This window comes from Cyanistes caeruleus, chromosome 2 (assembly GCF_971803275.1).
Source record: "Cyanistes caeruleus chromosome 2, bCyaCae1.hap1.1, whole genome shotgun sequence".
In the NCBI taxonomy this organism is placed as follows: domain Eukaryota; kingdom Metazoa; phylum Chordata; class Aves; order Passeriformes; family Paridae; genus Cyanistes; species Cyanistes caeruleus.
Window position 1 is genome coordinate 25,461,074 of NC_141702.1, and position 505,450 is coordinate 25,966,523.

At 37.4% G+C, this 505,450-nt stretch overlaps 4 protein-coding genes and 2 long non-coding RNA genes across 37 annotated transcripts; 3 read left to right on the plus strand and 3 right to left on the minus strand.

The window, feature by feature from the left end:
- Positions 1-74,327: 74,327 nt before the first annotated feature.
- KHDRBS2 (KH RNA binding domain containing, signal transduction associated 2) lies at positions 74,328-477,536 on the minus strand. Of its 32 annotated transcripts, XR_015282870.1 has the most exons (17): positions 477,342-477,536; positions 414,878-415,005; positions 369,171-369,287; positions 319,996-320,142; positions 267,395-267,522; positions 264,705-264,900; positions 188,470-188,552; positions 175,405-175,463; positions 161,735-161,786; positions 160,235-160,363; positions 159,612-159,663; positions 158,813-158,996; positions 157,736-157,790; positions 151,440-151,620; positions 149,202-149,405; positions 143,095-143,199; positions 141,256-142,991 (listed from the first exon to the last, which is right to left on the minus strand). XR_015282870.1 is itself a non-coding variant. In XM_086876178.1 (11 exons), exons 1-10 carry the CDS (start codon positions 477,430-477,432, stop codon positions 159,639-159,641), a joined length of 1,026 nt encoding a protein of 341 aa, XP_086732304.1. In that variant the 5' UTR covers positions 477,433-477,536; the 3' UTR covers positions 74,328-74,414; positions 159,612-159,638. The 32 variants fall into 32 exon arrangements, 3 of the variants coding, with proteins under 3 accessions (XP_086732304.1, XP_086732303.1, XP_086732301.1); XR_015282860.1 differs by lacking the exon at positions 158,813-158,996 and having other exon boundaries at positions 161,613-161,786; XR_015282859.1 differs by lacking the exons at positions 141,256-142,991; positions 151,440-151,620; positions 158,813-158,996 and adding an exon at positions 128,551-128,804 and having other exon boundaries at positions 161,613-161,786.
- LOC147654675 (uncharacterized) lies at positions 133,703-144,013 on the plus strand. The gene is made up of 4 exons (XM_086876179.1): positions 133,703-133,878; positions 134,899-134,950; positions 138,446-138,528; positions 142,238-144,013. Exons 1-4 carry the CDS (start codon positions 133,803-133,805, stop codon positions 142,336-142,338), a joined length of 312 nt encoding a protein of 103 aa, XP_086732305.1. The 5' UTR covers positions 133,703-133,802; the 3' UTR covers positions 142,339-144,013.
- Positions 179,853-185,525, minus strand: LOC147654676 (uncharacterized). Its single transcript, XR_015282886.1, has 2 exons — positions 185,425-185,525; positions 179,853-184,615 (listed from the first exon to the last, which is right to left on the minus strand). It is a non-coding gene; the product is annotated as an uncharacterized LOC147654676 (long non-coding RNA).
- Positions 283,097-290,822, minus strand: LOC147654677 (uncharacterized). Its single transcript, XR_015282885.1, has 2 exons — positions 290,785-290,822; positions 283,097-283,158 (listed from the first exon to the last, which is right to left on the minus strand). It is a non-coding gene; the product is annotated as an uncharacterized LOC147654677 (long non-coding RNA).
- On the plus strand, positions 418,333-420,307 carry LOC111925843 (uncharacterized). Its single transcript, XM_023922431.2, has 2 exons — positions 418,333-418,667; positions 418,901-420,307. The coding sequence occupies exon 2, from the start codon at positions 418,907-418,909 to the stop codon at positions 420,140-420,142; it is 1,236 nt and encodes a 411-aa protein (XP_023778199.2). The 5' UTR covers positions 418,333-418,667; positions 418,901-418,906; the 3' UTR covers positions 420,143-420,307.
- A 569-nt stretch (positions 477,537-478,105) lies between the features above and the next one.
- Positions 478,106-484,015, plus strand: LOC111925842 (uncharacterized). Its single transcript, XM_086871418.1, has 6 exons — positions 478,106-478,156; positions 478,325-478,746; positions 481,056-481,114; positions 481,707-481,791; positions 481,903-482,060; positions 483,051-484,015. The coding sequence occupies exons 1-5, from the start codon at positions 478,106-478,108 to the stop codon at positions 481,988-481,990; spliced, it is 705 nt and encodes a 234-aa protein (XP_086727544.1). The 3' UTR covers positions 481,991-482,060; positions 483,051-484,015.
- The last annotated feature ends 21,435 nt before the right edge of the window (positions 484,016-505,450 follow it).

Below are 505,450 nucleotides of genomic sequence, written 5' to 3' on the forward strand. Positions count from 1 at the left end.
TGCCTTTGATGATTTTAAAAAACAATTGAACATTCAATTCAGCAGTGGCATTTTATACTCTTTCCAGTTCCCCAGGCATGATGCCATTTCTATTGCACTGAGATGGCAAGAAGCTTAGGACACACGGTTTCAGGAAGCTGCAGATGTTGATGACCAACATATCAATTTTGATGATGCATTCCTGGTTAATGTAAGGTCTTCCAAGAATTTCAGTGAAGCTTTGGAACATGTTATAAATATCTTAATCACATGTTGGAAAATGCTAGAAGACAACAACCAGGCTGCCTTTAGGATGTCAAAAAACTTCCTCAAGAGTTCAAATATATGACTTGAAACCTGCTATTTAGTAGCAAGTGTTCCTGGCATCTGCTCATCTGTGCATGCCCCAAGAAGCAAATTTGATGTGTATGGCTACACTCAATCTAGTTTTTGCAGGAACAGTATTATGTCTGGATAAACATTGTACATGAAAGGATCCTGTCCTTTTCACAGCAGTTCCAGGTCTGTGCAGAACTGTGTATTTCAAAAGGTGCTCAATAGCTTGGGCCACTCTCACACCAGCACATGGACACCAGAATAGTAAACCATTAGGGACGCACTTGTTTCATCAGGCACCAATTTCCTGGACTGCCCTGGGGTTACTCAAAGTACCTGGGTCTCACCCATCTAGTCACACTGCCACTAAGTGGCACTGAATATGGAATATACAGAAACTTTTCAGTATGAGCTCACGACTGAAAATGCCTAGAGACATCAGGCTGGGGGTGTGATGAGATGTACATATTGCCAAACTGGGGAGCAAAATGGATTGAGAAAGTCCAGCACTGTCCATCTCCAAAGAGAAGATCAAATTGCTCCAAACTGTGTTTCTGTCAAATGTTTATGGCTTGGCTAGCCAGTGCCTGCACAAAATTCTGCTATTTCTGTGCAGGGCTGGCAGTATCTTCTTCCTCAGAATCCTGTTAGCACTACAACCTGCATGAAGTGTTAAATGCGTGTCTGGATCTGCTCAGCTGAGGCAATATTCTGTATCCCAGTAAATACCTCTGTTGATTGACATCTGTGTTCTTGCATACAGGTGGTAAGCAATCCAAAATTATAGCTACTCTCTGTCCTTTCCTCTGATCACTAAAGAACTCTACTTTTAAGGGCATCAGGATGATAGAACAGAAATGGGCATTATGTTTGTGTCTCTGGTTGCTCTTACTTTTTCACAGTGGGCCTGTTTAGTTTCTGCACACTGGGCACACAGAGGCCCATGGATAATTGGTCACTCAGCTTTGGAAAAGTTAACTTTAGCTTGTTTGATCTGGTCTTTCCATCTGCATAGGGGACAGCCTTTCCAATGATGTAGTCCAACAATAACAGGTATTTTTATACTGAGCTATTTTTGAAAGACATGTGATAAGCTAAAACCCCATCACCTTTTTTTCAGAGTTTAGTAATACTCAGAACTGAAAGGGATTATGTACTGTGCTAAAACCCTCAACTTCATGTGCTTATGAAATGTGCAAATACGCTTCGAAGAGAGAGAAACAGCTGAAGGCCAACTGTTCTTTTCTCAGGAAAAATAATTACATAACTCCATGTATATGTAGAAAAAGAGAGGATGCACAAATAAAAGTGACAGGGTCTTTCAACTTGAGATCATAACTGACTTAACAGAATGAAATATTTATAGACTGCTTTACTTAGTAGAGAAGAAGAATATTTGTGTTATTGAAAAGTTTGGGAAAAAAACACCTGAAACTGTACCTAAGTTAGTACCTGATTTTGGGAGGGGAGGAGTACCTGGAAACACTGAATCCCAAAACCCTCACACAAGTTATGAATGTGATTTTATTTCATGTAAAGCTCACAAAAAATTGCTGCATTTAAGACTGAAAGTTTAGAAATCTACAACAACCCCCTTCCAACAACTGTGTATAAATTATCACTGACATTTTTGAGTACTATCAAACATCTTAGTGTAGCTGGCAGTTGCAAATATAAAATCTTTGCTTGTCCATCATATTTTGAAGCTGGGAAACTCTTGATCAGCTCTTTCATTCAAACAGTGAATGATTTAATTTTGGAAGTTTGAAAAGAAATGAATGCTGTCTTTAGATAAGACTGAATAAATGTTATCCTTGCACTTAGTAGAACTACCTCTTGCTTCTCAACATGTTGCTGGTCTTGGCTATGCGATAGCCTTTCATTCTGTTCTCTTTTCATTAATAGTCTATTCGATTTTTTTGCTTTTAATGCAAATCACGTGGCAGTTGATTTTGGGGGTGAAGAAGAAGAATCCAGTCAAGTTCAGTCAATATATTGATAAAGGAATAAATATCAGTCTATTTTGTTTGCTTGTTTGTTTATTTCATTAGAAAAGACTGACAAAAATCCTGGTTAAATCTATGTGTGAATTATGAACTTCTTTCAGCAGATAGAAGTTCTCCTTTCAAGTCCAGTTGCTAATGCACAGGTGGGGACAGAGATGATTCTCTTTGATAAGATACACAGTTGGCATTGAATGCAAGAGAGAAGTTTTGGAGGTTTAAATTAATTAATTATGAACATTTTGGTTAATTATTTGGGACTCTGGTGATAAATTTATATTATGAATTAGAACCCTTTGAGTTTATTTGAAACTTGGGGAAGTTGGGTTCCCATGCGGACCTTTATGTTGGGATTTAATTCAAAACAGAACCTCCTGATTTTAGTTGTCCACAAGTCTTCCAGTTGTCCAAACTCCTGCTTGAAGATTCTGGTGTGGGATTCAGCTGCCTTGTAACAGCAACTGTGCTACGTAATTTTGTGAGATTTGCTGCCTGGGCTTGAGCAGCCTCTCTAGGAAGAAAAGATGCCTTGTGAGTCCTACCTCATGTCCTGTGGAAGTGTCTTGGATGTCCTGTGACATCTTGGACACACTGTGGTGTTGGTAGCTGGATCCTGCTCCCAGCCAAGGGGGGCTGGTCATTCACCTCATCCAAAAGTGCTACCACCTATATTCATGGCTGTCTTATAGATCTACATTATATAGGTTATCATTTAAATGCATCTCTCTCCTATAGATCTTGTATAATATTGCCAGTCTGTGCAGGTTTGGGACATGGAAGAAACGATCTGCTGGCATGGGCATCTCTATTGGTGCTTTTGTGGCTGGTAAGCTCCGTATCTCTGCAGGCATTTTAGATTGTATTGGCTTTATCCATGGACCAAAGAAAGCTTGACCTCATATTCAGACTCATGCCTTGGATCCCTTGTGAAGAAAGAGATAACATTCTTTAAAGTAGATTTTTATCTTATCAAAATGTATTTCTGCATTCTGGAGTTCATTTATGCTTGTTTCTAACATTTCTTTTCAGAAAGAACATGTCAATTCGCAGTTTCCAGTTTATTTTCCAGCACAACTCAGGCTGCATGGGTAGAATAATTACGAAAGGTGAGTTATACAGTTTGAAAAAAACCAACAGCTTGGGACAAAATATTCCTATTGCCTTTGTTTTCCTTCCTGACTAAAAGGTTTTGCAGGTGTTTAACATATGAAAGCTGAAGCATTATTCTGGAAGTCCATTGAGCTTCAAATTCTCTTTCTGGCAGAAATTAGTTAGCAAATTTTGATACTGCAAAGAAAGAAGAGAGAGGAAAAAATTCACCATATCACAGTCAAACATAGTTAGTAGACTTCTGTTTTGTTTCCCACTAATCAACAACAAATTGGAATTAAGGGGATTGTGAAAGACAGTGTAAAAGAGTAAAGCTTTATCATGGAAACAAAAGGCTTGATTCATCACAGTCATTGGTGATTTCCTTCTGTATTCTGTCATACATCATGATCAGGTTTTATTTATGATGCAGTTCTGTTTCCTTGCAATTTGAGCCATCACTGAGAAGAAACCATTGACTGGTCATTTAAATCTTTAGAAGAAATATATTACTTGCTTTTGGAGAAATTATCAGTGATTTTATTCTTATAAGTGTTCTGTAGTATGTGTTGAAATTTTGAATTCACTGCACCATTGGCAATCTGTTTTGTAGAGGGTCCTTTGCAATTATACTAGAGTTGTTCTTTCCAAAATCCCTCAAACACTGTTAGACTGAGATATTTTGTTTCTGTGAAGAACCATGCCCTGTATATTCTTACAGTCCTATATATACTTATAGCTGTTAGCTATTACATTAGCTGATCATAGTTTAACTACAGTTTTCATAATCTATTATTAATGAATATTATATGTGCTGTATTGCTTTGCCAAATGAAACTGCTGTGAAGTTAATTACTGTGCAGGTTTTCTTAAGCTGAAAATGAGAGAAATTGCTTTTGCAGCAAAATTTGTCTATAGAATTTGTTGTGTCATTACAGGATAATGCCAACAACATAATCCCTCAAGAAAGCAAAGCAGTTCTCAGCTTTGTCCTATTGTTAGGGTGACTGATTAAGCACTTGTAGAACTGAATCCTGGCAGGGCAAAAATCTGCAGCTTTGTAATTTAGGCTGCATTCAATTGTAAAATGTATGGTACACTTCCATAGTCTTTGAAATATCAAGCCTTTTTTCATGTTTGTATTTCGACCTACTCAGATACTAATGCTCATTTAAAAATATATTCTTTCCACATATCCAGCTACACCAGGCTGCAGTGGCTTTCTGCAGGCAAAATTCAATGGAGGAGGCTTTTTTGTTCTCTACTGCACTCCAGGGATTTTTGATGTTGGCAGCTGTTATGTTTTTGGAAACTTCAATCTGCTCATGGTGCTTTCAAATGTCTTTTTGCTGAAAGCAATTTGAGTCCAATTTAAAACATATATTTCTGCCATTACAATTGACATAGGTTTTAATTTCAGGCTGAAAAAACATCGATTAATCATTTGGCTTTTCATGGTGCTTTTATAAAGGCTGTGTTGTGCCTGCCCTTCTAGGAGAAGGAGCACTTTGCAAGGCTTCAGGTGACTTTGGTACTGAACATCCTAAAAACCCCTCTGTCAGGACACCTTAGCCCAGCATAGCCAGAAGATGGGTTCAGCTGCATCTGGACAGGGTAAAAGGGAAGGAAAGAATTTCTGGTCAAGGGATGGCTTCCTGAGAGCCTTTTCCAGACTCTCTGCAGACTATTCTCTGTTTCAATTCACAATACTCAACTCATCACAGCTGAAAAATTGTGTGGTAGGAGGCCTTTAGCTGTCTGGGAAGAAGTGAAAGCTTTCTGTCACCATAGGTAACCTTCCTTCTTTCCTGTTTTAAAAATGCAGAAATTGAACCATCTTTCAGATAATAATCCTTGATGATTGATCCACCCATTTTGCCATTAAATGATGAACAATATTGGGTAATCTCCATTCCTGTATATCCATTGCTTTTGGTATTCAGGGAAAATTGCTGGATTTTTCTTGGTTAAAACATATACTCAGTCGATGGCATTCCAAATATTATCTCCATCTTTCTCTTACATGAAAGTTTCTTTATTAATGACAAGAGATCACTTTTTAATCTTAAAAGGTGATTGTTTATGAAGGAACTGTGCTCAGATTGATGCTTTCAATTGACAGAAGAATTGTAATAGTATTGTACTTTTTCATCAGGTAACAGATCTTTATAACAAAAAAAGAAAATATGAAGTGGATTAGATGATCAAGGAATTGTATTTTCAGGTGGCAAAAGGCAATGTAATTATTTCAGGTTCCTGATGACACTTTTGGAAAATATATGGGAGAATGTGGCAAAAGTCTCTGCTGACAAAGCCCAACTACAAAAGCTTTTATAGGCCACATGGATCTGGGTCCAAATTTCTTGCTTTATTTTTCTTCTTCATGTTAAATTATGAAAAAGAACAAGTAGAATGGCCCCAGGCCCTCCACTTGTGTTGCTGTCGTCTGTTCAGCATGGGAAATCAAGCTTGAAGTGTTCAAAATCTGGACTCCGTGAGGATATAATGGCAGAATTTGGATGTACTTAGCCAAAGTTCCTCTCAATCATGCAGAATGTACTCCCATTGGTTTGAAGTCAGAAAGCTTAAGTTGTTAAAAAATTATATGCAAGCTCAATCAGCTCTTCAATCTAGATTTTGAATAGCCAACAGACCAGCTTCCAGTGATTTCAGACAATTGCTTGGTTCATGCTGGAACAGAATCACTGATAAATGTTTCCAATTGTACCCTTCATTATTACTTTTCAATGCACCTTTAACTTCTTGGAACTGGAATTCACTGTGTGCATTTGATTGCAGCCCACTGTCCTGCGCTGAAAACCCCCGTTTCTTGGTATTAAGAGTCTCAGTACAATTAGAGACTATTCATGGTAGCTAGCAACACAAATCCTTTTCCAGATGTTGGAACTTTCACAGTATTGTTTGTGATTTTTTTGTTGCATCTCTCAAAAAACTGAGAGTCAGTCTATTACTACTGCAGCCTTAATCTTATTATAGATATCTTTTAAAATCTTTTGGCTGAATTCTTAAATGGAAAATAATTATGAAAGGTGGAGAAAATTCAGGTAAAAATATTTGATTGTGGCTTTGTGCATCTCACTGTTTTGTTCTAACTAGGAAACATGAAGACAGATAGTCTGATGCATTAAGAAAGGAAAAATAGTATTTTTCAAATATTAATAGAAATTCTGCAAAGCTTTCTCCAGTTTAAAATATCTTTCAGCAATTAGTCCCCATATCCTGCTAGGTCTGCCACGATCTATTTTATTGTTTATAGAAGAAAGGTTCTGCAATAGATCGAGGGATGGGTAACTTTTGATACTTCATCTAAGACCTCTCCATTTATGTGATGGAAAATTGGGATGATAACAACAGGATCACCACTCTGAAGACCGACACAGGGCTGTTCTAGCACTGGCAGGCCCAGGAAATAAAGTGTCTTAAATTGGTTTCAGGCATTTCTGTTCTGCTGCAAAGAGCAGCCTCTGTCTGTGTGCCAAGTGTGTCACTGGGAATGGTCTTCTTGCACAGGGAAATCATTACAGCAGGGCACAATTTCCAAGTGCCACAGCTGACCTGTAGGAACTGTTGTTTAGATACATGTCCTGCTCGGGGGGTGGAAAAGGACTTGCAGGGAGAGGAGATACAGGGCTCTTTCTGGATGTCACCTTGGTTTCATAAAGCACCAAATGGACACCAAATTTCCAATGGTTTGGCACACAGATGGAGAGATTCCCAGCATTTGAAGAGATGTAAGATTTACTCTCATTTACAGTCTTATATTTTTTCTATTTTTTTAAAGCATATATTTTAATATCATACAATCACAGAATAGCACATTGCAAAGAACCTCTAGGATCATATGATCCAGCCATTTCTGGCATAAACACAGTCTAGACATGACCCAGCACTTGTCCAGCCAAATCTTAAAAGTGTCCAATACTGGGGAGTCTGACACTTCCCTGGGAAGAAAATTCCAATAGATACTGTTTTTATTATGGAAAATATTCCTTCTGTGTCCAACTGGAAGCATCCCACGAGTAAATTTTACCTATTCCCCTATCTCTTTTTCACATGACTCCTTTTAAAAAGGCTTTTTAGTCATTCTTTAAATACTGGAACATGGTGATAAGGTCTGCTTTTCTCTTCTCAGTGTTGACCAAACCCAGCTCTCTCAGACTTTCTTCATATGGCAGCCTTCCCAGTCATTGGATCATCTTTCTCTGGAATCTTTCCAGGCTGGAGACTTTATCTGACAAATGAAAAAAAAAAGTGCTAGCAGGATGAAAATCTCTTGCATTTGTGCAGACAAATGAGCAACTCTTGAGATTTCTACATCAAAACTGATCACAAATTCTGAATGATTTCATAACTGTCTCCTCAATGACAGAGCTTGACTCTCTTTTGTGCTCACAAGGAAGCAGGTCCAATATGATACAAAATTCTTTAACTGGCTGTCTCAGAGAAGACACTTGTATGGGAGGAATGCTATCACAAAATCAGCCATCTGGGACAGGTGACTCAGGGTTTATGGAAAATAAACTGTTCTTGTATCTTTCCAGATGCCAGGACCTGTCTGAAGTTTGATCAGCACAACAAGCTGCTCAAACATACTTCCTGCTCATGAGGCTCTGCCAGGAGTCCTGCAAGTACTAAGTCAGCTCAGTTTTCTGCATGTTTGCATTTCCATCAACAATTTTCTCTGCGAGGTGGTCTGCTGTTGAAGGCATGTCATTTAATCATTTCTGTGAGCATGCAGGGTGAAATTACCTATGGGTTTTATGGCAGATGTAAGGTTACTACTTCAGTGTTGCGCTTGGGCTTGCCAGGTACTCATCTGGTGGCAGTGATGTGGGCTGATCACATCCCTGAGAGTCTAACTTTTGGGCTGTAATGAAGATGGTATTGAAGAGCAAATAAAACATTTCTCCTAGAAACATGGAGTGAGCCAGGAGTGCCATAATTTTGGCTCAGTAGAATGATCCCATGCTGGCGAACCATGGGGGAGAGTTGGTCTCCAAGATCTGAGAGTCAGCATATGGGCTGCTACGAGAAGACACAACTTAGCAGTCCATGCAGAGAAGTTAATAGGATTTGGCAGGTTACCAACATTTACAATACCTTTTTACTTCTTTCTTGCCACAAACAGAACCACTGGAAACTTATTGGTAGAATTTCCTTGCAGCCTGATTTTGTTTTTGATGGTGTCTGCTAGTTGACTTTGGAAATAAGGGAGAAGTTACAAAGCATTAACCCATAGGTTTCTGATTTTCTTTGGCAAGTACTGGAGTTCTCAGTGGGCTCTGAAGACAGTTCAGGCTAGCTAAACACACTGTGAATGCACAGATTCCACAGCTTTGTGACTGACTTGTATTTAAGCCAGGAAAATAGAACTCTTGGCAGCATTGCTCTTAACACTGCACTTATAACCCCCACCCTTGTCCTGTGCTGACCTGCTCAGCTCTCAGATGGTGACTGTGGAGGGACTGGACACCTTATTTTTACCACATATGTTTCTCATTTTAACTTTTTTTTACAGCATCAGATAATCCTTAGGGATATCTCTAGTAGAGGCTGCAGCTTCTTCCTGGAAGTGTTTGCATCTTTCTTGGTGTGGTTCCTTGGCATGTGCCAAGAAAATTATAATTTATACAAAGTTCTCAAACTTTTCTGAAGGGTTTAATTTCCTCCTCTTACTCCATATGGCCCAATATAGTGGCATAAAGCACTGTGCTTTTGCTACAAGAAGAAATCAATAATCAGCTTGGCCAGGGGTGGGCTGACACAGTTTATATGTGAATATCAAGTGGGGTTGGACTAGAAGATTTCCAAAGGTCCTTTCCAAGCCTAACAATTCTGTGATTCTGTGGTATCAATCTTACAAAGATATCAGAAGATGCTGTGGCTCTGTTGTCTACTTTGCTCTTTTGACTGTAGGATGTCACTAAAAGACTGACATGATTGTTTCCTTAGCTCAGAATAGCATGGGGAGTGGGGTGTGATACTGTGCTGCCACACCCACTCCGGTGGGGATTGGCATACATGGCATAGGATTGCTTCTTCAGAGAATGCCCATCAGACAGTGTGAATTTCTGCCTATTTGTAAGAAAACATGATTGGAAATTATCTAAAGCTTAGTGTTTTAACTGTTTATGTACCTCAACAGACAGAAGGATGTAAACAGACTGTCACTCTAAAATTGCAACATTAAATCACTTCCTAAAGCAATCGTTGTTTTTGCTTTTTTTAAAACTCATACAGCATATTGAAACAAGAGGAAAAAGCCAAATGCAGACTAAAACTGAAGCTATAAATCTTCTGAAGTTACCAGAGTTATTCTGAAGCTAATTATAACTGTATGCAAAGCAAATGAAGTGAGAACTGAATTAATGGAGACTACTACCTCCCACAAGCTAATGAGGCATACTTTATACCAATAGCTCTTCAAATTGAAAAATTAAGCATGAGAAAGAAAGAAAGAGAAGAAAGAGAGAAAGAGAGAAAGAGAAGAAGAGAGAGAAGAGAGAGAAAGAGAGAAAGAGAGAGAAAGAAAGAGAGAAAGAGAGAAAGAGAGAAAGAGAGAAAGAAAGAGAGAAAGAGAGAGAGAGAGAAAGAGAGAGAGAAAGAGAGAAAGAAAGAAGAGAGAAGAGAGAAAGAGAGAGAAAGAGAGAGAGAAAGAGAGAGAAAGAAAGAAAGAGAGAGAGAGAGAAAGAAAGAAAGAAAGAAAGAAAGAAAGAAAGAAAGAAAGAAAGAAAGAAAGAAAGAAAGAAAGAAAGAAAGAAAGAAAGAAAGAAAGAAAGAAAGAAAGAAAGAAAGAAAGAAAGAAAGAAAGAAAGAAAGAAAGAAAGAAAGAAAGAAAGAAAGAAAGAAAGAAAGAAAGAAAGAAAGAAAGAAAGAAAGAAAGAAAGAAAGAAAGAAAGAAAGAAAGAAAGAAAGAAAGAAAGAAAGAAAGAAAGAGAAAAAAATAAAGGAAGAATTGAGAAACTGTCTTAAGAATAGGATAGAATAGGAATAGAAGACCAGAAAAGCAGTAAGATCCCTGTTGTTCAATGTTCTCACCTGACATTCTTTTCTAAGTATCTAGTTGGCTCTCTTTTTTTTTTGTCAGTCTTGATAGGCATTTTTAGTGCCACTGGGCTAAAGGAAATAAGAAAGCCTGGTTGATTTGGGGCAATATTTTCCCATTCCTCCTTGGACATTTTTCATGGTATTTGGTTTTAAAGCTATGTGCCCAGTACTCTGTAATAAGAGAGTCAGCTGAATTGGCTGGGGCTGATTCTTTTATTTCAAGTATGTGACAGAACTTTTCAGCCCTGATACAGAAAAGACTTTTCATTTTTCCCTTCATGGCTCACTTAAGCTGGAATATCTTGCCTTGTGGTGAATTACCTCTGCTGAAAAACATCCTTAGCCACCAATAAACATCCTTCCCTGAATGCCTGGGAAAGGATAAGCAAAAATTCATGACTGACAGACACAGGACTTCTACAAAATATAAAAGCCCACAATAAGTTTCATAAAATCAGAAATCTCTTATATGCTCTCTGAGTGTGTGGGGATGTGTCCTCAAAGTCAAGATGTTGGCTTCAAGTTACTCTTCTGGAAGTTGAGTGAAAGGAGACTTCTGTACACCACTGTCATTCCTTGATAAGTTACATCATCTCCTAATCTACATTTCTTTGTTAGCTGTAATGTAGGTACCTTTCTTGCTGCGCACTGTCTTATGAATCTACTAGTAGTGCTGCTGTTGTTTATCCTGTGTAGCAAGAAGTCTGTTAAAGTCTTATATCTGTTTTCCTTGTGTCTATTCAATAAACAATTCATTGTTGTAACAGACCTGATTGGTCATTACTAACAACTTGTGATTGAAAGCCATTTGGGGTGCTGGCTGCCTCAAACAGAGCTACTGCCAGAAATCCGACGCAACAGCAGGACTTGTCTGAGCTTTTGTCTCCATTCATAACAAAGTATAACATTAAATGACTGTTTTCAGCTTGTGTTCTGTGGTCCACTCCACCTGCTCCCCTTAGGCTTTTTTTCTTCCTTTTTTGTAATCTTCTATTTAATTTTAATTACGTTTAATTTAATTTGTTTAATTTAATTTAATCTATTTGATTTGTCTGTTGTACCCTTTTTCTTTCATAAATCAAAATATCCATCTTCTCTGTGTTGCTGTGCATCTGCAGCCATAGTTTTGTCTGGTGAAATGGGATATCTTTGCCACACAGTAGAAAAAATACTAATAACAAAGTGTTTGGATCAATATCTTATCTGTTCAAAAGATCTGTAAATCTGTGCTTTAAAGGGGCTATGTGTCCATCTTTCACTGAGTAGCATACATATCTACTAGATTTCATTTACACAGGGAAATTTAATTTCAAAAGCAATCAGAGCTTTTGTACAAGATGATTATACAATCTTATTTAATAACACAAGCATCTAAATTCAGGACTTTTCCTTGAAGTATATACTATTTTTAAAAGGCTCTTGAATATACTGAAGCCAATAATTTTTTTTTGCCAAATCAAACTGGAAATTAAATGCAAATGATGAAATAGAAAGGTAAATATAATTGAAAATAAATATATAATAGCAGCAAGGTGAAAAATGCGTTCTTGACTACAAGCTACCACAACTCTCCATTTTCTTACTTTGAATATATATATATCTGCTAGAGTCTAATTAGGTTACTAAAACCATCTTTGCAACAGAAATCCATTTCACATCTTGTCACCAATGAAACAAATTTTAACAATTTTAAGTTGCTGAAGAATCACTTTTTCTATTCCCGTCTTTATATAACTGCTCAAAACGAAGCAAAACTTTTTCTGGAATTAATTTTATGTAAAAAAGAGGGTTGAAAGGAAAACGGCAAATTCTTTTCATGGGCTACAGCTGAACCAAGTGTTTTTAAGCAATTCCTGACAGACTTATGTTTTATCTCTTTTTGAAAATGATGAACTGAACAACCCTCTATCCCCTAAAATTTCTGTTATGAAATGTCCCTACTGAAATTATAAATTATATCAGTGCTTGATTAGTCTTTTAGAAAGTTTTCCGAAGATTTAACGTTTTAATACTGGTTTAGGTAAAATGAGAATGGATCGTTTAGTGCCGGATCTTTTTATAAAATACTAGTAACACCTGAATAGTTATTAAACATACCAGTTAGCTTCCCCTACCCTCTGCTATACTGTGCTTATTTGCTCATTTGTGCCCACTACAAACTTCTTTTTTGTTTCATCCAAAGGTGTGAATCTCTGGAAATTCTGGAGAGAAAGCTGAACATCATCCCCTTGTTATGGCTTTCCAAGAAATCTGTCTTCTTCAGACAAGTCACAGCTAATGTGAAGTTAGATTTCCTTCAGAACCATCTTGTTTACAAACAATAACAGTTCTTGGCTGGGAATATTTACTTTGTAGCTGATAAGATGGAGAATTGTTTAGTCAGTCCTTTTAAATGGAAGTAAAGTTAAGAGGAGGATCTTATTTGATTTATTGTTCTTACTTCCTAATTGCCACATCTTCCAGCAAAAGGTGAGCAAAAGGGAGTTGCAAAGTCTTCATGGCTACCTTGTAGAATTGATGTCACTTCTCTAGTCCTAGCATATTCTATTTTTAGACTTTAAAATATGATTTATGGCATTAAGGAGTTATGGTCCTCTTGAGACTGATGTGTGAAAGTAGAACTGATTGTTTAAAAGGTGTGAAAATGTCAGTACTGTTTACACATGTTTGTGGGAGTGGTATTCTTGTAATTGAATCATGTTTTTGCAAGGTTCTTTATCACATCTGAATGCCTGCACAGTGACATTAATTTCAGTGTAATACATGACTTACATGAGTTTATTTATTCTTTTTCATCCCTTCTGTCACACTTCTTACTAGCCTTTTGTGACATATTAAAAGAAAAGTTAAGTCATGTTTCTGATGGGGCTTACAACAAATTTACCCGTGTTTGCTCTGACAACAGGAGAGATGAACGAGAGTCCATGAACTCTTTTTCCAGCTGGTTCAGATTAGAAATGTAGAAAGATTTCCATATTGCTAACTTTAGCCTGGGGGAAAGCCTTGGCCCTATTGATAGAAATGAGAAAATCAGTTTTATTTGAAGACAGTCTTACTGCAAGAAAAAGGCATCCCTGGAAAAGATCCCTAATCATAAACACTGGAACAGGATTTTAGTAAATGTGTTTATGCCTTTTTATATGCTGTACCCAAACCATTTTTGCTTATTTTTTTTCCCTTGCAACACAATTTCAAGTTTTTGTAGTGTGCCTTCTTATATTTAAATAGCCTTTTTTGCTGTGATTTTTAGCCATGCTGGATTTCTTCTTTTTGATGTTTCTACAAGCATTTTGGCAAATGATGCATATTTGTTTTGAATTTCTAATGTGTTATCTGCCAGTGTTTTGCAGTTTTGGCTTTGTTGCTTTGTTTTTTTGTTTTTTTGGGGTTTTTTTCTCTCCAGGAGGTTTTTCTCATTTTTAATGTAATTCTTTTTGACATTAATCAGAGCTACAGCTTCTTCATTGCTTTTTATATTTCTTCAATAGATAATTGATAGTTATTCGTTAGGATTTTTCGGAATAAATTTTAAATCAGGTCTACAAAGCTGTCATTTTGGCTTAAAAGCAGTCTTGATTTCACACTTGAAAAGTTATTTCTATCCAGTCTATATCATAGTAGATGGAGTCTCATAACTGGGTTTTTCTCCTTAGCTTCTAATCACCTTCACCCTCTCTCAGTCACTGTCACTGTACTAGCTGAGCAATCTTGATACTATATTTTTCCTATTTTGTCCTTTAATTTCGATGCCTATAAGGATTTTATATTTCTTGTTATTCACCCGTTTACATGATTTGATGGCTATTTACAGATGAAACTATACCAAACCAAGATAAAACATTTTTAAAATAAAACCGGCAGTGGAAAAGAAGTTAGTCAACCATCTCAAAGTCCTATCATTTTTAGATGAAAGGCACTTTTGGTAAATGCTAGAAGACTCACAGAAGAGTGATACTAGAGTCTAATTGCTAGTAGAAATTGTAACTATAAATATCAGCACCATATGCAAATGGTGGTAGTGTAAGATGTAATTCTGTATATTGATATTTACTGTTATTTTATTTCTGGGTTTCTTCAAAGCTTCTCCAGTAGAAAATTATCTAAATATTCTTAAAGATACCTCTGCTATGGGGAGATTCCAGGCTAAGCAGATGACAAAAATATCAGTGGGTAGATCACAGCAATAATCTAGAAATCAAATAAAGCATGTAGGAGACCTAACAAAGATATGAGAATGGTAAGCAATAGATTTCCTGTGCCTCAATTCTCTTTAGTCCAGAAGGGAAATAGGAACAAGACTTTGAATCAATCCTGTTGCTCTATGAACTGAAGAAACTGTTTCCCAGTTTCTAAAAAAATCCCCAGAAGCAAAGAAATGAAATACACCAAATTAGAGTAAAAAGGAGAAACTTGACCTAACTTAGAAGAAGAGCAAGGCAGGAAAAAGTTAGCCCACCTCTGGGATAGCTGGAGAGTTTTACAAGAAAGAGTATGCTTAAAGTTGGGGGAAGTAAGAGAAAAACTGAAATGTTGAGAATACCTTGAGCTCTTTTCAACAGATAACAGTAATATTGCCTGCTGCTTCCTGCAAGTGAAATTGAAGTGCTTTCTTGCTTTTAAATTTAGCAGTATTAGTGTATCACTCTCAAGAAATTGAAGCTTGAATGGAAAATCCCAATGTAAAATGCTGCTTTCCATTTCCCATTTATTGGAAAGGAAAAAGTGTTTGTCTCACACATCTCCACTGGAGTTTTCTGATTTGTCATACATCCCTTGATGGAGGATGTTTAACTCACCTTTAACATCTGCTGTTATCTTCCTGGAGCAAAACAGATAGACACAAAGAGGAATTGAGGAAGAGAAGCAATCTAGGAAATACAGATTTGTTGACATTTGCAAGACTTGAAAGACTAATATTTTTGTCAGCAGTCCAGACCATGGATGGACAGTCAGCCAAAACATTTACTGTGGATGCAGACTGAATTTACCCATCTGGTATCATCTCATTAGTCTTACCTCCAATCATTTTTTTGGGTGAGTGCCACTCAGCAGTGTCTCATTTGGCGTGTCAGTTCTCTGGGATCCTCAGTAGTTCAGTGGTGATGGCAGCATGTTTGCTGGGGTCCTGGTAGTGCACTGTGTGTCCTCTTCAGCTCTTCCTCTTGTGGTGCTGTGGCCATTGGCATTTTCATTAATGGCTCCAGGTTACCAGAACCTGTTATGATCTTAGAATTGCTTGCCTGTATTTGTCCTCACAGTCAACATATACTGCTTAAACCTAAATCCCTATAGAGTCTGTGTGTTGGGCAAGTCTTCCAGTCCTTATGGGAAGCAAAAGCCAGCATGGACTTCATGGAGTAAGGCATTAGCCTGTTTTAGAGGTGGGCTGAAAAGCACATTGCAGTGGATCTTCTGTGCTGAGCTTGTTAAAGGATATTACAAAAAATACACTAATTCATAAGAAAGTTTAATTGTTTTCTACCCCAAATTTTGGCTCTAGAACAAACATGTATATTTAAGTATCCAAGCAATAGTTTCATATTTCTTTTACAAATGGGCTAAGGGCTGTATGTTTATAATGAAACCCAGTTTCTAGTGAAAGAATCATGAATAAGTTTAACTTTTCCCATTCCAGTCCAGAAACACCAGCTTTACTGGTCCTCTTAATTATAGGGATGAACAATGATGCCCTGAAGCAAAAAGGAGTTACTGTATGACATTTGATGATATACCATATAATGTCTCAGAGGAGACTGTATGTCATTGTAATTCAGTGCTGCACATTTTCTGGTGCCTATACTTTATGAAGTGAGGAAAATGCATTCTTCACTTTATCAGCAGAGGTAAAAATACTTTTGTTAAGTTGGAAGAGAGGAAACATAAATAATTTAAGATCTATCTTTTTAATACTTGCCCAATTTTAATGAAATTTAAAGATAAGCACTTTTTTATTAAAATTATAAACTCATGAAGCAACAATCTTCCAGCCTGATTCTTAGTCAAAATTGGCTATGTTCAATTACTATAAAAATGTATTATATATCTTTTTATGTATACATTCAGCATGGTTATCAGTAAAAGTAAAGTAAAATTCTGCAATTATCTCAGGGAGATAAAATATAAATAATTAAGTATCTGTTTTTCTAGAACAGGATTAGCTATTACAAAATTTAGAGATAGAGCAACTTACTGAAACAATAGATGTTTTTCATAGTATGAAATGTTTCTATTCTGTTTTGTCAATCAAAATTCAACTTATTTGATAATCTTCAGAAGCAAATGCATCATTATTTAGTTTCTGATTGTATTAGTTGAAAAATGTTATCTTGGTACTCAAATAATTAATTTAAACACAAATATTTGCATCTAAATAATATTTTTTTATATTGTCAGAGCTCCTTTTGTTCATCTCTGGCTTTTCCAAAGCAAGATTATATAACACATCCCTTACAGAGACATCTTAATCAGGCAAGATCTGTGGCAAGTGAACAAAAGAGCCAGAGTTTTGTGAGTCTTAGAGAAAGCAATGTTACAGAGTGACTTCTTCAGTCACTGAAATAAAGCACAGGAAAACAACAGACTGACTCTGCTTTGCAATCAGTCAGGCCTTACACAACAGGAATTGCAGCTGCTAGGACTGCTACAGTGGCTCAAAGCAAATACAGGCTACTTCTACACAAGCTGGATTTACTTTGGTTTTTCAACAAAATCTAAACTGTGCATTACACAGGAAAAACATTTTTAAACTTTCTTAACTTTGAGGGCTTCTGCATCCACTGTAGCCCAGAAGGCAAAGTGAGAAAAGTATCCACAACACGTATTTAAACATGGTTCAGATGAAGAGTATCTGCAATCTTCTATCAACCTTCAGACTACTTCATAACAGAGCAGACAATCCATGAAGACTCTTGCAGTCTCCCAGAGGCTGCCTTGCAATAATTCTACAGATTTCATTTTGGGATATCCACAATACAGTAACAAAGCAGTTAAAGTTTCTGTCAAATAGATTCTAACAACAAAAACTGCAACTGCTTTCCTCTACTTAATATTTATTTTCTTCACATGCTAAGATGTAAAGATATTGGAAATAAACTCTAAGATAATAATCAAAGATAATAATCAAAGAAATCAAAATTTTGAGCTTATTTCATTATCAAAGCCCCTCAACTGCCTAGTAGGAAAATTGTTTTATAAACTTAAAAGTATGGTTTCTAAATGCAATTAATATTTTCATAAATCCTGTCAAAATTATATGAGTTATGAAGTTTTTTGTAAGAGTTATGAAGTTTTTTGTAATTAATAGGAATTCATTTATACAGCCCTATCAATGCAGCACAGTGTCCAGCTCTATTGGTCCCAGTGGCTGCATCTATAATACTAAGCTGTGAAGAGTTAGGGTGTACAGAGCACATGTACCCAGCTTCACAGTATGCAGCCCTGGCAGGATGTTGGCCTTGGGTCAGCTCACTCTTCCAGACAAAACCCCAAACTGTGTCTCAGATTCGGCATGGGCAAGGGAGAATTCTCGGCAGGCAGTTTGGAAGAGCTCCCATGTTCTGGTGGGTAAGTCTAGTTGTGTGGATGCAGTCCATAAAATATCATTCCACTGGAGACAGGGGATGAGTCCCTGCTGGGGATGTACAACTTCTGGTGCCTAGCACAAAATTGTGGCTTGGCCACTCTATGGTTTTACTTCTGATTTCTGGAGTCCCACTGTGCTTGTAGACCCAGGCTGACATTTCTAAGTTCTTGTACTTGTCAGGCAGTAGATCTCCCTCCCTGCCTCAATTTCTTGCTCACACATTGTGCACTACAGCCATTGAATTCCCCCACCCTAACTTATAATGTCCAATGTAGGTTGGTTTTAGACTGAAGTTACCTACTGAAGAAAAATAAGGCTCATGTAATTTGGTGTTGTTTTAGAAGCTGGAAACACACAGAGAACACATAGTAGTAGTATGGGTCCTCCATTCCCTACAATCTCAAAGCAATCATAGACAAGTATTTGTGCATTTCCTTTCATAAGTTTATCAAGCTGACAACTAATATTAAATTGGTTTGTGTTCTCTCTGCTCCAAAAGGAAGACTGCCTCAGAACTTTCCTGTCTGGTCCATTAAAATGTTCAGATGCAAAGAGAGAATTTCATGTTGTTATTTGCTCACAGGCCTGCAGTATTAGCTCATATAGTTCCTTGTACCTCTCCTGGTATTTACTGCCTGCTGTAATTTTAAAGCTCATTTCCACAGAGCCTTATATTTTGTTGCCTAAGCAGATTGAACAGTACATTCATCTGTCACCTGTGTGAACAAAGGAGAAGAATTTCCTCAGTTACTGGTTTAATTTTTATTTTTAGATTTATTCACCACCAGCTTGTCCCTCTTTGGGCTTGCACAGAATCTGCCTTTCAGCTTACTTTTGCTCCTTCTTGACCTATGTCCTTGGTGTATGTAGGTATACTGTGGAAGCACCTGAGAGATCAAAAATGTCTTGAAGGAAATTCCAAAATTGTTTTGGTAAAAAAGATGATACTGTTAACAAAGAATTATTTCTTGTCATTTGGTGTCCAGAACAATAAAATTTAGATCACCTCTAAGTGGAAATTCTAGAAAGGAATGGATATAGTAAAGCAGATATTATACCTGGATTGCAATATATAATATGACATCGATAGTTTAAACAAATTTATTGGTAGTTGTATAAAATTATTTTATCATTTTTAGACCATAGGCAGTTGAATTGTCTTATCTGATTTTACCTTCTAATTGTAGCCTAATTTCCCACAAACAAATTTCATTTCCTCTACTCAGTAATGCCCAGAAGAACTTACTTTGCTTTTGTTCCCCAACCAATTTTTGACAGTGTCAAGACATCTGAAGATCTCTTGGGCCAAAAGGCCAGAGGATCTTACATTTAGGGTTCATTAAAGGTTATGTTATTTTTATAAGAAAATGATAAGTGATGTCATAGCCCTCCTTTTGGAAATGCAGTATACTATACACAAAATAAAGGCAGCAGATTTTCTTATTTAGCAATGGTACTTCCATGTCAGTCAGTGAAGGCTTAGGACAACATCCTCTATTTGATAACAGAGATTGAACCCAGCAGAAATATAGTTGCAAATACAGCAGAGGACACAGTTTGTGACAGTAAGTGACCTTTCGTTTTTTAGTGTCAGGCAAAATTCTGCAGTTTGCTCCCATGTTTGGTGTGCCTACCTATACTCCCCAGAGGACTAGGAGTTTACAGGTTATTTCTTTATTTTGGGGTAAAAGAACTAAGAATGGCCTACTAAAAGTTCATGTGGCAAATGATGTTCTGGGTAGCCAGCTACTAAAAAATTAGGTGCTAGCTGGTGCTCCTAATAGCTAAAGGATAAAGGATGACAATAATTTTCCCTGTCTCATTTATTCTGTCTTTCAAATAAGGAAGTTAGTTCCTTGCTCTTTTATGGTCATAAAAAAAATAAAAAATCATATTTAGGGTACATCTACAAGGATTATTGAACACAATCATCACAAATTTGTTTTCTCATTTGCCAAAATAGCAGGATATTACCATGGTTCAGTCAGAAGAGGTGTAGCTTTCATTAGGAATTGGTCCATACTGAGTCAAAGACAATACACTCACAACTGGCATTGTATATTGGTGTCTATCTGAAATTTGTTGTTTGATGTGTAGGCAGAACATGCTTATGGTACTTTATGGAGTCTACTTTCTCTATCAAATCCTTGGTCTTTGGACAGACTGTGCTATTATATTATCATTATATAAATATATGTATACAAAGAAATTATAGACAAACAATATAAAACATAATCATGTTCTTTTCACCACATGATTCTGGAAATTGTCCATAATATTTCCCCAAGACAAAGAGTGACTTTCAAAGATGCAGATCAAAACCATTTTTGAACATTTAGAAAACCTGGAATTTAAATATTGTTTGATGTGACAAATAGGTGAAAATAAATGACAGTTGTCCCTAAGCGTATAAAAAAAGAGATGATAATATCTATCTAGCATCATGACTACTTTTCATCTACAGCTCTCAAAGTTTTCAAAAGGAGGTCATGAAAACTTCAAAGGTGTTTAGAATTTATTCAAATGTGACCGAATAGAAGATTTGTCATATTTATATTCTACAAAGTAGTTTCTGAAGTGCTGTATAGAATAACACACCTAAGACTTGCCAGTGAAAAAAATATTACAGCAGATAACACTCACAAAATATAGTGGAGAAAAAGCATCTATTGTAATGTTGTTTTTCACAGCACTTTTTGTGGACATGTTTTTTTTTAAAAAAAATTTAACATCATATAGCTGTTCATGTATTTATTCATCTGGCAAGAGAGATTAAACTAGTTTTAACATATGAAGTAAAATAGATATTATTTATAAATCAGGGTTAGATGCCAAATAATATTGACTATATGCTTAATTGATTCTTGTATTCTGAAAATACATATATACACATATATACATATATACATGCATACATACATACATACATACATATGTGTGTGTGTGTGTGTGTGTGTGTATACTAGAGAGTTGTGATTACAGGTTTTTTTCCCTCAGTTGTTGTGGATTGTGTTAGAAGCAGGGTCCCTTATAAGAAGTGACTGGAATGGGGGGTTTCCTTCCTGTCAAAAATCTTCCTTTTCAAAAGCTTTGTTCTGCTCCAAATAATTCTAAAACAGTGCCATTGATCCCACTGATTCTAACTGAGGTAAATTATCAGTACTGATAGATGTGAGCTTCCCTGCCAAGTATTTCCACAGGCAACTTCTGAGGCGGGGCATCTTCAGGATTCCAGCTGCTTGGCATTACTGTTTTGTAAATTCTGATCAAGGTTTCTAGGCTAACTAGAAGTACAGAGATTACATGAGATGTTTGTCACAAGACAGATATTGCAGTCTGACTACATGTCCATGTCTTCCTGTAGACAAAAGAAAGAACAGACATTTGTTCTATGACAGGTAAGTAAGGTGCAGAAGATCAAATTCCATGGCTGTTCTTATTTCTGTTTGCTGGATAGACTAGTTCAGCCTCACATGCTCTTTTTAATAAATGAATACAAGCAACATTACCCCTTTATTCTTTTATTTTTTTTTTTTCCTTTAGTCTGTGCAATTGTCTTGGCCAAGGGGACTTGGCACATTCTTTGGTCTTGAGCCATTGGTACTGCTGCACTTGCCCCAGTCACAGACTGCATTATGTTAGGACTGGAGACTGTATCCTACACCAAGCATATCACCATGCCACAAGGGTGGGCTTGATAAACTGCACTAGGGCAGTGAGTTCTGAGGCCATTTGGATGGGTACCAGACCAGATCCTCTTGGACATTTGTTGGGGATTTGTTAAACTCAGAGTGTTTCAGTCAGAGCTTTAGTGAATTACATACATACATACAGAAAAAGACTAAAAGAGTTTCATGACTTCTGACTTTTAAAGTATCTTCCAGATTTCCAGCTGCCTCATCAATTTTCCCCCAATTTTGGTGAAAGTGCCAAAAAATCTCTACTCTTTTCAGCAGAAGTCAGCGCAGAAACAAAGTGCAGAATTTTAATGCCACAGATTGTAATGAAAGTTGTTGACAGTAATGAGTATGCAATAGTAAATGGAATTATTAGCAATGGAATAATTGGTGCATACCTCAGCTTCTTACACATCAACTTCTCCCTGATACTTGCAAACGTGCTTGACAACAGCCTAACTTAGTTTTGTGCAGTGAAAACCCATGCTACAAATACCAAACTAGTTCAAAGACCCAGATATGTACTTCTGAATTACAGCTGTGAGTCATTCTCTATCCTCTTACTCTGGTGATGGATGAACTAAGATATGTAAACATTCTGCTTCAGAACAGCATGAAAAACTCTGTGCATTTTTATAAGGGACTAAAGGTTATTTCAAACCTATCATCTGAGGGATGCTGTCAGTTTGTATTTACCACAGGGGTTTCTGGATTCTTAGCTCATTTTTTATGGTTGTCAGATAATTTGCTCTACATGCAAAGCCTTCCTACAGACACATCCACTAAGGACAAAGCCAGTTTGAATCCTTGTGTGGTTATTTCCCCCTGTAGTTCTCTATTTTTTAATTTTTTTTCAATACAAGCTTTCTGATTCTATTTTCTGATTGCCAAATTCCTATTCTTTCCTGCTTATGGAGCTTGTAGGAATAAAACATACAGCCAAAGTCATCTCAGCCAGAGTTGTACTTCATTCCTCTTGGTCAGCTCAAATAAGTCCCATTATTGCATGAGGCAAGCTCTCCTCTGCTTCAAACTGGTCTCCTTGTACTGATTCTCTGAAATCTCAGTATGTTTTTGCTTATTCATTTAGCTGGCATTAGTCATCATGTTGGGTGCATTCAAAAAATGAAAAAATATTCTGCATTCCCTTCCTTCCCATTCTTTACTATCATTCAGACTAGGACTGAAATAACAGTGCAAGGATTAGCAATGGGTTGCAGGGCTGTTAAATATATTACTTAATTTTAAATGGAGACCAGCAGTCAGATCTTGCTCTTATGACCAGAAGAGCTATCCTCCTCTTCATTGAAAGCATAGAGTACTTAGGAATTTACAATATAGAGACTGTCTCACAAAACACCTACAAATTAGGGAAAACAAAAAATTTTCCCTGTAGTGCTGAAACATTTTTAAGATCTTGGCTTTAGTGTCTCCATCTTATGCTAACATAGCAGTCCATCTTCTGTTTCGTGCACAGCAGAAGTTCTAGATTTTAAAAAAAGAAAAAAAAAAAAGCTCTTTTTTTTTCTTACATCTTACCCTGGAAAATGATTAAAATATATTTTATAACTTAAACCAGAAAGTCCAAGATTTGTGAGGCCAAAAAACATCTGGACAACAATTCATGTCTTCACTCCCCAGAAGTTCTTTGTTTGAAGATCCATAGGTTGTCATGTCTTTGATCATACTTAAACTGACATCTTTAGCACTTTCCATTTAATTAAAAAATTACATTCACTAATATAAGATACATAGTAACACTGAAGTAGTGTTTGGGATACACATAAAAAAGGTTTTTGTATTAAACTGTTTGATACACAATTCAGTAGCATAGGACACTGTACCCATGCAGCACATGTCATGGGAAAAATGTGAATATTGAAAAATATGAATATAGAATATTAATATAAAAACTGCATTGTACATTAGTCAGTCTGCTTTAAAATAGTGCTATTCATAAGAATGGACTTATGGATTTTTTTTAGATCAAATACTTGATGTAAAAAATTGAGCAAAAGCGAAAAAGACCAGAAAAGAGAATTTGTCTTTGAGTATCTCTGATAGTACATAGATATCTACACAGTTTCTCAGCTGACTAATTCAAACCCATTGAATTAAGGGGAGCCAGGACAAAGATCTCATTATTTTCTGGCAACAGTCATCAATTTAGAGTGTGCCCAGAATATGAACACATAGAGGCAAAAACGCAGAATCGTTTGCAACAAAATGTTTGTGTATATTTTAGCACATGCTTAGCTCCTTTCCAAAGCAGAGGAGGACTTAGAGTGGAGTCTTATGAGCCTTTGATATTGATGTTGGTCTTTTAGTTTAGTTTTAGTGTTTAGGAGTTGATCAAAAGTTTCAATTTCAGTGTTTCTTATTAACTGACAAATTTTACAGTCAAGATGGGATGAACCTACTAGTCTCTTCTCACTGCCTTGAGGAAGTTAAGTGTAAATGCTTTGTTTAACAAACAGTTTCTAACTCAGGTGAAATTTCCAGGGGTCAAACAAGGCAAATGTCCACAATAAATAAATCTTTCTGTAACAACACCATCTTTGTGAGTTCCTTACTAATGTGGGGAAATGAAAAGTCATGCTTTGATATAGAATTTTGCAGACAAGAATTTGCATTCTTAGACATTATGCATTATCAGGTACAATACATATCTAACATTGACTGGCCTGGCTTGCAAACAACTGCAGTCTGGTTAAGATTGTTTCCCCTTAGAAACCTTCAGGGGTTTCTGGCTTGGTTTAATTTTTTTTTTAGTTTTTTTGCAACTTCTGGTGTATTACAATGTATGCCCAACCCTATTGCACTTGCAAAACATTTGTTTTTCCTGGGTGTGAAAGCAACAGTGAGATGGGCCCTGTGCTGCTCCTCCATGGGGAGCCCCCACAGTTCCTGGCACCTGACCCAAGGGATTCTAGGGCTCATGCTGTCCCCTTGGACAAAGATCCTTTTCCTGAAAAGCAACCTGGTTCTTCTCTGAGCCTGTAACCATATCCTAAATGCTGCCTCAGGATCTTATGGAAGAGAAGTTTATACCCTTTTTTAAATCTGAATTTTAAATCTAATCATTAGCTCTTAATATCTTCAAAGAGAAAAATAGATGACACCAGTGTTTGGTAAATGGATTTCACACTTATCCACATTTATAATAGCATTTTAAATATTCTGAATTTTTTTTTTTAAATTAACCATATTGATAGTTTAGTTTTATAAGCCTCTTTTTGCATAAAGGTCTAGAAATACTTTTCCATCTGCAAATTGATATTTCTGGAGTAAATCCCCTAACTGGGTATTCTGTCAGGTAGATAGCACTCAAGAAATTGTTCACCAATTTTTACTTCAATATAGCATATAATTTTGCTGATTTTATTTAGGGATAAATTTTAACTTTGAGAAAGATAGCATTTTTATGTCACCTCTGTTCTTTAGTTATCTGTCTGGAATGAGTACTAAATATCTCATTTCACATTTCTTACTTTATTTAAAAAACCAAAATGCCATCCATCCAGTGATGAATGTTCATTGTTAGGGGGCATAAAGCATCACTCCATGTTAGCTTCTAAGATGAACAGAAAGAACTGACTCAAAACATAGTGCTGCAGAGGTTAGAAGCTGTGAGACATCCACACTGACAGAAAGACTGAAAATAGTAAGGAAGATTAGAAAGGGAGAAAAACATCCTAGAAGTCTTTGACAAAAAAATATATACCTTGTTCTCTGTAGCATTCCTGTAAGAAACAGGACTAGATAGGGCAGAAGCCTCCTCAGAAGGGATGGCTGCTCTTTCTTACAGCAGCTGGTCAAGGAGAGAAGGTCACAGGAATGGCTTGACATGAGAGAGAGATGTAATCAGGGAGGCACAGCAGTGAGATGGGTGCTTGCAGTTAGTACAGACACTGACAGGCTACTGGAAAGAGAAGGAGGGGGCAGAAAGGCTTCAGGAGTCATGGAGGGTGGAAAAAGTATCCCAGGGATCAGAGAACACTGGGCAGATTTTGTTGCATCTCAGATACTCTGTGAGTTAGGCAGCTGAAGCAAAGTCACCAAACAGAGATTCATGGGGCAAGCCTAAAGTATCCAAGAGCAGCATGGTACAAAATAAAAAGCTATTTATATTTTACCTGATACAATTCCTTAGAGTATTTTTCACTTAAAGAGTGAACTATGCTAGTTTATATTCTAAAATATAACACAGTCTTTTTTGAATTCAAAAAACCATTCTGGTCTTCTAGGATATCTCTGTAAGAAAAAAGTCCACAGTGCTGTGTCCCACACCTATGGGTTTCTAGCCCCCATCAGAGAGGGGTAGTTCAAGCCTTTCACAAAGGGATGTCCTGGACCTCTGAGATGAATATTGCCCTCAGCTTGGCAAAATTCCTTTAGGAGGACCCATAGATATCTGGTCTGCATTTCAGTGTCTATTTGGTTTATGTGGCAAGTTTCTGATAGTAGAGGGGTGAGGGCTGCAAGTGTGACTTCTGTCAGAAGATTACAGAAGCTGGCTGTGTTGGGCAGAGCCAGTGCCAGTCAATGGACCAAGGTGGACCAGCTGTTGGCCAAAGCTGAGCCAAATGGTGCTGTTGGGACCAACTCTGTGATAACACATTTAAGAAAGTGGAAAAAAAAAAAGGTTGACAGCAGCAGTTGTTAGAAAGAGGTGAGAATATGTAAGAGGAACAAGTCTGGAAACACCGAGGTCAGAGAGAATGAGGGGAGAAGGTGCTCCAGGTGCTGGAGCAGAGATTCTGTTTCAGCCCCTGGTGGCCCTAAGGAGACAGGAGCCCTGCTGCAGCAGTGTGTTCCTGAAGGACTGTCGCTGATGGAGTCTGTGCTGAAGCATTCATGAAGAGCTGCATCCTGTGAGAAGATCTCACATTGGAGAAGTTCGTGAAAGACTGTCTTCCTCAGGGGACACCCCATGCTGGAGCATGAAAAGCACAGGAGGAGGAAAGAGCATGAGGAAGAATGAGCAGCAGAGATGATGTGTAATGAACTGAATGAAACACCTGGTCACCATGCTGCTAGGCCATTCAGCATGAGGAGGCAGAGAAATTGAGTGCAAAGTTGAACAGGGAAAGAAGGGAAGGGTGGGGGAAAGTTTGAGTTTTTTAGAATTTTTTAACTTGTTCTTGTGTCTTGTTTCCCTACTCCACTATTGAAAATTAATTAATTTGCCCAAGTTGAGTTTGTTTTGCCTGTAATATTATTTCCCTGTTCTTTTCTTGACCCATGAGCTTTCTGTATTTTTATCCCCCTTGCATTGTTAATAGAGGGGGAGTCACAGAGTGGCTTGGTGGGCACCTGGAACCTAGCCGAGGTCAGAGCTCTACACAGCATGAGAATGTCAATACTTATCATCCTCTTAAGAGAAGGGAAGAGAGTCATGAAGGCAGTGAAGCAGGCAGCAGCAAGGGGAGTAATGTGAAGAGCTTTATTAACTTAAAAGACTACATGTTTCTATGTCATGTTGCTATTCTAAGATAGAGGAAATTATGCTTAATGTAGATGATTTTATACAACTTCCAGTTGGTATAGATGAGTAAGGAATCTCTCTCAGATTACTCGAAACAGAAAGTTCTTAAGTATTCTTTATCCTGAGGAAATCTGGGTTGTCAGAAAGCTGGCAAGTCAATTAAACTTTGGAATAACGTTTATGACCTCCTGTTGAAACCATATTTGAAATTGAGTGTTCAGGAAAGAAAAGAGAAACAAAAAGTGGTTGATGTGATAGAGGGGGGAAAGCTTCCACACCTGAGTCCCATCAGTTCCACTAAAGAGACCTGTCTGCTAGCAAATGTAACTTCAAATAGGGTGTCAGACCAGGGCACTTAACAGAGTACAAGAAGGGGCTCAGTAGAGCAGTGTAGAATGAGTTGGATTCTATTCAAGGTTATGATGCTTAAAATTAAGCTCCTACTCATGTATAAAAATATTTTATTCAGTGGAGTCTAGTCCGTACTGCAATTCCTTAAACTGATCCTTTTGTCCACTGGAACCTAAGAAATGTCCATTTTTGCTACCTCGGTCTAAAATATCTTGTGCAATTGCTACTGAAAGTAGCTGCTCCCACTCTCATGACCAGAAATGTGATTTGCATAGTAAAATCCCAGCCTATGAAGTGAAAATATCTAGGATATCGTTCTAGCTGAAATAAGCAACAGACATTGATTTCCTATATATCAAATTTGCCAATAGAGTAGATTACATGAATCTTTCTGATTCTTCATAATCATGCAGCTCCTGCAAAATATTTTCATGTATGTCACTTTGTGCTTTGAATAAGGTATAAAGGACTTTTGTATTTTGCAGGTTTTGAATTTTAATTCATTACAGTTATATTTGCCCCATATATTTCCCAAAATTTTAGTATTTATTTCACATAGAACCAGTGCAATTCATTCCAATTATAAAAGCCATTTAAAAAAGACTATGTGCATTAAAAATGCAAAGCAGATGGTAAAATACTAATTTTTTTAATGATATTTTCTTTTAAGATTATCTAATAAGACATTCCCTATTATTTTATAATGTGCTCTTGAATCCCATTTGAGTGGCTATTGTAAGAGTATATTTTAGATGGAAATAGAAGCTAGGCACAAATGTCCATAACTGAGCCTGCCAAGCTGAGAAAGTAACTACTCTTGCACAGTAGAAATAGGACTAACATTAGTCTTGCACTTATGTAGTCCCCATATGTAATGCATCCCTCTAAACATTTAAATAAATTGGTCTGGAATAACCTGGGCCTCTAAAGCAAAAATAGGTTTCTTAATATTTTACTATTTATTGTTTATTTTTTCATGGGTTATATTTATTAGAAAAATTTTGAGCTGAGAAGAATAATTAGAATTAAGTGTCTGTCTTCAGAATGAGCAACTTATTTTAATGGAAAAAAGTGATTTCATTCCGTGCTGGTTTCACATGAAATGTGAAATGCTAGACTATTTCAGTTTGCCATATGAAATATTGGTGAACTCAGTACACCTCTGTGGACTATTACAACTTTAAATTAGGTCTAAAAGACTTCATAGTACTTATTAATTTAAATAAGCCTAGCAAGATCAGGCTATTCCAGTATAACTTTATTTTAAGTGTATTAGTTGGTTATCCACAGCTGACAAGGACAAATGAGTTCTGCTCAAGGCACTCTTTCATCTTCATTGATCCACACTAAAAAGACTACTATAAGTTAAATATGTTGTGGACATTAAAACAAGAAGCAAGTATATGATAAGGAGATTAGATAAGAACTGTAACCATTGCTTTGTTAAGACTTTTTTTTAAGATGTGAACACTAGAAACAAAAAAAATACTAAAATTGCTCATGGCATATGTAATAAAATGTTTATGGTTTCCTCCACTTAAAGAGATTTTGCATCACATGGTTCAGCATCTTGAAGTGCCAGTAGCCAGTTTAGATGGAGAGATAGCAAGCAGAAACCATAAATCAAATTTGCATCCTTAAGTCTTACAGGAACATGGAGAAACTTAAGGAATAATTGATAGTGGCAGGATGAGAGAGATAAAAAGAGATGGACTGGGAAGTATTTAATGACTCTTTGTGGTATTACATCTGTCACACTTTTTGTGCTACATTAAAGTTTCATTATTTTCATATTTCTTGTGTTCATATTTTCCCATCCTCTTCTTTCTGCTAAATTTACCAAGTAATACAATGTGGATAATAGAGAGCTATTGCTGCAAATGTCATTGAATCTGTTACTGGACTGGATAAAGTACCTCAGCCATGCATTCCTTTTCATAATGCATTTTCAATTAGTGGTTTTGGAATTCTATACAAAGCAGATTCATGCTTTTTTTAAAAATAATTGTGCATTTCTAAAAAGACATAGTGAGACTTACAGTATGGAACTACTAATAATAGTTCCATAATAATGAAAAAATTTCATTTCACCAAAGAAAATTATTGCACTAGTCTGTTTACTCAAGAAGTTTAGTCATCTAAGGACTTGCCTTCTGCAGGCTCTTGAAACAAAGGTTTACCTTTCCTTATTTGAAAGATAACATACATAATCTGGGAGATTCAGGTTTCCCTTCTTTCAATCTTGTTCCTTCCATGTTATTTCACCTTTGCAGCCCACACACATAGCTCAGTGGTTTAGTTGTTTGGAATAACATAATATCTTTTGCCTGGAGTTGTTTTCCTAAGACTTTAAAAATTTTTAAGAAGCTGTCTATAATTTCTAGCAGTGTTTCTCTTAGATTCCTGAGATTCTAATAGAATTCTGTTCATTAGTGAATATCTTGTTTATGTTTTAAACTTGGAAAGCAAAATGTCATGTATTACTAGCTAATACTGTGTGTAGATTATGGATCCATTGTGATTAGTTGTGAAACTGGAATGCATATTAAGCACATGGAGATAATAAATTGAATACTCTGCTTCAATGCCAACAGGACCTAAAGTAACCCAGAATTCTTCACTCAAGTAAGATAAGGTTGACTGAGATAATAGCACCGGAGGCAGAAATCCAGACTGATGGTCTGCTGGTAATGCTTTTTTACTTTTTACATAACCAGACTAAAAAAGGTCTCTTTTCTGGTTGATAATTACGCAGTATGATTCTTTCAATGAGAGGTTGCAGTTTGCGATGATCTCAAATATTTAATCTGGAGAAGCTCTGAAATGTTAAAATACACCCCATATTTAAGTGCCTTTTAGAACAGAGAATCAAAAGCAGCACCCAGAATTCATGAGAGCTGCATGAGTCACATTCAGCCACAGGAGCTACATAGTTACCAATACACACTTTATGACTTTTAGATTATAGCTTTCTCTTCCCTCCGTTGTCCACAGAACACACGATTTCACTTTTACTCATTTTTTTAATCATTATATCTCAAGTCATTCCTCTGTCAATACAAGAGAGTAATTCACTAAGAAAATAATTTAAAGTGCTTTATGATTTTAAATCATCTCAACTTGCACTTGCACAAGCATGAATAGCAGATAAAGCTGTTTTGAGGAGTGCAAGATTACATCCCCTGAAAGAGCTGCAAGCTTTCTAAATTATGACCTCAGGATCAGGAAGAAACAGGAGGGAAAAAACCCTTCTGTACGATGGGTAGCATTTTAGATTGCAGTTTATGTGAAGTACATTAATTCAGTTAAAAGGTGCTGAAATACAGACTGCTTTTTCAGTTGTTTTTATAGGTATAGTACAGAAGTGTTTCTGCATTATTATTTACAGACATAACTGTTGAAATGTTGAACTAGTATTATAATCTTTGAAAACTATGTTTTAAAATTATGTTTTACTGTTAAAAAAAGAAACATGAGGCCTTTGTAATTTATAGGGGCCTGGTTACAGAAACCCTTTTGTTCAGCAGAGAAATATGTAACAAATTTGTCCTTAGAAAGGTATCTTTTCTCTTGACATTTGATTTCTCTCCTATTTTACTGTTCTTTCCAACTGCCTTGTGTGACAAACATTGAGGATACTGGCTCAAGAGAAACAGTCCTGTTGCAAATGTGATTCTGTGCACTGCTTATGGAACTGTTTTGTATGCAGGGTAGGTAGAAGCACTGGTTCTTTACAGTCACACAGAGACATTATGTATAAAAGATTTTCACAGTGATTATTTATTTTTGTCCCCTCAAAATTAACCGTCTGCATTTTTCTTACACCTATTTCCATGGTTCATCCCAGATCAGACTGAAGATTAAAATTTCCTTCTCACCATGAGCCTAACAGTGCCTCTGATTTTCAGTGATTATAATTTCATTTCTCTCAGTAATCATTTTAGTTATTCAGCCTATTTTTAACAACTACAGATGGAAATAAAATGGATCTGTAGAAGAGACATTCATTAGCAAGTAAGTATTCAGGGACTGGAAAAGTCTGTCTGATTCACGAAGCAGAAATGGCATTTAGTATCCAAGTCCCCTCCTAGACAAAATTAGCAAAGACTGCAGTGAAGTTAGAGCCTGCTGGTTGCAAAATTGGAAATTGGTTTCCTGGGGCTCTCTGTAAACTCTTCATTACTTTACTCAATCATGGTTCATTAGTAAGTTAACAGACAGAAGACCAGCACACGTTGGGATATGTTTAGAGCCAGGACTTCCATCTCCTTGAATATCACTTAAAACTTGAATGTCACAGCAAATTAGATACTGTGTCAAACTGCATCTTCTTCTCAGCTGCAGTACATACAGTGCACAGATCATGGCCACTTAACCTTTTGACTTTGTCAGGTGCTTTTTATCATGCATTTCATGGACTACGTGTGTTTTAATTCAAAGCAGCTCTGATGGAACAAACAAAAGACCTCAAAAGGTGCCCAAAATAGAAACAAATTAAAAAAAATCATGTTAACAGTTTAATGTAAAATGGTTTTAATGTCTCTTATTAAGCAAAACCTAATTTGGTAGAAAAAAAAATCCATAGGTGATATTATTCCAGTTAAACAGAAAGCTAAAAATAATTTTTAGGTTTCCAGGAAATGTTCAAATTTTAGTTACAATATAAATTTTGTGAAAAACAAAGCTCACTCTTTAAAATTTTTAAAAGTTTAATAAGGGATAAAAGGGATAAAATCCAGTGCTGGAGTGCTTGGCTATCTGCTAAAAGCAGACCCTTAGCTTAAAACAGTGTTCTTTACATACTCTTGTGTTGCAGGGGGTACATGCATATTTGTAAGAGTTTATATATATCCACACATTGCTTTGAGTTCAGATGTTCTTTTGCTTGGTTTTAACTTCTGACTTGTCTTCATGCCATCTTGTAGATTAAACCAGTATATTTTATTTATTCTTGTGGTTCCATCCTGTTGTTCTTACACTCCCTGATAACGAGGAGTCAGTAAATTGGGTTCTGGTTTTTGTTGTTGTTATCTTATCACTCAGTCTTCAAATGTGAGGAACTACCCAATTATCTTACACCGTTCCCTGAGTTAGTTACATAAAAGCATTTTAGAAGCACATAGTCTCTATTTTAATATTATGCTATGGCCTAAGATATATTTATCAAATTACTATTTACTATTTATATAAATTATACGGTGCATACATAAACTCACAGATTATACTATCCCAAAAAGCAGTTAAAATGAAATATAAATTGTACAACATATATCAACATATCAGCATCTTTGTGATTAATAATATTATGCAAAAGCTAATACACAAATGTAAAAGCCAATACTATACTGTCATTTATAACAATTTTGAATTATAGTTGAATGCCAGTTATCTAGAACCCCAATAAGTGCCTCTCTTTTTTCAATTAACCACCATCACATTTTTTTTTATGACATTGCCTGATTTTTCAGAAAAATATTTATTCTGAAGAGTTCAAGTCAGTGAAATGAACTGTATAGAAATTTTTAGAGAATTTAAATGCTTCTGTGCAGCTGCTCTTCATATAATCTTTTAATGCTATAATTTTCATGAGATATCATTAATTTTGAAAATAAAATGTAGGCCAAGCATTATTTCAAGCAAACTGCTTAAAGTTACCCATGGTGTTTAGAGTCTCTTTAATACAATCTGTCCATGGTTTTCAGGGTTAATGGGTATAACAAGTGAAACTCCTGGTTGTATACCATTACATAAGGTGCAGATAACTGCAATGGCCAGCATGACAGCCACCTTATGATGAGGTTTATGATTTGGACTACTTAGCACAGAGGTGCTAGACCCTGATTCCCTATGCAGTTAAGGAATAAATTAATTATGATGCCCAAAACAGGAAGCATAGTGACCAGAATTCCCAGTTGGATGGACTCCATAGGGAGCCAGTGTGTGGCAGAACACACAGTGTGTTTTCTCATTGCTCTCTTGAACGTTAGCGCTGCTGCAGTCTTCTTACCTAAGTTAGGCACCTATTTTAGGTCATGATATAGCTACAAAACTATGTCAGGTGAATTTTTAATTATGTCCTAGATGAGAGTGATGCAAAGTATATGACAGTGTCCAGAGAGGGACTGAATGCTTCCTAAGTCCCTTTGTGAGGAGCTTCAGGGTTTTTGGACTTTTCTGGGCCTACTCAATGGGATGAGTCTTTTTGCTGTTTACAAGTGTGTTCAGTGGGTCCCGTAGCTTCCAGCTGGAAGTTCAGTTGATTCTTTCTGTCTACTACTAAACAAGGTACTTTTGGGAGTCTGAGGATCAGAGTAGAACTACACAAAGCAGTATGAGTGCCATGGTACACCCCAGAAACGTGATTTTTTCAGCCACTTGTGTCCCAGCCAGGACGTACCACAGCTCCTTTCCAGCCTGGGACTTGGATCCCCTTTGTGTGGGGACCAGAGAGAAAATTCATGGGTGCTTGGATATCTCTCTGGGAGTGCACAAAAGGATGAAGGTACCATAAAACCCAAAGTTTGAAAGCCAACTGCTTTAGCTGGTCCTTGGCTAGCCTTTGCCTTGTGTTGGCAAATGCTGTCATTATCACAAGAAGTGAACATGCTGTGCTTACATTGCCACTGGTAAGCCACTTACAGATAATGTTATTTATCATCAAAAATTCAGTAATATGGCATATCAAAATATGGCAAACTGCAATTCAGAAAATATGTTTCATGCATGGTGTTTAAGGGAAGAATAAACTATCCTCATGCCATCATCTGTATGATTTTCACATAATTAATTTGTCAGTGTACACATATGCTCCTATCTTTATGGGGTTCTGACATCTGTTTGATGGATTATAACCTAATTTACTTTAGAGAGAGCTGACCTGCTGAGGACTGGCCTTTTGTTATAAATGTTAACAAAAGAATTAATCTCTCTCTAATTTATAGCCAGGATTTCAGTTGTTCTGTCATAAAGAAATATATAACGTGTATAAACTAGAAAAATGGCACAAAATAAACCTTATTAAAAAGACAGATTACCACAGCACAAGTAGGAATGAAGTGGCTGGTGACTCAGCTGAAAACTTGAAAATCCAAGGTCTGATAAATATTAACCTTGTTTCAGTGAAGTTACACACTTGAGATAACATGCACAATCAGATAACCCGTACAAAGTCAGCATAAAGAACAAATGAGTGAGAGTTGGAGCAGATATTGTGTCAGACAATCACGCTGTGGGAAGTCAAGTTGCTGAGAAGTCCCTGGCAGAAAAGCAACCACCAGTGAAGTCAGATATCAGAAAAGGGACGAGATACATTTCCTTTTGTAGCTTAGGTATTTGGGCTGAATTTAAGTCTTTCTTTTACAATTAATCTATGCATAATGTACCTGTAAACTTATTCTTACACAAGTTTTCTAATGAATTTTCTGTACAGGCCTTACTTAATAATATTGGTTGATACTATTTTACCTAATGCAATTATCAAGCAGCATTTTAGAAAGTATTTGATGTCGAGATCATGAACATACAGACATCAATAAGATTTTAAATAAGTAGTTCTGAAAATTACAGACCCCATGACCCCCTTCAAAGCCTAAGGCTCTGTCTCCATTTGCAAGTCATTTGGCTGAGTAGGAGTAGACCACAGGTTGAAGTCCTTGGTGCCAGGGCCACCACATTAGCTCTATCCTGAGGCTTTAATTTTTGACTGAATCCAGTCTAGTCTCCTCAATTGGATGTCCTTATCATGGATGTGGTTTAAAATTGTCAAAAGGACAAACACTGTTTTGGACCATTATGTTTTCCAGGAGGTGATGAAGAGCATTTGTTATGTACCTAAAGGACAGGCTTCCCAAACAAACCTTGTCTGTGAGCACCACACCTGCTCTGGGAAGTGGACTGTTCAATGTGTTGAGTGTCGATGGTGAATGATAACTGCATGTTTCAATTCAAATCCTAAAATTGCTCTAAATCAAATGCTAAAGGATCTTCAGCTTGAGGGGTGCAATAAGCTCTGATAGGCACGGATGGATAACTCTCTGTTTTCTGTATCTGTTTCAGTGTTTTGCAAACTGCAAATCATGAATATCAGAACTTTACCAGATAATCCATAGTTTTCTAGCTGAGCATTTCCCAGAATTAAAAGTATTGGGAGTTCCCATGGTTCCTGCTTTTATACTTTTACACTTTTTAACAGCATAATACTTCAAAGTTTTGCTGCTAGCATGTCAATAATTAGTATATCCTGATGCTCTGGCCTGAGGTGCTGCAGGCCAAGGTTCTCTACTAATGCTAGCACAGATGAATGTGTGTACTAAAAGCACTGGAAGCAGAGGAGACATTCTGCTGATCAGTGATTACAATCACTGCACTATGGGGATGGAGTGTAATTTATCCCTATGGCAAGTACTTCTGCAATAAAGCATAAAAATATTAAAGTTTGCTTGAGTAGGTGTTACCATTGCATGGAGAGCAATGATTCTGTAGGCTTGTCACATTTCACACATCAGAGCAGCAGCCTGGTCTTGGTAGTAGTTGAATTGTTTGCTGAACCTGAAAGAACTTATTTACATAATGAAGTGTTACACTTCAAGTCCAGGTTGTAGAACTCAGTATCAGCCTTATGGTCAATTGTTTCTGAGGTTTTTATTTCACAATTCTCTAGCTTATGTTTTGAAGAAATGAACAATTAAAGTTCTAATGGGAAATTCCATTTCCATCCCTGTATTATATAAGGTAATCAGTTTCTTTGCAGCTTGTTGCTTTTCCAAATCAATATACTGAATATGAAAACAGGTGGCAAAATAAATCTTTTGTTATTAGGGAAATTTGTATTGGTGAAAATAGAGTAAATTTGTAGCTGAACTTGATGTGTGGAGTTTGAAAGGCAGAGAAGTCCAATACAGGATGGAGACTTCTATAATGCTAATCATAAAATTATATTCTGAGCCATTTAATTTTCTTTTCTGTTGGAGACTGACTTACAAGGACACTGAAAGTACAGTATTTCAAAAAAAGAAAAAAGATAAAAATTTTCCTTAATCATATTATACTTAACAGAAACTTGTTACAATTATAGCTTTTCTTCTGACAGCTGCCCATTATTTACATCTACAGAAGTATTTGAAGCCACAATTATCACAGGAGCATCATATTGAAAAGATATACATTCATCAGATAACTCATTTGGAACAAGTTCACTTTACAGCAGGACCCTGATAGGTACTATAGCAGTAGTCTTTGTCAAAAACTTCACAGAACAGCATGGTAGAGATATCTGTAACCCCTTTTCCAATGGAGCTCCTAAGCCACTATGTGGGAGCTCATGACAACTTTTTTTTGGTCAGCTTTGCTGTCTCTTATGTAGCAAGGGCTGCTCTTTTTTATAGAAAAATTTTGTACAAATTGACCCAAAGATGCAAACTCAGATAAGAAATGGTGTCTTGCTGGGTGATGAGGACAGCGACATCACTATGCCTAGCTACCTGATACTATACAGAGCAAGAATATATTTTCAAAATATTATTTGCCGGTGTTCACATAGCTGTTCTCTCTCCATTAGAGCAAAGAAAAAAATAAAAATCATAAATTCCCTGCTATTTCACAGTTGCTTCTCTTGTGTACTGTGTTGCTTCACTTTGGATAGACACAGAGCTCTGGCAGCATGATGGACATGTTTGTCACTGCTGAAAAGGGACAACTCTGATCTTCCACTTGGTCAGAAGCTCCCATTTCTTTCCTGGTAGCATTGCTACAAATCATATCTCAAGAGGGAATAGTTTCATAAAACCCTTCACCTTTTTTCTTGTATTAATAAAACGAAGACTCAGATTATTTTTGTCACTGGACCAAGAGATCAAGGAGAACATGGCTACAGGTAGAGACAGGGAAGGGCAAGAAAGACTACTTCCACAGTGAGAGTCCTTAAAGAATCACCTTTCCTTCAGCCTGAGGTTGTATTTTTCAGCCTGGCTGTGAAAGGGGAGCAACCTGTGCTCAAAATTGAAAATCTACTTGGTTTAAATCTCTGTGATTTGAAATCTCAGTGTCTTGGGAAATAGAAACTGGAGTAGTATATTAATCAGAAATATGACCCTGGCCTGGGGATAGCTCACAGCACAGACAATTGTCTTTACATGTGATTTTAGTTGTCATGCTTATCAGCATTTTATTAAAAATTGGTTACTTGTCATATGAGAGACATTTGCCTATAGTGTATCTTACAACAATGATGAAAGTAAATATACTAATAGTAGTATAGTATATTTAGTAATATATTAGTATTACTAATAGTAGCAATACTAGCTGTAATATCAGTTGCTTTTCATAGTTGAAGTAGTCTTTCAAGGCCATTTGCTTTGGTTGAAACATCAAAAGATTGAAGGGTAATACTAGATATGAGGGTTACCACTTCTAAGACCTCCAAAAATCACTTCCATGTCTTAAGTAATATAATATAATTTCAAGCACATAGTAAACAATTTGGCTTTTGACAGTAAGATAAAAATTAATTTGCTGAAAAGATTCCATCTAAGAAAGGAGATATTTTTTATTCAGTATTTTCAGAGATGACATTTCATCTGCTGTTTCTTTATGAGTGTGAATGAATACTAAAATTTGAGAGACAAATTTTGAAGGGAGGCTTTTTTTGCTCGAGTTGAAGGAACTTTGCTGTTAGATAAAAGGAAACATGGCATAAATATAAAGAAAAAGAAAAGAAGGAAAAACCCTTTTGCTTAAAAAAGAACTTTTGTATGTGAAGTACACAGCCAAGTTTTGAAACCTATGATGCAATTGGAAGCAAGGTTATGCAATGGTAACTCAAGAAGTTTAAATATATAGCTACTACAGTAAAACTTGCTTGTGTATTACTGCTCTGTGATGTTCTGATTCCTGAGAGTATCTGAAAGTCAAATTCACTCTAAACAGATCTTAAACCATCATCTCTGCTTATATAATTTCCTACTGAAGCTTTCTGCAATGCAGACTGCTTCTCAGAGTCTTGCTTCCAAATGAACACAGGGGTTAGCTGACAGAACACCGTATTCACTAATATTTGAGGGGCAGAAATAAAACATGGTCCCTCTTGACAAGTCCTATATAACTGCACACTGAATTTTTATCTGATGCATACTAGCATTATGTGAAATACTCATAAAAAAATCTGAAATTACTTGGAAATGAACTGGTTTTAATTATTAAGGTAAATCTGCTCCTGAAAGATCTAGCAGAATTAATTTATGCATTATTTTTCCCATGTTACATGCATTATTTTTTTCCATGTAATTGGGAAAACATGACATATGATAAAAGGGCTCAAATGGGTTTGATCACAAACCTCAAAGAAAAACATAACAAAAGCTATTCCATGTAAAATGAAATAAAAATTCCTCATTTTTACTTTACCCTTGTATATTTTGGTTTTCTGAATATGTGTGTAGAGTTTTTATATGATAAAAATGTGGATATACAGTTAGATGATTCAAGAATTTAATTTTTAAATTCCAAACAAGGGCAAAAAATATCATCCCTTATATGGAAACACATAAATGGATTTTGGATGAAGAAATTATTAAAAATTTCAGGTAGGATCTGGACTTAAATATCTTCTTTGTTAATAACTATAGTTTATTAAAATACAAATAAATATTTATTAAAATAACACATGTAAATGTGCATGCTCACAACCAGAAATTAACATAATAGGAAAATTTGCTGGCTTTATTGGGTTTGTGGCTGCTCTGCTCTATGTTATAAATGGAAAAGTCTGAGACGAGTTGTGCTAAGTGATAATCAATGCTGCATAATAAAAATGTCAGACATAGGAACCAAACTTTTCATGAACTAAATATCTGTGATAGAAATCTGGGAGGGACTTAAGAGGTACAGTAAATATACCTGTCTGGCAGCTGCCAGCTTGGTTTTTCAGCATGCTTTGCATGAGAACAGCAAACTGATAATGTGCAACCTGTACCAGTCCTGAGAACTTCCATACTGCGGCTGGTGCCCATCTAGTGCTCTTTGGAGTTACATCCCAGACTGACAGGAGCTATTGAGCATAAACTCTGAAAGGCTGAGCTGTAGACATGTAATGATTGGAATCAACAGATTGTTAATTTTAATCAAGAGCCCTGGGAAGATGGTCTTGTAGAAGGATTTGAATGTGTCTGGGGAAGACGGAAGACATAGAAATTTGGTGTCTGCTTACCCATACAGTTTTTAATGGAGTACTATATTTATGAAATCTTTGCCATTTCTTCTATTATATTCAATCTGCAAGTTAAAGAGTATAGAGTTAATAAATTTCACCAGATACATTTTTATTCCAAGGCTGTGAGCAGTAAAAAATGGCATATCCTTTGCTGTGGCCTTTCTCTGTTTACAAAACGGACAAATGTCATGGCATTGTGCTTTTGGAACTATGCAGGTCAGTCTCTGAGATGCACAAAGTACCAGAAATAACATGCATTGTTGGTTTGTAGTTTCTATAGCAATACAATTCCTTAAAGTGTCTTCTGAAATCTTCAAAGGTTTTGTAGAACAGGATATGGAAGATCTTACTATTCTTTCACACAGGAATTGTCAGGTATGTATTTTGTACACTCTACAGGTTATTTATTTGTTGGTGTTAAAAAGTTAGAATTTGTTCAGAATATTTTTGAAGCAACACTTAAAACATATTAGAGATTAAATAGTGTAGTGGTACAAATTTATGTTGGAGTCACATAAACCATTTACTAAAATTTGTTTTGAACATGAAACTGCATTTTATATCTTGGAACACAAAAGTTGATTGGAAGAATTATCATGAGTGCCCGTTTTTTCTATATATATTGCTCTCAAAATGCAAAATAATTCACTCCTTGTTAATATCATTTTTTGTCCATACTTTGCAAAATAAAAGGTGTCCTTTAATATACCAGGAAATACAGATCACCTTTTTCACATCATAGAGAAGACTGGTTGTGGAGATGATCTTTACCTTGCTTTATCTCCTGTTGACTAGCATGCCTAGATGTAAACATGAGTGTTACAGTAGATGGAGGACTATTAAATAACATTCATATCCTGTTCAGTCTTGAGGTAATTGGAAAAAAACCAGGTCTTTAGTTGAAGTGACAACTGTATTCATAAAAGTTTAATCATGGAATAAATCCAGAACAATTTCACAACTATGTCTAGAAACATTCTCTCTCAGTGCTGAGAAGTCAGAGATGCTTACTAAAAATCTTTACACTGGATACCTTTGTGTGAGCTCTTTTTCCTTCATACTGGACATGTAGAAACTTAATTTTTTACAGCAGCTGTGTCAAAATGCATTGAAGTCAGCCAAGAGCTCAGCCATTAAGTTCAATGGAGGTTGGACTTGGTCTGCAATTTTAAGTAGTTCAGTGCTAATCTCTACTTTTGGTCTGTTGATGTTCTTATTAATTCTAGCAGAGAAGTCTACATTTTGTATTGAATGAAGTCATGTTTTTTCTTTTCTCTGTGACAGTGGTAATTGGAAGTCTTGTCCATCTCAGCCTGGGGATACTGCGCCATAATATTCCCTTTTTTATGACCTTCAGAAGTGTTAATAAGATGTACTTGGGGACTGAGGTACAGTGTAAGTGAAAATTCAAAGTGGGTAGACCTATATAATAAAAGTACTAATGATGGGAGAATAAGGCAAGAGCTAGCTAGCACTGATGCCCAAGACATTTTTAAGTACATAATGAGGCAGACAAACTATTGACTCTGAAAAGAAAAGTTGGAGGTGAAAAACCAAGTAAAAAACTTACCTGTGAACACTGGTCATTGTGGTGTGGTGGTAGTGGAGTCTTTAAATAGAGAGATTGAAGGCAGCCCTTTCTTTTAAAGGAAAGTGATTTCTAGCACTAACAAGTTTCACAGCCCTCCCTGAAGTAGATCTTACATGCTGACTTCAAAGTAAAAATAAATTGTCACTGGTGTCAGTGATAAACTCAATTAGAGTAGTAGCTTTGCTTTCTTGTGAGAATGCTCTTTACAAAATAGTGCTTTTAACTGTAGCAGAGTTACAAGCAGCAGCCTTCTGTCAATTACTGTGTTGTAGAAGCTGGGTTAAAATGAACTAGTTTTGAAATTTGGATCACTGTTCTGCTATATGTCAGTAGTGAAGAAATAAAAAAGAGAAAGGGTTTCAAACATGATCTCTAAAATGTACCATGTATACAATGAAACTCTTTTTCTCTGTCTCACACATCAAGTAACAAGAGACACTATAAACAAGAAGTGGGAAGCAAGGAGTGCTGACTCAGTTACTATTCTGTTAGAAAAGCCTCCTCCAGAGTATGAAATACCTCACATAATGGTCATCCCAGTCAGTTGTTCTTTATGCCAATCATAATCCAAGTTATGCCTGTCCTGATTCTTTGCTATTTTTAGTCAGATAATTTTTACTGAGATCTAAAATTAAAATTCAACCAAAAGAACAAAAGCTAGAGCTCTTTTTTATTTTTTTAAAAATATACAGTTCTGTGTCCTAAAGCCGAAAAAGTAGCAAAGTACCAGTTAATTACTACCTTTGCTACTGTTAGCTACAGAGAAGAGTAGATGTATAGAACTTCCTGATGCTCAGGATTCAGCAGCTAGTGGAAATAGTTGCTTTTGCTATTCTCATTAGCACCTGAAAGAGAATGGCTTGACAACCAGAGAAAAATAAATTGGAGTTAAAGCCATTTAAAATGACATTTTCCCCACAGTTGTACAAGATAGTGAATGCTCTCTAACTAGACAGATGGTAAGAATAAATTCTTCAGTTCATTTCTGAATGGAGTTAGGAAGATGGTGAAATCCTGAACAATGCACAAAAAAAGAAGTTACACTGGATGGTATTCACAGGTGGATGGAGCATTGCTGCCAGTGGAATAAGGAATGACACTTTTTCAGGAAAAGGCAAAAATATAACTGTTCCTCCATCCCACCTTATTGCTCTCAGAAAAAAAGGCTTCCTTATAGGGAAAGCTATAAAGCATTTAAATTCTCAAATTCTTTCTTCAGTGATGGCAAACAAATGAACAACAGTGTGTATGATCAAGATATTTGAAGCCAGAGCTGGTGGGCTGACACCCCCAGGAAACAACAGAATGGATGAATGAAGAGAAATTACATGAACATAACTTTTCCATATTTTGTCCTATTGATCACTGGGATATTCATATATTTGTCATATTTTCTCATTATTTAAACTATAAAATATAATTCAAAGTCTTTTCTCTGCTATTTTGTGGGAAAGTTCATCCTCAGTGAGAGTGCTTCAAGACATTTCATTAGTGAGTCAGGATCTTTGTTTTACAGGTCAGTGTCATTCAGCAGGGATTTTGATTAAAGCTCTTGCCTTGAAAGGTAAAAGTAGTTGCTTCTGTCTTACTGGTACAAAAATTACAGGACAGCTCTGGCCCAATGGAAGCTATCATAAGAGCTTTCTCATGTCCAGAAAGGAGGAAGAAGACAGAGGTTGAAGAAGGAAGAGAAAGATTCTTCTTTATTTCAGTCTGAGAATCTATGAAACTTGAGGTATAAAACTGCCCTAAGGTAAACAGTTCCCTTACTCTGGGAATAAACAAGCTTAAACTTCAGCTAACCAAATTCCAGGTTGTCAACCACCCTCACAGAGAGGCTCTGGTTTTGAGACAATAATGTATGTTCATTCACATAAACTGAGATTTGGACTGGTTTATATTTCTCATCAAAATCTTAGATGGGAAACTCCCAGTAACATTTGCTGGGGAGATAGCTGTTCCTATTAATATAACATAATCAGTAAATGAAGAGAAGTATGTGCCTATGAAAATCATCAAGGAAAAACTCATTCTCAACATCAGTTCTTCTATGACATGTAAAATAGACTCTGGGATTGATTTCCATTTAAGATACTCTCCATAGGGAATAACTGGAATTGGTAGCACAGATGTGGTGAAAGGGTACCTTTGGCAGGCAAAGAAAAACAGAACAAAGAGACAGGACCTGACAACAGGGAAGATGAAAGGGTAAAAGAAGCAAACAGGGCAGATTGGGAGAATGGGTGGAGAGGAGAAAGATGGGAAATGTTAAGTGCTCACTATAGGTACAACTGTCTGAGAGATCTGTCAAGGGCAAGAACAGAGCTCAGGGCTCAGGAAGAGGAAGGAAATTAATTTCAAAAAAGAATTACCTAATGTCTTGGATAGAAATGGGAAACTAAAGCAAATGTATGAATACTGTTGTGGTTTCACAATAGATAGCTATATCTTATAAAATAGATGGCATTTATACATAAAAAAATAAAAGGAGCTGGGGTGTATTTGCATAGAATGAGATGTGCCTTAATGCATGGCCTTAGCCATGCAATAGGAGTGTGAGCTAATAGACCACTCAAAATGCCATGTGTTTTTATAGCCCAGAGCGCTTTTTAAGTTCAGAGTCTCTTTTCAGTGAAGTTCCATGAATAACTGTCAAGGTCATTTGTCAAATAAAGGTGAGCTGAGTATTCACAGTACATCTACAAGGCTTTTTCTTTTAAAAAGAACCCAAACAAGCACATGAGAAAAATCCACAAAAGATGCTGTTAAAAGTTCTGCTTTGTTCTTTTAGAACTAGACTGTAATTTCTCCAATAAAAAAAAAAATGATATGCTAATAAGAATTTTTTTCCTGCTTTTTGGCTAAGAACAAGCTATTATTTTAATATCTGATCTTTCCCCTTGTCAGTAGAAAACATGCTGCTTTTGAAGGCAGATGAACTTAACAATCTAATAAGATTTTCTGGTTATTAGCTAAAATAATTGTCACAAATAAATATTTCTATAAATCTACAACAATTTCAGATAATGAAACATAATGACCTTAGATTTAATATTAGATTAGATTAGATTTAATAAAATATTAAATCATTGACTGAGGTGAAATTTCTGTTGCGTTCCTTGTGGGTTTTCTCTTGATCTACCTCGGATTCACCCTTTGCTGCTGCTTTCAGGGAAGTAAATAAAGTGCGGATCTCATGTCTATAATTGCCTTATTTTGAGAGATTGCTTATATAATTCTTACCTCTATAATTTAAATCTAAAAACTATTTGTGGATTTTTAAAATGTTAATATATTTTTTAAAATTCTGATATAAATATGAATGCATGGTCTTTATTTATTTCTTAGAACACCCCTTTATACTAGCTGTTTTATCTCAGAGGAGACTTTCCAGTAAAACAGTTGAAATAAATTAAAAAATTAAGAATTAGTTTCGTTTGCATTAAAGCAAAGATGATGTACATAAAACACCATATTCCAGGGAACTAGATGTCCCAGATGATCTAGAACTTCTTAATTCAGACCTGGTTGTTAGCGTTCATAAGATGTCACCCCTCAGTAATCTGCCTGAGGAGATGTGGCAGTGTTCTTCAAGATGTGACCCCGCTGCAGTCGGCAGGGCTCATGCAATCCTCACTAGGATGAGCTGGGCTGGAAACCTTGTGGTAAGATGGCAAGAAATTCCCAAGGGATGCTCTGGACTTCTGCAGACAGCAGCTCCAGCGGCACAGTATTCACTCACCCCACAGCTGTGGGACTTCTGAGGTTCCCTGTGCCCAGGGTCAGCCAGCAGCAAGGCTCAGCTCTTTGTTATGGACAGTCATGCACGTCTGAGAGCGCACAGACAATGGGCCAGTGCAGATGGAAAGGAGGGACCTACGTGGATGTGTAGGTCTTGTGTGAACCTGAGCAGTGTGGGCTGCCCAGCGCTGCTCCTCTCCTCCTGCTGGTCAGGATTGCAGTCTGCTAGACGTGTGTATATATATATATATATATATATACATACACACGTATTTATACACACATACACGCTCCAACTGCTCACCTTGGTCACTCAATCAACCCAGCAGCTGGCCTCTGATCCCTGGTCTTTCACTTGTCTGCCTCTGCCCATTTGAATGCTCTGAGCTTTTCAGCCTCACTCCTGTGGCTGGTACTCAGACCTCTACACACACATGCAGTCAGGTGTTTTCAGTAAATTGTCCCAGTTCTGTGGGAGTAGAAGCAAGGGAGTTTCTTTTCTATTAGGATAGGGCCAAGTGAAAATTTTTTTTTGTATAGCTAGGCAAACATAAGAAGTTGACAAGCCCCAGGATTTACTGTGAATAATTCCCTTGCACTGTGAAATATAGCAGAATATGTACTTTTTCACTTTCCCAGAAATGAAATCCTGACAGTGTACTGAGAAAGGTTTCTTCTAACATGGAACCATATCTTGCTAAAGGGCTGTGAAGCTGTGTATTCTGAAAAGCTGAAAAAAGATTTTAGACATTACCCTATTATTTAAGTATCAGTATCTGACATTCAAGAGAATGTCTTACAGGTCCTTGTCTAAAATGGGCACACCAACTAAATTTCAGCAATTAGAAATTCTTAGTCTTCTGGTGAATTTGATCACATTTTAAAATGTGCTTGAGTTTCTCTTGTTTGCTAGTCTGGGTCTTTCACAAACCCTGTGAAATAAACTCATCTTGAATTTGCATAGTGTCTCACAGAAAAATGTGAAATTAATGCTAGTGAGAAAGCGATAAATTCAAAGTGCCAACTTGATTTCAGTAGTATGTTGTGTATTGGGATGTTTTCTATGCCATCAGTGTACATGCCTACATATTTTTTGTCTCCTCATAAAATGGATTTTACCCCAGCAAATAGGATTATGGCAGAATATAATTGCTAAGAAGGACATACCTTGTTTAGCTATAAACCGCCTTCTTACATATTTTCAGGAATAAAATGCAAAAATAGTGTACACGCAGCAGGCCCATTTTATGTTTTCCTTCAGCAAATAATTTACAAGCTGATAACATTTCACAGCTCTTTTTTTTCCTCCTACATGAAGCAATTTTAGAGAATCTGATATAGGTTAAGACTAAGGAACAGCAAATGACAAAAACAAGGCTTCTTGAATGAAATAGATATTGCCACATTTCATTCAAATTCAAGCATTAGGATTTCTTCAGTTCAAATTTCAGTCATTAATGCTCCCATGTTGACACAAATTTTACTTCATCTACAGAGCTGATTTAATAGAAATAGTGTAAAAAATAGAAACTTAAATTAGAGTATTATGTCTCCTCTTGACTCATTTTGCTACAATAATAATATTTTCGTTTCATATTTCAGCTGGATAGAAAAGCTTGATACATTTTACTGACAAAGTTGTGCAAAATTTGACTAGTTTTACATATGTAATGAATCAAACAGATGCCTTTGTTTTCATGTTTTCCCATGGAGATGCTGAATTTATCTAGCTTTCACAAAAATGGGATACTAATGTCATCAACCTGTAGGCTATTAGTTTATTTAGTTTAATACATCTTAAACAATTGTATTGGTCTTTGCCTTTAAACATTTGCAAAAACAAGGTTGAATTATGAGTGTGATTACCATACACAAGGGATTTCATATAATTCTTTATAGCTTTTAAATCAATTGGATTAATTATAATAAATGGGTTAGTTATGTCTTATCCTTCTCCATCTCCCTTCTGTGTTTCCCTTTTCTATCTCCTTCCTTATTTTCTCCCCATTCATTTGACTGATTCCCTCTACTCTTTCTCTAGCCCTCATTCTCCTTTATTCCCTTCTTTTATTTTTATTCCTGAGTTTTTATTTTTTCTCATCATTCCCTGTTTTATTTTTTTCTTTTCCCCCAGTCTGTATTTGTAGCCTTGCTTTGATTATGATTATTAAAGTTTTAGTGATTTTCTTTCAAAGAAATCTATTTGGATTTAAGTTAGCTGTATAGCACTACTTCTTCCCTTCATTTTCCAATTGTTTTTTAATGCAACAAGAACATGTGGCCAAGCGGTGGAATTTACCCAAGGTTTTGGACCCCATTTTTGTGTGAGTTAGCTGTGCATGTAATAATATAATGTCTACTGCTCACATGGCTGCTTATATAGTAAAAATTGTGTTGTGTTATAGGAAATAATAAAATAAATGCAGAGATTGATTATTTTATGATTCTGTATGTATATACATCTTTGTGTGACAGAAATGGATGACTCTGGAAATTTCCATTATAAGATCTGATGCTCAGTTTCTTCTGTTTTTCCTGAATTTTATCTATTTAGACTGAATTTTTCCATGTTGAACATCACAAGTAAGACTTCTGCCTTGCCAGAATGACTGACTACACCATAAACTGCTATTTAAATTAACAAAATCTATTTTAAATTGCAGAAGATTAGTTTCACAAGTTTTATGTGTTGCCGGGAAGAAATTCATAGACTCATAGAATGGTTTGGATTGGGAGAGACCTTAAAGATCATCTAGTTCCAACAACCCTGATGTAGGCAGGGAACCTTTCACTACATCTGATTGCTCAGAGCCCCATCCTACCTGCTCCTGAAGATCTCCAAGGGATGGGGAGTCCACAACCTCTCTGGACAACCTGTTGCAGTGCCTCACTACCCTTGCAGTAAGGAATTTCTTCCTAATATCTAATCCAAACCTACCTTCCTTCAGCTTAAGACCATTCTGCCTTGCTCTACAGCTACATGTCCTTGTGGAAAATGTCTCTTCAACCTTCTCTTAAGTCCCTTCAGGTACTGGAAGGCTGCTTTAAGGTCCCCCAGAGCTTTCTATTCTCCAGGCTGACCAGCCCCAGTTCTCTCAGAGTGTTGGCAGTGAGAACTGAAATCAGGCCAAACACCATTTTCTCCCAGGAAATGTTTTTCATAGAATGAAACCGAGCCTCTCGTTTGCCTGTGTGATTTTCAGCCTTTAACAGACACAGTCATTTTGGGTCTCTGATATTGCCCTCACACAGTTTTTCTGACTATTTTCTTATTTTTGCAATCTTAGTAGAATTTCTTCATTAACCTTTTTCTTAACAGATAGGAAACTGGCAGTATAGTCTCAATAACATTTGTTTCAGTCTTACATTGATGTGACATCTGGGTACATGTGCCTTCTAAAGACTGCAGAGATATTGGAAATAGCTTTCAGTGAATTAGATTGCTTTGATAAGCAAATAGCAAGCAAACTCATTAGAGGAAAACCACCCATAGAAGCAAAGAGCTCTGCTTGCCCTTGCAGAATAAATACTGCAACCTAGCATAGCATTCACATAGCTTACTGTACCTGAGCTAGCTCATTTAAAATGAAGTCAAGTTGTTCCAATATTACACTGCAATCTAGAGTGAGAACATATGTCTTTATCTATATCAACATATAACACAGATTTTGCTGGATGGACATTGTTTTTCAGGGTGAATATCTCACTGGACTTTCTAATCTTTTTAGCTGCTGAATTGCTTTTCTTCCACCCCTGCAGTCTAAACTGTTTCACAGAGAATGTTGTTGACCCTCAGCAAACTTTCTAGGCAGGTTGCAGCTACCTGTTGCATTATTTAATCAAGTTTTGGTGATAGCTCTTCTGTCAATAGGGTTTTACATACTCCACATTACAACATTCTATGTCCAGGCTTTAGTTTAATTTCTATACATAGTTTTTGGTCTAATTTATTATACAAATAATTTCTATTAACTAATAGCTTTATTCCTTCCAGGGACAATTTAGTTTAGCCTGTTTGGAAGGCTACGGTCTACCATCCTGTATGAGAAAATTTATTAACTGCAAAGCTTTCATGTCTGATATCTGACCACTTTAATTGTCACTGTAATTGATTTTACCTTTGTCTTGGCATTGTGATTGCTTTGCAATTTGTTGATGATGTCCCCTGGTTACCCTGCTTGTCTAGGCCTAAGACATTAACCAGGCTTGCTTTGACTCTGATTTGTCCTAAACAACGCCAAAAACTATGTAGTTCAAATTTATCATAGAGTGGAAAAGGAGACTCAGCAGTCATGTCATCTTCAGCCTCTCAGCTCAGCAGATGGAGAGCTACAATACATTTTTCAGAATGTCTGTTTACTTTTTTAAACAGGGATGCATGGAGATCTTGCTTCTCAGGTGGCCTACATCGTTTACCTTGCATTTACCTTTGGCATGGTGGAAAAAAACCACCTTTTCATGCACAAGCCACAGGCAAAAATTTGTGCCCTTATATATTTTCCTAACATTCCTTTTTTTGCCTAAAGCTGAGATGACCTGAATCTAATTTTGAATCTAAACTGAAATTTATCTGAGATTAAGATTTTGGTTTTGTTTGGTTTGGTTTTCTGTTTGTTTGTTTTGATTTTTGTTTGGTTTTGTTTTTTTGGTTGTTTTTGTTTTTTGCTTATTTTTGTTTGTTTGTTTTTGTTCTAACTGCAAGTGAAAAGATGAGCTTGTGTTTACAAAACAATGAGGCTGCAGATGAATGTACTCCATTATCAGACTCTGGGTTTCAGGTTGAAATCTCTGGACCCTAAATGTAAGGTTTATGGAGCTCCAAAGGGGGTACTGTCTTTTTTTTTTTTCTTTCCAAGTCACTGAAATAGAAATTTCCTTTGTGGTATGAAAAATTTCATGTTTCTTCCCAGCTGTCCCAGCTTTAAATTCTTCTTTCTTCCACTTCTTATTTCCATGTAGAAATTAAAAAAAAATGTAAAATCAGTATTCCTTGATATGTGCCCTATTTTCCATCATAAATTCTATGAATTTATGCTTAGAACCAATTAATAATCTTCAGTGGTAACTTATCAGCTGTAGCCACCAAAGAAGTGGCTGACCCCCACAGTGGACCATAATTCTGAAATAATTACTGAAATATCTGTTCAACCCAATCAAGACACTTGTCAGCTTGTTAAGATAGAAAGGGAAGAGATGCCAGCCTTCTTTTGAAGGGGTTCTTAAGTTTTCCCCACATTGACATGCAGTTGGATTCATCACTTTGCAACTTGGTTTGCCAAGTTCCTTCTCATCTCCATTGTTTCTCTCTGAACACGCTGCTAATGAAGGCAGGTGTGGTGCAAGTGAACATGTTTAACCATTTGTTTTGTTCCTTTGGCATCAAAACACACAGTGAAGCCTTGAAAATAAAACCCCATGAGAGAGCCAAGGATTGCAAAACCAAGAGATTACAGAAAAAAACCACCAAATTCTTCTTATCTTGTTAAATCTATTGGTTTTATTTATACCAATAGAGACCCAAATGTAATGTCTAAAGCACCAACTAAATGTAAATCAGAACACAGATGGAATTTTATTTCTAAATTATTTTGAAAAAATTAAGCAATTCTACGGCACAAATATTTGCATTCAGTGTAAACAAGTGTTGAGAGTTCAGCTATGGAAAATCTAGGAATAAGCCAAACCACCAAAGCTGCTGAAATTTTGCTGTTGATTGTCAAATGAACAGTTTCTTCCAAGTGTAAAGTCTCCCCCTAACAGGCTGTACCAAAACTGGAGAGGCAGCTGGTAAACACAGACCTGTGCTCAGGCTGATGAGAAGTTTTGTTCATATCCAGAAGTCTGTCTACAGCAGAGAAAAGGTTCCATGGGCTACCTTTTGGGCTAAGGAGCACCCAGTAGGTGCTGAACTCAAGCAAGGACTCCCCAGACAAGGCTGCAAGGGCCCTACAGTGTCTGAGCAAAGCTGTGGGGTGTAAAATCTGAAGGCAGCATCTGTTGACTTCAATTTCCTCCTTCCACAAGACAATGATTTTCCTGGGGACACTCACAAGTAAGACCTGCATTGTGCAGGCTCCCACCTTTCTCCCATGAGTGACCCAGAGCTCTCTCCCCATGTCTGTTTGTAGGAGACTTGGAAACTGTGTCCCACACCTCTGTGTTTTTCTGCCCACTCTCTGGACACTTTCACAGCTCTGTATCTTCCTCCAGCACAGAAAATTACTTAGGCTTTCCATTGCCATTTGAGCATCGTGCTTCTGTAATTGGTGGGGCAGGGAGCAGAGGAATTGTGTTGTTCATCAAATATGGCCAGGCAAATGTTGAAAAGCATAGATAGGTAATTGGACCTAATTCTGTGTTGATCATTTCAAAACACACAGGAGTAACTCCAACAAAATAATTGAGAAAAGTTAGTATGAAACATCTGAAAATGGTGAATGATGGTATTCAGTGATTTTTGGAAATGGTTATAAAGGGGAAAATAAATTTTCCCCTCATGAAATAAGAAAATCAATGCAATTTATAAAACCTGGAATTTTCTTTTAAACCTGCATTTTAATGATGCTGAAATTTTTAATGCCAAATGTCATATCTGTAAAAGTGGTAAATTTCAAGACTGTATTAAAAACTTAGGGGACATTTACTTTGGAAACGATGTATGACATGACCTTCAACTCTTCATAATTTAATAAGAATGCAAGTCTAAGTAATTAGACTTCAAAATGACAGATAAGTGCTAATTATAATACCTTTTGAATAGAAAATGGAAGGTTTTAAAAATAAATGATTTAAACAGGTGGTAGGATTTTGCTACTACTAGCAGAAATACAGACAATGTCTGCTAAAAAAAAGTGTTTTTCTCTTAGTTCCACCCAGAAATCATTCTCAAGATTTCTTTCTTTCAAAAAAAGTAGATGCAGCTCAGTCTGAGTCCAAAACTCAGTTCTAAAAGATACTACAATGAGAAAAAAACCCCAACTTCATAATTTCTCATTTCCCAGTTAAAATCTTACTGAAAATTTTGGGTTTATATTGTTATTAAACTTAATAGAGTTGGATTCCAAATATGAGGTATTTGATTTTTCAAAGTAATTTATTTTTCAGAACAAAACTTCCTTAAGAACAATTAGATTACTCTGCAGTTTGTGTATCCATAGATAAACTTAAAAAGTGATCATTCAGCTATTGACTGTTCTGTGTTTCTTGGTTTTTATCACATAACATAACCTTATGTTCAGAAATGTATTTGTTAAATTTGGATAAGTGCACTTTTGGATTAAACTAAGCAAATATATAGACACAAAAAGAGACACTATCAAAAAATCCCCACCAAAAACCAAAGCAAACAATGCCATTGCAGCCTCTCACATTTATGGAGGCATATCTAGCACGGAGAAAATGAATGAAAAATATGACATAATATTCTGAAATACTACCCTTTTAAAAAATATTCTAGTATTGTTTTTTCCTGGCAGGTTTTGGTATTGGGGGGACGCAGGGGTGGCTTCTATGAGAAGCTGTCAGACATTTCCTCCTTGTCTGGCAGCTCCAAGAGGGACCCACTACTGGCCAAGGCTGAGCCCATCAGTGGTGGTGGTGGGATAACACAGAAATGGGGAAAATCTACGGTGCATGAGTGAGTGCAGCCAAAGGAGAGCGGGGTGAGAGCATGCGAGAGGAACAGCTCTGCAGACACCAAGGTCAGAGAAGAAGATGGGAAGGATGTGCTCTGGATGCTGGAGCTGGGATTCCTCTGAAGCTCATGGAGATCCAGAAATTCACCTGCAACCTAGAGAAACCCACACCAGAGCAGGTGGATGACCAAAGAGAGCTGCCATACCATGGGGTCAGTGAGAAGGATTCAGTGTTGGAGAAGTTTCTGGAGGACTGTCTCCTATGGGAGGGATCCCACACTGGGATAAGCAACAAGTGTGAGGAGCTCCTCCGAGAAGGAAGAAGTGCCAATGTATGATGAATTGACTGCAGTGTCCATTCTCTGTCCCACTGGGACACTTGGGTGAGGTAGAAAATTTGAGAGTGAATTTCAGACCAAGAAGGGAGGACTGGGGGAAAGGTGTTTTTAAGATTTGGGGTTTTTTTATTTTCTCATTACCCTACTCTGATTTGATTGTTAATAAATTAAATTAATTTTTCCCTTAATCAAGCCTGTTTTGTCTGTGACAGTAGCTAGTGAGGGATGTCAGCTTGCCCTTATCTTGACCGATAAATGTTTTGTTATATTTTCTCTCCCCTTGTCCAGCTGAGGAGGGCAGTGGCAGAACACTTTTGGTGGGCATCTGGCATCCAGTCAGTGTCAACCCACCACAGGGGTAAACAGCTGTTCTGAAATTTTTAGACTGCTTTGTCAAGTAAATAAAACATTGCTCTCCTGTCTTGGTTTACCACTCTGAAATCCTTTGATGATCAATAATGCTTGTCTAAGCTCCTTATGAACAGAAAAAAGGTATGTCAAAGAGCAGAAACCAGCAATTTTAGGGGTTTTTGCTCTTGCTTTTTAGAGGTTTTATTTGTTGTTGGTTTTGAGTCCTTGAGTTGTTTGAAAGAGCTTGTATTTGTATTTACCTTTTATTTTGTCATTCATTCTTCTAACAGGTAATTTTTGAATTTTTTTCCTGTGCCTTACTCCACACAGGAATTTGTCAGGCTGGACTGTTTGGATATATATTTGCGAGTCCACTGCATTTTTAGTTTTAGCATAACCTCCAATGCATATAGGAGGAGTGAAAAGGAAATGAATCAGAATGGAACTCGGGAATTGGCAAGTGGTAGGTTTTCTACCACTTACTAGACTGACAGCCTGAGATGAATTTTCTATCTTGCTTTTTTCTGAAATTTATTTTTTTGCTATAGTGCTGAAACTAGACAAAAATATATATATATATATACAGGAAAAGCAGAGTAAGATAATGTGGTAATACTCAACAGTATACACAGGTTCCTCTATACATTTGTATATATTCTATAGTAATATAAACCCACAAACCCATAACCCATTAGTGTCATATCTGATTTGGTTTTCTCTTGTGAACAAACTCAATTTGAATAGATCACCAAGGTTTCTGTACATGTTTTCAGAGTTCTTGTACCTATTGTATTCGTCTCCAACTGTGACCATGTGAACTTCTTTTCGTTTACCTTCAAATTTGCTACTATCCCTTTCCTCTTGTCCAAATCTATGCCACAAAGTATACTGCCCACTTCTTGCATCTTCTAATTTATTCCCATAATACCAAGATTTTGCATGAAAAGGCCCTCTCTGGAAACCCCCAAGTCTATTTGAGAACTCACTGAGTATACATACATGGTAAAAGACACATAGAATGACAGTATTCTGAGTTTAAAGGGATCCACAAGGATCATTGAGTCCAGCTCTTAAGTGAATGGCCTATATGGGGATTGAGCCCTCAACCTTGGTGTTGTTAGCACTGTGATCTCACCAGTCAAGAGTGTTTCACAAAGCAGTTCCCACAACCCTGTCCTGTAGAGATATTTTCTGACACAGAGACCCTAGATGCCCCACAGTCCTCCATCTGTAGCCTAATACTAGAAGAACTCTGGTTTAGAGTCCTGAAATGCAAACCTCAGGTGATTTCAAATTATTTCATTTTCAAAACTTCACAGAAAATAATCAAAAATTTTGGGTGACTACCTAAGGAAAACAGACTCAAGCCAAGCATTAGGGCTGTGTGGAAGTGGTCAGTATTGTGATGGTGCATTCCTCTTCCTTTCTTCCCCCATCCTCAGGCCTGATCTCAGCAGCTCCTGATAAGCCTTGACAGCACCGTCTAAACAGTGAAGTGTCCCTAGGCCCTACCACAAGCCATAAACTTTGCCATCAAACTGTGTATAAACACATTTTTGCAAATTCCTATTAATCCCTGCTTTTGCCAATACCTTTGACAGTGTTTCTTTAAGCAGCCAAAACACTCATTTGGTGACAAATCTCTCCAAAAAGATCTGAGACCCAGTCTGTAAATTATTGACTCTGTACAAGTTAGTGAAAAATGCAGATAACATAGAGCAAGTGTCTTTATCTGTGTAAATAAAGGCATTGTGTCCAGCACAAATTAATAACGAATATTTAGTGTGAACAAATAACTCATGCAAAATTAATTACTCCCCATGTCACCACTGTCATAAAATATACACATCCTGTTCTTATCACTCACTATTTACTTTTCTCTCCATATTTTGCCATAAACTTTTGTCAACAGCATACCTAGTTACAATTAACTAAATTCTTCTTCATGTATAAAATTTTGCAAAAAGGATGTGCTAATTTGTAAGCTTTACTTACACATATCTTAAATATCTTCTCCGAAGAAGATATTGAAACAATTTTTTGCAGTTAAATATATATAACTTTATTACTATCTGAAAAAATTAGAAGTAAAGGGAAAAAAACTATAAAAACAATCTCTAAAGCCATCCAAAGATGTTATAAATATTTATTTTTAATTGAACTGTAAAAAAAGACAGCACTCAGCATCTTTAAGGGACATTTCTACAATAAATTCAAGAATACAATATGTGTAGAGTCCCACTGGAAACATAAAAGTAGTTAATCTTCATTTGTACCTGCAGGAAAAAAAAAATATCTTGGTGTTTACACATAGGTTATTGCAAGAGTTTTGTGCTTATGGACTTAAAGTCACTTATGGATTGAAGAACAAAAGAAGAAAGATTTAAGATGAGTTAGTAAAATTAGATTACCATGGCAGAACAAATAACAAAGCAGTACCTCTGAAATTTGTGGGAAATGGACAGAGAGGAACGAAATACAGGGAGCGTGATGAGCTAGATATGGAGGGAATGAACAATCCATAAGCCATCTTGAATACCAGCAGAGAAATCTAGAATTTGAACTGCAGGTAGATGAGGTAAAATATAGTAAATTGTGCAGAAATTAAAAAATCCCCAGCCATTTATATCTGGTCTACTTAGTTCATGAGTTATTAGGTAAAATTATGTTACGGTTTGTAACCTAAATTTTTAAATATAGAAACTACATCAAGCTTAGAGAACCCCTCCAGTAGGGTTAGGGAGATGGGACAGCACTCAGGGGAATATTGTATGTTCTTGTTCCAGTCTTACACTTCATCCAGATCTGCTAACAGCTGGTGCAGGTGTGGCACTAGGATGGATGGGTCTTTAAAAAACACAGTATGATCATTCTCATGCATTCAAGGGATGCAATTATATAAAGGTGTTCATTATACTGCTCTGAAGGTAGCTTGCACTGGAAAGGGTAATTGCCACCTGAGAGCGAGAGAGGGATATAAGTGTAAAGGTGTGTGTTTACACCAGTGGAACTGCATCAAGTGGAGAAAGCATGGCTTCATAGTGTATTTAAACTACCAGCAATAGATTCTTTCCTATGTTTGAAATCCAGGTTTAGATAAACAGCAATTTTTTCTGCAAACAATAATTCAGCCAGGAAATGTAACATGCGATGTATCACGAACAACAGCTTTCACAGGTCACTAAGCCCACCCGCCTCAGTTCCTGCCCTTGCATGTCAATTAAATCACCTGTGCTCTTTTGGGAGGCAGTATTTATCACCTCTGATGGGCATCTACAATCACTAGAGAAGCAGTAGCAAACACTTACAGCAAGAATGATAATAAGAGGCTTTTGGAGGCTAGCAAAAGCCAGTAACATGCAATTTACTCTGATCATACTGCTCTTGGCTTTTGATGTCTTTAAGTCACAGCAGATCCTGCCTTTAATCTCTACACATGTAGCTTTAGCAGCACTTCTCAGGTGAAAATAAATTGAAAGGGTACAAATGCAATACAGGCAGGGGAAACAGTATGTGATTTACAGCTCCCAGAATCCTGGGAGTATTAAATAGTTGTTTTACATGAAGAAACAGTGCCCAGGAGCAGCTAGACCACTAAAGGGAGACCCAGATAAGAATTACAACATGGGTGATGTGTGAGCTGGCATGGGCAGGACGCTGGGACAGCCACAAAACCGCAGAAGAAATACAAAGAGTAAACTAATTTTTGTTCCCTTGCCAGCTGTGGGATGTCCGAAGCAGGATGTGGACAGAGACACACGAGCACGGATGCAGGCACCATGGTCCATGCTAGAGATCACCCCACCTGCTGGCACCTCCTGTATGTCAGGGATGCACACAGGGGTAACGTACCACTGCTCTGTGATCCTTCCCACAGCAGGGCAGCAACCTCAAGCATGTTTGATTGAGTACCTCTACGTCCATCACAGGCCTATGTTATCTAAACACAGAAGTTGTACTTTTAAAATATGTGAGATTAAACAACAGTTAGTGCGATGTATGTGTTTTTCTACACCCCAGCTGCAAGTCACTTGAGTGTGTTTGCCATCTTCCTTGTCAACCTGCTGTTATTTTCCCACAGGTGGAACCTGTTTTCCCCCCATGGTGAAGTGGCATTGTCAAGGCACTACAAAACAAGCAGGGGTTGAACTCTTATTGCCTGTGCCAGCATAGGACCCAAAGCTTCTCCAAAGGGACGAGGCAGGCCCAAACACCCTGGATATTCAGCCATTCCCAAGCTTCACCATGAATGCTGTCATCATCAGCAGTGGGATAGTTTAGGGTTAAACCCATATTTGATAGATGGTTTCCTAATAACACCAATGCAATCTGTTGCAGCAGAGACTGAAAAAGATGAGAGTCAAATGGAATTGCTGTTCTGCAAAAACAGCAGTGTTAGGTACCAGTTTGTTAAGATACTTTACTAATGTAAGATTTTTCCTTCTGCCTACAGAGCATTATGGGACTCTTTTTTGAATGAAAAAAATGATATTTTGGGTGAAGTCAGGAATCAAAACACCAAAATTTCAGAATAACATAATATTCCATATTGAGTGAAATAAGAATAAAATCATTGTTTGAGCATTATTTTAATTGGCATAATGTGCCAGATTAAGGAATCGCCTTCATGGTTTTGCTTCAAAATCACTGTGAAAAATATCCTTTTTACAAAAAACCCAACAAACAAACAAACAAACAAAAACAAAAAGGAAAATAAGTGATACAGTTTTGCCAATTACACAGTTTTGTCCATTCTGTTACTGGAGACTGCACCATATTGTGCTGGTACAGGAGGTCCTACAGAATCCTTAGTAGGAACACCATGTACTCTGGCTAGTGTGTGTTTCTTGGGCTCATAAATATCCTCTATCCGAGTGACCCAACCTTTACCAATACAAGCATTCTTTCTCAGAAATAAGAGAACTGGCTTTAGTAAGAGAGGTTTCTGATTTTCACTGCAAAGGTCTCCAACAGAGCTGTGATGATAAAATTTAGTCACTGAGGGCCTAATTTCTAGTTTGGATGGTTTGAGTCTGTGATCTCTCTTCATAAATATTATACATATTTCTAAGAACATTGTATACATATATTTTTGTTTCTGTTAGAAATATTTTACATATTTCAGTGTTTGCTTCTTTGGTCTGTGATGTGGTGACAAAAATTTTCTGCATTCTCCAGCCAATGTTTATTGAAGAAACAGTTATGTTCAGCAGCTATTGCAAAGTTAATTTTATATTAAAAAGTATTTCATTTAAAAAAAAATAGGTTTTGTTTAACTGCATTTTATAATTTATTCAGATGACAATGATGAATTTTTTTACATTAGGAAATTCTTGTAGGGTACTTTCCAATCATATTTATGAGTAGTTTGTCCTTCATAAACTACCTTAAAGGGTGGATGACAGTTTTCAATGATGCTTTGACTGCATTATTATACTGTCAACAGTACAAGCTTGAATGCTAAATTTGTTCTTTTTACATTTCTTAGTGTGTGCAAGAATTAATGTATATATCTTACTGCAGCTGAAGTGTCAGTCACCAGTCTCATGTTTAAAAACTTGCCTTTATGGATTGTTCAAATGCTCCTAGTTTGGGAAATAAGCAGTGCTTGCTTCTGAAGCTTTTCTCTGCCTTGCTGAAAGAGTCAGTGATATTAATGCTTTCTGTTAGGAAAGGACAAATAGGAAACAGCACCCAAAGTATGCAAAGTATATTCATCGTAACATGAAATCTATAGTGCTGTCTCAAAGAGCTATAAGGAACTCTATTTCTTCAAAGAGTACCTATTTGATTGCTTATAACCAAATTACAAAACATACCAATAGTAGAGCTATTAGTGAGAATGGCAAGTGGTCAACAGTTCTTAGCATGAGGTTTTAAACTTTCAGATTAGGTTAAAAAAAAACTCTCTTAAAGCCATCTTAAAATACTTAAACAAAATTCCCTGGGGTGCTGAGCATCCTGACAGGTGTAGCCTGTAGAATTCAGCTGAGTCTTGTAGCTTTTCAGACATTTGTCTTTTATCAATTTACAGGGGAATATCATTCAAATTTAACGAATGTTTTAACCCATTATATTGTCCTGAAAATAAATAAATGATAAATAATGTCACCTTGCTGTGTGATCTACCTCTGTTCCTTTTCTAAATAATGAATATTCACAAAAGTAGTCTCATTCCTATTGACTAAGACAGATAGGTTGAACAGATGAAAATAGACTGATGGTAACATTCTAGTTTAATTTTTGATGCTACAGCTAGCTGGACTTCCATTTTCCTTTTAGAGACAAATGATTTCTGGAATAAATGTACACACATAAGGTACCGCAGTACTGATGAGTGATAGCGACAGCTCCTCTGGCATTACTGGACTGTGTGATTGTGTACAAAATCTGTACAGGTTTGCAGTGCTGCTGAGAGAAATATCTGCGAGCATCCTGCTCCTCACCATAAGCCTCCACCTCTGTCTCCCAAGATACTGGTAGCAGGGAGGAGTAACTGCAGGGTATTTTTTCCTCTGCATCACCATGGAAACTCATGAAGATACAATGAAATTGAATTATAATTTTTTTCCTCTGTCCTGACTGCTGTGACAGCACAGAAATGTCCTACACAAACCTTCAAGTTTTGAGCAGGCTCTGGTGCTCATGTTGACCTCCACCTTCTGGCACATGGAGCATAGATCCTTGTTTGCAGTGAAAGAGGACACTGTCTCCAGACCAAGCTGCTGTCTGGCCTACTCAGTGATCTAGATGACATTTACATTCAGAGGGAGCACGTAAGGAATGCAGTTGTTCTGAGAATAACTCCAGGGAATCTTCTGCAGCTGATTTGCATTCAGATGCTGGCAGGTAGAAGTTAAGGGGAAAACCATGAAGGTTTACACTTATTTAGTATCCCCAGAAAGTGTGACCATAGCACAGCCATGCCACGGAATATTGAAATGCTGTTGACATTCAAGTGGCACTGCAGTAATTACCCTCTGTCCTAACTGTTCATAAAACTGTTCAGTAGCCAAGCCACTGTGCATTACTTTGCATTGATGCCAATTCACATTCACTGAAATTTTATGCTGTAAATTAGTGAAAAGTCTAATTTTGCTATATTTTTAGCCTCAGAACTTGAATACCAACTAGAATCAGTGATTCAAGGAAATCAAGCATGAATGCCTCATGTGTCCAGAGTTCATTCACTGCTGAGTAAGGTAACTGAGGTTGTCTTTTCTAACACTGCATTAAACACATGTGGGAGACGGTGAAAAAATGATGAAAATGGGTTCCCTTGAAGTGTCTGTTTTTTTAATAGTTTATATGAACTGTTAAACTGGAACAGTATTTTTGCATTTTAAACTGTTCTTAGTGGATGTATTGTTTCTTCTAAAACCTTTTGAAAAACATAAGTCAAGCACTATAGAAGTGAAGATTTACCCTCATCAGTTAGAGATCAAATAGGATTTTTAAGGTTCTCAATAAGGTATTCCAAACAATTTTTAAAAAACATTGGGAAAATTATGTTTATTTTCCTTCTCATACTTCTGAAGTGTCCCTATTTCTTATTTTGTCCTTCATCCAGCTCAGGATGAGCACTTCCAAAGAGTATCTTATCTGAAATGATACTTTTACTCTGAAACTCTCTTTATAACTTGTCTAAATCTGTTAAAAGTCTTACTCTTCATGGCTTTTTTCCCCCTAGAACCTGACAATGAGTTTCATATCTGGTCTTGCCTGAATTAGTTAGGTAGCCTTGTAGATTGACACAGCTGCTGTGCCAAAAGCTGCTGTGCTTTTGAATATCACCTCTGCTCAAAAGCTTAAAGGATTGTACTTCTGATGCTTGGTTCACACTTGTCCTTCTAGCTATTTACAGCTCAGCAGTTCTGCTGTCTGCACCATCAACTCTCCTCTTCTGATCTACATCAACTTTCCTTCTGCCTCCTTTTTCTGCTGGCATCGTAGTGCTCTCTTCCCTTCTGCCTTGAAAGCTGTCCTGTCCTTCCAGCATGCCATTTGGATCTGTATGGTCAGAAGGGATTAGCACTTTGTCAAAATGTTTCTTTCTATCCTGCTGGCTTTTCCTTGGCACTTGTTGTCAGTTAGTCTTTTTATACTGATTGTACCATTGGTTTGTCTATACTGCTGAATAGTTAAATCTTATGCATGTCATTTATATAGGGGCTTTTCCCTTATTTTTAGCTGAGCCTTTTATTTTACAAAAACATTCCGCCTTTTTTTTTTTATGATTTCTTTTATGCTTTTTATTCTCCCATTTATCCCCAGTGAAATGCTTCTTTCATCATTTGCCCTGCTTGTGTCTTCTAAGAACTGTTTGCAATTTGATTGTTTCTTCCTCAAATATTGCTATTTATCTCTAGAGAGGTTCCTGTAAAGAGATTGGTCCTGCAAGGGACTGTTGTAACTGTTGGAACAGTTATCACACTGCTTGTCACAATGAGATGAAATTCTTGTTACATCCATTATTTTTTGAAGCTTAGTACAAAATTAATATTTTTCCATATGCAGCACATGATCTTAGCTATATTAAGCAATTCTATATACAGTGCCATCTAACACCTGTGTCACGTCTGTCACATCCGTGACTCTGCCTTGCCTGCGTTTGGCTAGGTTGTCTGATGAGCTTTTCATAATGACCAGTAATCTCACCATGGTTTCTTGGCTTTCCCAGTTATTATTTCTATGGCTGTGTCACATGCTCATATTTTCACTCATCTTCACATTTAGGCAGGCAACTTCCAGGTTTTGGAGGCAATCTTGGATCTCAAGGCATCTTGATGGCAATTTGAACATCTAAATAGGTAAGAGAGTGATCTGATTGAAATTCCAGTGAGTGACATTTTGTGGGGGAGAGGAAGACACTTGAGAGACCTAAAATGAATGCAGTTTGTAAACAGAGATTATTTCTGGCTGTAGCAGTCTTTTAGAAAACAAGAAGTGATGTGCTATGAGACAGGATGAAAAGTTGTTTTGTTGAAGAAAGGCTGCACAAGCTATATTTATAATTAGCAGTAAATGGAACAAAAAATGACCCCTTAGACATAGACTTCTGCTTCTTCTCACCAGAGAAAACGGAGAGGGACAGGTTTAACATGATCATGCCAATATTTTAAAGCAAGAGAAGAATGCTGTAGTTGACAGCACGTCAACTACATGACACGTCTTTTGGGCATTTGTATGTGCAGGCTGCATTCAATGAGACGTGGGAGCATATTCCAGAAAATGGAATAACAGGGGACCAAAACTGAATTTGCCTCCTTTAATCAGGCTTGGAACCAGAGTCTTTCTCATTGTCAAGCCATTCTTTGCATCCACAAGACACATGCTGTGAACAGAGATGCCTCTTAGAAATACCCCTCTCACTTTAGTTGTCTTCACTTCTTGCCAGTCATCACTGTCTCCCTGTCCTGTTTCATAAAGGATTTCTTGCAGTTTCCTGACATCTCACTCTCCTTAAAGCTTACTGTAATCTATAAAAGACAAATTTGTTTTAAGAAGGAAATGTTGAAAGCCAGCTGTGTTTGCAATATTTCCTTTTTTCCCCCCTTAATTCAATAAATGATCTTAATGTTTACCTTCTGTTTACAGAGCTTCACTTCCCTATGTGCTATTGTTTCCACTGACCTAAGAGCATTTAGAAGTGCAGTCAGTAGTTACTTTCCAGTGTTATTGAGTATATTCAATTAAATACCAAGAGAGAATTTCAGCATTGACTCTTCCGTGTTGCTGAAATATTACCACTGTTGTACTTTAGAAAGTTCTATGGCCAGCTGCTACAGGAGTGGAAAGATTTCTTAGGAAGAATTCTGTTTTCACAGAACAAGGAAAATAATATACCATGGTCTTGCAGTCATGAATGCTCATCATCAATATAAGCAAACTACAGTTATTATTTTTTGTGGATAAAACTATGCATAAGAACAGTTAGGGTACACAAAGTATATAACATTCACCAGTGATTATGTTCAAAAATAAAAATGTACACAAGGTTCTTTAAATTAGGAAACATTTCCATGCAGAGTACTTCGTTCTCACCTAAAAACAGAATGACAGCTTTAAGAAACAACAAAGCTGTCTGGAAAATCAGCCTACAGTCTTTTAGCTTCGGGCTGCTGGTTTGTTTTTTTCTTTTAATCTGGCCAACTGTTTACTTCACAGCTGTTTCCAGGAACATACACAAAGCTTCAAATACTTAATATTAAACTGATAAGAAACACCTCTGTAGAGAGAGCTATATCTTGGAAGAAGTTGTTTGGTTTATCTGCATCAGCCTCCTTGAAGCAGTCCAAAAAGTCATGCACATATGTAAGTAGAAGCAAGGACAGACAGACTAATTTCACTATTTTGGTGTGCTCTACTTCAAAAAAGATTGTCTATTTTTAAAATTTCTTCGATTTTTAGGGTACTGTGTTGATGGAGATTTACCTAGAAACCATTCTCAGAGTCATCCTGTGATGCTGCTTCTTACATGCCTGTATTAACCTTTTGGGAAATATATTTCCTTCTGTCTCCCTCCCTTCCTTTCCTCCTGCCTTTCATCTTTTCTGATTTTAATGTTTTTCTAAAAATCCACCTATAATCATTTAAATCATTGTTTTTGACTGAAGTAATACTATTTTAGGGAATAGATTGAAACCTCTCCTGAGGGCAATATTTCCATAGATTGCATTTATGCAAAGTCTTACTTTGCATCTAAAATGATATAATATTGTAAATATTCTGCTTTAAAATACTAATTTTAGCATAGATTCTTCTAATAGTAAATCATCAGAGTTGAATACACCATCAGCATTTGTCTCCCAGTTAGAGAAGGACTCCTGTGGATTGGGAAAGGGCAGATATCATAGTACCTATCTGTAGAGAAGTAGATTCCAGAGAATTATACAGTAGGGACCCTAAATTCAATGCTAGAAAGTTATTGGAACAATTTATTAAGCAATCAATTTGAAGGTACCTGGAGAACAATAAGGTGTTAAGAGGCAGCCAATATGGATTTACTAAGAGCAAATAACAACAAACCAGACTAATTTCCTTCTTGACAGGATAACTGGTTTAGAGGACAAAAGGAGAGGCAAAAGATGCGATAATTCTTGACTTGAGTAAGGCTTTTGATGGTATCCCTTATGACACTTTCAGGGAAATATGATGAAATTACGCATGATGAAATTACGGTAAAGTTGCCACACAAGTGGTTGAAAAACTGTAGCAGAATAGTTGTTATCAATTGCTGCCTGTCAAACTGGAAAGGTTTATCACACGCAATATGACAAAATCCTAATCCTAGTTCAGTGTGAGTCAATATCTTCACCAATATTTTAGAGTGCTGGAATAAAGAGAAACCATTTATTTTCAGCATCGTGGAGGGTCTTACAAATGCCTTTAGAGGCATGATTAGAAGTTAGCTGAGCTGAGTAAATTGAATTATGACACCTCCTCCTCCAGCTTTTTTCCACATCCTCTGCTATTCAACACCTGTGATGACAATGTAGATTGAAAATGAAGTTCTTCACTTAGTAATATTTGCCTTCTTTCACACTCTCTTTCTCAATAGTCTTCACTAGTACTGTACATTTAAATACATTCACACCTCTATTTAAAAAGAAACCTGGAACAAGCTCTTTTTCTCCTTTTCCAGTGCTTTTCTTTACCTTTGGATTTGAGGGGTGAATTGACATCAGCAAGATGAAATCCAACTGCAAAATAAAAAGAATTAAATTCAAGATATTCATTATCAAGAAATTGAATGAATTCTATGCAGGAGCTCCAGTCCTGTATCTTCTGATGCACACCAGTCAACAAACATGATGGGCACTTTTCCCAGGATGATCCTATTCTAAAGTATTAATAAAAGTATCATATGCAGGGAGGTAATTATTTTGCAGCAGCAGTGAAAGACCACTTACATGCTAGATAAATAACTTCTGATAACTATAAAACAGCTTTCTATTTTATGTATCATGTCAGAAATAAATCTATCACCGCTATTGTTTCATGTACATTGACAGCCAGTCACACTATAGTCTCAGATAAAGCTCTGTACAAATTTTATGCACCATATTTTGAGATGGATGTATACAGGCTGGAAAGAGTTGAGAGAATTGCTAAATTTGAAAAATATTACTACCAAGGAAAGATGGAAAACCTTCCGTTTGGTGAGTGTACAAAAGAAGACTACAGAGAAGATAGATGGGATCATGTGTAAAACATTTCTTATGAAAAGACAGTATTTCCACATCTGCTGAGTACAGAAATAAGAAGTAATTTGATTTAATTAACAGTAATGAGAATTCACACCAGAATCTTTCCTTGAATAAAAGCCATCACTCTTTTATATATAGGAACATATATAGGAAATTTGGGAAATCCACAGAGCTGTATATCTTTGAGCATGCACAGTGGGAACCTGCAACAGCGAGAGTGATCATGACAGACTCTTGACTTCAGTGAGTGAATAAAAGTTCCTGTTTGGATTACAGACTGCCAAGGTATTCTTTACTAAACATGAGCTGGAACTAGGAACTCTAAGTGAGGAATGCTTAGATCTGCTAGGTGAAATGAAAGAATTTTCGATTTTCTCTCTATTTCCCTCTGCCCACACTGGGGGGGGAGCTTTACTCTTGTTCCTAGGCTAAGATCTTTCAGAAGATAACTGCTTAGCAATATGTTTTCTGTAGTCCCTTCTGGCTCTCCTAGAAAGTATCTCATTTGCTTCCCTTTCTAAGACTCAGCTGTGGACTTTTTAACCAGATATTTTCTGTGCCCTGCCCATGTCAAGCTCATGCTGCAGCCTCCCTAATGGCTGAGCCTTTCTATCCCCATCTGCTTCATGATACACTCAGACAGTTCCCCTGTCCCTATACACTCAGATAGTTCTCCTATGTCTCATCATACACAATTTTTCCAGGGAAAGAACTTCCCTCCAGATACTGTCTCTGACCTATTTTAATGTAATATAACATATAGTGAACTCCAAAGAACCAAATTGTCATCAAATGATAACAACTGAATTGATAAGTAGCTATAGGAAGGCTTTAGGTATGGTTGATTATGCCAGAAGTGAAGTGGTGAATTCAGTGGTCTGTCCCAGAGCTCCATTGCTGAATATTTCTGGCTGGAAGAGTTCAGCAAGCTGGAGCCCTCTGTCTGAAAGCAGAGCATGTTTGTGTGCTGCTGTGATTCTCTTTTTGGGCTCACAGGCATGGTGCCACGTTACCAGAACTCTCTGACTGCAAAGTGGATGCTGCTCAGATAATGCTCAGGGCTATGCATATTGATCTGATGTGATTGTTCACCTGCTATCTGTAACCACAGCCTGCAATTTCTATGTTGGCTTGGTATGAAATCTCTGAGACTGTCATTTGCTCCTTGTTGGTGTCAACAGTTGCTTTTAACAAATAGGCCAGCTATTAGTTTTCTGATATATTTTCTCTCATTCCCCCATTAAAAAAATCATTAGGAAGCCTTTTGGTAATCTGTGGTTTGCTGGCAAAGTCATCCTAGCTTCCAGGATTATATTGTATATGTAATTAATGGTCTTGACAATATTTGAAAAGTGAGGCTTCCTATGAAAGGTGGTTAACTTAATGACAGCATTTAGTGTATAGCTTGTGTGAAAAACATCAAACTCTGAGTTTAGATGGTTTGGCCAATGCTATTTAACACATTTTAATGTTGTTGTCCTTTTTTACACTAGGGTCTCATGCTGCTTGAATGAGTAAGGCAAAATTAAACTAGTATAATTTCCTAAAGTAGATGAGGAATTTATACTTTTGCTTTTATTATGTGTTCTGCCTTTTTGTGCACATGCTAGGCAAGTCTATATTAACCTATTAACACAATAAGAGAGAGCAAAAGAGACATATTACAAGCACTTTGAGAGCATTACATGAATGGGGCTTTTAAAGAACAGACGTGATTTAAAGGTTTAGAATATGAACACAGTGCTAAATGCCAATTGCTCTGTAGAAATTTCTCATGTGCACATGCTCAGCCTTCAGTTACTGGGAGGCAACCCAAGCCTTGGTAGCTTGCTTTAGTCTTTTTAAATTTGGCATGTGTATGGGAGCAGATACCACTGACTGCTCAATGTGAAATTCTTTGCATAGCAAGTTGTGCAGGAAATTCACACAGATCTTGTGGGTCTGTGTAGAAACTCGATAGCCTGGTCCAAATCAGTTGAGAAACAAAACAAATAAACAAGAAGAATTTTTGTAAAACTACTCAGCAAAACTGTCCTTGGAATACGGAGCCTTATAATGAAACAAAAATGTCCTTTCTGACACCCCTTCAGAAGCAGTACTGGTTCTCAGAAAGATCACTTAAAGCCAGAACTCCTCTTTTGCTCTTATTTTTTTAAGTGCAAAGGCTGCTTACTTACATGACTCTTTGTGCCCTCTAAGATTGTTTTAGATGTGATAATGTATGAATACCAAAGACTATATATGTGGTAATGTTATCTAGAGGAAGACTGAGTTACAAAGCCCTTGAGCAACCATGTCCAGGTTACTGCCTAAATTCTCTTGCAAACTTTTTACTGCCACTGTTGAACACATTTTACTTGTTGTCTATTGCATTATTTGCTTCCAATTGTCTTTGTTCACTGCATCTTTTCTTGAACAGGGAAGAATATTCACATCATGGGCTTCAGCTTTTATCTGGAGGTCCTGGAGCTAAGGGGAATATCTGATTGTGCATCTGAGTATACTTCATTCACTTTGGAAACCAAGAAGCAACTCAATTATAGCAGGAGTGCATATTCTTCAAATACCCTCCCAAAACTCATCTGCAGAATGGGTTGGTCAATCCCCTGCTGTGATGTGCAGAGAGCCCATGCCCACAAAGTCTTATGGAACAATGATCTTCAGGGTCTTTTTCCTTTGTGCAGTAATTGCTAAACATGACCTGTTAAAGTTATGTCTAAATGATCAACTATGTTCTTATAAAGTATTTATGATGTTTAGCAATTATGAATAAACTATGATGAACACACTTTTAACTGGTCAGGTCCCTTTAAAGAAAAAATTTAAATTACTTCCCATAACAGTTGAATCTTTTTTCACAAAAGAAAAACTGATTAACAAATCTTGAATATTTTCTAGGTGAAATTTTCATTTTTCATTTGTATTAGACAACTGCATTTTTAACCTGACAGCAGGAAATTGGTTTGAAATCAATGTATTCGTACTTTAGTTTACAGATAGGTGTACAGTAAGCAGAATATTCATGTGTTGATATATCTGTCATTCATCAAAATCTTACAGAAGTATAATGTTAGCATAGCTTTGTAAAGCAACAATCTTTTTACGAGGTATCTATTTATTGTAAGTTATTTATATAAAGTGTATGAATTTATATTTTTCTCTCTACAGCAACCTCCTTATAAGCATGAAAGACCAAATTCTATTTCATGGTCCCTACCTTATATTGTTGGTCTGCTCATCTGTGTGACTGCCTGTCTGCCTACTCATCTTAACATTTATGTTGGGAGAAACATTTTTTGTGGAAGATATGTATTTTACAGATGTTTTCCCAGGTTATCCTTTCTGTGTTAACAGTACTCTGGGGATTTGTGGTGGCGGTGGGTGTTTCCTTATATCTGTCCTTTCCTGGACTGTGAACTTTTGTACAACAGTGCTTTTGCCTAAGACAAAATGGACCTAGATGGGAGATTTCTGAAGTCCTGCAATCATTTTATGTCTTTGTAATATCAAAAATGTATTCTGTGCCTCTTTAGTTACCAAATTCAGCAAACCTCATTTCATACCAGATATGGAGTGCTGACTTGCAGGTGTCAAGTGAAAGCCCCAGTGTCTGTGGTGGTTCCTGGAACAGAAACCATAGGAGAGACAGAATAAACACAACAAAAGGCATACAACTCTGCAACTGACAGTCTGCATCTTAGAAAATTTCTACTCTTTTAAAAACCACCCAAATAATGGATTTCTTCCTCTTACGTTTCACCTGAAAATCTCCTTTAAAAGAATTTTTGTGTGTGTCTATATGAAAAATGTGAGTATACATTTTATATTATATAAAAGCAGTGGTACTTAAAATAGACACTTGAGAGTCACCATTTCTTTTATAGTGCACATTTGCCATAGTGGCAGCTTGGGGTGGCTACTGTGCATCTCCAATTGTGTCCTTGAAGAGTAAAATTGTTGAAGGTCTGGACGTCTGATAGCTTCATAATCATCCTTGCTGCTGAAATCTGTGCTTTTATATGACCTTGGTTGTTGCATACAACCAGGTAAGCTTTATGTAGAAAATTATAATTGTGAGCAAATTATAAGGTTGTATTCCATCTCTTCTTGGAAAAGTATAACACTCATTAAAGATTTCCCCTGATTTTACAGTAACTGATGTTGATTGCCTAGAATATGAAGGTACTTTCTTTATCATTCCAGTTTCAGTGCATTTTTAGAAGGGAATCACACAAGGTTTCCTTGATGGTGGCAGTACCTGTGGGTGGTATTAACTGCTGGTGTAGACAGTACCTGCTTCTTCGCCACTTTCTACTGTAAGAAATCCTTTCTTTAGAGTATTTTCAAGTCATTACTAAATAAATGAAGTCACAAAATATTTTGGACACTTTAGTATTACTTAACTGCTTATCTGAAGAAAATTTAGAGTATTTCAGTACTGAGATATTCAGAGTTCTGTCCAAAGAGAGGTGGATAGAGAACACTGATTAGTTACTATTCATCTATAAACAAACAGTACTTCTAGTTGTAGGCCATTTTGAAAGTATGATATTTATAATGAGTAACTAAGGAATGCAATGAATTGTGTAGCCATTCTTTGAACCTTGCCTGTTATCCACTGAACTGCATCAGCCAGTTCAATATTATACCTCCCTCAATACATATTTATCAACCTTCTGAGTGATTTAATGTTTTATGCCTTTGGGTAAACTCCCAATTCTCTGTGCAACTTTTTGCCCTATAAGTTTAACTGATATCAATGTCCTGAACATTATTATAATCCTCCCACTCAAGATAAAATTATTTGCTGGAAATATTTCAAATATCAAGCTATAACTCAAGATAGGTTAGAAGTGGGGGAGGATGAGCTGCAGAAAGGATTAAATACACGTCAAATATGCAAGAACAGGCTGAAAAACAAGCACAAATCATAGCAGACAAAATCACAGCACACTACACACATAAATAAAACACCAGACACAATCTGAAGAAATACAACAGGGAGTTTAGTTGAGCTCAGAGTTAACATTTTTCCAATTAGATGCCAGATTTGTTAGCAAAACACTATTCTGACCTTTACCTTTTTAATTTGATCATTTATACAGCACGGATTTCCAAAACCACCACATCTTACTGGTGGTTTTGATTTTTTTTTTTTTTTACAGTTTAGATATACTAAGAGCCAAAAACAACTTAAAGAAAAGATAGGAGGAACAACTTTAAAGCATCCTGGGAAAGAGGGAGCTGAGCTGAGAATTTGGGTTTTTATTATTATTATTGAGGCTTCTCCTATTTGATAGCTTTAATTGGAATATAAAGTAAGGTCACCAGATGATGGATGTATCACTTCTTAGTTAAATTTCCATATCTATCCCATGTAATTACTTTATAGGTGTATGTTTGGACTCTCAGAAATATCTCAGACCTTTGTGCGTATTTGAATACACTGTCTGACCTAGGAGACTCCCTCCACTCCAAGGAGACTTCTCTAATATGCCCCTGTCTGCATCATTTCTCCTTGTACTGCTGCCAAGCCTGGTGTGACATGAATAATTCAACCTTCCACACCTTAGTTCTAAGGAAAAGAGAAATTCAGGATATTTCTGAAAGTTCTGCTCCTTCTACCACTGTCACCTCTCAGGTTTCAAGCCTCTTCTAGCTGCTCACACAACAATTCTGCTGCCAATCCAAGGATGTTTGTGAAACGCTCTCTCAATTTTGGTCCGCAGAGTTCCTCAGCAGCTGAGGATGTCATGAAAAGCAGGAAGGAACTGTTTTCAGCCCACTGATGAGATGAATGAGGTAGCAGTGATGGCAGCTCTCAGCTCTTTGCCCTGAGCAGTGGTTACCATCAGGCACTGTCTGTTTAACACCACCATGTTGCTACATACTGCTCTCACACCAGCCCATTTTAATCCTTTCTTTTGCAGCACGCAGACGACACACAGAATACACAACTGGTGTTTCTACAACCCTCAAGTATTGTGAACACTGGACATCAAATTTTTAGTTCTCTTTCATTTAAAATAAGATTTCTTTTGTTTTCCGTAAAAATTTAAGTGGTGATGTGTTTCATAGGGACCTGTTTGCTGACCAGAGATTTCAAGTTCTTCTGTCACTGAAACAATTTTAAGAACCATAGTTAGGGAATGAAGATGCCTGGACACAGAATAAGCTTTGCTGCAACAAAGCAGAAATTGATAGGTTCTATCACTGAAAAAAATAAGTACATCAAAAAATGCATGACTACTGCTTTAAAATTGTTCAGAACTGCACAATTTATTTACATGCTATGTTTTCTCACAATTAGAATGCGAGCATGTATTGATTTGTATGTGTGTGAAGATTTTTCCTCTCAAAAACAGCTTCTTTAAACAGGTTCTTTAAGTAGGTTTCAACCATGTGAATACGTGGCTGTCCTCTGTGCAAGACTGCAACTTCCCCAGAAGTTTTTCCATTCAATTATTTAACCTTGGTAAAGAGAAAAGGTTGATACAGTTAAGGTTAATGAGCCAATTATTTAAAAATACCAGCCATCAAAATGCTTAATTCTAGTTAACTATGTACATTCATTATAGTCATCCCAGCCTTCTGTTTTATTGCTGTTCTTATCAATGAGCCATTATCAATAAGGGTACTAATTGCACAAGAATCAAAATATCCCAGACCACCTAAAATATCTGGGATATGAAGTAGTTCAAACTATGTGTCCTTTTGCCATCCAGCTACCTAGTCAGCTAACTAATTGTGATCTCCTCAAGCAGAGAAGAAATAAAGATGCTATAATAGGAGAGTGCTCAGTTTCTCAGGTCTTGGGAGCAGATTTTTGTCTCATGTGCCCTTGGCTGCTATTGCCATGTCATAGTCTTCCCTCTTTCTCCCTCTTCAGTGCTCCTTCCTGACTCTTACATCTACATACAAATCCCTCCTGCCTCCTCTGCCTAGGCAAGCAGCCTGATATGCCATGGCTAGTTTTCAGGGTGAGAAAGGTAAAGAGAGGTGTTCCAGCCTTTTCCAGCCCCCAGTTTTCACTCAGTTACTAATTTTCATAACTTTCAGGAATCTCACATACTTTAAAATTTTTTTTGGCTCTGTCATCTTAACATGAAAGTGGCTGCATGTTGAAAGTTACCGACAGACACGGAAACCAACAAAAGATGTGTCTGTACACATGTACATACACTCACACAAACTAGGTCATATCCAAATGTGATTCCATGAGCCTCAAAAGAAAAGAAAAGCCACTGGTGAAGTCTTTTGGTTACTGGGAAGCAAACATAACCTTAAAGATTATATGGTCTTTCCAAGTCTCAGATGTGAAAAGTCAATCAGTCTCTGCCCTTACACAATTCCAGCATCTCTGCACGAAGCAAAAGCCTAAATTGAGATATAAATAATGGTTAATAGACAGACATAATCGAGTAGAAAGTAGAAATAACTAGAATGAGCAAGAATTGTCATACAGATGCTGTCTAGATGCTGGCTTTTGTCACTGAAATACAAAACATTTCAGAGGAGGCAGGAAGAAGAAATATGATGGTGGAGCTTGCATCAGTACTGATGTATAAAGTGGATGTAATCTTGAATAGTAAGAAAATCCATTTTTCAGCAGCAGTGTTACTTAGACATATTGTAAGCTAAAGAGTACTGGTGTAGAGATAGGTGCCAATTTTTCAAACTCATGTTTACTCCAGTTTTAAAAATTAATCACAAAATGTGAAGTACAAAAAGTCCAGAGACACTTGCTGACAGCAAAAAGAAAATTGGACATAATGTATTAAATTTATTAAATATCAGTACTTATATTAGTACTTTTTTACAACTCCAAAACTTATAGTTTGTTCAGTAAAGGTTACCAGGTTTTGCTGTCCAAGATTTTTTTAAAAATGAAAGTGACCCCATACATATGTTTTGAAATTTTTTCTAAATTGTAAAAGTATTAGTCTCAGGTGACTTAAGGGATAAATAGAATAGCTAAAATAGAAATTCCTATTTATCCCGTGTTTGTTTACTTCACAGAAATGAAAATACCAGACTAGACAAATTCAAAGGGACTTTTGTACAAATAGCTTTATTGATTGCCAAAAAGCAAATAAACTGGAGAGTAGAATTCCCCTCACCAAATGACAAATGCATTATAAATCTCAAAGACATTTTTCATCTTGAAAGACTGCAATGTAGCTCCTAGAAAATATCAGAGAATATTGATTAAAGTGTTTTATCCAGTAGCATGTTATTTAGCAACAAGTAAATTCTAATCTGCAATATTTTTAAAGCAAAATAAACAAAATCTTTATTGTTGTTGCACTTATATTGCTTGTTTTCCCTATTTTTCTTGTGATTATAATTACTATTGTTTCACAAGGATTACTGCATTACTGTTTTGCAGTTTGGTTACTTCAGATTTTAACCATTCTTTATGTTAATTTTTCAGCTATAAAGTCCTATAGTATTACTGTGTAAATTGGTAAATTGTTTAATGTATTTATAATAGGAGTATTACTGAAGAAACCATTGGATTTTAATTAAAAAATGAACCCCCCCACCCCAAAAAGAAACACCCCAAGCAAACAAAAAAAGAATTTTTGGTTTTGTTTTGTGGGATTTTTCTTAACAATATTTACTCCAGCTCCTTCTCAAGGACAGCTTCCATATCCTTTAGGTCTCTTTCAAAGAGGAGTTCAATTATGCATCCATGTCACCACTTGTGATGGTTGAGTTTCTGGACAGTCCAGTAATTTTCAAGCTTTCTTGATCTGTAATATCTTCTCTCTAGAGGCAAAGAATAGCTAAGAGTAGTCTTGACATAAAATACAAATAAGGAAGGAATTTAACAATGAAATTTGAATTTCTAAATATGAATATCATATTTCAAAATGCAGGCAAAATTTGTATTTCACTCAAAAAGCCTCAACTTGCAATAGCAGATTCATATGACCCTTGATCATTGCACTGCCTATGGACAGCAGGTATCTTACTCTGTCCCTCCACTGGAGCCATTTAGTTTTCAATTGATTTTCAATTGATTCAATTGATTGAAAAATCGATTTTCAATTGATTTAAAATGAAATATTTGAATGATTTAAAATGAAATATTATTCAGGGTTTCTTAAACCTGATTTTGAGAAATCAAAAGCAGACAGAAGAGGTAAAGAATCTCACAATAGTGATGTTTTCCTTCCTGTGGTTACTGTTGTAGTGCTTTTCACAGAAGAAATCAGGCCAGCCAGTCATGCTTTTTTTGGTCTCTAATACTCCTCAAAAACCATACACACAGACATGAGAATGCATTTACTGGCTTCATGTTTTTACTCCCTCTGTCTCATTGCATGAATCTCAGCTGCTTGTGGAACCATGCTTACCATACATTGAAATGAAAATTCTTTGCATTTGGCTCATATATTTATTTCTGCAGATGACAAATAGAACCAGTTCATTAGTTCCAGTCTGGTGTATTTTTTAAGGAGTTTGAAGTACAGGTTTTTGATCCAATACAGTGTACAAGAGCATCGTCAGGGAAGCAGTTTTTTCAAAGAAAGTCCTAATCTTTCAGCTGATAGAAAGAAATGTATCAATAGAATGATTCACCTTTCTATGCACACCTTCAATTTCTCTTGTAGTAAGCAAGAAAAGGTGCAGAGTTTCACTTGAACACTGAGATTCCAAATGCAGCAATACATTTTACATGCAACTAATAAGATTCTACTTATAATTGATTTGGGAATAATTAGGAAACACAATTGAATTTAAAACTGCTGACTGACAGGGAAAATAGAAATGTGCCCTACAATGCTATAACAAAATAGCCAGACTTGGCATCCATGCTAATTGCAGTCTATCCACTGAGTTATCTTCTTGAATATGCCATGATATCATTGAGATATAGTAGGGGAAAAGGTGCTATGCCAGGCAAATACACACATTTAGAATCATATTTTACCAATCTTCCCTAATTGCTAGCTAGAAGGTGTGTGTGTTTATTGTCTTATTATGAAAGCTGCACATCATAATCACTGACACACCTGCTGTCTGGGGCTCAGAGAGAACAAACTGTCTTTAGACTTGGTTAATGTGAATGCAATGTGTCCCTGTGTCCACCCAACAAGCAGATGGTGTTTTCTCATTCTACAAGGCTGATCAAAGCTGTTACTACCCACATGGGTTGTCAGTCCCAGTTTGGCAGCTCACTTTTTTGATACAAAGTGTTATGGTTTCTACTACTTTAACCAACAGTTTGCCTTCCTATCTACTTAAGACATGGCCAAATCTAGGTATAAATCTACTTAAATTAATTTTCAGTATGGATGCATTTCTTTAAACAAGAAGTAGTCCTTGCTCTTCCAGCTTAGGTTTATGCCATCTTAAAATTCCTGTCACATGACACAGTGGAGAGACAGACATGTTATATGTAGCCCTTACGTGCAGAGATGATGTCATAAACACCTTCCCTGCAATATTTGATGCATCTACCAGTTTTGCCCTTAGAGAAAGAACAGCGGTTTTGCAAGGTGGCTTAATTAGGGGCTATTTCTTGGCTGTAGATTTATGAGGAATTTTTGAATTTGAGCTAGGTGTTCAGTTTTCTGAAGCAGCAGAGAAGGTAAAAGTCGCAGCAATTTCCTACCAGCAGCTTCCCAGTCACATCACATACAGACAGGTTATAAGGTGGCAAGGTGGTGTTCTCTGCCTGTTAATGGCTGCTAGGAACATAGCTGTGAAATAACCTTATACAGCTCTATTCACACAAATGCTAAACTTTTACAGCAGATATGATGTCAAAAAATTCAGGCTCTATCCCCTTAAAAAGTAGGTCATGGGCTGCCTTACTAGTGCTATTTTAGATGAGACAAGATTATGATATGCCTGTGCTCCAGGTGCTACTTTTAAATATGAAAAAATTTCTTGTAGACCCTATGTCATGTCCCCAACCCCATGTCAGTGTTCTGAATGCTCTACAGCCTCCTGCATCTAATCTGTGTACACATTACCTTGGGCTCACTTGTGGTGAATGGGCACATGGAAAATCACTGGAACGGAAAGGAGAAGGAGAAGGGGAAGGGGAAGGGGAAGGGGAAGGGGAAGGGGAAGGGGAAGGGGAAGGGGAAGGGGAAGGGGAAGGGGAAGGGGAAGGGGAAGGGGAAGGGGAAGGGGAAGGGAAAGGGGAAAGGGGAAGGGGAAGGGGAAGGGGAAGGGGAAGGGGAAGGGGAAGGGGAAGGGGAAGGGGAAAGGGAAAGGGAAGGGGAAGGGGAAGGGGAAGGGGAAGGGGAAGGGGAAAGGGAAGGGGAAGGGGAAAGGAAAGGAAGGGGAAAGGAAAGGAAAGGAAAGGAAAGGAAAGGAAAGGAAAGGAAAGGAAAGGAAAGGAAAGGAAAGGAAAGGAAAGGAAAGGAAAGGAAAGGAAAGGAAAGGAAAGGAAAGGAAAGGAAAGGAAAGGAAAGGAAAGGAAAGGAAAGGAAAGGAAAGGAAAGGAAAGGAAAGGAAAGGAAAGGAAAGGAAAGGAAAGGAAAGGAAAGGAAAGGAAAGGAAAGGAAAGGAAAGGAAAGGAAAGGAAAGGAAAGGAAAGGAAAGGAAGAGTGAGAGAGAGAGGAAGAGTGAGAGAAGAGAGGAAGAGTGAGAGAAGAGAGGAAGAGAGAAAGAAGAGAGGAAGAGAGAAAGAAGAGAGGAAGAGAGAAAGAAGAGAGGAAGAGAGAAAGAGAGGAAGAGAGAAAGAAAGAGAGAAAGAAAGAGAGAAAGAAAGAGAGAAAGAGAGAGAGAAAGAGAGAAAGAAAGAAAGAGAGAGAAAGAGAGAGAAAGAGAGAGAGAAAGAGAGAAAGAGAGAAAGAGAGAAAGAGAGAAAGAGAGAAAGAGAGAAAGAGAAAGAGAGAAAGAAAGAAAGAAAGAAAGAAAGAAAGAAAGAAAGAAAGAAAGAAAGAAAGAAAGAAAGAAAGAAAGAAAGAAAGAAAGAAAGAAAGAAAGAAAGAAAGAAAGAAAGAAAGAAAGAAAGAAAGAAAGAAAGAAAGAAAGAAAGAAAGAAAGAAAGAAAGAAAGAAAGAAAGAAAGGAGAAAAAGAAAAGAACGAAAAGAAAAAGAATTAAAAGTCCTTTTGAAGTTCAAATTATGCTCTTTCAGATACTCAAAAGTATACGCTGTGAGCGGTGTTCCTTTTCCCATACCCCCTCATAGAGTCATAGCATCATAGAATGGTTTGCATTGGAAGGGACCTTATAGATCATGTAGTTCCAGTTTCTCAGTGGGCAGGGACACTAGACCAGGTTTCTCAGAGCTCTGTCCAGCCTGGTCTTGAATACTTCCAGGTATGGAGCATCCACAGCTTCTCTGGCCAACTTGTTTCAGTTCCACACTATCGTCACAGTAAAGAATTTCTTCCCAATGTCTAATCTAAACTTGTTCTCTTTCAGCTTGAAGCCATTCTTCCTTGTGCCATGACTGCATGCTCTAGTAAAAAGTCTCTCTCTGTCTTTCTTGTAGGCCTCCTCTAGGCACTGGTAGGCCACCATTAGGTGAACCCTAAGACTTCTCTTTTCCAGGTTGAACAAATTTATTTATTTTAGCCTTTTTTCATAGAAAGATACTCCATTCCTCCAATTACCTTGGTGACCCTCTTCTGGATTCTCTCCAAAAAGTCAATGTACCGCCTGTGCTGGGAACCTCAGAGCTGGATGCAGCATTGCAGGTGGGGTCCCATGAGAGTGGAGCAGAGGGAAAGAATCACCTTCCTTGACCACTGTTCTCATTTCCAATAATCGTGGGCTTTTATGACATTGGTGCAAAGACTCATTTTTCCCCATCTTTTCCTAAAAGACTGCAATTTTTGTAGACTTGCTCATGTGTCGTATTTACATAAGTCTCTTTGCCTAAAGAAAGGAATGTCCATTCTACCCTGAGTTCTCCCTTCAGTCGTTCCTTCTTCTCTTTTAGCAATGAATAGCTTTATTTATATTTACATAATATTAACTGTTTTTTCTCTATACTAGTCTGTTACCTTTACTCTCTTTTGTCATATGTCTTCCTATTTTTCTCACCTTTACATCTGTCCCTTTCATTGAATCTCTTTGGTTTAGCATACAACATCAACCAAACTTTATTTCTCCTTTTTGCAGCCTATGTTTTTCCCTTAGCACACTGTCCTATTTTTCTTGTTTCTCCTTTTCTCCCCCCTGAGCATTTTTACAGTGTCCTTTGTCTGCCTTTTTCTGTCACATTGTCTTTCTTCTGCTTTCTATTTTCTCTAGAGTGTCATTTTAGTATAAAATCTATTGCATGTTATTTATTCTCTACAACTTGAGGTGAACGAACCTGCCTGTATATAGAGACACATTTACACACAGAATCCTTCAATTAGTTCCAAATTGTCACTATAATTTCAAGAGTACACTATATTTATAGTGGTTGAATTCTCCAATGTTTAATGTACTATAAATCTTTCATTCTTGTTTATTTATACTGTGTCATAAAGAGGAAGTATTTGAATTTTCTAATCCTCATGTCTATTCTTTCAATGCCACAGGGCCAGACTGCAGCCAGGTGGATGTGCAGGTGTGTAAATTGGGGGCAATCGAGTTCTTAATCATAGAGCTCCCAGGACAGGATTAGGTCTTGGCTAGTGCAGCCAGCAGCACCAACACATGTGAGGTGCAACTGGGGTCATCACTCTTCTCCATGAGCTAGCAAGCTGCATCTGGGACCAGAAAAGAATATGCAGTGCAAGCTTGTCTATCCCAACCCTGCTTCTGTTGCCATTGGTTCCACAGGGCAGGTTAGAAAGATCTTAAGCATCCCTCAAAACCTTTGGTTGGTGCTGTGCTCTGCAGGGAGGAAGCCCCTGGGGTCTGAGAGTGGCATTTCTCAGCCATGACAGTGACTAAGAAAGGCACAAAAATTGCATGTCTGGTGTAAAAATAAAGACAGTTATCTTGTTACTTGGTTGAGTAGCTTTGAAATACAGAGAAAACTACTATACTCTGATGCTGTAAGTTAAATTTTGTTGCCCTGCTTCATTGCTGAAGAAGATGCATAAGATGAAACTGGTTGGTGCAAAGCCAAAATTTCCTTGAAAATATATGAGAGGAAAATATGTAGGAGTGAGGTGGTAGAATGGGCACAAGGTTTAGTGTATACACAAAAGGGCATAATTTAAAATTTTGCATTACCTTAAAAAGCTCACTGGAGAGAGACCTTAGGAAGTCACCTAATCAACTGCCTTACCCTAAGGTAACCTTTTATTTATTTGTGTGTTTGTTTGTTTATTTATTTATTCCATTTCTTGTTTTCTAAGATCTGCTCAATTTTTGCTGAGACCTCAGACAGTGAAGGTGTCACAGGCTCATATTCATCTATTAGTGTTTCACTTCTGGTCATAAAATGTTTTACCTCTATTATTGTTCCTTGTAACTTCAGGTATTTTCATTTCAACTATGTATGTCAAGTAGAGATTAATTTCTTCCTTATTGCTGCAGCCTTTAGGGAACTGGAGACTATTTTTGTAACTCTTTTCTCAAACAATCCTACTTTATGCTAAACAACATCAGGTTTCAGTTTTATTTCATTTTTGTTTGCTTGTTTGTTTGTTTTTTAACAGATTTATGCATCTGATGCTCTGAAGTTTTTCTAATTGTTCGATTTCCTAAAACTGAACTCATGATCTTGCTGAACAGACCAGGAATGATACAGCAAAGAAAGTGTTTCCAAAGAACCAGTAAGTTGTTCAGCAGGCTGTGATTAGCTATTTCCATTTTCACATGCCAGATTATTTTCTGGGCTATTTATCTACTCTGTCAAGACCATTCTGAACTGAACCCTAGCCTCTAAAATACACACATTCCCACCAGCCTCCTGTTTAAAAAAAACTCCAGTCTACTCTGTCATTTTTGTCACAAATGGAATTGTTGAATAAAGCTGGATGCAAAGCTTTTTAAAGTTCGGATTACTTTCAGTATCTATCACAGTATTATGATAATTGAAGTATCACAGTAGTTCATAAACTCTCAGTTTTATGTTCTAGGATCATTAGTATAGTCTTTGGTCAACAGTGTGATGAGGGCTTTTTTCACTGGACTTAGTTGTGAATTCCTGCAGGTTATAAGAATCAGAAACTACTGGGGATGTTTTGCTGGCTACAGTTCTCTAGTGTGCTGTTGGAAAGAGAACTGTACTTTATACTATACTGTATTCATACTTAATACTGTACTGTACTTGCACTGACTGCCTTCACCTGATGATCTGAGGTGGATTGAAACAGACTTTAGGTAAAGTTGAGGACATCAGGGCTCCTGTTTCCCAGGAGAAGTGTGAACTACTGGCTGTTTTTCTATGACATGGAAAACTTGATTTCCTTTTGCTACTGCCCTTAATTTAACTGCAACACTAATGTCAGGAATTGCCACAGCAATAGCTAAACCATGAGACAAAAGTACATTACCTTGTTTAAAAGTGTTCGTGGGTAACTTTATTATCTAAAACCTAAACATCTTGCAGGCATCATCCTTTGCCGTGCAACGTGTCCATAAAGTGTGACAAGATCAATTAAAAGATTATTTCAAGATCATGTGCAAGGTGAAGTTTGAGTCAGAATCCACTAAATTCCAAAGAAATAAACCCCAAAGCAAATACACTGTCTCAAGCATTTTGAGAAGGCTATTGTATTATCTCACTTTCTTAAGGGTATAAACTTCAGAGTTATTAGCGTCTCTTTGTTTATTTATCTATCTGTAACTTTACATAACCCATTAGGATTACAAGTATTTTATGTTTAAAAATGGAAATATGTTGAAAGTAAGCATATAATTTCTATCACCTTTCTATCACTAATTCCTATATATAAGAAATAGTTACAAAAGCTAGAAGATAGATGTCATGGTTTATATCCTGCCAGCAATTAAGTACCACACAACCACTTGCTTACTCTTCCTTCCCCTCCATGGCATAGGGAGGAGAATTGAAAAATTAACAGGTAGAGATAAGAACAGTTTAATAACTGAAACAAAGTAAATAAAAATTATAAATGATAAAATGATAAATAAAATGAAAAGTAAAAAGAGAAAGAGGAACAAAACCCAGGAAAGACAGGCCATGCACAATACAGTTGCTCACTGCCACTGACTGATGCTGCTCCCCAGCAGTGACCAGCAGCTCCCAGCCATCTCCTCTGGTTTATTTTCTGGGCATGGCATTGCCTGGTATGGAATATCCCTTTGGCCAGTCCAGACCAGCCCTCCCACCTGTGCTCCCTCACAGCTTCTTGTGCACCTCTTCACTGGAGAGCATGAAAAACTGAAAAGCTCTTGAATTAGAGTAAGCTCTGCTCAACAACAACAACTAAAACATCAATTCATTTTTACCCCTATTCTCCTAAATCCAAAATCCTAAATCCAAAGCACAGTACTGTACCAGCTACTAGGAAGAAAGTCAGCTGTACCCCAGCTGTAAACGGGACAATGGAGAAATATGTCTTATGACCTTATTGTCAGCAGAATTAAATTTTAGTAATATTGATATTGCAGTAATAATACCTGATATTGAATGCCTTTGTTTTTATAAGCAGCTGCAATCTACAAAATAGAACTGCAGTGATAGGAACAAATTAGATGAAGGAGCAATTATTTTTATTTGAATATGTTCATCTCTTCTTTGAAGCCTAAACATTTGAAAAATAGCTTTTAATTCATTTAGTGAAAAGTGTTTCACTTGAGAAAAATATTCAGGGAAGATATCAGAGTTTACTACATATAAATATTTGCATTCAGGATACTTTTTTTCTACTGGAACTGCTATGAAACAGTCCTTTGTGCCAAGCCGCGACTGTGTTTACTGTGCAAAGTAACATGGGAGAATTTTTAATGGAGAGAAGAAGGAAGTTAAAACAGGAAATAATTCAATCCACCTTTATTTCATTTTCTTGTCTCTGTTGCTTTAGGGAAGTGGAAAGGAGACTTGCACATACTTAGAAGTCTGAATCAGATATGAACTAAAGGGGTACAGTTCAAAGCCTTGTATAAGAAGAGCAAGTGTACCACATACGCCTCTTAATAGATTTCAGCTCCTTTGTGTGTTGCTACTCTTCTCACACACTTGTTTCTGCGTGTTTCTTTAATGTACTTCTATGTACCATTAAACTGATAAAAACTTCTACCTTCTCACTTCTATCTGAGACCAATATTTATTTGGGCTACAAAAATAAGATATTACAGAGAGATTTCATTTGTAATAAGGCCACAAGCTGAGAAAAATGTGACCATTTACAGCATCCAGAGACCAAAAGAATCAGTCTTTGAGCATATGTGACAGGTAAAGGTTTGTTTACCTCATTTACTGCAGAATTAACTATTGTGTCCACATTTATAGTGACGAGCCACGTAATCCTCACAAGATGTTTGCTCTAGGGTTCGAGGCCTCCATAAGACAGCTTTTATGGGTTTATGATTCTAATATTGTCACCTTAACGGTTACAAAGACATAGTTCCATAAGAAACAGTTTAATAATATTAATAATGGGTAATTTGTTACATCATAAAAAAGAATCCACACAGTCCACAACGTGTTAACAGAAATGAGCAAGCTGAACACTATCTAAATAAAATGGAAGCTTTACTAAGTAACTATGAATTTACTGCATCAGTTGTTTATTTAAGGTCATCCAGAAATAATGGTAACATTTCAGATAATTTTGTTTCCATCAAAAAAGTGAGCAATGAGTTGAATTTAAGCCCTCTAAATCAAGACTTCGATGAGGTTGAATTGCTTGTACATGTACAGCAGCACCAAGAACTGAGAGATCATAATCTTAAATCTGTCTGGAGAAAGAATGATTTGCAAGATGTTTTTGTTTGCTTGTTTTGGCAATTCCCAATTTAATCATCAGACTGTATACATTCTGAGCTTTTTCTGTCATAGCATGAAGATATTTCTATGCAAATGTATTAAATCCATGATGTTTTCTGCCTTTACTACATGACTCTGCCTTTTTGTCACAGTAAGGAGAATGACAATATTCATTAGGAATATAGAAGACATTAAATGGTGGTGATAACCTATTGTGATAAACATCTCATAAAGATCAGTAAATGACAGTCAATCCAGGCCTGAGGAAATCTTAAGGCTGCAGAATGAGCGAATCTCTTGTCTTCCCTCCCTCAAACCATTCATCTCTTCTCTTCTCTTATCAGTGAAGGCAGTGGCAGTAAGAACAGTACAAAAAGAATCAATTCTTCTGGCATATTTAAAAGTGTGATTTCAAGGACCTTTTCAGAAAACCTTATTTCCCTATTCCCTGAGTATTACATTCATGTTCATGCTTTCAAATTTTTATTTTTTTTCTTTAAGGACTGTGGGACTTTACATATCCAAATGCAAGCTCTATTTCAGTACATATACAAAAAGCTGGATCTAAAAATATGGACACCTCACTGCAATTGCTTAATAATTCACCATCTTTGCTTCTCTAAGTGAAGACACCCTACTTGTTTAAAAGTGGTTGTTGTAGGAAGACTATAGATTTGTTGTCTGCAAGTCAAGTCCTCATGTTTTCTTTGCAAAGTGCATTGGAAAGAGTTTTTGCTTGTTCACGGCTTCTTGCTTTGGTAAGTGCTCTAAAATCAATCATATGTATTGCCTCATACTATTCCCATAATGTGACTATCATGATGGCATCTCCTTTAGCTCCAAATGCAGTTTTAATGCTGTTATCTAGTTTGCTTGTTAGATACAAGGCTTCAATGGGTATTTTTCAGGAAGGAAAACCATGTCCAGGCTTCTATCAGCAGGAGGAAGATATACAGAACCTGACTGGCCTTGTGCCTCCTGTTGCAATTATAAGGTTAGTGCATTCAGCTCTCTATTACCACAGAGCTTGTTTTGTACAGAAAACAACAAGCTGTCAGGTGAATATTGTGAGTGCTAACAAATGCAAATAATAATTGCATAATTTTTTTCAAAACAGGAACCCTTCCGTGATAATGTGACTCTGTGTTAAATGAGCACAGATTGATGGGGCTGTAACCTATTCATTATTATTATTATTGCCAAAGAACAATGCATGCTGCCTAAGACATCACAGAACAAAAACTGTGCTATGTGAATAGCCTCCCCATCCCAAATACCTACTCTTTCCCAGTCCCAGTATTACAGCAGAATCAGCCCTTGTGTTAGGTGCTACAGGAATGCCTGAAAAAAGTCAGAATTGATTTTTCCAGAGTTTCCAGCACAAAACAGATGGTTCAGCTGATGCACAGAGTATGTTGTTCTATTATGCTCTTTGACAGTATTTTTGGTGTTGAAATCTACAGACTTTAAAGATGCAACTAAGGGATACTCTTCAATGCTTCAGGACACTGTCTAATTTAAATTTGTTTTGGTTGATGAAATTTCCTGTTCAGTACATGTGTACCCTCAATAGGAGTTAAAAAAGATACACCCTCTCCACCCTGGCATGTGAGAAAAACAGCTCATGTCATTTGCTGCAGTCAAGTATTCTGTTCCAGAGTAAGTTATATTCAAGCTAATGAAAAGTAGTTAAAGATTTTTATATATCTCACTAGAAAATAATATAAAGTAATTTTGGAATATACATCAGAGGGATGTATATTCAATAGATTTTGCTTGCAGTTGGTACAAAGGTTGATGCAATAGTACAATTCACCTGCAAATCATGTGATTGCTGCCAAAAAAAAAAACAACTAATTTTTTTGAAAAACCAATCCTAAATCAAAGTTTCTTTGTCCCAAATCTCTGTAATTGCAAATGGTTCCCTTACTGACAATTGAGAGGTATTTTCTCTTTAATAGGAAAAGAGGTTATGTTTTTCAAATAATATTTAATTTCCTTATCTAATTTCTTTGGCATAAACAAGATACAAAAGCTTTTGCTGCCTAAAAACTCCTAACAATTTCTCTTTTACATTGAATTATAGTAGCTTTGAAAGGAAATAATGCATCTGCAGATGGTGCTGAATTGCATGAAATTAATTACTACATGTGCAAGTTCTCAGTAATTAATTCCATTGAGGCCTGTAAAATCCATTGTGAGCTGAATTACATGCTTTTTAGCCTTTCCTTTTCTACCTGAAAGTTGCTGTATCATCTTTTAAGCCGAGTTAAAAAGTGATAAGGAAAATATATTAAGTTCATCCAAGAAAATGCATTCAATTTTCTTTGTCAAGCTCACAATGCAAAGAATTTAAACTGTTATGGATTGTGTGTTAGTACAGTGACCAAACATTTCTAAATGTCTTCCTGGGGCATAACTATCTGCTACTGATGCACATTCTGATGTGGTGGACACTCAGAATTCCTGGGATCAGTGTTTAGTACCCAGTCCCTGCACAGGTTTTAATACAGTAAAAACAAAGAACATAGATCTCAGCACTTATGACCACTTGCACCAATATTTTAATGTTTTTTTTTGGAAGTTGGGAAGAGAGAACGTGTTTTCAGAACATATCAATCCAGATCTGATGCTACAGGTAAGGCAGACACAACAGTCCTTAGACTATGAACGCTGGCAGTGCCCAGGTGTAAGCCAAGCACTTGACTAATCAGATCAGCAACAGACCTTACACACATAGAGGAGACATTAGGCAGCTATATAGAAATACCAAGGTGGTTTTGAAAAGGATTGAAAAGGATTTTAAAGGGTGAAAATTTTAGGATGATAAGACTAACCTCACTATTAGACCTCAACCTGGTTTAGGAAGGCAGGCACAGACTGCATGCAGAAATTGTGATAGTGATGGACTTTGCATAGGAAGAGGGCTGCAAAATTGCAAAAAAAGGGTTGAGGACTCCGCCAGTTAATTATGATCTGACTCCCAGTCTGATGAATTCTGACTAGTCTAGACTCAGTAAGGACAAAACTCACAATGAATCCCATGCTATATAAAACCCCTGAAGCCTAAGCCACCCTACTATTTCTAACCAGCCATTTTGTCTGGATTCAGTCCTGTGAAAAACTTCAGTGTCATGTCAGACTTGTTGCTCTTGTGGGGTCTGTACAGGTAGGGATTCTGCTGGTCTAATCTGACTTCACTGTTTAAGACAGCTGAGCTAATTTCCTGGGATAAGCTGGGTGCAACTGCAAGAGGCTGTCCTCGAGCAGACATACACAGATGCATATTGCTTTTTGCACTAGTCTCAGCCAAAGAATTAGTTTGACCATTCAGACTTACGGAATTTTGAGTCTTACTAAAATAGAAGATGCTGGGACTGTGATGTAATTTTTTTCCCCAAGGACAATGTAAGAGGGCCCTGTTACAAACTGAGCAATGACATTTTCAGCACATTTGTTTTCTGATTGTTTGTTGTGTTATTTAATCAGGGAGGTTCCTGTAAATCAGAAAATATATGATATATGACTAGAGAATATGGTCTCATTGAAAAACATTAATCCAAAAAATTAACTTTATCAGTTTGAATTGAATTTTATCTCTTGTCTCAGGGTTTAATATTTTTTGCATTTTGTGAAAATCAAATGGAAAGGTGGGGCTAGGTTTCCAGGTGGAAATTCTGGTACGCATAGTAGGTGAGAAGTAATCTCATATGCTGTCTGCTACATTGCACTTAAGAGTCTGACAAAGAAAATGAATAAAACTGTCAATCTCCAAAGTTGTTAATGCACGTTGATAACTTATGTCTGACACTCCCTCAGAAGACTGAAGGTAGAAAGAAGCTGAGAAGAGAATAGTATTTTCTCTGCCTCAGGCACTGAGGATATGTGACTTGCTGGCCTTTCTAATTTTTGCAGAGCCATGGTATGTGTGCTTCTATAACCTTTCAGTCCAGACAGCAACTGGGTAAATGCCAAGGAAAGCATACTCTGCTTTCTAATCAGCAAACTGGCTACTGCATGAACAAGGACAGTGAAAAACAGAAGGCGTTTTTCCTCTATAACTCCAGTATGGTGGTTATAGAAACAGAGAGCATAATGATTCAAGTTTGGTATTTTTCTGTTTATCTGATACAAGGCTCACAAAAGTAATTCCTTTTTTGTTACCTGAATTAAAGGGTCATGATGTGATTGACAGAGATTTAGAAGAACACCACCAAACTGTTTTAATAACTATCATGAAATACAGTTTGGATATTAAGATTTTGCAGAGACTTCCAGCAGTGAATTTAATTCTTTTTTACCATGTACTTGATAAAGAAAGTATTCTTGCTAAATGGGAAGCATCTGGTTTAACAGCTATTTACATTAGTGTTTGTACTGTTAAAGGCACCTCTATGTCACTGTTGAGTTATGTGAAAAGGATAAACAGGGATGTGAGGGTTGGGATTGCCTAAATACAAGTATGTAGTCCTATCTGAGACAGTCTTGTATATCTAGAATAATTATACAAGGCTGGCATACATGGCAATGGACCAAAGGGACAATTCCTCTCTGTTGGAGTTGTAGCTGGAGGCCAAGCATTCTGTCTCCCTCTCCTTCCCACACAAACCCTTCCTTTTTTTAATTCTTTTTTTTGGTGTTTCTTTTATGAGTGTTCTGTGAGTTTCCCTTGAGACCTCAGGTCCTGCCATGTAGCAAACACCAAATACCTAATTTAAAAACCTCCCACTCCTCTTTGAAGTATAGCTCCTAGTTTTGTGTACTAATATTGATGTTAGAGTTGCTTCATCTCTGTCTACCAGTAGGTACATAAATATTTGCAGCACACAGATTGCATACGCTAGTGATGATGATGCTGGGACATAAATCTTGCTGTTAGCTTCTTGGTCTCCTTATAGGATGTGTCCTAAGGAAACATGTTTGAATAATGCTTTTAAAAAGGTAATTTTGTACCTTGCTATACTTTCATTTTTTCCCCCCAAAATATTTAATGGGCTAAATATAAATTGATTAGTGATTTGCTTATTTTAATTAAAATGTCAAAATATTTGTGACAATACAGATAATTTTTCTAGCCTATCTATTTTATAGCTTGGAATTGAAAATTATCTAAGAGTTCTAACAACCTAACTTTTATTCACATCTTCATCTTCTTTATCTCCAATATGACCTTGAGCAAGTCATCTAAGCTTCCTGTACTTTGATTTCCCTACCCAAAAAATATTGATAATCATATTTGTCTAGATGATTGATTTGTTTTAATTATCAATTATATTTGTTAATATTGGAAAATGGCTTTGAGATCCATGGATGGAAACTAGGATATAAATACAAAGTATTTTCTGCTGTTAAGAAATCTATTTTACCAGAATGACAAAGATGCGAAAACAGAGATGAATGCAGATAAATGTCTGTATAACAGCTATTCTGGCCTCCTGGGAGCAAGTTAACATTTTTTCCTGAGAGGACTGATCTACACATAGATTAGATAATCAAACACAGACGCATTATACTGGCAAGGTGTTTTAAAGGAGAACCTTGACTAAAAATAAAGATGCTCTTTGGCTATTCTGTAAATATCAGCATGAGATGTGAAAGGCCTTGATAAAGCTGAGGATTAAAAAAAAAACCACTAAAAAAACATGGGGATGGCTGTAATGAATCACATTTCGCTCTCAGTTACACTCATATAAAGCCAGAAGAGCTACAAATTAAATAAATAGGCATCACTGAGAAGAACCCTCACCTTAATTAAAAATGCATTTCTTAGATGAAATGCCTTTGGGTTTATACCCCATGAACTTGAAAACAGAATCAAGGCCACATATATAATCTCTTAAATGGTCTAAATGTTTTCCTTAGGTATCATAGAATCATAGAACAGCTTAAGGTGGCAAAGACCTTTTAAGATCATTGGGTCCAATGTGAACTTAGCACTGCCAAGTCTACTACTAAACCATGCTCCTAATCTACACACATTTTAAATACCTCTGGTGTACTCACTTCCCTGAGTGACTTCTTCCAGTGCTTGACAACCTTCCAAAGAAAAAATGGTTCCTAATATCCAAACTAAACCTCCCCTAGCACAACTTGTCCTGTTGTCCTGTTGTCTTATTGTTAGATGAGAGAAAAGTCCATGAAGATTGAAAGGCCACAGTTTTTTTTCAAACAGATTATATTTTTCTGAAAGTGAAATCTAGCCACTTATTGAATCTTAATGAAAGCATTTTAAGAAATTTCCATTAAAAAAATTCACATTTCTTAATTTCCCCTTTTTTTCATTGTTAACTGACTTCCCTGCTGCTCATCCATGTGGTCACCAGCAATCTGGCCACGGGAGATCCTGAAGATATCAGGAGGGGCTGCAGGGTCCTGAGGTGAGCCCATGGGCAATGAGAGCCCTGGAGGTGCTTCCTTGATCTAAGAGATGGGTTTGGGGTATGGGGGGATTACAACAATCCCATAGGTCAACACATGGTACAAAACTTGTGTCTTAGATGGGGTATTGGTTTTTACAAACACAAAATGCCCTAAAGCCTGAGAATGAGAGCAGGGGGATCCACCTGACAAAATGTAGTGAGTGCCTGCTCCCAACAGAAGTGCAAAGGGGGACTGAGACATGCTGGGACAGCTTGCTGCTGGATGGATACCTGCAATGAACAGGTACAAACCCTTCAGAGAATATTGTCAGGGAAGATAGAGGTAGGGGGGCTGAAGGAGGTTCTCTCTGCATGAAATAGCAGCTCTTGTATGGGGAGGTCTTGTATAAGACAGACAACAGGCTGAGGGAGAGCTCATGGGTCAAGACCAGAGGAGAGGTGAGTGATGGTGGCATTGTGGTAGGAGTCTGTGGTCAGAAACCCAATATTCTTGGTGAGACAGAAGACAAATCCTTCTTTAAATAACAGGTAAGCTTCTGGATTGCCACCAATGACAGAGCTGTCATTCAAGGGGTACCAGACAGAGTGGAATAGTGGGCCACAAGAACCACATACGATTAAAGGAAAGATGGAAAACACCGACCTGAGAAGGAAGAACATTCTGCAATGGTACAGGCTGGGTCTGCCTGGGGAGCAGCTCTGCTTAAAACTGTTGAGCTCTTGAACAGTGACACATGAGCCAGCAGTATGCCCTGGCAGCAAAGATGGCCAACAGTGTCACAGTATGCATTAAGAAAATCATGGCAAATTGACAGAGGGAAGAGACTATCTTCCTCTTCTTAGCATTTGTTAAACCTTGTTCTACTCTGCACTGATATTCAAGGCCACACCTTGAATACCATGTGCAGTTTTGGTCATCACAATATAAGAAAGATATTAAGCTATTAGAGAGTGTCCAAAGGAGGCCACAAGGATGGTAAAGGTTCTGGAGGTGAAGCATATGAGGAGCAGCTGGGATCACTTGGTCTGTTCAGCCTGGAGGAGATTGAGGGGAGACCTCATCGAGGTCTTTAACATCTTCATATGGAGGAGGTGTGGGTACTGATGTCTTCATTCTGATGACTAATGGCAGGATTCATGGAAATGGCAGGAAGCTGTCAGGTGAGGTTTGGGCTGGATATCAGGAAAAGGTTTTGCACACAGAGGGTGGTTGGGCACTGGAACAGGCTCCCCAGGGAAGCAATCACAGCACCAAGCCTGACAGACTTCAAGAAGCATTTGGGCAATACTTTCAAGCACATGGTGTGACTCTTGGGCTGTCCTGTGCAGGGCCAGGAGCTGGACTTGATGATCCTGATGAGTCCCTTCCAACTTAGCATGTTTTATGATTCTAGAACACAGCATCCAATTTTAGGCCCCCAGTACAAGAAAGACCTCAACAAATTAGGATGAGTTAGCTGAGGCTGCCAAAATGAGGGCTGAGCACTCACCCCGTGAGGAAAGGTTGCGAAAACCAGAGATTGCTCAGCCTGGAGACTAGATGGGTTCACAGTAACAAAAGAGCAGACCCTAATCCTTACATGGTGGCTGTTGAGCCCATAGGCTCTCCACAGTGCTTCCTGGTGGGAGGATAAGAGGTAAAACTGTGAGTTGAAATATAGGTTTAAATTGTTTATAAGGAGAAGCTTTTTCTTCATGAGGATAGCCCAGCAGTGTAGCAAGTTGCCCACCATCTTTCCTTGGTGATCACCTTGGTGATTTTCAAGACCAGACTAGGTAAATCCCTAAACAACCTGGTCTGATCCCATGTCTGGGCCTGTTTTGAGTGGAAGGTTAAACCGGAGTCCTACTCAGGTCCTTTCATACCTGAATTACACTACAAGTCTATGATTCCAATAGAGAAATAGTGAGAATGCCACTTTTTGGAGCTTAAATACTCATTCTGAAAAGGCTTAAAATTACTTGAATTAGTGCCAGGCAGGCATCAACTCCAGTGATTCAATTACCTAGTTTCCACTGATTTCCAAGTGAGGCACTTCAATAGGTTTGAGGAATTTGGATTAAGGGTACTTCCTTTCAAAAAACAAAAACAACCAACTTAATTGTACCTATGGAAGTTCTCCTTTACTCATCTTTTCGAAGAAAATAAGTAGCTGGTGAGAGGGAAATTAGCTTCCTGATTCTGTAGAACTCCTGAAGTAGAAAAAAAGAGATAAATCTTAATGCCTCTCCCCAGCACTGTATATTCACTATATACCTACTCTCAGCCAAGCATCCAGAAAAAATGGTTACCTGTAAGGAACTGATAGTTTTTCTACTGATTTTATATCACAGCATCACATGCGAAAAAGAAGACCCATTCAGAAGACAAACCTGTGTATCTGAAGAAATGCACTCCATCCATTTGCTGGTGTTTCTCCTACAGGCAAAGCAAACCAGCCATTTACTAGGGAAAACAGTTTTCTTTTTGTCATGAATATTAACAGGAACACTTTAAAGTAAATCTGCCACTTTGTGGGAGATCAATGTAAGGAAAATAAGACCAGCAGGAAAATTGGAAGATAGCAGTAGTAAAGCAGAATTTGTTTCCTAATTACTGCCATGCAATTTACCTTAGATACATTTTATTCAGAGTCTAGGAAATAACTCTGTTAGGCTCAGAGGTCATCATAGGTGTAAGGAATATGTTGTAGGTGCAAGAGTGTAAGGAATATTTTTTTACCTCTGAGCAGACAGGAAACCGGCACTTTAAAAAATATTGCCATTTTTTCTAAACCTTTCAGCTTCTTTCTGAAAAAAACCCATGGCTTAAATACACCTAAAAGTGGGGACACAGCATGAAAGGGTGTATGTATGGGTTTGAGAATGTCTAAGTTGTAGAAGACTGATTTTCTAGAAGACAGTATAAGGTTCCACATCAAAATGTAGGTAGGTATATGTCATGGCTGAACATGGAAGTGAATAAAGACAGTTGTAGAGGGAAGATTCTGCTTTTTCTGCCTTGGGCAGGCAAAATAGGGGTAGTTTAACCATCCTCCCCCTGCCACAAAGAAGAAAAAAAATATTTTAGAGAGAGGTTGAAGGACACATTCTGTTTTAAGACTACAATATGGCCCTACAAAAAAGGACAAAAAGGAAGGTGACTGCACTTAGTGAGAAGCTTGGAATGTCAGGTTTATTTTTCTCTGGAAGCAAAGTCCTTGTCGTGGTTTCAAAGCATTTGCTAAAAAATCACTAGAAAACTTACTCATTTCTTGCTGTGAGATATGGATTAGAAGAAGAGCAAAACAGGCTTAAAACTCAAAAGGAATAAAGAAAATTTATTAACTAAACTACAAGAATAAGAAACCAGAATAAAACTTCCAGAAACCCCTTTTTCCCCACTACCTAACCATTCTCCTTATTCACATGACAACACAGAGACGAAAAAAAACCCTGGTGTTTAAAGTCCCAACTTTGTTATAGTCTTTTCATCAGTCTTTGTAGAGAAAAAGTTCTCTTCTGCCAATCTATGGAGTTTTTCACAAGAAAACCATTTTCTCATGGCTTTCTATTTTTCTGATGCCAGCCGCCCAGAAAACTCTGTCATCAGTTCTCTCCTCCCATTTCACACCACTCTGAAGTGTGTTATGGGCCATAAGTCAAGGGGTGTAATTTTAAGGATGAGTAATTCAAAGGCAGGCGTTCTCTTCATTTGACTTTGTGAGCATCTCTGAAAACAGAAGTTTTCTCTTTGCCTCTTAAGGGCCACAAATCTTCAGCAACTATCACTTCTCTTTTGCTGTTTCAGCATCTCATAGGATCACAACTACTTCACTATTTGCTTAGATCTACACTTTGAAATACTCCATCCCCCCGCAAAATACTCCTTCATGAATTAAAGGAGTTTTTTCAGAACATTACTGTCCATCTCCATAGTTTATGCTAAAGAATATTTCAACTTATTAAAGCATCTACTTATTTCTCTCCCCCATCTGAAGCTTAATTCCTTTCTTCACTGTCTTTGATAGTTTATGTTGTCTCTTTACCTGTTGAGCACTCTCTCTCTCCCCCTCTCTCTGGAAAAAAAGGACTCTGCAAGTCTCATCTGGGTAATAAAAGGGTTAAAATCTTGCCCAGGCTTTGTAGCTGGTTCTGTGATCTCTGCTGGAGCAGCAGCTGGAGCTGTCTGCGATGGAAGATTCTTCATGGCTGCTCTGGAGAGTGTGGTCACTGACTCAGCACGCCGCAGGTCAAGAGCTTTCTCTCTCCTTACTCAGCAGTCTCTGGTGAAACCCAGCAGCAGCAGAAACTGCAGCTGAGCCAGGGACCAGCCTGGCCCGGCAGCCCCGCTGTACAAGGCCCAGCGAGCCCTTCGGGAAGGGGCTCCAGTCACTTCAGTCTCCATCCTCCCCTGGGACCCACAGAGCTCCGGCCAGCCCCGCTCCCCCGGCGGCCTTGTCCGGCCTGAGGGCGTGGGGAGGAGGCTGATCCAGAGCCTGCTACCTCTTCGAAAGCTGGAAACCAAAGAGAGCAAGAAATTTCTAGGCTTAGGTCTTAAGGTGTTCACAGGTTGATCTCACTTTTTAATGGTCAAAACTTCTGTCAATTCTCAGAAATGCCAAGTTATTGTCCAGGAGAAAAGCTTCCAGCAGCCTCCAGTAGCGTTAACTTCCTTAGGTGTTTCTCTTTGTTTCTTAAATGCCAATCTATCACAGTCCTGCATCTAGGGACTTTACAAAAATCTCTGTAAAAGCAGCAGAACATATCAACCACTAACTTGTGCTTCTAATTGCCTTGTTGTGAGCAAGCTGGTCAAAAAGGTAAATTAACATTATAAACTGGTCCATGGTTCTGGTAAAATGATTTAGATGTGGGAAGTCAATGTTCCCTGTATTCAGGTGTGTGCAGGGACAGTTAAGCTGTATCCAATCAGTGAATGAACTTGCTCCTGACACACCTGACAACAAAACTCTGACCTTTTAAAATTGTCTTAAAGGTTAAAGCACTGGAGAAGATATGGCAAAAAACATTAGTGTCTTGAAAGACTCTTAGCAACCTATCAAACCGTAACACAGGGAAGAATCTGGAGCAATTCACTTAGGCCACAAACATCTGTATCTGCAACCATCTATAGAATTTCAAAGTTTGTAGTCATATTTTGGCCTATTAGTTTGTCTAAGATGTAACAAGGTTCTAAGTAATTTCTTTGCTGCACTTTAGAGCCTCAAACACTTAGTAAGAATGAAATCACTACTGAAATCACATAAGCATGCTGAAGACTATAGTATTAATAGGCAAGTCTGGCTCTGTGTATTTTATGTGAAGAAAATTACTACCTATAACTGACAGGGACTAAGTCTGTAGTTACTAAGTTGTCTTTAATTAGATAATTATTTCATTATAGCTTTTGTTACCTGCAATTTAAAATACTAGGACAAGTGATGTAACAAACTCTAAAACAGCTGACCATGAAAGTACCCAGGACCAGATATATTGTAGTAATGTAAAAACCTGAAGGAACTGATGTTTCTTCTATTGGTGTATATATAAAACCTACTCCTAAAGTGTAAAAATAAGTTACTCATGTGCTTCGTGATCCTACCAAGTTAATTTAATTATGTGATCTCATATAGGTTCATTAGGAGTATGCCATGACATATTTGTGTTTGTGACCAAACCCCAACACAAGAGAACTGCAGCACTCCTCTCCAAGATTTCTGACTTGAAGATCCCTAAGCCTGTTTTCTGCTAATATGGATCGCCATGATAATGCTGATAAGAAGTGATGCAGTTCAAGGAATCCTGGAAGCAAACCAATAAAGATGATTTCTTTCAAGCATGGTACTTCCTGCTTCCTTTTTGAGTCACTTTTTGCATGTGCTGAATTTTCACAAATATGCAAAAGACAATCAGAATCTGATATGAATGAGTCAAAAAGAGTGTAGCTGCTTTGGACAAGAAAGGCTGAACAAATACTTTTTTCACTGAGTGGTCTGCATTATTCTGCAACAGCAGAAGTCAGGAAAGAGCACACTCTTCTAAGGAAACATTTGTAGTGAAATTTCCCCCTTTCTGTAAGGAATGGTTTTCTTTTTTCTCTTCTATTCCTTCTTCAACTTACCAAGATTACCACCAGATCTGTGTGGGTCTTAAAACCCTATTCTTTCATCTAACCCAGCATCATCTGTGTTAAATAAAATATGTCAGTAGGTTGAATTTCCTCTATTTGTTTTTGGTATTGAAGTTTAGAGAGTCCAGCTATCCCACTGCTATTTAGCCATTTCTCCTCAATATTCTCTTCAATTAAGGCTATTGCAGAACACTTGAGGCAAATGGTAAAATACTGAAAACCTTTAACGACTTTTTCTTCTTCCACACCTCCCTTCTAGATTCATCCAGTTCAGTAGGGCTGTTATTTTTAATAGCTGTACTTAGATGAAAAGCAGAATGACCTTTGTCCTTCTCTGGGAGAAGATTAAGACAGGTCAGATTGACTACTGCCTTGGCCAGTCTGGTTTACAGAGAATAATGAGGGACATACCACAGAGCTGGAGCCTCCTCTGATGGTTTCCTGAGCTAACAGATGATTGCTTGAAGGAAGGATGAGAGGTATAATGATTTACATCAGCAAACACCCCTTAATAGCTCATATTAGCCAGGGGAGACATTTGTCCACCTTCTAGGCCATGTGTTCAGTCAATGCATGCTATTACACAGAAATTAAAGAAAATATGAAAGACAGTTATGTGACAGATGGCTGCTCATGGCAGAGAATGGCTTGAATGTTCTGCCACAGCTTAAAGAAAACAAATATATGAAGTGACTTCACTAAAGAAACACTATAAAATACTGCCATGTTATGTCATACCCTCAGTAATCCCCTTAACCTTGTTTGTTTCTTTATTTAAGGTTTTCTGAAGTTATCACATAGAACTATTTTGAACTTAACAATTTTAGAACTGAGTGGTAAAACAGCCACTGTCAACAGAATATTCCTTGCAGGATTTATGTTTAGAAATAGCTTTTTCTTTCAGAAACACTGGTCTGAAATAGCCCTAGCTTTTACTTCACAAAGTGACTATTTTAGAATCTTGGTTACGTGGAAGAAAATTATTTCCATACCTAAATTAATTCTGTGTCATGGGAATTTCTGGAATATCTGAAAGAGGAATGAGCTTTTGTGCAGCATTTTATAGTTGGATTTGCAAGATGCAAATGTGTCCAAAAGACCAGCAGTCTCTGCAGTGATTTGGCTTGTGTGTACTTGCTGTTGTACCTGTTTCAAACTGATTGGCTTTATTTACACTCATAATTGTTCTTCCTCAACTGAAATAGCACATGTGAGCACATGTGAATAAAGACCGGCTCTTGGGGTTCAGGAGAAATAGAAAAGATCATAATATCAATCTTAAATGAGAAGGGGTAAAAATTGTGCAGAGGTTAAATTTACAATTACTGTGCATTTGTGTTATACCTCCTTATATTCGTTGGTGTGCTTGCTCTCCTGTCTCCAAATAGAATGTATTTTTGTTTTTCTCATCTTTCCATGTAGGTGCTATTCAACAGACCATTTTCCAAAGAGATGGAAATTTTAAAAAATACTGCTACTTGAAAAATGACCTGGTGGATCTCTGTTTATGCACTGCGGTGGAATCACACATTTACTGTTGAGACTCTACTTGCATGTGTTTTCCTTCCATGTTTTTCAAATAGAAGACCAGAACCCACCCTAACTGCACTGTAAGTGGATTTATTTAGGATTCAGCCTTTCTGGCAATAACTAATATTCAGTTACTAAACAACCATGCCCTGTTGGATTAATTATATCAGAGTGCTCATGAAATTTGCTTGATTAACCCACAGAAAATGTAAGCATTGTTGTAAGCGCATGAAGCAGCACTATGGATTATTTTGAATTCAGGCAAGTTCATAGTCTTTTTCCTAAATTAAAACATGATCAACTTTCAATGAATCACTGACAGTGACTAAGAGCTTAAAATGGAAAAATAATTATACTATTGTATGGAACAACTGTACAGCTCTGAGACCATATGCAAACTGTGACATTGACAGATGTGTTCCCCCAGTATATGATAAGGATAACTTAACTGATAAAATAAAGATACAATGGTTATTTCCCTCACGACTTGCCAGATTTCAATAATATAACAAATTTTTTAAAATAAAATAACAATACTAATAATTGCAAAAATAATATCAAAAAGTAACTTGTTCTGTATTTGTCTTTCTTAGACCCTGTTCTTAAGACTTGGAATGAAGTTTCTGGAGATATCATTTGTGTTTTTCTGAGCAGTTTGCTAATTTATGCTGTATACCCTCTGATGGTTTTTTTCACCAGACTGACTGCAGGCACATCTGCCAGAAGTGTAGTCTGCGTGTTATTTTCTTCTAAGCATAACTAATGAAGACCTCACCTTACAAAGCAGATTCAGATCCAAAGACAGATTTTGTATGTCATCCACTTATCTGAACTTAAAACCATTTAAATATGACCATTGGTCATTAAATAAAACCAATGCAAAATTAAAAAAAATAAAAATTGCCTGTGTTTACAGGGCTGTGACTGTGAGGGTTCTAGGGCTTCTACAAAATGTTTTGCTTTCATTTGGTTCTTTTCCTCATGAATCAATATTGGCACAGTGATTTCAACTTTCAAAGGTGTTATTGAAGGTTCATGGTAAGGAACGTCAGTGGTGCCAACCTTTCTAAAGGTGGGATACAATAGACAAAAAGGATAGATAAATTTGACTGTGTAATTCTAGCATTCAGTTATGTTTGAAATTTCTCTTAATTACTCATTCATGTTTGGAAACAGTAATCCCAATATGCTTTCATATTTCTTTGTGGGCCTATCACAACTGAGATTTGTTTTAAGGATTAAATTTGGAGGTATCTCCTCTTAGATATGAGACAAGCTTTGCACACAGATTTTTGAAAAAAATGCAGGAGCTGATCAGATAAAGGATGAAACCTATCACAACTGGAAGATGCTTTATGGAAGTGCATACACTCCCAGAACCCTACCAAATTGTCCCCTATCCTTCAGCCTGTTTTAGGAGATCCCATAATAAAGTTAACCTTACATGTTATTAAATTACTCACTAAAATTAACTGAAATTTGATTTTTTGTTTGTTTGTTTGTTTATGTTATGCTGCTGATGGAGCTGTGATTTAGACTTTAAGCATGTGAGTAAAGCAAGATTTGTCAGAAAGATCTTGTACTAGAGAAACAGGTTAAGCTGCAATAAAACAGACTTCCCTGTGGTCTTTGAAATATGAGTCATGGAACAAAACTTAATAGTTTTATTTTCCATAATAATTATTTTTAATTTCTAAAGAATATTACATGTAATGAACTCAATAGAAATTGAAATTTCTTAGCAAATGGCTAATTTAACAGTGTCTCATAAGCAATAGTTTCTGTGTCATGCTAGGGTTAATAGAATGCTCCTCTTCCTCCTCTTCTCCCCAAGTTCTAATCAGCTCTTTCTCTTAAGCTATCTTAATTATTTAAGAAAACCAAGCTAAGCTTAGACTAACTCCACTGTAAGGCTTCTGCCTTTTTTCTAAATGTGTGCTTCAAAGCTCTCCTTTTTCCCCAACTATGCAAGCTTTTTTTGTCAGTAAAGCCAATACTTTTCCAGCAAGCCTTGTCTGTGGTGAAAATTCAAAAAAGAAATAATTTCTGGTTTATTTCCGTACTTTACTAGATACTTCTTGACCAAAAATTGCTTCTCTTTCAAAATCAGTCTGTATCCTTTCAAATTGAAATTTTGCATCAATTTCACTCTGACTCCACTTCCAATTTGTAATTTTTCTTTGCGTTAGTAAGTTTGATTTTTCTTTGAGAACAGGGTATTTTGGAAGAAAAACTCAAAATGGTATCTCAGTCTAGAGATAAATTAATCTTTAGCAAGGCCACAGACATACCTTAACACTAACTTTCTCTAGCACATCACAGAGTGTATAATAATCTTTGAAAATTTCAACATTCTGATTAGAGTTTCTTCTGTGAGGAAGTGGGGGAAATTGGAAAAACAGATTGTTTTGCTATGGTTTTGGTTAAACTTTTTGCTGTAATAACAGAAAACAACACTAAAAAGCAAAAAGATTTTTAAATAATTTATGATTAATTGCTAATAAATCTTCTTTCAATTATCTTTACTACTCTGCTTAGTGTACACCACTGTTATTTTGGCAATTAATAGCAGATATATTTCTTTCTTACTGACAAGATTGTTTTTAGAATTGTAAACACCTTTATTCTTTCACAAAATGCAACATTTGCCTTTTAAAAGAAAATGTCACTTGGCCCATATGAATTCTGACTATAGGGCATGGTGAAAACCTTTAATTCCTTGTCATTCACCTTGGAAATGTGAAAAACGAGGTTCACTCTCCTGGTAAAATTTAATAGTTTAATAAAGGACAATAGGAGACAAAGATAATAAAGCAAACTTTAGCGGCCGGGTGCTTGGCATTCAGCCGAGAGCACACCTGCTATTTCAGAGACACCATTTACATACCTTTTCTATTGCATCAGCCAATTGCATATCCATAAACAATTATGCATATTTAAACTTTTCCCCAAACTAGTTTACATGTTCCAAGAACTGTTTAGCATGGCTCCTCTTCGAGTCTGCCTTTTTAGAGCATGCGCATTTCTTGGCTGTGGTTGAAGTCCGTTCTTATCACCGCCTCTAGCTTGGGTTTTGGTCCATATTTTCTACAGATGGTAAGTGCTGATAGTTGGCAAATCAGGAGCAGGGGTCTTCATCATACGTTCATTGGATGGTATCCCAACCAAGCAGGCAGTTCAATTACCACAAGCATAACTGTATCAGCTATTTCACTACTATGTCTAAGTTTAGTAGAAATAAAATTACATCTTTATAGCAGTTAATTTAACATTATACATATAGCATCCATTTTAATATTCCTGAAAAGCTAATAATTGTAATATGTGTTTATAACAAAAAGAGATTATATCACCAAGCCATTCATACAAAAAAAAATTATGATTTTAGATGTTAATTCCACTGTAGAATTTAGAATATTTTGGATAGAGGAGCGAGAATCTTGGCTTGGATCTTGTGCCACTGAAGCCAACAGTGATTTCATTACTGTCTCAGTTTAGAGACAAATTTAAGAGAAAACCACTCTAGAACAAGTGTTTATTCTAAAGAAAAGGGTTTCAGCAATCCCACCCTGCCAAGAAATGAATGATAGTGGATGAAAGTGAAAAAAACCAACCATTTATTGACAGATTACATGCACAGCCCAGGAAAAAAATTAATAAATGCTAGGTATTGAATTGTTGAAGTCTTATCTCACACAGTGACAATGCTGCCCCCGGAGGGGAAAAAAACCAAAAAAATGCCAGGGAAAGAAAAAAACAATGACCAGTCGTGTAGCAGGGAGAAACAAAATGGTGCCTGCTTTTGTCTCAGGGGAAAAAAACCCCAAAAAGTCCTGCAGCATTTTGACAGAAATAGAGACAGGCACTTGGTGAATCACTGATGTTGGTCTCCTCTATAGAGCAGATGAAGCTGGTGGATTTGGTGTCCTTTCTTTCACTGTGTCAGCTTTTCCGAGGTCTGGGGCTGAGATGGAGCAGCCCCTTGGCTTCCCACCGGTCCCCCAACCACTTTGTCTCCATCTATTCTCTAATCTCGGATAACAACCAAACCAAACATTTCACAAAATAAAAAGGCAAACGAAGGATTGCTGTCGCAGTCTTCAATGACAGGGAAAGCAAAAAAAACACCCCAAACGACTTGCCTAATCTAACAAAAAAACAAGCTAGATAAGCAACAAAGTACCACTGTAGTCAGGGCACCACAGACTCCAGAGCTTGAAGTATTAAAAAAGCCCAAAAAAGAGCCCCAAGGCTCCCCCCTCAAACAGACAAAGATTAAAGCTACAGCAACAATTTCTAGGCAGAGAGCAGATGATCAGGGAATGGAAAACCACACCAAGAAAACATTGCATGGCTGCTGCAAAGGAGAAAGGTAATGAGGAAGAAATATTGTGCAAGTGCCATGCTCCACTTAGCATGCCTCATGGTGTTCAGAGACCCTGTAACCCTAGGCTTTGTGGGTTTCTAAAACCCTAACCCTTAACCTAAATGGAGCAGGAAAAGCAGTCTTTTCCTGAAGCTGACATGGCCAACACATGGCTCATGCCCCAAGGAAAGATGGGGAGGGAGCCATACTGGGGAAATGCCCTGCTCACCTTAGCATGCATTTTACAGCTGCAGAGTTCCTGGAGCTCTGGGTTTTGTGGTTTTCTGAACTCTAACCAAAGGCATAGGCCTAACCCTAGGTGCAGCAGTAAAAGCTTCATGGGGGTGATGCCAGTGCCAAGCAGAAACGTGTGCAGGGAACAGTGCTGTAGCTGTCCTGTATTCACCTTGGCATGCCCTCTGTAGCTGGAGTGTGCTTGGAGCTCTGGCCTTTGTGGTTTACTGAACCCTAAACCTAGGACTAACCCTAAGCCTAGGCAAAGCACTTCACAGGACTGAGGGTGGTGCCCAGTAAAGTGTGAAGGGAGGCACAATGTATCAGTCCTGTGTTCCCCTTGGTGTGCCTTTTGTAGCAGCAGTGTGCTTGAAGCTCTGGGCTTTGGTTTTCTGGACCCTAACCCTAGGTGTAACCCTAACCCTGGGCGTAAAACTAACCCTAGGCACAGCAGTGAAACCTCATGGGGGTGAGGGTGGAGCAAATTGAAATCTGTGGAGGGAGACATGTTGTAGCAGCACTGAATTCCCCTTGTCATGCCTTATCCACCTGCTTAAAACTGGGCTGTGTGGTTTTCTGAACCCTAACCCTAGGCGCAGCCCTAACCCTAGGGACAGCAGGAAATCAGCCTTGGGTTTAGGTTGGTGCCAAGCAGAAAAGTGTGGATGGGTCTCCACTGTGGTAGTTTTGTGTTGCCCTTGGCATGCCTTTTGTAGCTGTAGAGTCTCATGAGTTCAGGGCTTTTTTGGGTTCTGAGCCCTAATCCTAGGAGTAACCCTAACCCTAGGAGAGGCAGCAAAAGGGGTATTTTGCTACATCTTATGTGCCAGCACCTTTTTGGTGCCAATGAGAAAATTTTTGAGGAGATAATGTTAGGGCTATGCCATTTTCCCCAAGGTATTGTTTTTGTAGCTGTAATGTGCGTGGTGCTCTAGGACTTTTGTTATTTTGAGCCCTAACCCTTTGCTAAACCCTATCCCTGAACGGAGAAGTAAAAGCCACCTTTTTCTGAGGCTGGGGTGGCCAGCACATGGCTGGTTCCATGAGGAAGGTGTTCAAAGGGCCATGATGGTGCAGGCAGTGCCATGCACCCCATGGCATGGTTTTGTAGCTTCAGTGTCCCTGGACCTCTGGGCTTTTTTCTTTTTTCCTAACCCTAAGCATACCCATAACCCTAAGAGGAGGAGTAAAAGCAGCCATTTTCCCATTTTCTGAGGCTGATGCAGCCAGCATGCTTCCAAGAAGGAAGTGAGGCCATTTTTCATGGTTTATAAACAAATTGGTTAGGTGTGGAATACTGTGGAATAAGTGTTTCCTTTAACAAAAACCACTTCCAACAATCCCTTTCTACCAATGAGATATTAAGACCAGTGGATGAAAGTGAAAAACAACCCAACCATTTATTGACTAAGGTGCCAACACTGCATGAGAAAAACTGGTGAACAAATGCTAGATATTGAAGCGTCAAACCCCCCTCCCTCTGCTTACACACAGCCACATCAGAATAAAAAAACCCTAAATGCCAGGGAAAGAGAAAAATAAAAGCACAATGTCAGCAATATGGTGTGGAGGAGGGAAAAAATAGTGCAGTCTTTTGTCTCAGGGAAGAAAAAAACAAAGGGTTCTCGCAGCAGCTGGGGCAAAATCATATGGGAACCTGGTGAATCTTTGATATTTGTCTCCTCTTCACAGCAGGTGAAACTGGTGAATTTAGCATCCTTTCTTTCACAGGGTTGGCTTTTTTGAGGTCTGGAGCCTGGATGGAGCAGCTCCTCAGCTTCCCCGCTGGTCCCTCACTTCTTGTGTTGGTAGTTCTTTTATGCCACAGACCACACCAAGCCAAACAGCTCAGGGAAAAGCAAAATCTGCTGAAGGACTGCTGCCACATTCTCCAAGGCCAGGGAAAGGGAAAAAACCCCTTCTTTCCTAAGCGAACAAAAACCTCAAGCTAGCTAAGCAGCAGAGTTACACTGTCACAGGGCACCACTGACACCTGAGAGGGAGGCTTGGAAAAAGCTTGGGCAGCAGTGCCAAGGTTCCTCTCTCCCCAGACCCACTGAAAGCATTCCTGGGCTTAAGGCAGGGGAATAGAAACCCTGCCCAAGACAGTTAGTGATTTTCAAAACCAGAGCATAGTTTTCTATGAGTAGATTACTTGCACATCTTTCCTAATTAGGAATGAATACTTGGAATGGTTTTCCTTATCTCTCTTCAGGCCTGCTACCTAAATGAATATGTCCTATGTATTGTCATTTTATTCTTATTTTAAAGCCTGGTTCTTGAATGATGATCTAGCTGTGCATCATTGGGTGAGCCTTTGATATTAATCTTCCCTGAATTTTTGTAATATAGTTGTCTCAGTGATGCTACTGGGTATTTTTTGGGTACCATCTGTCAGGAAGAATTATAAAGCAATGAGGTTTCTATTTTTTTTTTCCCCTAATGTATCCTCTGAAATAACTAGGTGAAACTGAAGTTTTCAAAAGGAAGACAATTAAACACTTACAGTAAAAATTTTGTCAAGAAATGTACTGTGATGAAGCATAGGAAACAGTAAAGCTCTGTATCTGGAGATTTGCTAAAAGTTGTCAAAAAAGGCATTCACTCTCATAAAGTTATTTAAATAGTTAACAGGGTTCCATTTTTTAAATTAAACACTGTTGCCTCTCGCCTAATTACCTGAAACAGACAATTACTCCTTCCTTTTACATCTTCATTTTAATTTTTAATTATCTGGTTCTGTTAACTATCTGTGTTTTGAAGTCAGAGGATGAAAATATCCAGTGGTACAATCACCTGGCTGATGTTGCACAATAAGGGTGACATTATGAGATTTGTCTTCATCTGTTTTGTTAACTCTATTACATACATGGACTTGTTTTAAATCACAGCCATTGAAGTTTCTTGAAAAATAAAACCTATTAAACTGGGCCAATGAGAGAGGCTGGAAACATCTCTGTGATGACATATTTAAGAACAAAATCAAAACAAAAGTCACCGGTTTTTCTTCTAGTCAGAGAAGAGGAGGAGATGGGAACATATGAGGGAAAAAACATGGAGACACCAAGGTCAATGGAGAAGGAGGGGCAGGAGGTGCTCCAGACACCAGAGCCAGGATTCCTCTGTAGGCTGTGGTGAGACCATGGTGAAGCAGCTGTGCCCTGCAGTCCCTGGGGATCCACGGGGGATGCAGAGATCCACCCACAGACCCTGGGGATCCACAGGAGATCCAGAGATCCACCCACAGACCCTGGGGATCCACAGGAGATCCAGAGATCCACCCACAACCCTGGGGGAGGTGCCCATGCCAGAGCAGGTGGGTGGCTGGAGGAGGCTGTGATCAAGTGGGAGACCCAGTTGGTGTGGAGAGAGGGGGCCTGTTTCCAGGCTGGAGCAGCCTGTCCTTGGAGGACTGCACCCCATGGAAGAGAGACCCATGCCACAGCAGTTTCTGGAGGATTACTGACCGTGGGAGGGACTCACATTGCAGCAGTTTTGGTAGGGCTGCTGCTCATGAAAGTGGCCCATGCTGGAGAAGTTCATGGAGAACTGTCTCCTGTGGGAGTGACCCCACAGCCTCACAGGGGAAGGACTCCTCTGGGAGAGCAGTGGAAGAAAATCTCGGCAATGAACTGACCAAAACCCCCATGCCCTGTCTTCCTGTGCTGTGGGTGGGAAGCAGAGAGGGACTGGGGGGGAAACGGTGTTTTAAGAGCTTATTTTACCACTCATTATTCTCCTCTGATTTTGTTAGTAATAATCTCACTTTGTAGCTAAAGTTTAGTCTGTTTTGCTTTTGAAATATTTCTCCCAATCCTTATCTCACTTACGATGCCTTTGCTTTTCCCTCTGCCCAGCTGAGGCAGGGGAAGGTGAGACCATGAGTGAGTTGTGGGTGCCTGGCATTGGGCCAGTGTCAAACCATGACACCTAGTTTTCAGTGTTAGTTTACAACAGCTTGGAAAAATAAATTTTCAGTGACTTGAAGGAATTATTTTTTAATGGTGAGATTGTAATTGCTATGATTGTTCAACCCTATAGCATTATATGTTATGTTATGTTATGTTATGTTATGTTATGTTATGTTATGTTATATATATTATATTATATTATATTATATTATATTATATTATATTATATTATATTATATTATATTATATTATATTATATTATATTATATTATATTATATTATATTTATTATATTATATTATATTTATCATTGGCTTAATGAAATTTACTTTTTTATTACTTATTTCATAGAAATACTGTACTTAAGAACTCTATATCCACTGAAGTAACTCATCCTTGCACTTACATATGATGCATAAATAAAAGCACAAACACTAGAATTTATATTAATGAGGATTTATGCTTTTACCAATGAAAATAGAATCTCTTTGCATAGACTGAAAACTGATGACTACTAAGTAAACTTAAATTGACAACACCAGTATTTTCATTTTATTTCCTAAATATAGAATTTGGCTTTGTCAAACAATAGAAAGTCATATGTCACATGCTGAAATGGGGAAAAAATTTAGTTAAACTAATTATAAAAATACTTAAATATTTACCATCTCTTTCATCAAAAAACTCTCCAAACCTGAAAAACATACAAACAAAAAACTCTGAACTACCAAAAAAAAAAATAAAATTCAAACCAAAACAACAAAACCAACCCCACACAACACTTTCATTCAAAATAAATGAGAAATTCTTAGGAACTCAGGTGCTGTTCTGTACAGTTTTTTTCTATGGAGTTACAAAAATGCATGCAGAAATAGAATCTGACAATTCTTCTGTTTAGAAAGTTACTAATGTCTGCTTTCTACCTTTGATAATCCAGTGATCTAGATGTGAATTAACCCTGTTTTATTTTGTTGTGCCACAAACATGTATCTTCCCATGTTCCCATTGTTCCCATGTTCATACGCATTTCTGCTTGTTCTTCTACAAACTCTCTTTAGTCATCTAATAATCTTATTCAGTTTTTTCAATTCTTATTGAAGTCTTATTACTTGATTTTAGAAGTTTTTATGTAAATATCCTTAGAATCCTGGTCACCAGGAATCCAGACTTTTAAAAAGCATAGCCAGCCATCTGAAACATAATCCTGTAACTATACTATAGACTTCTGATTCTTTTCAGATTTCCATGGGGACTACTAGCTTGTAAAGAGCTCATAATCTCATTATAAAGCAGGGTTAGCAGGAGACCAGGAAGATCTGACAGTGAAATCAGAATTCCCATTCACATGTTGATGCACATGCATTGCTTTGCAGAGGAGGTTTCTTTGGTGCTGCAAAGCAAGTTCCCTGGATGCCTTCGAGGACACTTTCCCTTGAGTACACAGGCAACATTTTCCTGTTCATCAGAAGAATGAAGTGAACCCGATTAGATTTGTTCTCAGTCTGGGAGCAGGGAATTAACTTTGAAAATTATTTAAATGTCTTGCTTGGGGAGGGCCTTTTGCCACTTTGAGTTCAACAGTTTGATTTGACAGAGCTCTGCCAGATTTCTAATGTATAATAGGTAGGTTTAAGGGATGAAAATGGTGGTTTTTGATTTATATTAGCTGAATTTTTATATTTAGTTTGCTGTGTGTTTTTGTTCTGCTATTATCAGAAAAACCTGTTTTGAAGGGCAATTCTGGTAAAGAGGCTTATGGCTACATTAGTGTGCAGTCAAGCATAGTTGAAGAAGGACACCTGACTGAAAACATGATGCCCCACTGGTGCTTTGAGGCTTTTCACTTTTGACAAGCTTTAGTCTGATTGTATGGACTGAATGCTTTCCCCCATATTTCTGTATGTATTTCTGTATATATATAGGCAGAGGCAGACAGCATTCAGAACTGCTTTGTTCATGTTCACTCACAGAAGTTTTTTGTTTAACTCCATTCACTGTATTCCCATGCAACATGCCAGTTGTGATTAATAATCAGTACCCAAAGAAAAAGAAAGTATAATCATAGAATAACTTGGGTTGGAAGGGACCTTTAGAGGTCATCTAGTCCAACACTTACATACATTCAGGTTCTTCAGCTAGTCCTGAACCTGATCTAGTCTTACAGAGGGAAGCACTTTGCTCCCTCAGTTCCCATTCTGCTGTCCATCCTCTTGAGAGGTGTGGAAAGAGGTTGCTATTGAAGATTGAGGCAAGAAAACTTACCTCACCCTTCTTGCTGCAGTCGGTCTTGCTGATCTGATGGGTTCTACTTACTTTGACTTTCCTTTTCGCTGTGACATACCTATAGAATCCCTTTTGTAACTCTTTACATCCCTTGCCAAGTTCAGCTCCGTCCACATCTTGGCCTTCCTGACATCATCCCTACATAATCAGGCAGCATTCCTATACTATTCCCAGAATAATTGTCCTTGATTTCACTGTCCATGTATTTCCTTCTTGCCCTTTGATTTGACCATCAAGTCTCAAACAGCCATGTCAGTCTCTTGCCTTTCTTGTCTAATTTCTTATAACTGAGGATCCAGAGCTTTTGCACTCTGTTGAAGATCTGGCAGCTCTGTTCTGCTCCCTTATCCTGTAGACAATTTCTCATTGGTGCCTATTCACTAGCTCCTTGAAGATCTGGAAGTTTGCTTTCCTAAAATTCGGGATCATGACTTTGCTTTTCACATGGCCCATGGTCTGTGAACTCCACCGCTGCCTGATCACTGTGGCCTGGGCTGCCTGCAGTCTTGTGAGTGAGCCCTGCTGAGCTCCCATTTGTGACCATCAGTCCTGTATTGCATCCCCTCTGGTAAGGCTATTACCTGACTTAAGAAGTTATCCTCCATGCTTTCCAGGAGTCTCCTGGATTGCCTACAGCTGATTGTGTAACTTTCCCAGCAGATGTTGGGGTGGTTAAAGCCCCACAGGAGGACAAGAGCCTGTGAGCATGATGCTCCTCTTGCTGCACCAAGAGGGCTTTGTCAGTCGGGTCCCCTTGACAGAGATCAACCACAAGGTTCCCTTTACCTTGTGAGGTGCCTCAGGGAGGCAAAGATTTAGTTTCAGATAAGCATTGTTAAAGTGGAGGCGTGGCTGTAAGGCCCAGCTAATGTGAATTCTGAACTTCTGCTTTGGGGACTGGGCCCTGTGAGCCCTGGAAGAGTTGCCCCACCCCAGACCCCTCATGGGGGGCAGCCCAGGAGTTCTGATTGTGTTTGAGCCCTTGGGGTTTCTCCCTTGCTGTGTTCCTGGTGGTCCCTGACCCTGAACTCCACCCTGGTTCTGTCCCTCAAAACCCCTCACCCTGCCTCTGTTCGGGGCTCTCTGTCTCTGGATTTGAGTTTGTTCCCATGCTGAAGAAATGGTTTTGTGAGCAGAAACCCATCTTGTTGGTGTCCCATGCTGGTTCCTGGTAACTGTAGCTTCTCTGGAAATGATCCTGAGGCTGTGGAACACAACAACTCCTGTCTCAAATTCTTACCCACAAGCTTTCAACCTGCTCAGAGCTATTTCTCAGGGACAGCTCTTCACAGTGTATCCATTTCTTGATGCAGAGGGCAGCTTCTTCACCCTTCTTTCCTGCCCTGTGTCTTTCTGAACAGTCTGTAGCTGTCGATAGCCATATTCCTGTCATGGAATTAATCTCACCAAGTTTCTGATGCCTCTCCTTGGTCTTAAAAATTAAGAGCCAGACAGTTAAGGGATAAAGGGTTTTTACCTCAGTATTTAATAAGATCCCTACAGTGCACCATTTAGCCAAAGTGGCATGCGCTGAAATGCACACACACAATAGATGGCATATACAGTTTTATAGACCATACAAATCAGCATATCTAGCAAAGATGCCCCAATGAGTGGCTTGAATTAATAGGGTGATATCATCTGATCCTGAGGAATTTCCCCCTGGATGGGCCAAATGTTTACTTTATAGGATGTATTCTAGAGAGGACCTTGGTTTCCCAAGATAGCCTAGGGTTTCCCTGCCTCCAACTGTGAGGCCGCTAGGATGTTTGCTCTCCTGGCCAATACAATACTAGGACTATGCTAAGTTGTCAGACTTAGAGAATTACAAGTATGCATGCTAAGAATGCTGAGGATACATAAAAGGTATATAAAAGAAAAGGCAAAAACTCATCTTGGCATCATTTCAGTAGTGGAAACTAGGTTGTAGGTAGTATAAGAGCAGGTAAGGTGTTGTGGGAACTATGAAATTAGATAAGACTAGGTTTTTTATGGCAAATGTCCTAATAGCTTTGGTCAAGTTAAGCTTACATCCTCTTTCACTTCTGATGTAGTGCTGTGGTCTCTAAAAGAAGACCTGGGAGTGATAATATTTAGCATCACTATGTTTGGAATAATTAAGGCTGTACAAGACTTTCAAGATCTTTGTGTCCAGCCATGTGCCTCATTTCATATCCTGAAACTCCTTGCAGTTTCAAAGAAAGAATAATTTTACTTGTGGGTTTTATGTCAGTTTTGTTGGGGTTTGGTTTGGGTTTTTTTGTTTGTTTGTTTTTTTAATACAAGTTTATGTATTCTCTTCTATAATATGAAGATATGAGAATTCAAGGAATTGACTAAGAATGCATCCTGAAATGAAGAAATGAATCCTCCATTTGTAGTGCAGCTTGCATGAAAACTCCAGTGAGGAATGAGAGGTAAGAAGCACAGCTCCTTAGCATTCCTACTTTTAATGAAGATAGCTTCATACTTTTTTAGAGCTGCCACTTTTTGATGTCTAATTCTCTAGGTATGGTGTGGAGGATTGTATCTAAAAGTAAGTAGAATTTCACCAGACTCCTAATTATCTGAGGCTGAAGTCTTCCATTTCAATAATCATGTTCCATCATGAATGTAGCTGTGAATTCCAGAATGCATCAGATAATTCCTTGGTTCTCTGACAACCTGAATCATCACTGCCTTCAGTATTTATCTATCATTTGCTTAATTCCACAGTTCTTTAGAGAAATGCAGTCTCTGAGATATGTTCTCAGATCAAAGTTAAATGGAAAGTATATAGACCAAACTTACAGTCAGACTGCAGCAGTCATTTGTCTCAATGGCTTGAAATGACTTATGAAATAAATTAATCTGAGATTGTAAAGGTTTAAGTAAAAGAAATACCAGATGCAGCTACAATATGAAAGGTGAGATGGAAAGTTTAACAGCAACAATAACAAGCCAAATACTGTTATGGTAAAGCACTGTGAAGTTCAAAGAGGACAGACAAACACAGCACTTTCCACTAAGAGCAGAAATGAGAGATGTTGAACGGAATGGTGGTTGAATCTACATGGTGACATGCTGCTATGGCAGTAGCATGAGAGCTGTGAGGGAGAAAGCAGTCATTAGACATGATGTGGAGAGGTGTCTTGTAAGACTGGAGAGCAGGATGATGACAGTGAAGGCTCTTTATCCACTGTTGCAACAAAAATCAGAGTAAGGCTTATCAAAATATCTGTGCACACAAAAGTGTCACAGGGATGGGAAGAAATATTAACTGAGCATTTGCTTGTCATTGATTACACAATCTAGTCAGTAATATTTACTGTCATTTTACTTTAATTTAATTTTTTTTTTTCTTTGATTAAAGCAATTTACCTCGTGGTCCCACCCTAAGGGGTCAGCAATAGCAGAGCTGCTTCTCAAGGGAGGATGAGCCAGGAGTCGAGGGAGGGCGACCATGGCACAAGCAGAGAATGTGTAGTTACTGATCAGAACAAAATCTAGCACGATTGGTGTAATGGGAAAAGGTCCATCCATAGTCCTAGGCAAGGTGAGATAATGAATTATGTTAAGGGCCCAGCCAGGAAAACCTGGGGACAAGTCTGGAAATCTGGCTGTAGTGGAGGACTGAGGGCTGTCCAGCAGGCAGGGCCAGGGCTGGCCCTGCTGCAGCATCTCTGGTGCAGGGACCAGCAGCCCCAGGCTGGGCTGAAATGTGGTCCTGGGCTGCAGACAGGGGAGTGAAGGTGCTGGGGATCTGCCAGTGATCCCCATCTGAAAGTGATGGTGGCACTTTCGTGGTCCTGACAGCTCTACTAAATATCTCATTCCATTGACAATTGTTTTGATTGTATCTAAGCTATTCTCAGTGCTTATTCTCTTAATGTTTCTAGCTGCAAAAGTGATTACACTTTTTTACTATGAGTGGAGAAGAATCAATACCAAACCTTTAATCAGAACTTTCTTGAGCTTTGAAGAAAGTTACACATGGCTCCAAGTCCTATATTTAAGAGCGCTCTTCGTTGTGATTAGACTATAAAATATTTCTAATGATATCTCTATAGTTGTATGGTTAGTTACGTAACTCCATTCTGAAATGGATTTTAAAAGTGGAATAATCACTTATAAAATCCAGCTGTTCCTGCTAATGAATTGTTGTAATACTAGTACTATTACTACTCCACAAAAGGAGCTTAGTCTGTATTCATTTCCAGGGGCAGGACTCTATGTCATGATAATTTCAGTGTGTGATTTTGAAAACCCTTATTCTACATTAGAAAAGGCTCTAAAACAGGAAGACAACATAGATAGCAGTGAATATCTAATATAACCGTATATGTTCATCACCTTCCACTTAGCTTGCCATGTCCCCACTTGCCAGGTTCTGAGCTAGCGTTCTGACAAGGAAGAGGAGTTACTGTGCATGAGCTTGCTGAGATGCAGTACCAGTATTTAGAAAGGGGCAGGGAATGCTTTATCTGAACTTAATCACTTTAAGCCCAGAAACAGTCCAGCTTCCCTTTCTGCAAGTGCTAAACACTAGAAATAACTATTCAAAGCGGTGATTTCTTGTTTTATTTGTGTTATCTCTTGTCCCTTTAACTAAGTAGATTTTCTGTGGATTGTTTTGGCTTTGTACAACAGATTACTTTTAATGTGTTTATGCTTCACTTTGCAAATATGAAATAAAATAGTTTGTGTGATGGACAAACCCAAACACTTCATATTTTCCAATTTGTTCAATGCTTCTGATTTTAACAACAGCACTTCACAGAATTTCTGGGTCACATAGAAGCAAAGCCACTTTTACCATTAATAGGGATGAGACCATAAGTTACACTTTCAAATTTAAAAATTTAAAAACCAAGCAAAATTTAGGAGACAAGGTTTGGAGGAAAAAAGCATATAAATTATGATGTTTCCTTTTGGAAGAAACATGGATAATAATAAAATTCTTGTGTTCCCATCAAAAAGGAGGACAGATTTTTATCCCCTTCTGCATGTATGGGATATACTTACAGTCCTATTGTATAGTCAGAAGATTTTCATTGTGCTTGGAGGATAAAATTGCCCAAGCAAGCTTTTGTTCTAAAGGTGGAACTTTTACAAAATACACAGACTGAGAGGAGGGGAACATAAGTCAACATAAGGGAATAAACTAATTATGGCTGACTGGATCTTGAATATTTATAATGCAGCCAGTAGCAGCTCCCTTTGGGCCCCTTGTTTACCAAGTCTGTTGAATTTATATGCCCTGACAGGACACATAGTTCTGAAAAGAGCTATGTGCATAACATCAGATATGGCTGGAATACTTACAGACTGTAAGGCTTCATTCACTAAGGCTGTGTCTTTCTTAAAAAAAACAAATTTGGAGTACCTTTATTGCTGAAAGCGTTTACAATGGATTTCTGAAAAGGAAAATGTAGGAAGCTGAAATGGGACCTAATATTTTGACAGAAAGGTTGACCTTTGCTCCCCTGATTATGCCAGGTTTTTGCCTTGAAACCATTTCACTAAGCAAGGCACTATTCCCAACAGCCTGTCAAACCCCACATCACAGTCCTGTCACTTTTCCTCGTCACTGGAACATAATGCAGAAAGCAGCATTTTGTCTTTGGGGGCCAGTACAAAAGCAGGGCTTGCATCAATGGCAGAATTGATGGCAGAAACAGACTGAAATGAAACTCTGTCTTGGTGTGGGATCAAGCATTACACACCTTCAAACAGGATTTATGAACTATTGTCCATCCAGGTGGCAAGTGAAATCTGTTTTTCCCACTTCCCTTCTATCTATACAGCAAATTGCCGACAAATCTTCCTGTGTGGCCTTTTAAAATCAGGAGGGCCAAGCAGGGGAAAAGGTGTTTAATAATAACATTTGAGAAAGAATTCCTTTGAAAAATGTAGTTGCGCAACAGGTTCAATTGATACGAGATTGTGCTGTAAAAAAGCTTTTTTACCCCAGGCTTCTTCAAATACAGCTGGATGCTGAGCCAAGTGGAAGTCACAGACATCTGAAATGGGAGCAGAATCATTTGTTAAAAAAATCATGGATGACCAGTGCTGATCCAAAATTCTGGGGTGAGGGTTGTATTTTGGAGGCTTTGGCTCATCACACATCCCACACCTCAGCTTCATGGTGGCTCATGAGGATGTCCTCATTGCAGGCCATTGACAGCTATGAGGAGCTGCATGGCATTCCAGCCTGTGTTGCACATGTAATGAGTTAAAGAGAAAGGAAGCAGAGTTTCCTCTTTCTTCTCTTTCATCTTCTCCTCAATCTGGTCCCATCCCCTAGCAATCCAGCACCAATTTTTTCTCTCTCAAATTATATTTTCCTACAAAGAAATAGAGAACAGTGTGCTGTAATCCAGTTCAAGGATAAGGTATTGTAGGTGGTAATGATCCTCCTGTGGGTTCCCATTCAGAGACCTGTGTGGTTACCTGTTACCTCCTGAAGCCTCAGCTCTGGTTGATGGTTGGTAGTAGAGACACAGCACACTGACTTGCAGTATTAGCAGAAAGCTCAATTATTTTATGGAAATAGAATATAGTCCATGGTTTCACTTGAGAAGTGTTGGACATTTCCAGGTTTAGAAGAGAAAGCTTGTATTGTTTGTTTATACTGGTTGGTTTGTCAGCCGTGGTCTCCAGAATTTTCACTCCATCACCAGTGCATAAAAATCACAAAATTATTTATTTACTCACACAATTAATTTCAAATACTGCCACTTTTTGTCTACTGGTGTTATAATAATAAATCTGTTATTCTACTCAAGATTTATCCCTTGCCCAAAAGATCAGTGGCATTATATTTCACCGGCTATTCCAGCAGGAAACATCAGGCAGAGCATGTGGAATTGTTATGCTTGCTGAAATATGCGAATTATAGCTGCATTCTGAATTTCATTCCACACACTACACAGACAAGCTCTAGTATGATTTTCAGAGAAAATAAAGCAGACAATTTCTTGCTTCTGAACTACAACATATGAGTGCAGTGCTTATTTTTGCTCTCATTTTGCATCCCAGGAGTAAAAGGAAACTCTTCAATTCATTGCTGAAGTGTGCTAGATGTTTGTTTACTTTGATCAGATGAAAGGATGATATTTCAAAAGTGTGTACCCATATATTTCAATTTTGTAGAATTTCTGATGCTGAAAGACTGTGCTGGCTTTGGGGATAAAGTAAATCATACGCTTTTGGCTTGGCTGTTTATCATTCATGCAGGATCCCATTGTTAGAATTCCCTGAACTAACTAAGTGCTTATAACTGCTTATTTAAGACTGCTTTTCAGAGTCCTCAGTATAGATAAGAATATGTTATGGTTGTGACTACTCTAATACATTAGTTCCTGAATCTTATTATGGGGTGAATGTTTTAAATGTTTTTTTTTCTTTCATCTTCTTCAGCTGTGTCAGTAGTAATTTCCAGTTTATTTTCTAGGGGGTATGAGATAACCTACTGAGACAAGACACAGTGAAGTTAATTCTCATTCTAAATGCAATATATTTTAAAATCAATTTCAGTACTTTCATATGGAAAAAAAGTAGAAGAATAGCAGTACCAGACACTTTTAAAATGTAAAAATTCATGTAAAAAATTTAAAGCATATCCTTACATTTAGACACAAAATATCTGTCCAAGAAATGAAATTCCCCAAATACATAAGAAGGGCAAAACCAGCTGTGTAGTGAGTATAAGAAACTGTGGCAATATTTCAAGGTCAAGGGTGTTGCTTTTTGTCGATCTATCATTCCTCTTAAAAGCTGCAGTTTTGCTTTGTCTATTTTCCTCTCAGTCTGTGTTTATTGTGTCAAATAGCTCTTGAATACTCAAGAAAACTGAGTTTGACAATCATGAAGAAAGCTATAGCAAGAAGGTACCTTTTACCTGCTGTGGCATAGTTGTACACTTACCAAATCACAGAAGATAGAATGGGATGGTTTGGGTTGGAAGAGACCTTAGAAATAATCAAATTCCAACCCCCATACTATGGGCAGGGACATGTTCTGCTAGATCAGGTTGCTCAGAGTCCCATCCAACCTGGCCTTGAATACTTCCAGGGATGGGGAATCCACAACTTCCCTGAACATCTTGTTCCAGTACCTCACCACACTTTATTCTGGTAAAGAATTTCTTCTCTGTATTTTTAGGGATAAAGCTGGGGCTTCAGACAAGCCTTGCCTAAACCTAAGATTTTTTTGGCTGCAGCTTGAATCTAGGTGGCCCACACTTCAAATCATTCCAGCTTGCAAGTTCTGTGTATGGTAGATCAGATCTAGTGTAAAATGTGTTATTTATTGAACAGACAGAAATGTGTTATTTATTTAAACAGAGCTACTTCACAGTATAAAACACAAGAACTACTACAGTTCACATAAAACAGTGCATTATCAAGGTACCTATATTATAGCTAGGAAAGAAATAGTATAGATTGTGAGTCAACGTAACCTCTCACTAAAATGACAATAATTTACACAGAGTCCCTTAACTCAGCTGTCAAGGGAGCAACCACAAAATTTGTATCCCAGGAGACCCCCCCACATTTCCAGGGAATGTGAAGATTTCTTCTTTGTGAAAGTTTGGTTTAGCTTTTATAGTTTGCAGAGTGAAGTGTCTGTCAGTCAGAAATTCCAGCCTGTTTCCACATCTGCTTCCACAGCAAGATGTTTACTGTCAGCTGAAAACATCAATTCCATTGTGCCAAAATAGCTCACTACAAGGCAAACTGTCTTGATTGAGTTATTTCACCAAGGCTTATGTGAGGCTCATGTGAGAGTGAGATCCCCTGAGTTATCAGCTAACAAGCAACAGAGAAGCTTTCCTGGGGGGATGGGCTGTGGGGTGAGATGCCCTGCTACATATATCTAATATAAACCTACCTTCTTTCAATTTAAAGCCATCCCCCCCTTGTTCTGTCACTAATGCCTTTGTAAAAAAGTCCCTTTCCAGCTTTCTTGTAGGCCTCACTAAAATACTGGAACCCTGCTATTTATCTCCTGGATCCTTCTCTTCAAGTTGAACAGCCCCAACTCAGCCTGTCTTCACTGGAGAGATACTCCAGCCCTCTGGTCATCCTTGTGGCCTCCCCTGGACCTGTTCCAACAGGTCCATGTCTTTCTTGTGCTGAGCACACCAGAGCTGGACACAGCACTACTGATGGTGTCTCACAAAGGCAGAATAGAGGAGCAGAATCACCTCCCATGACCTGCTAGCTGCTCCTCCTTTGATGCAGCCCAGGATGCTTTTGGCTTTCTGGGCTGTGAGTGAGTGCACGCTGCTGGCTCATGTTTTGCTTCTTGTCCACCAACATCCCCAGGTTCTTCTCCTCAAGGATGTTCTCAGCCCATTCTCCAGCCAGCCTGTACCTGTGCTTTGCATTGCCCCACCACAAGACTTTGCTGAACTTCATGAGATTCTCACAGCTCCACCTCTCAAGCCTGTCCAGGGATCTCTGGATGTTTTCCCTCCAGGCTGTCAACCACATCACACAGCTTGAGGCTGTCAGCAAACTGCTGAGGGTGCACTTGATCCCGTGACTATGTCACTGACAGAGGTGTCAAACAGTTATCAGTACCAACCTCTGAGGGATGCCAGCCATCACTGCTCTCCACCTGGACATTGAGTCATTGACTACAACAGCTTGAGTGTTGAATCCAGCCAATTCTTTGTTCATCTGTTAAATCCATGTCTCTTCAGTTAGAGACAAAGATATTTGACACTGAGGAACAGTGTCAAATGTTTTGCATAAATTTAGATGAGCTTTAATGAAAATTAAAATATGCCCCATCCCCACTTTTTATAGTTTAAAACCCAAGCTCCTCACTTTTTTTCTTTAACCCACTTGTTTTTACTTTGTATTTACTTCTTATTTGGTTGCATGATATTGCATACTTGGAAAAGTCTTATGCAAAATCATTGAGAAATCAGAGAATGTCACAAAAAATTCTCTTTCTGTTTCAACAAGAATCTGTGCTGTACTGTTTTAGTGAAAATTCCTGAAGCATGAACATGTTATTCAGACTGAATTTTCTCAAAATCTATGCTTTGGCAGAAGAGGCTGTAAATGTGGTTTTTCTGTCTGAAGTATTTTAAAGATTTTTTTAAAGTGTCTGACACCTGTACACCTCCTGTCATGACTGAAGTACACACAACTAGTAACTAATAATGCTGGGTAACCATTTGGCAGGAATATTTCCAGGTTTTGTGTCTATGTAAAATAGATCAAGAGTATCTTCAAAAACCAGTGTGGAAGGAAGAAGAGCAGAAGATTCACTGGTTCAGATAAGCTGTGTAGAGGGTGTGACTGAGCCATAAGACAGACCATACTGAGTTCAGTCCAAAGGCGAAGCTCTGTTTGTTAGTGGCTGGCAGCAGAAGCACAAGGACAGTGTCTAAATGATAGCAGACACAGAAAGATCTTTCCCTTAGTCCACTTGCTTCTGGCAAAACCAAGTGTCACCACCTCACTACAGGAATTCTTTATGGTTGTTGGGTAAAGTGGCTTTCTGATAGTCACAGGGAAATTCTGTTTGATTCCTTCTCAGCACCAGAGCTATGGGTGATGCTTTGGCGAGTTCAACATTCACCCAGACCTGCAGCCTTCATTCCTATTCCTATCTGTGAGTAGTGGCCAGAATCAAATAGAATTATTTGACTGATACCAAAGATGAGACAGGCTTTTTAGGCTAGTACTGTAATAGCCAAAGAAATTCTATGTGCAGCTCTCTTCCTCATTCTTCAGAACCTAACTGAATTACGGATCTTTGAGGAGATATTTTAGGGGCTTTGTACAGTGTGTACTGCTGGCATTGAAGTGGCTTTAATGCAGAGAAAAGCTTTAAAGATTTTTCTGATTTTTTAAGTAAAACAGAATCCAGCAGCTCTTTGTGAAGATAATTACATGGAGAGGGTTTGTCTGAAGTGTGTTTCAGAGAAATAAAATACTCCTCAGATAACACTTTATGGGCTGCAGTTTTTTGGAATTTTTAGCTTCCCTGGGTGAGATGCTTTAATCAGAAATAGGATTATGTAAACCCAGTGCTTGAAAGATCCCATTTTTAATACACAGAAAGATATTATTCTGTTTAATGTGTAAGATCACAAAAAATATGAGCATTACTCAAAAAAGTAGTCTTACAGACCTTCCTTTTCTTAAGATAATAAAAGTAAATTTGGCCATATTTTACTGAGCACTGTTACAGATTTCGATGGTCCAGGGAACTTTAAAGGATTAGTGAAACAACTGAAGCCACTGGTAACACCATTAGATGTTTATTTGACTTGGGATAAGAAACAAGATGAAGTGAAATTAAGTCTTTTAATAATACCCAAGTGACAATACTCAGGATGTAACTAAGCTACCCTAGGAAAGAGGATGCCTGTTAGAGCACATGAATGCAAGAGTCCAAAAAGTGCTCAAAAGAAAAAAAAAAAATATTTTTACTATTAAAGGCAAAAGTATTTATGTAACATTATCAAGAAAATTTGAACTTAGAGTGAAAATCTGAACAAATGTTACAAATAAAAATTGTTGTCATGGTCTTTCATAAATTAAAGAAAAAAATTAATTATTTTTATTTCCTGTAAGAAAACATCAGCCCTAAACATGTGCTGTTAGCAACCCATTTCAGCTCTGTTCTGCTACAGTTAGAGCTTCTGCAGGTCCTGTTGTGCATTCTAATGGCTGAGAAATTGAGATTTAATGAAAAATTGGTGTATATGAATGAAAACATTCAGGCAGTTTTGGGGGAGGAAGATGCAATCTAATTTCATTTTTCTTCTTGTGACGTACTAAAAGCCATCTAAACCACCATAAGATTGTCTGCTTGTTATTCTGGACATTTAAATGATAAAGAGATTCAGTGGCAAGAAGTTTTGTGCTTAAAAGCAAATTATTCTGTAAGATCAAAATGATATAGTATCTGTCTCCACCCTTCTGCTGATCATAAATCTGGCTTGCTAGAACTCCTTGATTAATAACTACTATAGCTTTAGATAAAATTTCAAAATACTGCTTCAGTCATTCTAAATAATGAAAATAATTGGAATATTGCTGAAGTGCTGACTGATAATTCAGCCTAGGTTGGCCTTTTGTTTTGGTATTGCTGATCAAGATAGAATTTTCACTGGGAGTTGTTAGGACAACTCTCCTATTTAATACAGTACTTTTACTTTAAAAAATAAAATGTGTGTTGAAGCTAATAACTTCAGTCTCCTTACTGAGGGGCAGATTTGGCAGCAGTTGAGCTATGAAGGCAAGGGGAAGATAAGCAGAGAGTATCTGGGCAGTATCTGCATTCATACAATGTTGACTGTACTCATCTCCTTCCTCCTCACACCACCACTGGTGTGACCACTGATGGGTAACGTAGGGCAGTTGTTTCCAGGCTGGGACATGAAGACCTGCCCCTGGTAAACATCAGAGGGATCCAGCTGTGTGATGGGTTTTCCAGAGCTGGAGTTAACTGAACTGACATTAGTCCATTAGATTATACCAGTGTGTTAAACTCCCAAGAGAAACAGTAAGTGGTTAATTTCAAGTATGATATTTTAGAAGATGGCATTTATAAACAAATATGATTCCATTTCATTATACAGCCATTACAGCTCCTAAAATGGCAGGCTTTGTCACTAAATCAGACTGAATTTAGTATCTTGTGCTAAAGCATCAGGAATAATGTCCTTATTTCAGATCTTGTGATATTTGGAGTTCAGGAAAGAACTGAATATACTGAGTCACGTGTATACTAGTTTTGCTAGCACCCTATACAGACTACAGTGTTGGAATTTCAGAATTTAGTGGGACAGAACTTTTAATTAAAAAATAGAGAGAAACTGAGAATTATAAATGTGAGTCTGGTGTTTTTTTTTTACTGGGCAGATTAGTACTTTTTAAAACACAAAGCATAAAAGAGCATAAAATAACCTAATGTGAAAAACCCTCTTAAAGACCCAAACCTCCAAACTTTGAAAGGAAATCTTATGACATTATTAATGTTGACTAGAATATTTATAATATATAAATGCTCAGTAAGAAATATGAAATAATATGAACATATTGTAAGGGGAATGAACCCTAATTTCAGCCTTCACTTATCTCCTGCTTGTTTGCCATTGTACAGACATAGCTTTGTTGGGCTCACTTATATGAGTCTGGGCTAGTCTTAGCAGAGCAGCACAGGCTGCTTTTCCAACATCTGTTTGGCTGACAGGAGAGTTCCATTCCTTTCCTTTGTTCCTTACTGGAGGGCTTGGGAAATCATCCCTGTGACTCCTTTTGGACAACCAGAAACCAGACCAGATATTCCCCTTCTATTTTCTGTGCTCAAATGAGTGGTGAATAAAAAAGCTAGGTCTCATTGCAGTGAAAAAACAAATCTAATCCAGTCATGCCTGGATGATGGAACAAGCCAGAAGGTCTCCCAGGATGGGGAGTCAGGAGTCAAGGATTAAAAAATAATTACAGCAAGCGACTCATGATGCAAGGTGTTCTCAGGAACTTTCTCAACTTTCTTTTAGGCATTGGCAGGAACTGCACTCAGTAAGACTAGCAGAGCATAGTAAGTCTTTGCAAAATCATTTTCCTTAGCTAAAGCTGTTGGCACTTGAAGTGGTAAAAGGGCAGCTACAGTTTAGCTCACAAAGCTGCTACATTTTAGTCAGAATGCAAGAAAATGTGGTGAGATTTAAAATAAGTAACAAGAATTCAACATTTCTGGACTGGATTATACTAGGTACATCAATCCTGCTTTTTATCATTCAGCTCGTGTCTGAGCACTAAATATAAATAGGGATGCAAGGTAGTTTCTTCTGTCCACTGAATGGCTCAGACTATTGTGCAGGTAATGAGAACAGTGTGGGATATAATTCTGTAATTGCATCAGGGACTAGTGGCTGATGTGATAACAAAGAAACTCCCACCTTCCTCGTTACCTTTGGTCATAGGGCTCTTTAACCCATGGGAAAACTTTGCATCTTCATGTAGTCATGCAGTCCAGCAAAATTTCAGAGTCTGGGCACAAAGAATATTCCACTGACTCTCACCCCTCACCTGCCTCCTCATGTGTTTGTGCTGTTGCAGACCCCAAGGACCTGCCCAAGGACCCTGGGTCACATGCAGCAGTGAGCAGTGTTTGGAGCCCATGGGCTGGATATATTTTTAACATGTGGTCACAGCATGGCAGAAAGATGCCATTAACTGCATGTGGAGTCAACAGCAGATCTGTGGGTGCAAAGAACTGTTTTTGGAAAGTCCATTTTATACCTCTGCTGCAGTTTAAAGCAGCAGGTATTCTTCCATCTTATGAGAATGTGTGTACAGTGTCATGCCATAGGACTGGAGGCAACATTCTTTTCTGTGTTTGGAAAAAGAACATTCTCCTTGGCTTCAGTGGTACCTATGCAAATCTTCACACCATGGTTTTTAGCTAGGAGCCTCAGCTCTCAGCTCCCTTGGAAAAAATTTTGAAATTCCAAACCAGCACAATCATCCCCAAAGACTTCTGAGCCATGAAAAAAAACAGTATTGGCCAGACATGAGGCCCTGAGCTCTGGCTTGTAAATGTCTGTAATGGAAAATGGCAAAAGTCTGGGCCAAGTGAGCTACCACCTGGCAGTGCCAAGGCCCAGCCCATGGGACAGGACAAGTTAGGGACCCAGCAGTTCCTAGGGATGTAGACACCCTTCCCACAAGGCCTGATGTTTCTGGCACAAAACATCATGGGATCAATTCAGTTTGCTTTGTGAAGAGTGAGTTGGCAGTTGTCAGTGAGCTCAGCAACCTCTAAACTGGAGATGTCCTTCATACACAAGCAGTTCTCTCCCTCTACAGCAGTCCTGAAAAAGGACTGTGGATGGCCAAGGAAGCTTTCAGCAGGCAGACAATTTTTTTTTCTTCCTATTTGTATGGATAATTTGTCTTAAGACCAGTAATGACAATAGTGTACTTGTTGTCATATTCTTTCCTTCCCAAGGAAGCTATTTTTGGAAGGTAATGTGCAGCTCAGACTGATGGACCATGCTGCCACAGTCTGATTTCAGTCAAAGCATTTATTCTTTGTATTCCCACATCCTCTTGTCTTTTTCAATTCTACCTAACGAGAATGTTCTTGTAGCTAAAGGCAGGAAGAAATCTGTCACGTACACAGCTCTCCCTCCAGCATGCCTTCCCCCTCTCTATGTCTTGCTCTCTCTCCTTTAATTGGGCTAGGGAGAAAACATTTAGCAATTTCTCCCCCTCTTTCCCCTCATTAGGCTAACGATGACATATTCTGTTTCCAGAGTGTCTGTGGGAGCACAGTATAGCAGCCACTGCTCATTGTTAACACCAGAGGAAGAAAGAGCTGGTGGCTTGATCCAGAATTTATGGAGATGCATGTAAATGAGAAGATATTTCCTTGGGATCAGATGTAATACAGAAGTGAAAAATCAATGGGGAGAATTTCAGAATCTTGTTTGGTGGTGTTTTGAGCTTCCTATTATCTTATAACCTTGATGTTTTGAGTGCTGATATTATCTTACAACCTTATTGTTCCTAAGCAAAGTACATTCTTCCTCAGGTACATTGATACAGACAAACCTTTGTCTTTTTACATAATTTTTTCAGTGCTTTAAGATTTATTTTTCCTGATTTCATTTATCATTTTTCTAGGTTTTTTCCTCACTTTCATCTATATACTGACAAACCCATGTGCAGTAAATTCAACATTTTTTCCATACACATGAAATTAGGATTGTTCTTTTTATCTAGCATTCCTACTTTTTATTTACTTCCTTTGTTTATTGTCCTTCCTTTCCTCCTGCCTGCCTTTCTTTCTTCATTTTGCAAAAAGGTAGTAATGAGCTCTAAAAACATCTCTATACTTCAGCTACTGCTGCTAATTGCAATCAAACTTATCACCTTCTTTTAACTTCTTTTAATTACCATTTAAACATTCTCAGATCCTAGTCACATTACTGACTGATTTGTCTATAGAGATTTTTTAAAAAATATAAACTGATAATTAACCTACAAACAGTACAGATTTCTATACACCAAAGGAAAATGAGTTTTAATTGCAGATGTGGAAAGATAGGCAGAGGTGACAGAAGAAACTGTATTTAATGCAACTGTATTTACAGCAGAGTGAATGATGTATAAATGCAAAATAGATATATTCAATAGTCTCTGTCTGCAACTCATTTAATGGAATTATTAAGAAACAGAAGTTCCTATAAATTTGAATCCTGATATTTAATGTGTCTGTTGACTTCCATCAGAAATGTTTAAATACTTTAGGGCAGTGATTAGTTAGCAAAGCCTCACATTATCTCTGAGAGTGAGACAAATGATAGGACTTTCATACAAAAGAATAAAATGAAGTACAGAGTAAAAGTGACTACTAGAACATTACAAAATCATAGTTGTATCTAAAATAAACTAAAATTGAGAAAATCTTGGGTGAAACTGGAGCTCTATGTGGGTCATGTGTAGCTTCTCCTTTAGAACAGCATTTGGTTTGATCCTCTTTTGTGTTCTTCCACCCCAAGCCAAAGCTCACAGGCTCTTCTGCTGGCCAGCATCAGTTGGCAGGCTTTGGTGTCCCCTGAGGTGTGTCTAACCCTCTGTGCAGAGGTATCATTTCCAGAGAGACGCCATGGTAATGTGCATGCTCCCAGAAATCTCAGGCAAATAGAGTGTCAGGACCTGACACTGCATTCCTGGGAAATATGTGCAAAACTAAGGATGGTTTAAGTGAAGGATGAGCTGAGCCCAGCGTCCCAAGCCAGCAGTTTGCAAGGAAGTCTCTGTGCAGATTCAATCACTGGCCTCTCTGCCAAGACTGTCAGCAAAGGTGCCAATTAGTGCCAGTTGTGATGATGATTTTTGTGATGCCAGCACCTGTCCACTATGAACTGGACTGTGACCACCCTCACATTTCCCATTAGATGCTGAGCAGCTGTCAGGTGGTAGCAGAGCTGAATGATGTATTAGCTTCTGTGCACATCAGTAAGTCAGCCTCTATTGTCTCCAAAATGCCTTTCGTGTCAAGTTATTTTAATCTCTCTTTAATAATGCAACTGACTTTGTTCCTTTGATTTTAGTCTGATTTCTAACTCATGGATTATTATTCATATAATACCAAGTAACATTGTGTGACAAAACAAAACAAATTCAAATGCAAGTATAACAAGAATTTGAGCTGCAGGCACAAAAATCACACTTGCAAAAATGTACTTACACAGCCTTTTAGTAGCAATAAATTCTGTAATTATAAACCTATCTTACTTCTGGCATGATGTCAGCTTGATAAACAGAGACTTGTACAGAGGAGTGTTTGAGGTGGACATGTACAGTTTTAATGTATGCAGACTTGAATACTGTGCCCCAGTTCAGTTTGGAGAACAAAAGCAGCTTTTCATACACAAAAGGTATGCATGCACACATGTGCTGAGGTCCTGACCAGGAGACCATTGCTCCTAGGGGAGTCAGTGTCTCACACAGCTGTTGTCCCAAACAGGCACAGGCCTGCACTGTGCTGTGCACACAAAATGTGCTCTGCACATGGTGTGACCTCCAGGTCTGTGCTGTGCTCTGCACATTCTCTGCCTGCAGGACAAGCTTGGTTGGCTGGTTGTAATGAAGTAGCCCGTGGGCAGCTGGGTCACACCAACTCCTTGCCTTTATCTAAAGCAGAAACAACAAATTCCCATGTGCCAATCCTTTTTTTTTTTTTTTTTTTTTTCAGTGAAAATGATTGATGGAGTTATTTTGTTTTAGGAAAACTTACAGGAACTTAAAACACTGAAATATTGGGTAACCTTTACGTGGATAGGATCTGCACAGGATACAGAGCCTGCATGGAGGCTCGTTCACTGGCGCGTAACTTGGGCTTCCCAGCATCTGAATGGGTGTAAGATCATCTGTGCTAACCTTTTTTTCTTTGAAGTGTTGGCTGCAATAAGTGGTATTTTAAACCATATTTCACAAAGTCTGAGCATCCTTGTTACTGGGATTACAATGAACCAGCAACTCCTGGCACAAAATCCTATTTGTGGGAATGTGTGCACTGCACATGGTCTGCTATGCTTTGATGTGTCTCTTTTGTGATCTTGCTTCAATATGTTTTTTCCAACAGCCTCATCTTTTTTTGTTTGTTAATTTTGTTCTGCTGTTAATTTTTTGAACATACCTCACTGAAGATTATATAATACTTTTACTTTGAGATGTATGGGTTCACGGGCATATTTTATGCAAAACTCATATTCACCATCCTCACTGAAGAAAGACTTCATGGAAATGCCCCAGAACCGTATTATATATTTGAGATAACTGATAAAAGGAGATGTCTCTTAAAGTTTAACTTCAAGCTTTTGTACTGGTTCATAAGATGCACTTGATTATTTTCATAATTTTTCAAAAAAGAATAACTGTGATCACACAGTGAAAAAAATCCATTTTATAAAATAACGAAATAAGGCTGCACAATGCATTCCAGGTGTTCCCCATGTTAGATACTGTGTGACACAGCAACAATGTTTTGCATAATCATGAGAACTAAAAATCATGTAACAAAACCCAGTTCCTTCATCTGATACATTGGACTGACTCTCTGAGAAATCCTGGAGATATTTGTGTGACTACACATTGAGTTTCCCCTCAAAACCCTGGATTCTCTATTTAGTCATGCCCTAAACATGATCATTTAAAAAAGGATACAACAGCATGTATTTTATTTTTTTCATAGCAAAATTATATATGGTCAGAGTTCTTAGTAATTCAAATTATAAAAATTCACATATTTATATTGTGAATAATAATTACAAACTGAAAAAATAGTTTTATTTATTATTTTCTTTATGCTGCATATTGGATGGCTGGTATGTTTGGTTAGGAAGCAGAAAAGAGCTATTTGTAGTCATTTCAGTTTTGAAGATTGTTAGCTTAATAACAAGGAACTTGATAGAAACTTGTATCTAGTGGATTTTCTCTAGGCACACAGGAAACATTAATTTCCATAGGCACTTACGAAATGAACACCCATTAGGGAATTTTTGTCTGTAGTTTTGCAAATCCTTTGAAGTTTTGAAATAGACTGCACGTTGCCAAGGCATTGAAAAGCTATCCTACTTTATAGCTGCAAAACAAAGGATGAAAAATGCATTTACAATCTCCAGTGGAAAATAAAATCACCTAAAAAAAGGTGATAAAAAAATCCCCAACAAGTATAAATATACGTACTTATACATTCACTTGAGGTACTGAAAACATATTTTGGATATGGTAATTTTGTCTCTCTTGACCAAAGCAGAATGGCTTTTCTCAGCAAGATGCTGCATGTAATGTACCACAGAGTTCTTTTTAAATGTATTCTCCAGCTGGTGTGGGAAAAAGAGGTTCGACATGATTTCTAATTGTGAACTTGTGCAAACCCATGTAGCTCTACTTCAGCCAGTAACACTTCAAGACATTTTTATCTTCAGAACAACATAAAATGTTTTCTTTAATAATCATTAATATATTTAAAATCTAAATTGTTACATTCTTAGGTAATACTACATTTATCATATCTCATCAGATATGAGACTGTGTCTATTTATATAGCTATGAGACTGTATCTATTTATATTTATATCTATATATGAGACCATATCTATTTATCATACCAGAAACTATATGGTATTAATTACTCATATAAGTAACTTATACAGGGGCATGCTATATACTGAATTTTTTCATCAAGCACAACACTTGTTCAGTTGCCATAATAACATTAAACATAAGGACCCTGATTTTAGCATTAAAATACAATATTCAATTCCAGAAGATTTTTTTCTCCCCTTAGACCTATAAAGCAAAAGGAAGAGTCATCATCCAGATAATGATTTAAGCTAGAAAATTCTGACAGCTCTTATATTAAAACAGCCTATTGGATACACTGCAAATTCCTTTGCCTTCAAAGAGTTCCATACCTTCAGAGACTCTCCAAAGCAGGACACACACAATGTGTTGTGTGTTGGAATTCATTATCTTTGTTCTTAGGTTATTCAAAGAAAAGCTGGAAAATCTGTATTTTCAGCATTGCTGATGCAGTGCATTATTTGTTGCACATTATGCAGCAAAACTTGGTGTACTGTGCACCTTGTGTTAACATACCTTCCCATGTTTAAGACTAGAAAATATTAATGGAAAATGCGTTGTATAAGCAGGAAAGTGTGTTGTAAAGGAACTGAAACAAATAGTGTGCATGCTGGCTCTCTGCTTGGCTTAGGTTTTTGAAACCTAGACAGAATCCACAGTCAGACCATTAAAGCAGAAAGGGATTTATTCTGTGTAGTTCCATCATCTTGTTACAATCTTAGTCATAGAAAAGGAAGCGAGAACTTTGTGCCATTTTCAGTCCTTGTTTAATATCTTCTTCACAGGAAAATGATCCCAGGATATTAAACTAATCTGTTCTTTCGGATAATAAGGATGTAATGTACCATTCTGACCTTTCCAAATGCTGTGTTTCAAATTACTGTTCATTAGATTTTTTTCCTTGATTAAAGTCTCACTAACCTGTAGAAACAGAATGAAATAAGATCTAGTCAAGACATAGCATATCAAGCATGATCAAAACAAAACCACACATTTGTATAGCTCAAGGGCTGTAACAGATATTAACAGTTTGTTGTGCTAAATTACTGCTGTGTTCATTCATAACAAAGATGCTAAAACGATGTTTGTTTAAATTTTTCACATGCTAATTTAGAGTTGCAAGCTGAAGAACTTTTATTTGGTTCAAAGTTTAATTATGAGAATAAGAAAGACTCTATTTCTGGTATCCTGTAGAAAAGTTTCAGAGATGAAGTCATAAGAGAACTGAATAATAAGCCTCAAATGAAAATGTAATTAAATGATAAAATATATATGACTGAGGGCCAGATTCTGCTAACCCTAATAATTTTTATTTAGATTCAGAAGTAGATATTAAGGGCAGAAGAAATGATGTATTGTCTAGTCTAACCTCTTGTGTGGTCCCAAAATGTTATCTATTGGCCTCTGTTGCTTCTGAATGAGATGTAGCATGTCTTTCTAAGAGACCCAGATGGCTCTAATGGTTGAAAGCTCTCACTGTTAATTTGGTGATGGGGGAACAGACTGGAATTCTTGGCTCCACCTAATTACACATTCCTTCCTCCTAAATTAGAGGGCTCTTTACTGTCAGGAATACTTTTTGCCTGTAGGTACCTGAAGGCTGTAGTCAAGTTACTTCTCAGTCTTTTCTTGACTGAATTAATAGCTAACAATTTATTCAGTATTTCATTCCTGTATTTTTTTTTTTATTTTCAGAATTATTTTCTGTACCTCTTTTTTATATTCCATACCTTTTTCAACAAACCATAAAGGTGCATGGCTTTCCAGTAAGTTTGACAAATGTGATAAAAGTGCAAATTTCTGAATACTATTTACCTATTTACTCTTACAAAGATTACATTTGTCATCAAATAGCATCCCATTCACAGCTCATATTCAACTTACATCTATAATGACACTGTGTCCTTCTCAAAACCATTATTTTTCTGAATAACTCAGGATCAAAACATACTTAAACCTAAATGAATTATTAATCTAAACAAAAAATTAGATGCAAGCTCTCCCTTCATATACAATTAAAAATAAGTTAATATACTACTCCCTTGTGTTCACAGTTTAATTCTTTTATCTGTAAGTGCCCATATTAATGGGACTTTAAACTGGAAGTTTAACACCCTAGGCTGGTTTTACTTTCTCTCTTTTTAACAGTGCAGTGGTTTTGCTTACAGTTTAACCTCTGCTGAGGAGAACTGGCCAGCCTTGGGACTGATGTCACAGAATTACCTACACACTTGGTGGTGATGAAACAACTGCTAATGGTGCTCCTGAGAGAAAATAACTCAGCGTTGGTGTGGATGTTATGAATGCCTCCTGAGGGACTGCACTATCTGTCAGACCAATTGCTTAGCTGTTGTTTACCTTTTTTGTCTGCATGGATCAGTAAGCATTTTAAAAGCACTGGGTAGGAATCAGTTAGCACTTATAAAACCAAAAGACACAACAAGAAAAAAAATATATTGTTGCAACAAGAAAATTGCCCAGTCTGGGCAGCAAATTTCTTTTAAGTGGTGTGTCTCATACTGACAAGTATTAAGAGATGAATATGAGAATGCAATGAGAGGTAACAATTCACATGATTTCCTGTAGGAAAAACAGATAAGTATCAAGAAGAGCAACAGACTGAAGTTCCATGTTTAACACTCTTCCTCAGATTTATTTTTTTCCTGAGCCTGAATATCAATATTAAGGAAAAAATGCATTTTCTTAGAAAAGAAGCTGAAGGACGTAGTTGTAGCTGTGGGTTATACCAGTTGGTTTCTGCCACAATGCTGGATCCCAGGAGAAGGCAAGTCATTCGTCAGGAAGGGTTTACAATGAATAGATACTGTATTAACTAATGGCTCACTTTCAATTCATATAGAGAGCTCAAAAGGAAGTAGCAAAGCCAAAGCAAGTAATTTAAGATCCTTTCAAAGATCTAGTATCCCTATGGATGCACAGGGGGTTAGCAAGGCAATGCACATACACACAAAAAGTGACCAGAATGGGAATTTACAACCTTTTCTAGTTTGAACATGTATGAATGATCTGGCACATCAGCATCAGCTATCCCGTTCTGCCTGTGGTTCCCTTCAAGGACATTGTTAGTGGAGGCACTAAAGATTACATGTAAGAACTAATTACCACAATCTAGCCTTAAGTGACTACAGGAACCATGAGAACTTCCGGCTGAATCCAAAGATTCCTTGGAGGAAACATTTATCCTCTTTCTTGGTAAACTGCAATCTTTGGCATGCTTTCCTAGCAGGGCAGTACGTGGCAAAAAGACTGGAACTCCACAGCACTGCGCATGGCCACTTTGCCTGTCTACATGTGGTAATCTGAATTTGTTTAAGGATCATGAATGTTTTGTTTTGGGCTATTATAAAACCAGCCACCCATACAATGGAACCGTAAGGCTCTTCCTCTTCTCAGACTGAGATTGCTGCCACTCACCATATTCAAAATGCTATGTGGAGATCTACACAAATACATATTACTGACAGCAGGACCAGGCACCTTCATTGTTCATCCCAATATTAAGCCTACATAAACTTTGGAATCTTTGATTTTATGTTTTGTGTCCATGGGACTCTGAAAAAAGGACCCAGTGAATAACAAATGAACAAACATCATTTAAAATGAGGAGGAAGTCTAATTGAACAAGCATGTAAAATTGACACATTATTTCGACAGCATTAACTAGTGACAGCTTGACTTTCAGAACATTCTGTCTTTTACTTTGAAAAATAAAACATATGTAGTACACCTAGTTTTCTTGACAGGCCCTTGAAGAAAGGATAAGGATTTTATGTGACAGAAGATCTCAATGCATTTATGACACATTTTTTGTGTCCCCAAATATTTTACCAGTAAGCCAAACCCATGAAAACTTAGTTAATTTTATCAATGGATTGTAACATTAGGGTTTTTTCTTATTTTTCCTTTCCTTTTTTTTTTTTTTTTCCCCCTTTTGGTTTCTCTTCTGCTTTTCAAAATCTTGGATTTTTTGAGAAGTCATACAATTTTCTCAAAAATTAAATAGAGTCTCTTGTCTTAAGATGTGAACTATATATGTATCCTACAGGAATCAGCTTTTCTGGTAGCTGGAATGATTTTCCTACTAGCAGGAAGATATTTACATATTCAATTTTTTTTGGAAGTTAGATGTCAATCAAGTTTCTTAAGACTCAATTCTCCAAATCCCACTTCATGCTTGGTTGGAAAGCCATTAGATCCTTATATTTGCTTTTATTTCATTATAATTTCCTTTAGTTTTTGTAAGCAGTGAAGCAGTCCTTAATCACTGATCCCTTTTGATAAAAGATAATCCATTTAATTCCTGCAGGGTATTTGGTAACCTTGCAGTGCTCAGCAAAGTGGCTTGCAGGTAACACCTTATGAATAGAGGTGGTCAAATTGCAAAATAATGATGAAGTAAACTTGACTACTTAAAATGCAAATGATTAAAAATTCCAAGGTACATTTGAAATTCTACAAATATTTGCAATTTTTTTTTAAAAAAATCTGGCTTTTTATATATTCATGAAAAAAAATACAAACAACAATGACAAGGTAAGAACCCTGAACAGATCCTACTAAAGGTGACTTTGATTGACCATATTTTGCATTTTGTGAAATTAGGAAGAATTCTTTTTTCTGGGCACAGAATATTACATTCTACAACAGAGATGAAGTCAAGGTTTGAGATTTTTCTATGTCAGTATTGTGGCTGTCACAGAAAATCTCTCACATCAGAATCAAAGATGTTTTTTTCACCAACATTTGTGTCCTGCTTGTCTGTAACAGTGCAGGATGCCATATGGGTATGTGCAGATACAGACACAGCCAGAGCAGCATTCTCAACTCTTACATTCATTTCATTTCTACAATTAAAGAGGTTCAGACCTCATTTTCATGGCCTTGCTCAAGTGAATAAGTAACTCAGGGTGACAAAATCTGGAAAGGTATGAATCACATGATAGTAGAATAATAAAGGGGTGAAATGTGCTACTGTACACACTATAAATACAAATGCATTGCACTATATCAATTCTAGTGTCAAGGTGACTGCCATAACATAGTATGACTTTATATTGTTTTCTAAGGCCTTTTTTAGCAATAGTAAGGATGCAGAAAAACTACATTCTTCCTGAATTACATCAGTATACCAGTTATTTTGAATTATTAACATTTAAAGTCATAACCACTGAAAACAGCTTTTCCTCCTGTTGGAGGTACAGAATAGATCTCCAACAGCTGAAATTTACACAGCTCATTATTAGCAAGATCTACTTTCCTTTACCCCAGGGTTAAAGGGATGTCTGGTAAAATCACATTCTCTTCTGAAAAAGGGAACAGGTGAATATTGACAATAGGTTTCAGGGTACATTTTATACTGCCACATATTAAACAAATCTGGATTTGTAGGAGTAGGAATGAAGGAAAACCCTTCATGTTTGCATAGACGAAAAGTAAATATTTTGATAATTTTGAAGTCATATGAAAATTCCAGTGCAGACCTAAAACTCAGTATGCAACCTTATTTGAAAACCCTCCCTTCTTATAGAGTATAATGAAGTCTACTATGTCCAGAAATTAATAACATTAAAATATAACATGAAAGCACTTATTAAAACAATTAAAATTGCACTTAGGGGTATTTTACTGATTTTATTTTTTATCATTTTGTAGCAGTTTCAGGGCATCAAACTTTTTTTATGTGGACAATTCCAGTCTTCCCTGAAACTTACTTAGAATTTACTTCCCAGCCAAACAGATTTGTGAAATCCAAAAAGAAAAAAATGGGTGTGTACTGAGTACCTGTGACAAGTGTGTGTAAAGCTCAGGAGAATTCAGAGGAAATGTGACCACTTCCCTGTCATCTTGCCACAGGCAACAGCTGGTGAGCACATGCTCTGAAGAGGTGCTGGTTCAGAGATGTCACTGCCAGATCCAGTGTGCAGTTACCAATCCATTACACTTGGGAGCAGAGGCTGCAGGAAACCCTCACCAGGTAGGCTGACCAGGAGCACTTAGTTCTTTCACCTCCTGCTATGGACCTGGAAAAGCTCCAACTCAACTTCAGGAGACTGTGGTACGAGGCTGGAAGCAGAGGCTGGAGTGTGGTTTGTGAAGAGTAAGACTGAAATTCATGAAACTCCAGCTTGAGCATGGCTTGCCCTACTGGCATCCATCCGTAAAGCCTAAAACCACAGCACAAACCAGAAAAGGCAGACATCACTACTTGTGCTCTTGTTCTCAGCACCAACACCTGCAACTTCATTCTCATTCTTCTCCAACTTTTCAGTGCTTTTCAATAGCTGTGCATTTAATCTCTTCAAGGAAAAAAAAAAAAAACACTATCCAAAAATAAATTACTTTGGAAAAAAATTTCAAATTTAATTCCCTCAGCATTCCAGTTAAAGACGTTTGCTCATTATTATAGCTTTCATTTGTACAATGGAATATTCTGTACATATTCATTTGTATTACATATATATATACACACTGTACATATGACAGACAGCAATTCCAGGTCTGTTAAGTGTTTTCACTTAACAGTTATTGAAGACAGTCCCTGGTGCAGTGGGATGCTAAAACTCTCTTTGTATAAAACCAAATAGTTTTTAATGATGGTACTCAGAAGCTTATATTTGATATTTCCTCAAGTTCATCCTGTATCAGATCAATATACTCTTTTAAAGGGGTAAAATAAATATCCTTTTATTTATCTGATTCTTAAGAGTATCAAATCTCAGTTGCTTCATACTGTATCATATGTGTAGCATTAAACTGAAGGCTTTCAAATTTTCTGAAGTCAGTGAGCATCACTGAGGGTTTGTGCTGGATTGAATTTAATCATCACCATCCTCTGTGGTCACTATGCTAAAAAATCACTGCATTTCCATCCCTGAATAAAGAATGCTGGCCATGCACACAACACTGAAAGTGAAAAAATATGTATTGGGAGGTCAACAACAAAGATGAGGCTTTCCATTTTTTGTTAATCCAAATATTTGTGTTTCTGATTTAGGATTATGGTTCAGCAGATGCCAACCATTTACCTTTCAGGAAAGGTCCCTCTGGTATGTATGAAGGACTTGTCCTGAAGTGAGTCTGCTTGATCTCTATAAATATTTGGAGGTAGCTTTCTACTTTAATTGAATTAATAAAAATGGTGGGGATTTTTATTGGTACAGAGACTGTACTCCACAGAACACCTTTGAACTGACTTGATGTAGCCCATTTATTAAACTGTCTGCTGTACTCTTGAATTTAGCACAGCATAATTTCAGAGACAGATCTTACCACATATACACCCATGATGAGACCCACTGAGGTGAACTGAATTTCTCACTGTACTAAGATATGACTTTCTATTTTACTTTCTTTGTCTACCTGGCATTAGAAGTTCCTTACATATATAAATTCCTGGAGCTGTACACAATTAATCAGACTACTGAGAGAGAAAGGACTATCTCAGAAACCACAATAAGCAATTTGTAAAGGCTGATGATTTAGTGATCTTTTATAACTTATGGTAAGTCAACCCTTTGTGGTTTTAGTAAAAAGCTTAAACGAGTTCTCAGGTTTATTTTTCACAGTTATTACATTTATCACTTTTAACTGTGATATCCTTTGCTTGGATAAGGATCATTCAAATATTTTTAATTATACGCCTTAATATATTATTGTTTTTTGTTGCATTGCCCTTCACTCTCCTTTTGCCTTTGACAAAATCAGTCATGCTGTCCCTTTTGTCTCACAGAGAACTAGCTGTGCCAACTAGTTCAACTCTAGTTCACTAGAGTGATGGAAATACCTGCCCATTTGTTGATAGGACATGTGTCTACGTGGAGGATTCTGCTGAGGTACCTGTACCTCTGAAGCATATGCAGTGCATTCTTTAAGTGAATTATTTGACACTGGAATGTTATGCTTACCTCATTCTTCCAGCTGAATCCACAGATACAGGGATAAGCTGAATGATTTTCAACAGTTCACAAATATTTACAGAATAAGTGTTTTTTACTCAAAAGTATATTTATGATAATGCTAAATATGTAAATACAATATTACAGAAAATATTTCTGGGACATAGGGCAAGTAGAAATTCTAAGAAAGAGATCTGGAACAAAAGAACATCAGATACATAGAAAACAGAAAACCCAGATTCCATTTTTGTATTTAATTCAGGATAATTTTTTCAGTGTTGTCACTATATGATGCACTAGAAGAGCTTGCAAAAGTCTCACAGTCCTTGCACCCTCTTCTGAGGTTCTCTGCAGAGATAATTCTTCTGATTTCACAGACAAACTCAGAGTGAGTGCTCAAATATTCAAAGTATTTTCCATTCAACTACAAATTAAAGAACAGTCATTACAAAAAATCTTGCTCTCTGACTGTGTCAGTATTTTCATATCTTAAATATCTCTCTGGACCAGGGTCGATTTGGAAAAGTTAAAAAGCTGGATGAGATTATGATAAAAAGCAATAGGAATAATTGGAAAGCCGTAATAAAAGGCTTGCACCACTTGGTATTCGTATAAAGATTGATACTGAATATACTTTAATTAGAGTATAAGAATATGACTTAAAGTGGTATGTCAAAAGAGGAATTGCATAAAAAGGATAGAACTGAAAAGACAGGACATCTCAGAGATTATATTAAAATAGGCCACTGAGAAATACACCAATATGCAACATGCATTTTGACAAAATGCAGAAAGATGTACTTCAGAACTCTGGATACTAATTTATATTCCTGGATTTTAAATTCATTGGATTGAAAGAAAATATCTTGAAGATATCTATATAGATATATATAGATATATGGATATATATGTAGATATAATATATAGAAGACGTGTCCATCCCTAAAATGCATCTGCTTGATGCATAACTGATGTCCAAGAAACAGTAAACAGTTGAATGGGAAGGGCAATTACAATATTAGACTGATTTATAGCCAAATAGTCTGCTTTAATCTGCACCTAAAATACTTGAAAAATTCTAGTGGCTAAACTGTCAGTGCTCCCTGTAAATGAAAAATTTATTATTAATTTAATTTAGAAATAAACAAAAGCAGAACAGCTCAGAGAAAACCAACTGTTTTTTAAGGATTCCAAATAAGCTTGAAAAAATTATGCCTAATTCCTAGTAAGCACTGAATTGAAATGCTTCTAATACATGTCATAAATATGTTTATGTACAATGGGAACAACCTTAATTCTGGTGAAATCATTACTCCCTAATCAATCACTAAGAATGAACATGGCAAACCCCACTTAGTCTTCTAGAGGAATCCTAATGTTGAATTCTGTTCTGTACATTTAACACAGAGAAAAATTCTAGAGCAATGTGGCATATTATTAAAATATAAAAAGTGAGTTCTTCCCCTTAGAGACATCAGATTCCTGAGACTGGGGATGAACTTTCTCTGGGTAACCTACCACTACATTTGTAAACTTAGCTTAGATTTAGCACTGGATATCCAACAGGCCATCCCTTTCTGGGTCCATCCTGCAATCTGAAAGAGGTCCTGTGTTTATCAGTAACTGCTTATTTCACCAACCCCCCATGCTAAAGTGGAAGATGATTATATAGTGCAGTGCCAACACATGCAGCCCTTATCTGTGCTCCACTTACTGAGATGAGAGATGCTCATCATTTTAGTTTTTAACCCCTATTGGAATCATAAGAGTATGATTCCAACCTGCGTTATTTCTTATTTATATAAGCACTAATATTTTGTTTCCTGTTTCAATACCATGGAAAATTATATATGCATTGCCAGCCTTTTCTTGACTATTGCTTGAAAGGAAACATGCCAAAAGCTGTTTTAAGGCTTTAACTTTTAAAGCCTTAAAAGGGTTTAACATCATGTAAGTTTGCTGTTGCAGCTATAGAGAGTGCAAAATCTGTTGCCCTGGCAAGGGACCTTCCTGTGCTAACATCCAGCTTTCTGCTCATGTCTGGGCAAAAGGGTTTTCAGGAGCTGCTCCAAGCCATCCCTTTAAATCTGCATTGTCACCTGATTTTGAAGCACTTGTACTCCTTGGGTCTTTATGGGTAATTTCTATGCAAACACCATTATACAAACACAATATCCATGTTCCTTGTCTAAATTTCGGTTTTCCTTGCTTGGCAGCATCCAAGACACACAACTTTTTAGTTTTCAGAGAAAAAAAGTATTCCATCTTGCTTTGTGTTTCCAACTTCCATCTTGAGATTCCAGCCTTTCTAACTTTCTTAGTGCATTTGTCTAGTGACCAAGAGGATCCAGTTTCTTGTACTGAGGAATTGCTGCCTTAACTGAAGTCTTTGAACTTGTAATTATCTTTCAGAAGTCTATACTGTACCATCTATGTTCAAAAAGGTTTTATATCTTAAAATGACAAGTTTAGAAGTACATTAGAGGAGCCATTCAGAGCATACAAATATAACTATGGAGATGAGCATTAAATATTACTTTACAGGAAGATGAAAGTGCATGGGTTGAATTTCCATCTTGGATTAGGATTGTAACCAAAATTTATTTATACTGTATGCTGGTTCTGTGTTGTTAATTTTCTTCACAGCCCCATGAAGACTGGCATTTTTAGGTTGCAAAAACCTCTGAACAAATCTCATATCAACTCCGCAGGAGCTATGATTAGCAAAGGTAGGTAACAGAAAGGACAGGAAACTGCAGCTGTGTGGGAGAGAGGCATTTCCAAAGTGTCTCTGAAAGACAAAACTGATTTTACTGTTTCAGCAGTGGGAAAGCTGCTCCTTAAAGGGGCCATGAAGAAGAAGTCCATTCTTTAATGGAAAATTAAATGTCCACTGTGCAGTATGGAAGACTTTGGAACTGCAGGTGTTAAGTTATTGCCCAATTTTAGACATTTTTGCATAGGGAAGTTCAAACCAGACATTTTTATTCTGGTCAGGAGATACCCTGTGCATTATCTCTGCATTATTGCAGAAGGGAAACAAGAAAGCTGACAACACTAATTGGATTGATAAATGTTAGGGACCCAAGGAAAACCATGATGGGAGAGGAAAGTCTCTTTAAGTAGACTGGAAAGTAAAAGGGAAAAGCTGGTAGAAATATCCAGCTTTGTCTGTGATCAGAAAAAGGCTGCACTTCTCATATGAGACATTCAAAAAATAGGTTGTACTTTCTCAAATAGCAGAAGTAGAATCATGGTATTACTTGCTGGGATTGAATGAAGTGGTATCATTTTATCCAAAAGCTTGGATCATTCTGTGTAACTGGCATCCTACCCAAATTATTAAATTCAAAGAAGGTTTACAGAGAATATATGGAAACACCTGACCTTTCTGTTCTCAGAGTGGGCTACAAAGAAATCAAATGCATTCTGTGGATAATTCTGAGTTGAATTTTTGTCCCTGCCAACTCAGCACAACTATCACAGCTCTCAGAGGATAATCTGGAAATGCAGTGACTTCAACCCTGTATATCTGTTTTGCTTGAACGCAGTAGACAAGGACTCTCTATAGATACTGCCCATGCTTAGTCTGTCATCCCAAGAGCTCCTGAGGAAAGAACTGCTATTTTGCAATAATTTGCTGTTGCAGTTCGTACTCTGCTTCAGTTGTGTTGGCCATTCCTACAGCTTGTGCTCTCTCAGAGTACTTATGGAACATGCAGCATATACCAGTTTCTCCACAACCGTGTTCAAGTTCAGAAAAATATATTTAAAAAAAAAAGGTTTTGTTCTTTTTCTACCCCTTATTTCACATACTGAGTTGAAGGAACAATTTATTCTTCTGGGTAATTTGTAGAAAAGTACAAACAGGTACATGAAGTACTAACAGCCTTGCCAAGTTATTCCAAAAAAAAGGATGTACCTAAACAATAGTTGGGCAAATATTCAAAGAGATATAACAACAACAACAACAACAACAACAACAGAAAGGGACAACTGAGGAAGACTATGAAGGCTAGAAGAGGAGTGTACAAGGGGAAAAAATTTTATGGCCTGCAGAAACATCAGCAGTACTGATGAGGCATAAATCAAAACACAGCTACTTGATCTTCAGGCTGAGGTTACAGGATGACAATTAGAAAACTCTGTTTTCCATTTAAGTGGATTTGTCTGATTGGAAGTCGCCAAGAGACAAACATTTGGTGCTCAAGATGCCTTTTAAAATGCAATCAAATTTCAAAGAGAGTTGTGATTTGAAACACAACATTTATTTATTTCTACCTTATAAGGCAGTGTTAGAAGTACCCTCCATATCTTCCTCAATAACTTTTATATTAGCAAATGCTCATATACTCAAGTTCAAAATTACTGTGAAAGAAAAAGAAAAGGGGTTCTTTTAATTTGCTTTGCAGTTTTGAACATCCAGTGACCTGCAAAACATGGATAAAACCCATTGGTTTATTCACTCACCAGAAGGCTTTAGAAATACTCCTCACTTTTCCAGGAGTGATAACTGCCAGAGTTGTGAAATTTGGTGATTACTTCAGATGTTAAGAATAAACTTAATAAGAATAAATTGGTACTACTGATGTACCTTATATATGCTAATAAGAGGTACAAAAGTTACTGGATTACATAATATTCACTTCTAACCTGGAGAAGACTTAGGATCTTATTCCATGGAAATAACAGAATGAATGGCAATCAGTTAATAGGATTAAACCCACTGTAGAGAGATGTGAAGCATAAAGGCATAGTTAATGACTCATGATCTCTCTCCCCTCCCATTAATACAATTTCTTTATTCCTCTTTGGTCTATGTAACTCATGTATATTCCACTCATCTAGCAGTTCATGACCTTGTTTAAGTACTTAGTCTTTTCCTTAAAAACTCAGATGATGGTAAGATTACTTTTTTAAGACAGCAGTGAAGTGTATTATACATCTGTGAATCAAATGAAAAATATTAATTCTGAAATGGTACCTCTATTGACTAAAAATGTTTATGTAAATTAAATTTTCACATCTTTGTTCCAAGCACTCCAAAAGAAGATGTGATGATGAAACCAGGGTACTATTTTGGCATGCTTACTCCTTCACCTGATTGTCTCTGATCTCTTAATATCTGCATTGTGGTTCAAAATCACAAAGCAAAATATGTAGTTATTTCCTCAGCTGAGCCTCTTGCAGGATGTTTCAGAGTATCTAGATTGAGACAATACTTCATTATACAAATATAAATCTCTGGGACTTATCTCTTATTTCAAGAGACAACAGACACTGTTTAAATGTTTCTTATACTAAAAATATCTCAAGTTCTATATTTCCATTATGATGAGATTCATACCAAACTCTTACTAAATAAATAAGATAGGCACTGTTATTGAATAAAAAGAATTGCATATCTAAATAGAAGGAATTGAAGTATTGTTTTAAAGACAATTGAATCTTGAGTATTGCTTTAAAGACAGGATTACTTTATTAAATCATATTGTATCTTAGACAAAATATTCCAATATATTTAAAATCTAAGATTAGAATTAGCTTTTCTTTAGTGGATGAAACTCCAGAAAATACACTGATAGATATTTTGAAGGTAAGTTTTGCTTACAGATCCTGAGGTTTACAAAATAACCTGAAGGAAAGCAAAGCACAAAAGTCAATTCAACCTGTGCTCAATCTTGACTTTCTTCACACTGGAACAAAATTTTAGACCATTCAAATTACTATCACTCTCTTGGCACTAGTGCAATAAAGTTCTGTTTTTAAACTCAGAAGAATTTGCTCCAATAGTATTGCTGTGGATGAAATATCACACTATATTGTCAATATTCCCTGAGCATAATATTATTTAGTATGATTACAAAGTAGCTATTAAAAATTACATCAGAGACTTGGTGGTATCTTTAAAAAGCCGAGTTATTTTTCTGGCAATCCTCTTGCTTTCTTTGCTATTGTCCAAAAGACACATATTGAGCTGGCAGTGTGCCCTTGTGGCCCAGAAGGCCAGTGGTGTCCTGGGGTGCATTAGGCAGAGCATGGCCAGCAGGCTGAGGGAGGTGATCCTGCCCCTCTGTTCAGCCCTGGTGAGGCACATCTGGGGCGCTGTGCCCAGCTCTGGGCTCCTCAGGATGAGAAAGACACAGAGCTCCTGGAGTGGGTCCAGTGGAGGGGAACAAAGATGATTATGGGATTGGAGAATCTCTCTTGCAAAGGCAGGCTGAGGGAGCTGGGCCTGTTCAGCCTTCAGAAGAAAGGAGAACACATCAATGTCTGTCAGTATCTGAAGGGAGGCTGTCAAGAGGGTGTTTCCAGGCTGTGCTCAGTGGTGCTGAGCAGTAGGACAAGACACAATGGGCAGAAACTAATGCACAGGAAATTCCACCTGAATATGAGGAAGAACTGCTTTAATCTTTTAAATCTTTAAACTTTTTGCAGTGACTGGGCACTGGAACAGATTGCACAGAGAGGTTGTGGAGTCTCCCTCACTGGTGATATTGAAGAATTGTCTGGACACGAGCCTGTGCAATGTGCTCTAGGATGGGCCTTCTTGAGAAGGGAAGTGGGATCAGGTGACTCACTGTGGTCCCTTTGTGATTCTGTGAAATGCCTTCCATCTCAAACCTGGACATGTGGATAAGTCAGAGGACATCATGTTTGCTGGAAAGGAAGATGGCAGTACAGTCTGCTAATCCTTCTGTGAGACAAGCTGGGATTTGCCCTTCAGGCAACTTTCAACCCTATAGATATGGAGGTCAATGACATGGGTCTGGCATACAGTGAATTTAACTCTTCCAGTCACTCATATCCCACTCATTGTCTGGAGGTGATTTCCAAAGAAACTGCATTCAGTTTGCCTCGAAGTTTAAGAGCAGAGAGAAGGAGGAATGAGCAAGGCCATGCTCTGCCTGTATTAATGGTTGCCAGTCTGCCCGTGGACCTGTCAAATGTAACTATGCAAAGTCTTCTAAGAGCAGGAAGTGGATTTGATATCAAAGGCTAGAAACAGGCAGCAGCTCTTAGGGCTTATGTAAGTGCATATATATAAGAACAGAAGCCTCTACTTAAACCAGCCAGTCAACAACTCTCTTTCTGAACTGTGGTGTGTCTCCAGAGATCCTTATTCAATTATTAATGCATCTGCTGCTAATTTCATCATGCAGAGTGTGAATTTGTCTTTCCATGATGAGCTCTAAGGGAAGTTTGTAAGAAATATAGAACTTGTCAGCACATAAGAGTCAACACATTACTGCTGTGCTGCAGCCATTTATAACAAAACTAAAATGAGCACTCACTTGTTTGGCATTAATTTAATGTCCCACTTAGCTCCTATCAGACGTAAATAGCTGCTTCATCCATTTAAGCATTTCTGTTCGTGCACATAATGAAGTACTCTGTACCTGTCAAGTAAGCAGAATTCATAACCGAAATAAGAAATGGATGAGAAAATTCAATGTTCTTAATATTAAGCCTCTACAGGGGTAGCATCAGACTTTTTTTTATGGCTTCTGTGAGATTCACCTTTTATTCCACTGTTGAGAGACCATAAGAAGACATGACACATGCTAGCATGCCAAAAATGTTTCTGAGAGGGGTATCTGTTCAACTTATGGTGCAATTAACAAAAGCTGCAGCTGCAAAACACATGCTATTACAAAATAAAATAGTTAGCCAACCTCTTGGTATTTAAATATTTTTATGTCATCTATTTTAGAGAAACAAAATTTAATTTTTAACAGCATTTTAGCTGTGATCACACTCTCTAGAGGAAATCTTTATGAGAACGAACAGAGGTAATGACTACTATTAGTCACTGTCATTAGCATAAAACATTAGAAATGACAATATTTATAACAGGCTATGACATGACAGTTAAAATATGACTTTGTATCATTTGTGTATGCTTTGACTACAGCTGGTTGCTATTTCCTAAAGTTAAACTGATAGAAGTCTGGTAATGGGATATTTAATAGCATGTTCATCATCAGATCTAATTGTTTTCCACCACAGGGTATGAAGTTTTATGTCCTCTATCAACCCAAAACAAACAGTCCTACTGCTTAATGGCCCTTCAATTAATGTTTATGGTGTTACTTTTATAACCTAAGTTACAAGAAAAAAAATCCAACAAAATCCCTCCAAGAAGCCATTTAAGAATTTAAGAAGCTTAATGGGACTCAACCCATACCAAAAATTACTAAAACATGTATGAGATCCCACAGCTGAAGATGTGAAATAGAAAACACTAGAATGACATTAGAAAGACACTGAAAAATAGAAATAAAAGATACTGAAAAAATCTTCGAGCACAGTGTTACAATGGCCACTGGAGGGGAGAACACACCTGCATGTGGGGGAAGTTGGCTGAGAGACTTCAGGTTGGCCACCTTGCAACTGATGCTCATGCTGGGTTAAAACAAAGATCTGTTCATCCCAAATCATGCACAGCTCAGACTCTGTTGCTCAGGTTGCAAACTTATTCCCCTGAGAGTAATTTGCCCTCAGTAACCTAGATGCTAGCCTCCTACTCATAATTCTTTTCCCTATTTAGCAGAGCTCATGCTGATTAAAATGAAAGAACAGTTCAAAGACAGGTTTCTCTTTAACTGCCTCAGTGCATATTAATTTTTGTCTCTCCCTTTCATATGAAGCCTCTAGAAAGCAATGTAAATGACTGTAAATACATTTTCACTGGAGAGCTGCCATTGTTCTAAATTATGAAAGCAAATGATTTCTGACTTGGGCTGTTAATTGTACATAGCAGTAATATATTAATTTTAAGCTACCCATGGTAGTTCAGACACCCTGATTTCTAGCTTTTAATGATGCATTACAAGTTTTTATTTCTCTGACACCCAGGCAATTAATCATTGACACTCCTCAGTCCCCCAGAGTAGCTGGACACCATTAGACAAGAAACAATCAGACCTGAGGGGGTCAACATTTTTTTTCAGGAAATACTTGTCTCTTCGCACCATAAATTCTGCTTGACATTCATTGCAGCAAATATATTTTAATAGAACTGCTGTTATTCTGCCTTTCCTCCCAGTCTCCCAGGAGTTTTTTGTAGCTCAACATGATGTTCAGAAACAGGCAAAAAATGCTCTTTTGTCAAGCCTTCTTGGCAAATTCCCTCCAAGAGCACAGCTGAAAAATGACAAACCTATCACCTGACTGGCTGGTGTTTAAAGCTGACTGCTTTTGATTAGGAAGCAATGAACCTTCCCTTCTGGAGTTCATTCTGTGTTTTATAAGCACCTATTCACTGAAAATTATGCAGTTGAACTGATTTGAATTTGATTAGCGTAACGCTCCAGTTTTATTATTTGTAGTAAATATAGGCATCTCTTATGGTTTTACTGCACACTTAGGAGAATGTCAGGATAGTTAAAGTCTTACTTTTACTACTCATGTATTATTGCTTGACATTTAAAACAAATCCAAGAATAATATATGCCTGTATTGCAGTTACTCACTTGTTGTGTGTTGCTCCATATGTACTCACACTCTACTTCCCCTCTGCTCCAGTTGGAAGAACAAGATGAAGGCAGTCCTGCCTACTCAAGGACAAAGTACCGTGTCCCCAGCAGGTGAATTGAGCTAGAAGTAACTGTGAAATGCAGCAGCTAATGTCTTTAATGGAAAACTCCTGTATTAAATTCTGTGCTGTTTCAACAGGCATCACTGAAGAGGAGCAGCGCTGCTACCAGAGGGGCTAGCATTGAACACTGAATCGCTCTTTCAATGTCAGCCAGCTTCAGGAGTTGCAATGTGAATGCTCTGGGAAGCTTGATACCCTTTTATCTCCTGACAGCCTTTCAATTATGTGTCCTTTCATATTATTACATAACTTCCAATGATCTGCACTGTGGACCTCAGTAATAAAAACCCATTTCATGCCTGAAGAACACAACTTCTTTGGTAAGTCGGCCTAGACCTAGACAGGGAGCAGTGCATTTAACCAGAAACAAATGCTGAGTGGAGTCAGATGGTCAGGTCAATAAAAGCTAAAAATAATATCTGACTTTGAGAGAAAAGAGAGTTCAGGACACAGCCTAAAGGCTAGACTCAGCCCTAGCTAAACATTTATCTCTGTATCAGAGTTATAAGGAGAGATTAGATACCCAAACTTCCTTGCTGCAGAGGGGTTAGTTACAGACACACCTACAGAACTCACCAGTAAGGTCTGGGAGTAGCTGACAGCTTTCATTATTACTAGTGTGGTCCATAATGTCTTACGTCTATTAGCTGCAGGCTGAGTATTCTCCAACATTTAATTCTACCTATCTTGAGAAAAATGCATATACTTACACAACTTACCTCTTCATTTAGTTACCTGTTTTGTAGACCATCATTATAGTGCATGACTACAGCAACCTATCCCAGTTGTTAGGGGGACAGTCGTTTGCTTTTAGAAAAATAAAGGAGGCCCACTTCAGCTGTAGTTTCGGCTAACAGTGAAACATTTGTATGATATATGAATGTTCAGCGCTTCTCCAGCTTTCATTAGTACTAGCTGGCTGTCTCAAAAATCTGTAACATTAATTTCAACAGTATCTGTATAAAGAGGCAACAGAAGAAGTACAAAAAAGCTGTTTTGGGCCAGGATATTTAAATCATACTAGTGATGACTCCTGGTTTTTGAGAACCTGAAGCTGAGACTAGTGAAAGCTGCAGGCTGTCAGTACTTCTGAAAATGAAGGTATGTCTCCAGTGCTCAAATACAGAGAGAAGTATCTAAACTATCTTTCAAAAATGTTGGGAGTTATCAACAGAAGTGCCTTCTCCTAAGAAAATCCTATTTCTTTACTAAACAACCAGTTTAAAAACAAAGCTATCAGAGGAAAGAATTAGCAAAAGCTACAGAAGTACAGAAAATTCACTTCTGGGGAATTCTATAGGCCAGTTTCCACAAGATGAGTAAGATTCATGAGAAGCTCAAAGTGAAGCCTTGAATGGTCTCTCCACAGCAAAGCTCCTGTGCATTGGGCTGTGCTTCTCTACGCCCATTTTTCAACTTCTTGTTTGACAACAGAGCATTGGGCACAGAATAGGCCTACCTCAAACTCCAAGGACTAGCATATGCCTCATGCCTTGCTCTTCTCAGCTCTACACAATTTAATTAATGATATGACATGATATACACAATCTGTAGCTTTCAATGAAAGCAGCTCCCACAACTGAAATGTAAAGCTTTGTTCCTTAAAGGTTTTTAATTTTGCCCAGTCTCAGTTACCTGAAAGACAACTAAATAGTCAACACTAGGCATTTAGGCACATTTTCTAAACAGTAGAGAGCATTTAATCTCATTTGGGCTTTTTGACACATCCATGAAAAGTGGTTATAGTCCTTTGGACCTGAATTGAGTGTGTGTATCTATCTATCTATCTATCTATCTATCTATCTATCTATGCAGCTGGAAAAAACAAATCAGAAAATGCAAGAAAACAATGGAATTAGAGGAACATTGGTATTTTGCTACAAAGTTCTGGCTTGCTCAGGATGGAGAAAAAATCAGACTTCCCTCTCTTCTTCTATAGACTTTTGTTCATTGTATAGAAATATAGTAGGGTCTTCCAGGCTTCTGAAATATTTTATCTCTTATTAAAACCTGCAGTTAGTGAGTGAAAAGGAATTCTCAAGTTTCCAAGAATACTAGGTCATTTTCTTTAGGCAATCACAATCACCTACTTCCAAATCCCTCTTTAAGTCATTTTAGGAAATGTGGTATAATGGTTAGGAGTTTGGGCTCTAAGTAAAGGTAGTTTGGCTCTGATGAATAGTATTCAGGTGTGATGCAGTGCAGTTTCCCCTTTCTTCCATTTGCTATATGCAAAACAAAAATAATAATAAAGAAACAGTATTTCTAAGAGCCTTAGATTACTACTTACAGTGTTAACACACTTAAATATAATCTATGTAGACCCATAAGAAAGTTGCACATTTTCACCCATTTCTTTATCTCACTCACAGCCTACATAAAACTGGAGTGTGAATACTGTCACCTAGGGTTTATTTCCAGCTCTAGACAGGAGAAAGAATCTTGAAAAATTCACTGAGTTTTTTCTCAAGTCTAGAGTTGTGTTAGGCTTGAATAGATTCTGGCCACATCCTTTTAGCTCTTTCTCTGCAGAGAAAAATCTCTGTCTATACCATGACATAGTTTAAATTTTTATCACCATTTGCAACAGCAGAATGAAAAGTGGTGTGAGCAGAAAAGTGCCACCTCTTTTTTAACACATGGTGACAGGGAACGGGGTTCCATATGAGGACTTCATCCTGCTCCTCGGGGCAGACTTCAGGTCTGTTTTCTGCTGTGTGCAGTCAGGAGAAAGAATGGAAGGGCTGTGGTTGCACCAGGGTGTAGGAAATGAACGTGTGTCCAGCTACAGCAGAACTCCACTTTAGCTATTGATGCTGCTTTTGTGAGCTGAAACCTTCTGGATGCTCTACCTACCAACAACCAGAGACAATGGTCTTCTGTTTCACATGCTCTTTTCTGAAGAAAAAAGTTCATTTCTTATAACTAAATGCAATAATTGTACTTTTCTATGACATATGGGTGTATGTATATAAGCTTATCACAGAAAAAAATACAACTCAGTATTTAGCTTGAAGGATTTAGGAAATGTTAGATTTAAAATTTCCAATATAGTTACATAATGTTCTTTAGCATATACAAAAGAACTTAGCCTTTAACTACAGGACTTCCTACTACCCTTTTCTCCAAAAGACCTAAGTCATTCAGGATATAAGATTGAATTAAATATTTGTATCTATCTTAAACTCTAATGGTATGACCATTTTTTGTCTTCTCTTTTTGATCCAAATGGTTGCTGCTGTAGTTTTAATTACTTTCTAACAGATTTTCATTGTGCATAGTTCATAGCAACAATGCTACAGGAACTGAACCATATAAATCTTAATAAATGAATGTTCACAGCAGCTCAATAGAGACAGCAGTATTTTCAGTGATGAACAAGTGGAGAACAGAGCAAAATAAACCCCAGAATCTGCAAAATTTGGTTTTCACATCCAGTCTTAACAGATTAAGTCATCTCAAGGGCAGATGATTTCTTCAAATATTTGGAATTTAAAAAATTATTTCTATGTTTAACACACTGCAAACATATAGTTTATTTATTATAGTGCTACCTCTGTAAAGAAGATGATTAAGTATTGCATTTCTTTATGACAGCAAAAGTGTAAGAATTTAGAAACATAATCAAACTGTCCTGTCTCAAAGTAACAAGCACCACAGGTATCTCTGTATAATCTCTTTTATAATGACAAATAAAATATGAACTAGTTTAAAATAATTCTATTTTTTGCAGGCTGATGTGACCTAATTATCTCTCATTTGACATAAACTAAAACCATAAAGAAAAATACTACAGCTCACCTGATAGACTGGAAGATCACTGTCTGAGTGGTGGCATATCCTACAGAGGATGATAATGGTAGGTCCAGAACTCAGGGCTGTGGACAGTCCACACCTGAGGCTCAGTCCTTCAGAAGCCAGTGATTTATTGCAAATGATGTTGAGCACTCTCAATTCCCTGAACACCATTCAAAAGGTACAGTACTTCCCTAAGGCTCCAAAAATCTGAAAATCAAGATAAAGTTGGGCAGACATATTCAATAAAGAACATAAAATTTGTTGTCACATTAATATTTTTGCTTAAATGACCTATGTAGCTTCACATAGCATTTCTGTGACACAGGGTTATAGTTCAGATGACAGAAAACTCTTGGTAGGTATTACCTTCCAAATTTTGCATGTTAGGAGATAAAGCAATTACAAAACATAACAGAATTTGCTATACAGTTCTAACACATTCATGTTCCCTGCAAAGCACAGGTAGAATGGGAGTGCATGTGACCACCTGCTTAGGGTCTCTAAAATGATGAGTGTGAACAACAGAGCAAAAAAGAGGCAAAGGAGCAGTCTAAATACTGGTATTTTCAGGTTTTTGGTTTTTTCTTTTCTTTCTGAACTTTTTTAGTGAAGTTACTATATAAAACTTTAGCTATCATTTTAGCCTAGATTTCTCATCTAAATTCTTAATTTTTATACTGTTACAAATTTATCAGGTGCTGCCTCAATATCTTTTTGGTACCTAAAATCACCTAATTGAGATGAAGGCTCATAGCCCATGCACAGTAATATGAGCCTGCTTTTGGCAATGTAATAAAAAAGAAGGTTTGTGGAGGTGAATTTTATGAACACCAACACTCTTTATGCAGATATTACAGCAGAGTAATTATATTATATTATTTGAGAGTAAATGAATTCTGAGTGCTGGTACAGATGAGAATGGGAACTTGTAAGAACAAGTTGGGTTGGAGTTGTGTTTCATTTCTTGATAATAGTAACAAAATCAGGCCTATGAGAGACTAATTAAAATAAGTTCTTATTAAAATAAATGAATTGTGAGAGAATTTAAAGGTTTAGGCTGGAGAGGGAAGCATTTTTTTAAACACATTAGTTAGTCTCTCCAGCAAGCCAACAGAGACAAGGTACATCCAGAGAGTGTTTTAGAGCATCTAAAAGCTTAGGTACTCTGAATTATTTTCTGTAAGCGAAGGTCACTCCACTGAATGTGTAGGTACCCTAGGTACCTGTAGCAGCAACAGTAGGTATTTGAACCTTGGTGATGAAGATGCTCTGTATTTCCCCAAGTGTTACACCAAGGTAACTTCACATAGAAGAAAAAATGCAGCTCAGTGGAGCAGGGGAATATAGACATCTTTTTACAGCATCTACCAAATTTACTGAGCTGGCAAACAACAACTTTGTGGGTATCTCGTGATATTCCCCAAAACAAACAGATTTTCATGAAAGAATCAGAAAATAATTTTTGTGTCACTCAGGGGAATTCCTTATGTCCAAATCAAGTTTATGATACAGGAAACTCAATTTGAAAATTGTGTAAACCTTACCATAAACTTGGAGACATTTTTCTCTGATGAAGCTACTAGGAGAGGATAAACATCAGGCTTCAAAATAAATGGTTAAAGTAAGCCAAACACTGTGAAGTTAGTTAAATATCAGTTACAGGTCAGTGAAACCCAAATTCAGGTCTTGTCATGTATACATTTGATGTAGTCAGTGTTTGAGTTAAACTTTGTTAGGTTGTTGTGGTTTTTTTTGTTTGTTTCAACCACTGAGTTTAAAATGGGTGAATTCAATTTTTTTTCTGCTTGATTTCATGCATAAGAAAAGGAACTGAAAGAACAGCTATTCAATATTTCTTTTATCCTCATTATTCAATGTGTTTTTCCTTTATTAATTGTCTGAACTTTATTCAAAGCTTTAATTTTTCTTGAAAAAATTACGAATTTCACAGTTGGCTTTCTGTGTCATTTGTGATTATGCTACATGAATACCTCATAAGTGTAACTAATTGTTTATTATAATTATAACTGTTTATTCCTGAGTTAAAATAAAACATTCAACACTTTTACATTGTCTGGGAAAGCCAAGGCTTGCACCTAACCTTAAACAGCATTTTACACAGTCAGGCACAGCTGATGACACTTGTAGCTGTTGAAAATAAGATCCAAAGAGTCTTTGTAAGATCTCAAGACAACAGGAAACACAACATTAGGAGGCTTCTACTTTGAGCAGCTTGCCTACCTTGACACAAAACTCTGTGGATAGGGATGCTGAAGGACAGTATAATCCATTCCTCTGTTCTAGCCAAACTCAGCTGTTGGCCATTAAACACCCTCCAAATCACTGGGAATGTCTGCCAGTGGTTCTGTGGCTAAGAGCCTATTTGGGCACACAACCCTTATACATCTCCACAGACATCAACCTGTACATTAGGCAAGACTGCAATTAAAAATACAAGCACTGGGGAAATAAATCTGAGATAGGATCATTCTGGTGTTGTCCAATTTGCTTATACAGACAGAGCATTTTCTTGTTCTATGTATTTCTCCTGACACCTTCGCCAGGCACCCCAAACATCTTTTTCTGGATCTGACAGAAAAAGGATTTTTTTATTTTTCTAAACTGTTCAGCATTTTGACCAAAATCCTTGGGTTGAGCAGATACCCATCTTGTAAAATTTAATTTGCAGTGGACACAGTTGCATTTACAGAACATCTTAGTGGTTGACAATATGGCTAGCCCTGCCAAAAGTATATTTACAAGAAAATATGAGAGAAATGGAGGCATGGAAAATTCTACTTTATAGCTTGTTCTGTATTTTATCTGTGAGAGCTATGAATGAGAATGATTCATTAAAATAAGTGCAGATGAAGAACCTGGTAGAAAGTATTTTTATCCTAAAACCCATCTGCTTTCTAGATACTTAAAGAAATTCTTAGGGTTATTTTTAGTTGACTATGTATTACAAAATCAGGTGCCTTATTTCCATTAATTTAGCTAAGCAGACTCCAAAGTAGAAAAACCCAAACAAATGACTCTGAATCTAAAATAATCCCTAAATTGGTCTAAAATAAATCTTCTGTTATTTCTAGAACTGTCAGCACTATAGAGCTTAAGAATATGTAGGTTTTCAGGTGTGCTCAGTGCTATGGGGAGGACAGTGGGTATTACCAGGTATCTCAAGCCCTTATCAGCGTTTTGAAATGTCTTTTTTGCTCATCAAAGACATACAGCATGAGAAACTTACCATGGAAACAGGTGATGCAGCTATAGAAAAATAGGGTTATAAAGGACACGGATGAAGATAAGTGTAAATCGGGCACTCTGAATCTAAAATAATCCCTAAATTGGTCTAAAATAGATCTTCTGTTATTTCCAGAACTGTCAGCACTATAAAGCTTAAGAATATGTAGGGTTTTAGGTGTGCTCAGCGCTATGGGGAGGACAGTGGGTATTAGCTAGGGTCCCTATATACACACATTCTGCTGTGGCTTCATCCAATTGCCTGGTAAAGTCCAGCAGGCACCAAGTGATGACAGTACAACTGCACTGTGGACAAGGGAGTTCAGTTCTCAAAACAAATCCCAGCTCAGAATGCACCCCATGTTTCATTTCCTGATGCAGCTTCTTACCCTCACCTGCTGCTTTGCTAATTGCACTTTATTACATCACTTTGACCTGCTGAGTGACCCTAGCAGAATCATGCAGCTTCGCTGGTTTTCTAACTCTTCATTATAAGCAGAGATTAAAATAGATGCTGCCTTTAGTAAGCATTTTGAGTTCAGTGCAGCTCTTTTAAGCTCTGTAGGTGCTATTTCAGCTTTGAAGGACTATGCAGCACTATTGGAGCTCCCAATAATAACTTTTTCAAATGAGCACTTTAGGTTCCCTAAAGTTCCCATATCCCACATGCCTTTACAATCAAATGGGCAACCCATTTTTCCCTTAGATCTGCAAACAAGTTCAGTGATACAAAAAGTATTGTGCCTCCTTCAGAAATTTGATAGTTCTCAAGAAAATAAAGTGGTGACTACCATGAATGGATGAATTTGATTGCCAAGTTGAGATTTGAGGAAGCAACAGTGCCAGGCAAGTACGTTCAACTGAATATTCTTTTTGCATGTGGGAAAATTGGTTATGATGACATGAAAAGTAAAATCCTGATATGGTACTGTCTCTGAAATGCTCTTCCTGGATCAAGGTTATTTCACACTGCTGCTAGGCAGGACATGGGCTGGAGTGATGCAATCCAGTCCTTCACAGCTAAGTGTTCTGTTTGAATTTAATTAAATTATAAAACTGAATAAAGGTCACATTCTGATTTTTATATTCCCTTTTCAGTTCTTGATGTCAGCATGGATTTTTAGTATATGAAACCCGGGACTAAATTCTCCATCAGAAAGCTACTTTGCTTTACAGGAATTCAATGTAATACAACATTACTGTCAGTTGTTTGTATCTTTGCATCATGAATTCTAAAACAGATATTAAGAAGGTATTGAATACTCAAAATACCATACAGAATAATAAAAAGAGCCCTATCAGCTTTAAATACTCAGAGAACGTCACACTAAATTCCTGTATTATGAGCAAATAACAGCATTTCATTTGAATGACAGTGTCCTTGATTATCTTTTCAGTTAAAATAGGTATATGAAACATTCTCTTCTTCTGGGAAGAAGAGAAAAAAAGTGGAAAAAAGAAAGGAAAAATCAAAAAGCTGCATTAGCAAGACCTTTTCACTGAGGTTTGCTACTGGTTGTACAGGATTGCTATAAAGTTCAAGAAGAAATAGAATTAATTATTAGCTGAGCAATGAATATGGAGTTCAAAGTGAATACAGTAAATCATGACACAAAGTATCTGCACACTTTGTACACAGAGTGTGCTGTGCAGAAGTAAAAAAGCAAGCCTTCTGCCCAGAATGCTGAGTCACAGATGAGCAGCTCAGCAGTTTGTACCTCTGACTTGTGGGTGGGAATGCAGTGTGAAGGTCTTGTAATGCAAGGGCAGGTAACAAAAGTATTCACTGCTTTCCTGTGAGTAAGCCATCCATCACCAGCTAACGCATCCAGCATGGCAACAACAGTGCCAGACAAGAGAGAAACAGCTGTTGTCACACTGTATAATAATAACTGCATAACAAGAAACTATACCTCCATTAAATCAGTAAGGTATAGCAGCAACAGAAATAAACAAGATACATTGTTTTCATAATTAATTCTACTCTTATCAGGGCACTGAAGCATTTATATTTTCCACCGTGTACACCCAAATGAGGTGAAAAGATATTAGAAAGTTCTGATTGTTTCCCTATATGATCTTGAAAAATTCTTAGTGCACATGCAGGATACAGATGATCAACTGCCCATCTTTCTCTTTCCTATTTTTCTTTTTAATATGTGAATGATGACCTATACCATTACAGCATGGGTATGATCTTCCAATAAACCTTCCTTCTGATTTGCATATGTGAAATATGTCTGCAATTGCATTTTCAACAAATCTTGCTATTCTCTGGAAAAGCATACTAGGTTTCAAAATTAATTCAATTATTTTAGGAAAGGAGGCATTTATATCTTTCAATAACTACTGAACATAGCCTTTTAAAAGGATTTTAAAACAAACCTTTAAAACAGTGACATATTTTTAGTAGAAGTTTAGAAATCTGCATTTCTTATGTTTAAGTTGACAAAAATTGCTTCTCTTTGAGAACGAAGACTTTGTTCCAGATATGCATGATTTAGAGATATATTTCAACATTTTCTGCCAAGATGTAATACAAATAACTCAGCCAACCAGAGACTGTGAAAGGACAGAAAATCTTTCCTGTACTCATACTGGCAAGCACAGTTCAGATTCCACAGCTTCAGGACGTAAATACTGTATACAATATGTCTCCACTAAAAGTCACCTGCATTCTCATGAGCAATGCTCCTAAGTTGTCTAATAGCTATGGAGATCAGCAAATCTTTCAGTAGAAATCATTTTCCTTAATGTTTCAAATGTATGTTATCATCTGACTGACAGGACCAGAAGCAAAACCAATTGAATGATTTCAAAGTTTTCTATCAGGTTCCAATGATAAACAGTAAGGACTAGAAAAGTTTAATTAGCTAACAACAGAGTGGATGATGGTGAACATCTCTAAAGCCATCTCTGGTTTGAGAAAGTTACCTGTGTGCCTGTTCTATCTCAGCAGACCAGTACAGTAAAACTGATGACATGTGACACTTTTTCTGGTAACTCGTGGGTTTTAATAACTGACAGAAGTCATGGAGTGCATCTAAGTTTTTAAGGGAGGACAAAAAACTTCAGAAAGCAATAGCATTATTTTGCTGTTCAGTATTCAAATATTTTTCAGTTTTTCCTGTGATTTTACTTGTTAATTTGGAATCTTTTTGTACTTTGATTGATCTCTTGACAACACAGAATGACATGAAATAATAAAAAAATATTATCTTTATTTTTTGGACATTAACTACAGCCAACCTTTCCAGTTATAGCCTTTCTTTTTGTAAAGAGTTTTCTTTTTGTAAAGACTTTGTAATCTCTTAGTGAAATGATTTTTTTTTTTTTTTTAATCCTACTTTGAAAAAAACACATCTACAAATGAACTCTTTCCTCCCGATTCCTAAAAATCCATAGATTCGGATATAGGGATAAATTGGTTCTTTGTCATGTAGGAATAATTTATAACCTATTCTATGATTCTGGCTGTATGAATATTTTCCCCAAACTGCTTTATCCTGCAGTCTTGAGCCATTTATTGAAGTTCTACAAAATTATAAAAGAATTCAGGAAACACTTATTAAAAAAACCCAAAACTATTTTCTTTAACATCTTTGCTAAGAATTTTTTAGCAAACATATTGTTTAAGGACATTAAAATCTTGTTTCGATCTGGTATTTCTTTCACAAAATAAATACAGAAAAAGAAATACAGAAAGTAACAGAACAATTTTCTGTCAAAATATGTAGCTGTTTAAGAAATTTAGGTAGAGTTTCTCAGTTGTCTTTTCATTTTACAAAGTATTTTTTCCATAAAAGAAAGGAAATTTACCAGCAAGCTTTATGGAACATGAGGTATCTCTAAGAAGGTTGCATGAAGAACACTGATATCCTGCCCTGTCCCTAATTAACCTTTATACAGTCTTGACTTGTTTTTGCATGTTAAATGCAATACAATATAGAAAATGTTCTAGGACTTCCTTTCCTGAATGAATCACAGGCTTCTCTCACTCACTATCAAAGACTTTTTCTCTCCAATGTTCAGCTAATGCGATGATTCTCCTTTACCTCCATTCATAATTTTGCAGCTGCAATAGTTGATTCCTGCAAAACTTTGGTTTTCTTAGAAAGACAGTTCACAAAACAACACTCCTACCTCAAACATGAAGGAAATGCATCAATAATATAGACCAAATTGGTTTTTATTTGAACGCAATACATTGGATACTTGCTCTTGATTTTAACCTTCAGATAATAAACCTGGATGATATTTCATGAGGACTACCATAAATCCATACTATCATTCAACTGATGCACTTCTATGTGTTAATTGTCCTGATCCTAATGGCAACTTGGTTGCTTTACTAAGGTCCTGTTATGCAGCTTGGTACCTCAGTCATGGCTGTGGTTTGGCAGCTCCCTGGCAAGAGAGACACAGGCCCTTCCACCCTGCCAAGCTCACTCACAAGGTCTGCACATCCCTTTCCTCAGAGCTCCCACAGACACAGAAATGTCCCACAGACACAGAAATGTGCTTCTCATGCCCTCATTCCCCATCACTGACATCAGTGGTAGGCAGTTTGGAAGTCAGCACATGTCTAAATAAAATGGAGTAATTGTGGCTGGGCTATGGAAGGGGCTTGGAGTAAGGGGATGGAGATACTTGGCTTTATGGCTGTAGCTCTGCCACTCTGCATGGAGGTTGAGGACCTCATGGAGCTACAAAAACATTGCCCATATCCTCTGTGGTGAGGTCAGATACACTGTGTTTCCTGAGCTTCTTCATTTATTCACATGAAGATTTAAGACCTTTGTTTAAATGCTGTAAGATAAACCAAATAGGAAAGAGTTACATGGTGCTACTTCATTTTCTAATGAAAGTAGCTGTGCTAGAAATACCGAATGTTTTTTAGTTAGAATACCTCTTGAATACATGGAATTAGGCTGCTAAACAAAATATAATTTGCTGTTTTAACTACTAAAAAAGTTCTAAAATCTATATAGCACTATTTTCTTCTAAAGATCAAACTGTTCTTCATATGAGATCAACCCAGACAAACAAAAAAAATATCTGAGAAATATTTGAACAGAAATTTTGCATTTTTGACTTCTCTTTCCCAGTGACTTCACTTGTTTATTGTGGTATTTTATGTTGCTTTTTTCTTCATATTACAAACAAAACTAACTGGTAAGTGAATTAAGCCAAATAAAATGTTTGGTTGGTGACAAGTGTCTTGGAGCACGGGTGAAATTACATATCTTCTGGCGGTGCATACAAGTTTTCAGGATCTCAGAATTGTGGCTGACCTGATGGTGGATGTGTGGAATATGTCACAGCTTTTCATGGAAGACCTGGAGACAGCTGTTAATTAGAATAACCAGACTCTTGTTACTCTCTCAAAAATCAATAAAGTGGATTATGTTTTTCCTAAGACATAACTGATTAACTGCAAGGCTTCTTCAGAAACAGTAATGAAATATACTAGTTTTATATTTATTTTAGTTAGCACTGAACAGAACATGCAGTCTTGGGTAATTTTTCATACTATTTTCCTGAAAATCAATAGAAAAAATGTTTGCATAAACAGTTGCTTGCTTGCACTGACTTAACCTACTTTTTCAAAATAATTCTTATGTAAGAATATTTCACAATGCATCATTTTACTGACATTTTCTGCCATTTTTAAAAATTGGTGGCAAATGGTGGCAAAGTAGACTTGGAGACAAGAATATTAAAGGACATTGCTCTGCTATAAAGCTGTATTTATTGAAGTCCATCTTCAAGGAGTTCACAGTAGTTACCCTCACATAAAAATGTGATGCACAGGTGAGAAATTAATTTTATCTACATTGCCCTGGATCTCACATCAGGTATGACCTGCTCTCAGCTTTGTGTTATTAATCATTTTGGTAAGGCATATGAGCATTTCCTGGACTACTTATATAGTATAATGTATAATACATGATAACCTATAATCACAGTTATACCAGCATGGAACTATTTATAGCAATTCCTTTTCTGTGGCGAACTTTACTGACCAAAGAAAATGAGTGTAACTACATGCAAGGTGGGTAGATGGAAGATTTTCCTACGGTGGTACACTCACACTGAGGTGACTGTAAAACCTTAATGCCATACTATATCACTTTGGTCTGTAGGGTGGTTGTACACATCAATAAAACCAATTTATAAAGATCCTGAGGCAACCCTTTGGAGAGGAAAATTAAACACTTTATATCTAGTTATACAACACAACTTGTGGTTTCTAAGTAATTGTTGAATACCACCATACCTGGAAAATGTTACATCATCCAGACCACAGTCATGGGTAAAGATGCCAGAATAATAAATGTGTCTAGGACTGTGTGTTTGTGTAATCTTACCTAGTTAAGAATGATGACAAGAATTGGTACTTGTTCTTTTGTGATTGGGTTCACACTTCTGAGTACATGGACAAAGTTGTAACTGAGATGAATTTTTTTTTTGTTTCCAGAAATGACATTTGTCTTCAGCAAAAAATCTCACATATAACCTGAAGTCTATTTAAGAAGGTCATCCAAGATGCACCTTTATGTTTAAATGAATTTAACAGAGAAATATAAGTAATGCCTCCATCCATGCCATTGCACAGTAATACCTACATGTCCCTGCCTTTCTAAAGCATAAAAAGAAAAACCTACCAAGCATAAGAATAAATAACAAACTTCCTTTCTCTATACAGATATTTTTTATATATATATTTTATATATATATATATATATATAAATATATTTTATATATATATATTTTTTCATAGCAAGAAATGTTAAACATTTCCAGAAGCAAAGACAAGCTAGCATTGCATTTTTCTTTGCTATGTGACTAGCCAAAATGTAGGCACGCTTTTAATAAACAAAAGCTCATGTTTTTAGCAAGAACAGTTATAAAGTACGCCATCTTAATATTTACCATTAAAAGGCCAGATGACAAGACTTCTTTTATTGAGATGAAGAGTATCATAACACATACATAAATGTGTTAATTTCCATTGTGCCATAATCACTATGCTGATACGCAGAGAAACATTGCTGGAAAGACATTTATTTTTATACTGTAGCTGAACACGTTTTTGTGTGTTAGTAAAAACAAATGCAGAGAAAAAACAGGAAATAGGAAAACCCCTTGGGATGCAGCAGAGCTTACCTGACCACTTCCCAGCAGATCTGCTGCTTAGCTGTCCAGTGCCTGTGAGTCCCTGAAATAGTGAGACAGAATAAACTCAATGTAACCATCATGTAGCCTACTAAATTCACTTTAACACTTCAAAGGACAAAACATACTCATCAAAAGCTATTCAAAAAGAGCTAGCATGCAACTCCAGCTGCAAGAGATTTTGTTCACAAACTGAACAGCAATCGGCCTGTACTTTAGTCGCATCAAAAAAGTAAACCAATCACATTGACAAAAAGCCACTGTAAACAAAAAGACTGTATTGAAAGGATTAACAGTTTTGGCATCCCTACCATCAAGTCTTCTGTTTTTTTGTTTTTTTTTTTCTTCATCAAAATTTAGGTTATATATTTGATGTTAGCAAGAGTTGCATTACTATTATTGTTAATTTTAGTTCTGTTTATTACCTTGAGGGTTATATATTGTAGAATAATTTTGTTGTCACTAGTTAATGTTAATTAGTTGTTTTAATAGCCTATATACCTATTTGTTATCTTTTGGTAGGTTTACTTTTTTAACTATCAGTAACTTAATAACTGAGAATATTTTACATTACTGTTGCATACTCAAAATTACAGAGTTACTATTAGTGTTACCTGTTTAACGTTTAGTCATCCTTTGAGTCCTGCGACATATTTCCTTAATAATCATCAGCCATCAAGTCTGATAGTCTCAAAAGAAATATCAGCCCTCTAAACTGCCTTCAAGGGCGGTGATATTTAGCACTGAAAATTACAAATAGAGTTTTTGAAGTTGAGTACCAACAGCTGGGCAGTGACACTGATGATTTGTTTATCAAGACAAATTGTTATATACTACGAAAAATGCAGTCAACGCACTCTTCTGAGTGAAAACAAATAGGTGAATCTATGCAATGCTTACATGTTGAATGGGATATTTAATGTGCGGGGAAACTCAAAGGTTGAAGAACTAGCATTTAGACAGTCTAACAGTGGTAAGTGGTAATCTTACCTCTTTAAACTCCATTACATTCTCACGAGAGACATGCTAATACAAACAAGTCAATCAGAGTTTGTGTTTAGCAAGATCAAGCTTAAAGGATAGTTTAAAATCCATTTATTGTTCTAAAGCATTTTTTTCCATTAACATGTTATACATTAGTGGATACTAACCATGATTCATGTAACAGTTTAGTTTGTTAACTTTTATATTATTTAACAACCAGAAGTTATTAATACAACTTTTAAAGTCTTACACAAAAAATCTTAAAACAGGCTTGGGTTCATTTTTGTAATTTTTATATAAAAAACATTTTAGGCATCTCTTGAAAAAGAAATAAAGCAGGCATTTAAAGCTAGAAAACAAGTAATTCCAAATTTAGTTTGTTACAAAAGGTTTCAGCTTTATTGACAAATTATGGCAAACATATTTGACAAAATTATGGTTTCCTATTTAGAGAAGCTTACACATGGAACTTTAAGTGACTTTTTTTAACAAATACAGGTTAAAACACTGAACAACTTCAGTTAGCTACATACATACAGTAGCTGCTAGTTTTCAACCCCATTAAAACAGCATTTAAAATTAAATTTACAAACTTAATATCGAGCATCTTAATCTAAACTAACATATATTAAAAAAGACAGGTTAAAACATCTTATCTACAGCTTGATTATTGTCTGGCTTGAAAAAAAAAATCAAAAAAAAATCATATTACAGTCTTTCAGCAACCCTAAACAGAAACTCAGCCTTAACTAGTATGTAGAGAGACTCAAAAGCTGTAACAGTGTCATGCTTTTTAGTTACACACAGGAATGAATACAACCAACAGAACATCATCTTTGAATAGTTTATAGACAATGTTTGCCAAAGGTTTTTTGTCTCTGTTTTTCTAAGTCCGTGTTATAAAATAATACTAATGCCAATGTCACGCCAGTGTTATAGGAAATACAAGTAGTACATAGGATAATAATGAGCAGTAATCCCTAGGATAGAAAAGAAATGGACTATTACTTGTCTTGTTGCTGTTTATGTGGAGACCACAGGCTATTAATTGTCTTTGAGATGAGGTCACAGATGAGGAGGACCTTCAATATCTACCATAGGGGTGTTCCCTGTAACCCCCTCTGGCTGACCTTGGAGGTGGTGCCTTTAGGCTGGAACGGGTTGTGGCCCATTCTTCTTGTGCTAAAAACAGAAAAGAAAAACAAGTTTTGTAAATATCTAAAATTGAAAGAACAAAGGGATGCCACTGCTAATTGCTGTCAAAATTCTTGAGGGTTCTGGCTGAAAGCTTTAGAAAAAGAAAATGAGGATGGTATTATCATCCATTTCTTTATCCTCCCACAAAAAAAACTTACAGAAAACTAACCTACTTCTCTACACAGGCAACCTATCTAAGGAAGAAAAAAAAAACCTTACTCCTTCACTTTCAGCAGAGAATGAATAACTACTGTGTTGGCGGTACAGTCAGCTCTGGAAAAATCACTGCATTAGTCTGCCAGTTCAGAATTTATTTGATGTTTTGAGTTTCTATAATTTAAGTTAAAGCAGAAATTTGAATAGCATTTAATGCAGTTGGTATGGTAACAAGATGAGGAGTTGAATCATGAAAAGATAAGAAATATATGTTTTTTTACTTACATTTAAGACCAAAAGAAAGAAAAAAAATGGAAGAAAAACGTGTAAAAGCAAAGCTACCACATTAATCAAGAGAAGATTTTACTTTGCAGTATCTTTAGAACACTTTTTAAAATTTGGTGAATCAAATATGCTCAGGAAGAATAAGCTAAAAAATTTTAAGTCTAGTTCAGTTTTCACAATGCTTCTACAAATCTTTCTTCTTCCCTGATGTGGTATTTCTGGAATTTAACCCTCCCAAAGGCGCAATCAGTAAACTCCCTACAGTCCCGGTCAAGCAGTTGAACCCAAAACCCGAATTATCTCCTAAATCATCCAGTAGGCCATCAGATTTCTGGTTTTGCCTTCCACTGACTTCAACTGACCATACTTAGAGTGATTAAAATGGAAATGCACAAACCACAGTGCATCATATCACACCAGAGTGCAGCATTGCCAGTACCTTGTTTTTGCTAATGACTGCTGACTTTTGTGGCCACTAAGAACATAAATAGCTGTCATGAGGCAAAAAAATACTAAATGGTTAAATCAGGTATCAAATATTCCTTTTGCAAAAATTTGTGACTATGAGAAACGAAAATGTAAAACATAAAAACCCTGTTAAAATTCTGAAAGCTATTTCGTCTCTGCAAGATGTCTTTGCAACTACACTTCATTATCTCATTGCCCTGAGGTATGAGGGGAATAGCAGCTGTGGAGCTGAAGTGAGTTCAGGCTAACATGTATGGAGTGGGCATCTCTGGAAAAGATTTGGTAGCAGCTGATCTTTCTATGGAACAAGAAACACTCCTACTGTGATTTTTTTGTGCACTCCACTTATTTTCTTTCTCTTTGAATTCTTCAGAATGTTCTTTTTTTGAATATGAGGGGTTTTATGGTCACACAAAACCAAAGTTTACTGTGGAAAGCTACTGCCTAGAGGGTTGAAGAAGTGGCAGCCAATATGATATAGTTCTAAATCCTCAGGTCTCTCATTCCTACAGGGAATAAGTTTCTGTATAGTGAATTTAAAAATCCTGCTTCTGCAGCATGTATCATTACACCCTTTAAAAATGGCATTTTGCTGTAAATTTTTTCCAGCTTCAATTACCCTTTGCTGAAGTGTTACTTCATTTGCAGACACACCTTGGGGAGAAGAGAGATTTATATGGAAAAAAGAAGCTTCATTTATATAAATGAAAATGACTGAAGTAGTAAAAATATTCAGTAAATGTACAACACAAAGACAAGTCAATTTCTTATTCCTTTTTAGTCCCTTCACCATTGTCCAGATTGCAGCACCTTCATGTAAAGGTGAAATGTACAGTCTTTTTGGTAGTACTCACACAGTAAAAGATAACTTTATAATGCCAACCGGAGGAAACTACTTTTCCTTGACTATTCTTAAAGCAAATTGCTCCTGTGGCTGGACCAGCTTCTGATATGGAACAAAAACTGAATCATAATTTGTGGTACAAGCCTCTTACGCTGGTTATTTCAGTAACATGATGGACCTATTTGCTTGATTTCAAGCTTTAATACCATCATTGAAATATGATGTGATAGTTGGCAGCTAACAGCTCCTGTGGATATTGCATGATAGACCCTACTGTATTAACAGGTGAATCCATAGCCAATCCATCCATAGCATAACTGGAGTACAAAAGTTTTAGGATATAAAGAAGTTTTGGGACTACTGCCTTCAGTGGGAAAACCCTGTTGTCTACCACTCATACAGCAGTAAAGGATCATATATTTATCGTGGAGGAAGCAAGGGGATAGAGAGCAGCAAGAGGATAGGGAGAGAAGAGACTCTGAACCACAATGTGCCAGTATATTACTAGATGCAGCCACACCAAAAAATAAATCAGATTGCTAGTGTTTTTTTTCCTAGAGGGGTTTTTGATGAACAATAATATGCCTGCATGCTAGTAATTAAAGGTTCCTTGACATGGAAGCTGCTCTTTCATGTCTTCCTCCCAGAACTCCAAGGTAACCTTTTTCTTTCAGCACCAAGGCAAGAAAGGGAGCTCCTGAGAATGGAAATCTCTGTCTTTGGGAACAATCTTAAAAAGCTGGAGTCCTATAGACTACCTCAGCAGTCACACAGAGATTTAGGTAGCACGTTGGGTAGCAGAGGGGTCAAAAGTTTGATTACCAGGCTAAGTTTCACTGTGAGAACAGGAGAACAGTGAGTGAGCCTTGTCTTTCAGAGAAAAACTGTGCCAAAAGGGGAAGGAGAGCCTGGACATATTTCATCTTAAGAAAATGACATGTTAATGAAATGGAAACTGAGAGGCATTTCAGGTGAAGAGCAGGCAACAGATGTAGGTTTGGAGAGAGAAAGGTAATTGGGAGAACTGCAGGAGACTGGCCAAGAGCTGAAGAAAGGTGCAGGGTGGTTGTTGTGGTCTAATGCTGACTTCTTTTCCTTTTTTCTCATTCCTGTGAAAAGAAACCCTGTGGAGTCTGACCTTCCCCTTCCCTCAATGACCTCCAGACTTCCATCCACTCTTTCTGCTCTAGCAGACCACACTCATTCTCTGTCCTTTTCACTTCTGACTGTCTCCAGTGCTATCAGGTGTCAAAGACTATGGTTAGAAAGAAATCCACAGAAGCAGCTTAATAACTGAGGGAAGAGGGTTCTGTTTTTTCAGGAATTTGGTGCTATTGGCAACTTTGCCATTCTTAATTGAAGAGAAATATTTTATGTTTTGCTTTCAGAAACTAAAAGTAGGAGTTATTTCATCATGATGTTAACTTAAGAGAGTTTATAGGTGAGGAATCTGAGTGTGCTTGGATTAAAGGATTGCTTTGGGTATGACAGTGTCACAGCTACTTTGATAAGAAATGTGAAGACATGGGCACAGCCCTTTTAATTACACTGCACATGTCTTTCAATCTGTTATATGCTCCTGTGAATTGGCATTTGAAGCTCACCTTTAGGATATAAAATTAATTCTTATTATCACAGGTGATCAGCACCCTTGGTTTATGACTGATTGAATTTGCATGTTAGTGTTTTTGCACAGCTTTTTATGATTCAGATGGACTCTTATTTACTTTAATGTGTTCATTGAGTTACAGAAATGATTCCAGTATTTATTACACACATAACTGATACAGTACTTGAGGCTGTCTTTAAAGATTATTTTTTGATCAACTGCTAGGAGACTTCATAGCTCTGATCTGTTTAAATACAGAATTTTAAGGGTTTTTTCCCTCTTTTCTTACTGGAGAGTCAGAATGTAAAAAGGTAATATAATTTTTAACCTGAGAAATTTCTTTGAATATGGGATCAAAACAGTAACATTTATAGCAAAGAGATGGGTACCTATGAATGAATGAAATATAAAGGGTACATATTGTTTCTGTCTTACTGTTTTACCTATGCATTATTGGAAGCACAGAAAAATTTAGTGGTCTGTCCATGTGGCTATCATCACATGCTAAATGTCTTTAAGTAATTATTCAAGAAAATCACATAATCAGACACTTTTTTTAACTCTTCATTTAGCATTCTGCAACTTTATAATGGAATTTTTCAGAATTGAATAAAACTCTTTCAAATATGAAAAGAAGGAAAAAATGTAATATTTAAAGGGCAGATCACAATAATGGTTGAATTAAAAAGAAAAATATATATTAATGTCATACGTTTTACATAGGGATATATTATTTCCTAATTATTTTTTATTTACAGTCATTGCTTAGTCCTGAAACTAATCAGGACCTGATCACTTTTTCTTCCCAGTACCTTATTTAGCATCTGAATATTGTTCACCATTACTGAGCACAGTTTTATCAATTTCTGGTCAATTATTTTGGACAGGTGGCCAGGAAAATATTAGAAAGAGCTATTCTGATTAGACAGTTAAGATGTATATAACTACAAGTAGTGTAGTGGATCAATTTTATTTTTCATTTACCTTTTGGTGTTTTAGAAACAGAAGTTGATTTTGATTCACAGTAAAATAGTTTTATTTCCTGTGAGAAAAAAAAAAAAAAATCTCTTCTGTGGCATACATGTGGAGAGACCACACTGCACAGGAATTTGGATTAATAGCTCTACTCCTTGTTTTCTCAGTTGCCTTGGACAATTGTTCAGTATTTTGTGGTATGGCTTCCTCACCAGTAGAATGAAACGGGAACACCTCCCTCCCTGGGGTGTTCTGAGATGTAATTAACTGCCTGAGCAGTAAGAGAAAAGGAAGCAGAAGACCCAGTCGAAACCAGACAAAGCTTTAAAATGAGAACTCTTAAAATTAGAATGCCTTTCTTTGGACAATTCAGTTTGTGCTGTATTTCAAGTAAGCCTCCATAGAAAGATGGATAGAGACAAAATACTACTTTCAAATGGCTGGAAAATTTGTCCTACGCAAACTAATGACTGAAGCTCAACTAACTTTGACACAGCCAGTATTTTAGCCCAAAAATCCACACAGAAAAGGTAGCTGCACTTTTCTTGTGTCATTATTAGACAATTATATTATTATTTTAGACAAAAATGCAAGAACAGATTTTGTTGTTTTGCTCTTTTTTAGGAGAACATGCACTTTCTTCTGATCTCTTTTTGCTCATGTGCAAAGCTTGCTAAATACACAGGATTTTCTGACTTGACATTTTATTATTTTGTGAGAAGAAGAGTTGAAGTAACTCTTTTGAATCACAAATTGTGCCTTTTTTATTTGAAATTTGGAGTTTTAAGAAGATAAGAAATGTTTTCAAAAGCCAGGCTCAAACCAATTAAGCTAGCTTACACCATTCTAAGTACCCTTTATTTTACTAGACCTGCAGCATTTTACTTATTTTCAGTAAAAATCAGTTTTCTATTACTTTATGGTCATGCAACATGAAACATGCAGTGATATACCTCATCTGGAATTAAATAGCTGCACATAAATATTACAGGACTTTTGTCTTAGATTCTCCAACTCTACAGTTTCCATGGTGCAAGGCGGTGAAATTACCATTTGAAATATTACATAGGAAAGTTTTGCATGATTTACTTATTCTTATTCTGTCATAGAAAATGATTTATAATTCAGAAGTAATAGAGGAAGCACAATAAGTTGCTATAAATTAAAACCAATCTTGTGCTACGTGCAGCATTTTTTTTTATTTTCGTAGCATAACTAGAGTACAAAAGCTTTAGGACACACAGACAGTTAAAAGAATGCAATGAGCTTAAATATGGGACTTTCTAAAGAATTGTAGTCTAATTAGAACACTGATTTGACAAATCCCCACATTAGTCATCATAGCTGAATTCAAAATGTGCTCCTTTCCCCGTACACTTTCAAAATCATGCTCTTATGAAAATCATAAATCTCCTCTGAAGGAATGAATGCCATTTGAGATACAGCTAAGGTGATTCCTCCAGTAAAGAATTGATAAAATTTTGCAGAAAATCAAGAAAATGCTTTTGTCAGTTCATTCTGTCCCACAGTAGGTATGATGCTATCAGTAAGTATAGGAATGATTGAAATAGGAGATTAAAGGAGGGCAATTTATTTGGTATATCTTCTGCCTATATGCAGTAGAAATCTTCAATGCCTCCTGTTCCCAGTGGAATAAAAAATTGAGTGCCCTACAGGAAGACTCAGGAGCACTTCTGAGTTCCCAGGGCTGGGTGTAAATCTTCCTCATGCTCAGCAAGAGACCAGGTGCCTCAATCAGCCCAAAGTGAAGATGGTCATGCAGGAGCACGACACACTCCTCAGAACCATGGCACATATGGCAAGGCTGCTAGCAGGGACAGCGTGGAGGGCACCAGGATGTAGGTGCTGTATCAATATTAGCACACAGTGCACACCAACAGGGATGAACTGCAGAGGAAAACAGCTGACACTGAGGACCTGATATTCACAATACAGCTTCTACAGGTATTTTTCATTTCAGACTGGCCCTTGTTTGAGCCTCTGGAAGTGAAATCTCACAAACAGTTGGCATTGCATCTTTTGCTTTAGTTTCAAACTAAAATTTATATATTTCAAACCTATTTAGTGATGTGTAAAGAAGATGATCCATAAATGCAGACAACTGGTAAATCTGCTTCTAAAGAACACTGTGTTAGTGTAGAAGCACCCAGCATGTGCTAAACAGCCAGCCAGATGCTCTGTCAAGACACCACAAAACCTCCACCGCAATGGCACATTCTGTGCCTTATTGCCTCTGAGATGCCTAATTAATAATAAGATGGATTAGGAAGTGGTTGAAAAGTCACATTCAAAGGGTAGTGGTCAATGGCTCAGGGTCCTGATGGACATGAGTGACAAGTGGTGTCTCTTAGGAGTCTGTATGGGGACCAGTGTTATTTAATATCTTCATTAATGACAGAGGTGAAGGGATGGAGTGCACCCTCAGCAAGTCTGCAGATGACACTGAGCTGAGTGGTGCTGTTGACACACCTGAGGGACAGGAGGGCATCCAGAGGGACATGGACAAGCTCAAGAAGTGGCCCAGGGGAATCTCATGCAGTTTAACAAAACAAGGTTCAAGGTTCTGCATGTGGGTCAGGGCAATCCCTGGTATCAATCCCGGCTGGAGGATGAGCAGATCCAGAGTAGCCCTGCTGGGAAGGACTTGGTGGATGAGAGGCTGGACATGAACTGGCCTTGTGCACTCGTAGCCCAGGAATCCAACTGTATCCTGGGCTGCATCCAAAGCAGCGTGTCCAGCAGGGTCAGGGAGGGGATCCTGCCCCTCTGCTCTGCTCTGGTGAGACCCCACCTACAGTGCTGCATCAGCTCTGGGGTCCCCAGCACAGGAAGGACAAGGACTTGGAGTGAGCCCAGAGGAGGCCACTGAGATCATTAGAGGGATGGAACACCTCTCCTGTGAGGAAAATCTACAAGAATTGGGATTGTTCAGCCTGGAAAAGAGAAGGCTTAAGGGTGAACTAATTGCAGCCTTTCAGTATCTGAAGGAAACTTATAGGAAAGATGGAGAGGGACTTTTTACAAGAGCATGTAATGACAGGAGAAGGGGAAATAGCTTCAAACAGAGAGAGAGCAAGTTTATATTAGATGTTAGGAAGAAACTCTTTACTGTGAGGGTGGTGAGGCAATGGGATAGGTTGCCCAGAGAAGTTGTGATTTCCTTATCCATGGCTGTGTTCAGGGCCAGGCTGGATGGAGCTCTGAGCAACCTGGGCCAGTGTAAGGTGTTTTCATTCATGGCAGTGGGTTGAAACTGCATGATCTTTAAAGTCCCTTCAAACCCAAACCATTCTATAGTTTTATTATTTATTCCCTGATGATTTTAAGACCCACACACCAAGGAAAGTTTTGCTTGGTATGTTGCCATAATATTTTCTAGGAGAAGCCAAATGTATACACTCAGATGATATAAATGAAAAACTGGTGCACATTAGTAAAACTTTGTTAATTAGTGTTGATAAAGACATTGTTTGTAATCACAAGCCATGTGAAGTCAAACACTGTAATGATGAGGATCAGACCTATGTCTCTTACATCAGCAAATCAGTCACTATGAATTATTTGAGCACTTGACTTCCTACATTTGAATATTTAAATGAGACTAGGCTAGGAAAAAAAAAGGCAAGAAACCCTTAGCATGCTGAGCATAATGAATATTAGGAGCAATGATCTACAATACTAAAGTTATTAAAAATGAAGAAGGAGCTTGGACTCAACAGCTGAAAAAAACCTGCATATCTCAATCTGCAGAGCAATTGCTATGAAGTGCTTTTTCAAAAGTATTTTCTCTGTATACATTGTGACACGGCTTCATTTTACTTTGTCATTGCCATAGAGGGCTTATTTCACACTAGGGTGGCAGTTCCTTGAGCTTCTCCATGACATGAGCATGTCTTCTAATGAAGTATGAGAATTCATGTCTCCTAAGGTAACATCTCCTCAGTCAAGCTATTTATCAGAATTCCAGAAGATTAAACCCTCCATACATGCTTTCCTCCACTAATTTCATCATGATATACTTACTTTTACTTGTTCAGCAGAAACTATTATTGTCATTATAGAGAAACTTTATTTACTAGATGATACAGTTTTTTAGGACAAACAGAATAAAAAATTAAACAATATAATAAAAGAGTACTGGAATATTGCTGTACATTTTTAGTTGTTAGCTATAAAGGTCTATAAAGAATTTGTTCATGAAGTGCCAGTTCTGTAGAGGATTACTTAGTAAACAATTGTTAAATTGTTAAAACAATTGCAAAGCTCTTATATGGCATGACTGGCAGGGAATTATTTGTGAAATAGTTAAATAATTGTGGCAGCATTTTACAACCTAAATAATGTCTTACATTAAAATGAATTACAGCAAACGGTCACACTCACCAATTTTAATTAAAGATGGAATTATCCTAAAACCAAATGCTCAGTTCTTTACAAGTATACAAGTACCTAATGCTAAACTGGAGTACAATATGCATCAAAAAAAGATCATTTGAGAAAATCTAAACAGCTGAAAAATTTTGATGAAGACACAAAATACTCAATGTCTCCTTAATGCAACGGCAGAACATGCAGTAAAAAGCCTTGCAAACTTCTCCTGAAAAGCAGCAGTAATGTAACTGGAGTTCATTTATGTCTTCCCTCTTTTTGTAGGTGGCAAGCCACAGATTAACCTTCCTAACTCTTTCCTAAGGCTTTTGGCAGATGGTGTTATCCTAATTTAATTGTGGTGGTTTAAGAGGTTATAGACTTCCACCGATCCTTTCACTCTCTATCTAGGGTTTCTGCTTTTTTGGTAGTAGCAACGAGAAGTCTGAGTCAGATACTGCAGTTTATGACCTGACATAAAAACATAATGGCCATAATTTTCAGGTAATACACAAGGCTGGATATGCACCAGGCTGTGAACTGTAGCATCTAACAAGAGGCTCACTCTCACTACCATGGCAGTCTCCCTTTGGAAGGAGGGGCAGAAGCCTCTCGAGCCTTCTGCAGCAGCAACTGGCAGAGCTCACCGCTGGAGTCTCCAGCCTTTGGGAGAACTAAGACAGAAAGAGCTGCTCAAAAACGAAGTCTGGAATGCTCTGATCAAGGACAAAAAAGGATTCAGATGAAAAACCAATGAAGCAGGTCAGATGTCAAGAATACAGTTTCTTGGTTCTGCCTTGCCTGCAAGTCATATACTCTTCTCTGTTATCTATCTAATGTGACCTAACACACCACAGCACTTAAATCAAGAATGCTGTTTCCTCTAAAAATAAACAACAGGGAAAAGGAAAAAGAAATGAGAACATGAATTGATTACAAAGGGCTCTTATTTACAGTAGTTCTGTCCAGGAAAGATGCTTTTTGGAGTTGAGATGTTACAGATGTGCAGGAAAGATTCTTAGTTACCAAACTTTAGGTGTATGTTTTATCCTAATTGATTTGTAAGACAAATGATTAAATTCATGTTTTCACTAGATATCTCTTCAGATGACAACAGTGCCAGAAGGGAAGCCACAAAATTACTAATGTGTAATGAGAGCAAAGAATATAAACTTTTTGTTCAGAGATTAATCCAATGTCATGCTTTCTCTTTTAAAACATAAGCATCGAGTTAACATGACACTGTTACCTTAGTTTAGACTTATCTGCAGGTATCGAAACCTTCAGTGACAGAAGAATCATAAATGTTTGTTGAGTGTGATTAGAAGTGAGGATGCTTTACATTTTTGAAAATTTGTACAGTACTTTAAATGACTGATCTTTTATTTTTAAACTGCCTTCTAAAGATATTTCTTTACAACTCACATGAAGAAACCCTATAAGGGATACATTCTAAGATTTTCAGGCATATGTCCCAAATTTATGTTCCTCAGTGTGGAACAGTGATCCTCAAAATTCTCTAGCAGTAGCTGCATAATCCTGATCTTATAAAAAATTTGTAGGAATCTCATAATTCCTGAGTACTGTATTTCCATGTGCTCAGAGACTGCTGCAGGGAATGCTTTGAAGTGTCTCTACTTTGATCCTTCTGAGAGACTGGGTGACAAGCACATCAAATCACAACAGAGCTTAAGTTTCTGACTTCCTGAGGGGGTTCTGTACTGCAAATTTTCATTCATGGAACACCCCTTAGTCATGGAAAGCAGTGTGACTTTACATACATCCCTGATCTTCCTACTGTCTTGGGAGATTTCTTGGCTGGATTTGGAGGGGATGGAATTCTTACAAACCTTCAAAAAAGAAACTGAGCAAGGAGTTAAGGCAGTTAAGTCATGGATTTTACAACAGTGGATACTGTTTAGGAATCCACCTTGCCCAGCTTATGACAAGTTACTCAGATTCTTCCCTGTTTAGTACTTCCATCTAATCAAAGAGATGTGAACTTCCTGAGAATTAAATGGTGAGAATTAAATGTTTAGGGCTCTGCTCTAAAACACCCCTCTGATTTTTGGAACCATGCTGTGAAAAATCCATAAATACTTAAATCTTATGATCTTCTGAGGAAACAGTTTCCCCAAAATCAGAAAATCAGAATTCTCCCCAAGTTCTTTTAAAAGGAGCAGAGAAGAACCCATGAGACACAAACCACCTGCTACTTCTCACAAGTACAGATAGCAAGAAATGTCATAGCAGGCAGCTCACATTGCAGTACCATTGTGCTCTATACTTCAGAAGCTAGAGAGAACCCTATTCTATACTTTAAAAAGATTGTAAGTATGAAGTAACATTACTTTTTCATTGAATCTACTTCATAAAAAATGAAAGAAAACCTTCTCAGGATTGAAAACTGTCCTCTCTAAAGGTAAGTTGGAAGCAAGAGGATGCATGGAAGAAAGTAAAAAAATGCCAAGCTAGTAAATTTTTGATAATTCAGATACTGGTATTGAAAAGGATAAAGGAGAAAAGCAAAGTTGTAGCACATAACACCTAAGAGTTGACAACAAGACTGTATTCATGTACCATTTGTCTGTGGTCATATTCAGGGTTTGGGAGAATTTGGAATTGCAGATGTGTGCTGGAAAGAATTGTAAAGGAGGAATATAGCCTTGTTATGGAAGGCAAAACAAAGTGTGTAATTGAGCTCAAATGAAAAAAAAAAACCTGTTAATTTTTGCAGGATGATGAAAAATGAAGGGGAAGCTGATTTTATACAGTGGAATGGGTTCAGGAAACTCACAATAAATTGGAAAACATCCTGAAAAAGTAGAGAACTGGAAACGGAGAATTAGGGTAAAGTGAGGAGGAGAAGGGGTGATAGATCAGAGAGAACATCAGTGTATACAGCAAAAACTCAGAAATGGAGGAAGTTCAGCGTATATTCTATAGGTCTGTAGCTCTGTGTACTCACATTACCTCCTCAGATAAATAATGGTGATTTAGGAAGGACAGAAGTTCCTGCACAGATTTCCAAGGCATGAAACTGGCAAATTTACTGATCTTCTAAAGTAAGTGAACCAAGAGTAGCATAAACAGTTACATATAAATGTATCTGCTTTCAGAAAGTAGAAAAATTGCAATTTGAAATATTATTCAACTTTAAGTTTATTCCAGGTTATTGGTAACACTCAGATCTTTGTAGACAAATACCAACTCAGATAATAGTTAAAAGAAAAAAAAAAAAATCAAGTCCACAGTTATCAGCCATATATTTTAAGACTAGCAAAGGAAACACAGACATATTGGGCTTGTTTCAACTGCTTGAATGGAAAACAAAAAATAGAAGCTTCATGCAGAGCATAAATTTAGTCATGATGCCACTCTGTGAACACTTTGTAAGCCTTAGCTAATTAGCCTATTCAAAATCCCTGCTGGGAAAACAAGTAATATTCTTCTAGTTTTACAAATGAGGGATTGGAAGGAAAGTGACACTACTTTAAGTGTCTTGCCCAAACACATGGAGATTCAGCATGGAGGAGTGTAATTAAAAGTTACAGTGAGTAATTCTTACTGCTGAGTTCAGACTATTTTCTGCATTGCTCAAAAGCTTAACAGTGCATTCAGGACAGCAGTGGAGAGGGGATCTGTAGATGGGAGGAAGGATCTTCCACTACAGCTATTAAAACTGTATGAACAAAAATGAAGCAAAACAAAGGGTAACTGAACCACCCACATGTATATGGATAAACTACTATTATTACTTGCCTAGCATTGAAAATGTGCTTGACTGCACATTGTATCATCCAAATATATTGTGAGAACTGATTGTACAAAAAAATAAATTATTTCTGATTATGCAATGCAATCATTTTGACAAGGTCTCAGTAATGTCTATTTCTGCACCAATACAGAGGAAACTGCAAATTTGCGTTAGTGGTATTTGCCTCACAGCTGCATGAATGAAATTATTTATTTCAAGCAGAAACACTTATATAACCCCTTAGTGTAACTTTCATTTGCAGCATCATTTCCAGCAGCTCTCATTTTCACAATGCTGTGGAAGTCACCATGTAGACTTAGGATACTTCAGAAGCAGTAAATCAGGCATGACATCTCTGCTGAATATTAGGGTCACTCTAAGCTGACAGTAGCCAGCTTTGTTATTTCAGTGAAAATCTCTGAGCGAGATTCACTGTGCCACCTGACACAACATACTGATAATTATTAATAGGAAAACATGGTCTAGACTCTAGTTATTGAAAGATATCAGTAATAGCAAACAACTTTGAGTTTATACCATGGGAGCTACACTTCTCTTCCTTTCATGCCCCCCACACCCATGAAGTGGAACTGTTCCAGCTCAGAGACAGACTCAGTGGGGCAGACTACAGCTCTCCCTCTACTCATACTGCCTAGTGTGGCATGAGATACTCCTTTATCTTGGTGCAATAGGGGTTCCCATGGTGATACACCATCCTCTCCTTCCTTCCACTTTGATTAAGTCTATATTCCTAAATCTCACAAATCTTGCTGGTTGAAATTATGCAAATGACAGCAATAGATGCATAGTATTGTTGGCACATCAAGCTGACTGAAATTTAGCACTGTGAAAGATATTCAAGCACTAATAGAAACTTTTGTGTTGCTGTTAAACTGACCTGTGACTGTAAGTAATTTGCTTTGTAATTTTGATTAAAATTCATCAGTCCAATTTTCTGGTTCTACATCAAAACTCACCCTAAAGTTACACAAATCTATTTTGTTTGGTCTTTGTAAAATGAGACAAATAAAGAAAAGTGTATGGAAGTAATTTCTGAATTGCTAGTGACAGATATTTTCCTTTGATTTCACACATTTGCAGAAGATAGAAGAGACCTTACCGTAGCTGTCATAAGCCTCTTCACTTGTTCCGTGACCATAGTCATAATATTCAGGCACACTGCAACAGATTCAGATAGCCATGTCACTATTATCACAGGTATTCAACTCAAAACAAAAACAGCTCATGAAATAAAAGACATTTTAACACTTTGGCATAATAGCATAGTCCAGCTAGTTTCAGGCATAGTGAATATTTAAAGATATGAAAGAAAATATATCCGTGACAATAAATGCTATCATACAGTACATCACATTTCTTATCTACTCAGCATAAAATGATTTTGATCCTAAATATGTAAACTGGGAGATGTGACAAAGACTGAGAGAAATTGCATCTGCAAACATGAGGTCTAAAAAAGGACCACTGTTTCACACTGATTCACTGTTGCTAAACTAACAAAAGGGTTGTCATCCTTATTTACCTGTAATTCTAAACATTTATGCATTACCAAACTCAGCATGGTTTGTTTACACAAAGCTGACTGTACTGTATGGTGTGGAACCTGCAAACTATTTAACTTAACCAAAAACACTGACAGGTTTTCAGCTTTGATCCTGAAGAAGAAAGCATGTTCCCACTGCCTCTAGAGAGAAATTTTATTCTCCACAGTCTCTTTCCTAACATGGTTGTTGGACACCCATGGAAAGTTTTATACAGTGATCAATAAAACACAAATTGAAAGAAACAAGGGTCTAGGAGTGCAAAATCACACTTAACAGTCTCAAACTAGTTTTTTTTAAAAATTATGAATAGTCATATTAACATGTTATCAAAATATTTCATATAATAGTTATATCCTGATCATCAGCAATTCCAAGCTATTACATGGAGTGGGCATCCAGAAAATTCAACCTCTGAGACATAATTAAATGGAAAGGGAATTCACAGTTTTGCTTCACTGCTATTATTATTTATAGTTGGCATAGTAGTTTTGGTACATGGTACCAAATTCAAGATCAGGCTACTTCTATCCTCAGATAACAGGTAAACATACAAGAATCAGTTTCTGCCCCAAAAAATCTCCATGAACTCCACTATACTGTATTTCTTCAATCTGCAGTGAACCAAACAGAAAATGTAACACTTTCTTTGTTGATAGTTCTTAGTTGTTGTTAATTCTGCTTCTTTTTCCCTGGACACTGTGTGAGACAGACATGCAAAATGAACAAAAATAGGCAAGCAGCTCAATATTGCTATAATTATAGCATTACTGCTCAGGCTATTTCCATATTGGATTATTGTTTAAAAGATATTAGTTTACGCTTGAGACAGAAGCTTAATTGACAGTGGAGTACAAGTAGAAATATTTCAGAAGTGCAATAGAGATAAACAAGCAATCTATAACAATTATTTTCTTAAACTAATTTTAACTTTGTTCACAAACAGCCTGTAATCAGATTTTTAATTCTGTGAACTTAATAGCTATCCATAACTATTCTTGGAATAATTTCTGAGAATGTTTCATGTTCTGTCTCACTCGAGAACACTGACTGCATGTATCTGATAACTGACAGTTATCAGTTGACTTGTTTTTTAACTGAAAATGTAACTGTAATTGTTGTGCATTAATTCAGTAGTTTAGTCAGAAGTCATTCATATGAGTGAATGAATTACAGTAACACCAGTATCTCAGAGAGATGAAATTCATTTGCTAAAGCAGTTGCAGAAAATAGACATAAGAATAACGAATTAAGTTAATACTTCAATGAAGACTTTTCCCAGTGTCAACTGAGCTCTATAGGACACAATCACTGTCACTTCCTGGATAGCAGAAACCATCCAGTTGCTTGAAAATTAATTATCTAAATATACAAACCCACCTACTGAAATGGTGCAAGAACAGACAGGAAGAATACATCTTTTATTTGCAGAACACAATATTCATTCTGTACTATTTTGTAATTATTTCAGTAGCCAATTAAATGGAATTACAGGATTATGTAAGGTGAAGTAAAGCACTGCAGCATCAGGGTTAAATAATTTATCTAGTCATGGCTATAAGCTCATGGCTTAGACATAAGAAATGACTTGGACTGTTCAGAACAGACACATGACATACCACCCAGCTCTGGCAGACAGCCCTATGAAAAACTAATTTTAGAAGCTTCATTTTGGCATACTGCCTGCTTTCCTGGGTGGAGAAGGGTGTTGGACTAGTGAGCAGTGTTAAAAGAAAAGAAACACCAGAACCATCTTCTGCCAGCAGATAGGATGCTAATATCTCTTCCTGATACGTTTTGCAAACCAAAGCAGCTGCCTCCAGAGGTTAGCTTTAAAAGGAGGCCAATCCAAAGGCCAATAACTTATCAACATCAGTCCTGCCTTCAGTGATCACTGATGAGGGCCTTGAGCTATTACCCATCAACATAATATCCAGCAGAACAAGACTTGCAAGAGCAGGTAAAAGATTCATTGCTCCATTATCGGTGTTGTAAGCTTTTATTTAAGAAAGAAACACACAATCATAGAGGTAATAAGAATGTGAGATAAAAATCCTGCAGTGAACATTCTGAACTGAAATACACTATCAACAGAATACTAAGTTAATACACAAACAATCATAAAATAAGAAACAAGCTCTATTACAACTATAAAAAGGAAGAAATTTGTTACATACCACATATTTGATGTCTGTCAGCACAAAACACATTCCTGAAAACACGTAATTCATAGCACAATACACGATTGTCATTTAAGTCCTCCAACTTTATTTCCCTGAATATAACATCTCTTTTGTAGATTTGAGCCAAAATGGCATTTTAAATTCCTTGCTAACTCATATTGAAAAGTGTTTTGAAGAATATGTAAGTGAACAAAACTTAATTCTTACTATAAAATACCAGACTTAAACTCGTATTTTGTGGGCCAGACTGTTTATCCATTCATCTGCCTTATTTGAAACCTCTCTGAATACTCACTATAATCTGTTATCTGCATTTAGTTGTAGACATTTTCCTGTTTTATAGCAAAGTAAACAATGGGTGATATTTATCAAAAATATGTGATAGATTACGGCTTTAAAACCATTCTTTTTTTAAAAATTACTGAACTACAGAGAGAAGTAGTTCCATTTTCATTATGGCCAACTGAGAATGAAGCAATCAGCAAGTGCATTCAGCATAAATAATACTTGTTTATATAATTTTATAGTTCTCAGACTGTTCCTGGAAAATATAGTGATCATGAGCTCTAGAAACCACTGACTCTCTTGGCAGTGCTAATTGGAAACAAAACACCATTATCTATCATTAGCATTCATTACTTTCAAGCAACATGAAATGTAATTTACTTAAAGTACATGCACCCACCTGAAAGCAGGATGCAACACATTCTATAAAGCAGATAGGATTAACTCATTACCAACTTCTCAGCTTTTACTTGCACTATACTTTAACACCAGATTTCTGAAACATAGAGGTCTTGATGTACTATGACTTACACCTTAGTAACCTTCTACAGGTAGCAATCATGGAAAAATTGATATACACAGGGGTATGTACTTTACAAGCAGTTTAATTGGGTTTGTATATGAGAAACTCTGATGTTATTTTTCTCTATAAGAAGTATTTACAACACAGATATATGACCCTGTCCTAATTCCTACTCTGTGGACAAGGAGATTAATAATACATCTACTGGAAATCTTCATAATTGTTACCTATTTATGCTTTAAGTTTTTTACTTTTTATTTTGGTTAATATTTCTCAACATGTTCATTTTAAAAGATTTGAGATCAAAGTTTCCATAAACTCTGATAAAGCTGGATCAGTTTCCTAAAAAAACCCCAAACTCAAACCAGCAGAAGATGCTTGTTTTTGAGAGATAAGGGTCCTTTAGTGCCTTGCAAACTGTATTATCTAGGGCTCCCATGATATGACGAAGGCTCAAGTACAGAGACTGTACCTAAATGGCAACCTTTAAAGCCAACAAAGACTTTTAACCACTTGTTAACTGCGACTTTTTAAAATTGATATTAATACCAAAAACTGAATTCCAGTTTGACTGTGTCAACACCCATGGGAAGCCACACAGCTTTTTGCTCAGAAGCCTGTAGAGAATAGCGCTTTAAAGTGGTTTAGGCTGAGAAGCACAAACAAAAGGGCTAAGACTGAAGCCATGAAAGCCTGACTCTTGAGTCAGCAAGCTACCCAAGGGAAGTGTGATGCTCACCACTCAGAGGTCACTGGGGTTAGGTGCAGGAAGACATGCATTAATGAATAGATTGCATTAGCCTTTGACCAATCTCTTCCTGCACCTGCAGGAAGCTGCTGGCAAGAGAGCCTGGGTTATCAACAAAACCATCTGGCTCCCTGGCTGCTCTTACTCTTACAGCTGCAGTAATACAAGGCAGCAGAACATTGCAAGAACAGAAGAACAGAAGCACTTCTTGTTCCCTTGTGCTCTTTGGTTGTGTGGGGGGGTTTTGTTTTGTTCTTCCTTTCTCTCTTTTTGTTCTTTGGGCTTTTTTTTTTTTTGGTGAAGGATGCATCTAGGCCTTTATTCTCAAGTGTGGCTGCAGACATACAATGGGCTCTCTAAAGCCAAAGCAGAAAGGTACAAGAAAGAGTTCATATTTAAACATTGCTAATGAGTGAATCTGTACACAAGTGTGTTCTGTAGTCTGTCCTAAAAGATCCTAAGAAATGGAAAATCTTTGAGTAGACCTGTTAATTTAGATTTAGCAGATTATATTTTCCTTTAAAACATTTTCTTTTTCTTTCCTAATGGTACTTTTAAACTGGTAGAGTATATGTCAGTATATTTTATTGGGAAATGCTGGGAAGGAACTAGCCAATTTAGAGGCTTTTGATAAATCACTGGAATTATAACTCTGCCATTAGATAATAATTAGGCTTCTTTTGTGAAATACATGAATTGGTTCAAACTAGAGATTCAGCTGATGTCAGTCAAGTTCCACAGTTCAGACTCATAATGAAATAGGCTAAAAACTTGTACACTAGCCTTTGAAGAAGTAAAAATAATTTGAGATACTTTCATCTTTGTGTTGTTGAACTCAAGAATGTGAGAGTGAACCAGTACTGTGGTTTGGGATTGGAACTCTCTGAGGAGAGATTCCTAGCCTTTGACAGTTTGCAATCAGCATCTATACATGAATACAGGTGAATGAACATTTATCATTCCTTTAGAGATACATCCCAGTCAGGGCTGCCTTTAGACAAGATTTTGGAGTCAAGCTAATGCCCAGTACAGCTCACAAGAATCCTAAAAGTGGGATTTAATATTTTAGAGGTGGGATTCAATATCTTAGACAAGTCTCTTTTTCACATCCTCAAACGGATCCTTTGAACTCTTGGTCTATATAAAATTATCTCCTTCTTTCCCTATATAATTTCTGCTCAGAAATCTTTGGTGTTTTCAGCTCCCAACATCAATAACTGGTACAATCAAATATTCAGTTCCTGTGCTAACAGGATCCAGTCTAATGTTGCTGTAGTTGTTTTATATAAGACATAAAACATGTCTTGTGTTTGTAAAGCTTCTCCCTCCTATATGAAGGATTTAGCACACAGTTGGCCATGAAAGAAAAGCTGTTTACACAGAGCTTCTGCCTGGAAGATAGGTGAGCAAGATCTGCATTCAAGTGAGTTACATTATATGAAATTTTTACAAAATGGTATCTCATCATGGAAATGTGTGAATAAAGAAACAATCCTTCTAGGAATTTGAAATTTACTGGAACATTTTTACTTAATAGAGCATTGTATCTATAAGGAAAATGACAAATCTTTTGAATATAGGAACTTACAGGACTTAGTCTTAAATCACAAATATAGTCCTTCACTCAATACTTCTTTAGAACTAATGGAATAATATGGTAAACATTTTAGTGGATAAAGTCTCCCTTTTCCTGAAAGCTCAGTTTTGATTGTATCCAATATTTTTAACAGAGGAGAATATCTCTATTACCATACTCCTGGATTTATTTAGTACCTTACAACATGCCTGAAACCAAACTAGATTCAACTGTCTCCAGCATTTTTGTATGTTTGATTTTATGCTACTGAAAAGATGAATTTAAAACTATTATAAACAATGAAGGCAGTAAATTTATACAAGCACAGGATTGGAGAGCCAACATAACTGCAAGATGACTTCATGTTCTGAACTTTTTGAAAAATATGAAATATAAACCAAACTGCCATTTAATTTCACATGGCAATTTCTATTTATCTATTCTACATTCCACTGTCATTCTCTTATAGATATAGAATTATGACTGTTTCAGAATATAATACCAAATGTCTGCAGACACAGTATTTGCAAAGTGGATGATGCAGCATTTTAGGAATTCTAGACAGTTTTAGAGGAAAAAACTTTCCTCTAGTTCAGAGTAGTGAAATTTGATTCCACTTTGTTCATTGGATCAAATAAATGAGAAATGGCATTTGAAAACAGCTTTTGATGATGAATGCCATAAGTAGATTGCTGTAAAGATACATAAAATGTCATATTCTAGGCTTCCTGCCTTGACTGATTTCAACAGATTGGAAATAAAATACAGGGAAATCTTTATTTAAAGACAAGCGGATATAAGCACATAGCCAAAATGAAATATGAAAAAATATACATACAGTGCATAGTGTTTAAAAAGTGAAAGAGGGAGTAGTAGAGAAAATAATAATAATGAATATCTAAGTTTGCAAAGAATCAGTGTAACTGTTTTACCTATTGCAGCCTGGACTATATTTATGTGTCTGTGTATTTTACTACATTATAATATTCTAACAGTGAGAAGTGCAAACCTCTGACTGTATCACCAAAACATTTAACTATGTGATAATCTACTGATTCAATTAATGATTATTCACAGTCTTGTCAAACCATTGCTTTTAAACTAAGGACAAAATTCTTTCATTTAACTATGGATAGCTCACAACTAATCTGCTGGAACTTTGCACAAAGCAAATAGTTGAAAACAGTGGGACTTCTGAATAGAGTTTACCAAGGAACGTGTGCACCCAGCTGAACCTTACACTGCTGTCTTTAAAAGTGTACTAGTCTGTTATTTTACTTATTTACTGTTATTTTACCAATGCTTTGAGAAACTCATCTTCAGAAACAGATATACATACAGTACCTTGATATCTGGAGGTCAAGCAAGGATAACCAGGATGAACTGGAGCTCAGGCAAATATATCCTGCTGATGCAAATAATTCTTGGGAGATACAACTGGATAAAATACTCTTCCTAAATCATTTTGCAGCATGGCTTTGCACTGATGTGATTCTATTGTAAGCCACATAAGTGACATGGACTGAACTGTGGTCCATGTTGTACTCCTGCATATCAGATCAGAAATAAGGAAGTGATCCCTAAAGCTCCTGTACTAGCAGCCCACACTGCAGAACAAAGAAGCTATAAACACAAGTTTTAGAGTAGATAACATGAACTTTGCAACAGAAACAATAACCAGGGAAAACAGTTTATTTTCAAAGTCAGTAACTTGTCATATATTCAACTTCAGTGGCTGAATATGCTCTTGAAATTTTCCGTGGGTGTGAGTAATTAGAAGAACGTAGCACCTATTAGAAGCTGAATGGCTAGGTATTGCTACAAACTAGTCATTGGCATAAAACTACACTGATATGGTCACAGTATCTATTTTCCATAGCAGCATACTGGACACAGGCAGCACTTTTGTCCTTTTACTTCTGTTTGTGACCAGTAATGAAAAACAGATGCCCAATTGGACTTTGCACTTCACAGCGCAGCTTTAGGTATTATTGTACCTTTTGAATTAAACTCAATTCAGCGAGGTGAAAGATATCAGTCAACTTGAACTTCTCTGTTAATGCACCTTTTTTTCTTCTTCAGTCCTCTAAGATAATTCAGTTTTATCAATTATCTAACACAATGTTTGTGAGTCTTCAAATCTTGCAAGAACTTAGAATTTGTTCTAGATCTATTTTATTACATTAAAACTTAAATTCTGAACTAATATCTTAGAGGGGAAATTCAGAGATGACATGGCCTCTAATATGCAATTCTGTATCAGAAACAGAAGTTTGATTATGTGCTCAGCAGATACAGGATGGGTTTGAAGTATGAGTTTGACAGACCAAAAAGAAGTTCTTAGGCCAAAATGACTGGCATACCAGCATGAAATGTCTATCCAGAGGACTGCTGCCTAAAGCATTACGTAAATTGTTTCCAAGATTAACAGTAAATATTTTGCCCAGAATTGCTTCAAAGTCCTAAAATTGGGTTACTGTTATTATTATTATTATTATTAGTGAGGCTGGGTGCAGGCAGGCATGAGAAATGCATTTTACCGATGTCATCTTGCAGTCACAGCTAGGATGACAACATGCTATCACAAGGCCTGTACTGCTGGGATGGAATCTGTAACAGCAACGTTGTGCACTATTTTCATGTCTTTTATCACTGAATTATTTATTCTTCTTGTCAGTAAGTGATGGGTTTCCTGATATTTACAAGTCTATTTACAGCCTAAGGTGGGAGTCATAAGCTCTTCTTTCCTTACACAGCACACGGCAACTCATTTTGCTGCTGAGCTGTTTTCAACAAAAGGCATACAGAAAAAAGGCAGAATAAAAAGCCAGGCAACCAGACCTGAAAGCCACTGCCAATATACCATCTACAACAACCAGAATGGATCAATGAATGAGTATTCATGCCAGGCACTGGAACAGGGAAATAACATCAAATTCAAATTTTAAGCTTCATCAGAAAATCATTGGCTTCCTTTGCTCTTCCCTGTTCGGCACCACTGTTTACGTATGGCTGGATAAGTTTGGCACAAGTGGATTAAAGAGACTATACCCTTCCTGGTTCATCCCATGACTGGCCAGTCAGTCCCAGGTTTCCTTGGTATCTCCTTTGGCTGTGAGACATGGTATCTTTGAAATGAAACTGTTGGTGCTGGAAGAGACACAAAGGCCAGTGGAGATGACTGTAGATATGGTAGCAGAGCTGAAGACTCTTTTGGCCATCACGATTCATCAGCAAATGATCCATTTCCACCAAATTATTCTGTTGGTCTTGGCTGAGGAGTCTGGCCACAGTCTGCATGTGGGACAATCTGATCCCTAACAACCTCTGAGTAACAAAAGAGGCTTATCTTCTACATCTCTCACAAAACCTTGCATCCTCTTCTTCTGGTGATCTAGTGATTTCAGCCCATGAATCCTGGATAGTGGTGATATTTCAACAGATTTAGAAGTTCCTGGTAAGAAAGTCAAAAAGTGTATTACATTTTGAAAGCTAATAGGATTTTCCAACATTTTCTGTGTTACAGCTGAGTTGGAAATTAACACTTCTATGTCTAAATTTTTAAATAAAGTTGTCAGACTAGAGTTTTGGGAGGTAAATCTAGCTGGCAGAGAGGTTTTGAGTGTCCTCTGCCTTACTTTCAAGTACACAGAGAATAGTGTATGAACTTAACAATGACTGAATATCTCGGTGTGTCTGGACAGGCAGATAATTCTTATCAACTAGATCCATTTTCACATTATATGGAAAGGAGGGGAAGATAGAGGGGAAAATGAAGTTTCATCGAGAAATTCAAATTACAGTGCAATACTGCTCATGGGAAATATGTCAGAACTGGTGTCTTCTCCTGCCCACTGACATGGTTGTTTCTTTGTTCTTTTTGGTACTGGACAAAGCATTCATTGCAATTACCTTAAAAATTGTATTTTGACATCTGTATGAAAAAAATTCTAAAATGAGCAGGCTTTCTAGATGTCCTCAGAAAATGTGTAATCTTTCACAGAATCCTGCAAATAATGTTTACAGACTCAGTTGGGAAGGACAGACAGTTCATTTAAATCTGTCCTGAGGTTCCATCTTGTGTTCTGGGTTGTCATTATGGGACTGTCTGTTTTTCCCAGGAGGGAAAAACGGGCTTTACAAATACATCTTCTGCTATTTAAAGCAAGACATACCTCCATGCAATATAGACTGTCATAACCCATAATTCTCTTATATCTAAAATAAGTCTCCCCAAGTTAATAAGGTACAGGTGGTACTTACCATAGTGAGAGTCCTGCTTTTCTCTTTCTTCAAGTTGCTTCTTTGCTCCATTTCAAAGTGTGCTTAAGACGCCTTTTAGATTGTTCAGACACGCAGACTTACTGTGGGTTTCATTTCAGCCCGATTCTGAGACTCTGTCATGACCTCTTCCTCAGTTGACCCATCCCCCTAGTTTCAACCCTAAAAATCAGACTGCTGTCATGAAGGACAGAGCTTTCTGTCTGGAGAAGTTCATTAGAGAAGTCTATTAGAGAAGGACCTATACCAAGTGTATTGTTGGATCTGCAACACCATCCCTGACTTTTAGTATAAACTTTTAGATAATTGTGCGCTGAAGTACAGAATCTGAATTGTCTTGGGGATTGGTATTTGTGGTGCTCCTTCTACTAAACCATAATCCTATGCATCATGCATGTCTGTATCGTGCTCGTTTTCTCTGCTGTTGGCAGAGTTTAGTTTGCAAAATTCCAAATCAGACCTCTTGGACAGCAGAGGCCCCCATAATGAATGGGGCAGAAAGGCTCTGGCAAATGGGCAGTACATACAAGAAGTATCTGCAAGTACCCATAGATACAAGAAGTATCTATGGAAGACAAAGGCAAGGGTAAAGGGTGGTGGTGGCAGGCTGTCCAAACTATCTTCAGTCCGTGCATGGGTAGAGCAGGAGAACAAGGCATGACACTATGAGCTCTGCTCTAAAGCACACCAAAGTCAGCCTGAGCTCAGACCATCTACCCTGGTTGTTCATGACCCTCCACCCCAACATGTTCTTTTTGAAGCAATGAAGAGAACAAGGCTTGGTCAACATACACAGCAAGACGGTCAAACAAAAGTATCTCTAAGAATTCCCACACTGATTCCCTAATAAGCCATAAAAAGCAACAGGAAACTCCGCCCTTAACATGAACAGAAATCTTGGTACTCTGCATCAAGCCCCTCACTACAATTTCTTCTCATCTTATGCTTTAGAATTTCAGTCAACCCCTGCAGAGGGAAGCAATGATAATTTTCTGGCTGAGCACAGACATTGTTGGCAAGGTTTTATTATTTTTTTCCTTTAAATGACATACCAGATGAGATAAGTAAGTAATTTGGAGCTGTACTACTTGTCTTCTTTGTTAGGTGTGCGCATGGTAAGTCTCATAGGACTGGAACATACTATTATGCAAGATATTGGAGAAAACATTTTAAAATACGCATCTGACCAAATATTTTGGGCACGCTATTTCACTGTATTGTATTATTATTTTTATTTTTCGCTCAGTAAGCAGGCATTTTTATGAAGCTAAATGGCTGATAAGGTGCAGAAATACAGATTGTGTATTTAATGGTCCATTTGTTCTTTAAATCTTTGGAATGAGAAGCATGTAGCTCTGAAAGTGCTCTCTTTGAAATCAATAGGCTACTTGAGGCATTAAGTGCCACTCAACATGGGTAAATAGGACCACATGTCCTGTCATATATTTCAAAAGGAAATGTTTTAGTCGCAGATTTTAAACATATTAGGTATCCTAGAGGTAGCTCAAATTAGTAGAAAACATATCTGATGACTAAATTTAATAGCTGTTTAATTTACTAAATTAAGTGACTATAAATTTTCTTTCTTGTATCAAATTATCACTACTAGTTCTAGCTGCATTATAATATACTCCTCATAAAGTTGATATATTTTTCATTTAGTTGCCTGGAACATACACTTGCAAAGAAATTACAGGTTAATTCAGATGATATAAAGCAATGTCATAGGAAGATATTTCCAACTAATTTTTGTTTTTACATCAGAAGCAATATCTCCTGTGACAATTCACTCATGTAGCAAAAATTGAATTTTTTTAAAACAAGTTGATGTACATTTGATAAGAATACCTACCTACACAATGACATGATGGGTGCAGCTAGTAATGTATAATTACTTGAAAGTGTTAAAGTATACTTGACGGAGTTCACATTTAGTTGTGACAAATCCTTTTTAAATATACTTTACTGGATATAAAAATACTTATAAAGTTTTTCTTATCCACTCAAGTATCACTCACTACAGCAGTTCCAGAGCTGAATGTAATTCTGACAGGCATTTACATCAGCAAAGCATTCAGTGAAAAACATGGCTAACCAAAAAAGCAAGTTAAAGGCCCTCTGGCCTTGGGAGTGTAGAACTCTATATGTATATACATCACTTTCTTGCTCAGTGAGAGCCACACTAACTCAGTTAAAATCTGTGTCTTTTCTTGTTAGAATTTTATTTACCTTTCCACAACCTTACAAGTTGTTTTAGCCACGCATAGCAGCACTTTCTGAATAACTGGCTGAAGGACCCTTTTATCCTTTAGCTTAAAAGTGAAAATTATGCCATTCCTTATTTAATAAATATGCACTGACTGGCACATTAATGGATGAGTGTGTGAGTTGCATGTTTATAAAAATGGGATCATTTTTGTTGCCTTATCTTACTGACACAAATCAATAAAAGATGTGAATGTAGCTTTTCCCTATGTTTCCACATCACAAGGACAAAAAAATAAATTTCCAAACTTATAAATTCTGAGAGTTGCTTAGAAAATAACTGGTCAAAACCAGATAGTTTCAGCCTTACTTCTGCCACGTAACTCCCTTCTATAGTTTACCTTGATGGTGGATGCCAACCAGAAACAGGTTACCATTGCAAATATTTTTTTAATTTCCTTCTGGTTTTTCCTAAAACATGGTATGAGATGTCCTTCAAAACTTATCACCAGTAAAAGATAAAAAAAAGGGCACAAACAAGTTCAGAATAACATCAAATAAGAAAAAGATGTAATCGCTTGTTACAAAAAAAAAATTACACTTAATTTGCACCAATTTTAAATGCACAGCTGCTCACATTTTTGCTTCATCTGAATCTCTGTATATAAACTCTGACTGTGATTATTACTTTTTGATAGCTTTCTAAAGTACTCTGAGATTTTGTAAAATTTAATATGGAAAATAAACCAGGAAATTTACATGAAAAACTAAGATTAAAAAAAGTGTACTTTGGAGAAATAATATAAAAGCACAAATGCCTACCTTTGTGTTTGGGTGGCATAACTGTTATCATATGCCTCATAGCTTGGATCATCATATTCACCCCCATATCCATCATCGTATCCCTAAGGGGAAAACAGAACACCAGAGCTTAGAAGAGTGATAACTCAAAGCACATTATTAAGCTGTAAAAATAAATTGCATCAACACGTGCGTGTCATGTTTGCCCACGACAATGTGAAACACTCAGCCGACTGAAGGGAATTGTGAAGAACCTGCACATTGCAAGAGTAAAGAAATCGGGCACTCATTTAAGAACTCAGCTTATTCACTGATAAAACTGTGGTGCGTTGTCCAAACCACAGTGCTTCAGTGGGATCTCTGTAGAATACCAATAAATAATAATAAAACCAACAATTTCCAAGCAGTTTGTTACATAAATGGTTCCATAAATACCTACAGGTGAAATAAACAAATGGCAGGTCAAACATGTTGACTGTTTTATACTATTAAGAATGGTGTTGTGATAAAATCTTTATATTCAGTCTATTAAAAACATGCAAAACAAGAAAACAAAACATAGCAACCTATGAAAAACAATATTTGTCAAGCAAGTAATGGCATATGACTTTTATAAATAATGCAGAGTAAGCCCCTTTACTTTCACTGAGCATCCTACTCTTTTTAAAGACATGCTTTTCTGTGACAAATTAACCAACACTTTAGTACAGGTTCCTCCCATCTAACTTAATGTTCTCACTGAAAAAATCAGACAGATATTCAGTTTGCCAGAGAGACACAAGTGACTTCAGAAGGTGGTTCAGCTCATCTATGATTTTCATATTTCTCTATGATTTTTGGGAGCCAGTATTTGTAATTAAATTGTAATGAAACATTTTGTTGTCAAAAGCAAACCCTGCTGTTAAGGGAAATGCTAAAGGACACAGCGGACTTAAAGAACTTTGACTCGATATTAATTACAGCAAAAGGCAATTGTTCCCCCCACAAGCTAAGGAAAGTTTAGTCAGGTTGGAGAAGAAGGGACAGCATGAGGCAGCTCCAAAATAACAGCAGCCCAATAAAAAAGCACTCTAGTACACGATCATAACCACCCAAAGCACAGTTCGTCTGGTACTTCATTATTTCTGCTAATTAAAGTCCCCAGCAGTATTGAACAAGACTTCACTGGCATTCCTAAATTCAAGAAAACATTCTATGGAGGGAGCATTCAGTTATGTTTCCTTAGGTCAAGTGTATTAAATTAGCCTGTTCCTCTGGGCTACCCAGCAGTGAGGGTAAGTGTGGATTCCAGGCAGGAGGTTTCATCCCTGGATGAACAGGGACAGGATTCTGCTGGGTCTTCACTGTGTCAGCTGTAGTAAGGCAAAACCTTTCTGGGCAGAAGGAGTATCCATTTTAGAACTGGGAACTGCCTCTCCCAGAATCTGAAGTCCACAGAAATCCCATCATCTTCCATTTTGGGTGGTAGTGCACCGTTTTGACTCGTCTGCATTAGTAGGAACTCACAGCAAAAAGTACAGCTAAAAACATATCCCTGCAGATGACAGTGATACATTTAACATTATACAGCTAAATACACAGTCTTGCTTCTGGGGACAGGATGAGAGAAACAATGCACCCCAGGAGAGAGATGTTAGTCACATTGATTAGTATGCTGCTGGGTGGGATCCTGCTACTGCCAAAATGAGCAAGATGGGAGTTCCTATATAAAGTCAAATAGCTACAGGACAGACCTTTCAGCCTGCTTACCCAACCATCTGAGAGAACAGGAAAGGCAACACTTACAAATTAGCTCTCTCAGTTTCTTGATGCCTGAGGTGGATCAACGTTCAGCATCAGCAGGGCAGAGAACACTTGTTAATATTTGACACCTCTGTGAGTTCACGTTACATATTTTAACAGCCTCCCTCAAGGCTCTGAGCAGGTCAATACAGTGCAAATGGTTCAAGTGGAATGGTTGGAAAACAAAGTATAAAAGCACAACGTACCTTTAATAAACAAAAAGTATTTTTTGGATAATGTTTTGTTTGTGCCAATCTGTATGAAAATTATCTTCTAATCCTACAGGTGAAGTCTGTGTAAGTAACATACCTGTATTTATTGAAAGTTTAATACGTTGTACCATACCCAGACATCCATCACAACTTTAGGTATCTAGAACTGAGACCCAAAATAGCTCCTTTCACATCTTTGAAGTGTCTCAAACTCACTGAGCATTTTTGTCCTCTTTAACCTTCAGATCCCCAGAACCTACAACTTTAATGTTTGAAAATACTTTCTTGGGCAGGCACTTTGAGAGATGAAGCACCCAGCTCCCACCTAGACCCTGCTGAGATCAGAAGTTGTGAGTCTGAGGGTGTCCAAATTCACATATTGTGTGCTCTGTGTGTGATGAGGATGGTGCTCCAAAAGCAGTTCTGTATAAGTCTAGAAAAAAAACCCCAGGATGCCCTCCCCAAATGCAGTGTAATATTTTGCTCAGCACTAGAGTCAGCAGTTCATGTACTTTCTAGGTCTATTAGTGCTTCTATAAAAACCAACCAACCAACAAGCAAACTTTTCCTGTGTAGAAGTCTTTCTGTCCCATAGTAACTGCACCACCATTCAGAAGAAAAAGCCTACTACAATGAACTGAGAAATAGGCAATGGGCAGCTATTAGAAATATTCAAAGTCAAACTGATAGCCATTTCTAGGCTAGGTTTTTATGCCAGGCTACCTTTATTTCAGGTATTTTTTAATAAAACAACTTTCTAAAACATAAAAAACCCCAACAAAACCTCTTTACTTTGTGTCAAGGGAAAGGTGCCTTCCGACAAACAAGGGTCTTCCAATGACTAAGATTTGCTCTGACCCTAGAATGATACACCTTGGATGTGACATAAAAGAACAGAAATACACATTTGAAGCTGCAATGGCACTAAGATTGTTTATTAACAATTATGCATGATTTTAAGGAGTTTTGGAAAAATAGTAACAAATAAAGATGGTAAGTTAAAATTTAAAATACAGCTCAATTTAAACCGATTTGAAAATGAGCTTATTTAATTATTTATCAGACTCTCCCCACAAAATGCAAGACTGGGAAAATTCTTAGGAGAATCTCAGAACAGCATCTGAAATTAGCATTTGCAAGACTCATTTCAGGAGGAAATACTCCCTACTCTACTACTGATAATGAAAATTATCGTCAGCGGAAAAAGGGGTGTAGAAGCAAAAAGGGGCTTAATTGAAAAAAGCTTATGGTCTACTACTGACTCGATCTTCTCGAGTGTGACCCAGCTAGCTCAGTGATGAGGTTTCTCTTCACTCGAGTTTAGAGCCAGTATATGTTTGTGAGATTCACTGATTTTCTTCAAGAATTCAAGTCTATAGAGCGAGTAAAGAAATCAGGGGGGGACTCTCTCTCTGGTTTGCATTCCACAGTTTATTTCTGTGAAGGGGAATCCAAGGGACGAGAGACAAAGGATTTGGGGTCTGGGGGGTCTCTTTTAACAGGGTTTCTCAGAGGGAGGGAACATCAGAGAAAGAACCAATTATTTTTCTCAGTTAGTACATCTTACAAACTTTCTACAAATCAAGGTTACACACACCAAGATAAGAAATAACAGACACCAACTTCTTCAAATGCCCACAAAGGTGTAGGAGTATTCTCCACAGAGGGGCAGAGGAGCAGAGAGGGGGGGCTTGGTTTCCTGGCAACCCAGGGGGGAAAGAAAGAGAAGGCAAGGTAAGCCTGGCCTCTCAGCTTCCATAGCTCAGAGGCATTCTGGGACAGGAAAAACAGAGTTACAAACTTCCGTGTTGGAAAGAAGGGTTCTCTTCTCTCAACCCCGTGCTTTCCTGGGCTAAAGAAACTTCAAGCAGCTGGAAATGCCAGCGGGGTCCTCTCTTTACTCTATCCGGCCTCTCGCCGTGGGGCTGAGGAGAGAAACTTCAGTAACCATGGTAACCTGACGCCAGGTAAACAATTAGGAGAAAGAGAAGCTGGGGGTGAGGGGAGAATCACAAATAAAAGATGGGAAAAGATACATTTCAGGCTATCAACTACAACATCTCCCCCTAATTTTTTCCAAAAGAAGGAAGGGAACTTGGTTTTACTTTTTCAAACCAAGGGGAAGGGGTTTGGGGTATGTTGGGATTTGGGAATTCCACAGCATTTATCTGAGGTGCAGGAGAAATTAACTTGGTGGTAGTGGTAACACACCAACGTTGCAAAACAGAAAACATAATCAAAACAACAACAACAATTGCAAAAAACCCTAAAACAGTCCGGAAAACAGAAGACAGCCATCCTGAAAATCCCCATCCTGAGAAAATGTTCACAAAACTGTCATGCTGGGGATGGTTTCTTCTTAAAACAAGGAACAAAAAACATTAGCTGAATTCATCAATAAACAGATTCAACAGTGGAAAGTCAGGGTAGAATGGAGAATCTGGATTTCCTTCTCCACCCAAATACCTGTTTGATCTTTGAACTTCTGCCACTGAAATATCGGGGGGTCTGGTGGGGTGTTTTTCAATGTACGGTTTTACCCACCTCTGTGGGACCCACCGCAAACCCAGGGGTGTTGATACACAAGCGTATCCTCTTCCCCATGTCACTAATTTGTAGGGACCTTCAATTTTTCCACTCTCAGGGTCTCTCATCAGCACTGGTGGATGTTCCTTGAGCTTGTGTTTGCCATGAGGGGAGAAATGCTTAACCACAGGGGGGTTTTGATCTTCCATAGAACAATTTAAAAAATTGAGAGTGAACAGGGCTTTGCATAATCTTTCTTGTGGTGTTAACTTTACTTTGTCTTTCCATTGATTTTTCAAAACTCTTTTGAGTGACTGGTGTGCTCTCTCTACTATTGCTTGACCTGTTGGAGAGTGTGGGATTCCTGTCTTGTGTCTCACTCCCCATTCCTGCAAAAATTCCTTAAACACTTTGGAAATATATGCTGGTCCATTATCTGTTTTAATTTCTTTAGGGATTCCTAGTACAGAAAAAGCTTGCAACAGGTGCTTTGTGGCATGCACACCTTTTTCTCCTGCATGGGCTGAGGCAAATATTGCTCCCGAGAAGGTATCAATAGATACATGTACATATTTTACTTGTCCAAATTCAGGAATGTGTGTTACATCAGTTTGCCATACTTCACAGCTTTCAAGTCCCCTTGGATTGACTCCAGCACCCAGGGATGGCAGAGCTGAGTGCTGACAGTGGGGACATGTGGCCACAATGGCTTTGGCTTGATCTCGTTTCAGATTAAACTGTCGAATCAGGCCTGGTACATTCTGATGAAACATTTCATGGCTTAATTTTGCCTGTTGAAACAGGTCAGGGAGTCTGGCCAGCCCAACAGGGGCAGCAGCCAGGGAATCAGCTCTGTCATTCCCTTCTGCTATGAAACCAGGTAATTCCATGTGCGACCGGGTATGCATAACAAAGTAAGGATGTTCTCGATGGGACACTGCATAAATCAATTTTGAAAGCAATTCAAACAAAGTTCTGTTTGAGATCTCCTTGAGGACTGCATTTTCTGCTCTGGAAACCACTCCTGCTACATAGGCTGAATCAGTGACCAAATTGAATGGTTCTGAAAATCTCTCAAATGCTCTAACCACTGCTGCTAACTCAGCAATTTGAGGGGATCCTTCCACATAATCAACATCTGATTCCCACTGCTGTGTCTGAGGATCTTTCCAGGTCATTACTGACCTTCGGGATGCTCCAGAAGCATCAGTAAAAACAGTCAAAGCTTCAAGGGGCTTCTGACTCCTCTTATCTTTTGGTACCAAATTAAATTTTGAATTAAACAATTTGTGTGCAGGGGCATGAACTGAAATCTGCCCAGTAAAATTCTCCAGAGCAATTTGCAGGGTCTCTTGATTCCTCAAGAGGTGCTCAAACATTTCCCTGGTCATCTTCACTGAGGAGGTTTCTTCCTCAGAGAGGCTTAGGGGCAAATGTATACATGAAAAATCACAGCCAGCAAGTTCTCTCATTCTCAGCCTGGCCTTTCCAACCAGCTGGGCCATCAATTCCTGTGGCCTTGTAATATTTTTGGACCGATGGTGACTGAGAAAGACCCACTCAATTATTATCAAATGGTCTTTCTGGTCCTTGTCCCACTGAAAAATCAACCCCTGAAGGTGTGGCAATTTCCCCATTACAATAAATTTGAAAGGCAGCTCTGGATGGCATCTATGTGCCTGTCTCTTTTCCATCATACTGCTTACCTTCTCTAAAGCATCCCTGGCTTCTGGAGTCAGTGTCCTTGGAGCACTCAGCTCATCTCCCCCTTTCAATAAATTGAAAAGAGGGGCTAGGTCATCAGTGGCAATGCCTAGCCAAGGCCTAACCCAATTCAGTGTTCCACACAGAGAGTGCAAGTCGGCTAAGGTTTTGGGATTGCTGTTAAAAGCCAATTTTTGAGGAACAATTGTTTTTGCTGTGATTTCCAGACCTAGGTATTTCCAAGGAGGCATCTTTTGTACTTTTTCTTCCTGAAGGGTGAGTCCTGCAGTTGTTAAAACTTCGATCACCCGGTCCAGTGTGGACTGGAGCAATTTTTCCTGGGGGGCACACACTAGCACATCATCCATATAATGCAGGATAATGGCTTCCCCCACCTCAGCTCGCACAGGGGATAACAAGGTGGCAACATACCATTGGCAAATCACAGGTGAATTTTTCATCCCTTGGGGAAGGGATTTCCAATGAAACCTTCTCATTGGGGCTTCTCTGTTGAGGGAGGGCACAGAAAAAGCAAACCTGGGGGCATCTATAGGGTCTAGAGGAATTTTGAAAAAGCAATCTTTGATGTCAATCACAGCCAATTCCCAATCTTGAGGAAGCATGGCAGGAGACGGCATTCCTGGCTGAAGAGGTCCCATGTCTACAATGACTTTGTTAATTTCTCTCAGATCATGAACTAATCTCCACTTGTCTTTCCCTGGCTTTTTAATGACAAACACTGGGGAGTTCCAAGGGCTAAAAGTAGGTTCAATATTGCCTTGGGCCAATTGCTCATCCACTAACTCATTTAGCGCCTTTAATTTCTCTTTACTCAGCGGCCACTGGGGTATCCAAATTGGGGAATCTGTGGTCCATTCTAGTTTTTGGGTCTGGCGCTTCTCAGTGGCCGCAATCAAAAATCCTGAGGTGTTCTTGGAATTTCAATGCGGACTCCCCATTGGGACATGACATCTCTTCCCCACAGGGGAACCTGGAAATCAGTGACAATGGGGCGAATAGATGCTATTTGCCCATCAGGTCCTCTAATCTGAATGGGTTCCTTTGATATCTTGGCCAATTGGGCTCCCCCTATACCTTGGATGTGGCTAACCATCGGTTGCAGTTCCCATTGTGGTGGCCATCTCCTTTCAGGGATGACAGTCACATCTGCTCCTGTGTCTATCATGCCTGTCATTCCCATGCCTTCCCTACCTTTCTTCAAATGGCATGAGATGATGGGTTTGTTTTCTCCCACTGCTTGAGCCCAGTAGATCTGAGGTGCTGCATCATCTACTGGGATCCCTGATGGAATGGGAATAGCTTGAGCAATTACCTGCCCTTGTGCCAGGTAGAATGGTGGGTTGATGCACCGTGCCAAAAGGATGAGTGCATCCAAGTCAGCGGAAAGAGTGACAGGAGAAATTTCAATCTCTGGGGGTGTGTTTTTTGTGTCCCCAATAACAAGAAACTTACAATTCAGGTCGGGGGTCAGTTTTTCCCTCAGTGGGTCAACGGAAACAACCGTCCAGTGGCGAGACCTAAAAAAATGATCTTTCACAGTAAACAATTTGAGAGGTAATTTTGGCTTCCAATCTTCATAACCCTTGATGTTATTTCGGTGGCAGAAGTCAGACCTGTGAGAAATGTGACATTTAAGAGTGTTATCACATTTAATTTTCCCTCCCCCTGTGACTTCTATTCCACTTGTGTCTCTGCGCGGAATAGACTCGCGCTGGGTATCTAGTTTTTTTGGTTCTGAGGACCCCCTCCCTTTTCCCAGTTTCCCTGCCCTTGCTTGTTAGGATATGGCACTTGGCAGAACTTTGCAAAATGTCCTGGCTGTCCACACCGATGACAGGTGAACGGTCCCTTCGGCTTGGCTGGTGATGGCAGAGTAGGTACAGTTGTGGCTGCAATCCTTCCTGGGGTTCTCTGGGAATCCTCAGTCCTTGGCATTGAAGTGCTGATTACATCCGTACACATCTCGATTAAAGTTGTCAAGGTCGGTGGTGGATCCTTCGGCAGCACCCGAATCAGTGCTTTGCAGGCTTCGTTCGCATTCACTCGAGCCATTTCCAACAGCAAGTCAGAGTGCAGGGTGGTATTCTGCACTTGTCTTTCAATCTGTACCTTTAATCTATTCACAAAATCTACAAATCTTTCATCAGAACGCTGTTTAACTTGAGCATAGGGAACAACAGATTCAGAAAGAGGAATACTGAAAAATGCTTTCTCTGCAGCATTCTTTATTTTCTCTCTAACTCCTTTTGGCAAATTTTGGGCCTGGTCAATAGGTTCGCTCCAATCACCTTCGCCACATAAGTGATTCATGGTAATTATTTTACCCATTTCATCTAAAGCCTCGAAATCACTGCTCAGTAATTCTCCCAAAAGGGTTTTCAACAATCTTTTCCAAGCCCCTTCCCAGAGCAAATATTCTCCTGGGGATAGAAGGCAGGAAAACAAATCCTTCAAATCATGGGGGATCAATTGGTTGGAGGAGAGGGTTGCCTTTAAAAGACTTTTAAAAAATTGGCTTTCCTTTCCAAACTCCTTTGCTGCTTTGCATAATTCCATTTTCAATCGAAATGACATTTCATTCCATTCTGGTAATGTTCCTCCCCTCCCATAAGTTACAGGTGCTGCAAAGAAGGCAGGTCTCTGTTCCTGGTTTGTCCCTTCACCCCCTCCCTTCCCCACTCTGTGTGAGCTGGAGACCTGGGAGCCAGCAGCAGAGAGAGGGCAGGCGGGGTTGCAGGGGGGGTAGGAGGGGTCAGGGGCAGGGTGCCTTGGGAGGGAGACACCCCTGAGGGGTGGGGCGGAGGCAGAGGAGGGAGGGTCTGGAGGACCAGGAGGGGGGAGGTCTTGGGGGAGGAAAGGATTGAAGGGGGGAGGGGAAACAAAGGGATTGTGGGAAGAAGAAGCAACTTGGGGGTCGACCATGTGCTCACCACCATTTTGAAGTTCCTGGGCCCTTTGTGTAACACTTGGGGGGAGACTCACCATGTGGTCTCCTCCATTTTGTGTACCCAAAAGACCACCAGGAATAAAAGGAGAGGGATATTGAGGGTAAAGAGGGGTAGGAGAGGGAGCTGGGATGGGTTTTAGGGAAAGGTTTCCAACAGCTTGGCCAGAGCTACTGGAACGGGGGTGCTGAGAGGACTCCCCCAGCTTAGGGTAACAGGGTTGAGGTAAAGAAACAGGGTTATCAGGGTTAGGATTGGATAACCTTTTTTCTTCTTTTTCAATAAGGGTTAGTCTAATCAAAACAAACAAATGGATTACTTTCTCTGCTGAACTATCTCCAGCATTCACAGATTCAGTCAATTTTGTCCCCACTCTGTTCCAAAAGGAAACAGAAGTTATATCTGCAGGAGACACTTGAGGAAAATTTAAAAAAACCCAATTCACTAATTTTTTCACTTTTTTCTTAGAAAACGGTTTCTCTCCAATTTGCAAAATGCCAATCACTTGATTAAAAATCCCCCTTTGTGCTACAGACAGTCTTGCACCCATCTTGTGATCTCACCTGTCCGTTGCAGCTATTTCACCAACGGCTCCAAACTGCTCTGCATCCAGAAGTTTCACCTGGGATGGGACTCTTCTCTCACCCACTCCCTCTTCACCACTTCCCCCCTTTGGGGAATTCAGTCTTCTGAATGCTCCTGCCGTTGTCTCGCTCTCAAAAGCAGCCCCTCGGTGCACAGGGGTTCTTGCTTTTCTCCCCAACACGTCTTCCACTTAGAACAGCGAAGAGACACTTCTGGGGTAGATGTCGTCCCAGCGGTGGTCAGAATCTCACCTTCCGTGGTTCTTCTGTCCCCTTTATTGAGGGACAGGCCAGCCCCACGTTCTGGGCGCCACCTGACTCGATCTTCTCGAGTGTGACCCAGCTAGCTCAGTGATGAGGTTTCTCTTCACTCGAGTTTAGAGCCAGTATATGTTTGTGAGATTCACTGATTTTCTTCAAGAATTCAAGTCTATAGAGCGAGTAAAGAAATCAGGGGGGGACTCTCTCTCTGGTTTGCATTCCACAGTTTATTTCTGTGAAGGGGAATCCAAGGGACGAGAGACAAAGGATTTGGGGTCTGGGGGGTCTCTTTTAACAGGGTTTCTCGGAGGGAGGGAACATCAGAGAAAGAACCAATTATTTTTCTCAGTTAGTACATCTTACAAACTTTCTACAAATCAAGGTTACACACACCAAGATAAGAAATAACAGACACCAACTTCTTCAAATGCCCACAAAGGTGTAGGAGTATTCTCCACAGAGGGGCAGAGGAGCAGAGAGGGGGGGCTTGGTTTCCTGGCAACCCAGGGGGGAAAGAAAGAGAAGGCAAGGTAAGCCTGGCCTCTCAGCTTCCATAGCTCAGAGGCATTCTGGGACAGGAAAAACAGAGTTACAAACTTCCGTGTTGGAAAGAAGGGTTCTCTTCTCTCAACCCCGTGCTTTCCTGGGCTAAAGAAACTTCAAGCAGCTGGAAATGCCAGCGGGGTCCTCTCTTTACTCTATCCGGCCTCTCGCCGTGGGGCTGAGGAGAGAAACTTCAGTAACCATGGTAACCTGACGCCAGGTAAACAATTAGGAGAAAGAGAAGCTGGGGGTGAGGGGAGAATCACAAATAAAAGATGGGAAAAGATACATTTCAGGCTATCAACTACAACATACTACCTGAGAAAAAATTAAGTACCAATTTGATTAAACACTCAAGAGACTATTGAGAAGAATTTATTTTGCTTATTTAGATTTACTCAAATCCTCTTCTATTTTCAGATGCTGAAAAAATATCAGAAATACAAACAAGATTTTAAGTACCATTAGTTACAAGGGTATCATAATATAACACAGTCTGATCTCTTTAAACATGAATTTCCTTCTTAGTGTTAAGTCTCTGTTCCAAGCAATAACATCCTGTACTCAAATGCACCAAGTTTCAATCACCTCTTCCCTGAACAGCCTTAGAAAATACAATTTTCACAGCATGCTCTGAAAAATGGTAGGTTTCAACTCTGTGAAACCAAGAAGTTAAATAAATCTAATACTTCTAATGAAAACTGCCCTACTCAAAATATTTTATGTATGTCCTCATAATACATGATAAAATACACCATAAGAGAGTTGAAACAGATTTATTTTATATAGAAAATAGCCCAACTCTTTCTAAGGTAGAAAACTGCAAAATAGCTAGACTTTAAAAAAGAAAAAAAAAATCAAAACACAAACAGTAAGTCAAAATAAAGTGAGTTATGCAACTCAGTATTTTACTTGGCAACCACGTGAACATGAAAAATACCTGCAGTCAGAGAATGGGAATATCCCTTCTCATTAGCTGCATCCAACAGTACACAAAACTTAGTCCTGTACCTCAGAGAAGGTGAAGGTATAAATATCCACCTCAAGTTCTAACTCTTAAATAAAAGCAATTAAGGGGCCCTTGCACAGTTTTCAGTATAAGTATTTTCTTCACCGTGCTTCTATGTTGTTATCTCACTCTTTTCTGCTGTGACTGGGCCACATCCGTGCTTCCTCACACATCCACATCACCCTAGCATGGAAAGTTAAAGCCAGTTGTCTACCACTAAGCTTGCAGTAGATACCTGTAAGATTCACAGGGTAGAGATAAAATATTTTTAAAGGATAATTCCTACTATTGACACATACTTGAAAACAACTTGAATTTCTCTTTAAATAAGAACTTTCTATCCAATTATATAAAGGGAGCCCAGGATGGATGTGTTAAATTTAGATAACGGATCTTAAGGTAAGCAAGATAGTTCACAATTTGAAGGAATTTATTGCTCATATTGTGAGCAGTCCTAAGAGAAAGAATTTGGAGGTGAAGGCTGATGAGAAGCTCAACATGAGCTGGCAATGTGTGCTTGGAGCCAGAAAGCCACACACGTCCTGGGCTGCATCAAAAGCAGTGTGGCCAGCAGGACAACGGAGGGGATTCTGCCCTACCCTTCCATCCTTGGTATGAGGTGTTAACCTCATCTGGAGTCCTGCATCCAGTTCTGGGGTTCCCAGCATGAGAAGGACATGGACCTGTTGCAGTGAGTCCAGAGTGGAGCCACCAAGATGATCAGAGGATTGGAGCCCATCTTCTATAAAGACAGACTGAAAGAGCTGGGGTTTTACACCCTGGAGGAGGGTCTGGGAAGATCTTAGAGAACCTTCCAGTACCTTAAAGGGGCCCCCAAAAAGCTGGAGAGGGAATTTTTACAAGGACATGTGACAGGTCAAGGGAGAATGGCATATTAAGAAGTTGGTAAGACACGAGTTGCCCAGAGAAGTTGCGGATGCCCCATCCCAGGAAATCCCCAGGGTCTGGTTGGATGGGGCTTTGAGCAAACCTGATCTAATGGGAGGAATCCCTGCCCATGGTGGGGAGTTTGGAACTACATGATGTTTAAGGTCCCTTCCAACCCAAAGCATTCTGTGATTCTAAGGTTGGGGTAGCTCTAAGTAAATGTAGAGGAACACATCTCAGTGTATTAGTCTTATGTAATTTAGAAAAATAACTATTTTATTCTACCAACTACAAAGAGAAGTAATAATAAAAATTACTTTATATTTGGATTGTTCAGTGTTGAAAACCTTTAGTTAGAGCAGATGAATCTCACTGAAGTATCTGGGAAGTTTGTCTGTTGCTGAGCAAGGATTCCCAGAACTGTAATTTATATTTAGGAACTGAAATTCTGACTAAATTATTCCATAAGTACATATATCTGTTTTTATAGCTGGCCATGGATTCTTCAGCTATACCTACAGTATCAGAAAAATGCAAATCTACATATTATCAGGTTTTGAAGATGCTATACATATATATCCCCTCTGCACTGGAAGATTTAACAAGCATTTTGAAGATGAACTAAAAGATAAATAGAGTGGAACTATATCCATCAAAATTATAATTAGTAGTAAAAACAACAACAGCAACAAGAAAGCTGAAATTAAAATAGTAATACCAATCAATTGAAAAATCAGAGCTCTGTGTCAGGGACTTCATAAACACAATGTATGAACTAGGGTCTACAGTGCTGAGACAACCCAGAGTAGACAAGCTCGCTAGAGCCAAGGATGATGTCTCAACACACACGACAAGATCACTCTTCTTCACCCCAGCAATGGGAAACACCTTCATAAAGGAACGGCAAAACATAAAAGAGAGGAAAAATTCACATATGCTCATAGAAATATAAGTAAAGTTTCAATATAATCATAGTCATGGAGATTTTACAAATTCACAGCGGAGAACATTCATGTCCTCATATTTCCATGGTTTAAATAAATCTCTTGCAGAACAACTGGGGCAGTAAGAATGAGTGAAACTGAACAAGTTTACTACCCATATAAAGACAGGGCAGAGGACATCAAAGCAAACAGATATGCAGTGACAAAACCGGCACAGTAAAACAGGATCTCAAATATTTCCAAAAAATTACTATGTATTCTCCTAAATGTAGGCTTAATTTCTTTCTTTCTTTTTTTTTTCTTTCTTGGTTTTTTTTCAACTAAATGCAAAATGAATGAATAAAAAAATACATTTTGGTATACTGCAAATCAGAACAGAATGAAAATGTACACAAAAATCTTTTAGAAAAGTGACCTTTTTTACTCCTTTCATATTTGCAAGACCAGACTACAGCACAATTTGCTGCTGCAATTATTATACTTCAGCATTCATCTGATTCACACCCCTCTTCAAATACTTCTGTTTGCTTTCTTTATCCTCATGAAGCCGGATTAAAACTTCTAATCCATGTGTCTGTACAATCAACTGCTGCTTACATCCATTTAACTTCTTGTACTCTTATCCAACTTTGCTGCCATTGACTCTGAAACCCTTTTCTCTCCCATTTACTTGTGAAGCTTTTCATATTGCCTCTCCCTATGGAATAGCATCCTAACCAGTGTGACAATCCTTTACTCAGTTCCCACTCCACAGGAATGTCTTGCAGAAATATCTTCCTTCCAGTATCAATAAAATGACCTATTTTAGTAACAAGCAGCAAGTGGAGATGAAAAACAATCCAATGTTATCTTCTTTCTGCAGTAAGATGCATTTTTGTATTTTTCTATGACTCTGAAATTCCTGAAGAAAGGGTTTTTTAATTGGTATTTTTACTGATGACGTGTACTGCTTTACATAGCACTTGAGTGATAATATATTACAGTAGCAAGTTGCTCTGGTAACATTCTAGCACATAAATGCCATTTAAATGAAAGATTTCTTTTTCCTGTGGACTGAAATGAGTAGAAGTAGAAAGAAGCCTTCAGCTGCCAAAGGAGGATGGGCTGCAATACACCCACTATTGGTTTTAATATCTTTACCATATCTAATATTTCTCTTCACAAAAATTCTAGCAAATCAGTTGGCAAACCTCTTGTGTATCCTGATTCTCCCTGAGCTGGAGAGGGAGAGCAATAGATAGAGCTGGCTCTGTCCATGGAGCAGTAAGATTTAGTGAATCAGAGATACAAAAATTACAAGTACCTACTACAAAGTGACAACTCTTCTGCCCAAGTTTAGTAACTTATTGATGGTTTGAAGACTCTCACTGTGCTTTGAGTTGCTAGACACAATGTCTTATATGCTACATAAACTCTAAAATAATTCAGGAAATTGTATTTCCAGGCCTTGAATGGCTGGAAATTCCAAGAAATTTTACTTTTTATTTTCCAGCCCTTGAAGACTGGATAGTCTATCTCGGAGCTTCTAAATGTTCAAGTAAATGCTGTGGTACTAGCAAGGAGCAGAAATGCTTTTACAGATGCTGAACAGGACCTTAAACAGCATTTAATTTTAAACCAAATTTCACTATGATGTATTATTAATGCTGGAAGTAGGCTATTTAAATATAACTTGGTCAAATACAAGATACTGTGCTCTAGCAAATACATCCTCAGATGTTATAAGCTGTCCATGTCTCCAAATTTACAGAATTCCCTAAAGAAAACACTTGTAGGAGTCATGATGATTAACACCTATACAATTTTACTGCAGCATTGAAGAAAAAAAGCTCCCCCAAAATAGCCTTCTATTTATGTCCAGAAACGATAAGAGAAGATATAGGTTAATTTTTTGTGCAATCCTATTGTTTTTGATCCACTTTTATCCTTTATTTAAATATATTTAACCATTAAGGATTCCATGAATTAGTAATATATAACAGTTAACAAACCTTCAAGTGCTCAAAACCCAAGGGAAATAAAGATTTATTTATTTATTAATCCTGAAGTTGGTCTAGATGAGTGTTCAGTCACTCTTAATGTTGGAATCTTTATATCGTAATATTTGGAAGATGCCTCATGCCAATTTCATAAATTATAGCTCTTTCTTAATCAAATTCCAAATTTGAGTTCATCACATATTTTCTGGAATCTAATTTTATAGAAAAGTATTTCTAAAAATAATTTTGGACAATTAATTTTGAATTGTCTTCTATATGTGATTTATGCATTTTGCATAATTTTTGAGTCCATGCATAAGCATTTTAACTCTTCCATTCATTTTTCTTACCTTATGAAAGACCATACAAGATTATTCTGAAGACATAACAATGGTACCTCTTATTTAGCATTGGTCCAAGCCATCCAGCTAAACAGTATTTCATCAGTACCATGATAACCTTTGATTATATTTTTTAAGCTGTAGACTGAATAATGTGCTCCATATATATATATATATATATATATATACACACATGTTTGAATTGGTTAAACTTTGTACTCCCTTTTTAAGCGCTGATGCAATGAAATTTACTACGAACAGAATAATTAGCGTTTAAAAATTAGGAAAATCAGTCACTAATGAAACCAAATGTTGGTATCAGTTGCAGAAGAGATGAATTTATTGTTTTTTCTGCTTATGACAACGATTAAGCTTATTATAAAATTGTTGCTTGCACTGAATGCAGCAATGTTTGCCCTGCTGCTAATCACATTTGAACAAAAATGTTCCTGAAAATTCTTCTTGATCCTGCATACTGCAAAGGAGTAAAATCCAAATTACCTACTCACAGCATATTCTTAGTGGCAATATTTAATTTTCTAACAGATATTGTCTGATTGGGAAATACACTTTAGCAAGGATTAAAGGCTTTTATTCTTGGATTTAAAAAATATGTAAGAAGAGTGAACTCAATTAGCACAATCTTGTAAGGAATTATTCATAAAGGCCAGGTATAATTAAAAGAAAACATGCAGAATGTAATGGAGCTTCTCATTTTTGAATATAATAATGAGCAAAACAGTATAGAGTAGTTAATACTTACTGAGATATTTAAAGGTAGTGTTTAAATTGTTATTCCCTCAAGTTTGAGCATGCAATTAGATTGGATGCAATTGGGATGGAAAAGAACAGATCATCTATTAGAAACTCTTGTCAAATGTGATTGCTCCTTTCATCACGTTTTTAGTGCTTTCTCTAATCAAATGCTAAATATTGCCAGGAGTAGGGATTCCACCATTTCTCCTGGGAGACTGTCTGACAGCCTAATAGATCTTTGTGTCAGACACCTCTGCTAACTTTATCCCATGTGACTAAATATATCCCACTGTACCAGTGAGATGCATTCTCACAACTCCATATTCTCAGTGTCCTCCAATGTCTGTTTTATAGTCTTACATTTTCCTTTAAAAATTGCTCAAATATAAAGATTCAAAGTCAATGCAACCCTGACATAGATAGAGATACACTGATCAGCTCAGTAACCAGTGAGGACCCCCAAATCTTCACAAAAGTCTCACACATATCCTTCCCTTCACAATTAGGGTCCAGAAAATTGTTGTACTGGTTGTCTTTGACTGTAGTGGATCAAAAATGTTAAATACTACCACTAGCATCCTAAAGTGAAAGCCTTCTAAAGAAGTGTCTATCAGTGGTGATAGATGAGCTGCCTGAATTAAATCTTTAAAGTCTGATGGAAGTTTTCTGCATTGAAATCCACCCAGAATGTCTGTATGGATCTCAGAATATGACTTTCACAACAACTCACACAACTTACTCTGCAAGCTCTTGTCCTGTGCACCAGATCAAATTTGGGTATATTTTATAAGGTCATGGAAGTGCTACAGATATGGATCAGTTACAAAATTCCTATTAAACAGAGAATAAAAATCCTGCTACGGTGTATGGCATATTCCAAGGCTCTGGCGGGGCCTAGCTCTCATGCAAACAAGGATGTCTTGTGATCTCAGACTGCAGCAAGACCAAGAAATTGTAATAGTTTCCCCTATTAAATGCTACATTCTTTGTACCATGCACTTGTAGTGGCTTTGGTCTAGCTTGGTCTTTACCTGCCTATCATTCATGGTTGAAAACTCAGAAAACGGACTGGGTCTTTGATCCATTAAATGAGTTAAATGCATTAAAAGTACAGAAAAAAGTAAAACTGATATACTGAAAACACAATGGTAACTCTATGCTAATTCTTTTAATGCCTGCCAAGGAATATAAAGACAGAAGAAGCAAAAGAAAAGGTAAAAAAGGCCAACAGCTCTGTTCATTCCAAGACTATTTTTCTCAGGAGAGTGATTTGGGCCTCTCCTGGTGCAGGTTGTCAACAAATTATAGGCAAAAAAGGATTCAAAATATTGATGGACTGCAAATCAGAACAGTACTGATTTTCATTTATCATATACAAGCAAAAGTTCACATTGAATAATGCCTCTTCTACTCTAAGCACTGTGATGGAGACACCAAAAGCAGAGTCCTACAACCTTCTCAAGCATGCCTAGGGCTGGATTCCCTAAGTGTACAGACAGATCAGCCTGGGCCACGACTGCTCCAGTTGCTGGGCAGTCTACTCAAGGCGTCCAACAATGTAATTTCTGGTTCCTGCTTCAACAACTACATTAGATAAAGACTGACAGACTACCTGCTAAAAGTTTTTTGAAGAGATTTCTTCTCTGGCCACAGAGATGTGGAGGCATAATATCAACTGCAGTGAACATTTGATTGATAAACCTGAAATCCTGTGTTTTGCTGGTTTTTTTTCAATGAATAAACGTGACTATTATCCCTTAAATTTTCTGACTAAGATCAGAACCCTTTTAGCTCCATATTCAGAACTGAGAATAATTTTGTGTGATTTTAGCTCTCTTGACTATTTGCATTTTAAAGCCTGCATATCAAATCAATTTGTATTATTCTTCTACTATTAATTGGCATGGCTTTTTTATTGTTTATTTTTATTGTTATAATTTTCAGTTTTCTTTTTTCATATTTTTATATGGTGATACTTTTATTGTGTGAAATACAGATTGCAATATATCACAACCAATTCCATTTCAGAAAGAGAAAGTAGGGAAGTGGGATGAAAAGAATTTGTTGGTTGCTATTTCCTTTTAAACATTGTTTCAGCACTTTACACATTCATCTTTATCTTGTTTATGCTATGATAATACCTTGCCCTGGATGACATAAAGATCCAGTTATGTCTCAGATCTTCTTTCTTTTAAAGAGCAACAATGTTAACAGGAATTTTTAAATTGAATTCTTTGAAATTTATAGCAGGTCTTAGCAAGCTGAAAAGGCCACTATGTCAGTTTTAGAAGTACTGAAGGAAAGATTGTTCACAGCTAAATAACAAAGAGGATATGTCAATGCTTGCTGTAGTAGAAAAGGAGAAGCATATGGATACTTTTTACTATCCGTTCAGAGAAGATGCCAGCTAGCTCTTAGACTCTGCTTGAATACTAAAAAAACTGGTAGAAGGTTATTCTCATCGTCACAGAATCACTGAAGTTGGAAAAGACCTCCGAGATCACTGGCTTCAACCTCTGACTGAACCTCAAGACGTCAATTAAACCACAGCACTAAATGACACGTCCAGTCATTTCTTGAATACCACCCGAGATGGTGACTCCACTGCTCCCCTGGGCAGGCCATTCCAGTCCTTGACACCCATTTCAGTGAACAATTTCTTCCTAATGTCTAACCTGAATCTCCCTGGCACAGCTTCAGGCAATTTCCTCTTGTCCTGTCGCTGGCTGCCTGGGAGGAGAAACCAGCGTGCACCTGGCTCCAGCCTTCTTTCAGGCAGCTGTAGAGAACAGTGATGTGTCTCCTGAGCTTCCTTTTCTCCAGGCTGAACACCCCCAGCTCCCTCAGCTGCTCCTCACAGGACTCCAGACCCTTCCCCAGCTCTGTTGCCCTTCCCTGGACTCACTCCAGCCCCTCAGTGTCTCTCACAGTGAGAGAGTGTGTCCAGAACTGGACACAGCACTCCAGGTGTGGCCTCAGCAGTGCCCAGTACAGGGGGACAATCCCTGCCCTGCTCCTGCTGGCCACACTACTGCTGACACAGGCCAGGATGCCACTGCCCTCCTGGCACCTGGGCACACGCTGGCTCAGTTTCAGCTGCTGTTGACCAACACCCCCAGGTTCTCTTCCACCAGGCAACTTTTCAGCCAATCTGCCCCCAACCTGTAGCTCTGAACGGGCTGTGACTGGAGAGTAGGACCACTATTCCACAATGTCAGTATTACCTCCTCATTGGCATTGTCCTTTGATGCACCAGAGAAAATAAAGACATTGATTTAGCTGCAATTGCAATAGTCGATGACTCAGGAATCCATGTTAGAAGAGAATCTTCATGGTTCACAGAGGCAGTGCCAGTGCTTTCTAGAGTGCTTTGTAACAGTATTTAGTTGGGTTTTGAAACAGAAAACCCATGGGACAGAGGACTGTGTTGGTTTTTCCCCCTGGCCAAGACTAGGGTCTAGTCCAGGGTTAAAATGCATACATGATTACAAAAAAAAAATAAACATTATTTAAAATTTAAAAATTAATTTTCTTTAATTAACTCTTTCCATGTTTTCAGTTTAATGTTTTTTGCATAAGTTCATAAAACTGAATTCTAAAAGCTAAATATGCCAAAACATAAAAGGAAATAAATACACAAAAATATACTTCCTGACTGTAGCAAATTGCTCACTGAAGGGAATATGGTTTGAAATTTGACTATTGTCTATTGTCTATTTGACTAGAAAAAATAGTATTTTTGTCACTGGTGATTTTCTGTACTCAAATATTATCATAAGGAACATCCAAATCAGGCTCATGAAAATATCTGACACCTCTAATTCCCATCATTGTGAATCCAAAGAACTATTTGAAGCTGAAATAGATTAGCAAAACCACAGCTGAAAATTCATTGACCTAAAATCTCTACCAGACTCTCAATTTGTTAATGTATCTAAGAAGCGAAAGATACCAATTTATCTATGATGTTGATTTCTAAAACATATCCCTCTAGAAATATAAAAAAATGAAACTCCTGATTTCTGTATTTCTTCACATACCAGCAGCCAGTCAGGAACACAGACCTCAGTGAGGTCTACTGAATACTGACTTGCCCATTTAGCTTTAATATTAAAAAGGAACTAAGTCGTTTGAGCTAGTACTTATTCCCTTGGTAAAGTGTTTGGAGGTGTGTCAGTAAAGTGACTGGTAACCTCCTGAGCATTGCCTTGAACATCTGGGAAGTCCAGAACCTAGGCTCAGATTGAAAAAAAAATGGAGGAAGGACACTTAGAGTACTTAATTACAAGGATCACTGAAAAAATACTAAATTATTAGTATGCAAATAAACATTAAGTGTTGTATCACTGGTGATTAAAAGCTGACCTTCAGCTTTTAAACTATACTCACCTTGCCAACTGAAGAAGGCTGTATCTCAATTTTGACCTTGACCTTGAGGCAGATTGATGAATATATTTGCAGTCAGCACAGGAGTGAAAATCAGATCAGCTAAAAAACCTGGAAATATCCCTGGTTGAAATTAAAAACAACACTCTTCTTGTTGATTTTATCATCTACAGTGTCTACGGATCAACGGGGCTTCTGCATTTCAAGATGTGGCTTGGAGAAGTTGAATGTGATTTAAATTTAGGCCCAATTGGATAAGAAACACAATTTTCTTCTTTGAAAGAGGCCTTTCTCATCAGTGCTTGCTGGAGGTCAAAAGCACAGTTCAGTGGAGTTTTCTGGTTTAAGATGAACTGACTTTGGTGTCAGAGTGAAAGCTAGGTACCTCACATCTGACCACAGGGCAGACATCAAGAGCTCAGCTCAGCAGCTACAGTTATCTCCTGTCCTTTTAGATGTACAAACACATCCCAGCTTTTGCTTCCTAGACAAGAGAGAGGTTTCTCCCGTGTCTTGTATGAAATCAAGGTCTTTCTGTGGATGTCTTGAAGGCATTAAGACCCCTATGGAGTCTTCAGATGACATCAGAACCTGTGTCCAGGCAGCCCAAGTGCACCTGAATTGAGAGACTTGTTTGGAGATGAAGGCTGTAGCTACATTAGCGTTTTGAGCTGCAAGCTACCTTAAGCACTAATCCTACAAAACCGAGGCTAACAACCAATATGTCTGAAATCTTGAAGTATCTTAGCATTGATCACAGAAATGACAAGTGGGAAAGTAAAACATTTTTCTGTATGACTAATCTGTCTTCCGGATTGTTTAATCCCTGTGGCGAAAACACCAGTGATGTTTTGGTCTGTATATCTTTGAAAGTCATGGTACATGAACAACAAGCTATCCACTAAGCTGAGAGCACTTCCTCCTGGAAACATTGGGAAAACTCTCATGGACTTCAGTGGCATCAAAATTAAAAGAACAAATCTGGAACCTTTTTTCACTGTTATATCTTTTTGATAATTTTGGGAATTTAACTGTAGGTATTGGTATGGAAAATAAAACTCTTATACTCTAGTTGTCATTATTTTTAAGAAAAACTATCTTATTAATGAAGTAAATAATTATACTGATGCTGTTTATTGTATTGAGGAATTCAACTTTCAAGCAAACCTATGATATAAAAAATTATCACTATCTCTGTTATACCGATGCAGAAAACAGAATTTAAAAGTGTTAATGTAATTAACATGCTCAAAATCAAAGTGAAAATCTGTGTCAGAGCAATGAAAAAACCTCAGAGTTATCTGGATCACATCACCACCTTCCTAAGTGGTATGAGTCATTCCTTGCTCACAGCAGGACTAGAGCTAAAAGCAGACTAGATATTGATGCTATGGGAAAGGCTGTTTTATAAAACTTTCACGAATATATTATCAAACACCTTCATCAACTCAAACACTTTAAGATCCACGATTAGAAGTCCACAGCCAAATATAAGAGGTTTATGTCACCTTGGAGCATGCAACTTACTGTTGCAAAAGGATGTGTTAAAATTGCACTGAAATACATCTCTGTGTTGGTGAGCTTAAGGCTCTGTTCATTACAACCTACCCTTGTACAACTTTCTCATTATCTCATAACTGATCAAAGTTCCGACTTATTAAGTTTTGAAGGGTTTTAAGCTAATCTGACTGGCATACCGTTCTTTTGCTTTGTCAAAACATTTCCTTATCTGATTTCACTAACACACAAAAGGCATAGTCTGCCCATCACTTCATTATTCACATATATGTGATAATGGCACAACAAAAAATTTTTAAGATTGCAGGATGATAAAAAAGTTTGTATACTTAGTGATGCCCACAAGTGTGTCTGAGATCTGACAGACCATCTCACAATAATTATTTAAGGGAAAAGTTTAACTTCTCTGTTTGTGAGAAAACTATGGTTGAACTAAGTATGTCTGGTATTTAAGAATAGGTGACTTTTTTTTCAATTTTATCTTTTGTTTTTTAAAATTGTTTCATCCAAGGGGAATGTTATTGAAGAGATCTCCACTAACACTGTGATCTCTGTCACTCTTTATCTGCATTTTATCTTTTAAATTAATCTCTCATCACATCATATTCATTCTCTTCTATTACTGGATGTCTACAATCAGGTTGAGACAGGAGCACTGATAAATAGACATCTGAAAATTGCTTGCCCTAAATACTTATGTCTACAATCACCTAAACACTGTATTTCAGAGGAAAGTAATTAAATTTTATCAGGAAATTCAAACATCCCCTCCTCAGAAACAGCCTGTGTAGAACATTCAGCTTTTTCTAACACTAACGCTTGTTCTTGGTTAGTATTTTTAAAGTCAAGATTATTTCCTAATACTTTGTTTTAATTTAATTACAGTATTATTTCTTTTTTTGGGTCTTGTTTCCTTCTTTATATTTTTCTGTGTGCATGTTTTAGACTAAAATCTTGTGTACTCCTGTTTTTCTACCTATAAAACACTATCAAGACAGTTTGGAGGACTTAGAATTCCATTCTTGGTGAATGCTGGCATAAAAGCAAACAAGCAGTGGAAAGAAAATAGAGGGAGCATATGTTGAAAAAGAACTTCTTCAAAATTTATCAAAAAATGAAATAAATAGATTTTATTTAATTACAATACATTTCACAATTTAAAAAAATAGTTTTTCTGTCCAATTTTCCTTTCAAAAAAGTAAAACCTTTCCCTTGAAGCTGAGATCTTTCTCTAAAGGCATATGATTGAAAGCTGCTTTTTCTGAAGAACTGCTATGAGACATGTATGCATTAAAGTTAGAAAAAGCTTTAAAGAAATTTCTTTATTTACAAAATTAATTTACTGCTTGCAATGACTAATACCCATTAACCAACATCTTAAAGCACAAAAAAAGTATCCATGAATGTATATGTTTGAATTATCACAGATGTTCAATTGTGAGATACTTCTGTAGCGCCTTAAAACCATCCTTATCTTCTTTCTTTAACTGTACCTTATACATTTTATGCAAATCTGATGTCATCTTGTTTTCACAGATAGGAAGGGAGATCTAATTAAGTCAAATCATCTTGCATAACAAAATGAGATCATTTTATATTGGCTTCAGTGTATGTTTCTTCCTCGTACTAAAATGGTGCTTCTGTGAGCCACAAGAAATTTCTAACCACAGAATTTTTTTTTCTAGCCAGGGTAGCTTGATTAGTTCCTTACTTGTACTGACAGTGTATTTGTGCCTAACCTATGTGCAGGAGTTGAGGAAATTACCTGTGAAGCAGTTGTAAAAAACTCAGATGCAATAGCAAAACTTATTCCTGGGGGGATAGTAGCCTCGCTATCTCCTCCTGACAGGCATGCTCATTACCCTGGCATGGAAGGAAGCAGGCTGGTTACTGATTCAGTTCCAGTTCTGCATTTTCCCCTAGAGTTGGCTCAATGGAAGTCAGACAGCTGACAATCTCAGTCAAGGAAAAACTGCAGCACAGAAAACTGTAGCATTGCCTCAAGTCATTTGACTGTGCCTGCTGCCTCACAGTCTTTCCAAGGTACACCCCACAAATTTCAGCTTCAGACGGGAGTGAAAAACAGACTGAATTTAAATGCACAAATGAATCTTACGATCATAATTCATGAAACGCAGATACTGCAGTTTGTAAAGATAGCAAGTGGAAAAAAACTATAAATAAGCTTCTGTCAGGAGTGAGAAACATATTCTCTAATATAAAATGCAAAGAATATGGGAATATTTCTGAGTGCATAATATAGCCTCATTCCATTTCAGTGATGCCTCCTCGTCTATCAAGACCCAGAAATGACTGCCACTGCTACCAGATGACAAGCAGACAAGAAAGCATTTAAGATGAAAAGGATTAATCTAGCAGAAAAATTCTAACCACAAAAACTTTCAAACTGGGTATACCTGCACCTTGAATCCTGTGTTTAGTTCCTGGGCCCTCACTTCAAGAAGCACATTGAGGGGCTGGAGCATGTCCAGAGAAGAGCAATGAAGCTGGTGAAGATTTTGGAGCACAAGTGTTACAAGAGAGTGGCTGAGGGAGCTGGAGGTGTTCAGTCTGGGAAAGAGAAGGCTCAGCAGGGATTTTATTGCTCTGCCTGAAAGAAGGCTGTGGCAGGGTGGGGGTTGGTGTCTTCTCCAAGGTAACACATGAATGGACAAGAGGAAATAGCCTCCATTTGTGTCAGGGGGATTTTAGATTGGATATTAGAAGGAGTTTTACCATAGAATGGGTTTTCAGCCACTGGAAGAGGCTGCTGACAGAAGTGGTTGAGTCCCCACATAGATGTGGCACTTAGGGACATGGCTTAGTGCTAGACTTGGCAGTGCTGGGTTAATGGTTGGACTTGAAGGTCTTACAGGTCTTTTCCAGCCTAAATAATTCTGATGTAATCTGTGATCAGCTAGAAGAGAGTCCAAATCATTTAGTTATTTGAGGAAGGGTGCATTTTTTGCATAGGAAAATATAAGAGAATTACAGGCAGAGGTCTGTGCAGAAAGATGAAATTGCAGAGTATCTGGAAAAAAGTCAGGATGGCATCTGCTAGTCTGTCACACATAAAATTTTGTCTATCATTCAAGAAAAAAAAAAATTAGAAAAGGTTTCAACTGCTTGATTAGAAAAGGTAATCCTGAGAGCATAAAGCTATTTTTCCTGGCTTACCTAGTTCTGGTTTTTTTTTTTTTTCTTCCAATGGCCATGCTAGTATGTTTCTAAGCAAAAGGTAAAAGTACATGGGAACAGGTCCTTTTAGCAATCTCTGTTTCTGGCTGAATTAGTGAGGGCTCCTCTTCTTTTGGCTTACCTGAAGCACAGCACTACAGTAAGTGCTGACACTAGAATTACGTCAAAAGCACAGTGACAGGAAAACAGCCCATTAGTATCTTTTCTATTGATTATATGCCAGCTTTTTTATCTATAACAAATGCTTTTTCTTTCCATTTTAAAATACAGACAAAAACAAAAAATCAATGTTTTCTCCAATTCTTTAGATGAGTCAAAACAAAAACACATGAACACTGTAGAGAAATTAGCAATACGAAGGCAGCAGAATCAAGGAAATTGTAACAGCAGCATCTTTTTGACTGAAGGTTCTAAGATCTAAAGATTACAGCAAAGGAGATAAACTAAGTTTACTGAATGCAAAAATAGATTAATCAATAAACACACACAAACAATGGCACTCATGAAGGTAATTCTTCCATTCTTGTCTTCACACCAGTTTCCACTTAGGAAAACTGCATTTTTCAATTCAACGGTGCTGACTGTAACTCAATCTTTCACCTCAATTTTACCTGTATATTCAAACAAATGGTAACTGGGAAGATGAGAAGATATAAAAAATTGTATGAAAACTTTAAGTTACTCCAGTCATTCCTGTATCATTGGGTATACTCTTTTATTAGTTTTATTAGGATTGTGCTTCGGGCAAAATTTCTCAAGCATATTTGATTACTAATTAACTTTGGTAGAGCATAAAATGTGTATTTAAGGGGGCTAAAATTAGGTCCTTATAAGCATGGGGAAAGCTAAAAGCTTCTGCTAAATCAAATTGGATTGGAGTTCTGCTAAAATTGTGGCAAGTATGTTTTTCAGATTAAGTACATTTTTTATGACTGTAACACATCTAGTATGCTGAATGATTGCTAAATTGGTGGCATGCATCACAGTACAGGCAAAAAACCAGCACAATAGGAATCCTATATAAAGGAAACTAACTGCTTTCCTACCACTTTTTGGTAGCTTTTCTTTGGTAGGTTTTTTTTCCCCTTCCAAAAAGGAAACAAGTATGTCTTGCAGAAATATTGCTAAGGGAATAGAAAATGGAAATTTATATTTTGCATAAAAATATAGTAAGGAAATTATTGAGTTTTAATTTTAGGATAAAAGCTTAGCTATGAGACAACAGCTAATCTATAATGTATAAACAAAACAGCTCACAAAATGCAAAACTATATCGTGAGGGAAAATTCTCTTAGATCTACATGACTGAACTTAGTTCAGACATACTGCATTCCCTTGGCATGCAGAACTCACACTGAGATCAACAGGAGCCAGCAGGAGCACCACAGCCGAGTCAAGATTTCATGCAACCCAATTTAGGTTCTCCCAGCATAAATATATTATGCAAATTACATGTAAAGAAGAGTGTCTCTGTGTGGTATTTGTACATGTATATGAATCTAGGGAAAAATCTGTGGAATGAAAACTTCTAACTTCTGGAATGTAGGCCCATATATAGCTTGATTTTTAGTTAATTACAAATTTAATGCATTTAAGAATCATAAATTTTATATAACAGCCTAAATTAAAAAAATGTGTTTGAATATTAATCTCTGCTGTACATTTATGGAATAGAAAGAGATTTAGGGGATGAGGGCTTGGAAAAAAGATAAGTTACTATGAGTAAGATAGAATGTGAATTGAAAGACAGCTGCTCCAGAGCAGTTACATATGGGTATATGCTCACCCTAAATTTAACATTTGTTTCTATCTATCAGAAAATTACAAAAACCTGCACATTGGATCTCAAGATTGTCTAGTCCAACAGATAGTTTCCAGGAACAAGTCTGGTTTTGAATATTGCCAAGTACAGAGACCCACAATCTCTCTAAGCAAGATATTATACTACTTGACCATCTCCATAGCGAGAAGTGTATTTTATTTAAGTGGAATTGTCTCTGTGTCAGGGTGCATTTACAGCCTTTACTGGGCCTGACCTGCTTACTTGTAAGCTTATTCCACATCCCTGCCCACAGGCTCAGGAGCTCTGTTTCAGCTTGGCCTTTCCCTGCCTCGGTGACACCACTGGAGAGCCAGTGTCCAGTTGAGTCACAGCAGTGCTTGTTCAGGGCCATTGACCCTCCTGGCCTGGATCCCAACTGGTCAACTGGCTTCCCAGCCTGATCTTAGGTCTGCACTGTCACCACAAGTGACAGTCACTGGGCTGTGTCTGACACCGCTCAGCCCCACCAGACTGAATCATGTTCTGTGGATTGATGCCATGGTTTGCCCTCAGATCTGTCTCTGCTGCAAACTGACATGATGGAGTCTTGGCTGAACCTAGGCTCCACTCTGAGTCTACCTTGCAGGACGTGGTGGGACTGGGTCCTGGGTGGCAAGGCCCCTGCCCTCCTGGCCATGATAATGGCCTCAGTTACTCAAGACAGCCCTTGCTGTTCTCAACACTGTATTTCCACTGGCAGCTTGCACCATCTGCCTCTGGCAAAAATTTATGCCTCTTAACTTCTTTTTCTCAGGTATTTATAAACATTGATGTCTCTAGGTCTTGTCTCCAGGTTGAACAGCTCCCATCCACTCAGCCTCTCTTCATATATATGTCAATGCTTCAGCACCCTAATCATCTTCACAGCCTTTGCTGGACTAACTCCAGTACATTCATTTCTCTTGCACTGGGGAGTCCAGAACTGGCCTGAGTATTTCAGGAGTGTCTCAGCAGTGCTGAGTAGAGGATCACCTTCCCTGACCTCTTGGCAGTGCTCTGCCTAATGCAGCCCCGGACCCCACTGCCATTCTTTGCTGTGAGGACTCATTGCTGGTTCATGGTCCACTTGGTGTTCACCAAGATCCCCAGGTCCTTTTCCCTGAAAAAGTTCAGACAGTTGGCCCCAGCTTGTCCCAGTCTCACATGAAATGGGAGCCTAACAGCGAAATGTCATCGCTGTTCTCTTTGGCAGCAAATTCTGATTTCAGCTAAGCCACTGCTGAATTCTCCATCAATGATTTGCATTGTTGGGTCACATGAGGGTGGAAAACCTCATGGAGATTTACAGAATTGATGTACAGGCACTGTGAACTGGAGGTAGGAAAATACAGCTGGAAGGCGAGAAAAATCAAGATTAAAAGTGGAACTCGACATTCAATTTGTAGAAATTTTGCCTTTGTGCTTAATTAAGTGAATAGTCATCTGCACAAAAACAAATTAATGAATGCCCAGGCAAATTGGAAAACCATCCAAAGAGACAGCTGTAAGTCGTATATAACACATACATATTGTTTCTTTTGTTATCTATGCCTTCAGATTTAATATATTTACTGTACTTACTATATGGCACATTCAAATACCCAGTCCTGTTTGTGTTAAAGCTATAAATGTCAAACAGAAGACTGATGTACTAAAGCAGTCTTCCTTGCTAACAGCGTTGAATTAGCTTTCTTGGGTACAGATGCAAAGAACAAATTAAATTTCAATTCACTCTCAAAAAAACACTCTCATTTGATATCATGTCTATTGAGGGAGTGCTCAGCTCAGTGGGCAGCCCATTCAAAGAGACTTTGGCCTCAAGCAGCTAATTTTCTCCTTATTTTTTGCTTGAAAATAGAAATAATTATTTAATAGCTGATAGACAACCATCAATTAGTTTTAGCTTATATATATTTGCTTTTCTTAAACATTTAATGATTTTCACATAATATGCACAGAGCTAGCAAGCTTCTCTAAGCACATATAAGCTTAAAAAGGAAAAACAAGAATCCCTCAAAATTCTTATCAAACTGAGCCATCAAACCAGAAGTATACTAAAGAGAAGACAATGCTATAAGCAGGAAGCTTCTGTTAAAATATGCAATTCATAACTTAGAAAATTCCAAGCTGCCTTAAATTTAATCTCAGTAGTATTTTAGGTCTGAGTTATGCCTAGACTCAGTTTAATTACAATAAAATTCCACTTCAGCAGTCGGTTTCAGAAACACTATTGACCAAAGAAAAAGCATAATCTTTCTTTTATGACATGAACCATTTACTAATAAATATAAAGCCATATAACAGGTAGCAAAGGAGTCATTACAAATATGTGACCACAAAGTTATGTGCTCATTAAATGCAAGAGGGAGCAAAATACTGAAATAAAAAATACAGTCTGGTCACTTCCTCAGTCTCTGAATTGTGTCCTTTTCTCAACTAGTGCACTAGATCAATGACTAGGTGCTTTTATTCAATATATGATATATATTTACTGTACAGTGGTTATTTTCAAAGTGCATTTTCTTTTGCTTTTTTAAAGTTCATGGTTGCAACCCTATATATATATTAGAAATTTATTTATCTACTGCATTGTTACCTATGTACAGCTTGTTTTCTTATCAAACTGAGCCATCACTACATATTGCTTATCCTTACGTGGAACATGGTAGCTTAATAATAGCACTAGTTTTGTTTAAAAAGCCCTAAAAGAAAGGTATTGAGTAGTAACTATTGGAAGAAATCAGATGGCTTCTTCGAAGTCATTGCAATTAACAATCCTTGTATTTCAAACATGGTTGGAAGACAATAACCAGCATTGTTCCTGCAGAATTCTTTTAACTTGTAGCTATTATTTGCTCAAGATCCCAGACTAACTTTGAGAAGTAAAATGCAAACAACAATGCAAAGTAACGTATGTTCCACCATTGACCTGACTGAAATATCTTCTCCTTTCTCTTCAGCATAGTAGATACACTTAGTAGAAAAGAGTTGGCAATTTCTGATTCATATACTTGACTCATAATGAGTGAAGGAATTTCATCAATTGCAGTTGATAGTGGTGCCACTGATTTGGAAAAATTGGATGCACAGGCTAATTTCCTTGTTAACTGACTCAGCCAAATCTAAGGCTCATGAGAGAATATTGATCTAAATAACTCTTGGAAGTGCAAATGAATTTTTGGTGAAGCCACTGACATTAAGATTCTGTTATAGTTAGAAATCTGTCAGACTACATGGCTGCTTTGTTGGATCAAGGCAGATAGAAATGCTACAATATTCAAAATATGCTGGAATCTTAATTTGTCAAATATTTGGTTAAAATAATTCATACCCCTGTATGTCTGATTAGCATATGCCAGGAATGTATAGCAGTGATATAATGATTTATCCAGCCAGCTCTCAAGGAAAGATAAAATTTGCTGTATTTTCTTCGTAGTCACAATTGCAAGGACTGTAAGACTATGATAAGTAAAGACAGAGAGAAAAAAAAAATATCAGGACACTGTTCCACTACAGATCACTGGCCTGAAAGATTTTGACAACACAGTAAGGAACAATTAGATTAAAATAAAGGGAAATAAATTAAATGCTATGATCAAGATTGAGGAAGGCTGCTTGAAAACACACAGCCTTATGCTTCAAAATTCCTAAGATGATTTCATGGATGAAATTAGGGCTGTAGTATTTGTAACAGTCATAGCTCTTTGTGCATCTTTACTGCTTACCTCTAGAATTCAGGAATGAAAACCCGTTACCAGTCAATGCCAAACTGAGCAGTACACCTGTATAGATCAGGAACAGGTAAGCCCACACAGACATGGCTATTGCCAGGACCCCAAACACAAGTTTGTGGAACAGATTTCCTCCCAAGATTGTCACTCAGTATCAAATTACGATAGAAACGGATGGAAAAGAAAGGTTTGCTGTGAACAGCAGTGCTGACCTTTTTTTGAGACTTCCCAGAAGAGGTGGCAGCAAAGTCCTTACACTGGACTACTCTATCAAAATCCTTCAAGAGTCATTACAGAACGTGGGCAAAAGCTTATTCATAATAAGTAAACAAAGTATAGAAATGGAGGAGGAAATGTAATGTCATTTTTTCTTGTAGAGTGATTTTTCCATTATTTGTATTGTAGATTCTTCTTCAAATCTTTTCATTCCACCACTGCTTTTTACCTGCTTGATAATTTTGACATTTACACGATGACAGTCATGATATAATGTTCTTTTACACACAACATATACTATAGAATTTCTTTCTTCATTTCTTATAAGCCTATAGGATTTATGAATAGAAAGATTTGGCAACACTTAGACTTCAGCAGTCATTCTATCCATTTTTTTCTAGTATATAAGGCCAATCCATTGGCATGACTGTTTTTCTGAATAATGATCAGGGCAATCTTCTATGCCTGTCATCCATCTCTAGGCCCTCAGCAGGCTATGACCCATCTCTCTAGGCTCTTCTGGGTGGAGTACAACTTACCAGAATAATATCAGGGATTTGGGGAGAAGTCTGTCATATGCCTCCAGATACCTCATTTTACAGATGCCATGAGAATTTTTTCTGATGGATTTGATGCTTTAATATCACTGGGGTTTTTTTCTGACAGAGTTTCCAAAAAAATGTATGCCATATTTTTAAGTTTTGATTTCTTAAAAGAAAAGAGAAGCATGGTTACTTTTCATAGGCAAGGAAGGTATCTGAACTTTCAGAGGAAATTGTAAGCTACTATTCACCCAGATGCCAATTCAGTTCCCTGATCTTAAATTCTCTTTCCAAGTCAGATTTCCTGAGAAAGGAAGAGCAACCGCCTCAGATCTCTCTCTGGTAGTCAGGACATGACTCAGATACTGTACCGTACTTGTGTAGTAGCAAAACAATGGCTTTGAAAGCTGAGTTCTCTTTTTAGGAGTGCTCAGTAGATAGTGCCAGAGATGCAGAACCTAAACCAAATTTGAACTGTAGAAAGTCTTCTAATTAGGCAAAGGTTACTAGTTTACAGAACAGTTACCCCTGTGTTTTTCTAAGAGTTGGAATTTAAAAAAAAAAAAATCTCATCTATGACGCTATTAGCATTAATTTTCTCAGATAATGCACATCCTATGTAATTCTTCTGATTATTTCTGTCAACTTATCAACCTCCAGTGTGTGACACAGACATCTGAATATCCTCTTATGAAATAGGGCTGGGGTTTGTACTTCCCAAAGGTCCTTTGATTCCATTCAACTTTCCTTCTTTTTCCATTTATCTTAGATGTGTAGAAAGATGAGCTGCAGATAAATGAAGCACAAACTATCCTACTTCTCTGAATACTTTTTGCCAAAATGGTAGGTAACAACAAGGAAAGCAGAAGCTTCTAGAGACAAACCTCACAAGAGAATCTTTCTATTGATTTCATCAGCCAATAAACAGTCATGCATTTATAATGCAGGATTTTTGTGCATATTTCTATTAAATTCTGCCCAGTCCTTGTAAAATTTTAATTGTAGTTTCATTTTCCTCTCCAGGGTTTTTATGAGCATTTCCTAGCAGAAATACTTCTGTGATGTTTCATACCACTTGAGTAATTTCTCAAGGAACATTTATTATATGTGAGCTATAGCACCAGGCATTTATGAGACCTGCATATGACTCAGAGCTTGGAAGTACAGTTTTGTCCTTGTTACATCCTAAGAAAAATCTATGAACTTTTAGCATTGCTTTCTCTTAATGTATGTTCTTATATATTTTACATACAGTACAAGTGAAATGGTACAAGTGAAAAATTAGACTTATACCAAAAATAGCATAATAACATAAAATGTTGGCAGAACTCAGTTTTATAACATGGAAGAGTTATCCATTAAGACATTGCTAATATTTTTAAAATTTCAGATAATTTAGAATGGATTCTTCAGCCTGCTTTGCTGAAGACTAGAGCTGGAATTTGTATAAGGGAAAAACAAAAAAATCCAGGTCAGACTCAGCACCAACTCATGTGGCAATGCTTCAGAGGTCTTGTACATTTGTGGAGGTAAGAGGCCAGAACCCACAAATATCTGATGAATGTTTTGCAATCCTTACGGGTAAGCAACAGTAAAAGAGGTGTGATAAATCAATAGAACAAATTGTCAGGCTGGTAATATGGCTTGCACTGTGCTGCTTCTCATTAGATGTAGCAGCAATTGCAGAAAAGCTATTACAGCATTCAGCACTGTTAATGAGATGTACTGCCACAATTAGTCTGCTGACAGAGTATACAGTCTGCAGCTGGGTTATCCTAAAACATTTTCACGTGTAAGAGAATTTAGTGAAGATAAATTTCTGATAGCCACCAAACCTTGAAAATTTTCCTACAATATTTGTTGTAGTCTGATATAAATATCACCTTTGAAATCTGGCTCTGTCAGAAATCTTCAGATAAACCTGATTAGTAGTAAGATCCAAAGCCAGTGTTTTATTGACATTTAAGCCAATGCATTTGATAAGGCCCTTGATTATCTCCCTGAAACTCAATGTCAAGTTCAAGTGTTGGTTGGGTAAAATGCCAGTTTCTAAGTATTTTTTCCTGAAAAAACAGAATGGAGTTTATTTGGCACATCATTGTTTAGACAGGTTTGCATCTTACAGTAGTTCCTAGTTTGAAGACTATAATCTATAACCTGGGTACAAATTATATGGGACAGAAAAAGGTTGGCATTTCAGTTTTCTTTTTATATGGAATATGTTTAAGGAAATTTCAGGAAAATTGATTTAATGAAATTTATAGTGCTTATCTTGCTGTATCTTCACTTTTAAAACATTTTGATTAAAAATATTTTCCTTCTTGTTTCAACTACTGTTTAGGAATGTTTGGTCTCTTATCTCTAGCTCTGACATTAAAACCTGATACAGCTTTTTGTGGTATTTCTCAATGGAGACATTCAGGTGTCTCTGTCCATATCTGAAGATTTTCAGCAGATTTATGTTTTCCTTTTAAACACAGAAATCAATGTTGGTTTTTTTTAAATTTACATTGATTTCTTTTTCCATTTTGTGGTTTTTGTTCTGGTTTTTTTTTGATAGTCATTGCAGTAACATACCATGCTATACAACATTCTTAGTGTATTTTCCTTTTTTTGTTGAAAATATCTGGGCCCTGAGGTCTCCTCCAGTGCTGACTCTCCATGTTCAGCTCCCAGGAGCCACTGACCCCTGTCCCAGCATTGCTGGGGCCCCTGTCCCCAGCAATGCTGCAGTAGAGCTGGACTCCAACTCCCCACAGCCCTGCCCTGTCCTGGGCCCTGCTGAGCTGGGTTCACTGGTGGGACTGTGTCCTGGCCTTGGGAGATGGGCAGTGCCCAAGGGCTGGGCTGCCCTGCTGTGCCCTGCTCCTGGCTGGGGATGGGATGGACCCTGGCTCCCAGGCCACCCCAGGGGAGCAGGTGCTGCTGCTGGCCCCTTCCCTGCTCCCTAGCAGAAAGTGTACTTGACTTATTGTTAATTATTAATATGCCAACCTCGTTCTTTCTCTGCAATATTAGCTTTTAAAAATGGAAGAATAACTCCATCTCCTTCATTCAGCTGTTGAAGATGTTCATGCCCACCACATGGATGTCTTGGTGCCTTCCCAGGTAACCGCACTGGTGCATAAGTGCATCAGCTCTCTGACAACCTTCCAAAACATCTACATCAGTGTTAATTTTTACAGGGGAGAAACTTGCATCCTCTGCCTCCTCTCTTTTCTTCTTCTGAGCTCACCCAGTCTCACCTACAGATCAGTGTCATCCCTCCTTGGCCTAGGGACTCTAGCTCAGCTTCCAACTCTCCTTATGGGGACGGCTCCTGCTCCTTCCTGCTGTCCTCTCTTCCATTACCAGCTACTGCTCCTTGTTCATGGGCTTATCCGGAGACCAGCCCAGATCACACCACTTCTGTGCCTGTGTATCTTCACTACCTACTCCATCCTGCTGATCAGCTCCAGCCCTGGCTGGCTTGGCAGCTGTTTCCTCACCAAATTTTCCTACTCTTGCTCCTGAACAAAACCACACTATCAACACAGCTTTTTCCTTGAGTCACCCCTGTAGTACACCCTGAACACTGCGGAGCATTCTTCATTCCTTTTATTCAATCCAAACTGAAGAGTCTGAAATTCTTCTGAATGCAAGTTTTAATAAGTTTTAGGAAAAAATGTAATACAAGGGAAAACTGCAACCCTTCCCCCCAAAACCCTGCAAAACAAAATCACATGCATGCACCTATGCAGAGCAAAAGTGCCAATAAACTTTAGCTATTCCTGAGAAGAACCTAGCAGAATCTTCTACCCTGTTCTACTGCCTAAACAGCAATTCAAACTTATTAAAATACCTCCCACCTTCCTTTGTTTCCTTAATTATAATTTTGCTATTAGAAGCGGGAGATAGCTGAACATGCATGACCAACATGTAGGTCACAGGAGTAAGAAATTATGATTTATCTATGATACATTGCTGGTTTGCAAGATGTTTTGAAGGAATCTTTCAAACAGAAGGATAGGACTCAGTAAAAAGCTTGATCCCTTTTGTGAACAAAGAAACTACATAGGGTGGCAAAGAAATACCGTGATTCTTTTATTTAAATGGTGAGCATCACATGAAAAAACCAAAATGGATTAGTCTGCTTTTAATATATCTAGCTAGATTTGTTTTTTCCCTCCGGCAGCTTATCTTCCCCTTTCAAAAGGAAACGGGACCTAAGGTCAATTATTAACTAGGGTCAAATAGTACCTATAATTTGTAAGCAAAACAAACTAATTCAAGTTATGGTTTTGTACACAAGGCTATGAAATCTCACTCTAACCTTTACATGGATTTACAAGTCATTGGTGCACAGTAAGTACAGCCTCCTCTTAATGAAGCTGAGTCTTTATATTTTTAACACTCATTTGGAAAACCAATTAACTCTGGCTCTATTGAACAACTGGAACAGGAAATAAATCAAATGTTAAAACATTGGTGAAGAGCCAGACTTTCTGTAATTAGAGTACTGATGTGCCCGAGGCTGACTGTGTGGTGTGCAGCATTACAGACTGACAACTTCAACAGTCCAAAGCAATTAAAATTGTACGTTTCCCTTGCTACACATGCTAGCATCTAGCAGAACCACTGTATGATATTTACCTTTCAAATCTGGGTTCAAGCTCTTCATGATTTATAAGAAGCATATTTCTTCTTCAATCTAGAAAACTAAAACAGTTCTAGGGTTTTAAATTATATCCAGAATGAATATTCTGCAGGAAGTGTACAGTCTGTGAGTGGGAGACAGCATAAATTTTCTAAACAACATTAACAAGTTCACTGACCACATGCAATGTTTTCAAAGAAACTGGAATTTATTGTGGCAAGCCTTAAAATATATTTGTTATGACTTTCCTTGCTCTTCTGCATTACTTGAATGTACAAAGAAAATGTTTATTAAATATTAGGAATAAAAATCAGTTGTTTGGTATTTCTCCAAATGTTCAGTATTATCTCTAAACTTTCATTATTTGGACTTTTCCTGCCTATAAAGAAAAGCAGAAGTGGGAATAAAGTAAAACACATACTCTTCTCATGATTTTCTGTTCCCTTTGACTGTCAGGGATTCTGATTTGGCTTAGCTTGTGGTCTGAGTTACCTGTCCCTGAAGTTTAGACAAAAACAACCTCAAAACACCAAGATAGGTGTCTATAATGATAGGTTCTACAAAAAATGTTTACACAATCCCTAATACCTTAAACATGAAGCGAAGTGTTTACCATATACTTCCTACATTCAGTACACAGTTTCTTGGTGGGCACGTATTTCATCTTGAATACCAGCCACAAACCATAGTTAAAGACAATACATGTGCTAATAAATTCTTTGTAAGAAAACACATGACCTGCAGGTTGCATTCTAGAGAAACATCTCACAGTGACAATACAGTGCTTCCACAAACTATTTCATGCACTGGAGTTAAAAACCGAGAAAAAAAAATTAAATTATTAAGTGGCTGAAGAATTCCCTATAAACAAAATACCTTCTGAAATTCATGCTCAGGCTTGCAGTGACTACTATGATTAAACATAAATGTGAGAAATCTGTGGGTCTGTACAAGGTATGTGAGAACCTGATAGCAAGAAGCTCCATCTCAAGGGCCATTACCATGCTGTTGTACTTGGACCCTGAAGTGGAGAGGCTCCCAGAGAGCCTCGACAGGTTTCTGGGTTACAAGCAGTTGTTGAGTTGCCAAGAGCAAAATTCTCTGTCAGCCTTAGCAACAAACTGTAGAAATGGAGGACTACTCCTTGCCACTGAACTGCAGCTGGATTAAACACTTCTTCAAAAAATGGTTGCAAGCACTTTTGATAAATTTATCAAGCTGGGGATGGTACCCCGTGCCAGGAAGATAATAAATAGAACACTCAACAGTAAAGAAATTAATTTAGAAGCCCATTTGATCCAAACACAGTAGGTTTCAGAGCGCACTGCAAATGAAAACATAATTAAAGTTTTGAAAAAAAGAGTAAACATTACACAAGTTTATGACAGATATACTTAAATGCAGTAGTAAAGACCTAGAGCAGATCAACTAAGATGTCCTTTCCACTGCTTCAGTGAATTGGACAGGCATTAAGTTGCAGGCAGCTGGAAGAACCAATTACACCTCATGTACATTCTCTGTAGTTTCTGTGTCATTACTGGTACTATATGCCTACCAAATCTTTTATTTGTTTCTTTTTTATAGATTTGGTGTAATTCAGAGCAGCTTTGATAGTCTTAGCTTTGGTTACTTGAAAACAAATGAACAAGCTGCTTATAACCTCCCTTAGGGGATGAAGAAGCCAAATGGCCTAGGGACATCTGCTGGGAAAATTTCAGCTGGTAGTTCCTCCAGCACCTGAACAAAACAAGGTGTCAAAATCTTTTTTAGAGCCTGTTACAATGCTTGCATGGGTAAATATAGGCAATCTCATTTCAAATATCTTGAAGGCACTGGTAGGTATTTAAGATATAGCATAAAAAGGGAAAGACTATTTGATACATTATTAGATCTACTCTGTCTTACAGGTAGATGCTCTTCAAATGAATAAATATCATTGAAGTCCTAAAGAGAAAACCCCTCCTTCTGACCACAATTCACACACATGTATTCAAAGCTGAAAATGATATATCAGTCGTCAGTGACTAGAAGACAAAACCAGGCTTCAGAAGCTTTAAATGCTGTGAATATTAACACTAGGAACTATTTATAAAAGGTAAGAAACTTGCCTAACAGAATAAGGTTTTACTTCTGAGAAGCCTGGACAAATATGGATAACAAAGGTAGCAGACAAAACTAGAAGTATATGCCAAGAGCTTTTTTGAAGACATAAGGCATTTCAGTTTTTTCTTCCATGTACTTATACTGAAGTGATCAAGGAACCTGAGAAGCAAGATTTGATTCCTTTTCACAGTCTGTAGCTGAACATTGTATACATACATAAATGATACAGCTGTTCCATATACAGCTGTTTTGCCTATGGGCAGCTGAGTTTTCTCCATGTTTTCTGCATGTTAAATGATTATAGCATATAGATGTAGTATTTGTGGCATTTTATTCTAATGAAATTTTGCTTTGCTAAGAGACCACAGGCATTATTAGATAGTTCAGCTTATTTTAAACTCACTTTGTTCAGAAACCTTCCATGAGTTTTGAATATAATTTCCTTTCTTAACATTCAAAATCATCTTTTTCTGATAGCTCAGCCTCCAAAAAGATCAACTGTCCTCAAGTTAATAAAAAAAAAGTTAATTGTAATAATTTTGCTAACATAACCACTGATGATAATAACAGTGATTATTTTACAGGCATTTTGTATCTGATATTCATACCTGTTTAGTATTTAATTCCTAAGTTCTGTTGCAGACTAAACTCAGGTAGTATTTTCTTAAGCAACAACTACATAATCTGTGAGAATTTGATGTGCTTCATTCTTAAATTTAAGACAAATTTAACATTTACTCTTTCAATTGCATTTTTTTTTCACTTATTAAAATAATAAAAACTCCTAAATATTCAGTGTCCCATTTTCATCCTTCAAAGCAGTATCTGCTCTGAAAGAGCAAAAATAATTATACGGTATTTTTTATTATTTAGTAGTTCATATATATTAACAATTGCATTACTGCCTGTACACTACTAGAGAAAAAGTGAAAACCTAATTTATTTTGGATGCCCTTGCACTCCCAGTTTCAAGAGGAAATCATTAACACTAAGTTTTTTTTTTAGACTCTGACTCATTGTATCTTTAGTTAAGATCTTTGTCCACTGAAAGACATTTTAGTTCCTCTACACTTTTTTTAACTTTTTGTTCTTGGTTATTGAAATCCATTAGTTTTGACAAAAGCACAGAATATTTCCTCTTAGCTTTAGGTATGTGACTGGAATACTTAGTTTGAAAGCACTGTTTTACATACCTTCTACTCTTTACTGAGAAAAACTGCGATTTTTACAGATAATTTGGCCCATGAAAGATCTGATTTGCTTTACTGTGGAGTTGCTACGGAAACACAGCTATTCACCTAAATATGGGTTTCAGAAATGTTAAAAAAATAGGCTCACAAGAATAATTACCAAAAACCACTATCAAAATAGAAAGATGCAAAACCAGTCACTGGACTTTATCCTTTGTCCAGTACTATTCAGTATTTTATTTAATTACTTGGGTGGAGTTATTAAATATACAATTGCATAGATGACTTCAAGATGGAATGGTAATGCAAATACATTGAAAATCCAAATTTATAACTTGAAAGTAGTCTTGATGTATTGGACACAATGTTTAAAATCTGTTGGCTAAAGCATACTTTTGGACTTCAGGTTTCTGTAATAACAAACTGAATTCTGTAATCTGCTTAAGCAAAAGATTATGTACATTATCTGGCATCTTAACTATTTAAGCTTCACTCCTCTCAGAAATCCTTTCTCAGTTACTATTTTTGCCTTTTCTCCTATTTTACTTGTATGCAATATTTTACTGCTGATTTCAAGAAAAGAAGCAGAAAATGGCTATAATGGCAGATGTGGGAATACCATCACAAATAATATGACTCAGAGGAAAAAGAGGAGGAGAAGAAGTAAAAAATAGAAGCACATGAGAAGTGCTCTCATGAAAGATGCAATGTAAAACATAATGCCCTTAAAAGCAAAGATGAGAATTTTCCAATTAATATGAAAGTATACAGAGAAGAGGAAAGGATTCAAGCAGTGGGATGATATTGTTGAAGATGCTAGAATGTTTATTAAAAGGATTAGCACAGCAAATCCAATTTCAAATTTTACCAAATGCTGAATGAATTAAACTTGTGTAGCAAAGTACATTATCCAGAACGTCAGATGCAAAAAATTATTCTTAATTCAATTTGCACTTAATACACCAGCAAGGGAAGCTGATTTAAAATAAAGAATAACTTATGAATCAATGTTTTAAGTTATGTTTTATCTTTTTTTTTTTTTTGGTATTTGGGAAATGACTAGAACTTCTATTAGAGTTTGTACCTCTTTTCACAATGAAAGTACAAAAATACACTAAAAAGAACCCCTTTTGTTCTTCTACAAAAAAAAAAAAAGTAGATAAATTTGAAATTATGACAAATAGGTGGGAAAGAAAGAGAAATCTCAGCTGAAGCAATTCCAACACATATTTATGATGTGGTTAAATTTCACAAAAAAATCTGAAACTAAAGAAGGAATGAAGCACATAAAGATGAGATAGGTAAAAAAAAGCAAAGAAAGAGACGTATAAAGGAGTATCAGTAGAAAAGAGAAAAAAAGAGTAGAGGAAAAAAAGAACAAATAATATTGTTAATATTTACTTCTATTCTTCTAGAACTTTAAATTCATATTTGAGATAACTGGAATAGCTCAAACCTTACAACATAGAGCTCAATGTAACTTAGAGCATGACCTTCATCCTAACAAAGAGAATGACATTAAAAAGGAGTATTTTTTTCTTTAACATGAAACCAGAGGTTGAAGAATAGACAATATTTACTCTCCATGAGGGCCATAAGGCAATAGGTCGATGGATCAAGGGAAGGAAATGAAGCTGCATCACTAAGTGGTATTTGAAAGAGCTAATCAGACACAGTACTTGATCTCCTGAAGTAGATGGTAATTTTATCTGAACAGGAAGATCTAGAGAAAATCTAGAGCAAAAATAGGGTAAAAAAAGAAGGCTTCCTTTAATTTTATTTAATAGTCGTAGTGCACCGGACTTTGATCTATATTTCTAGATTATTCACCCTACCTAGCATGTCCCCCAGTGAAAATATATTAATGCCTGTTACAGTCATTGAAGAAAATCAGTTCTTGAACCATGCTAAGTGGCTTAAGGGTAAGGGATGAATTGGGACAGCTGTACCCCTCTCCACCAGACCTGAGGAGACCAGGGAGACAGAATGACTGTGTGTCTGCAGGTAGAAGGGCCCCAAAGAACTTGTTTAGGACCTCAGATATGACTGCAGGAGGGTGCCAGCAAGTTATTTATCCCTATTCATCCCAGACCAACATTAATGGTGTCAAGAGAGCTTCTATGAACAAAAAAAAAAATATACTGAAGGTAATTTCTAAATATGCTTATCCATACGGAGCACAAAGGGTCTGTTTGTACAATTTTTTCCAACACTTCCACTGAATTCCAGAGTGATTTTATGATTTTATGTGATTTAAAATTATCAAGCATATCAGCTGCTGACTGTGAGATTTATATCAAATGCTAATTTTTTTCCCAGACTTAAGACAATTAATATTTTTCGAAATAAATCAGCTTTTCTTTATCACAGCCAATAAAATACATTTGGAATTTATTATTATCTTTGGTATTTAGATTTAATTACCAAATTAGTGATAGGCCACTTTCTCAAGTTTGTAGCACCACAACCATACTCAGTGCTGTTCTGTAGAAGTGCCTTTCACAATGACCCATTATTGACCTATTTACTGATGAATTATTTCAACGTCTTGTGAATATTCAGTTGTTACAGTTTAAACTGGATTTTTTAAAATCTAAATTCATTGCCTTTTGGAAACCATGAACTGATGTTTTCAGTAATTTCATGGATGTACAAAATTACTTGTATTTTAGAACTTGTCTGCTCTTTGGAAAATGCAATCAGCAATTTTAGGCTATTGTAATACCCGTAACAGACTAGAACAGCTTGTCAAACAACCTGTGGAACTTCTCCACTGTAGTTATTAGTCATCTATTCAAAATGTTTGGACCACCAACCAACCAAACATGTGAAGAAAGAGGAAAATAAATGGCATTAAGCATCAAAATAAAGAATGACTTGGAAAAGCCACCAATTGTATTTGTTATTTGTGATGAATTGGGTTTGCCTTGACAGCTTTTGGCAGCAGGGAAGGGCTGCAGGCAGGGGTGGCTTCTGTGAGAAGCTGCCATAAGCTTCTTCCATGTCTGATAGAGCCAATTGCAGCTGGCTTCGAAACAGCCTTGTCACTGGACAAGGCCAAAGCATCTGTGACAGGGGTGTAACTCTGGGATAACAGAGTCAGGGAAGGGAAAAAGCCCAGCAACTGCAGTTAGAGGAGTGAGACTTTGTGACAGAAAGAACTCTGCAGACACCAAGGCCAGTGCAGAAGGAGGGGCAGGAGGTGCTCCAGATGCCAGGGCTGAGATGTCCCTGCAGCCCCTGCAGGCCCATGGTGGGGCAGAGATCCACCTGTTGCCCATGGAGGACCCTATGTGGAGCAGGAGGATGCCCAAAGCAGGCTGTGACCCTGTGGGAAGCCCATGCTGGAACAGGCTCCTGGCAGGACCTGTGACCCCAAGGAGAGAGGAGCCCACACTGGAGCAGGTTTGCTGGCAGGATTTGTGACCCCATAGGGACTCACACTGGAGCAGGTCGTTCCTGAAGGACTGCACACCATGGAAGGGACCACACTGGAGCAGTTTGTGAAGAACTGCAGCATGAGGGATGGATTCATGTTGGAGAAGTTCATGGAGGACTGTCTCCCATGGGAGGGATCCCACACTGGAGCAGGGGAAGAGTGTGAAGAATCCTCCCCCTGAGGAAGAACCAACATGTGACAAACTGACTACAACCCACATTCCCCATCCCTCTGCACAGGCTGGAGAGAAGAGGTTTGAGACTGAAGTTGAGCTTGGGAAGAAGGGAGGAGTGAAGGGAGTGAAGGGAAGGTGTTTTAAGATTTGTTTTTTATTTCTCACAGTCTTACTCCAATTTGGTTGGTAATAAATTAAATTAATTTTTCCCAAATTCAAGCCTGTTTTGTCTGTGACAGTAACAGTCAGTAACTGGTGAATGACCTCTCCCTGCCCTTATCCTGACCCATGGGGATTTCACTATTGTTTCCCTCCCCTGTCCAGAGGAGGGGAGGAGTGATAGAGTACTGACAGAAAATACTATCTACTGAAATACATTTGAAGAAATGAAAGCAATTCCCAGAGAACTGCACCAGACAGATTCAGCATCCAGAAACTGTCATGGTAAGTCAGTAAGTAAGTAAGGTAAGTCGGAGTTTGGAAGAAAATTACAGTGGATGGTGTAGTTAACAATATATTAGCAACAATTCCTGTACTCTGTGTTGGCTGAGAAACAGAATTAAGGTGAAAACCAGCAAAAACCGTTTCTGTGAACAAATTCTCTGAAAGCCATAGGGGGAAGAGCTACTTAGGGAGGTTTTTTTAAAAATCTCAAATCCTCTGGGCTGTAAGAATTCTGCTTATATTGAGTGACACCTTCCAGGAGGACACATGTACTGGCAGTTTTCTCAATGCAGTACTCAGGTCATCTGAGGCAGGGAAATCACTTATGCATCCCAGGAGCCTCAGCTCTCCTCTGTAGACAGCTTTGATAAACAAGATTAATGTCTTTTCACAACAAGAAAAAGTACTTCAAACCCTGATTTTGCAAAATAGTCTATCACTAATTTAAAAAGTGGGTTAGCAAGATAAAGTAGCACATGGGCAGTAGGGTTAATAACAAAAATGCCCACATGGTGGAAGGAATTCCAGCCACTTAACAGACCTGATAGTTGGTATATAGAATACCATTATACAGATAGTTGGTATGTAGGATACCATTTGTATCATTAAAAATGTAAAGCCTTGAAAATCATTAGAATGGCCATGCAGAGTTCAAGGGAGAATTGGTGCTGTCATATACACTACTAGAATTTCCTACAGGTCTATTTTGAAAAAAATTACTTATAATTTTACATGCAAACATAAGCTTTTCAAATGTTCTGAAAGCCTTAGATATTAATTCTGACCAATGAAAATGACAGCAACAATAGTAAATAAATGTCTAAAATTATCTGAAAGATGGTAACTTCATTTCAAGCAGTTGAATTGAGATGTTGTATTTCTGGGCATTATAATCTTGCTGTCAGCATTCAAATTGTGGTGATTTTATGAGTTAGTGAACTTTCAAATGTTGTTTATCTAAACTGATCAAAGACATTGGATGAAAATAAATTTGCAGTCTAGAGGAGAAACTCTGCCCAGTAATAAATAAAACATTTTCAGCTCTACATATTATAAACCTCATTACTAACCTCTATCTTGAGACAAAAGTATTACTCAAATGCAAACATGACAATTTGTCTTTACTCAGGAATATAAACTTAAAAATGTATTTGTAAGAAAGGTGGTAATTAAGTCTATAATCGACAAAATCAAATCTGTTATCATCACTTACTGTTGAAGCTATTTAATGAGTTAGAATAAAAAACTACTGATTGGAAAACTATTTCCAGATACACATAAATGTATCAAATTATTGAATATACACAAAATCCAGCCCACTTATAAAACAACTAAATTTTTTCACATTAACAGGTGTAGAATCAACTGGAGAGCACATATTTTAAAGTCTTTGCAAATTAATTTGAAAAAGAAAAGGGGGCAGAGGAGGATACACTGTTAAGTTTGTGGAAAACAACAATTCCCATGGATTTTAGTCACAAGTTTTTCTGCATGGCAAATGTAGAACAAAGTGGTAATATGCTTAACTTGGAGCATGCATACAACTGTGTCAAGTATATTCATTACCCTGAATCACAGAGGATTTTGGGGATGTGCAGAATATTTCACAAATGGTCTTTTGTATTATACATGTTAGGGTCAACTGGATATTTGCTTAAAAAAGGAATTAAATAAGATTAAATACTATTACATAAACCTTGCTTGCTTTTTAATGCCTTATTAAGTAGGGGTAAATAGGATTTATACTAATCCCAAATTTATACCATTAATCCTGTTTTACAGTGCATTTATTTCTGAACTTCTTTTCTCTTACCACAGTCCTTTCAACATTTTCTGAGTTTACAAGACATTCATGTAATAAAATAGCAAGGGTGACTGTTTGGAATGAACATCTTGCCCGATCTATACAATTACAATTTGTATGGTCATTACCTGACACAAGAATGAGTGATGAGCATTTGACAAAGACATGGCAATTTGTTAGCACTGCCTGCTGGCTTGAGTGACACTTTTATATTACATTTTTTTCTCCTTCTGGAGTATTTTCAAAGCTTTAGTTCCTGATTAAATGCTGGGACAGACAGATGCTGAAGCCTCTAAAATACACTTTTGAAATAGCTTTGAGGCAGTTGCTGAAGCCTCTAAAAAAAGCCTTTGAAATAGCTTTGATAGTTTTGTGTCATTCACATATTCTGGCACATTCTTTTCTACATACTGATTATTCCACTCTTCACCTTACAACCCTGTGTTCACAAATCACCATCACTAATAATGTTGCACAGCAAGCAAAGGGCTGCTCATGTGCACAGCACATGGTCATTGGGTAAGGTAAAATCCAAATGCAAATTAAACTATACACCAGCATGGACTCGTACAACATCAATCATTCTGGATTTTGGACAAGGCAGCTATTAATGACATATAAAGCTGTAACAAGGCAAAGTACACCACCAGCCACTTTGGTCTGAAATTGCCCTGTATTTCAGAAATCCCCTTGATGTAATAAGCCTGCATTCCAGCTGTAATATATCCCAGAATTCGCTCTTCCTCAAGGAATGGTCTGTGGACCATTGTGTACCATGTGTGTACCATGCACATAAACATGCATAATCATAGACTGCACAATGCAACATGTCCTTAATTTTATTGTAGACAGGGAACTTGCCCGTGGCTGCAGCTATAAAAATGGCTGGATTAAGGACTGTAGGTCAGCTACCTCCAAGCTGCTCATATTGATGCACTCCTGCTCTTTCCCATGCAGTCTCCTTCACACTGGTGCACAAATGATTAAAAGCAAGCAGCTCCTGACATTTCTGTGGCCATTTCTCTGAGCCCTTCCTGATGCTTCTTCGGCACAATGGCCTTTGCCAACATTAGCTTTTGATGTGTTTCCAAGATGTATCTCAATTATAAATATATCACAAAGTACCCAGTGGCATTGTGTCCTTCCTAAGACAGATAGGTTGAGATTTTAACAGAATGGAAAACCTTCAGGGAAATCTAGGATTTGGAGAGAAAAAGCTAATGCCAACAGCAACCTCTTGTAATTCATTTATGACCCTTTTCATTCCTTTTCTCACAGTAATTTTGACTGTTGTTTATTGCTGAAAATTTCCTATTTTGCTAAACCTAATACCTTACTAATGCTTTACTTCATGATTACATCTACAGATTTCAGAAGCAACATGCATGAAGTAACATTATGAGAACACTGGCATCTGGCTCATTGCTTTTCAGCATGGAGTAACCACTTAAAACCAAAGCATTCAGAAAAAAAATGAAGCCTGTATTTTCTTCTCATCTATTTTGTACAAGTATTGCTGTTTAACACATGAAATAACTTTTGTATTTTTTCTGTTAACAAAATCTATCGGTACTTCTTTTCCTATGTCTATTAAAATTATAAATTACTTTGATTTCAGTCTGGACTTACTTTTGTCTTTGGTTTAAAGCAAAGGAGAATCAATTATGAAGTTGATAATATTTTTTCCTAATATTCTAAATATATTCAGCTTTAAATAAATTCAGCAAATCAAGCTCCTATATATGCACACTTAAATAAAATTGTACAGATGAACACATTTTTTGTGTGCATTATATAGTAAGCTATATTGTATTGTTTGTATTGTATACATGTATAACCTTTTATGGTATTGTTGTTATAACTGGAATTTCAACTTGGATTTATGTTAGTTGTTTTAATGTCAAATGAGTAATTAAAAATTAAAGTCCATTCTTTTTTAGTTTGTGTCATTACAAAAAATATCCAACCCCAAAATAACAGTTTAATCTCTTCATTGAGAAGCTAATGATCAACTGCCTGTAGCACTGTAAAGAACACAATTGCGTTCACACAAGGAAAAGAACAAATGCTAAACCACATTGAAAATGAATTGCTCGTTTGTAAGAATTGTTTTAAACAAGAGATGTCCTGTTCAAAACAATTCTTACAAATGAGCAATTCATTGAATACAAAACCCCACAAACACCTTCAGATTTAATAATCCTTTTAAAATACACTGTTCACCATGTAGTATGTGTAGTGCTAACAATGCTCTGCCAAACATGTAAGAGGTATGCAGTAAACACACAAATACTGCAGGTAGATACCATTTATGTCAGTAATGACAATGACAGAAGATATAGAGACCATGACAAAGATCCCTTTAATGAAAGGAAATTTTTTGGAAGATATTTCAATTAAGATAGATTGAACATTCAGTAGAATCTTTATATTACCTCATAGCAATTTTTGGTATTTGTCCTGGAAATACATATATTTTCTATTTTTATATTTGTAAAATCTTAGTAACTTGTGTTTGTACCTGAGCCTTATTTGACCCTTTTCTTCTCCTATCCTGTGATAGCTACCTAATTACCAGTAACCAACACTGTGTTAAAATGATAACACACAGGATAAAAAAGAGCATATTGCCTTCAGCGATGATAAAATTTTACTGCAGCATTGACCCCTTCTGACAGCTTGCAATGAGTGTCTGGACTGCTCTCAGCTACATTCTTTGCTCTACTCCATCAGCACTTGAGGGTCCCCAAGGGCTTCTCAGAACTCAGGAGACTGCAGAAGGTGCCCCTCAGATGTAATCTTTGCAGAACAGAAAAATGGATAGTCTGCTCCAGACTCCTCAGTACAGCAGAGCTCGTTCCTCTTTGGAACTTTGAATCTGGGAATCTCATTTCAAAGACACTGATACTGTGTTACAAAGTGGAGTTCATTGTTACATATGGGGGAGAAAAATAGTGCTAAATATACAAATACAAAAAAATTTGCCATATCAGAGTTAATTTCCAGCTGTCATTATTTGACTGGTACCTTTCTACATGGGTTCTTACTTCTGACATACTTAAGTATTGCAACTCTTGGTCTTGTAAAACGGATTAGTATAAAGCAGTGATTTAGTTTCATTACTGGCAGCATCTCAGTGCATATTTCCCAGGACTCTACTAAGTCACACTATACATTACCTCAGTTGACAACTTTGGGGTTGTATTTTGTTAAAATGTTAAAATACCAGCAATTTCTCTTATAACTGTAAAACACTTATATGTACCATTAAAAGTGGACTCTGTAGAAAGTATGTTCTTTGTGGAGAAAAACATTTAACATTTTCTTTGCATCACTTTTCTGACAAAAGATAGCATTTATTTTAAAAAATACCCAAAACAATAAAAAGCCCAAGCAAAAATATCTAAGGACTAGACTATAACTCAATTTACCTTCATGTGACAGTAGGGTCTGCTTGAGACTAATGGTCTGTTGCAAAAAGCAGCATCTTGTAGTAGCTGCTACTGTCCCCCAGCTCTGGGGGTTGTTGTGCACAAGGCTGTAGCACATAAAAGTGCCCCCCTTCTAGAGAAGTGGCCAGTTTGGACAATTAATAAAAGTACAAGAGGACTTAATTTACTTACATGCCTAATAAGAAATCCAACAGTACCTACAGTACATGTAGTCAATAAAGAGAGACAATGATTCTTAAGAAAGGTTCTAGGTATTTGATCAAAGTAGTATCCAAGGAAGCAAATCTGGATGAGCATTATGGAAAAAAATATGCAGTATAAAAAGTATTAGACTGTTTTCACCTCTGAAAAAAATTTTATGCAACCATCACAAAGTCTCAATTCTCATTTCTGAATTTAGCTGTAATAAACTCATGCTTTCACTGGAACTGCTCCACATGTACAATATCATGGGACTAGGAAACAGACTCCATCTATTTAATTCATTGGCAAAGCATCCCCCATCCCTACTCCATGTTCTATCAGATTATGTCCAGTCAAAGCCAATGCTGCTATCAGCAGTGGTAATTGGTAAGATAAGATCACTATAACCACTTGTTTTCACATATCTATGAATTGTTACAGATGTATTGTCTGCACAGCACACCTACTGCAGCGAAATGTCAAAAGGCAGCAATTTCTCTTTTAATGAGAAAATAAAACAGCACAAAGTAGTCTCCATCAAAAAATGTATTTGGACTAAAAACCATGCTTTGTATGCTTTTATAATCTCTCCCCACAGAAGTTGTTCCATTATTTCATCCCTGCTCATTGATGGCATGAAGGCTTCAAGACTGTAAATGTTCTGGATTTTTTTTTTTGTTATAAATAACTATATTGTTACTGTCATCACAAGGGATTTCTGCATTCCTTCAGTACTAAAACAAAAACATTTATATCTATGTTAATGGAAATTGGTCTTATACAAATATCCATGTACACAAGCCGGATTTTTGCCAGAAAAAGCAGAAGAATAACTGTATGCTGAAAAAAGAGCTGCTTTCATCATTATTATTATTATTATTACTATTATTATTACTATTATTATTATTATTATTAATAATAATAATAATAATAATAATAATAATAATAATAATAATAATAATCTCTAAATACCCTAAATACCATAGAGTGGAAGAAACACAAGGTTTTGATCAAAAGATCTTGCAGAATCTTTGTATAAAATGACAGGTGGATCAGGTTCTTCACTACTTTCCACTGCCCCTCACATGAGATTACAAATTCCTAGCCTGTATATTTCTTTATATTATTTTACTCTTTTACAGCAACAGATCTGTTTCGACAGCTTCCAGCTGTGGTTTGAAGTTTTTGGGAAACATGACTCATAACATTTTAAAATTCCTTCGGTTGAAGACAAGGATTACATTCACTCTGAAGTACAAGTCTGCATAACTGCCTCTTTGGATACTCTTCTAAAATTCATATTCTCAAAATTGCCATTGTCACCTATCGTCTAACCCAGGAATATATAAGTTTTCATAACTAAAATACATCAGTTCTGAGAATCAGTTTCATGTCTTAATGTTGCTTTCCTAATATGATAAACTCCAAAACCAATCTGTAAGGTAAATTCTTTGCCTACAGCACCCAAACCAAACGTGTGATTCCAGAGAATCCCATTTCATTAATTCCCACTAACATTTTATTTAAAAATTCAAATTTTAGACTTACTATCCAAGATGTAGAATACAAAAATGTGATTATTTCCTGCTTGGGGAGATTTTGACACCCCAGAGGTACAGTGTGCCACTGGGATTCTGTGTCCCATCTGCAGCACCTTCTGAGTGCTCTGTACTCCCTGCCTCTGGCTCCAAGGGCTTGATCTGCTGCATCCTGGCTCTCCTGTGTGGGGCTGAGGTGCCTGCAGTTAGGGCTACAGCCACTTAAATGAAGGAAAGTCTTGCTAGAGGGAGTGGCTCCCAGGTGCTCAAGTGGTATATGATTTAAAAGGAGTTACTTGTTTTAGCATGCTCATCTTTGTATGCTGTATGGAAACATCAGTGCCTCCTCTGAATTTCATGGAGCTAACCATACCTTCCCTATGGCATTTCAAAACACTGGTCATTATCTATCAGAATACAAATTATCAATAATTAGCGGTAGAAGCAACAAGCCAAAATACCATTACATGCATGTGGACTCCACTTTATTTGAATGAGCTGATCATCACCACACTTATCCCATATTGACATAAAGAGATGCAAATTTGATCAGACCCTTAATTAGTCTGTTCTGTAAACAAAGAGACACCTCAATGTAAAAAATGTTGGTAGGCATGTTGTGACAAGAAAGATACAAAGCATGTCAGCTGCAGAACTTCTCTAGGAAATGTTAAACAGCAAAGAGAAATGAATTTTACTTACGACATGGACAATTAAACACAGCCAAGTTACTAAAAGTAATGTAATTTGGAAGCAAAACCACAGTAATATGCTGAGCACAAGCAATATAGGAAGTGAAGAATCATTGTGCAAGTTTCAGGAACTGTGCAAGTATAAGCTGGACGGGTGTGGGGTCAAGAGATCAAAATGTTATTGCTTTGTTATGATCATATTTTTACTTTATTTTATTAAAAATGCCAATAAATCAATTTATGGTTTGAAAGCTCTGAGGTCTTGCTTACCATTACTGTCTCTGCACTGAAGACTATTGGCATACTGATATCATCAATCTGTGATGTTATTTGGTTATTTAGTTATATGTATTTCTAGTACTTGAGACTGGCACTGTCTAGAAAGGGCCAGAAATACAGTATTTGGCTTCAGAGCTTTCCACTGCAGATACAACCTCTCAGTTACACCATGAATCATTTAAAAGTGATAGCACTGAATTGCAGACTTACTATAGTAGCATTTATTAAAAAACATACTCATTTGAAGCAGTAATTGTTCTGCTACCAGGGCACAGCCCTTCATAACATCCCTTTAACAGTATTTTTATGAAGATAGAACTTTAATTTTTCCAGTAGCTACAAAGTTCAATGCATGAGTACCTTTCCTCATTTGTTTTTCATTATGTATCGCTACCCAGAGGCAATCATTAGCTAATTTCCTGATTTACAGTTGCAGTTTACTAGCTTTAAACAATGCTAAGTCATTATGATTCCATTCTTAGTGCTATAAGAGGAAAATAACTGTCCTTTTACTCTAAGCTGCATAACAAAGTCCCTCGACCTATGTGCATCTATCTTCCCTCATATCCAAAACTGTTATGTTTTCTTTGCTAGAATTAACCCTAAATGTTGTTTAGTCTTCTTTTCCTATATTTTGCCACCTATCACAATCCAAATGAGTTTATCACACAAAATAGCATCTGTTGCTTACTCATTTTCCTAATGAAATCCATATTGAAAAGTAAGTTGGTTACTGCTGGTTTTTCCTTACTTGACTGAGACTTTTCTCAGCATATTGTAAAATGCAAGCAAATGATCTGTAGTATGTTTAATTGCTCTAATATGTACTGATAGTTGATGAGATCAAATGCTCCTCTGCATGCTGTCAAAGGAGCACAGGAAGATGGTGGCAGGGGGGACAGCTCAGAAACCACCCTGCCCATCTTGTCCCATCACAGGAGGGCACATCCAGGTGGTGTCCCTGGAGGGACTGGGAGCAGTGTGTGTCTGTCTGTGTGTGTGAAAGGGCTCTGAGCATCAGCAGCTGGAGAGGGGCTGGGACCTCTGGTGGCAGGAAGGATGTGTCATCCTCTGGAGAGAGCACTGATGAAAACTAAAGCCAACTGTCCTCAGTATTTTCCATGTACTGTTTCTGGGAAGACTCAAGAATGAGTGAGTGTTTAAGCATTCTCATAAAGTTAAAAATCTTTCTGTTGATGTGATTTAAAGATCTCTTAAATATAACTTAAAATTGGATGCAATACAAATTTTTCTCAAAAGCATCTGAATGAACTGAAGTTCTGGAAACAGAGAAAACAATTTCTAAGAAAAATCTTCACAGCCTTCTGGTACAATCTGAAAACCTATAGCTGGAATCTTTGTTTGTAATCTAAAAAAAAAGGTAATAAGTATGTGTTATGAAGCTGTACCAGACAGCTAAATATTACATTGCCATAAGATCAATCTCAGCCTACCTAACATGTTATAGTTACAGGTTTTTAGCATAAACTGTGAAAAAATAACAGATCAAATCTGCGGAGAAGTATCAGATATTTCAGAACCTCAGTTCTTTAACACCACTAGCCTGTCAATTAAACTGCAACTCATTTTCTAAGTGCTCTGAGCTAATTTAAACCACAGCAAATGAGACCTAAACCACTGTGGAATGCCCCTACAGTCATGCACAATCCTCAAGTAAAGCATACACACACCTTTCTTGCCTTTGATTGCTTATGAACAAATAGTAGGTACTTGATAAAAAACTTGGGCTTATCCAGATACAGTGGGTGAGTTTTGAATAAGGAGGATTTTTAATTTCACTCTCTCCACTTAAAGGCCTTTGGTATATAAATTAGGGAGTTAAACTGAAAAATGAAGAACTGATCTAAAGTAACGGGAATTTCAATTTAAACTATAGTCAGATATATCTTCCACTTGTCTTAAGAGAAAGTAAGAAAAGAATCCTAATGTTCTGGAGGACAAAAAACCTATGTAAGCCTGTGTAAATTTGTTCTGTTGCTGATGAGATACTGCAACAAAGAAAATTATACCAATAAAGCTGTAAGACATTCTTACTTAAATTAGCAATAATGAAATAACGAAGTAACAAATGTGACAGCATGCCTAGTTTCATTTTTGGATAATTATGAAGAACAGTAACTTTCTGTGACAAAAACATGCAATCAAATTAATGTTAACTTGTGGAATGATATTTCATCTAACACAGATATTTATTTAGAGGTTTTTTTTTTACATTTTGGCGTTCCTTGACAAAAAAATCCCCCAAAAACTCATGACACTGAGTTAGCCATAACAATTTGAAAATGAACAACCTTTTTAAAGATGACATGATTTGATAATTTTCAGAAGAAAAAATGATAGTGTAAAGCATTGCTTTGGTCACTGTTGTTATTAGGCAGGATTCTTCTTTGACTACCCTCTGTACCAGATAACTCTCACATTTTCTGAAATGTGCCCCTGTGATCGTATTTGTTTTCTTGCTAGTGCCAGACTTTCTCAGAAGTGACTGATATTACTGGTGTATGATTCAGTCTCTGTGTAAGAGCCTAAGAATGCCACTTTTTCTTTACCTACTGGTTTAAATAATCACTTGTGATGTAGCTAATTTCTTGCACAAGAAATGGACTGTGAACTTCTCTCAACATTTATATGTGTCCCCTCCATTCTGCAAAAATTTGCTTTCATCCTTACACCTACAGAAAACATAGTAAGAACCACCAATTCCCCAGTCTGCCTCCTCCTGAAATTGTTCAAGGGTCAGAACATAATCCTCTTTTCTCTAGTAATATAAATGTACTAAGTTTTTACTCTTTGAGATTACTGTAGTGCTGATGATCTAGGTGACAAACCAGCCTTTGTCCCAGCTCCCTCTAGCAGCTGGTACTTGCCACACACAATCCTGCCCTCAGTTTAACGCATACCACACCACTGTCAGAAATGTGCTGGACTGCTCAATATTATTTCAGTGACTGAATACCTTCATGTGTTTCCATACATATTCTGGAGCATGAGTCACTGCCTTCTTTAAACCCTGCAGGGGAAAAGGCAGAACTTTGTTGAGAAGGATTTTTTTTTTATTTTTAAACCAGGTTACTTATTCCCTCCTATGCATATGATTAGATAATATTTTAAAAATAAATGCAAAGTCAGTAAAAAGTGTGAGGATGCCTGGATCTGACTCAGTAGCATGCATTCAGATGAGGTTTAGTGCAAAGCTATTGCAACACTACCATAGAGCTTCAGACAGGTTAAAAGCACAGGCAGAATATTCTCCTACTGGGTCAAAGGCTCCAGAATTTAAACACATGCAACCATATCCAAATAGAATTTGCAAGTTTAGTAATGAAAGCAAGTGTTAAAACTGAGCCCAGAAGAATGGCAGGTAAGTCCCCACTTATCTTTCTCTAGTGCTATTTTATTATGCCGCTCCTACCGCTGGTTAACTGGAACAAAAAAAGGGAGATGTTAGTAGGAGTAAAGTGCTAGCTATAAATGATGCTTCAAGGGCTAAACTGCACATAAAAGAATAAAACTGTTAATTGTTGAAAGCATTTCAAAGGTTTCTTGCATGCCTAGGGATTTGGGAGGATAACTAATATTAGAACTGTTTGGGAAGGAGGAAGATGTTTATAACCTTTCTTGTCTTATCTTGAATCTTACTAACACAGCTTTGCTTTATCCTTTTGATTCTTTCATTTGCATTTTTGTGTCTGCATTATATGTGCAGAAATTGAACAGTCCAGATAATAGCTGTGCCACTTACATAAATAAAGATGTCATTAAATCCAGCAGGTTTCTGCAAGCTGCCTCCCACCTTACAGTCACAAGTTGATCTTGGATATTGGTTTGAAGAACAAAACAAAATACATTTAACATCAAAGCAGAAGGATGACATGCCTGAAAAATGAGAATCACACAGTGCACAGTAAGTTTTCAAAATTTTATAACAGACCAATAAATTCCACATGAATGGCTTGTGCATAATGACTACACTTAGGACATTAAGTACAAAGGCCAGGAATTATGGCCAATTCATGTGACAAGCACCAATGGATACTTTCCAAATCCCACCAGCCACCTTCACAGAGTTTAAAACAAGTAAGCAAGCATGTTCATCCATCACACTTTCTTGTACCAGAGAAATATATCTGAAGGTCAGCCTACATTATTATGCCATTAAATATGTGATTGATGCTATTTTTAATAAAGGCCAGTCTGGCCCAATGATTTGTAGGATACTGGCTACAGATAGTACTGCAGTTTGAGGCCAAGAGCAATCAAGTTTTTCAAGAAACTGGTACTTTCTGAGAGACAACTAGATCTGGCTACTCAAAACAGTCATACCCAAATAGGTTTAAGTGAATGAATAGTCTAAACTTCTGCCTGGTGACAAGTTAGAAAGTGAGCATCTCATTCCTGTTAACATCATAGGTTATAACCTCACAGAATATTGTATTCTTAAAATTTGATAGGAGATAGGACTAATGGAAAAAAAGAATGACTTAATAAAATATTTCAGAAAAATAATCCAAAGCTTCTGAGGCTTAATGAACAATTATTTTCTAGTAACATAAAATACTGTCCTCATCCCAAAAGATATGTCTCCAGAGAAAGAATTTCATGGCATTTCTAGCAATAGAGATGTATATCACATAAAATGTGAAGGTTTGTTTGTTTAATTCTTAAATTTTGAGAAAAATGCAATTTGGAATTTTGCTGGTATTTACTGATGTGAAATAGATACAGAGAAAAAATTTACAACCTTCTTATACATCATGGCTTCCATTTTTCAGGCATATAAGACCTAATCCAACAAGGTGTTGGCTGTTACAAGACCTCCTGCAAGGCATCAGGTTGATGGAACTATTCAGCTTCATAAATTTCAGAAATGCACATCCAGAGAAGCAGTGACATGTATAATCTGTTATGAACAACTGACCAGTCTTGCTCAGCCATGAACATGTCTCACAGCACAAGTACAGATGGCCAGTTCTACAACTGAAGAAGAGCACAGAGTCAGTCCTGAAATGTCCTAGACTGACAAGGCAACAATGCAAGAAGACACTACCAAAAACCATTCAGAATGGAAGGGAAGAATCAGAATAATAAAATCCCCTTTCTTACAGTTATGATCTTCCAGCATGTTAAGTCCTTTGGTGCCCACTGAATTTTATTTGGAATTTAACATATTCAAGTCTTTCAATGTCTGTCATTTCTTATTTTGCTATACTCCAACATCTTCTCATGCTCGCCTCTCCTGTCTCTCCTCCACTCCATTACTTTTGTTCCCTTTTCTCCTCTTTATAAGTAATCCTTTTCTCTCAGCCCAAACTAAGCAGGGCTCATTGCTTTGTTCTCATTCTCTCAGGCAGGATTTTAATCTCTCTGTTTCACTGAGGCATGTTATTCTACTGCTCCAAGTACTTCTGCTTTTTCTTAGACTGCATTCTTTTATTTCAACACCATCTTTACATTTTTCTTTGAAAAGTCAAGTCTGCTGTCCTTGCTTGCCTTCATCACCTGCTCTATCTTATTTCTTATTGTTTCCTCACTTCTCTTTTCCATTTTTGCAGTAAGTTTCATTGAGGTTCTTCTTTGTTTCGAAATGAGATTTAGTACACTTGTACCAATTAAAATCCAAAATAAAAAGCTGGTCCACTGCCTACTCAAGATGTATTCTAGCAATTTCGTTTTAGATGCTAGAAAATTGTACAGTCTGGAGGTTTATGTTATTCTTGCCAGTTCTCTTTCAAAGCACTTTAATTATCAGTGAATGTATAATTTGCATGAATGCAAAAACAGTCTAAGATAGTCTTGCAACTGTTCCCTTCCTGAAATATCTGTTTGCTACAGTTTTAGGAAACAGAATAATTCTCAGGCTAAAACAGTTCTGACTGGCAAGCTGGAAAGAGTATCACTCTCAGCATACATCACTGCTTGCAAGATATAAATACTGCTCTTGTGAAACTAATCTGATGCACTGCATCTGTAAATTTTTTTCCATTTCATTACACTGCAGAAAAGTTTATGCAATCTAATGTGATTTGAAACAACTGCATGGTAAGTCTGTATGGAATACTAAGTGTTTTGTAAGCAAGTGTTTCTCATATAAATGACCTTTATAATATAAATAAAATACCTTTGCCAGTATTAGAGAAACATGCCAAAATGACTGACAAACAACCCCCTATTTTTTTCCTACAGTTTTCCTTTTAGTAACTTATTTAGTGGGCTGTTGGGGTATTGACTGAAATATCAGGAGGCTTAAATCTGAGGCAAACCCTGAAGATTCTGACATCCCAAATCTGAATTCTGATTCCTATTCTTCGTTGAAGACTTCACTCTCAAAGATCTAACTCTAAATTCTCAATCTGTTTTTTAAATTTTTAATCACTATTTTTATTTTTTAAAATAAAAATGTTTAATTTTTGTTAACTTTAATTTGTTTTCTACTTTATTCTGTAATTTAGGCTACAGACATGCCTTCTAAGTAAATTGAAATGGATCTGTTGTACAGATTAAAGATGACTTTCCCATTATGTTTCTACTGTTAAGTGAGTGTATATTTGTGTGTTTTAATACAGAAAAGGATGCAGTTTTGCATCCTTTAGCTGTGGTGAATCTGGGGAAAGGCCGTTTGTTGAATAACTCTGGTGTTGAGATTAACTTACATCAATCATTTCAGTGCAAGAAGAAAAAATTCTTTAGGAACATTCTGTTAAAATTTGTATCACAAATAATTCACAACACCTAGTTTTCCTTACTAATCACTCTCCTGGTAGTCAGACTTCCCAAAACAAAAATAAACTTCTGTTCAATTTAGATTTAGATCAATTTAGATGTGTGAAAGTTCAGAGGACAGGGAGTGTTATCTTTAATTCAAACAAAATCACCATTTAAAATATGGGAATAAAGCAACTTTTTGCCTGGTGTTTGACAAACAGATTCCTTTAAGAGACTTTTTGTTAATGTTAGTTCCTAAGAGACTTAAAAATCATGTATGTGAGTTGGATTTGCTTGTTGCAAGATTTTTGGCTCTTGATTGTACTAAGTTTTCAACCAAGCATCCTTCCAAAAATAATTCCTTAAGGATTGAACCTTGATACATATCCACAGCAGTGAGCTTTCACCTACTATTTCAGCTTCCAGACCCTGGTCCACACTTTATTAGAATATACATGTCTTAGTCCAGGCTTTGCTTTTTGATGACTCGATAAATAATGCATGGTAACTACAGTGCAAATTCTATGGGTTTGGGTAGATAATTAAGAGAATGTAATATGAGATGTCTCTGTATTTTGTCTATTTTTCTCTTCACTGTAGACTCCTTTGAAACCAACAGCTATTTTTAGAATATCTTACATATGTGCTGAAAAAGGCTCATCTGGCAGGATGAATGTGCTTTTTAATACCACATTCACTGTGACAGTGATGACACACTGCCTACAAACTGCAGCTTGCAGACATAAGTCAGGCATTCAGAAGAGACCTCTGCATCGTATATCTCATATTCCAGTTCTCAAAACTTAGATCAAAGATACCAAAAATGAGATATGCTGAAAGATGCACCATCTATAAATTGGAGTAGAACGCTTCTGGTTGGCAACAGAGGAGATGGAACAAAAATATGAAGAATAGAAAACATGGTGTTGGAGCGTGACTCAATTTTCTGTCTCGCTCTCATCATGCAATGGCTTTTTAGTAAAGTCAGCAATATCAAGAATAAATCCAGGTCCAGAAGATCAAAAGGTTCAGTATCCAGATAGTAGTGTGTTGCATGAATCAGCAGTATCTACGGGGGATGACTGCAAGAAAAGAAACCCTTGTATTTTTTCTGTCAGAAATGTATGGTGAAGGAAAGGTTGCATGGCAGCAGTAAGGCTGCAAAGAAAAATACCAAGTGCATACCAAGTTCTCAGTTTCTGTTTTACTTTTTTTTTTTAAATGTATATTACAGATATAAATGGATCATTATTCATATTGTGGTTACTTGACCTAAAAAAGAAAATGTGTAGTTAATATAAACACATTTTTAAAATAGTCAGACATTATGCTAATAACTTTAATGTGCAGAGTATATGACTCACAGAAAGTGCAGGTGTGCAGGAAGCACCTCAATGATCAGACAATATTAGGACAAGTTGCAAACAGAGACATGAATATATTTTCATTGCATTCCCATCTACTTCATGGGCAACAAATTTCATTAAACACCCATCTTTCTCAAAATGCTAAGTTCAATATAATTTATTCTTCTGTAATAACTTCTTGTGGCTTGGTTAAAGACAATTACAAATGTATCTGATACTTCCACACATCCTGTTCATAGACATCAGTATACTCTGAACAGGTCTAGTTGTTGCCCTGAAAACTCAGCTTCTGAGCTTGCTAGCATGGTTTTCTAAGGACTTTCCCAGGACAGTGACTGTAAACATAGATATGTGTACATTCTTTCTGTTCCACGTCTTGTGATGGGCATTTCTCATGGCCAGTGCAGTGAGAAAGTGTTATCCTGACCATCCAATCCCTGGCCATGGTCACAAGGCTACAAATCCTGGGAGAAAAAATAAACTCTGCTCTTTCTTTTTTCACCACACCTCGACCTGTGTCCGCATGATCTATTCATCTTCAGCGGTAACACTAGTTGAGAACGTCATGGTTTCTGAGCTTCCCCTCCTATGTATTTACTATACATCTAAACAGGGTGAGAGAACAGGCCTGAAAACCAGAATACAATGCCATAATAGGGTATACCTGCACCACTGGTTCTTAGCAAAACCCGACTAGAGCCACACACGGTATCTAAGTCCTCATTCCTCTGCACACATTAGATCTCTCTTTCTCTCTAGAGAGAATGTTGAAGCTGCCGATTTTCTTATTCCAAATGCTGACTGCACTAAAAAATTTTAAAGACCTACTGATCAGAGGCTGGCTGAAAACTTCCATTATCAGAAAGAACAGAACTTTTTATGAGGAATTAAAGCTTTGCAGCTTCTAGCATCACCACACAATTATGTCATGACTTTCATGCCACGTCTGGTAGTGCACTGTAAACCACAAGTTTACAGTTTGTGTTCCTGAGACAGAATGTCCTCAGGGACTAGCCAGAGATGATGGAGTGAGCTTCAGTATGAAGCTTTCACAACACAATTTTCTTTCCCTCTTACTGTAGTCAAAACTTACTAATTTCTTTAAACACATACAGGTTCTAACTCAGATACATCTAGTTTAAATTATGTTCATCCTTAACAGAACGAAGGACTTCTATCTAAAAGAATCAGACTCATTTAGTATGCTTACCTATGGTGCTCAGTCCCCATGCTGATGGCATTATGGACCAACATAACACCAGAGAACTTTCCAATACACAATGGAAACTCTTTCAGAGAATAGTGGGTGTTTGTGTCTCGTATTTTTACACTAGCTAAACAACTTTGGAATCTTAGAAAAACATAAATAAATAAAACCATAGCACTTCACAACTGAAGATAGTTGGAACCCTCTACTTTCCCATATCTTAGTAAAAAATACTGTGAACATTTTAACATCTCATTAAATAACTTAGTTACAACATGTCATTTATTTTCCAAGCTCTTTATGGGCCTTTTTCAGTTCCTATTTACTGTAAAAAGGATCTGATACATTATTTCATTATTAGATACATTAATATCTACAGTATCTTACAGTTTCTAGTTTAATATGATTATTAGTCTTACACCTACAGCACGATGTTCCAAACCTCAACACCTGTTATTATTAAGCAAAGAAATTACAGTCGTGTTCTGAAATGATCATCAATGTGAGAATAGCTCAGTTATCTCCAAGGGATGATTTTATAGCTTTGAGAACTGACAGATTGTTATGCCCTGAAATTCATGTAGGGAATGGTACTACAGCTGTAAATCACAAAGGCAACTCAGACAGTGGCCAGCACCCTTTGGAATAATCTTTACATTCCTGTTTTGCTCAATAAGCCTCTTAGTTGAAAGATTACCCATTATGAGCTTTCTTTCCTCCAGGACTGGTAAAGGATAACTCCTGTGTCTTTGACAGCTGCTTAATAAAATTTAAACAAGGCTTTTTGTTGGGTATTTATCTGTACAAGTTCTCCTCCAAGGACTATAAAGGGCAAGCAACTCAAATCCAAAGTCAATTTGTCTTTCGTGATTTGCTTTAGGCATATTTAAATCTAAACTGCTAATCTAAAATCCTGGAAACAACTGTATCAATTAAAATAAATAAATCAACTCATCACAGCTGGATTGTACTAACATTTTGGTAATTATTACATTTTCTGCTTTGTCTGACAGAGATACCGTTGCAGACTGAATTTACTCAAAAATCCTGTTGAAAGAGGAGGTTGTGCTACAGACCTGTGACAAGTCCTTTCCTGCATTGCACACATTGAAATGTCACTTTGAAGTTTACAGCTTCTGTTGCAGCCTGAGCCTATGTGTAGTGAAAGAGATCCCCCCTTCTCTTGACCTCCAGCTACCAACCAGAGTAACATCAGCAACATCTTGGAACTTCAGCCCACTGGCTTTCTAATTCCAGCCTTGGAAAAAAATGTACCTGTTCCACAATAACTTCTTACTGATTGCATCAGGCTTGAATATTGTTACTGCTACTCCCAGATGTTCTTCAGGTTTTTAAGCCTGTTGCAGAGAAAAATAAGATGACATAGCAACATTCTTGATCATTTTCTCGATGGCCCAATTAGGAATACTTAAGGGTACCAAAGCCTGCTTCAGCACACCCAGCAGTAATTTCCTTGGAAATAGCTAGAAATACAACTGTTCTCACCTCTTATTTTTTCAGAATAGCTACTTTGGATTAACAGTGATTCATTTACAGATTTTTTGCCTTATTACATTGTTTACATTTCTGAACTCCACTCAGGAGATGAAATCAGACTTACATGACCACCTGCCAATATAAAATGTGACTATTATCTCCAAGAACAAAATAGATGCTATATATAAAAACAGTCTTAAGCACTCTGATGATTAAACAACAACCCTGAGAATCCTGCTGGTTTTGTTAATTTACTGTTCATTTTCTTTACCTCTATATTCTCCTCCTCTCAGTGGATTAAATAGGCTACTGCAGCATTTGCTGTCTTTTCAGAATTTTTTACAATGACTTTCAGAATTTTTTTCCTTACTAAGGAAACTATAAAGCAATCACAGACTACATCAGGCAGATGTCAAGAAATAAATATGCATTAGGTTCATAATGCTTTGAACTTAGAAACAAACTAGATGCTTGGATTTTTAATTTTATTTTTCCAAAGTCAGCTAATCTCAGGACAGTTCAAGAATACAACATATAGTAATGAAACATATATGTAAAACTAACCAGCACTTTGAGAAGAGCTTAAGTGTCCTTTACAAAAGAAATGATTACATCAGAAGGCATCATTTTGAGAGGATGGAAAATACATGAAAACTTCTTAAAGGAAATTTCCTCCCCAAAATAATATTCTAGTTTTATATCATAGCTACTCAACACCTAAGTCATACAAATTTGTACACTCATACTTACTGTGGCAATACAGTTATGCAACTCTAAAAGAAACTGTTCAATGAGATTATCTTCCAAATAGAGAGGGAAAAGTCCCATGCTAGTGAAGCTGGGCACTTCAGCTTAAGAGCTTTCAGCTTTCATTAATTATTTCTGCTCTACAGAATGTTAAACAGTTTTTCAGACTTTATTCAGTGACCAGTTTGCTTATCCTCAAATATTCTGATCAAGGGTGGATGAGCTGGCATTTTCCAAACAGAGTGGAAGCTTAGTTCTTTGTACCAATTCCCTTCCTCCAACACAAACAACAAATGACTGTATACTCTGTACACAACTACTGAGGTCCTGAGGAAAGAAAGTAGGGCCTTTATTACCTCTTTGCCCCACTGTAATCTACCTTCCTTGTAGAAAGGCCATAGACTGTCAAAACAGATAGGTAGGATTTTTTTTTTTTTTGGAAAGCTAAAATAATTTCCTCCTCCCTCCCATCTAAGTTTTCTACAAAAATGGATAGCATGTAAAAAATAATCTAAGACATTTAGAATTTAAGTCCTATGTTCAGAAGTAATTTAAGGACTTAGAAGCCTGCTTTGTTTGCAAATTTTGTGTAATTTAGGATCTTAAATTTTTGGATCCTGGATAAACAAAGGAAACAGACAGCAATTGGTGACATCCAAGATGGATACACTGTCTGAAAACTTGAAAACAGGAGAACTTAGACAATTAAGAATGGTACCCACAGTGTTGCACTGTTTAGCATCCTTTAGTTGTCCTCCTGGAAAGGATGATAAAAGAGCATTGAATGACCCTTAAACCTCTTCACTTAGGTACTTATCATTGTTTGGCTTGCAGGAAGGCAAGTCCTGCTCCCAGAACTGAGTCTGCTGTAGTGGAGGGGCAGGCACATTACTTCTGTAGGCATTCTGCAAGAGGCTGAGACTTTTAAAAAGAATCCAGAAGACTAGAATAAAAGTAGACCCATCACTTGGTTTTGGCTTTTTTTAATCCAGGATTTCATTCATTCAAGATGTGAGACACTGACTTGCAGTTTTTCCTTTACTTCATTCCTTATGCTCCCAACTCAAGTGGGTACCAGTGGACAGCAATGTATTTGGCCCACAGAAAACACTCTCACTCCCCTTCACATTGCACTGTGCACGGAGACAGAAACAGTTCCCGTAATGATAGAGCTGTCAAGCATTGCAACGGGCTGCTCAGGGAAGCAGCAGAGTCAGAGACCCTGAAAGTGTTCAAGAAACAGCTGATCATGGCACTTAGTGCTACGATTTCATTGACCAGGTGGTATTTGGTCCAAGATTTGATTTCATGATCTTGGAGGTCTTTTCCAGCCTTAATGGTTCCATGATTCTAAGCACTGATTCAGCCATACACTTTTTTGCTATAGCTACAAATGTAAATATACAGCTCACTTGTAAATATACATCACAACTATACACAGTAAGACTATGCAAATGCAAGACAAATCACTTGCATGGGAGATTTTTTACCCCTTAGAAAATAACAATTGGAACCTGAGTGATATGAATAAAACTCAATGAAAATTACCTTATTTTCCTTGCTTGTGCTATGCTTAGCACATACAAGACACTTCTGCTGCTTTTACAAAATGGCAATGTGCAATAGACACCTCAAGAGTAATAAGTTAGAAAAGCTACAAATGACTTTTTGGATTTATTTGTTTAGGGTGTTTGCATGAAAGGTGGCCTTGCAAGAAAGTAAAATGGCTGTTCAAGGAAAGTGAAAAATGACCAAAGTTTTGTTGCTTCTAATTTATTTGATAGATGCACTCAGGCTCAACAACTGCAGTTCAGTGATCCTCTGTGTTTTCTTATTTTTATTTTTCTCATTCTCTGAGCTGCAGCGTCCACACTTAAATTTGGCAAAATTTAACTAGCAATGAAACACAGATACCTTCAGAATGTCCCTTACAACTTGATTTACATAAACTTGATTTACTTGCATTTTTTTATAATATTTTTTCTTTATTTGCATATCATCTATGTAAGTGGTGAAGTTGTGTCAAAATACTTGCAAATCCCAATTTCCAAAATAAATTATCATTTATAAGTACTTATTCTTTCATTGCTATTTATAGCTAAATAAAACTAAAATAACCTGTTAAGATTTCATATATATGAACAATTTTGGCAAGAAAAGCAAACCAAAGAAAGCCAAGACTAATTCTGATTTTTTTTTTTTTTTCCATACAGGTAATACAAAGGGAATTATCTATTCTTAAAATAAGATTTGTTTCAGAAGAAAGAAGCATACATCTTAATTCTGCATGTCAGTTAAACTGTGCAAAGAGTGTTTGTCCAAGAAGTAAAATGATTGATGGCAACTAGTTGCTAAAATAGAAAGAAATATAGTTTGAATTCCAATGTATTTTCTTTTAAATACATTATTTTTTCAGAAAGCTTCCTGCTGCATCATGTGTGAGGATTGGTATACACATGCAAAGTCCTAATAAAGAAAAGTTCATGGGCTACGTGACATCGTAGAGATTAATCTTGACTAAAATAGTGCAGCATCAGACTTGGCCAATTTATTTTTACAATACCCAAATATGCACTGTTCAAATGTATGTTTGCTTGTTTTATGGTTTAGACCTCATAAAGATTAATAAGTAGTGTTCATAATGTGATTTTTTGAGGTTTTCTGGGGAGGAAAAAAAAGAACTGAGAAAAGGAACTGGGAAAAGTAGTGTGATTCTAATACATAGTAAAAGAAACTAAAATATTAAAATAAATATTATAATATTTCAGTATAGTACATTATTTTATATATTTTCCCCAAATAAAACTCACTTTTTGTATATCTGGTTGTTTGATTTTTTTTTCTTTTCACTTCAGCTGTCTAAATATTTCGGTATTGGAAGCTGCAAGGCTGATCAGTTAGAGACAATATTAAGGGACTGGAAAATCCAAATAAAAGATAACACACTATTAAGTTTCTAACTGTTAGACTTCTATGTCCCCATTTAGACTTAAATAATTTTCACCTAACAGACATTTTGGGTGATCAAAATAATTCACATTAATATATTATCTAATGACTTATTAATATCTTCATTACAGAACCTCATTAACTGGCCCAGAAATAGTTGGAGGATAGTATGAACAACAAGGCTACAACTCAAGCACCTTTTCAGGAACTTATACATAACATTATGTGCTCCACTTGCACAGACACACTGATTTTAAGAAATACTTAAATGTGCTTTGATGTTATTGCCCAAAGTAGTACAGGGTCATGCTTGGGTCCTTGTGTTCTTATGATCCTGCTATATAAGAAGCATTTACTTATATAATTTCACTGAAAAAAGCCCCACTATGATTTCATATGTGGCCCTCCACAGATTTTTACACCATAAAAAGAGCTACAAAACAACAGTAGGTATATATGAGTAACAGCACTTAGAGTGATTGTAAAAGCTATTAAAATGCAGGCAACCATAATTTCACGATGAAAAAAACAGGTCTGTATGGAGAAAGAACAGTTTTCATCTCTAGTCTTTTACTTTATTGTTTTGGAGCTTTTATACTGCATCTCTCTCTTCTAGTGATTGCTGCACTGTCTTAGAGTCCTTGAGGTCAAACTCAAGGTACTGTGTTTCATAACAAAATCAATTTTCATAATGTTTTCGCTCCAGTTTAAAGAGATACACTAAGTCTGCACCTTTGATAAAATATAACTGATCAAATTGTTTTAAAAATGGGCATATTTGAGCACTACATTGGTGTATCTCTATGACAGATATAGAGGTATTCTTATGACTATTCCAGTCACTTTAATACCATAAAATGCTAAATAAAAGGAAGAGTGTCCTTTATCCAGTCCATCTGATTGCACAAATAAAACTATTCTTTTAACTTAATCCTTTAGGATTAAAAGTTAACCCTTACTTGCTACTATTTTTTTTCCTTCCTATATTTACATTTTTTTCCTCAGATTGTATTGTTAGGAAAGAAAAATACTGCTTTGATTTTTATGTTACTGAGACTTTTTTATGATCCTTGAGACTGATTCCTTACACAGTTCCTCATGCATGTTGCTTCCTGTAGAGGAGCTCTGTGCAGCATCAAGTTGTTATAAACAGATGGGCTGGAGAAATGGACCATATTTTTCTGTGATTTAGTTACAGATAACATTATATATATATATATATATACATATTCGTATCAGAGTGTAAGCACATATCTTTATACTGACACAAAGATTTACTGAAAATTCTAAGAGAGTTGTAGAGTCAAAACTCCTTCCAAAATCAGTAGACAACAGGTCACACATGATGCTGTTGGGGAAGAAGCTGCAGGGTTAACAGCAGATATCCTGAGTTCTAGGCATGGCTTTAGTCAGCTTTGTCTATAACAATATCCACTCAGGGTGTATATATATATATATATATATATATATATATATACCCATATTCCTAGATCTATGAAAATAAAAGTTCACATGTATACTTGAACCTTCCTTAAATACCCAGAAAGAACAGGCATATTGCTGGGGAAGTGCTTCTGTGCCAATCCATAAGGTAATTCATCCATCACAAACCTTTATCTTCCAATGTATAACTGAAATTCAGAGCTGAAAATGCAACAAACACAATGAGGAAAAAAAGATACAAGAATATAAGGCTTCTGTTCAGGCCTTTAATTTTGCCAGATACATTTCCTATTCTTCCATTTTCCTGAGTAAGGAATAAGTGTATGGATATAGGCAACTGGCTAAAAGGCCCATCAACCAGTGAATGAAACTAATATGTGTATTTTATTGTAAATGAAATTGCTAAATATGTCTCTCTACAGTTTCATGCAGAAGTATTTTTGCAAGATGGCAATATCACAAATGTATCAAAGAGAAAAACACATGAAGTCTGATGAAAGCTCCAGCAACAGAAAGTGGTTTTTAAATACATGGCCCTGAAATTCCAGTAAAATACTCCACTCAAATACTGTATTGGAACTACTCATATAAGTTTTCAATTCACATGAAATAGTTTCTAAACTGTGCATTTTACTACATTAATCAAGCTCAAATTTTAGCTACTATTCAAATTCATAATAAATAATACACAAACTATAAGTTCTCTGTTACTGGTACATGGAATGTATTGATATAAAGAGCATTCTGTATATCCACTTTAACAGAAAGTCACTAATCTGAGCTCACCAAAGGCTAGCCTGAAAAGCACAAGTACAACAGGTATGCTGGAGGCACTGTGGGTGTGATAACGTTGAGTGCCACAGTGTCTTACTCTCCAGAGCCCTTCCCAAAAACAGAACCCAAAGCTTCTGCAGTTGTCTGGCAGAGCTGAAGTCTCTGCACTTACTGAGTGCAGATGTGTCTGTCTCCCCAGAAACTGATGAACCTCAAAGTCCAAAACTGTTTAGCTTCTTAGTACCTCAGTGGGCTAAATCTGATTAAGTAACTTTGAGAATTGAAAGAAAAAACCCAAGGCTACCTTCTAGCTGAGCTGAATTCACACAGTAACTGAACCCTCAATAATTCTAATTAAATTAGACTTGTCCCAAGTCTTGAAGAGCAAATCTTTAAGTTTGTATAAGTTTGTTAAAAAAACAACCCTAAAAAGAAAAAAACCCTATTTTTTGCTTTGCAGTGTGTTGGAAAAGGATAACATGGGTAGAGATACAGTCAAGTGATAATGTTTAGCCTGCAAATGCCTGTAGAGTGATTTTGTACCGATCTAGACTGTTCTCCATTAGGTAAATAACCGAGTGACAAGTTGTGACTGAGCTAAGTGACAGGAGACATGTATTTTTGGTAACAGGCTCCTGAACAATCACATTGTTCAATGATCAAATGGTGCATTGCATGATGCAAACAAATTTGGCTCAGTGGATAACACTGCGTATATTTTTTATGTAGGATCTTGTGAATACAACTGCATACACTATGAATATTTAAGGCCCATATGCAGGCTGGATCATCAATTGAGAGATGTCCTTCACTTAGATCTCTATATAACTAATATAAATATTTATTACATTGTATTTGTAATAACATCATTTATAATACTAAAATATGTACTGCTGCATCAGCATTTTCTTTTAAACCCCGTCTAGCACAGAAAATAATTTTCATCTGAAAACTTGGTAACTAATGTCAAGGAGAGAATCATTTCTGGCAAGTAAGGACAGCATGAAGAGGATGACAGCAGAACTTATCCTCCACAAAAAATATTTCTGCAACATTAATAAATAGATGTTAGAGTTTTATGTATTTTATTAGCGAAGTCCATTGAATAACTATGATTATGACAATCAAATCAAAACAAATCAATTCAGATCAAGAAAATAATATAATGAAGTCAGATTTAGACTACATTAGCAATATGTGAGAAATTCATAGCAGTGATGAGTCTGAAAGCAGTATTCACTTTAGTACTGCACTGTTCTCAGGACAGTTCTTCTAGTTCCATGAGGCAAACCTTATTTATTCAGACTAAGATCTTTATGAATAAGATACAAACTGCAGTTTGCACAGGTAAGCAAAAAACTCTAGACCTGCAGATTCACAGACACTGACAATTTAGTGCTGACTGCGGATTCTGTTATTGGAAAAACATTAAAAAATCTGCCACTACTTTAACTCTGTATTTCTGTTGCTGGACTTTTTTACAATAAATGTATTTATACTTTTCATGGAAAATACTATCCAAAATCTGAATAAATCCACTATACCTTCATCTCACAGCATCCGTCTAAATCTCAATAGGGTCTTTCAGATAATATAAACATTATCCTGTTTATTGCTATTGTGCTAAAAAGAAAATTTGATTTTTCAAGTCACAGCAGATACAAGCTGAATAGAGCTTAGCTCTTTTTCTAAGTGCCTTGGGCATAAATAGCTAATCAATCATATTTAATCAATATGCTGTTCATCCATGCAGATTCCCATGTCTATAATTCCAGCTTTATTCAAATGATCTTTAGTCTCAGTACAGTCTTCACTGATTTTTTTTTCTCACCCAGAAAAGGCACAGAAATAGATAAGCATCATATCTTAAAACTTGGAAATACTAGTTTAGAAAAAAAAAAAAAATAAAGTAATCCCTGTTACATATTATTATATCCAATATATTTCACTATTTTAAGGTTTGGAACAACCTTACAAGTTTTCTTAGTTGTCCAGGCCTCACTCTCATTGACAATGTCCTACTGAGATTATAGGAATGGGCTTCAAAAGTACAATTGCTCACTTTAATTTATTTATTATAGCAGTAGCACTGGAGAAAACATGCCATGAATAGGAAGCTTAGGTCTCTACATACAGTTTCCATCTACATCCAGGAATGGCAGACAGAATGGATTTAAAAGCACTAAAAATTCCCATTTATATTATTAAGCAAAACCTCCACAACCTCAATTTTGTGGATTGCAGTCACATATAAGTGTTGATTATTCTTTTTAAAATCCTAAAGTGTGACAAAATGCCATTTATTGTTAGTCTTTTAACTGTCGACATTGGCACTGAATAAGCATGAACATCACTGCTTCAGTTTGTTTGAAAACTATTGAAAAATGTAAATAACCACTGATCTTAGAATAAACAGTTGAACATAGCATTTGCTTTCATATTAAATAATTTGAAGTGAGAAGAAGAACAGCATGACATTAAAAGCACCATCTATCTTATTGTGTGGTTCTTTTCCCGTAACTTCAGAAAAGCACTGCTCTCCACTTATTCCAGAAGATAACAAGAATCTGTGTCTGGCTGGTTTGATCAGTGAACTGAGAGGCAAGAGAGCATATTTGCATTTAAAATTGCTCTTTATTCTGGCTGTCCTAGACCTAGGAGCTGTACCAGCTTCATAGTGCCTTGACAGACCAGCCTATTTCTTGCAAACAAATTACATATTTGCTTGTAAAAGCAAGAAGCTCATCTAAGTATTCATATTATGACAAGTGGCTTTCTGTGCATAAGTCCCCTTTTTAATCCAAGCATGAAAATGCAACTAGAGGTAAAATACAAAAGCAATGTGTTTTTTAGTCCCAAATGTATTCTGTTTTGGTAATTCCTTCCATCTGATGTAAGGGAACAAGTGATAAGTCACTTAAAAACTCACATCAGACCTCTTTGCAAGGCTCACCATAGCTTCTAAAAAAACGTGAAGAAAAAATATCACTGGACAATTCATTACTAGCTTCTGATTCAGAAGGACAAAATACAGATCCAGAGTCAAATGTCCTCCAAAACAGGATCAGAATGCAACAGCAATTTTGGTTTAGATTTGGATTAAGCAAAATTTAGCTTTAATCTTGAGTGGAAATGTCTGGATGCTCAGATCAAAATATACTGCACTGAACACTGCCTTTGCCCAGTCAAGTTGCCCCATCCCTACAAGTGTTGAAGGCCAGGTTGGCTGGGGATTTGAGCAGCCTGGTCTAGAAAGGTGTCCTTGTCCATGGCAGGAAGTTTGGAACTAGATGATCTGTAAAGTGCCTTCCAACTCAAGCCATTCTATGATTCTGTTACTTATTGCCTCTATAGCAGCAGACCTACTCAAGTACACTCTGTGTAATAAATCATGAATCTTAATCTGTCATGCCTACTGCCAGTTTCACAAGTTGCCAACAAGACCTTTAGCCTTTAGAGGACCCTCAGGTCCTTCTCCACAGAGCTGCTTTGAAGCAGGTCTGCCCCCAGCCTTCACTGGTGCCTGGCATTATTCTTCCCCAGATGCAGGACCCTGCATTTGCCTCTGTTGAGTTTCAGACAGTTCTCCTCTGCCCATCTCTCCAGCTTGTCAAGGTCCCTCCGAAGGCCTGCACAGCCCTCTGGGGTATCAGCCACTCCTCCTGGCTTTGTGTCACCAGCAAACTTGCTGAGCAGGCCTCTGCTCCTTCATCCAAGTCTCTCATGAATGTCTTAAATAATACTGGGCTCATAACTGAACCCTGGCAAACACCACCAGTGACAGGCCTCCAGCTAGACCCTGTGCCACTGATCACAACCCTCTGGGATCTGCCATTCAGCCAGTTCTCAATCCACCCCCCTGTTTACCCATGGCACTGTTCTACTGGGTTTGCATGGCAAACTTCTGGTAGCTGGGAGAAAAGCGGCCAGAAGACTTTCCCACGTTCATCAGAGCCAATGTCAGCCAGTTCCAGGCCAGAACCACCACGGGCCAATCTGAGTTGATAGTAACCCCTTTGTGATAACAGATTTAAGAAGGAAAAAAAAAGAAGTTATTGCTTAGATGCAATTGTGGCCAGAGAAGAGGGGGGTGAGAACATGTGACAGGAGCAGCTCTGCAGGCACCGAGGTCAGTGCAGAAGGAGGGACAGGAGGTGCTCCAGGTGCCAGAGCAGCTGCAGCCCCTGATGCAGCCCATGGTGAGGCAGCTGTGCCCCTGCAGCCCATGGAGGGACACAGGGGTGCAGAGATCCACCTGCAGCCCATGGAGGGACACAGGGGTGCAGAGATCCACCTGCAGCCCTTGGAGGAGCCCCACACTGGAGCAGGTGATGCCTGAGAGGAAGCTGTGACCCCATGAGAGGCCTGTCCTGGAGCAGGCTCCTGGCAGGGACCTGCAGACCTGGAGAGAAGGGCCCATGCTGGAGCAGAGGTAGAGCTCCTTTCCCTGAGCAGCAGCAGAAACAACCTGTGATGGACTGAGTGTAACCCCCATTCCCTGTCTCCCTGTGCCAGGGGAGGGGGCACAGCTGGGAAGGAGATGGACAGGGTAGGAGGGGAGGTGTTTTTAAGGTCTTATTTTACTTCTCATTATCCTGCTCTGATTTTGTTGGTAATAAATTCAATTAACATCCCAAAATTGAGTCTGTTTTGCTCTTGGTAGTATTTGCTGAGTGATTTCTCTCCCAGTTTTTATCTCAACTCATAAACCTTTCATTTTATTTTCTGTCCCCTGTACAGTTGTGCAGGGGAGAGATGGGGATGCTTTGGTGGGTGCCTGGCATCCAGCCAGTGCCAATCTACTACAACTATCTTGTCTCAATCAAACTCAAAAAGGAATTTTCTCATTTTTACACTTCTGAATCTCTCCCTGACCTCACCAGGGGTGTGAGCACCTGCATGTGGCTTAGCTGTTGGCTATGGTTAAAATGCACCAGGTCACAAACCCTGGACCACCCCTCTTGATCTCAGAAGCTGCATGACAGCTGCCAGTTACACTCTCCATCCACATTCCCACCCAATGAAGTGTTTTTAAAGTGAAGAAGGTTCACATGGTAACTACTTTCCCTTTGCATGTATTTTCTTATGTCAGTACCTCCTCTCCTTGTTGATAAGAAATTCCTCTAAGATACTATCTAGGCTACATTCAATATAAAGCAAGTTTCACAGGCAAGTAAAGAAAAAGGTGTTAGGTGAGTCAGTCCTCCTTCCTGCCTCAGCCCTCTTTCTGAAAGGTTCCAAATATTTTTTCCCTCTGGCTAAGCTTGACATTCAAAATGTTGTACATGAATATATTCACCAGAATGACAGGACTTTTCTTAATAAACCTTGAGACATATGCTTTTATGAATTCTCGGAAATGCCATCAGGAAACCTCAAAATATTTATATATTGGATAATCCAAACTTTTAAAAGCTTATCTAAACCTATTTTAACAGTTAGATGTTTCAAGGTCAAACAGTCAATACAATCTCTGATTAGTAGTGCTCAGCAAACGGCTAAAGATTTTTTTTCAGGAAATGCTGTCTAAACATTTTTAAAAAATCTTCTCCAGGCATTCGATTCCATTTCTTGAATTCACTTTCAGATCAACATTCAAGTGACTACCTTTCATTAGAGCTAAGAAAACTGAAGAATATGGACACTCACAATCAATGACAGTGCATTCATATGTACCACTAATCAAACCAATGGTGCTTGCAAATAGTAGGAAAAAAATGGTGTGAAATACTGTAATCAAAAATGAAAAATATAAACTCATAAGGAAATTCTAATATGCTTGTGGGTTGTTTAGAAGCAGGAAAAAAATAGTAAATTAGATAAATTATTCAATATAAATTAGTTTTTAATCTGTAGGATTAGGGGGGAAAGAATAACAATTACGCATGACATTTGCTGCAGGTCAACAAATAGATCCACTTGCTTTTAGTATCCAGCCAGGTATCTGATTTTTTTATATGGCTTATTTGGGAAGAAAAACTGTTGATTACTTTCTGCAAAAATAAAAATATTTTCCCTAAAACATCATATACAATATTATATGCAGATCTGTGACAGTGAACTTTTCCTTCTACCAGCACAGAATCAGAATTCTAGTTATTAGCTCAGCCCATAAGATACCAAAATTATTTAGATTGAACTTACAAACTTTTATAAAATGACAAAAAATTTTCATTGCAAACGGGTGCATGACAGCAATCTCATACATTCCTAGCTGTGAGAGACAGATGTTGAAAAGACACAGGAGATGGAAGATCTCCAAAACATGTGAATTTTGACTTATAAGGCAGCATGGTTTTTTGCTGCTATCTGTGAAGTGGAAAAAACCTACAAACACATATGTTTGTTTTTACTGGACTAATGTATCACAAGTTAAACTAACTTTCAATCGTGTATATGTTTTGTGCTACTGAGAGTGTGGGCATTTCAAAAATGTGGGGAACTGGCTGAATGCCTTCCTAACCTTGATAATCCAGCTGCCTTAATTTCTCCTCCTGCTTTCCATACCCATCCAGAAAAAGTGCAAGAAATGCTCCCTGAAAGATTTTTAATTCTCAAGTACATTTACTGGTATTTTACATGAAAAAAGAAATTACTTCAATTGTAATCCTAATCTTACATTATTACAAGGGTATCTTCACAGAAATGAAGGTCTCATACATTTTGATACTAACAGACAATACTACAGCGTCTGTCAAGGAAGGCATATACTTTTGAAATTCTATTTCTTAGCAGGGCTTTTAGCTTGTTTATGAGCTCATTCATTAATGTTGAGACAATACAAGAATGACTTTCTTTTACCCTCTTTTTTTGCTAATCTTGCTCAGTTGTGATTCTTAGAATTAAAAGAATGTGCATCCGTGATTTGAAGTGGCCATGACCCAATCACTACATTACAAATACACATGGCTGAGTGAAGCTTTAGCAACAAAGAATAATTTCTGTTTAATTTTCCTTTCTTCTGTTCTAGGAAGACTATTAATTGAATAGAAGTGCATTTTTCCCTGGTGGTAGGATTAGGGAATAGACAAGATGTTCATCTTTCTCTTAGACTCGCCATGGCTGGAAAAATTCAGACATCATATTTCGTAGCACTTTATTCTCTATTTGGATATCTGTTGTTATGGTGATAGTTCCAGAAGGAAACATTAATGAGAACGACTTGAAAGCTTTGATGTGTACAGCACAATTATTTTTAACACCTCATTAGAAAAGGTGACAGTCAGTTAGTACTGCTCCTGGCTAAAGATGCATCATTGTATCAGCTTTCATGAAAACTACCTGAATTTCTATTTGTTATGTATCTGTAACATAGTGTTGAATACAAATATGAAATAAAAAGGATTTGGAACAACAACACGTCTCCCCTCTCCCCTCCGCATTTTCTCACAAAGGATATAAGCTGTAATTCTTATGAACTTGGTTACAGTAAAAACTTTAAGTGCACTTTAAGTATACAATACAAATTTTAGACTATGTGTATTGTTCTTTTGTGACACCCCAAGAGCTATCCAGCATGATCTCTCATATCCAAAACTAAGCTGTGAACAAATCTGCAAACGCACAAGACCCAGCACAGGCCTGCAGACACGTTGCATCACCCAGACTGTCATCCACCTGCAGGGGAAAAGCGTTAGAGACAAAGGAGCTTTCGGCCTGGACTATTCCATCTTCCAAGGACTTGATGTTCATCACATCACACGTTGTGAAAAAAGGCATTTACTTACATAGTCTTCATAGGCCTCGTGTGCGGGCGGCGGGGGTGGTCTGTAGCCCGGGACGGACGGGGCGCCCCTGGCCCGAGGTGTGGGGACGCCCCTGGCCACCGGTGGGACAGGGAGCGCTCCACGCGTCACCGGCGCTCCTCGGGGTGCTTGGGCACCTCGTCCAGGCAGCGGGGGAGGAATGGCACCCCCACGTCCCCTGCAGGGAGCAAAAAGGAACCATCACTCTGGCCTGTACAACGAGGGAAGGCATGCATGTGCTGCCCCATTTTAAAGGCTCTCACGTTTTTACTACTATTCAAAGCGTCATATAACTCTGGGGTTTTGGCAGCTACAATGTCAAGTACTTTTAGGCAATATCTCAGGCAGAACTCATATTATGGAAAGGCATTATTTTTAAACTATCCAGTGCCTTTTGGATCTGATCCTCCTGTTGCTTGTACTAATAAAATTCTTTATCATAGTAATTCAAAGGGTTTCAGAATTACTCCAAAGTAGTTCTAGAAGATGAAGAAAATGAGGAACCTCTTCTGTCGCTTTCAAACTATTTTACAATTTTCATGTTTATTGGTGGGTGGGAGAAATGTATTGGCAGAAGATATTGCAGGACAGCAGAAACTTGCAAGGCAAAGCAGAGGAATAACTTTTCTTCCTGTCTAATTTAGTTCAGCACAAAGGATTGGTAGTGTGGGATTCTACTTTCCCTCACTGCACAGAGACAATAGAGCATATAGACAAGCATGGAAAGAGGTTTTACATCCTCCTGGCTATTTATCTTCCTTGCTGTACAAAGTAGTAAGTCAGAAGAAGCTGTTACTGTTTAAAAAGACTTGTATCTATACCATAAGATGAAATAGAAGGGGGATATATATCAGGGTAGTAGTTTGTGAGTTTTGTTTCAGAGCAGTATGCTCCTGGGTGTGCTATCTTTTTGGAAGACTGTGAATGCCAGGTGTAACAACCATGCATGACCTCCAGATCCACAGTTGTAACTCAGGTCTCCTGTAGCAGTAGGAACTGTGGCTTGCTCCCTGCTGAACCAAATCCAATCAAATCCATTGCATTAGCTTGTGATGTTCATTACTTTACTAAGTTCAGAAGCTGATTTCAGACCTGCAGAATCACTGAATGGTTTGTGTTGGAAGGGACCTTCAAAAATCATCTAGTCAAAACCCCATGCCTTGGGCAGAGACATCTTTGATTAGATCGAATTGTTAAAGATCTGTCCAGCTTGACCTTCAACACCTCCAGTGATGGGGCATCCACAACGTTTTCCAGTGTTTCTTTGCTATGTCCAACCTCTTTTTGTTTAAGACTGGTAAAAAGTCTCTCTCTTTCTTATAAGCCCTCTTTATATGTGGAATGGCTGCGATGAGGTATCCCCAGGGCCTTCTCTTCTCTGGGCTGAACAACCCAGCTCTCTCAGCCTGAATTCATAAGGAGAGGTGCTCCAGACCTCTGGTCATTTTTGTCCTCTGGAACTGCTTCAACAGTTTTTTTTAATATTCTTCTGAGATTTTTGACTGGAAAATAGGGAAGGCATCCAAGATCATAGGATCTGTGCAACTGATTCAATCACTTGGGCATTTTGCCAGAACTAGGGGCCAGAAGTCCACTGGTTAGGCTTTGAAGCCAATTTAAAAGCTGCTAGTTTGTTGCAGTGACATTCTGAATATCATTATTAAGTCAAGCTCTTCAGAGATCTTGGATTTAAGGAAGACTGAGCCCAGAGACTCTTTGAGTAGAAAATGGTCATGAATGCCAACTGCACAAAAATTCTATGTAAGTGTATCATACTACCAGTTAAAAAGCTCATGTAGGAAAAACTGATGGCAAACATGATAGACATCTTCAGGGACAAAAACCCTCAGAGGTCATAGGAAAGATCAGCCATTCAATTACTGAAGAATTCCTTTGTCAGCATAACATAAGGTACCCCTATATCCTATTTCCTCCAAAATAAGAGTCCATTTTTTTAGGACTCATCTTGAAATGACCTCTATGGAGAGAAGACCAGAAGTAGCTAGGTAACTTAGATGCCTGAGGCAATGAAATTCTTAAGAGTTCAGAGTGAAAAACAAGTCAGAGAATTTTCTAAGATTTTACACTGGCTGTAATAACAAAGAGATATATGTTATTTAGATATGAAAAAATACTTGGACACATTCACACCCCAATGTTTTTAGAATATGCCAATCAAATTCACTTAAAACTGATAACCCATCAACAAATAATATAATGCAGTTTATATATATAGGTATATTTGTATGTACACAAAAAACAGCTGTAATATATATAAAAAAGTAATTATTTGGCAAATAAGTTCCACCTAGACAATGTGTCCTTCTCTGACTACACTATTATTTTGACCAAACATTTTATGCTACTGACCATACTGCCTTAGTACTAACTAGCATAAAAGTGTTCTGTCTTAGAAATATCCTTTTCCTGTCTTCCTAATCTGCTGTCATTTGTTGTCACCCACTGTACCCAGTGAACTGTAGATCAGAAAATCTGGAACAATACAGACCACACAGGTTATCAGAAGACAAATATTTTTGTTTACTGACCAAGATACGTATGTAACTGGGTTATTTTGATTTTTTTGGTTTTTTGTGTTTTTAAACTACAGGGTTTTTGACTATTGTTTATGCTTTGTAAAGCTATTAGCATAATAGTTCAGGTTACCACACCTTGAAGGAGCTGCAGGTGGCACACGGATCCCCCTTCCTCGAATGCCCCGTCCACGTGATGAATCCTCAGAACCGTTCAAATACGAAAGTTCTCTCAGCTGCTCCTGGCGAATTTCATCATTGTAATCCTGAAATGAAAAAGGTTAAACTTTCTGAAACTTTGTATTTTAGCTCAGCTGGCAAACCACCCAAACCAGAAATTCTGTGGATGGCGTTTCAATGAATTATTCTGCATTATCACTGGTATGTTGAAAAATTGTACGAGTGGAGTGGACAACTACCTACACTATATGGACAGAAAAATGTATGTGTATGGGTAGTGAAAGTGGTCATAAAGATCATGAACACTCAAAAAACGCCACAAAAGGCACAGAAGGCATAAGAACAGAGAAATGTATCTGTATGCAAAATACAAATTTCAAGCAACTTGTAATTAGACAAAAAAAAAAAGCATGTTATTAATATTTTTTATTTTTGGCAAACTTCCCTGGCTATCTTTATGCACTTGAAACACAAATTCTGCCTTATATTGCACATCAGCACAACTGGATGATTTAATTCAATACCAATTGCCATCACTGGATGTAGCCTTTACTTATTCTGTGTATCCTGAAAGGAGCTCTCTCTTTAGGAGTCAAGAAACAAAGCTATGTTTACTATAAAAAAAATTATTAAATGAAATAAATAGGCTCATTCCAAGTCAACAGGGTATCGACTTCAGCACTACAATTTCTGTTGGCTCAGGAAACAGAACACCAGATGAACTTCCTTTACTTACTGATACAAAACAGAATCACAGGTTTGGGTTGGAACAGACCTTCAAGATCTAATTCCAAGCCCCCTGACGTGGACACTGTGTTGACTTCCTCTTCATTGGAATGTATGATTGGGAGGGGTGATCCTTGAATATTAACTATGTCTATCAGGCCCCTCTTCCTTCCAGGGCTCTATCCCACTGCACTCCACCAAGCAGTTCCCTGAAGAGACCAAAGTCTGATCTCCTCAGGCCAGACTCTCCTCCCTGCCCTAAGGCTCTTGAACTCCATCATTTCATGGCCACTGCAGCCCAGGCTAACCTTGAGCTTCACCTTCCCCACCAGCCCCTCCCTGTTGGTGAGAACAGAGTCCAGCATAGAGCGGCTCTCCAATGCCTTCTCTAGCATTTGGAGAAGGAAGTTATCCTCAATATATTCCAGGAATGCATTTGTCCTGCTGTGCTGTCCCTCCAACAGATCTTGTAAATGTTGAAGTCCCCCATGAGGACCAAGGCTGATGAATGTGAAACTGCTTTTTTCTGTCTACAGAGTGTCTCGTCCACTATAATATATAATAATGGATACGTTTACTTACTTTATGTTTGTCTAAATTCCTTTGTCAGAATTTCTTTCTTTTTAGCTTCCTTCCATTTTATCCAGCTTTTTACAGGCCGATCACTCTACTAGAAGTCTACTGCAGCAGCCAGCTCACTGGCAGCACAGTTGTGTGACAGCTAATTATGGCTTCCAAACAGAAAGGATTATTGCCTTTCAGCTCTTCTGTCCTTCCATCCTTCCACACACAACTGCCATTGACTCTCAGGTTTAAAGACCAAGTGAATGGTGAGCTGGAACTGACGCCTTGCCTGGTCCTTCTCATTCCTAAGGAGGTCCAGGAAATCTGTTTGAAGATATGATCCTGATCCTGCGCTGTTCTAAAAGTGTAGACCTGGTCATGATTTCCCTTCTAAACTTCTAAAGAGTGTAGCTGGAGAGAAATCTATTAATGAAATTCAGAAAAGAACCCTATTTATACAATATAGTATGTAATAATTGCAGCACAACTGTAATAAAAATAAAATTATATATATTATTAACAAATCCCTACTTTGCTGATGAAAGAGACAATGGCTTTCATTTCATATCATCCCCAAGCTTTTTTGCACATTTTTCTGTCCTTCTAACACTAATGATTATAAGCCAAAGACATCTTCTAAATCAATGTGCTCTGTAAAATACAGAGGGAAAAACATAGAATCAATGAGATCACATTTACAGAAACTGTTGGAATAGGTACCATCTACTGTGTCATCTTAATATCATCTGTTATTGATACTGGATTTACAAGGATTAGGACTTCAAACTTGCTGATTGAGTTTACCCTCCAGATTCCACACTGGCGCTGAGACCAAACTTCATTAATAATGTAGGTACATTTTGTAAGAGGAAAATATAGGCTAAAGGAAAAAAAAAAAGAAATAAGAAAGAAAGGACCTGCAAGTGACACAAATTGGTATTTCTGTGCTTTAACCTTGCTCTTTTGGAATATTGCTGCAGAAATGAATTTCACCAGAAATTGCCTCAAAGACACTATTACTCCCTCTGATAAAAATATAATTTAAAATCTTAGTATCGACAAAACAGAAAATCCATATCAAATTTATAATGTACAACAAGATCTGCAGAACTTCACTATTCTGCTATGCAATGCCCTTAGTTTTAGCATGTAGGTTATTTGCTGCACATTCAGTTAAGAAACAGTTTATTTTGATATGACAAGGTAAAGACAGCAGGGTACTCTCAAAGGAAGATGCTGGGACAGGTCTCTTGAAAGAGAATGATTTCACTAAAAAGTACAACTCTATATAGATAATTTATCTTATGGGCTCCTTAAAAAGCATAGTAAGGATCATAATTTCTAAACCTGAAACCTGAAATTTTCAGCAGAAATGCTCATTTTTCCTCTTCCATTAAACAGAAACATAACACTTAATTAAACTTTCATAGCTGTTACAAGTATAGCTAGAGTCAGGGTATCTATCCTGATGAATATTTAATTGCATCTGAGTTCAGAGCCCAGCACATGAGCAAAATTATGCTGCTGATGTTTCATATATATCTAGTCCCAAGAAATAGTACATGATGTTTCAAGACATACTTATACTGAACAAAGTACAAAGAAGTAGCTACATGCTACAGTAGTATATTTTGTTTCAGGACAAAACCCCAAAAAACAACTACCTTTTTATGTTAAAATGGACTCATAAAATTTCCCTGTACTTCACTTTCTTATAAGCTTTTCTTATAGCTTTCTAATAGTCTTACAGCTATTCTTACAGCTGTTAATCTACATTAACCTATATATTTTGCTCTCGTTTATATCCCTGAAGATATCACTACCTATAAACAGCTTTTCAATTTACTGCTGATAAGGAGGATGCAACCAAATTGTATCATGGTGGTCAGTGTTTACTGTGTGCTAGGCACCCATTCCCACAACTATTTACCTACATACACATCTTGACTTTAGAAATGTGAAGGATTTTCAGCATCAGCAAAGTTGTAGCACTCAGGGCCACCATAAATTGCCATGTTTAAGTAAATGCCTAAAAAACCAAATTACATGTTTAAATAAAACATTCAGTAGTCCAGAAAACATCAACATGTTTACCCCAAATTATCACAACTACATTTATTAATGAAGGTTTGGAGTGATTAATTAGATTGGTTGCCTTGACTGTTGTAGGAACAAAGGAAACCCATGTGCAGGTTTTCCAAATGAAATCAGAGTCTGGCTGGTGGCAGCTCACCCACAGGCCCTTCTGTAAGCACTGAGAGGAGGTGCAGCAAACAGGGGAAATCACATAAACTGCTAGACAGTTCAGCAAGCCATTTTGGTAAAAAAATAGCAGAGTATGATGCAAGTTGCAAAATGTGATCTGAATTAACAAGAATGTGTAGTGACAAGCAAAGAGAGTTAATAAAGAAATCAAAGGGTAAGGCATAGAAGGACCAAAAGGATTTGGGGAATATGTATCTATCATTACCATAACAAAGGCTCATAGAAGTCAAGGATAAATCAATCCCTTTAGGACTGTGATCTCCTGTCCTGATGTACTGTACCCATTTAAGTTCTATTATAATTCTATTAATAAATATCATTACTCCTGTCTGTGACAGCTGAATTTCATTCTAACCAGATAGTTAGGGGAAGAGTAATTTAGGTTACATTCAAACTACCTTAAGAATGCAGAGTTATACATGTCAAATCTGAAATGATAATCACAATATTTCACACTGACAATTTGGAAGCATGAATAGGGAACACTTTTTCATTCCCATGCATGTAATAACCTCTGGAGCTCTGTGTTGCCAGCATAGAGCACCACATTCCCAGACATATGTTTGCTTGTCCTGCCACAGTCTCTCCCTGTGCTCAGGCAGCAGAAACGGAACAGGAGATGGATTTGGACTCTTGCAGCACTTCTGCATCCTGCCCAGCTCCTCACATCAGCAAAAGAATTCCAGGGCTCTGTGCATTTGCACAGATTCACTGAATTCAATCTCCCCTAAATTCTGTTGGTGCTGCCTTGGGGCTATTTTCAGGCAGCTTAAATTCCAATTAGGCTAAAATTTCCATTGAGTACATGCTTCAGAAAACTCACAGCCAGAAAACGGGGCACAGAAGACACAGTGAATTTTAGGCAGAGCTAGATGATGGGAATATAGCCCTTTTCTTTTATTTGGTTTTAGATACATTCTAATTTTGAACACTACAAGAGACATGGTCCACATGCCCCCTTCTGTATATGGGGAAGTGCTAAAAACACTGTGAAAATAACTGGTGATGAGGACTTTGTGAAGTCCTTGCTTCTTTGTGTTCTCTGTGGTCTCACAATGACAAATTATGCTATGCTTCAGCTTCAGAGCATAGTGAGAACCACTTATCTGGACTTATGGGGTCAGGATCTGCAGTTCAGCACACTGAAGGGGCCAAGAACCCTGGAATTCCCACTTTTTAGTTGAGTGCTTTAATATCAGGCTGTTACAAAAAAGAATAGTACTGACTGCTCAGTACTCGAAGTACTTGACAAACCAAATCCTGAACTGACAAGAGATATTTGGCATTTCCTGTTACTTTTTTATATTTTAAAATCCTGTTCTAAGACTCCAGTGCACTCACATATAAACATCTTGAACTTCTTCCTACACATATCAATAGCATTTATCAGTGTCTGGTTAGGAAACAGAACAGTTGTGCCAGGTAGATTGGATAGCCCTCTCCATCACCTAAAATTTGGGTGATACAATGCCTGAGGTGGGCATGTAAATTAATTCCTGCACTTGGGTCAGGGCAATCCCTGGTATCAATCCAGGCTGGAGGATGAGCAGATCCAGAGTAGCCCTGATGGGAAGGACCTGGGGGGTGCTGGTGGATGAGAGGCTGGCCTGGTAATGTCAACTTGCAGCCCAGAAAGCCAACCCTGTGCTGGGCTGCACCAAAAGCAGCGTGACCAGCAGGGCCAGGGAGGGGATCCTGCCCCTCTGCTCTGCTCTGGTGAGACCCCACCTGCAGTGCTGCATCAGCTCTGGGGTCCCCAGCACAGGAGGGACAAAGACCTGCTGGAGAGACTCCAGAGGACTCCCAAGATTATTAGAGGGCTAGAGTACCTCTGCTATGAGGAAAGGCTGCAAGCCGTAATTGTTCAGCCTGGTAAAAAGAAGGCTTCGGAGTGATCTAACTGATTCTAGTACCTGAGGTGAGGATATGAGAAAGATGGAGAGACTTCTCAAAAAGACATAAAATCACAGGACTACTTTCAAACTGAAAGAGTAGGTTTAGATTAGATATTAGGAAAAAAATCTTTACTGTGATGGTAGTGAGGCAATAGGACAGGTTGTGGATGAACCACCCCTGGCAATGTTCATGGCCACGTCAGATGGGGCTCTGAACAACCTGGTCTAGTGGGAGGTGGTTGGAACTGGGTGCTCTTCAAGGCCCTTTCCAACCCAAGCCATTCTATGAGTCTATGAAATGCATTCTTAAGCTTCATGCTTTGTTTTCTAATACTAATTTGAAGTCCATTGCAAAACATGAGATTCATCCGCAGCTGAGCCCATGCTAAACCAAGCAATCCCTACAAAGTTCATCAGAACTGTGGGAACTGGCTCTAGCCCACCCTCCCTGGGTGTCTGATGGGTACGGCATATGTTCTCAACAGTATATGGAGGAGCTCAAACCCCACAGCTGTTTAGATGTTCCTAGATAACACCCACGCTCTCTGAACCCATGTTTAATGTATATGCATCGTTTCCTGGTTACCTACAGTCAAAGCCATCTGTCAGGATGAGTCTTTGCCCATTCACAGATTGTCCTGGTTATCACACCACAGCATAGGTGCCAGGTAATGATGGGTTTAGATGGACAGCCTGCAGTGCACCACAAGTAACAAAGTTTCTGCCAAAATGACTCCAGTACTGCACTAGCAACACATGCCTCTTTGCATGTGCCCATATATATTGGCACTCAAGTAAGGGCATTTTGTATGCATGCAGTTCTCTGTCAGACCCAAATAAATACATAAAAATATAAATATAATCCATCTGAGCCCAAGGAAGAAATTACTTCCCCTAAGCAATCAGATCCGTAGCCATAAGCGTTATGCACTTTCACTTGCCCTGTATGCAGAAAGGTGCTATCTTTATCTGCTTACAGTCTGCCTGAAAACTAAACCTTAATTGTCTGGATCACCCTTAGAGATTGAAACACATAAAACAGACCATACATTTCTTTTAGTAGCAGTTTGAATGTGTTGCAGCCAATATGAATTTCAGCTTCTAAATGCCTATGGGCAGAAAGCAAGCAGACATAAGCTAGAGCCACGTACACTTGCCTTTGAGGTTAGTTGACAGCTGGGGGATTTGTCAGCTTGCCACAGAGAGCACTCACCCAAGCGTGGATGTCATTTTTCTCTTTGAGCATGCACAATTAAATCTGCCTGGCATCATCAGCATGGGGCAGTGCTCTCTACAAGCAGTGTGGAAGGGAGGGGGTGTTTGCTCCTCAGCATCTGAAAGAGAAGCTGCCAGTCCCAGGGTGGAAATTGCACATAGGTAAAGTGCTAAGAAACTTTGACCCAGATATTTTAGTCTTTGACAGAACAGAGGAAAATAAGTCTCAGCTAATTGTACAACCAATTTAAATTTTGTTTTTCAAACTAAAGAGACCTTTCAACAGAAGATTATTGCAGTTTACATGGAAATGCTGTTAACCACACAAAATGATCACACTGAAGATGGGTTCAAGGCTTTTGAAAAACTTGCAGAAGCCTGTATTAAATTTCAGCCATTTACCCCAATTTGTTCCACCCCTCTTGCTCACAGCCCCCACACAAATGGATACTGTGATCTGTAATTCATTCAAATGACAGCTATGCTGCCACAGAAGTCGGTTAGCTGACAGCTCCCTATCCCTGAATTTAATTCCAAGTGAGCTCTGGCTGCCAGAGACTTGTGCTTATTTACAGCTGTTGCTTGAAAGAGACTGATAAGGGAATTGGTAATATGAACAGAGGGCATATAGCAGGCTACAGGAAGGGTGGTGTAGCCACCTAATCCTAAAGAAATTGTTATGGATTCCCACTGGATGTTTAAACTGGCTTCTAGGAAGGAAGTGACATGCTACGGCTGGTCTTCCTCCAGGAAAACCCAGTTGCTTCAAAGGAGTCAGGGAGAGGAGCAGCACTGCCACTGTTCTCCAGCTGTTTGCTGAAGCTCTGCTACTAATGGGATCATTACCTGCTCTTAACCTTTTGCTATAAATTACTTTGAAGCCAACACAAGTAACAAGCCATACATAGTACATATGCAACTATTTTTATTCCAGCTATGCCAGGTGAGACCCAGATTGCCTCCTGCTAACCCACTGCTGTAGGTTTGCAGCTCCTCAGTCAAGGATAACACAACAGCAGCCAGCAAAATCCAGATGTGTTTACTTTTGTTTAGTGTGCCTGTCTCATCATGATTCCTCAGTCCCTTGTGGCACAGTAAATAGAACATGCTGCTTGACCTGTGGGGACTAGAAAGGACAACCAAAAATGAGAAGTCTGGCCAAGAAAGTATCTTACTAAAGGTCTGTGGAGCGCCCTTTCTTTTACAGCTTCTGAATCATTTCAGAACTTTAAAAAATCCCATTAGGTGATAATCTGTACAGGTTGATAGCACATAATACATTGGAACTGAACTTGATACATGACACAGGAACTAGTTTTTAAATCAATTTTAGTGTTTTTTTACTCATTGTAATACAGGATTACGATAACATGAGCTGTCCTTGGAGTAAGGATTGTCATGGCAAGCACTAAGTCTATTTTACAGATGCAGAGCAGAAATTTTTTGCTAATTCTGCTAGCATATACTGATATCTATTAATAACCATAAGCCAGGAGATAAAGAATATCCTAAATTTCAGTTACTACAGACCCAGCTGTAACATCCTGGGGGCAAAAGCTGGCAGAAGGGTGATTCATTATAGGCAGTCAACTCTCTTGACAGAGGAGCTGTGGGAATGGTAGCATGGCCCGTGTGTTTGGTGCTCCATTTTTCTAGGAAACTGATTGCTCCAGAACAGAACTAGGTTTTGTTCTACATTCTCCTGCATGCAGGACTCTTCAGGAACCCTGAATATCTCTTTGATTGTCCAATTTAGCCATAGTGTGTGTCTATGAAGTTTTTTTGTAGGCTTAGATAAACAAGACCACCCAGGTCACTGATGACTGGAGCAGAGCTGTCTCCACTCTTGGCGGCACTGCCCCAGAACCATCACTGCCTGGCACAGCTGCTTGGCAGAGAACAAACTGGTGCCAAAGCTGGACTGACAGCAAAAGAAAGGATGAAGACAGAAACTCCTGGGAACCTCAGGCTGCCATGAGGGCTTGGCTTTGGAAGGCAGCAGTGTGCCTTGGCATTTTCCCTAGCCAGAGGTTGAGACAGAAAACACAGTATCTCTGTTTCTCATGATCTCCTCCTACGCAGCAATCTGACTAACCCAAACTAAACAGCAAAGCACATCCCATCCAGTACCAAGACTCTTTTGCATAGTAAGGGAAAGGAAAAAAAAGATACATGCTGGGAAGATGGTCTGTAATAGCATAATAAAAATACAAGAGCAATTTTCACTGCTGGAATCAAAGATATTTTCAATCTGCTTGGTTTGAACTGCTATAATCTAAATTAGTTTCATTGCTGATAGATTTATGGATAGCCAGTGTAATGGTACAGAGGACAATCACAGGAGAACAAGCAGGTATACAAGCAGTTCCTCTCTCCATACTAAATTCAGTAAGCATGAGGAAAACACAGTGAAAGAATGCTGCTATTGAATCCCAGGGTCACAGAGCTGTCACAGAAACTAAGAAATTAAAATAATATACATTTAGCTTTCTAAGGTTTATGCCTCTCCTCATGTGAGAAAGAGTAGAAATATATAAATAAATAAAAAATAATGAAAGGAAAATAAATTAAACAAGAAATGCTGGAATCATGACAGCAGAAAACCAAAGCAAATTGCAAGCTCAAAAAATTAGCAACAAATATGTAGGTTTAAGACAGCTGATAGAAAGGTATGCATCAAGTGTAAGTGATGTTTTTTTTCAGAATGAGATTTGAGATAAAAGGAAAGATTATTAAGGAAATAACAAGGACCAACAAGAGGTAGAAAATAATTTACAAAGGAAAGATAACACCATGTATCAAGTACAGCTATACTCATTCCCAAGTATCTGTCTGCTGTCCTTAAAATACATGGTATATAAAAGATTAGGGATGAAATGTATAAAACTAAATAAGTAATTAATGCAGCCAGATCTAGGTGAAAGTATTGTCAGAGTTTCAAGCTAAACAATTTAATATATATAATGATAAAAATTTAGTCAGTTCTATATTAGTTATTTAAGTTGAATATATTTTATTCTGCTATTGCATAACTCCTTTAAATGAATTTATCCACCAGGATATTTATAATATCTCATTTTTTTCTTTGTAACATGTGTTGAAGAAGGTTTTGAGGTATTTTAACAGAATTTCCACTTTTTTTTTTCCCCTGTTAACAGAATATCATCTAATTCCTGCTTATTGCCAGGCAGCAAAAAGTCTTTTTGCTCCTTACCTTTCTTCATGGCTGCTGTGTCTACCCTATCCCTCCCCCAGATGGCTGCACAAGATGACCAGCTTCAGATCAAATACAAACTCTACAGGGTCGAGGGTAAAAGTGAAATAAGTTCCTTGGCTGAAGGACCTGCTCACTGAAAACATCTGAACGGAAACACCTGAAGATCAAGCCCAACTATTAATCCAAAAAGTGTCAGTAAAGCAGAGGAAGAGACGTAGGCTGTCATGAGGAATGCTGCCGGAAAACATACAGGTAAAAAAAAATAAATCTATTTATAAACAGCACCCAGAAGCAGGAAAACAGCTGTGTTTATAGTAAGATATTCCATTTAGTATATGAAGGTCTGTATTTTATCCCAGCTTCTGCATTCACTCTAGTGTTGTTCTAAATATGACATATTCCTGCATCATGCTATTCACTGGGCTCAGAAGCAAACAGTCTCAAAAAGAAAGCCACAGGCATATTGAGAGATGTAAATGCCATGAAAAGAAGTCGGACTTAACTGCCATATTTTCTACATAATACTGGATTCATTAGCATATAACTTATTAAACTCCATTTCTGACTCTCCACTCCATCGGTGTATTTTCTTAAAAATGGTTTATTTTTCTTGAAACATAACATAATGGAATTTATTCTAAACTTTTAGAGTTTCATGATTATAATCCTAGCACTGAAGATTAAACTCCAGCTTTCTGACATCTGAACATATTTCCTGTAATAAAAAAAATAGTAAAATAGTATTCAATACTTCTGTATAATTTCCAAGAAATGTGATCAGTAATTATACAAGATACTGTATATCATGGAGGAAGGAAAAGAGGGGAAGAAGGTAAAATGGGATTGGAAAACACGTGTTCAGTTTCTTTCCATTATTACACATTATTATACTGTTATAGACATGTTGAAGTATTTTAACAGTGACCCTACGTAGCTCCTTCTCTACTGCACTCCATACAGCTTTGCACTTGCAAACATTTTAATGTTTTTTAATAACACTTATATTTTTTACTATTTCTAATATTAATCTTATATATACATACATTTAAAATATTTAAATAATGGCAAATAAGAACATATATGGTTGTCCTCACTGCTTGTTATGAATATTCATCACTTAAACGTGTCAAAATGTCTAGGTCTCTTTGAAGCTATTAAACTGGACCCCTATCAAAGAAAAGCCTTAATAAATTTAATTACGTGCTATGAGTCAGAAATCCACAAAAGGGGAATTATTAAGTTACTTTTTTATTCACAGAGATGACATTTTTTAAATTTTTCTTATAAATTTCTTTCACATACATGACAACTGAGTGAAAGGAAAGGAATCCTCAGAGAACTTTTTCCAAGCTAGATGTTAATCACTCTTTTATATTAGAACTATATTCTCCAGTCTTTCCTGAACAGCTAAAGCAAGAAGTTTCTGTAATTGTTTATTATATCTGTGTGAAAGCAAGTACAGGTATTTAAAATACGGCATATATTGATGACTGGTTATTAAGTCAATACTATTAATTAGCAATACAGCTAACACAATCCTGGTCACAGATTTCCTTTCCTGAAGTCACAGTCTGAACTGGGATAGTGAAAATACAGCTGAGTAATTAGGAAATGAGACTTAAGGTCTCACCTTTTCTTTTTTAACCTTAAAATACAAGTGCAGATTGAGGAGGTGTTGTGTGAGTAAGCACAACTCCTATGCCCTGAAGAACTTTGCTGAGTTCAGTGCCACCCTAAAGGGACTCACAATTCCATCTGGATGCCAGCAGCTGTTAACCAAGTGCCACACAAGCTGAATTTTCCAAGCAGATTTCCCATTCAGCACAAATGTGGAATGTTTGCTCATAGCCCATGTGTGAGTGCCACTGACTCCACCTGGGTTCAGGACTTCAGGACAGTTACCTCACTCACACAAACCCCACAAACACACCCAAATCAGGCACCCAGAACCTCACTGTTTGATGATCTAGAGTCTCACCCGATTTCACAGCAGAATCACATCTGGGGTTTGAAATCAACCCTATATTCTTTACTATGAAAAAAGACCCCACTGATTTCAGTGCTTTTCTGTGACTAAAAGCTGGGACCGGTGACAAGTTGAGGAAATACAGGGGTTTTAGTCATATAGCTAAAAATATGTCTTCATTTATTTTTTATCTAAAAATAATATATAGTACTAACAAGCCTCAACTGGGGTGTGAATATAAAAAATTCTCCCTGAAGGATGATTCCTTACCAGTCTCCTATACTGCTAGAAAGTCTGTGGTGAGCTATCTTAACATCAATATATATGTAAATATTTGTCACCTTGCTTTGCATGTTTTCCACACAAAAAATTATACAGACTTACAGTGGAATTATGTGGAACTGAATACAAGTTATTGTGAACCCATTAGGTCCAAATTATTATTTAACCATAATTAACCCAGTTCTACATTATTGATTATAGAAGCATATTGGAAATCAGTGCTAGACATTCTTTCTGGTTTTCCATTCAATTCAAGAAAAATGTTCTAAATTTAAATAAATATTTCAAGTTTAGGACAACTAAATACTTCATCTTTCAATATAATAATTCACTTCATCATTGAAAATATGAGTGGACACTAAATAAATAACTGCATCACTTGATTTTTTGAAGGAAAGATTACTATAAATTGAATGAAGTGAGACTAATTTTTTTTTTTTTAATTCAAATGATCAATTATTTTAACTGAAATGTATTTAATTAAACCCAAAATACATTTAATTGAATTTAATTTAAAAGCATTTGCCATGTTTTTCAATGATTAATATGGATAGGCACTGGATATCAATGTCTCATTATGCATTTGTATTCAGCACAGCAAGCCAAGGCAAACACAAGTGACTTCAAGGTGCTGAGTATTTTCAGTTTCCAGTGGTTCCAACTAATCCTACTTAGCAGCAAAGGTAGATTATTTTCTTGAACATAAGCTTTGCAGACCTGGGGTTTATGAGATTAAAGTCTCCGATCCAGCTCTCTGCTGGGCATGTCTCAATAACCCACAGTTATTTACACTCATTACTGCTTCGGCTAAGTGGATTGGGTAAAAACCTCATGATTCTCATGGATTTCTTAACCTTCTATAAATAACCTGTGTTGAAAATTTATGTCTTAACATGAAATTTTGATGTCCAGGCTTTCCCACTATCATGCCAGAGCCTCACTGAGGCATGCTGAGAATTAACATACCTGATATTGCTGTTAAAAATCCATTTTTTTCATCACTCAACTTGGTGATTTCAGGGAAATCACTGGGAAATTTTAAAGGCTCTCAAGTCTGCCCCTGTAGGTCTGTTCACCAGCATATAAACCATTAGCTTTATTTTCCTACACACAACAACAATGAGAAGACAGATATCAGACACCTCTTCTGGCCTGTACTCTTTCCTTTGAGCATCCTTTTCTTTATCTCTGCTAAAGGAAGAATTTGATATTAATTTCCAAAAAAAAATGCTCTCTGGACAATCACCATCACCATGTTCATGCTAACTGCCTGACTGTGAATTTATTTTTATTTTGAAACATTTGGTGAGCTCTGTCCTTTGTCCCAGGATTCTTCAATCTCAAGAACACCAAAAGAAAGACAATTCTAATCCTACACTTCCTTCTGTAGAGAGGAGCAAAAGTAAAGCAAAACTTTATTTAATTTCAAGTGGTTCTACTTTTTCTCTGGATATTCTGGATTCTTCTGTAATAAACTGCTGCCCTTGAATGTCTTCTATGCTCCTGAAGTATAGTAAGAACTATGATACATATCCTTATGAAAAGGATTTTGAAACAAGAGTAAGATGAGACAGCTGTTAAAATAACCTTTTTTAAACATTACAATACATATTACTGATCAGTAAGTTAGTTTTTCTCTCTTACCAAGCATAGTCCATAGTTTTTTCAATATTTTGAAATCTTCAAACAAAACACTTCTTCTTTCTTAATACAAGCCCAGCCTTACAAGTGCCACATTTCTGCAATGGTCTGAGAAGTGCACCAGGTCTTTTAATTTTAAGTGGAAATTTCACCTCCCTGATAGCCTTCAGGTGAGCTGATTTCAGATTGGCAGAGATCAAGTGGCTGTAAGAATGTTTGTAAAGATATAATTTCTTATTGAACATTTAAGTATAAACCTAGATATAAATAAATTAAAGATATGCCATAGAAATCTATCCAGTATCTTTTCAAACACTGTCAGGTGCTCTGCACAAACCAAGAGCACTTCACATTTCTCCAGGTTTTGTTTTATTGGCAAAGCAATCTCACCTTCATCTCTCTAGAGCCATTTCCCAGCACCAACTTAAAATATCCAGAACAAGGCAAAAGGCTGTATGTGCTACAGAATGCAATGCAGTCCACCATCAACTCAGTTTTATACAGTCAACACAGTAATGTGAAAATGTTGCCTTTTCCCTGCATCTTTTTTTAAACCAAAACATCTGATGAGAGCTCAGGAACTGGTGGAAGACTCATGAAGCATGACTAATTAGAGCATGTCTTCTGTATCCCATTGTGTCTCTTGGTATCATGTAATTTCAGAATTTTCTATTTCCCCAAACATCATTTATAGTTAGTAGAATTATAATTTTGTTTTCTGTTTTTGGAAAAAATCACTTGTTTCTTCCTTATTAACTCCGGTTAACACTTTTTTTTTTTTTCTTTGTATCAGGGCCGTAAGTTTGAAGATTTGGAAAAGAGAATTTCCACACATCAACAAGAAAACCCCCATAACCCCATTAAGACAGATTATCAAGCACTGATGAGTATTTTTAAGTAGAATATTATTTTTAGAAAGATGTGAGCAGGTGAACTTGTATTTTCAAGGGTCCAATAGCGGCCCCAGGCATTGTGATCAGTGACCCAAATTTCAGCAGGAGGCAAGTCACTAGTGCTGTACTCCCGGGGTCTGTGCTGGGTCCAGCAGTGTTCAGCTCTGTTCATGGGTGGATGAGAGAACAGAGCACCCCCCAGCAAGTTCACAGGTGACAGGATGGGCAAGAGTGGCTGATACACCAGAGGGCTGTGCCACCATTCAGAAAGATCCTGCTATGATGAGAAATGGGCAAAAAGGAATCCCATGAATTTAGACAAGTGCCAAGGGGAGGGCTACAGCTGGGGAGGAATAATGTAGGCACTAGCACCTGCTGGAGGTTCTCTGTCCTGAAAGCAGTTTTCTGAAGCTTTGCAGAAAAGGACTTTGGGGTTCTGGTGAACAACAAGCTCACCAGGTACCAGTAATGCGCCCTTGGGCCAATGGCATCTTGGACTGCATTAGGAAGAGCATTTCCAGGAGGTCAGGGCAGGGATTATTCCTGTCTGCTCAGCACTGCTGAGGCCACAGCTGCCTGTGCCCAGAGCTAGACTTCCTAGTGTACACAGAGCTACTAAAGTGAGTCCATCACAGAAACACGGAGATGATGAAGGGACTGAGGCATCTTTTACATGAAGTGAGGCTATGAGAGTTGGGGCTGTTCAGCCTGGAGAGCAGAAGGCTTAGGGGGATCTCATCAATGCGTAGAAAATATCTGAATGGATGGAATGAAGAAGATGGAGCCAAACCCTACTCAGTAATGCTCACTGAAAGGACAAGAGGAAACAGCTGCAAAATGAAACATATGAAATACAATCTGATCATGGTAAACTTTTTTTTTTTTTTTTTTCCCCCGTCTGTGAAGATTCTGAACAGTGGCAGAGGTTGCCCAGAGATATTGTGGAGTCTCAATCTTTGGAGGTATTCAAGAGCTGTCTGGACATAGTCTTGGGTACCTGGAGGGGTTGAACCAAATGACCTCTGGAGATCCCTTCCAGCTTCCACTGCATTCTTATTCTGTCAAAGGAAGTCATATGTTATAAATTATTTGATGGCCTAAAAGCAAGTGTCAGGTTCATACTAGGAATCCACAAAAAATTCTACTGCTGAATGACTAATTTCTTATGCTGAATTACACACTCCCAAAATGTGGGCTGAAATAATTTTGAAAAAGAGTCTGTTCAGCTGTCATCACACTCTCCTACAAATGTAAATTAATTTGCATTCACAGAATCACACCTCCTTTGAGATACAATTTAATCTCCATAGTAGTTCTTCTTTTAGGTCTGAGAATTTCTTGCCATGGAAGTTTCAGATCATCACATTACAAAATGTCTAGCTAAGACTTGCTAGGCTTTATTGCCAGGTTGTATTTTGCTAAGGCAGCCTGCCTTTATGGTCACATGGTCATGCAGCCACAAAAGACTGGAAATACAAAAGAGTTTTTGCACAGAGTTGTTAATCTGCTTGTTCCACATGCAGTTGTGCACCTGTACTTGCACACATCTTGTATTCACACAGATATTGCAAGGAGCTAGGGCTCATTGTTGTGAAAATGCATTTGGATTTTTCAACATGGTGTATGCTTCCTTTCCCTGTTTCTAAACACAGTCATAACTCAAAGTATCAAACTTTTTGATTCAGCACAGAATGTGTTTCTAAACTACACCAATGAAAGGAAAACTTTTTTTATTTTCAGTTCAAATGGCCATACTAAATGCAGAAATGTTGATGAGTCAAGATAGGAGCATACACATTTTTTGAAAGTGGTATTTGGCATACACCATTGGCAGCCAAAGAAACATTTTCATAGACAAGAGGTCTGTCTGCAGTTAAAGGCAAGACTTTAAATGGGAACTTATTTTTATGTTTTCCTTTTTACATCTTTGAATGATATGAAGCAGCTTCATGAACAATTTAGTTCCATGAACAATTTAGTTCCATGGCATACAAAATCTAAGAAAGCCTAAGTGAATTAATACACTTAATAAATGCATTTAAATTTAAAAACAAAAAATAAAAAAAAAATCAACACTGGATTATGCAATGTTTTTCCTGGGGAAAAAAATCCTTGGATTTTGTTTTGTCATACTCTACATTAAATGTACTCTAACTGTAAATATTTCTACTATGTGAGTTGATACATAAATATATAAATATGTCTATTGATCCTCTGTACTGCCGAATAATTTGTGGTTTTATTAATGCAAAATAGAGTTGTTTTATAGAAATTAAGAGCTAAAATTGTGCTTTACTGGAAAACGTCGGGGTTTAAAACTAGAAAAGAAGTATGTGCAATGTCTTCTGTATAAAGTTCAACAAATAGCTTTTATCTTAGCATAATGCAAATGATCTGAGCCTACAGGCTACTATAACTAGGACAGGAGGAGTGCTAGAACATGATTTTCACACTAACCTACGAGAAAGATTAGATTCTTTTTTTGTGCACTAATGACAATGGTTTTGTTTCTCATTGTGGAAATCTGATACAACAGCCTAATTATCTACAAAACCAGTATCTTTGGAGTTCATCACTTTTGCTTATTTTGCTCTGTGAATTGAATTGTTTGCTATTCAGCCCTGAGTGGTGATGAGGAAAATACAATATTTGTTCTAGTGAAAACTATGGAATCTAGTTGTCACCAGTGATATTACAAGCTGCCATCTAAAGCAGATGTTGGATAATGAATTTCCTGCATTAAGTCAGTAGAGTACTGCAACACTTAAAATTAATACACCAGATGTATAAGTTATGGAAAAATTCTCATCCATTAAAGACACTGATTTGATTAAATAGAATAAATTATCTAACATTATCAGTACTTCTCATTTTAACACAGGTACCAAGTCTGATACAAAATTACAGTTTATATCTTTCACATTCATCTGACACAGACCAAGAAGGTGAAGTAACAAACCAGTTCACCAGTTACAAATTTGAAAGTAATTACAGGGCTGAGTACTAGCACAGTCCAGCTTCACAGAAATGTCTAAAGAAGTTTTCATGATATAACACATTTTTTTTCCCAGGTATGGTCTTTTATTCTATACACAGTATACAGCAGTATTGAGAATTTATCAAGGTTAAGGGGTGAAAGGAAAATGGATCTCAAACACACTGCCTTTCAAAATGAAAATTTCATTGCAATGCCTTCCATCTCGATCACATACACTGATTTTTCTTTCTCTCATCATCCCGCTAAAAAGAGGGCTTTTAGTTTTGTGAATCATCCTGTTTGTTTTTTTTTTCCATTTCCTGGAATAAAAGACTGAATTCTATATGATGGATAATAAGGTAATTATTTTAGAACATATCAAATTTAATAATATGCATTTCTTTTCAGACAAATTCAGCTTTTTCAGTGTCATTCAAGCCTGAATATAACATGATAATGATGTTTTGTGCTATTACCCTGCATCACTTAATGTCCACTTAAGCTTTTGGATTATAAAATGCATAAGAAAGAGATTTTCCTTCACTGTTTTAGCATTTTCTGCCTATGACTTAAGCACACATGATTAGACTGTTGCACTGATTGATGCCAATTCAGCATGAGGACATTTGGTAGCAATTATGTTTGGGTAAAGTATTCAATATCATGTCATTCCTCTAGGCTGAGAATGCAGTGCTATTTAGAAGCTCGAAAACATCAAACAATAAAAACATATTTTATTGCATATATGATTGTGCATATATAGAGAAAAATAGCCATATACAAAAAGAGTTCCAGATGATTTGTGTGTTATTATAGATATGCACTCTTCTAGAGAATTTCTCATCTGCATAATACAAATACAAAAATTAAAAAATATGAATCAATTTCCTATTATCTGTTTTTAAGAGAGAATTCTAATGACTTAGTGATAAGCTTCTTTTTTAAAAGCCACACCAAATATTATCGTTTAGCTCTCTGCTGGTAAGATTATACTTTAGTAACTTAAATGAGTTTTTGGAGTCATAGTTCCCATATTGAGACATTAGTTATTTGAAGAACAGTGTTAAAAGATCACTGTTCTGTATTACAGTTACTGTATCAAAATTGCCATAATAGAGGAGGAACCTGGAAATAATAAATTTTTATGATATCACTGTAACTAAAAGTTATTTTGATCATCTGTTGTGCACTTACACATAATGCTCGCATTCTTTGTGAGTTTTATTTTAGTCTTTATTTTCTCAATTAGATTTTTTTGAGCATTTCTAGCTACACTAACTGGCACTGCTCTGCCCTGCAACAAGTGAATGGCTCCTTGCATATTCTTATTTGTACTATGTAAAGTTGGTGCTACAGCTGGAGTTTATTTGCACTTATGCAAATCAAAACTGAAAATGAAACACAGTTAGGACTTGTTGACTGTTCCTTTTACAAGTTTATTTTTAAAATTGCTTCCAGTTTTTCAGATATTTAAAATATGACTAAGCATGTAAACAAGGTAAGCATTTAACTGTGTAAATGTGCACGTGTGGATGTGCAATGTCTGTCTCTGCCTGAAAGCATAAATTGTACTTGTCTTCAGAATAAAATATGCCTAAAATGTTAGAATATGGAAATGGTTTTGAAATATGTCCTTTGGTGGCAATATTTACCTAAATGTGCAGGAATTTTCTCTAAGAAAGACAAGGTAATAGTAAATAGAACAAAGCCTTTTAGAGACCATCTAATGCAGTATTTAACTAAACTGGACAAGAGAGTCATCGGTAAATTGGAAACCTCAGGGCAGAAAATGTCCTTATAAAAGGACAGATATGTAGTATCTGATCTATCAACTAATTTTTTTTATTTTGCTTCTGGTTTTGATGTTTGGCTGTTTTTTTTTCCAGTTTGATAGGCTTATTCAAAATAGATCAATTTGCCTTGTATTTAGTGGTACATGTCTGTGGTGTGTTTGGTGTTGTGCGTTTTTTTGGTTTTTGTTGGGGGTTTATTTTTTCATTCCTTTTGTATAGGAAAAATTGGTAGTTTATTCAGTAACTATATAGGAAAAGTGTCAGCTATACAGCACACCAGCTGTATAACACAACAAGATTGCTCATTCATCCAGATCTCTTAAATCTATTAGCCTGACAGGAAAAGTACATGAAAGCTTTCAAAGGCCAAATTACAAAAATTCAAACACAGTACAAACTACTGAACACTTCTATGTGATGTCTGTCGGGCACTGGCCATGAAGTGACCTTGGTAGAACTACTTACACCAATGTTTTACATGCATGAGCTAACCTGGAGCAAATAAAAAGGCATTTATCACATCAGAGTCTGCATAAGAAATCCTTCTTATTCTTGGACTTCTACTTCCACTCAAAGCAAAGTTCAGAAAGTTATCAGGAAGGTTTAATAATTACAGTTTCTGTTACTCAAACAGAACAGGTTTGTTACAATTAAATAAAACCCTATGTTTTATTTAATTCATGGAAATGAATCACCTGACAAAAAACATTTGCTATAATGGTTTCATAATTGTTTTAGGAAGACTACCACAGTATGTGATATACTACAGAACAAGAATAGGTATTAATATGATGGAGATGCAGCCCATTTATGTTCTGCCGTATTGCAATGCTCTTCCTTTGCTTACTCAAACACGTGAACAAGCAAACACACGTTTATAGACAGCTAAAACACAGGTTTCTTGATTTTTACTCCGAGGCTGATGGAATATTCATCATTCTACTAAACATGGCAGTAGAAGTAGCTGCTTCTTAGGTATTCTATAGGAATTTGCACCAAGTGCAAATATTTGTCAGGAAATTTCTGTTCAGTGATAAAGGAAAGGTTGAAGATTGGTTTTCATTCCAAATTAAATTTATTTTTCTACCTAGCAGAAAAATCTGAGGAAAGTAAACCAGGGAAAGCAACATCTGACTTCAGTGAATTCTCCTAACAAAAATTAATCTGAATGCCATTAACACAAGTTTGAATAATAGCATACCAGAAGTTATTAAACATTCTAGTATACACATGAGGTTGTGCCAGTTCCAGTAATCACTGTTTGGCACATCAAAGAAATCCTGGAATCATAACTTCTTACTAGAAAAGGAAATGTAACATTTTTAGTCTTTCCCCTGGAAAGTCAGAGCTCATAGTGCAATCTGATTGCTGCAAAGACATGTCAATGAAGAAGGGTGTGCTGTCTGAGAATTTCCTTCCCATCCCCATCAAAACATTTGTGAGAAATCCAGTTAAGAAAATCCAGAGAAAAAAAGCATTATGTCTTCCTTCAACTCAGTCATGTTCTGTTCTGTTTGTGGCAAACCCTGAAACCACTACCTCTCTGAGTCTTGAATTTCTTCCCACTTCTATCTCTTGGACAGAAAAAAACCTGTTCACTGTACTTAGGCCAGGAAAAATTTGCACTTATATTAACAGAGAAAAGGAATTTAACTTGGAGCTACTGGAGATTATTCAATGGGGAAAGGAAAGACAAAAAATATGGTGGGGATTATCTAGAGGGATAGAGAAGACTTATCAAAATCAGAAAGAGAGGATTCCAGTGTAATCTGCTCCTTGTATTAACAACATGTGCAACCACTTGTACTGGCAGCTTGCTCTGATTTTTCACATTATCCAGGGGCTATGTGTGTGAAGCTGTGAGTATGCATTTACAATGGTTAGTGAATAACCTTGCAATATCTCTGGTGACACTATCCTCCAATCTCTGCTTCCCATTTATTATGTTGTAGATGTCTGTGACAACTAGCATAAAGCCCGTGGAAGCAGTTTATGTGCTAAGGGCTGCTCCTCCTATGTGAATGGAGTATTACAGGATACATGCTGCAGTTTCCAACCTTCACAAAGGACTTCAGCATTCCTAAATACAAACTGTAGTTTACCATATACACATACAAGCAAAAATACCCTGAAATAAAACATTAAATGAAAACATGCACAGTTTTGTTCATTTTGGTTTAAAATGCTTTTGCTAGTTAATTAACTTGACCCATGAAAATAGTAAGTAACAATATTCTCTAATGAGTTTCTTCATTGATTGTGTGCAGCAATAAATTCCTGCTTGTATATTTAATATCTGTTTATTTGAATAATTCTATTTAATACATGTTTATGTGAGAGATTTTTAAAATAAAGTTGCTGGTAAGTTTAATATACTGAAAAAAGACTTTTGGTTAGACATGTCACTGTTTGGAAAAGCATTATGAACATTAGAAAGAATCACTGTACTCATCAGATGAGGAATAATAATAATAATAATAATAATAATAATAATAATAAAATAATGTCACTAAACCTAAAGGCTGTCAATTATAACTGCTATCATCTGGCTCTCACTTCTTATTTACATTAGAAAAAGAGAAAAGAGACAAAAGCACTGATGCTGGGGTGCTGCAGCTGCTGTGGTTAATGAGAAAGCACCACTGGCCTCCAAGAGGCACAAGTTCCCAAACACCGGTTCACTTCCCAGGACTTCTCAAATGCTTCCCTCACCCACTTCCATGACAAAACAAGGTAAATTACAAGTTTCTCTTCTATTGAAAAAATCTGTTACTATGGCTGCTGATCTCTGACATGCAGGAATTTTTTCTGCTTCCCCACATGCTTACTGATGCTGCTGTCCTTCAGCATTTCTGACATCTTAAGAAAAACAGCCTATTCTTTAAACCCTCATCTCAGCACAAATTTGTGGAGACTTGCTGTTCTTTCCCTATTCTGTAGAGCACATCAGTTCTGACAACAACAGGAGCTGGCATGACCCAGGCACGGAGCAACAAAGAAATAACTTGCTGATGTTGCTTGTGAACTTGTGCAAGTCCTGATCCTTCAGCTATTTAGAGGACACAAATGCAGACTCCTGTTCATTTCCTAAAAGCTGCAAGAAAAAGAGGCCAGTGATATCTTGCAGTTCTCAATCAGAAAACCACCACCTAACACATTAAAGGGACTGGTATTGAAAATGAGTATTCAACTTCACCAGGAGATTGAGGCAAGATGGAGCTAGGATCCAGACTACAAGGATGTAAGAAGATTGGGATGGCAGACAAAATATTGGAGCTTCTGTCCATAATTCTGAGCCATCATATGGCAGAATTAAAGCCGAAAGCAAGCATGAATTGTCAAACAACAAAGCTCTGTAGCAAAATGGAGGAGGTAGCTGCCATCCAGTTCTGACAGCTCGCCTCCTGCAGCCCCTGCAATCACCCTGACACGGTGGTGTTTGTGGCCATGGCCAGCCCTGGGGCTGTGAGCCCTATGCAGCATGAAAGAGACACAGGGCTCTTCCTGAACTGCCATGCATCTGTCTGTCCCATGCCCAGATAGAAAGGGTGCAAAGCCTGTAGCTTGGTGAAATTACCTTGCTATTTATAGCAGCATATAGTGTAATTGCATGACACCCAATGGAATTATTTAGGCTCTACAATAAGGGTAAACAAGACTAAAATCTGGCTATTTGTCTGAAGGTCAAAGAAAGGGTAAGCACATAAACTCTATGCTAATCAAACCCTCAAACTATTAAAAAAATTAGATGAAAAACTTACACATATTTACATTCAACATGACTTACGTTAAAAACAGAAGAGAAAGCAGAGAAGGAAGAAACAGATGGTGTACCAAACATCACAAGCAAGTAAACAAGGACACATAAAAAACAAAGTCACCACAAAATCAAGACCTGTCAGACAAGTACTGACCTTAGCAAAGGCACACTCGGGCAGACACAGGCTCCACAGGCACCTCAGTGCCACTGGGCACATTACTGAGAGGAAGGCATTGTCAGGTTGTCACTGTGTCACAGTGACTCCAGCAGCACCTGTTCCACTGTCTGTGTCCTCCCCAGCAGCTGCTCTCTGCCACTGCCATTGCCTCACCTGCCGGGCTGCAACAAGTCTTGTGAGGCCATAGTCGTGTGGGAATAATTTCCTCTTCTTTTTCCAGGCACCTGCTCACCCTGTGGTCATTCCTTTCTCAATCTCATCTTTTTCATCTGGTTTATTTATATCTTCTGGTAATTTTAAATATCATTCAGCTATCACAGTTTGCTAAATCTTTTCTACCTCACAGCATATATACTGTAGATGGAAGAGCACCACTACTTGAGATCAGTGAAGTCCCACATACACCACTATATTGGGTTTGGCGTGGCCAAGCTTTGGAACTGGGGGACTACAGAGGTGGCTTCTGTGAGTGGCTTCACATTCAAGAAGTTCATGGAGGACTGTCTCCTGTGGAAAGGCCTCACACTGGAGTAGAGGAAGGACTCCTCTCCCTGATCATCATCAGACACAACCTGTGATGAACTGGCCATAACCCCCATTCCCAGTCTCCCTGCACTGCTAGGGAGAAGTAGAGCTGGAAAGAAAGGGGTGAGAGGAAGTTTTTAAGGCCTTGGTTTGTTTCTCAGTATCGTGCTCTGATTTTGTCATTAATAAATTCAGTTGATAGCTCTAATTCTAGTCTCTTGCCTGTGCTAGGGTTTGGTGAGAGATCTCTCCCTATCCTTACTTCAACACATGAACCCTCTGTTGTAGTTTCTCTCCCCTGTGGAAGGGAGTGACAGAGAGGCTTTGGTGGGTGCCTGGCATCCAGCCAGGGTCAAACAACTACAACCACTTACAGTGGAGGATGGTGCCAATCCACCACAGGACATGGAGCTAGAAACATGCCATCCAGCTATTTCAGCATGGATTAATCATCATTCTTATAGGAAAAGACAAGTAAAAGGGCATGTAAAATAATAAGGGTTCCCAAGGATAGTTTAATATTAACAATCTTTCTAAAGACTCCTATTCCTGAAGCTTGCTTTATCTTCTATAAAGATTCATCCACTTTTGTCTCCCGGGAAAACAGTGGACAACATAAGGATAATATGTTGGTTTTGCCCAGTATATCCTTTTCATCTTTACTGAAGAGTAGCTTTTTTCCTCAAGATGCTGGATGAATGACCTGCCAATATTCAACTTGTTGCTAGGCCTATACCCTTGCCCTACAAGCATTTCAATATGTCTAGTATTTTCAGCATAGTCATCTGTCTGGTTTTTTTCATAGCCATCATTCTTTTTTCCCTGCCTAAGTAGGTCACTTGTATCATCATCATCATCATTACCGTCATCATCATCATCATCTGCTGTGCCTGTTTCATCTCGTTTGTCCATGGACACAGTTTCTTACAAAAGAATCTTTGCTCTATTTCAGCAACAGAAGGTTATGATAATCTACCTATCTTTACACTTACTGCAGCATATTCATGAATGAGGCAACGTTGCAAGAGGCACTGTTTATTTTAGCGTCACACACAATATACTATAGTCAATAGTAGTCCTTGTTCTGCTTGAAAACTATTAGTCTAAGACAACAGAATTTTAACTCATTACAAAGAAAGGAATTAAGCAAAATGTTTCCTGCTCTTTCCTCTTTTGATGAAACTTTGTGAGTTGTTACCATAGATCCTTTTCTCAGAATTTGAGAGGGCTGTGAAGTAGATATATTAAGCCCCATTATATCAGAAAAATCATTAGTTAACACAGATCTTTCTCATACATTTATTAGTTGAAGCTTTTTCATTATCAGTTGAGGTCAACAGACTGAACAAGTGGGTCACATTACCCACTCAAAAAGCTTTTTATATTTCAAGCTCTCGTACCTAATTTATCCTCAAACTCCCTATGAAATAGGCAAAGTAATTAAGTATGATTATGCTACTTTTCCTAATTAGGTAGCAAGTGGCACCAGTGTTAAGTATATTCCATAAGTTTATACAGTGAATTAAAAGCAGAAATTCCGACCTGATAGCAGTGTTTGACTACAAGTTCCTGGGCATCTGGGAAGCTACCTAAAAGTTCATGAGGAGCTGATTTGGCTTTTATTTATGAAAAAACATGTATGGACTTCTGGACTAAGAGAGGTAAACCAGCATCACCATTAACACCCCCTTAACGCACCAAAATTTGCCAGTCAAGTGATACACAACCCTCTATGGGACCTTCTTACTCTTTCACACATCCAAACCATCCATCCAATCCATTCCAAATGCACTAAAAAGTTTACCCCTGCATAAACAAAATGCAAAAGATGGAAAAGTTTAAACATATGTATCGTAAGTACAAATGCAAAATGCACTCTTTTATTCCTACTAATTATTACAGCAGCGTTTTTTCCCCCTTCTTTTTAAGCATACTCATATTAGTAAATACTAAGAGGCTTGAAACAGAAAGAGGAATCCACTCGCAGAAGCACAGCTTAAGCATCACTTTCTGCATTGAACACTGAGTCAAAGGTATCATTAGCATAATTGCAGAACAGCCAGTGAAGCTTTCAAAGATGTGAGTAACAGCATAAAGGGCAGGAACATTATTTATAAATTAATTTCTCCTGGCCCTGAAGAGAATAATCATAAAGGGCTCATTTTTCTCTTTATTCAATCTTATCAGTTAAAATATCAGTTTACAAAGCACATAAAGTTTCAGCTGGATCCAATAGAAATAGCAATCATTTCTTGCTGTCTTGAACTTTTACTCCCTGGTTTCTGTTATCCCATTAATAGGTCTTAAAGCCAACCAGTGTTTCCAGACTTGAGCCTTACAGGGAAGCTCTTCCAGATTTCACATTGCTGAATTCTGGGAAGTTGTTGTCTGATTCACACATCAGTCACACATATCACAAAGGTGAACAGAAAACTTTTTTCTTCAGAGTAGGAAGAAGAGTGTATCTAACATCTCACTTAAGTGCAGAAATGAAAAAAAACACATTTGTAACAGAAGAAATGGCCATCCTATTTTTTACATTTCTATGTTTTCTTTTTAAACAAAATTATGAGTTAGACATTTGTTAAAAAAATGATCAGGAAAAAGGTTTTGGGACATTTGGATCCAAAATTGTTACATCAGGTATTTCAAATGTTTCAAGAGAGATGAGTGACAATTACAAAGTTAAAAGACAAATTTAAAGTAGGGTTCTTATTTTTTAACAGCATATCCTAGACAAATTATTCCAGTTATGTTACTGTATGATATAATAAAATATGAAAATAAAATAAATTTTGACAGCATTACTAGTTGCACTTCTAGAAAAACATCAACTTCCTCTATCAAACCACAACATTTAGAGGCCGAAGAAGCTGAGAACACATGTTATTAAACACCAAAACACAAGCTAAGCATCTTCAAACTCAGTTCCTGAAAATCTTAATTCCTTGTGTGGTCCATCTAGTGATGAGAGATTTAAATGGCACATTTACACAACACAAACAGATCTGCTGTCTTTGGGGGTAGTGAAAGAGGAGAAGCAGGACGAGGAGGGGAAGAAGGGTTGAGTTTCTAATGGGTATCACCTACTGATGGGATCTATCTGCACACCAACCCTGGCTTTCCCCTCCTCTTCTAGTAGAGGGGGTCAGTCCCACAGGGGAAGAGTCCCAGTATGCAAAGGAGGGTGTTTACCTTTGCTGCTTACTAGCTGTCTTTAATGAAATGTGGAAGAGAAGACAGGAGCTTGGTGTTAGGGCATTCAGAGAAATCATCTCTTCTGGTTTTGATACTATTATATCAGTGGCCTTTGTTTCTAAGGTCTAAAACATGGACATTTCAGTTTCTCTTTTGAGATCCCATTCACTATTTTCATCATCAATGTTTAAGACTGAAATGGTACACATACAATTTTTCTCACATGAAAAACCTTTGTTCACAGTAAGACAGTGTAAGCAAGAAGCTCCTGACTTTTGTTTGGTACTCAATCCTTTTCTGTTCCTACTTAATTTCTTTCAGAGAATATCTAATATCTGTCAGAGGTAACTTTTAGCCTTAAGAAGTATTTATGAAGACAACATATCATTAGCTCCAGAATGTTCTAATTAAACAGGTATGGAATTGCTAAAACATCTCCTGGGGCCAGTATGCTTTCAGAAATCCATCTGCAGCCCCTGGAGGGGAGAAGAGTGTGTGAGGAGTCCTCTCACTAAGGAGGACGGAACAGCAGAGACAATAGGTGAAGAACTGATCATGACTCCCATTCATCCCCCTCCTGCCACTGGAGGGAGGAGGAAGAGAATTCTGGAGTAAAGTTCTATTCCAAGAAGAAGGATAAGTGTGTTTTTAAAATCTGGTTTCTATTTCTCACTATCCTGCTCTGATTTGACTTGTAAGAAATTAAACTGATCTCCCCAAGTCAAGCCTGTTTTGCTCATGATAGTAACTGCTGGGTGATCCCTCCCTGTCCTTATCCCAACCCAGGAGCCTTCAGTTGTATTTTCTCCTCCCTGTCCAGATGAGGGTCAACCCTGCCAACACATTACTGTATACACTAAGGCAATGGATGAGGTGGACAGTGGCTGGGGAAGAGTTTCTGTGGACAATACAACTTTCCTTCTCTTCACATAAATGTACAGTGAGGAAATGTTCCCCCATTAAAAAAATCAAATGTGCTACAAAAATAAGACTAAGTTTTATTTAAATAATTTTAAGAATGAAAACTTGGTGCTTATGAGTATGTCTTCTGAATTTCTCTCTTCTCAAAAAGCTTGTAATTTAGGCACAATCATTTCACTCAGACTCACCACTGGCCAATAGCAGTATCAACAAAATGTACAGATTCTTCTAATTAAGTTGTCCAACAATGCTAATGATTAGCCATTTAGATCACTGCTGTTTGATAACTGACTGTAGTTTTTCTGATAAAATTGTAAAACATAGATGATTTAGAGATAGAGCAACCACAGGCTAAGCAGGTCTGACATTGCTTAATAAAATCTGAAAATAATTAGAAAAAGTATTCTCCATACCCTATTTCTTTTGGCACAAAAATGCAGGAAAATAAGTCTGTGTTAGTGCCAAACTGCATAGATTTGAATGCTACTTCCAAAATGACGTATGGAGTTTATGACAATAATCTGCTGAGCTCTCTACCCAATCCTGCCCAAGTCAAATTAAAATATTGATCAAAACAGTTTCTTTGCAACACTGGAAAATTTAACAGTAGATTTGTTACCTACACTTGAATATTACAGTGTCTGCTTTCTCTTTAAAAATTGGAGATGATAAAACAAGACTTTTGTACACACAAGATCAAATCTACCCTTTTCCTTTCAGTTTTCTAGAACACTGAAAGCCACAAACGCCAAAATTGAGCGGAAGGCAGAGTTAGCTCTAAAATTGTAACTACAATCCTGACCTTTTTCTGGTTTATCTGATCTTGAAAGCAACAGAACTTTGCAAGTTTCCTTTTTTCCTTTTTTCTTAAGTTTTCTTGAGCACAAGTTCTTCTTTCGGCAGTAAGTCACAATCTATGCAGGCTTATATGGTACAAGCTCTTCTGCTTGATTTCTTAACTCCAGGTCTACTGCAGTGCTGTGAGAGGCTCTGCATTATATATCACATGTGCACAGTACACATTTACAGCATCAGGTGTCTCATAAAATGTACCTGTTGGTGGTGCTGTCTTCAAGCTACAAGAAGAGCAAATCACAAAATAACACCACAGCTAAGTCACAGCTTCCCTGCTGGAGCTTCTGCCTTGGGAGTCTGAGATCAGCTTGGTCAATGAAATTCAGAATCAATTTTCTAAATATATTTGTGAATCATCAATCCATATACTAGGAGATGAGTAGAGTATTATGAAGGAGCGAAGGCACATACTGTTCTTTGTTTTGTGCTAATACAACCGTCAGGTAAGAATTTAATAACCCCTAAGCTGAGGACTACTTGCTGAATATGTGTTTTCATCTCAGGATTTAATGTTTAACAACCTTAGCTAGAAGTTAATTCTCATCCTGATTGAGTAGAATTTATTGAAATTCCTTGACAAGAGAATTCCTGTACTTTGGTTAATGCTTTCATGATTTTTTATATATTTATAATTACTAATGAGGCCAAAGTGGAAGGGTCAGCCTACCAAAATTCCTGGGTTCATAATTTCGTTAGAGCTTCTTTTTCATTCTCCTTTGGGGAATATTTTCAGTTTTTCTAAGCTTGAAATAGAGCAAGTAGAATTATGAAATACCTATCTGTATTTCTGAACTATTATACAACTCTCACAGTTCTCTACAAGCAACTGAGAGTGAAGCTCTCGTTGTGTGGCACAATTACAGAATATGAGTTAATATTTGTCATTCTAAAATGATAAAAAAGAAGTTAGATTTCTTTTAATTTTGTCTAAGTAGTTTAATAACTATGAATATGATCAATGAATTTATTTGTATTTAAGAACTGCCAGAGTGAAGTTTCTCACTGACAAGAGAGAACTGCATATCCCTACGGTTCATCCTCACAGTCACTTGACTCAGCACTCCCCAAGGGTGTCCAGCTCAGCTCCCAACAGTGTTGTGACAACATTGCAAATAAAAAGTTTAGGATGACTTCTGTATGTCTTCTGTAGTCTTATATTCTAGATTTAAGCATTTTACATTAACTTAAAATTGCTAAAAGAAATATTAATATATATTAGATAAGTGCACAGTAAATGTTGAAAAAGGTAAGACTGAGGTTTACAAAATAATGAAATAATTTGACCGTGTTTATCCTGAATATGTAATACAACAAACCTCACCCCACCTCTTCCCACACCCCCAACCCAAGTAGCAGATGGAAGTCTATTAAGCTAGCAAGAGTGAGGCTGGACAGGTGAAAGAAAATATTCCACTCAAAAGGCAGGGGATTTCTGGAACTTTTCTTCACAGAAACACACAGAGCCACACAGTATATGTGGATTAAAAAATGGGATAAGGTCATAACCAACTGCTAAAATTTGCAGTTGTCATTAATAGCTCTCTGCAGAAATCTGGACTGGCTTATTTCTTCAAGATGCTGGCAAAAAATCAAAACAGTACTGCTTGCAACTGTGCATAGCAATTATTTTTAACTTGCATTTCTTTTGCTACTTCAATGTAACATTTTCACAAGCTACAGACAAAAACAATACAGTAAATTTAATATCTGTAATTTTGATTTTGCCATATACTATTTTTACAGTTCTTTTACAAGGCACACAGATTGTTTTCAAAAGAACTGGCCTGGGCATAGAGATTACCTGCATTATACTTCCATCGTTAAATCTCACAGAATTATAATTGCCATGTTTGCATGCTGAGTGTTTTCCTACTGAAGGTACTACTCAAAGGGAAAAAAAAAAAATCAGAGCAATTAAAATCAGGAAAAACTCCAGCTTTCTCAGAGGCTTTTCTTCTTGAGTGCTGGAACTCCCTATCATGCTTTCGGTAGTTTCCATTTCAAGCATCATGCTTTATCCTTCAAAGGCTTTTCTACTACCCTTGACTTTTTAGCAATGAGCTCAATTACTAGGAACACTGATGTGTTCTAACAGCCTATGTAGTGGTGAGAAGAAAGAAGGAAAGAAAAAGTTTCAAAATACCATATTTCTACACTTTTCCATATGAGCAAAAGTAAAATTTGCATTGGCCTTGAATACAAAATGCAATTAACAAGTGAAACTTGGCATCAGAGTTTCTTTAGTGACACATTATGTATTCACAGCTAAAAGAAACATTGCTATTTTAAATTGCCTTGCACAGTTTACTTGCAGAAATTATGTCCAAAAGGATATGGGTACCTGGCTAATCCTTGCCAAATTAATTCCTGAAATTCTGGCTTTGCAATTTTGTCTTTTGGTATTTACACTTTCAAGCATTGTCATCAACATAGCTGTACAACACATTCAGTTAAAAGAAAATTAAGTAAAACCTATTTTACTTCATTTATCTTCAAAATATACAAAGGTAAATATGAGCTGAACATCGATCCCTCACTTCTGAGGATGATACATGTCAAATCCATAATCCTTGACCAAAGTGTGGTGATTTCCAATTTGGATTTTGTACATTATCAAGAGTCTGAGGAACTGAAAATCTTAAGCAAATCTTGAGAGCTAGCAAACCTCAAGAACAAACGTGAATGAAAATACTTTATCTCAGCTTGATGAGAGTGACAAGAGTGTGGTTCAGCTGTCTTCAAATTATGTGACAGTGCTGAAGGACTACTCTAGAGAATTATTATTATTTTTAATATTGCCTTATACTCAATACATCCCAAGCACATCTGACAGAAAAGTCACAGCATAAAAGACAGAAAATGAAAACTTCATTGTGACAGAAAAATATTTCACTTGGGAAACATTTTCAAGTTTTTTTATTCCCAGCTGGCTTGAGAATATTGTAAGTTATCAGAAACCTCTTATGATACTATCTATTGTTGATGTTTTTAATATCTCTCACAGTAAAAGCTGTGAAAATAATCAGGCTACTGACATTCTCTTTCCACTTTCACTACAGCTTTTATCTGATTTAAACATAAATAGAGATACCTAAGCCATCCAGAAAAGATTAAAAAGGCTTTTTCTTTTCTTTTTTTATGAGTCTGCATACCTCTTGGTTGTTTTGGTTATCAGTTTTGCACAATAATGTCCCTTTGTTGTATGCAACGTTTTTAATATTTTAGAATTGATTAACTTTTTTTGTGTTAGTGTGGGGATTATTCCTTGTATGTGAGGCTCTTGATACAGACTCCTCTCAGCTTGGTCATGTACAGATTGCCATAAAAGAAGATGCTAAAAAAGGTTAATCCAAAAAGTGGAATGATGAGAGTTGCTGAAAGACGTAGAGCTCGCTCAGGGATTCATGAGAGCTCCTCCTGCCAGGCAAGGCCTCTGTGGTACCCATCACACACATTTGGGAATGAAAGTTGATGGTACTTTGTCCTCAGACTATTTTGGAAACCTGGCTGTTGTGAATGACATATGGATGACATATGTGATTATGAACAGCCACTATGAAAACCTCTGTATCACAGAAAACTCTGTCTATGCATATTTATCCATGTGCTGGCACATTTAGGTCATACCTCTGCCAAATCAGGGAGCAGGATGAATTCCTGCAATATCCTGTTCAGAACTGAAGACCAAGTTTGCTTGATTTTAAGCTTGCGTTGAGTAAGTTAGGGTATGAAGTCATACAAGGCTCCAGAAAGAGTCTCAACATTTTTTGACAAGGAAGTGTAAAGGAGTTCAGGCACATCATTTAAGATGTTACAAGGCACAGAAAACATCTGGGTGGAGAACTGTACTCAGATTCGTTATTCCTGATTTAGAACGCATCTACAGAAGAACTTTGCTCTCTACCTGTAACTGATTCACTTCTATCACCCTTCCTTAATGTTCCTGTGATTTGAGATTCTTGGATAGAAATCATTATAACCTTATTAATTAGCAGACTCGGCTACATAACATTACAAAGGAAACTCTACTCACAGTATAATTAATAAAATGAAATGAATGAGTTATGTTAGGCTTTTAACTTCAAGTGCTCCCCCACCTCCCAACAACTTCTTTCAGCTTGTTTAATTTATGTGATGTGAAATATCAGGGTCACGCATGACTTGGAGACATCTCAGTTTCATGTTTATTAGCAGGTCACAGATCCAGGAGCACAGACAGAGAAGTCGTCTGTCAACAAACTAAACCTTACCTTGAAGCAAACAACAAAGTGACTAAGTGCTGAATATAATCTCCATGTGTTTGGTGTGGCGAAGAACACACTTTTCCAGACACAATCTGTGCATAAGTCTGTGTCTAAATGGATTAAAAAATCTGGCTCCAAATCTCAGCTCACAAAACTCTGCAAAGATCTTTTGAGATCAAGAAGCAATTACAGATTTCACCAATCAAGCTCCTAACTCATGGGTGCATCATACCTCAATGAAATCTTCAGCCCAAAACAGGACATACAAACACCTTTGTTGCCTTTCTTTATAAAATAACACTTTCTTGGCAAATCCTGCAGAAATTACCTATTTCAGTAGTTCAACTGACTTAAGTCTGCACCTACTAGTATAAAAGCACAGATACGGACATTCACTCCCTGAGAATGAACCATATTTTTTTTAAAATTATTTAAGTAATAAAATGAAAATGATCCTTTATTAATGAAGGCTGCACTAGTGCACTTCACTTAATCAGGACACAGATAATTAGGAAATCTGGTTAATTAGGACTTTTCCTAGGAAGCTGAATTAAACCAAATGAGTTTTGACTGGCAAGGGACAATGGTTAATTGGGATGATAATTCCACTTAATTGGTATGCCTGCAGGCAGTTAAGTGGTCTGTGAGGCTCAGAGGCTTCTAACAGTCTTTCTTTCCTCAAAAGACCTGTACCTGTCCAAAATCAGTAAACCAAAATGGTTTTAATGCCCCCATGTACACACTAAGCATCACTCAAAGGTTCACTCTATTCAAGGGGTCATCACTGTAGAACTTTTAAGGAAATTGGAAGTGCCAAATTTTCTCCAAATAGTTTCAACTACCAGAAAGAAAGTAAAAGAACCCAAATTTTTTCCTTGGTGCTGAAATATTTTACTGTTGAAGTTTCTTCACCATAGAAGCGCCAATGGCACAGTCCCACACCCTTGGTCTCAGTTTCCTGTTCAGCACCCTTCCTCAGTGCTGTCTGTCTTTGGGATCCTTCCCAGCCACCACTCCCCCCCTACCCAGCACACTTCTGTACTGCAAGCCTGACTCAAATGCCTTGACTATTTTGACAAGGCAGCAGAATGAATTTATTACCACTACACAATGGTATTTGGGACAGCTAAAATGTACAAAATGAAATGTTCATCTCCAAAAGTTAAAGTTTTGCTTTGCCTTGAGGAAAATAGTATTTTGAGGTTCCCTTGATCAAGAAATGAGTTCTCCTTTAGCTTTAAGATATCTTCAGCATCTCATAAGCATTTAAGACAATCTGTACTCCTTCAACTGAATCTTTTTTAATTTCAAAGTTTCTGAGACATAGATGTTACAGCTGCATTAGCCTCATTTATTTAATAAAATAGGTGAAAAATAAATTTCTTAACATTTTCCCCTGACTATATTAGAGCAGAATGCTTAGTTCAAATTAATGAAAATAAGATGAAGACTTAATGGCAAGTCAGATAAGCATTACTATAAACTCTAGCTTTTCCTGGAGCTTGGGAACTAACAATGGGAAGTCAGAGAGAAAAACTGTAAAGAAAATCAACAAATATCTGATGCACTGCTGTGTGCATATATCACAATGAAGAAAGTAATGAAATTATACAGAGTAAATGTTCAATATTTAATCAGTTAGACTCTAGTTAAACAGATAATCTTTAATTTGATTCACTAATAACCCAGTGCTGATACAAAATCTTACAATACTGACATCTGTACACATCCCTGTACATGAAGGGAGGTATTATTTTTACAGTATTAATTTAATTTGGACAATTCTGTGCTGACCAGATATGATCTACAAGACGTTTTCTGCATTTCCTTAATAAGTGCATTCCTACAATTTGAGTCAGTGTATTAGTATTCCAGTCTGGCTCTGTCAGTTCAAGATCTAAGCATTTTTACGAAGGATTCATATAGACTGTGATGGAGTTTAGGGGGACATGTATGTTAGGAAAGATTTACATTTGCTTTCCTATAAAGTACCTAATTTCTTTGCAGAGAGGGAGGAAATTGGAACCTTTTCTGAACTCCAGGGACACAAACTTCATGAAAATGAAATGTCATTAGCAGCACTCTCAGGTATTTCCTGAGGATATAATCTCAAAATCAAGCTTTCTAACTGAAAAAGAGACTGTTCAGTTGTTCAGTAATTTATATTTATGGCCTTACAGTGTTTAAATCCAACTAGCAATTTTACAAAAGGAGAATGTACCTAAGCAAGCCCCATTAAAGTAACAAGAAAAATGAGTGCTTTTTATTAAAATGCATGCTTCATGGTAATATCAAGCTCCATCTTTTCTAACTTAACCTTGAAGAAAATAAATTACTTCTCTGATTTTAATTCAACATGTAACTAAAATATTCAACAGCTCCACTAAAATATCTCAGCCCTAAGATATCTAAAGCCTGGCAGGGGATCTTGTCTCCATCTCCATCTGTTCTTTATAATGTTGACTGATCCTCTGAGCATGGTTAGAGCTTTTCAAAGCATGATGAAATTAATGTAAAAAAGCCCTCAGTTCTGGGCTGTTTATCAGTGCTATAACATCTGCCCATGGATACACACCTTTATTTCTTATTCATACACATAAAACCCTTTCCTGCTATACACAACTCATGGCTAAGACCCAACACAAACGAAAGCAAGTCTTGCATCAAGACTGCTGTATCTTGCAACATCATTCCAGGGTCTCAGTCTGTTAACTCTGTTACTGGAGGAATTTGTACCCAGTTGAACTATGCACTTTACCAACTGCAACAAAAAAATTTGGTATGATCTTAGGTAAAAATGTCATTTAGTTATTTGCCTTCTTGTCCAGTCTAACTTCCCACACATTGCAAGTATTACCAGGTAAACTGCATTATATTGCTTGGAATTGCCTAATTTTCTTACTATTATCCCCAGACTCAACAAAGAAGTCAGAATTACTGTTGCAAAAATGTAGTAAGACTTCATTGAGAAGTAAAAGACCCCTATGCAATGTCTGGGAAAGAATAAATATATGCAAAAACGCAACAAAGACGACCAGTCAACTTCTGAAAAACCTTGTACTCAAACTGTCATTCCCAGGAGCAGGAGTCCCAGCTGAAGCAGTCCCAGCAGTCTGACAAAGTCAGGCACACTAACTCACAAGAGAGTTCATCTCTTGTTCTCCAAAATCATTTAATATTGATATCTATGGAAAAAAATAAAAAATTCAATTTAGTATCATTTTCTCTGAGTCATCAGGTATTTTCTACTTCGTGTTTGATCTTTTCTGCCAACTGTGCTTATTCCCAACTCTTCACCACCCCTGCAGTTCTAACTCTCTCCCAATAAGCCCTGACTTTACTCACAAAAGTATGACAACTACTGTTTCTTTTAGTTTTTTGTTTTGTATGAAATTTTACAGCTAGGGCCAGTTATTTCTTGCCCAACATGCATGAAAAGATCATATTGTCATGCTGGTCCTTACAATATCTGTGCATTTATTGTGAGATTTTACATAGTTCTTTTTTATTAGCACTGAGTAAAAATTCAAAGTGGGAAATCCAACCATGGTTGATCTGTCAATCTCTGCAAAATCAAAGCTATTAATATTTTATCAAAAGTGTGAGCATGCTGTAATAATTAATCGTAATTTCTCTTTGAAATAAAGAACATGCACATCAATATATTAATGGCAATGTGCAATTTTTGCATTACTGGAATTTACCAGTTATTGCATATGTCCCCCTAGAAAATGCTTCCATCACATTGAAATTGAAAAATACAGAAATAAACAATATAAAAATTATTTGGTTTTTTACACACTTTGGAATTAATTTTTTATAACTAAAATAACAGGAATATTTATGTTAGTCTTCATTTAAAAGCTACTTTTCCTGAAAATGTAAATTTCAGGAAAAAGTCAAGGCATCTAAATTTCTCATAGATGCTGCAACCATAGATAATATCTTTCCACTTCTATTTGTAAGTTTTTGTTAATTCATTTAAACAAATTTAATTTTCATTAGTTATTTCTTTAACTTTCCTATTCTGCTGTTTTTATTTTCCCCATTCTTTTCTCTTCTATATGTGGTCTCATCTGCTGAGGGGACAAACACCAGCTGAGAGGAGCTAAGAGAGAACTCACTGGTAGGATCTAGGAACTGGCACGCTGCGTAAAGGTTTCCAGAAAAAAGGGCAGAAGAGATCCTATTTTAAGCACTATCTCATGGGGGAAGAGGAGACAGGAAGATGATCATTTACTGCAAGGACAATGCCCACAGGAGTAGAATCAGGCTCTTTGATAACAGGAATTAGGGCTTTAGTCACGTGATGGATGGAGTATTGCTGTGCATGTTTCACAGACCATTTCAACTGTGCAAGAAAACAAAATATTCCCTTTTACTACATAGGAAGAAAAATATGTATAATGGGACTTTCTCTTGAGGATACCTACTAGATAACATTACAAGTGACTGGAAAAAAACCTATTTTGTTGCTAAAAGAGGCCAGGTTGTAATTTCTGTTGTAGAGCATCCTACAGGCTACCTTCATAACCCAAATGCCAAAGACATTAAAAAAGTGTCACTGGGCAGTAGGATCTTTAGGTTAAATGCCTCTTTAAGAACTAACACAATGTAAAAATGACAGTAAGAAGGATGTACAAGTATTTTCCCTAAATGTAGGTGACTGATTATGAAAGCAAAATACATCAGTGAAATTCAATCAATCAATACAATTAAGGGCAACTTGGTAATAAAATAGGATTACTCCTTTCAATTCTCCTCTATCCCATTCCAAAAAAATAGGCCAGGGGTATGTTTCTAGATAAAATTGTAGATTGCTACAGGAATCAGTGAGACAGACATTTAACTCATGTTCTTTTTCTGTATTTGCACTGAAAATGGAGTTTTTTGTAGATAGGAAGATTTACCTCTCTAACATAATGGGACATGAGGAAATGTCCACAGTATGTTGTAATTTCCAGACAACGTGCCTCACCTCAGCTTTTTATCAGTTACTGGCTAGATTTAAACCCTTTAATAAATCACCAGGGATTATAATGAATGATTTGCAAAGAGGTATTGTAGTATAGTAATTTTGGGGTTTTTGGGATATTTTTTTTGAGGGATATACAATTGCAGAGCAATGACCTCATAAATCGCTTTCTGGCTCAACAATATTAAATACTCGTACTAACGAATTTGGACAATTATAAAAAAGGGGTTTTTTTGGGTTTTTTTTTGGTACTGCTTTCTAAAACAGTGGGTGGTAAAAAATGTGAGGGCTAGATTACTGCCACAAATCTTATGTGGCTCCTCTGACAACAGGGTCAGGATTCAAGAGTTGACAGGGCAGTCAAATAGGAAAAGGGATAAAAAGGCCCTGTAAAATGAGGCTTAATAACAATTTTCTGTTTACCAAATATGTTTGAGGAAACATCTGATTTCTTTGACACTCTCTCTCTCTCCAGAGACCCAAAGGGAGAACCACTAGCTAGAAAGGTGAGAAGGTTATTTTAATGTGGGAAAGACACAGTACTACTGACTAAATTCTGAATATAGGAGCAAAAGACACCAGCTAGGAAAACAGACAAAGTTTCCTACCAGTGAGGATAGCTAAAGCTAAGCAGGCAGATGATGAACTCCAGATCATCTAGAGCATTTGAAGTGAGATTCAATATCTTTCTGAAACATGTATTTAGTACAGTTTTTAGGAGAAATAGTACTGCCTGTGTGGGCTGTGACTCAAAGGAAATAGTCAAACTTCCATTTTCAGAATACATTAATTTACAGGCTCTCTCTTCATTTTCTCTTTGCAAGTTCCGTGGATAAAGAACTGCCTAGATTATTCCATCATGTTCCATACATGCTTAAAGAAGATGTGTGTAAGTCACTTAGAAGAATCAAGAAGCTTTTCTGACCCTAACAGAACACTGGGTAAATGCATTCTTTCCTATCCTTGTAACTGCTTTCCCTTGAAACACTTGTGAGCCACAAGAAATCTGCTATCCTTAGAGACTGTACCTCAGTCAGTTTATGCCAGTAGAGAAAAACCTTTCAGGTGCATTACATAATGCTTTATATCTGTACACAGCATGAAAACTGCCAGGTTTAGTGACAAAAAAGGATTTTCCTCCCTTCCTGATTCTCAGTCTCTAATCAGACTGGTTGGAAACATTGATTTTTTCCATACATAGAAGTCCTCAGCTGCTCATTCAGGTAGTTTTCCTCATCTGCTGTGGGTGCCAGGCAGTATCAGAGCAACTGTGCAGAGCAGCTGGATAACCTAAGAGCAGGATGCACAACTAAAACTGGTGATCTCAGTAAGGGCAGCTGGAAGAAATCTGACAGGCCAACATTACAGAATAATAGACTACACTGTACTGTAACTATGTACTTACTAGTAAGTAGAGAGATATGTATCATTATACAAAACTCCATACATACATTATAATAATGTAATACACACAAAATCAACATAGATTCTCTGCTCCTGCTGCCCTTAAAACTACACAAAATCATTTCTAGCTCAAAAACTGATTAAAGAGCTATAGTACAAGTTCTGATTTAATTGATACACCATATAAATAGCCTTCAATTATGTCTGGATACAGTAATTTAAATAAAAACAGACTTGGGTTTGGCAGAAAATGAGATACATTCATATTTTGTTTGTTTCTAATTTTAATACTAAGGATATGATTCAGCTGCTAGTCTGAAATGTGACACAGAAGAAATTATTTTTAAGTGATATTGCACTACAAAACAAAACAAAACAGGCTTTTGTAATCCAGCAGAAAGTATGATTTCTGACCAAGCAAAAAGTTGAGCTCTAAGTGAAGACTGATTAACCAAATTAAATATCTCTTTAAACACACTGCAACATATTCATGCTGTTTGAGAGACATATGGAGATGGAAAAACCACATTATTGTGCAGATATGCAATAGTGTATCAGGGACTCATCCCGTTGTATGACATGAATCACCCACTGTAACAAACAATATGTGGCAGTCAAGCAGACTGTCAGGATTCCCATTCCCAGCACAAATATTTTTTTCAGAGCTTTGTATCACCTCTGTCTTTAACTCCTCCTGCCTTCAATCTGGTATGCAAACCCCTACTCTGGATGCAACTCATTTTACAGACTCACATAAATCTATTCAGTGCCTTACAAAGCAAAATACAAGTGTAGACCAGCCAATAGCCAAGGCACAATCTGCTTTTCCGATGTGTTTATTGGCAGAAATCTCAATCCAAAACACAGGAAAATCTTTAATTTAGCATTGGTTTCTTTCACTGATTTTTAACTGTTCAGTTTAAGGATAACGTCTGGGAAGAGATAACAGTTGTTTATCCTGTGATTTACCATGATGTTACACTTGCAATTCCCTGTTTTGACACTGAGGGAATTTTCTTAGGCCTTCCAAGGTAACAGCTCTGGTTTCCCAAACCCTCTCTAACTACAGTTATTTTACAGCTCTTGGTTGCTTTTCTCTGTCTGTTTTAACTCAGTGGCCCACGTGTGTTAGGCACCTAATGAAATCCTACAGGCTAAGGACTCATGACTAGATTGGAACAACTCAGGAATATGTCCTTAGAACAAGGTGTTGTTCATTTCCTCAAAAGCAATAACAATGTAAAGCAAATAATGAAAACAACAAACAGCTACTTTTTATCAAATCTTATTCTAAAAGTGACCTTTTTTTTTTTTTTTTTTTTTTTTTCTCTGCAAAGCTCTCCCTGACCTTTTGAAGTCCATATTGGTTGGAAAAAACATCAGCTTTTGCCTGTGTTTTTCTGACAGCTGTTCCACTGACAGCTCTTGGACAGGATACATGTATTCATTGTGCCTAATCAGCATCTTAGAGCCCAGGTTTAACTACTGCTCAGCGTCTTATTTCTGTATTTTTACAGAGTTTATAGAAGTAAATCAACAATCAAAGGAAAATTCTGAAAAACAAGGACTTTTCCATTGTTTTCAGCTCCCTCTTGTACTGATCTCCTCAGGCTTAATTCCATGGTAAACATCCATTATAAACAGAAACTTTGAGCATGTACCTCAATCAGAAAGAGCCACAGATCCTGCTGAGCTTGTCTGCTTTCAATAATTTCTCACTTCCTCCAATCTGGCTCTAAAAACTCTGATTTTTCAACAGCGTTGTAACTGAGTTGTTACTCAGTGGGTCATTCACAACATGGAAATAATGCAGTTGTTGAGCTGGTATCTAACAGACTCAAACCTTGTTCTAACATGCCAAAAGGACAGAGCTCAAACGTCTTTCTGTGTTTAGTAAGTAAGAAGTGAAAACAGAAACTGCATGCATCAGTTTTCAAACAGCTGAGAGAAAATGCAAGCAAGGAGGTAGGTAGTAACTGTAATCAAGTAATTTAAATATGCAACACGAGTTATTTCTTCTTAAGCATGCTTTTGTTGACTCCTGCATCTATCTCCAGCCTTCCCCGCTGTATGAGCTCCTGTCTCTACTAGCTAGTGATATTCTGAGTCATCATTCCCAACTGCATCCCATTTACAGCCTTGGGACTGCCTCACTCCTCTTTCTGCATAATAACCTTCAGTCAGTTCTGAACAAACTTGATCACTTATCTCTAGAGTCATCATATGACTCTTCAGAAAAATTATGCTTTGTATAGACTTTCAAAAAAAGACTCATGTACCTATGAGAATTTCCTTCTGTTTTAATCCAAGTCACAAACAGTTTCCCTTTGCAGTCAATGACATAAGGGCACCTCTCGAATGCCTCTTCTCCTATTAAAAGCCTTTTCCAGTTTCTCTCAGTTTATTTGAAGGTTTTGTCTCTCACCTTCATGTTTCCAAAGTGAAGTGTGTAAACTTAAAATGCAGGCAGGCTATAAAATGTATCCTAATTATCAGCATTTTTTTATGCTGGTGAGCTGATGGCTGGGAATGTACTTTGAGATACAACTCTCACACAGAAGTCTCTACACCTGCTAAATGGTTACAGATTTTGCTACAGGGTCTAAGGATTGCACCACCTGTGTAGATCTCACCCAAAAGAACCTTCTGTGTTGGAATGAAATAGTCTATCAAGATGCAAATCTCCCTCTTCAAAATTCGATACCCAAAGCAGACAGATACAAAGAAGTTTCAGAAATCAACTCCTTAAGAAAACTGCTACAGACATATATTTAGAGAAATGCTCTTAAGAAAGTTTGAGCCCTGTCACTCATACACACGGATAGATGTTTAATGGAATTTAATGCCACTAACACAATTTTATCAACAAACTCTCATTGAACAGGAACTGGGATTTGTTGACTCATTTTTCATCATGACATAAAAATACCAAAGCATTATTTAGATTACTTTCTCTATTTTTTTAATAGGCTGCAAACTTTCCCAGCTCTTCAGTGAAGGATCCTGCAAGGCTGGCCATGGCACAATCACTGCACAGTCATGCTGCTATTCCAAGTTTTTCTTTCACTGGCCACACTTTTATTCCACTGCTTGTCATTCCAACACAATTAACTTTTGAGTCACTGGTCCACTCCAGCTGGATCTGACAGATGTCCTGTAGTCCTAAAGCAGTCAATCCTTCCCAATTTCATGGAAGCAATCACCCACACTGTGAGGAAGATATTGTCCATGCCCTTACTGAAAAGCAAATGCCCACATAAGGTGAGCCAAAAAAACCCACCAAAGAATGAAGGTGTGGCTGTCTGGTATACATAAAAGCTTCAGACTGAGAAAGCCCCCACCTACCTGAACAACCAAAATCCAAACATGAAACACAGAGCATGTGAAATCAGCCATTAGAAAGCAGCACTCCTGCTCTTAGACCAGTGCACTATGCCTCTTCTCTGCATTCCTGATTATTTCTCCTAAAATGAGCACTACTATACTAGCAATATTCATCATTTTGGTAAAATACAAGTATACCACACTTTATTTTTCCAGCTACATAACCAATATTTATGGAAACATCCTGCCTAGACATTCTGCATCATTAATGATGGAAAATGTTACCATCTCCAGGGATTAAAGTCTGTATATTTTTAGGATTCCTTTTATTTCTGCTATGTTTCTTGAACTCCTTCATATTATCACTGTATTGCTACCAATTATTTCCTTCACAATGATTCAATTAAATATGGAATTTATATTTTATAAACTTGATTGATATTAATCTGTCTTTTGCATCTTTCCTGATTTTTATTTAGTTGTTATTCCTAAGTTTTTGCTATCCTTTCATTGCTCAAGTTGAACCAAAACCATATTAAACTAAAGTTGGGGTTTTTTAATGTCAAAAGTTAATAGTCAATGACCAATATTTCCTTCTCAACTTAATCTTTCAATTTATTTTTTCTTTTAAAAATCTCATGTCAGTGAAGTTTTGTCATATTATTCCTTGCCATTAGGAGACTTAAAACCTTTCAAAACATCAGGAAAATGTACAAATATATACCCTTTACTTACTAGACCCTCATGTTTTCATATGCTGAATGTATACAGGCAACTCTTACTGTCTTGGGGAAGTACATTCTGCAGATGAATGGATTTTTATCCTTCATGCATATTATTTATAAACAAGTTTGTGTCATATGGCTTGGCACATGGCAAATGAGACATCCATTTTCAAACATCTCCATCCAGGAGATTCTCATCAGCCAGACCAGAAGTTGTCTAATGCTAAAACAGACAACCTTGTTCATTAGTAATCCTCTCTTGGTTGCAGGAGTAAGAATATTAAAAATAGTTGGACTTTTATTATAATTTCCTGTTTTCTGAGGGGAAGAATTTATTGAATGATTAAAAAATCTGGTCTGCTCACTGTATTTATAAATGTTATTAAAAATTTTGAATGGTGAAGTGATAGTATTTCAATTAAATTGTTCAAAGCAATAAAATCTAAAGGTTATTGGGGAGAATTGCTGAAAGGTCTCATTATACTCTATTACTAGAAATAAAACCAGAAGAAAAAAATTGAGCGATGATAAATGTAAAGTAATGCTATGAAAATAATTAAACTGAGATATTGATAAGCATCAAAATACTAAAAGTAAATAGCTCTTAATTAATTGTTATTAATCAAGAAAGATGCCCTGGATTTTTTACAAATGCCATTAAAAAACCACTAAATCAGTGCAAGCAGGACAAAGGGTAAACAGCAGTAGAAAAAGCCCTGACACTGAATAACAAAACAACAGAAGGTCCATTCCATCACTGGACTTCTTCTTGACTACCAAGATGAACTTCTCTGTGCCATTCTGGCCATGCCAGCCCAACAGAAAAATGAAAGAGGTAAGTTAAGGAAGAAAGATAGTCAGAAGTATGCCATGGAAAACCACAGCTATCTCTGCTTCTGTGCAAGAAAACTTGGGGGCTAGAAAAGAAACAAATCCAGAACAATATAAGAGTGAAGACAGGTGTGAAATTATCCTCTTCTTTTAACCATGCATGAAGATGAAAGCATTTACTAATTCTTAAGAAACTGCTTTAAAATGAACAAGAGGAAGTGGAATTTAGGGGTTTTATTTTTGTTTTAACACTCAGTGCATAACTGAACTGTCAAACTCATTGCAATCTTAAGTTTTTCTGAGACCAAAAGCATAACTAAGGTTCAAAAAAAATGCCTTTGATGAACTCAGGGGAGAGAAGTAAAAGTTACCACAGGGTGTCAGGCAAGATGGTCTTGGATGCAGCCTTGAAAAGACTGAATTTTTGACTGCTGGCAGCTGAAAGAACACAACTGAGGTAAGATTACTCTGCATTTTTGCTTTTTCTTTCATGCTTTCCTAAGTGATCATAACTCAGCATCCTCAGAACTGACTACACTGTCTTTTGCTACATTTAAAAAATTATGTTTACCAATACCACCAAAACCTTTTCTCTTTGTTTACAAAAACAGACAAGGAAAATCTGAACAATCCTCAACACACTGTAGGATCTGCAGTATGGTTTTCAACATGAATGAAACATTCATGTACAACACAAAATTTTTTATTTATTTAAGTGTACTTTCACAATGAAGTAAGTTTTAAAATTCCCATTGTCACTTTGCTGATACATGAGAAACATAGAGATAAGTAACCTGCAAGTTAAAGTAACCTAGTTAAGCCAATAACCAATTCCTTGAAAGAGTCAAAGTAAGTAACTCTTATCTCCTTGCTTTCAGTCTTATTTTTAAAATGAGATATCATCATTTTCCTTCCTCATATGATGTCTGGGTGGGGGGGAAATGCTAATATATGTGATAGGAACACTTAAAAACATCTTGAATATTTTTTTATCATGATTACAAAGTAATTTCTTTCATGAAAAGCAATTATTTTAAACATAGTTTCTATACCTACTTTTATACAGAACCACATGGAAATTCATTTTCAAACCAGAAAGCTGCAGACTCTTCACTGGGTCAAGTAAACTATCTTTATTGTTGAGTTGATTTACCAAATTTGTACTCACACACAGAGCTTTAAATGAAATGCCACGTGTGCAGGAGGGTCTGCTGGTGTTGCTAAGATGGACGGTCTAATGTGCAATACCAAAGCAAATTTCTTGCTACATATTACAGACCAGCAATTAAGAAACCAGAAGCAATACTGTGAGATTCAAAATCTTCTGCATCAATTTTTTAACCTGCACTGAAATAATTTCTTCTCATCTGCCACTAGTGAAAAACCTGCCCTAGGAAAAGAAAGCAGAAAGACAAGCTTAAAACTGCTGATGAATATAGACTCACCAAGACAGTTGTAAATATTTCTTTCAACTACAGCCACATCTCAATAGCATGCTCAGCTTAATGGTCAGTGTGAAATCCCTGCTCAGGTTCATGTCTCTAGTTGATCTGAAAGGGCTGACAGCTGATCTGACAGTAAGGCTGTACCTCTTATACTGATTCTTTTGTGTGTCAGAAAGAGATCACCAAGGAATTGCTTTCACAGACTGGGTAAGTCTTGGAATATCTAAAGAGGTCTTAATCCACTCATAGTGGGAGTATCAACCCTTAAACCACACAAGAGGTAGCAAAGTACCTATATTGCTTTGAAGCAGCTGGGAACTAAGCCTAGGAAAAAGATATTGTTGGTCTGGCATGCCAACAAACAACCCACTGTTCATAACACAAATATGAAGACATTTGAGGAATCATGTGCTCTTTGTATTGTTATCTATTTTATAGCTTCACAGCAGAAAGAACCAGTAGTCTACACTGTATATTAATAACAATATAAAATATTCAGTTGAAAAATAATGGAGTTTTATTTTCAATTGAAAAATTGAAACATTTTTAGTGTACATCTCCACCCTTAAACATTCACTTTGAAGGGAAGATTTAGAATTATTTTCATCAAGCTTAAAATAAGTGGTTTAAACAACACAAGTGCTGCTCAATCAGCTAGAATTCATTATTAGGAAAAACTTCAGCATCTATGAAAAGTCAAGAACCACAGACCACACGTTGTGATGACTCTCCTAAGTACACTGATGTTCGAATTTATTCATAATAATTTGTTAAGCAACATTTAGGAAAAAAAAGCTGTGAAGAGCTAAAGTGCTATGACATTTTAGGCCTTGACAGAATCTCTGAATTTTATTTCCTTGATTATCAAAATTTGTGTGTTAAATTGCCAGAGATGTTGCACACTGGGAAAAACAGAACCCAGCACAGGTAAAACAGCTGCTAAAAGTTTTCCTTAGAACAGTTTTAAAATAATTACTGTACTAATTATTTATTACTGCAAGTATTTTTGCAGAATGTGCAAGTGTAAATTATTTACTTTGACAGGCATGAAAGATGAATTTTAGAGATGCAGCTGTGCTGCTCCTCAGCATCATATTTAGCAAAATATTTTGCTTGTTGAGGCTCTTTGAAAGAGGAAAAAAACTTGAATCCTCCCACCCACACTATAGCTTATTTAGAAACAAACATAAGATTACAAAACCATAGAGTATGAAATGGTATGTAAATAGAGATTTCATATTGTACTGTAGCACAGAAGAAATTCAGATGGCTAATAAAAAATGTGCAAAACAAATGTCATGTACCTAGAACTGACAGAGTTGTTACTGTGTGCTGTATGAACACAGATTATCTGTAACTTTCGTCAGTGATAGACAGGAGTTCCCACATATACCACAAATGAATGTTTATGAGGCTAAAGAATTCCTTTTGCAATATTAGAATGACCTTCAAGCAACTAAACCCTACTTTAAGATGTTTTAATTGTTCCCACAGAAACAAGCTGGCCTCAAAGTTTGTTTTCAATTTCCCATAGGTCTCAATTTTTTCATAAACAGTTCTGGTAAAAATAACTTCCAGTGTGAAATTCATAAATTTTTATTTTACTGAAAGGCTCTTCCTCCTTAGTGCTTTTTCATCTTTAATTAGCTGGATCAGTGAGAACAGATAATATTCTGAAATGATTGGTAAGAAAATTCTTTTTATCAATGGTATAGAGCAAAGTGAGATAAAAGAATTGAAGTTAAACAGTCAGTAAGATACTTAGGCACTTACAAGGAAGTCTGGAAGACATTGTAGCCTGAATTAAAAACGACATAAAACTCTGCATTTACCTGTTGCCTCACCACAGTGATTTCTAATAACAGAATCTGATCTGATCAACCCAGAAAAAACTCTACAAGCAGATGATCCCCTGTCATTGCACATCAACTGGACTGCGTTACATGAGCATGTGTTTATTCCCAGCCCTTGAATGGTGCCAATATGCCCCAGTTTAAAGCAGACACAAGTGGCTAGGATAATGTATGCAAATATATTGGACAGCAGCTTTTAAAGTGGTAATTGGTTCAATATCTGATCATCTGACCGCACAGCTGTAAACAACGTTTTTAAAGTGGTCATGTCACTGCAGCTGCAATCTGCCCTCTACATAATAGCTCCCTATTACCGAGCACTCATACGTAAAATGAATGATCAGTATCTGCTTCCCTCATTCTCCCAAGGGATGCTAACCATGTCAAATAAAAATGCTTTGCTTAAAGGGATAAAAATGTGAATCAGAAAAAGATTTTGCATGTGTTAGAAAGCACAGAACTGCTAAAGACAGTACAGCTCCTTACTACACGGAAATTAAGAGCTTGTTTGGAAAATATGTTTGTATGTTTGGATAGAAATCTAAATAATATCCTCCTATTTAACTAGAGTGATGTAGAATTTAATTGGTCATTAATAGTGAAAAAATTTGACTATATTTAACAGCTGTGAACCTTTAAAAATCAGCAGATTTTAAAGCTTGAAAAGCTTCTAGGCTCTGCTTCCCTGTCTACCCCTCTAGTTGATGACCCTGCATCCCATTCTGAGGCACTGAGATGTAACATAAGCCTTAGCTTTGTCACACAGACCCAGGTCCCTGGCAGTTTGGGATCACAAGTACTTGGCTGCCAGACACCTATGGATTTTATCAAATCTGTGTTGGCCACAAAGGTGCATCTGCAAAACACATCCTCCTCCTAGGCATCCCTACTGCTTGTATTTCCAATAATGTTAGCTTCAATTCCAAGAGTGATTGCTAATGTAAAACCTTGACTTGGGGAGCACATTCTGGTTTTCATTTTTACTGGGTTGACAGAAAAATAATGGAGCAGGCAGCTGTGTTTCAAGACTGAGATTAATCCTATTTACTTAATCATGGGTCTTTTGATCTGTCATATGTCAATTATATGCAAATTTTCATACTAAGTAAACATCAACCCAAAATGGAGTAGAGTATTTAGCTAGTAATTGGATCTGACACCCCACAAAGCCTTAGTTTTGCATAAAACCCACTGAAGAACTAGCAAAGTCAGTTACAGAACAAATCTTATCAACCAGTTAGCAACATCCTGCTGGCAGCACCCAACACACCTCAAGCCATTTGCAAAATGGGAGCTGCAGACAGCAAAGGAAGCAGCTTGCCTTTGGAAGCGTGTCAGTGGGATTCAGTCACACACTGAAACGCCTGCTGGAAGGAGCCCAGCGCACCAACCTGAGAGTGAGCTGCAGCTTTGAAATGTGGAAATTTGTGGGACAGACTGTGGTTTCTAACTCTGGCTTGGAGGTAAAATCTTCACTAGTAAAAATATGGATACCTATTATTGAGTAAGGCTGAAGGTGAAAATGAAGTAATCATATTTAAATCAAAAGTAGTTGTTCATTAAAACTTGGCTTCAGTTAAAAAATGTTCAGCTTGCCTTTTTTTTTTTTTTCCTCAGTCCTGTTTACATTTATCTGCTTTTCTCTTAGTATGTTTTCTTGGCATTTATCTTAAAATTCAGTCTCATCAGAACTTCTGAACAAGGTATAAAAACATTCCATTTCACTGACATGATCAGTATAATTTCTGAGGGCAATATTTCATGTAATATTCAAATCACAAAATTCATAAGCAATGTGAAAACTCATTTGAATAGTTTATTACATCCTTGATTTGGTATAAATAAAACTGTTATAGTCTACTGCTTTATCCTTGTCATGCAATCCCAATATTCACTGCTGCAATAAATTAAGTCTTATAAACACCAAAACATTGTAAAACAAATTCAAGAGATCCTGCAAATAGGGAAAAAAAAGGAAATTATCTAGTGCAATCTTTCTGAGTGCAAAACCCTTGAAACATGTTGCAACCAGTCAGTTAATAATTGCTTTGTAAATCTGAAATGAAGCAGAGGGGATAAAACTAACAAACAAGTCATAAAGTACAATTGTTACTTGTTTGGAGTGATTATGATTCCCTGGAAGGAAGAGTGGCACAAAAAGGCTGGTTAATGTTCAAGGATCACCTCTGCCAAGCTCAGGAATGAGCATCTCAATGAAGAGAAAGTCAGGCAAAAATGACAGGAGGCTTATATGGATAAACAAGGAGCTCCTGGACAAACCTAAAAAGGAAGCCAACAGAGGGTAGAACAGGTAGGCTGGGAGGAGTACAGAAATTGTCCAAGCAGCCAGGGATCATGTTAGGAAAGCTAAAGCCTGGATAGGATTAAAATTGGCCAGGGCAACAGGAAAAGTACATCAGTGATAAAGGGAAGACTAGGGAAAATGTGGGCCCTCCTCAGAGCAAAACGGAAGAGCTGGCTGCCAAGGACATGGAGAAGGCTGAGGTAATCAACAACTTCTTTGCCTTGGTCTTCACAGACAAATGCTCCAGCCACACTACCCAGGTCACAGAAGGCAAAGGTGGGAACTGGGGGAATGAAGAATTGCCAGCTATAGGAGAAGATCAGACTCAAGAACATCTAAAAAATATGGAAGTGCACAAGGCCATGGGACCTGGGGAGATGCATCTGCTTGTTCTGAGGGAACTGGCTGAGAAAGTGGCTAAGCCATTACCATGACAGTCCACTGAGGCTCCCACTGACGGGAAAAATAACCTCTACTTTCAAAAAGAGAAATAAGACACAGGAAACTACAGCTCTTTCAGCCTTACCTCAGGTCAGAAAGACCATGGAAAGAAATCCTCCTGGAAGCTTTGCAAAGACACATGTAAAATGAAGAGGTGAATAGTGACAGCTAACTTGGCTTCACTAAGGGCATATCACGCCTGACAAATTTGGTGGCCTTCTCTGACAGGGTCTCTGACTGCCAGTGCCAACCATGTTCAAAATGTCATAACAAAGAACCTGTTTAAATATTTCCTCCAGTGTAGCTATTATACTTGTGCTGGAAAAGACATATAATCCTTAGAAATAAATAATATGTCACACAAAATACATGCTTGCACAGATGCTGAATATTACAACAAATTTTAATATTACTCCCCAAACACACTGGTCTCTCTCCCTTATTCACCCAGGCTGAACAGAACACATGATGGATGTTAAAAACCCAGGTGCCATCATCATTGCATCATGCTAGAATGAGGAGCTCTCTTCCAGAATGAAAAAGACATAAGAAAGTAACTTTCAACAGGAACCTCTTACAGCAACAAACTGAAGTTCTGGAAAGTCATGGACAACTGGAAATAATGACAAAGACTGGCTAATTTTGAAATTGGCCCTGTTATCATTTTAAGCTATGACATGCCAGACTTTTCAGGCACATGTAACTTAATGACAAATTTTCTTCCAGTGTAATGGCTTGGCAGATCTTCACCATTAGCTTGCAGCCAAAATGTCATTCCACATCATGCTGCCAGCATTACAATATTCACCTAATTTGTCCCTTGTATTTTATGTTCAACATAAAGTCAGAAATCATGAAAAAGAAAATCCTTTCTTGTCTCACAGTTATTTCAAAGAATTTTAAATGGTATTTTATTACCAGTGTTCCCAAACTGGAAGCATAAGGAAATCAGAAGGAAGAATCAGAAAGACAGATTTAACTTGTTTAAAATGTAGCTCATTTCTGGGCACTTCATGCCAACAAACTTCTTTCCTGAAAAGCAATATCCAGCTATTTATTTTGAACAATCTTAAGTTACTTTGTGTTCTTATAAAAAAGTTTATTTGCTCTTAAAAAATTAACATTTAAATAGTCTGTTTAAACATTTTACTTGTAAAGATTCACCTTTTCCCACATCAAGAAGCCCACACCAAAAAAGGTGTTGAAATTCTGCCATGCAAGTATTCATATGCCTCACCTGAGCATTTCAAATCTTGGCTTCCTATTACTCATAAAAGAGGCACTCTTTGAATCTTTCCATTATTATCAAGAAACCTGGACAGACACTTCATTTTTCCCATCAAAAACAGAAACAAGTTCTTATCATATTCTTTTTAAGGGATGTGAGTTCTGAACATTTTAAGAGCACTAAGAACTCTCAGGACAGACCTCAGAAAAGAACTCACGTAATTCTAGTACTACTTCACTTAATATTTAGTACACATATGCTTCAATTCTAAGACAAATTTAAGTATGAAAATAGAGTAGAATGAATTTATAAATGTGGAAAAAATAATTTTCAGAGAATTTGAAGAAAATCAATAAACATGAAGATAAATATTCCAGAAAATGATATATCTAGTATAAATCAAATTGAAAAAGTTCACAACTTTAAAGTATGTTCCTGCCCTCTCCTAGCTGATGGAAGATTGCTAAACTGTGGTCTGAGTCATAAGCTGAACAGAAATGTCTTAGGAATATTTTGTTCATGCTATTTGCTCCACATGAAATTCATTAACTTCATTAGCATGATATTTAGGTAAATTGTTACATGTATTAAAATGTTTTTACAGACTTAAGTATTCAAAACTCTTGAAAGTGTACTCTCATACTACTGTCTGCAATCAGAAAACAAAAGCCATCTACAGTTCCTCCAGAAAAGAAGAATGGAAAGCAAAAAACAATGACAGACGGAAAAATAAAACACCTAGAAAATATATCAGAGCATCAACACTTAATGGCCTCTTTGACATCTCCCTGGGACAAAAGAATGAAAGATGAAAGTTCAACAGAACAGAGTGAAGGGTTTTTTTTTCTTTAGTCTAAAGGAACAAACTCAATGTAACGAAACCTGTCATAGAAGAATGTTTCAAGTGACTTACTGGAACCAGGAATTTTTTTATTTCTTCCAAGGCGTGACTCATACGAGAATACGCTTCCCCAGGTGGAGCAAACACTTCAATTAATACGTGGAGCTCATCACTCAAGTGCGCATATTTGGCTTCTCCGCTTTTCCTTAGTTCTTCCTCCTATGAAGAAAGGGTGGATTTGGTTTTTAGAACAGGAGATCTACTAATTTTGCAGTGATTTAGCATTCACAGATAACATGACAGAAAGACATATTATGAGCAGACTTTTAAATCCTTTGAGAAATAAAAGTCTGGTTCAAGCTACTTAAAGATTTAAAAATCAGTTTTGAGTGTTTGAATGATAAAACCAGCATAATTATCATCTAAAGCAGATTTTAATCAACACACTGAAAAAATGCTAAATACTCCAGAAGGAAGTACTGACATATTAAATCCATAATGGAAAAGCTGCATTCATCTGTCTGAATCTTAGATCTTTGCAAAAAAACCCACAAAAAACCCCATAAAATAAAGATGCATTTAACCATTTCAGAACACTACTGTTTAGTAAACTCTTTAGGTTCTTCAAGAAATATCTGCAGCCTGTACATTTTAGTATCACCAAAAGAAAAAAATATTCCCTAGGACTTTTAGTTCAGACAGGATAGTTTGGGTGTGAAGGGACCTAAAGAATATCTAGTTCCAGTGCCCCTGCCACGAACAGAGACACCTTCCACCAAATCAGGTTGCTCAGGGCCCCATCCAACCTGGCCTTATGCACTCCCAGGGATGGGGCATCCACAGCTTCTCTGGTCCAATGTTCCAGTGTCTCACCACACTCCTAGTGAGGTAACTTTTCCTAACGTTTAACCTAAAACCTGCTCTCATTCAGTTTAAAGCCACTACCCCTTGTCCCCTCACTATGCACCTTTTCACAAAGTGAAAAGTGCTCTGGCTTTCTGGCCCTCTTTCTGTACTTGAAAGGTGCCATAAATTTACTGTGAGCCTTCTCTTTTTCAGGCTGAGCAATCCAAATTCTCTTCATAGCAGAAGGGCTCCAGCACTGATCATCTTCATGGCGTTCCTCTGGACGTGCTCTGACAGATCCATGTGCTCCTTATGCCAAGGGCCCCTGAGCAGCTCTCTGTACTCAGTGATGTCTGAGCTTCAGCCCCAGCCCCAGTTCAGGGAAATGCAATGCAGTGTTCACCAGCTCAGATGCTGAATCACCTCACCTAGATACAGCACAACCATGTTTGGGTCCCAATTTTCTAGCTATAAAATAAGCCTAACAATCCTACTTCACGTTAGAGTAATGTTCTGAAATGTCAATCCACTTTCTTACAATAAGCTCTGAGGTAGGCAAATGTAAATTGCAAAATACATTTGTAGTAGTTACTGCTCCACAAAAATCAAAGACATAGAATAGTGATCATGTTAATGGCACTGGCTATGACAACATAATGAAAAATCTATGCCATTACTACACAAGATAGCCATAAGTAATGCTAAAGCAATGATGAGTTGAACTCTCAGTCTTCAAAAATATTTTGAGAAATGTAATTTAGAAGAAAATATGTATATACAGAAAACATTATCAGAGAAGAAGAAGTAAACTAATTTGCTTGAAAATGGTGAAAAGCTTCTTAGTATATACTAAAATATAGTTTATTAACATTTAGCTAAGATCTAGAAACAGTAAAGACAAAACTACAATTCTTACTGATTTAGCTTATTTAATTCTGCATTAACTTCACTTATTTTAGCCTTGACCAGTTTACACCAATGCTTGCTATCAAAAACATCTGCAAGATGCTATGCTTCTAAAAATAAGTATTCAGTTCTTTTTATTCATGTTAGAAGATCCATCCTCAAGGATTGTTGATTTTCCAGATAATACAAAGGCTACATCCTGTAGCTGCAGAGCATGAGAACTATTATTTTACTTCTAAAATAAAATACTTGCAGTAACTGAGTTCCCATTAGAAGCCAGAGAGCCTTTCTGGAGTCCAGCCTTGATTTAGTTTCATAGGAGAGGAGCCCAGTTAAAACCCTGTGAGCTCTGCTTGCTTTAAATAATGGGAATTGGGAATGATCAGGAGGCTCTCCTCTAAACTGTGTTTCTGAGTCAAACAAAAACACTAATGAATAACACCCCATGTAGGACTGCTAAGGACTGAAATGAGTTATGAGACTTTTTAGCAGCACCTGGTACATTAAGGTAGGGTAAGTGGGATCATCACAAATCTATTTTTTATGGTGTTCTTTACAAGACTATCTGGGTGCTAATGGCCTTGCAAGGCCCTAGTGGCCTCTAAAACACCAGTGCAATTACTTGTGGACTTTGGCAGTTTCTTATATAACTTTGCCTTAATTGCCTCTAAGGTTCAGGTATTCCTCAGCTGCTGTCTGTAACTTTTGACAGATTCTCATAGCTTTTTATGCTCTACAATTGCCTACATCATGTCCAGCAGTTTTCTAGACCCTGTTCAGCTTTCACAGCCTTAGTCAGTGTCCATCCAGCAGCCAAGTGGTTCTCTCACAGCACAAGCACAGAAATAGTATCTGCTTAAGCTTACCTATATAGATACAGAATGAATCACAGTGGAAGGTGATGCGCATCGAAAGCCTGATGGATTCACTGAATCAAAATACAGTTAAGTCTCAAGCACTGGATCTTAGGGTAGAAAAGTAAAAACCTGGGACCTGATTAGTTCTGCTTTACAAAAGGAAAGGAATAGTTTCCTTGGGCTTCTGGATTAGAGCAATTGCTCTTAGCTCTGACTTTTAGATTCATAGTATGGTTCTTGCTTAGTTCACAGTGACAATGTTTTACTTCAGTGTGGGTTGAGCGTAGCAGAGAAAACACAAGAGACAGCTGCCCCTCATCCTGATCCTCTTCCACTTCATTCTGCATGTCAATTCCCTTCACTTCTCAAGAGTGACCAAACTCAGCTCTCCCCATACAATGTGCTTCAGACTTCCTTTATTCCCTTCATTCTCTCTTCTTCCTCTCATTCTTACAGAATCTGTCACACAGTGCTGAAGTCCATCCACCCTCAACATGATGCATGGCTCTATAACCCACTCTCTCATAGGTTAACAGGTATTTTGAAACATCTACTGTGTTTTAGAATTTTGAGTTGACTAAAAAGGGAAAATTACTTATAAAACTATAGCAGAAATATTAGGAGTACCAACCTCTGCAAAAGTGAAGCATGTGAGCGATAGGAACACAGAGGCCAAGAAAAATGATGAGTTATCTCTGGATGTGAAAGGAGTCTTAACATTTTTAAAGGATGTGCGTTGACAGAGGACTGCTTTTTTTTCAGGAAGCCTGGCTAAAATGCTTGAATAGAAATACTGGAATAAAGTTGAAAGAAAGGGAGTTTGCACAGAAAACAAAGTTACCCAGTCTAAATTGGTGAATCAAAAGTGTCCTCATAACACTGAAATAACAGCATAACAAAGAATAATAGAAAAGAAACTTCCAGTAGGAATTGTGTAGATCTTTGAGATAAATTTCATCAATACAATACAAAGAACTTCTTATAATGAAACAAATACAGCTACGAATAGAAACAATGGGTGTCTTAGGAACAATATGAGAATTGCAATGGATTTTATATCTTGCAAGAATTTACAAAGAAAAGCATAGTGCAGAGACTAGACAAAGATGATAACGACAGGGCTGCTGCTACACAGGCATTATTCATAAGATCAATTCGGCAATGCTACAGAAGAAAATTAATGAGCATGCAGTTTGACAAATGCAAACCTATTAATTTTTAATCTGCACATAAATGAGAAAAAAATCAAAATGTTGTCTGCCACACTGGCTGTAGCAAAAGTAATAGTGAACTAATTTCTTGGGGGCACTGGGTTTAGAGTTAAAAATCTTTCAGGTCCAAGGTCCCATCATTGGAGAAACAAAGAACAAAACAAAACAAACAAAACCAAAAAAAAAAAAGAGAAACAATGTGATAATGGATGAGGCATTGGAAAGAGATTCAGCAGAGTACAGAATGAAGTTAAAAGACCTTAAAGACCTTAGCTATTCTTTGACTCTTGTTTTTAAACTAGATATTCTCACTCCAGGAAGAAGAATAAAGAAGATGGAGGTGATGCGTACATGAAGAGAGCTCACACAGTAGTGCAAAGAGAGTGGGTGTACAACACCTGCAGTCAACCACAGAGACCCCATTATGAAATGCAGGCATTAGAAAGAACATCGCCTACAACAGAGAAAATTACTGCAGATACAGGTGACAACAATTATTTTCCTATAGTTGATAAATCATTAAAATTTTCATTGTTACTTCAGTGAAATGGAGCAGAGAAGTGTGTACATTCAGTAGTGTCTTGGGGAAACAGGTCCTTCAGTGTTTTATTTCCTGATGCTTTTCATAATGAAATGAAATGCAACAAAATCTTAATGGCTAGGAGGCACTAAACCATAGCTACATAATCTTGTTGTTTAGAGGGGTGAAAAGGAAAAAAAGACTAATTAGCAGAAGAATGTGATAAGACAACCACTATTGACAGAACCCTAACATCTGACATGAAGGTTAAATGAAGAAAAAATTGAAATTCTTTGGAGAAAACAAAAAATCCCTGCCAGAAAACTAAGAGCAGTGATAGAGTTCACAGACCTACAAATGTTTCTACATTTGTACAAATCTAGGCAGAAGCTAAAACAGCACAGATAAGAACCACCTGGGCATTAGACAATTGCTCCTTGAATTAACCGAGCCAAAGACGTTCAGTGAATGCAATCAATGAATTGCAAGTTTGCAAAGCTTATGTAGGAAATCAAAGATCCTCAAGAAATGCACGATTAACATACCTAAAGATGCTTCATAGGATTATTTTAATCTTAAAACTTATGATCATAACTAGGGATCACTGCAATCCAGATGCCTTCAGATTCAGGAAGAAGACTTTGCCTTAATTAATGAGAGTAGAAAATGTCATGCTTTTATTTATGAGAGGCTAATTAACAATTTGTTGCAACCAAGTTACAATATAGTTTGTTTGAACTCCAAACAAGATGTTACAGTTTTACTATGGGTGAGAACATATCTTAAAAGGAGTTTTTTGTTGGTTTTTTTTTTTCCCCTTTAATACAAGGCTTATTAGAAGTGTAGTTCCATACTAATGATTGCAGTTCAAATTCCATGCAGGCAAAATGACACATAAACAAACTTTCTAGTGTCTGACTCGTTCCCTGGTTTTATGCTTACCATTCCACTGCCCTGGGGATCCTACAGTTGATGGCTTCACTGTGGAGAGGACAACACTGATGTGAGCTGCAGTACTCTGAGTTCTTTCATGCAGGATATTGCATTGGGTTTGCATGGCCAGATTTTGGTAGTAGCTGGGGGTACAGGGCTGGCTTCTGTGAGAAGCTGCCAAAAGTTTCCTCAGAGTCTGGCAGAGCCAATCCCAGATGGCCCCAAGACGTGGCTGGCCAAGGTACAAACACTCCTGTGGCAACGTGTTTAAGGAGAAGAATGAAAAAGTTGTATTTCAGATGTAACTGTGGACAGAGAAAAGCAGAGTGGTAACATGTGAGAGGAACAGCTCTGCAGGCACCGAGGTCAGTGCAGAAGGAGGGACAGGAGGTGCTCCAGGTGCTGAGATTCCCCTGCAGCCCCTGGTGCAGCCCATGGTGAGGCAGCTGTGCCCCTGCAGCCCATGGAGGGACACAGGGGTGCAGAGATCCACCTGCAGCCCTTGGAGGAGACCCACACTGGAGCAGGTGATGTCTGAGAGGAGGCTGTGACCCCATGAGAGGCCTGTGCTGAAGCAGGCTCCTGGCAGGGACCTGTGGAGAGAGCAGCCCATGCTGGAGCAGGTTTCCTGGCAGGATTTGTTTCTCTGCGGGGTACCCATGGTGGAGCAGGCTGTCCTTGAAGGACTGAATCTCACATGAGCCACATTGCACCATTAAGCACAGAACTGTTGCCTGTGGGATTGACTGGTGCTGGAAAAATCCATGGAGGACTGTCTCCTGTGGGATGGACCCCACACTGGATTGGGGGAAGGACTCCTCCTCTGGACCACTGGCAGACATAACCTGAGGTGAGCTGAGCTGACTGTAACCCCCATTCCCTGTCTCCCTGCACCACTGGGCGAGAGGAGGTAGAGCTGGCAAGGAGGAAGTAGTGGGACAGAAAGGTCGTTTTAAGATCTTATTTTTCTTCTCATTACCCTGCTCTGATTTTGTTAGTAACAATTAATATCTCCAATTCTAGGCTCTTTTGCCCTTCACAGTTATTTGGTGTGATCTCTTTCTGTCCTTACCTCAGCCCATGAATCCTTTGTTGTATTTTCTCTCCCCTCTGCAATTGTGGAGAGGAGAGATAGAGAGGCTTTGGTAGGTACCTGGCATCCAGACAAAGTCAATCCACTACAGGCACATAAGACAGACAGCTGTAATTTTTTCTTCCTCTCTCCTGGAAGGACTGGGGGTTATTTTTAGGATGGTAAACATGCTATATACACTGTTCAGCAACTCCATTTCCCATCCGAATTCACTAGATATGGTTTTACACCTGCTGTATGTGTTCTTTGCTCTCTTTGTAACTCATAAAGTGATTTTACTCAGTTCCCAATGTTGTGTCCCTTTAATGACCTGCAGCTGACCTTGATGCCTTGTCCCCACTCACAGTCCCAGAGCCTTCCTTATTATCCCATGCCTTTGCTTTCAATGCCTCCACTTCCATCCCAACCCTGTACTCCTCTGTGCAGCACTTTTATTCCAGGGCCATTCTAGCACCCTCCACACAGAATAATGATTTATTATTGCTACCATTAATTACAGATATAGGACAAACCTAGGCAAAAAATAAAGCAGTGAAGGTAAAAATCACTCAGCCATTAGACAAGGGCTGCTGGAAGCCAGCAAGCTCAAAGGGAGCTGGGGACAGACCCTGAGCAGTCCAGAGAAAGTCTGGCAGGTCCCAGCTCTTTGCTACCGTTCCAGAACAAAGCCTGCAACCTGCAACAGGTGATGGCAACACCACATTTACTGGGACACTGGGACACAGTGCCAGTGGAAACACAACAAAAGGGACTAATTGCCTCTGATGACCAGTTCTGAAGAGCACTCTTGGGATATAGAGATTTTTTTTTCAGCTACACATGCGTAATTTTAAACCTAAATATATAGCTGGATGAGGCCTTCTGCTTTCAATGCACTTCTTAGTTCCACCAATGCTAGATAATACATCTTCCTGTCCCAGGGTATAAACAATTGTTTGGGCTCTGCAAAAGTGCAAACTGTGATGGCTACAGCTATTGCTGAGGATGAGTCTCTGCACAAAAGGATCAAAACTAATGAGCACAGACTGTAGTCCCAAACTTTACCACCCCTTATAAAAGGACTCCTTACTATGATACAGGGTTTTGCTCAACTACACCCAGGCTGCTGACAGCCAATGCCAAATCACCACATTCAAAAGGATAAATACAGTTATTTAGTGATTTGAAAAAATGAAGAGTAGAGGGATATAATAAAAGCTGATGGCATTGTAAGAGCTTTAAAAGCTTACTGTGTCACAAATAAAGCAACAAGCCTTTGGCAGAAGAGAAACACCATTTGAAGAAAGCAGATATAACTTCATTTACACTGGTTGGAGGAAAACATACCTTCTTTTCCTCTGCTGTCATGTTCACTTTCCAGAAATAATTTTAATACTGTTTTTTTTGAGAGAAAGTTACCTTAAAGTGATACAAATGTTCTAGACACTAATGTTTTGTTACAATAAGCTAGATGATGACAAATTATCAGTTATCTTTAAATGAAGGTTTACTGCATTTATGCTAAGAATTCCATAAACTGACAATAATTTTTCAACTATTCTTATTAATCAGGAAACATTTATTTTTATATCAGTTATGAATATAGTGTTTGCAAAAGCTTTTCTTAATAAAAACCAGTATTTGTTATTTAAAATGTACAAACAGGAAAATTTAAATAAAATATCTGTATCACATTTTTGTTCCTTCTCTGTCATTTGGTTTTATTATGATTATACTAGTCCTACAAGAATACATTTTTTTCTCCAAAGAATAAATATCACTTGTATCACAAGATTTCCAAGGGATATTCTATTTTTAAGAACAGGGTTTTGCAGTTCTCCAGGCTCTGAATGAATTATTTTGCTACACACTATTGAAGAGAAATAAAAGTAAATTCCAGTTGTAGTCAAGGGCTTTAAAGACTGGTTTTGGTCACCTGAAGGAAATAGAATATTACTACCATGGAGAAAATTCTGGAGGGAAATATCTGTATGTGATCTATTTTATGTATAAGAAGAACAAAATACTTGTATTTTGAAACAATCCATCAGGAGAGGTCTAATGCATACACTTAACTTTGACTATAAAGAAGCCTGAAGCTTGTCTTTGGCAATCAACTTATTTATATTTAAACCAAACTTAATTATGAAGGCTCCAAGTTCACACTTGAAAGTAAATACTTGCTTAACCTCTCATTTGATGAAGGGTGTTTCCTCTATACAGGCCTAGAGAACAGATCCACTGATGCATGTAGGTATTGCTTCCAAGCCTAATTGCTGTTTTAGGTGCCTACATGAAGAGACCTCCAAGGCTTTCCCAATCTGTGTAACCTAGTCACTTAACTTACAGCTGCAAAGAAATCTCACACACTCAGGATTAAGGCATGATTTTGATCCTAAACACCAAATTTCAGCCATCTAATTTCCTATTCAATTCCATCCCTGAAATCTACAGATACCAGAATTGTCCATAGTAATACTCCTCAGACAGAAGTGTCTGGGCAGCAGCACCACATGACAGTGAAGGAAATTTGATAATTCTTTCAGGCTTAAGCTTCCCTGGGATTCATAAAGTACCAACGGACTAAGTAAGACAGATGTTCCCAATACACTCCTATTGAATGCAAAAGCGGTGCTGCTGCCCTTTTCCTTAATGAGGTAGCAGTTGGAGAGCTCATCAAGTTACACATTATGGAAGACAGGAAATAGGTGTTCATTTTAGAGAAGTTGCTAGATGAATCCCACAAGAACCATTTGGGAACATGTTCTGTTAAACTATTCATAAGTGATCCAGAAAATGAGTTGAACAGTAATAAAAATCCTCCAGTGATAAAGACCACCTCTTTCGGTGTGCACAGACTCTAGATAATGTTATTTCAGGAGAAAGATCTTGAAGGCATTACATTCAGATCTGAAGAAAGATTTTGCTGTGTTCAGTATCAATTACTACGGTATTTTCTACTAGACAATTTTTAAGAAAAGAAGATAAATGAAACTTCAAAACCTCTACTAGACCATTTTGGTGCCGCAATTTAAAAACATTTAGAAACAAAACTGATAAATAAGTAAAGAATTATTATGAATGTGGAAATATTTTCATATGCAATGCTAAATATCAAAGTCCTGGCAATCGATGTTCCTGCAGTTCAGGATGTCCTTAAACAATGAATTCTTGGAAAGCTTTTCAGTTTTCACTAGTTCTTCTAATGCTCTTACCCAAACTCTTCTACCTGTAACTTTCAGGAGTTTCAGACTGAGCGCTTTCTTAAGTTTTCCTCTCTTATTTGGAACTGTGAACCCATGAGTGTGAGGCATAATGTGTTGCATACATAGAAAAAACCTTAAGATCTAGATCTATTATGTTTTTGTTGTATGACAGTTGCAGTTGCTTGCTGATGTATCTTTTATCACCTATTACACAGATGTGTATTCTTAAGGTGGTGATGTGTCAAGTATGGATCCCACTTCTGATGTTAAAGTTCCTATTACTAATAAGCATTCAAATAAGCTCAAAATAGTATTACAGGCGCTTCATCTAGAAAGCAAGGCAACACTTCAGGCGCTCTGATTGCTCATTATAATCAGAGCTGAAAGAGTGCAGAGAGAGCGATTTACAGCCACTTTCAGCTGCAAATTCAGGAATCATGCCTGCTGCAAGATGTGTGGAGAACTGCTGGCTGCCTTCACCTCCTCACCTCCTGCGGTGGCAGCCGCCTCCACTCCTTCCACACATCGGGACTTTTTGAAGGATAATGTTATTATGATGAACCCTTTCAAATCCAACTGGGAGGCTCCTGTTTAAGGTTTAAAAGCTCAAACTGATGATCCCATTTAACTCCTCATTGCTTTTTCCAACAAGTTTTCACTGTTGTAAGATTCCATGTTAATGTTAATGTTTCCATGTTAATGTAATTGCATCCTGAAATGCAATGGAACCTGTGATACAAGAAATGTACTTCCCTAAACAGTGGATATAAGGCAAGTGACTTCTCCCTGATTACCATATTGGTCCAGGCAGGGTAACAGGGATGGTTTGGCTTCCAGCAGTTTAAAGACCTGTCTGATAAACTGTATTATAAAGTTCATTTTCCTGGCTGATTGTCAATAATGATTTCCTTAAGGCTGCCCCTTGATTAACCACAACATTGCAAACAAAAGCAGTAAATGGATTTGAGTATCCTACCACAAATTTAGAAGAGACCACTATTTTCTTGTATCCCCTTGATTCTCATGCAGTGATGTGGAAACCACATCAGTGGAGGGAAGCCACAATGGCAGAGAAAAACTGAACTCTGGGGAGTGGAAGAGGGAAAGGAAGTTCATAAATAATTGGCAAACACTGTATTTCTAATGGCATTAGACAGATAAAAATGTTTCAGTACCTGAGCTGACTCAAAAAATACATTATCTTCTGAAAAAGTATTTCAAATTAAAAATAAATCAAATAACTGAAAAATCAACCACAGTGTGTCACTCTTCTTCACAAACATATCATTTTCTTGAGCCAGAATTTTAATGTCTTCCAAATGACGCACTCCCTCTCCCATGTGACAGTCACACATGATTTTGCAAGTTTAACTTTCTCTTTTCTTGTAGAATTAGGTTTCACATAATGATAAAGAGCACAAACACACTTTTCAATGGAAAAATTACTTGTTCCTCTACTATCTAGAAAATCTAATTATTCACAGTATAGTCATTCAGACAAACAAATATTAATGAGATTGCAAATTCTTGGATGATTTCTCACAAAGGTGTCAGAAATAGCTGACAGATTAATAAGTTATAGCAACATTATATATATATCATAAAATCATAGAATGAATCATAGAATGGTTTCGGTTGGAATGGAACTTGAAAGATCATCTAGTTCCAGCCACCCTGCCGTGGGCAGGGATACCTTATGTTAGACCAGGTTGCTCAGAGCTCCATCAAGACTGGTCTTGAACACTTTAAGGGATGGGGCATCCACAACTTCTTGGGGCAACCTGTTCCAGTGCCTCACCACCCTCGCAGTAAAGAATTTTCTTCTAATAGCAAACCTAAACCTACTATCAGTTTGAATCCTTTCCCCCTTACCTTGTCACTACATGCTCTTATAAAAAGTCCCTCTCCATCTTTCTTGTAGGCTCCCTGCAGGTACTGGAAGGCCACAATTACATCAACCCTAAACTTCTTTTCCGGGCTGAACAATCCCAATCTCTCAGCTTTTCTTCACAGGAGAGGTGCTTCATCCCTCTAAACAACTCAGTGCCCCTGCCCCTGGGACTTGATCTAACAGGTCCATGTCCTTCCTGTGCTGGGGAACTATCATGATTCCATGTCTGATAGATTTACTGACTGCAAATAAAATAGCTTGCAAACAGATTCTTGGTCATCTCAGCTATGATGGGGATTTGCTCTGCAAAGAGGAAGAACACATTTTCTAATTTTCTCATAATGGAAATCTGTAAGGATATTAGTCCATTATAAGCCATAAATGAATCTGAGTAAAATACATGATTTTTTAATGACTAGTGATTATAGCTATTTTAATGGAAATTTATTGAAGACTCATTTTCATGGAATGTGCAGAGTACTCAGACCATGTACAGTTCCAGCAGCAGTGGCTCCTTGGCAGTGCAGTCTGGACCTGACCTGAACTTTGTATCATGAGAGAGTACTTTAAAAGCTATCACTTGTAAAGGAAAAGTAAAGGAAGTTAAACAAATGAGTTCTGACAAGTTTGTTTATCTTGAGATAACTTGGCTGGGGTGATGATGGTAGCTTTTGGCTAGGGTAGTTTAGTCTGTGACTCTATGGAAACCTCAATGTTCCTCACTGAAAATTTTTAGAATAAATTGTTTACCTAAGAACAGATACATCCTCACTGGAAGGCAGGCTGACTCCTTTGCAATGTACATGTAAATCCTAGAATCACAAAGAAAGTAGCCTGAAGGATGGCAAGGGCTTTCTTCCAGGAAGTCCAATGTTCAGAATTTCACGCTGTTCTTCCTAGTGCCCCAAAGAAAACACCAGATATGCACTCACGTCAGAGGAGCTCACCCCAGGCTGAAGATGTCACTGCCCATGTCAAGATATCAGTGACTAAGTGCAGTCAGGGTATTCCCCTAAAAGCTCACAGCACACTGCTCCAGATCCTCTACCCCAAACTCCCCATCTCCCATGAGGACTTGCACAGAAACCAGAATGGACTATCACCAAAGCCCCAAACATACATAAAATAATTTTAGAATTCAGTTTAAAACAGATAATTGTACTCCAGAAAAGGTTAAGTACCTGCAGTTTTCAGAGTCAGCTAATTTTACTGCACTAAAAATTAATATTCATTTTGCATTTAAGTTTTATCATCCAGATCATCCTTGGCAATTGAAAGCATTCCTCCAACCCCCTTTATGTGCTCAGATTTAAGCAAGAAGAAATAACCTTGTGCATAGGCTTTGAGTGTTGCAAAATTTTTATTACATGGTAGCCATATCTCAGATAATCAAAAAAATATGCAGATTAAATCAATCATTATAGTCAATTCTGCCTAATGTCACCATCAGTTTATCCCAAAATTTCCTTCTATTAGAAGCTTTTTCCCAGGAAATATTGTAACCTGCCTCTGGCTGAAAATGAAGCATTTTATTTGTTTTTCAGTTCTTTACTGCTTTTGCACCTGTGGTCTCCCTTGCTGCTCATTTTCAATACCAGTACAAATGAACATAAAATAAAATTGAACAATAACCCTGTTTATGGCAGACTTTCTCCACAGATTCGAGACAAAAGATGAGGATATTTTTATCATTGTATGAACATCCTCAAATGCTATGACTGATCTTAAATGCTGAAAAAAAAATGCATTTCTTCTTCTTTCTTTCTCCTAAATTGGAAAAAGGGAAAAATGAAAAATATTTCCTAAATAAAGGATACATGTACCACAGAAACTCAGAAAACTTCAGCTCCTAACAGACTTAGCTCATTGTGCTACTTTTCCATCTAAATGTCAGGGGTTTTGAGTCAAAGTGTGCAAAGACCAAATTACTCATGTTCTTAAAAGACATCATAATCTCCCTCCCAAGGCTGTGTTCAACCCTGGGTCATTGCTGACTAGCTGGATCTGAGACAAAGGTCCTAGTTAAAAAATATAGGACAAATGAACAATTATTTGTATCCCATGAGTGGGGTTCATTTCCCCTGACTTAGGCATGCAGAAGTTAGATTTTTAAGCCTAAACTAGTATCATGGAGCTCTCAATGGAAACAAATAGGGTGACTCATCTGAAGCTGAGGCTGGTGTTCATGATGATTTGGGAATTTAGGTGAATGAATCAGTTTATGGATGGAAGCACCTTTTTTGACCTGTCCAAATCATGTTAATAAAGAAGAAATCAAAATACAATTGGTAACTGTGAAAATTGGGGGGGGGAACATGTAGCACTGGTTGGACTCTTTTAAAAAAATTATTAGGATGAAAGAAAAAAAATGGAAAGTAATAGAACCATGTAAGACAAGTCTAAAGACTGCTGTCAGTAATTTGGAAACCGACTGAAGGATTACAGACATCATTTTAACTGCTCAGGAAAAGATAATATATCCAGCATGAATCTGAAACATCTGATTTGCTCTTCCAAACACATACTTAAGCATTACCTGTATTCACTGGGCATGCTGAATGAAAATTACAGTATTTTACAACTGACCTATGTTATACTGCTGGTGATATGAAGAGCCAAGAAAGAGGTGAAAACCCAAGCAATTAGGCAAGTGCAGGCTGAGATGTTACTATTACCAGCTCCATAGCTTTTTTTTTTTTTTTTTTTTTTTTCAGCACAAAGTGTAATACTTATTTCACTCAGAAACAGTGGGTGCAAAAGCAACACTGGCCAACAGATTCTGATATGATTTAAGATTCTGGTATGATTTAAGAGAGATGATATACCTAATTATGAGAAACCCCATTTGTTCTAGTTTCTTTTTATGTAAGTTACTGAGGGGTTTGACAGTGATGGAGTTCCCCAGCAGAAAAGCTACATGGTGCTCAGGCTCCAGGGGCCTGTGGGAACACTGCTGTACCACAGCAGCTGATTAATTAACCCTCTCTCAGCTGTCATTTACCAATTATATCCTTTCACAATCAGTAAATATGTCATGAAAGGACAGGTTCTGCTTCTCTGCAGTCTGAACAATGGCACTGGGGCAATCATGTTTTATTACTGCACTCCCCTAAGATGCATGGAGGAGCCTGGAGTAAGCATTTAAGATGTCTCTCTGGTTAAGCAGAGCATGACAAATTCCCATTAACAGCATTCCTTGACCTCTGGCCATGATGGGGATTACCACCCCTTGGCTCACTTGCCTCCAGCCTTCTGCTGTCCCTCCCATGTTTCTTGTGCCCTGTCCCAGGGTCTGCAATGCCTCCTCCAGCTCCAGACTGCACATGTGTTTCCTTGGCACATCCCTGCCTCATACTCACAGAGACCTCCTCCCACCAGGCACTTATATGTAAAATGGCTAAAAAAGGAAGGAAAGATGCTTGCCTGTTTGGGTTTTTTTGTTGTTTTTTTTTTTTCCCCAGTATTATCTCTCTGAATCCTTTTCTGTCAAAGTGTGTTTTTAGTCTAGAAACATTCAGTGGCAAAGAAATCCTTCTGTCAACCATTCCTTGCTGCTGTTGTTTTGGCAGACTGCATTCACCAGTGCTTGTCTCTGCCAGCACCTGGTGACAGAGGCGTGAGGACAACTGAGCACCTCTCCCTGGGGCACGGGGTCCCCAAGGGCCCACAAACCCTCTAATCCACTCACATGTGGGTTTTCCATCCTTCTGCCACCGTCTCCTCAGACACAAGGGAGGGTGACAAATGAGATAAGCCATCATGTTTGCCACAGAGACAGGAGATCTGATTCTTCTGTGTCTGTGGAAATGCAGATCAGCACTATAGCATCCTGCTGTGCAGGCAGGAGAATGTTGTGGCCACTAAATGCAATCTACATGCAGCAATGACCCTGGACTATCTAAAAACCAGCTTCAGACTCATGGCAGAAGTCCAAAACCAGTTGGTTTTGTGCTCAGTTCTTGGTTCTTTGTGCTTTGTGCTTCGGAATTGCTCTTCTTTCATTCTAACAGTGAGAATATATTTGACCAAGTTGCTAGCATCTTCTATCCCACAGAACGGTAGAATCTCTGGACAATGAGTACACAGGAGAGGTTAACAAACAGAGGTTCACCAACTTTCCTTTGCACAGAACACAGAAAAAGCTGAGGTTTTTTCAAATTATGCAGATACTGTCAGGAATGCAGAAATGCAGTGGTTTTACCTGTGAAGTTCAGAGTCCTTTCCCCTAGATCAGCACTAGAAATATTTGTAACTTTAAGGAGGTCCAGTGTGCTTTCCTCTTATCTAATTGAAGCCATATTGACAGTAACAGTAAGGAAATATTTTAGAGGCTAAGAATCTGTGATGATACCTATTTTCTGAAATTAATGTAAAGCCAGCAAATATTATTGTTTTTGTTGTATAATACTTTGCATGCTATTGCACAACATGTTTCTAGGAAAAAAGAACAAGAGGCTGTGTTATAAACAGTCCCAGCAGGGTGGAAGGGAGGACAGGCTGCCTGCCAGACCGAGCCAGTCCAAAACTAGATCAACAGTTTGGGCTCCCTGAGATAGCCTGAGAGCCAAAGGAAGCCTTTGGAGTATGTGTTGATGTGATGGGCTGCTTTAAGTTTTATTTTACTCTGTGAACACAGGGGGATGCATTGCTATGAAGTGTCATGCATTAATCTTATCTCTCAAGGATTTTCTTTTGCTTTATAACACCCCTCCTTGAAATACACTATTAAAAAACCTAAAAGTGCAGTTTTGAGAACTTTTTGGTTTCAGGCCAGAGCACAAAGGGTCAGTGCACAAACAAAGTCCAAGATGAAATAAATCATCACATTTACCAGCACATGACGTCTTTGACTGCTGACTAGTTTTGTAATCAACCCATACTGTACCTTTTGAGCCACCTGCTGTTTCTATCACTTTCTGAATCTAAGCACAGCATGCAGACATTTTAATTCAAACTTGGTCTTCTGCACTGAAAAAATCAAACCGTTCTGATTTCACATTTGAAAATCTGCATCCTCTAAGTTTGCAATACCTTTGGTCAACATGATTGACAAATGGTTTAAGCAAATCAGTCTCTTTTAGTGTGTTTAGTACAGCTCATTACAGTGCTCATCTAAATAGATGGGGATTTTTTTCTCACCTGTTTGCAGTAGACTGCTTTGTATTTTGTTTCTCTTATTTCCATTCCTTTTCTTCTACCCAGATGGGTAGAACATATCTGCAAAACATATTCTTGCGGGAATCTTTTAATGTGCTTCCCAAGTGTGTTCATAAAGAAACAGGTGACTTGGCAACAGAATCCTTCTGTTCCCTGCTAACAGAATTTCAGCTTTCAATTTCAGGGGAAAGAGAGAGGACTAGAAGGAAAGGGTACATAAAATTCAGTAACGAAGGCAGAAAATAATAGGTTTCTCTTTTTTGGTGCCTTGTTTATTTAGGTTTGTATAGGCAAACTGAAGGTCTTTAAGATCTTCATTGCTGATTTTCTGCTCTTAGTGGATTAGGAAAGGGATGTGACTGTGCTCTGTATAATGGCGATTTTAGAGCACAGCACCAGATTTTCTCACATAATTTTTTGTGTTTTGTGGAGACAGATGCAGCTACCTCACTGTTGCCTGATAAGCTCTGGTTTCTGACAAATTGAAAACCATGAGACATTGATCAGGCACAGCCAGAAGGTGCTGTGCTGTTTTGCTGACCATTGTCTGGTTTTTTGCAGGCTGTTCACAGGAGCAGCCTGGCACAGCCCCTGGAGCAGCCTTGGGAGCGAGCTGGAGACCAAGGGGTTGACATACACGTGCCACCAGCAGTACTGCCCACCAAACATGGTGGGACAGAAGCAAGAGTTGTTCAACAAAACACAGTGCTGGAGCCAGGTTACATCTGCCAGTGCCTCTATCTTTCACCAGTGGCTGTCAGATCTAGTGGTCATGCTAGATATCACCCATTTGGGCTACGTGAAAAAACACATCACTAGCACGTTGCCTAATGAGAGGTTAAAACCAGCAGGCATACAAAACTCCTGAAGGAAAACAGAAACAATCCAGTGTGGTGTTTTTACCTGCAAGCTGGAAGATAATGTAGGACCCAGTACCCATTTGGCTGCACCTAGAGGTCTTTTTGCCTCCCAACAAAAGAAGAACAGAGGCAAGAGACATAGGAGTCCATGTGAAAGTCTTCACAACAAGAAGCCGAGAAAAAGATCCTACCTGGATTTAGGATGTTTAAAGGAAAGCTTCCATTTCTGAACAAGAAAACTGCCTGTTTGTTTTTTCTGCTATGTTCAGGTAAAGGGCACGTGACACAAAACTTCTGTGAACAAAGTGGAGAAATTCTATTTATTTCTTCCTCTAAAAGATGCAGAAAGGGCATTACCCAACCATGAAGAATGAGTAAGAAGTTCTGGAAGTACTAGGAGAGTTCTGTTGGTGTAAGGCTAGACATTAAAAGAAAAATTTTAGAAACAGGAATAGGATACTGAAAAAGAGTTACAGCCTGACATCAAAATCATGACTTTAGAAAGTCTGAAAGACTTTAATAATTATTTTCTATTTGAATAAACTTTCCTCCCCTTTGTAGTCTAGCACACTCCACTGGATATGATGCCACAGATCTTAATAAATCTCTAAGCATGTTTGACAGCTATACCTGTACATTTGCCTTTGTGCTTTTCATCTGAAAAATCATGTTTTAAGCTCATGTGTCATTAGTTTTGCCATTACTTGAAAATGAAAGGCAAGGAAGGACACAATGAGCTATGTTGAATACTAAAGGTCTCCAAGAGCAAACTGGGTTGCACCAGCTGGTTTCTGAAGGCACCTGAAATAACTAGGAATAGATAGAAACTTCTTCTCAGAGTGACCTGAAGACACAACTCATCCTCCCAGCAATCACCTTTTTCACTTGACTGAGGGGAACATGTATAGATGTATAGGTGTGCTCTGCCCTCAGTCTGGGATGAACTCACATACAGCTGAAAGCCAGGTGCTGCACAGCTGCAACAAGCACAGCAGAAACACTAATTCTGTCTGCTGGAAGGTGGGTGCATTATCCCAGGCTCAGAACAGAGCTGATGTCTTCCATTCACAGTTCATTTACACTAACAGAGCAGAGCTGGCATGCTGCTTTTAGGAAAAAAAGAAAAAATAAACCCCACAGCCATAATTAGTCTTGCTGTCTCATATTTTGTCTCTCTCATGGCACAATTAGAGCATCCCTTCTTTCAGAATGACTCACAGTAAGTGGAAAAAGTCCTTTTCCTCCTTATTTTGCAAAGCTCCTCAAGCGTGTCCGTCTTCCAGTTCATGGGTACATGACTTTTCTACAAAGCACAGCTTTGAAGTTGTCTGTCAAAGTCAAATCACATCCATACTTCCCAAAGGCAACTAGTCTTTTCATTCAGGGGCGTACTGATTCCTCCAAAGATAGTGCAACTTCCAAATCTCCACTGGATAAAAGTATCAGCTGCGAAACCCCACCTCTCACATAAATAATAATAATACTCAGACACTTGAATATGCCCACTGTCATCTGCTTGGCTTTAGGTACAGTACCACAATCATTCCTACACTGTGAACAGTAAAATACAGAACACTGGTTATCTTCACTGTCCTTTGGAGGCCTCTCCTGCATTCTCAATTAGTTACATAATTCCTGAATTAAAGGCACTCAATCCCCCTGCTGTGACTGGATGCCTACTTTTCAAAAAATCAGCCATGATATGTTGCTTAAAAGCACATGCTCTGAAAACAGACTTACACTGTCACTACCAATTTAGGAGAGAGTGAGATTAAGGAGCGAAAGGAAAGTGGTTCCATTAGAGCCATCCATGCAATTTTCAATGGCTACTCTCTGGCTGTGAAGTGAATATGAATTAGTAAAAACATTGAAGATTGTGAATAATAGAAGAGCTGCATTTCAGGTTCTACCATAGCTTGAAATACTTTATTTTGAAAATGCCACTTGTGCTAAGGTTCAATTAAATAAAATAAAATTAAAAAAACAAACAAACAAACAAAAAAAAAAACAAACACAAAACCAAGAAAAAGACTTGCAAATGAAAAAGAGCTAAATGCAGAGACACAGAGGCAACAGAGAGAAACCACAAAGGCCAGATGCAAAGTGTGGTGTATGCTCTGTATTATTCACCAACATAGCAGCCTCAGGGCTCAGGATCACAGTACTTAATGTATTAATTTTTCTTGGCCAGTCCCTGAAAGCATCTGCATGCACTATTTCAGGACTAAAAGGACTTACACAATGCTTTACTAGGCTTACATAGATGAGTACACTTTTTTTTCTCAGCCAAATCCCTCTTTTCATAGATATGGCATCTCTGAAAGCATATCTACAAAATTAACACAACATTAAAAGTGCACATGGCATCAGAAAACAGAAATGTAAAAAAAGATACACACTATTTTACTAGATATATTGCATTAATAAATTTATAGCTTAAAAATACTGAAATTCCCACCAACATTATGCATTATTAAATATAATATTTCATATTAAATTCTGAATTTCTAACTCTACTTCTGTGCTCTATGTAAATTATATTGCATTGAAAAATAAACATTTTTATTTAGATTCTCTTTTGTAATTTTTCTGGCAGAAGCACTAAGTCATTTCCTTATATCCTTGGAAAATGTTGTATGTGTAAATGTTGGTATAATGTGGCTTTATGTTTCTAAGCCAAGTAATAAATGAAGTGAGGTTTTCATTGCAGTATTTATAATGCATTTTGCTCGTTGCAGAATGAGGCATATTGATTAAAAATCTTTCCCTGAAAACAGCTATTGCAGCCAATGCAGCATGAATGAGTTTAGGATTGAAGCTGGAATAGCTAAAAAGACAAATTACTAGGATGCTCAGAACTACTGGGAATATCTTTCAGAAGAGGCATTTAAAATAGCTTGTGCTTTTTGCCTAGTAGATTTAGAAGGGACATACGTTCCCTATTAAAAAAATAATTAAAAAAAAAAAAAAAGAAAAGGGGGAAGAAAAATGAAACTAAAGGACTAAATTTCTAACTAGCAGAGATTATTTCTCTCTGGAGAAAGCCTTCAGATGCTAGTAATGGGAGCAGAACTCATTTTAAGAGTTTAATCAGGTCATTAAAATGGCCATGTAATATGATTACAGACAGAGCAGTAGCAAGTCCACCTCTAGAGCAGAGAAGTGTGATCTAACACAGAGTAGTTATGCTCAGTCCTAAAATCATTCTTCTTTGGGTTAGCACTTTAGCAATATATATATGCTGAAGCTTCACTGATTTCTCTGGACATTCACAGTCTCTGCTGCCTACCAGGACAGTCATTCAGACAGTATTTGGAGCTTCAGGTAATGTATGAGACAGCTGCTGCATCCTTTTTTGTAGAAGCAATGCCTTTCTGGAGTGCTGCTAAGTTATTTGATTATTTTCACTGACATGTGAACAGCTTAAATATGAAATGCTTTTATTAGGAGAAAAATAAAAGGCTAAACACACTGACTTGTTTTGCACTTTTCAAAATATTTATATTTTTATTTCTTCCTCTGTTTTGGAAAAATAATTAATATATACATATATTTATGTATGTATATATAATTTCTTTTTACTTTGCAATTTCCTATCAATTTGAAGTAAAGAGCAAAATGGATGGTAGTGCAGCAGTAACATTAAGGCACATACAAGGGGGTAAAGTGGAGAACAAGAAACTCTAGTAAACCTTACAAATGAAGCATATAATTTTAAATTTAATGTTAGTATCAGAATCAAATTATCTCTAAGTACTTCATCAAAGTATACTTAAAATGCACACACAGATACAACCACGTAATTAATTTCCACTGTTCACTACAGGACCACCAAGTGCCCGCCCAGGTTTCCTTGGTCACCTTTTCCTCCTCCTCTAACTGAACCCTTCCTGCCTGTGAGTGTTTCTGGGCCAGCTTCACCATGAACCCAAGTGAGATGCCCACAGTTGCCTGTGCAGAACCTCCTGGATATTCCAAAATAAAGCCAACATCACAGGGACTGAGAGTGCTCAGCTCATGGCCTGTGTGTGCCTGAGCAGCACATCCCACCCTGCACTGGCACGTGGTGCTTCACTCTGTTCGTCCCTGTCACTGACCAGAGGTGGGCTCTGTGTGATTTAAAACAAACCATTTGGCATGAACTGTGCAGACTGTTCTCACATCTGACTCTCAATCAATCTGTAAAGCCAAAGTGCAGAACATAAAGTGGGCATAATAGACATTTCAAGAGATTATGCACACGGTCATTAGTGCTTTACTGAATTGCCATTTTGCACCAATTATTTTGCTACTGAATTTTCCAAATGTCCATTGTGACTTTCTATGTTCCTCATTAGGCATAGCTGACAGCTTTCTGGCATTAAAGAATGATTCTTTCAATTAGAAGATCACAGTAAGTATTGTATCATCAAGATGAACAATAATACTCCTATTTCATACAGCCTGCCATATATACATCTGTAAACATAAACATAAAAACATATAAACAACTGTGAGGCCACTTCTGTAACCTGCAAACCTACTGGAAGTCACTGTCCTTTGCAACTGTTTAGACCAACAAAGCTGGCAGGACTATGGATTTACAGTACACCAGCCAACTAAAAGCAGAGTGTTTGCTTCTTTTGCAGAATGGAGTAGCGCTGTTTATGATTAGACACATTTAATACACTTTTCTATTTTCAACATGAAACAAAATAATGAAAAATAACCAGATTTTAAAGTGCATTTATGTTATATAGGACATGACTCACGTTATGTTTTATATTTGAATTCTATTTTTATTTGCATAAAATACTCAGAAAATAAAAATAATGAAAAGTAGGATATGGTTTGCACAATTTTACTTTTGTTGATTCAGAGGCATTACATATTACATAAATATACATGTTATAGTATGCCTTACATCTTAGCTTAGCTTTGTACAGACTGATTCAAAAAACAAGACTACCTATAGGGTGAAAAGTGAGTTTTAAAATTGAGACTATGTTAGTTTTAAGAAACAAGTAATCCAACAAACTAATTTTGCTACTTCTTTTATTTAACATTTTTTCAATCAACAGGCCAAGAAAACAGGCACTGGCTGCCAGCAATTGAAATTGGCAGGAATAAAAAGACTCAAGTGCCTCTAAGTTAGAAAAAATATGGCAGGAATTTTAAAACACTCTGTTTGAACAGAAAACACTTTCTCCTACTTCGGTTTTGCTTATTTAATCACATTAAGCTGTCAAAGTAACTCTGCTTACACAAACTGCCTTTCCTAAGCTGATAGTGAAATATCTCTCATTAACAATATTATTTTGTACTACATGAAAAAAGTATCCCATTATATTTATACATGGTTGTGGTTTATTTCTCCCATGTTCTTGTCTGTTCTAATGAATTTTACATGAAAAAAGAGTTATTTTCTTGCTTGCTTGACTCCATTTCACTTCATTTATTACAGAAATGAACATGCTAAAAATTGTTGGGTTGTAGGGTTGTTGTCTGGTTGGTTGGTTGTTCTCCCATCATTTTCCAGACCTTGAGAACTGGACAAAGACCTGAGAGCAAGTGTACTCTAAGCTCAGTTGTGACAGGAACTCCTCTCATGGCCCTGCCCCAGTCCTGCAGCGAGAGGTGATGGATTTTGTCAGCCTGAACACAGCACACCCCGTTAGCTGCTTCAGAAACAGAAGAGCCCCGAGGAGCTCTGTCTCAGTACTTCCGACAGCCAGTCTCCTTCCCTAGTTTTTCAGTCCCAAACGGTGTGGCAGGAAAATAAGGGGTATGGAGGGTAATTTTGTGTCTATATATTAAAGAAACAATTTTTTTAGAAGCTTAATTAATATCAAAGCTAAATGTTTTCCCTTCTCTTGCCATTTTAAGGTTTCCTTCTTTACAAATACTTTTCTGGTCTCTCTACATGGTTCTATAAAATGTCAGGAGCTGGTACTAAGTTTGACTAAGTTAACTGAACAAGTTTGAAAGAAGTAATTTGGATCCAAAGTTTTTCAGTTTGCACTACTTTCAGGAAGTATAACTGACCGTTTATATTTCACTCATTTTAGCAAAGGTTTCTTTCAACTTGGAACAGGGAGGCAGTAATTCTGTAACTTGCTATTAAGCCAGTAGACTGCAAAATATCCAAGAAAATAATACATTTTTATAGAGAACGACACTTCTAAGAAATATCTGTGCTGTACCTTGAAATATAGGTATTGAACTCAATTTGAGCCATGGAAAAAAAGTCAGTAGGGCACTATAACTGAAACTTCAGCAAAATCCATCCTAATAAAACCACATTTTTAATAATAATGGTTAGAGGACTGGGAGGAAAAAAAAAAAAACCACAGGAAAACATTATAACTAGAATACCTACCATAGCTATTAATTACATGTAATATTAAACAATTTAGTGGGAAAAACAGCTTTAATACTTTGTCTTAATTTTGAAAATTAACAGTTTTCAGTTAGAGGCAATACTAATATAAATACATGGACAATTTAATTCATTACCCACATAAACATTGTTTAAATGCTGTTAAGTCAGCACCTCACAAAATGGCTTGAACAAAGAACATGATCTCAATACTATGGCACATAGTGCTATAACATACGATAAAATTCATTGCTATGCATCACTGCAAACCTCCAGCATATACCAACAATATAACCTGAGTAACAAAAACAATCAAGGCCCTTTTCAATTGAAAGTAATGTAAAAAAAACAAACAAACAAAAAAAACCAAACCCACAACAAAACTATGAAATAAAAATAGGAACATCCATGATTCAACCTTTTCTATTCTGATGACAGCTCAGAGATCCCATCTGGATTAAATGCATTGGATGCTGCCCTAAGAAAGGCCATGTGATGTGGACTCTTATGAATGTTTACAACTTTATATTGTACAAATATCCCTTTTAAGTTGACAAGATGACTTTATATAAAATCACCTCCAATGAAAAGAAAGAAACAGGGAAACACTCCCTAGAAATTTGCTACTGATTTTTAAAATTCCTTCAGTAACCACAATGAAAGAAAACAAAACAGGTCATAGGGCTTACCATAGTGCACAAATTTAACCCTGTCCACTTCCATCTTTGTGTCCTCAACTGTCCATCAAGGGGATTACTATTTCTCGAATATCACTAGTTTTCTACATTTGGTGTAAAAATTTATCATACTAGAACAAAGCATGCAGGTGACAATAATGTGTGGAAGATTAATAGAGATGACAGGCTGCCATCCTTAGGGGGAAGAAAACTGCTGTTGCACAGTCTGTCTTTTGCTGAAAGCTAATGGGAAAATTTTCTGCTTGTACGTGAAGAAATAAAGCATAGGTACTCCTTAAAAGCACACACTGCCCAAGAAAATGCTGGGTAACACTACTGCTTCCACATTTATCTTTAAACAAAGCAACAGAAATTGGAGCACTGCTCTAGATGAGACTGCCTCCGCCTCCGTCTCAGGAGAGCTTTCAGATTCAGCTGGGGATGGTCTGAGGACTGTCTGTGGGGGAAAGCCAGCAAGAAGAGTGGCCAACAGCAGACCAGGAAAGTGACAGAAGCACAGAGTGACAAGAGTAACATCTCTCATGGCAGAGTTCTTTTCTATGTAGTGATGCACTGAAGGGGGGCTAGAGTACTGAGTGCTTTCCAAAAGCCCTCTTTTAGTCTTTACATTATGTGCATTAAGACGATGCATGCTTTTTTCTTCTAAAAAGCCCTTCCTTATAAGTATTTGAGTGAGTTTCCCCATACCAGTGCAGAACCCTGGTAGTACTGGGTATAGCCTGGCTAAGGGACCCTTTTCTCCAGAGGTGATTAAGAGAAAAGGTTATCATTGACTTATTAGAGTAAAGCCAGTTTGTAGAACTGCTGAATGCAGCCAAAGCTCTACACTGAAAACTAATGAAATAGAGCAATCCTAAATACATCAGTTATTGATCCTGTAACAATTAATCATGCATTCAATTATTACTTCTTCCTGGACTTGTACCTTCTGAGCCCACAGGGACTGGAGCATTGCTCAGGGCTGGGCACAGGAACCAGCACAGCCCACAGAGCCTGCCAGCTCCAGGTTTGGCAACAAAGACACTGTCTGCTCTGAGGAGACAGAAGGAGCACTGTGCAGTGGCAGGGGATGGGCAACTGCCCACTCAAACAACCCTGAATGTTAGCTTTATTTCTGCATTAAACCACAGAGTCCTCTGGGGAGGAATCTGAAAGACGCAGTTAGGAAAAAATGCATCAGTATGACCACAGCATTATCCACAGCAGTGATCATCCATGGACTTAGAAGGCAATCCATGGACCACCTCTATCCTTCATCCTCAATTCTTTCTCTCATCTGAAAGCAACCAAATTATTCTGGGGCCATGGAAGTACTACTTGTGGGTACCTTGCCCACCTGCTGTGTCCCACAGTGCCAGATACCTCAAAATCCTCGCTGTGAAATGGATGTGAAACGAAGTGGCCCCAGTGCAACTCCTCATCTCTCCTCTCTTTTTGCTTTTTACCTTAAATCCCAGAGAATAGGTGAACTGTGGAAGTAAGTTCCTTGGACATAGGAACTCCAAGATGACAGTGACGGGAATTGTTAAGACCTCATGGGATAACTTGGTGAAGTGCAGACTTAGCTGGTGTAGGTCTGGATCTAGTCCAAATTGTATGCAATGCCACAATGTAAAAACGGGACCATGTAGAAACAGAAAAAAATCTCTATGTCACAGCATGCTGGATAGGCTTACAGACTCTGGGCCCTGTCATCTGAGACTGAAATTTGTGATGCTATTTTCCAGAGGATAAAGGCCATTACATTTCTGTTTAGAGGTTTCTCCTCCTTTTGAGAAGTGAATGGATTCATACTTGATAGGTGTTGAAATTATTATCCCTCTTTTTCTTCAAGCTAAAAACCAATTGCCTTCTAAGTACTTAGGAAAGTCCAATATGTTAACTGCTGAGAAGGTCATTGCAATTTAAATACCTAAAGAATAAAGAACTGATGCTTAAATGGCTAACCTTTTTTAAGCGATTTCTTAAATTGCCTAAAAGTTATCTGGTCACTAGAAGTGCAGGGAAATAGGAAAAAACATACCAAGTTGTACAAGAAGGAATTAATGAATGCAGCAATTTACAACATAAGTACTATGTTTCTGGGTTCACCTAGAGCAGGATGGACAAAGGAAAAGCCTCCTTTAGACACCAAAGGACTTTACACCTGTCAGTTTTCTAGGATTATTCTAAGAAACTGAAAAACATTACTAGTCCTTTCTGAAGTAATTTTTTATTTTTTTTAAAGGGCCTTAATGCTTATATTAAGTTGCATAGATGAATTTGTTAACATGGAACCAGTGGCACAGATTCTGGTTTGAAAGATCTCTAATTTATGGGCATGAAGTAGAGCTATGTAAATAATCTGCAATGAGTATTTAATTTTCTGAATATTGACCTTTGCTTTTTTCTCCCAAAGTACCTAGCAGCAGATTCTTTGATGTCAATGCCTTTTACATGTGATCAGCCAGTGCGCTGAATTTAGTAGTGTTTATTGACCAGAACTTTATTGGACTTTCTTGAGCGGATGAGTGTTTTAGGCACAAGGAATTAGGAAAAGTGGACTATCAAGGGTATTTCTGGATGTGATTCTTCTAGCAAAATGTGATTGTTCAAATACTGAGGCAGTTCCCAGAAAAGGGATGAATAAAGATGACTTACTAACTCACCCTGTGCCTGTTCCACTGGTACTGGTGTGGGCTGTGTAAATTTTCTTCACAGTGTAAGGTATTTTGGCAATGTTCTGGATGGCACTGGAAACAGCTGGCAGCACTGAGATGTTTTTGCTATTGCTGAGCAGTGAGCCAAGGCCTTTTCTGCTCCTCACCCAAGCACACCAGCAAGGGGGCTGGGAGTTGGAAGGGATACAACCCTACCGGGACAGCTCATCCCAACTGACCCAAGAGACATTCCACACCGTATGGCATCATGTTCAGCATATAAAGCTGGGGGAAGAAGAAAAAAGGGAGGTATGGATGCTAAATCTGAACCACAGTGCCTGTACAAATTACAGGCCGCATAGCTCCTCAGGCTGCCTGAGAAAGCAGCCTGGGAAAAATATGAGAAGGAATTAAAACAATTCTCAGGGACACTAAACAGCCTTGCAGGTGTTGTTTTGCAGTCTTGTTTCCTCTTGCAGGAGAAAGCCAGGGGGGTGATGAGCCCCCCTGACCAATGATGGTGATGTAGCACTTTGTTAACCAATAAGAGTTTCCTGTCTGTACTTTCCACGTATCTGTCTATAAGACAGGCCTGAAGCAATAAACCAGGGAATTCTCGTGTTGAAACTCCCTTGAGAGTTCATGTCATTCTTTATAGCCGTTCCCAATCGGAACAACAGGGAGGGACATGTGAAATGATGATTTTCATCTTCAAAAAATGGTGTGGTTTGGAAGAGACCTTAAAGACCATCTAATTCCAAGCCCCCTGCTATGGGGGAGACACCTCCCAGTAGACCAGGTTACTCAAAGCCCCATCCAACTTGGCTTTGAATACTTCCAGGGATGAGGAATCCATGACTTCTCTGGGCAACTCATTCCATGGCCTTACCACCCTCACTGTAAAGAATTTCTTCCTAACATGCAAGCTAAAACTACTCTCTTTCAGTTTAAAGCTGTTATTCCATGTCCTATCACTACATGTTCCCAAAGTCCCTCTCTAGCTTTCTTCAAAGATAATCCTTACATGTAGATAGAGCCCTGCTTTCCTAGGGAAGGCTGAGCACCTGGGAAGCGTCCATGGCAAGTGGTAAATGAATTCCTTAGTTTATTTTGCTTGAATGTGTGGCTTTTGCTTTATGTACTGAACCGTCTTCATCTCAACCCATGGGTTTTCTCATTTTTACCCTACCAATTCTGTCCCTCCATCCCAAGAGTCAGGGAGTTGAGTGGCTGGGTGGTGCTGAGCTGCCAGCTGGGGTTAAACCACAAAACTTTGTAAATAAATATCCAGCTGGTTTTTCCCCAACATTCACAAACCCCTATTTCTCATATGCCACACCTTTTTTTTTTTTTTTCTTAATGAATTCAAATTTGACTTGAAGATGTAATATGAAACATTACAGAAAATGCAAGGGAAAAAAAATAATAAGCACAGAATTGCAATGGGCAGGTCAGTGAACCTGTTGGATGACTTGTGGGATGGAAGGGGATGACGCTGACCTGGCAGATTTACATTGGAAGAAAATCAGTGAGCAGATGCAAAACAAAGAACAGGATCTTCTGACCTAAGCACATCAGTTGTTTGAGAGGACAAATTTTTCAGTGTTATCTCTTTATCATAATACATTTCAAACTGCCAGAAAAGAGGGTGAGGAGAACAGGCCTGAATCTTTCCTATGACCTTACACCATGGTTGCACAGATGTGGCACCTAAGACCATTTCCAATATAAATATTGGATTTCATGGCATGCAAGTTTTTCTTGGACATCTGTATATCTATACATCTCAGTATACATGAAAAGGCATTAAAAATCTCTTTCACAACCTCTGTCTTAAAGGGAACGGCAAAAATCAGTAAAGACAATTACTCACATGAATACCCCAACATACTTAAAGAATATTTTTATCCATACAACTCAGACTCAAAAGACAGTAGAATACCTGATGCATGCTTGAGGAGAGGAATTGTTAAAAACTAAGGCAAGCAGAAAAACGTTTAATTCACAAGAATGGTTTATCAGCCACACTCCCAAGCGTCATGAATATTTTCCTGACTACAGGCACCAGGATATTGCTAGTGCTTCATAGTTATTCTATGTAGGCAAAAATAAATTAATTAAGCATTCTGTAATAGCTCAGAAGTTTCTCAAATGAGTGTGTGGCCAGGAACCAGTAAATGCCTCCTGTCTATTGAGAAACAGAAGCTGAAAATATAGAAGAGCTACTCTGTGAGACAGGCCCAAGTGAGAAGACGCTTCTAACAGGGCTTTGATGTTTATTTGTATAAACTGGTTTTGTGGGATGGTGCCTAATATCTACTGAATTCCATAACTTTAAGCCATCTTCTGCCACTTCACATTTCCAGGATTTCCAGAATTCCCCAGTGGGATTTTTATGGCATTCTTGACTGTTCAGGAGCCTGCAGGCATATATCCATCTGACTTTTTCTTCCTCACCAAAGAGGAAGTGCCACTGTACCTCTTTTCCTGAGAAATAATTTCTTGGAGGAAAATCTGTATTCTCATGTGGAATACTAAGCTTTAAAAGGCAATTTCCTCAATGAAAGTGCAAACTCTGTGAACTATGCAGAGCCATGTTTTTTTGCATGTGCTTTGGAAGATGCCCCCTGGTCCCTGGACAGGACAGGTGGCAGAGCAATGACGCAGCAGCTGCCGCCAATCCCCGCTGGGTATTGGTAATGTGAACAGCGTGTGCATGTGAAAAAAACACTGAGCTGTGCTACTTAACACTGGCCATGTTATCCACAGCACCCTTTCACAGCATTTGCCATGGAAATCAAGACGGACAGCTTGTGAGAACTTGGCAGCAGGCCTCCTCTTCTGAGCCCCAGGCTGCCAAAGCCCGGCGATTAGAGAAGAGAAAAGGGCTTTCAAGCACAACAAGAAAGGATGCAGCAAGTAAGATAACTGCTGTGTACACAGTAGCAATGCTGGTGGCCTGAAATGAATACTGCTGAATAGTTGGCAAAATGTCTAGAAGACTGAGAATTTCAGTCTAGCAGCAAAACTGGGGATTGAAAACACTGAAAAACTGCAAAAACAGATATTAAAGCAATTGTGTTTAAACATCCAGACACAATGAAACCGGAATTCAGGGTATGTATCAGAGGTACAAGAAGAATTTAGAAATTTCTAACAATTATATGAAACAGAGGGACATCCATTTAAGGGTAACTGGGAGACAAATAAAACCTAGCCAGAAGTAATTAAAAATAATTTAAGAAATTAGCAGTAGTCACAGAAGTACAACCCCTTCAATTTTGATAAAATACTTGGTCCACAATCCTAGCCATACGCCAAAAACCAATAATAGAGACAAGACAGGCAAGCAAAACAAGACTTAGAACATGGAACATGCCAGAACACACCAGTGGATATGAGAAGTTTAACAAACATGAAAGGTGTGAGAAAAGTGTGTGGGATGTGAAGGTCAAAGTTCACAGTACAGGGCATATGAGATATCCTCAGGCACTTTAAATGGCACTAGACACTCATGTTTAAGCAAATCAGCACTCAACACTGACCAGAGAATAATTCAGCTTGCCTTAAGACAGATGTCTGTATTTTGCCACTTGAAGAGATAATTGCACCCTAATGACAGCGCTCATCAATTCCCAACCCATTCCAACAAGGGTTTATGCACTTTGTTTCCATACAGCCAACTACACTTACACATCTGAATCAGGAGCTGCATTTATGCACAGCAGGAATTTAGATGAGATAGCCAAAACTTTGGTCAATGGCAGTGCAGAAGATGGACTGCAAAAGTGAAAGTAGAGCAGTACCCTGATAAAAAAAAACCCCAATTTCCAAGGCTTGCATGACCTTGGCAGGTAGAAGGTTGATTATCTTTTCCCAAATTACACATTATTCAATCTCTAACAGACAGTATTCTTTTTCTTGGATTACATCCACATACACTTACTAGCTTCATTAGATTTTTCTAGAAGTCTGTGTTTTCTGATGTACCGTGACAGAAATAACACTATGTCCATATTAATTAAATGATTACTTTTTACTGTGGCTAAATATGTTGCTCATGATACTTAATTTAAAGTTTATCATGGAAAAATGGTATTATTAAAAATATGATTATATTCTATATTCAGAAACATTTTTCCTTTCAAAGTTCACAAGAAAATTTAAAAGAAAGTTTTATGTCGTTATGCAGAATGAAGGTACTGCAACCTACATGTTCTCTAAGAAAGTATCACTTTATATTTCAACATTCTTTTTATATTACATTGCAAAAGCACTTGATGATGTCATTATTACAAGAGCTAACTGACAAGTTATTCCTATCTGTGTAAAAACTAAACTGAAATGCGGTATTTAGTTTTTATGGGCTGATCACCTAAACCAATAGTCGGCCAGAAAACATGTATTTATGAAATGTTTAAAAAGAACACTGGAATCACTTTTGAAATTATATTCATATTCAAAGGATTTTGGAACAACAGAACAACCAAGGTCGGTAAGGTAATTAAAAATGGAGTTATAAAAGTAATTTTCATTGTAGAAAACAGTCAAAAGTTTAAAAATATATAATAAGCTAATGATATATAATTATGTAATAAATGTATTTTGAGATTAATTATGTTCTTTTGCACAGGATCATAATTAATGAGAGCCAAGTAGCCTATTTTTTATTTCTTAATAAAAATTTAGAAAACTATAACCAGTAATCTAGTACTTAGGAACTGTTATTTTTAACTAGGGACTACTGTTCTTAATCATCTTGGCAACAATGCTCTTAAATGTCTGACTAAGGTAACAAAAAAGTTACTTTTTTTTTTTTACATAACACTTGTCTTTCTCAGGCTCAATAAAAAAGTTCTCTGCAACGATGACACTATAGCCTGTCAAAAATTAATCCCACTCAAATCTGTTAATGAGATCTTGATATGCATATTAATACATTAAAAACTATGGTAAAGGGAAAAGAATGGGAAGATCCGGAAATACTAATAATAATTAGGTAAGAATCATGTGCAAAACTGAAAACTATATTACTAGTTTTTTTCTGACATAAAATCTGAGACAATAGAGATTTCCTACACTGGTATCTTTTTTTTTCCTACTGAACCTTTTCCAAAGTCACTGCAGAAGGTACCTGACCATATCAGGACTTTATTAATATGGGTTCAAATTCAAAGCCAAGCTTTACGATGTCACTATTTATTAGGACAGACATAAACATTCAGGCTGGGTGTTGCACACAGAGATATCTTTATGCATTCCCAAACTAAATCTGCATTTCTATCACAGAATAACAGAATAGTTTGGGTTGGAAGGGACCTTCAATATCTTCTAGCTCTGTCATTGGGCATGGACATCTTCTGTTAGACCAGGTTCCTCAAAGCCCAAAGCCCTATTCAGTTTGGCTTTGAACACCTCCAGGGATGGGACACCCCAAACTTCTCTGGGCAACCAGAGCCTCACCACCCTCACCATGAAAAATGTCTTAATAAACCCCAGTCAACACCTACCCTTTTTTGGTTTAAATACACTGTCCCTGGTACAGTCACTACAGGCACAGGTAAAAAGGATTTCAGTGTCTGATTTGTAAGCTCCTTTTAGATGAAGAAAAAACACAGCACAATCAGACCTCCTCAGAACGCTCTCTTCCCCAGGCTGAGCCGCTCCTGCTCTCTCAGTCTGTCTCCATAGGAGAGGTGACCCAGCTCTCTGACCTGGTCTGGAGCCACTCTAACAAGTCCACATGTTTTGTATGCTGGGAAGCCCAGAGCTGGACACAGTAACCCAGATGGGGTCTGATGAGAGTGGAGACAGGAGCAAAATTCCCTCCCCTGCCCTGCTGGCCATGCTGCTCTTCATGCAGCCCAGGATGTGGTTGTTTTTCTGGACTGCAAGTGCATATTGCTAGCTCATGTCCAAGTTTCCATCTATTTCACTATGCTCCACAGTGATTCATAACCACTACTAGCTTAAAGAACCAGTTTGAGGTCATTCTTATGAAAATGTGGTGCTGCACACAGTGAAATAGCATTCACAGCACCTGATTTCAGGCATGCAAATGAGAACACTGATCACTCCTGGGCTAGCCAGCCGTTCCAACAGCCTCACCTCAAGGATGGCAGAAGGCAGCAGTAAGTTCTCCTGTGGTGATGTGAATAGCAGTGCATGGAAAAGGTGAAGTTTCCCCTGCTTTTATGTCTGAGTTTACAGAAACTTCAGAGATATGCATGCTGCTTGCAGAATTTAGCATATCCATGACATGCCCACAGCAGGGACTGTGCAGGTACAAAAAGAACAATCCAGCTAAAGGCTTAGAGATTGTCTGGATTAAATAAAACAACACTTCTGAACTGAGAATAAAGTAATAAACAAGACAGAAATAAAATTCTACCTTTAAAAAAAACCCTCAACAATAAAAAAGACCAACAAAAAACAAAACACAAACACATGTAAAAAACTACAAGCAGGTCAACGTTCCAACTAATGACTTCAGCAACTCAGTCACCAAAGACATCCAAAAAAAAGTATAAAAGAATAAGCAATGTAGAATTATCACTTTATATGCAGTCTCAGCATTTTTAGTTTTATCCCCTGAGATGCCAAAAGGCAACAGAATAATTGCTAACATTTCCATTCACTCAGATACACTAGTCCAGAAGCACATCTTAATGAGACTCAATATCCAGAAGCATCTTCTCAATGACACTCAACTGTGGCCAATTCAATATATAAAGAATGACTTCTCCATAAATTAAAATGAGAGCACACATCACAAATCACAAAATTAAAGGAACAAACTATCATAAATAAGTCATGTTATATGGAAGAGATTCCAGTTTTTCATGTCCCATTATATTTGAGTCTTAATGCAATGATGCTTCCTTTTAGTCTATAAACCCTTCTCTTTAACTTACAGAAAATGAAAGACATAAATCAAACTCAAGATAGGAAAAGTCATTAGATTGGTACCACCTCTTATAGCTTTTTTGCAATTCTTATCTAAAAAGACTCTTTGATTTCCTTTCTGGTATCTGGAATATCTTATAATATTTGCCTACAGTACTCCCCCCAAACTTTCACCCCCTAAATAAAATGTATTCCAAAGACACAAAAGAGTTGTGCTTTTTTGTTTTTTTTCTTTCTAATGACATTTCTTCATACAATGAAACAAGAAATCTTTGCACAAATATCTTAGCTAAAATTAATTAGGCATACTGAATGGAGACACATAACATATGCTTCTGTGCTAGCCAATGTATTATGAAGAGTTATTTGATACTGTATTTCATGGTATACAGTGATAACTTATGTGTGAGAGAAACAAAGTCTCTCCTCAATCACACTAGCTTTTTCAATTATCCAAGAATATAATTTGCTTCTCTTTCTCCTCTCAGTTTTATAAACCAATGAATTTCCAGAGCCAGGAAATGACACTAGATGAATTAGTAATTCATTGTAGTACGACATCTCCTAGATTTCACTGCTGAACCACTTTCTACAAATAGTATAAAACAAAATGTGAACATTTGGCCTTATTGCTATATAATAAGAGCAAAATTTATACTTGTGACATGGAGAAGCCCAGTTTGGAAACTAAAGTCCATAGAACAAATAACATGGTCTATGATCTAGCATAAGCCCTTTCTCACCAAAGCCCATGTGAAAAAAGTAATTTAATTTACATAGGAAGCTTCTTTGCTGCATTTTTTGTGCTACACATGTAAAATCCTTTCATGCATTTTTAATTATAGACTATTCCTTTCATTAACATTATTCAACATATTTGAAATGTATTTCTGTACATGTATTAGGTCAAAATTCCATATAGTCCTAATGCTGAATAACATCTTTTTTGCTATACTTGAAGTACTTTTGGAACCTTTTATAAACTATTCTAGAAATCCATAGTACTGATATACTTCAGTCAAATGAATGTACCATCTTCATTTAATAATGAACTTGCATTAAAATTATTTTATCAGATTATGTATCTATGTATCATCATAATGCATATTGTATATTTTGAGACTAAGCAGAAAAGCAAATGGTAAACCCTAAAGAAAAAAAACATAGCAGTTACTGTATGTGAACCTCATTAAAAAACTCCAAATTTTGTAAGTTCAGACACTACTTTTTGTTTTGTTTTGTTTTGTTTAGAAAACAATAATGTTTCTCTGCTGATGTTACAAGAAAGACAAGAGAGCAGGTGGTAGAAAAGAGACAGAACCAAAGACACACATTTCAAATACAGGAATTGTAAAATATGGGGACTCATATCACAGTCATGGACTCACAGAATGGCTTGGAAGGGATTTTAAAGATCATATAGTTCCTACCCCTCTGCCATGGTCAGGGGTGTCAGGTTGCTCAGAGCCTCATCCAAAAGGGCACTGAACTCTTCCAGGGGTGGGACATCCACAACATCCCCAGGGAATCTGTTCATGCCTCACCACCCTCACAGTAAAGAATTTCTTCTTAATATCTAATCTAAACCCATCCTCTTTCAGTCTGGAGTCATTATCCCTTTACTGCCACTATGAGCTCTTGCAAATGAATCATCTCTCTCCATCTTTGTTGCAGGATCCCTTCAGCTACTGGAAAGCTGCAATTAGGTCCTCATCACAATTTATCCAGTGTCTGGATCATGAAGGGGACAGAAGAAAAAATAATTCAAGGTTTAATATCACATCTTTTTTTTTAACACACACTTTTCAGCGTCATGATTGAACCTTCTACTTAAAAGTAGTTGAAGCAAAAGCTTCCTATATCTAACTGGGTACTGATTGCAAAAGATTCATTTCTGTAGAGCATGTTTTAGCAATTGAAGCTAAATCTTCAAAAGAACAAACTAAAATATTAATTCTGTTTGCAACAGTTGACGCCCAGGGTTTGACCTTGAAATAATAAAACAGAATGAATAATTTATTGTCAAACTATTCAAGAGTACACATTTGCTACATCGCTTTTAGGAAATGCGAAACATTAATTTCGGACTTACATATGTACCTTTGGATCAAGTCTCTTAACAGCTAGAAACTCAATATAACCAGTGTTACACTAGAGTTGAAAGTTATATAGAAGGCTAATTATATTTTTAATTAAGGGAGTACGACTTGCTGGACATTCCCTATACCCTCTCATTCTGTAAACTGATCCCTGGAGAAAGATTAACAACATAATACAAAAAAAATATTATTTTGCTTTTTCTCTCGTGACAGATAAAAAGCATTTGGTAACAGACTTTTTTAACATAAGAGATGAAGCAGAACCTGCAGCTGGAGAGAGAAACAGAATTGTTTTTATTTATTTTTCTTCCGCACTTCATAAAAATTACTCTTAAGTGAACTCTTTTGAGTTTATGGACAGACATCCCCTAAATCATTCATCTGTTGCAGCACCAAAGAACAAACATACAGTGCAGCCATTGACTTTCACAGCAGGGTTTGCAAGCACAGGAAAGGAAGATTTGCCTGTAAGGCCAAAATTCAGCAAAGCATTTGCACATTTGTAAACTAAAAACATCCCAGCTGTGTTTCTATGTATTCTAAACACAGTTTATGAGATCAGGGTCCAGTAAGTGCCAGGGTTACTACTAATGATCTGGTTTCAAAGAAATTTCTCAGAGACTGTGAAAGGAAGAAGATGACAGGAGGCAGGGATTAGGGTAAGGCTTTGTCTTAATTTTAATCAGTAAGTGCTACTCTTCTTGTCTCCTCCACAAACTCTGCAAAAATAAAAATGCAGAATTTAAATTAAATATTATTAATTTTATTGTTTAATATTATTTATATTATTTACATTTATTTATTATATTAATATATTTCATTATTTATTATTAAATTAAATATTAAAATTTAAATGAAATAAAATTCTATTTCATATTATAAATAGACTTGATCTGATTTAAACCAATGGAATATCTAAGTTCACATATAGATACAATATTGTATCAGTAAAAAAAATGGCAAAAGAGCCTGAAAGCCTTGAGCACCTCCACAGATGTCCTTAGGTATGGGATATACTCCTTATGGACAATAGCTCATTCATCTAAACTCACAAAACTCTGAATTTAGTGCATTAACATGCTGCATTTATAAGATTTATAATTATCCACAAATTAATTCTCTGTAGATACCTCTAAATTAGATGGAAAAGAGCTGTTATCCTTTACTGTAGGGTAATTAAGAGAAATAAAGGCAAAGTCACACAGTGGTGGGAACTTAAAAGAAAACTTTATAGTCCAGACTCCAAGTGCCAGCTCCAAATTGGATTGAATTCATGTTCACCTCCAATCAAAATAACAGAAACTACAAAAATTATGAAAAAGTAGAGAATATCACTTGCAATGCTAATATTATACTTTTTGATTTCTCTGCATACTCAAAACATAACTGTCAGAGCTGCACATATGCCTTACTTTAGCTACGTTTCATAGAACAGAAACATACCTCACACTCAAGCATACTTGGAAAGAAGCCAGTCAGAGAATACTTCTCTGTCAGACAAGTTTTTTTCACAGAAGATGAAAGGAAGATGGGGTGTTTTTTCTTGTAATAAATGGCTATAAACTCAAATTAAATCTGTACAGATTTCCTTAATGCTGTTATTGAGAAGCCACAAATTATTGTGGATTGCATAACAACTGTACTGCGATGAAGTTATATCTCTGAAGTTATGCTGATGTTGGGTAGATAAATGAAAAAGGAATGCTACATTACAACAGTAATCAATCTGAAAAATGATCCAGAGACTAATCAATGCCTCTGAATAAGAGAACATTAATCCCTGATGGAGATATTACAAAGTAAATAATATCTAACTTAGCTATCTAAATTCCACTCACCATCTTCTTCCATTATGTTTCTCGTGGAATTGAATTTCAGGGGACTCCAAAGAGTTGTTGCTCCAAGTCTGGTTTTTTTTTTTTTCATTATTCTATTTAATTGTGTGCACTGTAATTTAATTTACTGTAGTGCTGCCTCTATTGTGGCAATGCAAAATACCTTGTAAAAGCAGCCCATTAAAGTATATTAAAAGTATTTATCATGATCCTCAAGAGTACGCATAACATTATGCATGGAAAACTGGGATTTCATGTAATTGCTACAAATAATTCAAAGCAGCTCTTTCTGTGTTTATCTATATGTAAAACAGGAAGAACAATAATCATAAAACTAAACTCAGCAAGATCAAACCTGGTCTTTATAAAGCTGCATGTAGATAAATAAAATCTTTGGAATATAAGTCACTGCTCTGAAAAAGTATAGACGGGAAAAAACATCAATATAAAAACCTATTCAGTCCCCTGAACTGCTGTAAGCAATTGAGTTAATTTACTTTAATTTCCTTGCCTTTTTTTTTTTTTTATCTTCCCATCTCTCACATATGATTGCACTGCTTTTTTTTTTTTTCCCATGTTTATTTTTTTTTTTAAGAAAAGTTATTGCCTGTTCCACAGGCAGGGACATTAGTGCCAGGACTCACCCTGACAATGCCATTCAGGACTGCAAATGGCATGTGCAGGAGAAGGGGATCTCCCATTTGGGGGCATGGTCACACAACCAAACCTCTTGGGAGATGAGAGGCACAGGAGTGCCCCAGCAGACAATGGCAGCTACAGGACACTGTCAACAAGCACCAACTGGTTCCCAATGCAATACAAGAGAGCTGAAACCCAGAAGAGTTTGGCACAGGTCTAGATGTGAAACTCAGACTTCTGTGTGTCAAATTGGCACCACTGCAGGCACAAGGGAGATTGCAGCTGAGTCACTTGGCAGCTTGTTTCTAATGCATAATACATGTGTACATAGCTTTGTTTATTTTGCTGAGATATTTAGAAAATCTTCCAATAGTCCACAAACAAAAAATCTAAACTTTAAAGCTTTCAGGTAAAAAAATTACTAAACATTTACAAGTTGACAAAACAGAAAGCATGTTAACTTTTTCTTTGCTAAAGGCTATCTTTACCCTTCCCATATTGCTCTCTTGCCACCTCTCTGCCTTGCCTTCTTCAAAGTTTCATGGTCTTGCACTACCTTCAACTCAGAAAGAATAAAGCTGAAGCGCTACCTCGATGTTTTGCCCTTTGGAAGCAACCTAATTTTGTAGAAAGAAAAGAATGTGTGCCATCTTTTTAAACACAGCAGTGTAAGTCTTACAAATGCCCTGTCAGAACTACAAAATATTTAAGTCTGTTTTAACATTACATTCAAGGGAGGCGATAAAGACTTTTAATATCACCACTGTGCTACATCAGTAATAAAACAGCATCTGCTTGAGGTCTGATGTAATTCTTCTGTGAGGACAATGCAGTTTTCTTAACTATCAGACCCAGAGTATGAAATATTTAACACAGCTAAATTGCCCTCTTGGCTATTCTGTTTTGAAAATGTCATCACTAATTACATGGAAGCATCATATCACTACACGAATTGTGCTAGTAGGAAATACTTGCATTTCTATATCTTGTTAAATCCCTACAACCACTCTAAATCCCTACAACATTGCTCTTCAGACTGGAAGCTCTAGTCTAAAAATTAATAAGTGAACTATAGGAGATTACATTTGAATTTCATTTGCTTACTCAGCTAAATATTGAGTGATTTTTTCCTTGTACTGGTCATTGGCAAAACTGACACTGGGTTCAGCAGTACAAGAAATGCAGTTCTGAGAATCTGAAAGTGTTAGAGAAGATCTTATGGACCTCCTTAAACATCAAAATAGAGTATTCCAACAATTTTTCAAATTTTATTTAAATTACAAACATTTAAAGTTCTCAAATGAGTGTCCCATTTTCCTGGTTGTTTGAACCTGCCTTGGCACAGATCTATGAACTTTAATCTTTCATCAGTAATTAATTCAAGTCTAAGGAAGGAAGATACTATCATCTCAATTTTTATGCCAATTTAAATTTTCAAATTTAAAATAAAACCTTGTGTTTCAATATTCTATGTGTATGAAGAAATGTAAGTCTTTTTTTTATTTAATACCAAACAAATTCATTAAAACAATAATATCAAAAAGATCAGAGACTTCAATTTGGTTTCTTTTAATAAGGACACAGACTTTCACAAATAGTCTGCTATTTCTAGCCTTTTTTCAAGAAATCACAGACAAGTTACAGAATCAATGAGGCAGACTGTTTCCAATATTTACAGCCTTTATAGTCCAAAATAGTTTATAGTCCAAAATTTGTCTCTGAGAGACAAAAAAGACATGAAGGGGTTTTTTTTTTCATTTGTTCAATTTAGGATTTTTCTCTCCTGGGGAATATTTACTGAGCAAAACGCCACCAGAGCAATCTTCACCAAGGTCTTTTCTGTTACCCTTGCCTCAGGGAGACGCTGGATAAGAAGCGGTCAGGAGATAAATGTGATGCTCCTGTGACCCAGCAATTCCTGATGGATAATTCTTGACTGATTATAGTCCAGATCTTGCACCACTGAAAACAAACTCCAATACTGAGGAATAACATCTACTTTGTGCAACAGCCTATGTCCCTCTGCAGAAACTTACACAGTGTGCACGAGTGTCTAATTACACAAAAATAAGCTGCAGTAAATTGGGCTCTAGCTATAATATGAGAATGCTGTAAAAGTCTGCTGACACAAACTCACAAGTACTATTTTTTACAAAAGTGCAACTGAAAAAAATTCCAGCTGCAATGAGGGGAGGAACAAGTTTCTTACTGAGAAACACAAATGACTTCTCTAAAGAGGCAAAAAAAAGTCCCGTTCACATACTCTGGCAGTGCCCAGGCAGGAAATGCAGAGAAGAACTGGAACCTGACTGGAGAAGTCAAGAGAGTGCCCCAGTGCCCAGCCTTCAGACCTAAATTCGGAAGTGCAGGTCAGAGCTTACAGGCAGCACAAACCACAAGCCACATTTCTAGAGAAAAGACTTTTCTACAACTTGAGAGACTCAAACAAAGTGGAAGTCACTGTTGCAGAGACAAGGAGCCACACTGCCTCATGTATGGGCAGAAGCAGTGATTGGGTGGGTTCTGATACAGCTATCTTTTTCCAATATAGATATGCTTTTCCAAACCAAAGAATGGTTTGGTACTGATGCTTTGTCTTTACATGCTGCATGAAACTCAGCAGAAAAAGAAAAAGGTGGTATATCGTCCCCATTTAGGACATGGAATGCTCTGGAGGTTTATTCCAGTATTACTGGAGAAGGCAGTGGGTTTTACATCAAAGTGAAAGGAACACTATTGACTAATTTGGTGATAACAGCAAAGTAATTTTACTTGAGCTATATTCTTCTTAAAATGTAAGTGATGTCAACCCAATTTAAAATGCAAGTCCTACCAATGTGTAGAAACATTGAGAAAATGAGTTACAAATAGATCTTGAGATTTTTGGAAGTGACTGTGCATCTTTTGGGGATAGAAGAATTGAACATTAAATAGCATGGGAATTTAAAATGGTTGAGACAGATATCCCTAGTCACTGTGTAGGAAAAACCAGAAGGAACTGGCTAATACAGAGAGACTTAATGCTCAGCCATGAATTGGAGCAATCTATCTCACACACACATCTTTCTTTCTCTCTCCACTTATACATACAGATAACAAAGCTTTCAAAAAGCTTACCTTAAGCCTAGCCCCTCTAAGCAAGGTCAGAGCGGCTACCCACCCAGTCAAAAAAAGCAGACCTAAGTCCTTAACCCAAAAAGAATTGGGTAAAAGGTTGTTTTCTCAGCAGCAAGGTGGACTGTGTGCTTAAATCCATTCTAAAATTCAGAGAGGGATGTCAGAGAAAACACTGTAAATCTTTGACATAAATATAACAAACCATCTTTGTAAGGAAAAATCTATACTGCAAAGAAACAAGTGAAATGGAAACAAATGGATTTCCAAAATTTTATAGCACAAACTGACAAAGCCAGGGACTTTTGTGCTGCAGATCATTTGAAAGTGAATAAATTGAAGGAAAAGAGGGAATTGCTCTTTCTAGACAGGTTCCAAACCCAAAGTTACTGGGAGATGCCTGTTAACACAGATGAGCTTTATGATATATATGGAATTATCTATCACAAACCATCTCCTGGATTAGGTATGCAGATAGGATCATATGAATATCAGGAAGGGAAGAATTTATCCCAGTGGGGCTAGTTAACCATTTTGGCTCAATGGCCTCATATTTTAGAGCTTGATTCCACTTCAGCCAGCAAGCCAGACAAAAAGGTAACTAATGGAACCTGCAAAAACTATTAAACAGAAGATGCTCCTCTCTGCCAGGGATGTGGTGCTAAAATGATCTTGGGAAAGACAACAGGACTATCGTCTTTCCCAAGATCATGCATAACACCACATCACTGGCAGACAGGCAAGAGGCATAAAAACCAAAATATGCAGAGATATGACAAGAAAATAAGAGGTTTATGACTCCCCATCTAGAAAGACTCTCACTGAATAAACATATTCTTTTTGTGCCAGAGGGAGGATAAATGACTGAAAGCACTCAGTTTACTGTGATGTCAAAAGGTAACATTTAGGTAAAAGGACGCAGCTGAGAAGCAGAAAAGACAGCTTGTTTTTTTCTAGGTGTTGCACTCAGGGCAACATGCAGTTTTATGAAAAAAAGAGATGGAACAACCTTCTGGAAACAAGCTGATTTGCACAGATCTGTGGAGCTGGTGAAACATAAGGGGCAGACAGTGCGCTGATGTAAGACCCCTAAGAGAAGCAATGGAAAAAGCATTTTTCATTAATGTCTCATCCTCTGACTTAGCACAAATTGATTCTATAGGCAACTGTAAGTTTAGATGGAAAAACATTTTCAAGAAAAAGAAAGAAGAAAGTCAAAGACATGAAAAGTATGCACTGAGAAGGTGGTGCATGAAAGCTTCCCAAGGACTGGCATGCCCTGGAGACTACTGGTGCTGGTGAATGAGCGCACATTTGTGTCCATGTGGGTCTGGAACTCGGCCTGTATCCAAGATGACTGCTCCATGCAGATGAAGACTGTGGTATCACATATGCCTCTCATGAAATAAAGGATCATCTGACAGGCTTTATGAACACTTACCATTGACCTGCCACTAATGCCCTCTATTTTTTGAGTATATAGTTAGAGCTGTCTTCCCAAATGTTGCTCTAACCAGGTAATCTTGAGACTGCAGTTCAGATGGGAGACTCAATGAGGGGGATAGCTTATGAGAATAATTATCTGCCTTTAGTGAAAACCTAAACAATTTCAATACTTAAAAGATTCAGTACAAGTTTATAGAATAACAGCTATTCTAAGAAATATTGCTTGTGATCTGTATCTACCCCTGCTGCCCCTTCCTGTCAGGGGAAGAAAAGGATTTACAACTCACTAGGGATGAGACACACAGGTATTTTCCAAGAAACTGGGGTGGTTGAGCAGCTGGAAGTTACTAGAGTACAAGTAACACTGGAGGAAATAGTGATAAAGATGATCTCTTCTTTCAATCTGTGCCTGCCAACAGATTTATGTTGTCTCTGCATAAGGAGAAAGTATTTTATTTAGAATATTTTTTTCAAGTAAAAACCTAGCTCTAGAGTGTGAAAGCCTTTGGCAGCTTTTGACATGCTCACTTAAAGGAAAAACTGAGAGAATGCAGATTACAGTAGGATTTAAAGAGTTAACATCCCTTTACAAATAATCGTAGAAGATTTCAGTTTCAAAATATGTTTTTGTTTGTTTCCTTTTCCTGGCACTTTTCTTCGTTGCTGGTTGTTTGTTATGGTCCTTATAGCCCCACAGCAGTTCATATCAGGAAGCTGGAGCTACAAAAACCTGTTGCAGCAGAAGCAGTATCCTGTTGTAACTTTTGCTCACATCTTGAAGGCAAGCTGAGAGCCCATTCCTGCTCTTGCTCATAAACCTGTTTGTGGGGTGAAATGGCTGTAAGCTGTAAGGAACAGTGTCTGTAGCAATAAAAAGTCCTTACAACTTTTAAACACAAAAAAAGGAAAACCCAACAGAAAAAGACAAAATGGGCGAGCACCAATTAGTGATTTAAAACTGCTATTGATGCTCCTAGCTGTGAGCTAGTTTTCTAAATTAAATGCCACACATTGCTCTATCTTGGCCTTAGAGATTCCCCAGCTGAAGATGATAAAGGAGTACTTCAAGGGAAGAGAAAAACCTTGCCTAAGAAACTAACATTCCAGAGATTTTGCATAAAGTCCAAATCAAAATTCCCAGCAGGTTGGAATTAAACCTAAAGGTTATCTTTTAAAAAACTAAAATGGAGTTTTTATAGGAATTCACAAATTTCTATCTTCAACTATAAGAGCTGAAACTCCTGGCAACACACTGAGGCAAACTACCATTGCCATAAGCCAGCGCAAGAAACCTTACCGGCACAGGTAGGGTGGCACCAGTGTAAAATTTGGTGCAATGGACCTCTAGGTGATTTTTGGTTAGTTTTGTGGGGTTTTTTAAACTTTCTAAAGTCTTTTGTAACTTCTTGTTCTTCTAGAGAATGCTGCCACTCTCACTTGGAAAAAAATATTGCATATTTAGTTATACTGCATGACCTTAAACATTTTGACAGCCAGTGGCACTCAAAAGCTTTTAAAACTCTGGACACTAAAGACAGCACCTTTGATCTCACATTTCAGTGAAGCAATAGCACTGGGAAAGAATATAATGCAACAAAATCCTATAGACAAAACTTGCAACTTTTTGTCTTCCCTTTTGGGATATCTGAGCCATTAATTTATAACTTCTTTTAAAAAACAAATGAAGTCAAGAGAACCCTATCAGTGAGCTAACTCTCCACTATTAGGACACTACAACCATGGTAGTCATGACCTAATGGAAAAAAACAAACATAAAAGCTATTGGGCATTATTTGAATTACATACAGACTTAATCCTGTAAGGTATTGAAACATTTCTTTAAAGGTTGCAGGACTGACCTCACAGCACTTAGAATTTGCAGGGAAGAGACCAGTTCACCCTGCAACTAGCCCATGTTTTCAAAATCTTTTTTAAGGTGTTCACATAACACAGCTGTTAAAAACCACCCTAAAGACAACATGCTAATAATTGCATCTCAGTAGTTTCTCTGTGTGCTGATCTCAGATATTTTTAGTTGCAAACACATTTTTAACACTTGGTATTTCTTATAAAGAAAAGGTAATGAAACAAATTCTGTTTAACATGAAGATCTGCTGTCCAGTGACAGTGGACCTTCTTTAGAAAGCAGTTAATCCACAGATTAATGAAAATCACCTAGCTGGACTGCAATTATCTCCTCTTTCCTTATGAACTAGTTTTAACCAAAAAATGAAACTTGAAGAAGGCAGAAGTTAAAAGTTCTCAGTAGCTGACTAAACACTGAGTCACAGAGAAGTGGTTTATGTGGTTTTATAAAGCAGCACTGCAAGTTTGTTCTCCAATTTTCCATGTTTTGTAGGAAGACAACATGAATCTTTAATAACAAAATCCTTTCAATAGCCAGGAAAAAAGACATAAGTAAGTAGACGTTTAAGTGATGAGAGAAATGGGTAATAAACAGATAGTGTACAAAATAGGAAATGGTGTTGACAGGATTTCTCTTTGTTAGAAAGTTTTGAACTGGAATAGCAATTATACATTAGTATGCAGAAGATTTAATGCACACACTTTGACTTAAGTTTTCCTTCATGTGTGTCTGGCAGCTCATGTGCTACTGTAAAAATTGATGTTTTAGCTTCTTTTAATCTAATATATAACCTTGTTATCAGGACACTAATTTCAAAATCCTGTTGTATGTAAGTAAAATGTTGTTCAAAAATATGTCTAGAGCAAAGACAATGTGACCCCCTTTAGTTTAAATAACTGATCATTCTTCTGGAAGTCTTGCAGGTGATGAACAATGAGTTTTCAGGAAAAGATTTGCAAGTTTAAAGTTTTTAATTTTTTAACAAAATGAAAAGTAACACAAATTCTTTCTTTGTCTAACACTTAATAAATTATTAAAGCAAAATTGAAACATTGTATTGTTCTTAGGTTATTCTGCTCTTCCAAACAGACTCCTTTGGGTCATTTTTAAAATAAAAATGTTCTTAAAAAAAATTAAAAGACTAAAAATTTTACTGATGCCATTATACTTGGGCATCTCTTCAGTAACTTCTAACACAACTTTCTGTGGCATACATCAGCTCTGTGGTATTTTGTGCACAATTGGAGCTGTTCATAATACACGTTTTTTAGGTAGGTTGCATTTCCTTTTCAAATTAATCTGTCCTGTTCCCACACTGTAGGCACAGCAGATACTCAGAAATCTCAAGTCACTGTTAACAAGTGTTCCCTGTTGCTCTGGAAGGAAACAGCCTGAAGTCTTTAGTCTCTAAAATTTACCCACAGGTTTCTTTAAAGAAGATAAAGAAATTCTGAAGAACAGACACACCTCCATTGATAAAATCCACTTCCCAGACATGGAAACTGCCCCTATGTGATGATCAAAATCACTCACTCTAGCCAGGGCAGCTCACTCTTGAGCCAGAACTTCCAGAATGACTACTGTCATTTTGGCACTAAAAAACCTCAAATCAGCAGCTCAGTTCTTTTGGAAGATTTAACTATCTATGGATATAGGGCATAAATGTAATTAGCACTTTTCAGCAGAAATTCTGTTTCTGCTTCTCTGATGCAACTCAGCATCCAGCTTCACCAGACTGGAGAGGGAAGGCACATGTGCCCACAGTCTGTCTGGGGACTGCCATAGCTCATGGCATAATATAGGCAGCTTTAAGGAAATTCTAGTTTCTAGAGAGAAATTACTTCGATTTTTCTTGAATACTTCGGCAAAACAAAGATCTATCAGCAAATATACATAAACTGATTTCTTTTATGGTTCAGAAAACCCACAAAAGGCCTCCAGACTTTGGTAATTTGTATTTAAATCAGTAAAAAAGTACTGCATAAATGATACTACTGCAATTGTCTTTTGACAAGAAAACTGTTCTAACCAGAGCAAGTTGTATTTTCCTTAGCAATGTAGCAATTCACACCATTATTTATGCTACATGTCAAACATATTTTCTTTACATTTTACCAGTATCTCAACCTATAATAGCCTCTCTGAAATGCTAATTGCAACTATTACCCATCCCATGATCATTCTCACACTCTTTTGCTAGGAACTGCTAACAGTAATGTACAAGGATCAGGAAATTCCTACCTCTCACTGTAATTGCACAGGGATTTTGGTTTCTTTAGAGTCAGTAATGTCTAAATTGGATTAAGATAAATTGCTTATGAGCCTTTCTCTACAGAAATTGCTTTCATGACTGCTATATTTAATGCCAGTTTACCTTAAAACTTCATTTTTTTTTACACCAGTCTTATATGAATGAGTTTCCAGTAAGCTCACACTCAATTTCAGATTATTCTTAAGGACTAAAAACCTTTTGAATAGGAACAGAAAATACCCCAAATTTTGCTGACATACTCCTGAGTGAATGTAGCACCTGTCGTGCTGGCACTGTTCATTATGATCAGATGAAAATCAAATTATTTGATCAGAGGAATGACCACTATCAAAATCATAAGTCTTAGCCTGTCTATTAATGTGTTTAAACACCTTTTCACTCCCCTGCCTGGGCAATTGATGCTCTGAGCAATAATAATCTGAGTGGGTGGCGGAGAATGAAGTGAGTGGGCATCAGATGTAGTACTGATGCAAATTACTGCTACTTAGCAGCACACACATTCTCTCATTCAGGGAAATACTTATGGCTACAGATGTCAGATGTAAGTAATTTAAATATTTTACCTGGAAATAAAAGCAGTAGTGTATTCAACATTTATTATCTTATAATTGTAACTGAAGTGTCACTAAATGTCTGACTAAAATGTAATAAAGAAAACTCTGAAAAATTAAAATACAATCTGTGTGCCTAATTTGTCTGGTTTGTGGGTTTATTTTTTTAGTATTGCATTTTCAGACTTCAGACCTCTTAATGTCTATGTGATTGCTGATACACATTACCAAGACCAAATAATGACTACAAAAAAAATCCTGATTGGTCTTTCCTTTATTTTGGCATATTACTGTTTTAATAATTTTAGCTACTGAGACTAATGACAGGGGTGACAGAAAGGAAATGCACAACATTACTAGAGGCTATATACAGTTTAAATATAGTGAAATTAGCAGTCATTATTTCTCAGTTGACCATAATACTGCTGTTCTACAGACTCTAGAAGAAGACATCACAATGCAATCAGTACTTGTCCTTTGGCTCAAATATATGTGAAAGCTTCCTTTCTTGTCTTGGTTTTAGCTGAGATAGGATTAATTTTCTTCCTAGTAAATGTTACCTTGTTGTGATTTGATTTAGTATGAGAATAATATTGATCAGGCACTAATGTCTGGGTTGTTGTTAAGTAGTGCTTACCCCAAGTCATGGACTTTTGAGTGTCTCATGCTCTGCCAGTGAGGAGCTGCACAAGAAGCCAGGAGGGAGCACAGCCAGCACAGCTGACCCAAACTGGCCAAAGGGATATTCCATACCACAGAACATGATGTTCAGTGTATAAACTGTGTTGGTAACTGACTGAGGAGGAGTAATATTTACCAGCAAGTAATTACTTAGTGGCATTGACCAGGCTGTGATTCCAAACAACTTTTCTTTTTCTTTATCTATATTTCATTCTTACACACACTTAAGCAAAATGACCACTTTGTTATCTTTTCCTAGAACTATACCCTGAATAAATATTCAACATAGAAAAAAACCAAAAATCAACTCTAAAGAAACAGAAAACAAAAAAGAAAACTCATTTACATACATCAAAGCAGTGATATATACAAGCTGTACTTTCACAGGAGAAAGAGACCTCTCTCAGAACAAATGAATTTTTATCTGGTTTCTCTTTTAGGTGAACTATTTAAATACCAGTGGTATTTTAGTGACTGTGAAGGTCTAAGCAAGGTTGGCATAGCAAGGAAAATATTGTATTGAAGCAAATGATGAGACTTGAAAAAACAAACTAGCCTTGGAGTTAAGAGTCTATTATTGGCCTTTTAATTGAGTCATTAATAAACAGACAAGCAATCTAAGTGCAACACCTAAAACAACATATGCTTCAATACTAATTGCAACCAGAATCCAGACACAGTACCTTAGCTTTATCCCTCATGGATCCTTTTCCCAGGATGGACATTTTTGCACCTGTTTCTTCTTGTAACCTCTTTAAAGAGTTTCCTCTTGGTCCAAGCAATTTCCCAACAAAATTGAACTAGAATGAAAATAAGAGAACTCTTTTAGACACACAGGTACTTTTCCAAAAACTTAATAAATAAACATGATGATTAAACAAGAAAATTCTACTTTCCTTTAAAAGAAATACTCCTACTTAACTTTGAGCCTAATTGACAGAGATACAAGACTGCAGAACCAAGATGTTCACTCATCTAGTGTGAAGGACAGTAAAAGCATTCATGGTTTATTTGACCCCTGGGAGGATTCTCTCTAGGACTAACAGGCCAGTGGCTGCTAGGTTTAGTAAACTGCTAAACAAGATATTTGCTCATGAGACCGTACTGGTGAAACTCAGAGAATACCTAGGTTCTTTCCCAAGTTAGCCAGCTCTACTGTAAATTAACATATTCTGCAAAGTTAGAGTTTCAGACAGATCTTTAGGATTTGATGTTTTGCACACCAAACTTGAAAATAAGTGCTGTTTTGCATATTGGCTACAAATACCTGTTTTGCCAGCACCAGAACAAATGACAATCAATAGATCATGGTAGATATTCAAGGGCATTTTCTAAAATGAACACAGCTTTGTATGCCATGCTGCTAACATTCCTAAACTGCACAGTTCATGCTACACATAAAACATTTTTTTCTGTGTGAAGAGGAGGGATGTCCACAGGACAATATGAGGACAGAACAATAAATAAACAAGGTGTTAATATCATGTCAACACAAAGCAGCAAAAAAAGGGGGAGTCTATTAAGTAAGTAGTTTATTCTGTAATCAATACTCTCTTCAATTTGTTACTTTTTATTATTTCCAACATGTTTAAAAATGCTACAGAATCTGATCTTCAGAAGCTGGCTGGACATCATCAGCACTTGCTCAAGATACTTTGGAATTATGTTCAAGTCTGAACAAACAGTATTCTGGTCTGCCTTTCAACAAAAAATAAGCTCCACCAAAGCAAAAGGAGTGTCATTGTATCAGCACTTCCTTGGTTTTATTGCAGGGAAAAAGAACATGACAATAAGAAATATGAATCAAGAAAATGTTGCTGTCAAAAATACACACAAAAGTCTATACAGATGGTATAATATACTTTGTTTTGCACTACCTTCTATTTTAAAAATAAAAAAAAATGGGCAAACAATTGTTTTCACTTTGACCAGCAAGGATATAACAAGACAAATGCATCAGCCATGTTAGTAACACCCAAACTCTGAATCATGCCAGATGTTCCAAATCCCAAGCTGGCTTTTAGTCCAGTAACTTTATTAAAAAGAATTTTTAACTTCCTTCAAATATTAGTTAAACTATCTAAGAAAATAGTATGCAATCACAGGAAAAGTAAATATGTACAGTAAAATCTACTGACACATGAAAACAAAGTAATTGATTTCTGCAAGATAATGTGTCCATGAGGGAAGTAGTAAGTGATAACATGTGCAGGAAAATTTAGCATGATTTGAAGCTCCAGAACCAGATTTTTTGAGCTTGTGTGCTTTTACTTTTTTCCAACTCTACCTGTTGATTTAATATAAGTTATCAACTCTTCAAAATAGTGTAGGATTTCAAGTCAATGTCCCAATCAATCTATCAACAATCCTATGTCTTCAAACTGTTGCTCTGCCTCTTCCAGGGAAATCTCGGCTTAGAAGAAGTTGTTGGCTTCAAATTGATTATTCAGTTTTGTATGAAAAGAAATGAAACAAGGAGGAAGAAATGGCAAGAACTGAACTTTCATACTAGATTGCAGACACAATCTCTTGATAGAATTAAGACTTCAAAAATCACCCATTTATATACCCATGTATATAAGGGTTTATTAGGAATGGCTGAGGAAACAGCAGCACTTTTGCTTCTCGGCAGGGGCCCTCTTATGTGCAAAAGGGAGGCTGTCACAAGTTACATCACCAAATCTTTTGTGACAATTATACATCACCAATCAGACAAGAACCACGTTCTGATGCACCCTTCCAGTGTTTCTTAGTATTAAAAAAAGCTACCCTTTGAAAGGTGAATGAACTGTAACATTATGTAACTTCAGAGGAAACTACAAGAAGTCCAACCAAAGCTTGACTACAATGTTCTCTGATTGGAATAAAACTATTAAAATACACTCTGTGAAGATTTATGTTGACCATTTACATTTAAGCACTTCATAAACTGTATAATCATTACCTTGACATATTGCTGCAAAGGAGCAGTATGGCCAGCATAGACCATGTTATGCGCTAAGTGGATTTTAATCACTTCACAGGAAATAAGTGGCTGGGGATTTTAATTCTATTGATTATGTAGCAGACAGACACTCACATTTCATCCACTATCTACAAAATACATAACAGGAAGGAAGAAGTTATTTACAACCAAAAAACTGAATTGCTCTCAGTTTGGTTTTGTCTAAAGTTGCAGCAAAGCCACGGCACTGTATCTGGCATCCTAGTGTTGTGCTCAGTCTTCCCAGCACATCTAGAGCCACTGGATATCCTCAGCACAATCTATAACCCTGAAACTCCTCAAGGTCTGAAAGTACTGGTAAAGTAACTCTGACTCTACCAGTCAATAACTTGTGAAAAATCACATACTTTATGTTCCCATATAGGTAAAAGCAGCACATAAGAAAGAGGATGTTTCACTTAACAGCACAAAATGTAGGAAATCTTAAACACAACTTCATTTGTCTTATTTTTTTTTTTAAATGAAGAAATGCTGGCAGAACCGATTTTATACTAGAAAGTTAAGTCTCCAGTTACAGCAAATGCACACACATACAATCTGAGCACAGGCAGTGCAGGAAAATGTGGACACTCAGGCAGCTGGACTGCATATAATGGTGAGCCTTGCATACAAACACGTTCATGGTTCAGCAGCTGTAACTGCAGATGTTATTCTGCAATCTCAGATCCAATCCAATTCTGCCATGTGTACAAATTTTCTCCAAATAATACTAGCTCTAAGTCTCTGGGATAATATCTGGTCACATTAGGAGAGGATAGCTGAGAAATGCTGACAAATAGAAGAGAGAGTATTAACAGAAAGCTTTCACTGCTGGGGAACAAACAAACTTCCACTTGAAAAATATTGTTGTGTTACTAGATGTCTTTATAGGTGGCTTAACTTTTCAATCATGTTTGTGAACATAAGCTAGGCTTTCTATTTCCTTGCAGAAACCTTTCCTGGTTTATGGCAGAGATTTTCTATATTATTTTCTTATATTTTTTTATCATTTGTCTGGGGGAGATGATGCATGTCTTCAGGGGAAAATGATCAGGTGAAAGCAGGGGATGCTTTACTTATAATCAAATGCACATGATGCTTCGTGTATCAAGAGCTGTGCAATAAACCTTCTCCTCTGTAAAATAAAACCTGACAGAGAATACAGCTCAATAGATCTTTCCCTTATCTACAGCCACTATCTCCAACATCTTCCCCAACCAATATATACACACAGTTTCAGCAGATTTATCTGCATCCTGATTACTTTCACACTTCACCCCACACAAGCAATCAGACAGTAAGGTGCCCAAAAAGCCAAAGCTCTGGCTCCTCTGTTTTCATCAAAATTTTTATTCAAACTACCTCAGGACAGGTATAACAAATCTAAGGTATAGTTTACAGCATCAGCATTCAAGACTCAAGCTAAGTGTAAAGACTGGTAGAAAATGCATGTTTACATTTAGAAGAATCCTTGTTTCCCTGTTTGATGCAGCCCAAATATATTTCTTCTAGAACTGTAACACTTCTTACTTTATAAAGTCTAATTTAATAGGGTTTTACAACAGAATCAAGGAATATGCTTACCATTCAAGAAACAGGTTTGTGTCAGTGGCTGTTTCTGTTTCATACACAGATCAATGTTCACAGAAGTAAGAAAAGCTAGATAAATAACGAATGGGATAAGACAAATGTTTCCAGCTTTAAGATAATGCAGAACAAAGCCCTGAACTGGGAGAACAAATTAATTTCTTCTAGAAGCAGCAAAACAGAAATAGCCCTGGCTTGACAACACAAAATAGATTTATTATTTCCCCATGTTTTGCTTACCATTGCTATCAGTTCCTCTGTGGAGAGACAAAGTGTCACTCTATTTTCGGAGCTACTTATCCTCACAAAATCCTGTCCTTATTCATGGAGAGTAGGATGGGGTAAGGGGTGGGGAAGAATCATTCTAAATTCAGTTCTGTTCCAAAGAAAATGTGAGAAGACAAAGACAATCACACCTGAATAAAACCTTACTGATTGAGACCTGCCTATAATTAAGTTCCTATTCTACGATTTCTGATAGTTCATTTAATTTAGAGCAGCATCTATTTTAAAAGTATCTCACATTTTGATATGCACAGTGGACTTCATGTTAATGCAGTACTGGACTATTATGAAATGAAATTTTATTTCTCTCAAAGTATTATAAGCATTGTATAACAATGCCTGTACCAACATGCTTAAGTTTTGGTCAGCCCTAAACTGGTCAGGCATTTGGACTTGAGCATTGTAGGTCTTATCCAACTGGAATTATTGTATTGTATTGTATTGTATTGTATTGTATTGTGTTGTATTGTATTGTATTGTATTGTATTCTATTCTATTCTATTCTATTCTATTCTGTTCTATTCTGTGCTGTGCTGTGCTGTCCTGTCCTGTCCTGTCCTACTCCTCAGTAGATTCTGCAGAGTCCAGGTTTGTCTCCCCCTATATGTAGTTGCTTGCCCCGTCCAGATAAGTATGCAACATTATTTTTTTATTACAGAAATGTGATGTGATGCTTGCTGTCTCTTGGAGAAGAGGTTCTAACACCTGTTTGGTAGGACTGAACTTTGCAGGGCTCTACTTTAGCAGGGCATGTCAAGTGACAGCAAACACCAGAAGCAGAAAATCAATGTACCCTGGAGATCTACCCCAAAGAACGTGTGCTACTGCTTCCTTACAGCCTTGTATCACAGAAATGTCTCTGCAGCAGTCCCAGAACCAAAGGAGAAGAGGAGAAAGCTGTCCTTTCCTACAGAGCTTACTGGGTCTCATCTCTGTGTTAGGCTTTAAACAACAACCCAATGCCAGGCTGTGCACAGAAAAATTAAATGTTCAAAGGCATCATACAGCTTCTTGAAAACTCTAGGCCAAATTAATTTCAGGTTTAAAATTCAGTAGAATTGCTTCAAGAATAAATTAAATCCGATTAACAAAGTTAGAATTAAAGTAACTGTGACTAGAAGATTTACCTAAGAAATAAATGGTGTTTTATTACATCTTTTTTTTTATCTTGGGAAGTGCTGGAAACTTGTATTTACAGTGTGCTTGAGAAGATGCTGCAATACTTGCCTGGCTATTTACTAGCTCACTACAAGCATCTAAATCTACAGTGAAAATATATTTTTAGCATAACTCCATAAAACAGATGGTCAGCAACTCCAGACAAAAATCTTCTAGATATAAGTCTACACTAAGATAGGCAAAATATCCTCTCACTTTTCACTTTTAACAGTTTTCTGTTAGAATTCTGGTAACAACTTGTGGCATTCAAATAAAGCAATTTAAATGAGCCTTAAAATGAAAATAAATTTTCTGATAAAAAGAAAAAAATGTTTTCTGATATACCCTTATTCAGTTAAACTTTCTTAAGTCAGGAAAATGTGAAGGCTCTTTAACACATGCATCAGCAGTGTCGTTTATTAAAATCTGCTAATCTGTAAAACACCCAAGCATTTTATATTATGTGGTTTTGTTCTTAAATCTAAGGTGAGGTAATTTAGGAAAAGCCAAGGAACAAATTGAAGTTCTGGATCTATATTAAATCCTCAATTAACAAGTTGTTAATTGCAAAGATTTTATTATTTAGTTACGAAGGTATGCAGAGAGACTCACTGTACCAGGCACTGCATAGCCATGCCAGAAGACGTGATCTTGACACTGAAGAGCTGTCAAGTATGTTTAAAACACCCAAAACAGACCTTATTGGATGTATGTACCAAGTATTGCTTATCTGGATTGTGAGGAAGTGACTGCTGAAACTGCTGCTATTAAAATCATCAGGCTCAGATATCAAAGAGGGTTTTACTACTCAAAGTAAGTGCAGCAGCTCCAGCTTCTGCTGACACAAATACAACACCAGAGCCTGCTTTTGTAACTCCAGATGAGAAAGAAGATCCTAATGTTCAAGGCAAGGCTGGATGGGGCTCTCAGCAACCTGGTCTAGTAGAAGATGACCCTGCCCACAGCCAAGGTGATTGTAACCAGGTGATCTTGAAGGTCCCTTCCAAATCAAACAGTTCCACTGTTCTATGTGTCTTTCTTCTGCAACCTGGATTATTACTGCTCTTCTGTCCCTATTTGTCCAGCCCAGCTGGGGCAGTGGTGAAGGCCAAGGGCCAACAGGAATGGTTCTCAGGCTTCTTATATGAACCTGTGCTGGGGAGGGGTTAGGGATGTCAGCAAACTGCTCACCTGTCAGAGGTCGTGACTGATCCCAACCCACTCCAGTAAAAGGTCGAGAAGTTATTTGATGGCTCACTGCTCCTTACTGGGAAACTGTGCAAGAAGAGCAATATGTTTAAAAACTGCAGAGTTTGCTGAGCTAAACATGACTTTCCCTTGTACTGGGCTTGTATTTTATTTAATGAAGGGCAAGAGGATTCTTTAGGACATGAAGCTACCTGGCTTTTAACATTCATTCTAGCCAAACTTGAAGTAGTCAAATTTTACTATTTACAGGAAAATAAAATACAAAGTAAGTAATAAGGAATTATTGGAATTGTGTGTCTAAGACTGGCTCATTTGCAAGACATTATCTAAAATGGTATTTTACAAATGCCTACAATTCAGGCTGCACAAGTGCACCACTGAGATTTTTCCAAAATGCACAAAGAAGTTTATACTGAACATAGTCACAGGTATGGAAATAGGTACCAAGACTACAACACTTAAAAGCATAATCAACATTTGGCTAATTGGGCTTATTACTCCCACAGATACACAATTTACCAGTCAGAGTAATAAACACCATCTGCTCTTTGCTAACTGGCAGCAACCTAACAACTTTTTTTGTAACTTGAAGAGTTTGTAATGTAAAAGGAATATCTAAAGAAATAGTAATATAGTGGGACTTCCATGCACATCATCTTACTCTTACTGAGCTGAATATGATTTCATATTATGTGAAAGATTTCTCTTTGCCAGAAGATATATTTGCCAAGATAAGCTCTAAGTCAACAAGAAACAGGATAAGTTAGGGTTGAATACCCAACCATAAAAATAATGCATCTTTCCCATGTATGTTAGTGGTCTATGCAAATAAAACACATCATAAAACACAAATTTCTGATCAGCCAAGGAAATCATAACAACAAATTAATTTGGATCCAGTGTGTGAATGGACTGATTAACATACATGCATATAGTATCTAATTTTGTAGACACCATTGTATTAAATCACAAATGGCTTAGGTTAATCTAATTAAAAATTCTGTGAGCCAACTCGATTTTGCCTTTTGCTATTAAAGTAATTATACTTACAGCAGCATTTAAGTATCAATTTACATATACTGAGCACTATGCAAACAATTTTATTTCTTAAGTCACATCCATTATCAAAGCAAAGCATTAATTTAAAGTGATTGACATATGCAAACTCACATAGCTCTGTGGAAATTAAACAAGCCTGTGAAATCACTCGAAAATATTTTATCAAACTCTGATTCTTTTACCTTCCCCTACTGCATTTTTTATACTGCTGTTTTTGTTCTTTGTTACTAAGAAAAATTCAAGAAAATAATTTTTTTCTCTCTTCCATCTCATTATCTTCTACTATACTCATAGAAGAAAACCAAGTATCCCTCAAGATATTTTAATGAGGTCTTCGCTGATCTGAGATGGTAATGCAAAGAAATATTTGAAGAGGAGCGAAGCATTCCAAAATAACACTGACAAGGAGGAAACAGTTGATACTCAGTTAATTCAAGGACTCAAACAGCTGCTGAATTCTGTTCCCAAAGAGCTCAGGTAAGACATCTGTCTGATTTGAACTATAATTCAGGTGAAAATGATACAAATTTAAGAGAACAGCTATTGTGTTCTATTTGTCCATTCAGTCAGATGTGACAAGACAGAATAAAACTGGGACACAAGATAAATACCATTAAGTAAATTGCCACTGTTCATGAGCCGATTCTCAAAAGCCACCTCATGTAGCAATCTATTTAAAGAGCAGACTGCACACCAACTGAATAGACTCTTTTTCTTAGCTGTTTTGGTTTTTTTTTTCCCCACAGTGATGAGCTTATGGAAAGAAAACAGGCAGCATTAACTCCATTAACTGGCAGAGAGCTTTCCATTGGTTTGTATAGGCAATATACAAGCTGAGCTGAGCTGGGCTCAGAAAGAGCACATCCATTCTCCAAACTGGAACTGCCCCAACTTGAATTTTAACATGCAGACCAGAGGACCTGCAGAGCCTCCTCCTCCACAGTACACAGGGCTAACTGCAATAGTAGTAACCAATGCAGCTGATACCTGATTTTACATTTCATTTAACCCTGCTGATTGCAAACCAGCAAAATTTAAATACAGAGAGTAATCCCTCTGTAGCTTGATAGCAATGCAACAGATCTGCTAAGAGTAAGGAATCAATCACTGTAATAAATAAATATACAACAAATATGACTTTTCCACCCCTTTATCAGTATTTGGTTATTGGAGTGGGTCCAGAGGAGGACACGAAGCAGATCAGGGGGCCAGAGCACCTCTCCTACGTTGACAAGCTGAGAGAGCTGGAGTTGCTCAGCCTAGAGAAGAGAAGGCACTGGAGAGACCTTAGAGCAGCCTTCCAGTTCCACCAGGGACCCTGCAACAGAGTTGGAGAGGGAGTATTTACATGGGCATAGAGGGAGAGTACAAAGCAGGATGGCTTTAAACTGAAGGAGAGTAGACTAAGATAAAATACAAGGAAAAAATTCTTCGCTGTGAAAGGGGTGATGCACTGGAACAGGTTGCCCTGAGAAGTTGTAGATGCCTCATCCCCGGCAGTATTCAAGGCAAGGTTGGATGGGGCTCTGAGCAACCTGATCTAGTGAAAGGTGTCCCTGCCTGACAGGCAAATTGGAACTTTAAGGTCCATTCCAGCCCAAACTATTCTATGATTCCATGATTCTACAATTTTTAAATGTTCGTAATTATCTGATAGCTCATAGCACTCACCAATTGCAATTCAGAATATCTACTCATTCTCTTTAAAAAAACAGAAATTACAGAGTTTTATAGCATTTGAGCATCAAAAGAACCCAAAAACCTGAGACTCATTTTTAGTACTCTTCTGATGGCGTTTCCTCGTAAGCAACATAACTGTGCTTCAAACTTCATTAATGTAACATAGAGGAAAGTACTTTCAGGACAACACCTTGAAAGACCAAGACATGCAGTATGTGACAAATGAGATGGCAAGCATGAGCTGCAGTGCCTGAGTGGCTTTGAATAATGCAGGCTATAATACCCAACAGTCTTGCCACTGCCATACAAAAACTTCTGGGTAAACAGAACTGTGGTTTGGATGCCCCAACCTGATAAAATATTAAATGATCTGCTACTTTTTTTTTCACTTGAACCTTTTTTCTTATTTTTGCACCCCCGGCTAAGATCTGATTCACACTTAAAAGAATATTATAGAAGTAATATTGAATTCTCCTCTAACACAAGATTTAGAAACGCCTCAGGTATATTTAATAACCATCTGGTTTTAACTTAATATTTATTCCATCACAATTACCTTGCTTTAGCACATCTACAGCCTTCATGAAGGATGAACACGTTTGCAAAATACATTTTAAAGAAAGCCACCAATATGAAGGCAATGAGTATTTTTGATTCATTCACCTTGTCAGGACAATATGTCCCAAGCTCCAGCTGGTCAAGGGAGCTGGGAGTGCTCTCCTGGAAGGGTTAAAGTGACACAGTTAGCCATACCCAAGTAACAGACTTGGTACCTAGGAAGATGATTCAGGCTTTGAAACACACTTTCACAGTGGCACCTGACCAAGTTGTGTGACTGGTGTCCATGTGCTGAATTTCAAGCTCATCCGTCCCATTTCCACACCCTTCTGTGCCTGGAGCTGCTGTTCGTCTCCAGTTTAACTCCCTCATTCATTCAGAAACTGTGTGAACTCTGGGATCTCACACACATTTGCATCTACAAAAGTCATAAATTCCAGGTCTGGAGCTCAATGTCTAGGTCCTGCAATGAACAGAGAAACAACTTCTGGTCCTCGTGGGAACCTGCATCTTCCAGTACTCTTTCATGTTCCTCCAAGAAATCACTGCATTCAAGTGTTACAAATGAGGAAATGTTTTGATTTGCAACCCCCAGCATTTATATTCCCTCTTGCAAATGCAATAGCCACTGAAATGAACTAAACAGCAAATATGTGACAAAACCATGTGAAACAATAAGGAAAATTAACTTCCAACAGGCATTGAGAGGAAAAGTGCAAGTTTATGTGGAATATTATATTCTGTGTAAATCTCAGAAGTGCTTTGAAGTATTTTTCAGTTGATAGAGACCATATATGTCTCAAATATTTAAGTTATAGCAAAGCAGAAGAAGCAAATGAATGCATTCTTAAAGGTAAAAATTAAGCATTTATTTTACATGTAATTTACTGGCAATGCTTTTCCACTGCAAATTTATTTACAAACCAATTCTATTCCCCTTAAAACTGAATACACCTGTAAGTAATATCACACCAAAATAAGAACAAACCAGAGCACTTCAACCTACTACAGCAACAATGAAATCAATGGACAACTACTCACTCATGTAATCTTCTCCACTTAAAACTCTATACAATGATGCTGACAACCAAGCAAATGCATCCTCACATTGACAGCACTATCCTCAAAATCACAAAGTGATATATATACTTATATCACTAGATTAATATGAGAAAATTCTTTATAAGAAGATTATTTATTTTAAAATCAGTGCATAACATTAAATTTCATGTAAAGCATTTAAATTCATAGAGATTTGCCTCAAATGACAACTTTCACACTTGACATGTCCTTTCTTATGGCATGTGGCATTTTGCATTTTTTTGTAATTCCAACAGAAATGGGTATTTCTGAGTATATTGTGTAATATACTCAGTGTACAATAATGTACATATAATAATATAATAATGTGTAATATATTCAGTGTAAAAAAGCGTAATTTCCAGACTAAGGTTTGTCAAATGCTTGTAGATGCAGAGTATGGGCATTACATGTTTGGTTATTCTTAGACCTGTACCTCACCCACATGGAATAATGAAAGCAGCTGTCTCATTAATCTTTAGCAAATACAAAAGAAATGAACTCCATGCTTGCTAATAAACATGCATGTCCCAGTACTAAAGGGGCTTTCAGTTGATGAATTCCAATGTCACACCAATCAAGCCTGGTGAGCCTAGAGCTTCACTGTTCTCTCAGAAATATCACATAAAATTTATAACCATGACATGGACAGAGACCTGTACTGGTGGCTCTGAGGAGAATGTGCCTCCTGTGGACCCCAGAGACACACCAGCAAGGAGCCCTTACATGAAAACAAGAAACAGCTGAAGGATACGTCTGTTATCTGTTAGGTCTGGATATGCCTAAAAACCAAAGAGATAACATATGCAGGGTATGGAATAATATTTAACTCAATTATTAAATTCAAGAAAGAGATATTTGTAAAATCCCACATTGTATTCAAATAAAGAAAACAAAAAAGGCCATAACCTATCAGCCTATACACAAAGCAAGTAAGAAAACTTTGAGGAACAACTTGAAGTATTAAAAAAATAGAAAAAAAAAATACTATTCAGAGATTTGGAAGCCAGACAGAGAGCTGGTAGAGCTAACAGATGTTCAGGTTATAAAAGGAGGGTTCAAGAAAGATGAGGCCAGAACACAAAAATTAAATACTTTTCCTCCATCTGGGCTCCTAATGGAGGAAACTGTGACAGGTGGCTGGGAGGAAGGCAGTGCAATAAAAATTTTCCAAGAATTGCCAATTAATTTACTACAAATCAGAATAAACAATGTATTTAGTGAACAATAAAATAAATACATTCAATAGGTAAAGAGCTGAGAGATGGCTATTTTAAAAGGAAGTAATTTCTCAGGCATGTATGAGTGTTCTCTAAAGAACAAACCAACCTAGACATAAAAGTAAACTGATAACCAGATAGCTGATTTCCAAAAGATCAGGCTGGCATGGTGTTAGAAGGAAGGACCTCTTATGGAAACAGGAAATGTGTTTAAATATTGGTGAAAACTTGTAGTAAATAATCAGTATTCACACTGGAAGGAAGTAATTAGTTGAGTCTTTCACAGATCCAGTAGGAGACTGAAGACAGAGAAAGCAATGAACAGTGAGAAAACAGACTTTACTGATGATGCTAAGCTAAGTCAAGGTTCTGAAGGCTGGACTGACTATAAAAAAACTACATCTTATGACACATGGTGATAATATTACAGCTGAAATTCCATGTAAATAAATGTAAAATACATTAAAACACATTTCACCTTTATAAACAAAATTGTGCTGATTCTAAGTCCTTGGAAATTGTATCAGGAAAAATAAGAGCTCAGAGGGAAACTTGCAAGCAGAAGTCTCAGAACGAGCACAAGAAAGTTTTCTGCACAGGAATCCTCCTAATTTGAGTTTTAAGAAGGACTGACCAGAAGATTCACCAGAAGAAACTACCCTGAGCTCAGGAGAGCCTTGTTGCAAGTTGGGGTAATATTCTGGAGCTGTATCTCTGCATACTCTGACTCTATTCTAGTTTGGTTTTATTTTTGGCCACAGTTGCCAGTGTTGGTCACTGCTGGAAGAGTTAAACCACAGCATCAGTCATGCAGGAAATGGATTAAAATATCATTTTCAGTATTTTGCAAGAGTTTGAAATAGTCAGAGAGAGTGAAGCAAGTATTCCCATATTTTTATACATCATGTGCTATGTTCATCAGGTGGACTGTCACCAAAATGTTACTATGTAAAAAGTATTAGAAAAAACAAAACACACCACAATTTTATTCATACTGTATTATACCAAAAAATATATTTTTATGATAAATTTTATTTTGGGATATAGTATTTATAATATTCAAACTTTAGGCACACATACAGAATTCTTTTATTTTAATTCAAACATAATTGACTGAAAATTATTAAAAATATATTTTTGAAGTACACTTTGATCCAAATATTAAGCTCTAAAGTTGCTGTTTTGACAGTGCTCTGAAATATTATCTAGAGATTTGGTTCAGATGCATGGGCAGCAATTTATAACATTGATGGCAATTAAATAAATTATATTCTTCATTTAAATAAATGATCATCCCTGAAAAATTAACTACAATCCATCTATGGTGGAGTGTTTTATTCTGCTATTCAGGAAGAGATGTCAATGTGTGTTTTTTTATTTCATCCAGACTGAATATGACAAATAAATTAATTCCTTGAGTTTCTTCAGACTGCAACTTATAAAAACAGGCTGAAGGCCTAATCCTACTCCGCTATTTGTCCAGGAATTTTCATATTTTTGGACTAAGAGATGGATGCAATGTAATTAATAAGGATGTCACAGAATTATTGCTCAACACTCTGTTCTTGTACAGCTCACGCTTGTTCTGTTTCAGCTGGAAAAAAACAAGGAGAGTGAAGAATGGGGTTCTCTTTGGTTTTTCTTATTGATTTACTAAAAACACAGTGATTAATGATCTGATGTATACTTTATAAGAATTAATCTAAAAAAGGTTATTATTCATTTCTTGCAACCTTGATTTTAAAAGCTACCACTTTATAGCCTTTCAGTGTAGATTCACACTTGGTAGCTAAATTGAAAGTCATATGATTGTGAAATAGCCTTTTCAAGTAGTAACATTAATTAAAATTCCTTTTATACTCTGTTACTTAAAAGCATCAAAATTATTTACAATATGACAGAATTTACCATGACAGACTACAAAAGTGAAAATGCGTTTCTTATTAGATGTAAAAATTAAGGTTTATCTGTAAATATATGGTTTTAAAATATTTATTCAACCTTGACAGTTTTGAGGCACTTATAGGCCATAGGCATGAGGTAGTTGGCAAACTCCTGAATAATTATTTTTGACTGGTGGTTATAAAGTGATGAAGAACTATCTATTATTAACATTAAAGCAAACAAATTTGTTTATATAAAATTAGAAGACATGGAGAAGAAATGAGTCAAAAAGAAAGTGAGTCAGAGATGTTTACAGCACAGGATTTATGGAAAGTCTTCAGAAAATATGGCAAAATATTCTTTTACTATCACAATTACTGTTAATTTGCACAATCTGAGTCTACTGCATACTTTGGCAAAAAATGTATGTCATTACATAAAATTAATGAAACATTCAGTGTACTCAGTTTCTCCTAATTTTCATATAAATGGTTTCAAAGTGTTCTTGTAAACTGCTAAATGACAACTTTTACAGCTAATCAATATTTTTTGTTTCATACTAAAAGAGATTTTTTAAATACCATTGTCAGTACACCCATATGTATACAAATAAGTCCTTAGATCTTAAATGAACTCCAACAACGATTCTTTATTATAACCTCTCATTTTTTTATAAGCAGATCATAGTCCCCATTGACCTGAAAATTAGAAGTAATCAATGTGCCAATGTCTCCAAGCAAAATTTAGTACAGCATCTCTGAAAACAAATCAAGCTCTAAGCAGAAACAGGAATTTGTCAGGAACTATAAACATCTTCCCATTCTATATAAAATGGTTCCTTGTAACTGAGACTTCTCTGTACTACTGGAAAATACAGAAAAAAATTTATTGATTAAAAAGATACTGGGCATATTTTCCCTTTTAAGTGTTTTCTCTCTTAGCTCTTTGTCATAGCCTGTATCACAAGCAGTTCTAACATGTTTAGCTAATTACTATGAATCCTTTCTTGTTTAAAGTGACTGTACACATGTAATCTGATCAGTTTCCTTTCAGGGGACATGGTCTTTTTCAATCCCATTATCCCATTAAAAAAGAAAAAGCCCATTACCTATTTAAATAATAAGATAGAATACTATTTAGGACAAACTTCAGAAATAAAGACTTTTCTCTAGTCTTGCCAAACAATTGATTTCTGTCTAAATCCATTTATTCTATTTTGGCACAATCAAAATTAGCTCATATAGATATATACAAGGAAGTTATAAATTGCCAGGGCTTTGTGTTATGTATTATACTGGGGAGCACTGTCCCAAAGAAATAGTGTATGAACCAAAAACCAGAGAATGAGCAACTTTAAGCTGACTATAATATATATTATACATACGCACCAGAGGAATGTTCTCCATGTTTCAAATATTCATGTTTATGCATTACAGCTCATTTAATTCAAAATAATTGCAGTGCAATGACCATGCTGTCATTTGGATTACGTGTCTGCACAGATTTGAAGAACCCATTTCCATTTCTCCACTCTGGCACAGCAGGCAGAGGAACTGCCCTCAGTTCCATGGTCAAGCAGGCCTTGCTTCTGCTTGGACTTTGGAAATTATTAAACCACTGAGCAGAGGGGGTTGCACAGGCTGCATATGTGCACGAACACTGTCAGGAGGCAAACCCAGTGCTACAGCTGGACATTAGTAATGCTGGCATTGTTACAACTCTTCAGGCAAGGCCTTGGGCCAGTCAATGAGCCCTCTCCAACAGTCCTTGGGAATTAATTAGGCCAGGCGTGGTTTCCAAGACGCATTTTTAATGAAGTCATCTTGTTACAGAGATAGGAGATGCAATGCTAAGGATGTGGCTAGACTGTACCAGCAGGCACTGGCACTGCTGAAACTTGCCACATCTGCTTTGGTTGCAGCTCAAATGCAAGAGCAAAATATTTATCATCTCTTCTGTCCTAAAGTTTCATCTTGATTAGATTAATGTTGGAAGACTCTTAAAACCCAAGACATATTTGCATTAAAACAGAACTTGTATAAGCAAAGTTATTCAGAGTTTCAGGTATTACACATAAATATTAATCATTTAAATCTCTTTCTCTGTAAGGCTGAGACAAGACTATCAATTACTGTTATAATGCTAAAAGAGAGGGCATGAATTTCTTAGCCTAAAGTACTTTTTGAAAACTATAAGAAAAGATAACTCTCCAAACAAATGCAATTAAAGTGTTTCAACAGTAGAGGAACAAAATATGAGCTTCCCCTTTCTACCTAGCTAAGCCAACCACCATGTTACTGGCAGCAGCAGACAGAAAAAGCAATTTGGAGTGCATCACCAAACCTAAGGAGTTTTGCACACCCCATTTTACAAATACTTGGTAATGAAGTACACTATCTTACTAAAACCAAGGATTATGTGAAATGAAAAACATGCAATTCAGCACAAAGCACGAATAGAGGCAAAGTCCAAGAATTCTATGGGTTAAATGAATGCTTATTTATGTATTTTGGGGGGAAAAATGAAGCTATATTTCACAATGTCTGAATGATGCATATTTAACTTATTATAAATATCAGAATCAAACTGCTAGAAATATTTAGATGATTTGGGAAAACTGTGTAGGAGCATATTTTGTCTTCCTGTATGTGCTGCATATAGTCACTCTAAGGATACTAGTAAAGAAATTTAGAAGCCATGGGATGGAAAATTAAGTTCGTTGTCATAGACTACACCCAGGACAAGTTTTAAGAAAAAATATAATGTTTAGAGACAGACTGCCCCATGCCTATATTTAGTCTCTCACTAGAGATTCCGTGTTCTCCAAATCACTTAGGCCAGGAAAAGAGCTTTACTTTGGTCTGGACTTCCACACGAACACCAAGAAATTTTGGGTGCATCAGATTACCTGTGAGAAGTGCTACAAACCCACACTAGGCAATCATGGAGAGACATAAATGGCACAGGGAAGTGGCACAGACACAGCAGCTGCAGAGCAAACTGCCAACAGGCTGCAGGTGGAAGGCTGAGCCCAGCACCCATAAAGATGCTGTATCCAGGGCAGTCAGGCACTGGTATCAGCCACCACTGCACACAGTGCTACTCAAATATCCACCTGAGACAGCTATTCTGGGGACACCTCACAGCTCAGGATCATGTGTTGCATCACATCTTCTCTGAATTTAAAAGGGAAAAGAAAATCTAGCATAAACAACTGCTAGATGCACCATGGAAGAAGGTGCTACTTAAAAGACTGAGGCTTTGTTTACAGTGGTATTAAAAATGTATTTAAAACAAATTATAAAGTTGAGTAGTTGAATTGCATTTAGTTCTTGTTTGGACACATTTACTCAGAATTGATGTGGTCCTAATTTGAATTAACTTCTGAACCAAATAAATGTAGAACTAATTGGAACAACAAAATTCATTGCACTTAATTGTCCTAAGAATCCCTGAGCAAACATGCTCCTTTAATGCCAAGTGCAGAAATCAAAATCTTATGCCTTGTTTTCGTTGTTTTTTTTTTTAACACAGGGACACTGAACACCTAATAAACCCCTACTGACACTGAAATCGAGGCTGTCTATTGATCAGGGGTGATTATTCTGCAGTAATGAGTGACAAATTAACTGTTATTTTAAAGACAAACTATCACCTTTCCACCAGAGCTAAATGGGGAACTTTCCAGCCAGATGGTATAGATTTTGTGGAGATATGTTGTGAAACAGAAAATAGTTGGGAAAAAAATTAATTACAGCAATCACTGCTGTATCAACTGTAGGGTTAGCCAGATTTCTTAACATTTTTTTCATATTTACCATATTAACCTCTCCCAAATTCAGAAGCATCAAACATTTTGTTTAAATAAATACTTCTTACTTCAGGGAAACAACATAATTATTGAGAAGAACACACTTTAACATAAGGCAAGCAGATTGTGAGGATATCAAGCAACTTGATTAACTGAACTTTTAGGAAGAAAAATTTATTTGCAGCAAATGAGGAAGCAGAGAGATACAACTATGATACCTTAAGCTTTAAAAATGCACCATGTCTTTTTCAAGCAGCTCATATCCTATAAAAACCTTATTACCTGTACTGCACTCCTTAAAGAGCATGATTTTCATGACCAAGAAAATTATTTTAAATGTTTTCTTTCTTTTCTAATTCTCATGACATTTGGAGCAAAAATGTTAAAACTGGAAGTAGGATCTCCCCCCATGAAAACAGAAAAAAAACCTGTCAATATGCCATAATGAAGGGTAACATGAAAATGTTTATAAAAAGCAAATTATCTATAAAGCCTTTTTCTTTTTGCTTATTAACCACATTTTACACTACCTTGGGATTTAGGTTTTGTTTTAATTCTAATACTTTCTTAAAAATTATTCAAAGGAATTTTAAAATGGAACTATGAAAAATAATTAATTTCTGCTTTATAAGAAATTCCTGATTTTTTTCTCTTCTGTGTAAAGCAAAAAAGTGAAACTCAGTTATTAAATTATGAAACAGTTTATAATTTATTACTCAGTATTTAAGAATGTTCATGATTTGAAAAAATATTTGAAAAATTTATTTTGTTTACATTTATAGTTTATACTACTTGACATTATCTGAGATTATGAATTTAAGTTACATATCTGAGATACTTCCTTAACATTCCTTCTTCTTCTCCAAGAAACAGATGTTGCAACCTGTACTTGTTAGAAGCTTTCATAACTTAAACACTACAACAAACATATTTCAACTAATGTTTTGTTTCTTGTACTCAGACAATAGTAATGTATTGATATGAATGATACATTTTAAACACAACTAAAAAATTAATTAGATTTTTCAATATTTTAAAAAAGTAGTCAAATTAGTCTGCAAAACAAGAACTTTTTAGCAATTATGGAGTGCACCATCAGCAATGATGCAAACTGCAGCTGACTCTCCTGAGGGACAAGAGGCTTGCAGAGGGATCTAGACAGATTGGAACACTGGAATATGATTAATGGCATGAAATTTAACAAGTCGAAATGCCAAATTCTGCACTTGGAATGAAGTAACGCTTGTCACAGGTATAAACTGGGAGAGGAGTGGATGGAGAGAAGTTTTGCAGTAGGAGATCTGTTGGTGCTGCTCAGCAGCAGGCTCAGCATCAGTCAGCAGTGTGAGCCTGGGCAGGCAGGAGGGCAAAGCCATCCTGGGGTGCATCAAACACTGCATCACCAGCCAGGCAGGAAAGGTGACCATCCTGCTGTACTCAGCATTGGTGCAGTGTCACCTGGAGAACTGGGTGCACCTCTGGGCCTCAGCTTAAGAAAGATGTGATGGTCCTTGAATGTGTCCAGAGGAGGGCAACAAAACTGGTAGTAGGGATGGAAGATATATCCTAAAAGAGAGACTGAGGACTTTGGGCTTATCAAGTTTGGAGGAAAGGAGGCTGAAGAGTGACCTCATTGCTCTGTACAGCTTCCAAATGAGATGAAGTAGAGAGGGAGATGCTGAGCTCTTCTCCCTGGTATCCAATAACAGGACCCACTGGAATGACTCAAAGCCACAGGAGGTTTAGACTAGACATCAGGCAGCATTTCTTTACCAAGAGGAGGGTCAGACAATGGAACAGCACAGGAGCTTGTCGTCCCAAAGCATCGGATCTTTCCGAAAACTGTCCAGAACAGCTGGACATGCTGTTCAGTAATGCTAACTCATTAAACCTTTCCTTCTTTGGTTGAAGGAATATTTTAAATAACTTTTTGAGCATTCCTGACAAGTATGTTTAACCAGATACCAGACAATATAAAAGCAAGTAATTTGTGAAGGAACTATTTTATTGTAATGTCAATGATTATTACAGAACCAAATGGATTGGAAATGGCCTCCACAATCATAGAATCCAATCTTTGATCAAACACTACCATGACAAATTGACCATAGCTTTAAGTAGCATGTTCAATCATTTCTTGTAGACTTCCAGGGCTCCACCATTTCCCTGAACAGACAACTCCAGTGCTTAAGAACCCTTCCTGTGAAAAAGTTCTTCCTGATGTCAAACCTGAACCTCCCCTGACACAGCTTGAGAACATTTCCTTTTGTCCTATCATTGATTGCTTGGGGAAGAGGCTGACCCTCACCTGTGAGGTTCCCAGAGCCAGTCACAATACTTGAGATGCAGCTTCACCAGTGTCAAGTACAGAGGGCAAATTATTTTAATACAGCACTACAAGATAAAGTGCCATCATATTATGAACATTCATGAACATAAAACAGAAATTCAATTGTTAATGGCCATTAAAATGAACTAATGTTCAAGATCTTCCGTAAGTGATCTTGAAATCAAGAGGGCTTCTCTAATAGGAGAAATCCTTTTAAAAGAACATTAGCTGTTTATGTGCTCTTTTTGCCAGCATTTCATTTTCTCCTTCAGCCCAATGCTACACTAAAACCTGTGCTATCTCCAAACACCAGATAGCTGCTACTAATCAGTTCCTGGGGTGATGCCACTAAATGGTCTTGCCGATTTACACAGCAGAATTTGGTTCCTTCTACACCTGCTCCCCACTGCCTCAGTGGCCTTAGGGAAAGTCACTGGTGAAATTCATCACAAATTACAAATCCACTGTGGGGTAGCAGAAGATTGAGCAGTAACCTCTGCCTATCCTCCAACTAAGCCCTCAGCAACGAGAGTCCGGGCAGAATGAGAGTCTTGATGCACTGATACTCAATCTCAACTAACAAAGAGGGCATGTATTCAACAAAGAGCACAGCTTTATTACTACTATTTCTAATAATTCTACAATTTAAATATGTGCTCTAAAGCATTTAGAGTTGTATTCCCATAGTATTTCCTGGGAAAGGCATGTTGAGGAACAATACACACAAATTCACACACAGAGCTTGAGCTCAGGACTACATGGGGTCTTCCTTGGTGACACTTACAAAGGTACTGCCTGCCAAAAGCACCAGTTTTATGCTTTCTCTATGAATCTACATTTAAGACTATGACCTACTTCTAAAACTTCAGTATAATCTAGATCATGTCACAACTGCATTTCTACAGTCACAAGAAGGATGCTGAGAAGGCCAAGGGCAAGGTTTGACACTTCACCAGCCTGGGCTCTCTGAGGCAAGGCATGCACATAGAGAGCTGTTTTGTAGCCTAGAAGACTTCTGCCCTGTATAGGATCTTCTGTACATTCTCCTACTTCTGCTCTGCTGTTTGCTACTCATGAGCAACTGTACCACCAACAAAGAGAGACAGTGATCATCAGTGTTGAGAATGGAAACTGCTAAACAACTCCATCAACAGGTTCCTAGCCCAGTATAGTATTAGGAATGGACTCACAAGAAAATTACAATTCTCTGCTGTAACAAAGCGCATATGCACACATAACAACACATAGAGATAACAACTATAGAAATTAACCTAATTTTTAAACATGCTGCTTTAAATATGGGACCTAGTGATATGTAAATATTGGGAAAACTATGTATCAGTGCTGAATTTTCACACAGCAAAAGAGTTACAGGAAATAATTTCATAAACTGCTTGAAAGCTTTAATTGCATTTTTTAATCTGAAGAAGCATTTTTCTTTTTCATGTAAGACACTTGATGATAAAGACTTGTCACAGAATGCATTTAATCTGATGCAAACTGATCAGTTTTATGGAATTTGCACAGAACACAAGCCCAAGAAAGCTTTCAATATTTGTTGAATTGAAAACTAAGAGAAGCTAAATTTTAGGGAAATACTGTCCTGTTTCCAATAAAAACAAGTCAGGAAACATTTGATAACTTAACAGTATGGCCAGTTTGGCTCAAGTGCCTGGCAACACCCTCTAAGACTTACTCATACCACAGACTAGTTCTGGCTGAAGAGACAATTCTTACTGTTGGGGATCAAATGAGTCTCTAAATTATTCCAGAGTCCATTGGTGTAATCTCATGCTCAAACATGCTCATATCCCAAGCTCCTTTATCCAAAGGGAATTGGACAGTTGGTAATAAAAATTAGGAGAAAGAAATGAATCTTTTACAAATCAAAGAATACCAGACTTCTCTTTGGTATGGGCTCATCAGTTTTTTTCTCATTATATCAAGAACCACCCAGGCAAAATTCACACATCTGTTTTCAAGCCGCATTTGTTTCACATGTTCACTAAGAGATTAATGTAAGGTCTGAAGTACTGCATAACCTGATATTAACTGCTGTTAGCAAGTATAAAAAATAATAAATATTAAAAATAATAAATATTAAATGCTGGCATATAATGCATTAAAGACATATTTTTCAGATTTTGATTAATGACTGTCAATTATTGTGCCTATTAGGAACTTAAGTGTTTCTTAATATCTAAAAAAACTCACCACCCCTTCTTCTGACCAACCTGTATACTAATCTTAAGAGTTGGCTAATGGATCTCATGTTCCACAACACAAAGCTTGGTTAGAACAGTAAGACATAACTTCCAAAACACCCAACAAGAAGTCATGGAATCTAACAACCCCACAAAGAACACTTTTTCAAAAACTATACATTAGATATTTACTGCTTGATAGACATGCTTTTAATGTGTAACTGATTTAGCCTGAAAAAAAGCTGTTAGTATATCTTCAGATAATACAGATGTCAAGATTTTGAGAGAATAATATACATGTGCACTGTTATTAGTTTAAAGCAATCAATGGAAGGAAAGATGGTAGGCGGGCAGATCTGCATTTCACTGATTTTTTTTAACAGAAATTTGGATTTTCCAAACCAGCTTAGGGTTTTTTCCCCAAACAGAGTGAAAAATAGCTGTCTCTGCCAATTAGGTAACATGACTGATGGATAGTCACTCATACATAGTCCTAGAAAAAATCAGCTGTGCAAAACTCCCCACATGAGCAACTGGAACAATCTCTGTACAAAATAAATATTTTAAGAAAACATTCTCAAATTCATCTGCTGATTGCCATGAAGTAATTCTACTCTGATTCATTAAAAATTGTATGGAATGGCTCAGTATCTATAAAGAGTACTTGTAACACATTCACCTGCATCTGAGACTCTCCTATAACCAAGCCTGGTAGGTGTGTGAAGAGTGCCTCACAGCTCAGCTGAAAAAAACAAACATCTAGATTTCATTAAATAAAACATACCAATACGTGAATGACTGCTAAAAGCATATACTGCAGCTAATTAGGAGTGCAATATATAGTCTTCTTTTTTTCTAGCTGAACAATTGCGTTTTGTTTACTTTCACTTGTTAGTAATTGTGAATTTCACAGAAGTTACCTTTACAAGAAACTTAGAGGCCTGTAAGCAAGTGGTAGACATCAGAATTATGTACTTGTTTTTCTGAAAATGCCCAGAATGTTTTAAAATTCTCATTTTTTTTTTCTTTCCCAGGAATCTGAAACAAGCAAAAAGGGAAAGGCTCGGTAGTAACGAAAACAAAAATAAAAACCAGCCTCAACTGGCCTGATGAATTGAATTTAAAAGGTGTAATTCTGAGAGGAAATATTTTGCTATACTGTCATTATGGTGATGCTCAAACAAAGTGCTGATTTCATGGCTCTGTATCAGTAGTATCACTGTACACTCATTGTGTGTGTAAGCATCATTATGGATAAGAGGAAAACCTATTTCCATCAGCTGGAAAACAAATTACTGATACAGAGGGTTGCTACTAAGTATAGCAGGAATATTTTATGTTGCTGAACTTCTACAGAGAAACTAACAGAATCCAGTAGAAAAGTCTCAGCTATATTGTGAATTAGTAATTCACAAGAAACTATGTTAAATACTTCAAAACATCTGAGAATTTACTCTGAAAATCATTTTTTGAACATACAATGATACAAAAATATATAATGTGCATCCCAAAACTGCTAGTTCAATGTTATTTATTCTATTCTAAAACTACCTTAGTATTAGGTAGAAACACAGATTTCTTTGTGGTAAGGTAGAGACAGAAGAGCAGACACTAAGTTGCATTGTTATTCTATCCAAGTAACAGAAAAAACCTGTTTAATAGAAGGTTTTCAAAGGAAGCCTAATTATGAACATGCAGGGATCACCTCTACTATTTCTTTATGAGCAATCTGCTTTCCATATTTTTCCCTCAATCAGCTGCACAGGGTTACCTACAGAGCTAGCAGCAGGTAGCAAAAAATTGACAAGATGAAGAATGCATTTGCTAACAGGGAATTTACATACCCATAGCTCATACATCATCACAGCTTACCCAGGCTTTAATGACTCCTCTGAACTGACAAGATAAGGATGCTCACACTCTGTGGGACTAATCAAAAGCAGCAAAATGCTTCAGTGACCACAATTCAACTGAAAGTTGCATAAGTGGTTATCTTGCCTTAAAGACAAATGGTGGGTTTAGCTTAGTTTCTCTCAAGTATAACACCCACTGAAACAAACCCTCATAAGAAGGCATTGAAAGTATGAGGAATTGATTTTATTTTAAAAAAAGGAAATACAGTATTTGTGGAAAAGAGTTCTAAAGTTTATACAGAGGAACTAAATATTACACAGGACTAAATAGTATGTAGAAATGTCCTGCTGCTGCATTCATCCTCCTGTAATAATAAAAGATCATTATACAAGATGGAAATTTCTGTGTGGTATGACATAATGTGACAGACTACATGTCAAGAAATCTTTCTAGGCTCAAAATGGAATGAGGACAGTTCATTCTTGCTGTATCAGTTGAACATATCAAATGCTGATAATTGTATCTTTATTTCTCTAAAATGAAGGTATATCTCATTTTCTGTATCTCGAGAAGAGAATAAAAAGCATGTCAATGTATAAGAGGTTCCTAAAAATATATTACGAAGAAAGATATTACTTTCAAGGTTAATAACTACTCAGTAGATCAGCCTGCTTGGGAAAAAATTATTTTAGCATGGCTTAAAAAGCAGGACTCATAAGCTGTGAGACCAAGAGTCATGAAACTACCCAGAGGATAGGAAATTCCTGCTACTGGGTTCTATCCACTAAGTGTAACATTTCTTTAGCAACACTGTCATTTTCTCTTTGATCTGCCCTACTTAGAAAGGCAGGAACTTTTAAGTCACCAAATCTTTATAGGGCACTGAAATGGACAGGCAATTTTTGGCTGACCTCAGTTTCAGAGGGCACATAGACTAAACCCAGTGAGATGCTTCTGGAACAGACATCAGTGCAAACTGCAGGTGCAGTTCAGAAGTGACATATGGCCTCTTATTATTTCCACAAATATGCTGCTACTGCAACAATAAATCTTTAAAAGACATTGCTAACTCTGTATGAGGTCTAAGACATATTGATGTTTATAAATCTGCAAGATTTGATTGAAAAAAATATACCACTGCTCTAATCTCCAACCCACAAATTACTTTCAAGTGAAGCAATATAGTGATTTCTTTTTCCAGAACTATGAAAACTTATGAATAATAAATCACATAATCTTGGACAGAAATATTAACATTTTTTTTGCCTTCTTTCTTATGCATAAAGAGACAGTATGAAATGTTGTCCCTCTTACCTGTAGAGTAATATTTATCTGCCAAATAACACTTGTTTAATCATTATGGACTTAAAAGGGGCAAGAAACTAAGGAGAGAAAGAAGGGAAAAACCCCGGCTCATTAAAGAAATGAAGGAGTGGGTAGAGTGAACAGCTCAACATCACATTCCCCCACTCTGCCCACTTTTATCTGTTAAGTTACCTTTTGTTAATACTAAATAGATTCAGTTTTTATCTGTATTTCCTTAAAAAAAAAAACAACTGGTCCAGTGATGTTGTAAAAACATCTAAAGTTCTTAAGTCATCTACTAGAGTTTGAGGGCTATCCTGCAGTGACAACATGGATGACTGGTACTTTCCACCTGTGAATGTCTAACTCACTTGGACAATAAATGTTGAGATGCCAGAAAAAAAATTGCCTCTGTATCTAGGATGAAGAGATGCTAGCATATCATTCTGATTCCTATTCATATGCAATATGAAAACATTTTTGTAACAACTTAAAGCCTGAAGTACATTACAGAGAATGATATACAGAAAACACAGTCATTGCATGTACTGTACTATGCAAGAAAAATTGAAATATATTAGTCAATAAGGTAAATAGTAAAATAGCTATTGTGATCCACACCAGCATAACACACAGACTATTCAGCATTTTGATTCTTTTGATTAGTTACCTATTCAACAACAAAGCAACAGTCATTCCTACAAAAAAAAAATTAAAAAAATAGAACTTACAGAGAAAATCAGAGAAGTCAGTACCTTCTTGAGTATTTAAGAAACAGACAGATTTGACAACTGTACTCTTATATAAGTAAATTCTGTTTGAATTTGATAATGCTTTTCATAGTTGATTTTTTTAGTAATTTTCTACTAATAATCCTGAAGGAACATATTTAATTATACTAATTATTTGCGTGGTTAAGTACATGTAAGGTCTTTTCCTATAGCATTTATTTAATTTTGTGTGCTTTAAGTGAACAAATGTCAGTTACACATGTATTAATGACACAGATCCTCTTCTAATGAATTCATGAAGTCAGTGGTGTTTTAAGCAGACTGTCAGCACTGACATATTTAGGGGAGACACTCAATTATAGCCTACAAGCAACACACAAATACTGGAGCAAGTCATCCTCAAGATATCTACATGCTTGGGCAGAAGAATTATTATGTCTTCATGTGCTATCAGACACAGCAGCAACAAATCAAGAAAAAACCAGGGTCTCTTAGGGAGAAAAAAACCGTTTTTGAATATGTAAGAATTAAATTACAAGGTGAGCTGTATGGGATACAACCCTAATGGTCACAGTTTTTGTCTGCAGCACCTAAGGCAGCACTACCCAATGCACAGTTTGGGTAGAAACATTCAAAATAACAACTGAACAACCATTATGTTTACCAAGTGATTTTAGTATCTTCTTTAAATTAAATTTTGAGGAAAATTATGTCAAAAAGACATACTAACAAGGAAAACTCCCATTTTTAATTTATGCAGTTTAAATTGCATGTGAGTGGGAAGCAGGTTTTTTAATAATTCAGTGGTGACAAGCCTCAGTGTGAAGAGAAGGATGGGGAATGTCAGGAACTAATAAGAAGGAAAGAACTCATGTACCTCTCAGGGGTCTGAGAATGGGAAACTCGTGACAGACAGAATTTTGGAGGCCACTGAAGTGTTGTATTGACAGTACTGCCAAGAATGATAAATACAAAGAATGCATAAAATACTGTGGTGAACACTGAAGCAGAGTTAGAAGACAAGATGAATGTTGTAAGACTATCAGTATATGCACAAATGACCAGCTCTATCCATGGACTACTGAATTCTTTACACTGTAATTTACCACATGTAGCTAAATACCCAAAACCATCCACAGATGCTGCATGCAATATTAGCCCCTATACATAAGAATCTATGAAATATCTGTTACTTCTTCCTGTTACATTATTGAGGCCTTAAAATAGAATTTAAAAAGATCTATTTTTCTTTTTCAAGGATAAAAGTGTACCCAAAAAGAATGAAGGTGACCATATGTAGATCATGCATAGAAATGCTACAAATATTTAGTCAGGACAGATTACCACATACAGTAGTGTAGAACAGAGCACTACATATAGAATACCACAATACTACAAAAATCTATATCATCTGCTGGTAGGAAAACATAGAAGAAGGGCTAGATATCATAAAGAGACAAACTGGTCTATCTGAAAGAGACAGATGGGAAGACAAGAGGGTGTGAAGGATAACTAACTAAAGGATGGACAAAACAAACACATAATCAGGTGTCTGCTATATAATGAATACAGAAAGTAAAAGGGCAACACCTGTTAGGCAGTCTGGCATCTATAAAGTTTTACAACTAGCAAGAAGCCAAGAGAAAAACTGTGCTCTTGAAATTACTGGGACTGCATCTGGTGATGACTTGGCACTTCACATGCAAGGCACTGCTTAAGACTGTGCATTTCTCACCTGTAATTTGCTGTGGATAAGTATAGGCAAATGTCTTTTAATATTTTTTAATATATCTGAAAAAGCAGGGAATGAACTTCTTTAAACTGGGGGAAACCTGTGTGTAGACCATGCACCTAAAATCCCATTCGATAGTGTCCTAAAAACTTGGAAAACCAATCATCCATGGTAGATACTTTCCAGCAAGAGCATCAGCAAACAGCCTGTAGAACTACACAAAGGGATGCTAAGCAAGAGCGTAGAAAGGTCTGCAAAGGGAGAGAGAGACCTGCAGTAGTAAATTTTCAGCTCCTTTATTGTTGAGGACACAATTGCTGCTTTAGTTTGTGTGTCCTGTAACTCAAGACAGCTGATGAAAATGTAATTCATTACCTATTAGTCATCGTATATTATTTATAATTTCAGCTCCCACTGAATTCTAGTTTATGGCCTCAAAAATTACTCTCATAGTTTATGACTTACTGGGCAAATAACTGGCATTAGCAGTGGCCAGTGGCAGGTAAAGATGTCCTGCTATCCCTACAGAGATGCAGAGCTGTGGCTGCCTGCTCATGAGTGATACAAGACCTGTGCCTCTTCCCCCTGCCAAAATCCATTCAGGTCTGCTGTTTACAGCTGCCTGCACATGGAGGCAATGATGGGTTTGAAGGAGAAAAGGGGTAATTTTCAATTTCCAGTTCTAGATTTCCCTAACCAGTGCTATGAAAATATGTGGGGAGTTTTCACACTCACAGAGGATTGAGAAGGACAGTGTGGATCACCGAGTCTGAGCACACACTTGTACTGTACAGTAGCTCATGAAGTCTCTCTTTCTCCTACACACAAAAAGGCACAAGTCAACAATCACCTGTGACAGTCTCAAGTCCTAGAACAAAAGAGCAAGAGCCAGAAACCATAGTGTGTGCAAGAGGAAGAAGAAAACAGCAGCTCTCAGAAAAATACGACCATTAGAAAAATCACCCAAAATATTTTAAAAGGATTACAGAAATGATGCTGCCAGCCCTGTTACATATAATTTTAGCTCTCCATTTTGTACTAAATGTGCTTCCAGCTCTAACAGCTGAAGTCTGTCATGCTGTCGTACATATTAGTAACTCCTATCTTACAGTGTTTATTGATATCAACCTAGAGCTGGCAAGACTACTTCTACAGCACATAGGGCTTGTATATTGTTGTTTTCAAATAATGAAAAGGAAAAATAGCAAATACCCTTTGTTACTGGCACACCGTGTTATCCATTAAGCCTTTTATATGGAATGTGGTTTCCAAGAATGTCCTGTCACACACCTAAGAAAGAAACACTGACATACTTCAGGACTTTTAAGACAGAAGAAGAGAAATATGGAGTAGAAGTAAAGCATGACTAAGGATACCTCAACAAGAGGCAGGAAACTTTAAAAAGAACCTAAAATCTGTAAGACTTAAGGATGCACTGGTTTGTTAAACACTTAGAGCTTCTTCTTTCAGTGTTCTCTGTTCCTTCGAACTTCATCAAAGGTGTCCAGTCTGTGATCCTCGAACTTTGAGTTGACTGCTCAACCCAGTAAGATGAAAATCCCAATTTTTCAATATTTGTTACAATATTATTTCTAATACTTAAAGAAGAGCTTCATCCCTTAAAATAATACATTGAACATCAAAGGAAAATGATAGAAAGAAAAGGAAATTATGGAAGAGGTGTGAAAAGGGGAGAAGAAAACTGTCTTACACTAGAAAAACTAGTAGGTAATGTATGTAATCAACTAATAATTATGAGTAAGTATTTGAATCTTTCCTTTCCTTGAAGACACTACTAGCATAGGTAAAACATTCAGGAATCCCCAAGAGCTATGCATAATACATAGAAAATGAGGTTGAACAGAGTGTACAAACTGGAGGTACTAAACCATTACTACAAAACAGCTGAAATAATCAAATCACTTCACTTGCATATCAGAATTGATATCCAATAGTCATGAATTCTACTTATTTCAAGGGGAATATGAGCCAGGTGGTATCTGAAAGTCTACCCAGAAGTAAAGATCCTTTGTTTCACACAAAATTACCTGGTATAGACCAAAAATTAGTATTTCATAAAATATCCATAGTCTTGTGCTCCCAGCTAAGTGCCAACAGATCCCTCCCTGTGTACCCTGGTTATACATGCCAACATGCTGTATCAACTCCAGGGAATAAGTATTGTCATAATGAACTGTTGTTCATTTATACTATTAAAGATTATTTGAAAATACAATTTCTATATCCTTGCTGCAGAATCCTTGCATCAGATTGCATGAGCACATCTGATGTTTGATATAATCTATGTACAGTTAGCTTGTTTTCAGGCCATGGAATTAAGTATTATTCACATACACATTCCTATATGCATATTTCTCAATTATAGATGAAGAAATTACATTCCTTACATGCACACACTATCATTTGCAGAGTAATAACATAAAAGTTAGAGACCAACATTTAAGCTTCCGCATAAATTAACTGTATTTTTTACTTTCTTATTTGTTTTGTATAATTACTATGCATTTCCTCAAAATCTTAACAAGAGACAACTCACTCTCCAACAAGAATGATAAATACGAAGTGTGTGACTCTATCACCTCATGATTAATAGGGTCTTTTTTATTCATGAAGTCAGATGTCAGACTCAGTTGAAAAATGTGTATCATCTTATATGTATTTATTCCAAAGTCTACTAAAATTGCTTTCCACTGCTACAGATGGATACAATAACAACCACTTTTCACTGTTTTCTGAATTAACACAAGATGTATGTCAAATGATGACCTTAAACTTCCTGAGCTGAAAATTTCATTTAAAACTTGACAAATACACTGGATGCCAGAATAGCACAGTAATAACAATTCACATGAAAACTACTACTTCTTTTAACCACACTCCTCAAAAAAAAAAAATCCTTAAAGCTTCAAAATAGCCATTGGCCTTCTGTTGACTGGAAAGAAAAACTGTACTATTCTTCTTAGTTCTCTCCTCATCTTTTAATTTTTTTAATGTTCTTTTAATTTAAGAACAGTATACTATTTTCCTTTACAACTTACTGCAAAGTTAGTTGGTAATAATTACTGGAAGTACTAGTTATTGCTGTTCTTCAGTAAATTTCAGAGAAATTCCCCCTGTCATCCAGGAAAAAATCAGGATGTGCTCATCATCAGCTCCTCACCAAAACAGAGTAACTCATTTCCCATCTAAGTTACATAACAGCAATAAATGAGTTTTACAGAGGCATTATAATTAAAAATTGCTTAAAAATTAAGATGAGCAGTTAATTGGTGTATCACAGTGTCTCCTGGGTCCTGTATGTGCTGGTTTTCATTGTAAGCCATTGTACTGGCTGATAAACCACCAACTTCACCTTAGCTCATTTTCTCGAATAATTAACAGACTACAGCAGCCACAAAATCAAGAAACTTGAAGAGAAAGTGAAGAGAAGCTCATGTTCTCATTCACATTAGTGAATCAAAGTCTATATCTTTTCACCATTCAAGTCCAGAAGGAAGTATTTGATATTTCTAATACTCTTACATACGGGTATAGCACCAGACTGAAATAGCCTGTGTTTTCTCCTGATTTTCACTTCAAAAGGTGTGAAGGAGGTAATTATTCAGAAAATGAGAAAGTGTACTTACTGAAGAAAAAACAATTACTTGAAATTTGCTCTTTCATGTTAGAGACTATTTTTTGACAGATTTCAGGTTACTTTAGTTAGCAGAATAAGGCCTTGATGCTACAATTATTTCCTTCAGAAATAAATTAACTGTCAGAGAGAATGTGTTCACAATAAGCTTGAACATTATCTCGTAGCAGACTCCACAGTATTCCCCCCCCCTTTTTTTTTTCACTTTCCTTGCTGTAAGTGAAGTCTTTATTCTAGAAAAAGAGAATCTATTTTTATGAATCTGAATAATTCTCCCAGTGTCTTCAGTAAAACAAAACAGATCACATAAAAATATAAAATATATGCAAATCTTTGCAATTCCATCATCAAATTCCAAATATGCTATTAATCTCTTGCTATTATACTTGAGAACTATTTATTTTTAATGCCACTTCGGACTAGTACCTGTTTCCACAGAGATCTCGTTTGAATAAAAAATGCACATCCCCAAAACCCAACAAACTTTGTTGTGCTTAGTGTCCTTGGTGACTCATTTGTTCACTTTATGACATAAATCATATACAAATAGTACTATATAATAGGTAACATTAGAGTGTTATTATTGCTGTTCCTTAAACATCATATATATATATCATATATCATATTATATCATATATAATATATATCATATATATTAAACACAGGAATGTGATAAATGAGAAATAAGTTCATGTAGGCTACTTATCCAAATATAAGAGATAATATGAACCATTACAGATGTAGTCACTCCCTGTAAAAAACAAAGAGCAGTGAGGACTGCAGGACACCTGCTTACAGTGAGCTGGCAATAGAATCTCTGATTTAAGGGAAAAACTTCCTTAATGTACTTCAGAACTGCCCAGTCTTGTTCTCCTGTCAAAATTGGAGTCTGGTTTTGGGCTGCTACATTCAAGATGTAGGTATCATGAATTTACTGTGTACTGGATGTGTCTATCATAGCTGCAAAAACACAGTTCAAGAGCATCATTTAAAGAAAGGGGAGAGGGAGAGAAGTAGAAAACGACTTAATTTTGCATTGCTACATCTATTTAATCACACTGATAAAAACCCACCGCACAGTTGGTGAAATAGAAGCAATTATATCTCAAAGTAACTTCCAGATTTATTGTTTTTTTTAATTTTATTTAATTTTTTAGTTTACACATACAAACACCACCTTTACAACAGCATACACTGAGAGCAGTCAAACTAGCACACTGGGGAATAAACACAAACTATTTGAAACTGAAGCTTGACCCTTAGCAACACTGAAGCCATTACTGCCAAAGTGCTAAAGAATTCTTCAAGTAACAACTGAAGCTAACAGTGACTGCCAGAACAGACCAAGCATAAGTGCTGCTGGTATAACAACACAGTAACTTGAATTAAAGATAACCTCTACAGCTCTCTGTACTCTGTTCCAAGCTGGTTGTAGCAGTTGTAATATAGCTCAGATGCCTTTCTTAAATGCATTAAGTGGCTTGCTCTACACTCCATCACTAGATCCCCTCATCCTTTACCAGGAAATTAAAGTGTAAGCAAAACTGATGTTTATTTTCTTTCACAGGAAAAAGCCATATAGATGCCGTTTTGAGGGGGGGATAAGACAAGGGAGCTGAGAATAATCCAGCTTTCTAAACATAAGGACACAGTTTACAATAAACACTTAGGAGCATATTTCCATTGTGAAAAAAGTGATCTTTTTATAAAAGCCTAATGTTACACAGTCTAGTGTGATTTTCTTTGTTTGTTTTTGTACAGGACAGTACTACACAAGAATAAACTAGTTTTCTTAAGATGATATGTTTATTGCAGTTTGTGCAATTTTTGCATACTGTCTCTATGCAACACAAATCTTTCCCATGTTGATGATGGTAAAATTAGCCACATTTTGTCAGTTGCTATGTCACGTGAATCGCTCATCTTAAAAGGTCCTCCTACGTGTGTGCACATATGTGCGTTCTTCATGCAACAAACATTTGGTTTTGAGTATCTTTTTCCATAGTGACTTTAATTCTATACAGAAACCTGAAAAGAAAAATGGACCTGTGAGGTTCTGCTTTCAGAAAAAGTGCAAATACCAGGGAATAAAACCCCTGGTTCCAAGGTGTAAGAAGATATGTAGGTAAAGAGAGCTAGCATGTTCAAACAGACATTATCAGAGAAACAGCTGAGCAGCAGAGGCTTTTCCAATGGCTTTCAATGTTTTTGATCAGGTTCTATATTTAGGTGATAGTCCCAAGAGTGCAATAACTACCTTTTCTTGGGTGTTCCCATTTCACTAACTTTACAGTAGAAATTGTCAGCTTACTAATTTAAAAACAAACAAACAAACAAAATGGTGCTCTCAGAGAACCTATTTTACATGCGAACATTTAGAATTAAATTATTTACCCTGGAAAAGCCCTTTTATCTAATTCTTTAAGGAAGCTTCTGGTCTTACAAGGACGAGGGAACATTTTAACACCAATCTACAAGCAACATTAAGTGCTCTTCGCTAAAAAAATGTTCTTTTACTGAGTGCCTCCCTCTAAAACAGTGCACCTTACAGTCTGCTCACAAGTGGGTTTTGGGAGAATGCAGAAGACATAGAGCTAAGTGGGAATCCTTTCTAGGGGAATCGCTTCTCTTCTTTTCCATCCCTCTCTGACTGGAATGAAGGGACTGCCCCACTGTTGTTCCAGTAGTACCTTTAGGAAAAGATAACAAGCATGAAAGGACAATGCATTCACCGAATTTTTTAGTTTCCAGAGTACTTCAATGATTGATCACATTCTTTAGTGACAGATAAAAAGTCAAACTGCTTTCTTATTAGCTATTTTTGAGTCTCCTTCCCCAGAACATAGCAATGTTTCTGCTACCAATTAATTCATCTCTTATGATACCATTTGCAATAGAAAGTTAAAACGAATAGATGCCTCCTGTAATTAGCATTAATTTGTCTGACTAAAAAGGTCTTTTGAGATTACAGCATTCTTACTACTTCAAAAATGCATATAAATGACATATTGTTTAAAAATACTCTTGTTTCTTCATTGCAATGAATATCTACTTTTAATATGAATATTAAAAGTCATTTGTTTGGCGGCTTTCTCTTGCCAGCTCTTACATGAAAGCAACCCAGTCTGTTACATGAATAGCTCTTATAATGGTATCACTTTTATTAATTCCTCTCTCTGTTTTGAATGCCACTTTTTCATAGTGGGAGAAGGAAATAAATGTGTTTTTCCCCCTTTTGTTAATTTCTTAGGTTTAAATGCTGGGTTTCTGTATAATGTAAAATCCTTGTAACAGGGTATCCTGGACAGAACTAACAGTATTTCTACACCTGTGACCACTTCTTGGTATACCTAAATCAATTCCAAATTCACTACTTGCATAGTGCTAACAACAAAGATATATAAAAACAGGGAAATTACTCAACCCACTCAGAAATCTGAGTCCTCAGTTGGCTATCCCTTATTGAACTCAGAGCTATTGCAACTAGATTACTAGAGATTAAAAGAATGAAAGTCTGCTAAAAGAAACCCACAACCCATTTTAAAGATAATACTATGTTTTAATGGGCTGCAGCCAAGTACGATTTGAATGCCATCTATCTGTACAGCATCTCTAGGCATTCTGCTCCTTGGCTCCCCAATGCTCCCATGCTGATAAAGTTTCTCCTTTCATCCAGTCTGAACATTCCTTGTTCCAAGCTACACCTGCTCCCTCTGCTCCCTCCCCCAAGATGCACTTTTAAGTGTTTCCTCAACACCTTCCCTGAAGATAGTAGGGAGGCAGCTCTTAGGTCCTCCAGAGATAAGTCTTCCTCCTGACTTATTCAGTCCAGCTCCCTCAGCTTCTCCACACAGAGCACATGCTCCAGCCACCAGTGATCCTGGCAGTCCTCCTCTGAACTTGTTTGTCTGAGACTTCTTTATATTTGAAAAATTAAAATTAGACACAGAAACATAGGCAATCATTTTCTACTGGCAGCAGATGAACACATTGGTTGCCCCATCATCATTCCTTTCCCAGCTAACATATCCCAAATCTTGAATGTGAAGGAAATCTCTGCAGTTTCACTCTAGAGCTGTCTGAGTCAACTCTCAGACTAAGAGGACAAATTCAGCCCTGGGGAGCACTGATGCACCTAGCTCTGCTCCTGCAGACACAACTGACTCCATGCACTTGGTCTGTGAGCTTCAGCCTGAGCCTAACAAAACACAGCCTTGCAGAGACATGGCATGTTCTGGCAATCTGATCCTGGGGGGAAAAAAATAGAATTTTATCTCTTCATTGAGGGAACAATCATGAGAGGATCTGTAGAGATTCCCTCCTCCCGGTATGTCATCCTTCTGGTATATTCATGAGAGAACGCTTTTTCTATACCCATCATCCTATTCTTCTGAAAAGGAAACCTTTAAAAAAAAAAACAAAAAAAGGAAAATATCTGAAAACTTGAAAGCTTTGTTTTTATTTTCCATTTTTTTCCATCATTTCTCCCCTCTAATGATATTCCAAACAACATGATGTTAAGTGCTCTGAAAGTCATCTTGCCTTTTCATGCACGTATAATTTCTGCAATATCAAAAAATGTGACAAACGCAATTATACCTGAAAGAAATAAACCATCTCTTCTTGCAGAGGCTGAAAGAATAATAAAACATGATTTGTACTAGCACTAAGCTAATTACAGTGACACCACTCCTGTGCTACAGTTCTTTTAGTGTCAGTGCTTACATTATGAACCCCTCATTTCAGGGTTTATAATTCTGCTCTACATTAGTTAGCAAATCTTACAGGAATGCACAACACAGTTGTTAATGACTTCAATACTGACGCTTTCCTAAAAATGGCATAAATTTTAAATTACTTTTAAATTTTGTAACTCCTTTGTCTGCTACGTGGTGTAAATCACAAGCAACTTGAAACTAAAGCAAAACAGTTCAGTAAGGCAGAACCCATCAGAAATATGATTTATATGCTTGAACTTAAAAGTGTTTATTTTTGCGAAGTTTAGGATTTTCTGGAAAGCTGAGGTTTCCATTAAAGAAATATCTAAATACTATCATGAGTAAGAAGAGAGTTTCAGAAACAGCAAATGTCAGGTGGCAATAGAGCCACCAAACATCAGTGTTTTAAGTTTCACATGTGAAGACATTTATCTAGAAAAATATGCTGTGATTTCTGGTATCTGGCAAAGTACTTGGATAACTTGGAAATCTGCAGATAACCTGCCCACTTAAATATGTTGATTATTTTAGGCAACATGACAAATTCACTGGATGTGCTTCACTGAGAATGCAGACTCCCGGGTCTGAAAATTACCAAAACAAAAAAAGCACTGTCTTGCATCATGCTGGGACACAACATAAAACATGATCTTAATTATATCTTCTTTCTTATTTATATATAAAGTTAAGCATTTACAGTATATGGTATCTATGGAACTGAGATAGAATTTTACAGTTACACAGAAAAAATTATATTTCTTCCAAAGTCTACTTTGACTCAATCATAAAAATAAATATTTAAAGCAAGAAGATAAGGAGCAGCCTAAGGCTATACAATCTGAAACAATATTCCCAGTATAAAAGAAAAAAGAGATTAAGAATTCATTGCTGGTAAAAGAAGTATTACATTGTTCTCTTTCAGAAACAAAAGGGCTTTTTCTGGCTTTCTGCTACCCATCAGTTTTTTCCTCAATAAATGACAGAGAAATAACTTATTCCAAACTAACACTAGATTTCTTTTAACTTCTGAGAAACATGTTCATTCTTCTTATTATTGAACAATTATTACTGAACAATTTATAATTTTTCTTTTAATATTGCATTAAACATTGCTTCAGTTAATTTTCCTTGGGTAAAAAGAACCAGGTGAAGAAGACCTAATTCCCTCTTGCTGGGTTGACATAGACAATAAACAGTTTCTCTCATCAGTAGATGGTCTATCAGCTTGGAAACCAGTGATTAGTGAGCAAATGGTGTGCAATTATTCTATGTATGCCAAGGTATACATTTCTGGTAGTAGAACAAGTCGTGGGTGACAGTAATTTACCTTTGTGCTACCCACTCCTTACCTCAGCGGCAGGATTATGATCTCAGAAGGTTTTGCTACAGTTGTCACTTGTTCTAAATTCATCCTGTTGGAACAAAACCATGACTTCATATCTAGGGAAAGTGACAGAAGAACTGTCTCCTTCTTGTATTCTTTAAAGAACATGAGTGACAGAACTGTGAGTTGCTACATTTCTTGAAATGAAAGAGCGATGGCATGGTTTCCTCCCAGTCTGTAGTATTTTTCTTCTGACTCGCAATCCCAAACCACGGATATGTAACAGTTAAAAAAACCCACATAATAATCTGTGGCAACCACAAAAAAATTGGTGGTTCTGCTCTTAATAGGAAATCTAAATCTATCAAGTGAACATATCTGCAATTGATTCTTTGTGCTCCTGAAAATGTTTATATACTGATGCTACTAACAAGCTATTTAAGATGAAAATGGAAGGCATATTTTCAATTAGTTTTAATGAAACACATGTGTTTTATTAAAACTAATAAAACACATACACATATGTATGTATGTATTCTAATAAAAATATGAAACATACATTTATGAAACAGATTTCTTCACTATTAGAGTATATCCTCTGCATTTGCATTATATGAAAGTGTCACCTGTTTATTTTGTTTGCTCAATGTGAGTGAAAAACAAAACAGGAAAGAAGGTGATTGAGGTCAAACATGCTCTAGGCTATATAGCTGCAACTCAGCAAGTAAGAGCTTTTTCAACATAAATTTATTTCATTACCACACTCCTCTATATAGAAACATGTTTTAAAGTTTTCTGATGATATGTGGGAAGCTTGAGAAACAGGGAGAAAGCCACCAAAATCTATGATGCTGCAAAGGAGGTATAAAACCATTCAAAGCACAATCCTGAAGAGGAGGAAAACCTTGTCACTGAGCTAACTGGTCCAGAAAACTCACATTCACTCTGCTTGGAGCACACAGGCTCTGGAGAAGGTCACTTGTATGTCCTTGTTGCTCTAACTGGCCTTCTCCTATGTGAGGAGACATACATGACCCATAGGGCCATGTAATTTCCAAGCACTTCATAGGGAATCAAGGCAAGGTGATTATTTACCTTGTGCAGTCTTATTCCCTAATAACTACTGAACTCAAAGCTTTACTTAAACTCAGTTTGAAAGAGGAGGCTATGTCAAAAACAAGATCCTAGGAGTTTGAAGAATACATAGAGCTGGATAGAAGGACATGTTCAAACTGAGGCAAAGGCTGTGCCTTATGCTCATGCCATAAGAGATCTGAAAATCCATAGAAGACAAAATTTCTGTCATTATACCCATCGGCAAAACCTCATATCAGAGCTCACAGCTAAGCAGAAGACAAAGATGTGCTAAAAGCTTTCTTAGCTCTGAAGTTCAAAGAATTTCTTGTGTACTTAGGTACCACCAAAACCTGAATTGTTCCATGACGAGCTGTATTATCTCCTGTATAGTCATTAGGTCCATTGCAAAAGGATCAAGGCAGAGTATTATGTCTTGTGTTAATATTTTATAAGAAATTTTCAAAAATTAGATGAGTTGTTATAAATTACATTGATGACTACTTTGAAGTGACCTTGTAGCACTACTTGAACAGAGGAAAAATCCTGAAGAGCCACAAAACAGATTTCCTCTTCAGCTTCAAGAGGTAAAAAACATACTTCAGCAGTGTTTGTGTAAGACAAAACAATATATTTGCTTTCAGGAACAGACTAGCCCACACAGATTCTGCCTTTACAAAATGGATGATCAGTTCAGACTAGAATAATGGAGGCATATGAAAAAATTACCAGCAGGTACCTGTTGCAGTAATTTTACAGCGTTTGATGTACTTTTTTTTTTTAAAATATTGGATCTTTTTTCAGTGTTTGAAAGGAAGTAAATATTTATTTGAATAGCAACTTTAACAAGGTTCCAAAACATTCTTTAAACCCTACTCCTTTGCTTAAAGTTATCAATTTACTGTTCTTTCATTCTCTGCTAACACATAAGACTGTAACATAAAAAAAAACAGTAGGACATTTATACTGCACTATATTTCCTTATTAAAAACATTACTATTATTATAAAAAATATGTATATGAAGTAGTACCACAGCTAAAGTAAGTAAAATCTCACATCCTATATGATAGCAGCATTCCAAATGGAAAAGCTATATTTGAAATGTCTGACTGGAGTTAAATTTTCTTCATAACAGACAGTAAGGGGCTGTGTTTGGGATTTGTGCTAGATGAAGTGTTGTGCTAGAAGAAGCACAGCAATGTTCTACCTACTGCTTGCACACATCAGGAGTTTTTACAACTTGAATTTTTAAGACCATAGAAAACCCCAGACATGTAACAGAACCAATTTGCCATAAAGTACTTTCTTCTACCGCCCTGCAACTTTAAGATGTTGATATTATAGATGCTAACTAATGTAACTGGCAACTGATCCTCTTAAAAGCTGGAAGGAAAAAAAGTAGTAACAAGTCATCCAAACCTGATCACAAATAGGTGAGCTTTTGATCAGTGCACATTGTTGGCTTAGTTCTGCTCATGCTGAAGTCGAGGGTACTGTGAAAAATCTCTCTAACCAATAGCTTCCTTTACAGTTCTCATGAAGCATAGGTCCAGTCTGAAAGCTTTAGTAGATATGATCACTGTGTATTTAGACACAAAGTTTAATTTTTACTATTCACTACCTTTTTTAGTCCTTAAGAAGCCACACAGGTGAGTGGAAGTGAGGTACATTCTATTTCTTATCATAAGTCACCAAGCAAACTTATTTGAAAATACTGAACTTGTACTGATGATACTGAAGACAAAATTTAGCCCTCAAATCATCCGTTATTAATACCAGTAACAGAAAAAGAAACAACGCTGCTGAAATTGCAAAGAAAACCCCAAATATCTTTGGGTGTAGGTTGAGCACATGTCCACAATCAATCATACACAACCAGTGTACCATTAACATGAAATTATTCTCCTGATTAGAGTTGTTGGTTCAAGCAGAGTGAATTCCTGCCCATTCTCACACTTACTTTATTAAAGCGGTGTTATAAATTGTATTTTTCTTGCCCCTCTCAAATAGGAATAATAAAGAAAAATAGAGAGCTTTTTTTTTTCTGAACCAGCCAATTGGTTGGTTCAGAAATGAGTCATGACCAATGTTCCCAACAGAAGTGGCTAGGACTTGTCTGTATTTCACACAGTTGCTACCACCTACCAACTTTTTCCTGCTCATACTTTTTTATGTCCCATTTTCTACTTACATTGTGTTTTCTAGATTGTCAGCTCCTTGCAGAAACACCAGTGCACTTATTAAGTGTATTGCGTACAAAGGATGTCTCCATCTTAGTTTTGGCCTTTGAGTGCTCTGCAATATGAAATGGTAAATTCTAACTACTCTAAAAGTCTGCCTTGAAATATGGAAAGCAATACCGTATTCCACTATAACAGCATTGAGAAAATCCCAGTAAATCACTAAGCAGCAATTTAGTGTCCCTGCCTGCAATTTCAAGAATGAGTTTCAGCAAGAAAACAGTGAAGGATGAAGGCTGAACTATGTATTTTCATGTATAAATAAAGGGAAAATCCCCATGAGAAACATTTCACCATCATGCAATCAAAGGCGGAGAAAGAAGTCCTAATGTTTGGAATATTATTTCTGTACTACTTGTTTTTAACTATGTTAGTGCTGTTTTAATTATACTGCTAAAGATTTATGCAGCCATGGATAGTTAAATGAAACAGAAAGGCAAATCTCTGAATTCTATCTGGAATACACTTTATTCTCTGCAGTCAGGAACAATTTTATGAAACAATTTTTAAAGACATCTGTACAGAGCAGCATTTCTAAGCATGGTAACAAAGGTAATTAATGCTGTGGGAGCTGATTTCAACAGCAGTGTTATGAAAACAACTAAAGCTTTAACAAAAATGGGGACAGAAATTATTTTTAAATAATAAAAGGTATTTCCTGTAACTATTCGAGAGCTCTGCAAGATTAGTGTGGGCCCTAGAAGCATTAGAGTCAGGGTTCATTTCCTTAACTTATCTGTAAAAGGTAAGTAGAGAGATGGATGAAAGATCAGGTCCTAAGTAAGTCAGAGAGAAGAAAAAAAAAAGTGTGATATTTTTTCATGCATTTTACTGGAAGTACAGCTAAAGTATTTGTCTGGATTTTCCAAATGCCTGCTATCATTAAATGGAACAGAAGATGCATTGGATCTTGAGTACAATCAGAAAAACTGAAAACATGCACTGAATAGCAGAATTGCACCACTTGCAATAAAATTTTGGAGAAGCAGAATGAGCTTTTGAGGTTTGAGAGGTTTTGCCTTTTCTCTCAGCTTAAGTACAGGAAGAAAACTACTTTTCCAATTTTTCTCTCTTCAACTGTTCCCATATTTGATTTCACTTTTCAGAATTAGTTGGACAGTTCATACAGAAGGGATTTAAAGAAAATATCTTGGTTACAGTTATTTATTTGAAGCAAAAAATTCAACAATATTAAAAAACTCTAATTTGAATTTTGAAATATTTCTGCTAGTCTATTTGAAATACAATTAATGATCAAAATGGAAACTATGTATTAATAGAGAATTTGCTAAAGAAGCAGAAATGAGATATCAGAAAACTGAAAAGATCCTTCTACTAATATCTGAGTGCTTAATAGGCCCTGCTCTCTGGAGACGGCTGAACACTTGTCTGTCCATGGGAAGAAGTGAAAACATTCCTGATTTTGCTTCGCCTCCATGCACAACTTTTGCTTTAAAAAAGCCTCTTGTCTCAACCCACTATCACTATTTTGTCTCTCTCCCATCCCACTGGTGTAGGAGTGTATCTGCATGGGCCCTGGTTGCTGATTGAGGTCAAACCAAGACAGATGCACTGCAATATTTAAGACTTTTATATACATACTGTTTATTTTTGATTTGTCAGCTATTTCATATATCTGCACTCACAGAAAGCAAAATAAGTTAACAAAATGAGCCATTCCTTAATGGCTGAAACCCAGCTAAGCTGAAGCCAGGGATAACAGGGGAAGAATTTCAACAAAGTCAGCAACATTTTAACTTAAAATGTGGACCGGACAAGTATGCAAACAAAAACTTCGTATTTTATGTGCTACATAAAGCTAAGGCTTTAAACAAGCTCTCAAATTCTTAAACTGTGCAATGGAACAAATTTGCAAAGCCAGTTTAGAAGCTCCTTAAAAAAGTTATCACAGAAAAAGGTAGGAACCACAGAAAACGACAAAAGCCAAACTACAGGTAAGTAAATGGCAAAAATCTGTACTGCCATTCAAATGACAGTTTCCCACCAAGCCTCTAAACTGTCACTTATGATTTACAGCAACATGATAATTTCAGATTTTCCTTTCCTTCTTCTTTTTTTAATTAAAATAACTCACTCTTTTCCTATATCTGATGTATCTGAAATTCATTCAAACTGATCTGTGCTGAAGTCTTTTTAAACAAACCCCGAGGCAAGTCTTAGTTGGAATTCACATATCATAAAAGTAAAAAAAAATAAAAATAAAAGGTATTATGGGACAGAAAGAAGGATCAACAAAGACATTGCATCACTGTTTCAAGAGAAATTTTGACTGCATTAAAAATACCTGCTGTGTAGTGGAGTGTGTGTAAATGTGATGCTGTTTCCACCTGGGCTGCTGCTATTTAAGATAATTAATCTCAGAAAAGATCATTGCTGAAGTGTCAACTAACACCCCATCTCTATTTTAGATCTCTATTTTAGAGCAGAGGAAGGAGGCCTGTGTCTTCACTGGAGCTGGTAACGTAGGACAGCTGTTGCTAACCACAGCCTTTCATATTCTTTTCCTGCTGTCTGCAACAGACTGTGGACACATGAGTAGAGAGAATTTCATAATACTTATTCTGCAACTTTAAGAGCTATTTAGTCACTAGAAGCCTTTTGTGTTAACTTTTGTTCAAACCTTAAAATTCTGCTGCTGACTCTACAGCTGTCATTGAAGCTTAGCCTACAGACCATAATAAATTTTTAGGCCAAGGGTTCCCTTGAAGCAATTTGTATTTTTACATGAAATTAAAGTAAGTGCAAATGCCTTCCAACAGCTGCCCTTATTCCTAAACAGAGAGTGGAAAAGTGATGTTTTAGATGGCTTTTAACTGGGCCAGATTTTTTTCTACAATTTTTCACACTTGGGCAATTCTGTAAATTTCTCAAGATTTACAGAACCCTGCTTACCCAGCACTGCCCAAAAAAGCTTATCAGAAAACAATGAACTATTTAGAATACTGTTCTTTCAAATAAAAATTACTCTTAAATGAAATCATATGGTATTTATCTTAACTGTTTATAAATACAAGTCTGATCAACTGCTCTTATTAACATATTCTACCAAATAATCCACCAAACTAATCCTCTTTTAATTATTTTCCACTTTTTTTCATCATTTATAAAGTAAGCTGAAGCAACCACTGTGTACTGATTTGACTAATGTATACAATTGTCAAGAAAAGAAAAGACGCTAGATCACAGCAATCGGCAGTTTGATACGAAGTGCAAATGCAATCCTTGAAAGATGGTTCCTAGAGATGGTAGCAGGAAACCTGCAGCTCTGAGAATAGTTCCATGCCAAGCACAGAATATTGCCAGCAAATCAACTACTGAAACCTTGTAAAAGATTATTCTGCATTACTGAGTATGTACTTAATTTCCATCGTACTGATTTCTTTAACTCCACCACTCAAAAGCTGTAAAAAATGCCTTAAATCTTTTATTATTCATTAATATGACATGTTCATTAACGTCAATGAAGCTAATTTAATCATATTCAGGTGCTATATTGGCTAGATGATAGCATTTTGTCTTTTGAATAGTTTGTCTTTTATTCTACTATCTTCATCAAACAGTATTCTGAATGATTATCACACTGCTGCTACGAAGTTACAGCACTATTACATCCTGACTAAGAACTTCAGGTCACCTACAGCATTTACACAAAATACCACAAATCAAGGCAAAGCACCTCAGGCTATGCAGCAAGAAAGTAATTCCTTATAGCACTGTATGTGTTTCTAAGGTCTTTACCATTTGGATTATTACATTATCTCAGTTTTATATTCACCAATCAGGAGGTAAATGTCAGCTGGAATCATTGAATCTCAATTTTTTTACACCTTTCATTTTGTTTGATGAGCTTTTTACCAATCGTAATTTATTGCTCTGATGAAAGTATAAAGCAAAAAGCTCAGAGTGTAATCAAGGCTAATGGTGAATCAAATACCATGTGATAATAAATCAGCAAGGAAAAAATACTCTGGAGACAAATTGAGATGTTTATCATTTCAGTATGAATACTATTAGAATAACTGTTTATGTAAAATAAAAAACTGTACAAGAAAACCAAACAAACACCCAAGTTCAAAAAAAAAAAAAAATCAATATTCTCTTATAAAAATAAAACCCAAAACTTCCAACAAGCAGCTAAATTTTGCAAGAAATAAAATACTTTTTCTGCATTAGAGTATGTAACAATGAGAACTAATAAGAAAGTCTGAGATGCTAAAACATTTGAATTTCATAAACAGCACTGAACATTGTCAGTCACAGCTGGCAGTAATCCTGACACTTGATCTTTTAAAACTTATTACTCCAGAGAAAATCCCCCAACTCTCCTATAAGGAAGCTTTTTGGAGTTACTGAAACATTTTTTCTTTGGCAACTTTTATTTTACAAAAGGATGACATATGTGGAAAAAAAACCAAAAAACAACTGAGAAAAAACCACAGCAGTTTGCTTAAGGACAAAACCTACCTCAATTTGAAAAAAAACTCATTCACTTTGCTTTCCTGAAAGGCCCTGAGACAGTAGCTAAAACATGTAATAGCTAACAGATACATTTAAATAGGAGCTTATTTTTTTTTTTTTTGCTATCACAAAGCCTGCATATTTTGAGTCAATAAAAATGGTTAAGTGTATAACTTTTTCATCCTTTTATTAATAACAATTAAACGAGTGTTAGACTGCATTTACAGTACCTTTGGATATTGTTTGACAGGGATCAGAACTCTCTCTGACAGCTTTATGTTTTTGTTGCTGATGACATCAAGATACTTCTTTTCTTCATCTTCCTTCTTGCCTTCCGAACCCTGAAATTTTTCCATTTCTGTAAAATATCACAAAACAGAACAATCAGTGATGCGGTATTTGTCGTCCTTGGGAAGTTTAAACTTACACACTCCTATCCAGGCTGCACATGGATCACCTGTGCTGTTTGCACTCACATGACAGGGACTGCTGTCTTTTAGTGAACTGGGACTTTTAGCAGTGCTGAGAGGCAGGTGACAGTCCACAGGTCACACTCCACAACTAATTCTTCCCCACCTGAAAAGGAAGCCAATCTCGGCAAATGATCTCATCAGGAGCAGGAATAGCTGAGGCTTACAATTCCAGCTATCAGTCTTTTAAGTGGAATAATATCATCACAGCTTGATGCTTTTTGTAAATGGGACCTGCAAGAACTAAGCTGGACTCTATCTGCAATGGCTAACCTTCAGTACAAATACCAGAAAACTGAAGAAACTTCTTGTTGTTACTGAGTGTCTATTCAAACACTTCTGAATTACCTAAAGATTATACAAATTAAGATAAGAAATAAAGTTAACTTTTGCTCAAAAAAATTCTTCAATTAAGAAATGCAGTAAAAAATTGTGATGTGATATATATATATATATATAATTACTAATTTGTAGAACACTAAAATTTACAAAAAAATCCCAAAAAAATAAACAGAAAACCCCCCCAAAAATATATTCAGGTAGAATAGTTTTGAATTCTTTATTCCCTAAAGCTGTACAACCAACGGATAACAACAAATAACTGAATTAATCATTCTGCAAAGAACATCTTATATAGTGCCTGAGAGCTCCCTGACAGAAAAGGTACTATTGAAAAAGCTGCTTTTGCAGCAGTGACATTTTTGACAGCACAAAAAATGGCAATGCTTATAATGAGCTAATTATAACTGAATTATTGCTGAAAAGGGCCAGCTGTGGGTCTCAGAAACATGCTGTTTCAAGGACCAGAGAATGGAAAGGAGGAGCACAGCCACAGCACACTCTAACATTCATACACAAGTTTCTTTGACTTCCAACAAGCATGAAGAAAGAATGTGTTGAAAAGAACGGCCCATGTCATGATTTGTTAATAAATGTTTATGTTACTTTTATGAGATCAAAAATATGTATTTAAAGCCTGTACCAGCAGACAGTTTTCAATGTTAGTCATAAGCTCTTTTAAAACCTTTCAGAGCACACACTTAAAAGACCTCAGATGGGATATACATTCAATAATTTAGGATTAAAAAGTTATTTACAATCATTAAAAGCATCAGAAGAACATTTCATTATCGTAAAATACTTGAATACATGTAAAAAAATGCAGAATGTCACATTCAGTGGAAGATTAATCTGGAAAGCAGCAAGCATCAATTAAGTAAAATACTCATTCTGAGCAGGTTTAATAGATAAAAAGTTCTTTGAAAACACATCCAATGCAATTATACAAAGGGTTGTGCCATGGGGGCACAGGGGGGAGAGACAAAGGTGCATAAAGAGGGAAAAGTGTTACAAGCACAGTAAGTACTAAATTAAATTAATGAATTTCCCAAATGTATTGTGAACACAGTACTAAATTAGGTCATTCTAAAAGGCAGGTGGGGAAAGTCAATCTATAGGTACACACATATTTCACTAGAATCACAGAAGTTTAAGCCGGAAAAGACCTTTAAAGTGATCAAGTCCATCGCTAAACCACATCCCTAAGTGCCACACATACATGTCTTTTAAATACTCCCAGGGATAGTCATTTCACCACCTCCCTGGGCAATCTATTCCAATGCCTGATAATCGTTTTTATGAAAACATGGTTCCTGCTGTCCAACCTGAACCTCCCCTGACACAGTCTGAGGCTATGTCTTCTCATCCTGTCACTACTTGCTGGGGGGAAAGAAACCAACCCCCACCTGACTACAACCTCCTTTAAGGTATTTCAAGAGAGCAATGAAGCGCCCCCTGAGCCTCCTTTTCTCCATGCTAAACCACAACTCTCTCAGCTGCTCCTTGTCAAACCGGTGCACCAGACCCTTCCCCAGCTCTGCTGCAGTTCCCTGGACACGCTCCTGTCTCTCCGTGTCCTTGTGAGGGGCCCAGAACTTGACACAGCACTCAAGGTGCAGCCTCACCAGTCCTGAGTACAGGGGGACAATGCCTGCCCTGCTCCTGCTGGCCACACTACTGCTGACACAGGCCAGGATGACACTGGCCTTATAAACAACTAAACTCTTTCTCCTGGAAAGCTGAAGATGCTTAAAAGTCTGTATGGTCAGAAGGGATGGGTACTAAAGGTTAGGACAAAATTCTCCCCTTTGAATCATCTACCAGGCCTTGCAATCAGTCCCAGTCTAGTGCTTTGTTTTTGACTTAGAGTACATGGAAGTTTTGGAATCAAAATGGCTTCTTTGCTGAAGTTAATGAAAGACTACTTCAGCTGAGCTTATCAGACTTACGTAAACAAGTTTGTTGATCTACCAAGACTGAGACAAGCTGTGGCACTTTAATGGGTTTCACTCCATGACAAGGCCTGAGCTCTAAGCCCAGAAAGCCAGTCCCAGCCTATTATGGGAGGCACAAGAAACAGCAGTGTAGAGTTGAGTTTCCTCCAGGGAATGAAAGGCAACAGAGAGCTGATTTCAGGGCAAGTCCCATAGCAGTTAAGGTCAGACACACAGAGAGAAGCAAATGAAAAGAGATCGTGATGAGGGCCAGGCTGTAAGCCCAGAACTACAGCAGAAGGCAGCAGGGACACTGAAGATAACAGGCTTCTGTCATGGAGCAGTGGCAACTAGCCCATGACCACAGCCACATGCACACAGATCTTGAGTATCATCTCCAAGGAGAAAGAGTCCAAAAGCACCCTGACAGTGTCTGGTCACGCTCACAGTGAAAAAGGAAGTCTCCCAATATTCAGAGGGAAGTCCTGGGTTCTGGGCACCCCTGAAAAGACTCTGGCTCTGTCTTCTTTGTACCTTCCCATCAGTTACTGGTATACATTGGAAAAGATACCCCATGGGGTCTTCTCCAGATTGAGCAGCCTGGAGACAGCACTCTTAGTTCTTTCCCTGTAAGAGAGATGCTCTAGACCCTTCATCACCCTTGTGAACCCTTATTTGACACTCTCCAGTATGTCCATCTCTACTTATTTTCTACTTACACACACTGGACAGACTGCTCCAGTGAAGTATCACCTCTTTAGACCTGCAAAGTTGACTGAGGAGGAAGAAATCCCTTGAGATGGTTTATTTTTAAAACAGAACATAGGGCTGGGTATGATCAGTGAAACCAGTGAATTTATATGAAAAATAAGGCATTTGGATTTTGCTTGACAGTGGAGCAGCCATATGAGACAAGCCATCTTGGAAGTTTTCATTCCCTGGGACTAGAGTTTGTATCTCCTGGGTGTGGTCCCATGGTATCACCAAGGAGTCATTGTGACACATATGACAACAAGCCTTTTGGATGCTTGGGGAAGCCCCAAAAGGCCAAAGTGTCTGGCCTCCTCCATTGGGGCCAGACATCTAGAGGTGGGGGAAAAAGGACCCCCATCCCACTGTGTGCTTTCTGAGGGCACAGAGATTTTCTGGACAAGGACACTGACAGGGCCTGGGGTGCTGGTCCCAGTCTGTCATGCACTCAGGCTCTGGCTGCAACTGCTGACAGGCCAGGAATCCCTTTCCCAGCTCCCCAGCTCCTGCCAGCACATACCAGAGAGGTCAGTTACCACCGTCCCGCCTCAAGAGCTAAAACATGCCAGTGACATGTGACAGTGACACCCCAGTGTCACTCATCTGCCCCAGGATGGTCCCTGGCACTGGTGGCAGCTCAAGAGCTGTCCTGAGGCAGAGTGGGCAGTCCTTTAATGCTCAACTTCAGTAGCTTTGCTGCTGGCTGCAGACTGTGTCCTGAGCACTAGGGAACGTGTCAGCTTATCTCTTTGGTTTGCAGGGCAAAATGGCCTCAGAGAAAAACTTGGCAGAAAGCAGCACCTCTTCTGCTGCCAGCACCAGCCAGGTGTCCCGGGCTGCACATCAAGGTGCTTCAGAGAACATAAGGTGCCCAATCTGCCAGGCCGCCATTAACGACCGAGCTTCCGTGAGCTGGCGTCGGCATCCTTTCTGTTTTTACTGCATGGTGGAGTGGTTCCACAGAAGAGCGGAGGGCCTGATATGCCAGTCACCTTTCCCAGACACATTCCACGTGGTGGGAGACAGTAACTCTGAGGTGCATTCCATCAGTGAGTCCATCAGCTCTGCCAGCCATAATCAAGGAGAGCGAATTGGGTCCCGTGCTGCGGAAAGATGTCAGCGTCGTTCCTCAGGACACCAGCACTGCATGTCTCACTGCAGAAGCTGTGGTGGCAGCCGCGGTGGCAGCCGTGGGGGCAGCCGTGGCAGGGCCCAAGAGAAGAGCCGAAGCAGGTATCCAAGGAGTCATTACAATGGCCACACCAGGGTCCAGAAGGCCCAGAGCTACAATCGCTCAAGCAGCAGGAGACGGCAGCAGAGCAGGGCTCAGAACACTGCTCGTGACAGGGGCCGAGCTCCAAGGACCAAACGGCACGCCCGTGCCTTCTCAAGGAGGCGTATGCGCCGTCAGCAAGAATATCAGGTTTCTTTCATAGAACCGAGGGCAATAAGGAGCCGATCTCGACAGAGGTCGCGCAGTTCTGCCAGCAGAACATTGAGGGAGTATCTAAGGAAGATGGAACGAGATGAGGGACGAGCTCTAAGGTATGACTGGTACCTCCGTGCCTCTTCAGGGAGGAGCAGGCACCAACACCAGGGGCGCCGGATTTCTTACAGAGAACTGCAGATGACAAGGAGCCGAACCCCACGAAGGCTCTGCAGCACACGGCCCCAGAGGGAGAATCCAAGGAGGATGGAATGCCATGTGAGACAGCCTTTAAGGACTGAACAAGGCATCCATGCCTCCCCAAGGAGCAGTGAACGCCTTCAGCAAGGACACCAAGTTTCTTCAATTGAACCGCGGTTGACAAGAAGCCAATCCCGGAGGAAGTCCCGTAGCACACAGCACCAAACACTGCGTGAGAATCTAAGAAGGATGGAAAGTGATGACAGACAAGCTCTAAGACCTGAAGAGGACATCCCAAGCTCCTCGGGGTGGAGTGAGCACCATCAGCAGGAACACCAGGTTTCTTTCACTGAATCACAGGACGAAAGGAACTGATCCCCATGGAGGTCCCGCAGCCGTGCTGGGCACAAGCCTGGTAGGACACCCTACCAACAAGGGAACTACTGTATGTCCTGTTACCAGTGTCAGGAATGATACTGCTTTAGACAAAACCAGCTCCTATGAACAATTGCAAAAAATAAAGTCAAATCCAATGCTCAAGTCTGGGGCCAGGGATCTATTCTCCATTGCAAAGTGCATCTGAAAATCTAAAGACACCCTTGCTAGGCCTTTTCAGGTTAGAAGGATAACAGGCATGAAACTTCAGTGCTGCTTTTGTCATTTTGTTCTATGGTACCCACTTGTGTATAAGATGGGGTACTGAATATTTTGTCTTTTCTCTCTATATTGGGTTTCCACAGTTTGATCAACTTTTTCTTCTTTTTGTCCTGGTACCAAAGACACCAATGACTTATCAGGAAGTCTCTTGTCCTTCCATACCTGTTTTCTTATGCTTTATCCCAAACATCCCCCAGAGTAACTTCTCCTGTTACCACTCTTCTTACCACGTAGCTGTGAAGAGTGAAGTCAATTTACAATTACTCTGTCTCAAAGGCACTGCCTATAATACCAATCCAAATCTACTGCCTGGTAGAAAGCCTCTGAAAAGCTTTTCCTTCTCCTGCTTCCTTAGAGACTTTAAAAATAACCCCCTAAGCCTTCATAGAGAAATTTTCCCCTGTGCTACGCTCTGTACAAAGCCTCAGGTTTAATGCCCAGAGTGGCAGTACAGGCTACAGGCTCTTCAGACCATGGCCAAAGACTACCAAAGTCATCAGAAATCACTGTTGTGCCAAGAACTGTGACTTTCAAGTAAGACTGGAGCAAAAAGAGGATTCTTCTCAAAAGACAGGGGCAATATATTAATTACTGGAGCAAGACAAACTGTATTCAATTTTTGTATTGAACTATGCTCAGCCTCTACTGTGTACACTCCTTGTGTCACTCCATGACTAGTACCACTACAAAAAAGAAGCATTAATACAGTCTCATAAAGGAACCCAGGCCAGAATCAAGCTGCTAACTTGCTGGCTCACAGCACTGACATGTGGCTAGTTGCTTTGGCTGTAAATTTTGACTTGCCAAGAGCAAAAACTATACAACACCTACAACACACTAAAAACACAGAACCAATGCCTTCAGTGAGATGTTGCACTCACTGCACACACCTCATGATTGTGTTTAGCATGTTCGTTTTCTGTGCAGTCACTGATAAATCCCCCAAAGGAAAAGAGATGGCTGCTGCATTGACAATTGACTTATGGGAGACAAACCAAAATAAAAATGGTGAGGCAGTTGTAATTGCAGCCAGAGAAGAGCAGAGTGAAAACATGTAAGAAGAAAGGCTAGGCAGACACCAAGGTCAGTGAAGAAGGAGGGAGAGGAGATGCTCCACGTAGCAGAGCCAAGATTCCTCTGCAGTCCATGGTGAAGATCATGGTGAAGTAGGTTGTCTCCCTGCAGCCTACAATGATCCATGGGGATGCAGAGATCCACCCGCAGCCCATGGAGGAGCCCCACACCAGAGCAGGTGGATATTTGAGAGGAGGCTGTGACCACGTGAAAGACCCAAGGTGAGAGAGGCCCATGCTGGAGTAGCCTGTCCTTGAAGGACCACACCTCGTGGAAGAGTAACCCATGCAGAAGCAGTTTGAGAGGACTGTTGCCTGTGGGATGGATTAACGCTGCAGCAGTAGTTCACAGGGAGCTCCTTCCTGTGAGACAGACTCAAGCTGGAGAAGTTCAGGGAGAACTGCCTCCCATGGGAGGGACCTATGGTACAGCAGGGGAAGGACTCCTGACCCTGAGCAGTGGGAAAAGCCATGGGTGATGAATTAAGCATAACTCCCATTCCCAGTCTCCTTATGCTGCTGGGGTAGGAGGTGGAACTGGGAAGGGTGGGGGGAAGGTGTTTTTAGGGTTTTATTTTACCTTACTATCTTACTCTGATTTTGTTAGCAACAAATTCACTTTATATCTTGAAGTTGAGCCTGTTTCGCCTTTGATGGTAATTGTTGGGTGTTTTCTCCCAGTCCTTATCTCAATCCAAGAACTCTTTGTTAAATTTTCTCTCCTCTGTCCAGATGCAGAGGGGAGTGAGTGAGTGGCTTTCTTGCGTGCCTGGCATCCAGCCAGCATCAGCCAACTATACCAGTGGACAGAGAATGTCCATCATAAACAGCATTCCTCCACACAGTGCAAACACAAGAATCTCAATGGTACTTTTTCTGCACCACTGATCTTAGGTAAAAAGCAAAAATAAAGCATTTCAAGAAGACAATTCATATTATTTTCCACTCACTTTTGCTCTGAGCTAAGCAAATTAAACCAGGGAGAGATACAGCTATTCAACTAACTCCTCCAGTATCAATCCTCAAACATAGCTCATTTTTGCCTTTTACCATTAGCACAGTAATCTTGCACTTGCTTCTGTATAATACATGTCTCTCATCCCTCTTAATTACAAGAAAACATGGATTTTTCAGTCATGCAAAGAGTCCCCCAATAGAGAAGTGTCAGAGACAAAAAGACATTTCCACCTATATCTTTTTAGAGGTATTATTCCCTATGAAAATTTATCTTGAGCTATCTCCAGACTTTGACCTGTAAAGTTCTGGAAATATTGTCACCCATTTATGTGGATTTTTTTGAGGGGAGTAGCTTCCTTTTCCTTCATGGATTTATAAAATGGATAGCTAAGTCAGTAGCTCTTTTTCAGTATTCTCTGCTATATTCTTACAGTGCCAATAAAATGATGTTAATTACATTTCTCTTCAAAGTCCTTGACACCTATTACAAAGCTTCTCTAATGAATATATTTTTTCTATTAAAATTAGGCATCCCAGAGTAAAAACATCCTTTTGCTACACTTAAGAGTCATGTCAAAACTCTTCAAAAAATAATGTTCTTCTTGTCAGTCTGTCCAACCCACCAAAAAAATTAAATCTATACAATCCTTTCTGCTGTCAATATTCGCCTCCCACTTCAGGGAACTCTGCAGCCTATCTGGCTTTTCTTGCCTTTGCATTTTCAGTACTGGCACTGCTTCAGTCAAGAATCATGGGCTGACATTAACAAGGTCAAGCTCTCTGAAACAATCTTACGTTTCTATTAATGGGAATGATTTCCAGAATGGGAGTGTCACCAACGTCTTGCATGCATATACTAATTATGTACATCAATCTTATCTAGCACTCAGAGGTACACTTTTTCTGCAGGTTAATGAAAGAATGTTTGAACTGCAAGAGGAAGAATGAGACAATGCCAATGAATAACAACAATCACTAAATCACAGCTCTAATTCAGAAAAAGCATTTTTAATTTAATCATCATTAAAATATTACACAATTGGAAATCTGAATACCTAGAATGGTGTTAACAAAAAATCCCAGCATATTTTTAGAAACAGAAAATACTGAAAACATACATGAAGGCTTTCTGCCCAAGGTACTACATTTTAATTGAAAGCAGCAGGGCTATTGGATTTTGAGTCAGGACAAAAAAAAAACCCAAAAAAAAGAGATGGCTCAATAGCTGAACAAATTAAAATGAAGTTAATTCATAAGAAGGGAACATCCTAAAAGGTTTCCAGTAATGAAAACAACATCTAAACCCCTAAAAACTGGTAATTTAAAAGTAAAAACATTGAGTATCCAACAGTAGTTGGGAGGGGTTATAAGGACAGTACAATCAGCCATGAGCACTGAAAAATTAGTCATATTCACTATATTCACCCAGAAACACATTCATGTATTGTATTAACAATATGTTAATTGTATTCCTTTGCTTTTTGTACACATACTCATTAAGTCACACAGCTAGTTGGGGTAATTCAGGGAGGATAAGGGAATAATTCTTATTACATCAGACACTAGTCAGGCAATACCTCTACCAGTGATGAATTTATTACCTGTCAGATAGCTGTGGGTCAGATCTACATGTCTGCATCATGTGTAGTAAGCAAATACAAACTGAAGCTTTGTAACTGTATTAACTCAAGCTGAATCACCTTGGCTCTCAAGCAAGAAAAGTGGCTAGTAAAATAATGTTCAGAAAGAATTCTGAAAGACAAGTTAAAAAGGAATGACAGAAACAGGCAAAATCATGCAGTGTATGAGTGGGTACCATGAAAAATGGGTATTTTAGTGTTTCTCAGGAGGGGAAAGTATCTATTTGTCATGTTTGAGATTGAAAAAACAAAACTTTTATGTATAGGATGTAATTATACTGGAGGACTGCTGAAAGCATTCGTATTGATAAAATCAAGTCTTTTACAGATTCTTCTCTTATGATTAGTTTCCATCCCATAAGGCAATGAAAGTCTTTTCAATTTGGGCACATCTGAAAATATAGCATCCATTAAAAGTTTAATTCATAATGCAGGTATTTTTTATTGTTTGACTTTATGACCATTATCATCTATCAGGCTGCCTATTGTAAAGAACATAGAGGAAATGTAGAAAAGTGACGGTATCCTTTAGTAGGCACTCATTAGACTGTAGGTATGTGTAACACTGGGGCCAGACTTGCCCTCTCTTCCCCAGAACAGGACAGACATTGACAAAGTGCAACAAGGTCAGTGGAGGCCACTCATGGTGGTCAGAGCTGGAGCACTTGTCCTGTGAGAAGAGGCTGAGAGACCTGGGTCTGTTTATTGTCTGTTATCTGTATACTGTCTATCTGAGGGACCTAACAGCAGCTCAGTGATGCTGGTGTTCCCACAGTCACAGTCTCCACAGGAGTTTGAAACAGGGATGATGGAAAACACGGAAAAGGTGAAAACAGAAAGGTTTGGCCTGTGTATAAGGAAAAGTTTTCCCAACATAGTCCAGCAGTGCTGCAGGTTGCCCAGATATACCATCTCCTCCACTGAAGGATTTCACAATCCACCTGGACAAATTCCTGAATAAGCTGGTCTGAACCCTTGGCTGGCCCTGCTTTGAGCAGGAGAGATCTCTCCTGCTCTCACTAGAGATCTCTCAAGGCCCCTTGACATGTGAACACTCCTAGGACCCCATAAACGCAATAAATTTCAGACTCATTCTTGTCTGTCAAATTTCTGGAACTCATCCAAAAGATTTAAATGTTATTGCAGAAAAAGTCAGAAGACAGAAGCAGCATGATTGCATAAGCCCTGTATCCTTAGTTAAAATTTTTTAACAAAAGGTACTAATATAGGTAGAAAAATAATTAAAGATCTGAAGAACTTCATATTTCTAATTAAATGAAAATCAAGGAGAATTAACAAGAAAACAAAGGAGAAAATTCAAGCATGCAAAAACTTAAGATTTCTAGCCCCTCTCTATACTGATAACTGATTTTTACTGCCTGGTCATTATTTTGGCTCTACCCATCATGTAATTAGCACCTTGCAAAGGTCTGCAGCGGGTTAGTTTCACATCCAAATTATACTACTGGTAGTAATATAATTACCTAATGTATCCATCTTCTGACCTATGCCAAGATCAGTATAGATTAAAAAGTTAGAAAGAGGATATCAGTAGTGTTAAATAACTAGAAAAGTGCTGAAATGGAAATACTAGTTCTTAATAAATTTATGAACAACATCTTCTCAGATGCACACCTTTCCATGGAGAGTTTTAAGTCTGACTGCCAAGTAGTTCCTTGAGACAATCCTAGTTCAGCTCCCTACAACATACTCCCACTATCATTGATACACTATCCCATGCAATTCTAGACACATAGCAACTGCAATCACAAAAAAAAAAAAATATTTATAATTTACTGCATGAAATTGATGGAGTCTTTCTTGCTTCAGTAAAAATAACCAACAGCAATCTAAAGGTCACCATCAGCAAGTGCAGAATAAAGAAAATATCTGGGATGCATTCTGAATGTGATGACTTACTAAATATAGTTGCTGATAACATTTAAAGAGTGACAACAATGTTAGCTTCAAGATACAGGTTTTTTCTTGCTTTGGGGAAAAAAGAATAACAGGACTATTATTAGGATTATAGAAGGATTATTAAAGGGGTTGAACAATTACAACATTGATTAAATATATTTTTTATCATATTGTTAAAGAGAGAGCAAGCCAATGGGTAAGATTTTAAAGACTAAAGTTCTTTCACAAGTGTCTTTGGAGTCAAACATACCTTTGTGGAGTTAACCTGCATAGGCTGTGTTGGAAGTTTGTTGTTGGCAGCAGTATTGCTTTAACTATGGTGTGCAGCTCACTAAATAGCTGCTCCCAGTATAGTTCTCCCTTCTTACCTCTTACCTTCAGAGCAGCTTAAGACAGTACTACGAATATGTTCCCAGCTGGATAAAAGGCAAACCTGAAAGTTTTTGGAATATTTTTTATTTCATCCTGGGTTTCTTTCATCTGAGAATGAGACTACTCATAAAAAAGAAGAGATAGAGAACAAGAAGATTTACTCAGACAAGTAAAAAGTAAAGCAAAAAACAATAAAAACATCACAAGTGTATTTATTTGAGAACATTTATATAGATGTCCTTGAATTTAACACCCTAGAAAACTACGTTGCTATGACATGTAAGAAAAGAAAAATAGCTTTTTGCCAAAGATTTTTGTAGTTTCTACTGTTTCAAAGTCCATTCAACTTCAGGATGCACTGAAGTGTTCTCACAGATTAATCTGAAAACATCAGTGCTGTGCTATGTATTGTGTGGTGTGGAACAGATACATAGGGGTTAAAGATGAATCAATCAATGAAATTGAAGTAAGTCCACCAGTGACATATTCATTACATATCTCTGACTACCTGAAAGCTTCTGGTACTCTTGAGAGGGTTTCTCAACCCAGCTGGAGTAACCAGCCAAAAGGAGGTTCTTTTGTCTCTTCACAGTTTCTGGGAAGTTTATTTTACTCTCTTCAGTCCTAGAACTTATTAGTGTTAATACTGTCTTCTGTCCTCAGAGCAAGAGAGAGATATGAATCAGCAGGAATTTTTCTCCTTTCTGCTTTTATTTAGCCTGTTTCAGAATTTTCTGTACTGTGAGGTAGAACAGCTGCAGAATAAGACTGATGTCCAGAAGTTTACAATACTGAAAACTTTGAAAAGATGCTACATACTGAAGTTTAGAGCCAGCATAAAATTTTGCTTGAAATCCAGGCTTCTCACTGACCTCTCCTGGTTTTCCAGTTAGCAATACCACTAATGAGCTGGTAATCTTGCTCAGACAGTTATGAAAGTATTTGAAAGGTCTCTAAAAACCATCAAAATAGTAGTTTTCATTTAGGATGTGACTTCAGATCTTGGGCACAGAAAGCCATCTGTATCTGAGAGACTGACAAGGAAAACTGAAATTCAGTAGAGATGATGATGAAACCCCAGGTAAATGCAAGGAATTTGCAACTGGGAGGTGGAAGAGATTTCAGAGTCTCCGAGTATAACCTTAGCCTCCTAGTGCACTCTGTCAGCAAAGAATGGCTCTGACTGCTATACACACAGGAAAATACTAAGTGTATTCATATATATAAAACGAATATCTATATATAAAAACCTCAAACATTTTATTCATATTCTGGTAAAAAAGAAGGAAACAAAAAATGCAGTGCTGGTAAGAACGATTTCATCCAGCTTTCTACAGTGACATTCTCTTAAACATCCACTGTTTCATGGAAGACTTCATTTACACAAAAGTTGCATCCAGGTGCTCATTAAGACTATGTAGCTACCATACATATTAAGCCAAATGACAAGTTTAATGATGTTCAGGGATTTACTCTATGCTATCAGGATTTCCTAGTTCATCCAAAGATCACACCATTTCCTATCACAATGGAAGACAACTCATCTGCTTCAGTTGCAGTACATTTTAATTTATCTTACTTGAGACTAAGAGCAACAGTTACAAAGAAGAACTTTTTGACAAACTGATATTTAAATTGAAGGACTAAATTAGTGATATCTGAATAGCAAAAAATATGTAAGCCTTCACTCACAAACCCACTGGAAAGCACATCTTTGCTTTAAGCCTCTACTTGGAAGTCTTTACAAACAGATCCTTGCTCCAGAGGATCACCAGCACACACTAAAAAGGTGATCAGCCTTCCTGTACCACCTGTTCAGGATAAATTCTCAGCAATATCTAAAAATATATGGCTCATGCAGCAACCTGAATTAGCACACTTGTAAACTTGCATGAAAACAAAAGAAGCTGAAATAAAAAAATGTGTAAAATTAAAGATATTTTAATAATTAAAGGAGGTTTTATTGCAGAGCCTCCTGAGGATTTTTCTACATTTGGTATTTCAATGGATTTGACAGAACACACTCATGCTCACACCACACTCAGTAGGTTTTCCTCACCCATACTGCACTTCAGGCCGCGTCTAAGTAGTGGCTGCTCACCTACTGATCTGCAGATGTGATAGGGACATGTGAACAAGGCACCAGCGCAGGGGCCTGATCCATTTAATGACATAGCCATAACATAAGGATACAGAAACCAGTCTGGTAATGATGTCAGAAGTAGGAACAAGCTACACACTAGTTTTTGTTAAGTGACCCTGAATGCTCTTGGCTATGATTTATTCATGCAAGAAAGAGCTTTGGCAAGTGAGGCAGCATTAGGGACATTCTTACAATTTGATATAAACTATGCATCTGCAAACAATTCAACGAAAAGCCCAAAACCTCAGTCCTGTCTGGAAATAGGATACTCTGTGGAAACCAAGGAAAGTTCAAGTGAACTTGTATTCATAAGAAAGAAATCACATTAACATCAGGTAATATGATGTCATTATTCTGGGTTATTTGACACAAGGAATTAAAACTGAGAGTGGTACCACAGCTGATACTCTGGCAAACAAGATGCATGTTTTTCATAGATTTATCACGTTGCCTTAAGAATACTTACTTTCCTTTCCCAGGCCACAGCACTAAATTAAAACATACTGATGTCAAGGAGACTTGTTTCATGTCCTGCAAATATCCTTCGATTCCTCCAACAACATTTCTAGAAATCAATTTTAAAAGGTGAAGAAGACATGTTTGAACCTGTCTGCAACTCACTTCATCAAAGCTTGTTATCTTGTCAAGGAGGAAAAAAGGGGCCCAGGATAATGTCTTCAAATAATATGAGTACAGTGCATGCTCCTGACATGTATCTAAAAACCAGTGATGAAAAGCATCCCTTTTTTCTCTATCAGATCCTTTGCTTCTTACTCAATTGAAAAAAAAATAAAAAGAACAACAAAAAAATATCACAGATGGGATCACTACCAAATACCACTTATATGAAACTGAATCCAGAGTAAGCAAGAGTGCTGCCAGGAAACAAGCAATCTGAGAAGCTTCCAGTAACAGTGAAACCTGCTTGTGATAAAATCTACACAGCTGCTTGTTCCAGTCCAGGAGGAAGTCTCAATCCTTGCTGGGTCCTTAAACGAGTGGATATCCATAAATGATATCCAAGCATTATGTTCCTATGCCCAGCTGTCTAGAAGACCCCACACTGGCCTAAATAGCCAAGTATCACTTTTTCACCCTGTATAAAGATGCATTTCTTTTTTTTAATACCAAAGTCCTGCAGCTACAACAGTGACATATCATAAAAGCAAAAATATATTCTCAGCTCCCACTGATGGCTTTTCATCATTAGAAGTCAAACCAATGGCACCCACTTTCAAGGCAGTTCCTAGTCCAGAGGACAGAAAAACTGGCATAAAAATCTGCTACACTCAAGAGTTAACTCCTCAAGCCCAGTGCAACTTGCTGTATTATCAGTGTGGAAAAGACTGGGACCAGTTCTGTGTGAGATGACAGTTCTTCCAGAAAGCAGCATTTCCAGAAGGCTAAAGAGTATTATGACTCTTTTCCAAATACCTGACTTCAGGCATCACTTTTACCTTGTCACTACCACAAAATGATAAGACAGTAACTAATGAATTTCTACTTCCTATAAATTTGAAAATAGCTGGCATGTTTAGAAAATATTGGGGGGAAAGAGCCTGGCAGACAAACAGACCATTTAATTGTAGAAACTAACTGTATTTCCATGGAAAATTTTTCTTAAAATTACCATAAAAGTCATCCCAGTACTCATTTGGCCCTATGATTTGTGAGCACCTAATACCTGAAAAATGCAGAAGCACAGATTACATGACTGAGAAGGAATATAATAAAATTATTTTTTACATAGGACCCCACAGCTGCCACTACGCAGGCTCTCCATTACCCTCCTCCTTACTAGCATATCACTAAACTGTTTAGGGAATAATGTACTGCAGACCAGTAGAAGCACTATGAATCCACTGAATACTTGTGCAGAACAGGATAAAGAACTACAATATAATTCTGGAAATTCATTTGGAGCACCAGTCTTCTAAGGAGCATCTGAGGTACTTAGGGTTGTTTAGCCACGAGAAAAGGAAAATCAAGGAAGACTTTATTACTCTCTACTACTACCTGAAAGGTGGGGGTACACAGATGTGTGTCCAGCTTTTTTCACATGTAACAACAGATAGGACAAGAGGTTGTTGTGCCAGGGGAGGCTTAGATTCACTATTAGGAAAAATGTTTTCACTGAAAGGGTGGTGAAGCATTGGAACAGGCTGCCCAGGGAAGTGGTGAAGTCACGATCCCTGAAATGCTCAAAAAATATGTGATTTTTGGTACTTAGGGGCATGGTGTAATGGTGGACTTGGCAGTGCTGGTTAACAGACTCGATCTTAGAGTCACAGAATAATTAAGGCTGGGAATGCCTCCATGATTCTAAGTAAACACAGACATTAAATTTCATCTAAAAAGTGCAAGTAACTTTGTTTGTTTTGTTCGCCAGTTTGAATGTTGATCTTGTTACCCAGAAAGCCACACAAATTTGGTATATGCCCCACTTTTCTTTAGGAGCAATTTGTTCCTTCCAGGAAGGTAAATGGAAGGCAAGCCTTGATTCTGAGTGTGAAAAAGAACAAATGCCTTACTTAGAATCACCAAGTAAACGAAAATGCCCATTTATATTCTTGTGTATCTGGGAGCACGTTTTACTTCTTCCCTGTCTCCCACTTTGTATGTCATGTTACAATTTACCTCACTGTTCATTAACAGGTGTACAAAAAACTCTTCTAAGAAGCTCTTTTTTCTCCAGTTCTGGTGAAATAGTATTAAGATCCCCAAGACCAGCCACATTTGAGAACTGGCCTGCCTCACAACAAGCACTGATAATTAATCACATCCAGATGAAAGTGCTTATACTGCTGCAGATTAGGCATCACAAATTAGTCAAAAAACAGGCAAAAATACAATTCTCAATGAAAACATTAAAAGGAAATTTTTCCGTTTGTCTGAATTTTATGTCTCAGACTAACAAGCCTTTTCATCTGGTTGCATGTCTCTTGCCAACCATCTCAGCAGCTGGTAAAAAAAAATAAATAAAAATTCTGTCAATTTGTGCCTAAGGGTGTACAGGGCAAAGAAACAACTTGGACAAACCCACACTGATTCAAACACGCTGAAGGGCTTGTCAGCTGCCTTGATTAGCACAGGAAACAGCCTCTCAAGTTCAGAAAATGCCACAGGCTCATTCTCGAAGAAGAAAATTTCCAGGAGTACACCATGTTGCAAGACAATCTGTTCTATTGCAAAACACGTCTGCTCAGGCTCAACCCAACACAAGAACTGCAACTTGATGCTGAGCTAATAAGAAAATTAATATTTTTATGGAAGTGCTTCTTTTCTCAACAAATTTTAACTACTAAATACAAAAAATATTCCATCAGGTCCTGGTATGTATAATGCTGGAGTATTTTTAATGCTGGGTTTTTTTAAGGCTGATAAAAATCCTATAGCTTTCTTTGTTTTATGATGGATGCCATCAATCACAAAAGCTAATGGCACTCCATATTCATCATTCCAATTTTTATGGAGTAATGAAAAGATAAGATAGACTTTTGTTCCAGTCAGAAAATACACACCATTCTTACTACAGGAGAGAATCATAGCATGTAAAAGGTTGGAAGGGATCTTAAAGACCATGTTGTTCCAACACCATTGCCATGAGCAGGGACATCTTCCACAAGACCAGGTTGCTCAGAGCCCCATCCAGCCCAGCACTTCAAGGGATGAAGTATCCACAACTTCTCTGGGTAACCTGGACCAGTGCCTCACCACCTTCACCCTCAGTGAAGAATTTCTTCCTAATACATCATTTAAACCTACTCTGTTTTGGTTTGAAGCCATCGCCCCTGGTCCCGTACAAAAGCCCTTACATGCTCTTGTAAGAGAGGTAAAATTGCTGATAATCACTGGGGTATTTCAGTTCTTGCCCACACATAGATTCATGGCTACCCAGCTGAGAATATTAAGGTCCATTTTAAAAGTATTTGTTTAAAAGGATGCTTCAAGAAATAACATGGGTTTGCCTTTTCATGCATCTACAAAAAGAGCAAGTGTGAGCAACTTCCAAAGAAAAGTACCTAATTAAAGCATTAAACAAACAAAAAAGAGGGAAAGAACAGACAAGAAACAGAAACTTTAATCTGCACTTTTATTTTCTTCTGGTTTTTTTCCAAAACCTACAATAGAACCTTTTCTTTGCTGAAAAATATTTTCTTAAATTCCAGAAAGCAAAATTAAGTATTGTGACTACTTCCAAAATATTTACAAGACATAGCATTACACACTATAGATATAGCTTGTTTTCCGTTATAAAATATTTTCTAGAATAGGAGTAAGCCAGAATGAAGATAGAAGGCAATCTGGAAATTTGGAGAGAAAAGGCATCAAGAGATGGCCAGGGGACACTCAAGGAAATACAAAGCAGAAAAACAAGAAAAAAGACGACAGAATCAACCAAAGTAACAAACAAATAGAAAATATAAAGGAGAAGAAGGGCAAAAGTTCATGTCATGTTTCATCAATCTTCAGCAACAAGTTATCAGGTGGGACACCAGAAACCAAGGGAACAAATCTGAAACTATACTTAGGTAGAGAGTAAGAAGGGATATCAGAGAGGAAGAACAGAATTGGAATTGTTTCTCAATGGGAACTAAAAGAGAAATGGGCAAAGATAGATCATCTCACTGATTAGGCACACTTTGAAATATTACTATTAAATATTAATTTTGCTATCTACCTAAATACATAAGTCTCTTATTAGCAACTTTATATATCAAGGTTTAAAAATAAAGTAAATTGAGAAATAAACTCCATATAACTGTTATATTGACATGTTAAATGCCACTGTAGTATTTTCTAGGGTATTCTAGACAGTCCAAGATGTCCAAGTCAAACAAAGTCAAGCAATACAAACAGTAAGTGTCCTAATTTAAAAATACTTCTACAACTGAAATTACATGACAGACATGAAAGGAATTTTCCATAAAATTGATTTATTTCAATTTTTGTAGGGGGGAAAAAAAAAGTCATGTTACATTTGAATCCATGCATCCACCTACCAGTATTTTAGAGAACTGTAGGAAAAAAAACATCATTCTTCAATCAAACCAAAAAACCATCAACTACTTCCTAACAGAAAATAGTCATTGAACAGCATATTGGTAAGCAAAAATCTAGATTTTTAAACATTAATATACAAATAAAGTGTCATGGAATAATAACAGGCTTGCTATTCTTTCTGCATTCTTTTCTAGCTTTTCTGCCTCAAAATTGATGCTACCACCATGAACACTCCAGTGACAGCCTCCATTGATCAAAAGATGTGCACTGCTCTACTTCAGAAGATACATGCAGTTATAGAAAACATCTCTACCAATTAAAACTCCTGCACACAAATTAAAGGCTAGGTTATCATTATGATATGAAGATAGATTCCAATATCTGCAAGCAGAAAATGGAGCAATCATTCATGTAGTTAACTGAAATTCTCAGAAAAGTGTAACTTCTCAAAAGAGGGTGTCTGGCCATTTACCAAAAGAAAATGGAAAATATGCAGATTTACCATTGTGATCTATACTATATTTTGGCTATTGGTTGTTGTCCTGTATTAAACATCTCTCTCTCATGCCATATGAAAGTAATTTCATAGAGACAAATCCTATGAATTTGAAAATATATGTCTCAGGAGAAATTATGATGTTTTCATTAAAGGAGAAGCATCTGAGAAAGCTTTGTGTAAGAAGTCCATAGAAATGTTTAGCTAACACAAATCAGCAGCAGTGCAGAATTGGTTAAACAAAAGGCATCATGAAACTGGAGAATAATTTTTTACTTATGTGTCAGCAGCTATAACAATTGTGTGCCATAGGATCAGCACAAAAAGAGCTGTGAAATCCCCAAATTAAAGAGAAATATAAAAACAATAGAGATTTTCTCTAAAACTGACATGTTTAAGGAAAAATTAACTCAGCCCTGGATTTTAAAGATGTTTAAATTCTTAATTTATCCTGAAATTAAGGATTCAGATTAGCAGGTACCTTTTGAAACCACATCCTTAATGCTTCCAAGTAAGGCCAGACTGGATCATGAAGTTCTCTACAGCCAAGTACAGCACTAGATCTAACACTATGAAACCTGCCCATGAATCACAGCATTGTGCCAACACATTCTCATGGATGAAAAGGCTCTTCTGAGATTTAGATTCCACAAAATAGGCTTAGATCTAGAAATACACAATTAGGAAATCAGTGGGAATAAGACAAGAAAAATGCATGACATTTTAGTGAACATGAACTAATCCATCCAATGGTTTTTGTTGCCTGTTTTTCTTATTATACAAAATCCCAACAAAAAAAAATGGTATTTGAGCAATGAACATACACCTACTACACTATTCAATACTACAGTTTAAGGAAAAGAGAGGCCCAATCTTATTATGTTCATATATTTACTACAGTATTTTTTGGGTTTGCATGGCCACGTTTGGGTAGCAGGGCGGCTGCAGCAGTGGCTTCTGAGAGAAGCTGCCAGAAGCTTCCTCCATATCCAGCAGAGCCAATCCCAGCTGGCTCTAGCAAACATTATCAGCTTTCATTCAATGCCAGCTTATACATCGTTTTTCCGATTAAACCTTCAATATTAAGCATCAGGAAAGTGAGAAATTTTAAAGAAACACTTTTATTTGTAAGAGTTGTTTTCTAATATGACACTGACACACCAATGCAGTTTACAGGTGCTATCATGGAGGACAACCACATGAGAAAAGATATTTCTCCTTGAGGATCTGCAAGAAACGTGATGAGGGTTGGCTCAGCAGGCAGATCTTCACTGGGAGATGACATCTCAGTAACAAATGATGAATGACTGGGTCGGTGGCAGAACGGAGAAAATACTATGAAGAGATCTGAAGAAAGAAACATAACCTGCTTGTTGTAGGAAGAAAAGATAAAAATCACAGCTCAAACTCTAAGAAAGGGCAATCAGAAGTGTTTTGAAGGGATACAAATCTGGCAGATTTAAGCTGACATCCTGAGAGGAGGTTCTAGAAGCAACAAGAGAGGCAAACATGAAAAATTAGCTGGCTAGACATATACTTGATAAATAGATAGTCTGATCTTTTCCTGCTCACTTGTATGATTGTTGCAAGCAAAAGGGAAGAGAACCTGATACCCCTGGGTGTGGGTATCACCCAGAATTGTCTTGCAAGTATTTGGCACTGCAGGCAATGTGAGATTCTCTAGAGAGAACCTGAGATCAAACTCACCCTTAAATATTCATCTTGGACTGCCTTTTGCACTACAAGTAAGTGCTGTTCATAATTTTAGAAAGTTTCTCATATATTAATAATTGACATAAATTTAATTGACATAAATCCAGATGGCTAAAAATTACTTTTTTTCATAGCATAATGTTAATAAATATGTTCTAACAATGAAGTCACTGTTTTTATTTATAGTTCAAGATCATTTTGGAATGCTTTACTCCTTTACCTGCTAGCAGATATGTATCTTCAATACACCTAAGGCAAACAGACATAATGATAAAATCATCCTTTTTCTTTTTTTCTCCAGAGCACCATTGTTCTGTGTGTAAAGCTAATAGTGTAGGTACAACTCTACAATCTTAATGATGAATTAGCTCTAAAACTATTTTATTGAACATAAAGTATTGTGGAAACAGTACCAATGAAATTCTGAATTGCATCACAGCATTCCTTATGCTAGTGGGACACTTTCTACTGTATGTCCAGGATTTTTCTGTATGCAAAAGGTTGTCAAGCACAATGAAATTTTTATTTCATAAACAGAAGTATTCTTTAACAAAGCATCCAATCTTCTGATGTACTTCTACTAGGCAATCAAATCTTTGACCTGGGGTGGCCTTAAATAATGCCAGTAATTTTGTATAAGGATTGTTGAGCAATATAAGTAAACTCAGTTGCTCATTTTGCATGAATTCATACTGAACTAAAGAAGGATATATGAGTACTTCATACTGAACTAAAGAAGGATATATGAGTACTATCTGTTCCAGCTAAATTAATTTTGAATTCAAGATTCAGCTGGAAAATAAACTAATAGGGTAATGATTTTTTTTTCTTTTTGTTTAGAGACATATTTATTTGTAGTAATTGTGTTAGAATTGTAATTGCAAAAAAAACATGCTGAAGGAAGCATTGGTAAACATCTTAATAATCCACTCCTGTTATTAGCTAGGTAAGATGTGTAAATAAATTCTAAAACCAGTAATATAAACCTTATAGCTGTCAAATATAGTAAATGTTATGCATTGTTCTGCACTGTGTTTTGTTCAGCATAGCCCGAACTTGATTAATTCATGGGTAATGCAGAAGAAAGAGAAGGACCTCACATGATGTTAGTCCCTTAATCAGAGGAAGAGTCTGCAGTGGTAGGAGGCATAAAATAAACCAGGCATTATAGCAGCTACTTCTCAAGAGAGGCCAAAACAATCATGGCCAAAAACTGGCTGTGTCAACCTACACAGAAATATCTTTTGTATTTTGGTTATTTTTCCATTTAACTCAAATATGCTGGGTTGTTGTTTTTTGGGTTTTTTTTTCATTTTATGCAATGGTATTGAATGAATAAATGACACAAAAATTCAAAGATCTGGGGCTGCCTTAAGAATGCTCTTGAAAGAAGTACTTTTTCTGAATCTTCAAAAGATCAGCACAATTCTTATGGAGATGATTATACTCTTATTTTAGTCCTGTTATTCCTACCATAAAAGCAGCACTGCTGAGCAGTGCACTGGATTCTCACTCTGCAAAGCTTTCTGCTTGCTCTCTGTGGATCCCAAGTTTCACCATGAGTCTCTACACACATTAGATTCTGATTACTCTGTTACTACCCTCAAAACATGTCCACTTCACCTAACTGGCTACACATACATCACTTAAATCCTGCTAAGGATCATGATGCCTGATTTTCTACTCTACTGAATACCAGACGCCCTAAAAAAAGGTAAGAAGTATTTGCATGCTCAGCTCTACCTTATTTTCAGCAAAACAACATGATAACCCCACTGAAGGCTGATATTTGGCAGCCACTTGTACATTATATTATATACTTTCAGAAGTTCTTAAGTAGAATCTAAATAATTCTAAATATTCCACTATGTGTTTTCTATACAGTCTGAAATTATATTGATATAGACAGATAGACCAATCTATCTTAACACCAGTGTCACTGAAATAGCCAAGCCAGCTGGAATGCCAATAAAAAATGTTAAGATATGGCACAGAAGTGAAGAATGGCAAGATACATTACTTAATAGAATGCTCCTACTAATAGATCTGTTGTCTATTATAACCTTCTGTTATATAATACCCTCCTTTAATATATACTTCTACTTCAGAAAATCTTCACAGTATTCAGAGAAGTATTTGTCAAGTGAGATATCCACTGTCCACGTTTCCTATAACTTGGCTTCATGGAAAACCTGATCTAGAGATATTTTGATTAAAAGAGCTAGATTTTAATATACCATTTCATCTCCAGTATTGGACAGATTCTAAAAACTGCAATTTCAGGCAGTATTATTATCATGCTTTTACTAGACTACAACAATCGACATCATATCACAACACAGCTATAAATAAATCTATGAACAGTCCAATCCTCAAAGAAGAGCCCCACTACCACGGATTGCACCAGCCTTTGTGTACCAATATGAGGCTAAGCTGAAAGAGTGAATTTTAGCAGCAGTTTTAGGCACAGACTGTGCTTAGAAGACAGTTTCACAGAGGGTCTAGGATCTTAGCAGATACGTTAGGGTAATTAAATTTATTTTGAAAGGGGTATGTATGTAATCAATATTTCATACAACAACATTATTCTCCAAACAAAAAAAAAAAAAAAAAAACCAAAAAAAAAACCCAAAAAACCAAAAAAAAAACAAAACCAAAAAAAACCCAGAACAATTATAACACCAGCACCAAGCACTATCAAAGTACCAGCACAAAGTGATGAGTAAGCAGGTTAAAGCCCACTACACCTAGGTACACCAATCTGACAAGCATCTCATGGCATCATAAGCATAATAATAACAGACATAAATAAACTATCAGTCTGGGAAATCTGCAGCTCTGGTCATAATCATTTTCCAATTCTCATGATCACACAAAGAGATATAACTACTGTATGTTTTCTCTTTCCCAATGACAGTAGGTCTACACTTCACTGAAAAAGCATTTACTTATGTTTATTGTGATACGGTTAAAATAAATTTCACTGCTATTTTTATGTACTCAACAACTAATCTGTCTTGATTAACTAATGATGAAATCTTTATACTGTAATTTTAGAAATACTTCTTATAAACATCAATATGGCATTTTTAATAATGAATACAGGCATTGTTAAATACATGAATGTATTTTCACATCTCTTCCTTGTCCAATGCAAATGCTCATGTGTGTTAGATTACTAAAACTTCAACACGTTTATTGTCCTTGGAAAAATTGTGAATCTGAGCATCCCAGGTGTATATAACATCATGGAAGTCACAGAAATACATTATCTCACTGATTTTAAATCAGTTCCTCAGGTTTTATATCTAAATCTTTATACCTACTGCTGAAGTATACAATCAAAATGGCCTTCATTTGTTTGAGTATATTTTTCATTGGTAGCAGGTGTTCTGAAGAAACACACAAAAAAAACCAAAAAACACAGGACCTTAACATAAATGTCAAAGTAAAATGAGCAGAGTAAGTGGTGGGTCGTTTGCTAACAAGGAGAAAATACATTGGAAGAATTAAATGCAGGCACATGCCATATCAAAGAAAAAAGTCATCAAAACACAGTGACAGGAGATAGGAAAATCCTAGGACTTTTCAGTGAATTAGAGACAATGGAGGTGACAGCCATATGGTCATTTATTAACAAACACCAGCACTCAAACATGCTCAGAGAAAAAATGTTAAAGCCAGTCTTAGATGTAATCCCTTCAACCCAAATTACAGAAATTTACTATTGATGTTCTCCATCTTTAACAACAACATGAAAAACTGACACAATTAATGAAAAAAGCATCTACCACCTCAAATGGAAGCCATTTTTGAAGACATATGTTCTCACATTACTCATTATGTGCTTTTCAGGGCACAGCTGCAAGTCAACTTGCTGCAAAAACCAGGAGGCAGACAAGGCAGCAGAAAGGCATGTGAGGGAGGACAGCAATGGAGTGAGTACAGCACAGATGGGGAAGAGAAAGCCCTGGAAAGGGAATACAGCTAACCTATTGGAGCTTTCGGCTCCTTTCCCGTTCCTATAGAACTGAGTGTAGAACACAACAGACTGTTCCAGCTGGAAGGGACTTGCAATGCTCACCTCATCCAAGTCTGACCACTTGAGGTCTGAGCAGAAGCTAAGACATATTATTAAGGACAATTTCCTAATGCCTCTCACTGAAAGGCTAGAGGCACCTACCCCCACTCTAGGGAGCCTGTTCCAGAGTCTGGTCACCCTTCTGGGTGAAGAAACGCTTCCAAATGTCTGGTCTGAGCCTCCCTGCCACAGCTTTGAACCATCCCCACAAGTTCTATCACTGGATACCTGAAGAGATCCTACTCAAGTTGTTCCACTCTATTCTGACTTATGCAAGCTCCCCACTAGTGTTCCACCCTTCCAACTTGTTTGACACTAAAAAGACTGGCAAGGAGTAAAAAGGAGTGGCAGCACGTGAAAAAGTTGCAAGCACGCACGGATATGATGGAAGATTTTGAAGCGATGTTTTAGTGGTTGCAATGAAGGAGTTACTGTCATTTCCCAAGCTCATTCACTCTCAGTGCAATTATAGCAATGGTATGAAATACTGTATGATAGCTGCTAACAACTTATGAAAGAGTGTGTGTTTAATTATTAAAATACATTCTAATACATAATTTGTAGATTTATATATCTAGAAAATAAGTACCTAATTTAACAACTGCTCTATTAATTTTCACTACTTAAAAAGAGTAAAGTACCTCTGAAATAGCACTATTAAGGTAACCAGGAGACTGATGGGAGACAGGCATGAAGTCATTTGCAAGGCAGCAGATATTTTTTGACCTTCAATTTATAACACTAAATAGTCTCATTTTGTTTTGATCACCTGGAGAATGAAAAGCCCGTGCTGTTCTTATTCTGTATATTCTTCCCTCTTCCTGCTGCGTTAACACTCACACAGATCCACACAACCACATCTCTGGTGAACCAGCTCCTCTTGAGATTCTCAGCAGCTAAAAAGCATCTGAACTATCACTGGCCAGGAACAGTCTTGCACTAAATTTTCTAGGATGCTGTCAAGTTCATTTTTGTATACACCACAATAGAATTTTGTCATGCTGCAATTAATTTGGAATCCATTTAAAATTACTTAAAACTAACAGAAGAAACATCATATATACCACAAAGCATCAATTTCTTTCATGGACATCTCCCAAGACTGCCCCAATACATGTAATTTTTGACTGATCTTTGCAATAGAACATTTTCATCAACAGACAGTCAAATGAAAATACAGATGCCCAAGCATCTTTTTAATGTGTTCACAGTCATAGAGTATGATACAGAGTGCTAATACACATTAATCCATATAAAGCTGGAAAAAACAACCACTAAGCTGACCAGTACACACACAAGTTTTGCAGAACTCATTTACTGAAATGCTCTTCAAGCTGCCATATGGGGGCTGAATGCAAGGAATCAAATGTGCAGAGGTAAGAAGGAATAACTGAATGAAATGACAGAAGCTTAAACTACAGGAAGGTACTTGCAAAAATGGTACCACTGGAGAATAAGTATTTCCCCAAAACAGCAGTGGCACAGAGCAAGCAGGGGAACACACTGTGCAGTTTCCATCAGCTGGTATTTTCAACATCATCTGGACAGAGAAATCTTACAACAATATACCTGATTCAGTTAAAGGCATGGCAATATAGAGCATGTGACTTTTCTAAGAGCCTTATTTTTCTGTAATTCAACATATTATTAATATTTTATGCTGCTGAGACATTTTTATTTAGCCAAAGTTTGCACTGGGTTTGCTTTAATATAATACATTGCATGCACCTTCACTAGACTGGAAATAAATTAATGTGGTTTTACACATCTTTGACAAATCAACACATTCATAAAATATGGACTTGAGGAATATCAACCTGAAACATTAATGTACATAAAGACAGAAGTCAGCTAGTTGTTCCACAGAGAAAAAATGCAGAACTTGGTAGAAATTTGCAATCTAAGGGACATCTAACAAGTCAGTAAAAACCTGACCAGTAGAACAGTATCTCTGGGCACCCATTCAGAGGGGCAAAGTACCTTTTAACAGCTTAATAGGCTAAAGTAACAGTGGCATCCAAACTTTTTGAAGCAACACATTGCCTGAGGGAACTGACCCTCTCACATCCCCAGCTCCTGAGCCACCCCACAGGTTCTCCTCCAGGAATGCGCTCACAGGCAGTCCTCTGCTGAACTGCCTCCAGTGCTTACCTTGTAATGCTGTAAGTATTCTGGAAGCCAATTAGCAATTCCATAAAAATCACAAATGCGTATTTGCAAAATGCAAAAACACTTTCCCAGGAAAAATTATTAAATTCTAGTGAAATGAGGACCATTCCTCCCTGAATGTCAGAGTATGTAGCGCGGGTGAAAAAAAGCAATCAAGAACCAAAAGTATTTCTCACTGTGCAGAATAATAAATGCAACTTAAAGTGTTCACATAAACTTAATACAAGGAAATGGATTTGTGTATGAACAACTAACAGCAATACAGTTATGAAAGATTTAGAAGTCAGTTTTTTCTCACAAAAATCTGAAAGCAGTATTTCTTTTTCATGCATTATCTGAGGCTATTGTTATTCTGCACTTAAATCAGTGAAGAAGTGTAGTAAGAACAATTCAGCACTCCTTGGCTGTATTAGATAAAATTGTGAGGTAGCCTGTTTAAGTGTTTCAGGCGCCAATAATTCTGTTGCAAAACCTAGAACAGGGTCCTGCTGTTGGCACTGCAGGAATTAGCAGCTTTACTAATTACTCCACCACTATGAATGCAAAACTATCACGAAGCAATGCCCAGGAGTCTACACAGGTTATGATATCCACCCTAGCAGTCTTTATCCTCTGAAGATATTATAGCTTTCACTTATTTGTTTTTCAGTCATGGTCAAAGGTCCATACATTTCAAAGCTAAGACTGAAATATGTGTGGATTAACTCTTCATTGTTGCTAAAGTCTAGAGAAGCAAAAGTCAGTGTATGCAGTAAAAGCAATTGCTGTTCTTATATTTAATAATCACAATTACAGCATGAGATACAGAAATTATTAAAAAGGGTTCACTTCCTAAAATACAGGCTGCCTTATTTTGTCTGAGGTTTGGTTAAGTAGGTCTGCAAGTGCCTGTCCTAGAATAGGTACCTTATGTCTCCTCTCTAGCTGTTGGAAGAAGCAGCACGTGCAGTGGAGTGTGCGCAAAGATGGGCAGTCCACGCAAGTGAGACAACCCTCTCCTTCTATTCATTCTACTCTTGCTGCATAGAACAAGGCAGAATTTAATCAACTGAATTTCCATGCCCACTCCTCCCAGATGAGCACCCAGGAAACTAATGCTAAATATACCACAGAATAGAATTTCAGGACATGACAGCAGAGGTAAGTATCTTCAATGTAATTTTTCCGAGCATTTATGGATGAGTGCATTAACATTGACAGAAAGCTTTCAGACTTAGGAGGGAAGGGCCCCAGGCTGGAGTCAGGCAGTGCTAGGGAGAAGGTAAACCTGGTTGCCATTTGGGACTTAGAAGGCTTTTAGGCAGACTGCCTCATTCATTGAGCAGCTCCCTCTTCAAGCTGAAGGGATACACACATAGACATCTAAAAATTCTGAGTAGAGGCTACTTTAGAAGAGCAAATGGTGGTTCTTAGTGTCTTCTAGAGAAGTCACTGCATGGTATTATACAATTTCCCTCTAAATGAAAGAAGACTACACAAAGAATATGGTATGAAATGCATTTTGGGGATGAGCCAAGATGCTGAATCCTTTCCAAAAATCCTGAAAACTGGTATTTTTTCTTCTTCAAAAGCCTTTTTACTAAAAAAATGCAACAATGTGATGAATGTATAAAGAAAAACAAAGAGATCAGTAAAGAAAGAAAAAGATTAGAGAATTTTCTTGGGTAGAACCTTGAAATCATGCCATCCTACAGAGCTATATTCAAAATTATTAAGCTAGATATCCCATATATTAGACATCCAGGTACTTCAAACTCATACCAGAGAATGTCAGAATAATAAAAAATAACCATCTATCTCTTGTTCTAACACGGGGCACTATTGTATTACTAGAACTATACTTCTACTAGAACTATTGCACTACTGGAACTATAGACTATACATTGGTAATTTTGAAGTTTTATTAATGGTAGCTCTAACTTAAACATGTCCTCTGGCAATAGTAAATCTGAAATAAATCCCCAAAACAAAACAGACCTTGTAAGCACTTCCTTTAAACATCTGAGATTGTGCAAGTCAGCCAGAGCCACAAAGAAATTTCTATTAAAACTGCAGAATATTCAAGTAAGTGATAAAGGATTTCTTTAGATATTGTTCTGACTCACACTTGACCACAAAAAAATACTCCACACAAATAACTTTCAAATCTACTCTTAGTTTCCTGTATGTTTATTTTACATTAAGTGTTCAAGGAATGTTAAATGATTGGTCTATCATATACTATCCATGCTTAGCTGATACATAAACATTCTGCTGTCTCATTCAGAATAGACTTCCTTGTGATTCTGTTTACACAAAAAGCACTCAGCACAATTAGTCAGTGTTACCTGAAGTAAATAAAGCAGCAGAGACCAAACAACTTGACCAACATATGCATGAACAAAGTGCTGTGCCAACACATCACTGCTCCCTCCACATGGGAACATCAGGATTTAATGACGGATTCCACGGCTGTAACTGAAGCCCGGATAAACAGTACCCTCACCCACGAGAAAGCTAATCATGGAATACTTTTTGTCTTTTTGCAATGTGTTAATTTAAAACACTATGCATTGACACCAAGACAGAAAATATAAAGCAGTCACAAATAAAAAAAATTAAAAAAAAAGCTGCAGTTCTAACACAGGTTGATTTTTCAATTCCCAATTTTAAATGATTGTCAAAAGACTACAACACTTATCACTAATTGATATCTCTGCTAATTACCTAAAATATGTTAAACCAGATTGTTTTGCCTGGGTTACAGATTAATGTCATCCCTGAGGGATTCATATCCTCTTAGTCAGAAGGAAAGCAAGTAGTTACAGCTCTTTTTGGCACTAAGTAATTACCTGAAACTGCAACTGGCTGAACAACAGGTTGACTGAAAGAAACAAGATTACTACATCAAAAAAAATCTGGTTTTTGTTAATAAAAATATTATATCTCTGTGAAAAAGAAAATGGAGAGCTCATCCCTTCATACTGATTAACCAGGACAACTAGTTTCTACATTGAGTAATAAATGAATGGACTGTCTAATCTGAAATGAACATTTGTTATCCTTTCACCACAGGAATGAATAATTGCCCAAGATTCCCTGTGATCCCCAGTCACTTCAGCCTTTCAAGCACCTTATCTTACCAGACTAAGTTTCACAACTGAGCTGTAACAACTTAGGGACAAATAACACCTTTTAGGTTCTTTTTTATGACTGCAACTACTCAAATTCATTAATTTAAGCACATACAAAGCCCCAGCAGACTAAGGCCTGTGTATCAAACTATTCAACCAATCGGACCAGTAGAAATATTTAAGTATAGAATATTTAGGTAAATTAATGTAATTTTTCCAAAATGCATTCCCTAAAGAAGAAATGCCTGTTAAGATTTTGGAAAGTAAGTAAATCTCACAACAGTTTAATAGTACTACTGGCCTGAGAATGAAGCTGATTTCAACGTGTAAGTTCAGGTGAATTGGGATGATGATGTCTCAGAGGGACAGACTCAGCATTTGTGTATTTACATGGTGCCATTCATGTTATACTACTTCTAGCTTCAGTAATTGATTTGAGGCCAAATATTCTTGTTATAATGATAAGTATGTTGGAAATACCAGTACTGTTTCTTTCAGTACAAGAAGCAGCAATGTGGGTAATATTAAGATGATTCCAGTTGGAATACTCAGGAAGCAATCTTTTTTCCCCTAGAAAAAAATCTACACTAACTATAATTTCTTTAATTCAACTATTAATTCTTAATGGTTCATCAACAAGCTACCAGTATTTCTCGCAAAGCTGTAATGCTTATGACGTAGAAGACAGATGTGTAATTTCTCTAATCTTGTGACAAGCTCAGGTTCTTCCCATTCTATTCCATAAAACTGAAAAATGACATCTTTCTTTTAATTGATCTTTGCAATGATAAATATTCACAGGGACGTTTGCTGCAAACAGGATGTCTGCATTTTGCTTTAAAAATCAGATTGGCTCTGAGGCATTTCTTCTTGGCACTAGTAGGGTTTATGAGATTTAAGTAATATAAAGTAGTCTTGTGCAACATATTGAAGATAAATCTGAGCATTGTCTCAGTGTATCACTGATATTAAGAAGTCTAAAGAAAAAACATGATATATTTAGAGTTAATTGGAGAGACTGAATTACATATATTCATACACTTGTTGAATGTATCAACAAGAAACAGGTCCCAGCAGCATGTACAATCTACCTTTAGACAACCTGAGTTAACAGAAGCAGACACCAAGAATACTTTAACCTGAAGAGTCAGTGACTGGCTTGCTATTTTAGAGAAACTCATGGATGCTTTTCTTAATGGATTATATTTGAATAAACTTATTAATCAAATTATAAAGTAATTTTCACTTCTATCATGACCACTTTATCTTTTACAAGTAAACTTCATTTTTATGTACTGGAATGTATGCCATTTGTATTATCTTTCATGCTAAAAAATTTTATAGTGACATAAACTTCTGTAAAGCCTGTGCAACGTTACTAATTTTACCAAAATAAGCAACAATGAATGGTTATGGATTGAGAAGTATATTGAGATAAAATCCTGCCCTAACATTTCCTGGTGTTGAAATGCTGCTGGAGATTGGGCCAACTGGGCAATCAGGTCTCCTGAGGCTGCAGGCAGCTCCTGGGGAGGGGGCATCCTACCCCTGCAGGGATGTCTGCAGGGTACATCCAACCCAAAGACATGGAACACTCATTTTTGGAAAGCTGAGTAAAAACCACTAGGGTCTATTCAAATGAGGAGATGAAATCCTAAAGAAGCTACAAAGTTTCCTTGTAACTTTGAATTCTACAAGGTCAAAGATTGTAAACCTATACTTTACTAGAGGAACTTGCTTTAGACAAATATTTTGGCCAGTTCTGAGACTAAGAGGACCCAGATGCACCTAGACTTCCCAGAGGAATTCAGAAAATATAATTGTATCACTGAATCTTTATGACTCAACAGGAGGGACCATGACCTGATTATACAAACCATTGTAAAAGATCATAGAGTTCTTATTTAGACACTGCATTGACAATGTTTAGATATTGTATTAGCAATAAATCTAAACACAATCATCCACACGATCACTGTGTCCCACTTCTCATACATTGCTGAGCACCTTCTCTCAACTATTCTGCCACATTAAAACTGGTACAGAGAGCAGGATAATCCCTTCAGGCTTATCAAGTACAGCAATTTGGCCATTCCCTTTGGAAGGAAATAGATGTATTCAAACTAACTAGAAATGGAGCTCTCAGAGAAGTTTTACAAACCAAAAATTGCAAACCCAGACAAAAGGGGAGGGATTGAGCCCAACAAGATGATATTGGAAAGGTAAAATAGCACTGCTGGGGAATGCAAGGAATCAGTAAAAGAGGGAAAAGGAAAGGATGGCATGTGTAAAGTGCTTGCAGCATGTCTGACTGCCAGAAAGTAAGTGCCCAAAGTAAGTGACAGGGACTTCACAAAGAAAAAGGCCAAGATAGAAATCAAGCAAAACATGACTGAAACAGTCAATTCAAGGACAGAATAAGGAAGTTAGAAGAAAAAACAGAAGTTACAACAGCACAATCAGAACCTTTAAAATTCACAGTCTCATCTGAAGGTTGGTACAGAGGCATTTGGAATGACCCTGAGGACATGGAAAGAATCATAACAGGAGGAACAGAAACTAGTCAGACCTACAAGCAAAACAAAGACCATCAAAATTATGCGTAATGGAGTAAATCAAACACATTGGAAATCCATCTCATATACACCTGGGAAGCTTGCAAAACTACAAAAAAAACAGAGCAGAAATCAAGGGTACACTGAGACAGAATACATCTGCTGAGTAAGCCTGAGAGAGAGAGAGATAGAATGCTACTGTCCCCAGAGGACTACTCTGGTCCAAGAGTATTTCTAACTAGACTAGAGGGTAAAAAAACAGTAATAAATTTAGAGCTGCATACCAGGAAGGAGGAACAGACCCATGAGATTGAGGGCAGCCTAATATTTTAGTGGCAGAAGGCCCAATTGAAATTACAGAAACTGTTACTAAAGCAACTTTCCTGCAACTAATGGACCAACACGTCCCAGAGAACTTTCCACAGCCCTGATGGGAAAGCTGGGATACTTCAAGCCATTAACAAGGGAATCCCATCTGTCTTCAAATAAAGGATGAGCAAACAGAGCAAATTCTTGCTTATAATCTTGTTCAGGATGCCTCTAGCTGTCACCTGGGGAGAATCAGGGCACACAGGTTACGGAAGGGGGAAAGCAGGGGTTTTAATCTCAAAACACTAAAGCTGTTTAGGCCATTAAGACTGGGGCAACACCAGCCCTTTCCCCAGCTGGATCCAGGCCACCTACTAGAACACCTGTGTTCAAAGAAGAACAAAATAATTTGTGGAGAGAATGATGAGCTCTAGATATTCCTGAGATTTAATCCAAGACAAGTAAGAACTTGTGGTGCCTGGTAGATTCAGCACAAAAGGCCCCACCTGGGGAGCAACTGGCCAACCCTCAGGGTCATCATTCACCACGGCAAAGGAACTGTCAAAGGTAAAAAGCCCAAGACAGTGACTGGAACAGGTTCCCCATGTGATGTAAGTTACAAACAGAACAGAACTCAGCACAGAGGAAAAACAGCCACGTTATCTGCTTACCTCTAAGGCCCCAAAGATAGAGCCCTCCTCTCCTGCTTGACCCAGGAGCTACATCAGGTCTCATGTCAGACAAATGCCTTAGGCCTGACCCATCACTGGAGAAACGTAACAACAGTGGACATGGGGAACAATCTCATTTAAATATCACACTGTTAAAACTACAAGCCAGTTACCAGGGAAAAGCAGCCCGTAACAGTGGACCTTCCAAACAGAGGTGGGCACCCATGATATTAACATCCCAACGAGGACACAGCGCCTGGCAGGCCCTGGGTTCCTCAGGACCAGAGCACCACATGAGCTCCAGGTGGGTTTATCCCACCCATGGCCCTGACAGCCTCACTTAAACTGCCCACACGCGCTGTAAGGCAGCTGATCATTGCTGTAGGGATGGCCACTCTGCCCTGCTGAATCACTATGTTTATACCAGCCTGTTACTTTGGCTGTTTAAAAAACAACAACTCTTCTGTATACCTAAGGTATCACTTTAACTTTTAGGATCCCCTTAGCTCCCAGCCCTGGGAATCGTAAGACATGCTAGCCTGGATAAAGCCAAATGAGTATTTCTTAAAGGGACTGCAGACATGGCTATCTTAATTCATTTGAAGCTGTTTATCCTGGGAATTTTATCTTTTCCACTGTTTTCCTTCCTTATAGTTCTTCCCTTAATACTTACTGGTTGTCAGGCATGTCAGTATCAAACAGGAACTCAAGCCACATCTGCTACTTGTTATGAAAGAGCAATCCGTACTCTCATACATTCACATACAGTATTAGCAGGATCATTTCTGAAACAAAGCTTTGCATGTTATTCATTATTCAAATTTAACGTTATTCTCAACTATTTTAATACATCTTACACCATACAGGTTTTTAAGCATATTTTACATGAAATAAAGCCTAAAAATCTTGGTAACTCCAATTAGGAGTCTCAGCTGTAAGATAAAATTTAAAAGTAAATTGTAGTATATAAATATTTTATTTAAGGGCAGACTGACACAATTCTGGAATAAAAAAACATCAACATTCCACTCTTGCTCAGAGTTCATACAGTTTGGTTTTAAAGTCTTCACTGGACTGTAATACCCACAAGATATTTGACTGATTCCACTGATCCTCTTTATATTCCTATTTTTTTTATTTTTATTATAACTCTGAGAAAATTACACTACAGTACCCACACTCTGCCCTTCCTTCAACTGCTTCAATCTTAAGCCTCTAGGCACAATATGAAATACGAAAGGACATCTCATCTGTCCTGAAGCTGCCAGTGCAGCATCATACAAATCTACAGATTTCCATGTCTTACTTGCAGTCCTTTCATAGATGTCTTACACCTGAGTGAAATTCAGCTTCAGATTAAGATAGTTAAATTTCGATGTCTAATGAAAGGATTTTATTCAGTTATCAAAATACAGTGATTTACTACTACCCAAGATGCTGGACAGCCCACCTAGTCTCCAGCTACCACCCTGGAAGGGGACCAGTCTCCCACAGGCCCTGTGTCATACCTGTACCTGATTTTGATGATGTCTCTGATACCATGGGACATCAAAAATAGCACTGGCTCATATTCAGATAATTGAACCAATCCCACCTTAGATATCTTACCAACAGAGATAATGAAGCCATGAAAATAGTCCATTGAAGTGGACATTCAGCTGAATTTCTCCCCATTCCACAGATGACATTAACTACACCTCCATCAACGGTAATGAAAGCATACATTTTGCATGTAAACATAAGTTCCTTAGTAAAGAACTAAAGGCCCTACACAGAGCAAGAAGAATGTCTTCCCAAACAAGTCACTGTGCAAAGCAGAATGTGAATGTTTTCTGTGTGTCATCCTAATTTTGCAGGTTGTCCCAGCACCTGAAAGTGTTATATCGGGAAGGTATAAACATGCCTTGTGACATAAAAAATTCAATGGTTTGCCAGTTGATATCTGAGGGAACAGTGATAAAGGAGTACAGCTACCCCAGCTACAGCAGAGCCTGGACAGCCCATATTCTGTAGGTGGACACTGCCTGGCAACTAATTCAGCAGGAAATGGCCATTTTAAATGTACAATAATGGAGGAGCTTACAGCCTTTGTGTCTAGGGGCACAGTTCACTGTTTTATGAAAACACTGATCTGTAATTACCTCTGAGTTGTCAGTTACAAAAAACATTTTAACAATTAGAGTTTCTTCCCAATTTGTTTTAATCATTTGCTGATTCATAAAATATAACTTTTTTGGTGGTATATATCTATTTGAAAAGGAAGATGTCTTTGTGGCATTACTATTTAATTCTGATTTCTACTCAAGTTTCAAAATTATCTCATCTAGAAAGTACTCATAATCAAGCTGAAGTTTTTGATTAGTAACATTTACTTCAGGATATTAATATCCATAGACAAATTCCCACTCAGTTTCCTAACATTTCAATTAATCTTCAAATATATTCCAGGGCAGCTCTTCTAAGCACTCTTCTGTAAAGCAGCAGTGGATCCCTGAAATGATTTCAGTTCATTTTTCATTCTCAAAAAACATTAGAGAACAACATCTTTTTTTGTATATAACTCTGGATGGCACCTCAGCTCCAGTCTTTAGATGGGAACCATTAAATTCAGAAATTCCTTATCTCCTTGTGGGACTAGAAACTCTAGCTATATTCAGCATTAAGATGAACTCTTCCCTGTTAAGTCTATTTCTTTCCAGTGCTCTGAATTATGTTTCATATGCCAAGAGAAAGCAGTTTTAATAAAGTCTTCACAGTCTCTGTAATAGAAAAGGCAAAAACATATGTTTCCCTATTCAGCTTACTGAGAAAAGAACCTTGCTATACCTTTGCACTACAAAGAAACACCACACCATTTTTGTCTAACAAAAAAACATTCCTCCAGCAGCAGTGTCCTCCAGGCCAACTTAACGCCTCAGAATAGCTGCATTACTATTCCTTGGTCTCCTAGCTACTCAAAATTCATGAAATTTTAATAGGATTGTGGTAGCACTGAACTTGAGTTATCGTCCTGCACCACTTTTATTGTTCTAGAAAGAGAGAAGCCAACCACTCCAGACACAAGCATCAGATACAGGGGACAGTCAGACTTGAAGCAGATTGGGAAATATCCCAGCCAGCCAACTGTCACACAGAACATTTAGACAGGTGGGAAATACCTCTTCATGCATTTTTCAATCATCAATCATGATGCAATGTACTGTATTTTTTTTCTAGTTCATTACCTTGACTTAAAATTTATTATCACAGGTCTGTTTTAATATAGTCAAAGATAGATCGGCCAATCTATTTAAGACACATAAAATATGTTTGCCCTTAATTTTAAGCAATACCTAATTTTAGCAACACGCTGCAAGTGAAATATAATTTTCTCCCCACCCCTTTCCACAGAAACTGGCAAGTTCATGATGGCTGTGGGAAAGAAAGCCAAATATATTTATAGTTCAAAATTAAACTTTTTAAAAATCTCTTTCCTCATCATAATAAAAAGTTACTTGTTAATTAAATGGTAAAATTTATTTCAATTTAACTTTCATCTTCTCAGAGAAAAAGAGACTGGCCAGAGCTTTTACAGCAGCCTGTTCAAATTATTTGACTGTTTCTAAGACTTTGTGTTCTATGTTTCAGGTACTGGCATAAAGAAGATTTTATTCAAAACTTCAGTTCTCAGTCTACTCAGAGTACACCAGCAATTCACTTCAAATCAGAAAATCTCCTTGGGAGTATGAATTTGTGTCCAAAGTGACTACAGCAATTGATAACCACAGAAAAAAGGATGTATGGACACCACATCTATCTGTAGCCAGGACAAAGCCGGAGCAGCTGCTGAGCTCTCACAGCACTTCTCTGGATTTTTCCTGACATACAGCACAGTTTTCTGAGAAGTACATACCTCCCACTAAACATCCTGGGACTGGTTTGGATACAGTTGCCTGTATTCTAGTCAGTTCAGACAGATATAAATTAAGTACCCATGCCATGTTTAGTCTTCCAGATGCTATACAAATCTAGACATAAATAATATTACCTAGCTAAAGACAGTATACAGCATTATACAATTACATCTGAAGAAATACTGTCACAGAAAGGGTGTATTTCTCAGTTTTTGTTGTTTAAACCTATTTTAAAACCATGTATAACAAACTTTATCATGTAAACTAAAGTGGATACCTTTTCTCAGAAATCTGTGTTTTTGGGATGACTTTTAACTGTCACTTTAAGTACTACATGATACCAAACATTGCATTCCATTTGGCTCCTTATAAATCACCTGATCAAACCAAAAATGGATAGAAGGTATGCTCAGAACTGAACAGTAACTTACTTTTGACACTTAAGTGATCTTAGCTCACTGCAGTCATAAATAATATGTATGGACAACTCTGTGGCCATCAGCAGCATGATGTTTTAGAAAGGTTAGCAGAAGTTTCTGGAAAGCAAGGCTTTCCTATCACCATTACCTATTACTCATTAAGAACATTCAGAACAAGGCACAGATTCATCCTGCCAAAGGAAATTAAAACCTAAAATATTGCAAAAGTAAAGCCACATTTGAGCATGTGCATGTGAAGGAAGAAGGGAGAAAACTAGGAAACTAGGAGAGAGATTGTCTACTCTTTGCTTTTTTAAACCACTCTTTTGAATTGCAGAAGTTCTGAATAATTTATTAAATAACACAGAATAACACAGGTTTTAAGGGGGGAGCAGCAAACATGACAGCCTAGGGAAACAGGGTGGAAAGAACCACCTGAAATGCACTTCAGAGCAAAGCAGAAAAATGTCATGACTGTAGTGTGAAAGTTGTTTTGCTGGGAATGGAGAGGGAAACTGTGTGATGAGTATGAGGAACACAGCATCATGATGTGGAGCTGTGGAAACCTGACAGCTGAAGGAAACAAATGAAAAAAGATTGGACATTATCAACATCTTGATATACACCAACTAACTAAATATATTAGGGTCAACAAACTTCCTCTGGCCTCAAGACCAGCTGTCACATACAGCTCACATCTGTTTGCCTAAACCAACTGGCAAATGTCAAGTTTTTTCTCAACTCTCAGTCATGCCCAGGCTCTCTCTGGGAGAATTCCAGTTGGACTGCCCCAAAATCATATCAGAAAATATCCCACAAATTTAACAATGTGAACAAAAGTGCCAGTCCTTGTGTTTCAGTACTATCCCATTTCATTAAATGCTATGATACGGCTTTTGTGTATTAAAGGAAGAAAGGGAAGAGGATTACAGAACATACACTCTTTGATTCCCTTACCACTTTTCCAAATCTTACATGGGATCCCTAGCAGAGGGCCATTCCACTTCTCTTTCAAGTGATGAGGTTTCAGATCCTTCCATCCAAGCTTCATGCCTCTGCCACTACAACAGGCAAACCTGATCCAGTGCACAAGGGTGGCCATTAAGTGTTATATCTTCAGTCTGTTCCACAAAATTGAAAAAGTACACTCAAACTATGGGAATTCAGTCAGGCATTAGATTTGGTGTTAATATTTATGGACAAGTATAGGGAAATAACCCCATCTGTATGTTCCTCTGCAGTATCAATGTGAACCTTCTGAATTACAAAATTATGAAGATCATTTCACAATCCACAATGACAGTGCAAATCTGGATATACAGAGTAAGCTTCCAAGTCTGTTCCAGCATCTGCTCCCAGTGAAACGACCAACTGAACCCCATGCTTCTCAGAAATTATGATACACTGAAAGAAGTTCAGTTTGGAAGATGCTACTCAACCTTCTAAACAGGTACAGTCCGAACTTCTATTTATCATATTATCATGACTATTTATCATAGTCATTTCAGGCTGAGAGAAGGAACAGTATCATTTTTCCAATCTGAAAACATTTTTTCTACTGATCTTATAATCTTATATAAAAACATATAAAGCACTCTGCAATGGAGAGAGTCTGCTTGATTTGTTGCTAGGTATGCATTACTTACCGAATGTTAAAGTCAAACCTTGTTTTTTTTATTAAATGCCCTGTAGAGTTAATTACTTCCACAGTGTGACTATAATACATAATTATTTCATTTTATGGGTTTTTAATGCACTTCTTAATTTTACAACTGGCTGTTTGTTTTACTATTTTTTGGAAAGGGTGAAAAGATACAACCAATTGATTTTCCAGAATACCTCAGTAAAGCCTGTCTTCAACCACTGGAATAACCTCCCAGGGACACGGTAAATCCCCATCACTGGATGTTTTCATTACATGATTGGTTGCAGTGCTAAATAATCTCATACAGGTTCCCTTTCCCACAAAAAGTTAAACCAGATAATCTTTCAAGGTGTCTTCCAACTTGGGCTGTTCTATGACTCTCTAATCTCCTTTTAAAATAAATTAAAGTTGTTTTTTCATAAATCATTTCAAGTCAGTCATGATGCAGTTAACTGTATTTTGTCCTTTCCTGGTTCTTTACAGTAAAAGGACTAAACACACCAATTGCTTCCCATAAAATTAATATATCTTCATTTCTCATCCTTGCCAAGTAAAATATTCTGATAACATTATAATTATTTTCTGTTAGCAGTTAGCTACATAAACACAGTTGGTCCTGTAGCACTTCACTTCATCCTGCCTTAAGTACCACACTAAAGATAGCCCCCCATCCAAAAAGCCTTATCCATTAAGCTAGTTACCCAAATCTACGTGCATCTTACTTCATCCCATTTATAATCTGGGGCTTCATACAGATTTGGACAGCTGTATCTAATCAGAAATTACACACACAAGGAAATTCTGCCCTTGTGCAGCTTCCTTTTCATCACCATCAACAGTGTTAACTCTGGTCATACTGCTGTTTCAGAAGCAAACTACTTCTCCAGATGTTTTCAGCATAATCAGTTTTTAAGCTGTATCTAAGTTATAATTCTACTTCCTCAGCCACTATTAATTTTTTTTGCAGCCTACTAAGAAGAATCTTAACAAAGGCTTTGTGAAAATCCTAGAATATTATGTCTGACAGGTAACCTTTATGTACTTTTACATACTTTTTTTTTTCAAAGAACTCCAACAGACTGTAAAAGAACACTGTTCTGTAGAGAAATTCTGATACTTTTCTCCCATCACACTACACAAACATGCAATTCAGTCTTTAATTATAATCTTCACCTCACCCAAAATTCTCAAGGAAACTCCTAGACTGTAACTCACTATCTCCTGCTTTCTCCCATAAGGACAGTATCACAGTACTAACACTACAATCTTCTTTAACAATAACTGGTTGGAAATACAGCGTGCTCTACCAGTTTTCCATTTTCATAAGTGGTTTGATTCAGAGTATTTAATACATGCATTATGCTTTAAATATATCTGCCACTTCATAGAAACATAATGACAGGTCAAATCTGTCCTGTGAAATTTATAACCTACTAAACAAGGCTATTTAGAGAAACATTATCTAATCTAATCAGATCTAATTCATTTTTACTTTATTTCATATGGGTATTTCTACAGTGAGAAAAAAAAATTTAATTCAGTCAGATGTTTTATGAAATAATAATTTTGATTCTTAGTTGAGAGAAACACAAAGTGAAAGTAAAACAAATAATATACAACTAGAAAGCTGTATTATACATGAATGCATATGTGTATAACTAGATAGAGTGGCTGCACATATATATACACACACACATATATAGTTATACCATCAGTACAAGCTTCCATAAAATGAAAGAGTGAGAATTACTTTCTGGAAGATTAGGGAATTAATTAAAACTAAAAGGAAAGCACATATACTAATAGCCAATCTTGAATTAGAGTGTTCAAATGAGATCATCCACATCAAAATACACTCTCAAAGCTGTTTGTTCAGTACAATATCATGGTACTTTTTACACATGCAATTTAAATATCAGGCTTAAAACTAGGATTGATTCCTTCTTAGAAAACATGAAGCTCATGCTCAGACCTTATTTTCACAAGAGCTTGATGAGCTAAGGGACATGCTGTAGTTAGAGGTAGCACTCCAGCATTTTTTTGGTTGGTTGGTTGCTTTTTTGCCTCACTGGCATCTCTCTGGCCTATTGACATAAAAGAAAGTGCCTTGGAGCAGGGGCAAAATGCCTCTGCAGGTCCTGGCAGATTAGGAAATAGTGGCCTTCTCTGGCAGTCATTCGTGGAAATGCTAGCTGGGGGAAAATGAGCTGAAGCAGCACAGAAGAGAAACGAGCCAGCAGTTTTACCTCCAAGCAAAGTAATATATGTGTGACTCCTGGGGAGGAACTATTTAGGAGCAAAGAGCTACAATATCTGCAGAGTTATGCCAAGATGCTATTGCTCTCTGGAAGCAGACTCTACATTTTTTGCTGGTGACTGATCGCTGAACTACACTAGTCCAGTTTATACCATTTGCTGTGCTACCTATATACAGTACTAATTTGCTGTGGGGTGTTTGGGAGCTGTTATGGCTAACTATTATTTCTCCATTTTTTCTTTGTATCCTCACACTATCTCCAGGAAAAAAAAAAAACAAACTGGGGGAAAATGAAAAATAAAATAATTGGCTAGCTTAAGAAACAGCAATAGCTGACCATGTGGAGAACAGGCACAGACAGACACCAAGTATGTTCAAGCAGCATAGAACTGAATGTCTGAGTGAGCTGCTAAAGTTCTGACAACAGAGTTAGGAATAAGAAGGGAAACCTTCTCTAGCACTGAAAAGCAGCTAGAAAAGATAGCAGTATTATCTATTTTATCTATTTGTTTCATAACACTATTTTTGATGAGTCATCACTACTCTCAAAATTTTAAAACAAATGTGTTTGTAGAATACAGTAGTTGTATTTGGATAAAAAAATAATTAAAAATTAATACTGCATCTGTGTTAGACCAATACTATAGTTTTTCTTTTCCTTTATAGTGGAATTTGGTGTTTCAAAATATATGAATGATGTTACCTCAGCAAGAGGAAAGACGAGAAGAGGAAGGCAGAGAGACAGTGGCAGAAGTTTTTGAGAAAGAAAAAGAATGAGAAAACATCACTGTAAGTGACTTGGAAAACTGGCTGAGATAATGCTAAGACTGCTAGTAAGTATACTTGAAATATCAAAATTTTTGAAAATTTCAGAAGACTGGAAAAGCTAAAATACTACCAAGATTAAACAGAAGAACAGGAAATAACCAATTAAAACAAAATTATAAATTACTAGTAGAAATTAATAAAGTATTTCTAAGCATTAAAATTCTACCGAATAACTGCTAACTCAGACTTACTACAAATCATGGAATACCTGCTTTTGTAACAAATTTCTAAGCCCACTGAAAATACTTCAGCTTTTTAAACCAAATATCGTCTAGATGAACAGTGCTAATTTCTACTGAACATAAAAATACTTCTTGCACCAGTACTCTAGAGGGGTTATGGTATGTCATGCTTTCAATGGGATGTCTGGGAAGATATTAGCAAAATACATTTCTCCTACTAAAAATGCAGATTATTTCTTCAATAGGTAAAACCCAAGGAGCATTTTAAAAAAATTGAGCTTAGAACAATGCATCAAAAATGAGACAAGTAGTCCACCAGTAAGGAACACCCTCTTTAGAGAACACACAGTGATGCACAAGTCTCTTGGAATTTAATCCCCAAGATTCTGTCCAGAACAGAATAAAAATTTCTGTCATCTCATTTCACTTGCTTTGCTTTTCTGATGCTTACAATGTCCCAAACTCAGCTGCCCAACACTTCTGCACACTCTTGTTAAAAAGAAACAACTTTACAGTAGTGCAATACCAAATTTTTACCAGTAGGTATCCCATTTTATCTGCTTATTCTTTGAGGAAGGACGTTGTCTGTAAATCTTCCATACTCCCTTATTATTCCAAAAAGTTAATGTTCTGCTTGTGTTTTGCTTACTGCTCATTCTTGGTTCCAAAACAACAGTGAATCAATGTAACGTTGTATGTAGCCTTGCTCCCAAGGTAGGAGAAAGCACTATATACCATCCTACACCAAACATGGTAAGGAGACAGCCTTTAGCTGATATAAATACACAGATGAAAACTTTGTTCTATTTAAGCAAAAAAGCAAATCACTCCCAGGTTCCATTTCAAGGTAAGACCAGAGAACCAAAGAAAGAGAACTACAAAAAATACGGTAACACAACTAACAAAGATACTGAAGATCAGAAGAAATTACAATGCAGGAAATCAAGTGCTATCAAATAATACATTTCAAAGGAGGTTGCTTTCTGAATCCAGACTACTGGACTGACATGGATCAGCTCTGTTGGGTTGACCACCAACGCTGCTCTATTACTGCCCTCCTCAGTTGGACAGGGGAGAGAAAAAGCAATGAACAGCTCCTAGGTTGAGATAAGGGAAGGGAGGGATGCACTCACTATTTATTGACACCAGCAAAAGAGTCTTGACTTGGGGAAATTAACTGAATTTATTACCAATTAAATCAGAGAAAGTTAATTAGAAATAAAACCAAACCTTAAAACCATCTTCCCACTCCTACCCCTCCCAGTCTTAATTTTTGTTGAGGGATCTATTCTGTGCCGTTACCTCGTGAGCAGCTGTGGTGGCAGCCGCAGGTTGAGCTCTGGGAGCCCAAAGCAAGAGGCCGGGAATCGCTGACCCTCTGCACAACAAAGGGCCTGGGGACCTGTGGCCCAGCCAGGGCACCGGACACTCCAGGACAGCAGGAGCCCAGGGCTCCAGACTTTCCCCTGCTTAGACTGGGTGGGGATAAAAACACAGGGGTTCCTCTGGTCAGGGTTCCTCCTCAGGGGCACCACCTTGAGCTGCATTGGTTTTTTATTTTGTTACTGGACCAAGATTAAGTTATCTTAAGGACTGGTTCATCTGAGACTCTGCTGTGGGAAACCTGTGTTTGAGCCAGCTCAGTGCCTGGTGTGACTGTGTGATGTGGGGGTGCAGCTGTGAAGGAGCCTCGGTCCCAGCTCAGGTGTGCCAGTGTGACTGGCAGAGTGGCTCCTGCAGGGATGGGCAGGGACATTTTTTTAAAACTTTATTCCTGATTCTCTCCCTTGTTGTCCCATTGGAGGAGCCAGGCATTGATTAGCTCATCACACATTGACTCTGCCACTTTCTCTCCTCTTCAGGGGAAGAACTCCTCACACATTTCCCCCGCTCCAGCATGGGGTCCCTCCCATGAGAGACAGTCCTCCATGAACTTTTCCTAAAGTGGGTTTTTCCCACAGGCTCCAGTTCTCATAAAGTGCTCCAGCATGGGTCCCTTCCTTCTTGTAGTTTCCAACACATTACGCTACAACACATGTGTAACCATTCTCTTGCTTCTGTGACCTTACTGAAACCCTGCTTTTGTCCTTAGTCTTTGCTGCTGCAAAATCTTATGTAGCCTTTTATGATTGTAAACATATGAGGATCCCTCCTTCCCTGTTCCTCAACTTTCTCACTTGCTCTCCCTTTTTCTCTTTTAATTTATTCCAGCTACATGCTGTATTGTTTTTACTTCATACTAGTACTAGTACTCTTACACTAGCTTCCTTTCCAGTTACTTCAAGCTTAATTCTCTAGCTTGTCTCCCATCTCTCTCACATTGTCTCCTCTAGTATCCCAACCTCTAGTAGCTGTTTAATGATAACTCAGGCAATGACCAATCAAGAGGTTTGAGGTTTTGTAGATTTTTTCTTTAAATAGTGCTCATTCACGCAATTCAATTCACATGGACTTACTTGCTCTTCAGGGAATTCATTTAACTAAGCTCTGGTGCCTTAGACATATGCTGGTTTCCTCTGCTCAAAAATTTTTGTTTCCTAAAAAGCAAACTAATAATATCCAGCCCAGCATTCACCCTTCTTTTCCTACTGTTCTTCCAATCCATTATCAGTTTTCTTTGCTTCAACTGTGTAAATTAATAACTTGAATATATCAGTGTCTGTTTAACCTGAAAAAAACACAGCATGCTGGTTTTAAAAAGTGCATTTGATAAACATGCAGGTGGTTACCATTACCTCACATCTGGAAATATAAGCAAGATGAATGATGAAAAGAATGAATAAGATACATGTTTTACAACTTAATATGTTTGACATCTGTTGAAATCAGAATAGCATGTGTGGGTACACAAAAGACAGAATAAAATCAGAAGGCAGCGGAAGCATCTTGGTATTTAAGAAACAAAGAAATGCCTAGAAGATGACAGTGTTGCTGTAAGAGGTACATTAAGAAAACTGGATTATTGTGCAAAACAAAGAACAGTGCAGTCTAGACCCTACTGTGAGGGCAGGAAGGCCTTCCTATCCAGGATGCACAGGTTATTGTTTGGTACACTTGCAGAGAAAAATCAAGAACTTCTAAATACATTAACTGAGAGAAAGGATGGAGAAATCATAGGTTCAATACTTAACTGGAAAAGACCAAAGGTTACCAAAGTAAACAAACATATTAGAGATGGCACTGGAAAGCACACTCATGGATATCGCCACAGGGAAGAGATCAACTAAACTGAAACTTGCAATGAGCAGATAATAGGAACACTTGGGTGACACTTGGGTAGGAGACATCTCCAGGACAGAATCCAAGGCTCAATGATGGCATTTAGGGGCAACCATGTTTTGCAGTGATCAGTTTCCTGACAAACAACAAATGGTAAAAACATTAACATGTACTACCACCGTATACTGACACAACACCTCACACCTACCTCCTACAGCTTGTAATCTAAGTGAGACAATGGCATGACATGACACAGGGCAATTCATGAAAGGGAAAGCAAAAGAATTATGAAGAAGAACAATAAAAAGAAAGTAAATACTAATTAAGAATTTCCAGGTACAAGATCCTCACTAGAGGGTGCAAAAGACTGAGTGACTTATTATGCACATGTACATATAAAGTAAGTAGTAGATACTATTACTTTTTCCCCACCTTTTCTGTCCCCTATGTAGCTTAAGCAACAGGCTTCCATACGTTCAGTTCCTGGGAAGAAAGCACTAGAGGGCTTTTGTACCCAACAGAACCCTTGAGTGATGAACCAGGGAATAGACGGCACCCAGAAAAGATGGTCAGTGGGTACAGGATATTCAGCCACTTCAAATGAAGCAACATCAATAACCAAAGAAATTATGTATTTCAGCCTCCAAAGAAAATTTCTTCTCTTTACTAGCAGTAATTATTCCTCAAACATGTCTTCCCAGATCTTCTCAAAAAGGCATGTGCAGCATCATCCCTCAGTCTGATGTTCATGCAATTTACTAACACCATAGGGTTACTTCTGAAGTTCCACACAGAAATAACAGACTTCAACATGAGTTATACCTCAATCCAAGCACATGAGAACAATCTCAAAATTTAACTTTAAAAATCAATACTCATGTTTTCTAATGACTGATTGCTTGCAAAATTGTAGTAAACAGTTGAAAGATATCCCTTTAAGAATGAAAACAAATGGACATTACACTCTTGACTCTTTTCACCTGCAGTTGTCAGGTACTTTTCTTAAAGTGATAGCAATAATGTTATGATAGCTGAGATTAGCCGGCACCTGAAAAGTCTTTTTTAAAGGTCTCCAATAAATTGTTACTGTAAAATGGTACTATTTTTCTTTCAGAACAACTCTTACAGTAAGATCATTATCTCAGCAGTAATGAGACTTGCCTCTGGACCAAACATGCCTTCCCAGTTCATGTACCTCAGGCCATAAGCATTTAAATCATGAAAGATGGGGAAGTTATAGAATTCAGAGGTCACAAGCTTATGGCCTTTATACTACTCAGCATTCAAATGAGGGACTAAATTCCTGAGGGCCTTTTGTCAGCCAGATGAAAAAACACCCTATAGACTACTACAGCCAATAAAGATGTCTCGCAGGTTATGAGACAGTTTTACCTTAATTCACTCACTTATCCAGTGGAAAGAAATGGATAGTGAGTTGCTGTCTGGACTGAAAGCTCCTAGGACAAACACAGGGCCACACTGAAATTTGTAATGATTGAAATTAAGCCCTTATATTGAATTAATGAACAGAGATTGTGTTAAAAAAAGTATCTGAAAATTCATGTCTTGGAAAGTGATCAGCTCAAAAACACTTTAGCCTTTCAAAATCTAAAATCACTTTTATTTTGACAACAGCATCATGCACAAAATGAAGCTGAGGGCAGAAGCAATGCAATGCAGATACTCTCAGCAGATTCAGAGCTGAGAGAACTTGCTTTTACTAACCAGTATTGTGTTACTTAGCAAAACTTTTTAAGTCATAAACCATAATAGAAGAATTTTCCAACATATGGCTAGGATAAGGCTATTAATACTATTTTTGTTAAGCTCTGGGAAAGGTTTTGATGTTGTCCCCCATCTCTACCTGTTGGCATAAATCCCAGAAGCCACCCGTGCAATAGAATTAGGAGTCAAGAATGGATTTTTGGATTTCACTGAAAAAAATGTGTCATTTTTAATCAAGTAGCAAAAAGAAAAAACTTGCCCCAAATCCCTAATTTAATTCCTCTCATTCACATGTCCATGAAACATTTATGTTTGAGCTCAGGAAAGCAACATAATACTCTCAAAGCAAAACCCCACAATTTGTTTTCCCTGTAAATTGTATAGTGGACTAGCAAAGTATCTTATGCCACTTAAAAAGTACAGATTAAATCTACCTGTTGCTATTCTTATTTTAAAAAAAACAAACACTTCTATTAAATATTGCAATGTCAAATATGAAAAACGGTTCAAGCATTCAAATTCAAACAGAAAATTAGCTTTAGCATAGCAGGAAATCACTCTTAATGGTGTGACTGAAATTAAGCATTTTTCTCTGCATTGCCCTTTTCCTGTAAAAATACAGTACTGTATAATTCTATTACTAGAATATGTTCAGCCTGAACAGAATCCTCTCACAAACCTGCTGGTCATGAAAAGAGATCATTGGAACAGCAGTGAAGCATGCATCAGACATTTAGCTTCGGCATTTAGAACTTTTGCTACAGTCTTCCTTCATGCACAAACACCACATATGCGGCCAAAATGTCTAATCAAAACCTTTTTCCTTACTTCACTGAAGAGACACCTAACAAGTCTGACTTAACACACACTTAATGATGAGGTTTTCACTGATTTTCTTCCTTAGGAATTTTAGTGGCATGTTTTAGAAAAGGTTCATTTTTTTTTATTAGTTTTACCAGAAAGCTTCAGATTTTCTTATCTGTGCCTTCTGTTCTGAGCTAAGCAACATCTGAACTCATTATTTTTAACTGACATTTATTATCTTCTTAAACACTGCCATACTTAATTCCACCACTACTAGACTCTAATAGAACTAAGCTCTTTCTATGGTGCAAGAAGAATATCAAACAATTTTGAAGGTGGTTCCTTGCCATAAAATATCAGTGAGGTAACAGCCCCCACAACCCATCTCCAGAAGCTTCTGACACTTAAAATAGTTTTTATTTAACCCAAGCAAAGGAAAGAAAACATGAAGCTACTAAAGCTAAATTTCAGTTACACTTTTCTACCCTGTTTAAATGAACATTGACAGTGTAGAGGAATATGAACACTATCTAAGGATGAAGAGAGAAAATGGAATTCAAATCTAGGGGAAAATGCTCAGGATAAAAAACACCAAACCTGTTTGAAAATTCAGTATTAGGTTTCAATGGAACTGCCTGAATTTGACACATTAATATATCCATCCACTTGGGACTGTAGCTAGAAGAAGGTGCTCTATAAAGAAGCCAAACCTCACATTGGAGGAGTTTGGAAGTTAAATAAAAAGATCATGGAACTCAAAGGCTGCAGTAAACCAAAATCCAACAACAAACATCCACAACACACTCATTAGTATATTCCGGGAAGATCCACTTTTATAGGGCTGAAGACAGTAACATTTAGATAAACTACACAAAGCCCCAGTGATCTGGAACATTCCTCAAAAGAGTCTGAGAGCTGAGTTAAGACTCAAGAAACAAATGCAGGATGTTCAAATGCAGGAGAAAGATTAAAACATTAAATTGAGCAGAGAGCACTGCAAGAAAAAGATAACAACTAAGTTGTGTGTCCCATAAGACAAACGGATACCAAAGTGCCTTGGGATAGTGAACAATGTCACAAAATCCCACCCCATTCCACCAGGCGTCAAAAGACACCAGTGGTGACTCCTCCTGTCTAAACTACACAATAAGCAACTCAAAATACAAAGTATAAAGAAAACAAATTATTTAGTAAAACAATCTCCATTTTCTAAGCATTCTGGAATAAACATGACAAAAATGGCCACATGGCATCTTGGAGAGTACTGAAACTGCCCACCTGCAGCAGTTTAAAAACCAACAGCTTCTGTATTTTGAGTGAAATGAAAAAAAAAGTGCCACCATACATTAATATGATTCAATAAGAGAGACAAAAATATCTAAGTAGGTGTTCTCATCTAAGGTACAAATGACCAGAAATCAGTATAGAAAGATCCATAGAATTTGAGGAAAAACAAAGTTGAGCAAAATCCATAAAAAATGTGGCTCCTGTAAAACAGGAACTCCTATTGCCAGTGTTGCCAAGGAGAAGAACAATTATCTAAAGATAGCTGGAAGAATAAACTTTCACCTGCTAAGGTAAAGCATGAAGGCCAGGCACTTCATGGACTCTGGACAAAACCCTTGGTAGAAATTAAAATTTTTGTCCCAGTTCCCAAGATTGAAATTTCTAAAAAAATTATGCTAAAAGGCATGACCATGACTGCAGATTATGAAACATCCATTACAATTTATCAAACTAATATTTGTATTGAGGAAACTGCTAAGGCTTGTAGCCCATGTCAAAAATAAAATCAAACAGAAGGAAAACACTCATCATTGTGATAAGAAAAATCATGTCTCTAGAATGCTTTGGGCGAAATTTTTATTATATTGGTTGGGAAGATGGGAAAAGGGCAAGAGAAATCAAATCATAAAGCTGTAAGACTTTGTGGTTATTTTTTTCCTAGATGAATTTTCTCTCCCTTTCCTAAAATAACCTAATGAGAAGATGCTATGTATAATACAACCTTTCATATCAGCTTTATTATTTTATTAATCTGCTGTATGTAAGATGTTCTGTAGTAGTTCATAGTTCAGTGGATTTTTGATAATCATGGAAGTATAGCTTAAGAAGGATTTCAGATAGTCAAATAGTCAGTATTCCTAACTTAAAAATGTGAAAAAAATAATGCTAAAAAAAAGTATGCCTTGAAATTGTTCTGGAGTTTGATTCTAATCAACTGTTAGAGAATAGTACAAATTATGAACAAAATGTCAACGGAAATTCACACTGCCAGAAACTAATGCAGGAAACTATCCCTCAGGATATTAATTTATATAAGGAAAGTGACCAAATTTATTTAGAAGAAAGTGATCAAACACCAGAACCTGTCTGGAAATGCCAGATGTACTCAGTATTTCATTTAAGTCAAACTCGTAAAGTCCATCCTTGAGCCCAAGCTCTTTTCTTCATCCAGCTGTGTGCTGGGTCAAGCCTGCAACACAGCAACACTTGTCTCCAAGAACCCTGGTTTTCTTCAGAAACTGAAGCACAGGACAAGAAAGAGAGTAGCACTATACTCCAAGGAGTGGGCTGCCCTGTACAAGCAGGGGAAATCAGTCTGTGTTGCTCACCCTGGACTACACCTGCCTCACAAGCAAGATGCAAGAACACATCTACATGATAACTCAAATAACTGGAAGACAAACATTTCACCTAGAATTTCAGTTAGGTCACAGTTTTGTGCCTTTGACAGCTATAAAACACCTGCAGAGGTAATAACCTCAGCATATCATTGTATCTTTTCCTAATTTTCACTTCACTTTTTCATTTTAAACCAGTGTATGGACCTGAATTATCCTTTACTGAGTAATACCACAAGTGCTAAAGCTGCCCAGAAAAGCCTTCCAATAAATTCTAACATAGCCTTCCAGTGTCTTACAGAATCTGTATATATATTTAAATCACATATTTATTAGGATGGGAAACTTAATGCAACTTAAATGACCCAATTTGACACATTCCAATTGTTGTCTTTTACCATGAAAGCCACCAAGACACAAAATCCAACATTACAGCAAAACAATTTTACCTCAGAATTGTTAGTCAAGACTACTTTTAAAATCCACTACTTCATACAATCTTTTTACAATTTTTTCTTTGAAGTTGTTTTTATCATCTCCAAACATTTTGTTTCAGTTTATGGGTATCACAGCAGTGAGTTTAAAAAACACAGGACAGTTGGCTGCAAACTGGTGCTCGCATCACTGTAAGGGCTGCTGCTCTTTAATCTCCTGCAGACTCCACAACCGAACAGTTTCACAATATAATCTTGGCACATCTGAACTATCTTCTGTGCAATTCTGTAAGGCTGAATAAAATGTCCACCATAATCATCTCATCTTTGGCCTGAGAACTTAGTGAGTTGTAGCTGATATAAATAAAAGTCCAAGTTTAAAGCTCCTAACACTAGTACACACTCCATTCCAAAGTTTGAAGACTGTTATGAGAAGAAACAAGGGAACTCCATATTTAAAATTACAATCTGTTCAATCTTACAATCCTACCTTTTAAAATAAAAAGTATAAGTGAACTATGAACTGGCTAACCAGTGTTCCATAGGATTGTAAATACTATTGATACAGAAGATCTCAGTTCCTGTTTAGTATAAAACTGGGAGAATCACTGTAACATAGATTGTTTGGTTTATTTACTGGATAATTTAACACATATATATGGATAGCAGACACCTACAGAGCCCTTCTGAACACATTAATTACAGCAGTATCAAAACTGTGTCATTCTTAACAGAAGCTTTGCAAAAAGAGTGGAATTTCATTTTATTTTTCTTAAATAGACCAACAGCATTTTCAGATGCTTATTATATGACTTTTATCTATCCATTTTTATTTTATTTCCAGAATAAAATAAAAGCCTCCAGAAGTCCTCACTTAATGTTCAGTATTTTGTGCTTTCACAAGTTGCTTAGAACTAAAGTAACTGAGTATTTTTCATCTGTTAAATTTGTATTTTCTTCACTTATCTCATTTTCTTCTCTATATATATATATGTCTCTGTTGCTACTCCTTTTCCCAGTTCCCCTACAATCTTCCCATTATTTTGTTCTCCTTTTTATACCTTTCCTCCATTTTCTCTTCCCTTTTCTCCATTCTTCCTTCTCTCTAACTCTTTTTTCACCATTAAAAAAAAACCCTACCTTTAAATAAAGGGTATGAGAAGGGACGACATCGAAATGCCAAGAACAAGAAAGTTGCAGGCAAAAGTTCATAGAAGCTTCTAATTATTTTCTATCTGTCTCCAAATCAGGACATCTTAAGTGCTTTAATAGATGCAGAATTCACATCGAGTTCCTGCTTTGTGTCAAAACCAAGCTGCTCCATTTCCACTTCATGCTGAAAACATCTCCCACTTCCACCACAAGTAGCACTTGGATAGCTTACAGTACAAACATTCATTATAAAAAGCATTATATCAAAATATTTCTAGCAAAAACTTAGTCCTCTCTTCCCCCTTGCATCTGACGTATCTTTTCAGATTATTCATACACTTTAGAGCAGCAAGAGACTTTTCTTGCCGAACAGATGGTTTGTGTGTTCTAACAAGCTGGTACTGCATGAACATCTTTTTGTCATGCACAACTCAACATAAACTACTGTATATCCAGGTTACCTCACAGTTTAGTCTTCAGAAAAAGAAGAGTAACAAAATAGGTAACATGAACACCTGTTTTCCCACATTCACTGCTGACCTCAGATCCCTTTGATACTGGTAAAAGCCCCTCTTTCCAGACCTATGCACAACCTGGTCTGTTGGTGTTTACACTAAACCATTTGCAGCAAGAAAAGAACAAACCAACCACTCCTGTAACAGCAGCCACAGCATCTGACAACCCCTAACAAATCAAATAGAATTAGGGCATGCTGCAATATGGTATTTACAAAGACAGAATGATATTTTTAAATAGGAGGGTAGGATCAGGAAAAAGAGTCCATGCAGTGTAAGAACTGGGTGTGGCAGATTACCCACCAATGGCTTTTGAGATAGTAATAAATTGATGTAATTAATTTATTTACCTCAATCTAAAAGTATGAGGAGGATGTTATTTCAAATTTTACAATGGGCTAAATCCTACTACTTTACATACAAGTATTAGTGAAATAATTGAAAATCTGTACCTGTTCAAAAGTTATAGCTCCACAGCCCTATGGAGACACCAGGATAATAAGCATCATTTACCAAAACTAATTCTCCATTTTCTTGTTGAACAGCTGTCTGAAGACAGGAAGGAGAAAGGTATCCTGGAATTTATTTCATCAGTCCTTAATCTGCCTTTCAAACAACAAAATAAGAGACAGTAAGTCACTTAAATTTCGTGTTGCTCCTTTCAGGAGAACTGGAGAAAAATCAGTTTAAGTTAAAAAGGGAAAGTCAGGGAACCAGCTCCACAGCTGCAGCAAATCAGCGTAATCCTATACTAGGAATATAATTTAGGAATATAATATAATAAATAAAAATATTTAGGAAGAACAATGTCTCACTCTTTCCCCAGCTAGAGCTCACACTCTGACCTCAGAGCAACCCTTGACAACATCAAAATGTTCTTTCCACAATCTCAAACAAGACAAAATGCAACAAGTTTGCTTAGAAATAATTAGAGAAATCAGCAATATAAGCATACATTAGCAGAAATACAAAGACAAAAATTTACACTGTGAGAGGTAAGTTAACTCAATTTTTCAATACCAAAAAGCCATTTTAAAACATACACAGTCCCTGATTTCATGGCAAGTTCTCCAACTTCAAGCATTTGAAAGAGAGCTTTGAAACATATACTTAAATCCCAGGGAACATTAAACTAGGGGATTTGTTTTCTTTCTCCAGTGCTCAAACCTCTTAGGAAAACTGTTTTTCCTTGATTTGCAACACTGCTCTTTGGAAGTTGACTGATTATGAGCCAGGGGCTTTGATCCCTACTTTTGCTTTTGCTGAAGACACACCTATCTTTACCAGTTAGCAAAGCTAAAATGCTTCTACTATAAAACAAACAGACCTTTTTTCCCAGATCCAAAGCAGAGAAAAAAGGAGGAATGCGGGTTTTGATAAATCTTTTACAGACTAGCACACAGTATTATTTTTTCTAATAGTTTCACTGATTGCCAGAATTCAAATTATTTTATGAATCAAAAGCTTTTAACATTTTTTTTTTACATCTGTCAGTGTAACCCTTACAACGAGGGATAGATGCTAGAATATCTGATGAGCAATTCAGCAGGTGCAGAGAAATTCTAAAACAGCAGTGACCTGCCCTGTATCTTTCAGCCTTTGTATCATGCTAACCAAGGAACAATAAACAGGAATGCCCAATGCAAGCAGAGCATATGACGTCTTTAAGATGTCTTTGGTTATCTTATATGTAACTGTGTATGACCATCAAAACTTTGTACTATCATAATTAAGTGTAGATGATCTTCAATATTGGCATATTAGCATTATTAGAAGTTTCACTTGGTAATTTTTTCAGTATTCAAACTAAAAAAATTCCCTTTCAACAGCAAAGGTTTTGAAATCAGGAATAGGCTGATATTATTCGAGGAAAGGTTTTTTTAGGGGGGTGGGCGAGTTGGAGGTTTTTAATCTTCTGAAAGTCTTTAGTAATTCTTCTAGGTTTTATTAGTTTCAGCCCTTTTTAGGATAAGGAAATAGCTGTACTCATTTCCAGCAGGATTCTAATTAAAATGTGACAGGATTTACAGAGGACTGTAATAACCAGGATTATTTTTGCCTGCAAATTTTTAAAAGAATAATTTTGTATTAAAAGTAATAAGAATACTTGACATTTCTTATGAAGCTCTTCTTACGTCAAGATCTCAAAGATTAGAATGAAATTCAGCATCAGTCTACATCTTCCAGATGGGAGTTTTAAAGCATATTCATTGAAGGTATGTAGTACAAACCAAATACTCCAAGTACTATGCATGTCAGATCTTTACAGGAGTATTAAGGTTTTCCATTTTTCTGGTCAGACTGCACAATCTTATTTGTTTATACAGCCAAAGATTAAACTGCAGCATCAGTAATGTTCTATACTTCACACTTAATTTTAAAAAACTGTCTGCTTCCTTGCTTATTGTGATATAGTGCACTGATACCCATCCAAGGAGTGAAAAATGCAAGCTGAAGACAAGATGAATGCACACCTTCACAATGCTTAGCAGGATCCACCTGCAAAACAGATTTTTTTCCTATTGTGTATGCACTCTTAACACCCCAAATCCCTGATGAAAACACTCTTCCTATTATCTATTTTCAAAATATTTTAAAGAAAATTGTATAGTCTAAGATCAGCTGTGACAACATGGTATTTTCCTCTACATTCAGCAGTTTGTCGGAGACAAGAGATTTAGTTAAGGCAGTTAAAAACAGCTTATTTTTGAAAAGATACCCTAACCCTGAGGCACCAGATGACCCCGGTGAACCAGAAAACAACTACTTCATATAAGCAGCATTTGTAGCCTACAGTACAGCTACAAGGCACAGAAAGGTGTAACATATTTCCATTTTAATAAACCTTGGAGAGGAACTACCAAACAGCAGCTACATTTATGCCTTCTGAAGTGAGGCCCAAGACATCTCACACTCGGAGCTTGAAACCTGTGTCCTTGTGTCCTGGTGGAGCTGTTTCGCTCTCACAGCACTGCTTTGGTGGGTTAGGCAGATGTTTAGCCTTTATTGGAGAGTCACGTACAGGTCACTGCTGATCATATCAGATTTTATAGACTACTAAATAGCCCAGCATGCTCCAGCAAATCTTGTTGTCAGTATATATTGTCTGCATATTGCCTGACTGAGAAAAGTGTACATCCCATGAAGAAGAACTTGATGTATCTGTTGGACCCGACTAGCCCTTTCCCACAAGGTGCCAGGATATGAAGCTCTGCTTTGGCATGTGGAGCCCAACCATGCCACCTCCTGGTTAGGAATGGCCACTCAATTCTACACATTACACAGGTGTTCAGGGCTTAGGAAATTAACAGTTGACTGGAATTTTCTACTCAGTTGTCCAGGTATCCTGCCTTCTCTTGGTACTAATTACAAATATTAACAGTTTTCCAAATTCTTGAATTTTAAAATGCTTACTTAGAGGTATAGGGGGAGATGGACAGTTACAGTAGTTGCACCTTGAATGTATACACCAAGGAGACTAAATTTGACATAAATTTACTGAAAGAATACCCAGGACAAGTAAAAAATATTCTTCTCCCTCAAGGAAAACATTCATGTCGCCAAAAAACCACCACTTTGTTGATGAGGGTCCGGGCATCCAGATAAACCTCAGCAAATGCCTTTCACCTTCGCTTAAACAGATGGTGCTAAATTCTGCTATTTGCACTGAACTGCACCTTTAGCAGCTTCACCGATTCAAACAGCACTATTTAAAGAGCAAAGCACCTTTTATTTCAAACCAGGGTATCAGAATCTAACCTTCAATTACTGCACTCATATTGTTGCCTCTTCATAAAACAATTTACTGTGTTTCAAAGTACATGTTCTCTAAGATAACAGATCAAATGGTCCTAAGCTGCTTCAGATGTCTCAAAGAATTTTATTGGTTTTATTTTTTTAAATCACATCTATAATTTCTTTTTTCTCTCCCCTGAAGCAAGCCTGCCTTTTATGACTAAAAAGCTGGGGTCAATATAAACATAACATTTGCTTTGTTATATTCATTCTAACATTTTATAATATCTTGTTTTCCATAAATCTGATTATCACTTGGGATTCATGTGCATTACATCCTGCAAGGCAAAAGCATGTCCTATTGGCCATACCAGTCAATAGATCATACTTGTACTACAAGGACTGCCTGATAGCCCACTAATGGCAACAGAAAAATTCCTACTAACTTTAGTCAGCTTTGAACCAAGTCCGTAATGCCTAGCACATCACTACTTCATGGAAATCCTAAGTATCTTGTATCATCTGGAGTTTGCACTTTTTATTGAAAAGGCTCCAAATGATCAATACAAATCTAGTTTCTAATGAAACCAAGGTACCTAAAATACAAGCTCTGAATATTAGCATGTTTCCTGAGTCAATCTACTGGGAATTTACAGTGCATTTCTTGAGACAGCAAAACAAATAATGATTAATACCAACTATCTTGTGAATACAGATTTCTTCTCACCTGATGTAAACATCGGGAATAAAAGAAACAAGCAGCAGGATAGTGACTGCTCACCGATTAATATTAATGTATGAATTTATGATAATGTTTTACACTAATCTTATTTTAGCCCAAAGTGAACTCATAAATTTGCAAGCATATTTTCACAAGTAGTTTTCAATGAAAAAATTTAGAAAAATTAAAAAGTATCAGAGGCGTGGTTTTAGCGGGTCATAGGCTTGATCAACAGCCTTTCACATCTAGGGCTAAGGATATGATTGTCATATTCTATACTTCCAAGACAAATAATTTTCATGTAACAATCTTATTATTATCCCAGGTTTTTAACAGAAACACAGACTCATGAACTGAAGTTGCTTTCCTCTATGGAAAGAAAATCAATTTCCAATAGTCCAAAGAAAACCCAACCCCACATATGACAGTGTATTAGCTGAAATCCTGAATATAAGACAGAATAAACTTGCATTATGTCAACAGTTTTCTACTAGATAGAACTACTACTGTAGGCTTGTATGAAAGACCCTACTAATGCTCACTGAGTGCAAAGGCTAATCTTTTGAATAATCATGTCCCATCCTACAAGAAGCCTGTATAGGGATGATAGCTGAGCTATATGAATCTAATTTACACAACTTGGAGATTTAACGAACTCTGCTATGCCACATGGAATGATCTAGGGACTTAACTCAAGATTAAAGTTAAAGGCCTGATTCTCATTGCCTTCAGAATGCCAGCTGAAATTCTGAGGTCAATTGCACTGTCATTATAGAGAGAGAAATTAGCTACCTCATTACCCTAGTAATACTGATATTTCCATGGGGAGAGATGCTCTCATTTTGGCCAGCTCTTTCCAATAGGTCTTTTTCCTTTATGTTTATATTACAAAACACAGAGCTGGCTTGAAGAACATACTACGCAAGATATTCCAAAGCCGCACACATATAAATTAACACACACACACACATAAATAATTTGCTTGACCCCAAAAAGTACATAGACAATTAGCTGACACTTTAGCCTATTAAATGGAATGCTAATATAAAACCAGTTTTGAACTATCAAGCAGTTCCAGCTGGTTGTATTTTTCTATGTCATCCACACCTTCACAGCCAAAGTGACACACTTATTTTCATATTCATAATCACAGACATCTTGCAATAAATATTTACAAACATGCAAAAATAACACATATAAGGAGCTGGTAGCTTCCATGGTAGGGAGCAGCACTAGAAAAGAGAGGCTCTCAGCTCTCCCTGGAGCTCTAGAGTATACTGCAATATAAGCACAAGCTGGGTACAAAAGGTACTGCTCAAGAATATGCTCTTCACTTCTCACATTTTTTATCCAGCCAATCATTACCTGACCCCATATATTTTATCAGGACATCTCCTAACTAAAAGCAGAACAATCTTACCTGAGAAAATAACTACTGGTAACCAGTATACAATAAAACAGTTTAAAACTATACATGAAACAGGGACACTCTTCCAACTCTTATAACAGCCTAGTACACAAAATGGTTCACTTTTGGCCTTTCCAATAGATGGAGATTAGCCTACTCTTTAGAGTTCAACTGCCCGTTACAATTAAAAGGTACTTATTTTTCATTACTGAATGGATTATATTCTCAAAATAAGTATGTTCAATGCATTTTTCAAAAGTTTGAAAAAACTCAGGCTGAGGCAAATATCACCAGCCACTCACAAGTTCTTCTAGTAGATGACTTACCAATTACTTTTCCATTTCTAATAGTGCAACAGTCATGCAGGATCTACTTCTACATGAAACAGGTTATGACCCATGGGGAAATCAAGTAGCTTCTGATTAAGGCACTCAATTAGCCATTTAGAAACAAGGTTTTTTGTCAGAATCCACATGAGATTCCCTCACTGATTTTTAAAGAAATTGGTTTTTTTCTCCACACCTTGTATTTAAATAGCACTGGTACCTTTTTCCTCACCTTTCTTTATGCTGTTCGGTAAGGATGCAAATACTCTGCCAAAGGAAATGTCCCTTTTCTGGGGATTTCACCAGACCCAGGTAAGGACTAAAGTAAGTGATTTCTAGTCGTCTCTTAATGGTGAGGGTTAAATAGCTACTGATTCAAGTATGCATCTGACACAGGTCAATGTGAAGGACACAGACCTACATGTTGAAAACATAAATAATATGTTGGTTTTGATGTTGGTTAAGTACACCAAAACATACAAACAAAAAAAAACACACACACAACAGAATCAAACAAACAAACAAAAATTTCTGGGGTAAAATGGGTAGTCTTATCTTTACAAGTAAATCCACTGTCGCAAATCAGAAGCATTTTTCTGGAATACTTATCGCTTGTGTGCCTTTCTGTGGTTTCTCACAGCAACACAACTGTTCTCAACCTCAGGTTTAGCAGCCAACATGAAACAACACAGCACTTTCAAGTAAGAGTGAATGCTTGAGGCTCTGAGCTCCAAAGCAAATCCACACTTACGTGTTTTATACAAAATGTACTGGCAATCAAAAATGCTTAGGACAACACATAAAGAACACCTGGCTGGCATCGTTATGGAGGTAGCTGACTGCATATCACATTTTAAAGGACAGAAACCCAGAGTCTAGAAACAGTGTTTCATCATGGATATAACATGGAAATCATTCACTACCACAGAGATCCTTCCACCAGGATCCCATTTTCTTCTGGCACCCAAAAACAAAAAGTTCTGCCCATTCTATAAATTTTCTTTCTATTTATACCAAACAGAAGCCATTAATTTTAATTTTCTTAAAAATATGTAAGTATATTTAGAATGCTACTACACTGTTACCTTGGTTAAGTGTTTTAACAGTCATCATATGTTAGACTCTAAAACAAATCTCTAGAAAGCTTGACAGATGGTGTTTTGAAAGATAATGCCAGGTACCTGGTGTGAATCTGACAATAGCATTCTCTCAGACAACTCACCTTCATCTTTTAAAAAATCCAGTGAAATAATGCACAGTCCTATTTATGCTAAGAAAGAATGAGAAAACCATTCATTTATTCAATCTCACAGTTGCTCAAAATGCAACTTATGCAGGAAATTGATGCCTAGAAAAAACAATTTTATTTTCCTCTTTTTTTTACCTTTCTTTGCCTACTTTCAGTTTTGTCCTTTCTGCATTTTCCTCCTTTCCCCCCCCACACACACTCTCAGTGGATACTTCCCCCCTCTGGGAAAAGATCGAACTGCAAGTTTCAAAAAATATATTCCTCTAAGAAATAAGGACTTTGTTTATGGTATGATTATGAGAAAAACAAATGTAAAAAGCAGCATGGCTGCCTCTCTACCAGCAAGGCAGCTGTGACAAAAGAGTACTAGACGAGCCTATATTCATTCTGAAATTCACTATGAATTTCAAAGCTATCAAACAGCTCCAACAAAACCTGGACTCGGTACCTTCATTCATAATCAATAGAACATACATTAAGGAAAGACAATATAATAACTGCTGGCAGAGGAAAAACACTTACTGCTTAGCATGGTAAATCTGAATTAGTTATTATTTTCTTTAAGTCATAAACAGAACTTGGGAAATTATTTGCCAGCTCTAAATATGAGTTTATTTGAATGCGTGACTCTCAAGGGCCTGACCATATACATTTCTTTGCTTTAGTCTCTTTTAAGAGCTTGATAGGTTATCTTGATTTATGCATCATTCTTAATTACTTCTTTTCAACATTAAGTTCCAAGTTTAACAGAATTTTTTTTAAAAATACTATTAAAAATCTAAGAAAAAAAACATGTACAATAGGAACTTAATAGATTACACTTCGGCAAAAGTTGAAGCTCCGTACCACGAGGTCTGCACTCAACCACTATATTGAGCAGTTATCCAAAGACACTAAATGATAAACTTTCTAAAGAATCTCGAGGTGACGTCCTACTAAACCTCTCGTCCAACTAAAGCAAGAAAAGCAGGGAAAATTACACTGAGTAACAAAATGTTATAACCAGTGTATTCTGATCCCCGCACAAAACCAAGAGGAAATCATCATGTCCTGGATGAAACTGTCATGAAACTGATAAGCTACATCCAACCAATGTCTGATATCGCGAAGTCAACTAAAACAGCGCCGCATGAACGGCGTAATAGTATTACCATATAAACCTTATTCCTTCGGCGTGGAAAACAGGCTATAATGAGTGTAACGAGACACCAGGATCTGTCTTTGTGTAAGTGAGCCCGGGAACCAGGGGAGCGCTTCCCGCAGAGGCGAGCCAGCCGCGGCAGAGCCGGCGCACGGCGAGGAGCGCGGCCGGCGGGGAGCGGGGCACTGGCCGCCGGGGGCTGCTGTCGGACGGCTCCCTCGGCGCGGCTCCGGGGCGGCTCCGGGCGCCCGAGCCCCCGAACCGCCGCCGCCCCGAGCCCACGCGCGGCCGGCTCCCGCCGCGGGCCGCTCCGCCGCCCGCCCGCCCGGAGACCCGATTTCGCTCCGTGTCAACCGGCCGGGGCCGCCGAGCGCCGACCGCGAGGAGCGCGCCCCGGCCGGGGGAGCGCGGAGCGGAGCCTCACCGTCTTCCAGGAGGCGCATCGCGTGAACAAAGCAGGGATCCAGGCTATCCTTCTCGGCCATCAGCTCGGGCAGGTACTTGTCCTGCTCCATCGCCGCGGGCACGCCGCGCGGGCTGCGCGGGATGTCGGGCTCGCCGCCCTCAGCCGCCCGCTCGCCGCTGGCCGCGCCGGGGCCGCCCCCCAGGTGCCGCCGCCCCTCCCGCGGCGGGCGCTGCCCCGGCCCCGCCTTCCCCTCGCGCCGCGCGGGGGCGGGCACGTGCGCGGGTCGCCGCGCGCCGCTGCTCGCGCGCCTTCGCCCCCGCGCCTCCTCCTCCCGCCACTGAGCGACCCTCCGCCACCCGCGGCCTTAAGTAGGGAGGCGGAGCCAGCCGGGCCCCGCCCCCGCCTCTCCCATTGGCGGCTACGCCCCGCCGGGGGAGACTCGCCGCGCCATTGGCTGTCGCCAGGTGGGGCCCGCGGGCGGCGGGGCCGGAGCGAGGGGCGTGCGTGAAGGTGTGTGCGCGCGCCTGTCTCTGTGTGTCTGTCTGTCTCTCTGCGTGCCTGTTTCTCTCTGTCTGTCTGTCTGTCTCTGTGTAGTCTGTGTCGGGCTTTAGGGCTGGTATTCCCTAATTTACTGCCCCCACTAAAACCACGCTGCCACTCGCTCCCCCCACCCTTTTTCCCCTTCGCCGTGGCAGGCTAGAGAGGAGAATTGGAGGAATCGAAGGTAAAGATCACGGGTTGAGATAAGAACAATTTACTGGAAACAGCAATGAGATAAGAAAATGAACGGTACCAGCAACGATATTGGTAACAAAAGTGTTCGAGAGAGACAAGTGATTCTTATGCAAAATGTTCATGATCGGGGTTACCACACTGCTCTCCCTTAGAGACTCCCTCCTCCCATAACCCCAGCGCCGGCAATGGCCTGGGGTGATAGCAGAACAACCTCTGGGTCCTGGCCAAGCCCTCTCCTGGCTACGGCAAAAATTAACTCTGTCTAGGCAGGAACCAGGACAGTCTGTGTGTCTGTCACTGTGCGAGTGTGTGTCCGTGTGTCTGTCCGTGTGCAGCTGTGTGTGTGTCCGTGTGTGTGTCCGTGTACAGCTGTGTGTGTGTCCGTGTGTCTGTCCGTGTGCAGCTGTGTGTGTGTCCGTGTGTCTGTCGGTGTGCAGCTGTGTGTGCCAGTGTCCGTGTGTCTGTCGGTGTGCAGCTGTGTGTGCCAGTGTCTGTGTGTCCGCGGGAGTGCGAGCACGTGTGCTGCCTGCGCGTGTGCTGCCTGCGCGTGTGCTGCCTGCGCGCGTGCGCGTGCCCGTGGGCGGCTGTCTGTGTGGGAGCGCGGGCGCGCGTCCGAGTGTGCGTGGAACTGTGTGTGTATGAGAGAGAGAGCGGGCTGCGCGGGAGAGGCTGTGCTGCGGTGTTTTCTGTGAGTCTGGGGGTTGTGTCTGTGCCCCTGTCCCCGTTTGCCCACGCGTGTCTCAGCGCGCCTGTGCCGCCGGTGTGGCACGCCGCTTGTCTCCGGGCTGCCCGTGCAGCCGAGTCCCTGCCCGCGGCTCTGTTCCGCCCCGGGGGTGCCCCGGCCCGCCCCGCCGCGCTCGCCGGGCGCTGCCCGCGGTGCTGAAGCGCTCGCCGGCACTGCCCGGCTCTCGGGGCGCTGCTCCCTTCCTCGCCGCCCCGGCTCCCTGCGCAGCCCGCCGTGCCTCCGCGGGCTCCTCGGCCCCCCGGGGTCCGGGAACACGCCTCGCCAAAGCGGTGCTGCATCGGCGGCGTGGCCGTGCTGGAGCTGCCAGACAGCTTCTCCCGTGAGGATATGATCAGAGCATCAGCGCCCGGGCACCGCTGCTCACAGACCCCGCCGAAGGTGTCTGCCCGCGCCTGCTGCGCCCAGCTGGAGAGGGCGCAGCACGGGCCTGGAGGTCCTGAGGGAAAAGGGCGATCTCTGTCCAGGAATGCCGTGTTGCAGCTCCCAGGCCCCGCCTGACACAACTAGAACTATTATGCAATTAAAGTGTCTACAGCTGGGGTAAATAAAATTGATTCTAATTAGAGTTTAGCGTTAAGTATACATTTACTTCTGGTTATATTTATTCAGGATTTTCCCCCAACTGGCCATACAGTAATGTGTTTTGATTTTGAAAGTAAACAAAAGATGCCTAACTCAACTCATTAAAAGTCCCTTTGTGGGATCTCAAGAACAAGCAGTCTGTGGCACCATACAGCATTTTGTGCTCAACCCCTACGTCACATTCCTTCTTAGTAGGTACCACTAATACTACTAACTTAGTTATTTATTCTAATGAAATAGTTGTTGCAATAATACATTTGTGAATGGCCTAGTACTGCTAATTTCAAGGGGTTTTTTGTTTGTGGTTTAGATTTTGTTTGTGGTTTTGTTTTGGTTGGGGGGAATCGGCAGAGGAAGAAAGAATGAAGAAACATAGAAATCAAAGCAAAATCTTTATAATGGTATCCACAAGATTTTGAATGTGCTGTACAGACATTGGATAAAAATTTGGTCTATGTTGTTTTCAAAGTCCTAAGATACATACAGGCAACATTTATGCAATTTCCACTCAGCATGCAGATAATCAAGGAAATGTATGTGTTTACAAAAATATATAGAGAATGTCAATGACTGATGCCTTATGCTGTAGTATTTCCAGGAGTGAGGGATGAAATACCCAAGAACCAATCTCCCTGCTGAGAAAGAATAGGAGCAGGAAAATAGTTGATTCTAACAAACTTACAAAACGCTGAAGAAGCGGAGAAGACTGATAGCAGAATTGAAAGGTTTAATAGTCAATCAGCTTTTTTTCTACAAATTGTGTGTGGGGATAAAGGGAAGACATAAGTTCTTCTCAAAAAAAACAAACAAATAAAACAAAGAAAAGCACAGAACTAAGATAGTTTATTAATAATTTACCCTGATTCAATTTACCGCATGAATAGTTCTCCTTTCCCATTTAACAGCGTAGGAAGAACTGGCGGTGTTTGCAACACAGCTCAGGTCTGTCTTGCTCAAGAGATCACCTGTGTCATCAGATTGTATTTCTGCACCTCTGTTTTTCAAAGTAATTCAGGCTGGTGCTCCTCAGTTCACAAAGAGAGAAGAACAATGATAGGTGTGTTCTCTTAAAGCAACTTTAAGATGAATGTAAGCCATCCCGTCAGAAAGTAATCCTGGTCTGGGAGCTTTCAAAACATACCATGTGGTCATCTATATGGAAAGTGAATTTTGGGGGTTTCCCAACTGGGGTGTTATAAGAATAATGTTACTTTAGTCTGTTTAATTGTACTTAACCTACTTAGATAACAGGAAGTTTTTATTTGAAGTTTATTAAACAGTTGAAAGTTCTAAATTCAGTAAAATGGGTTTTTTTCTGGTCAAAGGAGTAGACGGCAGGTTTCACTACATATCTTTTTACAGCAAACTAGACAGAAACAAGCTCCCCATAAGTTCGTTTTTGAAAACTTATGAAGTTAAATTGACTTTCAGTGATACTTAGGTTGGAAAGCCATTGAGATACCTTTCTGAATTTTTACCTTATACCTCATTAATTAAAAAAAGGCACTAAAATCTGTCAGACAGGAAATATAGACCTCTAAGGACATCAAATTGCTAGCTGGAGATCAATTTTTTTCACAGCTACTAAAAACCAAAGACACATTTTACAACTCTTTAGTTTGAAGTGACAAGCCAAACTGAAGTTTATCTGAACTATATTTTATTGCTAGGTCTGATAATGAAGTGGATCACAGCACACCAGATTGCAGTTTATTCAAAGACAGAACAGGTAACAATCATTATGTATTTTTGCCAGTGTCATCCAAATTCATCGTATTATCATGTGGAAATGAAGTCAAAAGGCAGCCGATGCAAACAATTGAAGGAAAAACTCCAAACTTTGCACATGCTTATTCAAAAATTATTAAATCTTTTAAGAATATGCAGTAGAATGAATAGTCAGTGTGAGCACAATTACAATGAATTACTCTTCTGAATTACCTCACAATAAAGTAGATACAATAATTTAAGTTAATATTAACTATGTATGTGTGAGTATACATAGGACCTCATACGTCAAAAAATTGGAATAGTCAAGAGTTTTCTATTTCAGAAATTCAATTTGCTTTCAAATTTCTTTACTGGTTCATTTGCTTTACATATGGGTAAGGGTTCCTGAACTGCTGATGAGCATTAAAAAAAAGTAAAAAAATAGGGACTTTCTTCTATAATCTAAGTATTAGATTAGTTCATCTCTTTCTCTGAAAGTAGAATTATAATTGACAATATAAGTAATAAAGAAGCAGCAGTACATGTGCAAAAAAGAGAGAATGGCCCCACCTCCTTTACTGTAGTTTACTTAATTCTTTCTTTGAATACAGTCTGTACCCAGGCTCCATCTGATCTCTGCAAGCTGTCCTGTGGATATCAGTTCTTGCACCTTGTGGTTCATGGTTTGATTATGGGGTAACTGAACATGCTCAAAGCTCGTTTCCATGTAACAACACTCACATGATGTACTGGGCTTTGACCAGTGCTGCGTCCAGGTGAAAGTGGCTACACCCTCCCCTTGTACAGGCCAGCCCTGAAGACTCCCTCACTGTCAACAACTTGCCATATAATCCAGAAAGGAATTGTGCATCAGCAAGTGCACAAGTCACTGTAGATCACCTTCAGACTACCCTACACACAGCAAAAGACTCAGCTGTCCAACACACAAATGGTTGATCTTTGTGGTAAGTTCCTGATTTCAACAGGATTTTTGTCTCTCCACTCATACAACTGAATAAGCACTGATTTTCTTAAATTGAGACAATTCTTGCAGATTAGTTATTAGTCTATATAAATCAAATGAATCAGCTTCAGTTAAAAAAAATACATCAGTTCTTACTTATTTTTTTTTTCAAGATATTAGTTTTGTAAACTCAGTGAGCCTATGACCTAGGAGAGTTCAGTGTGAGTTCCAAGTGTAAAACAAATTCTGCCTTATGCTATAACCGGGTTTATGACACCCACATTGCAAGTTCTTAGTTCATCAAAACACATCAAGTTAAATTATGTATGTTACAACTCTAGTTCATATTAGCCTTCTTGGTGATGCTGTAAAGAAGAAATAACAGAAAATATAACTCAGGGTAAATGCCATGGAAGCTAGCATAACTTCACTGAAAGGTCTCTATCATTAATTTGGGATAATTTTAAGCAATATAATAAAGTATAAAATAGCAGATGAACACAGAAAAAAAAAATGCTTAAATTGAAACAAATAGCAAAGAATAAAATACAGTCTAGAATGTCTATTGTCTTCTTTCTTCCTTGTGGTGCTAACAAAACTGACAGAGAAATTGACTCTATAACATGACTATAATTTTCTCCTCTCCACATGGAGGTAAACACCAGACATTATATTTTTTGCTTGCGTGTGTTTGAATTTCTACCTCTGCTGTTCATTCTGACCTTTATGTTATCCATTGATGGTAGGTCAAACACTTCCACAAAAATCTTCTCTGTGATCATGGCACAGTCTCCATTCATCTGCTCTCTTTAACCTTACTGCAATCAATAAACCTGAATTTATTTTTCAACATCATCGCCAAGATTTAGAACTGTTCCTTTTTATATAAAACCTCTGTTTACATGGGTTCCTGATTTCCTTTTCACCTGATACAAAAGAATTCCTTTTGTACCTTTCTTTAACTTTTTCCCTTTCTGCTTATTGTTTCCAGTGTCCGTTTCCAGTATGCACGTCTGCCTTTAATAAAGATTTCTCCCTTGAAGGATGACAAGAAGAAGAAGAAGAAGAACTAATGGACAAACTGTGGTAAAAAGAAGGTGATATGTGGTTTAGAATAATAGAACTACAGTTTCCAGACTCCTAGGACTCTTCTTTGAGCTAATCCTTCAGTTCATAGTTATGGGCCAATTATTCAGCACAGCAAATTAGAGGAGTTGGTAGTCTCACGGAGCTTTAAGCATGTAAAAACCACACATGGAGTCTAGTCCAGTCACCACAGACAGCCTTTACAGTCAGGAGGTTGAAGCATGTTCTTGCAGCTGTTTATTCATCTGACCTGCAAGTACCTAGCTTTGGTTGAGATGAGTCATCCTATGGAAAATTTGATTTCTCTCCACTGGATATAAAGTCAGTAACTAGATTAAACGTAAGCATCTATCTTGTACATAACAACATTAATACAAATGAATTCAAACAGATTTCAGTAGTGTATGACAATAGAGTCCTGAGGAGTTTCTCATTATATAACAGATGAAAGAACAGAAAAATAAGTCTTCCAAAGAGTACACGTGATTTGCATGACAAAATGTATTCTACTTCAGGCATATAGAGGCAGAAAGAGAGAACATGCTCAAAATAAAATGACAGAATTTATTTGAGAGAAAAAAAAAGATGAGAGATGCATACATATAGTTTATCTAAGTTGTAAGTAAATGTACAGATGCACAAAAAAAATACTATATCCAAATGAGAATAAAATTGTTTAGAGGATGCAAAGGATGTAATGTAGAAATAAGATTATATGACAAATAAGAAAGTATATTAAATATAACAAGTTACTTTTACCATTTAATTTAGCAAGTAAACTTTCATGAGAATTAAAAAGCAAAGAAAGGGAAGCTTGTACGTATGGATACAAGAAAGCTGATAATACATATAGTTCTGCTTTTCTGTGAATTTATTTTCTTTGTTTTGGGGAATTGGTTAGGTTTCTTTGGTTGGTTGGTTGGTTGGTTGGTTGATTTTGGGGTTGGTGGGATTTTTGTGGAGTTTGTTGGGATGTTTTTTCAATGCATTCATAGCTTTTTATCTAGTTTTGGTTTAAGTTCTGTTCAGAGACTATTTATCTGTAATTGATTAATTAGCAGTTGAACATAGTTAACTTTTCTTCCTTAAGAAGGATACAATGGAGATAACTCTCTGATCTCAATTTTTTAATTGATCAGGTACACAAAGCTCAAATCCAGACAATGAGATAAAAATTATGTGTTATTAATCCATTGGTCTGTTGCAATTTTGCAGAACCTGAAATAAGGCCAATTCAGCAAATGATTTCATTTAAGTCTATGTATACATGTACAATGTATATCTCCAGAGAATTTAGCCTGTTCCAACATACTCATCAGAAATGTAGAAGTATAAATGGAAAATTCCAGACTAATCACTCACAGATGGTATTTCTCTGGCAATCTTAAAATGTAATATATAAAACTAGACAACATCCAAAGCATCAACAAACTGAACAAAGAAGAGAATTCTCCACTGAACAAGTTTCAAGGTACTTGAGCATATTAAAAGGTCAAAAAGAGCTCAACTAACTCTCCAAACCTCAGTCAGGCATTATGGCAATTTAATTCAAAGTGAAATGTGAAATGGGGAATGGTGTGACTCCATACAGCATCTTTATCATCTCATATACTTTTAAACATCAAGTTATATAACTGTATATTAAAAACACATTTGAATTGTATAATACTAGCAACCTTACAGTTTAAGAAAAATGCTACATGCTAAATATAGTATTAGAAATTATTACCCTCCAGGACCTTTGAAGAGAGAAACTTTGGAATATTAAAAGAATCTAAATATCTGCACTTTCTTTGTACAAAACTCTTTTAGGCAGAACATTTCAGCAGAAACCTTAAGAAGCCCCTGTGTATCTAATTTAGGATTAAATGCAGGTGTTTTCACCAATGTGGATCAAAACAAAACAAAAAAAAATATGAAAAATAATTTCTTTCAACGATGTGTAGTCTAGTTCAGTAGATGAAGTAATATTCATCCCACTCATAAAGATTTGTCTGTTTTTAAAGAAGTCATAGAATCATTACTTCACATATGTTTCAGGCTCACTGGATAATAGCACAAATATTTTCTTGAAAAATCACTGAAAGATAAAAAGATGGTTATAAGACAAAAAATAATTTGAAAACCACACTAGAATTTTATTAGCTGTAAATCATGGCACAATGTTTTAAATTATTTCACAATTTATTTTGATCAAAACTGAGCATATCTGAATGTAATATTTTAATTCATAGTAGGAGACAGATTTCGAGTTCACAAGAATAAAGAACAGTAACAGCTTTTTTAGTCATTTTTTCTCAAAGCTCTCCATGAAAAGGCTTTCAAATTAACAGCTTTTTCATTTAGATAAGAGTGTTTTGACTCCTAAAATATCCATAGTCCACAATGAGCATTCACATCTGTAAGATTTAGAAAAACCAATATGAACCCAAATTGTAAAACTTTCAGATCATGAAGAGTTTCAAAACTTACCCTTTCTCCTTGCTTCTTAATGTTAGAAAAGGCATTTAACTTTTCCAAGCTGTTTATTTTTTGGAGAATTTGACAGAATTTCATTATACTCCTCAAAGGTCTTTTAGAGATGTGGATAAAAAATGCAGAAGGTAAGGAATATCAAAAGATAGGAAATTTAAAAAGCAGACACTTAATAAGTTTGTGGGGGAAAAAAGTGTTTCCAGTGCCTGACCAGCTCCAATAAGAGTAATTAAAGTAATAAGAGTGAAAATGTTAGAAACCCAGCAAATATTGTCAAATCTACTCACAGTGATGGAGTTCATTTGCCGTTTGTGCCAGAGCAAATGGATTTGCTTTATTTTAGGAGCTGGGCTGTATTAATCTCAACTATTGCAAAGCTCAGTTCACCCATGGAGCAAATGGATGATGATTCATTCTTTTCCTAAATAGAGTATTAAGTTCAGTCTCATCTTGCAATTATTTAATTTGCCAAATAAGTCATTCCAAAGCTCTAGGATCTAACTCCATGATTATATAATTTCTTTCAGAGCAGATGAAATTTAAGGATAGATTACCACGGTTACCTATGTTTAAGCACTGTCCCAGTTCAGTCAGTCTCATACTAATTTTATTTCATGACTGGACAACAATATAGCCTTCTGATCTTCATTTTATAGGATTTTGTTCTATTATTTTAAACCTTGAAATCTCAAGGACAAGTCAAACTTACAGATTTACCAAAAAAACAAATAATAATAATTACTATGCATTTATGTAAATTTAGTGCACCATACACAGATGGGAAATCAGAAGCTCTTAAAATAAAAACTTGTGAGGAACTTCACACAATATTACTTCCCAAACTACATAAGAGTCAGCTACCTGAGAGTTCCTCAAATATAATTACAATATTTTTTTTTATTTTTTAAATACATAGCCTGATGAATTTGAGGAGATTTTTTAAAAATATTTTTTTTAAATGAATTGTGCAAAACTATATGTCCTAAGAAAGGGGAAAATCCCACATTATTTGTGCAGATCTAATTGTGGCCAGGGAAGAGTGGAATGAGAGGATGTGAGAGGAACAGCTCTGCAGGCACCAAGGTCAGTGCAGAAGGAGGGCCAGGAGGTGCTCCAGGTGCTGAGATTCCCCTGCAGCCCCTGGTACAGCCCATGGTGAGGCAGCTGTGCCCCTGCAGCCCATGGAGAACCACCCACAGTCCATGGAGGAACTCCTGCTGGAGCGGGTGAGTGCCTGAAAGAAGACCTTGTGGAAAGCCCACTCTGGAACAGGGTCCTGGTGGGAGTTGTGGCCCCATGGAGTGAGGAGCCTGCACTGGAGCAGGTTTGCTGGCAGGACTTGTGACTTCATGGGGACCCAGAGGGGAGCAGTTTGTGATGAAGTGTGGCTCACAGAAAGGACTCATGTCCTCATGTGGAGGACTGTCTCCCATGGGAAGCACGCCACAATGGAGCAGGGGAAGAACTCCTCTCCCTAAGAAGGAAGTAGTGGCAGGAACAATGTGATGAACTAACCATAATCTCCCATTCCCTGTCTCCCTGCACTGCCCAAGGGCATGAAATAGAGAATGAAGAATGAAGCCCAGGAGGGAGGGAAAGGACAGGGAAAGGTATTTTTAAGATTTGCTTTACTTCTCAATTATCCTGTTCTGTTTTCAGTTGGTAATAAATTTAACGAATTTCCATAAACAGCTCTGGTTTTGCTGTGACATAAATGGTGAGTGACCTCTCCCTGCCATTATCCCAGCTTATGAATTTTTGTTATATTTTCTCTCCCCTGTTCAGCTGAGGAGATGAGTGATAGAGTGGCTTTGGTGGGCAGGTGGCATTCAGCTAAAGTCAAGAGTCTTCTGACTCTTTCCAGAGTTAAAATGTCCCACTTTTCTTGTTCATTTTTTTTTTCTTTTTTATATAAATACAAATTAAATTAAGTTAAATAACTGGATTTCTTGTATTTAGTGTCTACACTACTGCCTGTCTTCTGCTAACCAAATTGCTTTTTTATCCTCTTGTATTAATTTATATCCTGGTAAACCTATAAGAATCATGTATGTGGCTGAGAGAGCCTGCTGAATGTTAAATGCATAATGGCAAAAAAATATGTGGCAAAAAAATATATGGCAAAAAAAATAACTTTACATCTTCTTTTAAGCTCATTTCTGCTTATACCTTTTTCTAACATATACAGGAATTTCTACATTTAAATGCAGGAAAAATACTGGAAAACAGGTGTAAGGAAGGGACAAAATGAAATTTCTTAACAAACAAAGAACTTAGGTAGGTACATAAGAATAAGCTTAAAGCTGTGCTAAATAATGTACTGGCTCTTTCTCTTCAAGAGAGAGCAGGTGTCTTACCATGCTAGTCAGTTTTTCTCTGTAAGATGCAGAGAACTCAATCTCCCTCTTAGCTGATAATATGGTTTTCTCAAGTCACTAAAGTACTGGATGGAAAAATAATCAATTCATATTCTTCTGTCCTGAGTTATGTGTTTCTGCTGAACATAGGTTTGGATATGTTACCATAAAAAACTTTGTTTCTGATGGCTGAAAGCAACCCCTTATTTGGCAGAAAAACTGCACATATTCACATAAAATAGGACATTGGATAAAAAATCTGTACATTTTGCCAGCTGCCCTTGTTTCTGGTTTACAAATTTCCTGGTTTAAGCAGAGAGATTGTTCTGGTTTAAGGGCTGGAAGTAGGCAACTTCAAGAAAGAGCCGATACCAGCTATAGAATTTCTGCATCGACTCACCTTTCATTCTCCCAAGGTGCAGGGCTTTGGACATATGGATCTAATGGCTACATCTGATTAGACAGAGATGAAATCCTTTTGACAGAAACAGGAAAAGTTATCTGCATTTCTTATTTAGGACTGTAGGCTATGTTCTGATTAGAAGCTACATTATAATTTTATAAATCAGTTTTTAATTACTTAAGGAAGAAATTTCCAGTTGTTTACATGTTCGGGATTTTCCCTCAAATTATGCTTATTAAGAAAGAGCATGACTAAAAAGAAACACCACTTCCTCCTACCCAAGAGACTGTGTTGCAATCATCAAATTGTTGTTAACTTTCTTAGGCACCTTAGAAGAAATTTCTCACTTGGAAATAGTGGATTTTATTGAAATCCTCTTAACCTCATTGGGTTCCCTGCTTCTTTGAATTGATTTTATCTGGTTGCCTTCTGACCTTTCACAAGAAATTTTTTCTGGTTTGACACAAAGGGTAAGGATTAGTAGCAGTTGGAACTATCAATTACCCAAAACTCGCTTTGTCTATTCACCAAAATTCTTTGCAATTTTTCAGCACTCCTATGGGATCTTTTCAGTATTTGCAGGAATTCTGTTTGATCACTTGATGGTGGGAAAAGTTGTTTTTTTTACATCAGTAACTTGGTAGATGGTATATTTGATATGTGCTGTTATCAGGTTTGTTTTTAAAAAGCTTTTATAAAAATGAAGGAAGAGAGCTTCAGACTGGGCTGAGAGGAGGAAAGCCGGAACTCTGTGAGTTGATCAGTGTGGCTCCATAGGAATTCTTCACCAGTACCAGTGTTCTACTGTGTGCTTTTACCTGCTAAAGGTTGCTCAGGGAACAGAAATTCATCTTTGATAGAAGTAATAAATAATTGCAGGGTGGGAGGAGTAGAAAATAGACTTTACTTGAAATTTCTGTATACATATTGGGAAAGGGGAAAATAAGTAATGGCCCAGAAAACAATAGATATCTTCTTGGTTTTGTGGCTCTCCTTTGACTGCTTGACAGTTTTTCCTTATATTCTATGCTTTGCTTTATGCTTAAGAAGAAATTGTTTAAATTTAAGAAGCAGCTAGTCTATGTTATTCTTTTTACTTTCTCAGTTACTATTAGTTTAGTGAATTAGTATGTGAAGTCAATGCGCAACTACAAAGGAATTCAATAACTGTATTTATGCCAAAATAATTTATTGCAGCATCAGATAGAAACAGTCTAATTAAAAAGTAAAAAGGAATCATCTGGTACCTTATGAGTCAAAACAGATAAACATGGGTTTGTAGGTAAAAAGATGCCAAAAATGGGAAAAGACGAGTGGTCTTTTCTATGAAAATGGCTATGAAATTACTCTCCTCAGAAACTAAAGCAGTCATTTATTCACAGGTATTCCACAGGCTCTCAGGTCTGGTCTCTTTAAAAAAAAAAAACCAAAAAAACAAAAGTGTATTGCTTTCCCGGTTAAGCTCTGCCTTGGGTTCTGTTACCTTAATTTTAGTCCATGGGTCTCCTGGGAACAGTGTATATGTTACCAAGACATAAGCATGTACAGGGTCCCTTGTGTTCCTTACAGCCATCACTGACAGTGGCTTTGAAGCCCAGCAATGACTGTCCTGGGTCTGTCCTTCTGAATTTATTTTTCTTTATTCTTCCACTGGGTGCTGCAGGCCAAAATTATTCATATGCTATTTACTGCATTTGTATTCAAATAGTTCTGTAAGACCTTTCCATCTGCCATGCTTTTGGTAGCAGTGAGAGCTATCCCTAATACTTGGCAGACATTCTTCTATTCAAGACAGAGAAACTAAGCACATATGAGCTATCATATGTGACCTCAGCATGATTTCAGAGCCCCCAATTTCTGAAAGTGAACAGAGCAGTTCCAAGAATACTCCTGATGTGAGCATCTTTGTAGAAAACATTAGAGCTGCATTGCAAATCTGCCACCACAGCTACTGACAGCTGACGGTACGGGCAATGCTGCAGTTCAGTGGAGAAGAATGACTCATTTCTGCACAAGTACGGGTCCTTTGAACTGAAGATTTCAACTCCCATGGCCGGGGTTAGCCCCTTGCACAGCTCTGTGACAGTCTATTTCCTCATTGAAATTCTGGAGTCACGGTTGATCACACATTCAAGATGATAGGAGTCTACCCTGCGGACTGGAACTGCTTCACTCGGAAGTCTTTTTGTTAGCTCCTGTCAGAGAGCCAGCATTAACATGTCCTAAGATCCTTGTCAAAGCAAAAGCAAGCTTTTTCTGAAGAATATTATGTTGGTGGAGCTGAATGAAAGCCTAGGAGGCAGCAATACTTCACTCACCAAAACATGATTAAAGAGACAAACTTAATGTTTAATTTAATCTTTAGGTAGTGAGACATTTTTAAGCACCTGAACTCAAAATCAAGACAGTAGCTAAACTGCAAGGGATATTGCCAAAACAGTGATTCTTTAAATTGCTGATAAAGACATCTCAAACATCTGTTAAGAACAAAATAAACTTTAAGCCTGTGAGGACAAGGAGAGAAGTAAAGAATGCAGTGCCTGTCTCACAAAAGAGGTAACCTTACTGCTGGCTAAAGAGGATGACTCTTTAAAACAACCGATAGTCATACCTAAAATAGAGTTTTATGGGGTTTAAAACTTTTAGGGTGTTTCATATCTGCATTTCCATCTGACTGATACACCTTGGTGTCCCTGGCCTAGAAGCTAGCATTCAGTAGGTGAATACCTTGATTTTGATCTAATACAGATGCAATTATTAAAGCAAGAGTGAGAGAAGTTTGTATTTATGATTATTTTGTAGACTGAAGTAATTATTTTTTCATGTAAGTGTGACAGGAGGGCTGGCCTGATTTTGAGGATCTAGACGAGTTATCCCAGAGCCCTACCTTTCTTCCACATGGAAAATGCCCTCAGGGCATTGGAAAATTTAATAAAAAACTTTAGTGATATCGAATATTATAATTAAGTAGAAGCTCACCAGATTAATTTGAGCATTATCACATGATCCAATCCATTATAAAATGTATTAATTTGGTTAGACTTGTAAGAAGTAACAAAAAAAGACTCCTGGAATGAATAAACTTTCTAAATGAATTTACAATGTGTGACAAATTAAGAAGATTACTGCAGGGTCTCATAAGTCTATACAAAACTAAGTTAAAATTAATGATAAATAAAAATGTGCTCCCTTTGTGGTTTACTTCCATCCAGCTGCATCCAGCTATGAAAGGGCTATCAGACAAAACACTAATTAGCAGTCAGTTCAAGACAGTTTCAGAAAGCAATCCATTGGCTTTCCAGCATCTTTTGATACTGCCACAATTTCAGGAAAGTGTCTGGAACTGCACAGTTCCATTGTTGCATGGGGGCAGGACCTGGTCAGGATGTTTGCAGGCTTGCTCTGCAATATGTGAAGGATAGAACAGCTCAGAATGGCACCCACGTGGACTGAGTGAGACATTGACAAGGCTGTGTCCTATTCTTTGTCTCCTTACAGTCTTCAGCAACTTGTTCACATGCCACAGGGAAGACTCTAAAGCCTTGAAAAACCTTTTCCTTGAAAAGCATTCCTTTTCCACTGAATGTGTGTGGTGGTGGCAGCAGTTACGGCTACGTAGCCTCTCTGGTGTGCATTATAGGGTCCACCACCTTTTCTGTGTATTTACTGATTTTTAGGGAAGTCAACCAAACACTAGTCCAGACTTGTGAACTCTTATTATTGTGCTCTCTTCATTGTCTCCTACAATAAGGTTTCCTTTCCCCTTCTGCTCAATCTGTTTCACTTTTTGAAGCTGTTACGTATCTACCAGACAGAAGACCAGGCATGTAACTTGTAGCCTCATGATTAGGGCATCATGATTTGGGCACTTTCTAGAGAAGACAATGCACTTCCACCTCTCACAGGAGCAAATGCTTAACCTCTGATACAGAGACTTCCATTGAAGGAAGGATTAAAACCCAGGTTTCTTTCAAGTGAATGCCCTAAAATGCCAGAGTAGAGCCTACTACTTTTTTCTTTGGCCCAGGAAATAATGATGATACTGGATTCTTCAGGAATTTTTAACAAAGCTTAACAAAGAGTTTATAAAGACCAATGACTATGCAAGGTCAAGATGTATGTTCTTCAAATAAAGATGGACTGGTTTAGTGTGTTAGCCACTCAATTACTGAAAAAGGGGTATCACTATCATGTCTTCTAATTGTCTTTTTAAAAGGTTTGACCTTGGTGATCAATTTCAGGTGCCAAGCACCAGGAAAATATCTGTGAAATTAGTACTTTTGTTTACTTCAGGCCTATAAATGCACCTCAGAAGGGGGCAAGATTTGAAGTACAGCCTTTAAACCTGTAACCATTACAGATGTTAATGTTTAGCTTTCCAATCCTCAGATTATTCAGCTCCACTAATGAAGTCCTTACTCATGGATTGCACAAAAAAAATCTAAATATACTGATGAGACCTAAAGACTTTGCTGTCAAAATACAAATGATATAAAATAGAAAATAGCTTTTGTAAAAGTAGACTGTGTTTTAACACTCTTATATTCCTTTAGACTTAAACTATATCTCTTTATAATATATATAAATATATATATTTATATATTTTTATATATAAATATATATATATAAAGCCAGCAACCTGATTTAAAGCTATTAAATGCTACGTTCCTTAGAGGAGAGTTAAGCACCTCTAGAAGAAGCTTCATCTCATTTATCTATTTATCTGCATTGACTGCAAAGTGAGCTTCAGTTTATTGTAACAGGTTTAGGCAACAAATTTCATATAATACCATAAACAAGATGGATTCCAGCCTCCCTATCTAACCTCAGTAAAATTGTGTCAGACCATCTCTATTCAAATTCACAGGAAGAACTTTTCAGGCTACTGTAAGCTACAAATCAGGTAACTTTAGAAAGAACTGAGGTTGACCATTGGTGAATCAACTTAAAGGCATTTTAGAAACTTATCTGTCCTTAATATATCTTAACCTGGAAACTTTGAGCACCTTCCTCTACAAATCTCAAAAACAGATTGTTCCATCTAAGAAACTAAAAAACTTGAATGCTAGTAGATCTAGTAGCTTAGGGAGGATTATTCCATGTTCCTATTCTTAAAATTCACAGCTCTTTTATCATTCTCTTTTGCTATTCCTTTAGAGTTTGAGAGACCACTTAAGACATTTCATGATATTGATCCTATATCCCCTTTAAGTCTTTTACACCTCTTTTTTTGTTTGCCAAGCAAAATAGTGTGCTTCAGTGATCTCAAAGCCCATATAAAGCCTTTTATTTTAAAAGTAGGCACTTAAAAAAATATTAAGTTTTCTTTCTGTTTCCTGGCCTTTCATAATATTGTTCTAAAGTTATATTCTAAGTCTGGACTAATCCTTAAGAACAATGTTGCACAAGTAGACTAAACAAGAGTTTAGAGCTTTTACCTTACTTGGCTATCTCAAGCATCTACTCATTAATTTGCTTTGCTCACTGGGTGTCCAGCAGATCATTGCTGGTCTGGGATGGTTAGGCAGAAACTTTTGCCACTTTGTGTTGGGCTGCTGCTTGCACTTCCTCACTTTCTTTTTTTTTTCCTGTATCTCTTCTTTTTTGGGGATCCTTAGTTTTCAACAACAGCTTTTGTTTCTGGGATACCAAGTGCTCAGTTTTTCCAGTCTGAACAATCTATGTGCAGAAGAAAATGTATGGTCAGACTCCTGATTGGTGGTTCTCTTAAAAACGAGATTCACTTAATAAATTATAAAAAGAATTTAATATAAACAAAAGACAATTAGGAGACAAAATAAATAAAGCAAAGGGTTAAAACAGCCGGGTGCCCTGGTGGGTTGCAAGGATACACCTGGTATTTAAGGAACACTCCTTTTATCCCCCCCTGCTGTGAAGGTTTAATGCATACTCGAAGCATCCCCTCCCTGGTTCCACCTTCTTAGATCATGCTTTTGTACAATTTTTATTTTCTGCTGGTCAGCATTTATTTTTGCTGGTCATCATTATTCTTGCTGATGAGCATTATTTTGGAGTTTGGTTTCCTTTCTTTTGCACATGGTCACTTGCTGATAACAGTCCAGGCCCCTCATCCTTCCCCTGAGGGCAGCTGGTCTTCCTATCTTCCACTGATAACAATTTGGGCTCTATTGTTCTCCTGATAACAGCTTGGGCCCCAGTGTCCTTGCCCTCTGGGGTTTCCTTGCCTTGTACCTAGGAAATTCTTTTAAACTTAAGACTTGTTAGCAAGAAAAAAAAGTACATACATAGCTAAAAAGTATTTAATATATAATATTCATCTGCGATATCACAATACAAATTTATAACAGTTCTGTGCCAAGCCTCTTTATTAACTGGGGGATTTAGGATCTGAAACTTTTGTCTTGTCTGGATATTATCAAAATTTACAGGTAGCATGTACCATTTGCAGCTAGGTCCAGGCTGTGGACTTCTAACAGCTAAAATAAATGATAAAACAAAACATATATAACCATTTTAAAAATCTAGTAGACATAGTAGATAATACACCCAAAACTTATTTATAAAATGTTAGTGCATATTTAAAGTAATTTATTTTCAAATGTTTTGAGAAATAACAGAAAGATTTCTTATTGCTCTTACATGTGATTTTATGACACCTTGCATATATAATATCACAAAATCTTGCTATCATAAAGGGACTAGAAAGACATTTAAATTGCTTAGTCTTCCAGTTTCAAGACAGCCTTGTATTACAGAATGGATACTTAGATTTCTTTTTAGCATATGCATAGTGATCTCCTATTTTGGATAGCTTAGAAACACTTTCCATTATGAAATATTATTGGACCCTTTATGGGGGGTAGCTCGTTTATCTACATTATTTGTAGAAAGTCTGACAGGGAAAAAATTCTGGTGCCAGGAAAACACCAATGGTTGATGCCAGGAAATTTTCTTCAGATTTGACTAGGCAATAAACTATGGAGAATTGCTGTTTTCCTGTTGGGGCATCCATTATTGCTTTTTGACTGGCAACACACCAAAGCCACAGACAATCTAAGCATTGAATCCTGCTCCTCCTGCAGCCACAATTACATCCACTGCACTAAAAAGTACTAGGGGTGTAACCTCAACCCTTTGCTTTCCAGGGCAAAGATAGTGTGGTGGTTTAATCCCATTTAGAAATTAAACTCCAAATAAGTCACTCCCTTTCTCCACACCCCTTCCAGCAAGAGAGGGACAAAGGCAGGGAATATGAGTTAACAGTTTACTGAAAGCAAACAGCAATTGAATAAGAAATACACAGTAGCAGCATCAGTATTGATAGCAAAGTATATAAAAAAGAGAAGGTGCTTTACACACACAAGATAAGGTGTTTACCACCTCAGCTTAGTTCAACATGGCCTTGGGCCAAAGACAAGATGGCAGCCTTTCCCACATGGTTCCACATGTTCTCCACCAGTTTCCCCAGACAAAGACAAGGTTGCAGGCGTTCCTCGCATCCTGTCCCTGAGCCCAAGACAATGAAAAGCAATGATGGACAAATCCCCAGAAAGACAGATCATCTGCACTTCACTACACCTTTTTTCCTGACCCCTACACACCACTGGTTCAATTCCATGCTGCACCACCACTCCAGACAGCTCTACCCTACTCCACCCATCTCTGCTCATCTCCTTTCTGCTCAGGTCAGGCTTGGCTGGGCTCAGGTTTGCCTCCACTGCTCTGTTCTCTGCAGCTGCTTCCCACAGCAGCACCACTTCTCAGCAGCTTTTCTTGGAGCCAGGTTTGCCACTTTGTCAGAACCACATCTCCAAGCCACGTCTGGCAGGGATGTTGTGGTCCACAAGGCTGATCCCCATAACCTCCCCAATGGAGAGACAGAGACAAAATGCTGCCCTTCTGGGGCTACATTCCTTTTCCTTCCCCCTGAAACCACAACCCCAGGAATGATGCCAGTGCTATAGAATAGCAACCTGGCCATGCCAAAACACACTAAGCTCTGCCCCCTCTCTGCAACCAGGACAGGTGGTGATCAGATAAAGAGACATGGGTGGTTACAGAGATCTTGGGGGGAATATCTGGAATGTCCTGCTTGAAGGCTCTTCAGTCCTGAAGATTAGCAGGGACATGAGGCAGACTTAGAGAAAAAAATGTAATAGACAGGTAAGCATTACAGCTCACTCTATTGGACAACTGACATGAATGGATATGGATCTTTCATGGCATTTCATAAAGCATTTTATATTCCATTCAATTTTCCAAACATGAGATTGAAATTGTTCTTACGATTTTGCATTGTTTTTCAAAGAAAATACAGTATCTGTTGGTGCCATGATTTACAAAAGAGATCCTTTCTTTTCCAAAACCATTTTCTAGTAGCTGACATATCAAAGGCCAATCTTTCCCCACTACTTGTTAGCAGAACAAATCCTATGTCTTCAGTCACAGTGATCAAGGTCAGTGGCAAGTGTCAAATCTGAGCTGATGTTTCATATGAAAGAGAGAGGCCGTAGTACAGTTGCACAAGACAAAATCTGTCATGTTTACTAGTTCTTATCTGTATTAGCATGGGCTGATGAGATTGAATAAAGCCATTTATTAATTAAAAAGATTGTAAAATATTTTTTTTTGGTAGAATCATTAATTTTCTGTATACTGTTTCATTGAGGTAGCTACAGTAAGGGCAAACACAGGAAAGTGATTAGCAGTAGCAGGTTTGGCAGGAAATGAAACATTTGCCTCAGTGAGGAATGGACAGTGGCCTCTACTTTACTGCAATTGATACAGTCCCATTGAGATCAACATATGTGAGCTTACAAATATTCAAACAGTTTACATTTATTACAGTTGTGCCAAATATATTGTGACATGAAACAATTTCTAAATTTTATCTTGTCCCACACCTAATTTTTACAAGATACAGAGGTCTACTTCATGTTGACCTTTTGCAAACTGAAGACTACCTATGGAGCAGCTGCACAAGCTAGTAGAATTGGTACTGTAGGATTTCACCGATTTTATTTTGGAATGGATTCATCACAGAGATCCAAGTTATTTCCACTATTTACCTCCCCTCTTTTTTATAAGAATAAACAATACAAAATGGTTACTGCAAATATCAATAATTCCCTTTTCCACAAAAGAGTTTCTAACATACAACAAGCAGTTTTTATGGACCAGTATTCATAGACTGTTTTGAAGAATGGTTCAAACACTTAAGAGATATTCTGATATTCTGAAAAAATTTAATATGTATAGTCACCTTTTCTTTTGCAGAGTCCAATAACTGAGGATGGCTACAGCATGAATTTCAGAAAATCAGATGGTTTTGATCTGGGATATCTAATTACAGGGAATCCACCAATTATGTTAATAGTATGAATTACTAAATTTCATTCTGCTTTTAATGGGCTGGGATCAACATTATGGTTTTTGTCTATAAGTAATATTATTTATCCATGTAATGCATGCAAAAAAACAGAGAACAACAGATACAAATCTTCCTAACCCAAGCAGATCAACCAAGTTGATAAGAATTGATAGGCAAACTTGATATCTTATAAAAAGTGTCGAACTAAAGCTGTATTGAGAAGATGGTATTGTGCTGAGCTGTACTGATTGATTAAAGCCACTTCTTCAGAAATAGATTTAAATATAGTTTTTAAATTAAAAAAAAAAATAGAAAAAATGTGGTATGATTGATTAAATTAGAAGATAAATAAAGAGAAGGAATTTCCCATTTTGATCAGAATAACAAAAGGAGTACTGAAAACACATACTATATGTGTTAAAATTGCCTTCTATATTTAATATGACTTATGTCTCTTATCTCCTGTTCTGAAATATTTGAATTGTAGAGTAATTTAATACTCTCCTGCATGCAAATGAATGCACAGGGCTTTGTTAGAATGAAAGGGCTTACTAGGCTGTGGGCGTGACAGGAAGAACAGAGTGTCTAAAAATGATCATGTTAAAACTGCCCTAGGGGAAAGCAGCTTGAACTCATTTTAAGCATCAGGGAAGACTGGGATGAAAAGACCAAATCCCCTTCAGTGTCAAGACAGTGCATGCTCTGTCACATCGTAATTTCAAATGTGGATTTTGGAATGCCAAGTAGTTGGAGTACTTTAGTTTCTTGTCTCAAAGATGTGTGTACTGAGACAGCAACAAATAAGGGTTATTAACCGTTAAACATTCAGACTTATTATCATGTCTTGGAAATACTTCTGATATCATACAAAAGGCCTATATGGTGATGCTGAACCACTGAAAACTGTACCTGAGGAAGAGAAACCCATCTCTAACTAGATTCTGGAGTTAGAATCTCTAACTGCACTGCACCCTATAAGTGTGAATATTTTTATTAATATTTAGTATAGGAAACCACAAAAAAAATCATGTGTGGCATGCCAGAAAAAGCATACTTGAGGACTTCAAAAGATAGTTTTGATTTTGCTGATAACACATGCAAAGATGTCTTTGCTGACATTTATAAATATTTGACATGCAGAACTGCACTTACGTATGCATAAAAGAAGCCTCATACAGGTCTGAATGCTATATATTGACAGACATTTATAAAAATATGTTTTGGCTTGACTTTCATTGATAAGTGTGAAAATAGTACTGCAACATGCTACCCATCAATAATTGACTCTATGAGTTTAGAAATGAACCTCTGTCTTCTTGGTTTTTTGTTATGATGAGTCACTGTTTTGATGAAAACCTCAGCCAAAAAATTTGAACACTTTCATCTAAAAGCCAAATAATCTGAGAACTCCTTACAAAGCAGTAAACCAACACAACTTTTACTGGCTGTAATGATCAATACAAGCTGAGGATACTGAAAACCTTGGAGGACAGTAAGCTGGGGAAAACAGACCAGAATGTTCTATTGTAATATGTGTTACACACTTTTATCTTTAGAAATATCTCATTATAACCTCATCTTGAAGAACAAGTTCTAACACAATACTATGCCTATTTGCACAATTGTGGCTTATATTGAGTGTAATGGATTCCTATTAGTCTTCACTTAATGTTTGTTTAACAAAGATCTTTTTCTTTAAAAGTCCACCAGAATTAGAAGTCAAGAATTGTGCTGCAGGAGATGTGCAATTTACTGTGCACATAAATGCAGTGTGTGTGTACATATACACAAATGTATATTATATATACAATGTACATATTCACCCTCAACAATCCTGCTGACAACAACAAGCTGTGTGGTGTGATCATAATTCTGGTCCTGTAGGCAGCTCAGGGCAATCCCAAGCATGAGTAGAGGCTGGAAGAAGAGCAGCCCTGCCGAGAAGGACTTGGCGGTATTTGTGGAAAAAAAGCTCAGTATCATTTGGTGATGGGCTCTTGCAGACTGGAAAGCCAGCTGTCCTGGACTGCATCACAAGAAGTGTGACCATCAGGGGAGGGAGGGGATTCTGCTTCTTTACTCTGCTCTGGTGAGACCTCACTTGCAGTGCTGCATCAGTGCTGGGGTCCGAGCACAAGACAGATGTGAACCTGTTGGATTGAGTCGGGAGAATGCCACTAAGTTGATCACAGGGTTGGAGCACCTTGCCTATGAAGAGAGTTTGAAAGAGCTAGGGCTATTTAGCTTGGAGAAAAGACTCTGGGGATATCTCACAGCAGATTCCTTGATGTAGGCAAGATGAGGGGAGATCTGGGGGCAGGAGTGTTGTCCGTGATGGTCAGGGCTCCCCATGGAGAGTTGACAAGGCAGCAAAACAACGTTCTTACCACCCCAACCAGAAGCAGAGCAGCTGTGGGCAGCTGGGCAGCACCAGCCCCACGCGCCTCTGTGGGGATAGACATAGGAAATAACAGGGACAGGCCAGGACATGGGGCCATGGGTGTGCCTGGAGCAGCAGGACTCATGCCTGGGCTTGATCCAGCAGGCAGAGCCAGGCTGTAGGGAACTGGAAAGTGGCCCTGCTGTGGCATCACTGGGGCAGGGGCTGCTGGACCCAAGGGGCTGGTGTGGGGACCTTTGGTGTGGGCAGGATGAGGTGAGTCCTGGGGGCAGGATTGCTGTCCGTGATGGTCAGAGCTGGTGGTGCCCTTGGGGATCCAGAGCACTGCTACAGAAGAAGCAGCAATTCACTGTAGGATTTATTCTTGAAAATTCTTATGTCTTCCTTTCTGGTATTGCATATGCCTAGCCAATAACTGCTGAGATGCAGGCCTGCAATTTCCAGAAATGAAATACATATTGATCTGAAAAAGCAGTGAAAACACTCTCATTTGTTTGACTTGGCAGAGACTGATCAGCATAAATGTCCTGAGTCACTGCTTACCTATGCTGAATATCACCTCTGTCTGCTTAAAAAGCTTGTTAGCATCATAACTATTTTATGAAAAGTTAAACATTGCATTTGGAAATCTATAGTTCACCAGCACCCTGTTCATCCTGTTAGACTGTGGGAAGGGTTTGGGGCAGAGCAGCAGCCTCTCACAGCAGGACAGGGGTGCCAGGATTGGGGCCATCCTTGTTACTAGTTAGCATGGGGTCAGTGTCCAAGTGCACGTGGGGATCGCCAGCCAGCTGCCCTCTACTCCAAAGAATGGCCTTGGCTGCTTCACTTTACTAGCAGTGATGTAGCTACACAGTCTGTTTATCTCCTTTACCCTAAACTATCATCTCTTATTCCCTTCATACAAATGCAAACCACTGGACATTTACGATTTTCAAGTGTTAATGAAATTAAAATTGAGCAACTTTAAGAGCTTTTGTTGTGTTCAGCATTGTGTATGGTGCTTTCTCTACCTATTTGAGGATGAGATAGACTCTGTCTTTGAAACCACTGTGCCATTATTAAAGTGCTCCTAAAGTTGTCCAGAACATGACTGTTCCTTGCTGTATAACAAGAAGGGAAGGATATTGTTAATCTGCATGAATTTCCACTTTTCATTTGCATAAATATGTACCTGCTACACATACCAGATCGCTCAGTCTGAATTTTGAAGACTTAATAGTGGCTCATTTGGTGAACTGTTTAATATTAGAATTTTTTAATTGTCCATTTACTTTGGTTTGAAAATGCACTTGCACTGGCTGCGACAGAAAACAACACAGAGTTTCTTAACTATCGAAAAGATACTTTTTAATTTACAAAGTTAAAATAAATAGTTTTACATTCAGCCAGATTTCTTTGCTTTCCAAATTTCTTAGATCCATGCTTTAGCGACAAATTGTTTTATTAGTTAAGTTATAGTGTAAAAAATCTCAATTAATCAGTTGAGCTAAATTAGGAAAGACATATGTAATAGTCTGTAATTTGAAGTTTCACTATGCATGTTGCTTTCAAATGAGGTACTCTGAACACTAATCACAAATGCATACAAAATGGAATAATCACATTAAGGAATCAGAATAACATAACTTGGTATTTTCTTATTGAAACGCACGGTGAATGTCAGACACAGTAAGATACATTGCAGCTGCTTGATAAATAATTTTACCTTCCTTAGCAATTATTATGCACAGGAATACAAGAACGAACACAAATCAATAGTTCTGTTGTATCCTTTGAATAACTAAGATGGATGAGAACATGGTGACAGTCTGTCTAGGCAACAAAAGACATGTCTTCAGTGGCTAACAGGATAGATATCACAATGTTTTCCTCTGTGGGTTTAATCAAGTACATTTCTTTATTGAGTTTGGTAATGTTATACACATTTCTGACAAATTTTTTCAACATGCTGTTAGTTTTTCTATCACTATTATACCATTAAAAACATTGAAGGTATTTATTTTATTCTTATCTTAAATGGTTGACTCATTTTCTTCTATATATGCCCTTGTCTTCTGACAACTTTTCTTGTCCATGAATACCAGGAGTGAATTGTTTCATAGCACAATTGGTCACGAGGAAAAACTCTCATCAGCCACTAGCAGCTTCAACTTCTTCTCTCTCCAAGCTGTCTTAAAGGTAAAGCTACCCCATGACAGGTGGTAATTCTGAAGTTCTGGGAGTATAGACACCTGTCAGTTCCAATGTTTTCTGCCCTTTTTGGAGACTCCAGCATGAGAATCAGACAAGCATCTTAACTATTTAGGAATAATCAGTTGCACAGATAAAATCTGAGGAAAAAATTTTTTTCAGGGCAGTTTTGGAAGGCGTATCATAGTCCAAACTGAGGCTGATTTCTTGCTTTACCAGAAAAGGATTCAGGAGGTAAGTAGAAAGGTGGTGATTTTGCTTTCAAAAATGCCTTTGCTGTAGTCCATAAAAGTTGGCTTGCTCATTTTAGGCCTTTTGTGGGCCATGGTGTGCTGCACTTTGAGAAAAACATAATTTAATTGAAGAATCTAGAGAGCACTGTGATTTATAAAACATGATTTCTAACAAAAACAAAGGGAGGGGAATTGTGAAGACCTGGGAAACAAGGCTGGGGGAGGGAGTAACTTCCTAGTGTTGTTTGTGGAGGACAGTAATAGAACTAATGGACTTAGTTTTCATTACAAAATTTTCAGTTTCAAATTGAGAAAAGAAACTGAATTTGGGCTGCAGTGGGGCTCTGTGAGGAGAGGCCAGACCTGGGCAGGACATGGTTGCTTCCAGCTGCCACGGGGCATGGCTGAGCGCACAGATGGGGTGCCGGCATCCTGGGGAAAGGTAAATAAGACATTAAAACAACTGAGAAGTGGGGGAATAACAAATTCAGGCAAAGTGGTGCTCTAGGCACCATCCCCAGAGCACAGATTCCCCTGCAGGCTGGGAAAAAGCACTCACTGGAGCAGGTGGGTATCTCTGAAGGGGCTTGTGGAGATTCCACATTTGAGCAGGGGTATAGTGGAAGGAGGAAGTGGCAAGAGAGGAACCATAAGGTACTGACCATAATGCCCATCCCCTGTGCTGCTCGACAGCGTGGAGTTTGTGTAGGAGTCTGAAATGAAGGACTGAAATAGAGCCTTGGGAAACAGTGAAGAAAGATATGTAATTTTTATTTTTATTTCTTTTTCTCACTACCTAAATCTATTTTAACTGGCAATACAATTAGTTACTTTTGCTGAAGTCAAGTCTGTGTTGCCCCCAGGAGTAACTGGTAAGTGACTTCCCTGTCTTACTGAGTCAACCCATGACCTTTCTCATCCAGTTTTCTCCCTTCCTCCTGCTGAGTCAGTGAGCAAGCGGGTAGGCATTTTACTATTATGCAAGGATAGACCACCACAAGAACAGGTAAAAAAACTTTCTATAATGCAGGAAGGAGTAAAAATGGTAGAAGGGAATGCTCAAGGATGCTTTGGCAAGGGCTCATCCAAGATCTTTGAAAGAAGGTTAAACCAACATCTACCAGAATAACTTAGGTGTCATTAAACCACTCACATACCAAGCAAAACAATGCCTCAGAATACTGTATGTTACATCAGTAGTGAAATATTCAGAATATATATATATAAATTTCTTTTCAGATTTTTTTTTTCTTTTTCTTGAGCAAGGAAAATATTTTTTTTTTCTTATGGAGTATACTAAATATTGCTTTATGGATCAGTTTTGCTCCACACATTTATGGAGCAATTCCATAAAATGTGGTGAAGATTCGATTGTCCGACACATGGAAAAACAGTGTAGAAGTGTATGGAAACACTATTCTTTTACATTCATCATCTGATTTCTTTAAATATCAAGAGGCTGCACACCAAATAAACAAAAACCTTAAATCTGTTTCAGCAGATATCCTGATACCTTGTAACTTTACTCTTTCTATATAGTTTAGGAAAGTTAAGATGAGAAATGGAAAGATACTGGAATTGTGATAGGAATATAAAATCCAAGTGGACAAAAATTACCAAAAAACCCCTGGCTTGTTCAATTTGACACGACAGCTGAAAGAGCTTGCTAAGCTGATCACTCTTAATAAATATGTGGTTAAATATAAGCGCAAAAAATGAGTCATTTAAAGTAAAATATAGCTTTATCCTAGGAAATAGACAATAGTAACTCACAGATATTAATGATACATCCATTTTTGCTGAAGATGAGAAGAAAAGTTTTAACTGTTAGAAGAGTGACAATGTCCAAATACTTCATTGTAGCTGGCAACAGATTGTGTGGCCTGTGCCTGTAAGACTTAAGTTGATTTACCTTTGCTTAGATATTTAGAATAATTTACAATCAAGACATCAGTAGATACACAGCATCTATCTCTGCAATATTAACTCAGAGATATTGAAAATCATAGATTTTTTTAAAATATGCAAAATTGGAAGTTTGATAAATGACACAGACGCACAGGAAGTTATGTTTCATAGATTCTGAAGAAAGACACTGTGTCTCTTTTGTTGTCTACTGAGATGTTATGATCCATTACAAAAGAGAAACTTTTCCCATTAAGAAGATGAAATATACCTACTGCATTTCTTCCAATTATTACTTTGATATAAATATTTATAAAGCTGGACATTTTCCTGCATGAATTAGATGTAAATCATCAGATCATAGCTTAGCTGGATGACAGATATTTAGATAAGGGTTTTTTTTGTAATAAAGCAAGTGGATTTTTAAGCAAAGTTTTTAATAATCATTCTTTATTTTGTGTTTTGTAGGCCGTTCATGGTTGAATAGCAAATACGTAAAACACAACAGAAGATAAAAATAATGTAATAACTTTGGGTGAAATAAATCTCAGAAAGAATCTTTTCCTTTAATTGGAAAAATAACAAATCTACGTGAGCCCACAGGAAGATTTCAGAAGAACCTTACTGTCTTTCATGTACACATAATTACAAGTTTATTGATAATGGACTGATTCAGAGGAACTGTCAGTTCATCAGTTAACCACAACACAATCTAGACTTGTTAAATTTGAGTAATACAAATTTATTTGCATAGTTTAATCAAGTGATAATCTTTCCAAATTAGTAGCTTTTCAAAGATGGTAGCTGAAATGAAGATGTCCTTCTAAAATGTCATTCCAACCATGTAGGCAGTCTTTAAAAAGTCATATACAAATCACTTCTTATATTTAAAAGGAAAAAAAAAAAAAAAAAGAAACATTAATTTAGAATAATTGTGCTATTTTTTTCTGACTCAGAAGAAGCAGTAACAAATACCAGAAATGCTT

Coding starts and splice junctions, on each gene's coding strand:
- LOC147654675 (XM_086876179.1), top strand. CDS start 133,803: ATGTCACTGCCAGATCCAGTGTGCAGTTACCAATCCATTACACTTGGG. Junction 133,879..134,898: donor CTGCAGGAAACCCTCACCAG/GTAGGCTGACCA, acceptor TTTCTGATTTAG/GATTATGGTTCAGCAGATGC. Junction 138,529..142,237: donor AGGAGCTATGATTAGCAAAG/GTAGGTAACAGA, acceptor AACTTTTTGCAG/TGACTGGGCACTGGAACAGA.
- LOC111925843 (XM_023922431.2), top strand. CDS start 418,907: ATGGCCTCAGAGAAAAACTTGGCAGAAAGCAGCACCTCTTCTGCTGCC.
- KHDRBS2 (XM_086876175.1), bottom strand. CDS start 477,432: ATGGAGCAGGACAAGTACCTGCCCGAGCTGATGGCCGAGAAGGATAGC. Junction 320,143..369,170: donor CCATGAGGGATAAAGCTAAG/GTACTGTGTCTG, acceptor CTTTCTTCATAG/GAGGAAGAACTAAGGAAAAG. Junction 188,553..264,704: donor ACGAGGCCTATGAAGACTAT/GTAAGTAAATGC, acceptor TTTTCCCCTTAG/GGATACGATGATGGATATGG.
- LOC111925842 (XM_086871418.1), top strand. CDS start 478,106: ATGAACGGTACCAGCAACGATATTGGTAACAAAAGTGTTCGAGAGAGA. Junction 478,747..481,055: donor GCTGTGCTGCGGTGTTTTCT/GTGAGTCTGGGG, acceptor TTTTATTGCTAG/GTCTGATAATGAAGTGGATC. Junction 481,115..481,706: donor TTTATTCAAAGACAGAACAG/GTAACAATCATT, acceptor CTTTGAATACAG/TCTGTACCCAGGCTCCATCT.